Below are 497,339 nucleotides of genomic sequence, written 5' to 3' on the forward strand. Positions count from 1 at the left end.
ACTAGTTCGCAGCGAACAGCAGGTCCAATAAATCAAAGAATTCATGGATCTGCTTGGTTGCAGCAGCTTTTTGTAGCTTGTACAATTTATTTTGTGCTACTTACAAAATAATGCATTTACAAATGTGTGTCAACCAACACATCAATGTAACTCTTCACCACCTGGCTATCTAGTTTGCTAATTAACACCAACCTACACGGGCTGCTGTGCTGTCTTTCCAGATGCTTTCCTGTGGTTATTCAAATATTCATTTCATTCACCAGCCTCCCTCCAAGCCTACTTCTTCCATGCCAGGAGCCGCAGGAGGGATACGTTTCCCCCAACCTCTCTACAACACCTCCGTATTCAACCCTGTGTTCACCCCCCTTCTCTCTCATTCACCACCCCCAGCCTCAGCTGTCCTAACATTACCCATCACTTCATTCATTTACACCAGTGACACAGTCTCTGTTTAGTGAAAGCACGTCATCAGCCGCTGTCAGAGTATTCCCACGGACGAGAATCCCTTTTAATGGCTTCAAATTCAACCCACACCTCCCTTTAAAGCGTGCAGGTTAATTCCTCTCGGCCTCACGACGCAATATTTGATCACTCTCATCATCCATCATGTAATCCCTCTCGGCCTCAGATCACGGGACAGTGGTTACTTTACTGTCCAGAGAATCCAAAAATCTGCAGGCAGCAGACTGTTTTCCTTCTCAGGCTTCAACCCCCCCCCCCCCCCCCCCCCCTCGTGTGATAAAGGAAGCACTGACTGTGGAAACCTTCAAATTGAAACTCATAGCCTATCTGTTGTCATTGTCACATGACCGACATCAGCAGCGTGTAGCTGAACACAGAACAGGCCAATGGGAGCCCTGCACTGCCTCCTGCATTCCCGGCTGCTGCACCCCCACACCGCCGCCCTGCTATCTGTGCGCACGTGGCTCACTGTGTCCGACCCTGTGAGACGTTTGTGTGTGTGTTTATCCGCCATACTGTTTCTATCTGGTCGTGGATTGAGGTTATGCACTTGCTCCTGGGGATGCTGACGCTGGCCAACCGTTCGCCACATTACGTTTATCTGAGCTATATGCTGTGAGTTGGCGTTTTGATCCGACACCTACTGAGCATCTGACCTTCATGACAGAGTCGGGGTTTGGATTATACTTGCTCAGGGTTTCTTTCTGCCTCGGTCTGTGATCAGTGGGGCCAACAGATGGCGATGCTGGTAAACCGGTCGGTCATATCATGATGTTGGTCTGTCCGTCCAACGCTTCTCCAGGGCAGGATATCTTGACAGCTACTTCCCATGCTGCCGTGAGACTTAGTGAATGTGTTTTCACCGACACAGGTGCTTATGATGAGGCTGATAGCAGTAAAAATGCTGAGTTCCTCTGAGAGAGCTGAGCAGATGAATGAATGTGTGCTGGGAAAAGCAGCTTCTGCATCTCCAGCTCCTGGGTTTTTCAGCACAGTCTGAACCTAAATCGTACTCGCTCAGGCTTGCCGGCGCCCCCCTCAGTCAGGAGGACCCCAGTGCTCAGCCTACGTCCAGCAGTCTGGACAGCCAAACAGCTCAATCCAAAATTTCAACCTGACTTCAGACTTCTGCAGGGAGGCTGACTCTTATCTGGGCCTGGCAGTGGTCGGGATGCTGTTAACGAGCAGTAAGCAGCTGTTAGCTCAGCTGAACACAGAGGTGTCCATCAATATGTATGTTTTTAAACTGAAATGACTGCTTTCCTTTTGAGCTGAACAGTTGGAGTCACACTGTTAACTCGGCTAAAAATAAGACGAGATCAGGAATCAGGAATCATTTATTGTCATCACACAAGTTTCCAAGTGCAGCAAAATTCTGTTCAGTTACACCGTCCCAGAGGACACAACGGCACAAAAGACAGTACAAATAATTGACATGGGAAGACAGGGACAGGAGAACCACGATGCAACCAGCAGGGCGGCGCCTCGCTTACTTAGATGAAAAACAATGAAAAAACGGGAGGGGAGGGAGAGGAGAAAAAAAAAAGCTAATCTCAGACTGTGCCCATTGGAGGGGCACAACCTCAAGATGAACCTTTGATTATCTTCAGGAGAAAAATCCACAAACAGCCAAGATAATAAAATATACGAACGAGAAAATGTGAACATAAACATGTAAAATAATGTGTGGTAACATAACCGTACTCATACCTTCACTCTAACATCAGATTAGGCCTGGCAGCGTATCTGGCCCAAGACTGACCCACAAGACCACAAGAGGTCCACAGAGCCAAAGAGCAAACTGCAGGAACTACACGTTCCTGTGTTTTCACGATTTAAGTAATATTATCAAACTATTAGATTATTGGTGATTCTTCAGCTGCACTCGGCCAGCCAGTGGTGGAAAGGAACTAAACACATCGACTTAAATATCATTTTGAGGTACTTGTACTCTACTTGAGTATTTCCATTTTCTGCAACTTTATACTGAACAAATAAATTCAAATGGAAAATTATAGATCAAAGCAAAACTTTATTGATCCCGGAGGGGAAATTTACAAGATTTCCAGCAGACATATAATCCATATATTATAATTATAACCCAATAATGCAATATACATTATTCTTATGTATGCCATTGTGCATAATGAGTAGTTTTACTTTTGAGACTTTTGTACTTCTACTTGAGTAAAGATTTTAATGGCTTTAACTTGCAGCAAACAGAGTATGTGAAAATAACTAAATTCAGATTTATCGTCTCTCAAGTGGGGGGTGGAGATGACCGTTCATTCATTTCAGTCTCCAAGCACATAAAGGGTGGTGATGGTTCAATAACTAACCAGCCTCCTGCGGTCCGGTCACTACCATCTTTTATGTGAGCAGGCAGCAGAGGTGAATTAATAACCAGACCCTCAGGAGGCCGGTTATCCCTTCAAGAACTGCATCTTAATGTTGCAGAGAGGTTTGTGTGCCCCCCCTCTGACCCTGTGAGCTGAGCTGTTGGTGGCAGAAGCTACTGGTGGGGTCATTCAAGGGGCCAGACCAAGAGGAGCTTTCTGACAGTCAATCGTGGCTACATAAAACATGAAGGGGCCATCACCTCCAAGGCTCTATGTAAGACTCTGACTGTGTGAATCTCCAACTGGGCAGCGGATTGAGGTGGGGGCATTGGTGTTATGCCCCCAGGCTTTGAAAACTTTGCGGGACTTGGAACATCACCGGTACGCTCATTTTCTGCAGTTTGACGTGGTCCTGAGCCCCGCTATGTCAGTGTTTTCAGTGGAGAACATCATCTTCACCTCCATGTGTATCACTTGTTGGCCTACACACAGGTGTAGTTAATATTAATATCATATCTGTGGCTGCATACCTTTTCTTTTGCCACTTCCAGGATCTTTTCAATGTGCTCACTGACATGACTCATTGGGGGACGAACAGCCTGCCTGATCTGAACCTGAGTGGTGTTTTGTTGTTAGACTTCCTGTCATTCGTGGTCTGTAACACCACAGTCCAACAATAGTTGGTTCATGAGTTTCCCTCGGTATCAGAACCTCACACAAAAGGTGGATGACTGACTTTGAAGCCATCAGATCTGCAACCGTAATCACTTGCTAAAGGAAGGAGCAGAGCTCAATGGATCACTACCTGGAGGTGAGATGGATGAAGTGGGGGAAGCTTCGACATTAAAAAAAGTACTGAGGGCTAGCTGGGAACATCTGGATGAGGCTCCTGTCCACATTGTCTACAGCTCAAGATACGAAAGGAACTCCTGAGCAGGACAGGAACCGGGAGGCAAGAAAGACTGCAGCTGCCATGGCTGCCATTTTTTAAAGGGGGACCAAAGGGTGTGTCCAAATATCAGGCATCACACTCCAGAATCGTGCTCATGAGAGATGATTACATGGAACATGTGATTGACTGGAAGATCAGTGCTGTACCAGCAATAATGTTGACGCTGTAATCAACATATTCTCACTCCCAGCTTGTACCTGTACCTGTGCTGTAGCTTACCTGCCGCCATATTTGGCGCTCTACCTACCTATCTGTTAGCGGTTTGAAAATGGCCTGCTGGCGCCATGAAGCAGTCTGGAAACTTCTGGTCTCTATATCAGCTTCAAATAGTCAGTGTGCCCCCAGCATTGTTTGAGAGGACGGTAAAGTAATCACTCCATTATGTGTCATGATGTTAAATGTTGCAAGGAATAAACACAACACCGTGGGAAATTAATGACCCATGACATTAACTTTAAGAACTTTTCTCTGCGAGGTTCTGTCTTGTGCTTTAACAACCAGGATGTTTTGGATATACATAATTAAAAAACACAATACATAATTAAAATTATATACATAATTAAAAAAGGGACAAACTTTTTTTTTTAATTATGTATATAACTTAGCCAAACTTAGCCACTGTAACGCACTGTTTGGTAGGCGAGCGCACCAGACCAGCTCCCACCCAGCTGACCAGCGCTCCAGGTTGGCGCGCTGTAGGACACATCGGCCGCATTCCCTTCTGCTCTGTCAAACCGTCCCTCCACTCCGGGCATGTCCAAACTGTTCCATAAAGGGCCGTCTGGCTGCAGGTCTTTGTTGCAACCAGTCAAGAGGTCACCCAGTTATCAGCTGACGACTGAGATCAGCTGATTAAATGAGCTCCTCCTTGGTTGGAATGAAAACCTGCAGCCCAACAGTTTGGACATGTGGGTGTGCAGGTGAGGAATGGGGGGGTGGGGGCTTTGGAACCTGAACTGTTAACTACTACAGGTGGGTAAATTAATCAGTGATGTTTGAAACGCCAAAGAAAATCCCAAAATAAAATTAATAAAAAATAATAAAAAATCTGCTGAGTTGAAGAGAGGCCAGAACATAAAAGGACCTGGCCCAGTTTCCCATGATGGGATCCATCCAGTTTCACCACACACACACACACACACACACACACACACACACTCCTGCAGCACGACACAGCGATAAAAGCATTGAGGTTTTTTTTTTCAGTGTAAGGACATGAAAAGAGTTGCAGAACATTAGACGCGTTCATGACTGGTAACACGGTGCGTAAAGCGGGGGGCGAGGTGAACATGGTGAACAGCCCCCCCCTCCTCGCATCTCATTAGCTGAGTCCCGCTGTAGCTGTAGGTGAAGCTGCTCTCTCTGCCATACTGAAGCAGGTGTCCAACATGGCGAACACTGGCAGCGGCTCTCTCGCGACTATTCTCTCTTTATTCGTGCTTCAAGCGGCTCTTCACAAAGGTAGGACTTTCCCCCCGGTGCCTGCTCGGAATGCGGGGTTTGCTGTGAGATTTCCGCGGACAGAGATGGAGGAGAGGGGGTTTTATCAGCGGGGCAGTTTGTGGACGTGCGCGGCGGAGCGTTTGGATGCGTGATGTTGTTGAGCGACTGAGAAAAAGCAACTGTCCGTAAAGTTGAGGCAGAGGAAAAAAGGAGCAGGTTTGCGTCTGTGAGCCATGTAGGCTGCAGAAACAGGCGTTCCAGAGCCGCTGTGTCTGAACACATCACTTTGGTCGAATCGCTTCGCCGCCACGCAGCTGCCAACTCTTAAATGTGCTCAATTCTGCGTGAAACCCAAAAAGCGGGATGCCGGGTCGCTCCGGAGCCGCACAGAGACGCTTCTGACCGGCCCAAACGGCGGTTTGTCGGCTCGGTCCACTTAGTTTTGTGGCGTGTTGTTCACGGCGGAGCCTGGACTGCTGTAAATCACAGGAAACAGCGGTGCGTTAAAGTAGAATATGCAGCAGCCCCGGCAACGTGCAGCGTGAGGACACGCTACGGCAAACTCCATTCAAAACTCCGTCAATTTAACTGGACGTCGCCCAGTCAAAGATTCATAGACATAAAAACGTAATGCGAGGTGTGTCCTTAATATTGTGCCTTTCTGGTTAATTCGGCTCAAAGAAAGCTCAGAAATCAGCAGTTATTTTCCGTCTAATCTCAGTTTTGTGCAATTCGTTCACCGTCGACCACCCCGCTGGTTGTCGGTGCGGAGACCGTTCGCACGACGGGCGAAGCCGTTAAAAAAGTTGACATTTCAGTAAAACAAGTGTTGCTCGTTGTTTTGGGTGTATGCCGAAATGAAAAGCATCTCACATTGATCCACATTGTGTGTTAATTCACCCCCTAAAACACACGCCATCTCGCTGGTACACGCAACAATATTAATCTGCTGTAGTTTTCAGTAGCGTTCCGGGCTGTGTCGTCGTAATCTCGGGAGTGGATTGGCAGCAGCATCGTGCCGGGGAACATCAGAGGTTGGCTCGGGTGTTGTAGTCTGAGTCAGAGGCTGTGGAGAAGCGGAACGGGGGCACATAAAGCTGCTCAGGGTGAATTTTCACGCGTTTGGCTGTTCAGGTGTTTGTGAGTTGGCGGGCTGCAGAACCGCCCCACGTTTATTTACTGGACTCAGACGAGATGAAGTGATGCGTTACATGCTCTGGGTTGAGTCAGGAAGAAGACCACTGAGAGCTGCACCGCCGGTCCGGGGGTCTTCGTCTTTGCGCATTGATACGGGGGAGATGCGGGCGGTGAAGTAGCCTCGCAGTAGTCGGGGCAACGCTTCCCGCACCGCACGCGCATGCTGGTACAAACTGCAAACCCGCACAAACAGCTCCCACAATTATATAACTGCTTAAAGTGAGGCTTTGTGCTGGAGCTGCGCACAGCTGCTGGGCCACCTCCACCTGCTCTCCCAGGCTGTATTTCCGTCGTAAATGATGCAAACATAAAGTTACTGAGCTGAAGCTTTTTGTGCTGAGTTGAAGGCTCTGATGGTGAGGATGACAGGGCGGCAGATGTCGACGTGTGTCACATTGTGGATTATCCAGCAGGATTAATCCAGTGCAGCGTTTTAGCCATTAAAATGGACGCACGCTGGTCGTGTTTTTCCACGCGACGAGTCGGTGGAGCGGTCCTGCAAAGCGCGGCGGAGTGAGCGCGGCTCCGCGGGGGCTCCGTGGGGCTCTGGATGGGGGCCAGGGCTGCTCCACCTTCGTGGAAAAGGATCCACTGATTTCAAACAAAGCTCCGGGCACGGCTCGCACAAAGCGTATCAATTATTTACCCCCGGCGCGCGCTGTGTGCTCACATCTTGCTCAGCATTGCGGGATGTTGTTTTCCCCTCAGTGCAAATAAATGGAAGTTGGTGCTATGATGGGGGGGATTGCTCTGCAGAAGGCTGCATTAATTAATTTCGCCCCAACTGTAAGTTGCGTTTTGGCACGCTGGCTCACCTCACATCAAATCACACAAGTGCTCCAGATGAAATGGATTTATGAGAAAGCCTTCAGTCCTCTGTTTGACTGCTGCGGTGTGAGAGGACCCAGAGGGGCCGAAAACACTCATCCTGTGGAAATAAGTGAATAAGTGATGCGTCCTGTCACTCACTGAATAAGCCCACATGTGGAATATAGAATAATAGAATAATAGAAGTCATTTGAAGTTAGTATCTGCAGGCCAGAATGATTCACACAGTCCCTGTATGTTCAGATAAATGACAGTTTGTGATGATATTCTTTTAAGATAAAGGGCATAAAGGGCCTCTGACCCCCCACCCCCTCTCTGTTTTGAGGAAGAAATTAAAAATCATATGTTATTGTGATAATTAGAACATAAACACATTGTTATGTTATTATTTGTGAGCACACAGAGACGCAATGAAACTGATATTTTTTTGTATCTTAATTAAGTCTGCTCACAGTCGTCTCTTTGGCTTCTACAAATAAATCGACTTTGAATTGGTCGAGGCAGTGACATTTTCTGTTTAGATTATCTGCCTCTTTAATGAATTCTGGATTTATATATTCATACATTTTTAATTAACTTTCATTTATACTGTAGTTTTTTTTGTAAGTGTTGAAGACACTTTTCTTAGTTTAACATTCAGAAAAAGTGTTTTGTTTGAAAAAACTAATCACAAAGCTAATACTGACTGAAACAACACGATGATCGTGCAGCGCCGTGATTAAAAGAGCCGTGCAGGGATGTCTCGTATCCTGCTGTAATTTATGCGTGGCGGTATGTTATTCACATGTATATTTTTATTCAGTTCTTTTATGCTTCTGTGTAGAAATGTGACGTAAGTCCGTTGTCATGTGGATTAACAGCAGGGGCATGGCGCTTTGCAGGTGTTATTAAAGAATGCTAACGCAGCACGCTCTGACCACAAGCTTGCCGAGACTTGAAAACATGTTTAGGCAACCTGTCAGTTCTAGCGAGCGGCATCTCTGCTCTCATTTCTGTGAAGTTATGTAATGGGTGCGATGGTGCAGGTGGAGGCAGACCCTGATTCTGTGGATGTGAGCATGACTTCACAATGACCTAAACACATAAACATGAGTTTTTTTTCCTCAGTTTCTGTGTTTCCTGTGTGTGTGAGCTCAGATATTAGATGGGATCGTCAGTTGTGTCTGCGGCGTGTGCAGATTTAAGCGTTGATGGACAGTCTGAAATTTCAGTTGCTTGTTTTCAGAGTGCAGATAATCCTGCTTTCTTTAGATGATGGACGGGAGCAGATCCCTTTGGAACTTATTACTTTGTAGTGCAGCATGTGTTGAGTTAATCGACCTATTTCCTTGTGGCATTGTTTTGCGCCTCTGTTGACTGAGATGCAGGAGGGGGCTCATCGTCACAAGAACGTTACTCCTTTTTAAACGTGGAGCGTAAAGCCTCGGCGAACGTCTGGATATTATCTTTGTGTTCGTGGTTCTCGGTCTGATCGCTGAACTGATCAACATCAGGAACAGCACATGATGTCACGTCATCAGGAACAAACAGCTTAATGGAATAATGGAAAGTTCAGGCTGCAGTTTGCATTTATTTGCCGTAAATAGTCCAAAGATCTCAGATGTGATTGGTCACATCCACCCCCTCCATACAGCGGCTCGGTGGAGGCCTGAGCTTGGCTGCCTTATCACGTTTGTATTCGGTTAATGACACAGTTATGATATGAAACAGCGAAGGAGCAGACCCTCACATCGGTGCACAGGCTCAGTGTTTTCAGACCTGTTTGGTGCTTCATGAAGGAGACATGCTAAGAGTTTGTTTTTGTTTATTTAAAAGGATCCCCGTTAGCTGACGCCAAGACGACAGCTAGTCTTCCTGGGGTCACACAATACATGCAAAACACAATAAATACAATATCAATTGCTCACAATCTGTTAAAAGAGAAAAAAAACAACAACACTGAAAATCCTTATTAAAATATAAACACTAAAACAATGAAAAGCAACACACCCTTCATGTATCACATGACAAACCTCACTCAATCAAATAATCAAGATGCTTTTATGAGAACATATTCATTCTTAATCTCTTTTTAAAAGCAGTTTTTCCCTTAATTTCACAAACCACCACTGGAGGATTGTTCCAAAACACAGTTGACCTGTAGAACACAGTCCTCTTCATAGAGTCAGACTTAGGGAGGGGTAGAGTAATCTGTCCACTATTCGCCCCTCTAGTGTAATGTGAATGCGTATCTGAGCAGTAAATTATATTATCGTAAAGAAATGTAGGAGTCTGGGTGCTAATAATTCTATGAAAGTATATTAATAAATTACTAGATAATCTCTCCACGACCATCAGCCAAGCAAGACGTTCATGCATTTCTGCAACACTCGTTCTTGAAGAACATCCAAGAACCGGTCTTGCAGCCTTGTTTTGAGCCACTTGTAATTTCCTCAGCAGACAGTTTGATGCAGCAGACCGTACAACTGAACAGTAATCTGAATGACATAAAACCAACGTACAAACAACACGACTAAACAACTGAGAATTGAGAAATGGTGCACATTTACGTGTTATGGCAACAGCTCCACCCATTTTGGCAACAGCTTTGTTGATGTGATCAGACCATGACAATGTGCAATAAAGCCAAAGTCCAAGAAGCTTTACCTTTTTTACTTGCTGAATAGTTTGACCATTTATTTGTATATTAATACAATAATAATGTAAGAGTACTTATTCATAGAGTACTGCAGTGCTACTCATGGTGGAATCATGAAACATCACATGTACAGTATGTTTATCCGTTACGTTATTTTAGTGGTAAGTGCTGCTGCTGCTTCAGTGTCAGTATCCGGTAGCCACTCCAGGGACGGTTGCAGTATTAGCTGCTTTGCCTGAATAGCAATGTTGTGAATGCTGCACACAAAGCAGAAGGATGAACATTCATGATCATATTTTCTCATTCTCAGATCATATACATCCTGATGTAATGAGGATTCTGCTCGAGGCTGTATGTTATCCTGTTCTTGCACAGCTTTTATGAAAGGACCAAACGGAGCATTGCTGGAAAACTTGTTCGTATTCGTCAGTGTGAGGTTTGGAGGAAAGCTCTGCATCAGACTCTGTACCCAGATCTTGTGATTGTGTCAGCAGATGCTTTAAATGAGACAGGCTGATGGGGCTCGTACCACGCTCTTCATTCTCTCCTCTCCTTCGCTGATTGTGAAGAATCTCCACGTTGGGAAGAAATGTTCTCACAGCAGATGATGTTTATCGTGCTAAAGTGCGTGTCATCGCAAATATCTGTCGCCTCTGAGACGGGTAAGTTAACTTGTTAATAACATGTGCGTTGTGGGCGCTAAAGAGCTGCACTGGTGCCGATACGGCTGCAGAGGTGTGCTGGAGCTGTGGTGCTCCATAATGATCCGAATGCTGTTTTACAGACTCGTCTGCCCCCGACAGAAATAATTAACGGGACAGTTTGTTTCTTCACTTGGTCTGAAAATTGCCATTTTTGTTATCACGGTGAACTGGCACCAAACACTGCCCCCGGGCAGCTTCAGTGACGAAGGAAACCTATTTCAGACTCAGCTGAATCCTCGTGCAGAGTGTTTGGCTCTGAGTCAGGCCGGCGGGAGCCCCGCTGATGGAAAACAGGTGTGGAAATGGACTTGTTCTCCCTCTGTACCCCCCAGCAGCCTCTCCAGCTGTAATGAAGAACAATGGCTTTATTCCTGAAGGGAGGGGACCCCAAGCGACCCCTCCTCCTCCTCCTCCTGCCCCCACCGGTGTACAGCGAGTCTGCTGGCAAGCCAACAGATGACTGGGCCGGGTCGCATCTGGCCTCTGTGCACTTAGTGTAATCAAAGAGAGAAAAAAGGTTTATGGCCTACTTGTTAGTGTGCTGCCGACTGATGGGATGTCAAGTAAGCACCCTCCGATTCCAAATCTCTGGAGGGATTGGGGAGGGGGTGTTGAGGGGGTGGGCGTGGGCTGCAATCTGCCGCTCTGGAAGCAGCCTGCTGGTTTAGGTATGGAGTCATGTTGCGCTCTACAGTTTGAAAATCTGGCGATACGAGTGAAATGAGTCAAATTCGACCGACGTTTGAATATTTATGATCATATTTACATAATGTTGATGCACAAAAGGCTACTGAGGTGAATGCAAATATTTTCCTAACATCACTTGCAGGAGTCGTGTCCGGTTGAGGCCTCCAGCAAGTGTGTTAAAAAAAAAAAGACTAGTTTAAGAAATCAGTAAATCACAGTTAAGAGTGAGAGCGACAGAGTGAGCGCAGGTAGCGACGGCGGTGCTTTTATTTCCATGCAAAGATCACCGACAATAAGAATTATGTTGGGTTAATGGTTGTCAGGGTTTTCTCATCTTGGGACGCTGCAGGTTTATAACTAGACTCCCGTGTTACAGTCTCAGCCTCACCTGCTCGTTAATAAGCATTTGTTTATTCAGTTTCTCAGATGAAGTCATTTTTTAGCCACGTTTGTCTTTGCGGAGGAAGTTCGTGATGCACGTGTGACACTTTGTGGACTGCGCAGGTGTCGGATATGGAAACACCTGTACTGATCTGCTTCATTAATGAGTGGATGCTTCAATATGAGCAAAGATGTTCCACAAGAAAAGATGATGCACCGCTGGTTGGAAGTGGTACACGCTTCCTGTCCTCTAAATGGGCGTGGTCTCCTCTACCTTCATCCCCATTGGACATTTTCAGCACTAACACCTTGTTCACAATACAACACTAGATACAGGACAGATATAATGCCTGCACCTTGTTTTGCAGCTAGTTTCTGGCTTTGGTTTGTGGAGGTTGGCTCCCCCCCTGGATGAACAGACCTGCAGCTAAAGGGCGGAGCAGTGCTGAATCCCATGTGACACAGATACAGGAAGTGATTGTTGAGCCGTGTCAGCTGTTAGCATCAGTGGCTACAGACCCTGACGTGTTGTTGTTGGGGTCCACTCTGCAGGAAACAACCCATCGGTTCGGATCTCGTGTCCTTTGTGCTAAAATCAGACGAGGCTTCGGCGCCCCCACCCTCTGACACTTCCCTCTTCCTCCCGTCACCGCTCTTCTTCAGACAGAAACAAGCCTGCTAATATTTTGAACCTGTGCTAAATAAAGTCAGCGCAGCTGTCAGCTTTGAGCAGGATTGACTGCTCTTTTTTGAACGGCGTGTTTCTCAGTGGTCGCTCGCTGCTTTTCTCTCCGGTCTGTCTGCGTTACAGCACCGCCACGGATCAGCTGGCGCCCTCAGAGATGTGCAGTGATTGGCTGTGCTGTGCTACGTCACACATATATTTATACATATATATATGGATATTTTAGAAAAGTCAGGACAGAGACAGTCCAGCCTGTTGACAGTTAACTCTCTGCTCTCACTAGTTGTATAGACTCGGCTCAAAGTCATCAAATTCAAACATCATCACACTTCCAATGCTGCCATCTCCTCTTCTTCCTTGTTCCAGTTCAATATCTTGTGGTCTGACGATGTCGAAACCACTTTAAGGTGCAGCCTGGACTAGTGTAAAAGTATTAATATAATCCATTAAGTGAGAGTGGAGGGTTCAAACGGGCTCCTTTCAATCAGTGATCAGCTGTTGAGCTGATTTCATCAGCAGGCGTCTAGATTCTGAGATCTACCTTTAAAAGAGGAGTGTTTTCACTCTACATCACTTTTTCTATTCTCTCTCACGGAGAAACAATGAGCGAGAGAGAGAGGGAGAGAAAGAGAGAGCGAGAGAGAGGGAGAGAGAGGGAGAGAGAACCTGTGGCCTTTTATTGTGAAGCACAAGAAGGAGCCCCGGCAACATCAGAGAGCAGCCTCAGGCAGGTGGATCTGCCCCGAGCCCCTGACACATGGAAGCAATCCTGACCAAACACTGACAACTGGGATAACACACACGCACGCACGCACACACACACACTGTATGTGATCACAAGCCAAAAAAAATCAGAAACATAAGAGAAAAAAGTGAAAAACAGAACAACATAAATTTCCCTTGTCAAACTTGTGGAACTTGATTCCAGACGAGCTGTTTGATGAAGAAAACTCTCCTTTCCTGATGAATGGAAGCATCAGTATAGCTGCTGTTGTGTCATTCAGGTTTGAAATGTTAGAAGAGAGAGACGTTTAATTGCAGTGCAGCAGAATTCAACCTGTGTGCATTTTCCTCCTGCTGATGCTGGTATTATAGTGTCGTGTTATACTGAATACATGCTTGATTAAATTGTTGTGTAGCTGCTGATAACAGCCTTAAATTCCCAACACTGGCTTTTATTTATGTCACAGCGGGAGAATCAGCTCAGCGTTTACACTGATTATTACCTGAAGTCTGTGATAAACCCCAAATTATCAGGCTTGATTTTTCCTCATGCTGGTCATGAAAACCCAACTCTGACCCCATGACACGCTCATACTGTTCATTCACCAGTTATTTCCACCTTTTTGGCTGATTTTGGATCAGTGTTCTCGTCAGTGAAACTCCACTCTCAGATGTTTCACATTAAAATCTTCCATCTAGTTTCATTAATATCGCTTAACAGCAAGAAAACATGTTTGTGATAGAAAAAGAATGTTGTGCTGATGCAAATGTACATAATTCTTTCATTATAAGTTAATTTATTCGTCCTAAGTTTTCGATGAATCTCAGATAAATGTGATTGGTGCAGAGTTGCGTGAAGGACACTGGAGGAGCCCTCACAGCGAGAACATGCATGTGGTCGACTAATCTAATCTGCAGTCCCGAGTGAGCCTGTGTCAGCCGCAGCCAGAAATGTTTTCCATTTCAGTTTCTGAATTTACAAAAGACAACAAGTGGCCTTTGATTGCTCTTTCCCTCCCAGTTTGAGGCCTTCATCATCTTGCTCTGCTGCGGAGTCACAGGGAGGCATCACTTGCTGTAATTGGGCCCATTTTGCCCGCATTCACAGATACAATGGCGAGTTCAACAATGAATGAATAAGGAATCAATGCATATCATTTGTGCTTTCAACCAAATAAACAATGCAGCTGGTGTAATCATCGGAGGGGAAATGAATGCCCTTCTGAATACAATACAGGTATGCATCAGCCATTTCCAGCACAGTAGGCTTGAGTGATCTGGGTTCTCCCATCTTTCATTTTACATAACACTCCAGCTTGTATTACATTTCAGTGAATTTGCTCCTGATGAGACCCTTCAGGCTGTTACACTGTCTCCCATGGAACCGGATCGCTTCTCCCCGCTGCGCTCGCTTCCCGTCCTTTGTCTCATCTATTGTAACTCCGTCGTGACTGATATTTTCTGCACTGATGCCAGACAACCGCTGCACAATAACCCGCCGTCTCATTTTCTTTGTGTCCTAGTTGGAGGCTGCGGAGGACAATCTTACCTGCTGAAGAACAATGAGCTCCTCCCTTGTGCAAAAGTTGTAGATTGCAAGGCTGCGAAGTGCCTCTTAATTTCATTTAGCGTCACAGTCTGACTCTCTGCGGTGTGAAAAAAATAACTTGTAATAACGCAGAAACAATAACTTCCTGAGTTAGTTTGTTTTCCACGAGTCATCAGTCACACCAGACAACATGTTCTTCATCAGGAACAAACACCGAGCTACTCCGAGTAAAGCGTATGTTTTTGTTATTGTTGGACTTTTGCTGCAGTTTCGTATCATCTGACCTGAGCGTTGGCCAATCAAAATAATCGCGACCGCCCGCCTGTGACGTTCTGCATGGTGCTAGAACCGTGCGAGTGTAACGGCAAAGCAGAAGATAACTTAAGGGCCTTTTCACACCTGAAGGTGTGAACCAAGGGTAGGCTTTCACATTGAAATTCTGCAGGAACTCTACATGAATCTGCACATCCTGTCGTCATCAGCTTCAGGAGCGGCGTCTCTCTGTACTTGCAGTTGATTGGTTCGTGCGGTGTCTCGAAAAACAATAAAAAAATTTCAGATTGTTTCTGAGTTTTTCCAGCTGACTAGACGTCAGTTAAATATCTGCTCTGCTCGTGTGCTCCCGCAGCTCATAGCCTCGACGGAGCGGCGGCTCAGTCTGAGATCTCAGGACCGAGTCCACCTCTTTCCATCGGATCAGGGTTTGGCCGTTTGGGCTGGACGTGGTCTGGAATTTTGGCTCAGACCGAATGAAGAAGTTGTGAAAGGGCCTTAAAACACATTAGCCGGCTAGCTCCTGATCCAGGCGCTGATGCTCACCAATCTGAAAAACAGTTGAAGCAAAAATGGCAAGTTGGCGTCAGAAATAGTCTTTTTCCCGGCGAGTCGGTTCAACATTTAGAACAGTAAGAATTGGCAGCAAACGCCTCATTGATAAAGACTATAAAGAGGACGTTCAGGGTTTTCCTGACTCACAAAGCGCCTGTGGCGGAATGCGACGCACGCTCGTGCTGCTTTTCGCTGCGAGCCAGAGCTCTGTGCTGTTTGGCTTTCTGAAGTGCAGTTTGTATTTCTATGCAAAGGTTTGACAGCGAATGAGTAACGGTGTGTTTATTCTGACTTTCGCTGTGAGTCTTGACCTTCTGTAGCAGATAATGTACAGAGTACATCTTCACATAAGAAGCAGCATTTTCATCAAAACACTGAGACCATTTTTGCATCGCGCGACGGGTGAAGACCTTTCCGTAACCACTCACAAAGACTGAGAGTTATTTATACATTCTTACATCTATCTCTCAAACCAGTACAGGAAATAGGTGTACATTCAGTTTGTTTGTCTCCCAGAACACAATTAATCAGCCCTCGACACAACAATATTTCCTGAAGTAGGACAAGCCGCCCCTGCTCTCCGTCAGCGTCTGATCTGACAGACTTTGAATCCAGTTCACTCGCTTCGTCCTCTCGTGCTCCCGCTCGAAGACGGCAAGCAGAAGCATTCAAAGATTTTGAATATTTTAAAGGGATTACTCTGCAATCAACAGAAATGATGCGAACCTCCTCGCTGAGTCTCATCATTAGATGGTGTAGCTTTCTTCTCCCTCCGCTGATAAATGCCCGTAAGGAGCCAGTGATGGATGTCGTTCTAATTCTGTCCTGCTCTGCTTTGTCTCGTTGATTTCTGCTTCCTATCTGCTTTTGGTTTCACTTGTTTACAATCAAAATGGGAGTTCTTCTGTTGACTCGCCCCCCAGTGCTTCCATCCAACAAGCACTCAGGGAGAAATCACATCCAGCGGGAGGCACAGATACCAATTTGTCTACCAAAGGGAGCAAAGTGCCTGCACATCATGCTCCCGTACAGCTCCAGACCTCTTTCAGCGGGTCACGGCTCTTTGCTGTTTGACCTCAGGACAAGCTGTTATGCTGCAATAGTTGGCCTTCCTTCCATCCGTTCCAAGTTCTGTGGGAGCAGTGTTGGGCAAGTTGCTTTCAATTTGTAATATATTATATATTATTAGCTGCTGTTATATGAAAGTAATCAGTTACTTGACAGTGTTGCCGTCTGTGTGGAGTAATGTGCTGCTAACTACATGCTTTCATCAGAACAACACAACCAAAACTAGTGTCCTGTAATAATAACCCCATCACTAGCATAGCCTCAGCATCACTTGGTCTCTATGGCAACGTTCCCACTTTGTCTCTTTTTAATCCATTTTCAGGCTCAGGTTTCAGCCGCGTCTCAAAGCGCAGCCGCAACCTGCAGCGTTTATTTGTGCTTCGAGTCTCTCAGTAAAAAGGTGCTGAATAAATGTAATGTACTACATCTACATGTGCAGCCACACACACACACACACACACACACACACACACACACACACACACTTTTGGACCATGTTTGCTGAAAGCTGGGGAACGCGACGGCCCACATTTCCCATCATGCCGTGCTGGATTGAGTAGTTTTCGTGTGCTGTTTCATATTCCAACGTGCAGATGTAACTTTTAGTGTTCGTATCATGGTGTTTGTGTTGTGTGAGCGTGCTGGTTCCAGTTGATCACTTGTGCTGGTTTGTAGTTTTAACTGGTGTCGAGGTGACTTAAATGTCTCGAGCTCGGCTGAATTTAACTGCAGTTATTGAATTCCTGTTTCTTGTGTTGAATTTTATTCAAGGATCGACATCGTTTTACACCATATATTCATTGTAATGATGTTATTTTCTTCTTATTTTGTCACCAGGACAAAGCAACACTGCTTTGATGCGTTACCCCGACACTGCCTCGGAGCGTGACTGCATCTAACCGCTGTGGGTTTACCTTAGCACAGCACTTAATGAGTAATGTTTCTACTTTCCTTCTAATTATCCACTAACTGTAGACTCGCTGCAGTGCGGCCAAGAGACACTTTGCTCCGTGTGGGAGGTGAAAGACTTTCTGTGAAATGTAGGACATCACCAACTGAACTTGAAATAAACGAGGCGCGCCGAGACAAAGTGTCTTCAGTTGCATTTGCAACTGCATGATGAAGACGGCGTGAACGGCGACAGATTGCTGGACGGCGGCGTGAAGGCGTCGTGGGGTTTTGCTTTACCGTCTCCAGCTGCCTTAACGTACTCGACGTGAGCTCTGAATGCAGCTTGAGATGAGCTGAAATGTTGAGCCGGAGCGTCAGCGAGCAGCTCTTTATTTTTGGGGTTGCGGAAAGTCGTTTGAAACACAGAGGGGAGGGTTTATGTCTCCGACTGAAAATAGGAGTGAAAGAATCCGGCCGGTTTTTCCAAAGCGGTTCCTGCTGCTTTGAAGTGTGTAGTATTTGTTGGGCTTCACTTGGCTGTCAGATTAATACCTTCTCGACTGAAAATGAAAATGGGTGAAGGAGCAGTTAATCCGCATAAGAATATTTTTTGAGGATGAGAAGCTGCGAGTCTGGCAAACTGTCTGCGTATTGATTGGTTGTCTGGCGTTGCAGAGTTGGCCTGACATGCTGGGATCATCTAATTCCCTCCACGCTGCTGATTGCCGAACAGAATTCTGACTAACTTAACATTGTGCGAGTTATCGGTGGTGATGATACAATACCTGCAGCACGGCAGTGTGTGTGAAGTAGAATTACTCTGAAAGGCTGCTGACCTTTGAAGCGGTTTGCTTGATGTGGCTGATTTCCATTAATAATTGATCAGTCATGAAATGATGTTTACTGACGAGGAGGTAAATGTTGCCAGCTTCACCTTCATGAAGTGCTTTACAGGTATACTTAGATTTAATGTTAGGCTGTTACAAACATTATATATCCACCGTCTCTCCTCAGAGCCCGTCATGGCCTCAAAAAGTGACAGAAATAGTTGTGTGAAGTCTTCAGAAGTGATGTTCAAATGGTCTGTCACACCTCTGCACACCTGTCCACTTCCTGTCAAGATGTCTGAACTCTGTACGAAGAATAAATCAGAAGAATTATCAGAAGATATTTGGTAAAATTTTCAATGCTAGGACATTAAAAAAAAAACTACCGTAGAAGTTCTGGTGGTTTGTAGGGCTGGCACAATTATTACAGTAATCGTTAATCGCGATTATTTTTCATAATTGCGATTATTTTTTATATTCGTGATTACCATGGATTATTTATTTTTTCCACGAAGTTGTATAAAATAGCTCAAAGTAATATCTTCTTCTGTCGCAGCCTCACTGTGTTGTTTCCCTCTGATCTCCCGTCCCTCTCGTCGTGGTCGGATGGTTAGCGAGGCTAGCATGATAGCATGGAGGGTGAGGTGGTTCTGGTTTCAAAGCCACGTACCACCGCTGCTGATGCATTTCGGCTTTAAGGCGAACGATAAAGGAGAGCCCAGTAACGTGGAGGAAGCGATCTGCGAACACTGCCGTAAAAAAGTGCTAGTTAGAAACGCGAACACGACAAATCTGAAACAACATCTCCAGCTCCACCGTCCACAGCAACACGCCGAGCTCGGAACGACCTCACGAGCCGGTGCAACAGCAGTCGGTGCCTCCCGTCAGCTGGCTCTTGGCGAATCTTTCGGACGACACTGCGTATAAACAGGACAGTGAAAGACGGCGCTCGTTAACACAGTGTAACGAGGTTTCTCTCAAAGGAAGTTCAATACGGTAGAAAAACCAGCATTTAAAGAAATGCTGCACTGTGGTGGTAGAATACACAGAAAAAAATAGACAATACAATCGTCAATCGCAATTAACCGTCTCCAGAAATTCCTAATCGTGACAGCCCCAGTGGTTTGACAGCTGAGCGGATGGTTGCGTTCAGGTGAAGTCGATGAAGCAGTCAGTGCAGTTAAAGCCGAGCAGACGTGATGCAGACGCGAGGCCCGGTCATGCCGCAGAGTACCTGGGATTCAAGGACACTTTAAAGATGGATGCGAGCAGCGAGAACGAAGCACAGCAGTGGAGTTACAGGCCGGGCGGCTCGACGATGCGCTGAAACTCGCCTTTTTAAAGCAGCGGGATGATAACTCTCTCCAGGCTCGTCACTGTGAGTGACCCCTGGTACTCTGCAGTACAACTCAGATACAGTGAAGGCACGAGTAGCAGCGGGAGAATTACAATACGGGAAAACTTCATGTCTGTCATGAGATATGTGTCAGACTATTGTCTTGGCTGTCAAAGTTTGCTGATTTGGTTTGACCACAAGCCGGATGAACCTCGTCGGTTTTCAGCAGTTCGTGATCCGAGCGTTTCGATGTCAAATCTGAGAGGCACTGAGACAATGCGCCTCCGCCTACGTAGCCACTTAGCCTGTTCCTGTCACTGCACATCCTCCATGCCAACCCTGACCTGCTGATCCACGCTAGCAGAGGACGGAGCTTTCCTCCATGTACATTACCTCCTACACCAGAATGATTGGCCAATAATTGTAGTTTAGAGGGCTCTATTAGTGCTTCTTGAAAGCCGTATTAGACCATTATACCTCACACAGCGGGTCATCTCTTTCATATATCAGACGTAAGCGTCCGTTAAGTGAGGCGAGAATATGCTCTTATGCCAAGTTTATACTTGAAGTCTGAAGGAGGCCAAAGTCTGAAGACCTCCTATTGATTTCAGCGAGACTGAGCTCATTTGGCCTCACCTCTCAGTCTGGTTGTGCCACATCAGTCGGTAAACAATGAAGCTAACATTTAGCAGTTCCCAACCTCTGGATGCATGTAAATTCCAGACGCTGTAGCATCTGTCGTACCATTCAGCCACCTGTTTGACAGGACTTCATGCCTCGGTTGGTGAATTACAGTCCAGTCACCATGTGAGAATGTATCTGGTCTTTGACATTGCTTTAGTGTCCATTATTTTCCTTTATCCCTGTCTCCTCTTCCTCACCCCTGAATGTGGTGAAACCGATGGCTCAGTTAGTTGAAGCTTCTTACTGGGACTGATGGATGGATGGAGAACCGCCACTTCATTTTTTTTCATGTATTTATTAATATCTTTTATTTCCAATTTGTTTTTGATCGACTGATTCATGAGACTCTTACATCTAATGCATGATGTCGCTGCCTGTGTTATAACCAGCTGGGGCGCATTTTCATGAGGCAGCTGTCAACATGTCAGGAGGATTGTTATGTGATTTCTCACGTCCAGTGCGTCAGAGATGTGAGTGTGATCACAGTCGTCGCTCTATAATGACACGTGTTTATCAGGGCTGAATGGTTGAATTGGTCGTCAGTCTGTGATTAGTTTTTCTGTTTCTGTTCTCTGTTAATCTGGTGAAAATATTCCGCCGTCGGTCGATAATATTAAAAAAAAAGAAAAGGGGCGTAGTGTGAAAGAGCACATCAGACAGTAAAAATCAATCCATTGCGTCCTCTGTCATCCACAGATGGTGCCACTTCAATCTCCTTTCTATTTTGTCCCGCTAATGTGCCGAGAGATGACAAGGGTGGGTCATCTCGCAGCAAAAATAGCAAAGGCTGAGTTTGACGGCCGTGTCGGCCTGCGTCTATTTTGTCACACTAATGTTTTGAAAAATGACAACTGTGGGTCATTTCAGAGGAAAAATGGCAAAGGTAGTAGACTGCGACTGCAGGTCCGGCTCCGCTCTGGAACACCGGCCCGAACCCTGAGCCGCTCGGGTCGGACTCCGACATGTTGTCCATTAATCACACGGGGTCACGTTAATCATTTAAAACTGTGAACTCGCTTCTTAAGTCATAAACGCCGGATACCATCTGTGCGTCCGTGCAGCGGGAAGTGCATGAAGATGAGAAGCGAACGTCTTGTAAACTAAAGATGCGACAATTAGTCTACGAATTAATTAGTCAAATGAAAGAAAATTAATCTGCAGCTGTTCTGGAAATTGATGGTTTTGCTCTCTTTGGGTTTGGACTTTCGCTTGGACACAAGAAGCAGCTTGAAGTCGTCACTTTGGGCTTTTGCGAAATTGTGATGAGAATTTTTCACAATTCTTAGTCTAAAGAGTAAATCCATGAACTGTCAAGATAATCGCAGATTAACCCTTTGACGCCTGAATTTATTTAGAATAAAATTAATTCTTTGTGTTTTTGCTTTAAAATTGATCCTAAATTGAGAGGAGTTTGTTAATTTTTCTGTAGCACATACTATAAATATAAATTTAGGTATGATGCAAATTAGCGACATGCGTTAATGCTTAAATGCAATAAAAATACTGTTTTTTCAAAATTCATAAATGTGCATTTTATGGCTGTTTCATCAAAACAGCCATAAATGGCTTACAGCCATTACGTTGTAACTACAACACAACGGATGTAGTTTTCACTTTGTGCTTGCAAAAGGTTCCTAGGTGTGTGTTGAATATGCACAAACCGGCATCAGAGGAGTGCACGAGCGATTCTGCTGCAATGTGGATTAAAGCGGCATGATGTGAATTCACGACAATCGGCGTTAAGGGGTTAATTGGTGATGAAAATAATCATTAGTTGCTGCTGCATTGTAAAATATGGTGGTATTTTATCACTTGTTAGCTTTAGTTTTAGGTTTTCTGCTGCACATGCACATGAAATGTTAATGGATCAATAAACTGAGTTGAGGACAGGATACAGGTGGAGGTATGTAAAGAAAAAACACTGTTCTGCTGAGTTCTGTTGTAATTTTATCTTTCAAAAAGTTTTTTTTAATGACATTGAGTCTGAGGACAGTGATTCATTAGCAAGCGTTACTGAACCGGGCTGAGAAATTTTGCCTTTGAGTGCATCGTTGTTTTAATTAAATATCAAAATGACCACAATTAATCAGCGGACAACAGGCTTATTGAGTCCTTTGATTCGCCTACTCTACCCCTCACTTATTAAAGATGGCTGCAGCAGAGCGTTAATTGAAATGAAGATTGAATAACGGAGCTTGTGATAGACTTCTGACCTGTCCGGGATGTTCCCAGTGCATGCTGGGATTGCTGTGCCGAACGCTCTCCTCCAGGTGCTTTTCAGGTATTTTCTGAGCAGCGAGTATCAGAAACATCGAGTAATAAAACCTGGCATTCAGCGTGTGGTCGCATCGATCCTCTGCTTTTATTATTTTTGATAGTTTCTCATTTAAATCAGCCTTTTGCAGATTTTCTTTATTGCTGCTTGTGTTAATGCACTTTTACCAAAATCTGCTCCTTCAGCGTTAAACGAATAAAAAAAGACTTTTCAAGGAACACACGTTTGCATTTCTCTGAGGTGAAGAGCATCAACTGGAGCCTGAGAACAGGACATCCAGGCCCTGGCTGAATATTATCATCGCGTAGAGTTTCACCGTTCTTTGCTGCACGGATGATTCTCACATTCGCTCTTTCCCAAAGCGACCGCGCCAATCAGATTCTCCTCTCGGTCCCGGAAACTCTTCAGCTGGTCCTGACCTCTTTATGTACAGCCGCCCTGCGTTTCTGCTAGCCGCGTGGGAGCGGCGCTGCTCACTGATGAATGCCGACTCGCCAGCTCTCGCAGAGCGGCCGTGTGTCTGCATCAGATGTGATGTGATTCAGTGAAAATGCAGAACCATTGGGTGTCCGCCCGGCAGTTGTGTCTGTAATTAAGGCCTGTTATCCTGAGAGGAATCTATAAAGAGGCAGATTCTGTTGGTCAACAGGATGAGAACTTCTTTTGATTGGTTTCTGAAGCTCAGCGTTCACATGAACACTCCTGTCGTGCCACACAGATTGAAGCTGCTGGAGCCAGCGTGCTGCAAAAGCTGACGCAGCCACTTCCTATATGAGCCCGAGCGTGTGCCAGCGAGTAATTTACCACGGCTTAGAGCCCGACAATGTGTTTCCCACTGAAATTAATGAGCGGCTGGAACAATTGGACTTTGTTTAATGGAAGTTTAGCCTGAACGAAAAACTTGGAGAATTTAAAAGGGCAGTTTAGCCGCTGTTGTTTATGTAGACAGTGAATGCTGACCTTCAAGGGAAGGGTCAAGCTTTTAAAGACGTGCAGGTAGAAAAGGGGGGGCTGCTGGTCGTCACTGTGTGTGTGTGTGTGTTTCTCAGAGCTTCGTATTTTTAAGCCGAACACTTCCAAACGTCTCTGGGTTACATTAGTTTGGAGGGTTGGAGCTACCGTCAAGGCCGATGAGGATATATTGTCTGGATTTATTTTTTCTTTTTATTCAATTCATTAATTTACTTAATTTCCGTGAATTTCGGGGTCTTATCCAGGCTAATACCAGACGCATGACCTTCCCCTTTTGTTTCTCAAATCCTGCTCTGGCCCTGCGAGAAGTTTACATTTCACAGTTAAACACTTGGTGGAAATATATAAGCTCATTCAAGTGTGTTCATTTGCTTTAAAGTGGTTCAATTAAAGATTGATCAATTAATAAATGAATGTTGGCTTCAGCATTTTTTCCTGCAGACTTTAAGACAGCTGTGACCATGGGCTTAAAAATTAAACAAATATGACTGAATGAATATAACATATGAACATTTCCGGTCGTTTTCTGAGGGTGGTGAGCTTGTTGACTCTGGCCGTGGGCGTGAACGTTGCAGATGCAGGACTTTAAAGTCTCCTTTTTTGACATGAGGCGAGTTGATCGTGAGGAAAGCTGGTGAGATGGAGCGATTGTTTTCCGGGCAGTTCGATCTGGTTCAGAGTGTCAGAGAACAGCTCCGACACTCTAGCGAGCTCGTCGTGTTTCGACGTGATAGCAGTCACTTTACGAAAGAGATGCTGACAGGAAAGCAGTGATCCTCACCTACAAGAACGAGCTTTCTGCTTTTCTTCCGCTTAATGATTGACAAGTAATGATCATTTCATTCACTTGTCAAGTAATATTGACAAATCTCCACCTCAGTGAGCCACTTTTAGTCATTTGTAGTATTTTTTTTTAGGTTTTAATATTCCATGGCAGCACAGCATCAATCATGTTAATACCATACTGCTGTCTTTACTTGTCTGTAGTCAAAATATCTTGATTTATTCCTGCAGATTCTCGTCATTTGATGTATTTTAATGATGGCCGACTGGATCGTAACATTCAAAGAGGACAGAGCGCTGGTAGATCACTCGTGGCTTATTTCCAGCGCAGCGCAGCCCCGTGTTGCAGGCTTCCTCTGAAGGTTTGTTTTATCGAGGTTCCTGCATGTACGGCAGCACAATCGGCCCCCCCTCAGAAACAAGGGGATTATGGTGCACCCGGGCTAGTCTTTGAGAATAATCAGTCAGACCTGTGGAGAGGCAGCCTGGTAATTTTCCCTCCTCTCGCCGCCATCGGTGTAGCATCACCATGTTCCTGCATGGAATAAATAGTGCATCAGTCAGCCTCAGCTCTTCATGCTGGTTTTTCATCACCTGCCTGTGTGTGCATGCATATGCATAAGCTGCAGCCATCAGCGACAGCAAAGTTGTCATAGCGACTGAAAAACGGTCGGTGCGGTGTATCAGACCCGGATCAGCCTTCTGTTTTTGTGCCTGTGTATTGAAGATAACCATAAAACCCTGATGAACAGCGTTCATTCATTCAGATGATGCAAGCGTTGGTCCTGCTGAGAATCAGCACTCTGGTCTGGAGCGACCTGCAGCTTTTAGCAGGTCTCAGCTCGTTGTTTTTGTTTGCCGGTCCATATGCTGGAGTCCCACTGGCTGTCTCAGATAAATGAAAAGAGAATTTAATTAAAGGAATGCAGTGTAACTGAAAAATGGAAAACCAGCCGTGTACGTTTAGGGTAAGAGTTCTTACCCAATGGTGTTAACCTTTTCAGTATTCATGGTTATATAAGACCGCTCATGCAGTTTGTTGTGCAAAAATGGCTTGAAGCTACAAGTTATACCTCGGCCAGTCTTGGAAACCTCTTGTGCTTTTTAAGTTGCCTCTTTGTTTTCAGATGCAGGACGGAGTTGCCCTCCAGTCAGTGCGTTTAAAGAAAGATCAGACTCAGACTGGGTTTGATCTGACCTCTTTGAATCTCCACAAACAGCTGCATGAACCCCCGACCTCATCCGAGCTGCTGGTATTAATGCTTCAGAGTCTATGGAAATGTATTGTGGAGGGGCAGCCAAACATTCAGTATCCCGCTGCTTCCATATTTAGATGCTCTGAACCGCTTCGGATAACGTATCCAGGCTTGTGCTCGACTAGGATTAGGCTGGCTTCTCTACTCCCCAGGTTGAAATTAATCTATTACTAATAGGCTCCATACTGTTGCCAACTGATGAACTATTTTAAGGTCTGTTGGATTGTGCAGTGTGCCGTTGCAATAATACACTACATCAGTTCAAATGTAAAATTGTTCATTAAATATGTATTCATATCTTATTGGTTAATATTTCACAGCCAAAAGCCAAGAAGAGGCTTGCTTGAAATTTGGACTGTTATTGAAGCACCTCATAAAGTTAAATCTGCTTCATATACTCTACTAGCTATGCTATGCTATGCTAAACACTATACATGCTGTGAATATGTGACATTTAAGATGCTAACAGCCTCCACTCTTCTGGGAGGGCTTCCCACGATATTTTGAACCTGGCTGCAGGTTTGATCCCACTCAGCCAGCAGCGTTAGAGAGCTGGACCGCTGATGCTGGTTTTCCAGCCCAGAGTAAACCCGCCGGTCCCCCGGAGGATAGCGTGCCGGCGTCAGCAGGGGCGAAAACGGCCAGGGGTGGAGGTCCGGACAGCCTACACCCAGGACGTTCACACAGGAGACCAGCGTTCTCCTCCGGCGTGAAGCAAATAGTCAACACTGATTGCTTTAAGAAACTTTATTTTGAAAGTCTAACAGGATGTTGCATATTTTCTTGGACAGGTTCGTTCACGTTCAATGGGCCAAACTTGATACTTTATCATCCAAACTGGACTGAAAGGTTAAATTAATGTATTTTATATTTAGGGTTTGGTTTGTTAAGTTCTATTTGGGCGCATTTGAAGGAAACTTTATCCCGATCCTCATTGATTTTAGAGTATGATGAGCTTCATTGCTATAATTCCTGATAAAACCTTGGCTGAGACCAAATTAACCGAAGTAAACGCTGCAGAGATGCTTGCTACGAATGCACCAATAAAGAAAAGATGTCAGCCTCTCTGCGGTGACCTACACTGATGCCAAACAAAGCTGACCTTTTCTCCCAGTCACATACAATTGCTCACACTTCCCCAAGCAGCAAACTGAACCTCTCCCCCCCGCACTTAGCCTTCATCAAATATTAATCATTTCCAAGACACTGTGGCTTCGCTCACACTGTGGTAAACTTATCCCAGCTGACATAAATACGGCCTGAGCTGTGATGCTTAGCACTTGCTAATTTATTTTTTCCTCTCGACCCAAATGGAGCGCTATGCACACATTCATTAGCACGATGCTGCTTGCTCTCCCCCATCTACAGCTGCTTTCAGAATGCTACTCACGAGCCTATTAGAAGACATTAAATCAATCTTGTCATTTAACGGAAGTAAGGTCTTCATGAGAGAATCGGTGAGGGTGCGATACCCGCGCGCCCGCGAGACTAAACGGCGGCAATCTTCCCGATGTGGTAAAAATGTGGCGAAGAACAGGAACACAAAGTTCATTCCTGGTGAGAGAAAGGAACTTTTTCCTCTCTGCTGTTCGACTTCACTTAATCCTTCCACTGAAATCTGCATGACAGCGGATGAAGATGGACCGTTCTCTGCGTGCACGAGGCTGTTTGATGGGAACTCAGCGCAGCCTCCTGAAGCCCGACCGCGGCAGGCCGCGCGTTTGATATCGAACACGTTTCACATTACGGACTATCAAAGCAGCAGTTAATAGATTTCTCTGACATAGTTGTATTTCTGTGCTCTGCGCGAGGCCTCGGCTCAGGCGGGATGCGGTGCCTCCAAAGAGCGGGCGGAGCGCCGCGCCGTTTCGAGAGATTAGAGGTTGGTCGGCGAGAGGAACCAGATCGATGCGTCCTCTCAGGGAAAGGATTGACCATGCATTGATCCGGACCTAACAGGAGCTGGAGATGCACCAGACCACTGAAAGCACAGGTCTGATGATAAGAGTGGACCCACCTCACAGCTTGATTTCTGATTCGCAGAGAGCGAGGTGGCATTTATGTGCTCATCAAAACAGCCATTAAGTGAGGTGTTGAGTAAAATCACAGCCTTGGAAAAGCAGAGCAAAGCGCAGCGACGTCCTGAGAGTTCGGACCTCCTGCCGGCTTCAGTAAATGTGGAAAAATCAGCGGGCGCGGGTATCCAGATCCTTCAGATTACACAAATTACAAAAAGTCAGTGTCACAGCTTCATGCGGGATCTTTCATTCAGCAGTGATGACATCAGAGCAGCTAAACGAACATTTTAGCTTTACTGAATTTAATTTAGTTTCACTGCTGAAGATGAGAACGCTGATGTTTTCGTCCTTAATCTCTCTAAAATATTAAGATTGTGGAGTATTACACTGAATTATGAATATGTGATTTTTCTTGGGTCATAGGTGATCCCTCCACTTCCTGCAGACGCTTCACAATAAAAGCGTCCCCGGAGACAGATCGCGCCCTTTGAGCCACAGGCAGGAAGCGTCGGGTTTGATGGGAATGAATGCAGAACAAATGGCACAGTTGAGCCAATTTGAATGAATTATAGAGCGAAAACAGTGTTTCTGTGATGAAGAGAGACTCGGAGCGACGGCGATGAAATGCATTTCCTAAACGTGTCATGACGACGGATAAATCTGGAGGAAAATCTGCGTTTGCATGAACAACAAAGCTTTATTAAATTCTGACCAAATACACATAGAAAACAGGGAAAATCTGCAATTAAAGGCTGGAGCCGTCTACAGGCCTGCATAAAATATTTAAATATATAGAATCTATAATGAATGGAGAGAGAGAGTTAGTGGTGCGTGGCCCCACAGTTCAGTTTGGAGCCACGACGTCCTGAAAACGAGCGTCGGGCAGCATCTTGTAAATAGTCTGCTGCAGCGGTCGGGAGGGTCTGCTTTGTGAGAGCGAACAGTGTTTGTCTGTGGAAGCAGGGACACAAAGCGTGTGGGAAGTGAATGTGAAGCGAGCGAGAACATCTCCAAATCTCCAAGGAGACGAAAACCAACAAAAACGGCGGATGTGGTTCGGCTAGAAGGAGTCAGGCGAGCGGGAAAGTGACTCGCGATGCCGGCTAGCTGTTCAGCTCAGGACGGAGCGTGCACCGAGGCGTCGATGCGTTTTTGAGCTTTCGTTCATTCAGATTTGCTCAGAAAGTCGCTGCTCTGCTGAAACACTGAGAGATATTCTCACACTGTCGATTCACTGTCCACAAAAACACTTTGCTGTGCTAATTTCTGTCCAAAATCAGAGATTTCATGTTATCAGCTTCAGGCTTGTGTTTAGCTTTGAAGCATGACTGAAAGCTTCTTTTTCTGTATTGTAGTTTATTTAATATCAGAAACTTCTGCATGACCAGCAAGTCGTCACTGAGCTTCCAGAAACACCTTTATAATAATTTAACTTCTCAGCCTGGTCTTTCGAGGAGTTACTTTCTTATTGGACGCATCAAAGCTGGCAGTGGATGTGGAACTGGACCTGATGTGGCGTTTTGCAGGATCGTCTCACATCGGTGTCCTTGGAGTTTTGCCGTGTCACCGTCTGACGCGGCCGAGCAGCTGCATCTTCAGGAGTCTCGGCTCAGTTTTTGGACTCCTGCTGTGCGTGCAGGGACGCGGGTCAAATTAATCTGAATGTTCGTGTTTCCCGGTGCAGCGGCGCCTGTGAGCGACCTCATCGTTCGTTTCCGCGCTCCTCTTCCCGCTGCTCATTTTCAAGGTGACTTCCTGTGTCGACTGCGCATTATACGCCTCTGCTCGTCACTGTAAAGAGCACATCCCATAATCTCAGAGGTGACCCGAGATTTGCAAGCTTTCCTGTACGGAGCCGTTTCACACTGTTTTAACCGGGTAAACCGGGTTAAAGCGGCATTTGTTGTCCCTCAAATGAAAAGCTTTAAACTCGTATGAGTTCACGTGAGGAACAGTTGGTGCAACATCTTGTTTTCTACCACATTGTCTTTCCCCTCACTCCTCAGAGGCAATAAACCTGCTCTTATTGGCTGTCTTCCTCAGGAGTGTAATCTCACCGAAGTTGAGCAGCATTTAATTGCTATTCGTACGCTCCTGTTATCTTCTATAGGAAGGAAGAATTTAAATGCCCGACAGACAAAATTAGGGCTCCGTTATGTGGAAATTTATCCTGTAGTGTTGCCGCTGCCCTCATAATTAGCCCTGGCAACGACAACGGCGGGCTTATTGCGAAACGAACCCGAAGGCCTGATCCTGATGTGCGATGCGGATTGGATTGTTTTGGTCTGACACTTACGATTGTCTTTGCCACCTGCATTATTACTGAGACTTTGAACGCTGACCTTGTCCACCGGTTCCAGCGCCGAAGACGGGGGGTTCATTGAATTCAGCTCAACGGTTCTTATATTGCCTGTCTCTGTCTGTTTAACAGAAGCAATTAAACTGTTAATTCAGGCTGCAGTTGTGATGCAGTGATAATGACCAGAGAAGAATGGAAAGCTTGTGTCTGTCACAGGTACAAGTCAAGTGGCTGGCTTTTTCCAGCTTCGAGGGGTTTCTCATTCAATAAGGCAAATCAGGCCTCGGAGCTTTGACGGGACCCTTTCTCACCCCCCCGGCTTTGTCAAGACTAGTTCATTTCAGTCCATTCAGGTGGACCACATTGTGTGCTGCCTCTCTGCCCATGCATTTCATTTGCCAGGCCTTTGTTTTGAATTGTGCTGGAGATGAACCGGAGCCACTGAGTCAGAGCTAAGGCAGGGATTAGGACCGCTCGTTTCACGCTTTCCTGGAGGTGGGCTAACTTTGAAAATGTCGGAGGGGGGGGATACAACTCTATTTAAATACTGTAGGGACATCACAGCAACGATGTGCTCAGACTCTGCTCGTTATGTAGGTGTGTGATTGACTACATGCTTTATTCAGAGTGTCTGTAGCTCCTGTGAAAGTCTGCAACAGACACTGCATGTCCAGAAGTTTAAGAACGCTCGACCAGTCAAATCCAAAAGCCTGGCCGCTAATCTGCTGCCGTGACGACCTCCGGTCTTCTGGAAAGGCTTCCCGCCACAGTTTGGAGCCTGGCTGCAGGGATCCGGCTGCAGGAGGGCCGCTCGGGCCTGGCTCGCAGTCCGACCCAGAGGTGCTGGATGTGGTTAGCGGGGGCCGGTATCTTCACACCAAACCGGGAAAACCGTTTCTCACTGTTTTCATTAAGGTGGAAGCTCGCCAAAATATCAGGATCAACATTTACTAACACGAGGGCGTCCATATAATTTATTTAATTTTTACACTTACACTTACAGCTACGGAGCTAAATGTATGAAAGCAGCAGATTGTCACCCCCACCTCGTCACATACGGGCTCTTGATCAGGACTGATGTTCCCCTTTAATGTCATTTTTCAATGTCAGTCAAGTTAGGAATAATAACCATCCAGCGTCTCGTTACACTTTCAAAGTAAAGCTTCCTGTGAACAATAAGAAATGTGGTTAATGTTGTGAAATAGCTGCACTTTGCTTGGTTTAGACACAAAACTACTCGGTTAGATTTAGGAAAGATTTACGGTTTGTCTTAAAATAATGAGTTAGCACCTCATTACTGCCTTTCTTGAACTTTCTCATTTTCGAAAATCCTCCGATCTTAAAATCCTCCATCGAAAAACTGGCTTTCATTTTTTCTTACATTTTTCCTTGAAAAAGGAATAAATTTAACTGTGATATCTGCAAACACTGCCTGTTCCACAAAGGCTCATCTGTTGTGCTTCAGACTAAACGTTTCATTCATGCAGCGTGTTGCATCTGCATCACCTTTTGTTTCTTTATCATCCCGTCGTCTCCGGCGGAAAAAAAGAAATCCAAACACCAAATCAAAATAAAAGCCCAAAACTCTCATTTGCTAATCAAACTTGGGACAAGAGGTAATTAATTCTTTGGAATCAGTCAATTAATTTGCATAATAAGAGGTACCATAATTATGACTTCTGCTACTCAAGCCCAAAATTGTAATTAGAGATTTAGTCTGTATTACAGCAGAAAAGCCTGTTTTTTGGGAGCCGCTTCAGAGAGGAGATCGAGCATCCGTAGCTCTGGGATGGAAACGCTGGCAGAGCTGCATCAGAATAAAAGCTTTCCCTGCACAGCTCTCCTTTTGCTCGGCCCTGAGGGGAAGTGCTGGGAGGACTGATCTTCTAATCTGTAAAGAACCAAGACCTCAGCTTTCAGGGGCCCCAGTCTCTCTAAAGTTAACCAGGGCCTCTGTTCCTCGTCTTTTTCTTCCCGGCTTATTTTCCCCATTTCCATTTGCAGGGAAATCCATAATTTCTACAGTCCGCACTGCTGCCACGAAGAGGCAGGGGTGGAGCTGGAAGATGAAGGGTTGCATTAGTGTGGTGATATTAGCTTTCTGCTGCATGCTCAGTCAGCTGTGGGGCCTTGACAGGGGGGGGGGAAGCAAAGAAGGCGATGCAAAACATAAAATAAAATAAGGGAGGAAATGTCACAGCGTGTCGTGAGAGGACTCAGATCGATGGCAGCTAATCATCCACTTTACTTTGCTGCATGAGGTCGATTAAAAGACCCCAGTCATTCGTCGGATGTGTGGTTCTGGCCCACAAAGCAAACAGGAAGGACTTATTTCTGCAGCCTCGTCCATGCAGCGCGAGGATCAGCTCTTTATGTCTCGTTCTTCGGCGTGCGCGGAAACCAGATCCGTGCAGTAAATCAGGATTTTAGTGTCGTGAGGTTTGCAGCATGAACGCAGCCCCTAATTGAATTTCCAATGAGGTGGTAATGTGATCGAATATCATAAAAAGTTGATGTTGGTTGTTTCATTTTATATGTCTGCTAACATATTCCAGCGCACACACACACACACACACACACACACACACACACACACACACACACACACACAGATCATGATTTACTGTCTCAGGTTATCACGGCGTTACCAAGAAACTGTCAGGAGATCATAAGCAGGCTGAGACACAAACTGCAGTCTGCAGTCAATTACTCACTGATTTTGGAAACATCATGCATTTATTTCACCGTGAATTTCCTTCAACTTCCTTAAATATAATTTAACTGGACAAAAAAAACCCCAATAATAATAATAATGATAATAATAATAGATATACAAGATATACAGTCTGAATTTATAACACAAGACAAGAATTGTTGTGAAACACAAAGCAGAACAATTTAATCTCAATTATGTTGTTTTCATAATGTTTGAAAGCCAAAAAAATCATCACGAAAAGAAAAATCGATGAATTTCTCAGACCTGTCAGATTGTGTTCATTTAACTCTTTTCAGTCAAGTCGTGATGTGTCACTCCCAGCGGCAGAGGTGGTCCCATGCACCTGTTTTGCAAGTACAAAACGTCTCCAGAGTTGACTCTCAAGTCCCAAATCAAGACGGGAGATTCCCACCTGGGGTTTGAGTCCAGGCAACTCGAAATGTAACACCAGGTCCTCCTGAGCTGCGCTGCCGTCTGAGGCCGGGCTCACTGGAATAACTCTGTCTGAATTTGTCTTTATTTGTTTGCTTTCACTCAGCTTTCGCAGGTGTTTTTTGTCGCTCAGGGTGTCTTCATGTGCGTTCAGGTTGCCTGTTTTCCAGCCCCGCTCTGCTGCATGACCAAAACTACCCTCCCACCCTGCTCCACTGCAGCTTCCTGTGTCTAAGTTCTGATTGGCTTGTGGGCTTGCGTTGCATTTAAAATCTCACTGCGCTGCACATGACCAGTGTCCGCAGTTAGTTTGACAGTTTTCCTGCTCCTGTCTCTGAATGGGCAGCTGATGCACACTTGCACATGCACAGATCTGCACATCGGCTCCAGCACATCAACTCTGGACCTAAAAGTCAGTGTGTGCACGGGAGAGAAGGCCAGTTGGTAAATGAGTGGACGGGCTGCACAATAGAAGAGGGAGAGAACACAGAATATTATCTCGATTGGTCTTTTGCCTTTTTAGCAACAAATTTGAATCAACAATAAATGCGCTAGCTTGCTAACGCCTCATGAAACTAATGTTTTGACATCTATTCAAATGTAACTCCCGTTGATTTCCTTCAGGCGGTGCTCATCACTCCACTGTTTAACAGGGATTTGTTCCTGTTTTCCAAGTATGCAAGTATGATGTTAACCCAATGTGGCCGTGTCATAAGTAGGGCAAACGCCTTCCCGCCGCCACAGGAATATTCATGAAGCCGACGTGGCACTAAATTGAACGAAGGCTGTTGGTGACGGTAGCTGGGGGGTGGGAAGCGTCGAGCCGAATGTGGCGCTCACTTGGTCTGATGTAGCTTTAACTGAGCGGCGCAAACAGCTGGAGTTACATAACAGTTCCTCTGCATTTAGTCTGCTTCGAGGGTGAAAAGCTGTGGGTGAGAGTGAAAGCAGAGATGCCATTTTTCAACCGTGTGTCTGTGTGCATGCTCTATGTCTAAATGTGTCCATTACCCCCCCCCCCCCCCCCACAAAAAAAAGGCGTGCTGCTCGGCGATGCTGTGATACTGTGCCAGTGTTTGTGTCAGCGGGCTTGTGCGTGTGTGCCGTGTCGTTCGGTCTGTTATTGCGTACGCGTGGAAGCTCGCTCCAGCGCTCTCGGGGGCTGATGGGAACCTGCACTAATTCAAGCATGCAGCCGCCCCCACCCTTTCATCCCCAGGTTGTATCCTGCTCTTACATGGCCGCAACTGCAAACTGGGACGCGGGCCAGACTTGGCAAACCAGACTGTGCTGCTCCGGAGAGCGCCGCGTGTCGCTCTGCTCGCTGAGAATAGACCAATCTGGGATTTCTGACACTGATACAGATTATTCAGGTTTTAATTTTCCAATAAATGACACGTTGCCAATCGTGTTGGCAGTTCTTGAATTGAGGACCAGCACGGACCAGTTTCGCCCCTGGCATACACCGACACTCGGTCCTGGCACTTCCCATTGTGTCATCAAGATGGCTCAATTTTCTCCCTTTTCTTCATAATTTCTTTCACAATTTTCAGTTTTGTAAAACAAAATTAGGACTAAAGATTTGATTTGATACAAATTGAATAAAACAGGCCGAACAATGAAGTCACTGTAGAGCTAAATGTACATCCAAGTGTTTTTATAGGAAATCAGACATGACTTTTCTTTCATACTTGAGCTTCATTAGTCATGAAACTAAAAGATATGCAGAGTTATTATGGTCTGGACAATAAAGAAATAGATTCTCTCTTATATTTAGCATTTGCATATTGTTGTATAGTTTTTCTCATTCTGTAGTTAAAAATAGTCTCATAAGAAACCAAACGGCCCATCTGTCGTTTTCACAACCAATGACTTTTGTATTTCAGCTGCCTCTTTCTTTCTTTCTTTCTCTCTTTCTCCCTCTCTTTCTCTCTTTCTTTCTCTCTTCCTTTCGTTCTTTCTTTCTCTCTTTCTTTCGTTCTTTCTTTCTTTCTCTCTTTCTTTCTTTCTTTCTTTCTCTCTTCCTTTCTCTCTTTCTTTCTTTCGTTCTCTCTTTCTTTCATTCTTTCTTTCTCTCTCTTTCTTTCGTTCTTTCTTTCGTTCTTTCTTTCTCTCTCTCTTTCTTTCGTTCTTTCTTTCTTTCTTTCTCTCTTCCTTTCGTTCTTTCTTTCTTTCTTTCTCTCTTTCGTTCTTTCTTTCTTTCTTTCTTTCTCTCTTCCTTTCGTTCTTTCTTTCTTTCTTTCTCTCTTTCTTTCGTTCTTTCTTTCTTTCTCTCTCTCTTTCTTTCGTTCTTTCTTTCTTTCTTTCTCTCTTCCTTTCGTTCTTTCTTTCTTTCTTACTCTCTTTCTTTCTTTCTCTCTTCCTTTCGTTCTTTCTTTCTTTCGTTCTTTCTTTCTTTCTGTCTTTCTTTCTTTCTTACTCTCTTTCTTTCTTTCTTTCTTTCTTTCTTTCTTTCTGAAGGTCAAAGACAGCAGCAGATGCCAAACGTAATGAACCATGACAACACTGAGATGCTATGAAATTAGCTAAATCAGCAACAACAAAACCTGTTTTTGCAGCACGCAGGTCAACACGAACACCTTCAGAGTGCCTGCAGGCGCTCACTGATGGATTCGGCCGTCTTTTGGGTGGATATAAAGTTGTTCAGTGCTTCCTGCATGAATTTGTGTGGGTGTTCAGCGGCCTGTCTGACAGGCAGATGTTTAAGCCTTAAAATAAGCGTTTTCGTAGCTCCTGTCCATCGGCTTTGTTCGCCGAGATGAATCAACGTCCCTCAGGCCTCGCTCTGACGACTGAAAAGCAGCGTCGTACAAAGGGTCAGAGCAGGAGGTTTGCTGACGGCCTTGGTCGTCAAAAGGCAGTTAGTAATGTACGGCGTCGTGTGGGAGATGCACGTGTTGACAGAGCGCCACAGCTCCTCGGTCGCCCGGCGAGGAGGACCTTGGCCATTCAGCCGTTTGTGCACACGAGCAGCAACCACTTTTCCAACTTTGAGCTTCTTTCCTTCAGTTAGAGCAGCTTTATTCACTCATTTGTCAACAGAGGTGTTTAGCGAGGAACAAGGACGGCGTGGGTCAAGGTGGAAAACCCACCTGAAAATCTCGAAATGAACCACAGCTCGTTGCCTCTGGCAACAGCGCGTTATCGCTGCACCATCCTCGTCTCCAAAGCAAACCAGGGCGATATTCTCCAGGACTGCATCCTGCTGCACTTCAGTGTCAGTTTTACATCAGTATTAAATGAGATTCACCGGAAAAACACTCAAAGCGTTCGTGTTTATCGAGCGCTGAAGAGCAGCCGGGCAGGACGGCGAGAATATACATGTTGTTTTAAAGAAATGATTCAGGATGAAATAACAGAACAGAGGTGCAAACGGAGAGGAGAGAAAAACCAAAGCAAATAATGACTCTGCAGGTTACGGCTGAGGAACAACAGGCGTCGTGCGGATGACTGACAAACGGTGCGAGCAAACACAAGTGAGACCCAGTTTAAAGGGAATAAAACAAGCAGTGGAACAGCGCGGCGACTGTCAGGGTAGTTATTAAACTGGAGAGCAGCAGCATGCATCTGGATTAATGTCTGCGATGGCAGCCTCGAAAACAGGAACAGATTAATTTGTCCGGTTGGGGTCTTATGAAACTCATTCCAGTCCCGGCCCATTGAAGTGGAATGGGAAAGAAGCTCAGGGGAATGTCGGCTTTGAGGACTTTATATGTAGCAGGCAGCCCGGGTGTTGTATGTACAGTATAGAGCAGCTGGAATTCTTAAATAAATATATTCAAGTAGTTTTTAAACAGATTATTTCATTTATTGTAAAGCTGTAACGAAGGTAAACAAACTGGTTAACAGACCCAGATCTGCATGACTTCATCTGATGTGTGTGCAGTGCAGAGCTGCTGGAAGTGGGGGGCTGAACATCACATGCACAGCGTTCGCAGAACAGCGGCCACAGATACATCAGACATGTGATGAAGACTCCCACATGTAAGAAATAGCAGTTAACCTGTGAACCAGGCAAAGCTCCGGAGCTCTGAATGTCTTGAATTATGACAACATGTTGTCTTTTGTCCATAAATGATGATCTTATACACAGATATGGATCTTTTTTCTTTTTTTTTTTTGAACTTATATTTTATTGATTTTCTCATTTAAACAACACAACACATATAGAACACAGTGTCAGTAAAATTACTATCAGTCTTCATGCTGTTTTTTGTAGACAGTCCATTTTTCCCATCTGCTTTCGCATAATGATTGTTGCAGTTTTATGATATGTGTGAGTCTCTCCATAACATGTATCTCGTCAATGATCTCCATCCAGTTCCTCCAAGTAGGGGGGTCTTCTTTATACCATTTCCTTGTGATGGCTTTCTTGGAAGCAGCCAGTAAAATCTTAATCAGATACCAGTCTCTGTCTTGGATGTTTTCTTGAGTTACATTTTCCAAGTATAGTACTCTGCACGTTTTAGGCAGCTCATAGCCCAATATCTTTTCCATCTCCTTCCACACATCATTCCAGTATCTTATCCCCCCACAGTCTCCAGCAGAGTTGTTGAACAGGTGATCGTCCCTTTTTCATTTTTGGTGTGATGAAAAAACTCACAATGTTTTTCCAGCAAAATTCTTTCCATATTCTGGAATAAGTAGTTGTTTGCTGTGTTTTCAATATGTTATACCACATCTCGTCAGTTATTGCTTCCATTAATTCTTTCTCCCACTTATCTCTTATGTACAAAGTTGAAGTATTTCTATTTGCTACCATACCCTGGTACAATTCGGATATTACTCTTCTAAATTTGTTCTTGTGTGCATTACATAGAGTCACAATCACTTTATTTGGTTCATCTGGGAGGATATGGATCTTTTTTTAAACAATATTTTGTCCACACATTGTTGGAATCACCACACGGGCCAGTACAATTACTCTTAAGTCTCAGTAATTAAAGTAATTAAGTAGCCTGTGCTAACAAAGCGGGGAAGATGTTCCTCGTATGTTTTTTTGTTAATGACATCCAGCACTCTGCTCGTAAAAGATGAGTGCAGCACGGAAAAAAGGCTTAAAGTGATGCATCGCAACGGGAAAAAAAAGCTCATTTTTGCAGCCTCCTTGAGGATCACGACTCAGTACCACTTCAGCTTTCAAAGCACAGCCCATAAATTGTATCAATACACAAAGTGCAGAGGTAGCTGCTTGTAATATAATTTTGTGTCCCAGAAAGTATTTTTATTGAGAACAAAATTTAGCTTGTTTGCACTCCGTCAAACAATTACAGCCTGGTGAGAAAAGGCCTGAATGATGGAGCTCAACGGGGAAGGCATTACTGCGAGCTGAAGTCTTCAAACATTAAATGGGAGTTTGTGCCCCACCAGAGTGAAATATAAGCCAAGTTGCTATGACAGTAGTTGTAAATCGAGCACAAGGTCTGCGAGAACTGCCTGAAACCCCCCCTCTCTCTGTTTCCTTCAGTAATTTGCTTGGCGGCAGCTGACTGAGTGTCTTCAAACGAGGTTTTTGGAAATGCGCGGCCGTGTTATTAGCTCCAGCAGGAGAAAACTCGCTGCTCCTGCCCGGAACTGTTGACCTGCTAATGGATTTCTGCTACTCTCGCGCATGCTATGGCGAGGCGACGGAACAAATTGCATGTTGTAAATGACATGTGGAAGAAAATAAACAAGGAGGTTGTGACTTCTGTGGCAGCGTGTTGCAGGAAGGAACACTGGCTACCCGCTGGTTGATGCACTCAGACCAGATAACAGACGAGTGGATAACAAAAACCTGTGATTTTCGGTCTGTTCCAGCAGTTCCTGGTTGCAGGATTTCTGTGCATGTTGTAGTTGAAATTAAAATGTTGGTAGTCGGCACTTTAGTTCTCAGCCAAACTTCAGCTTGTTAAAATCAAGACATCCTTTGTGCGTATCTCTCATGAAGACGCCGTCGTGACGTGCACACCGCGGGCGAACGGCAGCTTCAGTCTGCCCAGACTTTTTCAGGGTCAGATCACTTGAGGTTTGCTGTTCCTTAAATTATCCAGCTGCTACTTTTGGTGCAGCCTGATTTCAGTCGCTGCTCAGTCGTGTCCATGATGGACCGGTCTGTGGTGACCATTGTTTCCTGTATATCAGTGTATGTTTGGTGGTTGTGGGAATGTTCCTCAGGTGATGTTGGCCAGGTAACGAAGCTTTATATTTCACCACTTAGAAGAATGTAAATGTTAACATCCAGTGATTGTAAGATCAAATCAACAATGCAGATGTTTTCAGTATCCAGTAGGAGACTTTGCTTAGCTTAGCTTAGCTTAGCTTAGTTAGCTATCACTCACTGAGCTTCAGCTCGTAGTCTTCCTCCAGCTAACTGGTTTGGAGAAAAACTGGAATCCTCATGTTCTGGCCTTTCACTGCAGCACTGCAGGAACGAGCCATGAGATGGAAAAAGATGTGTGCATTCAAACCTAGCTTAGCTTAGCTTAGCTTAGCTTTCTCACTTTTCCACTCAAACTCCTGTGGCAGTGTCCTTCCTGAACCTGAACTGACGAGCTTCCTGTTATGCTGTGGAATAAAAAAAAACAACCATGAAAAATGGAATTAAAATTCTATTGAACATAAATTTTAGCTATAATTTAGTGTCGGGTTGTGAGTATAGAGAGAAAATAGCGCCTCACACAAGCTGACTGTTACTTGGACGCTTAAATGAAGCAGCGGCTGCCTGGAAGGCTGCTAATCAATCACTGGAGCTTTGTCAAGTGAAATGTAAATGATTGGTAATGGCCCGAACCATGAAGCACCACTGGTTCTGTGCTTTCGTCGATAGAATTAAAGAGAGTGACGAGTAAATTCGTCCTCAGCAGTGTTGATCAAGTTCACTAATGCTTTACAGGAGGTAAATCAGAACCCTCGCTGTGTAATCATCATAAAGCATTTCAGAAATCAATTAAGGCAGAGGTAAGGGCTCCTCCGCTGACGCTACGTGGCTGCTATATCTCTGCTGTGATAATGACATTTCTCCCTTTTCTCTACGTAATCTCGTCATGTGTAACTGTGTAATCTCGCCATCTTTGCGAAAGTTCAATGCACCTGCAAACACAATTAAGATGCTTTCGCAGGAAACAGGATTATGCAACGACTGAAAGTCGTAAATCACGCCGTAATATCCCCGTCAACATAAAGTGAAGTAAATGGTTTGTAATTGGTGTTTTTATGGCCCAGTCTGACGCTGCCAAAAGTGCAGCAGCAGATTAAAATTTGAGAGTATGATTTGGAAACAATAAGCTATAATTAGGAGAATGTCATTAGGCATTAGCGCACATTCACAGAGCAAATAATAGTCAGATGTGAAATTCCTGTTGTTGATGCATTTTTAAAGGGTAAACTGTGAGCCCAACATTAAAGCTGTAGGCACAGAATTAAGACCAAAAAGACAAGAAATCTCACACAACGTGTGGAGTTATGCAGTCATTTATGAAGAAGGCTGCAGGATGAGCTGTACGGATGCATCCTGTGCATGCAGTATATGGCATTTCACTGTACATCATTAACTTATACACACCTACAGACATATTAAAGGACCTGTTTGTCGCATATTGCTCCAGCAAAGTTGGGTCTTTAATGTTCCCTCAGATTTTTTAAGGGTTATTCTTCTGTTTTAAGATCTGTTTATTAGATAATGTGACGGTTTGTAGGTGTCATCTGGAGGGATCCTTTCTGGGATCCTGATGTTGACATGCAGCAGATCATATTGTTCTCATTTGCAGAAGGAAACACTGATGCTGTTCATGTCATGTGGGAGCTGCTGTAATGAATATTTTCTGAGTTGTAAATGCAGTTGACATCGACATCCCAGTCATAATTATAGCTGGAAAGCCGTTAAAGCACCGGTATGTCCGTCATTATAATGATGATACTTAATGATGCTTAAATGACCCAAAAGGCAAACAGACACGGAAGCCTCGAGTCTTCGACCCTCACACGAGCAGCTCGGCTCAGTCACGCAGCCGTCTTCTGCTGTCTGCTGACATCCACGCATACAACTCGTAAACATGGCAATCTCCATCCATCACGCATCCCATGAGCTGAAACCAGCTTGTCATTCTGTTACATACATATTACTTAATTATGCATAGATTTAATTCTGCTCGTTAATGATCGTTTCTAATAACGAGTGTCTCTGCAGCCGGAGTCGTGGCATGAGCGAGCCGTTAATGCCTCTGCAGTCGCTCTTCAATGAAAAGGTTTGAAGAGCACGACGACGGTCCAAACTCTCTGTTCATTATTAGCACGTCGGGGGGGGGGTAATGCACCTCATTCATGCTGTGAGAGCAATCACGACACACATGGGGAGAAAAACAAGGCGGGAAGGATGCTCGGGGAGAAGGGAGGAGGAGGAGGAGGAGGAGCGGGAAGGTCTGAGAGGTCAGGACTCATGCATTGTTTCTTTGCATGCTCCAGTTGCAGCCGTCATCCCTGCTCTTTGTTTGAGTCTGAGCGCTGGGGCTGTCTGGCTCCTGGGCACCGCTGCCAGAGGCTGGAAACTCAAGGGTCAGCGGATTTTCCAAACCGCTGCTTTACAGTCGGCCGCCATTCAGGAAAAATTGCTCTACTGTACTCATTCAACAGGCGTCGAGCTGAGTCTGGGCTGTCACGCTCGGGCACTGCTGATGGCCAACAAGATGGATGAGCCGCCGGGCAGCGATGCAGGAAGTACTCAGATCTCATACTTAAACAAATGTACCAGTACCATAATGTAGAAATACCCCATTACAAAGTCAAATTCCTCCAGAAATATCAGCTAAACTACGACCTGTTGTGACAGGATCAATGATATCCACAGATTTTGGTTAAATATCGGGTAATTTTTCCTCTTTGAGTCTGAACGGTTGTTGAAATGCCTCCATGTGAGAAGCTCAGAGGAGAAATGTCTCTTTGCTCAAGCAGCGACTACAACTGTCCAATGCAGTGGAGTAAAAGTATTATTTAAGTAAAAGTACTTAGTTACTCTCTTGGAATGGTTGTTTTAGACTGATCTGATGCAGAAAATCCTTCAAATTGGCATTTAAAGCAGAATTAATTTTGATTCCAGCTTTGCTCTTGAGTTTATAGTTTTGGGCAACAGACTGCACTCCCCAGGGTATTTTCCTGCAACAATAAACTAGTTAATCTCTCTATGAAACGTCTGACAAGTCAATACAACGATGGTTCAGATATGACGGGAACGAATAACCACCCTCAGTCTTCTCGGCTCTTGTGAAAATTGTCCGATGCGACGTGTAATTACGCTCCCCCAGTTTCACACTAAGTGCTCGAAACGGCTCGTTCTGGAATGAAGCTCTGTGCGTGTGAACCGGCGCGCTGATTGGTCTGACTGAATTGGCAACGGGGAACAAACAGAAGCTGTAAAACTCATCTGTGTGCGAGTCCGTCGTTGTTATCAGACGGGCTGAGCGAGCGTAGTTAGTCCTGACAATCTGACTCTGTCACCGATCGCAGGCACGTGGCCACAATCGCAGCCACAAAAGCCTCTTGGAAATCCATTGTCGTCACCGTTTGAGCTGCTCTGGTGACATTTCGGAGGAACGCTCTGCTGCGGCGGTTGGCGAGGCTCCTCGGCCTGCGGGGGGATGTAAAGTTTAGATGAGCCGCGAGTCTGTGGAAGGCGTGATGCAGCAGATCGGACGACGCTGTGGGATGAGTTTCCTGAATCGGAGTCACAACACTTTATTGATCCCTGAGGGGAAACTGGGTCGCTGCTGCTGCTCCTGTTGAACGAGGAAGTAAAATAAAAATAGCAAATATCTCAGTGAATATGTGTAAAAAAAAAAGTACGTACACTATACTACAATATAAATCCACATAAAAACAGTATGAAATGTATAAACTGTGTGTTTTGTGCTGTAGTAAATAGGAACTATCCATATAAAAATATAACTTGTACAACCTTCTACATTCAGTAACAAGAATACTGGAATACTACTACTGCTAATACTAATTCTACTTCTTCAACCCTGTTCTACCTCCTTCTTCTTCATATGATAATAGCAGTAGTAGAATAATGCAGTATAAATATGCAATATGAATAATTTAAATGTACACCATCAGTGTACACCAAACAGTTCTGGAGGAAATTAACCTGGTTTGACGACAAATACGCTGATATAATTGCTCTTTCTCGTGCTCGCCGATGGCCGCCGCGGCCGCCTGCACTCGGCGGTCCTGTGAGTGGAGGAGCAGCAGCGTCGCTCTGGGCACGGACGGACTTACTCGTGTAGAGCGTGTGCTGCTTTTTGTCTTCCGTGGGCTCGTCGCACCGGGACAGTTTTCACACCAGCGAATACCGCCGTTAGCAACTTTCAGATGACTCCCCTCCGGCCGCGGCGAGCAGATGCTACGATGCAGCGCGGCTTTGCTTTCCGCTCATGTTGTGATGTTTTATGCAGAAACGTGCACAGACAAACACGCGGCCGCTCGCATTTTAACACCTTGTAAAATAAACCAGAAATATGTGTCGACACTACAAACTCTGAATGAATAGACTCCACGAGTGTGATGAGAAGGAAATAAAGGCCGCACAAACATTTAGATTTCCCTGACACACTCAACAAGCCCCCGCCTGTACCGACAGGTGATGCATTTTTGATAACCGATTTCTCCTCCACAATCTCACATCATCACATCTTCACAAGTCAGAATATGTGAACCCCCGTCTCCGCCTCTGATAGCCGCTGCTTCCTGTCATTGATCGTGCCGTAGTGCCACAATCCCTCAAATCACCTGACGGTTCACATGACTGACTGCAGCAACACTGACTGACAGGCGGCGCAGGGCTGCACGATGTATGACCTGAAATTTACATCAAGATAGATGAGATTTACCTTGATGGTGATCAAGTAGCAATGATTCTGTTTCATACATCAGGTTTTTCCTCTGATGAAAGAAACAAAGTATTTGATTTATGTTTTTGTTGTGAGACCTTTTATTTTGAAATTCCGTGTTTGTTTCTGCTTCCTTGTTTCTGTTCTTCCTCTCCGCTGGATTTATGTCACTGACCATGTCTAATGTTACTGCTGTATGGTTTGTGTTGTGGTTTAGTCTATGTTAAGTGTATTTATTGTACAGCTGTGACGTCGGTCGAGACTCGTTTCAGGAATTAGCCTGTTTGGAAATGAGCGTGTTCAGTGTTCAGCTCTCTTGGCCTGTATTGCTGTGCAGCACTGTGAAGGGAGGGTAATGTTACTCGGGTTGATGACAAATCCTTTGCGTTCCTTGAAGTGCAATAACAGCCCGTCCTCCGTCCCCCCACCCTGCCGTTTTAGTGTGCAGCAGATTCATGATGCCGGTAATTCTCTGGCTCGTCTGACTTTATTTCCAGCTCTCGTAGACGGCGTGATGGTTCAAACAGAAGACGTCGCTTTGGCTCTCAACCAGGACGGATAAAAGGAAATACTGAGCGTAGCCCCCCCGTGTTTTCTCCCCTCTGAATCTTGGACAGGAAGGGCTCTATGGATTGGTCCGCTACACTCTGAAGCCAAGGTTTCGGCGGGGCCGGTCACGTCGGCTCTCGTCATCGTGCTCTCGGACCGCTCCGGTTCACGCCCAGGCTGCCCCCGCTGCCTCATCCAGACACTCAGACTGTCTCAGTGGCCGCCGCAGTGCTTCACTCCACCATTAACATCCTGATTGCCGCCTTGTTTCGTTTGCTCGGCCGAGCGCTTTATTTCCAAAAAGAGCCCGGCCTCGCCGCTGACCTTTCCAATGGCAGGAGCGGCGCAATCATTCACAAATCACGCCACTAAGTGTAAAATATCCAAACTGTTTGATATCGCGGGGCTAATGAAACGACTCGCACTCCTTCGCTGCAATTATAGGAAAAGGTCAGCGCCATAACTGATGTTGAGCCACGGCGTGATTGTCCCACTTCACATTATCCAGTGTTTGGCCCAGAAAATCCCAGTATGGGCCATATTGTCTGACATTTTGTCAGTACGTTTTTTCACACTATCAGAAATAACTCATTTGCGGTGGATGCTCAGTTTGGAGTTTACTTTGAAATGAGTATTTTATGGTACATTTGGTTCAGTTATAATTCAGACATTTATGAGTTAGAGGGATATTAGTGGGTCTCAGACCATGACTGGGAAAATTACCCTTACTTGTAATTTTGTATTTCTTTGCAAATGTAGCCCATGAAATCAAGGAGAAGAAAAATAAATGACATTTTGCAACGGCAAAAAGTGGCATTTGCTCAGGTGTGTGCTGTCGGCGGTGTTTGACGTCTGACATAATGGCAGCCTGTAACCTGCGTCTGGAAACGAACGCTTTGATTCCAGTAATACGATTTTAATGACATTACTTTAATGAGAATTCATCCCGACAGACAGAAGAATAAATAACACCAAACGTGGTGTACGTCACGGCTTCCTTCAGTCACAGCAGCCACCTGTTGGTGGGGTCTGGTCGCCCGGTGGAGGGGAAGCGGGTGGAGTCCAGTCCTGATGACGGCTGTCAGTCAAACTACGGAGGTGAACAATCATATTTTAACATCATCGGATCGAGGGAAGGAAATTTATCTTCATCTTAAGCCCTTTCAGGAAAGAAAAATAAATACTGGATCAAAAACCATCACACTGAAGAACACTGTAAGACAGCTTTTACCGTTACTATGGTGGAAGTCTAGATGCAGAATTTTGCTTCAGTTGCACGCCACTCAGATTTCACACTTCACTTTGCGTGAAGTGTGAAATCTAATTAATTGCTTGTAAGTTAATTACATTTCCAAGAAACTTGCTGGAGAGCGCGCAACATAAAGCAGTCATGCCATTGGTCGATGATTGTGTATCAGGCAGATGAGGCTGATCCTCTGAGAAACACTGGTTTCTCTGGAAGGAGTCTGATACTTAGAAGATGTGTGATATTTATTATTGTATTTGTGGTGCAGACACACCTGCAGCATCTCACTCCTGCACGTGAAGATGAGTCTGTCCTGTGGGAACTGGTCAGACGATTCACTCACCTGCATGATGATAAAGCGCAGGTGAAGCCTCTTTGAACTCGGCCATACGGGCTCACGAGTGTCAGTCACAATCTAAGTTCTGATAATGAGGAGAAGCTGCCGGTGGTCTGCTATCAAACAGCTTTGAGCAGGTTCACAGTCGCTTTAACATTCAACGAGCAGGAAGTCTCCAGCGTGTAACCCAGTTTCATAAATATTCATCTGAAGGATTTCACTGGAGCGGCGGCTCAGTCTGTGTTTAGTTATGCACAATGTTAACGCAGGAGGAGTTTACGGAGGAGAATGATGCCGGTCTGAGACGTTTCAGTCATTGTTAATCATCAGTGTTGGTGGCGGGAGCCGCGGTGGCAGCGTGTCTTTAAAGGTTACTTCTGCTGCAGGTGAGCGAAGGAGCGCAGAAGAACTGAGCGACTTCCTGTTTGTGTTGAACATGCACATCCACACGGAGCTGAAACCTTCAGAACTATCCACCAATATAACTTCTGCTCATTTCCATGTGCCACAAAAATAGTTTGGCATGTTTCACCTTAAATCTGCTTAACTTTGTCTCTGAGTGAAATGAAAACCTCTGTTTCCACATCTTCTAATACTGACCCCCCCCCCTCCCCTGCCAGAGAGATTGCTCAATGTATGTTTTTTTTAGGGTTACTTTGGGCTGGTCTTAAAGGGTCCATCCGCCCAAATAACAGGAGTAACAACCTCCCTCACCTCTGTCCTGTGAAGTATTTGGGACATTAGAAACCTCAGAAATTGATATTTAACTTTCTGAGACTGACCTTTGATTTCACTTCTTGTGATTTCAAAATGATTTCATTAATGAAGAGATTGCATTAAAAAAGGAAAGGAGGCTTCTCCAGGTTTCACCTTTGTCAAGTGACAGACTGTATTTGCATAGAAGCCCCGGCGTGTGACGGCAGCGGCCCCCGTGCTCGCCATGTGTTCGAGGTGATGTGAGACTCCATCTGCGATAAACTGAGGATGACTCTCAGCTGTGTCGCTCTGTCTCAGTCGCACAGGGCTGGAAAGGTTCGTGTGCGGCGCGCGGGGGGGTAATTATGATGAAATGATTGACGTTTCACCTGAGCGGAGCGTGGGTTAACGCCATGTTCCACTCGCCACTGTCCGTGTTTAAGTGTGAGCTCGGTGGAGGATTGCGACAGACAGACGCTGATGTTCGAGCCGTCCACGAAGCTGCATCTGCATCAATGAGCCGGGGGGGGGGGGGTAATGATAAACTGGTGTTTTTAAGCACTGTACCTCAGATTAGCCACGCAGCTAAAGGTTTTTTCATGATTGAGTCAGAATCGTGTGTTTGTATGTGTGCACATACAAGGAATTTAACTCTGGTTTGAACGTTGTACTTGCACAAGAAAAGAAGAACACACAGCTCAACAAGGCCAAAAATCAAACAAAACTGAATGATAAGTAGTGCAAAATATAAACAAACAGCTAGAAAATAGCGGGGGTAAAAACCCTGAGAGGTGCCATCTCGGCAGTCCAAAACACAAATTTCCAATTGTTCAAAACTGCAAAAAGAAGCAAATCCTCACATCCGAGACGCTGAAAACAAAAGATGTTTGTCGGTTTTGACCCGACAAATGTGACTTTTCTTCTGTCTGCTAACCAACTTGTTGAAACCTTTGTTTCAGCTCTGCCGTGGAGCCGTTCTTCAGTCAGGTTGCACCCTGCAGTGAGAATAATGCAGCTCCAGATGTTTTCAAGGTTACATTAAAGTTAAATTTATATATCTAAAACTTGGACAGCATGGCATCCAAATGATGACTAGATATGTTCAGTACACGTGGTTTGCAGTAAATTGAGTAGCACTTAAAAACACTGGTGTGGCCCTGCAGCAGCATCCTTCATCTGTGCATGACAGAGCTTTTTAATTTCAGACCCTCGAGGATGCTTCTATGTGTTAGTCTCCTAAAACAAGACAAACCTTGTTCAGTTAAAGCAGGAGTGAACCAGCAATGCAACCAGCGTCCAGCCAAAAAAATCCACCTTCTTCTTAAAGATACAGAAATATACAACTCTGTTAAAGTCCACAATCACATCAACACAAGCCGTTTCATTCAGGATGAAATGACTGGATGGGCTTATTACAGGCCCCCAACAGCGTTTATTAGTTATTTATTTATTGATTACTGTCGGCATGTAAGGAAAAAGCTTTGAATGTTAGTGTTAATCTGGCTTTGAGGACAGTTTTCAGCTCATGCAAAGTGACGTAGGGAAGAAATTTCCTCGTGTTGACATGAAGTTGAACTCCAGGGGATAACGGCCTGCATTCTTGCTCGAAGAATTAATATTTCATTCCCAGTCACCAGCAGCATATTGGGAATAGTTCTCTAAAATACATGCAAGGGAAAAGGAGGGGGGGTTCTATTTAAAGCTCTGTAAACATGACCCCGTTAGGGGCCGAGGCTGCCGTAGGAAGGAGTTCTCAGGCAATGGAAGAATTTTCCTTCCTGGAGCTTTAAATTCCATCATCGACCCCCAGAGATGGACTGAACACTTTTTTCTTGTGGTGTTCAGTGTCATGAGAAACCATAGAAGCATCTCTCCTGATCATCTCTGCATTAAACACTCATGAAGGGAAACTCCACTGATTTTACACGTGAACGTGAATCGTTCTGCTCAGCCTGTGAAAACAGCTGCACGACGTCTCCTGTGGCTCGAGAGCAGCTTTGAATCTGAGAAAATAACCTCTGGTGATCTGGAGACCATAAATGTACAACAGAGAGTCTGTGTTACACTTGACACAGAGTATCCTGACCTCTGCTGCATCCAGTTTCATACCTGACTGTCCTTCACGAGTCTGCAGACTCTGTAAAAATTCAATGCTAAATCACTGCAGCACCTTTAGATAATCACCCCCGCTATCAATTAAAGACATTTATCAAGTATAATCTCAAAAAGTCCTCCACAGTTTGATCTCGGGGTAGAAATGTGCAGATAATCAGTGTGATTTATGCCCCTAAAACACCAGAAACGCCGAAATCTAATCAGCAGATTGCTGTGAAATTTGCTGAGCGTGTTTATGCTCCCAAGGGTACAAAGTGTCCAGATTTTATTGTCCCTGTGGTCCTTGCTTTAGCATTAGCCACAGGACAAACCGCACGAAAGGCTGCAAGAAGAGCTCGGTCATCAGTGTGCGTAACGAGCGCTGCAGCTTCCGGAGGCAGCCGACAGCTTCACACTTCATTTACGGTCAAACAGGTTAAATAGTGGCTGGTTTTATTCCACCTGCCACTCAAAGTGTTTGCTCGTTGTGTCCTCTGGTGTGGTAGAAGCAGTGAGTTGTGGCCTTCTCACAATGAAACGCTCCTGATGGTGAGATCATGAAGGACTACTCATATCCTGGGACTCACGCAGTGAAGAGCATCAGGTTTGCATGCGTGGAGTCTGCGAGGATGTAGCGTGCAACGTGTCCGCAGTCCACAAAAGCTCTTCCTCTTAAGTTGTTGTGGCATTTTTGACAGCAATTATTTCCAAGCAGTGCACCATAAAATTACCATTAAAATTGCTTCAAACGACACGACACAATTTTCTGTTGGTTTGATTCTTTTTTTAAAAATATCCTCGGATTCGCCGGTGCTTTTACTGCACTTGAATAAATAATGAAAGCCGTCTTCCATTTGACAAAGTAGACGGCAAATGAACCTCAACGAATAGTGACAAGCATGTGCGGAGCAGGACGAACATCTGCCGCCTGACGCCAAACTCATCTCCTCTCTCGCTCCGTTCCTCCGTTAATTCTACTTTTTTCCCCCCACTTATGAATTATTTAGCGTTTCTTTAATGGTCGTCTGTTAGTTATCGAACCAGCTTTTTACTCAGAGTGTGTTTCTTTTATCAGCTTGACGCTCATGTTGGCATCATTTGCATGGCAGTTGCAAAAGAGAACCGTGTCGTACCCACTTAAAACAGGAGGAACTCTGCTTCGTTTTAATACCCAAACTTAGCGCTTTCTCAAAGGCACATTTTAGTCAAACTGATATGTGTGGATTAGAGGAACCTTAGGAGACTGCATGAGAATATTCTGCCATGGGGAAAGACATTTCATTGCATTGAGAGATTAGTGTGGTGCGTGCCTCAATCACTCACTCTTTGTCAGGATAAATATTCCCCGTGTCTGGAGGCCGGGCAGGCGGCTGGAATCGGCGCTCCGCTTCTCGCCGTGCCCGAGATGCCGCCGGGTCTCGTACCGAGTCGTTACCGTAACACTGCGGGGGGAAAAGTTATGCACAGAGACGACTTCCTGAGAGCGCTCGCTGAGCCTACCGGACAAAGCCACTAGTGTGAGGGTTATTCCAGGTCGTTCGCTTTGCCTGTTTAGCATGGGACTCGTCACTTGAGCTTACTTTAACCGACTTAATTACCCTGACACCCTCCAGTCCCCCTGAATTTATCATCTTCATCCAAGTCCAGGGAGTGCAGCTAAAGCAATAACATCACTTGGGGCCAAACCAATAGCTTATTGATTGGCACCCGGTATAGTAAGGGACATGTCTGTGCTGTAATGGAGTGGGACAGTAGAGTTTATCAGGAAAGGGATGAGGTACGTGGCGCTTCTCTCTTCCTCTCCTCCTTTAAATTTCCCAGCTTAAGTTAATGAGAGGCAAAGGTTCCCCGCCGCACATTTCTAATTGCCCTCATGTCGGCGTGTAAAATGGCCGAGAGCAGCAATTTATCGGGTAAATCGACATAAGAAGGAAAACGGTCAAGGACTGCCAAGCCGCCGAGGCCCCCCAACTGCGAGCTTGATCATTAGTCTGCGACTTTTGATGACCTGGCATCTAGACGATTACAATGGGACTGTGGAAGAGGAGCTCTGGTATGACCTGCAGCAACAGCCCAGCCCCCGTGCAATGATTAACTGCTGGGATTGCACTTTCTTTATTGCCAATCTAATATTCATGTATTCACTGATAAATATCTCCCAAATATGAGTGGTCTGTGCTCAGAACTTCTAAAAATTGGCTTGTACTGACAAATGGCTGGGGTGCAAGGTTATATTGGTTACTAAATGATGAAACGATTGTCTCGCTCACACGGAAAAAAAAAATCAAATAATCAATCAAATCTTTGTCTCCTCGCTGAAAAATATAAGTGACAAAAACCTCTGCAGCTGTCAGGAGTCAGTGGGTGTGCAGCACAAAGCAAAGAACTGCTGTTGTTGTGAATGAAGCGACCTGGACTGGGATCAGTTTATGCTGTTAGATGATTAGTGGAGTCAGTGGATCGAGTGTAAAGTAAAGACCAACCAGCGAAAGCAACTTTAAATCAAGACTGAAGGCGTGCAGGAACTGTATCCCAGCAACAGTTAGTGTGTTTTGATGCACACGTGTGGCACTGCAGCGTCTTCCTGGATTCATACGGCGTCTCTCTGGCGGTGTGCTTTACATTCAATGTGCCATTCCCTTTGTGAGCGTTTCTGGCTGAACGATGCACGATCCTTCTGCACGTGCAGATGCCTTTAAATGAGCAGCTCCTCTCCATGTTGGTTTAAACACAGCATATAATAAAGATGATCATTGCACGGGGCAATACCAAGAATGCAAGTCTGCTCTTTTTTACTGCCGCCGTAGTAATAAAGCCGCTACGAGCACTTCCCCTCCATGAAATTTTTATACTTCTGTGCCATAACTGCCAGCTAACTGTGCACCGCAAAATTAAGTGAAATTAAACAGAATCAAATTTGCACAGCTGCCAGTGGGGACAGAAGAATGGGATTGTCATATTTTTGGCATGAAGAAACGGTTCAGAAACTGAAAGCAGCTTGTTCTCTCTTGTTTTTAAGTGGGATCACATTTGGCAGAACTGCAGCGTGTGTCAGCTCTCAGGCTTCTGCTCTATTTTCAGGTCGGTTTGCTGATCATTAAAACACAATTTTAAGGCTAAGGCTGGTGATGTTCTCCAGATTCTCAAAATATTAAAGCACCAAACTGCAAAAAACAATCAGACACCGCTGACCATCGGTCCGACCTCTGCGCAGTGAGTCTGCAGGAGGATTCTGTTGAAGCTTTGGACGCTTTGTCTCGGTTGTGTTGATGCAGATGAAGGAAACGGATGCTTTGAGAACATGTCCTGTTCTGGGTACTGCTGCTGCAGAGAGGGAGGTGCTTCTGATGGTGTCTGCAGGTCTGAAATTATGTTATCTCGGTGATGAATGTGCCTTAAAGGTCTAAATGGTTGTGCAGTGCTGGATGAACTGTTCTTCCTGGGAGAAGTTAACCCAGTCATGCAGACTATTTTCCCTATTCTACTGTCAACTTCTCTTTCCATCCCGATAATGAAGCTGTCTTACTCTACATTCTAATGAGCAGTAAAACGTCTTATAAAGTCTGGAGGAGAAGGTGATGGAAATAACAGGGGAATGCTCTTAATGCGCCTTCAGTTCTCCAGTTTGGCTGAGACTCAACCGAACCACAAAGGCAGATGTGAAGGTTTCCCAGAGTGTGTCACAATGAGCTGAAGGAACAAAGAGGGAAGATATGGCAGCGACTTGGCAAGCAATTATGTAATCTGAGGAAAAATAGATCTGTGGCGTTCTTCTGGAGGTTTACGGGAGCCCGGCAGAGCCTGCCTTAATGGTGATTTGGATCAGCTCCTGCGTTTTTAGAGATGGGGAGGGGGGGCTTGTAGTGATTGCTGATAGAAAGAGCCAGTGTTCTGTGACAGGCAAGGACAATGAAAAGTATCCTTGTATCACAAGTTTGCATGTGAATGGCGAGAGCTGTTATCCTTAAATTGAGAAGACCAAATATGCATAATGTGGTGTATTGTCAGTGAGGCATATTCATTAAGTGACACAGCGCAGCAACAATAGATGAACAACTTGAATTCAGACATTAGCACATTGGCGAACAATGGGCTTGTTGAGAAAAGGTAATGGAGCCCGCAAAATGGCATAAAGGAGAGAGATAAAGGGCCACTGCGGTTAAAATGCAAACGCATCAGAGCCGCCAGTGACAGAAGACATCGGCGAGCGAGCGGGAGCGACAATTATGAGCATAATAACTTCCACTCTGTTCTCAGGGCCGCGCGTTAGCACTGATGCTACAGAGTCGGAACATTTTGCAGCACCGTCATTGTAGCCTGAGTGTAAAACGTTTGTCACAGCCGCGAGCAAGCGGCGCAGCTCATCACTTCAACACGCATGAAGAGCTGGAATACAAAGATGGAAGCCATCGGCCACGGCCGCACACGCCTTCCTTTCTTCGTTCCTTCCTCGCGGCTCATTTGGGGTTCTGCTTTTGGTTGATTGGTTCATGTTCTCGTGTCGTCTGACTGTGAACTCGCTCGTAGATTTCTACAGCAGATGATGCATCCAGCCTTTGTGATGTGTCTCTGCCGCCTCCTTAAAGCAGCAACGAAATGCCCGAACCGAGCAAGAGAAAATAACGTTTCACAGGTGCAGCGTTGTTTTACAATATTTTACTGTAACACAGTAAAAGATTATTTCATCAGAATGTGTAGCTCTGCACAGCGACGCTCGTACTGTTTTTGTACATAATGTGACAGAAAATATAAATTAACGAAATGTGAATATTTCACCTAAAATGTGATTAATTTGTGAAGCCTGTCAGAAATGTACTTAACCTTTAACTTTAACCATTTATTAAGTTTTTATAAACAAAATGACATCACAGCAGCCAGTTTCCATTCAGCAAGAAAAAGCAAACGCTTAGAAACTGATTACAAGTTTCATTTTAAATGTTCTAGAAATATTCTAGAATAAGGTAAAGTTGGTATAAAAACCTACATTTTTCATGTAATCAAGTATCTTGTATGATAGAGGCATGTCTGCAACAAACCAATCCCTTGAAACTCTGGGCTGCTTTTTCCAGATGTCCACTTCTAATTTATCCAGTGATTCTGCTGAAGGCTCCAGATCTCCGGGAAATAGACCTTCAGCAACCCAAAAAGCAAAGAGAAAGCTAAACCATCAGTGGACAGAGTGAGAATCAAATGATACCTGTAAAGTACCATGCAGTAAAACCGCAGCGATGAAAGCTGTAATGTAAAATAAAAGAACATTTTTATGCAAACTGCCTCCTTCAAAAACCAATGAGTACTCCATCACAGAGAAGGGAAACAAAGTGGATTTTCATGACGGTAAAATGGGACGCGTGCAGTAAGACCGGGCTGTTAAATCCCTCCACTATTCCATTCCTGCCATTCTGTCCAGAGCTCGTGCTGAAGCAGTCGCTCATGCATGTCTGCCCTAACACGTCATTGCAGATCAAAGCATGGCTGGGTTATGTAAAGCTGCAGAGGCTAATAGAGTGACCACATCCAATACAAAATGTATTACGGTGCATTTGCGTCTGACAGGGATTGATGGGATACATTACCCAATGAAATTGGGGGTTTCTGCAACACGGGCGTCCTTACTGAATGTAGCCTCAGTGCTGGAGATGTTTCTTGTGCTACTTGAGCACAAAGGATGGCGGATTTGAGCAGTTAGGAAGCTCTACATGGAGACGTTCCTCTGATTTTGTTTCCTCTATTTGCAAAAAAGCCCAAACATGTTTGCCAGTGTTGTAATTGTAAACCTAGAAATCCTAATCCAGTCGTCTCGTGCACTAACTCTGATAAGACTGCTTCCACGTCATTTTGCCTGAATCCATTTGTAGTTGGTGACAGTGTCTGTCATCCCGTCCATGTCTTTTTCAGTTGACACAGATGTTGATGTAGCGGTTGCTAGAAGCCGCTCATGTTTATCACGTCGCTCACGTTTTTTCTATTGACTGATAACAGCCTGTGCAGCTGCGTCGTTGTCGTCCGTGCTCGCCACCATCTTTCTCTGGGTTTCTGTATTAATGTAGCTAGCTAGGTACGTAGGAAAATTATATCCCAATTCATAATCCCACCTTCAAAGTTCTGATTTGCGTTTTCTCCAAGAAGGGAAACAACACCAGACCTGTTTCAACCGCTGAACAAGCCAGAGATGTGGGTCTGGAACCAGGATGTCTTTCCACACTAGACTGTGAAGTAGACGATGACGGAAAGGTTCAAAATCACGTCCCTTAGTTGATCTCCATGTCAGGCAGGTAGCGAGGGCGTCTCTGCAGCTCGGGCAGACTTGAGACTTGTTTCGGACAAGGAGCGAAGGACATTATGGATTACCTAACATTTTCTAACGTGCAGTCAGAGCGAGGAGCTGGGGGAATGCGACAAAGAGTGGCAGTTGTGATGATAAAACGTGAGCCGCGGGGAGCCGGGGAGTGAAGAGTATTTGTGACCCAGTTGCCCACTGATGCCGGCAGAGACTGAGTCACTCTGCTGCAATGACTTTCACCTTGGACCGCGTTGGCTGCAGCGTGTTGCTGATGCCACTGCAGAAGAGTGCCGGTGTGTGTGACAGCGGGGGTCACTGAAACCGCCCTTGGTCATTAACCGACAGATACAGCAATTACCAGCAGGAACATACTGTACGCTAGAATAGACCGTAAAGCATGCCGCATCTGTTTTGTGCAGCAGCACCTCTACGTGGAAGCTTAGCGTGGGTTTACTTTGCATTGATAAGCGAATCCTCTGATTGTGGTGATGGAGTTGATTGATTTTGGTGCAGACTTTTACAGTAAACGCTGCTGTGGCCAACACCTCAGACGGCTCTTTGCACCACCGTCATAAGTAACATGTCTTTGTGTGTCACCTGAAACATCTCATCATCGTGTGTTCATGAGAGCTTAAAGCTGCTGCATGGATGCATGGATTTTAATTGTTTCTCCTGTCCCTCACTAGTAGGACCAAACCAGGCTATTATTCACTGGTTGTGTGATGTAATGGTTCACGCAGTGGCTGATGGTTTTGGCGGGCATTCAGACATGTTTGTTTTCAGCAGGGCATGATGGGGAGCTTATGCTAACACAGCCACTCCCTGAAGCTGAGCTGGTGTTTAGGCCTGACTGTTTTCTACCCTACCTCCCATTAGGCTTGTCAAACCTCACGGGATGTGTTGGATGCTTGAAAGTAACCGTGGTTGTGCCTTTTGTAAAAATAACGAGGTTATTAAGATTTTAGCACAACTACAGCGGCAGAAACCCATGAAAACACACCTTTTTTTTTTTTTTTTAGAAAGATCAAAAACCTTTTTGGAAAAATCCCGTTTGTGAAAAGTGAAATAAATAGTTTTTCATGAAGACTGCTGGGATTCACGGTTTCAAACCGTCTCTTCCAGCCTGGAGTCAACAGTCAATGACGCACTAACGCTGTCTGAGCTGACCTTGGATTTAAACCAGTGTCTTCAAGGTCCAGCACCAACACTTTGGCAGACACGTTTAATCTAAAATTCAATTGAGTCGAGAAATAATCTTGATTAAACTCTTTAAAAAGCTTTATTAATCCCATGCTACCTAGTGAGGTTGTTAGCTTTTATGAGCTGTCATCAAATTAAAAAGTCTGTGCTTTTGGATTGGGGTTCGTCATGCTTCCTAAACTATGATCTCAACGAAATGGAAAGCAGGCAAAGCAGGAGAGCACTAAATCATGTTGACAATTGCTAATGAATATTCCAGGTGCCAGAGAGGCAGACTGTGGAGCTCTACTGCCTCCCAGATAACGTGAAATGAGACATCATAAGCAGATGTGTACTTTCCTCTGCATTCGACTGCATATGAGAACGACTTTGAGTTAATCAAAAGCACCAACTTTTTTCCCTTGAAAAATAAGCGATGCCTCTGGTGGTTCGCAGACAAAAGCGTCGTCACGGCATCTGGATTACAGCATTTCACAGCGAGGGAGAGGCGAGGGAAAGGAAGAGAAAGCGGGAGTATAAATACAAAGAACATTGGCTGCTTTGCAAAGAATCCTGCTGACGCCTCCTTTTCCGGGTTGCTCAGCAGCTTCCACAGTTTGCAGTGTGGGACGAGAGGGAGTAACGAGGAGAGTGGACTCCCTCATGATCAATTACTCCGCTTGTCAAACTCACAACACCGCCGACTTCTTGCCAGTGACCTTTTACCCTGGAACATCAGCTCTCGTCCTCGTTTTCGCTTTGCCAGCAGTGTTCCCTGTGAGATGCTGTTGCACATATTGGGACCATCAAGCGACCATTCATCATAAATAAGATACTAATAAAAATAGTTTATTTTTAGAGTAACATCATCAAAAGACTTAATCCCATTTTAAAGGGCTGATGTTGTATTTACATTTGCTTATGGGAGGAGAGACCCTACGAACCAATGTGTGTCATGGCAAAGTGAGACTTCTAGATAATATGGCTTGGTTTTAAAGCTAAAAGCTGTTCAAATGATGCATGCAGGGGAATATGAACTAAAGGCTGGATCTTCAGAGGGCTTTAGAGGAAAATCCTGCTCTTTAACTTGGTCACATGGTACAGAATGCAGAGCGGGAACCCCCCCGAAACCAAGACACCACAGACCTGCAGTGCTGATACTGTTGTTGAAGAGACGTCGTCATAATCATGTGTTTAGACTTCCTGTCTGTCTAATCTCTGCAGGTGATTACACAGTGAACACAACTTGTAGGATTAATGAGTCAGTCTATGAAAAGAAGAGTCATGTTGGAAAAAGATTACTTTAGATTAGTACTTTCCAACAAACCTCTGCTGTGGCTGTAGCTGTAGCCGTAGGTGTCGCCGTAGGTGTAGCTGTAGCCGTGCTGTAGTTGTGCTGTAGTTGTGCTGTAGTTGTGCTGTAGTTGTCGCTGTAGTTGTCGCTGTAGTTGTGCTGTAGTTGTAGCTGTAGTTGTCGCTGTAGTTGTGGCTGTAGTTGTCGCTGTAGTTGTCGCTGTAGTTGTGCTGTAGTTGTCGCTGTAGTTGTCGCTGTAGTTGTTGCTGTAGTTGTGCTGTAGTTGTGCTGTAGTTGTCGCTGTAGTTGTTGCTGTAGTTGTGCTGTAGTTGTAGCCGTGCTGTAGTTGTAGCTGTAGTCGTGCTGTAGTTGTAGCTGTAGCTGTAGTTGTGCTGTAGTTGTGGCTGTAGTTGTCGCTGTAGTTGTTGCTGTAGTTGTGCTGTAGTTGTAGCCGTGCTGTAGTTGTCGCTGTAGTTGTCGCTGTAGTTGTCGCTGTAGTTGTTGCTGTAGTTGTGCTGTAGTTGTGCTGTAGTTGTAGCTGTAGTCGTGCTGTAGTTGTAGCTGTAGCTGTAATTGTGCTGTAGTTGTCGCTGTAGTTGTCGCTGTAGTTGTTGCTGTAGTTGTGCTGTAGTTGTAGCCGTGCTGTAGTTGTAGCTGTAGTTGTAGCTGTAGTTGTAGCTGTAGTTGTGCTGTAGTCGTGCTGTAGTTGTAGCTGTAGTTGTGGCTGTAGTTGTGCTGTAGTTGTAGCTGTAGTTGTGCTGTAGTTGTGGCTGTAGTTGTAGCTGTAGCTGTGCTGTAGTTGTGCTGTAGTTGTAGCCGTGCTGTAGTTGTGCTGTAGTTGTAGCTGTAGTCGTGCTGTAGTTGTAGCTGTAGCTGTAATTGTGCTGTAGTTGTAGCTGTAGCTGTGCTGTAGTTGTAGCCGTGCTGTAGTTGTGCTGTAGTTGTAGCTGTAGTCGTGCTGTAGTTGTAGCTGTAGCTGTAATTGTGCTGTAGTTGTCGCTGTAGTTGTCGCTGCAGTTGTTGCTGTAGTTGTGCTGTAGTTGTAGCCGTGCTGTAGTTGTAGCTGTAGTTGTAGCTGTAGTTGTGCTGTAGTCGTGCTGTAGTTGTAGCTGTAGTTGTAGCTGTAGTTGTCGCTGTAGTTGTCGCTGTAGTTGTCGCTGTAGTTGTGCTGTAGTTGTCGCTGTAGTTGTCGCTGTAGTTGTTGCTGTAGTTGTGCTGTAGTTGTAGCCGTGCTGTAGTTGTAGCTGTAGTTGTCGCTGTAGTTGTCGCTGTAGTTGTGCTGTAGTTGTAGCCGTGCTGTAGTTGTGCTGTAGTTGTAGCTGTAGTTGTCGCTGTAGTTGTCGCTGTAGTTGTTGCTGTAGTTGTGCTGTAGTTGTAGCCGTGCTGTAGTTGTAGCTGTAGTCGTGCTGTAGTTGTAGTTGTAGCTGTAGTTGTAGCTGTAGTTGTGCTGTAGTTGTAGCTGTAGTTGTGCTGTCGTTGTGGCTGTAGTTGTAGCTGTAGATGTGCTGTAGTTGTGCTGTAGTTGTAGCTGTAGTTGTGCTGTAGTTGTGCTGTAGTTGTGCTGTAGTTGTAGCCGTGCTGTAGTTGTTGCTGTAGTTGTAGCTGTAGTTGTGCTGTAGTTGTAGCTGTAGTTGTAGCTGTAGTTGTCGCTGTAGTTGTGCTGTAGTTGTGCTGTAGTTGTGCTGTAGTTGTAGCCGTGCTGTAGTTGTAGCTGTAGTTGTCGCTGTAGTTGTCGCTGTAGTTGTGCTGTAGTTGTAGCCGTGCTGTAGTTGTGCTGTAGTTGTAGCTGTAGTTGTAGCTGTAGTTGTTGCTGTAGTTGTCGCTGTAGTTGTTGCTGTAGTTGTGCTGTAGTTGTAGCCGTGCTGTAGTTGTAGCTGTAGTCGTGCTGTAGTTGTAGTTGTAGCTGTAGTTGTGCTGTAGTTGTAGCTGTAGTTGTGCTGTAGTTGTGGCTGTAGTTGTAGCTGTAGATGTGCTGTAGTTGTGCTGTAGTTGTGCTGTAGTTGTGCTGTAGTTGTAGCTGTAGTTGTAGCCGTGCTGTAGTTGTTGCTGTAGTTGTAGCTGTAGTTGTGCTGTAGTTGTAGCTGTAGTTGTAGCTGTAGTTGTCGCTGTAGTTGTGCTGTAGTTGTGCTGTAGTTGTCGCTGTAGTTGTTGCTGTAGTTGTAGCTGTAGTTGTGCTGTAGTTGTCGCTGTAGTTGTCGCTGTAGTTGTCGCTGTAGTTGTGCTGTAGTTGTAGCCATGCTGTAGTTGTAGCTGTAGTTGTGCTGTAGTTGTAGCCGTGCTGTAGTTGTAGCTGTAGTTGTAGCTGTAGTTGTTGCTGTAGTTGTCGCTGTAGTTGTTGCTGTAGTTGTGCTGTAGTTGTAGCCGTGCTGTAGTTGTAGCTGTAGTCGTGCTGTAGTTGTAGCTGTAGCTGTAGTTGTAGCTGTAGTTGTGCTGTAGTTGTAGCTGTAGTTGTGGCTGTAGTTGTAGCTGTAGCTGTGCTGTAGTTGTGCTGTAGTTGTGCTGTAGTTGTCGCTGTAGTTGTAGCTGTAGTTGTGCTGTAGCCGTGCTGTAGTTGTAGCTGTAGTTGTGCTGTAATTGTGCTGTAGTTGTAGCTGTTGTTGTAGCCGTGCTGTAGGTGTAGCTGTAGTTGTAGCTGTAGTTGTGCTGTAGCTGTGCTGTAGTTGTAGCTGTAGTTGTGCTGTAGTTGTAGCCGTGCTGTAGGTGTAGCTGTAGCCGTGCTGTTGTTGTAGCTGTAGTTGTGCTGTAGCCATGCTGTAGGTGTAGCTGTAGTTGTGCTGTAGTTTTAGCTGTATTTGTAGCTGTAGTCGTGCTGTAGTTGTAGCCGTGCTGTAGGTGCAGCTGTAGTTGTGCTGTAGCCGTGCCGTAGGTGTAGCTGTAGTTGTGCTGTATCCGTGCTGTAGTTGTGCTGTAGTTGTAGCTGTAGTTGTAGCTGTAGTTGTAGTTGTAGCTGTAGGTGTAGTTGTAGCTGTAATCGTGGTCGTTGTCGCTGTAGGTGTAAACTTGTTGGCCTTGTGTTTGTCTAAGTTCTCTTGAGGTCGTTGGTTTGGTCTTTTTTTAAAACAGCGTTCGTCGCCCCCCCTCAGAGGATCGCTCATCAGGCTGCACCTTTAATCATCATCGCTCCTGTTAACTGAAACATCACCGGAAGCTTTTTTAATTCTCGCCGCTCGGTAACGTCGTCCAGGACAAACTGTTTGTGGCAGGGCTCAACAAAGATGGATGAGTTCATTTATCAGGCCTCGTGTTTTAACGCCGCGTGGCCGAGAGCCCGGCGGCCCACGTCGAGTCTCCGGGTCAGTTTAACCTTGAGCACAGGGGGTGTAGCGGTTCTGTAAGCAGCTGTAACCCTGCCAAGAGGCGGGGGCACCTTTCACTGGCTGCTCTACAATAAGCGCTCATTGTCAGCGAGATCCAATTGTTTTTAAATGCCTGAAACTGAAGGCTGCAGTGCAGGTCTGTCTGCTCCAGTGGAAGCTAAGTGACGCACCATCGCTAACACGCTGCTCTGCTCCTTTATGTTGTGTCCTATTAAAGCTGTATTTGTGTTCTTAGTCTGAACCCACGTGTCTGTAGGCGATCTTAAACCAGGGTTCTGGTCCTGGTTGTCCTGCTAGGCCAGTTTTCAGTGACTTTTATTTTCTGTGGCTGTTTGTAGTCAGTCGAGGACCTTTCTCAAGCGTCATCAGGGCGAGCTGCAGTCAAACAGGCTCAACACATGCATGATCCCATTGGACTGTAATGTCCCACAATCTGACGCCGCCCTCAGGACAAACCTCTACAAGTGAGACATCATGCAGCGCTGCGTTGGCCAATCATATGTGCACATCCCTGATAGGCTGCTTCGTCAGGTAAAAGTCGGAGTTCTTTGTCTATGAAGGAAGACGTGATGTGATGTTAACTTTCCAGATTTTTAAGATCCTAAATAATCCTGAACAGAAAATCAAAACAAGGTGGTTCCAGTGCAGAGGGAGCCCACCCCCCCTCGACTAGGACGGGGTGGGTCTTATGTAACCTGGAGACAGTGGCCAGTTTCCTCCAGCTCCAACCAACCAGGAAAGATAAAACACACACACACACACACACACACACACACACAGGAGCTGTCACAAACACTCTTAGGTTCAGAAAATTAAGAGTGTGTTCGATGCATTCAACTCTGTTATTATGGGATGTGAGGAATTTAGCAAAATGAGCACTAAAAGCAGCTGAAATCGCTCCTCCAAACGAACATCGCATAAACAGAGTTTGACAAAAAGCGTCACAAAAAGAACATTTTTGTGACTTTTTGTTCTTTAAATCACAAATGAAAGCAGCCGAATCCACGTTAGCCGTTCTGCCGTCCCTCTGTGCGACCGCGCGGGGACGGGGAGCGCACAACAAGGCATCAATCATGGAGTTAGTCGTAGTATGGCGAGAGGAATAAATCAAAGGCTGCTTTGGTTCCTGCCCCCAAGTTTGGCACCAAAACAAGAATTACTCATCACACGGCGCTGCGACTTATAGCCCGCGGGCACGGTGGTGACATTTCTCAGCTGTGAGATACAGACAGAAAAATGCTAATGAATCGGCCGGATGGAAATGTCACTTTTTTGAGGAAGTCCCGCTCTGTGTTTCGCGCTCGGTGCTTATGTGTGCCTTCTTGTCGTGTTGGAGAGGCAGAGAAGTGACTACAGGCTGACTTTTGACTTTTTTCCTACCCCCAGGGGCCACGGCAGAAATGCGGAGCCACAACAATAGCCGACTCTTTCTGCCTGGGAAGGGGGGAGGCGGGTTGGAAGGGGTGCTGGTGGGGTTTATCTTAGTCATGGTAATTGGTGTGCTGGTGTGGAAGTAGGATCATTCGAGAAAACCTCATTCAGTCTGACTCCCTCCCATTTATCTGTCTGGAAGGCTGCAGGGAGAAAGGGGAGAAGGATGGAGGGAGGGAGAGGGGGGGTGAAGGAGTGCTGCTGCAGAGGCATTTTCATACAAAGGCTGGAGAAAGTGAGTGAGTATGTCTGATGGCTCAATCTGATGCCAACCTGAAATGAAGGATATTTTTTTGCATCCCGCCACATAACGCTGACTTTTTATCCCTCGGCCCCCCCCCCCCCCCCCGCCCCCCCCCCCCCCGCGATGCCTAACGCGCCCCGTTTGCACGCAAGCGTAAAGGAGGGAAGGTACGACTTCAGTGTGACGGGGCAGGAGTGCCATCGTCAAATCATTTCTCAATTTCAGATTAGATTAATGAAGGCGGAAATTGAAGCGCTCTTTCGGGCCCGCCGTTGTCTCTGAGCAAAGCGGCTGATTCCCAAAGTGCGCTGATGCATATTCTCAGCTAATCAGCGCAGGTTTTATTAACCGGCGATGAAGCTGATGGAGAGACCTGTGTGAGGACTCGGAGGCGACGCGGCCGCGTTGCAGCACTGTTGCCGCGGCGGCGGGGTTCGGCTGCGCAGACATCAGCCAATCGCACGCCGGCTTCTCGGCCGAGTGGGAAACCGCTGCAGAGCTCCTGGAAGTGCAGCTCCTGGTGCTTCCTGAAGTCTTCTGCTGGCGTTGGTCGATGGTCGTTGTTCCATTGAAGGATAATTTAATTTTATTGCTGTGAGAGAGAGCCTGCACCTGAAATGTTGGTCATTTTCCATAATGTAGCTGAAACAGGAAGTCGGTCTGTGAGCTGCGATGGACGTTTACGAGGGTCAGTTTGGCTGAACTGGGCTTTGTTTCCCGCCCTGAGGGATTCATGTTCGTGCTGTGCTCTCAGCTGTTTGCTCTGAGAGTCCAAACATGTAAAAATTAGTCATAAGAGTCGATGAGAAACATTGAATCAGTTAACTTTTAAAGATTAAGGCTTGAAGACAGCGTGTTTTGGGCTGTGTTTGCTTGATTAGCTTTAGCCTATCACAGTCAGCGGTCCACACAGGCTCCACCCTTTGCCCAAATATGGATGTTCTGGCTCATGCCACAGACGGCGCTGTGTAGGTGAAACTTTTCCATCTTGTGTTCCTTCCTGAAATGTATTTTTCTCTGATTTAATCCACGTCGTAGTTTTCTTTGAAGAGGACGGAGAGCCACGTTTTTAAAACGAGTAAAACGTGACCACATCGTGATTCAAACACCCTCCAGTAACCAGTAAGCCACTGTTTAAGCTGTATTTACTGCGAGAGATGTAGTGAGACCTCTCATGTCTTACTTTGTGGCCCAATTTCACAGGTGATCAGATATGTTGCTCTGGTCTGCTCCCCCAACTGTGTTCAATTTGTTGATGTCCCCATCTTTCAACTTTGGCCCACCTCGCAATTTGTTCTCTTGGCCCCAATCTCTCCTCTTGGCCGGCCCGTTTGATTTATTTACGTGCGTATTTATTTATTTCCCTGTTTTGTCGGCGTTAAACGTCCTCTGTTTTTGAACAGAGCGGGGAATTCCACCCCGCGCGGGGTCGTGAGGGTGACCGCACACAGACGAGTGATATTGGAAGGGAAGGGGGGAGTCACCGCCGGGCTTTCTGTCCAAGGTTGTGAGGACTGTACCGGACCTGCCAGGGTGACAACCACACTCCCACAGGGATGCATCATAAAGCCTGAGAGGGAGAGTGATGGAGAGGAGAGATACTGTAGAAGCAGATTCATTCGTTTTTCATCCAAGTCACCTGTGCTGCTTCTTACTATGGAAAAAAACACAACACCTGCTCTGTAAGTGAGCAACATTAAGAGCATCAAACCAAGAATATATCAAGTTCTTTATGTGGGATAGTTCCAGTCACACTGGTGGTAAAGCTGTAGGAATGACAGCTAACTGAGCCTTTGCCTCGATGTTCAACAGATTAGAGAGAGGATGCAGCATCCAGGTGAGGTCAGACTGATGAAGCTAAACTGGTTGTCCAGAAACATTCGCTGTCTTAATCCTTTCAGACTGTCCTCCTTCAGTTTTCTGTAATAAAGTAACTTGGACAGGAACAGGAAGGTTATTAGCAGGGACAATCTTAGCAATCTTAAGATGCTGCTTAACGTCATGTGTTTTTATCTGTTTTCACCCCACACAGCGCTAACTGAGCGGCTAGCAGACATTAGAGGGACGTTTGGGTTACCTGAGTATGCTAACTCACATTTCAATGCTAATCTTTGTAGCTGAGTGTGACGTGATTTGTGCTGGGCACAGAGCAGTTTTCTCCCTCACCACCCCCCATCCCCGCAGATTGTTGTTTCGTAGCGTAGACTGCGGTGCCAGCTGCGGCCTGCAGGGGCCGCTAGCTGACGTTTGTGGATTTTATGTGCTCTTTTTTTTTTTTTTTTTTGAGTCAGCAGGACTGCAAAGTGTTTGCTGCTGTTTATCGCAGGAACAAAACGTATGCAGAAACACCTCAGAGATCTTTATTAAAGGGCCGATGGAGCGATCGAGAGCCCGTTTCTGAGCTGAAGAGCTGTCACAAAGCTATGATCCAGCAGCGAGTCAACACCCAAAAGCTATACATTATGCATCGCATTGTGGAGTATGCATGGCTGCTCGGGCCCATACTCACACAGATTTTGATGCATCAGCAACACCGCCTTCTGCTCTCTCTAACTCTTGTCCATCACCCCTGCTATTCATAGAGACCATTAATGATTTATTGAATAACAAATCGTGCGTAATGGGACCTTAATCCGTCATCCTGCTGCTGCAATGCTCGTGGCTTCAAAGATGCTTTTCTTTGTTCAATTTCCAAATTGAATCCCACAATTGCTAATGGATTCATTGAATTTTATTTCTGGGGGATGGAACTTGGTTTGAGAGCAGGCGGAGGCATGCTGACCTCGTTGAACTTGCATTTCCCTGTGTTTTGATGGTATTCATGTCGAGCTGTGTGACTCTCTTGAATTCACCCGGTGCTGTCGGCGTGTTTGTCGAAAGTTGGCTGACGTGACACTTGCAGAGAGCTGCAGAGGAGCGAAGGCTTCTGGTTTCAGTCGTAGCAGGCAGATTAAACCTCTTTTATTTCTCGCGTTCTTAGATCAATCCATAAAACCAGATGGCTCGTGAAGAGGTATTGTGTGTGCAGTGAGGAAAAGCAATATCATTCATATTATTTTTAATTGGTTCCCCAAGGGCACTTGATGATGTGCAAAAGACAGACTCTAAAGTACTACTGAGCCACAGAAACGTTCGAGCTAATTTCAAATTAGCTTTTTTCCCTTCTTTTTTTAATGAAAACATGTTCGACCTCCACGGTATTTTTAACTTAGTGGCCAGAAGTCGCCGCTGCAGTGTGTGGAAGAGTGTGATACATGAAAACTAGCATATCCGCATTTCGTCATTAGGAAGTTAGCTTTACGCTTAGCTCTTCTCAGCAGCTGTTCTTCACTCCAGGCGCAACCTCGTATCGACACGACAAACATATCAGCTCGCATTTCGCTCGCGTTCCTCATGCTATTTTTTTTTCCAACTGCTATTACCTGCTGCCTGTAATAGCCGAATTTCCCCGGCTGGGGATTAATAAAGTCTTACCTTTTCTTATTTTATATTTTTTGGACAATACGCATGTAAATCTGACACTGATGTCCAACATAAAGGCACAGAATAACTGTGTTATCGACCTTTTTCAACTTTTGTTATGTCACGCTTCATGGGTTTATTGCAGTTTACTAAATAATATATATTTTTATTGTTGTAAATATATATATAAATAAATATTACATATAATATATAATACATCTATATATACATAAATATATAAATATAACATATATATATAATACATCTATGTACATAGATTTGATTTGATTTGATGATGTATCTATGTTTTATATATATGTGTATATATATGTATATATGTGTGTGTGTGTGTGTGTGTATAATATTGTATATATATAACTATTGTTTTTGATATTATTCTTGTAAAATATTGTAGTTTACGAAATAAGATTAGCTTTTGTATTTTTTGAGACGTTCCAGGCAGCCGTTGGTTCGGATTATTACAGCGAAGGATTTTAGAGGTTCTGACCCCCTCACAAAATTCTGACCAGATACCAAAAATCTGTTCCTACTTTGGATGTTTCTTATTTTATTTATTCCGTCGAGTGTTCAGTTATTGGCTGCTTTAAATAGAAAAAACAGCTTCAGATTTGTAAAACACGAGGCAGTGCTGTCATGCAAAGATGATCTGAAATATTGTCTCCACATTCAAAAACCATTGGTCTGGTCCATATCAGTTGCCGTATCTCATACACACCAACTGCACACTTGTGGTGTGTGGATGCATCTGGCATCAATATTTCAACATGGCAGGCCAAGCCAATGCCACATAAACAAGCAAACTGTTGTGGTCTTTGGAGCTTGCTGTCTGTTACACGGTACAAACGATATTGGAGCCGGGCTGTATATTGGAGCTGACGACATGTTTGATGTTTTGGCTTGAAGTTATGTTGTGGAGTATGTGAGCAAAAATGAGCTGATGTACTTCCAGCTTCAGGCTTTGCAGCCGGCATGCACTTAAAATCTGACCTGATAACCTGAAAGCCACTGCAACTGCCGCAGCAGGTGGGAAGCACAGCGGCCGTATGCATGAAACAGAACTTCAGGTGTAAGTCGACGCACTGATGCAGGACCAGACTTCAAACGCTGAATGCAGCTTACCTTTCTGCGCACTTCAGCCTGCTGTTTTCATCAACGGAGTCAAGCAGTCTGACTGCTCTTAGGTTTAAGAAGTGCACAGATGGTTATGAGACTCATGCTTGCTGTAATCCCCAGGTTATGGAACATGGTTACGTGATTAATTAATAAGCTCCACCGGGCTGAAGGTATTCTGTGGTCTGGAGCCAGGAAAATGGCCCCGACTCCTCCGCTCACAGCAGGACTGTTCCAAGGTGGCTGGAAAATGTGCAGCAGAACCAAAAAACCCACAAATAAACCATCAAACTGTGTGTCACCAGGAATGAATAAGGAGCCCTTATTAAGTCATCGTGCATCTGAATAAATGATTCAAATGTGTGCAGGAGAGTCGAACTCTGAAGGTGTACTTTGCATAAAACCTCGCTGCTCCTGATTCAGGGTGCAGGAGCTGGCACTAACAGTGTTGGCTTTCAGGTAACAGGACAGCATCCGAATTCCCCCTCAGCTTTGTGAGACACGTACAAAGGATTTTTTTTTTTTTTTTACAGCTCACACTTTGAAACGTGTGCTCAAGTGTGATAACATCTGTAACACCTTTATCCACTCGCATTTACAATATGCAGTATGCCACTAAACAGGTCGTACAGTATAGCAGCGCTGGAAAGATTCTCGACCCCCAAACTGCGACAGCACTTTCATTTTCAGCTGAAATAACTCTTCATCGTCATGCAGCTTCTTTCTAACACGGATGCTTATGTAACATTTTCATTCGTGCAGTGAAATAATTAAACTCCTTGTACCCTGAAAAATAAGTCTGCTATATGTTCAGCTTCCCTTGAAATCCAGGATTTCAGAACTCTCGCTGCAGCCTTTAAGGCTCGATCAGACGCTTGTGATGCTTTTGGGGGGGGTGTAGTGTCATTGGAACACTTAACGTCATCATGTGACTGTCGCCGCTTGGACTGGTCACTTCAAGTCTTTATTACTGGCACATATTCTGTTAAATGCTTTAAAGTCACATGTCTGCAAACAGCATCATAAAGGTGCTGTTAATGTCGTCAGACTGCAGCTGGAGGAAGGAACGAGGTTTTCCACAATATATAAAGTTCTGTTTGGCTCTTGACGTCTGTTAACACCTTTGATGGTTCGTTTGTTGGATCTTTTAAGACTGAGGTTTTCATGATGCACAGCTCTGATTCCTTTCCTTCTTTGCGCCTGCTGTCCAGCTGAAACTGCTCTTCAGCTTTCTTCCGTTAACCGTCCGCTGCCTTCGAAGGGCCGTCGGCTCCGTGGCCTCTCAGGAGGACCTGCGCCGGCTCGCTCATGTGCAACGATCCTGTCTGAAAACATTAGGACTGTTCAGTGTGGATCCTCGTGTCTGATCATGATCTGAGCGTATTTTCTCTGCCTTGATAACCTTCACATCTCTGGAGTTGGATGCAGCAGTGCAACCTCCACGTCTCAGTAATTAGCATTTATTCATGCTGATGCTACCGCCTTGACACGATAACCTACACTGTTCTCTCTGAACTAGAAACTCTTTGACTCCACAGTTTGATATAATTAGAGTCATTTACCTCTTTAAGTTGAATGAGTTAAGCGAGAGACTTCAGTATAAAGCATTTGTGGAAGCTGTGAGGATTAATTGTGACTGATACAGAGAAATAAGTGATGAACTTAAATCTTGTCCAAACTTGTTTTTGGGTTTGTTTTGTTTCTGACCTCCATTTTTGTTAGAAGAACGAGAGAGGAACCAGGCTGCAAACCACTGCCTCCCCACCTCCTTCCAGATATCCTGCCTTTAGCTGTCTGTGCAGTTTATTGTACAAATTCAGGAGTGGAGATAACGCAGCACACGTTCAGATGGTCTCAGAAATAAGACTGAGGATGAGAGCCGAGTTTAAACCCTCCCTGTCTTCACACCTCTGAACATCTGGCCAATCCTTTTCTGAAGCGTACCGGATTGTCTGAAAGATTTTGTCTGTATTTACAGCAGAAACAATGACGACTCTTAACACAGCCGTACCGGGTGACGGTCTTCTGAAACAGGTCTGCAGCTGCAGGTCTGATCCCTGGAGAGAAGCTTCATGAAAGGCTTCAGAGCTGACGCTGCTCGACGAGCCGAGAGGAACGCAGATGTGATGTTTCTGCACATTAATCCAGCATGATATAGCTGTTATCTCTGGAAACTGGAACTCCACTAGAATTTAAAGTAGTGAAATTTGACCGGTCTGTGTCTGGATGATGTGCATCTGTAATGATCTAACGCCATGACAGGCCGAAGGGATCTGCTTTGCTTTTATCACATATTTGATGGGGTTTTTTTGCAGTTTGAAAATCAGGATTTCAGCCACCAGAGTGTTTTTGTAGTTGCAGTTCTGAAGCTCCAGCAGGTGCATTTCCATCGATTCGTTCGGCGCACGAGCTAGCAACCTGAGGTCAGAGCGCCGGTGCTGCGTTGAAACAACACAATGAAATATAGAATCCGAGTTCCTCAAGATCCACACAGCACTACAGCATGTTCAAAGATAATACATGTCAGGTCTGAGGTCAGCAGGGAGGAACACGGACAGCAGAACCACATCTCACACCTACCTGATATAATGCTAAGGATTCAGCCTTTCCTGACTTGTGTGCACACCTCCTGCACTTTGACATTCAATGGAAGTTGCTCTCCAGATGTGTGTGCTGTGCCTGTGTGGTAGCTGAGCACTGTGTGTCCACCGGCTTGCAGCAGGCCACCCTGTCGAGGCTGGTTTCTCACAGCCTTGGACGCTGCTGTAGCTCGTGCAGGAATTAAATGGGCCCCGGAACAGGTCTGAGTAAAAGGAGGGGAATTTTAACTATTATTTTTAATTGTGTTTTATGAGCCACGGCAGATTCTCCTAACAACAATTGCACTCGGCAGATAATGATGGCTTAAATATATACTCGACTGGGGCCTCGTAATTAAATGATTTGAGGGGGTATGCAGCGAGCTGTGATTGTGTGCCAGTAACTGTTTTGTTTCTGATTATGCTAATACTGGGCATATGGAGCAGCATACAAGAATTTTCTCCTAGTTTGGCTGGTGCAGGGAGGCGACGGCGACATCGCTCCCATTCACGGTGGTAATGGAGGGGTCTCTGCTTGACTAAGGCTCCGAAAAAGCATGGCATTTGAATTGTTTTGGTTACTTGAACTTTAAGAGGGATTTGGCACGCGTGCTCGTTCAATGAATAAAAATGATGTGCAGCGAGTGTGCGAGCGAGCTGAGGGAGCTGCAGCTGCGATGCTGGGCTCACTCGCTCATCACGGTTTCAGAGTCGTTTTGATCTTCAGCTTCTTCGTCCGTCAAAGTCCACGAGACGCTGTGAAATGTGTCCAGTTTGTGCCGCTCGGAGGACGTGGCGTCAGCGCGCAGCTGTTGCGCTGATGGCCGTCTATGACACTTGAAAACGAAAGGACGAAAAAGGTTTCGTGCAGTCAAACCCAACTCTGATCGCTGGCTCTTACATGTCCTGCTCTGTGAAGGAGGATAATTGGCAGTCTTCTGTATCTACTGAGGATTGGACAGAATTCCAGGCTCTTGTTGCGATTGGTTGAATTAGCATCGCTCTTTGCGAGATAGCAGATCCCCGGTGGTTCTGTTTGATTGTCTCCTGGCAAACTCTCTCATGGAGGACTTCACCCCGTTCTCCTCCCCCTGCTTCTGACAGACCTTGGCCATGCTGGCACTTTCAAATGAAAAAAGCCCACTTCTGACTGAGATCAAATCACAGTGAGGCTGGTGCACACAGATCATCCCTCAGAGCTGCAGAAACACTGAGGCTTTTACTCCAAGCAAGCCCAGTGAATTCACAGAGGACCCTAAAAGCCATGTAGCCTGTCAGGCCGTATTTATAGAACGTCCCCCAGGCAGCCATGTCCTGATTCTGGGAAAACACAATATAATATTTATATAGTGTGAACAGAAAAATGTGGGGATCAGGCTTTATGTGGGGGCAGACGTGGACAGTTTGTCTATAAATCAAGCAGAGAGTTACGAACTGTTGATGAAATAATGTTTGCGGCCGCGTCGGGGAGCAGAATGAGTTCAGACGGCCGATCTGATCGGCCTGAGGCTTCTGCCTCATCGTAACATCTTCGGTTCGGTCTCAGGACGTTAAATTCCACCTCTGTTTCACAGGAAGACGCCAACCTGAAACACAATTATCACATTTAGTGGCGTTCATCAGAACGGAGCCCACTGCAGAGACAAAATAGTGGAAATAATAGGTGTCGAGAGCGAAACCAATAACATCCTGGCTTCCATTACATCGAGACGCATGAATTAATTGGAAGTGCCACGCTGGTGTTGCAAAGTATGAAATATTGATATCACATGTTTGTGTCGCTCCTCAGAAACGTGTTTTGTGTTTACCTCACCGGCTGCTGGTAGCAAACAATCTAAAGCCCCCGGGCCTTCTTTCCACGCGCCCGCTGTTTAGCATAATAGGCACAGTAGTGCACCGGCCCGGCGTTTCGCCTTTGTCAGCCCTATTAATCGGAAGTCAAATCACTTCCATTAGATTTCTGGGGTAAAGCGTTTGGCTGGTGGGATTTGCTGAAGCAGGACTCGGGGAGAGAAAGGCAGGAGAGGGGAAAGATAGAAAGAGGAGCACAAGGCGGAGAGAGAATGGCTGCAGCTGATAAGCCGCAGGCAAGAAATACGCAAACCGCCGCAGTATATGAGAATGATGAATCAGGGATAATGGTCGCCCCGCAGTGAATGTTGTCATCGTGGGACATTTCCTTCAGAGACAACATTTACCTGTCACAGCATCTGCGTCGAGAGGAGCGATAATGGGCTTTGTTCCAGGGCTTCAAGGTGCAGCTGGGGTGAGAGGCTGCGGGGGGAGGAAGTGAGCGGGGGTTTTATAGGAGGAGCGGCCTCGAGGGAACGAACTCACTCTCACTGATTTGTGCAGATTGCGCTAAACGGCCCAGGTAATAATGGCTGGAAACAGTAAAGAGGTCATTCCCTCCGCATCCACGTCACTCTGTTTTTACTGAGTTTACTGTGTGTGTGTGTATGTGTGTGTGTGTGTGTGTGTGTGTGTGTGTGCACGCTCCACCTGTATTAAACCATAAAACAACATCTCCCTCCACAGAGACATGTAGGCCAATATACCAGTAACATGTCATTAACAGGATTCATCGTCATTAATAATGAAATCCGTCACGATGAAGCTGCTGTAGGATCAGTAAATAGCTCTAGAAAAGCCAACCCTGTTGATTAAAGTGCAGCTTTAGTCGACATCTTAAGGTTTCTGCTGCTTCAAAACATTATTTTTGGTCAGTATTTCTAGTTTATGTGGAATTTTTAGACTCTGTGGCTGTTGCTGTCTGCGTGGATTGAAGTTTGGGGGCTCCATATGACTAATGGGCGCATCAGACAGCAGCCGGCAGTCCTGGCGAGGGATTATTTGCCGTGCTGAATCCGTGCGCCCCCGCTGGCTGGCGGGATTCCCGTTGCCCCACTGTTTAAGCTCGGCGTTGACAGGTCAACGTGACTGACGGCGGAGCAATCGGTCACAGTGGCCCATCTGGGCGTGTGAGAGCCGGGAGGCGGAGCGGCCCGACCCCACACTGCGAGGCACCGGAGCTCCGAGCTGGCACCCGAGGAGAAGGGAGCTTAAGTCTTATTAGAGGGGGTATTACATCCAAACACAGACACGCCACTTATTAAGACAACACTATCTGGGGAACAAAACAGGAGATTAGAGACCCATCCCATTACACTGTAGGTCACAGAGGGCTTCTTGGCACTCTCGTAATCTGGAAACAATCACCAACGGGGAGCCTGAAAACATTTCGTCTCATTGGGACTTTTTTCCTGCAGTCACTCCGCCAACTGTTCACGGCAGCGAAGGCGACGCGGCGTTCGGTTCACGTTCGGTTAGAGGCGGTTGGCGTAGACCTTTCGGCTCGGCTCCGTCGGTCAGCGAGCGAGCCTCGCACGTTTCCTCGGCTGTGCGATCTCTTGTATCGCGTGTTGCTCGCTGTTTTGATTTCTTGCCTTTCTGCCTCTCGACGCAGCTGATGGCGTCTCCTCCAGCGTTGGTAATAAGAGCTGAATGCATTAACCTTGTTTTCATTCACTCCCCGTGGATGCAGCGTGGGCCCACCAAGTTGGAAATTCTTCTTCTTTTTGGCAGCGTACTTTATCATTGCTGGCACTATCTGTTAAATCGGGGGGGCCTTTTCGTGACCTCCCTTCCCCAGTCCTGGGAGGATTCTCCTGGAGGTGACTGCCGCCTCTGCCCGTGGATCGGGAGTCTCTCAGCCCTCCATCTATGCCTCAGGCAGCCGTGTTCGTTGCTCAAAGGCCTCCCAAACCACAGCTGCCAATAAAAGTACGGAGGGGGTTTTGATACCGAATGGCCCCAACTTACCTGTGTTGATTTGTAGGCACTACAAAGAGTTGATTTTCACGGTTAGGGGAGTTGTGGGCAGCCTGAGCCTCAGTGGAGGCCACGCAGAGGCCCACTTTTAACTCGCTATACATCTGTTTTTCACTAAATAGACAGGACCGGAGCAGAACAGAGCAGGAATTGAACCGGTGCGGGTTTACTTCAGAGGCTGAAAAAGAAACACTGTTTGCAAGTTGAGGCAACAGGAGAGATTTATTTCATCATCTCTCAATTTCATCCCTATTTCAGGTGGAATTTAAACACGAGCGCACACACTCGTTTTGCCCTAATGATATTTCCTTCACAACTCCGGGAAAATAAAGCTAAACCAAACTCGGTTAGGACGAATTCACACATTCTGCCGTCAAGATAATGAAATCTCATGTATATCTACAGAGGTTAGAGCAGTGTCAGTACGAGAAGTCAGCCTCTTCCAGGTAATTGAGTTCATAAAATTTAATGGAGGGTATTACTGTTCATGCCTAAATAATTTCCCCAGTAAAACCCTCAGTGGGCTTCCTTTAACAGCTCCTCAGTTCTCGTGTCTTTCGTTCTGCTTCTATATTTGCGTTTGTCGGATTTTGCTGAGCACCTACAGAAAACAGTGGGTGCTGTTTCGTTAGCAGTGTGCACAGGATGTCTTTGCCTCGCCGCGACCCCGCCGCTGCTCCCTTCCATCCTGCTCCGCTTTGCATTTCAATGCACACTGGGGCCAGAAGCACAGTTGGCACTCTCAAACCCGATCGTGCCTTTAATGTGCACAAGCTATTAATCAGCAGTTTTATTCCGGGACATGGGGTTTATGGGACACACTGTTACCAGGACTGTGGATTGCCTTGTGTATTTTTTCAGGCTATCACATTGTAACAGCTGTTTGATGCCACTGGGGGAACTTTTGAGGGAGATTCATCCAATAAAGCCTGTAGACCCTGACCTGTGAGACACAGGACGCAAACAACGCCACGGCTTTTCACCGCCTGCATGCCGAGGACGGCTCGGGTTCAGCCGGGGAGCCAAAGAGGCTCTTAAGCTACAGAAAGGGCTGCAGATCTGTGGGTGTGGTAGCTCTTTTTCTTCCCGGTGATCTCTGTTAACCAGTCAGACGGTAGAGAAGCTGGGGCTTTGATGCTGGTTCGCGTGGAGTCAATTAGCTTTAATTCGATCGCCTCACTGTCTCAGGGTGTATTAGTGCTCGACAGGGACAAAGTTGGAGAACAATTAAAGCATTTAAACTTGGTATTTAATTTTAAAGGGATTAAAATTTCATAATTAAAAAAGTTGCCACAAAAGATGATGAAAGATAGCTGAGAGAGCTGAGAGTTAAGAAGTCGTGCCAATTAACTCTCAGGTGATTTTGTCGTGGGCGACCTCATGGTGCTCTCCAGCATCATCATCCTCGTCTCTTTGCATTACAGAATGTGCACTGGAGTCATGGAGGACTGGTTTCAAAAGTGGTCCACTGTCCAGGTTAACTGAAGCAGAGTGGAGAGGACAGCATCTCATGAACAGATCGGGCTGCGAGACAACTACCTGTCCTAATTCTGCAGCAGTCCATTCATCGGCGCCATCGCTCCTACTGCAGCTTTTAAACAGGGACAGAAGTTCATTTAACTTTGTAAAATACATTTAGAATTAGTCTAACTTCTCTGATCAGGCAGGATAAGTGAACACGTTTGAGGTGGTTCAGCGTTCCTTGGAGGAACCGTAATACGCTTGATAGCACAAAACTCTCTGCTGCTCAGAAATAGCCCCATTAAACACAGAGGTCGAGGTAGAGGAGTTGACTTTTGAAAGGTTCTGCTTCCTCGGCTTGTGCTCCAAAAGCTACGATCCTTATTTACTTTTTCTGTGTGCACATATGCTGGGAAGTGTTGGCTTTGTTTCAGCACTAAACGCATTTTAAGTTGAGTGTCAATATTTTAAGTGGCTGAGCGAATAAGTAAATAACTGGAGTGCCGCAGAATTTCTATCCAGCATTTCTCTTAATAATGCACGAGCTTTGTAACTCTGTTAAATGTGCTTGCATTGTGTGTAAGATACCACATTTCTCTCAGTTTACTGTTGCTTACAGTCACACAAAAGACAATTCAGACCGGCTCTGCTGAGATCACGCTTTATCAGTTCACTCAACATGTCTGTTAAAATGGTTTTATTTTCTAATCCTCGTATATCTGTGTATGTCTGTGTTGGGCGCATTAAGTGGTGCAGAAAATATGACATGCATTATCGTGCTGAATGGTCAGTGAAGGCTGCCAACGTGCAACGAGGGGGTTGCAGGTGCATTCAGTGGGAATCACAACAGGCTTCATGCAAACAGACGCGATGGCAAAAAGGGTTTTATCTCACTCTGCGATGAGCCAGCCAGCCCAATCTCGAGCTTCAGAGGTCAAGAATGTCCCACTTGCACAGGATCAAAGTACGTGAATGACAACCTGAGCTGTTTAATACCAGTGTACAGTCTCTGATACGAGGGTTAAGTGTGTTGGCTCTCTTTGTATCCTGAGTAAGCTTCAAATGTTTCCTCCTGCCTGACGTAGTCATCAGTCTGCAGAGCTGCACGCAGTGAAGCAAACGTGTTTCACGTTTAGAAGCTGTTTACATTTAAAAATCCTGTGTAGTCCTTTAAAAGCTAAATTGTCCTGCGCTGTTATATTATATCGGCTCACAAATAGCTCATTTGCGGTGCCCTGTTGTTATTAGAGAGATTAAAACATTACCTCGTTAAGTGAATGAGCTCTTTTGTCGTCATGTTGTGCATTGTGCACGTCTGAGCTGGGCATGCACCGCAGGGCTACAGGAGATTCATAGATGTGCTGTACATCACATGCCAGTGATTTGTCCACCACAGACTAACCCCATGTGACCCTGGGAGAGGGCCGCAGCAGGAGTCAGCAGACGGGCTCGCTCAGGGAGCTCCAAGAGGTCATAGGGCATCACTCCAAAACTTTGGCAAGGGTGTCCTCCCATCTGTTGAGAAAATAAATGCCGTCCGATGATTGGCCGTCCGGTGGACCGGGGGAACACGGCCGCGGGTAGGCGGAGACGGACAGAGAGGCCCGTGCCAACAGCTGCCCACCTGCAGGGAGGACTGTGTGGAGTGTCCCTGCATCCGTCCTTTGCCCTGTCTGGTTTATTTAAGAGGCTCTCAGCACAGCAGATTGTGTTTATTACATATTTGCATATATATATATGCGGGCCCCTATTTTGGCAGCTTTTTAAGCAGCACGCTGAGAGACGGGATCTGGTTTCATCTTGAAATCAGAGCATGAGAGGGGCCGATCCTGCAGTCACTGCCAGCAAAAAGAAAGCTACTACCTGAATTTACAAAATTCAGTGAGCGCTGTCATCCAATATCCCCCAAACAGGACTCACTCATCAGTATTAAATGTTTCTGGTGTCCTTGGAGACTCACACTGGCACATAACCTACAGTATGTTCGAGCTTGCTTGCTTGTGTTTTCAGGGGAATGAGCCACCAAACACTGAATGTAGTTTAACTCGCAGCACAAGGTGTCCTCTGAGCGCGAGGGAAGGTGTGAAAAAGTCAGATTTTGTTGATGATGTAGGTGAAAGCTCACAGCGAGTTCAGGGTGTGAGGACAGGGTAGCATCAGGGCTAATGTCTCGTTAACGGGGAGAGACTGAGCCTGGTCCACCTGTCCGTCCCTTCGTTATGCACTTTGCAGAAAGCTGCTGAAGCCGCCGGGGAACGGCGCTGCGCCTGAAGGGAGCGCCGTGTTGTTCTGAGAGTTGAAAACTGTGGCATATGTTTTCCCAGCTGAGCGAGCTGGGCCCGTCCCAGGATCTCATCCCAGTTGGACGAGCCTGGAAAACCTCGTAAAGGGAGGAATTTAGAAGCATGTGCAGTGGGGGAAGATCGGACGCGAGAATAATCCGCGTGGCGCCGGCGGTGATGAGGTGAGCCTAAAGCGACGCTCTGGATTCGCCTGGCGTTCTACGTTTCAGCCCTTTCATATGGACTAGCGCTTTGGGAATGACTGAAATAATGAGACAAAGAGGCGGGAGTGAGCTTCCTTCACACGGCGGCTTGGTTCTAACATCCAGGAGCAGAATAAAGGCTTCTCCTGCGGGTCGAAAGGATCCGGCTGAGAGTGTCTGTGGTGTGTTACGGGTCTGCAAATCTAACAATTCTTTAAAGTTCATAAAATCTATAAGTCAAGCAGGTTTGCATCAGCTAACATGTGCCACACAAGCTGCTGAATGCTTGTAAGCTCCCGGTGGAAGAAGCTGCTCTCATCATCTTCATCTCAAAGCCATTTGTGAAATTTAAAGACGAGGGTAGCACAAGCAAACAGTGGAAATATTCAGCGGCGTGCGCTGGTGCATGTCCTGCCAACGTGTTCTGGCAAATCCCAGCCTTCTCCTGGGTTAAGTCTCCGCAGTCTCAAACACACAAGCCATGTGGCTGCCAGCGTGATAGACGGCCACACAACCGATTAACCGTGTTTTACGCTCGCTTGAATTAGATAGATAGTATTTCTGTGAGCGGGGCGAGCTGAGACAGGAGGATTAGGACGCGGCGTTTTCCACCGCGGTGTCGTCTCTTCCTGTTTTGTTCCATTCAAAGACAAACAGACACGTAAACTCATACATGCACCGTCTCCTGGATGCCTGTTGTAACACGAATTCTTGTTCCGTTTACATTGGAGCGCATGTCAAATCCATGAATAATGTGTCAGGAAAGCACAACATTTCAATAAATGAAGAACAGGAGCCGCCACTGCAGTATCTGCACTGTTTTCCCTCCTCTTTTCATTTTTCTTTGTCTCCTCACCAATAAATGGCTTTTCATGCCGTATTTGGATGTTTTCTCAGTGGACTGTGAGAGGGTTTGAAAAAGTCTCAGCTCTTGTTTCAGTCGACAGTGAATACGGTCGCGATGAAGAAACAAACTGCTCGTTGCATCAAGTTATTGTGAATTCATTTTAATTAGAGTTTGATAAGTATGAACGCTGTCGTTTAGCTGTCTGCTGTCCACCAATCAGGCGCCAGAGAATCTGGCTGTTTTCTCGCATCACGCGCGAGTAATTTCATTGTGCCGCTTACAGAGAATCATAAAAGTTGCACATTTCGTTAGTTTTGCTGATCGTTCAGTCATGCAGTTTGTATGTTAAAGTCTTGCTGCTGAACAGATGAAGGCCAAGAGACTGATGAAAAATGATGAGCTCCTCCTCACCAGCTCACAAGTTCTTCAGCTTTTCACCTTTTACCTGTAACTGAGGCTTTTAGGTGTAGTAATATCACAGTACTGCAGATACTCCTACATGTATGAGCGACGCAGTACCTCTGTGACAGAACTGTGGGTCAAAAGTCTCAAAACGAGCTCTTGTACATCTGCGTTATTGCTTTGTTTGCTCACCATCATCCAACTGGAACCTGTGGAAGCCACATGAATTATTTGATGGGTTAGCTTCTCCTGGATGGAGCTCAAAGGAAATGATCTTTCGTGGTGATTGTTTGCAGTGAAATCAGCGCCTTCGCTTAGTTTCCAGTTTTAGACTCACAATTAAAAAAAAAAAACACTTCCTGTTTAGCTGGAAGATCTTTGGAAGAAGCTTAAATCTCATTGGCTATCCATAATGTCAATCACGAGGATGTCTGCTCTCGTGTGAGTGTGGCAGGTGCTTCAGTTTGTGTCTGCCAGCAGAACCGGAGCAGCAGGCTTTCAGAAGCCGAGGCCGAGCGGCGCCGCGTCCTCGCTGAGCGGCGAGACATAAAGATTGTAGGTGTGAATCTTTCATACCAGAGCAACAGTCAACATTTACCTTGGACTGTTTTCTGAACCCTCTTGTCGAAAACAAAAGAAAAGATGATTCTCATCTGTCCATGGTTATAAAGCTTATTTATCTTTCAGACCACCAGCACTTCATGAGCGTTACGCAGTACGAACATCCTGCAGACTTCTGATCTGCTCTGTTTTAACGTCCTGCAGCTTTTTACGTCTTCATACGTATCACATGATTTACGCCTTTTTCTCTCTCTCTCTTTCTCTCTAGGTAAGTGAGCTTGGGTTTTCCTCTTGGTCCGTCCTGAAACAAGCACCTCTCACCCCAGCCGTCACAGAACGCCCCCTGGAGACGGCGGGTGCCGAGGTGATTCATTGGTAGCGGCGCTGGTTAAAAATATTCCTCCTCCTCCTTCCCCCTCTGCTCCACTTCCTCCGACCGTCAGAGGAGATGAATCCAGCTCCTGTTCACCACTGAACCAGAGCGGGAAGGTGCCTCTGTAACGTGGAGGTTGGTGTGAAATGTGACGAAGAGGTCTGAACGTTGTGGTCGTGTGAAGTGTTATCTTTGTCTGTTTCGGTTCGGCTGCTGCTGAGGACTGATTGGTAGGTTGAGGGTTTGTCCTTGCTTTGCATTGATGCACAGAACCAATTAATCATTGGTCTTTATCTGGACCTTTATTAATTTGGGTCACTGGAGATGTCTGTCGTCGACCTTGTGCTTCGCAGCTTGTTTTTTGTCTGTTTTTTCACTGTACTTCTTTAAAACCAGAGACTCATGAAGAGCAGGAAGCAGAATATGAGCTCGTTCTGTTTGAGGTCCAAAAGTTTTCACAACTCGGGGAAAGACTCGTGACCTTGACGGGGGACGATAAATAATTATCATTACAATGTCTCTGATAGAGTTTTCCTCCATGTGATTACCCCCCCCCTCCTTGTCCTTCCTGCTGATATTGGCCTGAAGTACGTTTTATCTTCACCTTCCAGGCGGACCAGATTAATCCAGTGAAATGTGTTTTAGCTAAGTCAGAGCGCTAAATGGGGAGAAGAGGGAACCCAGCGGTTCTGTGTCGGTGGAATTACAATGAGTGTAGCTCCTTTTTCAGAAATGAGAACGGTGTTTTTGCTGCAAAGATCAATCACTTCATAGAGCATTGTTTGGGTTTTAACTTTTGAGGACCTTGTTGGCTTTGGGGATGACGAATTTTTCAGCAATGCTCTCGTGGACCCGACATCCAACTGATGCAACGAGGCTGCAATTGTTTTTGCTTTTGAACATTGGTTTCTCAGATCGTCGGAGTTGCCTTTCTGCTGTCTGTGCTGGAGCGGCTTTGCCGTGAAGCCATTCTTCTCAGCCTCAGACTGCAGCTTTCATTTGGAGACTGCGCGGCAAATTAGCCGAAGCCTGCGAAGGTTAAATGCTGCTACCGGGGACTCTGTGCACGAGGCGGCCGGCGCCACATCATCTGCAGCTTCCGTCCTGTCAATAACAGCTGTCCACATCACAGCCCATTCACGTCCCTGTGTGAGACAGTGTCCATCGCATTACACAGAACATATTCATTTCTGGCAGAAAAACAAGGACCAGAAGTCATTTTCACTCCATTGGTCTTCATACGTCTTTGTGTGCTCACAGTGCGAGTGAATGCAGCTTTGTTCAAGTCCAAACAGATGACCTCTCAGTTTTGTCCTCCTATTTGTCCTCAGTAGCCTGGCTCAATGGGCTGCTGTGTTCACTCTTACACAGAGGCAGCGTGGCCCCTGGAGGCCCGGCGACTCCCAGATGATGGAGTGACTGAGACATCTGCCATGAAGCACAGATGGTAGCCTTGGGTACGCTGTACCCTGTTGAAGCAGAAAAATATGATTTCAACCTAAGTAAGCTGTATTGACTGAGACGTCTCCTGCAGTAGTCCTCAGGTTGTTGGTGCAGGCAGTGGGTGGTGGATTGATTACTGTACAGCCTCCTTACAAGAGAGCAGTGGCTGATAATTCCACCATAAACCAGCAATATGCTGTTTACATGGAGATTCAGTTTCCTGGAAACGTCTGTGCAAAGGCAGCTGTATGTGTGTGTTTGAGCCCCTCCTGTCATAGTCCATCCCAATCTTATATTAGTCAGGTGTTGTTTAAGAGGAATGTTTTACTGTTGGTGCACGGCTGCACTTTTCTTTTCACTGCATTCGTTCTGCACGTCAGCTGATTTCTGTTGCTGTTTGAGGTGCAGAAATATGTCATCATATCACATGTTATCATCATTTTTGTCTCTATTTTTCATGGATGTAGCGATGCAGCTAGTTGGCTAAGTGGAAAGATTCTTAATCCCGCCTCCATAAAGCTCTGATTGGTTGACACGTGGACAGTGATTCAGGGGTCAGGTAGCAGGCCATCACTGCGCAGCATGGAATAATTAAATAGTTCCTCTTACTGCAGCTGGTGTAGTCCAGCAGAAATATTGCTAAACACAGCACCGCTGCACCACCAGGGTCCAGCATCAGCCAGGAGACCTGCTGTCTCTGGAAGCTGGTTTTTACTCATTTAGAACATGTAATTTGAATATTCATGGTCTCCGGTGGATGATTCATCGTGATCACCTTTTGTCTTTGGACACCATCAGGTCAAAACCCTTCCTCCATCAGTATTTTGCTCCATGATGCTCATTCCTGTGTGTTTGTGTGAGCTGCAGTGTGAAGTAATTAACTCCAGACTAACAGTGTGTATTAACGAGGACGCGCCAACAAAACAAAGTGAAACACGCCTTCACTGCAGCGAGCAACACGCCGACGCTGCTCTGCCTTCAGCTTCACGTTCTGTCTGAAAACACCTTCAGAGCAGCGGCAGTCACCATCACGTTATCCAGTAAATTACATAGTCTGGGCTGTAATAGTCATCCAGCCACCACTTACAGATTTTTGTCAACTGAAAATTGATCTTGCAGAAAATAATTATCTCACAGATTATAATTTTTCAGCAGACACATCTTATTTTAAATTCAGAATTGCTGAAAAAATAGCCCACATACACCGGCCTCAGACATGTAAAAAGCCTCAGGGATGCGCACTTTCTTGAAAACAATCGCTTTGAAGCAGCTTCCTCGAGCGCCGGCCCGCCGTGCGTCCTCCTCGTGTGGAAGGTGAGTGTGTGCCAGGCCTTCAAACGCTGCTCGTCCATCCTCCCTTTGTACCTCGTCTGGCCGGTGTCCTCCCACCGCTGCTGCTTCGTGTTTGGAAGGGCCAGCAGGGCCAGCATGGAGAAGGGAAGGAGGGCCGTCTGTGCCCAGCCCGGCCACCTGGCTGCCCAGAGGGGAAGGGGGCGTGGAGGGCGGTGGAGCAGAGGAAGCGGGTCAGCGGGAAAAAGAGACGTTTCCCCTCCTCTTTCTTTCTTTCTCTCAGGCCTTCTGTTCTTTCGTCCGCTCCTTTCTTCCTCTTTCTTCGTGCCGTCACACTCGGTCCCTCTCGCCTCCATCCTGGTTTTATTACGTCCAGGTCTTTAAGAATCCAGTTCACGTCACATCTGTGACAAACAGCTTTGACTGTAGAAACAGATTTCACTACATTACAAATCGTGCTCACCAAAATCTAGTGAGTTCTTTGTATATTTAAAAAAATCTAATTCATATTATCTTAGGAAATATTTTTCTTAAGGAAAATAAGAAACTTGATGAAATGATGCTGTTGCACCTGCAGCACTTCCGTGCTTGTGCATCATTTAACAGGATAGTTGCACATGTACGTTTCCTCTACAGAACAGGTGACGTCAGCTGTCTCACCTGTCTTTTCTTGCGGGCCGTGCATCGTCTGGTCACGTTCGCGCTGTTGGTACCTGACCGTTTTCTGCTGACCTTCTGCCACCATCCCACTCGCTGTCTGCTCTCTGTGGTGGATGGACTGAGCCCGCCCATTCCAGACTGCACACTGCCGCGCATCGCCGATGGTTCGCCCAGGTGAACATCTGACAAACAGCAGAGTGTCTTCCAATAGCGGACACGTGCAAAAAAAACACCAGGATGCACACAGGGGTCAGACCTAATGCTATTAGATATGCCTGCAACTATTTCGGCCCACTCTTACTGTTGTAGTAGTGTGTGTTTTTAGGTCACAGCAGGCAACTTTTAAAAAGCTCTAAAAACCCACAACACACCTGCCTGGCAGCAAATGTCAGGCAGACAAAAAAAAAAAAAAAAAACACAGTGGAAATTTAGCAGCTGATATTTCCCTCATATTTAGAGCCATATTTCCCTCAGGAGCTGGTGGAGACCAAAAATAGAGCTAAAAGGACCGGGAACGTGACTCACAGCTTGTTTCTGCTGCCACCAAGTGGCCATTAACACACACACACACACACACACACACACACACACAGCTTTTGCAGGTTTAGCAGAACTATTGTAATTATGCATTAGTTAATTGCAGTTGCTCTTACTGGCCACTGCGTCGTGGTAGTCGTAGTAGTAGGAGTAAAAATAGTACGACCATTTATGTAACTGTCAGTTTATTTTAACAACACATGTAAAAAAAAACAGGAGTTGATCCAAAGCACACTTTCATTTCTTTGGGTTTAAGGAAGGAGATTTGCTTTTTATCTTTGATCTTCAAAGTTCATGGACAGTTCCAGCTGCAGGGCGCGTTCTTCTATAAGATGCTACCAAAAGGTTTACAGCTTCACACGTCACGTACTTGCAAAAACAAATCAATCCCGGCTCGTATCGGCTTACTTTGTGTGTGCGAAGGTAGTTTTACACAGTATTTAATGGGCTCGTTCAGCAGTCTCCCTTATCACTATGCACCGAGTGTGGGTGATACACTTGTGAACACTTAACATGCGTGTCATTATCTGAATCTACTTCCCGTTCGGAAGACTTTTGCTCCTTAATTATTTTTAAGCTCTTCTGGAGGAGCTGACACATGGTCCAGAGGTCAAACTGTGAGGCCAGGTGAAACTAAACTCACCATATTGCAGTCTCCACTGCCTCCTCCTTCCTCTGCCTCTCCCCTCGGGCTGATAATAGAGATTTGGGGCACCCCTGCTGCTCGAGCCACCTGTGATATTATCTCTGAGCTCTACCAGGCAAGGTGGGACTCTTAGCCCTCTCTATGGGACAGAGGAATTAGAATTAACTTTCCAGCTAAGTGGATCGGATGTCTGGATCTGAAGGATGAGCAGACGGCATTAAATTGAAATTGTTTCTTTTTTTGTGGGAGAGGAGAAGCATATGTGCATGCAGAAAAACGGGGGAAAAATGACTGAAGGAAAGTAAAATGACGTATTTATGTAACGAGAGATTGCAGCTTGTTGTGCATTCTTATGGGGTTACCAACTAATAATTAATAATTATCCATTTGAGCCAAATCAAATCTTGCAGGGTCCGTTTTGAGGGTTCAATGTGGCAGAGAGTCCTAAAGAAAATCTAATACACAACATCTCTGGTAGTGGCCATAGTTGACACGGCGCTCAGGCACACTGAGGCTGGACTCAGAAGCAAGACTCAAAGACACTCTTGGAAATCAAAAAGGCTTGACGCCGGTTTAATAACTAAAATGATCAATTTTAATTTAAACACAAGATACTTGTGCTCAAAAAGAGGATTCATTCTCAGTGAAGAACCTTGGAGCTCTAATCTGCCTCTATACCTGCCAAAGAGCAGTGATTCCTAACACGTCTCTGGGGGTCATCAGGTGGATACCTCCCTTCAACGGGGTTTCGCCTACTTAGTCCCACGACACCTCCAGGAGGCTAGGCGGTGAACTCCGGCGTCCCAGAGTCACCCCCCCTAGTGCCAGTTCACACTGCTCCTACACAATCCAAACAGCACTGCCACGTTCAACTGACCCAGAGATGCTCCAGGTAGTGGCCAGTCCCGATGCTACCATTTAGCTAATGCTAATGCTAACTGCTAAGAAGAACAGTAGAAGACAATACAGTTCCAATGCTACCATTTAGCTCATGCTAAATGCTAATGCTAAATGCTAACCGCTACCTGCTTAGAGGGACAGAAGAAGACAATAAAGCTAGATTCAGCTATACCGTTAATGTTAACTGCTAGATGCCAATGCCAACTGCTAAGATACTATCATACTCTCACCGCTTTAGCTATTGTTAGCTGCTACAATGCTACCACAGGCCTAGATGCCACATGTAACTGCCGATTGCCACACTACCATCATCTACCCCTGCCTCTCACCAACTGCACCAATAAAAGCGGGGTGGGAATACAAACCCTGGTTCGGGTAGGGGGGTAGAAAGTAAAGAGGTAGAGTCAAAGATGAAAGTAGGGATTGGATACAGACCCTTGTTCGGGTAGGGGGTAGAAAGTTTAGAGGATGCTGAAGGTGGCGGCCTAATCCACAGACTAGATTTAACAGACTCTTCTAACATTTCCTTCAAGAAGCAAACAAAACAGGAAAACAACCAGAAAACAAAGAACAAAAGACTCTTGGAAAACCAGGCAAGGTATTATTTCTAGGTAGCAAAGACAGGACTGACGTGGACCAAGGACTATACAAGACAATCTGGCACAGGACAGGGGAAAACGCAGACAATATATACACGAGGTAACGAGCAACAGGTGGAGACAATCAGGGCGGGGTAGACAATCAGACAGTTGGGAAACACACCAGGAAGTCAAGGGCCTGAAACAAGAGGAAAGTTAGGTTTCACAATAAAACAGGAAGTGCAAGACACAACATGACGTCAGTGAACAAAACCTCAAACACGACGAGACATGACGATAGTAGACACTCTAACAAGTTAAAGTCTAAAGCCGAGGCCGCTGTTATTCATCGAACAAACATTTTCTTTTCCTTTAAGAATCTTTTTTTTTATTGTGTTAAAATTAGGTTGAGATTTAAAGGAATACAGCTGTTTTAAAACCTCAGGACAGTTGGTGTGTCTTTATGTAATGTGGTGTTATTACACATTATGTCTATTCTAATTCTATTCTGCATAAAAGCACAAAACTGTAAACTTCCCTGTGGTCTACTTTGTTTTCTGTTGTCATGGTGCATCAACCGGCACAAACAGCTCGGACCCTTTAGGATCATCCTGAAATCCCTGTGTGGTATAACCCCAGTTTAAGAAAAAAAAAACTGGAATGGAACGCTCCAAAAACACCTGTTTGGAACATTCCACAGGTAAACAGGTTGATAGCATCATGATTAATATTGGTGACTGGTTTAATGAAGGATGGAGCGAGGTTCACCACTTTGTCAGCACGTGATTGGTTAAAGAGATTAATACCTGGACTCAGGACCACTTCAGGAAACAGTTTGGAAATGACTTAATTCTGTTTTTATTTGTTTCACAGAGGCCAGACTCTTTCTAGAATCCAGGTTTTGATAAATCGGTATAAAAAAATCATGTTTAATATCATTAAATCAGTAAATCTGTAAATCTGTCTCTATTCATGTATTAACATGATGGATTCTTACCGTACCTCTTGTCCACAGATGCTCTGTGCTTTACACTGAATGTATGCAGTAAACTGAAGGTAACAGCCTCTGTCAGAGTGCAGCTCCGTCATACACAGCCGTCCACCGTGTTTGCCTTCGTTAAATCACGTGCAAACGACAGCAGGCTGCTGCAGAGTGAGCACGCACACCTCCGGCTGGTCGGTTGTAACTCGGTGTTCTCATGTTTATGCAGGAGATGTTGGATTACAGCCGCTCGTCAATCCTGTGTGTCATTGTCTTCTTCACAACTTTACGTTTTTAGCGAGAGTTTCGTGTTTTCCTGTTGAATTGCGGCACGGTGCAAATGCTGCGGTGCCACGTGTTACAACATGATGTGATTATTCATGGCTCAAAGTCAGAGAATTAAAACAGAAATGGCGTCGGATTGATGCTGTCCTATAAAGAGCTTCATCAACATGTTGAATTATTTCCATCTTCATTGTGGAAATTCAATAAAAGCCCACAGCATCTGCCTCTGGCTGCAGATTTCTGCTGCTGTGTGTTGATGTGGGGCCGCTCTGCTCCATCCATTTGTGGAGCTGCTGTCCTCATGTGTCGCTGTGATTGGTCCAGCTGTTTCAGGGCGATGAGACGCGACTGGCGTGGAGTGTGTTTATCATGCATCACGCTCTGATCTGTCCCACTGCTGCACATGCGAGAACCAAACAGGTGCGCTCGGTGACGCCCGAGTCCTTCCGCTTCCAGAACAAACCGTGTTCGATCCCACGCTGACGTTACCTGGAAGAAAAGGTCCAGCAAGGAATCAACCTGCCGTCTTACAGCTCGGCTGGAAGCCTAAATTCTCAGGGAGGAGTCAGGCCGAGCTTTCAGTCATTAATAACAGACAGGTCCTAAGAACAGCGAATGCTGTAGGACCACCCACTCCAGGTGCCCTCAGGTTTTCCTCCTGTTCTGAGGACTTCAAGCTTCATCCCAACTGATGCTAATGTGCTTCATATCAAGACGACCTTGAACTCTGCACTTGTCGTCGTGCTTGTGTGATTAAAGTAAAGCCCCTGATTTTGTTTTTCATGCTTCTTAGTAACAGAAAAAGAAAGTTTTATTCCGTGAACGCTTGTTGTGCGGCGGCAGGAGGATGCCGAGTTTCACCGCCTGCAGTGCGTTTGAGATGGGATCGTAATGCTTTCATGATGTTTGCTGTGTTTCCTGCTGCTGTCATTCATCTCTGACCGCTGTTGGTGTTTGGTGATTTCAGCCCGTGGTGATGACTCAGATAATTGACCAAAAAGATGGAGAGTGTAGGTCGAGAAGCGACGCCTGACTCGATCGCCTTGTGCTCGATCTGGTGACAAAACAGCACGACTCTGAAGTTATATTCCCTCATGAGACTGTGCCTTTTGTTTGCAGCTGCTTGGTGTCATTTAAAACGTGGACTCGATGCGTCCATAATGTCTTCTGTCACATCATGGCTGATGTTTTTGGATTTTATTTCTCCACCTTTATGCAAAGCGTAAGTGCCTGCAGAGCCATCCTCCCTGCTGATGGACCGTGTGACAGCTCGGCTGGGTGTTTGTGTGTCCGTCAGCTTCTTAGTGTCGCTGTTAGACGTGGTTTTCCGAGTCGTGCCCTCAAACGGACGAGATCTGTCGTGCTCCTTACATTATGGAGTTAAACGGGAACAAAGCTCTCTAAACCTCCAAATTCATCACAGACAAACGGAATTTTAACTGCGTGGAAGAATGTTGAATTTGGCTCAGGAAATGATGTACCAGCCTCATTGTACTCCAGCTATTGAAATTCAAATCCAAGTTCTTTGGAGTATAATTTGTAGGTGTTCGGGGTGACTATTTTTGAGATTCTGTAACTAAAATTACCATGTTTCTGTTCCTCCTTATCAGCTGAGCGTTGTGAAATCTTAATGGATTTTAAAACAGCAGAAGCGTCTATTTATGTGAGTGAGTTACAAAAATCAAGCTGCCTCATACATTACTTCTGCTGTTCAACAATTAGCATTGCTTTCAAGAGCTCATAGGACATAACATATAGGGTAATCACGCAGGCATTATGGGTAATTTTATGGAAACCTCCCAGGGTGCACCTGTTAAATGGGCCTTATCATTAAGTATGTATGTGAAGTCTCCGGGGAGAAGGTTAAACACTGTGTTTGTAATTTCGTTCAGATACCTTCTGCTCCAAAAGCTCTGTAATGATCTGGTTTATGTAATTCAGGTGATTATTTGAGAATACGCAGGATGACTGGCTTTAAACTGGGGAGTTGTGATGGTTGTTTTCATAAAATCATTACAGAAGTGATGTTTCCGTTCACGCTGCAGCGAGTCTGCAGCCCTCCTTCTGATTTCTTTGCATGTGGCTGATTTTTCCCTCAAATTACACCGCGGTCAAATAACACATGAGAACACATGAGAAGCCGGGAGTATTTCACCAATGAAGTGATTGCATCAACCATCACTTCACGCTCAACCACAGCCCCTCACCCCCAACACCGCCATCGCCACCGCCACGCTCACTCTGCAGGTGCAGATCTTTCTTTTGCTCTCTTGACATCCAGCTTGCTAGATGAAACACAGCTACAGACCGTCCTCATGTCGGGATTTAACAGCAACAAATGCACATCTTTACCTTATAACTAACCCTCAGAGGGTCAGGAGTGTGCAGCACCCCCTCAGTTCGTGTGCATTTGTTCAGGGTCTGTACAGTGTGTGGCGTTGATCAGCACCACCCATAATGCACCTGCATCATTCCTATCAGTTATGCTAACACCGTCCTCGTGTTACTACTGTAGCTAAAACATGACATCAGCTAATATGCAACAAACAGGAGCCGTCAGACAAGCTTAAACGAGCCCACAGTTTAGTATCTAACGCACTTTATTTGGAGGTAAATTGAAAGCAAGCACAGCTGGAACGTCTGTAACAGTCTCTCACTGCAAACACGTGCACACCCAGGTCAGAGCCGGGCCGGGAGGGCTGCTCGCTAAACTGTGATGGGTGTTTGGTAAAACATGTCGGCGTCCGCCTTCATTTCCTCCTCCACGTTGGACGGTCTGACTGCAGATCTCAGCTGTTCTGATGCTCACGTGCCCACACGTGCACTGACGGGGTCGTGTGTCGATGTGAGTGAAGTGTGTACATTAGAAGATGTTAGTGCTCCTGATGTGAAGGAGGACTCTGGAGCTCTGAGCTGCTCTGTGGAAGGTGTCCACAGCTCACCTTCCTTCTGACTTATTGATAAACACATTGCTCAAATTTGTCCACTTTAATATGTTTAAAAGGATCTCAGATTAATATTCTCAACATGACGCAGAGTTCCCGGCTGGACACAGCAGGTCCGCTGATAGATCTCTTTGATCGGACTTCTTTCACTCGGTTTCCCTCTGAGCATTCGGCTATCACCGCAGAACATCATGAACTGAGCTCACAATACCCGCTTTATTCCGTTTATCTTCGTCTTTTATCTGGAGATGAAGGCGCCATTCAACTTTTGGCAAGTGGTGCTGATGACGGTTTAATTACTCTTAAAGCTGTTTTCCATTTACGAGCTTGTCCTTGGCAATTGTGTTCTACCTGTTTACAGATCGCAGGTATTTTTACAGCTATGCTAAACTGGGTTTCTACACAAATTACACCCATGTTGTCAGTCTTTAAAGCTTTAACAGGGGCTGAGAGAGAGTGTCTCATCCCCAATGAATGACCCAGTTCAGAGTCACCCTTTTTGCTCAAATCAAGCTCTGGTGTTGAGTTTCGGCCTCTGGAATTGATGCACTGAAGGAAAATAGTTTCTCAAACAGCCTCCTTCTGCTTCCAGAGGAGTTTGATTTAGAAACGCTTCCTGACTCCCCCTGAAATCAGACGGGACGAGCTGGTTTATGCAGTTTACTCGTCACACGGCGTCGTTTGTGGTGAGGCGACGCCCCCAAATTAAACCAGTCACCAATGTTTTAACTGGATTGAATCCTCAAACAAAGACGAGCGGACCATTTTCTTCTGGACGGTGTTCAGGAATTATATGTGTTTATCAACTGGGATGTCTCCCAAGACAATTTCTGACTCCCCGATCATGTGTTTTCTGAAAAGCCCCCTCAGAGTCCAACCTGGGAGTTCGCCTCCCACACCGAGAGATCGGCCGGATATTTCACTGCTACCAAATTGTCCCTTTGTCCTGCTGTGCCGTCATTTATAGCACACCGATGGCAGAGGTAGAAAAGTGGACCGCGCCTTTCATACCCCCCCAGCTGCAGTATTGATGCGCTCTGAAACGAGGGATCTGGGATAAACGGGTGAAACAGTCCCCGTATCACCGCTGACCTTGCTCTGAGTCGTTCTTACGTCCTTTAACAACCCGTCTGGGCTTCGACTGTCCCACGAAGCTTCGCCGACACATCGATTTCATTCCCGAGCATAGATCCTGTTTCACACGCTGCGATGATGTTCCCTGGTTTTAATCTTCGTGACTGGACTTATCGCTCCAGATTAAACACTTCTCCGTCTGTATTGACACGAGGGTCCGTCGAGGGGGGATAGCTACCTGGGGAGGCGAGCAGTCTGCAGTTATTAAATATCGCTCCATCCAGCCTCCCAGTTGTTTATCTTTCATTATGCTGGATTTTATTAAAAAAAATGCTTATGGAAATCTCAGAGAGGGCTGGCCCCTCTCTGGCCTCTCCTTTGGGACTTCAGATGAGGAGGAGCATTTCATTTGCCGTGCTCTCTCAAGCAAGGCCCATGGCATTGGCCAGTGCTTGTTATTAGCAATCCTAATGACTTCTAAATTTGATATGAAAGCTCTTGCCAAAGCTTCCTGGTTGGTGGCTCCGTGCCTGTCTCCTGAGATACCAACCGCTGCCTCCTGCTCCTCTGATTAAACTTTCATATGGCAGCGAACTGCAGCATCTTCCAGGGACTGAGTCACCGGCTCCATCTCCCTGCCATTGTTTACCCGAGTGAAAGAGGAGAGGATATCTGATGTGCACCAAATGAGGCCGCCGAAGGAAAAAGCGGATTTCTTAGTGGACTCTCCACAACACATACAACTACACAATGGTGTGGCCTGGGTAAGCAGCGCGGTGTTTGTTCAGTCTTTATAAAGTGGGTTTGGGTGAAGCTATAGCTGTTACACGGTGACAGGCTATCTCCCCTCTGCTCAATAATTCCTGTGGACTTTGCTGTTTGACTTTCTAATGGAAGTTTCCTGCTTTTACCGAAACGTCCTCGTATAACTTTCACCCTCTAACTGCGCGTGCAGTCTTCGTTGATTGCCGGAGCGTCTCCGAATTATTATCAGCATGCACAAGTTGACATCCTGTCTGAAGCATAACTCAGACTCACTCGAGCCTAATTGAACTTCTCCCACAGAAGTTTTAGGACACACATTGCATCTATCGATTGTTCCAGAAAAAAAAAAAAAACATATGCAGCACCTCCTGGCTTCGTTAGAACCACACGTTGTTTGTCGGCAGCTCGGTTGCCATTAGCACATGTCTGGTTGTATTGACGTCCTGTCAAGCCACTAGCAACAGAGGGTGTATGCTAGGTGCTAAGTGGCTGACGTGAAGTCTGACTGTGATTGTGACTAAGTTCCTGCTCAGATCCTTTTCCCATTGCCTGAAGAGTGGAAGCTCATTTTTCTGAACCTCCAGGCCTCCAGACAACCGCTGAAGCAAACCATGAAGACCATTAGCAGCAATTTCTCCTCCGCGTTCAGGTTTTGTTCAAATAAAGCACTTTGACAAATGAGCTGGTAGACATGCTAAGCTACCATGCTAGGCAAACGTACATAATAACGGTCCACTAATAATAGAGTCATTTCCAGGTGTTTTCACAGAGTTGCCAAATTAGCTGAGAGTGAGATTTTTCTCTTGGTTGGGGGTGAAGTTGTGATTTATGAAGCTGATCTCAGCGCAGCTGCAGTGTTTCAGACGGAGGGAAGCTTTGGTCAAGCGAGGCCTCTGCTGTAAAATGCTGCAACATTTCACATGTTTTTGTTGCTTTCTATGGAGTTGAATGGGATTTCCATTATTATTTTATAAACACTTTGTGCACTGTTTCTGGAAATTATGTTGCTCTTAAAACTTTGAAATGCTTTTTCACTGCTGCGAGCAGCACAAATTCAAGCACCTGGACTGTCAGCGTTCTCCAAGAGGAAAAGAGGAAATTAAGCTTATTTGACAACAAACAGCTCACCTCCATGAAGCACGTTAATCCAGATAAGTCCCAGGAGGCAAATTAATTTTGGTTAAAGGTGCGGATACTCCAAAATAAATTAGAATTAAAGAAAAAATATCAACAGATTTTGGTGAATTAAGAGTTTTGACATCATCTAAGAGCTCTATGTATTGTGTTGCAGAGATATCTACTGAAGTTAGCATGCTAACCGGCTAGCCCTGTCCCGTAATGCCACTCTTGTACCTTAAAGGATAACTTTCGTTTTTTACAACCTGGACCTTATTTGTCGCATTATTTGCGGCGAAACTCGTTCATATTCCAATATTTAGTTATGATATGCTGGTGCTATTCCCCTCTGAGCCGGCGGTCGGCTAGTTTAGCTGTAGTTTGGCACAGCTATGGTTCGTTATTGCGTATTCGTAGCCAACCGCCGCAGAGTCAGCCGTGTCGTGGCTGGCTGCTTGCAGCGCGCGGCGTTCGGTAATGACATCATCCACGTCAGGTAGTTGCCTAGAGACGCCGGATGTTGATAACATGCCACCACGCCGCAGATTATGCGATATATAGAGGCTGCGCATGGATGCCCCGAGTACTCGCATTATACGGATATACGCGCCGCTCCTCTGGGGCTAATTTCTTCAAAACGACTCCAAATGCCACCAAAGTTGTCTGGGGGAGTAAATGGTCGTATTTAATGCTACAAATAAGGTCCAGGTTGTAAAAAGCGAAAGTTATCCTTTAAGAGGCGATTGTCTGATAGTATAGCTGAGGCCTCTTCTCAAAGCTTCAGCTGGGAGGTGGATGCAAGCTGTGAGTTCGCAGTAAAGAAACCAAAGAATCTTACACCTGTTTTCCAGCAGCGCTGAAAAAGAGCCAGTCTTTCACCTCGCCGCCACACGGTCACGTGGCTCACCAAGCTCAGTGGTTCAAAACAAATCAGCGCCGTCAAGCTGTTTGGATGGTTTCATGCAGGACAGGCAGCAGCAGGAATGATATCTGCAGCAATTTTCACTCAATGATGATGCATAAAGTGCAGATCTGAGTACTTCTTCACGTACAGAACATATGCACTAATATTTTTCTTATAATTACTCACATTTTATTGTTGAGACATTCACACGCACATCAGCACGCACAAGTAAATATCAGCGATGCCAGAAAACCTCTCGGTTTAAGCCAAGAAAGACGATTGGTCAATAATGCAAAAGAAACAGAGCAACCAGCTGCATTCAGGAAAACATTTTATTTCATAATATATCCGGGGAGAGGGTGGGTGAGTTTTCCCTTGAATGGACAGCCTTCAAAGAAACTCATTCGACCTCCTGCGGGGAGTGAAAGATGGCAGAAAGACAAACAAGTGTTGAAAATAGCCACTGCATTCTTCCACAGCAGCAGTGGGAGGAAAAGCAGATGTGGACACCTGACTGTGAGCGCTCGATAAACTTCAGTGGATGATCACCGCTCGAAACATCTCCGGAGACACACAGGAATCACAGACTCAGCCGCTGATCCCTACAAACACAGCAAAAATGCTCAACTCCACACCACGAGTAAACCCACAGCGGTCCACTGCCAGAAGCAGACCACGTCATGGACCAGGAGGACACCAGGTCCTGACTCGAGTCCAGCCCGCCGCTGCTGGAGACGACTGGGAGCAAGTCAACATTTTGATTCCAGAAGTGAGGGCACACACCTACAGTTAGGTCCAGACGTACTTGGACATTGGCATCATTTCTGTTATTTTATCTCTGAACTCCAGAATCTGAAATTAAAATGATGACGATGGACCAAAAGTGCAAACTCTCATCCTAAATTTGTGGTTATTTTCAGATGCATCAAGTGCACCGTGATAATGAGAGCTGGCACAGAATGCCAGTTTTAGAGAAGCAAAAGTTTATTGGACAAGTTCCCATAAACCTCAATAAAATGTTCACATTTAGCACTTGGTTGCAAATTCTTTGAAGCTGATGATCAAATCATAAACACCCCCATACTAAAGCTTAAAGTCTGCACTGTTAACTGGTGAGTGCACAAATACACACTGACCTGTCTGTATAAATCCCAAACCAACTACACCTGTAGTCAGTCTGAACACCTAAACGCCTCCTTCCTGCAGTCAGAAGACACAGTGGACATGTGGCGTGTTCCTCACCTGCAGGAGCCAGAGGTTAATCCCTGACATCACCTTAGCTGTTTCCTCCAGGTGTGACCAGCACAAGGCAGCACCGCGTGGACGGCGTGGTGACAAGCGGAGTCCTCGACTCCAGTCTGCAGGGATATACGCTCAGTGGCCGCTTTGTTAGGAACACCTGTACGATCACCTGGCTCCTCGGCCATAAAGTCAGCTTCTGTGTTATGTTTTGTTTTTTGCTGTCAAGGCTGCGTTCAGTTTATATATGTAGTGGCGTCATGGTTGGCGGTGATGTTTTAGCTAGCTAGCTAACGGCAGGTGATGACCCGGTCCACGACTCTCCAGTCCACTTCTGCCGGGGCTTTGTCATCCCCGGAGTCTTGGCGGGAGCTGCCAGAGGGAGCTGTACTGTTTTCCCTGTCGTCTAACTGGCCTCTGTTGGTCCGGATAGACTCGAGTCAGCTGATTGGGCCTCTAGCTGCACGGCTAACTGAGCTAACTAGCCAATGGCAGCTAGCAGATGTAGTGTATAGCGTATAGCGAGCAGCAGTTAGCAGTGTCTCTGGATTTGTTTGGAGTGACCTTTGACAGGTGGTCAATTCTTGCGTATAACACCTTTAAGGCTCCTTAGTTATATTGATGTATTTCCTGAATTTGTTCAAACAACAAGCCTCCAAATCTCCAAATTCCTCACAGCTCACTGTTGATGCATCTTTTTTAGGAAAATAAAATAAAACAAATGAAAAACACAGCTAAACCTTTAGCGTCTCCGTTGTTGGTCTGGATCCGCTGCAACATTCAACGCACGCAACAAAAGATCCACATGGACAAAAAAGCCGGTGTTTTACTTTCACACCGAAGAAGCAAAATATGTGTCAGCTTCATTACTGCGGGCGGGGAGAATGACCCCCGTGAATCACCGCTTCCCATTTGTCCAAATCGTGCTGCTTTTCACCATTATTCTGCACAAAGACACGCACTCACACCTTTCCAAGTCAGTCAGTCTATTAAGGCCTCATTGTTCGGGGACCGAGGGTCACTGATGGCCCGGGCTGATAGTGTCTGAACCGAGTCTCCTCGGGTGAACCGAAGGTCTTTTGATGCACATCGGGCTCATCCCCGCAGCCGCCTACATCTCCACGCCGGCGACAAAGGAGCGATGCACATGCTGATTCTTCGCCCAAAGACTGATTGATCTCATTCGACCCAGATACCAGCAGAAGAGAGACATTATTACCTTTGTTCAGGAGCACAGTGGCACATTTCAAAGAGGCGCTGTGGAGGGCGAGCTAAGTCACTGGGAGTGTGTGCGTGCCTTTGACTAAGCCTTTTGATGACTGCTCCTTCACAGTGGCAGTTTAGAAAGAAAAGGTGATCCGTGTAGACATAAAGCCTGCACAAATCTGATTCAAATTTAAACAGGGAATAAGCCTCTATGACATATTAATGTTAATCCAGGCAGATACACTTCTGTTCTCTTTTGATTTGAATGTTTCCTTATGATTTCCTTCTCCCACGCTGTTCCTTCTTTGTGGTTTGATTTGCTGGATAGAGAGACGGCCCGGTTTCATTTCGGTTCAAGTTCTCATCAAACGCGCGCAGTCCAGCCAAACGCCGCAGCGGCTGATTCCGCTGATTAAAGCTGGCATTGTGATTGAAAGCGTCTTAATCAATGAAGTCAGGTCCTGTAATTTTTCGCTGGAATGAAAACGTGCCAACATTTCAGTTGTGATAAAGCGCGGCGGTGATTCCCTTCCAGAAACCAGGGCAACAGACGACTGAAGATTTCCAGCTCCGACTGGAAAATAACAAACAGAGAAGGGTCAGAGGTGAACTCTCGACACCGAAAAGCTCTCATCCGGAAGCAGAGCGAGGGGGATGTGCTCGCTAGGACGTCGGGCCTGCTTCATTATTGATAGGATTATGGCTCAGTAAATAGGTCTGAGGCCCATTTCTCCTCCGCCGGCCCCCCGGAGACAGCTCCCATTTTGGGGAAATGTGAAAATGTAGCAGAGACTGAGCGATGAACTTTGAAGCACAATCACCGCGGCGATTGTTGATGTCGGCTCTCACCTTCCGTTCTATAATTTTGTTGTGGTGATTAATAACCAGCGAAGGATCGCAGGTTACAGCCGGGACGTGTCACATGATGGACCCTGAAGCCGTATTATACACACATTTTCTGTGACTGTTTCACATTTAATTCGATCTGAATATGAAAATGAAAATTGGTAAAAGAAACAGAAACAATAACACACAGAGAACCTCTTTATGATTTTAATCAGAATTCACTGAAATGAGTCGTTTTGTAAGGCGCGATGGGAAACGCTGCGTTTCTTTGGAAGTGAATTTTGCAAACAATTTGCCTGCAGCTCTCTGTGATGAGATGAGGGAAGTGAGAGGACAGGAAGCCGCAGTTAGCAAGCGAGAAACACCCCGAGGGAATCGGTGTCAGCCTCCGTTCGCAGCAGGGATCCCCAGAAGCTGAAGCGAGGGTATTACTTTTTAATGTTCGCTCGCGTGACGCTCGGCTCCGTTATTAAAGATGCAATGTTTGTGCAAATGTTTGGGTTTGTTCTTTTCGTGTGATGACGCTCGTTGGAATTATTAGTCAAACTGGAGGAGTCGCCGCAGAAAACAGGAGACGGCCGGTGCATCGATGGAGGCTAACAGCTGCATGACTGAGCTACATGCCGACGCTGTTTTGATTGGGGGATGAGGTCGCAGGTCAAATTGATGGGCTTTTATGGTTAAAAAAAAAAAAAAAAAGATGAAACAGTCTCTCCTGGACTTCATTATTGTAACGAACATGTTTGCTGGCTGGGGGAGAAACGAGCAGATGGCCGGCTGCCTCTTGTGTCGGTGAGAAAAGTCTGAGGAGGGTTGTGAGCGGTGGGGAAGTTTGGCTGCGGCGCTGTATGGCGTTCAGTGAAACCTATGCTAATGTGAGTGAGTGACTGTTTTGGTTTTGCTAATGCAGCTTATAACTGGAAATAAGAGCACAGAACGATGGGATTTTATTCTTCTGTCTTTGGCTCTTTGTTGTAGACAGTTTAAGATTGTATTTATTACTTATGAGGCATCACTCCAGTAATGTTTCCAAACCATTTATCCTAACGTGAGCTGATATTATTCAGGTTTAGGAGCAGAATATGCGTTTCCTGTTTCCGGTCAGCTCTGTCAGCAGTGCCAGGCCAACAGTTTCCACGGCTGAGTCACAAAGAAAAGCCCACATCTCTGGTGGGAAGGAGAAACACACTGAAACACTTGGACGTCGACAGGTTTTTTTTTTTTTCCGTAAATATCGCAACGCCTACCTTTTCAAGAAGGTGGTTGAACAAATGAGAGAGGCAGGCTGCGTTGGTTAATTGGAGTATGCTCGGCTGCATGTTAACAGGAATATTAGTGGAATATTCATTTTCATGAGCCATGCAAGCAGCTTAGTAGGAATGTTGTCTTTTTTCAGGCAGTTACATGTAGCATCTAGGCCTGTGGTAGCATTGTAGCAGCTAACAATAGCTAAAGCGGTGGTAGTATGATAGTATCTTAGCAGTTAGCATTGGCATCTAGCAGTTAACATTAACAGTATAGGTGAATCTAGCTTAATTGTCTTCTTCTGTTCCTCTTAGCAGGTAGCAGTTAGCATTTAGCATTAGCATGAGGTAAATGGTAGCATCAGAACTGTATTGTCTTCGTCTGTTCTTCTTAGCGGTTAGCATTAGCTAAATGGTAGCATCGGAACTGTATTGTCTTCTTCTGTTCTTCCTAGCTGTTAGCATTAGCATTAGCTAAATGGTAGCATCGGGACTGACCACTACCTGGAGCATCTCTGGGTCAGTTGAACGTGGCAGTGCTGTTTGGATTGTGTAGGAGCAGTGTGAAATGGCACTGGGGGGGTGACTCTGGGACGCCGGAGTTCACCGCCTAGCCTCCTGGAGGCGTAGTGGGACTAAGTAGGCGAAACCCCGTTGAAGGGAGGTATCTTGTGTTTAAATTAACTTCAGGCAAAGCAGGATTTTTAGTAAACGTGGCGATTATTTTTGCAGGCGTTTGGACATACGAGAAATTCTGACCTGATTTCTGATCGTACGTCCTGAAATCTATCAGCTTTCGTCTGCAGTTGACAGACGGGCCACACAGAAGCACTGACCAATCAAGAGCTATGTTATTAGCACGACATGCTCTCATAAAGTGGTATATAATGGATTCTGCATCAGATGGCTGAACGGTTGGAGGTGCGGATTAGATCTGAGGCGGCGTTGGTGTTCGGACCACATGACGGCACCGTCGTTTTTGGCTTCACGGCAGGCGACGACCATGTGAAGACTTGGTCTGAAACTGAAACTCACAGTCAGAAGCTGCTTGGCCGGGTTTTTTTTTTTCTCTCAGTAGTTTTTCTTCTTGTTGTAAAATCCCCTCCTACACAGGAAGGTAAAGATCAGCCTCACTATTAGAATAATAAGGTGTAGCACTCGGTAAAGTCTTTATTTTCCCACTGTGGCTCCTCTTGATCCGAACCTGCCGTGAAAATGTGAAGTTTCTCCGGGAGGCGGAGCAGAACGGGGTACGTGTCGCTGAACGGGTGAAGCGGCACACGTCGACCTCGGCCAAATTCTTCCTCTCTTGTTTGAGCATAATACATTCGGCTGTCATCTCTAAAAGCTGCGGCGTGCTTATCTCTCACGCTGAGAGAGGATTTAAAGGGAGAGCTTTGTTGGACATATTGAGCTTTCCATGTTTCACAATGAAAGATTGCCAGATTTTTTTTAAGTGCTGCCTGGAGCCATGTTTCACCAGAGCGCCACTCTCTTCTACTATGAACGTTGTCTGTCAGGGAGCTCATTTGAGGTTACTGTTCTCCTCCGACTGCTCAGACAGGAGAGTGTCCTTTTAAATTTGTCCTAATGTTCCCCTGCAGTACACGTATTACCTGCCTGTCTCCGGATTTTGAGCAAATGTGTAGCGCAGTGAGCTGTGCGAGGCGGCGAGGCAAAAGAAGACGCGTCAGTTTCAGTACATGTTAATGCAAAGACCATTTTGGCCTGTTTTTTTTCCCCATGTATCCGTCATGCATATCATCCCCGGCGACCTATTTCGCTGACTATCTGAGGACACATCCAGTCACGGCTCAGTAATAACTGCGCACTCACAGCTATCACATGTGCAACCTGCGTGCGGAAGCCTCTGGGAGGGTTTGTGCCCGTTATTTTAGCCACAGATGAATCACATCTTCAACCATCTTCCTCATCTAATAAATCTCCCTTTTGGAACATAAAGATGATTGATGGGTAAGACACACACATAGCTGCTGAAAAACAGACGGGACAATAATGGCAGCTTTCTAGGAGACATGACGGCGGGCTGGTTGTCTGCCTCCGCGGCCAGAGGCGTGACGTTTTCAGGTTGTCTGTGCACACATCACATCCTCGTGAACGTGATATCTCAGGAACAACTCGAGGAAATTTCTCCAAATTCGACTGATCGTCGTTGGGATTTGGTGGTTGAAGGTCAAAGTTTACTGCGACCACACAGAACAGATTTGTGACCATGACCCAAGAATTCGTTTACCGTAATTTCCGGACTATAGAGCGCACCTGATTATAAGCCTCACCCAGTACATGTTTAAAGGAAAAACCATTTTGTACATACATAAGCCGCACCTGTCTGTAAGCCGCATGTGCCCAGTGTGTGTTCACCCAGTCTTCAAGAATATTTTCCAGTCCGGGCCACCTGCTTTTATTACCTCTGAAAGCTTTTTTCGTCTTTTTACATTGCTCCAGTTCTTCCCGCTGCCGTTTCCAGCGTCTCGATTCATTCATGCCAAGTTAACGTGCAGCAGCTCTGTTTCCTTCTTTATCGGCCAGCTCGATTGCTTTTAACTTGAAAGCTGCGTCATATGCATTTCTTCTTGCATTTTCCATGATGAGGGTCTGTTCATGCTACTTTATTCATGCACAAAGCGCGAAGTTACATTAAACTCGACACATATATTCCACCTGTCTCACTCTTACCTTTACTGCTCGGGCCCCCCTGGCGGCCGTTAGAAAAAATGCATAAATTAGCCGCATCATTGCATAAGCCGCAGGGTTGAAAGCTTGTGACAAAAGTCGCGTCTTATAGTCCGGAAATTACGGTAGTAATTATGACAAAATCCCACATGAACGTCTCAGAGATTTAAAAGATGAAGAGATGACATTTTTCTCTCCAAAGGTCAAAGGTCAGCCTCACTGTGACGCCACGCTGTCCTGCAGAAACTCTTTTATTCAGCGGCATCACTCGGGAACAGGAGGCAGATTGTGACCATATTTCACACCTGGTCAGATGCTGGATTGACTCTGATCTCGCTCCTCCACCTTGAACCTGAGCTGATTGTTTGGATCTTCTGAGCTGCAGGTTCAACGTGTGTGAAGCCTCCTCGTTCTACAGTCTGTAGCTTCTCTGCAGCAGCGTCCATATCTGAAGCATCGAGCTGATTGGTCGTGCTGATGTTGTTCTTCAGGTGACTGTCGTTGCATCGTGTGATGAAGCTCTCTGAGCCCTGTGGACCGCTGCCTCTGTCTGCTAATCACACCTTTTTCCCCCGGGCTCAGGGCGCTGGTTGAAGGGAAGCTACAGCGTGTGTTTCACTGTGATGGGTCACTTGCTGGCATTGGTTTCACCCTCTGACCGTATGTAAAATTCACGTGTGGACCTTTAATAAAACAGTTTGAGATGCTTGGTAAAGCCGACAGAACGTGCTGGCAGAGGCAGCTGGTGAGAAAAAGTCTTTGGAGGGAATTCAAGTGCAACTTTTCACAGAAAGCGTGAGGTAACGCAGAGCGCTTCATCAGTGTCACAACTGAAACGCTGTCACTTTCACTTCAGCTTCCCTCTCGAGCTGGTATAAATTTAGAGCGCTGTCACTGTTTGCCTTCTTCTTCGCGGTCGCTGACCTTTTCTAACGCCGTCATTTCATACGCCGTAATCACATGGTCTTCGCTCTGGTGGCTTGAGTATGAAAACATTTTGTCATTATAGTTTTGAGTGATTTGTTTTCCTCGTTTTAGACTTCACCCCCGTTCGCGTGCTCTCTCGTGTAGGTAGTTCACTTTAACATACTGGCAGATGTTTAAATCCTGTAAGGTGAGGCTGCTTGCTTCTGGTCTCCATGGAAACTTATTTAACTTTTTCTTCTTCTGTTTATCGTTTTCATTTCCCGCATTTTGTTTGCTGTCGTGTCATTCCAAACTGAGCTAATTACGGCGCAGGATGGAAGTCACACTGAGTGAGGTGGCGGGGGGTCTCTGATGATATCTGATGGATTAACGGGCCTGTTTACTTTAGACTCACGAGTGTTGGTTTATTAATTCCTGGTGTACTGCAGCTCACTGCGAGTCTTTGACAGTCATGTACAAAGCAGCGACCGCGCACACACAGTTTCCACAATTACACCATGAATTAGTCCAGCAAGTTCAGCAGATGGCTTCCACTCTATTTCAGTTTCAAGTAGCACAACTTTGTTCCACCACCTACACAACAACTGAACTTTCCACAGCCAGGACCTTAATGCACTTAAAGTACTTTTACTCACACAAACTGAAGCAAACACCAGAATCGATGGTTCGAGCCACGCAGAAAGATTCTGACCCCCAGTTGTTGGAGGAATAGTCGCATTTGCAGACTGTTGACTTTTTTTCCATTTGTAATGTGCCACCTCCCGTCTGTAGTCGTGCACTTCATCTGTGGTGAAACCCTGGTAAGGCAGGTTAGCTGTCACTGAACTGTTTCTGTCTTTATTTAAAAAGTAATCCCACCGCTCGTCGAGTCCGCTCCAACACCACGCAGGTTCGGTTTGAACAGCAGACAACAGAAAGCTAAGGTGACGTGAGGGGGGTGGGACACTGCACAAACTGCAAAAATAATGGATGGGAAGGTTGAACTCAAGATATTCTGTCACAAAAAAAATTATTATAAGCATCTCGTGATTTAATAGCACACAGACTCTCTAGTTCACACGCTGGACTCTCAGACAGGCTGAGAAATTTTATTTTAGAAATGATCCTTTAAATGTTGTGACTCATAAATTAAGATAAGATAAGAAAAAACTTTATCCTATTATTAGGAGGATTAGCGATAGTAGCAGGAATAAAAAGAGAATAAAAAATACAAAATAAAAGTTGACTGTATATATATATGTACATTTTACACAAAAAGTCTGTTAAAATATATAAAATATATGAAAATAAACATGCACATGGATTTTGAAAACATGCACATGGTGGGTATAGATAAATTAAGTACAGTGTTCGAGCTATTGCACAGTAGAAACATATAATGTATGTCACAGTAGAAGAAAACTGTATGCAAATAAAAATATAATCTTGCACAAGGTATTGAATATATGTGATCGCAGGATGTTGAACATAAATCACACAGTAGTGCATAAGCAGTGTGTGTGTGGACACAGTGCTGCATCACATGATGCAGGAGTTAAATCATCTGGCAGCAGCTGGAATGAAGGAGCAGCTATAGAGCTGCCATCTGTAGCTTCCTGCCACTTCGAGAGCCTTCCAGTGAACACGGCGGCAGCGACGTCACGTGTAGGTTCTGTAAGACATGAAAGACGTCGAATCCGACGTGGGTTCATCTCGTTCAGTCGCGAGAGACGCGTGACGCGACGGCGTCCGTGATGACAGGCTGGTTGGAGCTCAGGTGGGACGAGCGGGCGCGAACCACGTCTGCGTTCTGCGGTCGCCCGAGGCGCCTGTCAGTCGAGCGAACGCAGCACACGACTTAATAGAACGATGAAGCTCAAACATCACACGCAGGAGGAGGCGGGTTATCAGCTGCTGAGAGCACGACTTCCTGTGGAAACAAAGTTTACTGGCTTTGTTTTCACGAGTAAATTTGGGCCTTTTTCAACTGAATCCTTTGTGCTTGTGCTTCTTGAGGCACTTCCACTCTGCCTTACTCCCCCCCCCCCCAGAGGCTTTTTTTTAGACTTTGAGGATAAACAGTGCGTTTAGCATTTTTTTGGCATGTAAGCGGAACATTTTCATGCGACTTATGAAACATTGATACTATAGAAAAACAGATCTCAACGCGTTTGGGATTAATCAGTGTTTAGTTGTTGAGAATCTGTGCTTGTTTGGGAGCCTGAAGAAGAAAAACATGCACAAATGCTTTCTGGTGAGCAGCGACTAAATCCTGCGGACGTTGGGAAAACAGCAGATAAAACACAGATACAGTCCGGACTTTTGTGAGGCTTTCTAAGCAGCTTCACTGTCACATTGAACTGTATTGACTTCGTACCACAGAGCTTCCCATTTACAAGATGAGTGAGACGAGGTGCTCGGGAAGTCACTGTCGGTTAATAAAATGCGACCCGAGAGAGTCGACATCGCCCGCAGTTTCCCCAGCAGGGATGCTTCAGAGCGAGAGCGAGGGCATTACTCTTTAATGCCTGTGCTGAATAACTGTGGGCTAGCTAATTTATAGAGGCTTCTTAAAGGTCAGGCAATAGGACAAGAATACTGCTGGAGGTTATTGCCAATACGGCTAAATTGCAAATGCCTCTCCCTCTCTTCAAAGAGGCATGAAATGCAAAGATAGATCCAATGTTTGCCCTCGCTATAAATTAAAACCCAATCAATTGACTGTGCAGTAATGTCTGTATTTTGGCCAGATATTGACCGTTTTATTGAATGTCATTATTAGCCTTTGCGTTTGAGTGGGTGGTCAGACGTTTCTTCAGCTGCAGTGTTTCTTGCTCTGCTCTCGTTTCTTGTCACTTTTCCATTTACAGTATGTGATTTAAAATTCTTCTGGTCTCATTGAGGGTTTTTAGGGACTAATACCAGGCTTGCACAGGCTCTGCCTCGGAGGGAACGTGCCAAGAATGAGCTCGGCCAAACATCTTTTGACTGAAACCGCATTTTGTTCAGCAACCCTTGTTTCCCTTCACAGCATTAATTTGTTTCAGCTAATTTCACAGCCTGCGTTAGTGCGACTGGGAGCAGAAAAGCTCAGGCTTTGCTCTAAATCTCGGCCACAGGAGAATTTGTTTACCTCACATTCTTGGGAACAGCTAAGCTGACTCTGCTGCCTTTCTTCTTCTGGCCGCAACACTCATTTGTCAGAGAGTGCTTGAGCAAACAGGGACATGAGGAGTCACGTTTGGCTTTTAAGATAACCACCAGAAAGGAGTGGCGTGTGTCTGTCTCTGTGTTGTGTGCATGCACATGGAAGCATTTCTAATGCTTCATGTCTGCTTGTTTGGTCACTCTTTATATTAAGGTGCACATATTGACTATTCACTAGTTGCTTATTAGCATGCATGTTAGCGTATTGGCTCTTTAGCAGCCATTATAAAGCATTTATTATGGCTTATTCTGGGGGTTTGGCTTGTTTAGGGTTAGATTATTAACATCATAATTCATGCACAATAACTTCCTCACTTACTATCAATAAGCAAAAAGCAGAGGGTTATTGAGAACGTTGTAAATTATGGTCATGCAGAAATAGTGCATGCATTATCCATTAATAAATGCATTGTGAAGACTAATTTGCATGCTTGTAACTTGGTAATGGTGGATTCGTGCACCTTCATGAAAAGAATCATCATTATTTTTTATTTTTATCAATATTACAGGAGAATATTGTTTTCCTCTCAGACTGTTATGGTTTTATGGTTCAGTTAAAGTCTGGTTCATTGAAGCTACTGTCGGTGGTGAAAGTGTTGTTTCTGCATCTTCTCATAGCCCCCCTGTATTATTTCTGCATGTTGGGGCCCTGATGGCAGCAACAAACCTGCTGAGAATCACTGAGATTTGACGGTTTGTGTACCGTTACAAAATTAATCAGCAGGAGACATTTAGTGATATTTAATATATTGTCATACACACATTGTATTTTAGTTGCAGTATTTTCTGACCTCTGTACTTTGTCAGACTTCATTTCCTTGAAATTGCTTTTTTTAAATAACACTCGTGCCGCCGTTCTCATTTGAAGCACGGACTTCAGATACAACATAAATTGTCATAAATTAAACTTCAAGGATATCCCACAAATGAGTCAAAAGGAGACACGTATTCGTAGAATTATTCACAGGAGGCTGGAAGTGATCCACTGATTTGCAGATTTTTGCTCATCCACTCACATGTTTTAATTTGATCAGAGGGTTTCCGGATTAGCAGCATGGGTTCTTTCAGGGACTTGTCCAGCCAATTCAGATGGGCTGGCTGGCCTACCTGCAGCCAATCTGCTGCTTTATAAATATCCTGCCAATGGTTCTGGACAGCTCGAATATCTCCGCTGGCTGCTGCTCAGCAGTGAGGGAGTCTCAATTTGGGGATTTTTGAGATGCAAACTGTATTAAAAGGGCTATCCTAAACCAGAACCGTGACACAGTGAAAGTGCCTAAACGATGCTGTGCTGTGGTTCAGATGTGGACGGACTAAAAGAGATGGAGGGTCACGCTCAGAGTCCAAGCACAAGTGGGATCTTAAGAGTCTTAGCAGGGGTTTGAAATGACTCCTCTGGTAATGATGGTGAAGCCCAGACTGAATGCAGTTTATGGGTGATTATAATGGTGGTTTCCTGTGCCGTTATTGCTGATTGTAAAACATCAAGCTGCCTTCACTTATGAGAACAAGCTGGGTGGTTTGTAAAATCATGGAAGCAGGAAAAGGACAAGTGTGTAATACAGCGTGCTGATAGCTGCACAGTAATGCTGTCTTTTAAAAACCTAATATCTAATGCTTAACATAGTTTTTCCCCAAATTCTGGGCGGCAGTCCAGGCAGCTATTGTTTCCATTTATTTCAGCGTCTGATGCACAGCGCTCATTGTGCGTTATTGTTTGATGTGTCACGTTGAAAGTGAGGATTTGAAAAGTGTTCGTGGACTGGGTGGATGGTCCAACATCAGCGAGCTGCTCTTAGAAAACGGAATGCAAACTCTTGGAGGTCAGAGCTCCCTGCCAGCATATTAAACCACCAGTCTCAGAAAACTGGATGTCATCTGTGCACGAACATGCTGCTTGTTATCCTGCACCGTGAAAGTGACCAATCTTCACCACTTAAAGGAAAACAGTGGTTTGTTACAGCGCGGGTCTTGTGTATGCAGAGCGGTTGTGCTCACCAAAGGAATGGAGGAAGGCTCAGTTGGAGATTTCTGCTTTGTTTTTATTTTTGTTCACAATTTTGAGCATAATTTATCTGCAATAATGTTAAATTAAATGGATTTGCTGTACAACCCCGATTCCAACAAGGTTTGGGCTCTGTCTGAAACATCAGTCAAACAGGATGCGATCACCTGCTGAGCCTTTGTGACATAAACTGACCTGAAAACAGCACAAAGTCGATTTATTTACTGTCTGAGCTCATCAGCTTCATTGGTTTCTGTAAATATCTGCTGATTCTGGATCTGATGCAGCAACATGTTTCAAACACGTTGTGACAGGAGCAACTAAAGACTGGGAAAGATGTGGAACGCTCCAAAAACACCTGTTTGGATCATTCCACAGGTAAACAGGCTGATTGGTAACAGGTGAGAGTATCATGATTGAAAGGCTCAGTGGTTCACAGCGAGGATGGAGCGACATGATTGGATAAAGAGATTAATACCTGGACTCAGGAACACTTCAGGTGACGTCAGTAAACTCAGTTTGATTGTTAATGACTGATTCTGGTTTTATTTACAGAGTCCAGACCGTTGGGCAGTAGCTTGGTTATGCAGGATTTTACCATTCCAGGTGCATTAATTAAGCTAAACAAAGCTTAGCTTAGCTTCTGTTGCTACCTAAGCTAACCTACCCTCAAACTGCACACACAGACATAAAAGGCCGTCAATGAGTTTTGTGGCTCTAAGTAAGAAGAATGGTGACAGTCTCTAGTTTGAGGAAGCTGAAAGTCTCCAAACTCCCCTCGAGCCAAAATCTCTCTTAAAAGGTTTCATGGTGGATGTTTCATTCAGTAAAATGAGGTACCATTACCACGCTCTCTGCTCGGACTCATTAGCACACTGATCATATTGAGAAAGATAACAAGCCAGAGATGAAAGGACTGGATTTTATTCCCTGCCTTCATTCCCACAAATTAGACGTCCACGAGAAACAAAACCTGCGTCTGTGCTGGGTGTGACGCCGACAGCCACGCAGGAGCCACCGGGTGTTTCTGATCTCCGCTGAAGCCGCTGTAAGGAAGGGAACAAGCAAAAGGAGGAGAGATGAAATTGGGGAGTCTGACCTTTGGTTGAAGCGCTTGCTGTCGCCTCACATGGATTCACCATTTGTATCTCTGGCGGGGCTCACTTCCCTTCTGTTGCCCTGCTGAGAATAAATGAAGCTTCTTCAGGACCCTCGCTGCGTCACTGGAACTGACTGGAACACTCCGAAGCTCTCAAATTGGCACAAGTCCCTTCGTACTGAGTGCACCGCACATTAGGCGAGCTCTCCTTCAGCCAGCCAAGTCCATTTGGTTAATGGCAGATTTTCACCCACAACCTGCCCCCCCCACCGCCCCCTGACATGGGCATAATTATTTCTAAAATCTCAGGTGACACCAGATTTGAATATTTTTGAACAAAGACACACATTTCTCTCAGTGCTTGTTATAAAATGCATTTTTTTTTTTTTAAGGGGGGAGGGGGGATTACCAGATTTTAACTGTAGATATTTGATGCAGTTTGTCCTTGAGGCAGACTGGTGTACCCGCCTCGTGTGGGGGCTGGAGTGTGCAAAAATAACAGGCTTCTTCTGCGCTCAGAGACCATAGATTGATGAACTGACAGTATTCTGTTGTATTTAGATGACGCACAACAGTTTGATAGTAGCGTGTATCGCCTCCCCCCTCCTCCCTCAAGTTCCACAATATATGAATATGCAAATATCTTTCATTGCACGAGTTTAGGAGGTCTTCTTCTTCTCTGTAAGGTCCATCCTCAGTGTTTCAGGTTTCCACATCACACACGTTTGTAATGTCACATGTCTGCTCGCAGCCCGCCTCCAAATCAGATTTTCAGTGAGCGACGGAGGTGAAAACAGCCTTCAGACCGCCGAGCGTCTTTCTGCAGACTGAAGCTCTAACATTCAACTGATTTAACTGTTTCTCCTCTAAATCAGATTTCTTCTCACATTAAAATGTGGCAGCTTTGCTTTTTCCGTGCTGTGGATGCACCTCCATGGCGAAGGTGTTTCAGTGGATTCGCTTCCCGCCTTTGAATCGCGCCGGCTGCTGTAATATTGGCTCGCGTGCCTCGCTGGAGGTTACTCCAGCTACAAGTTGACTTTGGCTACCTGCTGGAAACGAACTGGAGCAGCTCAGCGGCTGGTTTTAAAAGGGTAAAGTTGCTTGGCTCGCGCTTCTGGACGGGCGCGCCGAGCCCGGCCGGTCAGCCAATTCGGATGTTTTTGGCCGGAGAGCAGAGGACCGTGGGTATCGCCGCGCTCATCGCCGGCGACGCTTCCTGTCAACACGTGTCCGTCAAGTGCAGCCCTGATGTCACGTTCTGCAGCTTTCATTTTGGAGTCTGCTGCTTTACGGCGTTCTGACAGCTGCTACTTGTGTAATCTCTGTTTCTGCTCTTTCTAATGACTTTTGCCCCCCCCCCACCAACTTTGCTTTCCCCAAAACCTCTTGTTTGGCTGCTTTAAAATATTGCATCTCCCAGAGCCAAATAGTTCTTGAAAAAGCAGGATCAAATTAGCTGCTGACTGCCTGGCTTCTTAACTATGTCTTTAAATCGCCCCTTAAATTGTCATTATTGCCAAACAAATAAGACTTTTAATTAAGACACCGAACAAGTTGATAGCAGCCGTTTTAAACGGGGTAATTTACCACTTTCACTCTAGCTGCTGTAATGTTACCAGATAGAAGGTGCGCTCATTGATATTACTCAGCACTGGCCTGGCCTGTGTGAGGAGGTGTCTGTTGTTTTGAGATATTTATGGAAGTGGATCGATGCGGTCCTTCAATGCAGCAGATGCTGGCTGAACGGAAGAATACATGCTTTGAGTGGCGAGCAGCTCTTCCTGCTGCAGCGATGCTTCGTGAGGTTACAACATGTTTCAAATAGGGAATATTAAAAAAGGGGTTTTGCTCTTTTATGGTCGAAGTTCAGCCATCAGGCCACTGTGAGATGTTGAAATGTCCGTAAATGCTCATTCTTTGCAGGTGAAATATTGCGTCAGTCGATGTTGAAGCCAGTTTGTATTTAATCTACTTAAATCTGTGAGAAGCGGCTCAACTCGCAGCTGAAGAGCTGAAAGCAGTGAAAGCGGCTGCCGAGTTGCAGATCGAATCAGCCAAAATGTCAGAAGATACCGAGGCCATGAAAGAAACCGGAGTCGCTGTCAGCTGACGTGCGAGCCGGTGGAGCAGGTGAACTTCCAGTTAAAGTCCAGCGGACGAAAGCGGCTGAACCGTAATTTGACGAGTAAGAGATGAAAGCAGATGAAATGTCAGCGGGAGTTCGAGCACTGGAGACGGTGGAAGTTGCGGTGGGAGGGAACAGCAGCAGTGGAAATGTCAGTTGAAGGAGTTAAATTCTCGGCTGAAGGGGAAGCGAATCAGCTGCGAGACGCTGACGAAAGCAGCTGAGCGGTCGGTTAATGGTGACGTCTGACTGCTTAGTTCTTCCTGTTGAGAGAGGCAGTGAGGTCACAAGCGATGTTCTGTCCTTTATCTCGGGTTTTTTGAACATGAACACAAACTGGCAGCTTGCAGGAGGAAGTCCTGCCTCTCTGACTCACCCGGAGAGCAAAACTTTGCCACACTTTGCTGTGGCTTCACTGGAAGTCTCCATGTGATGTCTCTCCATGCGCGTTTGGCTGGAAATCAGAACAAATACAGTGAACAACAGTCCAGAACACACTTAGAAGCCGAGCCTCTGGCTGCTTCATCAGAGCTTTCCTGTGTCTGATTGTCATGATAGATTTTAAATTTTATTCTCTGTTCAGAGACTTCAAGCTTCGTGGCTGTCGTGTCCTCTCGTTAATGACCTCAGGAAGAAGCGCTGGATCCTTCGTGGACCTCAGGTGATTGGTAACTGCTCCACCTGCAGAAGAAGAAAGAGGCTCGTCTTGTCTAATGTTCAGGAGTGAAGACTGATTCTGCTCCGGGGCCTGACATGGAACAAACAGAACCGTGTTCTTTTATTTCTCATGTTTCAGTAAAGCTGATTTTATTGCCGGGATCAGACTTGAAGTGTCACTTCTGTTATTTCTAAGGTTTCGTAAATAGAAATACTTTCTATAATCTGACCTGGGTCAGACTTCAGTCATAAAAACGAGGACTTCAGACTGAGCCGTGACTTTCAGAGCTGTCAAGATCGACTCGGACGCCTTTGGACTTAGACTTGTGTGACTGGAGACTTGATTTAGACTCGCATCTTATGGAAATACATAAAAACAGCCTGTCGTGGGACATATCTCCTCCATCAGTGACGGTTGCGTAGCTCCACCAGTGATGCATCCTGTCCTCATGTTTATGCTGTGAGCTGTGAGCTCTGCTGAGCTCCACCCTGCACCTCCACTTCTATCATCCTCTTTAAAATGTGGGCAGCGCAGCTGTGTCCCCCCTCTTATCTGTTGATTCTCTTTGTTTCTATCTCAAACGCTCGCCGTGCCTCCAGCCTTATCTTTGTGGCCCCTGAGGGTCTGCCTTTGCCCACTTTGTCCTCCCACCTGTTTGCAGTTTGCATGTCAGCTTCTGAACAGGCCGTTTCCGATCATCGCTGCGAGCTTCCGGTCGAAGATGTTTCTTCTTTCGGCCGGTGTCGAAGCCCTCAAACTGTAAAATATCAGACTGTGTGTCAGGGCGTGTTTGTGTTCTGCTGCTCCGTCATGTTTATGCCTCGGGGAAATCAGCTCGCCTGTAAGACGTCATTGTTTCCTAGTGACGGGTCATGTGCAGCACCTCCGCGGGGAGGGTGCAGATCCAAAGTGAGGGCTCCCTCGTTCTGCCCCTGGATGCAACTCCGAAAAACAGCAGTTTGCATCAGATGAGGGAAAGCCTCACTTCTCTCTATTCTCTGAATGTGAACTACAATTAGAAATAATGAGGTAATTCAAGCCATTAAGGGACACAGGAAAGGAAATCACCTGAGAAGCTGAGACAGACAGAAGACGCACTGATGAGAGGGGAGCCTTTCAATGCTGGATTTATATTTCATTTTTATTGCATTTGGATTTCATCACTCCGGTGATGAAATCTCATCCAAATTGTCCTCGGGTGATGTTTCAGTGATCCAACACCTGACCAGATGTGGCTGAACAGGCAAAGGAAAACAAAAACTTTCTTATCATCCTCCCTTTGATTGACTTCAGTGCAGCTTGCAGGGCGAAGAACTCAAACTTCGAGTGAACGTGGAAGTCTACCGGTCGAGGCTGCACATGCACGTCTCCACCAGAAGTCAGTGAGAGGCTGTGAATCTGATAACATTTGGATTTATTTGTGTGTGATGAAGCTAGAAGCTCAGCTTAGTGAGTTCATCTCATCTCAAATGGGACAAAAATAAGCTGCCGGCATTTTGAGACGAGCGATGGAGGGTGACGCAGAGAGAGAAGCCACCCTCCGCTGGGCGGGGCAGGAAGCATCGTTTGCCCACTTTCAGATGACCTTGAAGTCTTTGGTATGATTTACAGCAGCAGTTAGCGTCTGCCAATCCCAGCAAAGCTTCCTGAGAGGAAGCAACAACTCAAACTCTCCTCAGCGTGACGCTGCACATGAAGCGTTTTTGTCCGATGTCAAGGTCCAGTCGAACTGGGCCGATATCACCGACCCCCCTTTACACACCAGGCTTGTACAAAATTCGGAGTTGAATTGAGAATGACCCCCAAATTCAAATTCAATTCTTGAATTTCAATATGAATTGTAATTGAAATTCAAAACAGGAAGTGGAATTGTAATTGAAATTGGAATTGCAGGAAGTAGAATTGTAATTCCATGAAATTCAAAGAAATTCATGATAAAGAAAGTAAAGTTAACAAAGATTCTGTACAGACTTGTATGATTACAATATGTATTTAATATCTACAGTATATTCATATCGGGCCTTACCTTATAAGAAAATGGCCCCATTTGTTCCACAATTTGTCCCTACAAATATATACTCAATAAAACTGGTCCTCAAAACTGTAAACATTGAAATGGAGCAAAATTAGAAAAGACAAGACTTCATTTCCCAGAATGCTTTACTTTATCCTAGTCTTCATAATGCTTGTCCAAACATTTTGTTCTGGGTAGACTGTTGTGTACGACCTTATTTAAGGCCTACAGCTGGTTTGGACTACAGCTTCTGTGCCAACTGATGCAACCTCACATGAGCTCCCAGCTGACTTGAGCGCCTCATGTTCGGCGGAGGGTGCCAACCCCTTGTTGTTCTGGAAAGAATCGTTTCCCAAACTTTGCTCTACTTGCATGCGAATACCTGGCCGTACCTGCTTCCTCTGCGCCTGTTGAGAGGATCTTTAGTGTTGGTGGAAAGATGCTCCGACCAGAGCGACGCCGCCTCAGTGATAAAACGTTTGAAGAGCTGATGATCATTAAATGTAACACTGGTACCCGTGAAGTAAATAAAACAGTTATGCATTCACCACAGCTTTGTTTAAAATGAAAATATTGTTTTTTTAATATAAGTATGTTTGCTTAATAACAGTCTCTGTATTGTGTTTCAGATATAATCATTCCAATACGTTAGAAAAACACATGCAAAGTGTCACATTCTCATTGATATGTGGTTAAATGAATTTAAAATTCAACTTCCTGTAATTCCAATTCACATTCAGTTCCATATCCTCTGGGGGCGGAGCCAATTTAAATTCAATTTAGAATCACTTCCTGAATTGAATTGAATTCTGAAATTCAGAATTTTTTACAAGCCTGTTACACGCTGCATTTAGGTGATGGGATGGCTGTTGGATTGTGCTCGACCGCATGTAAATACAGGTGTTAATGCACCGAGCACGGAGCGGCCAAACCACCTCTGGAGGTGGGCGGGGACACGTCGTGACCACATTGAACAAAAGGCAATCTACATACAACAACTACGTCTTCAGGACAATACAGGCTGCAGTCTTTTGGAAATAAAATCAAAAGTTTGATGCCGTTTCTGTAAATCTGACGCCCAGTCTTCATCCATAAACGTCCCATCGCTTTCCTCGAACATTAGTATTAACTACATCCCCACATGCAGGCTTCTAAAGCCATCAAAAGCCCCTCAAAGGGTTCGCGTTGTTAGGTTTGACGAGGGTGTAAGACGGAAGAAGACGAAGCTGGACAGAACGATCAGATCTCACAGTGGACACTGGAGACGCATATTAATACCAGGTGTAAATGTGATCAGGTGAAATCATATCAAGATACAATCTGGATACTAGACGTGTTTTAATGCGAGGTGTAAAGGAAGTGACCTTTTTGTTAAGGCGGTGCATTCTGTCCTCTCGGTTGTGACGGACAACGTTAGCTCTGGGAAACGACGCCCTTGAGGAGGATCTTGAAGGGAGTTTTGAAGCCCCGACCAGCGGCCACATTCCCGGCAGTAAACGTGTTTATTATCCGAGCATGTGCCACGCTTCACGCCCGCTGACCTCCTCTCAGCACGCGAAGCCCAAAGGTGAATTAAATAGAAGCATTTCAGCCGCGTGTGGTTTCATAAGTTTTCGAGTGGTCACGCTGAGCGAAATCAAAGCGAAGCAGTCAATTCCCTGATGTGACAATGGGGTCGTTGCTGTCATCTGGATTAGATGCAATAACCATTTTTCTCCACGGGTTCCCAACTCCCCCCATCCTTCATCCCTAAACCATTACCATCAAGTGTAGCGCCGCTCTCGAGGAAATTCTGCCATTTGTCAGGGGAGGTTTTGTCTTCCTTTATCTCCTCACTATCTATTATGTCAAACACAGCGGTGAGCTGATGGAGGTCCGGTTCCAGAGCTGACCGAGGGGGGAGATTAGCACACCTACACTTCCTGTCACTCTTGACCTCCCGCCGTCAGGGCTGCCTCACAAGTAAGAGCGGGGAACCGGTAGAGGACACTCCGACAGAGCGAGGGGAGAGACGGACAGAACGGGCCAAAGGCGAATCCCCACGGTGATCTGCAGGAATACAAACTGTATCCGCTGAGGCGGCGGCGACAGGAAGCGAGCCGGCGATCGATTAGGTTTGATGAAAAACAATTTGAGCCATTTCAGCGATGAAGTGCGGGGGGGGGGGTGCTGCATTATACATTTCTTCCTACTGATGACCGTTAAGGTAATTCTAATGTAAATGTCAGTCCACTGGACCAGTGCAGGCTCCAGGCTGAATTCTGATGTTATTTACCAAAGGCTCTGCCACCCTGCGGCTGCTTCCCTCCCCAGTGCCTCTCTGTGGTCAATGCCTTTTAATATCCACATTTAAAACGGGGATCATTTGGCCACCACCATGATAGAATGGAATGCCACTGGTTTGTTAGGTCCTCCCCAGTGGCGGTGATCGTCCATGACTGTGGTCTGCAGACACAAAGACAACATTACCTCCCACTGAAGGTACAAATAGGATTTAATCTGTGTGAAATAACAGAAATCAGAACAGAAAAACAGATTTTATCTCGCGGAGGTCAGTGTTCAGTTTCTGCCGAGCAGTTTGTACAGTTCACCATATTGCCGGCGACAGTATTATGCACGAATTAATTCAAGGTGGAGACACCTTTGGGATGGCGTGCATAACAACCAAATGGCTTGTGTGGAAGCTGTCGCGCTGCCAGCAGCTGTTTACGGCCGTCGGACTCTTCAGCTCTCACTTTTACTTGAACTCGTCCATTTGATAATGCAAAGCCAAATATTAAATGTGATAAATGACGGGATGATAGTGCTTTAGTGTAATAAATATGTTTGTGTGTCTGTCATTTATGATAATGGAGAGTGCTTTTAATGCCTGAGCTCTGTAGAGTCTCCCTCTTGTGTTTTTGGACATGCTTTGTTAAATGACAAACTTTTTTTTTTGACCACATCTCCGTTTCTGAGTCTGGTGGCAGCTTTGGGTTGGCAGCGTGTCGCCGTGGTGATATCCTGACACTGTAAATATGTATTAATCTGCAACACACACAACTGGAGGAGCGAGAGGCTGAATCACAGACAGCCGCGGATGCTTTGAGCTCTGCCACACAACCATATTCTTTCTCTTTATTCGTAGATTTGATCTTTCTTTCAAATTCTGACAGTGACATTCACAGTTGGCAGCTAATGTGAAATTCACACCTAGCTTTTGCTTTTGCTTTTGTTTACTACGCCTGGTATTGTGTTCACCAGCTGTATCCACTTGATGATTCTCGCTGTCATGTTTGCAACAAAGCATCGCCTCACTTTCATGTGGTAAGTTCTGGAGTATTTCTGCTCACCGTCGACATAAATAACTGGCGAGCTGGCAGGAAAACACTCTGCAGATCTCTGCATTCAGAAACAGGCGGTTTGAATGTCCTCACGTGATGTTCAGGACTTCTGACAGCTCACGATCTGCTCATTATCTCATTTTATTGTACATTAAATTTCAGAAATGATAAGCAGTGTTGGGGAAGTTACTTGAAAAAACTGCCCTGCACCTTGAAAATGATGCTAAAGGTGTCCATAGGTGACCAAGTGTCCGTATGTGACTCGTTGGAAGTGAAAACAGTTGTTCAGGTACACAGATTCACCGTTAGCTAGTTGCTTATTAGCATGCATATTGGCTTTTTATTAGTCATTATAAAGCATGCAATAATGTCTTATTCTGGGGGGTTAAGGTTATTAAGGTAATAATAAATTAATAAACATAAATAATTAATGTAGAAGAACATTCTTACTATATAATCGCAGTAATAAGGAGGTTAATGAGGGAAAACTCTCAGTTAACCCCTTAACGCAACCCCTTAACGCCGATTGTCACGAATTCGTATCACACCGCTTTAATCCACATCGCAGCCGCATGCATTCCTCTAATGCCGGTTTGTGCATATTTCACACACACCTGGGAACCTTTTGCAAGCACTGGTTTCTCCTGGGACAGGTCAAAGTGAAAAGTGAAAACTACATGTAGTGAGTTAACGCCTGTTCTTGCTAATTTGCATCATACCTAAATATGTGCTACAGAAAAATTAACAAACAAACAAAAGCAAAAACTCAAAGAATTAATTTTTAAATATAATTCTGAATAAATTCAGGCGTCAAGGGGTTAATGTCTGAGTAGTTGTAGAATATGGTCGTACAGAATAACAGATTAAAACGTGCAGAATAATGACTGTTAAAGAGCCAATATGCAACTAATATGCATGCTAAGCAACTAGTTAATGGTGAATAGATGTACCTTCATATAAAACATTAGCGTATATCATTATCTGCAGAGTGTCCTGAACACAAACACAAAGTGTTTTTTTTTTTTCTCCATAGACTACAGTTTACGTGCAGCTGCAGTAATGGAGGCTTGTTTACTTCTACATGCCCTTGTTTTGCATGTTGCTGGTGGTTTTTGTGTATATATATATATATATATATATATATATGCATCACTTCCAGAGAAAGATGCAATATTTTGGCAACTGTTTGTGAGATTAGCATGCACTTTATTCCAATTTTTTCCCCAAATGGATCAATCCAACTGTTTATATAGACCCCAGCCTTTCCTCGAGTGCTCCCCGTGACAAATTTCCCACTGTTAAACAAAAAAAATCTCAGAATCAGAAGGTCAGATTGTTTTGAATCTGTCATGTCTTGGTTCCAGAGTGTTTTTGTGGTAGAATGAACAGGAGCTTTTAGAGGCGCTGGTTGGCTTCAGGCCGATTCCAAAGCTGCAGACTGACCTCATAACAATCCATTTCTGCCTTATTTTCTCTTCTAGTTGAGCAGTTTTACAGTTAAATATGTTCATAAACCTGAGAAATACCCAGGATTCAATGTCGTCATGTTTGGTGAGGTTGTTCATTCCAGGACCTTGAACAGTATTTCAACAAAAAGCGTGGTTTATTTAACCAAACAGCGAGCAAACAAAGAACAAAGACATTCCACGGTGCTTCTCCAGCCCTTTGCCCACCCAGGTGCATGCTGGTCCCTTACCGTAGCCCTACTTATGTCATCGGGTGCAAATGACAAACAAGAAAACACCTAAACAAATAAAGAGAATACTAACAGAAATCTAATCATAATGAAATCAAATAAATTGATTCAGAATAATCAAATCTAAATACTAACAAAACTAAACGCTAAACTAAACAACACTAAACACTAAATAAATAAATAGCTCCAACAAGTGAAGCTGTTCTTACTGAGCAATGCTTCATTTCATGAATTTGATATTTGCACGAGGTTTTGGGGGAGACGTTGGTGAAATGCGTTTTCGGGGCGGCTGTCCGGTCCAAAGTAAAAACTGATGAACTCTTGAGGGCGAAAAGCAGGTTATGTGTGATTATTAATGTTTCGCCCCAGCTAAGTCGTCTTCCTCCTGACAGGCGGAGGCTCCACAGATCCAGGCGTGCTGTATTATTTGCAATGAGTTTACATCCGGAGGGAAAATTCTGCCCGTGTTTGTGTCCAGTGTGAATAATTTTTCTTGAGCCAATTTCTGTTTTCCTTTGAAGGGGAAGTCTTGAGTCTGGGTGGCTGGTGGAAAGCTTTCAAGCCCTTTTGCTTTGAACATCAAACCGCTTGTCTTAAGATTTGCTCTCAGAGTGAGGAGTGAGAAGCACAGAGCGAGGGGGGGGGGGGGAGGCAGAGACACTGAACCAGGCAAGGTGTCAGGTGAGCGATTTGAAAGTTCACCTGAGGGGCTGCGCTGCGGGCGCCGATAAGGACGATCCCAACGTGTCACGGCAGCTTTCAAAGTAAATAAAATCTGAGTGAGGACGTTTCTGACACGCCGAAGGTAGCATTGAAACGATTCTTTAATGGGCCTTTCAGTGAGCACGCCGTCCCTCCGGAGAGCAGTTTCAGGTGTTATGACCTGGTCACGCTCCCTCTGTGGCTGCCCCCCCGCGCTGTCGCTCTGCGGAGGGCTCGTCCACAAACGAGTCGGAGGACGTGATTAACCTCGTCTCTGAATTACGGCTGAATGGTGGCGCGCTGTGGGAAAAGGCCTTTTCCTGCCCTCGGGGTCGAGGTTTGGTTTAGACTTTGTTGAAATCATGTGACTGCGTGAGGTGGGAGATCCGTCCTGGACGCGACACTCCTTCCTTTTTTCACAACCATGCAGATAAAAGCCAAACGCTGATAAAAAGCCATTCACCAACATCTGGCGATGTGAACGCTCTAACACTGGCCCGGTTCGCCTCCTCGCTCTCATGTGTTATCAGTAAATATCATTTTGATCTTTCCACTGGTAGGAGTCCATGTCTGATGTCCATCACTATAAATATTCATAAATCTATTTATATTGAATTCTTAAAAGTGCTCTTTCCAACTCGAGGCCGTGCCTTCAGGCTGTGTGATGTGAAGAAATGCGTCATGTGACAGAAGAAAAGCATCAATCTTTTCATATTTGGACGATGCTCCGCCGTCTCCTGCATGGAGGCAGGAAGTCTGAGAGTGATGCAGACAAAGGAGGGAGGACCCCGACCAGCCAGGAGCAAACGAGCAGCTCAAAGTACTTCAGCCGCGCCGACGTGGGTTAACGGCTGGACACCACCAGCCTCTTCTACCACCTGTGAAAGTGTCAAACAACACGCAGACGCTCGATGCACGACGGCCACAAAAGCGCAGTCGAGCGCTAATTATTCGATTTAATTAATTAACTGAAAATTTGCACAAAGGTTCTAAATGAAAGGAGAAAAATAATTAAATATGAGTGATTGGCTTTATTGTTGAGTTCAAAATGTAATAAGAAACAAGCTTTTCCATGTTTGATTTGGACCATTAATTGAGTGAATTCACAGAGAAGCTGCTGCATTGTGACATTTATCGTCGTCTGGATGTGAAACGAGCGGCTTTAAGATATTTACCCCGTCCTTCCTCCTCCTGGCCGAGGTCAGTCTTCCTCTCAGGAAGCTGTCAGAGGCTTCCTGTTGCTTATTTCTGATGTTAAAAGTGTCAGTGAGGTGTTTCAGGCTGTATGATAACAGACAAACCTGTAAGACGCCGGCCTCGTGCTCGGGGGCTCGCGGCAGTGACTCTGTGCTCTTTCACAAGCTTCTCAATGAAACTGGACGAGCGAGTTAGAATTAGACTGTGATCGTTAACAGTTTTCCTTCAGTCATTTCGGCGCTGTTCTTAAGCTGCTTTCAGGAAGCAACCAAAGCTTATAGCAGGATTACATGAGACAGCTAGTCGCGCTCTCCAGCACATCTCAGATGTGTCACGTTATCACGATGCCTCCAGATTAAATATTCATTTGTGTCTTGGCTCTCAAAGACAGGGTTGCAAATGTTTACAATGGGCATCTTTTCCAGGACCTACCACTCCTCCTCACAGTCCAGAGCTAAATTTCCCTCCTGTGATGACGGCCATCTGGTCGGACCCGGACCCGTGTCCGCTCGCCGTCGTCCGCGCTCTTCGCCGGCTACTTATTTTCTCGTTGTTTCGTTGTCAGCTCCAACCAGAGAAATGCAGGAGTCATGCGGTTGGGCGCCTTTTGGCGGTGAGGTTAATCAAAGGGGGGCTTTGTAGTGGCAGCAGTCCTTTTGGTTCTGAGGAGGAGCCAAAAGCCGCTTCTGTGGCAGCAGCCGTTGGATCCTCCAAAGTGGGTCAGACTGAGCGGCGTACATGAATTTATATTTAATGTTCCCTGTGGGACTGATGCTTTAGACCATGAATAATTCCTCATAGGCCGTGGCAGTCTTCAGTTATATACGTTCTGCACTGTGTGACCTGTCATGCTCAGTGGTTACGTATTCAGAAATTAAGAGCGCATCTCATTCCTTTTTTTTTTCCCTCCTTGTTTCTTTTTCACCTACGTAGTGCAGCGCTCGTCGCGGTTCGGGTTCCTTTGTGTTCGAGAGCGTGTTTGCGCTCGTCTCTGTGAACCAGCGCGAGGGCATCTGTGCCAGTATCAGAAACATGAGCGTGCCTGCATCTCGTCCGGACATTTCACGCCAACCTCAATTGTGTGCTAAGCGTCGCCGCGCAGTTGGTGTGGATTCATCGGCTTGCGTCGGCGTGTGAAAGTGGCACCACTTTGTGAGCTCGGTGCATGAAAGTGGCATTGCCTCACCAGTCAATAGCATGAATTATGTATGGCAGGAGAAGGTGAAAGCCATGTTCTGCATCATCTGCAGGCTGTTCAGCAAATTAACATTTGGACAGCCATTTGCTGGCTTCAGGAGGGATCCGGCCCTTTTTTAATGGCTTGCTTACCGCTCGGAAATAAATTTCCGAGTCATTTTTCTTAACAGGTTTCCTCTCTTGCAAATCATTTGCAACTGAAGCGGTCCCACTTTAAGGGAGCAGACTAGAAGGCGTGGGCAGTGGAGGGGGCAGATGGAAGTGATCTTTAATTGGCCGGCTTCCCGTCAGGTCTAATCGGGACGGGTGCTCTGTCATCCAAAACCTTCGAAGATTGTTTCTTTGAAAGACAAGCGTTCATGTTCATTTTCCCCTCAAGGTGAGATCATTCAGGGGTTCCTGAAAGCCTGATTTGCGTAGAACTACTTCTGCCTCGGCACCGCCTGCGATCTGAGGAAATTCTACAGGTTGTCTGTCTTATTACTCCCGTGGAAATGTCTCTTATAATAATAATAATTTAACAGATTTGGCCAAACACAAGCACACCTGATGAGGTTCACTTCAGGGATCAATCAGCTTTGACAAAGCTCTGATCTGTACGTTTCCTTCACGTTTCCTTTCACTCTTCCCGCCTCTGTGCTCCCGTTCAGCCGTCGTCTCCTCTTCCCGCCTTCGTCTGGAGCTTCTTCACTTTGTTTAACCGTCTTATCAGCCCCCCCTTGGTCTGTGGAGCTTTTTTTACACTCCCCCCAGTTTACAAAGTGACTAAATAAAACTAAATAGTGAGCGTGGTTCATTTGACCTTTGATCACCTTTGATCCACAAAGCTGCAGCTGTGAGCCGGGCTTCAGACTGTTGTCCGCTGGCTCTCGGGCCGAGTTTCAGAGTACGATAAAAACCTTGACTGACACCTTTTCTTTGAGGGAAACAACATATTTGGGATGGTTGTAGAGAAGCTCGCAGACCTCTCAGTTAAAATGATCAGAGAAAACAACACAGCTTCCATCCCAGCGACGCCTACCTCCCATCAATCTTAACTGGGGGAAAGGTCTGCTGCCGTTGAATAAATGAAGCCCAGTAATAACGGCTGCGCATCCACCGACTGGCTAAAACATCTTCACCCCGTTCCCGTCACTTTCTGCATTAGTGACCCTCTTGGGCAATTTGAGCTGCCTCTCTTTATTACTCCCATGTCAGTTGGAGACGTTTAATATTCCCTCGGCACGTGTTTGGTATATTTTTCTGATCGCTTTCATCTGGATTAGTCGGATGTAAATAGCAAAGAGTTCTTTCAGTGCTGATTAGAGCTGATTTGACCTGATGCAGAGTTTAAGAAATGGATGTGGGACTGATGAGGATTATTTCATGTTTCTCACACAAATAAACTTATTTCAGGAATCGTCCAGAGTTCTGTGTCACGTTCATATACCGTATTTTCCGCACTATAAGGCGCACCTTCAATGAACGGCCTGTTTTAAACCTTTTTTCATATATAAGGCGCTCCGCATTATAAGGCGCATAGAAAGAAACTACCGTACTGCGGTGTCTGCGTTGCATTATGCATCCACTAGACCAGGGGTCGGCAACCCGCGGCTCTTTCATCCCTCTGATGCGGCTCCTGAAAATAATTAATGAGCATTTATTTAAAATGTATTTTATTTTGTTTGTTTGTTTGTTTGTTTGTTTGTTCGTTTTGGAACAAACACCGCGCGCTCACAGATGACAGCTGATCCTGCGTAAAGATGCAGGTGACGGCGCACAGCGCTGATGTTCAGGAGCAGAAATCACATTAACCACGTTTGATTAATATTTTAATTGCCTATTATTTAAGCATATATTCATATTTTTTCATTGTTCAGTGAAATAGTCATTTTATTATTCAGGTTGACAGATGACTGCTGACAGTAAAAGACTGACGGCACGCAGAGAGTGGAATACCGCTGTTACTTTGGCCACGCCCCCTGACTGCGATATCCATAATTAACCAATATTGATCCATATAAAAGAATCGGATTATAAGGCGCACTGTCGGTTTTTGAGAAAATTAAAGGCTTTTAGGTGCCTTATAGTGCGGAAAATACGGTAATTCAAACAATCTTGAGCCTCAAATAGACTAAATGAGTTGCTCAGACTGTTTCTTTCACTGTTCCTTGATTATTATCTATAATATCTGCGTGTTGGTAAAACCTCACTGCAGCTCTGTGAGGGAACCACACTGATCTTTGACGATACGATGGAAAACTGTTTAACAGCCAGCAATCATTCCTGCCTTCAGCTAAATCTTTACTTTTGCTGTTAATAACATCACCGCAGTGCTTCTGTTGCATTTGTTAAGTTTTGGCAGAGTTTCCGAGCTCCGGCACTTGCATAGCACATTTTTTGGAGGCCGTTGCTCTTCACTCGAGCTTTGAAGTAATGTTTCGGCTTTGAACATCTGAGCCTCGGGGAAATCACGGCTTTTCACAAATATCAGGTTCACGGGTTCAGATCCGCGGGAGCCACGCTCCGTGAGTTATGGACTGGAGTTGTTCGAAATGCTCTGCTGATGTCAGTTGGAGTTAATACTTGTTGTGAACTTGTTTTGACCGTAGTGTACACCTAAATGTGACCCTAAAGAAATCAATAACCGAAGAAAAAAAAGACGACTTCCTTTGGTGGAGGTTCACGGTGAATCTTTGGATGTTTCTCTCTGTGAATCCAAGTCCAGGAGCGAAAGAGACCATGAAATGACTGCCGGTGTCTGCAGATGAAAACAGCAGCTTCAGGCTTTTAATGGCAGCTTTTTCTCAGATGAAGTGATCCACGTTTCTGTTTTTTCTTTTAACACATGACCGATCCTCATGTCTTATTTGCATATTTGAATGACTCAGGTCTGCAAAGCAGTTTATTTCCCTTAATTTAAACCCTCATAATGGACATAAGAAAGATAGACAGACATACAGACAGACTTTATTTATCCCAAGCTGGGAAATTGCAGTGCAGCAGCAGCATTACACACAGTGAAATAAGTGAAAAATTGTGAAATAAGACTATAAAGAACAAACTAAACATAATAAAATATCAAAATAGTGAGCAGTAAAAAGATTATATACATAATAATAAAATAGCAAAATAGTAAACAGTAGTAATGAAAAGTATTGCACAAAAATGAATATCTACAGCAAATGGCAGGGTGTAGAAAATAAAGTGTACGGTGACTGTAAGCATAACACAGTGAAAAAAGTGAAAATTTGTGAAATAGGGCTATAAAGAACAAACTATATATAATAAAATATCAAAATAGCAAGCAGTAAAAATTATATACATAATAATAAAATAGCAAAAATAACAAACAGTAGTCATAAAAGTATTGTACAAAAGAGATTTTTGTTTGTTTTTAGCTGTTGTTGTAGTGTAATGACATGTGGCAGGAAAGACTTCCTGTATGAGAACATTTCTAAAATGCACCCAGTATTTGTTGAAGCACATAGAAAATGTCCATTTTATCAGGCTTAAGAGGAACCGACAAAGAGGATTTGATACTTTTCTGCCTCATGGTTCATACGTTTTGGTATAATTTCTGACTTGTGTTGACCCTTTTGTAAGATGCTGCAGAGGATTTATGACTCTGGGAAGATTAAAATGAGATTCCAAGTCTTGGTGCTGGAAGAAGCGAACACGTTGCTTTTTGCATATGTTGAGGTCCTGTTACCAGATTGGAAGTGTGGTATTGATGTTTTATTCGTGTGGATGCTTCGTTATGTACTGCACCGTATCTTTAAATCCCCCACTCTGTTTCCTAGATACTACAAGAAAGGACGACTGAGATTCACATAATTAAACATATAGATTTAGCTCAGCCAGGAAATGGAAATGCCAAATGCTGAATCCCTTGCTGGCGATATTGTGAAATGATTTGAAGCTTTGACGTCAGATCTGTGACAGTGTGGTGATGATATATGTTGTACTGTCTGTGCAGTAGCTACAGAATAAAAAAAGCTAAAAACATGCGAGGGTGCTGAGTGTAACGTGCTGTAACGCTGGCTGAATAACCCTCTCCCCCTCTCCTTTTCTTTTCTCCTAGGTAAGCACTTTCTTTGCTCTGGGTTGGTAGTGGTGATGGAGGAGGGATTGGCCGAGCGCGCATCCTGTTGCTGTCAGCCTCGGTGAAGCTTCCATGCAGCTGAAATGTGAGGCAAGAGTGATTAAGGTGATGCATTGAGCCAGTGTGCCCATAACAGAGATGCTTCTAGCTGTGGTTCTGGCAAAGTCAGCAGAACGAGCACAATGGAGTGACCCCCCCCCCCCCCCCACCCCCCCCCCCCACCCCCCCCCCCCCCACACACACACACACACACACACACACACACACACACTGTACACAGGAAGCCCTCAGCAGCAGAAGAAAAGAGGGTCTGAATCAGGAGGTGTTTTCACACTGAGGGCCCTTTAGTGGGATCAGTGGTGTGAACTGCAGCCGGCTCTGCAGACCGTGGTGACGGACTTCGGTTTGTCTGTTGGTTTAAAGGCGTTTTCAAGTCTTTCGTGGGCCTCCATGATCTTCTTCACAGGTTTACATGCACAGTAACATGTATTCCCTGTGTGCACATTGACTTGAGGGCAGCTGGTATCACTGCTTCAGGCGATCAATCCAGAAGAAACAGCTTAACTTCATGTTTCAGGGGCTTTCAACTGCATCCTCATGGTCTTCTTCAGTGTAAAGAGTTACCATAGGTGGGTTAAGGCCTCACTACCACCTGTTATCAGATAACTGAAGACCAACACTGACGTCAAGTGATGGCAACTGAAGACCATGAGATATGGTTGAAAGCTCCAGATAAATCTCATAAGTAGACCTTGAGTCAAGACTATTTTGTTAATCTTTCAGGTTCACTGTGCCACTGCTTTTTCTTACTGCAAATGTCATCCTGTGTAGCATTCAGCTAACCCTTCAGCAGACCATGCTATTTAGCATTAGCTTAGCATTCCAGGCAGATTTCCATTCATTTCTCTAAGTATGGAAGTGAATTAGCAGATGTTTGAAACCTGCTGGAGTTCTGTCGCGTCACAAACAGCAACCAGCAGGTCTGCATTCATTGTGAGGCGATGCAGTGCAGACTTTTTAAATCAACATGCACTTAAAATGTGCCAAAAATAAATGGAGAGTGTGCATGATGTGTAGGTATGGTGCTAAACTCGAGAAAAACACTGATGTTGCCCTCAAACCACACAACATGCTATTCTAGTGCTGTCACTAATAATCAAGAGCATGCATAAGGTGTGATGTGGATTTGTAGGTTTAGTCTGACTGTGCCGACCAGGGCTGAAACAGATGAGACTTTGACCTGGTCCAGGCCACTGACCTGGTTCAGGTTAGCACAAATGTGGGTCATCCTGTGCTAACTGACGCCAGTCCTTTTTCCTCAACTGGAACTTTTTGTCTTCAATCCGGCTCAGTCAAACTCTCAGCGTGTCACCAAAATACCAAACAGGTGCAGACGAGTGCAAAAAATACAAAAATACCACTTCACTGACACAAAGCCGCCGCCATTCACCATACGGCGTGACAGAAATAGGACGCCAAGCTTGTTAGGAGCAGTGTATTCATACTTGTTCCTCCTTTGCTGTGCTTGTATTGTTGTTTGGACAGGTGAAAGCAGTACAGTTTGAATCTCGGTGCACCAAATAACACACGACACCGACAAAATGCGAGTCGTGGTGGTCGTCCATGAAACTGCAGTGGTGGCTCTCAAATGTCTGCAGCCAGCAGGTCCTTTTCAAAGCAGCACATGATAGAAGCGAAAAGCAAAGCGCAGTCTGGACTGATGGTTCCTCTTATTTTCTCATGTGTTCCAAACTGTCATGAACACAGAGGGAAAACAGCCCTGACACATCCATTATGCTTAACTCACGTTACAGAGCCTGAAATGTGACATGTTTTGACATTCTGCTTTGCCAAAATCTCTAATCTCCGGGCGTGACAGGTTACCAAAACTCAAATAAATGAGCCACTTTGAAAAGTTTTTTTTTTCCCCCACAAGCCCTGATTTACTTCTAATTGGACAGTGTGTGTACTTGTACTTCATACGATGTAGTATGGTCGGTTTGAGGATAAATCTGATGTTTGAGTTTGTTCACTTCTCAACACTTCTGACTTCCCTGCACAAAGTCCATTGGTCCCTGTTGAAGATCTGACTCGTGCTCAGAAACAGGCAAAACGAAGCAAGACCAGGTCAGCTCATTCAGGAAGGGTTCAGGCAGGTAGAGAAGCTGGCTGAACCACCAAGCAGAGAGGGCAGGACGTGGCAGAGACGGAATGGGGGACGGGACTGGACCACTTCAGCACATGTATATACTGCAAGGCATATGGGGAACTGGGGACAGGCGTCCACGTGGGCGGAGGAGGTCAGGTGATGGGAAACGGTGGCATTCACGTCATGAATTGTTGTCGTGACTGGGCTGAAGGACGCGAGAGACTTTCATCATCATCAGGAAGGATGAAGGATTTGAACAACCAGTCTGAGGTGGTGTTAATGATGCTGAAGAAAGGAAAAAAAAGACACCAACAACATTAGAGAACCACTAAAGAACAACAAAACCAATACAAATGTCAGCAGTGTTAGTTTTGGACCCTGCACACTGTGTTTGTTAAAAATATAAATTAATTCACTGACAAAAGGAGGCGTCAACAAACGTTAACTTTATAGAAATTAAAATGTGTTCCTCATGTTGTCTGACTATCGTTTCTTAAACATTTAGCCACAGTATGCTACCAAAATCATTCTAGCATGTGCATCTGCTGTAAGTTAGGCTACTCATCATCAGCGCTAACAAAGCTAATCAAATCATATCCAACAATAATACAATAAAACAATCAAATACAGTTTCTACTTACCAAATAAGTAGTAAGATGGAGATGATTGAAGACGCTGTAGCAAGGTAACAAGCTGTGCACATGTGCAGCTCAGGCAATTTTTTCCCAGAATGCCAAAAATATTGCATGATACTGTTATCTAAGACACTTTAACAGTAAAGTGCTGTATAATAGGAACACATTCGAGTTCAGTTAAAAACCAGTAAATGAGCTGTAATTTCACAGTAAAGCACAGTTTGTTGAAAAAACACCTTAATACTGTTGAAATTCTGCCGTAAATTCACAGAAATTATTAACAGTGTCGAGAGCAAATGGGGGATGTGGAACCTGAATCATGTTGATGATGAGACAGGGATCACGTTCACAGTGGGGGTGTTTACGGCTCCAGATCGCTGCGTGTCGGATCGACTCAAAGTAAACGACGATCGTCATGATGGAGCGTGTCACTCGGTCCAGCGACGTCGCTCATGATGAGCTTTCAGTAGTTTCTGGAGAGCGAATGAGCTCAGTGGCACAAAGGACTCAGCCCTGTCAGACTTTGGCTGCACCGGTGGGGGGGATCAGCTCGTTGCTGGTTCTGGGGTTTGTTGACACGTGTCACTGCTCTTCTCCTATGGAACATGCAGACACGTCTATACATTTAGTGGCATTCTTACCGTTTGAAGAAGCAGCAGCCTCGTGGATGCTCACTTGCGTGTCATTTCTTGTACAGAAATATGCACAGTCACATTTGATGTATCCGTGGGGGGAGACAGTCAATGGAACATAATTATCTTAAGTGCACTGCATCATTGTGCTGCAGAACGAGACATCTTCCCGTTTCAAGACTTCCACTTTGCATTTGATAGAAAACAGAGCACATCTTTTATAACAGCCACGAGCAGCGTGTCATTTTCTCAAGTAGTCTGGATGTGTCAGGCCACGCGTCTGCGATCAGAGACAGAACTATTGATAACTGATCAGGCATTTAGTGGACGTCTCATTCAGAGCTGTTTACGGCTTCTCAGATATTCAAGTAATTGCACAAATAAAAGGACTCCGGTGTTTTAAAGGGTTGCACAGGGAAGAAGAGGAGGTGAAAGAAGACAGAAGCGTAACGTGTAGTCATCTCAGTAACGTAGACTGTTAGCTTACAGCCGCTTCAGAAAATGCCACGGGAAATGTCAGTGACAGATCTGTCTGGCTTCACGTTAAATTCACTTGAAGCCTTTGTTTCATCACTCATCTGTGCTGAAATGTCTGGTTTCCTCTTCCTTGACATTTTAACAGCTTAATGTGGCAGCTCGGCAGCTCAGATCGAGCTCGCTTCATATTTGTTTTGATTCTGTGTGTTTAATGTTGCTGGATGGAGAGCTCCACGCCGAGGCCCTGACAAACCGCCGGAGCTCCGGCGCGACGCGACCGGAGCTTTTGCCTCGGCCAGATGTGGCCGAGGCAAAAGCAGACGTCCGTGACGGGAAATGGAAGTTCAGTTATTGGCCCTGCGGAGACTCAAAGTCCACTTACTGACCTTTTGCTGAGCTTTCACCTGCATGCACGGGAGACGTTGTCCACATGCAGCGTCTCAGCTTGGACCGCCGCCGTCGTCCTCTGCTGTCACATGTCTCCGGATTTGTTCGAGCAACCTGCTTTTAAAGATTTATCACTAAACTCATCGTGATGTGATTCCACTCACTGCTTCTTTATATAAGAAATAATTGTTCAGGAACATTTTAGCCGTAACACAAGTTGTTCTCAGGCGATGTCGTGTGATTGGCCTCCCAGTGGCCCTGACACGCCGTCACCCTGCCTCTGTTCAGGTGCACTGAATAGAGATTCCTCTGATTGTCGGTGGAGTTTTAGTTTTCTGCTCTTTGCTTTGTCTGTGTGGGAACAACGACTTTCTCTTTATTTAAAATAAACATCACTTCAGCAAATTCCCCAGAAAAGGAAACGTGAAATGTGTTTTATGAGCTGAACTCCAGACGAAATCTAAACAAAGCGTGAAATTTCTTGTTGTCGTGAGGCCAGAAATTGCTTCGTAGGCAATTTAGTCAGAGGGCCAAGCAGCCATATGAGCCTCAGTTAGTGGGTGCAGTTAGCCTGGAAAGCCTCAAAGAAAGCATCAGTTTATCATTTAACACGGCTGTTATCCTCTGTATCCTAGCGGCAGCGGTGAATATGAGAGTTCATCAGTCAGTCTGTGTGTTAACATAATGAACCGCTGATATTTCAACACGACGTCCTCAATCAGTTTAAACTGTGCAGTCCAGACTTTCTCTGAGTTTTTCATGAAGTCAGGGTTTTCTACGATTTGTTTTCTAATTTCAGTAAACTTGGACACAAACTGTTTCCTAGCAACTAATGAAATGGTCTGCTGCACCTTTACCAACAACACACCAGGTTTCTAATCTGTATGGATCCAGAAATTCACAGACGTGGACACCAGGAGTCGGGCCGCATTCCTAAAACCAGCGATGTGCTTTGGTTTGGTCCTGATGGAGCTGGTGGAGCCGGTGGAGCCAATGCATTCACTAACTCTGACTGATCTATAGAGTCAAACTGTCCCATTTAACGTCATCTGTTGTGACTGAAAGTCGTCGTTCAGAGAGCTGGACCGCGCCGTCAGATGTAAATGAAACCCAGTTTATTCCAGTGCTGGAAACAGATGGTCCTTGAGCTGTGGTTAAGAGTGGAGAACGATCTGCAGTCTGTCTAAAGAAGAACTGTCCACCGACCAACGGACAGACTCACAGCCAAAGAGTATAAATCACTGATTTCTCCAAGTTTAACTCCGACTGACCGAACGTTCCAGGAAGGTGTTTCTCAATTCTTCCATCTAAGCTGAAAGAGCTCTGCTGTTAAAGGATAACGTTCGTTTTTTACAACCTGGACCTTATTTGTAGCATTAAATACACCCATTTACTCCCCCAGACAACTTTGGTGGCATTTGGAGTCGTTTTGAAGAAATTAGCCCCAGAGGAGCGGCACGTATATCCGTATAATGCGAGTACTCGGGGCATCCATGCGCAGCCTCTATATAACACATAATCTGCAGAAACTCGTTCATATTCCAATATTTAGTTCTGATATGCTGGTGCTATTCCCCTCTGAGCCCGTGGTGGCATGTTATCAACATCCGGCGTCTCTAGGCAACTACCTCTGACGTGGATGATGTCATTACCGAACGCCGGGCGCTGCGAGCAGCCGGCCACAACACGGCTGACTCTGCGGCGGTCGGCCACGAATACGCAATAACGAACCATAGCTGTGCCAAACTACAGCTAAACTAGCCGACCGCCGGCTCAGAGGGGAATAGCACCAGCATATCAGAACTAAATATTGGAATATGAACGAGTTTCTGCAGATTATGGGTTATATAGAGGCTGCGCATGGATGCCCCGAGTACTCGCATTATACGGATATACGCGCCGCTCCTCTGGGGCTAATTTCTTCAAAACGACTCCAAATGCCACCAAAGTTGTCTGGGGGAGTAAATGGTCGTATTTAATGCTACAAATAAGGTCCAGGTTGTAAAAAACCAAAGTTATCCTTTAAGTTAAGATGCTGAAGAGCTTCTTCATGTGTTTATTTCGAGTAGATCAGACGACACTAACAGTCTTTTCACGGCCTCCTGAAACAACCCACTGATAGATCACAGTGACATCAGAGCTCAGCTGAACCTGCGCTGACTCTCAGTGTCTTTCAGGACTGATTTTACTGGGCTCTTGGTTTAGTTTAAATTAAGTTTAGGACCAGCCTGCATTATCCTTCATGTCCTCTTAAATACAAACAACAGGAATATCGGCAGCTCAGCCTTAAACTGCGCACCAACATACCTGTCCATGCTGTTTCCTGCCTCTGTTATTCGTCACTCATTTGATTGGTTGGTTTTGTTGTGCAGTATTTGCACTAGTTTTAATGTATTTATTGTAAAGGTCTATTATTATTATTATTACTAAATCCCAAACCAACCCATAACCAGGTTTATTAAATCTAAGGCGTATTAAATGATGGCAGTGCTCTCTTACATGGCGTGCTGTATGAGGCCAGTAAAAACAGGAGAGAACTGGACTGACAGCAGCGCAAACAGCCAGCCAGCATCAGCTGCTTTTCTGTGGGAATTCTCACCCTATGGCTCGCTGTTTTTAGATACAGAGGCGATGGAAAAATACAGAAATGTCAAGATACCCACTCTCCTCCACTTCACCCAATCTGAGAGAGGTTCAGAAGTTTAGCGCTGCAGCCGCTCTCTGATCTTTCTATACATTTCTTAAGTAGAACCGGCGAGTTTCTCACGCAATGTGGACATAAACTCCACCACGCTGCTCTCATTTCACAGCAGAAGGATGATACTTCAGTTATGTTACACGGTTCACAAATCAAAGGCTTTGTTTAGGGTTAACTTAGCTCATGGGAGTCACATTTCTCTATTTGCATAAGGTCTAAATGCCACTGAAGGACATCTTGGTTTATTTTTTTCATTTTAACACAAAACATTTAGTTATCGGTTTCATTGATGAATTAAAGATTTTAAATGAGGAAGACGCGTGGACAGTGATGCTCGTGGCTCTGTGAGGCTGAGTTTACTGACAGCACAGTGATGCTGGAGGAGAAAAGTCAGGGGACCACCTGCATTATTACAAATCGTCCTCTGTATGAGTGTACCTGATTTCATGGAATGCCCCCAGTATTTGTCTAAATACCTCATCCTGGACCAAAGTAGAGGACTGACCGCGTCACAGACCCGTTTCCACTCTGAGAGCCACACTGCTGCGGGTGGCAGCTCAGTAATGATACACCTGGAACATTTCTAATGAAGTACGTACATTTTCACCAGTTTACACACACACACACACACACACACACACACACACACACACACACACACACGCGCGCGCGCTCACTGCAGCCAGTTGTCAGTTCTGTGTAATCAGTCACAGGAGGCCATTTCCCAAAGTGCCAACTGGTGCACAAGATACAGACGTGATGTAAATCACATGACCTCTGCGTCATACGTGTCACCAATGATGTCATCACTTCCTGTTCAGGTCTTTAATGAGCAACGAGTTTCGGGGGAAATGATTTTGCATTTTTTGTGATTTAACGTTACGTCGTTAGAAGATAACTGAAATCCATGTATGTGCTGACTTCAGGCTATTTTCTAACGTTGGTGAAAGAAACATGCACAGAATTGTGGAAGAAGGGCTTCTTGTTGGAGCTTCTCAGTTTGTCATGAACGCAGCGTGCAGGAAAATATCTGCATTTTTATTTCTCAGTGAAAAAGGTTAAATGTAAAGGGATCGGCTGTTTGCAGAACAAAGAAACATGGAGTGGTGTCAGCCTCGGCTGTGCTGGCGGCAGCGGCTGCAACACATTGCACTCTTGAGGATGGTGACCTGCTGACCTTCCCTCTAGTGCCACCATCAGGCCAAAACTCTCACTTTCACATGAGAAACATGTCCGGCGGGAAAACTCTGCCTTCAGTCAGAGACCGAAGGGAAGATCTCCACCTCTTCCTGTCAGTGTGGAGCTCCCGGCGCAGCACAGGGTGAAGGGTCTTATTCAGACATATTTAATAATGCGGGGGTAAATCCAGGCCCTCAGGTCACTGCTGTCATCCACTGACCCCCTTCATTACCGTGAACTCATTACCTGCCTCTCCTCATTTGTTAGGGCTGTAACCTTTAAGTGCTCAGTCTTCATAATATTGCTGACATTCATGTTGCCATGAAAACTGAAGTGAAGAGAAGAATCACGTCATTTACGGTTTGTTTGTTTTTTAAATGTCTTTAATTCTAAAAATGTCCATTTCATCAACTTTCAGGCCACATTTTCAGCTCATATTAGCATGTGATTTATGTCCACCTTGTGGATAAGGGAAACACACAGAGCCCATGCAGCAGCATCACTTGATGACACTCTCGAGGCGCCACTATAATCCACAAATCCACATGCAACGTGACTGATAGCTAAGCTAACGGCGTTTGCTAACGAGCCTCTTCAGTGGCTCTGACGACTGGCTTAGCGATGGTGCTGAAGAAGCATCCCAGCGATGCCGTTGGCTGACATCGTCTGTCAGGTGACCGCAGCTTGTCCGTTGCAGCGTTCCTTTCAGAGGTCCCGTGCTCATTTCCCTTGAGTTAAATGCGTTGTGCTCATTGACAGACAGGGGGCAGCACAGAGCAGCTCCGCCTGCCTTATTTGCACAGAGATTTGATCACAAGGCTTTAATGAGACACGGGGAAAGAGTAAATTTACGATAGCCGCCGGATGCATGAAGCAGTTTAGTGCAGCCCGTGCTGTAACCCGAGAAGACATGCAGCGGCAGTTTTTGTCCGAAGCCAACACGGATGGAGAGTTTTAAAACTCAACACGAGGGCCCAGTTCACTCCCACTTGAGCAGATGGACCATTACTTTGACTAATTTGTTTTTTAGTCCAAGAACATGAATTGTTGAGCTTATCCCGAAAAACTTTTTGAACCAACTAATGAAAAGCTAGAAGTGTGTCTCTGAAGCGAAGCAGCAATCCTGTATTTATTGCTCCGGAAACCACACGAGTGCTTGATCCCTGTTCGTCTCGTGTGCAGTCAAATCTGTGTCCCCGCTGCCTCCATGTGTGCTGCTCTCCCACCTTCTTATTCTAACAACAGGAGCGTTGTATAATGTCATATAACGAACAGAGTTCTTGATTCTGCAAAGCTCCTTCCTGCATGACTTTGATGCATTTTCAGGAAGTTTGCAGGGAAATCAGCGCGCCGTCGTTCCGGGGCTTTCTTCTCGATTTTGAGGTCTAATTTTAATATTTCAGTGAAGCCCTAACTCTTTTAACATTTCATTGTAGTTTATCTAAAGCGCTCAGAAACTGTGTGAAGATTGTACTGAAGTCGTTTTCAAGCCCGCAGCCTTGAGACAACATTGCCGTAGACCAAAGAGGAGTATTTTTTTCTAAGTATTCAGATTGCCAGTGTTATTGTTGCTACTCTTACACAACACCAGGTCTTCATGTTGCCCACAGAACAGAATTAATGGGAGTGTAGCTTTGAATTGTACATTTCAGCTGCTCATGTATGTGCGCAGGTCTCGGCTCCTGCGGGACGCGTGTTGTTCTGTTCATTCTCTTTATTGTCTGCGTCGGTGGCGTGGAACATTTCCGCTGCTGGTCGCCAGCTCAGTCCCGTCATGTTGTCGCCGAGCTGCTCACATTTTCATTTAGGACTCTGAGCAGATTATCAGTCGACACCCAGGTTGTGGTTGCTTTCATCGTCGCCTCTGGAGAGTTCGTGTGCGTGCGTGTTGAAGAAATGTGGAGAAAATGAGTGAGTGAAGCCCAAAGATTCTTATCCTCTAATCAGATCCCAAGCAGGGAAATCAGTGTGGGGGTACCAATTAGCATCCGGGCTCAAGCACATCTCCGCAGCTCTGGGTCTTCCTGAGCTCTCAGGTTACCCCTCGTGTTAGCAGCGTAGCCTGCGGTGCTGTATTCATTTGAAAGTCTGAACAGGCAATTATGAATTACTCACATGGGGCGTCCGAAGTTTTTTTTTCTATTTTTTAACAATATACAGAAACATTTTTCAAACAACATTTAGCATTTTTGGTGGAAAATGGAGCCTAGCAACCGCAGCTCATCATGACTCCATCGAGGAACGGCGGGTTGACGCGTTCATGTTGCAGGTTGTTGCGCGGTCCCCGGTGAGCCGAGCTGCTCCGCGCAGCCGGCGGGATCTCAGACGAGATGGGACGCCATCAGAGATACAGTATGTAGGAGTCTTAATTAAGTCGGTCTTCTCTGATTGTGAGCTTTTAAAGCGTGCCTATCTCGAGCCTGCCTTAATTGGATGTGTGTGTGCGTTAGCGCGTGCCTGCTCTGTGCGTGGGCGAGCCTCTTTGGAGATGTGCATGTCCGCATCGCCGTCATTATGTGTGCAAACAGGAGCTCAGCAGGGAGCGTGTTGCAGAGCACAAACCGGTGGCGTGTTTACTCACTCTCTCTTCTCAGCTCGGGGTCTTCCCCCCCCCGTTCTCTGCATCAGCACGGTTGTCTGCTTCACAACTTCAGTGACTTAGATGACTTGGGTGTGTAGGTGGCGGCTCGCTTCACAGACTTCACACATAAACACAGACACACACACGCACTCTTTAATCTCCCCTTTACCCGTTCCTTGTTAGGCAGATCAGCCACGATGTGCTGCTCTTTTCAATCAATGAGTGCCAAAGGCAGTAAATCAGGGATTAAGGTGCGGCATGGCACTCCATTCCGCATGCTCCTGGCCCTTCATCTCATCAAGGCGCAAACAGAAAAGCCAAGCAGCTGTGCAGCCATGATGGGCCCCCCTACACTTTAATCATCGCCGGTGACCTCGCTCATCACCACCAGATTAAAAAACAATTGTGCCTTCGCTGCGCTCCCTGCCGCCGCTCCCTGCTAGTTTTATTTATTGGCTCTCGTCTCGCTGGTTAAATTATTTTTATCAATCAAACGAGCCCATCAAGAAAAGTGGCTGCCGTTTAGATAAAGCCCCCCTCCCCCCGACTTGTGACGGTTAGCCAATGAGGAGGCTCGTAAAGGCAGATTAAGTAGTACAGTGCGACTCTCCAAGGAGCCAGTGTACATCTGATTTTGGTATGAAGCTATCACTGAGTTAAATAGGATTCCAGAATCAGTTTTGTCTCGAGGGAAATTCAGCAGATTGCCTGATGGATCCCGTCTGGTTAATGGGACTGACTTATAGAGGCTCTCCTTCATGCGGTCCTGCTGCAGGACACAAACACGCTGAACGTTACAAAGCTCTGCCGAGAAACTGCCGTGCATTTCTAGGCCATTTCACACTTTGATGATGTTCTGTATTTTTCTCATTCAGCTGATGTCTAACTAAGAATAGATGACAGGAAGACATTCACAGTGCAGCTGGAAATATCTCGAAGCAGAAAACTACAGAAATTGCACGAACGTTGCAGAATTTGCAGAAAGCCGTTGCAGAAAAATGAATAATAAATTTCGGGTTTTCTTGTGTTGTGCTGATATTCAACAGTCACACAGACAGAAGTCCACCAGAGACGAGAAAGACGAACGAGCTCGACAACTGCTGCACGCCGCCGGCTTGTCTTTTTAACCTGTGCTGTGTTGAACGGAGTCACTCGTCCTCTGGTTTCATGGTCCACTGAGAGTCTGAACCTCATTTGATCCACTCTTATGAAGGATGTCATAATTGATTCTGCTGGGAGGATGGACACAGACCACATCTGAGGTGTTTGTGCCTGTTCCAGTGGAGCAGCTCTGTGCGCGGTTTCACTGTCGTGGAGAGCGGCGACACTTTTGGACGCTCCTCCTCCGAGGCGTTCGTGGTTGCAGTGTCGGCTGCATGTATGAAAAGTGACGGAAGTAGTTTTGTGCTGAATGAAAAAAGAGTTTTCAAGAGAGAAATTTAAAACCTGCCAACATCTCTGCACATCGATCCCAGCATGAAGTGGCCGTTAATGTTGGATTGTCTGTTTCAGAAACTTACATCATCATTTAGTTCACAAACTTATTTGTTTTGCATTATTATTTAATGCATGGCAGTGTTTGGGGTCAGTGCGTCTTCATTCACCTGTTTATATGTGCATTTTCAGTTTGCACATTTTGAGGATGTTACAGAACATTATTTTCTCTGATCAGAAGTTGGACTGGCACTCATCATCTTGATGTGCCGTCCTCTTCTGCAGTCATTAATGGTGAATAAGTGCAGTGAAAAATAGTTTATATAGTATTTATGAACTTCTGCGTCTTCTAACATCTCATTATAGAAAGACACGCTGGGTGTTACAGGATCACGTCTCTTTCTGTCAGTCAACATTGGAACGATGCAGTGGAGATGTGATGCAGCCAGTCTCATGCTGGTTTACTGAAATATGTTTGCATGCATGAACACAGAGAACATGTTGTGTTCAGCTATGAACTGAGGTGGATTAGGGACAGTAGGTTGGGGGAGTGGGAATGCACTGAATATCACATATTTACTTCCAAGAGTGCATATATACCAGAGGGAGGATTTTTCCTTTACTAAAGACCTTGTGAGGTAGCATGAAGTGTTACCCTGCTGCAACAAGCAATGTTTCAACTTCGCCTCTGGAGACAATGTTTTGACCAAAGTGCCTTTAGTTTCTGCTTCGGGGTCTGAGTCAGAATTGGAGTTGAAGTAGCTGCAGGCTAAAGGTTTTGGAATTCTTTCGCTGTTACTTGATTTGAGAAGGTTGCGGGAGATGAAGGAGAGCAAGACGCCTTTTAAAGCCGATAGGATTTATTATGTGTTCTGTGCCTATAGCAGACTGGATTTAGCCAATCCCCAGACATCTCTGTTTCCTCTCTGTACCCACAGCTGTCATGCAGAATATCTTATCACATCGGCTGAATGTGGGTGGGCTGGTCTGTCGCCTCTCTCTGTGCATGCCTGCCTGTGTGTGTGTGTGTGTGTGTGTGTGTGTGTGTGTTAACATGAGAAATGTGGCTTGTGGTTAAAAGGGCAGTGGAATAATCACTCTGGCACCTGCTCAGACTCCCATGCGTTGTTAAACATCCAGCTACTCACAAAGTCAAATACAAGACATGCCTAATGGCTCCCCAATGTTCATCTTTGTAAATGATGGTGTTAACTACAACTCTCTTAACACTTAAGCACGTCGTGGATCAAGTATAATACATATTCCTGTGGTTTGTGCCTCCCATTAAAGGTGTCAAGTTCAACCCAGCGCTGCTTTAAGTGTGCAAGTCCCTCTAGACGTCCCAGCGTACGTGTTTCAAAAACAACTTTAGCTTCCATTTACCATTACCTTCAGGTAACTCCCCTCTTTATCAACGTGTGTTTTCTCAGTGCATTGCATTGTCCGGGCGTCCTGGTCTGCAGCAGATGCGGGTGCAGTCAGTTTCAGCAGTTTGCAAACCGGGATCGTCAGGAGAACAGCTTACCGAGGGGGTCGCAGAGCTTGTTGTAACAGCTACAGCAGTGCTAGTGCAGTAGTTATGATTTAACAAGATAAGATAATCCTTTATTTATCCCACAGCAGGGAAGTCTGCAGTGTTACAGCTGCAGAGGGGATAGAGGAATAGTCAGGAGCATCAGTGAAAAAAGCAGGATGTGATCGACGTTCACAGAGTTCACATTATTGCACATAGGAAATATTGATATTACACAGGTTAGGACACACCGACATTGCACATGAGTGAATGAGTCTCAGGTGTGTGTGATCTACTGGCAGCAGTGTTGATAGTCTAACAGCTGCAGGAAGGAAGGAGCTGCAGTGTCTCTCCTTCACACAGCGCAGGTGAAGCAGCCTGTAGCTGATGTCAGGTGTCTTCCTGCCAGCAGTTGGGATGCCACTGCCCCAGAAGACCACTCCAGAAGATGTCTGGAGCCGCCACAGAGTCAAAGAAGGTCCTCAGGAGTGCCCCCTGCAGTCCAACAGACCTCAGCCAGTCCTTTCTGCTCAGGCCTTTCTTATATAGTGTGTTTGTTTCGTCAGTCTAGTCCAGTTTGTTATTCAGGTGAACACCCAGGTACTTGTAAGACCACCATCTCAGTGTCTGGGTCAGTTCTCTGTTTTCGCTGTCATCTCGTCATGATTAAGAGTGGTCAGAGAGTTTTTGCAGGTGGCAGTTTGCTGATTTGTGCTTGAAGTCTGCAGTGTAGAGGGTGAAGAGGCAGGGAACCAGGACTGTTCCCTGTTGGGCCCCCTCAGTCCTGTGTCCTCACATGCTGTGGTCGGCCTGTGCAGCAGTCCATGATCCAGCTTGTTCCTCAGGAACATGCCTCGTATGGTGTTGAAAGCACTGGAGAAATCAGAAAACAGGATTTTCACAGTACTCCAGTCTTTTCCAGGTGAGACAGGGATCTGTGCAGGAAGCCAGCTTGAAAGGTGAAGTGCAGTGGGTCTGTTGATGGTCTCACCAGGGGTCTTCATCAGGTGTGGGGTCAGTGCCACCGACCTGTAGCTGCTGAGATCTTTGAGGGAATCCAGCAGGTTTCGGACTTTGGTTTGGTTATTGGTTTAAAAGTTGATTCTTGACTTACTGATGTACCATTTTTATACTTTAATAACACACAGACACCGATTTGAATAAATGAAACCTTTGAGGGATGTCAGAAGATTTCTGAAGGACGACAGTGTGTTAAAAAAAGCATGAGGATCGTATGTTTTGCTCGCATCAGCCACCCTTTGCTGACTGTCGCTGATGTCACATATCAAATGCATTTCACTGTATGAATGGAAAACTTAGCGTGTGTGTGGGTATATATATTTATATGAGCACCCTGACAGAGGGTCTGTGATATTGTTGGGTGATAGTGCTGTACCACATGAGCCCAGATAAATGGGCTCCGTCATCACGATGATTTCGGTGGATGTTGGAGAGAAAAGATTAGAGAGATTGGTTCCACAGCAGACATAATTGATTTATAATGCATCAGCTGGGAAAGCAGTGCGTAGCTCCGCACATGGATGAACAATGGTGGAGGGCGTTTGGAGGTTAACAAAAGCAGGGTTGGAGGGCTACGCAAGATAAGAGAAGCTGCGATGGGGCGAGTGTCGACGTGTGGTCAGTGTTTCTTCTCCCTGCGGCAGGTGAGCAGAAAGGCAGGCCAGATGAAAGCTCGCGCTCCAGATGAAAAAGCAAAGGCTGATGCATCTTCCAGCCTGTTAAGGTGCATCCCATGTGGTCTGATGGCCTCGGGGGTCTGCAGGCTTCCATTCCAACCAAGCACCACCACCACCAGCAGCTGTTTGGCACAGAAACGTACAGTATACTCAGGATGAAATCACGTTCGGTTCGAACGCTGAGTTGATCTCCTGGATTAGAATCATCTTGATAAGGCGTTTGATTAGTATCACATATTTAAGCTCGATCTAGGGTTAAAAGCTAACTCCGCAATCTTGCACAGCAGTGATCGTCAACCGTCGGCCCGCAGGCCACATCCGGCCTGCCAGAGCTTCCCATCCAGCCTGCAGAATATTAATAAATTCAGAAAATGCACATATCAAACATTACTCAGCAGTGGAAGAGGTCCAGTCCGTCTTGAGAGTGATCGTAGATTATTTTGCCAACCCCTGGCGACAAGCCAAAGGTCTGTAATTCATAGTTCACCAGCAACTCCAGCCCCTGTTCTCCGTGGACCCTCCAGCAAAGCACTCAGCTCCTGGACTGGTCGTTCGCTGGAGTGACAGCCGGATACAGGGGGCGATCACTCAATATCACAAAGCTTGTCTAGACACAAGAGGCGTCACTTGGGTTTATTTTCTCCGGCCGGCTGTTGTATTGAGTCTCAAACTGAGTATTTTTGTTTGCTTCCTGGATCCTGCAGAGAGATTTTGTTGAGACCAGAACTCAGTCATTGGTAGCTGAACTGTGGGTTTGGTATTGAGCTCTGAAAACCGCCTCAGTGGAGGTCTGAGACCATTTCTAGTTAATTATCTAATTATTATTTTGTTATGCATTATGGATGCTGTTCACATTGATGTAAACTCATCAAAATAACATGATTTTTTAAAATGAAAGTATTACACGTTAGTAGGCTAATTAGGCCTACGTGATTTTATTTCTTTATGTGAGCGCCCCCCACAGAGTCTGCTTAGAGGTGTTGTCCTGGGTGAGTGTAGTTTAGGACCCCTGTAGTAATTAAGTAAAAATTGGTCATGCTACACGCTACGTTTCTGTTTCACAGCATTTCACCACCCTGACCTTCATGTTCTTGTTTCCAGCTAAATTACGGGTGCGCTGCTTCCTGCAGCGATGATGAACATTGGCATTGAACATAAATTGTGGGCTGCAAAAATGGGCAGATCTGAGCGTAGCATGTGGGCTAATTTGCGGTCTGAGGTAAATCATGATATCCTTAGCATGGTTACATTATGTTGTAGTCAGTCCTTTCTCGGTACCAGGCAGTGGAAATTCCTGTTTTGTTCAAAGCCTATAGCGTTTTACCATTAGGTAGAGGTTTTTCACCCACACACTCCATGTGAATGTGTTTACTGCTGCGGTGCTGGAGCACTGCATTGCTTAGGACTGTAAAATCATCATAACTCTGTCCCTTTTCCTCTGAGTGCCAAGATTCAACGTATAGAGGAATGTGATGAGCGAACCGTGAAGTCAAACACCATTTAGATTCTCGAGTTAAACGCTCTCTTTCTTCTTGACTGACACTAAGTGAGTGTGTGTGGTGGTGAAAGGGAAGCATGGGATTTGTGATTTGCAGTCAATTCTCACCAGTTACCTTGAGCCTTTTCACATTCTCCTCCATTTGCATTCACAAACATCGTTTCAGATCTTTACCGATGGCTGAGATCAGCTCTCTGGATTCCTCTGAAGCCTCACACGGTGACAGCAGAATATGGGCGCCTGATGCTTCTGTGTTCGGCTGATATCTCATTCCCGAACCCGCTGCAATGCTTTTAATGGTGGAGCTCAGAGCTGCAGAGGAATCTCCTTTATTAGGATTCAGCTGACTTCCTGACGTGCTGCGAAGGAATAGATAAGAGCGGCAGGAACGCGGTCTGAGTTAAATAAATAAACAGATCATGCACCAAATAATTAACCTCTCAGGGTCTTTGACATGCTCTGAAAATGCTGGAGGGATGGGGGTTGGGGGTGGGGAGGGGCTGGAGGAAACGGAGGAAGAACTCTCACACTGAGCTTGGCCCCTCTTCCTCAGGAAGCTGCTGTGTGTGAATCTGCAAGGTTAACCTGCCTCGTCAGACTCAGACGGTCCTTTATTCTGCCCGGTTTGTACTGATGGCTTGTCATCTTAATCATTCAGTTCTTGAGCAATATTTTGATCACATCGTTAACAGATGGCAATATTGTTGATGTTGAGCGCGTATTATTACTTTCTTTTATCAGTCATGGATGCTGTCAGTCGATTCTGCCCACGAGTTTAAAGCTGCTGTGTTTTTCTGACGTCCACAGATACAGTAAAGGTTCATCGTGTGCAGTGCAAATAACGGAAATCACCATTATTCTGTACTACAAACACAGAAGAAGAAAGCCGACCAAACAGCTTCTTTCTTTTTGACAGCAGAAGTTAAAATAAAGCTAACAATAAGGGCGTAAAGAAATGGTGCTTAAAAGTACAACAAAATAGAAGTATAGTGATATAAATCATAAAAAAGCACTAAAGAGTGAGTCACAGACATGTGATGTCATCTGTGTAATCTATTTCCCAAAGCTCTTTTTTGACATCTTCAAATTATCATTTTTTTTAATTAGAAGACATTCAGTTTACTCAGTTACTTTTGTTAATCATCTAATTGTTCAGTACTAAATATATATATATATATATATATATATATATATATATATATATATATATATATATATATACAGTATATATATATAAATAGTCATTCTAATGCTGCAGAGTTCTTCCTGTTTTCGGGGTTTTTTCCTTTAGCTTCCAGTTGAAGGCAGAGTGGGTGGAGTCACTGGCTTCCTGCTGGGAGTTAATGTTGGTGTTGGTATGTGCAGAGACGTTGTCCCTCTCTGACCCTCCGTACCAGCGTGTCCCCTGTCTCTGCTGCAGGACCGAGGCTAAGCAGGTGTGGACTTGGTTAGTACTGTGATGGGAGACCTCTGGGGGAACTGTTTGGGCTGATGATAAAGATCCCAGCGATGGAGACACGGTGCTGCAGGAGACGCCGTCCTTCAAATGTCCTGTCCTGACTCACTGTGGTCGTTATAGATCCAATGGCTCCGACGCAAAGCGCCGGGGGTCCCTGGTCCTGCCAACATTCCTAACCTGGCTCTGTCCATCTGGACACCTAATCACCCCCCTGTGTAACTGGCTCAATGTCTCCCTCCCTCTCCACCTCAAGCTGATATGTGGTGAGCATTCAGTGCTTCACCCAGGTGGATGCTGCAGACCGGTGGCTTCACTGAAACGCTGAGTAAATGTAATCCATTATAGTTACGTATTATTTTGCTGACTTTCTCGTCAACCTTTGAGCAGTCGGTGTGTCGCCCCCGGCCAATAACAGCGTGCAGGACTCGTAGCGAGCAGGTGGAGCACCGCGCTGCGTTCTGGCACCGCTGTCAGGGGGCGTGTCCTGCTGCTGTCTCTGAGACAGTGACGTCAAATGTGTTTATCAACCGAAACCAACAAATCCAGCTCATTCTGCCTTTGAGGGACGATGATGGTCGTGCATAGAATGATTTGTTCAGAACTGGAGCAGCGATGTATCTCAAACTGTGCTACAGGGTTTTTAACACTAATTAGCCGGGGGGGGGGGGTTTGGTGGCTCGCTAACAGAACAATGAAAAGCAGCAGTCTGAAGCCTCTTATAGCTCCTTCATTCAGAGTCCTCCTTCAGCCTTTAAATTGCCGTCATTTGACAAAGCAATCAACATTGTTTTAATTAAGTTGTCCAACTTGCCCAAATGCAGTTTCTTCTCCTCTCCACCACCACCACCACCACCACCATTACCACCACCGCCATTACCACCACCATCACCATCACCACCACCATCACCACCACCACCATTACCACCACCACCATCACCACCACCATCACCACCATCACCATTACCATCACCACCACCACCACCACCATTACCACCACCATCACCACCACCACCATCATCACCACCACCACCATTACCACCACCATTACCACCACCACCACCACCACCACCATCACCACCATTACCACCATCCCCACCACCACCACCACTACCACCATCATCACCACCACCACCATTACCACCACCATCATCATCACCACCATCACCACCACCATCACCACCACCACCATCATCACCACCACCACCATTACCACCACCATCATTACCACCACCATTACCACCACCACCACCACCATTACCACCACCATCATCACCACCACCACCATTACCATCACCACCATTACCACCATCACCACCACCATCACCACCATCACCATTACCATCACCACCATCACCACCACCATCACCACCACCACCACCACCACCACCATCATCATTACCACCACCATTACCACCACCACCACCACCATTACCACCACCATCATCACCACCACCACCACCACCATTACCATCACCACCATCACCACCACCACCACCACCACCATCATCACCATCATCACCACCACCACCATTACCACCACCATCATTACCACCACCATTACCACCACCACCACCACCATCACCACCATCACCACCACCACCACCACCACCATCACCACCACCACCATTACCACCACCATCATCATCACCACCACCACCACCACCATTACCACCACCACCACCATTACCATCACCACCATCACCACCACCATCACCACCACCACCATCACCACCACCCCCACCCCCACCACCACCCCCACCACTCGCTGCCTCACTTTCTCTCAGCATCAGACCAAGAAGCTGCTTTGCACCCAAACTCTCCCTCAGTCTCTCTGCAGTCTTGAGGGTTGTGTCTCATAATGAACACTTGTCCCGACACTGTCACGGAGTATTAAAACCTCATTTCAAAATGACAAACATGTGCTTTAAAAACAGGCGACAGTTTGTCTTGTAACATCTTTTTGCTGTGATTAAAACATTTGCAGCGGCGGGTCACTCACGGCGAGGCTGATGTCACAGCCCTGAAACTACACGCTGTACATTTACAGTCCATCACATTATAATTTATCAGCTGCTAAACATCTCGAGGTGAGGGACTAATTAATGGCATTTAATTCACAAGCAGCAGCAGAACTGCTGTCGCTGTCCACGGTGAACAGCCCAAAACAGGCTGCCATGTTCCCTTTACATGTTGATGTACGGACAATATTGTGGTCTGGAATTTAAAGCCGTGTCAGGGCTCAGTTCATGGTAGTAATGCAGGTGTTTAATGTGTTTCAGTGTTTCTGCTGGATTCTGTCCTGCATACATTTACTTTTTATTCAACCACAGCACCGGCTGACACTGGTGGACTCCATGAGGCACTTTATGTAGTTTGTGTTACAGCATCTTCCCAAAGTCCAGCCTCGCTGACTCACACACACTTCACTGACGTCTAACATATTACAGACTTTTGCTGAGGCAGTAACAACAAATTTCTCATCGTCGTACTGCCCGAGTGAGCGTCAGGAACGCCGACGAGCGGGGCAACATGTGTGTGGCAGACAGCGCTCGCTGCACGTCAGGCGTTTGCGGCGGAAAGAAAAGTTTTTGCTCGTTTAGCCAAAGGTGCTGTGCACATACTGGAGTGTCGAGCGTATTTCACCCACATGCATCGTTTCTGACATGATTTTAAATGAAATGCTCTTTGCAGACGTACAGTGAGCTTACAGTGTGTAGCAGAGGATGAGCACTGGGTTGGACTTGGTTCTGTCAGATATTCAGGGCTCTTGTCGAGGACGTGCAGCAGCCAGTCGGAACAAGCAGACAGCTGTAAGTGATGTGTGCATCCCCTCCAAGCAATGCATATTTAAACCAAGTGCAGAGTTTATGTGCACTTTAGTGTTTTTGTTAATTTAATGCAGGGACGCTCACAGCTTTTCACTTTTAACTGATTCTGACCACCTGATCACAGCTTTGGTATTAATTAATTAAGAATCCTGAAACCATCGTCGTTCATTAGTTTACCTTCACTGTAAAGTTTGTCAGGACAGGCCTGATGATAAAAGGTCGTTTTACTACAAACATCATAAAGTCTTCTGTAGCCTATGGAGTGGAGGTTTAATGTGCAGAATAAAAGCACGCCGACATTAAAGGATAACTTTTGTTTTTTTTACAACCTGGACCTTATTTGTAGCATTAAATACGACCATTTACTCCCCCAGACAACTTTGGTGGCATTTGGAGTCGTTTTGAAGAAATTAGCCCCAGAGGAGCGGCGCGTATATCCGTATAATGCGAGTACTCGGGGCATCCATGCAGCCTCTATATAACGCATAATCTGCAGAAACTCGTTCATATTCCAATATTTTGTTATAATGTGCTGGTGCTATTCCCCTCTGAGCCCGTGGTGGCATGTTATCAACATCTGGCATCTCTAGGCAACTACCTCTGACGTGGATGATGTCATTACCAGCCACAACATGGCTGACTCTGCGGCGGTCGGCTACGAATACGCAATAACGAACCATGGCTGTGCCAAACTACAGCTAAACCGCCGACCGCCGCAGAGTCAGCCGTGTTGTGTCTGGGTGAGTAAATGGTCGTATTTAATGCTAGAAATAAGGTCCAGGTTGTCCTTTAACTTTAAAATAACTAAACAAGTGAATCAACTGAACTTCTGCTCTTCTTCATCTTCATCGTCACCGTCGTCAAAGACCAAATAGTAAAAGATAATTCATTCATCTGTTGGTTTAGCCCGGAAACACCTGTCAGGTGTTTTAGTCCGGCAGTGCAAATCTGTGTTTCATCATCGATTATTGACAATGTTTGTCGAACGCTGAAGACGTCTCACACACACACACACACACACACACACACACACACACACACAGACACAGTGACGCCTGCTGTGTATGTATGTAATCAGTGAGATGAATTTGTGCTCACACGTGCATGTCGGCTCAGGACGGCAGGCGGAGAGACGCTCCTGGTTTGTCGTAGCTGAAGTTGGAGGATTGATCAGTGATATCGGAACGCGTCTTTTCTCGCTCCTCCGAGATCAGACGAGCGGAACGTGTTTCCTCGCACGCCTCGCGGCGCTCGACGCTGGCGTGTCGCGTGTGATTACACACAAAGGTAATAATTACTCGGTGCCTACAGACATATTTCTGTCAATAACGCTGACCGAGGATAATTGGTTATCAGCTAAACTACATGACGTTCGGTCCTTTAAACGAAGCTCAGCTCCTCTTTTCATCACTTCTTCTCCACATCGTGGAAAATAAAGTTTCGCACAAACAAACTAACGAGCTTACTCCCTTGACCTCATCTGTTATATTAGCAGCGAGGTCATTTATCCTCCAGATGAAAAACACCTTTAATGACACTGCTGACTAAAGCCTGAATAGGCCTCCCACACATAATTAGCCTCCTGCCCTCACATTTGGTAGCAAGTTTTTGTACCTGCACCTGAAATAAGGTGAAGAGTAAAATTAATACTCAAATGCTGTGATCTGTTTCTGAACGATGGTGATTAAGGAACGAGTCGGTGAAGCCGATGAATCGATTTGACTCACTCGCCGTTAGAATGGACGCGTGTGTGTGAGGAGAACGACGCCTAAACACAACAATAAAGATGCGAATCAGCCGAAGCTAAAGGACGACGTCAGCTGACTTCATTCAAAACGGTTTCTCGTCATGCTGATGATAAAAAGCAGAATCTGGCGGCCTGTACTTCCTGTGGCTGCTGTTTAACGTCCGTAAGGAACAAAAGCTGACCCACGACGTCCTGCGACAGTTTCAGCCGAGTCATAAAGAGAATTGATGATGCGCAGATGTTTTGTTTTCCTCCTGATGCACATCACCTTTCATCAGGCTCAGGCCACCGTCTGCCTTTCATCGCTATTAACAGAAGTGCTGCCAACAAGAAAGCAGCGAAGCATCTGCAGATAACGCCGGAACACAGGAGCGTGCTTAGAAGGGCTCTCTGACTTTTCCATCTCTGTTTTGGATCTCCTGACGTCAAGATCGGGGAATGAAGATGTCGCGTGTCCTCCCACACGGCGCCGCCGCACTTGAATTTGATTCAGAAGTGGGGCCGGAGTGAAATCATCGGAGTCAGTCCAATTATTCGGAAGTTCACTCGCATAACGTGGCGCCGTATTAAAACGCCAGCTCGGCACAAAGCGCCCGCTCCTGTAAGGTAAACATGTTGATGGGAGGCATTGTGGGTGAGGAGTTTCCAGCCGTCCTCTTTTACAAGTTAATTGCATCTGTTGTCCCTTAATTTAGCTGTTTTCTGCCTCTGTGGCATTAACGGTGCTCAGATTAATTATGGCAGCATTTAATGACTATTGTTTTGAAAAAGACAATGAAAGAATTCAGCTTCTGTCGGGAAACGTCTGAATGTGCTGAGTTTATCGTGCATGAATGATGGTCCTGCGACACATTCAGAAACGCTAAATACATTTCTAAACTCTCCACTGAACATCACGTTCCATCGAGGGTCCCCCGCTGCTTTCCCACCAGACCGCCTTTATTTTTCTTATTTTTTATTTTCGTGTTTCCAGCCGCTGACAGCGTTTTTGATCCTGTTCACCAGTCGATCAAGACCCCCGGAATATTTTGTTCTATGAATACGCAAACAATGAACGTGTCAGAAGGAAGAACAGATCTTCTGTTTTCATTCTTCGTCATCAGCACTTAAAAAACAGTTCGGACAAAAAGTCATTTTTAAGCAATAAATTATTTCATATGTGCATTTCTGTTTTTTCTGACTTCCACCTAAAACCATAAAAAAATAAAACAACAATGATAGATGATAACATCCTGTTTGAGGAGTGGTTTCTTGCAAACCTTTCATTACATGTTCACATTCATCGATTCAAACACTGAATATTTTATTTTCAACACAAAGAAGAAAACCCTGAGCAAACTGCGTCCACATTTACTTTCGTTGTTTTCTGTGGACTCGTCTGTGATACAGATGAGAGATTTCAGCGGCACCGTCGTCTTCCTCACCTCTCGCTGTCACCAGGATGCAGAACCCGGCTGGACCCACTGAACTGCATCCAGATCAGATTCAGAAGATTCACAGGCGCTTCCAGTTTCACTTCTGTTTTCACGAGATTTCACGTATCAGCGCCTCCAACCGTGTAACAGTGAACTGAACCTCGTCGACGGCGCTGAGCGTAAATGTAAATGAAGGAAATTCTCGTCAGCGGTGGAAGTGTTAATGTTAGATGTTCTGAACTTACCGTCTTCTGTTCTTGGTAATAAATTCAGGCCCCTCACCATCGCCGTCGAGTCCTCAGTCAGACTCAATATGCTGCTGTTCCGCTTGCTTTGTCCATTAACGGGTTGATTAGATCGTCACATCAAGCCGGCTTTAAAACTGCTGATCAGAACGGAAGTGAAAACCTATTTATTGTAAAACCGCTTCAGTCCCGGCGTGTGCCCGAGTCGTGTGATTTCCTCTCCGGTCGGCTTGCGTAGTGCCGCCCGGGGGAACAACCCCGCCGTGCTCCTCTGCCTGTTCCTTCCCAAACACCTTGATTAGTAAAGACAACATTAGTCCTCTCCTGGGACGCCGTATCTGAAGAAAGGGCACGCCGGTGCTTGTGTACGTTTCCTTCGGATCACTGGCGGATTAAAGAAAAGTGCGTGAACGCTTTGTTTCCTCTGAGCTGTTGCTGCATTGTTTGAAACAGGAAACGAATCCAAAGCAAACAAATAGCCGTTAAAGGGTTTTTAAAAATCTACGACCTCAATATGCAGCCAGTGGAAAATGCAGCGTCAGCAGAGCTTATCTCTTCCTACGTGTTGCCGGTAAAGATCTCTATCAACCACTTATCAAACGGTTGCAGATTCTGGTCATATGTGCTGCGGGGGGGGTAAAGACCTTGCTCATTTCCCCTTAAAGCTGATGCTTTGGTGTGGACTGAGCCAAGCGCAGACTGCGGTGAGTGATATGCTAATCCTCGCCACTGTGGGTGTTGGATCATGGTCAAAATGACTGGAGATCAAACAGAAGCACAAAAATCAGCCCTGAAAATGCTTTAGGATGCAGGTTTTTTTTTTTGGTTTGTTGTGACATTCAGACCTCAGTTCTGCGTGGAAGGTTTTAACCTTCACACTGTATCTGGACAGCTGACCCGACTCTGGAAAACACGTAACTGCACGCAGAATGCATTGAAATGTGTTCTTCTCAGCCGGGTGTGGGTGCAATCTGAACAACTTGCTAAAATTTTAAGAAATAAATCCACCGTGTTGAATGGTCACCTGCCCTCGCCTTCACCTGCTCGTCAAAGAGCCGCAGACAGCCGCGCTGCACCGGGTCACGTGACCGATGGAGGTGGCTGAGCTAGCGCCATTTCTAGCAAGCTTCTCCACCAGCACTGATTACCTTCAACACGTTAGCTACCTACAGATGTTCGGCTGTCACATGACCCTCACCTTGCGTGTCGTAGTGCTGTCACACATGGTGTCACCTGACCTGAACATGTCCGGCCTACATGTCTGCCTACCTGAGGTCACCAATCAGAGTGCAGGTAGTCTGAACATAATGACAACAGGTATAAATGATATCATAACTCCATTTACTTTTAAAGCTCAGAGTAAATGCATTTAAGACAGATGGAAATCACCTGATCCTTGATCAGTTCGACCACTGAATGATCAGTGTGGTTGAGAGTCTGTGAATGGACAGTGTGGACATTAAGTTGTGTCATGGATGGTCGTTAATTAGCCCGCCGTTATGGCTAACTTCTAAACGTTGTAAGTGAACATCTACATTGCAGATGTTCTTCTTCTGGTGTCTCTGCAGCTGTCAGGCAGCTCAGGTGAACTGCAACAGGCCTCTGGAGGGGAGGTGATGGTTCACATGCAGCCCAGAGAAACAAACAGTGGAGATGCACATCTGTGGCCAAGTGGAGACCAAAGTGTATTAAATCACACGGGGGTTTTATGAATATGCAGAACACTTGAAAGTACAAATGGAGCCAATGTATACGGCGTCTCATTTGTAAGGCTTTTTTAATACCGCTAATTGACAGCGATGTTGCTGCAGTCGAACAGAAGCTCAGAAATGCCGGCCGGGTAATTATCCGGACGAGAACCGCTGTTCCGCTCGGAACAGGACTCGGAGCTGCGGCCGGTTTGAAGCGGTGTTTCTCAGCCAGACAGGCCTCCCTTCATGGCTCAACTGCTGATCTGTCAAAATTGCTTCGCGTAGCCCGGGCCCCAAGTGACTCCCCACTGTCAAGCCAAATCCTGTACCTTCACCTTTACAAAGTGCAAATGTGAATGTACTGTAAGAGCTCAAGGCTCAGCAGCTTTGTTACCAAGGAAACTTCAGGGGAGATTCTGCTCACAGCTTTCCACAGGGACACAGAGCCTTCCCTCACAATCCTGCCATTGACAGAGGTATGGAGAAATAGATGGAGACGACCAACAATGTCCCCTGAATGCTTGTGTCCAATTGAAAATGGCTTTCATGTCGAGTGTGTCAGCAATGGTCCAGGGGCACCAGGGCCCCCTCGCTGGTTTATCACTCAGTCCTGCAGAGACTGGATTCTCTCCTTTTTCCAGCTCTTTGTGATACAAACCCGCTTCCAAAGAGTTTGGTTTGCTGTGTAAAACAGAAATAAACCAAGAATCAATCATTAATAATCAAACTGAAGTGTTCCTGAGTCCAGGTATTCATCTCTTTATCCAATCACGTGATCATTAAGTGTTGAACCTGCAGATTCAACTTTTGTTCACCTTAAACCACTGAAGGAAAAGTTTGGTTTTAATTAATGTCACACAGTTCAACATCCGCAGTTTCACTTCAAAGACATCGATCATGGTTGGCAATTATTTCACTAATGTTATCTTAACGTCGTAACTTAATTTCCTCGTTATTTGGAGATATCAGGTTGTTATCTTGTAATCTCGTAATTATCTCATCAAGGTCCTCACTTATCCCACGATAAGGATTTAATTATGGTGTTATCTGGGAATATCAAACGTTGTGTTTTTATGATCGTGGCATGAATGCTGCATTATCTTTGGATTACAGGGAAGAGGCTCACACGTCATCTCACTGTGTTTTATTCAATAGATGAAATACTGCCTGTGACAAATTCACGATCAGTTTGTGTCCCTGTTTGTTGAATTCATCTTTGTATTTCTGAGTATTCTCTTTTTATTATTTGTGCTCTTTGTGTTTTTTATTTTTGCAGAATTGTGGGACGTAACTCGTGCTTTAACAGTTGAAGAGAAAACATACAATGGCAGCTTTTTGTTGTGCAATGAGTTTCTAATTTTAGTCTTAATCTGACCTCCATGTTACCCACACACACACACACACACACACACACACACACACACACCAAGTCTGGAACACTTCCTCTGAGACGGGACAAACAGGAGATCTGATTATGGATCATTGACACCATTAGCGACCACAGTGAAGGTGGCGATCTTCAGCCTCTCACTGCAGCAGCTTGTAGTCATGACGCCGTGCAGCGCCTCTGTTTGCGCTCCTGAAGGTCTTTCACGTGACGGGGTCACTTCCTCCTTCACGTGTCGGACATCTTTGAAGGAGGCCGTGTGAATGTAAGAGCGGACGCTGGGGTTTGCAGCGTCAGGGAGGGAGCTCAGCTGATTTCTCGCCTTCGCCTCTTTCCGGCCGAGCGACGTTGTCCTGCACCTTTAATTCTGGCGAGGGTTCGGCGTGGCTCGACGTGATGGAGCTCCTCCCCTGCCTGCACTCATTAAGACTCCCAGAAGAAAAGGCAGATTAAGGTAGCCTTAACTGGAGCATGTTTCACCCCCACACATTGCGTCGAGCTCTGACCTTTTCAGCCGAAACAAACATCATTGAGTGCGAGTGCTAATCGGGGACATTTGCCTGCCGGCCAGCCTGTTTGCATGTGTTGTTTGGTAAGTGAGAAGAAACGGGGGGGGTGAGGGTTGTTGGCCAAGTTGACGTGACTGAAGACGAGCGCTTCCAGCTAACTTTGTTATCTCCGGTGAGGCAGCGTATCAGCCGCTGTCCTCTCTGCTGCCCGGCGATGAAGAGCCTGGGGGGGGGGGATAACAGAGTGATTTCTAAAAGTAGCCAGGCTTTCATCGTGTGGGTAAAAAGGTGAAGGTAGTATTTTAGTTTATAGGACAGTTTTCCCTGTTTTAGCTCCGCTGTAACAGTTTGTGCAGGAAGTGATGACCAGAGCTGCGTTTGCTTGCAGATGCTGCGGGGGGGGGGGGGGGGGGGTGAAGCTCTTCCGATTCTGTCCAATTTGGCTGCAGACAAACCTTCAGAAGGCGCCGACTTCCGTGTTTCTCGTTCTCTCTCAGGGAAACAAAAAGAAGACGTAAACTTGTGTGACGGTTGTGAATGTTCCCTCAGACGGATGTCAGTTTAAGGTCGCTCTGAAAGAAGTGAAATCCTATAAATGAGTCCTGCAGCAGCGGTAACAGTAGCGTCTTTTGTTCTGTTCTGAGAGCGAATTTATCTTTACAAGCTGTTTAACAGTCAAGGAGTGAATTCAGTTAAAGACGCTTCACATCCAGGAAGAGAAAAACACTGAGTAGAATAAATTAACTAATGATCTGACCGTTCTTTAAAAACACGAAGTTTGTCTCGAGGTGGACGGCAGAGGAAAACACACTGTCAGTCAAAGATGTCTTCCTCTGGACCAAAGCGTTGGACCTTCTGTCTCCCAGCAGACGTCTCTTTGTTTGAGGCCACGGCCGCCAGTCTTTGTGTAACCCTGAACCAGGACCGACTCTGTGGCAGACCAGGAAACACGTTTTTCTGACGGTCACATGCATTTTGAAGGCGCCGTCGTCCTGATGATGCTTGTGTCAGATGAGAAGAAGTTCATTTGGATCATCTTGGAAGGACATGACAAACAGCCCGTATGTTTTTAGACCTGTTGGGACGATCAGGCCGGCAGGCTGACGAACTTCTCCGCCCACTGGTGGGTTAACGCTCCGGCGTCAGCAGCTTGGGGTGTTTCAATACTTTTGTGGATTAGAAAAATCTCCTCCATCAGTTTTCTGTGCATTTGCAGAGCGTCTCCTCTCATGAGAGTGCCCACGGCTTCAGATCTTCCTGGTGTGAACTTAATGAAGTTAGCTTTAGCAGCCAGCCACACTTTATGCTTTAATGCTGCCCGTCTCGAGAGTTCCTCGGTGCATTCATTCATCCGAGCTTCTGTTTGTGTATTCCCTTTAACGTCTCTCTCGCCTCAGCGCTGTGCCTGGAGCTCCTTTCTGCAGGCCTCAGCCTTTAGGCCTCCACATTTCTGCTGATACAGTCGCTCACCTTCACCAGCCATCCACGCTTTGCGAGACTGATTCAGATTGCACATTATAGGGTGCCCCCCTTTCCAATTATGGTTTCTATTTACAGTATAATTACAGTAATATTTTGCCACTATAATGCAATGAACTGGGAGATAAGCCTACGGATATCAAGCCGTAGAAGGGATCACTAGTGCACCATTTGAAAAACCTAATTGTGTTCTGTGCAGTGGAGGCTTTTTAAACAGCATTTAAAAGCTAATCAAATCAAGGATTTGCCCAAAAAGGCATCTGGCGAGACAGCTTTTTATAGAGGCCTTTGCACAGCTTGTCTCTAATCTGAAAATGAAATTTTACTTTCAGCAGTCTGTTATCTCCTCTCACTGTTGTGCATCAACGGTCTTGTCCTCGCTCCAAATGAAATTGTTTTCTCATGCCTGTAATATCAGTAATCTTGTGTATTAAATTGCAAGTGAAAACAAAAAGCAAGACAAAGAGAATGACTCATCTTAAAGAACATCCTGGCAGATGCTGCAGTGGAGGGACGAGGACGCTGTGCGACCGCCACCGGGCCTCTGTGCTGCCGGTGAGGGCAGGAGGCGACAAGCACCCCCGAAACGGCAGCTCGCACGTTCGATCGCGTCTCTCAATGAGAAAACCAAGACTGACGAGGAAGTTGATTCAAGGACGTGAAGATAACACTCAGGATTTCGACATTGGGTTATTTTCAGTGGCGTGCGTGGCCCAGTTTTTGAAAAACACGCGCTAAAGTGCCCTCTTGGACTCCAAAACACGTGCTAAAGTGCCCTCTTGGGAGCCAAAACACGTGCTAAAGTGCCCTCTTGGACACCAAAACGCGTGCTAAAGTGCCCTCTTGGGAGCCAAAACACGTGCTAAAGTGCCCTCTTGGACTCCAAAACACGCGCTAAAGTGCCCTCCTGGACACCAAAACGCGTGCTAAAGTGCCCTCTTGGGAGCCATAACACGCGCTAAAGTGCCCCCTGGGAGCCAAAATGCGCTCTAAAGTGCCCTCTTGGACTCCAAAACGCGCTCTAAAGTGCTCTCTTGGGAGCCAAAACGCACTCTAAAGTGCCCCCTGGGAGCCAAAATGCATGCTAAAGTGCCCTCTTCAGTGGCGAGGACACGCTATATGTGCCCTTTTTTTCCTTTCCGCCCCTGCCCTTCAAAAAGTCTGTGCACGCCACTGGTTATTTTCTTTTTTAACAAATGTTGCTAAAATGTGCTGAAGTTTGATGTTAAAGCTCTTTGTGGAGTGAAATCAGCCTTCAGTCTGGCTTTGGATGTTCATGAACTATAGTTTTCATCATGAATCGGTCCAGGATGAAAAGAATAGCACGAGGCTGGGTCTGACTCGAGGTGTTGAAGCTGTCCCTCGTGACGCCGTCCTGGGATCCGACTTTGTCCTGAGTGCTTTCTCTAATTGTCCTCGGTGGAGATTTGATCAGCACTTTTTGCCCGTTGTACAATATGCTAATGAGGTTTCTCCGACTGAGAAGCCGCTGTTTACCCACCGCTGAACGGTGCACGTACTGAAGGCTGTGTGACCATGCATCTCCCATCAGGTTTACTTTGCTTATATTAACACATATTTGAGATGCCGCTGTTTACTTACTGTTGAATCCTGCAGACTCGGCACCTGACGAGAAGGTTTTCGACCTTTTCTTTTCTTTCCGAGAGTGCAGTGGAACAAACCTCCTCCTCTGCTCCTCTTACTTAACGTGCTCTCAGCTAAGATCTACTATACGAGGCCGGTGATATAAGTCAGCTGCTCGGTTTGGAGGGATGAAATGAAATATCAGACCTGCACATGGATGGACGCCGCTCGCTGGAAAAGGTTCTGCCATCCAGCGTCTCTTATCCAGCTCATCTTTGAAGACCAAATAACAGAAATGTGTTTTTTTAGCACTTTAAAATAACCATGAATCTGTAAAAGTTACCCTCTGCAGCTTTGTATAGATAGTCCACTCAAAGTTTTGCACCACAGCTGAAAGCAGTCTGTCTGTTGGCGTATTGATTCATCTGATCTGGTGCCAGAAAAACACACCTGCAAGATTCTTCTCTGCAACGTTTCTCCAGTCAGTGCACAACCTGACAAACCCAGGCTACACATTGTTAGCTTCCAACTTCAGCATAGTTCTGCAGCTCTGTAGATGTTGTTCCATTGATATTCTGCAGGGATTGTTGAAAGGCGGGGAACTGCAAGCTAAAGTAAAACAAAGTACAGTTAGAGAAGGTCGGTGGGTGCAGGACAAATAAATAAATACAGATCCTTCAGGTTGTTTTTATGTATCGGTCGGCTTTGACTTTTCAAATCCTCAAAGAAGGATCCATCCTAAAAACTAGATTTGAGGATATTTCTGAGTATGTTTTGTCTCCGAGTGTGAGATGGATCAACGAGGTCACTGAGAGCAGGTGTGACATTTAGTGGCATGACGATAATGTTCCCTTTAGTTGACTGTGAGCTCACAGGACCAACACAGTTTTTGGTGCTGTTGCTGTCTTCTTTGTCCTGCATCTGTTGCATTTAATCCAGCGACGGGCAGACTTTGTCCCTGTGTCATGAGATTTAAAGTTAGCCTCTGCAAGGCGTCAGCAGCCGGTGCATGGAGCACACAGAGTGGGGAGTGCGACGGCAGCGCTAACGCTAAGCTCAGATTTTAACAGAGGAGACACTGAAGAGTCTGCAGATCCAATTTACATGAAAAGAGTCTCTGAGATTTGAGAAATTATGTTTGATCTAATTAACAGCAAACATAACGTCCCTGACTGCTGCTCTGCACGAGCCGGACCACACAGTCAACAGTTATCACCAGAACTGCTTTTTACTGAAGGTGAAAACCAGTCCAGGTAAGCTCGCTGTGTGTATTTGTATGGGATGAAAAGCAGGACAGGTGTTTCTGAATCACTGCGGAGTTTCAAATGCACAGGATGTTCAGTCATTTCAGCAACAGGAGCTCCAGTCAAGGTTGTGGATTGCACAGCTCTGAACTTTGCCCTCATTTACATAGCCCTCCACCCCATGTGGACATCCCGCTCAAGGTTGCATATTCTGATCCGTAATTTCAAGGTTGTCTGTCTGCAAAGGCACGTGCCATAAAAGTCAATTAAACTCCACTGCACAATGTTTGAGGGGAGGATTAAATCTCAAATGATGTGAGGAGGACTAATGAACAATGAGCTGCGGAGCTGCTCTTCAACACCTGAGCAGAGTTTTAACGGACGCTGTGCACCAGTCTGAGCTGAACATGGTGAGCAGGCAGCGATGGGGCTCCGCTGCTGATGGAGTGTGGTGGACTTAAATACCAGGAAGTGTAAAAGAAAAACCGTCGTCCATTTAACACAGTCAGTCAACATGACTTTGTTTGCTCGTTGAGGGAAAGAAGTCGGATGAGAAATGACAAACTGCATCAACGTGATGCACATTTTCTGCTCGTCACGTTTGTTTGGCTAAAGCTAAAAGAATGGCTTTATATTACCTTCACATATGTGAACCTGGTGAGGTGTAGTCTCCTGCTCTGCATCGACTCGCTGCATGTTTCAGTCTCTTCATTAGCTTTGAACAGGATTTAAAGCCGGTCTGAAAAAGGCTCTAATGGGAGTTGAAGGCAGAAAAAGCTGGACCTCTGATGCACGGCATTCTCCAGCACAGGTTATTGGTACTTCTGCCCCGAGTATGAAAGCAGAGCTGACCTTTGGTTTTAATGCATGCACATTGTGCCGGAGGGCACGTCGACACTTTATCTTCCTGAAATAATGTGAAGTCATCGCTGTTTCTGTGGAAATTGCTCAGTTTCATTTGTGAAATTTAATGAAACGCTGCAGAAGGTCTCAGATTGTGAGAGGCCCAGCTGAAAAGAAAAAATTAAAAATAATAAAATTCCCTTCAACACGTCACTTAGTCTCATATTGAGCTTCCATGACTTTATTTTCTAAAACCAAGGAGAAGAAGTTCAGCCATCGTGGTGAGAAAGAGCCATTTGTTCCCAGAACCAACAACATTCCGCTTTATTTTCACCAAAATTCCCAATTAACTGAATGATATTTGATTAATCTGAAGAACGTCATGTGAGTAGAATATGACTGAGCACGTCTGAGGTGGGGGCTCAGTCTTTAATGAAGTTCTCACCTCCACCTCCACGCAGAGCGGAAATCAAAGCCGGACTCTGGAGTGAATGAGAGACGCAGCGAGGTGGATTTAGTGAGTCAAAGCGCTGTTGAGTTGTCTGCCCGTCTCTGTAATGAAGTAAGCAAGGTGGCCCTGATTGAAACGGCCGAGCAGGAAATGACAGCTTCAGCGAATCGCGCGGCACCAACCCTGTAACAATTTACCCCAGAGGAAAATTGACAGTTGCCAAAGTGGCCGTTATTCTCCGGCAATCAGACTCTGTAAAAGTGCTGACGCCAGGTGGAAACCAGCTCGCATTCAGAGCGGCGGCGGCGGGCGAGAGCAGGACGGTGCCGCTGTCGCACAGGTGAAACCTCATCCATCTCAATAGTGCGATTAAAACACAGATGTGGACATGAATTAATTTAGCTTTTTGTCAAATTTAATGGTGGCACGGGCTCACAATTCATCAAGTAAATGGAAAATGATTAAAGGTGTTTTTCTTTGCGTGCACATCATCACCACAACAGTCCCCTGAGGCATGAGAAGCTTTGCATTGATCGACTAGGTGCAGCTTCAAGCCTCGGGACATGCGTCTTTTCCTCCAGTATCTGGGCCGCGCATCCTCCAACTGTCAAGCTGTCATGTTAAAGAGGATAAATGCCAACGGTCTGTATTTTCAAATGAGACTGGCCTGTCGTGCTGACTCTGTCGATATAAAAGGCCTGCAGATTATTTAAGAATGAAGTAAACGACACAAAGTCGTGTGTATTTGACTTGGAGGTTATGTTGTGTAATAAACTGGTAAGATTGCATATTAGCATGTCATTCAGTGAGGACGGTAAAGACTGTTTTCAGGCACCAGAGTCCTCCATAGCTGCATTCACTGTCTGTTATAACTCCATCTGCTTATTGACAGCGTCAGTACAGATTCAACAAGACTCTAACAATTAAGCAAGCAGCAGCACTGATACTGATACGGGCGATGGTATAAGTGATGACAGCAGGCTAAAGTGAAGGTACTTGACACTAATGAGGTGAGCGCATGCAGAGAAATTCAATATCGTGAGTGCCCTGTACGCTCCGGTAGAGTCCAGGCCCGGGCTCTGTGCTTTGAAACTGGATTTATGACCCACATGTGTGGGATTTCATGTCATCGTAGCAAAGTTTTCTGATGCTTCAGTTTCTGCTTTTAGAGAAATGAGCAATGCGTGTGCTGCTTTCAGTTCATGTAGCTCAGTATTCAGAGCGTCATCTTTCATTTCTGTCTTTTCTGGTACTGCAGTACAGCTGCAGAACTCCAGTAGTCCTCATGGCGGCTTTAATTACAGCATCTCTGTTGCTGGACTAATGAGCACCAGCTAGCACCGCAGCAGCTAACAAAGGCTCCTGTCGGCCGGCACTCGGCCACATGAGGCTGAGATTTTTTTGCTCTAGTTGGTTCGTCACCGGCAGTTTGGCGCAAATATTCAGAGAGCTTTCTAATTGGCTTTTGAATTTCAACCATTTAGCTCATTTTCTTCAGATTTTTTTGCTTCCATCTGTCCGTCGGAGCACCGTTGGTGTTGCGCTGCGGTTCTCTCTGGGACGGGGTCCATTAAATCACGAGGAGGCTTCTGGTTTTGGTTTCCTCTGCACAAGTTTGGTTTGTCCAACTAGAAAAGACTTTGTGCTGCTAATACTTCTGTTGCTGGCTGTTATACTAACTGTAGGACTGTGGCACTGAGGAACACCGTCTTTATGCATCGCTGCAGTAAAATAAATGGGAGCACAGGAAATGTTCTATGGAGAATGATGAATTGTCACAACAGTGACGATTTCTGTTCTTCGCTCTGCAGAAACGGTTTCGCTGTGTTTTCGTCTCGAGGAGGCAGGACTGTAAAACGATACCAGAGAAGCAAAATGAGCTTTGAGCTGGAGAGCTGTTCCCGTTGGGGATTAAACAGGACAAAGTTGGCCCAGATTTGGGATTTTTTTTGCTTGTCTTTGTTTTGGAATGATGATTAGAAACTGTAATATCACATTGTTGCTCAAATCATTGCCAACACGGTTCAGACTCATCACCCTGCTCATGTTTTCACTGACAGCTCCTGTGGAGGACAGTGGTCAGACTGAGGAAAACACCACATTGTCCCTGCTTTCCTGATGATTGGCTGCCTCCAAGTCAGCGATGCAGGAGTTTTTTTTTTTTCTATACAAGCACAGCATTGTTTTAATAATCTTTATTATTTTTCTTACAGCCATTTCACTACAAATCATGTGCATGTGGTGTTTTCACTCACCAGCTTCAAGGTTACCAGCCGCAGGTTACCGTTAAATTCACTACAGCATGAAACCTGCTTGCGTTCACATTGCGTCGCAGTAAACATCGTGGCTGCTTTTATTGTGAAATTTCCTTTCTTGTTTCTGTGGTTGTGGACTTGTAGACCAAAGGCTGCTCAGAAGAAATGGACAGCATAAACTTCATGTGAAGAAAAGTCAGAATATTATGATTAAAAAAAAGTTATCATAGTAATAGAGTAAAGTTCTGTTTTTTGAGAACAAAGTCAGCATATTATGGGGTGAAGTAGCGACATCCAAAGGTGGCAAAGGTTTTGATTTTGATGATAAATACTCAAGGCCTTCAGAGTGGAAAGTCTTTATATTAAATTATACTAAAGGAATACTTTGACGTTTTGACCTTGTACAGGGGCTTCCACTTAAAATACATCTCTAAAGGCTTTATTCCTGCAGTTCATATCATGTCTGCATGGTACAACTTACCAGAGAAGTGTGTTCTCATTCAGGTTGCCATTAGCTAATTGCTAAAACTCTATAAGAAGCAGAGAGTGGAAGAAAGCGTTGATGGGTTAACAGGCAAAGCACAGATCCCTCACGTGGAGCTAACATGCTGTATGAACAGGAGGATGAAATGCTCTCCAAACTGTCCAAACTGCATCCCGAACAATCGCACCTTCAACCACACGCGACCTCCTTCCTGAACTCGCGACCCGCTTCCTGCCCGTCGCAGCTGGATGTGCTGTCAGCCGAAGACGCCGCCGTGAGGCTCACACCGTGGCATTGCAGGGTATTTTTAGCGGTGTTGACTGAAAGCCGGGGCCTCTGCACTTTATCCCCCCCGACGTGTCCCCGGGGGAGGCCGCGGCTCCCGTTCTCCAGGCAGCTGCCACGCACCTTCCCACCAGCGAGGAAAACTAGCTGTGTGTGTGGGCAGCGACAGCGTGACAGCACTCCGGGGACGGACGGCGGAACCGCGATGTCCGCCGGCTCGGCTAGCCAATTAGCACGTAGCGATTGACCTATGAAACAAGCTCGGAGAGGAAAAAAGTTTCCCTCCAGAGGGTGGGTGGCAACCTGGAGGGGCCGTCTGTCAATTAGCACTGAAAGCCTGGATGCTGGTGTGTCCATGTGCTTTCTGAGTATCTTTTTAAGCACTCTGCTTTCCGCTGGAAGCTGCTGCATCATTTATCTTCTGATTGATTCTCGGATTCTTCCTTTCACCCCGTCCCTTTGCCCCTCGGTGCCCCCGCTGCCCTTCGTCCGCTGCCATCCTCTCCCCGTATTTATTTTACTCTGACACATCCCCTCCTACTTATAGATTTGATGTCTCTCCTTCGCTCTCTTTGTCAGTCCAACTAGCTCTCCTCGCCCCTTCCTTCCTCCCTCCCTCGTCTCAGTGTGAAGGGGCCAGCCTTCACCATGTGGGGCTTCATTAGGTCTGCCTGGACAGCTCTCACTTTGGTAATGAAATTCCATTATTGAACCGAAGTGAGAGATCCCAGCAGCGCGCCGCTCTCCCCTCTCCTCCATCGTATCTGTCTCGGACTCCCTGTCTGTTCCCACGCCTCGTCCATATGCTGTGACTCAGCATGCAGGTGCTGCAGCAGCTGGATTTGCGACTGCATGACCATGTCCTTTAATCAAATGCCTATAGAGTGCACAGGACTCCTCCAGCCCCTGTTGGCATTGCACTCCTTTTCCCAGCCTCTGCCGCTGAAGCCACTGTTTCACAGCCCCTTCGCGTGTCGAGCCCATTCTCTATTCTCTCTCACAGATGTTCAAGACTCGGCTTTTTTCCCCTTCCCATTACGGCCGCGTGTAAATGTGCAAGAGGAGGCACTTTAGCCGGAGGCATTTTAGCATTAGCAGTGCATTTGCTGAGGCCTGTCTTTGTGTTTGTGATGCTTAATGATGTTTAATCAATTATAAACCATATTACTCTCTTTATTTTTCATGCCCAAAGCAGCCTGAGTGCAGAAAGGCTTTTTAAACTTTTATTTTTCTGCAGCACTCACCTCAAAGATGCTCAGAGGGTGGCCTCTTATATTAGGAATCCAGATTCAGCATCTGGGTCCAGGCTGACTTACTGAGCAGAGTCTTCTTCCACAAACAATGCAGGAAGGTTCGGTTGAGTTCAGGGAGCCAGAGCCACGACCTTTAGACTAGGTCATTGTTAAGAGAGGCCAGTCTCCACAGCGTGAGGCTTTGAGGTGCCACGGCTGTAAACTTATATTCTTCTCTTGGAGGAGTCATTAATCACATGATCAGTCAGGTGCCTCTTCATCCCACCGGCTGCTCATGCTTTTACTTTGGAGATCTCTCCTGATTAATCACTTAAGAAAACTCCCTTCGTGCTGATAAACTAATTACATCGTGCACACTGACCGGCTAACGTGATCCCGGCTTAAGGCATAAGTCAAATCAATGCTCCCACTGTTAATTTATCTCTCTCCTGACAACCCAATAGGCTCTCCGGAGTGAGCCGGCTAATGAGGACTTCCTAAAGGTTAAGTAAACACAGAAGGTTTGGGAGGGAGGGGGCGCAGCATTGGCTAGTCCACCATAACCGTTCCGAGATGTGCGGACTGATAGGAGGTTAGTCTTCGAGACAGAAAAATCATCAATGATGCTGCGATCAGAATGAACGTCATCAGGCAGAGCCTCCTGGGTTTGGTTCAGCCGTCAGTGCTTCTTTTATTCCGGTTCTTTGTTCCTGTTAGAAATAATACGACTGTCAAAGCATCAAAAGTTAAAAAGAAGCTAAGCTGTTTGCTAGCATTCATCCCAGTTTAGAGACAAGCTTCCTGTGTTCCCCTCCAACGTTTCGGCTGCACTCGCTGGTTAAAGTGGTTTTGGTAGCTCGTGTTTCGCCGTCACACACTGAAGAGTCGTTGTTATGATCCAGTAAAACTGATAAAGTACGGCCAACAACTACCGGTGGTTTTACTCTTATTACCAATAGTGTGTTTTTCTGGTGCACCGTGGTCGTGTTTTGATGAAGGTGGAGCGTCCAGTGCTTATGATGGAGTAGCTCGGCGTCCCTCCTTTAGCTGGTTGCGTTCAGGCTCGTTGCAGAGAGGCTTTAAAGGCTCGCCGTCGTGTCTCCTCAGTCTGTGATCAGAGGCCGGACACCGAACGTGGAAAAGCTGGACAGTCGCAGCCGGTTAGCGTGATTCCAGCGTGTCGATGCGACCGCAAGGACAGCGTGTATTTCCAGAAGTTTTCAGCTAACCTGTGTTAACACAACCCGTATTAAGCTGCGCACCCCGCTTTCTTTCTCATGAATAAATAAGCCGTGAGCGTGAATCTGCGGATGGGGACGTGAAGTCGCAGCACTCTGCTGGCCCCCTCCACACTGTGGGAGCAGAAATGAGCCAAATGCTGCATTATGCTCCCAATTTTCTAGAGGGCTCCTCGAGCCCTTCGCCATATTTGGTGAGTGGATTGTATGGAAATTATATTTTTTCCTTCAAAGACAGTAGAAAACACTCACAAGTGTTTGTCTCTGTTAGAAAAAAGTGTTCTTCTGTTTTTAGATGCAGAATCCTCATCAGGAAGTTTAGCTTTCATGAAAAGCTTTGGTCTGGCCGTCACCTTTTATAACCTTGATGAACCTGCACTACTCCACCACGCTGTCTGCTGTTGCCTCTCTCGCTGTTGCTTCATTGTTTATTTAGTCGTTCTCAGACAGTTTTCCAGCTAATCCCCATCATCCCCGGCAGGGGCTTCAGAGGGGCAGCCAGGCCTACCTCACACTCCAAACCCAGCACTGAGCCGCAGCCTACAGGGTCACAGGTGGACCTCTTTGCTGCTTGATGTTTGTGTCCTCGCTCCCCAGCCAGGATCCACATCTATTCTTCTCACACTCAGAAAAACACGAGCAAAACCTGCCGGTGCCTGACATTTTCCAAGGGTTTTTTTTAGTGTTGTGTTCCATCAGATTCACTGATATTCTCTCCATTTTGAATATTTTCTTTTTTTTTCAGTCTTTCTGATCAAAATCAATCGTCAAACACTGACTTGAGAAAAATTACATGAGCAGAATGTGGCGTGCTCGGACCTCTCACCTCAAACTTAAAGTTCAGATCGAGGTCATGGTTTAAAGCATTGATCCCCAACCCGTGGGCCGCGGGTCATTTAGTACTGGGCCGCACAGAAAGAAAAAATAATTTCCATTATTTTGTTTTTTCACATAATTTGAAAAACAGCTGCAGCCAGGTCCTCTTGACATGATTATAAAGTGGATTTACGTTCATTATTATTGTTATTATGATTATTAAAGAGGAAATACCACAGTTTTTAATGCCGATCTTATTATTTTATTTGGTTTTTATCTGCTACAGCTTTAGACTGGGCCGTGAAAATATTGTCAGACATTAAACTGGGCCATGGTACAGAAAAGGTTGGGGACCACTGGTTTAAAGAAACCGTCACTGCCTTTTGATAGGAGATGGCGAGCAAACCATGAATTGATCTCATGATTATTGGTCATCATTGGCGCCCCCACTGGAGGTCGGGAGAACGACATGCTGAAGGTTGTTTTAAAGTTTCTCCTGCTGAGGACTCTGTGAACTGGTGATCTGCACTCGAAGCCGCCGCAGCGTTTTATTTTATTCCAATACGTTTTGATTAGCTGTGCTCACAATTTAGGTTGACAGCAAGTGTTTGTTGTGCTTTGTGGACTCAGAGAGGCTGCTGTGTGTGTGTGTGTGTGTGTGTGTGTGTGTGTGTGTGTGTGTGTGCGCGCGCGTGCGCGTGTGTGTGTGTGTCATGCACGTGGGCCGTGATGGATGAAGGTGTGCTTCATTCTGCGCTCCTTGACACCGTCCCATCTGCTCTCTCTTTCTTCCATCCATACCTCGTTTTTAGCCTCTGTCCCCCCGCTTAGCTCGACAAATAGCGGTTGTCACTTCCCCCGACTGTAACAAACGAGAGACGACCAAACACAGACATTAATTAGGCAGCGTGGACCCCCCTGCATAGGAAAGCTAAGGTGTTTATTCATATGTTCAGTCACTCTTTCGTTTCTTTGTCTGGTCTTGTTCATGTTGGAGGGATCTGTGCGTGAATCAGAGCAAAGAGAAGAAGAAACCAGCAGAGACTGATGAACGTGTCCTGCTGACGGGGGCTGTTAACCTGAAGTACGCTCATATTTAAGACCCGTTATCTCTGGATCAAATCAGTGGCAGTCAACGGTCAGGACGGGGCAGGGATGACGCCTTGATGACTTGTATGTGCGACTCACCGCTGGAGGTTTTAAAGAGCAGCTACGAGCAGCTACCTCACAGAAGAAGAAGTTAGCAGCTGACCTACAACGACTGAAAATATCTACGAGGTCCGGAAGCTCCCCCGCCGAGCAGAGGACACGTGTGTCGTTTGTCACGTGACGAGTCACGCCTTCACGGGCTTCTGTGTTGATGGTCGTGTTGCTTTTTGCTCTTGATGGTTCCCTCTATGCTACAATGGACCAGCGCTGCTGGGAATCGCACCCCAGGTCGCCAGCTGAGAACTGACTTTGTACTTTGTTTACTTCAAATTGCGTGTCTTCCTCTGGGAGACCTGCAGCCGGGACGACGCAGTCCTCTCGCTGTGCGACTTCAGATCTTCGGGCCGCCAACCAATACGCATTCAACGCTTTGAAAAGCAGAACAAGGGTGGAGAGCGAGCGTTTTTTTTTTTGTGCGAGACTTCATTGTTGATTTCACTGACTTAATGATGACTTCTTCCCAGCTGCCTCCCACACAAAGGCACACAGAACCTCCGCTGGTGTATATTTTATCATCTCCTGGAGATACAGCGCTGCACCAGACTCACTGAGCGCTGCAGAGTAGTTCGGTTTCCTGTCTGCTCTCAGCCATGTTCCAACAGTGATCTAATGGAGGATCTTGTTCCTCAAAGCGGCGATATGCAACATTTTGACATCAGAATAACAATAAATAAATCTGATATGTCTTGGGTTCTGGCAGCGGAGCCAGGATCCTGGAGTTCCCTCCAGGATCTGGAGGTAAAAGTCCTGCTAGTTTTCTGCATAAACAACGTCGGTTTAATTGCAGCTGGAGAACTCTGGATGAGCCTGATGTGTTCCACCGTTACCCCTGATTCTTCTGCTCATCCTTCATCTTTCTGTTCAGTTTCCTACAAGACACGAGACGTGACCTAACCGTGACGTTTCACTCCTCTACATGCAGAGGGACGTCGACCTTCGTGCTCTTTGGATGGTCAGTTAGCTTTTAATCCGACAGTGTGTGACCTCCATCTCATCAAGTTCATGGAGGTCCAAGTTTCAGAAAGTCTGTTGAATAAAGTGGCTTCTCATCATGCCAATAACACTAAAGTGACCCTTTTAAATGCTGCTTTCAGAGGCTCTGTCCACCCTGCTGTCTGTCCATCCGGTTTTCTGTCCATATTGTTGGCGTTTTCTCCAAGAGTTTCATGATACTGAGGTTACACAAACACAAAAAATCTTCTAAGAAGGGTGTTTGTAGCTGTGAACGCACTAAAGCCACAGACATGAACTCCTCCTGAAACTGGTTGAAGAGAGAGCATGATGAGCACGGTGAGACGGTTATAACTGCTCAGAAGACCCAGCTGAGCCGGAGAGAGTGTAGCTGCCCGCCCCCGCCCCCCCCAACTGCACATTCCTCCACGCTTGGTTGGCTCAGCTAAGAGTAGTCAAGTGCAATGGAAACCTCAGACGATACCGAGGCTCCGTTCGCACCTCGCCGAACTCGCCGCACTTCCAATTCCCAGCTGGTCCCTGACCAACCTCCTGGCCTCCCTGCACCTCCTCTTCCTCTTTCCTCTTTCTAACACCTCGGCAGCCTCATCCCACCATCGCCGCTGCCCGTGCTACCTTTATTACTGCACAGGTTATGGGAGGAAGGGAGTTTGCCCACTGGCCCATGACAGGCTGTACTCAAACACATCTAAAACAAGAAGGGCTCAGTGTACCGTGATGCAGGGAAGAGGGTCTGAAAGTCCAGCTGTGCGAAGAAATAATGTGAAGAACTCTATCCTGCTTGCTGGCATAGATGAGCGTCAGTGTTCTGGGCAGGCAAATAAATCCTGCACTAATGTTCAATGATTGAGGTGGCAGTAAGCAGCATAACACGTCCCCCCCCTGCAGACACTCTTGGCCACCAGCTGGAAGCTGTGTGAAACCAGCAGAGCCTGAAACCGACTCTACGGGTTAATTATCAAATTCTTTTGGCCTCAAAGGGAATAAATTATGTGAAATAATTGTTTTTTTTTTTTATCTTTATAGACATTTTTCAGAGAGTATATGATTGTTTTTTGGTTGCAGGTTGGAATTGAAAATGCTCTGTTTGTACAGCTGCATGTTTATTTCATGCCACATCCTGTTGATTTAGTTTTTTGGGGGGGCCTTCTGATGTAAGAAGTCTATTCTAGCACCGTCTTCAGCAGTGAATCACTCATGTCTGCATGACTGTCAATCCAGTTATGCCAGATGAAAAGAAACATGATATTCATTTAACAATCATGTCTGGAAGTTGGCAGCGGTCATGTCAGACACGTCCTGTGGAGGAGTGAGTGGTTTCCCTGCAGAGCTCGGGTTTTTGGAAGTCCTGGAGTACATTTCATTAGCCATTTTGCCTTAAAGTGTGTTTACGTGTGTGCATAAATGCATCTCAGTGGGCGTATGAGAAAGCACCTGGAGACAAAGCAGTTACTCAGGCAGAAAAAAACAAAACAAAACTGCGCGTTTGGGAGGAAAACAATTCCCTCTCGCTGCTGTGGGAGGGAATCATTCTTGGATGCCAGGCAGCAAAAAGCATATTTAACAAATGATTTCATACGAGCGAGAGAAAATAAAGAAACGAGCGCCGGCGAGAAACGGATGACACAGATGTTCTACCCTGATCTTTCATCTGAGTCTGGGCGTCCCGCGCATCTCAGGGACTCTGCATGGCCATTAGTTATTTAGCAGTGGTGCATACCAGCACTTGAACATGCCGAGTACAGGACGAGGGAATCCGCTGCCAGTCTCAGCCAGTGGTTGTGCAGCATTCGCTCATTTTTACTAAAACATCAGTGTGGTTCTCTCTGTGAAGCCTGTTTGAAAGCCGTAAATAGTCCAGAGAGCGGATGCATATTTCTGTGTGCGGGTTCATTACTGAACTACAACAGTGCAAACAAAGACAGAAACATGCAAATCCAGAGATTCATGAAGCAGCGTGTGTGCACGGTTTGATTTTATACATCCAACAGAAGAAAATACTGCAGACGTAGACACGCATCACCTCCGTGCTTCTGTCTGCTCCACCTGTCTGTTCACCTGTGGCAAAAAAAAAGAGCACAGATTCACTGATTGTCTTTGTTGCATCTTCGAGGTGCAACGAGAGTAGTTGTCCTGCTATTTCTAACAGCTCCTCCATCACCAGCAGCGATGTAAATTTAAAAAAAAATCATTATTTCTTTTAATTTGCTGATTCTGATTAGTAGAGGCCGAACAATACGACCTAAAATTCACATCGCTGTCTTTTTTGAGCTTTTTACTCTGACAGTATGATATCAAAATATTACAAAAATAAAAGCTTTTGACTGCATCAACGATGTAAGGGAACACATTTTAATAAAGATTAAAAGAACGAATGTTTATTGGCTCCAAATAGGAATGAAAATGAGGTTTAGGCCTACATCCACATGGAAGGAGCGACCTGCCCCATAATGTAGGTTAATTAGTAAATGTGACGTGATTCATTCTCAGAGTTAGACGAGAAGCAGGAAGTCCAACAGTTGGTGTAGCATGAGGCTTGTGTGTCAGTACATCTCCACACACACACACACACACACACAGACGCAGCAGAGGAGGCTTTAATGCAACAACACACCAGCTGAGCTTGTGCTGCAGTATGAAGTGTGGCGCTAACGTTAGCTCTGGCTACGAGACAAAAACACATCCAACCTGCTGCTCTGGTTCCTAAACTGAGGCTGAACGTTCACAGTTTCTCTGACTGTCCCCCAACATGGCTCCAGCCTGTGGGGCGACAATAGATGCATCAGGCTAACCAGCGGGATAAACCGTGAAGCATCATAGAAAGTTCGAGGTTCTGAGTTTGGAATCGGTTTCGATCCTTCAGCTCCAGTTTTGAAGTGAACGCTGCTTTGTGCTGTAAAACAGTCTGAAGTAAAATGGTTTTGAATGAACATGAACAACCCTCTGCATGCATGTTATTCCAGCCACAGTAAAGCACTTTTATCACGATAATGCTGCTGTTGGAAATCCACGTCCTCACAGAACGCGGCCCCGCTGATGTGGATGAAACCAGAATGCTGTCAGATATTTCAAATGCACGACATGATGAATCGTTTTGGACGTGAAACACAAAGTTCAGGACTCGAGACACAACTCTAAGCCTTTGTCTTACGTCTGTCTCCATAAAACATCAGAGAGACAATAATTAGCATTTTAGTCTTTGACGGACACTTTGCCTTCACAATAAAGTTTAAAATGAAAAAAACATAAACACAGAAGAAAAGTCGCTGTTTGTCTCCAACACAGGAGAAAGTGATAAAAACACTGAGCACACAGTAGATATTAAATTATCTTTGAATGCCTTTGATTCATGTTACAGATTTTACAGATTATTACAGAATTCATTCATAATCTGTGAAATTGTCTTGTAAATAAAACCAATAGTTTTTAGTTATTAGATTCTGTTTCACACTGTCTTTTTCCACTTGGCTAGCTCCAGAAATCCACGTGTACGCAGTCTCACCTCACATTCTGTTTTTATAAATATCTGTTTCTGTGGGGGGGCTGCTGTCATTTCTATTATTAATACATCTGGCTCCAGATGTTCTGTACAGCAGCAACAGTCAGGAGCTCCGAGGGCTCGGGAAGATGGTTTGCCTCTGAGTCCCACCCCCACCGTAATAAAGACGAGGTTGGATAGGTTAGCTGCAGATGCAGCAGCCGCCCGTTCAGCCTTCAGTGTTCTGCTGCGGCAAACTGTGGCGCCGCCACCAAGTTACACCCAGCGGAGCAGCTCTCCTGGGCCTGCACATAAAAGACGACAGCAGCTGTTCCACCACTTTGCAGCTTACCAGCTCACAATGTTCTCCATCGCCCTCCACCCCTCTGCAGCTCCCGTCCCTCTCCACCCCTCTCTCTCTCTCACCTGAGGGTGTGATTAGCAGAGTCGATTAACACGCACTAATCAGGCTAAAACACAGACTGACAGATGTAGAATGCCAAAAAAGACTTTTTTCTGCTAACTTTTTCTTTCCCCAAGTGATTTCCTTAAATTAGTGAAGGGCAACTTGCCACAATTCATCATCAGAGTAATTGTTGGTGTGTGTGTGTGTGTGTGTGTGTGTGTGTGTGTGTGTGTGTGTGTGTGTGTGTGTGTGTGTGTGTGTGTGTGTGTGTGAGCTTTTTAGCACAATGAGAGAATCCAGAGAGGAGCAGGAGCAGAGTCGGAGCCACAGGTAGACGCTGGCTTCAGGTGGAAATGATAAAATGCTCCAGTAGTAAACAAAAGCAGCATGTTGGGAGGAGAGCGGAGGAGCACAGCGAGCTGCCATGTCCAGAAATAAAACCTCTGGACGGTTTCCTGCTCAGGCTTTCCAAACAGACACCTAAAAACGACATTTTGTGGTCTAAGTCAGGTCCTGTAGCTGTTTCATGAGCTGGACTCGATGACCGAGCGGCTTCATTTGTCCTCGTTCCTGTGAGGAAACCTTTATTAACCTGCACTACAGCTGCAGATGCTGCACAGAAAGGCTGTCAGTCTGATTCAAATGACGTCCGACATATTAAATACACATGCATACAAGATAATAATCATATTCAAAATGTTCAACTGTGACAGAAACTTGGCAGAAACCAAATCTAACTTGGGTTCAGTGAACTCCTCAGTTCACACGTGCAGTGATCGTGGTTAATGTTTATCTCCGTGGCCGGAGCAGAAACATGCAGCTTCAGAGCACATTCACAAGATCAAACAAGAACAAGAAGCAGTAAAAGCAGGAGGGGACCTGCTCCTGCTTCCTCCTTCTTCCATCAGCCTTAATCACATCTCCTCTTTATTGATGCGCCAGCAGGAGCAGGAAGAAGGAGAAGCAGCCTCCAGTGTCTTTTATTTGACGAGTCTCTTTCCGGCATCCTCAATAACGCCTCGTCTTCCTTAATGTGCCGCCTCTTCCACCTCAAGCAGGTGGAAATTTCATTTATCATGTGCAGATTCCAAATGTGTGTAAAAATCAGGGGCTAGAGAGCAGCTTTAAGGTGGCGAGCAGGGCGTGACGGCCTGAGCGGCCTGCAGCAGAGTGGAGGTGGGGCTCAGGACGTGTGGAGGTTGTTTCATGTTGTCTTCAGTCTGGCTGTCTGACTTGTTGAGCTCTGAACTACAGTAACATTCATGCGTCTGACTTGACGTTCGTGCAGAGTTACGTATCGCTGATCTCACAGGATGCTTCTCGATGATTAACGCTGCTATTGAACAGTGTAAACGTGCGGCGTTTCCGTCCTCGCTCCTTGCATCCTCATCATCCAGCACGACCTTCCCGTCGTAACAAAGGCCTCAAGGCGATCCAGCCACGAGTGTAGCGACACATTAGCGTGGTGGATCTGAGCTTCTCGCCTGTTTAAAAGGAGCGTAGAAGAAGTAAGAATGGATTTGTCATTTTGAAAATGCAGAACTTTATGACTTCAAAGTTAAAGAGGCAGATGTTTAATTTAGCCTTGAGAGTTTTGTGCTTTGTGGGGAGTTAATGCTTAAATGTGTTCTTGCAAAGCCATGTAATCCTTTATGTGATCAGGAAAGCATGAGGTTTGAGGGTTGGGGGAAACGATGTGGATTGGGTAATCCCCCAAGGTCTTACTGCACTTGGAAAACCAGAGACATCCCTCGTGGTCTTTGCATGCGGTTAAATAATGATGTCTTTTCTGCACACCGCTCTGCTTTCCCCCTCATGAATTAATAAATATATGAAAACTATGTTTCATACAGAAAGAATGATTTTTAAGCACGAGGCAGAGGTCCAGTGTGGTGTTGGAGCATGTTGGAGACCATGGTGCTGCAGTAGTTCTTCACATGTGACATGTTTTCAGGTGAAATGGTGGACGTCAGTCTGATGGTTGCAGTGTGCTTTGCTTTGAGCAGCTGACTGACCAACAGAATCATTTTAAATGAGACAGCTACGGTAATGTATTAAAAGCTTTTCACATTCTGTCGGAGCTGAATCAGAAATGATCGTTATGCATCTGTAGCCAGACCTCCCGATCCGCCTGCCACTTCACTGCAGTACTGTACCACAGAGGAAGAGGACTGAACCCTCACAGCAGCCCCTCGAGGCTGCAGTGCTATGATTATTTCTTCCACCCGCTGTGGACGCACTGATGGTTTTACTGTTCTTAAATCTTCTCGCTATTGTGGCCAGAAATGTGAAACCTCAGGATGCTGCTGCAGAAAAGCTCAATGGACTCATTAAATACAGGAGAGTTGTTTTATCTGGGATGCAGGAATGTGCTCGCTGTCATCACTCTGTCCTTTTCACAGAATGCATCATGTGCACAGGTAGAAATCTTGGTGTGAAGTAGCGCTGTGGCTTTTTATAAGCTGAGGTGTTTGCAGAATAACTAGGTCATCAACGTCAATACATGAAGGCGTTCAATCAGTTTTCACTTTTGGACTTACGTTGACCACTGCAAATAGTTTAATACTGATAATAATAATAGTAATAAACACTACTTGTATCGCACCGTTCATTCAGGAATTGCAGCTCAAAGTGCTTCACGAGCAGGAAATCACCTGCACCAAGTGAGTGTTTTACACAGAAGATTAATGTGAAATAAAAGGAGAATAAAAGCCACTTGATAATGATAGTCACATAAAATACAGATAGTGTATAACATGAGACGGAAAATAAAACACAGGACTGCTTCTACTATTATCGCCTCGTCTTTATCTGTGCAGGCTTTAAACACAGTGAGGAGACGTGCAACAAAAAGCTGCACAGCGTTCCAAGGTTGACTCACAATTCGAACGTCAGCGACACGAATGAAGCTGCGAACTGTCAGCTGCAGCCGGAGCGTAAAGCCGGAGCCCTCGTTCTGCTCCATCATCTCATACTGCAGCAGTGGAGCTGCAATACAACAAACATCCCAAAATGATCCAGATTATTCTGGCCGTTCAGCTAAAATAATTCCACGTGAGGAGCTCAAGTCATGACCGGAATGGAGGGAAATCCTCTGGGGAGCATAAAACATGTCGATAAAGTTCATGGTTGTTATATTTAACGTGTAAATAAAAATATTGGCATCAATATTCAGACATTGCAGTGAAAATCCAACCACCTTGTTGTGGACCAGTCCAGGGAAAAACCTGACCTGAAGGTGGCGCTAAAAGTAAAGCCACAAGAATCGTGACCCGTGCATTGAGCAGCATGCGGATTTGAGCTGTAGCTGCAGAGACATGGACACAGTCAGGCCCCCCAGCGCCGGACTGAACCACGACCACGGGAAGCTGCAGCGTGGTTCTGCAGCATGTTCCTCCTCTTCAGGCCCGATGGGTTTTGTGTGTCACTGCTCGTCTTTGAGCTGCTTTTAATGGATTCTTCCAAACGACGGCAGCCTGCGACTTCCTCGGAGGTGGGCGAACCTGCGTCAGAACAGACAGCGTTAGCTCCTGACTGTGACAAGTACATTAGCAGGTTCAGACGCTTCAAAGACATTAATGACAGAAAGAAACAAAGCTGCGCCGCTGTCACGCTGTAAGCGAGGTGTATAAATGCCCGCTGGATTGTTTGAGGCTCGCTCAGTTGTTACTGTGACAAAGGGGAAGTCCACATGACTGACCAGCCTGCCAAACCCCGCTCCTCCGTCCTGACGGATGAAGACGTCCGCTGCGCCTTGTCACCACGTTGCGCTGCAACAAAACAATTTGCCTCGGCTTAAGGTCTGCAGCTTTTGTCATTTTCTAACACATGGGCGGGAAAGATGGGAGTAGCAGCCTGACAGCTGCAGACTTTCTGCTAACAGTGGCGCTCCCCTTCAACAAGTTTCTTTTAAGATGAAAGCCCCGCGTGCTTTTATCCCACTTCCATATTTGATATACAGGCAGGGGTTGTGGCTCTGTTCTTGTCTCAAAGTGATGTTGTGTCATTTGATCTCGGCAGATGGGAAGACATCTGAGGCCTGATTGGGTTAAAAAAAACGGTGACGAGCGCAGTTTGACACCGTGCTAAAATATGTGCCATCCTGCTTTGAAGAGACAATTAACATGGGAGCCAATTGCTGTTGCCTTTTTGTCTTCGCGGCCCTGTCACAACAGTGGCCTGACATCTTTTTGTAGTGTAGTGCTCAATTAGCATTACCCCGACTTGAGAAATGTTGTAAAAGATCCAGATTCTGTGCCAGTCTGTCAGACTCCTCAGGGGCTGCGCTTTAGGTTGCTAATGTAAATTATAGGAAATGTGACATTCGTCCGCAAAACTTCTGCCAAATCTTCTCGTTCCTCATCCCAGACACACAATTAACCTCGTGACTTACTGATAACTGGCTGCTAAATTGGTCCAAAGCAGAACTCATTTGGCTGAAACGATTTGTCCCTGAAGCCAGAGGTAGCTTCTGTGACATCAGAGGAAAGTAGGGTAAAGTTTAGAACATGGAACCTAAAAAGGAGGACATTTTCTATTCTCCCCCTTAATTAGCTCGTGCCCACATATCCACCCTCACCTAAAAGTTTCTAAATCTGTGGATTGGCCTCATTAGAGGAGTAGAGCGCTGCAGCCGGGGATGTGTGATCAATAGCCCTAACTGAGAGTAGACCCATGCTGATCACTTGCTAAATCCCACTTCTGATAGGAGTTGTTGTTCGGCACCAGCAGAGCTAACTCAGTTGATTAAATATCCACCTCCCTACCCTCCTTTTTCCTCCCATCTCTGCAGGCCTGAGTGATTGCCTGAGATGGGAAGGAGGGCTTATGGAGGGGAGTGCGAGAGACTGATGGAGGAATGAAGGGAGGCCAGAAAAGAGGAAAGATCAATTGTGGATTTAGCTGAGAGCACAACCTTGGCAAGTGCATGCAACCCACAGCAGATAATATGATTATCCCGGGAGAAAAAAACCAAACCAAACAAAGAGCCCCACCTCGCCGCATTATGCAAAGGAAGATGTAAGGGGAGTCGTGTCTTCCATGCAGGCTTTAATTCAACAATATTTACTGGATGCCATGCTCATTTTTTTTATCTCTGCCGCCAGCTTAAGAAATATTAATAAATAAATCATAAACTAATACCATGGTCCAGGGTGTATTATACTGCGGGGATGACAAGAAGCTCGGCAGTGCAGCGGAATTGTGCATTATTTGTCAGTGGGAGTGAAAAATACGCGGAGCTGGCACATCAATCAAGGTTGCCATTTCTACATGGCAGTATTGAACAGTGTGGATTAGCCACCCACTGCGAGGAATCAGTGAGGGACAAACAAATGCAGGATGATTTTTTTTTTTTCATCCTCTGTCCCTCTGTCTTTTGTCCACACTGTCACTGTGTGCCTCAAAGTAATTATCAGCTGATGAATGGTGGATTGTTTCTGCACCGGAGCTGTCGTTCCCCGGTCGAAGCTGAAACTTGAGGTTCAACTGAGAAGCAAACAGAGCAGATACGTGCTGCTCCGTGCTTTTATTCTCGCTCAGATTGTGCATTTTTCCCACCCGTCCTGTTATTTAAGATCTTCATCAGATTCACTGGTTGTTAATAAACTGTAATTTCAAGAAAAACGTCATTTTAGGACACAGTTCTGGCATTCAGGCTTACAAATGAATACATTTTTATTAAGGCTAGCTAGCTTCCTCTTATTTAATGTTTTTTACAGAATTAATTATTTCCATCAATCTGTATCGATGTGAACAGACTCATGAAAGCTTCTATACTGCAAACACAACACAATAATAACAGGATAATTAACTAGAAAATGCTCTCAGTGCTTAAAGGATAACTTTGGTTTTTTACAACCTGGACCTTATTTGTAGCATTAAATACGACCATTTACTCACCCAGACAACTTTGGTGGCATTTGGAGTCGTTTTGAATAAATTAGGAGCGGCGCGTATATCCGTATAATGCGAGTACTCGGGGCATCCATGCGCAGCCTCTATATAACGCATAATCTGCAGAAACTCGTTCATATTTCAATATTCTGTTCTGATATGCTGGTGCTATTCCCCTCTGAGCCCGTGGTGGCATGTTATCAACATCCGGCGTCTCTAGGCAACTACCTCCGAACGCCGGGCGCTGCGAGCAGCCAGCCACAACACGGCTGACTCTGCGGCGGTCGGCTACGAATACGCAATAACGAACCACAGCTGTGCCAAACTACAGCTAAACTAGCCGACCGCCGGCTCAGAGGGGAATAGCACCAGCATATCAGAACAAAATGTTGGAATATGAACAAGTTTCTGCAGATTATGTGTTATATAGAGGCTGCGCATGGATGCCCCGAGTACTCGCATTATACGGATATACGCGCCGCTCCTCTGGGGCTAATTTCTTCAAAACGACTCCAAATGCCACCAAAGTTGTCTGGGTGAGTAAATGGTCGTATTTAATGCTACAAATAAGGTCCAGGTTGTAAAAAATGAAAGTTATCCTTTAAGACAAAACCCAGTTCAGCTATCAGCGACTGAGCCCTGATCTCAGCAAAGACTCCCCGCAAGCATCAGAAACCCTCTGAGAGTCTGAGACTCGGACAGTTGGCCAAGAAAACAAACTCAAGTGATTCTGTAACAACTCTGGAGTCCCCTTCTGCAGTCCAGCCTCAATTCATGAATGTTCTGTGGGTCAGCTGGGCGCTGCACGTCAGCTCACGTTTTATTCTCTATCTTTGGTTCTTTAGTTATGATGATGATGATGTAGTAATTACTGGGATCTGGAAATGTGGTCCAACCAGGCCAGAGCAGTCACATGATCAGACAGGTTCCGTAAACCATTCTCACAACAATAAAAGCCAGAATTCAGCACAATAAAATAAATGAATAAATAGATAGATAGATAGGCGACAGCAGAAAGTGGCTGGTCAGTCAGAAGAAAGGTCAAAGGGTAAAAAAATCGGCATGGAGTCTCAGCAGGAGACATGACAGGAACCAGATTCAGAGGTGAAGTCGTGCACTTTGCACCATCCATCCATCAGATCTCCTCCTGTATCACAAGAACCTTTGCTGCTGAGTGAGGGCTGATTACATGCATGACTGCGAGAGGTCACAGTCAAGAAAACACCAGCGCAGGTCGTTTGAAGCGTTCGACCAAATGACCCGTGCCGTTGTTTTCCTGTCGAGGACGGCCTCCGTCGTGAACCGTGACCCACATTCATCCAGAAGTTTAATCTCATTCAGACTGGGCTTTACAGAGGATTTTTTCTCACTTATTAATCCTTCTTAGAGGATTTTTTCTTCATATTTTCACAGTCTGAGGCTTGTTTTTGCAGCTTTGGCCATCCGAGTTGTCCTTCTTTAACCATGATGTCATAGGTTCTCCAACTTTAACCAAGCTGTAGTTTAACCCAAATGATGATCTTCCTTAACCACAACTAAGTCATTTTTATGCCTGGACATGACGTAACCATGGACATCTTCACATAACTGTTCACATAACAGCTTTCAGACCATCGTACTGCCGAGCTTCAGATCGTCCTGCGTCATTCAGTTTGACGCGTTGAAGGAAAAAACTGCCTCTGATTCAGACTCTGTTGGCATCAGGGAGGGAAATGTTGGAGGGTCCTCATGTAAACCTTCCAGGATCAAAGTTCGATCCAATCCTTACCGGCTTCGGCCTTTCTCTTTGACAGCTCTTGCCCCTTGCTGCCAGAGGAAACATTTAGAGTCACCAAGTATTAGACTCATGCTGAGGGCGAGTGGGTGAGAGCGGAGTATAGACTTCTGTCTGGACACGTTGTCTCCACCTCAGTCTCGGCCTGTCTCTCTTTCTCTCACGTAAAGGAAATGGAAGCTGCTCGCTGGAGATAAGCCTCTCCACGCCTGTGAATTGCAGCTGCCACTGTCAATATGCGGCGCCGTTTCGGTATCCATTTCTACATGTCCTGTCATTGGCAGAAGCGACAGGTAGATTGGATGGGAGACCCGCGAGCTGGGACGGGTCACCGGCTTGGCCATCTGACGCCTGGAAAGCTCGTGTCAGCCCGCTGGCCATTGGCATTCAGACGCACAGCTCAATGTGCATTGAAAGTGGGCCTGTGAAGTGAGACAAGGCTGAAAGCGTGTGTTTCCTCCCAGAATGCTTTGGAAAGAGGGTGCTGATGCAGGAATGTGCTGCAGGTTTGAAGGGAAATGTGTCTCTTGTTTTAGCCTCCTTGGCATCACATTATGCACCATCAGCCTGGAACTTTTCAGCTAATTTACTCTTAATAATGACCGACAGCGGATCCCAGGTGATAGTATCAAATACTGATGATGAAAACTCATAATAGCAGGATTATCTCTGAGGCCTCTTTTGTCAAATCTGCAAAAATCAGCTGTTGACAGTCATGAAAATAAAATAAAAAAAAGCAGCTTGCATTTTATTTCTCTTTGCAATTTAATTTTCAAGTCTGGGTTTCAACCAATGTGAAAATGAAATGTCCAGTTCAACATTCAATTTCTTTTTAATTTTAACGTTGTTATGCTAAAGAGCATCCACACACACAGCTGTCAGTTGGGGTTTGATTTTAATTTGCGTTCTGGAAGCAATGTTGCATATTCAGGCGTGAAAATCAAAACTGTATTTTAACACTATTCTGATTTTGTCATACACTGTGTTCAAAAATGGAATTTAATTTCCATTTTAATTAGACAAATCTTTAATATGAGCACACATGCATCATACTTCCGTATACGTCTAATGAAATACTGAAACGAATCATGCATCCTAGCTTAATGTGTGCCCAGGTTCTGTTAAATTTGCAGTCTAAATGACTTTGTAGCATATTAACGCTGCTCTGTGTTAAAATATGGAAGGAAACTGTTTGATAAATGAGGCCCATTTTATTTAAACAGCACACCTACCAGGCGACAGCCAATTACCCTTGCGGGCCAGCATGGAGGAATTTGGTCCTCAATATGTTTTGACAGCGCGGTGCTATATCATAGTTAGCCCTGCAGACACACTCGTCAGCCTCATACTTGATCCTGAACACAAAAGCTGTCAGCCAGGTCAGAGGCTGGGGGGGGGGCTGACATTGTCTGCAAAACACAGCCATATCTTCCAACAAATGGGATACGAGTTTGATGTTGTGGAGGTGGTTTATGTATGGGTGGGGGGCTTTGACATTATGAGTCTCACACAGGCAGGGTGACAGAATCCAGGCTGCTGAAGGATGCAGAGGAAATGAGGCTGCACAGATAGCTCCATGCCTCTGCCGATATTTTACTCAAAGAAAAAGCTGAAATGGCATTCCTGAACCAACGGTCCGATATTCTGTTTATGCTGGTTTCCATCAAACCTGGAGTCAGATGAGAATACTGATATTAGTTTCATCCCCGTGTACCTAGTAGCTCAGGGACACGATGACCTAAATTCCACCAGGTCTCACAACATGATCTGTGTCTGGATATCTTATCTGGGGGAGGAGGAGACTCGCAGAAGCGCTGCAATTGGAACGAGATCAGATGGGGGGAAACCTCACCTGGAGGTAGTCTGGCACACTGTGATCAGATGTGATCTCAGGGTGGTGATGCAGATTATAACAGGAAGGCTTGCTCGTGTGTTAATGCCGAGGCGTTAGATCCAGATCACACAGAACGAAGACATGCAACAGCTCTGCAGCTGCCTTATTTACATGTCATTATTACATTTGATTGCAGTATTACACAGTGTGAACTGCATGTTATTACTTTGATCAGAAGGTCCTGCATCTCTGGCTTCAGCAACGTGCACTTAATGTGAGAGTCAAATAAAACCCGGCATATTAGTTTGGAGAAGAAACAGTAGGTAGACGAGCCCTGAAGTAACACGAGCTAAAGAGATTCAGACTAAAGAGCGTCGAGTGTCGTCATTCATAGGTGAAGCTGGAGAATGACAAAGCAGCCATTGTTTAAGCACAAAGACCCCTAGTGGCCAGGTGAAGTATGACTCTTTCTCTGACTCACTAGCTTTTGTGCCTAAAGCTGAGCAGACCTCGACCACAGCAGCGGCGGGTCACATTTTGTTTCAGGCGTCATCCTCTTCTCAGAATAAGCAGATGTGGACACATTTTGAGGTTTAGTCTGCAGGACTTGTTAGAAAACAGAACAGGAGAGCGCTTTGTTCTCCGTGCTGAGTCAGGCTGGACGTGTCCTCGTCCTACAGAAGCTCCACCACGCACCGACCGCTTCAGTGCTCCTCGACACCTCGACGTGTTTTCATTCATTCAGGTTTCTCCTGTAACGTTCCACCTGCGACCACATGCAGTCTTACTTCATCACAACATTTATTCTGGTGTTCACAGAGAGCTCATAATGTGAATGGTCCTGTGTTAATAATGTCCCTGTAATGATGCAGTATATGGGGAGCTTTCATTACAGCATATAAATATTTCATCCAGTAACGATCTTTGCTCCCCCCACCCCCCCTCTGCACTGTACCTTTGTTCTATCGCAGCCATAAACCGGTCTGCTCCATAAGGTATCTGATGCAAACTAGCTGCGGCAGTCCATCTTAAGGTCAGCCAAGGAGACCCTCCGCCTGAGGCGGGAGGAAATGAACAACTGTTCACGTGGAAAGTGTGTAGCTGTGTGTGCATGTGCACCATCACCTGCGGAGAAGTAGGGCACCATCCATGCTCTCTGAGGCTTAAGTCAAAGCGACAGGTGCATCATGAACCCCCTGTTTATTCAGTTGTCAGTGTGTGTCCAATTTTAGTAAACCTGTAAGTTTATCTGAGGTGGCTGGAAACGGCTCCGGCACGATATTAGAAAATGTTTATTGGGTGTCATTCAGTGTGTAAATGTGTCGCTCCGTGAAGCAGCTGCAGGTAATTTAAGATTAGATTCAAACAGTGACGCTTATTTTGTCAGCTCCATAGTTAATAATCTAAATCATGACACCACATTTACCCAAAATAAGCACAAAAAAAAAAACACACCCAAACAATAAAAACAAGAGACAGCAGGGTGCTTGCATATATTCAAACCCTCGAAGAAGAACGCTAAAGTGAACCACGTGTTCATGCATGTGCAGATCAGCTGGTAGCACACCGACCGAGGGCCCCGAGGGTCGACACTGCGGGTGTAGCTGCGGTCAACACTGCAGGTGTAGCCCGGTATCTACACAGGAAGGAAGAAACCTCCTGGAGCTCTTCAGAAAAGACAGCAGCTAACCGTTAGCATGCTGACAGGTTCTGTCAGAAGGAGCTGAAGCGTCGTGGTCTGTGACGCCTGCCTGCGTGTGTGTGATCATGTGACTGATCATGTGACTGATGGGAAAGCAGCAGCCTAGAAAACAACACACTGACTGATTTTTATATTGGGTAATAATGAGTGGGACAGAACCTGATCAACGTCTGTGTAAGTGTTGGAAACAACTATTACTTTAAATGACGACGACAGACCAGGAAGTGAATCGAGCTCATCCCGTGAGGAGCATGAATGTCCTCACAACAATCCATCAAACAGTTATTGAAGCATTTCACGTCATGGTGGCGCCAGCTGAAAGTCTCGCCTCAGGTACGACCACGAACATCTGGACACTGGGTTCAGTAATGTGGGAATATTTCAGCTCGGCCGCTGACGGCACTCGTCTGGAGTCGTCCTCTGGACACTTTGATGATCTCCATTCAGCAGCTTTAATTGTCTTTATGAGAGCTTCATGAGAACGAAGCTCCGTCGAGCTCAACGGCTCGCTCGGCGTGGAGAGACCAACGTTTTCATCCAGAGCCAAAATTAAAAGCTGTTCTGAGTCATTTTACCAAAAATGAGTTGCCCCGGTCCTGTTCTACTTTAATACGGTATAAATAGAATAAACATTCATTCTGTTCATGTGGCTTCAGGGCGAAAACAGTGCTGCAGAGAATTCTCCCTTTAAACTCTTGAATAGCTCTTGATTTGGTCACAGACTTCACACACAGGTTGCTGCAGTGGCTTGCACGGGGGGGCAAACGCCCCCCTTCGTGGCCCAACTGTTGAAAAACGCGTGCTAAAGTGCCCCCTGGGAGCCAAAACGTGCATTAAAGTGCCCTCTTCGACGCCAAAACGCGTGTTTAAGTGTCCCCTGAGAGCCAAAATGCGTGCTAAAGTGCCCTCTTCGACGCCAAAACGCGTGCTAAAGTGTCCCCTGAGAGCCAAAATGCGCGCTAAAGTGCCCTCTTGGACGCCAAAATGCGTGCTAAAGTGCTCTCTTGGACGCCAAAACGCGTGCTAAAGTGCCCTCTTCAGTGGCAAGGACACGCTATATGTGCCCTTTTTTTCCTTTTCGTCGCTGCCCGGGGGGGCAACCGCCCCCCCTCGTGGCCCAATTGTTGAAAAACGCGTGCTGAAGTGCCCCCTGGGAGCCAAAACGAGCATTAAAGTGCCCTCTTGGACGCCAAAACGCGTGCTAAAGTGTCCCCTGAGAGCCAAAATGCGCGCTAAAGTGCTCTCTTGGACGCCAAAACGTGTGCTAAAGTGTCCCCTGAGAGCCAAAATGCGTGCTAAAGTGCTCTCTTGGACGCCAAAACGCGTGCTAAAGTGCTCTCTTGGACGCCAAAACGCGTGCTAAAGTGCTCTCTTGGACGCCAAAATGTGCGCTAAAGTGCTCTCTTGGACGCCAAAATGCGTGCTAAAGTGCCCTCTTGGACGCCAAAACGCGTGCTAAAGTGCCCTCTTCAGTGGCGAGGACACGCTATATGTGCCCTTTTTTTCCTTTTCGCCCCTGCCCTTCAAAAAGTCTGTGCACGCCACTGGGTCGCTGTTTACCTGTTTACACCTATATTCAGGTCATTAGACTCTGGCTCACACATGTGCACTTTATTGGCAGCTGGTTTTGTGATGTGTTCAGGTGACGCTGGGAAAATGAAAGAAGTTCATTCTGTACACACTTAATGAAATCAGGTTTTAATTGAAAGATCTTCCTTGAACAAAGGTTAGTTTTTCTGAATGGAGTGGATCATTTCATTGTAATGACAAGCACTTTCTTTTTTTAATTGCCTTGGACTGCTGACATTGCTGGATTTCCTGTTATGTTTACTGTCTTATGTTGACACATATTAGCTATTCATGAGTCCCGGTGGGAGATATGAGGCTGCAAAAAACCAGCAGCAAAACAAAAAGAAGGAAATTGGCTGAAGGCGGGCTCCATCACGGTGCGGATGTTTCTGGTGGAAGGATGCTTTCTAATCAGGGTTCGGGTTCGGCCGCTGGAGATTATGTCGGGCCTGTGTGTGTTTATTCAGCAGCAGCGGCGCTGGCGAACATGAGCTACTGTACTGACGACAATGTGAATACAGGAACCGTCGGGAGAGACGAAAGCAGGGGGGTGATTCAGGGTGAAAAAAACCTCAACTGAACATGAAACTCTGTGATGCACCAACAACAGAACGCGCACGTGAGACGCACACGGAAGCAGAACGACAGTCGCGTTCAGGCTGAGGGAGAAAACACGACTTCAACAGCGGAAATGTGCAACGTAACCAAACAAGTGCTTCACTTTATGTCCTTTAAAATGCCAACTGACGTTTTATTACTGCCACTATCTCCTTTCTATTAAACTCCAGCCTGTTTGAAAAGAGCCAAAGGCCTGCGACGGCGTCAGGAAGTCACATGAAATCTGGGTCACGCTGGGAGACGGCTGCCTTCGCGGTGCACTTTGCTGCGTTGTCATCTCGCTTTTCACTTTTATTTATCTTTATTCCAAATGACCTTTTAGAGTCCTTTTTACCCAAAAAGCTTTGCTCTACACCATCTGCCTGTTGCCATGGCGTCACAAACATACAGAACTCACACTGCATGATCTGCACTCATGATCTTTACATACTGCATGTTTGAATTCATGTTAATATCAGACGGTAAAGTGCACCAACAAACAGATGAATTAACGTCTTAAACTCTCACATATTCCCTTTTTTTGTCTCTTTGGAGACTTTAGGGCACAAACAGTCGCAACAACATTATGTTTTTTTAATTTTCTCATGTGCACGCATGCACACAGAGCATCGTTTCATTGGCTCAAAACATGTGTTCATTCAAACGCATTAATATTTAAGGCTGTATGCGTTAACGTGCAGTTAATGATGAGCAGAAAAGACATGTATATAGGTTTGGATGTGAGCGTCGACTGGCCAGCTGTGCGCTCGGGCACGGAGATGGTCTCCAGATGAAAAGCAGAGCAGAAAATAAACGAGTTGAGACCCGAGGCCAGAACGGGAGGAAGACATCTTAATCCTAACTGGATGTGTAGCATACAACAGTGACACCTTTCATCTTCACGCCAGCATCTCAGATGTTGTAAGGGATCACAGTCGCGGTCTAAACATGCTGCCAACATGTATTTAAGGCTACCTTTTAAAGCCGGTGGCAGGCAGAATCTCAAGGCAGCTAATTAATATCTTCATTAGTATGCAAACGTGAGCAAGAACACGCAACGAAGCAGGGGAGCCGTGACACGTTCCATTTAAGAGCTCGAGAAGCCTGCTGCTTATTCCAGAGCACTGGAAGTAGAAATTGGACCAGAGAGTATTAAATCATGATGAGTTCGTATATCATGACTCCACGTGGTGATTAAGCAGCTTATATAACGGCAAAAGCAAATTTACGAGCGGCTCCTTGATCAGTGTTTGTGACACCGGTTTATGATGCGGTGAGGGAGAGCGTGGAGGCGCGCTGGGTGAAGCTTTACGCTTATCCTGTCCACATAAACACAGTCGTTAGATGAGCATTAGCTCTGCTCTGCGCAGGATTCGCCGTGAGGGTTCGGACCTCGAGGTCCAGCTTCGTGACCCTCAGTCGTCTCAGCATGTCCGTCCTATCGTTTGGAAGCAGACCGTCTTTTTGTCCACGTCTGCTCTTGGATTGTTGGAGCGTCACGCAGCCGCCAAGTGTCGCCGTCTCCACCTGTGTCACCTGCGTTTTGGATCAGGTAGAATTTGCATCAGATCCTCTGAGAGCAGGTTTGATTGACAGCTGAAATCATCCTCATTTAGAGGACAACAGGTGTCTCCTCACATCCGTGTCACATGTTAGACAGGTTCAGAGGTCAATCAGCAGCAATGAGGAGTCCTGTTTCTTATTTTTTAAATTAGGATTGTGCATGATTCATCGTTCTGGTCCCTGTCCTCCCCCCAGATGATCGCTTGTGGGCCTGCGGTGACACATTTTCTCTGATTATCCCGGATGTATTTTCTGGTGTTGATTTTTTGTTAACAGAACCGCTGATGGTCTGGACAAATTTGGTTAGTGTGCTGTGGAAAGCGGCTCTGGACATTTTTGTTATTTTCTACTCCGTTAGTGGGCGACTTTCGTTCGCATCAATGTCACCTAAGAATAAAAGAACGGCATCACGATGTGGGGCTTTAATTCCTGCCGCTGGAATCATCTGATGCAAACACAACACATTTAGCAATGTCAGTTTTGGTATTAGGAGACCAGAAAAGATGAGAAAATATTACGGCAGCTTTACTGGGACAGAAATAAAGGACGAATGGTTTGATAGGAAGCCAAAAATGTCCCGCTGAAGCAAAGCAGTGAGGGACAGCAGATTATTGTTGTAGGCGTGAAGCTGTTGCATAAAGATCCTGAAGCAGCTGTTAACAGCTACTGATTGAATAAGTTGTCAAAATACTGATAACCTTATGAGAAGTGACGCCAGAACTGTAGCTGCACCTGAACGCCACATTTCAATCCATGCTTTATTACTGTGTTTGTTTTTACTATGGTTAACACATATCTGCTGTAAAATTAAATTGCTTTGGGTTTCTACCAAAGAGCAACAAATGCAATGTTCAGTTCTTTTCTGCAGCAATAAATTTAACCCCCCCCTGCACAGTCTTTGCTCCGAGTCTTGCCAACACATTCAGTAAAGCTATTTTTGTCTTTTTGATGAAAGCTCGCATCCAGGAAGTCGGCACATGTTGACGCACACGTGAAGTCAGTTGGAAGGTGTTCATCAGATCCTGACACATAAGCCCCCCCCCCCCCCCCAAGCCCTGAAAATAAAGACACAACAGCAACCTGGCAAGAGGCAACGGCAATTCAGCAGCCTGGCAAAGGACCTGAGTCACGAGGGGTTTCCAAGAAAGCCTTGAGCTGCTGAAGAACGGAGGCAGTCGGGCTGCTGAGATCTGCCTTCTCATTCAATTAAGGCAGCAGGGAAATATTAAAGCGTGCAGGAAGAGGTCAGGCGGCACCGCAGCTGCACCGCTGCATCGTCTGTCCTGGTCACCAGGTTTTGATTTTGGTTTTATTCGGCTGGAAACTCCCGCAGCGTTCGCTTTATTTCGATGTAAACCATTTTCACGGCTTCTTGTTTCACACTCAGTTGTAGGTAAATTAGAAGTAATAAAATTTGAGATGATGTTTAATTGCGATAGATATAGCGTGGCGTCGCACGGAATGAAGTGTTTTAGCAGCCTAATATACCACAGGGTTCACTATTAGCGTACCGTGTCTGATGAGAAAATAAATGGCGGCGGCTCGGCGCCTGACACACACCTGTTCCCAGCTGTAACCACGCTCCAGCATTTGTTTGCTTGTCACCTACAATGAGTTTCAAAGCTGTTATTCCAGCGGTGTCACACTCCTGATAAGATGTGATTCTCACACTTTTTTTTAAAGGTTGACGTGTGACCCCGTCAAGCAGGAAACATCTTTACACTCCTCCGCTTTTCTTTGACTTTCAGCTCTTTGTTCTTCGTGTTTTTTCACTCTTCCTCGCCCGCTCTGCGTCGCTCTGTCAACTGCTCTCTCGCGGTGACAAATTATATGGAAGATTTACAGATGTGTTTCTGCAGGAGAGCAAAGACGGCTGCTTCCTCTCGGCTCGACCCTCGTTCCGTCTCGCGTGGCCCCCCCCTTCACTCGTTCCTGTTAATGGTTTCAGGTGTCGGAGCACTAACAGGTTGCCCGCTCCCATTCAAGGTGAACACTGCAGCTCCATGTGCTGCTCTTTAGTGTCCTGCGTTGTTTATGGTCAGACGGCTGCAAACAGCGTCACATTCAGACCCTTTCAGAATAAATGTGAGAGGAAGGAGCTTCTGGGAGCAGATACGACTTTCAAACAGAGAAGTAAACATACAGATGGCTGCAATTTACACTTTTATTATTAATGGTTCAGATTAAGCATTTAGTCTATGAAATGAGCTCAAATCTCTTTCTGTTGGATCGATGCGAAGATGCTGAATTCACAACGACATGAAACAGAAAAGCTGCAAATGCACAAGCTGGAACTGGAAAATGTGAAATGATAAATAACTGAACTGCTATGTAAGCATGAATCAGTCATCACTGATCATTTCATCACAGTTTCAGCAGGAAACATTCATCCTTAAACTAGCGGACGTGTTCGTTGCTGCTCTCTGAGCCCGACACGCGACCGCGAGATGGAAGGAAACGGACCTGAGGCCTAAAGAGAAGTTTAATGTGTGGAGTGTGAACGGGAAGCGAGCTGCTGCTGCAGACGGCCGTGCAGCTCTCGGCGTCCGCTCGGTCAGACCCGTGCGCGATGGATGACTGTGGAAACACGTCCGGCCTAATCAGCCCGCCGCTGTCCTGTCAGACTTTTCCGCAGGGCCGAAGGCCGATTCGAATCACTTCAGGCCTGCTTGAATCATCCGTCTAACTGACACATGGCAGCTTTTATTCTCCTGAATCCAGCTCACTGTTTCACACATGTCACACAGAAAAAAGAGATTAATATACAATGAATCTGATAATGAAAATAATATAGAGTTATTCAGAGACATTCTCATTGCTGTTTTCTATGTGCACGGATTTTGGGGATTTGTTCTAACACGTTGACTCTCCCTTCAACATTGGTGAGTGTGTGAGGACACCGCTGTAAATCAATGAGCAGGATTCCTTTATGGCAATATTGGATTAATTGTATAGATGATTGGAATAATGGACATTTATATGATATCAGCACACTGTGATGAAATACTTTGATTTATCCGCTATTTGATTTACTGCATTAGCCAAAAACAAACGGTTCTGTCTGAGTATTTTATCCATTAATTCATTGTTAATGGTAATATAAAATTATCACCCCCACAGTGGTTACCAATAACTGCCATGTCTGCCTCACAGAGAAGTGTATGTGTATTTTGACAGGAATATAATTCACACGTTTCACACAGGCCGAGTTCACGTCGTAGCGCTCATCGTGTGCTCGATGTCTGGCCTCCAAAACATTTAGCATGGGTGCACATTTAGCAAAGCAGATAGAAGAATGGGCTTTTCCTCCCTCATGTCATGACTGCATGGAAATCTACCTGCAGGGAGGAGAACGAGCTTGATAGACTGAAGGTGATTCATCACTGGAAACCTCATGAACTCTTTTGTTCTTGTCAACATTTGGTCGTAATGCAGTGGAGAGCAGAGAAGCTTCTGCTGGTGCGTTCAGGTGTTTGTGAAAAGGTAGAAAAAAGCAGCTACCTGCCTGCACTGGGCTTCCCAGACATGGCTGCACCCTGTACTGTAAAAAAAAAAACCCACAGCTAACACACACACAGCAGCAGACAGCCTGACCCCAGCAGTAACCAGAGTTTATTAGCAGAAACACACTTCTTTATGAACACAGCGGTCCTCCCCGTCCTCCTTCCTTCGCCCGTTGATGCTTCTTCCGTCTGAAAGCGTCCGTCCTCTCTGGAGCTGACCTTTAGGAATGTCGCAGGCCAACATTCAAGCTGGGGGCTGTTTGGATCTCGAGCAGATTTAAGAGGATCAAGCGGTCACATGTTAAAGTGTTTTGAGGACGTGAATCATATGCAGCTGATTAGCTTCCACTCTCACTGACTGCTGCCAGCTCAAATCATTAGACTCATACTGGTTTGGTAAACATTAAAGTCTTTTCAAGGACGTTCAGAGAATTATCTGAATTAAAATCATGTTTTAGCTCTTGTTCCCGACGAGGTTACATTAATTACTCAACACTTAAAAAGTTGATTCTGATGGCTGAATAAAGAAAACTTTACACTTAGACGAACATTACGACCTGGATCTTGTTTTCTTGGTTCGGACTCACTAAACTAACTTCTGAGGTGTGGGAACGTGGTCACGTGACTGCACCGGAATCTGAGCGGTCAGCTGATCGGTCGGGCTGCAGAGAAGCCAACAAGCTGGTGGTAAATTTGGGCACCTGTGCAAAGAAACCCTTGAATGCTCATGAATCACAGGTTTTTTTTTTATATATATATTATTTTTATTAACGAATTTATGATAACAAAACAAACAAAAAAACAAGCAAACAAATAAAACCAACACCGTCTAGGTGACGGTGTTGGTTTTACACACACACACACACACACACACACTTCTGACTGATGGAGAGGGGTACAGATTAACAAAAAAAAAAAAGTCATGATGACGCTTTCCAAAGGGCACAAACAGTGAACCTCAAGCCTTCCATGATAATCCTGAAACATCAGCAGGCAATATAAGAAATATAACAATGAATACAAATGTGATTACAATGATTCTCAATGGGGCCCCATGTTCTCTCTAATGTGAGTTGGCATTTAAAATTAATATTTCTCAGTTTTTCTAAGTGAATGGCTGAAACCAATTCATGCAACCAGTTTTTGAAGCATGGTGGAGTTGGTGTTTTCCATTTTTTTTTTTTTTTTTGCTGATACCAGGCCCATTAGGAGAGCTGCTTGTATGTTTGCAGGGAGCGCTGATGAGTCCTCTGAGGCTCCCCCTGTCAGGAGGGAGCTTCCTCTTATAAACCCCAGAGTAAAAAACAAAAATTCTGACCCAGAACTTGTAGATTAATGGACAAAATAAATGCAACATTGTACCATCACTGACTTTACATATATCACATTTAAGAGGAACAGAGGGGTGAAACTTATGAAGCTTATCTTTAGAGTAGTAAAACCGATGAATTTCTTTAAACCGTATCAACCTTTGTCTACTGTTTATTGAACAAATATGGATCCGGGAGAAAGCAGTCTTCCACAGTTGGTCAGAAAGCACAACAGTTTCTCTTTCCCAAGCTTTCTTTATACTGTCAGCAGATAGCGAGTCTTCTGAAAAATATGTCACGAATTTGGAATATGGTTTGGAATCACAGCCAAAACGCGCTCTAGAGTGCCCCCTGGGAGCCAAAACGCGTGCTAAAGTGCCCTCTTCAGTGGCGAGGACACGCTATATGTGCCCTTTTTTTCCTTTTTGCCCCTGCCCTTCAAAAAGTCTGTGCACGCCACTGATCTGCAGCCTCACCTGTCGGCTAGTTTCTTCTTTCCGTCGGCTGCAGCGTCTGCTCGGCTCACCTGAACGAGCTGAGCCGCTCGTGTAAACCCTCTCAAACATTCACAGTAATTACCTTCGCATGATTTTCGCTTGTGATTCTCGTCGTGTCGATATTGCAGCTGAAATCTATTATTTAATATTCTCTCTCTCTCTTTCTCTCTCTTTCTGCTTTAGGTGAGTTTCAGTCAACACCACCGTGTGGATTATTCCAGTCAGCTGTGAACCCCCGCTGAGTCCCTCCGCATTGCCTTTTCCTTGCACATGGTCGTGTGATTCTGCCATCAGGTTTGAAAAGATTGCCCCCCCCCTTTTCGCTGTGATTCGCTGTGATTTTGATCAAAGAGAGGAGGCGGTGCGCCCAGAGAGCCGAGCTCCACGCGGTGGAGGGCCGCGGCGGCCTCTCCTCCGCCACTCCGGTTGCTCTTGGCTCGAGTCGTATGGAGATAAAAGTGAATGTCGCCGGTGACCGGGGGCTTCGGTCTCTCTCAGACGATCCCCGCGTTCATTGTCTCGACTTGACTTGATCTCGGTTGACTCTGTTGGCGTCCGGGGAGCCGAGCGGCTGCTGTGTTTGGGAAACTTGTGTTTGTCTTGTCTGGGGGGGGCTTGTTATTCAGCTCTCTGGTTTAGTGTTCGCTGCAGAATGTGGCCTGATTACTGATTACTGCTGACTGGAAGTGGAAACTGATCCCTCGCTTGAATATCTTTTTTTAGCTTCATGTCTGAGGACATCTGAGGTGGTGTTTGGCGTTCGAGAGTGTCAGAAAATCTCTTCTTCAAACTGTTTGAATGAACATCGATGTGACACGTGAGCTGAAGTGTTTATGTGGCGTTTGGGTCAAACTGTCCGACCTACTGAATGGAGACTGTTGAAGTCAGCCTGGCTGAAAGAAACGCAAACAGGCCTCAGCCAGGCCTTCCTGCACGTGAGCCGAGGGTTAAACCAACATATTGTCTTGCACATTGTGAAAAGTCGCCTGCTTCGCCCCGTTTTTAGCTCCCAGGAGGAAACACTAAGATAACTGAAATTTGTCAAGGTTACCGAGCGGAGTGCTGCGTGCATCGAAAGTAAGAGAACATTTCAAAAATATTATCAGCAAGTACAGAACAGCATAGAACTGATCCTACAGAGTCTGCAAGAGTCCACGGTGCAGTGAGCAGCAGCATGTAGTTCTTTAAATGAACCTGGGGTGATTATATCTAATTTATTACTGAAATGAAAAACCAGGCGTGTGTATTCTGATACTTTGTCATGTAGAAGTTCATCAGATGATAATCACTAGTGTTGTGCATGATGAGAGAGAGAGAGAGAGAGAGAGAGAGAGAGAGAGAGAGAGAGAGAGAGAGAGAGAGAGAGAGAGAGAGAGAGAGAGAGAGAGAGAGAGAGAGAGAGAGAGAGAGAGAGAGAGAGAGAGAGAGAGAGAGAGAGAGAGAGAGAGAGAGAGAGAGAGAGATAGTTAATTTATTCCAAGCTGGGAAATTGCAGTGCAGCATTACACACAGTGAAATAAGTGAAAAATTGTGAAATAAGACTATAAAGAGCAAAATATACATAATAAAATATTAAAATAGCGAGCAGTAAAAAGATTATACACATAATAATAAAATAGCCAAATAGTAAACAGTAGTAATGAAAAGTATTGAACAAAAAGATTATCTACAGCAGACGCGTCAGTTTGAGCACAGAGTGAATAACAGCGATGCATACGTCCTCCACCGTTATGTGTTCACACTGCAGGCCCCCCCCCCCCACCATTTAAAACATGATGCTTGATTACATTTCGGATCACCTTGCTGCATAAATTAGTCTATTAATGAGGAAAACGGCAGGACATTAGCAGCTTAACGGCTTCCTCTCAGAAGTGTCACGTGATTATACAACTGCTCGATGATTTAAGTGATTTCAGGTAAAATAGACATAAACAGAGCAGAGCGTGAGTTGTTGAACATATTCCACATGTCAGTTAGACGTAAAGGGCCCCCACAGGATGAATCCTAACAATCTGAGTGACCTCTTGACCTGTAGTGCCCCTGTCAGCTCAGAGACTTTGATCCATGACACGTTTTCTCAAAACCCAAAGACTGGCTGGACGTTTCTACCTATAAATGAGAAATATGAGAACATGTTTATAAAGCATCACTGGTTGCCATGGCGTTAGCTGGAAGCATTCATAAGGACAAACCCTGCAGATCTCAATGACCCCTGTGTTCTCCTGTAGCACCGCCCCGGGGCACACTTAACAACCCGCCATCAGTTTAAGACGACACAGATCATCAGTTTATTCACCGTCTTCATCGTGGCGTCTGGGAGCTGCTGCGAGATCTTTAAACTTCGGGTTTAATTGCTTTTAAGCCTCACAAACATTTGCCATCAACAGATGTAATTTAGTCAAGAAAACTCTCGCTGTGAAATATTGATGGCGGGATTTGCAGACGCAATTTTGGAACAATAAAATGTAATGTATTGGTATAATATGTTTTTTCTACTGGGCCCTGGTGGCTAAGACCAGTCTCTCCAGCAACACTGCACACACACACACACACACACACACACACACACACACACACACACACACACACACACTCCAGTGGTCATTAAAAGCTCACGTCACCAGGGGCATATCCCTGGCAGCACCTGCCAAAGCCATTATCTGTCACCCTGTCCTAGACGAACGCTTTGGCATACATCTGAGCAATTAGGCCAGATTATTGGCAACCCTCCTTGGCCTTGCCCCATTATCAAGACCACTAATTGCGAGCGGTGTTCAGCGCTTTCTCTCCCGCTCACTCGGGTGCAGGCGGGAGGAGACAGGAAAAAAATACAAAAAAACGCAGAGGCAAAAATGGACAGAGGCGGTTGAGCGAAGGTGTGGAGCGTCTTTGGAGGCAGCTGCGAGGTGGGATGTGGCGCTCGGAGACGCCTTCCGTTCGAGAGGTGTGTAGGTTAAGAGTGTGTGTGCGTGTGTGTGCGTGTGTGTCGTCAGCAGAGTGATTGAAGTCTTTCTGAGGCCTAATGACAGCTGATGACTCACGCCAGTGAGGTGCTGGTTTGTCTGTTGGTGTTGGCAGAGTGGAAAATCATACCTGCTGGGCAATTGCAGCTTTAATGGAGAATGGCACACAAACAAGGCACATATGGACTCCCCCCTCCCCCTCATGGGCACACTCACACACACACACACACAGTGCATTAGCACATGATTTAGCACTAATGAGCAATATAGCATTTTAGGCTGTTTTAAAGGAAATAAAAATGGATCATTGATCAATACCTACAGACTGATGATGTTCATACATGTAATGCATCATTTATATGGAGGGTAGAGTTTTAGTTTTAGCTTTTAAAAATGACTCATGTGAACTTATTACAGCTTGATGCATGTTATAATGCGCAGCCCAGATTCTTCTTCTTCAGTATCTTTGGTCCAGTCTCCTTAAAGATAAGATCTGAATAAGCTGAATGAATATTTATCATCATCAGAAACGTCATTTGTCTGAAAATGTCTGCACCGTCGGCCGCGCTGCTGTTAAATCCAGGCCAGGATCCAGTTTAGTATCCTTAAACGCAGCTCACACTGAGTGAAAGAGTCACATGTTGCAGGAGCTGCCTTCACCGTGTCCTTTGTTATTGTAGGAGCCAAAATGTATGGGTTCTTTATGAGTGTGGTTTATTTTTTGTCCACTGGGTGGCGCATGATAATTAACCTTCCGTCAGGTATACAGGTAGGAACTATCTGTTGTTGGTCAGGCGTCCTACCCGGAAGGGCAAAGGGTTTTGACCGCTACACCGCTATGTTACACCGCTACGCTACGCTACGGCAAAGCTAAGCGCTATGTTGGCTCACTGCTATTGATTCTGGCTTGTGACTACAGTGCTTAACCTGATGTTGGACTCGTGAAATAAATGGATCACCATTGACTCAAAAAGTACAGTCGTTTTATTTCAGATCACAGTAAGTCACAGTGTAGTTAGCAAATAGCCTCAGGTAACATCTAGCGCGTCAGCCTAGCCACCACCCGCGTCAGTGACGCCTCAGTAGTTCCGTATTAGAACAGAACTCCTTTAATAGTTATTCTTATCAACCTTTGTAGTGGTTTGTAAGTTTACCTGTTCCCATATTTATCCCTCTTTCTAATTGTGTGTTGAGCAACTTTTACTGCAACAAAGAAGTTTCCCTGCAGGGATCAATAAAGTTTTCCTGAATCTGAACATAAACAAAAGTTTTAAAGTGAGCAGGTTTGTTTCGCTGCTTTTAGATTTCCTTTCAATCCTTTTGGACCTGCATCGTTCCTCTTAGTTCCTCTTAGCGCACGCTGCTGTTTAGTGCTCTCTGTAGCGTCGACCAAACTTTAACGGCTCCCTCGATTCGTGAACACCTCGCAGAACCCTGATCCATAAATTTCCTCGCAGCCCTCGGCCAATGTTTTGAAATTACGCCGATGGCATCAGAGAGCGCTAATTGGCTCCATAATAAAATCAGGGAGTTTATCTTTAATAAAAACTGGATTCTGACAAATGAGATTTAATCAGAATATTGGCTTGATTATTTACCCATGTCCTGTTCATCTCTTAATATCCCACAGCCCTTGTCCTTTCCTTCGCAGCCAAAACACACACACACACACACACACACACACACACACACACACACAGGTTAGCTTTCATCCACTCCACAAACCTGTCTTGTCACGTTGAAAAACTACAGCTCAGTAAAGGTCTGGGAGATGTTCAGAAGTGGAGAAAGCTGCATGCTAAGAGCGCGGCCGGTGGAGACATCGCCTCAGACCTCCGCTCAGGCTGACATTACCATCACCAAAGGTCAGATATCAGAGATAACTTTTTCTCAGCCGCTGACGGGATAAGCTACACGAACCCGCCGTGACACGCAGGGAGCAGCGGTCGTTCTGTGGATTTGTGGCTCTCTGAAGAGCATCAAGGACTCGTTGGATTACAAACTTCATTTTGAGACGTTTTCCTTCCTCTCTGCTAATCTCTTTGTCATCAGCCTCTCCTTCCTCCCTTCCTGTTCTCCCTCCATGAATTCTGGCCCTCCTCTGCAGCAGACCAAGCACAGCGTGGAGCCTGGAAGGAATGGAAATGAAGGCTTATTAATTCTCCCTGGTGGCTGTGGGACCGGCAGTCCTGGCCGTGTCAGAGGACTCTGGAGAAGGCGAACGCTGCTGATTTCATAGCAGGCGTATTTGGAGAGGTTTATTTGAACTCTGGAGGGTTTATTCCTTTAATTTGTTTCATCCGTGCAACATAGAGCAATGCCATTTGAAACAAATAACCACACAGAGGCTGCTGGAAAAGCAGACTTAAGCTCTCCTCCGAGCAAACCGCGGCTCGGTTTATTAGAGGGGAGAACGCGGCCGCTCCAGCGACAGGAAACAACCCCGAACACGCGCTCTTATTGGTGCGAGGGGGATCGAGACAGTGCGGCAAAGCAAATTTCTCCACTATTGTTCAGACCACAGACAATGAACTGCGCATGAGACTGAAGCCACGGTGAGATTCAGGCGAGGAAAAACAAAGGAGGCAGGAGCCTGAAGACTGTTTGTATGTCACAGTGCTGATCTGGTCCACGGGTGAATGGATGGAGTCGGCGACGCTGCACGCTCTACAGAAAGCTCTTTTGCTTGCATCTGCCTGAAAATTGCTGTTGTAATGGAAGCGAGGATGGGAGCAAACCAGGCACAACACCATACTCTCCTTGTTACAGAGGTTATATCATAAACAACCTTTAATAACAAGCATGATGTCTGAACACGTCGTCCTGAGACTTTTTACTGGTGTAACTGGGCTGAAGAAACAGTGAGTGGTGTTCAGCAGAGTAATGATACAGTACACACACACATAGTTTATCATGAACCCCGTAATACAAACATAGTTACAGTCTCTTCACCTGCTTTCTGGATCCACATTTTTTTCTCCCTTCGTGGCAGCCATTTTTGTTTTCAGTGTCAAAACATTGTGAAAGTTTATTCAGTAAATTTACTTGAGCCTGGTCGCCCATTGCAGTGCATTAGGAATGAGCAGTATGGGTAATAAACCAATCAGCCGCAGCATCAGCGCCACTGACAGGCGGTGAGTAACGCTGATGATCCCGCTACAGTGCAGCGTTCTGCAGGGAAACTTCACTTTGACTCGTAGCACCTGAACAGGGAACCAGGATCATGAGTCCTGACACACAAAGGAACATGCCAAAGAGTTCAAGGTGTGTGTGTGTGTGTGTGTGTGTGTGTGTGTGTGTGTGTGTGTGTGTGTGAGGGAGCTTTGAAAATGTATTGAACTGTGTTTGACTGGCAGGCTTTCATTCACTTTGTTCAGCTGTGTCCGTCCACAGTGCACAGTTTAATGGACTCCCTGCAGAAACACCGCAGCTTGGCGTGAACAGTCCGGACACGTGGAACGTATTTTTAACATGTGGTGAAAAGCAGAATGAGGCTTTGAGAGCTGAGGATGCTGCCGTTCTGCAGGCGACTGTTTTAACGTTTTTTTATAACAGCCGACGGAAGAAGGATCGTTGAAATGCATCACCTCCTCCAACAATGTGAGCACCAGAAGAGACACAGATGCAGAAGGTGAGCGCTGACAGGCCTCACAGAAACCGCTAAAAAGAAGCCTGGAGGTTGCTTCACATGCCGTCATTAAGCTGTCCGTCGTGTCATCTGTTCAGCTGCACGCTCATGTTTTCCAGTCATCAGGGAGATGTCATGTTAGTGAATTATGCTAACAGCTTAATCACTGTTTTCTTTATCTTGAGTGCTGCTAATGGTTACATCATTGTGCTCATGTAGTCCTCACTGCTGTGTGTGTGTGTGTGTGTGTGTGTGTGCGCGCGCGCGTCACACACCTTCGTTTGCTTTCTTCTAACACTCAAACTGCTGATGAGGAGCTCCTCTTCGGCTCAAACACTGGAGACGCTGGAGAAAAGTTTGGGGCTGCAGCTCAGAAACGCCGAGCCTTTCATCTTCAGCGAGAGCTTTGTGTCAAATCGGGGACCCCCCGCTGTGGTTTTGAACCTTTGTCCATCGGAGGAGATTGAAAAATAGCCGGGCGGGCCGCATCTAACGCTTGGTTTGCATCTGCCATTCCCTTTAAAAACGACCACATGGTGCAGCGACAAAAAGGCGTTTTAATAGGCCTCAGATGAATTATCTATAACTATGACTGAATAAATCTTTAATCGCTGTAATGAACTTTAGAGTATGGATTCAAAAAGCCATTTAGCTGATAAATGACCCATGGAGGGCTCTGATACCGGGATAAATCAAAAGAGGCTGGGGTCTTCACTTTTCTTCTATCCGATCTGAAGAATTGACTTCAGAGCACGGCGGCTCGGAACGCGTCTGCTGATAAGCAAGCGGAACAAGCTTGTCGTATTTGCATCAGAAAAAAAAAAACTGAATCAATTTCTCGTCCGAGGGTTGAAGAAGCGCGGCGGGGGTGCGTCTCACGGGAACGCGTCCGTCTTTGACTTACGATCCGGAGTCCCGCTGGGCCGCCGGCGACCCTTCCCCTATCAGACAGCCCCTCGCGAAGACGCTCGCTCTGCTCTCCGGAGTGACAGCTGAAGGTCGGGAACTTCATCTGGTGTTTGTTGTGTTTTTTTTGTGGGGGGGTGGCGAGACCCCCAGCAGCGCATGTCATGTTCGATACCTTCAGGCGTTAATTGCTGGCATTTGTCACGATGTCTTCAGTGTACACAAGAAAATATGAGGCCGTCGTATTTCTGTCTATGTCAGCGCTGTGTGTGTGTGTGTATGCGTGTGTGTGTGTGCGTGTGTGCGCGCTCATATTTCAGGGGCTGATGTGAGATCGTCTTTTTCACCTCCTGTATGCATTATGTTTGTCACGGTGATTTATGGCTCGGCTGAGGCCGAACCTCTCCCCGGGTCGGCCGGCTGCTCCCCCCTGCCTGGGCCTCGCTGGTCCGTGCTGGATTAGTCTCTGTGATGAGCTGCAATACGCCAGCAAATGAGCCACAAAATGGGAGCAGGTCTACATGAGTATTAGAACCGGCGGGGCCAATATTGGCCTCCGCAGTCCATCAGCTGTTCTCGCTGTTGTTGCACTCACAGCGGGGGGCCACCGCGGGTTTAATGGCACACAGCAAATGTCAGTCACATAATTCTGTGATTACTGTCCAACATGCAGCAGCATCGTGAGGCCTGTTTTACCTGAACCAGCCTGATTGTTGGTTTATTAGCGTCTGAACACCTTTGGGCTGCAAACACAGAGCAAAGTAAGAAACATGAAGCAGCTTCCAGCGAGCGGCCCGCGCTCAGAAACGCCATGCATCACTATCACCTGTGTTTTTCATGAAGATGAATAGCTTTCACAGTTCCTCCGCAGCAGCTCCTCTGTTATGCAGAAGCGTGCGGCGCTGATGCGCAGGAGGTGCGCCGAGCTCGCCCGAGCTCTGCTCTGCTGAGCATCGGTTTAACATGAGATCACAAGGCCCCTGAAATCTAACATGTAACGCTCCTCACACTTTGGCTTTTTCCCTGTGAGACAAGAAATCCAACATCCTTTTTTTTTTTTTTGCTTGCCAGGACGTGAACATGAGAGCAGGTTCAAGCAGCGTTCACAAACACCCAAATCCTGCTGGATTAAAACCTTAAAACCTGTCAGAGTGTGGAGAGTTCAGTGTGGAGCTCTCTGTCCTCCACAGCTGCATCTGAAATGAGCAATTTCTTCTGCATTTGGACCTCTATTGGTTTTAGTTATTGCTGCCACCCACTATCAGTGACGTTCCCTTTATATGCAGGAGCGGGACATTAGATATTCAAAGTACACTGCTGTTTACTGACAAGGCGGTGCAACCTTCTCTGCAGGGGCTGAAAGGTGCTCAGCTTTGACAATTACTTGGCTCAAAGTGACTGAGAACAACAACAACTGAGATGAAGCAGAGGCAATAACATTCGGCGGGGAACCCGCTAAAACAGCGGTGCCAATTCCCTTTACTAAGGAGCTGTCATCTCGCCAAATGATGCGCGTCACTGGGTTTCACTTCCCTTTTTTTCCCCGTCGCTTTACAGAGTTGTTTCTGTGTTTGAAAGCCTACTTATTACAATCTTTGAACTGGAGCAGAAATCCTTTGTCACTGGTAGGGATGGCTCTGACAGCTCGCTCCACACTGGGGGAATGTAGGATTTCACGTGGAGGAGATATTCATGTGGAATGCAGTCGGCTCGGCGTTGGTGCTGCACGGCAATCACGAGCAGGCTGGAGAGCATCAGGAGAGTCTTGTAAAACGTACTTGTCTGTGCTTAAACGTCTGGATGGTGGAGCTTTGACTGATGACATGATAATGCACAGCTTCTTCAACAAAAACCTGACATGACTAACAAGCACCTGAACGCAGCGCTGACCCGCGCTCCCATTGGCTGGTTTTCATGTGAGTGTTTTCAACAGGATGTGACAAGGTGACATCATTTGTGACAATAACTCTGAGACACGGTGGCCTTTTTTTAGTAGATTAATTAGTCTGGTATGATCCAGGTGTCGCTTCACTGCCGTTACATTCAAACCTGACACCTCATTTATTCTTAGATTTTCTCTAATGACACCCGGACATTAATGCAAGGAGGTGCAGAAATGTCAAGGTGTGTTCAGCCGCCATCACACATTCTTCCAACTTCCCGACCTCAGCCGAGCTAAACAACAGTTTTGGTCTATTTCTACATGTTTTTAATGCACTGTTTGCAAAGTGCATTAAAGGATAACTTTCGTTTTTATTTGTAGCATTAAATACGACCATTTACTCCCCCAGACAACTTTGGTGGCATTTGGAGTCGTTTTGAAGAAATTAGCCCCAGAGGAGCGGCGCGTATATCCGTATAATGCGAGTACTCGGGGCATCCATGCGCAGCCTCTATATAACGCATAATCTGCAGAAACTCGTTCATATTCCAATATTTAGTTCTGATATGCTGGTGCTATTCCCCTCTGAGCCCGTGGTGGCATGTTATCAACATCCGGCGTCTCTAGGCAACTACCTCTGACGTGGATGATGTCACTACCGAACGCCGGGCGCTGCGAGCAGCCAGCCACAACACGGCTGACTCTGCGGCGGTCGGCTACGAATACGCAATAACGAACCACAGCTGTGCCAAACTACAGCTAAACTAGCCGACCGCCGGCTCAGAGGGGAATAGCACCAGCATATCAGAACTAAATATTGGAATATGAGAGACAGAGTCCCGGACATAAGTTCATCAATAAACAGTGAAAAACTATTTTTCCATTTGTTTGCTCTAAAAAAAAATAATTCATATTTTTCGATGAATAGTTCTCATGTAGAGCTTCAGAGGACCTCGCACTGATTTAACCTTCAGGTGTTCTTATTAGAAACACACAAAGCGGCCTGTGGTTGAGATTCGGGAGCTCTCACTGATTTCTGATCAGTATTGGTTCCTGAGCGGGTCATGTGATTGAACAGCCTGTGACGTTCACTGAGCAGCAGCATTATATCTCCTCATGTGTCGGCTGCTGGCTGGCGGCCTCCCTGTGCGTCTGCTGAAGGTTGAACACGTGCTCGGTGCTGCATTAATCACGGGGCCTCGGCGTATTGTCATATTTCAGCAGCAGAGCACCTTCATTCACATTCCTCGTCCTCCGCCAGTGTGTTTTTCACTCAGACTGTTGAACGGGAAATTAGCACGGGATACTACTTACGGATCCAATAAACATTTAGTACAAATTGGTCTCATTACATAAGATGGCTTTGGGTCTCCAGTCTGCCGCTCGTGCTCGCGTAAATTAAAAAGAAGGAATAAAAAGGCAGTCGCGGTTCAGAATGACGCCTCCCTGCCCACCTTTTTATTATTCAACCTATCTGCACATAACAGATACTTATGAAGCCGTTGCTCCTTCTCATACTCCGGTATGTGATTGCAGCGCCGGGCTTCATCATAATGCAGCGACGTTCGCCGTCGGCACAGCCGGCCATTATCTGTCCCCCGAGCAGGCTGGTTAGCTGGGTGGAGGTGTATTAACAAGGCCGCTCCGTTTTTCTATCTGTGTGACGCTGCCACGTCGCCCCTGCATGGACACTCATTTATTATTTATTGGCTTGCTTTGGAGGTGTGTACAAGGCAGACGCGCATGCATCCGTCGGTGTGTGTGGGCGCAGGCTGCTGTCCACACGCACACACGCGCGCACACGCACACGCAGGCGTGATTTAGCCTGCATTCGCCGCTACATGCCACACACACAGATCTGAGCACATTAGACGTGCTGCTGACATGGCTTTAGCAAAGATTAGCCAGGATTAGATTGGATCTGCTGCAGAACTGAATAAATAATTGAAAATGTATTCTGCTCGGAGCAATTATGAGCTTTAGGCCCGCTCGCGGTTTGAACAGAGTGTTTCTTTAGTTTACAAGATGCAGTCGGCTCTGCATGGATCACAGACAGCCTCTCCATGATAGAGTTCAACAGCACGTGACTTCAGGAGCTGATATTATGCGACATGCTCGCATGTTTTCACTGATCAGAGCAGATCAAATTAAATCTTTTTACTCGGTTTAAATGATTAGTTTTAATCACGTTGCTTTCAGAAGATCGTTTTGGTCTGTGGTGAATCAGTCGAGACTCTTCCAGATAAAATGAGGACGCTGTCGATGAAAAGGCTGGAGAATACTCTGCTGTGATTGGTCAGAAAGGTGTTTACCTCATCATCACTGCCTAAATGACTTCACCTCCCCGGAGGATGCTCAGACTCAGCTTATTTCAGACTCAGCCCTCTGCTTAGTTCTTCTTAGGTTATGAAAAAAAACAGTGAGAAGGTAGAATAATAACTCATAAAGCTCTGATGAAAAACATCAAAATGAGTTTTAAGGTGGAATTTCAAGAATCCAGAAACAGCACCGTTTAAAACCTCGTATGAGAAAAAAGATGAGAACACGGAAAAAGAAAAAAGGAAAAAGAAAATGTTGCATCTCGAGCAAACAAATTCAAATGTGTGCATGCATGGGTGCGTGCGTGCATGCGAGCGTGTGTGCATGCGAGCGTGCGTGCGTGTCCCTCAGAAGCTGTTACAGACTGCAGGTATGAACATTCGATGGGTCTTTGTGGAGGAGTTGATTAGTTGCTGTCTGCCACGGTTACTTCCCCCACACACACACACACTACACCGCCACATGTTGTGGTTGTTCACACCATCAAACACGGCAAATACACACACACACACGCACAGAGCCACCAGCAGCAGCAGCGCACACACCCACACAGGCCACGAACAATCACAGTGCAGAGAAAGTGTCTAATATTCTACAGCTTCTGTATGAAGAGACAGATGTGTGCAAATACAAAGCTCAGTCTAAACTCTTGAACCTTCCATCTTCCACACACACACACACACACACACACACACACACACACACACACACACACACACGGTTAGAGAGCCCAATTCCCCAGACTTGCTCACTGGCCTGTGGTTGATGTGACACATCCTCAGCCCCTGCAGTGATGCCCAGAGATGAGCCACAATGGTGGGAGTGACACACACATGTTACACACACACACACACACACACACACACACATTAAACATGGATCAGGTGACCTGTGCCTTGCACACTTCAGCCATGCTCGCTGGCCCTCGGATGATGAGTGGCAGGCAGCTCCTCTCTCGCTGTCCGTTTCCTCTCCATTCTCAGACGTGCTGGAGTCCCGGTTCTCTTCCACCTCGTCGAGGAGGATTATGTAAGGATTTCGCTTGTTTTCAGCACAGAATGGCTCTCAGAAGGAGTTAATAGGCTTGTGTTTTGATCAGTACCAGTGACTCAACCATTATCTGCTCAGGTACTGAAATTGTTGCCTTTTCAAAACACTATCTGGTTTTTTCTTCGTTTGGAAATTGCGAAAATCGAGAAGCAAGAAGAAATAACACAATATTCATCTTATAATTGGTAAATTAAATTCAGAAGTGGTGGATGCACCTTTACTCAGTACATTCAGAGGCTGTGTCCAGTAGCTTATGGCGGCTTATGGTTAGCAAACGATAGATAGATAGATAGATAGATAGATAGATAGATAGATAGATAGATAGATATTAGGGATGTGGAGATTCACCAATTCATATCGGTGGTCCGATATAAACGTTTGCGATGCGACTGCACCGGTAGAATGAACGTGCATCGGATATAATTTACGGGTGAATTGGCGGTGCATCTCTTCTAGCCTGTCTACACCGGCAAATCCCATTGTTAAATCGACTATTTCATGTTCTAGTATTTTCAAGGCAACCTGAATGCACCATCGCGTCCCCAGGCAGTGACGCAAGCAGGTGTTGTACACAACAGACAAACGAGGCAAACGAGAAAGACGATAGCGGCAACAAGATATTTAATGCACCGAAAAAGACACATTAATCAAACGTGTGGCAATACTTTGGGTTTTTTTGAGCGAGGGGGTCAGTGAGACAAGACGCACGCAATTTGCAAACAATGCCGTGCGGCTATCAAGTACGTCGGCAGCACGACGCAACAAGCGTTCCCTCTGAACGAGTGTTCAGTACCGCTGGTGACATAGTAATAATAATAATAATAATACATTTTATTTGGAAGCGCCTTTCAGAACACTCAAGGACACTTTACAGAGCGGGTAAAACACAAATAACACAAGATAAATACAAGCAGAATAAAAAAAAAATAGTGACTGCTCAGCGCAGTTTGCTATTCCCAGAACATGTAGACCAGTTAATATTTCTAAAGAAAAACCTGAAACTAAGCCATATGAGGTAAATCAGTGAGAAATCAGTCAACTCACTGAAACAATCATTCTGGCAGACAGTAGTATGTGTTGCTGGTCATGTTATTTGCACTATTCACATGGTTAATACTGTGCTTTCTGAAACTGTTTAACTGTGAAGTTTTATACATTTTGTATAATTATAGAGACAGAGAACATAATTGGGAGCTAGGAGTGCTAATTACAAAGACAATTGAATGCTCTGTCTACTGAAATATGTCTTTTTTAAAATATGATTTATTGGTTACTCCATAAAAAAACAAATATTAAATACATCCCTCAAATCGATACAGACAGTAAAGCAGAATTGTGCTATTGAGGTAAAAAACCTGATGTTACTGTTACTCTCTCATACTGCAACTAACTGTATTGAATGATCACATCATATCGAAACATCCTTTTATAGTTAAGTCATATGGTTATCAAATCATTTTTGAATCGCATCGTATCGTGAGCAGGAGTGAATCGTATCGTATTGTATCGACGGGAGCTATCGTATCGGTGTCAGCGCATCGAGATGCATACCGCATCGGCCTCAGTGGTGGAGATATACAACCCTATTAGATAGACTTTATTTATCCCAAGCTGGGAAATTGCAGTGCAGCAGCAGTATTACACACAGTGAAATAAGTGAAAATAAGGCTATAAAGAACAAACTATACATAATAAAGTATAAAAATAGCGAGCAGTAAAAAGATTATATACATAATATTAAAATAGCAAAATAGTAAACAGTAGTAATGAAAAGTATCGCACAAAAAAGAATATCTACAGCAGATGGCAGTGTGTAGAAAATAAAGTGTACCGTGACTGTAAGCATACACAGTGAAAAAAGTGAAAATTTGTGAAATAGCTACGTATCTCTGTGTAAATCTAATCGTCATTAGTGTCACATGATCTGACCTGATGAACGTATGTTCGTCGTTCTCTCTGTTTCTGGCTCTGTTTGGTCCTGAGGGAAACACCTGGCTGCTACCTGCTGCACTGTACTGATGAGAGTCGAGTTGAGCTGAAGTGCTCGGTAAAGCTGAGGGGACTGCAGGGTCGGAGGGTCGGACGTTACCTGTTGCACTTCCAGTTTGTCAGGCGGCTGCAGTTACCTGTCCCATTAAATCTGAGCTCCGCTCTTCCACTATTGTCAGCGGTTGCGTCAGTGTGACTGGCATCCGGCTGCCTTGATCGACATTTGATTGATGCCCCCGCTTTGCGAGCGACGCACCGCAGACGTTAACTGCTTTGCGGGTGATGCTTTATTTATTTATGTCAATAAGCCTCCAGTTTATTGATGAACATGAAATGATGACACGGTTATCCACTTACAGAGGAACATTACTAGATTTCCATTCTGATGCAAGTTTTGCACGGGGGGATTGCAAGAATACATTTGACACAGATACGAGGAGAGTTGTGTGTTGAGTGTGAAGAGCAGATGTGACGGGACGGGGGAAAAGGCAGAGCTGGAAAAACCTTTTAGCGGCGTGGAAATGGTTAGCATTGAAACTTTTCCAGCGCTAATGTGAGAAAACTGAATGTGCTCAAACATCGTCGGCTTTGGTTGGAGGTGGGGATGAGTGCAGGTGAGCCACACTGGGCGTGTTTTCAGGGCATGATGGGAATCTTAGCACAGGGCTAAGTGCTGTGTAAAAAGGCTCATTGACTCATCAATGTCCCGAAGTTCATTAAATCATTAATCTAATCGGGAGCTATATTCCAGTTCACTGAAGGCTGCACGACTTCACTGCTTTTACTGAGACAAAGGAAGGAGCTGCGTCACGTGTTAACGGGTCAGTGCCAGCAGGGCTGCAGATTAGCTGCATGTGTGGATCTTCTATTCGCTCCACGGTGCTCCGGCCTCCTGCACACGCCGCCGTCTTATTGTCAGGGTTTCCTCAACACTCTGGTGCGTGGCTTTGTTTGGTTATCGATGTTGACAAGTTAGACTTGCGACGATGTCAGAAAGACGGTTTGGACGCTCGCTCTCAGATGTTTGATGTGTCCACATCAGAACGCGACTGGAAGCTGCAGCAGAAGCCAATATTCACCTCGGATGACGCGTCGGAAGAGCACAGAAGAAGCCAGAAAGTCCTCGTCCGGCAGCTCAGTGCGGCTTTTTCCTGTTCTTCAACCTTAGATTCTCCAAAAATCACCCACCTCAGCGCCAACCTGAGTTCCAGATGCAGTTATTTCACAAAAAAACAGAAGTGATTCACTTTTCCTGTGAAAAAACAGCCGCAGGAAGTGACCACTTGGAATCAGCGGTCAGATTAACACAGCAGATGCGGTCCTGACGTGGCAGCAGAGGAACACTCTGAACCAACCCTTCTGATAGCAGCCCAGATGCTGCAGACGGAGGCAGCCTGTTTTTCCATCCCATTTGTTTACTGTTAACGCCTCTGGTCCTTCCTAAGTGGACGTTTCCTCGTTCTGTGGTCCTTTTGAAAAATGACTCTATTATGAAGAAGTCAAGCAGCCAAAATAGCCTTTGGTGGAGTGAAACTCCTGATTTATCATCGTCCAATTATCGTATTCAGAAGGTGCAGCGCCCTCCATACGGAGCATCATACTCATCCATACCTGATGGAGAGTCCAGCCTACAGCCCCCATGCGTTTCTCTACTATTCAATTCATCTGGAATCAAATCAAAAGCATCAAATCTTTAAATCAGACTGCCTGATATTCCATTTTTAGAAAGTCAAGTTGGATCAAACCTTTCATATCAGTAAGTTTTACAGTGACTGAAGTCACACTTTTCTCTCCACTGCTTCACATTTACTGCATATTTAGATGTGTCCAGTCAATGCGACACAGCAACAGTCCACCGTCCGCTCAGTCTGCAGGACTGTGTTCATTCGTGAGCATTTTTCATGTCGGGGGGAGCCAGGCTAGCTGTTTCTCTGCGCTAGGCTACGCTACGAGCTCTGTTCTTCATGCACACACACGTGACTGATAGCAGTCCTCTCCTCTCAGTCTGCAGGAGAACATGAGTGAGTGAATACCTGTGAGCCAGGTACACACTTTACACAACACATCTGTCAACACGAGCTCACTGAAACTTTTTGACGTCGCCAAAGCAGAAACGTGAACGCAGCAGGCGAACATGAGCAGAATCTGAAGCAGGGACTCACAAACGTCCACTTCACAGCCACATGAAGGATTCACAGGACGTCATGATGTTTACGCTTTCAAACGCAGATAGTTTATACACACGATCAATATCTGATCTGTCACCACAAAGTGTAGGGAGTGAGTGTGTGTGTGTGTGTGTGTCCTCTTAATTTAGATGGTGTGTGACTTGGGGTTAGTTATTCTTCATTATACATGTGCACACAAACACACAGACATCTGTGTGTGTCATGATTGCTGAGGCAGAAGAGGCTCGTTGCTTCTCCATTAATCTCTATTTTCATTCTGTCATAACACACACACACACACACTGAGCACTATTTTGCATGATCTGCCTCCCCTCCTCCTCACTTCTTCAACAGAATCTGTCTTTATTGTCGTCATGCTTTCATTCTCCTCTCAGCGTATCACACCTGTCTCGATCAGGTGTGTTTGGCCTCCTCTTCCCTCACAGCAGGTTTCTCATTGAGCAGCATGATTCTGTCTGAAGACGATGCACTGTCTGAGTAGTCACGGTGTCTTATAGTGTGTGTGTGTGTGTGTGTGTGTGTGTGTGTGTGTGTGTGTGTGTGTGTGTTTGTGTGTGTGTGTGTGTGTGTGTGCATGTGTGTGCATATGGATTTACATGCAAAAGTGTGTTTTGAAGCCTGGCTTTCCTCCACTCGCTGGACGCCTGCCTCACTCTGCAGGTCCTCTGAAACCACCCTGGCCATTCTTATCTCTCTCACTATCCCCCCCTCTGTCTCTCTCTCTGTCTGTCTCTCTATCAGTGTGTGTGTCTCTCTCTCATCTGTCCCAAATTAAAGGCTCGTCTCCACTCCAGAAACCTGCCAGCCTGCAGCCTGTTGATAGGCTTGGAACAGGGTCACAGCACTGATCTTGTCCAAGAGGCTGCCTTTGAAGCAGGCTGGGACACATACATAGACACACACACACACACACACCTACTCACACAAGCCGTCCCTCTCCCTCTTCCTCTCTCCATGCTGTGATGAAGTGGCCAGGGTGGGACTCTCTCCTGCTCTCCTCTAACGCCTTTTATATTAATGAAGTTGGCTAATACACAGGCATGCATAGTAGAATTGAGGAATGGAGTCCAGGGATGCTTTTCAGCCAGGATGCTGGAAGCGTAACTCCATCCATTCTGGAAGTTAATCAACTCCTCTCGGTGCGGGGGCAAGGTTCAGTCCTGTGGAGACACGTCGGTGAGACAGAAAACTCCACATGTATGATTTTGGGAACGTAGCAGCTTTTTGAAGGAGTCCAGGCTCGATTACGGTGATGCACGTCTGCTATTTTCGTCCCGTTTGATCAGCGCGCCGCGGATCTGTTTGAGGCGCTCGTTAACTCTGCAGTCTGAAAACTGTTTGTCCGACTTCACTGGCATCAAAAAGTTTTTCAGAACACCTTGAAAAACTTGGAGCGGTGGTCGACCGCGTCGCTGCCACATTATCCGCCGCTAATTAATTCCAGGAAGTGTGAAGTGTGTCGCGCTAAAAAGCAGGGGGCCATTTGATATTCATGAGGTGTCATCCTGTTTCAAACGTCCCCTCCGGTGGTAGCGTGACAAAATGCAGTTCCGTTCAATCCCGGCCCCCCCCCCGCGGATCTTAACTGGAGACTCATCACTCATTTCCGGCGTGCGGTCGGAGGACGGGGGCTTCGGCCTGGCGTGCGGGGCCATTTGTGCATCAAGGTGAGGGATTGCAATCTGGCAGGTTTTCATCTCCAGGGCCAAGCCTGACTGACCATTAATGTCCTGTGATACTCAGCCTCCCATTGGCCGACGAGGACCATGTGCACAGAGTCCAGACCCTCGGGGGGGCTTGTCTGTTTTTCTCTTCGCCGTTATGTGTTTTTCGACATCATTAATGTTGAGATCCCTTTAATTAAATGAAACTTATGACTTAAAACTACAATTCTTCTTTTTTTCTGAAGAGTTCTCGGTGAGAGATTTACAGGAAATGGAACCAGAAATACTTAAAGATAAACTCTGTATGTTTGTGTCACTTTTAATATAAAGTGAGGCTCATAAGACCCCCACAGGGTTAGAACAAGACAACACAATATGCAGAATTCTGCCTCTTGTAAGCCCTTAAAGTTTGACATCCGGGGGTTCCTGTATGAAAAGAGCAAACCTCAATAAGAAAACAGGATAAATCACAACAATATGAAAACACAGGTTATCAGACTGCAGCTCTGTCAAACACACACACATTGAATATACTGTAAAAAAAAAGCACAGCAGTTACATGAGCAATTAATTCACATTTCAGCCGTGTTCATGTACAGATTACATGTCTGACAGCTGCTTACGTAAATAACTCTGAAGGCAATTTTGGAGATTTTCACAGATTTCTTTCTGATTTTCTCTGCACGGAGACGAAGAAGTGACATTTCTATTAATACTGCATGTGTCATTTTCAGTATATTAAAGTGTGCGTGTATTACTGTTGCTCTTCACGGCAGACTCCAGGCCATGTGACCTACATGATAAGCCGGCGTGTTCTGATTGGGCGTCGCTGAGAAACTGTCTGTTGTTGTTATCCAGGTGACGTCGCTGTGACTGAAACGCTCTGTTAACGGTGCGTTCGAGTGCATCAGTTTTTTCACCTTAGATATTCAGCGATGCCTGCGAATCAAAGAGGGTATAATAAGCAGCGTGTGCAGATTCCCTCCCCCCTCTTCGTGTGCATCATAGCTTACATCTGCTCCCACTTTAAATATTAAGTTCTAAAATTATGCTAAAATCGACGTCGTGCACATCTGCAGTTTGGGGAAACCAAGGAGGAAAATTACCAAACTGTCTTTTCACCCCCCTCACGTGGAGAATGGTGGAGGCAGCAGGGGAAATGAGAACCTCCAGCTCTTTCAGCAGATGGGGTGTAGATTCAGGCGGCCCCTCTCCTCAGCGTGGACGGCAGGAGGAGCGAGCTCGCGAGCAGAAGGTCCGGCAGGAGAAACATGGGTGGGGAAAGTGACGAGCCCTCGTTAGCACCGCCGAGGTGCCTCTGAGCAAGGCCCTCAACCCCCGCTGCCCCAGCAGATCAGACCGCGGTTGTGTGAGCGGCTTCCAGGTGTGAAGGGGTGGCTTGGCTCTCGTTGAACCTCCTGAACAGATAAAGGTTAGCGGTCCCTGGGTTGTCGTGGTCCAGTGTGACAGGTCCATTCTCATCATGCTAATTGCTGGAAACGTCACAATATAGCAAAGATTAAGGCTCAGAAACATGAGCGATGAAGCTCAAACGCGTTATCTGAAGTTATCTGGACGAGAAAATGACGACAAACGTTAAAATCAGGACTGACGGAGCTGCTGATTGCTCCTCTTTTCCCGCCTAATGAAGGATTATCAGCAGGATTGTAGGTGTGCTGACTCTCGGCGTCATGATGATGAACTTTGCTGTGCCCCCACATGGCAGCGCTTCCTTCGGTGAGGACGTCATCATCACCGAAACAACGGCTGAAGCTGCCAAAATAAGAGCTGTGTTGCGATAAACCGGAGTGATCCTTTAACAAGCCTCTGCTGAAAGAGAGATTTATTTATGGAAAACGTCTTTTTCTCCCGATGAAATCTTCAGACAGATAAATGTCCGTCAGCTCCCGATCCAGCTCTCAGAAATTCACATTGATGCGATGCTGCAGAAGAGAAGAGCTCTCCACTCCGTCTTGTTTCCATTTGTTTACAGAAATCTTTGGATTGGAAGTGGATAAAATAACAGCCGAGAGCCTCTAATCAAGCAAGTTTGGACAATACGAAGAAGACGAGTGTCTGTTTGCAGCCACAAAGGCTCAGTAATATATTTGGTATTGACTGATCGTGGAAGCCTGCAAACAGAAATATCCTACTTTGGCTCCTGCTGCACGAGGAGACGTTTCACTTCATCATTTCCTTTCCTCTGGATGAGATGCGCTGAAGCTGGCAAAGAGTATTGTTTATGAATGAGACCAAATCCCTCCATCACAAATTTACTTACAATAATGCTGAAATATTGTTTGTTTGGCGGCGGCGGCGGCATCGGATTCCACATCGATGCCCGGCCTTTCTTTGATAATCTGTAGCTGTAAAGAAAGTCTTTTGTCGCCGCTAAACTTCAGCGTGTTGCTCGTTTTGAGCAAAGCCGCACCTGTAATTGGACGAGCTGTTTTTAGAAGCGCCGGTGCTTCAAGGAATTTAGTCAGACTTTTAAATCCCCGAGCCTCGGAGATGTTAAAATTTAGGACAGAAGGAAAGGAGACGAAAACAAACACAAATCATCCAAAAACAAACGTAATAAATCTCTCACAGCAGATTTTAAACTGCCTCGGCACCACGCAGAGGTGGAGACAGCGTGTGTGTGCGTGTGTGTGTGTGTGTGTGTGTGTGTGTGTGTGTGTGTGCGCGTCCACCTCTGCAGTGTGTAAATGCCCTTGACAGTGAAGGCTGTTTAGGAATGCTGAACAGCGATGCTTGTTACCCACCGTTCTCTCCCTGCAATCATGTCATGATTGCCGCCGATAGAACACACATCACACTCATACAGTAATAGTGAGACTGCGAGTGTGTGTGTGTGTGTGTGTGTGTGTGTGTGTGTGTGTGTGTGTGTGTGTGTGTGGAAGGCTGGAGGGATGAAGAACGAACCCTTTGTAACTTCATGTATGTATGCATTCAATGTTTCATAAGTAATAAATGTGCAGTATTTAAAGGGACCTGACCACATCGTGCAGCCATTGTTTCCACTATTCTTCAAAAAACAATGCAGAACCCACCTTACTTGACACCGAGCTTTGGGAATTTGGGACTTTTGTGGCCCCTGGGGTTTGGGTCCCCGGGGGCCGGTGCCTGCTTGGTAATCCGGCCTCATAACACTGCCTCAGTTCTTTACCGTGAAGGCTTAAGTGAAAAGGACATTAACACAGGAAATGATAAAACAAGGAGAGACTAATCAGTCCAAATTTGGCTCCATTTCCATTTTACTGTACGAACTGAGCTCCTGAAGTATGCATGAGGTGCACACCCCCCGACAGCGTTTGTTTTTTTAATCCTTACATCAGTATATGACCGAGCGAGAAGGGTGGAGGGAGGGCATGCAGGGGCGGCGCTCAGATGACGGCTCAGAACAGCTCAGGAAGGGTCCAGATTTTAAATCTGACAGCAACAAGGTGATTGGTTGGCAGGGGTCACAGCAGAAACCCCCGCAGTTAGCCGACAGATTGAGTTAACACAGAGAATCTGCATTAATGTGAAATGAGCATCGCCGATGAGGGTGTAATCGCCCTGATTAAAAAACAGCTAAGCGCCATCTCTTATTCCCATAAATAAGCATAAGTGGCATTAAAAATGTATTAAAGGCTTGATGTAAGTTGAAGACACCTTGTTATCTGTGCTGTATGTTTCTTTTAATGTACGTTCTCATTATACGCGCCGGGCAGATTCTCTCGGGAGCAATAAAGGCTTTCGCTCCAGCTGCGTTTCGTTTCTCTCCGAATGCTGGAAGCTGAACAAGTATATCACCCTCTGCGGCTAACAAGACCCCTCAGCCCTTGACCCGTGGATGTATGGAGGAGGTGTCCTCCCAGCACAGCTGACAGTGTCACGGCGCTGCGCTCCTGCCGCCGAGGGCGGGCCGGCGCCGTCGGCGGCGCCATAAATGTCACTCTGTCTTTGATGGGCCCTCCTGTGGATCGATGCCAATACGTAGCATTCCTGTCTCCAGCCACCTGACCCCCATCTGTCCATCCATCCATTCGTTCTTTCAGCCATCTATCCGTCCTCCCCCTCTTCGTCCCTCCCTCCCTCCTCCCCCTTTTCCTTTCATCTCCGTCCATTTATATCCATTCCCCTTCTCCTTCTCCCCGGCAGCCAGCCTGAACTCCTCCTCCTCTGCGGCCCTCACTGTTCGTCATGTCCTACAGTGAAGTAACCGTGTGCTTTATGAGTCCGTCTGCGGACGCCGTCAGACCGTGAGCCCGTTCAGCGCTCATGTCAGCCTCCCTTAAAGGTGCAGCGATGGAAAATGCAAATATTCAGATTTATTTCCGCCATTTAAATGAATAGATGTTCATCGCTGCTTTTCATTCTCATTACAAAGTTGATCTCTTCCGTCCTGAATTTCATCTCAGCCTTAAAGAGGCTTACTGTAACGCCAAAGCCACCTTTCTGACGTGGTGAATTACAGCTGTTTTTTTTAATACCTTTTAATACCTTTATTCCACAAAAAGAAAAGAAATGTTGGTTCAGAGGAACGTCACATTCCTCACGTCCCTGTTCGCAGTCTGCAGACAAGCATTGTGAGTTACTGTGTAACCGTGGTTCTATGAGTTATGGAGGCATCACTTTAGCGAACGCACTGAGCGTAGACAGTAGACAGCCGGTGGGATGGGAGGGGGGGTGGAGTGTCGGTGCTTGGACTTTAGGTTTTAAAGCTTTTCTTGGGGCCATATGAGCCGTCTGTTGTTGCCTTTCAGCTCATGTCTCATGTCCTGTTCAGTCGTTTTTACCATAAATTTAAATTCAACACTCAGGAGCTTAAAGGATAACTTTGGTTTTTTACAAACTGGACCTTATTTGTAGCATTAAATACGACCATTTACTCACCCAGACAACTTTGGTGGCATTTGGAGTCGTTTTGAAGAAATTAGCCCAGAGGAGCGGCGCGTATATCCGTATAATGCGAGTACTCGGGGCATCCATGCGCAGCCTCTATATAACGCATAATCTGCAGAAACTCGTTCATATTCCAATATTTTGTTATGATATGCTGGTGCTATTCCCCTCTGAGCCCGTGGTGGCATGTTATCAACATCCGGCGTCTCTAGACAACTACCTCTGACGTGGATGATGTCATTACCGAACGAAATATTGGAATATGAATGAGTTTCTGCAGATTATGCGTTATATAGAGGCTGCGCATGGATGCCCCGAGTACTCGCATTATACGGATATACGCGCCGCTCCTCTGGGGCTAATTTCTTCAAAACGACTCCAAATGCCACCAAAGTTGTCTGGGTGAGTAAATGGTTGTATTTCATGCTACAAATAAGGTCCAGGTTGTAACAAACTAAAGTTATCCTTTAAAGCACAAATCACCTCGTTTGGAACCTCTTTGACTTCCTTGTTATCAGGTAAAGTCCTGATGACCACATGCTGACACCAAATGATCTCTGATAACTAGATTAACTCCTTAATGAGTTTAATTTCCTGCAGTTCACACATGTATTCTCACCAAAAGCCGCCCAAACCAGGCGGTGTTGGTGCTGCTGTGTGCTCCACACCAGAGCTATAACCAGCTGATCTGGGCACAGTTTCTTAGTTATGTGTGGAAGCTTTGTGTGGAGGTGCAGATTTCCTGTGGCCTTGAAGTATAAGATACTGTAAGGATGTTTACAGGAGGAAGGTTTTTGTGTGCATCCAGAGGTTGGGTCAGTGTGCAGAATTTACCGCCGTCCACGGTGTCCACTCCGTCTCCCTCACCAGTGAGTTAGAGCTCTGAAAACTGTAGACAGTCGGGGTTGTTGTAAGGGTGACCTCCCAACATGAATGTTGAGAGGCTGCACATCTTTGTTTTGTGCTATCCAAAGCAGAAAAAAGGCACAGGAGGGGTAGTGCTGAGAGGAAAAAAGAAGACTAAAGCATACCAGAATAGACCCACCACTGGCACAAAATCAATGCCATCCAACACTTTATCACAGAAGCTACTCTGACGCAAATGCTAAGTAAGCACTGTGAAGCTCAGAGGCCAGTTGAATAGCTGAGCGGTTGTGCCTGGAAAGATGCGGGCAGTGTTTGAAAGGCTTCACGTCAGTCTGGATGGTGGAAAATTACAGCAGCGTTCCCTGAAAGAACAACAGAGCCGCCGAGTTCATGTTGTCTGAGGGATCTGACCCACGAAGCCTCAGAACAGACGGCGCCGGTCCAAACGCCGACATGAGGAGGCTCCCAGTCCATCACGAGTCGCTGCGGTGAGAAATTCTACATGCAACCAGCGGAGCAGCGGGTCTATAATTAAATTACAAACTATTTTCACCTGCCGTCTCTCCTTTAGCGACGATTACGTAAGAACATTTAAAACTCATTTCAAGTCGAGGTCTGATGTTGGAGACGACGGCCTGGAGGATAAAAAAACCCTGAACAGGGTCGGGCATTACCATTATTACGATTCTGCTCATTGATTCTGGTTCTTATTGGTTCCCAGTTTCGATTCCAATGTGGAAAAAAATGAGACACAACAAAAACATTTTAATTCGAATGATTATTTCATTGAATTTCAATTCAAAGTTTCTTTAGTTTTTCAGTCAAAAACATCATTTTCTGTACAGATGAGTGAAATATTGATTAACTGTAAGAAGAATCAGCAGATTCATTGATAATGAAAATGATCATCAGTTGCAGCTGCTGCCTCACGCAGTCATAATGGTGTAGCTGTAACTGGTTTTACTGGTGTGTGTCTGCGGTCTCTGTCTCTTCAGCTCAGGTTCTCTCGTGTTTCTCCACTTCTTGTGAATCTCGGGCTGAAAGCCTTTTCAGCGCAGGTCATGGGAACGCGGTCAGGAAGTGAATATGTGCATTTCATCCATGTAGTCTAACTCCACGTCAGTGTTCACCGAACATCCGCCCAGGGCCGAGTGACCAGTGCGAGGGTCCGCCGCCGCCGCCGCGCTGGGGTTCTGTTAAACGTGTTTTTCTCTGGCGGAGATGAAAGGCCGGGCTCGGCCTGATGAAAGCCGGCGCTCTGTGGGTCTTTCTCTGAAAACTCGTTCCACTTTGTGTGGAAAGCTTCAGTTTTGGAGGCGACGGAGTATCTCGCGGCAGAACCCGCTGCATCGAACGCGACTCTGGAAACGCTTCGGTTATTTGCCGTTAGACGCGTGGATTGGATTAGGATGTAATAGAGGGTTGCTGGGCGCGATAAGCAGTGCAGCAGCTGCGGGTCAATCAATACCCACAAAGCATCCTGAATCTTACAGGTTGCTTTGAGAACTTGGATCGATCTCGACGCAGCTTTATTTATATCGTTTCACTTTGTTTGTCCCCCTCTCTTACATTTTTATGTCTCGACTCTCCCCTTTAGCTCCCGTGTGCCCTTTCTCCCTTTTCTTCCTAATATTTAACACTTACTGGACAGAAAATTGGTGCTTTAATCTCCGGCAGCTTTATCTGAATCCTCCCGTAATCTCGTCCGCAGCGCGTGGACTTCCAATGAGCCAGAACAACCTTTGTTTCTGTCATGAAGTGCTGCACAGCGCTCGGGCCTCAGCGCTTCCCACCAACAGCAACCCGACATCTTTGTTTTTAAAGCAGGATTTCACTCAAATCGAATACGACACGATCAAGGCTGAACTTTCATTGCAGCTTTAAATATGTATTCTTGTTCCCATGACTCTGGACAATAAGATCCTGGATACATGGCATCATAAAGGAGTCCAACACTTGGAGGACTGCTTCGATAAAGGACTTTTCATGTCATTTGAACATTTAAAGAGGAAATATAACTTGTCCAATCAAACCTTTTTCTGTTATCTCCAACTAAGATCCTTTCTGAGAGCTAATTTGGGTCCTGAAATGACTCTACCTGTCATGAATGATGTTGAGAGATGTCTTTATGAGGGGAACACACACAAATGTATTTCTAAAATGTATCGCCTGTTGTTGGATGAGGGCCTAAGACCAGGTCTGCATAAGTCTAGAAGAAGATGGGAGTCAGATCTTAATGTTACAATTGACGAACAGTTTTGGACGGATTTATGTCAAGGCAGCTTGTCAACTATTATCAATGCCCGGTATAGATTGATTAACTATAATATTTTGCATCAGTTATACCTTACCCCAGAAAAATTACACTCATTTAAACCTAGCCTGTCAGACACGTGCTTCAGGTGTGGTTCTGAAGTTGGTTCCTTTCTACACTGCACCTGGCTCTGTGCGAAAGTGAGGCCTTTTGATATTTGCTCCGCTTTGACCAGGATCATAGGAGTTAATGTTCCAGTAGACCCTGGACTGTGTTTGTTGGGGAACTTGACGAGTATTCGCAGTTCTCTAAACAACGCACGACTTAAATTTGTGGAAATTGCTCTATGCGTGGCCAAGAAGTGCACTGCGCTGTCATGGAAATCTGAGTCCCCTCTCTTCATAGACAGGTGGTCTTTGGAGATGAATAGTTGCATTCCCCTGGAAAAAATCACATATCGTCTCAGAAAACAATATAACACCTTTTTGAAAATTTGGCAGCCATATTTAGATTACTGTAATTTCCGGACTATAAGCCGTGACTTTTGTCACAAGCTTTCAACCCTGCGGCTTATGCAATGATGCGGCTAATTTATGCATTTTTTCTAACGGCCGCCAGGGGGGCCCGAGCAGTAAAGGTAAGAGTGAGACAGGTGGAATATATGTGTCGAGTTTAATGTAACTTCGCGCTTTGTGCATGAATAAAAGTAGCATGAACAGACCCTCATCATGGAAAATGCAAGAAGAAATGCATATGACGCAGCTTTCAAGTTAAAAGCAATGGAGCTGGCCGATAACGAAGGAAACAGAGCTGCTGCACGTAAACTTGGCATAAATGAATCGATGGTGAGACGCTGGAAACGGCAGCGGGGATGTTTTTGTAACCAGCCCTGTTAGTGAGCGCTAACGTGTTGCTGCTGTGTTACTGCCACGTCACAGGCACTGTTTGGAAAGGAAAGTTAAGGTATATTATTAAAACTCTGAAAACTCTTTCTGTGTACCGTCTTTCTTTGTAAATATCTCATGTTTCAATGTGGGCACATGCGGCTTACAGACAGGTGCGGCTTATGTATGTACAAAATGGTTTTTCCTTTAAACATGTACTGGGTGAGGCTTATAATCAGGTGCGCTCTATAGTCCGGAAATTTCGGTAAATGTCTTGCACCAAACAATTAATGTAATCATTTGCATTGAGTTTACACACTGACCTTTTTTTTTTTTTTTTTTTTGCGGGGTGACGAGTACTTTTACCCTCTTGTTTGGTATGTCTGTATACTGTTGGTATATCGGCATGTTTGTGTATGTTTCTATATGTTGCATATAAAAAAAACTGAGAATAAAGTAGTTATTATTCCTGTTGTGCCCTCAAATCCCTAAATGTCCTCTCAGCTCGCTGTCCATGATGTTTAACTGTGAGTGTGGTGATTAACAGCTGTGGATCTGAGGGTTTTTATTGGTCACCATTACAAAATATCGGGGAGCGTCGCCGGAAATCATCGCGCGTTTAAAACGGCGTCGGCGTGCTGCTGCAGGCGCCGCGGAGACGATGAAATATGAAACAGGAAATCCAGTTTGAGCGATAGATCCCTCAGTTCGGAGGCTTGGTTTCTAATAACGTGAGGCAGGATTTCAGATGTGTGGAAGTGATCACAGCTGCCGTCTGTTTATCCTCCACCTCCACCGCAGCGATGCAAACATCGTGTTGTGGCAAAAGTTCCTCCGTCGCTGGATTAAAGAGCTCCTGGATCTCTGATTTATGGACGACTGCAGTCGTAGCAGTGAGTCGATGTGGAGCTCAGCCACAGAGCTGTTTTGTGTCTGCACACATATTTTTTAAATTAAATTTTCCAGTGTGGGATTTTGACTCTTTTGTGCTCCGTATGTGATCAATCCCAGCTGGCAGAATAAACACGAGCCATCAATTAAAATTAATTATCGGACATCTAAACATCATTTCACATCACCGGCTCTTTTATCAAATGTCCACTCTGGTGAAGGAGCGTGGGCTCTGCATCCAGAGACTCATTTCTCGGGCTCGATGTGCTGCATCAACAGGCCCAATCCACCAAAGTAACTTCCAAAGTAGTTTAGGGACGGAGACGCTCATCAGCTGTGTGAAGCAGCTTATGAAACAGGAAGCAGCTGCAGCTCCATCTTTTCATCGTATGAGCATCACAGTTATTCTGAATGACTTCGACCTGAAACGCTGATTTAGCCAAACAGTTTTTCTGAGCTGTGAATTGGCCACAGTATCCTAATTATGTCCCCACTCCATACATCTGTAGAGATATATAAACATATATAAATATATGAGTATGTGCTTCTTGAAGAAGTTTTATGCAGCTGAGCACTGCAGCAGCTGTATCTAGAATGCACAGAGGGGATCTCCAGAGACGAGCCAACGCTGCTGGATTATGACCAAAGAAGGAAAAACAATGCTATCTGCTGTGTCTTTCTGCAGCAGGGGGGAGTTATCTCTTATCTCCATCTTATGATTCGTTGTCTCGCATATCTTTCAAAGCTTACAAAGGAAACATTGATGACCCCTCGACCGCTGCACGCATCTAAAGCCTGTGCCGGCGACGGATCATTTTCAGGTTTCGGCGTCGGAGGAACTTTCACGAAGACGTGACCTGATTGAAAGGAATCCGCGCTCGCGGCGTCGCGGGCTTTGTTGCGTCCGGACGAGTTCTTGAGATAACGCGCAGATGTCTTGGTTGGCAGATCGTCACATTACAGCCGAATCCAGATCTGCAGCAGACCTTAATGAAGGCGGACGTCAGTTTTGTCGCGCGCGCTGCTAAAGGGAGCCGTGGCTCGTTATGGTTGCCAAAATGAGTTGCTCTTTCATTCACAAATCAATGGTATTTGGCTTCCCTCCTCAGAGGTCTCGCTGTCTATAAAATCCTGCAGCATTGTGTCCGCTGTTGGCTGGCTGTCGAAGGCAGATAAGAGCAAAGGCCCGATTTCTCACCCTCAATCTTCACTGTTGCCGCGCTCTATCTCACACCAATACTCTTTTAATTCGAAGCCTTATGTGATTTCTGTTAATTATTGTAATCAGGCAGTTTGAACATGTGTAGAATACAGCAATCCCACTGACGGAGGTGGAGCCGCTGCGAGGCTGGCACAGAGCGAGCTGCTCGGGCTTTCTCCAGATCTGCTGCCGAACTCATTTAAAGAATTTACATATAAAATGAAACAGCGGCACCGTGAATGCATACAATAGATCTTCCGGGCTGCTCTCTAAAAAGGTGCTTTCTGCCTTCCTCTTTGCGTCTGCTCTTTTAACCTTTGGACAGATGGATTTGCAGTCTGGTAATTAAGCGTTTTGTTCGCGTGTTTGCGGTGATAAAGTTTAATCATCGTTGTTAATATAATGCAGCCGTCAGTCGAATCACAAAGGTTGCATACAGTATCATCCAACATAATCCAATGTGCATATATAATTTAATTCTGATATGAAAGGGCAACAAGCACGATAACAGAATCTCCCTTTTGAAGCCAGTTTTCTGTCGCATCTTTTCAGTGGCAGGCAGGTGAAAATCTGCTGCAGCTGCACAACACAAACAGATCAACATATAGATAAATGATGATTTTAACTTTCTATTCATGTTGAAGAAAAACACAGATTATCTCTTTATATTGATTTGTTGGTTTTTTTTTTTGGAACAGAATATTTGGTCATCTGTGCAAAAACGACTCATGTTTCTGCGTAATCGTTAGATGGCGACCTCCTGTGGCCGTCGCAGTTATGACAGGAGCAAACCAGGAAGTGATGTCACGTCGTATGAAGAGCAACAAAAGTCCACGTGATGAGGAGGTCATGGTGACGGATGACTCAAACAAACAAACAAAAGATCACACAACCACGTAGTTTTGGTGCCTAAACCTCACTGAGTTAACCGTTTCACAGCGTTCCTCCCCCAACACTCATTAATCCTCCAAAAACTCTCACAATTACAGATTCTGACATTTTTTCCATAAAAACCTTAAAGTCTTTTAAAGGCTTCGCTGGAACTCTGCACCTCTGCCTTCATTTAGCATGCGAGGGTCTAAACAGCCCCGTCTCTGCCTCCGCCCGCCCCTCCACCACCCGCCTGCAGCTCGAGCGCACCTGCTCACCTTCAACTCATCAGACGCACAAACAGGCTTCGTGGCCCCGAAGGAAAACTTCTCCATGTGCCATATGCACGTGAATTTGCGAACCTCACCTCGTTAGCAGCTTATTATCATGACACGTTTGTTCATGAACGGCCCCCAAGTTTCCTGCCAGGATCTTTATCGCGGTGAGACTGCGGCTCCACATTCCTCCGTTTGCAGCTGAAAACCGAACGCGTCTTTGCTATCAGGTTGAAAATGATGCGACTTAGCTCGTAAAATAAAGATATGCAGCTCCACCCTTCGTTTCATCATAGCCCCACCCACAAGCTGACTGATTGGCTCCTGAGGTGACACAGGAAGCCCTATAAAAGCATCGTTTCATTGTCATGAAAACGTTAACAAGGCTGAAAACTTGATAAGCCCCGCCTCCACGTTCTCGCCATGTGACAAAGTGAAAACCTACTCAGCCTCGTGACCGACTCAGACGATTGATGTCTCCTGGCAGGAACAGCGGCTCCAGAAACACGCCTGCTGAGCCAATAGTCAGCCTTTAAAATCCCAGCCATTCACCCAAACGCTTTGTCACCGCTGCGTCGTCATCACGTCAGAGCCGCTCCCGCCGGCCACGACGGGCCGAGCGTTCATCCGCACCTCCGGCCGCCGTCCTTCACGACAGCGCCGCGGCAGCAAGAAAAATCTTTTACTGCCGTCTTCTTTCATTCGCTCTGATTAAAGTCAGCTGTCACACATGCAACTAACAGTCACGTGCTGTGTTTTTGAGTGCTGGCGGAGTTACGAGCATCCCAGCGGACGACAGAGCCACCACGCGCTGACATTAGCATCATATCCGGGTCAAGGGTTAGCTAATGAACTCAGCAGTGGCTGAGCAGTGCAGGAGCTGGTGTGTGTGGGCGGGTGTGCCGGCAGATCTGGACTGTGTGATGACGGTCAGATGTGTGGGTGTGGGGAGGTCGCGCTGACTGCTGATTGCCCAGATGGCGCGCTCGCCATAGGTGCGTACGATCGACGGCCGCTTCGTGCGTCGCAGAGCTTTTCCTTCGGCGTGTCCCCGATGATGTGATATCCTGTTGGATGCCGTCCTGGTTTATTTTACTGGTTTCATTGGATCATGTGTATTAGGTTGGTGTCCTAATGTAATCCATGTTCAGAGGAGGGATATGAAGGGACCGCGTGCATTGATGCTGACACCTGCCCGCCTTCCTGCTGTCTCCTCTCGCTGTTGTCATTGTTTATCGCCGTCTGCCTGTTAAATGATGAGATGCAGCATTTTGTGGGTGCGTTTGACATTTTGACTAAAGGGATGGCGCTCGAGAAGAAGGGTTTATCGACCGGTGGAGCATAAATATCCAATAATCCTTCACAAACGGCTCGTCCCGCGTGTCTTGAACTCTGCCCCAGCGGATCCCCGCTGGTTTGAAAAGAGGAAACGCTCCTCGAGCCGCCGGCGGTTTGGTCAGTTTCTTAAGGACGTGTGCGTGACATCAAAGGGGAGCACGCTGTGTCTCACTGCTTTGATATTCAGCAGAGCTACAGATATCAGGGCATCAGGGAGGTCACGCGGCGTGCTGACTCACTCGTCCACTAAGTGGCGAGATCAAGGGTCTTCTTAATAATGGAGCCTCGCAGGAAGAGAGTTGCTGCATAATCACGGTGATGATCTCATGATGCAGCGAAGGTGACAGCGAATCCAGAACAATGTTCAGCAACTTTTAGCCCCCCTTTTGAAACCGAAGCAGACAAATCAGCCGGTCTCCGCGATGACCGCGAGCGCCGAGAACAGCTTCAAAGCTTCCCCTTCCTCCGCCTGCACGGCCCAACCCGATGGCGCCGCAATAAAGAGACGCTCGTCACTCGTATCCAGTCATCATCTCATTTACTTCATCCACGGCAACGTGACGCATCCCATAACTCAGCAGGGAAGTGCTGTATACTTCAAACTGGGCTTAATGAATAAATATGAGCTGATTCACTCTAACAGGCGACATTAAGGCTACACACAACCCACATTATGATAACAGGATTACACTGAAAGTAGTCAGAGTACTCAATCATGGACGAGCTGTTTTGAAGTATATCGAAGTAGTTTGTCATCCAGTCAAAGCAAAGTATTCAGTAAGTAGTAGTAGTAACGTGGACACATCAGTTCACATCAGGAGTAATGACTCAGTTCACCCTGAAGAAATTTCTGAATATGAATATTCGATTTGCTGCTCTGATGCCTGTTTTTACAGCGTCTTGCTCGCTGGAGATGGTTCCCCGTCGCTTTAACTTGGGCCGGCGACGGTATCCGAGCATCAATCTGCACTGACGGCGAGCTCGATGTGGGGGCTATCACGGTAGCATCAGGGCGGGTGATTATGATTCTTGTCTCTTCCACATGTTCCGAGCATATTCATGAGCCGACATATGTTGTGCTGTCTTTCTGCTTTAGGCGAAGTCAAGCCACTGTGTCAGTCAGATGGGGGGCCAGACCAAAGCCAACAAAGCGCATTAGCCCTTAGTGGAGCTGATTAAATACCTTCATTCAAACACACTGACTTAATATCTAATTAGCGTCGGGGCGCTTTCGGGTTGTCAGCAAAATGGCAGGTACACGTCCCAGCCAGCTCCTCCAAAAGTGACGCTCGTGCTCGTGATTAGAGGCGAGCTCAGCTCCTGTTCGACCGTAAAAACGCCGTCCGTCCGTCTGCTCATCACAGGGATCACTAATCGAGCAGCATTAAACAGTCATCGTGAACTGAAGCGTTTGTTTGCACATCCAGCGAGCGACTGAGCTGCAGCCCGCGTGTTCCTCCGCTGCTTTCAGTGTTGCTGTTAGTAAATATGGACATGGCCTCCGTTAATTAACTTTCCTCGCTAGAATATGTAGAATTAAGCATGAATGGCAGCTCTAATCTCATGCACACTCACACACACACACACACACACACACACAGATCTTAGCTGAATTGTCAGTGAGAGGACTGAGGGTTTAGCCTACTTTTCTTCACAGTACAGCTGGAAGGATGTCGATGTATTTACATGCCTCCACATAAGCCTCCAGGGGGAGGTCCCTTTTGATGTAAGAGTTCCCTTAACAACCATGGCATCACGTATTAGCCAGTTATCTTTGTGTAAAAGCATGTTATGTGTGTGTGTGTGTGTGTGTGTGTGTTGCTGACATAGAGTATTTTCTGGGACAGATTTCAGACTGAAGACCAGTTTACTGGGGACAGCTTCGTTGTGTGTCCAGTTGGAAAACAGCTGATTTTTGTCTCCAGGAAATGAATGTAGGTCTATGTGGTGTGCGTGTTGCAGTGTTCATGAGGGATGTGGCGTGTCCTGCGCTGTCATGTATGAAGACGCCATCCACCGATCATGTGACTGATCTGTGCATCGTGTGGTCACGTGATTTATGATGCATCGCCACAACAACATCCAGAAGATGATTCACTTGCAGCGGCCCCAGGCGGTGCAGCGTGGTGGAGGGTCCAGATGGCAACGAGGGGGGGGGGCAGTTTGAAAATGTAAGGAGTTCAGCTCTCAGACATCCTCTGATGGGATGTTAGTAAACTGCTCATATCGGCCTCTGAAGCTCTGCTTAGATCATCTGTGAATGTTTTACACCATGTGAGAGCACAGAGGCATGTTCATATTAACATCCTTACAGCTGTTAAATATAATGAGTTTCTGGTGTTGAACACATGCCAACGTTAACTTTGCATTGATGGATAATTTACTCTTTGGTGTAAAAACCAAACTGGTATCACACCCTGGGTGTAACAGACCCGCCGGTCCACCATGTCACTGTCCCGCGTTCTCTCATGGAGGTGTGAAAAGACCACGTTCTAGTCCTGCGGTCAGGTTAGCTTCAGTAAATAGACAGCATCCAGTTACACTTTCAAAATAAGAGATTTTCAGCCGATGGTCACAGTTCGGTTTGGTTTAGGGTCGAGATTTCTGGTTTCACACAGGACACAAACCGTCCATCCACCCTGACTCCCTCCCTCTTTATACTGTTTGTCCCTGGTTCCAGTCATTAAGTGGGCGCTGCCTTCAGGTAGATCAACAAAGCTCTTCCATCATCAAAACACTGTGCGCGAGATTTCCAGACAGAGTGTCACCTGAGCTCGTCTGGCTGTATTTTGGTCTGCACAGTTTCCAGAAGCTGATCTTCCTACCTCACCACCACTCTCTGGCTTATTTTCAAACTGCACTACACAACATGACAGATTCTACGCTGACATTTAAAAGTCAGAAAGGTGCAGCAGAACTTAGATCCATCAAAAGGTGAAAACATGAAAGAAAACATCTTCTTTCCTGAACTTTAGCAAAGAAACTTTTGCAGTTTTGTTCCTGTGGTCTCTTGTTTGGCTTCTTAACATGCTGCAGCTTCATTCTTTTATTTATCATGTTCCACCTCCTCCCAGAACTCTTCTCTTTCTTCCTTGTTGCTCTGGACTTAAGCACCTCTAAGCAGACCGTGATCACTCGCTGAGCTCCCCACCGTTCTTTCATATATCTACTCTTTCGAGTTACCGGCGGGGGGAGCCGAGGACGTGCACGTGGCGGGGCTAAAGTTGCCCAGGCAACAGCCCATTTGGCTGAGATGCCCTACTGCAGAAAACAACGATGCTGCTGTGGCATCATCATCCAAACCTTACTTCCTGTCATGTAACCAGCAGAGTGTCTTCGTTTGTGCAGCATTGCCTCGAGTTTTCCTATCGTGTGAGCTAATGCTAGCGGGCTAACATGTAGGCAGCAGGTTATTCTTTCAGGTCAGAGCAGCAGTTTTAACAGAAAACCGCTAATCTCACCTTCTCTTCCTGATAAGATATCAGGTGCAGAAAAGCCTCGTCTATTAGGCCATTACCCAGCAGGCTGCAAATGCAAGACATGAAGACTTAGTCTAGCATAGCCTGTGAGTGAAAGCAAAGCTGCTCCCATCTGTTCTTTCTGCAGAGGGAACTTGTTTGAACAGGTGAATGTAGATCTGTGCAGTCTCTCAGTCGGTGCTCCCGACAGTGACTGACTGCAGTCTGTTTTCTATGTTTTCACACTCGTGCATCTTCCTGGAAGCTCGTTTATGTTTCCCATTTTCAGAGCAAATGGCGTAAAGGATTAAACTCGTGTTGACTTCTTCCTTTAGCTGAAAGCTAAAGGCCTTTTGCTAACGCTGAATATTTGAGGGCCGGAGGACGCCGGCGCTATAACGTCCGGTCATCCCTGTTTAAACCATCAGCAGCCATCGTAGCTCCGTGCTTCCTCATATGGCTGCTCATCTGTCCGCCGCGCTTTAGTATTCAGGCAGAGCTCGCTACCAGGGAGTCATGACTAATATGAGCTAGGAGCCACCCCGAGTCCAGCTTTAGAGCATGTGGCCCATATTTGCATATTTCTCACCACCTGGTATGATATCTATCTCGGCACGGCGATGTTTGTTATTGGAGAGTAAAGCCTCTGATATTTCAGCGGCCTTTTCATAATCTTCAGAGTCACGCGGGGGGGCCTTAGAAGCTTTAGAAATGACAGGACGAGGATTGTCCCATTTCTTTCCCTCTCACCCTGTGCGTCTCAGCGTGCCCGTCTTTAAAGCCGTGTTATCACTCATTCAGCCTAAAAAAATGGATTGTTGGCAAACCAGGAGGAAATTCCTCCGCTGGGGTCAGATACTGAAATTCGTCTTTAATTTGTGCACAGATGTGGAGAAGTGGTGCAGGTGTTTTTTCCGTGTGTTGAGGATGAGTCTGTGAAGCTGCTGCTGGATGTGATTATTGCTCCATGCTCGGGATCACCTCAGAAAGCACAAAGTGAACCCTGCCTCTGAACTCGGTTTTGTTTGCGTAAGAATGAGGCAGAGCAGACACGCAGCTGGAGAAAGATGTGGCACCTAATCCGATTGTTGCCCTCCATCACCGCTGGGACCTGGCTGTTAGATTGGCGTGCCACCCGGGCTCCGCCGAGCGCTCAGTCATCCGCCGTCTCCAAATAGTGCGACGCCGCCGCCTCTCTGCACAATCTGCTTTTGATGGATAAACACAATGTCATCATGTAAACACATCCTTCTCCTCCTTTGCATTTCAAAGCCTCGAGCAATACATCTCCCCAGCCCGCTCATGTAGGAGAGGCTCTCAGCTCACCTTTGATTTGTGGCCATGTTGTTCTCTTTGGCCTGTCACCAGGAAGCAGTTGGAATGACTGATTGAACTTTGAAAGACTAACGTTGGTGTCGGGCCGCCGCGGCAGACGAAGTATTGAGGCTAACGGGGGACAGAGCGTCGTCTTCTCTGAATTCTGGTTCTGCAGACAAATGCCTGGCAGCGTGCCGATTTCTTCGCGTTGAGGAATAATTTTATTTTGCCGAGGCTGAATAAACTGCAGCGGAATAAATAGCGCATTTTGCGTGCACTCTTCTGCATCCTTTTCTGCGATTTAGTCTCAAATTACAGCGTTGGTTTAGTGCCAGCCAAGGCTTAGAAAGAGAATTCTCCTCTCCAGAGTGTTGCCCTGAGAGCCAGCGCCGCTCTTTTTTCCCTCCTCCATTAGAAAGCATATCTGAACGGAGATACAGGCCTCGCTATCTGAACATTAATAAGGCAGTTTTATAAACCCGGAGTGGTTTGCCTGGTGGAGAACCCCCCCCCCCCCTCTACTCCACCATCAAAAGCTCTCCTCCCTTCTTTCCCCATCTCTCTTGTCATTTATCAAGCAGCACCATAGGCCTGTTTGACTTAATAAGTCTGTTTGTCTTTGCACTCGCAGGCTTTGCTCCCCCTCAGCACTTCTCCACAGCAGAAGTGGGGAAGAATACCTTGGGGGTCGCAGCTTTAATTAGACCCCACCACGGCAGACCTGTGTGAGCCAGCGGTGCTGGGTTTCTGCATCTGATTGCATTTGATTGCGCGTCGTGAGCCGACTCCGGCAGGTTTGGAGTGTGACTCTAAACTTCTTCTCAGGTTCAGCCGCAGTTTGATGGATTTCATCGTCACATTTCGGGGGCTGTCTCCTTTGAAGGAGAAGAAGGAGGCTCTACAGAGGACTAGCCATCGTGTCATTTAGAGTTCCCGCCCCAAAGCGTTGACCTTTTAAGATAGCGTGGACTCGGTGCTAACGCCGGCTACACCTAAAAACACCAACTTTGTTTCCTAACCTCAGTCTCTGTAATGTTGCAGACAGCGAACATATTCCCTCAGAAACGCTGTTTGAGAAAAGTGCTTCACGCACACGAGAAGATAAAAACGAATAAACAAATACGGTAAAAGAACAATCGGATATAAAACGCAGCACAGTGAGAGACAGAGCAGACAGCAAACGAAGAGAAAACACAGTCCAGAGCGGAGACCTGGAAAAAGGCTCGGCTGTAAGCTGACGATGGAGGAAGTGATTCCAGAGCGGAGCTGAGGATGGATGAAAGGCTGAGCTTACGGGACCGGAGTATTTAATGGAGTATATAGATGTATGTTTGAGGATGTTTCAGTGGGGAAACATGACCTCGGACACTCGTCATGTGATGAAAATATGACCCGCGCTCTTCACCTCTCTGAAAATACTCTTTGACTGGATCTCCGCCGTCTCAGGATGTTTTTATTCCTCCAGCTGCTTTCAGGATGGAAAAATCCACCTAAAATTTAGTTTGCGGTCGTGTTGTTATTCATCCTGTACTTTCGCCTTCGGTGGGATTTGATCAATAGTGCTCTTCTGAAGTGCTCGTGTGTGGATGTAACGGATCCGAGCCTATTTGTGTTTACTAAGATCAGTATCGACTGTGGCCACGGGGTGGCTTCGCTCTCCTCTTCCTCTTTCACACAAACTGTTTCTCATATTTACTCTTTTATTCCACAAACGCTTCTGTTTCATCTCCAGTTCTCTCATGTTGTTTCTCTCCTGCGGTAAGATGGAAGCAGTCACGTTGTGTCGAGTCCTAATTATTCATTTTTTGAATGATGGTCAGAAACCGAGCACCAGTAGGACCAGCAGACCCCCGAATCTCCAAGAGAAGCACCAGATCTGTCACTGGAGAGCTGACGGAGTGAGCAGGTAAAACAGATCAATGAGTTCGTGTTTCAGTCCCATCAGACTGATACCTGTCCCAGCTGACAGCAGGTGACTCGTCTCCCTGTCAGCAGCTCGCTGTTTGCTAACAGTTCAGCCGCAGGTTTCTGCCTTTCTGCCCCCTAGTGGTCAAAACCCAGAATTTAATGCAGCTTTGAATAATTTCACGCCCTCAAATCCAAATCAATGACTTGTTTCTGTCACTCGCATGTTTATTTGTATTTGCGGTCGATCTTTAAAAGCTACTCAGAGCACCGCCGCCACCGAAGGGCTGAAACAATCAAACCACAGATGACAGCAGAAAAATGGAAAAAGCTGCGAGGAGGAAGCTACTAATGTGGCCGACAGTTGTGTCGAGGCTTTGCAGACGATGATGATGCAGTTCATGGGCTGTGACACAAGGGGTTATTATGGGGTGGCGTGAGGGTGGTCGACATTGCGCTCAGGGCACGGAGCGGCTTAGACAGGCCCAGCGGCGACCAGATCTTCACCAGCGTTTCATTTAGACACAAGGTCAAATCTGTGGCATCACACCTGAGGGCCGGGCTGCTCTTTGTTTTTAGAAGAGATGAGACGGGTTTATTTTTATAACGGGACACGTCTCCTCCTGCTGCTTCAGACTACAGATACAGCGAACGTAGCGCCTGTATGTAATGCTCTCACTGCAGAGCCATTGTTCTCTGTATGATAACGCCCTAACTGTTCAAGGTATTTTGTCCACACCTGTGCACGTATATCGAGGCAACCCAAGTCTGCCGGCTCCACACGTTCCCCATCACCTGTCTCAGTGTTACCGAGGTTACGATGTGAGAGCATCCTCTCGCACTCAGAGGTCACGGAGGGCAGCTGAAATTGAAAACTTAAGCTTCACTCGGACTGAATAGCAGAAGCTAATTGTCTCTGGGCTGAGCGGGCGGAGAGCCGGAGGTGGACCCCGAACCTGAGAGCAAACTTAATTGTCATTTTACACTTACCCTTTTCACCTTTATTAAACCAACCATTGAAAGAATCTCCTGCTCTCCAGCAGCTCGTCTAATCAAGCCCAGCTCGTACATCTGTGAAGGAACCTGAGGTCCAGAATCTCTGATCTACATACTTCAGCGCTTTAATGGCGGCTGTCTGTCGGCAAAGCGTGAAGTCCATTCAGCCGGTGTGTTCAGTTCAAGGCAAACGTCGCATTCGCATACAGAACTCATTATTTCCATAAGTGCGTCTTCTCCCAGAGGAGGCTTCGCTGCCGGCCTGAGTGCAAACTCTCGGTCCCGCTCGTGCTTCATTTCCATTCCCGTGCCACGAACTCTTCAGTCAAGGTTTATTTCACACCTCATCTGTTCGGTGCTCTTCAGAAGAACTCTGGTGTGATTGGCTGTTTGTTTTGGTTCGTTAGCGGCGCTGTGAAATCGGTTAATCACGACTGTTGTGTGGGTCAAACATCCGAACCGAGAAGGCTGAGACTGCAGGAAGCAGGAACGGGTTGAGACAGAGGTGCTATTTTGGAAGTTGGTCACCACCGAGGAAATCCCGATCCAAGACGCCTCTTTATCAATTTCTACCTGCCCATCATTGTTATGACACATGAGGTCTCAGCTAATGATCAGAACCACCTGTCTTTGTGTGTTCTCTGTGGCCACCAGCGAGGAGACGGAAATCCTTTAACTATGTCGGTCTCAAAATAACAAAACAGCCCAGAATTAAGACAAATAGAGCTGAACCACAGGAGTGAGAGTCACGTCGAGGAGAAAGATCTCCTCGTGTCGTAACAGCCAGTGCGCTTTCTGCAGAGCTCTCTGGGTTTGATGGCGTGACGAGCACGTAGCCCCCGCGATCGCCGTAATTGGCTGCATTTTGTAAATCATAATTAAATCCATTCTTTGTGAAAACTGTCACTGAAGACTGGGCCCCTGCCCGGCCAATTTACTCAACTGTCAAATGGGTCATCTGACACACTTTGCTGCTGCCATTAAAACAAAAGTTATTTCCCACGTGTCTGTTCTGGAGCTCACACGTGGCCATCACTGGCGAGCCAGATTACAGGTTTCAGGAGGAAACGTCAAGTTTTCCTCCATCTAGCTGTCTCCTCTGCAGGCACATGCCGGCCTGCGAGACGGGATGTTGTTACTGCATCTCAAGGACGGTGCTGCATCAGGAGACATCTGTGGCGGAGGAGAGGAAGTGAAATGGCTGGCAGGTAGCTCTCCGAGGCAGAAGCGATAGATGCTGCGACTCTTCAGACGGGGAGGCCGAGGACGAAGCCGCTGTGGAGGTGTCACGTTTGCATCCGTTCAAGCTGTTGACACAGGTCGGTGGAAAACAGATGGAGCGACGGAGAGGAAGACCACGTCTTCAGGGTGGCTGGTTATTAAACCGTCACTCCTCGTGGCTCTGGACGATAAGTCAGATGATCAGTCAAACAGGAAGGCTAGCCTCAGCTCCAGCATCTGCTCATAATGTTGACGGGTTCACAGAAGAAGGATGCTGAAAGCCGCCCATCGCATTCTGTGCTTTTCCTGTTAGCATTAAAACCTCTGACCTATTTCTATTTTCTGAACCAGATGACGCAGGAACAGTGTCTCAGCCACTCATATCTTCCCCTGAACTTTTATTCTAAGAGACGCACAAAAGCCTGAAACCGCACTTAAACCATCACAAATCTGCAGAAACACCTTCTAAGATGATTTTTGCTGCTCTTTGAGGATAATTCAACCTCCAGCTCATGCAGATTATCCAGTAAACCCTCCAAATTAATTTGTAGCTGCCCTCGACGTTTTCGTTTATTTCTTTATTTTCCACTAATCCAAACTAAAACGTTCTTAGATGGCCAAAATCCCAAGTCACCATCATCAGGAGCTCTTCTTTCACGACTTCCTGTAATTATCAGTCTGAATAGTGAGCAGAACGTGGCGTTCAGGTGCAGCTCGTATGCTGCAGTTGTGTTGAGGGAGGCACATCGTCACATCGCTGTGTTAAAGGCCTGTTTTAAGTGTTCACCTATCAGCTCTCAACTGAGAGAATGCCAACCGTCCAGACAAACGGAGAGGCTCCTCATCTCTGCTGAAATCTCAGACGCCCGCCGCCTCGCCGTGTCTGCAAACAGAAGGCTCCCCGAACGGCCTCGACCGTCATTTCATGCTTTGCCAGCTGAGTGGGGGTGATCGGTACGACGTGTTTGCACACGGAACTCGCCGCATTGTCCGAAGCTGCCAAACAAATTGAACTGGGGATGTAGCAAATGTATCCATCAGAGCAGCTCTCAATTTTAGCCCCGAGCCATGGCTGATTGATAGCTTTGATAGCTGCAGAAGCAGGATTGTGATGTTGTTTTTTTTCATGCGTGTGTGAGCAGTACACACTCTCTTCCCTGCCGGGAGATGAGCCGGCGACGGACGCTGAAGAAGATAAAAATGTGAAATGACAATTGTAATGCCTGCTTCTTATCTTAGGCCAGGAAACACGCGTGGACTGAGACCTATGGGAAGCCATTGAAATGGTGGCAGCTAAACTGGAGGAGGTGTGTGTGCGCGTGCTTCGACCCAGCGTAGGCGATCATGTGATCACGTTCTCTGGGTTCAAAGCAGCTTCGTGATGTTAAAGCAGCGACATCATTCAGCAGGCTCGTACTCAACAGGCCGCAGCGGGCCTTCATTATAGCTCCTCTATAAAAATAAAAGTCTGCTTTTACAGTGACTAACAGGATTATTCGTGCAGACGCGCCATCGTGAAATATGTCTAAATGATTTTGGATTCGTTGGTCGTCATTTTCTGAGAGTGCGAGCGCCGGCACTACAAGTTAGACAGCAATCAATCAGAGATATTGATTCTGGAGAGTTTCCCGCTGTCATGTTGGATTAATATGGATTAGTCGCGGCGTGCATCTGAACACTGCAGTTAGTCAGTCGGCTGGTTCAGTACGCTGACTTTAAAAAAGGCTTTAATCGGCGTTTTGTGCCTCGAACGTCGGCGTCCTGAAGTCGCTTCGACGCTTTCGTCGGCTCTGCGTTCGATTCGGCGCTCGTGATGCTGTCTGTCACGCATGAGAATATGATCAATCAATCACAGATAATTTACCAAACATGTCTGTGTTTGCTCTCCTCTCCTGTGTTGCATATTAACAGTAAATATATTGTCCTCATATGGACACATTGATTCGTCCTCCTGGACGTCTCAGTGAGGCCAGCAGGTCCTCATCACGCTGAAGCACACTGCCGCCGTCTCTGAGCGTGCTCTCAGTGATGAGGCTGATGTTGGTGCACCAGCACATTTTGTCCAACCTATTGACTCGTCTGCCTGTCTGACATCGTGCGATTTCAAGTATGACAGATGAGAAGGCGATGAACCTTCAGGACGCTCCAGAGGGAACTGACAAAGAGCTCGCTGCCCTCTGCTGTGTGACAGAAGACAGATTCCCTGTGATAGTGTGTCCTGTACACCAGCGGTCCCCAACCTTTTCTGTACCATGGCCCAGTTTAATGTCTGACAATATTTTCACGGCCCAGTCTAAAGGTGTAGCAGATAAAAACAAAATTAAACAATAAGATCGGCATTAAAAACTGTGGTATTTTCTCTTTAATAACAATAATAATGAACGTAAATCCACTTTTTAATCATGTCAAGAGGACCTGGCTGCAGACTGCCACTGTCAGGCACCTCCACTGTCAGTACAGGAAATCACGTGATACATTTCAAAATAAAATTGCGAGGGCACTTCCGGTAGCATCGCTTTTCTCACTAATGCATTCATTAGATGGATGTATGTATTATTCTGTATGGTGTACAGTTAAAAATTCCCACACTTTATTTTATTTTTATTTATATTCTTTAAGACTCGAAAAATAAATCAAATTATGTGAAAAAACTAAATAATGGAAATTATTTTTCTTTCTGTGCGGCCCAGTACCAAATGACCCACGGCCCACTAGTGGGCCGCGGCCCACGGGTTGGGGATCAATGCTGTACACTGCAACACACACACACACACACACACACACACACAAGCTCTAACTAATGTCAGTTTTGGGGGAATTACATGGACTTTCATTCATTTCCTTTAGACTTACCCTGCACATAACCACTCCTCGCCCAACCCTGACCTTCACCACTGACCCAACAATCAGCTGTTTTACAGTTGGGGGCATGCATTTTGTCCCTCTCTGTGTCGCAAAGTAGCCTAAATCATGTACACACACACACACACACACACCTTTCCAAATCTCCACCAGACTTCATGTAAAATTCAGCGATTTTATAGCAGGACAGAAAATAAACTCTGTAACAAAGAGAAATCTTCATCAGCACTGAGTCATCCTTCAGACCACGATGTAATATTAATGAAGCGAAAGGCGCTTTAAGCCCGCGAGTGATCAGCTGCTTCGGTTCTGTAGGGAGACGGCAGATGGTCAAGCGATGGTCGACATGTCGGCGCAGCGGCGCGACACGCTCGCTCCTCTTTGTTTTTCGCGCTTCTACGAGACGACCTTCAAATAGCCGTCTTTCATAATGTATGAATCCCACGTAAAGGTAGTCAACGGGGGTCAAAGATATTCCGGTGCATTTGAAGCATCAGCTGTTGACTGTACTCACATCTCGCCTGCACACGCCGGGATGAAGAGAGACTCTTCCCCCTCACACACAGCTCTGCTCGTTACGCTTTGGGTAACTGTGTGTAAAGAGTGGCTTAGATGAAGCTATGGCTGACCTTTACCGTGCCCCTGCGTACCTGTTTATTATGTTTGCCAAGTTTGTGAGACTCACAAATATTTTACTTGTGGGTGAAAACGTGTTTTGTGCTTCCTCGAGTCGCTGGGTTCGAGGGTGGAGAGGAGAGGAGTCGGTGTGAGTCTGACTGTCGTTGAAGCTTTCGACTGCCCCCCGCCGCCCGATCGCCACCCACCCCCCTTATCACGGAGGACCACGATGAAAACACGCCTTCAGCCGCCACCGCGCTTTTATTTCGTCTAATCTGTTTTAAACGTGCGCGAAGCCTGAGGCGGCCTTGTACATAATGTTTATTAGATTGACGAATAAATCCGCTCGCTCAATGAGGACAGCTGGAGAAGTACAATAAAACAAACGAGCAACTTTACTCGCATCGGCTGCGAGCTAATTGTGGCGGCCTCAGAAATCCCACAGAGGTCCTTTCTAATTACAGAAGTCAACTCTTCTTTTTTTCCTCCTTAAACAAAAGAAGCAGGAATCATATGGTTTTTATCACTTCCTGGAATCTTAATGCCTTTGTAAGTAGGGTTTTAAATCCAAAGCTGCTGGATATTGACTTTCCCCCCTAATCTGTTCTCTAATGAAAGGAAGGCCTCTTCAATAGATTCACCCGAAATATAGAAGGTTATGTTTTTTCTTTTTCTTTACTCTAAGCAACACACACACACACACACACTCTTCACAGCGTACGATCGACCAGAGCCCTTCAGGCCGTCTTGATGTAACTGCCTCTCGGCTGGGAAAATGTATGACAGGCTCTGAAATGGGTTTGAGTGGTAAATTGAATTAGAGCAGGATGGAGAATATGCCAGAATGGCAGGTGTACAGCAGCCTCTGTGTGGACAGCCGCGATTGGCAGCATCTGTGACAGCCAGCGTTGCTCATTCTGGCTGCTGCTCCTCGCTAAGTGCCTGCAGTCGACATCTCTGTAGTGTATGAGATCGGCATGACCGAAAAATAAATTACCGGACGGCCAGATGGGCCGAGCCAGATACGCACTCATAATAATAATTGACTTTTCAAAAAGCTGTACCGACTAACGGCCCAACGTAAGCGCTACGAGCTCCGCGGTCAACAAGTTAGCAGAAGTCCATTAATTTCACATAAAGGTGAAGCGCGGTGTAAACACAGTCAACGGCCCTGTCAGCAGAGAGCGGGACGCAACTTAAGTCATGTGACTTTTTCAGCAGGCGTATATTGCAAATTAAAAAGAGACAGTTAACTGCCACTCAACACTCGTTTTTATCGTCAGCCTGGTCGCTGCACGCAGAATGAAGTGTTTTCACTGCTTCAGACAGGCCTGGTGCTGCAACAACCAGCCAATCAAGAGCTTTGTAGGCGGGATTGAGAAGAGAGATGCCATCTTTTTGTGCCAGAGCCACGAGTTAATTTAAACACAAGATCCTTGTGCTCAAAAAGAGGATTCACTCTCAGTGAAGAACTTGGAGCTCTAATCTGCCTCTATACCTGCCAAAGAGCAGTGACTCCTAACACGTCTCTGGGGGTCATCAGGTGGATACCTCCCTTCAACGGTGTTTCGCCCACTTAGTCCCACGACACCTCCAGGAGACTAGGCGGTGAACTCCGGCGTCCCAGAGTCACCCCCCCTAGTGCCAGTTCACACTGCTCCTACACAATCCAAACAGCACCGCCACGTTCAACTGACCCAGAGATGCTCCAGGTAGTGGCCAGTACCGATGCTACCATTTAGCTAATGCTAATGCTAACCGCTAAGAAGAACAGAAGAAGACAATACAATTCCGATGCTACCATTTAGCTAATGCTAATGCTAATGCTAAATGCTAACCACTACCTGCTAAGAGGAACAGAAGAAGACAATACAGCTAGATTCACCTATACTGTTAATGTTAACTGCTAGATGCCAATGCTAACTGCTAAGATACTATCATACTATCACCGCTTTAGCTATTGTTAGCTGCTACAATGCTACCACAGGCCTAGATGCTACATGTAACTGCCAATTGCCGCACTACCATCATCTACCCCTGCCTCTCACCAACCGCACCAATAAAAGCGGGGTGGGAATACAAACCCTGGTTCGGGTAGGGGGTAGAAAGTAAAGAGACAGAGTCAAAGATGAAAGTAGGGATTGGATACAGACCCTTGTTCGAGTAGGGGGAAGAAAGTTTAGAGGGTGCTGAAGGTGGAGGCCTAATCCACAGACTAGATTTAACAGCCTCTTCTAACATTTCCTTCAAGAAGCAAACAAAACAGGAAAACAACCAAAAAAGAACAAAAAACAAGCCAACTCTGTATTTTACAACACAAACTCACCTGAACAGGCCGCATGGTCCCAAAGAGAGACTCTAGCTGGCCACACCCCCACCTTATATAAACTTCCTCTTCCTGGATCTCTTCCTATTGGGAGAGCGAGAAGATGGGGCGGGGAAAGCAGAGCAGAGGAGAGGTGTCCTGGAAACATCCATGACAATGGCTATAACGAATGACAGGCTAACATGCATAAGAACCATCAGTCCACAGTGTGATTAATATTTAACACTTAATGTCCGGCGAACACATTCATGTGTCATGTGCTCCAGCTCTCCCTGAAATGTATTAAAACCTTTAATAATCGATTAAAACTCAATACAAACAGTGAACCATTTTCATGTCAACATTTCCTTAAAATCACTGTTCAACCTGCTGCTTCTTTACCCAAACAAGTTAAAACTCATGAAAAACACCGGCAGGTTTTCCGCTGGCAACGAGTTCTGTCAGCCAAAAACAATATTATTTCCAGATGAGACCACTTCATAGATGTGCTACACTCAGAACAGAGACCCATCAACGAAGCTGATATCAGTGTGAACATGTTTCTTTGGACTGACACCATTCGTGTGTTGTGTGTCTCTGTCTGACAAAAGAAAGTGAGAAACAATGTGTGAGAGCTTTGTGAAGAAGAGACAGACGTCTGTCGAAAGGCTGAGGCGACTGCAGGAACTGCTAAAGACATTCGCTGCTCTGCCTCTCCGTCTTCTCTCTGCTTTGGTGAGTCCGAGCTGTTGTTTGAAGGTTTTTGTGCCTCGTTGGTTTGCGTCGTGTGTTGAGAGCTGACCTGGGAACAGTGAGAGTCTGAAGCTTTTTGACCTCCGGTGCAACACGTCCAGGATGTCGCCGAGCGAGGATCCAAAACTCACAAAGTGTTCGCGTGTCGGCTTACAGAATGAGCGTCATGATGCGGCCTGCGGGCCGAGGATGTGAGGAGGACGATTTAATTTAAAAGATAGATAAAGCCGTGGATGATCGGCGCGTGAGCGGGTCTGCAACCTGCCATTAACGAGAGCTCATCAGCATCCGAGGTGGCTCGTTATTGTGTCTTCCAGATAAATGCATCAGTCGTGCAGTTTAAAGGTTTAAATTTCTGCATCACGCCACGTTCACGTGCTCGCTCAGCAAGCTACAGAAAACCTGCCGAACCACCCACACTGAGTTGCTAGACATCCGGTATCTTTGTACCATCATGGGAAGCACGGTTGAAGGATGAAGCACGACCCATCAAGTCATACTCGCTGTGCGCTCCCCTGATCCGCAGCATCTTATTGCACCATAGATCCCCAGCTAATTTATCACAGACCATCACGCGACGGCGTTGGCTCATCATCGCGGTCCGAGCGCACCCTCGCCATATTGTATGAAGTACATGCTTGGGGAATTCTCTCAATCCGCTTAGCAGAGGTCTGCAGCAGTTAAGTTCTCCTCAGCGCGGAGCATATGCTCGCCTTTTTCCTGCGATGCTGCAGAGTGAGAGCCACATCTGGCGGCGCAGTCATCTCAGCAGTAATTTGCCTTGCAATATGGTGTTCAAGGGTTGGTTAGGACCATGTCTTATTATTATTTTCTCTGACATTCTCTTTGTTATCTGGCCTCATTTTCATTTGCTTGCCAGGAAAAATGTTAGAACGTCTGTCATGTTGCCAGAGCAGAATATGAAAATGTTCTCTTTCGGCCCTGCGTTCTGTCGCTGCACTGAGAGGCGCTGAGTGCAGCTGAAAGTGGAGCTGGAAAGTGGTTTTTGGCTTTTTTTAAGTAATGGTTCAAAGCTATATACTTTTTGCACTTAACACCAGGAGGTGCCACAAGGAAAAAATGTCAATGATCTAATTAGCCTCACTGAAAGTCAGGATACAGACATCATCCTGCTTCAAAGAGCCATCGAGTCCTGAAGACCAGCTCTTTAAGTTTCCTTTTTTAGGTAAATCCATCAGGCGAGTTTGAAGAGGTATCACAGTGACCACCAGCCCAGATGTTAAAGCTCCGGTTTCCGGGGTGAGCACCTGAAGTTTGACGTCCGCTCTCGTCAGCTGATCTGCGGAGGATGTGAGGTGTTTCATGATCAACAGCCCTTCGATTAGCTCGCACAAACAGCGCCCCGTCGTCGCCGTGAGCCGCTCAGCTGCGGATGACTCACTCGTGTCATTTGGAGGGATCAGCCGATGCAATATCAGCTAACCTTTTCTCCGTAATCGCTGCTTTGTAGTTGAATGTCATAAGCTTAATTTGAACACGGGGAAGGCCGCTTACGGCAAAAGCTGACAATTAAAGATTCGACTTTGGAGCAGCTCCAACTCCCTCGTCTCAAGACACAATGTCTGAGGTTTGGGCCACTGAATGAATAATTTATGGATCGATGGTGGACTGAGTCTGTATATAATAGAGACGTTGTCACTGGTTTAGATTTAAATGTAGAAAAACGTGAATGTGGAGGACGCAGAGGCCCTGAAGCGTCGATCGCTGCCCTGGACCCGATCGAGCCCGGCTGGACACGAAGTGACTCCAGAAGCAGGAAACACGTCATCACACAAAAATCCTCTTTTAATATTTCTTTGTTTGCAAAATTACTGTCAGAATCGTTTCCGAGACGCACATCAGAAAAAGTGAAATTCAGCATTAAAACCTAAGCTTCTGCTTTTTGCTTCAGTGTAATTCATCTCTCGCAGCAGAAGAAGAAGCAGATGCAATAAATATGCTCAGATGGCTTCATCATTTATTTAGACTCTAAAAACAGCCCGCGTTTCCCGGAGCTTTCCTGAGCGTGCGCTGCTTTTGTCCCTTCCGAGGGCCTCGCTGCTGTTTTCTGCTGGGAATAAAGCACGCACTCGAACTTGTTCAGCGTTTTTCTGCAGATTGTGAAAACCTGTACGATCATTAAAAAAAATGCATCGCGGCTCCTCCATCCTGGTGGTCCAGTGGTCTAAGATCTGGGTCTGACTGAGGACTCTGCACTGATAAACTGTCCAATAAAGGCAAAAACCCATCAGCATCTTATAAATGCATCCTACTCGTACGCTGAAGACGCCTGTTTTGGCTCATGTTTGCTTCTCATTCGTAATAAGAGCTGCAGACCTGCTGTCCAGCTGGGAATCAGAAGTTTGCTTTGGCAGGAGGGGGCAGGTCAGGATTTTGGCTCAGCTGAACTTGTTAAAGCGATTGGCTTTTTTCGGGGCGGCTTTGCGGTGCTCCCTCCCCCCGCGGTCGAGGGAATTGCCGCCACCTTCAAGTGCAGCAAATCCTCAGACGTAAGTGTGTTAAGCCCCGTGTGCTTTGCCGAGGGTGGAAATGAAGACGGGCTACCCCTATGAAGAATGATGGCTCCTTCAAGAGGCAGCTGTCCTATTTTAAGCAGGCGACACTCACCACAATGTGCCGTCTGACTCTGCCTCTCCCTCCCTCTGTCTCCTTTTGTTCTTCTTCCTCTTTCCCTCCATCTCCATCTCTGGCATGGCGAGGAAGGACCTTTGAGATCGGGGTAAATAAAAGTCACAGGATGCGAGCAGAGCCTCAAAGTCTGTGAGAAGATTATGTGTCGTCCCCCTCAAACATCTTCAAGGATGGAAATGTTATTGATGCATGTTAAGTCCTCTGGGGGTTTCACTCAAAGGACATTTGGGGCCTTTCATCCCTGACATGAAGGTGGAGGGAAACATTATTGAGGCTTTGCAACATGACAGAGGTTTCTCCTTTCAGTGGGAGGCTTGAAAGGGAAGAGTCGTCTTTCTCCACCCTTTGAGAGCGAAGCCTCATAATTGGCTGAAATAGCTGCTCTTTTCTTCGTGCCTGCTTCTTGAGGTAATTGGCATTTATGAAGTATTTATGGTCCATCTTTGCCGGCGTCAGCGCCACACAGAGCAGCGTGTCTATTTTTTTGGACAGGAGAGAAGCTGTTTTCCAACTTTTCCTTTCCCTGGAAGAAAAGCGTCTCCTTTGTTTTGCCAATTTTACGTATTCATAAATCCAGCAGAGTCATGCATTGTTACACTTATATAACAGCCTGAGCAGGACCGAGGGGCTGTTGTTATTGCGTGGTTTCAACCCAGGCTGCCGTCCCATCTGTGATGGTGACTTGAGGGATGAAGACTCTGCTTCTGCTAAAAAAGAGTTTTTTTTTATCGTGCAATTAAGCCACATGGACAACAACACTGAGTTAGCTATTGTTTATGGATCAGTCCAGCAAGGATTTCAGAATTCAGCATTGAAGGCACGCCCCCATTCCCAGTGATGTCGGACTAAAACAGAGCAAACACACAAAAATACAACAGAACACAGTTAACCCTATAATGCCGTGGGTATCATATTTGATGCATGCATTTCTAAACGTTTTGCATCACCATATGGTCAAAACTTTGCTCAAAACGATACAAACAAAAGAACATATTTGCAAATTTTTTATTTATTTATTTTTTTTGAAATTGTTAAAGGGCCAATAAAGTCTTCAAATTAAAAAGAAAATAGAGTTTTCTGTCCATTATTTCTTGGGTCAGGCATTATAGGGTTAAAACAGGTCTCTCATTTATTTCAGGTCAACAGTGAGAGGCGTTTTTAGTGCGAGCTGAGATACATGGACGACCATCAGGTGCATCGTCGTGGTGTTTGGTCCAGCTAATGCTAATAGCTTCATCCAGCCTCTGACTTTTCAGCGTTTTCCAGTTAAAAAGAATCTCTTCAGATGATGAATTCCCGTTAAATTTGGTTGCAGCCTTTTTTCCTTCAGAGTAACCGTCTTTGCTGTGACTTCCTGTCCTACAAAAGAATCCTGCACTTGTCATTTCAGTGAAAAATACATGAGATTATTACTGTGGAGCGTTTCATAAGTTGGTGCTAATGTTTCTGCTGAGATGGACAGCGAGACAGCGACGACAGAGCACGCTATGTAAAACGAGAGCGTCCCGTCTTTGTCGGCTCGGTGGGAACAAACTGTGTGTACTTTGTGTTTCTCTTTGTTCCGGGGCTCGTACGGTTCAGGCTTATCTTCCCGCCCTCCCTCCTTTTTTTTCATTATTCTGTTTATCCTACTGTACAGCTATATCCACATTCTGAGCGACTGAGCTAATTGTTCCTGCTCATGCATTCTCTGCAGATTCAATTATACGCCACTCTGGGCATCCTGAAAAAAAATGAGGGTGGGAAAAGAGGGATGTGAGCTGAAAGTGTGGGAGAGTGAAATATGAAAAGGTAAAAAGCGAAAAGGGGGCTTGAGAAGGTCGTCGATGGGGGAGGGGGGGATGAGAGCGAAGAAGTAGAAGCAGGAGGGATAAATTAGAGAGGGGAGTAAGAGCAGTCCCTTGAGTCATATATTTATGTAAGGGGAAAATCAGCTCACTGGAGTGTACACTGTAATGGCCCCCCCTTTGTATAATGATTGGCGCTGACCTCCCAAATAAGAGGATTAGTTTGTGCCTGAGCTGGCCAGAAATAATGGACCTCACCTTAGCTTAGCTGCAGTTTGACACAGCAGAAAATAGGTGGGGAAATAAGAAAAGCTCAGCAGCAGGAGGTTTGCTGCGCCTCATTCATCTGCATCACCATCGCGTCAAATTGGACACACGTTCTTGCACACCTGCCAGGTTCACGAGCAGATGGCAGAAACGGACCGGACCCGCGCGGGCTCATAAAATACTGTTGCAGACATCATGGAAATAAGGTGCTGCCGACTGTAACGTGTTGCAGTAATTCATTTCCTCCCCCTGTAACGAGCGCTGCAGTGAGTTACTGTTTCTGTTATTTACATGCTACCTCCTCGACAGGAAATGAGCTCTTGTTATTGGAGCTTTCGGTCAGGCAGCGACAGGGCGAGTCTCTCCTGCTCGGGAGACTATTGTGGCTCGGCGGCGAATGTTGCGGCTAATGTCTCACTGCAGGGCACGCTCCTTTTGTGTGCTCTGAACCAGCAGGATTAAAGCATCCATCTTGCTCTCCGCTTCCTCTAATGGTATTAGGAAAAGGGTGGATGGGTTTCAGTATTCCGTTAAGGAATATCTGATATGGGGACTGGCTGATTCAATTAAGTAAAAAGCAACGTGGGAGGGAGTGAGTGCTGGTGTAATAGCCTCTGAGCTGCATAGCTCAAAGTGGGGCATTTTCATCTGGGGAAACTCCTGCACCCCCCCTTGCAAAAAACATATATTACACCCCTATTACCAAAGGACTGGAAAAGGTCAGCGTGCAATCTGTGCCTCAGTGCAGATCTCGGGTCAGTCACTGTTGTGAATAAACAACGACTCAAAATAGACGCGCGACATCCCGCCTTTCACGCTATGCATGCTGGGACATGCTTCGGCCCCTTGTGCTGGTACAGCTGATGAACAGATGGATGGACTTCAGAGCCGACAGCTTAGCAAACATTAAAGAAGCATCCAGGTTCACTGCTGGAAAGCGTCGTATTCTCGACGTATTCTCCGTTAATCCAGCTGTTTATTCAGAGTAACAACACAAAGCGACGAGTGATCGGACACACAGGGGTGTTTTATTAATTATTATACATTTATTAGAATTTATTATTGAATTCCAGTCACCACAGACCAAATTCAGAGTCATCAAAACAGAAACACATGTGATTTTAAATTAAAATATTTAGAATAAAGAATTTATGGCAACACTTTGGATGAAGAGACACATTTTCATCATTAACTAGTCGCTGAAGCTTACGTGCTGGTGTCATGTTGGCTGTTAATTATAATTATATGATTCTGCATGACTATATTCTACAACTACTTTGCCCTTAATGAAGAGTTTTCCCACAATAACCTCCTAATTACTGCTAATTGATATGAAGTAATAACCCCAACCCCACAATAAAGCATTATACGAGCTTTATGAAGAGCCAATATGCTGCTAGTAAGCAGCTAGTTAATGGTGAATATTTGTACTTTAATGTAAAGTGTGAGCAAACTTTGGTTTCATTTCTCCTGCAGGTCCTTGAAGTGCTCATGATGCAGGATGATAATGAATCAGTATGGAGTGTGACTGAATGTGTTTAGCAGGACAAATCGGCCGATGTCCGCTGCACGCTGATGTGTGTGGACAGAACGTGTCCAATCCACTAAACCGCTCGCTCATTTTAATATTTATTAATACACGACAAACAAGAAACAATTCATAGCAACATGCATCAAAGTAAATACACAAATTCAACCACTGATTTTAATGAAGAAGTTCTGAATTAAAACACTCTGTTGCTGTGAGAACATGCTGCAAAACCGAACACACGAACGCATCATCCAACAGCCTCCACTTATCAGCGTTTGATATGAAAAGTTAGAGTCACATTCATTTTAAAAGTCTTATCTGTGGCTCCTCAGCGGAGTGGAACATTAAACTACGACTAGTTGGCTGGATATCGAAACAGTAACTCAAAAATATCTCAAATAATAGCCTGCCTCATGGTGGCATATGGGAAATATGTGACGCTGTGAACATATTTTTCAGTGTGTTTTTCACATTCACACTTTGCAGGGTGCGAACAAGCTACATGTGAAGTGGAAGCAGCCATTACTGCTTTCTTATATTGTGAGAGTGCAAATAATAGAGCGAGCGGAACGATTTTTTTTTCCTCCGAGTGGAAAGTGACAGTCGCATTTATGAACTGCGCTCTCCTCTGCAGCCTGGAAAACAGAGCTGTGTTTGTGGCTGCTTTCTCACACGTCCACCACAGGTAGCAAAGTTCCCGGTTTAACATTCACAACAGCCACGAGCGGAATCGCGCTCCCCCACCGACGAGGTCGCGTGTTTTACGGGCCGCAAGGGCGCCGTCGAGTTGGGCGATGAGCTAAAACTGAAGATTTAGTCTTAAAAGAGAGAGTTTTCCTGACATCTTCAGCTCTGTTACACTTGAATGCCTCCAAATAGATTTCTAATGCATTACGCTTAAGACTCTCACAGTGTGTGTGTGGGGGGGTAGAAAACCCAAATCAGTTTCTGGACTTCATGCAGCCGAGCGGTCAGGTTATCACACTGCCGTTTGGTGTCTTCACGCCACCAAGTCCCAATGCTATCTGGAGCCATTGGGTTTCCATTACCACAAATCCATTCCACTCATTTAAAATTAATGGCCGTGGACCTTCCCTGACCCCAGAGATAAGCCTGGCCGAGTCTTTTTCTTTGGAGCACCTTGAGGATTAGGTTTTCCTCTCCTTATCAATCTGGCGTTGAGTAGATGTGGCTTTGGCGTGATGATTTTTAGGTGCTCACTCGATTTTTCCCTCTGAATTATTTTAACGCTTCACATCGGAGGAATATGTGCTGTGAGTTCAGCAGCAGTAACACACGTCCAGACTCAGCCTCGTTGAAACTCACCTGACGTGTTTGTTCCTGCTCTGTTCTCCGTTCCAGAAAAGCTACTGGTCAGGTTTTCATGAAGGTGGTTTCAGAGTGCAGCCGAAGAGAACGCTGTAAATGTTGTTCCTGCTTTTGTTAGCGCGTTAACGTTGGCGGAATAAATGCAATACATCTTCACATCCAGTAGGTGGTAGTAAAGCCCAACAGCGACACAGCCAATAGAAATACCATGACACCGCAGTCCACATTCACAGGTAGCTTTACTCCTCAGGTGAGCCGACACCTGGAGCCGCTCAGACTTCACACAGAAAGACTCGTCATGGAGAACTCGGTGGTTTCACGGAGAACCAGAACAACTGGAACATCTCAAACGTACATAAATAAACAGGCATCAGGCAGGTAGCTCTGCTCTGCTTCTGCTCCAGATGTGACCTGCCTGTAACAAACTCCACCTCAGGTATTAAAGGAAACCGTCTGGACTTCACGTTGTATTGGCCGTGAAGTTTGTGCAGATCAGAGACGAGTGAGCTGTCGGCTCTGCTGCAGCTCTGAGTGTCCTTTCTGTGTTTCTGTGTTTCTTATATATTATAAGTCAAGGAGCAAAACCTCAAAATCACACTTTAAAATATGATGTAGTCCAAAACACCACCACCTACAACCACATGAACAAACTTAGTCAGGCAGGTATTGGTGCATCTAAGCAGCACATTAGAAACTGATGATGGCGGGTTCGTCTCTCCAGTCCTGAGCACAGGTACCTCACCTGGATCCGCTTGTTGTGACAGTGAGAACATGAAGAGCAGCAGCCTCATCATTTAAATGCAGTTCCAGCTAACTAACGTAGTAAAGCCAAGGTTACCGTCGCTGGAGGAAACAATGGAGAGCTGCAATAATCACATCAAATGACTCTGTGAAGAACCTGCACGATATTATTTCCCCTTTTATGGCGACTGTTTCCACGAGAAACGAAGCTTTTCCACATTTGAGCAGCAGAATTCGTCCTACATTTCCACAACCTGCCAGATGGTCCAGGAAACACCCTCCACAGCGTACACTTTCACTCATGAAGCTCAGCTTTATGACTTCCACTCATTTCTCTCATCCGCCGTGAAAATGCAGGCCCGCAGCCGCCACCCGTGACTCCTGAATGGCGAGAAAGGGTGAGGACCGGGGGGCGCTGGGGACGTTACCCCTGAGCTCCCTTTTCTCCTGCACCCTGAGGACACAGCCGCTGATGGGCGAGGGAGGGAGGGGGAGGTTTCTCAGCCTTATCGGCAGGACAGCACCCGGCGCTCTAATCGCTGGGTCCCAGAGACAGCCGGAGGTGAGGGGGGGGGGGGGGCGGATGGGTGAGCAACATCCAAGGAGAGGAAAAAGGAGGAAGGGAAAAAAGCCGATATTTATACCGCTTAGGTTGCATCAAATGACAGCTGCTTTACAGCTCAGTGCCTAACTGAGGAGAAATCCTTTTGGTGAGACGAGACGAGTGCAGATTCTGTCCCACGGCACGCTGGTGGGAATGAAGAACGGTCTCTGAGCAACCACAGCAGGTGCCATCTTAGAAGCATCTTCAAGAGGAAGACCTGAAAAGATGGTGGTGGTCTACCCTGAACGTTACGTCGTGACGAACTGTCCTGTCCTGTTGCTTCTTTTAGCCTGATTCAATCCCAAAACCTGAGGGACTTCAGACAAATTCAACTAATCACAATCACAAAATGCACTTTCTTGGGGAAGTGTTGAGTGAAATTGAACGAGCGCTGCCGACGGCCGAAGGGAAAAGAAAGCAGATAAAGATGTGCAGATAAAGATGATGAATTACAAGACCAGCGAGTCCAGTTTGAAGGTTTATCAGATGCCAAAGCAATGCACGGCATCCTGTCATTAGCAGTGTATCTGAGCCAATCGGTGACCTTCATTGCATCTGTGCAGCCGTGTGCTCGGGCTCAGCTGCTGCCAGGACGGGACTGCGCCTGTAGAACAGGTGGCTAACACACGAGCGTGTGGATTGACCTGCAGGAAATGAAAGAGTCATGCAAAACAAGCAAACTCCTCTGCTTCTTCCTCAAACTCAGCGTGTTCTGGTTCTGTGCTGATACGGACACATTTTTATTTCTGGGCTCAGACAGTGACATGCAAAAGTTTGGACACCTGGTGAGAAGCTGCAGGAGCAAAAGATGAGTCAGAAAGTTAAAGGATAACTTTGTTTTTTTTACAACCTGGACCTTATTTGTAGCATTAAATACGACCATTTACTCCCCCAGACAACTTTGGTGGCATTTGGAGTCGTTTTGAAGAAATTAGCCCCAGAGCAGCGGCGCGTATATCCGTTAGATCCCCTCTGAGCCCGTGGTGGCATGTTATCAACATCCGGCGTCTCTAGACAACTACCTCTGACGTGGATGATGTCATTACCGAACGCCGGGCGCCGCGAGCAGCCAGCCACAACACGGCTGACTCTGCGGCGGTCGGCTACGAATACGCAATAACGAACCATAGCTGTGCCAAACTACAGCTAAACTAGCCGACCGCCGGCTCAGAGGGGAATAGCACCAGCATATCAGAACAAAATATTGGAATATGAACGAGTTTCTGCAGATTATGTGTTATATAGAGGCTGCGCATGGATGCCCCGAGTACTCGCATTATACGGATATACGCGCCGCTCCTCTGGGGCTAATTTCTTCAAAACGTCTCCAAATGCCACCAAAGTTGTCTGGGGGAGTAAATGGTCGTATTTAATGCTACAAATAAGGTCCAGGTTGTAAAAAACCAAAGTTATCCTTTAGAGATGAAAAAATCTTGATGAGTGAATTATTTTAACTTTGTTAAATCTTATCGTGAAAACAGGAACGAAGCACCACGAAAAAGATTTGAGCATTTAGCAACATGTCAGACCTTAATTAGCCTGTTCGGGCTGTGGCTTGTTCACCGTCAGCGTTTGGAAAAGCTACGTGATGCAAATGAAAGCTTTCTGAAAGTCCATTTGAAGTATTCGTGCAGACGTGGACGTTAAAAACCTGTTAACTCACGTTCAGAAGGAGAAGAAACTTTTAGCCACAGTCCCTCTGCAGTGCTTTGCAGGACACGAATAAGAAAAGGTTTCTCCATCTTACCTTTTAAATTGTGAAGCTTTACAGGTGCGGCAGCTCGACTCCCCGCTGGCAGCATATTCTGTCGGCACTCCGTGAGTTTGTAATGCAATAAGGAAATGCTACAGGCAGTAAATAATAGATTAATATTTTTATCAAAAGGCTTTGAAGCTGCCAGAATGCAGGTATGGTTGTAACCCCAGAGCTCAGTGTGATAGAGCACATAGTGTTCCATTCTCCACACTTGATTTACTGCTGCGACTGCTTTAAAAGAAAGACAATAGGATTGGTGCTATTGATAATTAGTTTTTAATGTGCCACACTCATCATGTCCAATTTCATGCCCCTTAGGCAGCTGATCACAGATTTAATCAACACATTATTGCTTGCTATACTTAAACTGACTGGAGGGGGGGCTTCTCTGTGTGTGTGTGTGTGTGTGGAGAGGACAGAGTGTTAGCGAGTGTTTGCGAGCGGCAGAGGTTGTCAGCATGTGCATCCATCCCAGCGGCGTGCTCCTTTGATAGACACTGAATATGTGTTCCAGGCCATTAACCAGGAGCCACGTTTGAAGATGACGCGCTTGGAAGCTCGTGGTCGCGCCGCGTCGAAGGAAGCCATTGTTATTATTGTGTTTCTGGCGAAGAGGAGAGCGTCGAGCCCCCCCCCCTCACCTGATGAATACAGATGAGAGCGGGGCCGTGTGCTCGCTTTTTTAGACCACTCTCATCGCACCTGGGACGATGTGATTTTCTGTGCTGGTTGGATCGTTTTTTTTGAAGCGTGTTTTTGGTTGCTGCAGAACATTAAGAACATTAGAATAATTCTCAGTGTTTCAGCGGTGAAACCAAATGAAACAGTGTTTTAAATTCACAGCTGTTAACCCTTTGAACTGCGCCAGTGCCTGCATTGGTGTCTGCAAATGCTTCATAGTGCTGAAACCTGCACAGCCAAAGGTGAAAGGTGATTAAAATCAATGCAGCATAATAACAGATAAATGTATTAAATCAGATTTTACAAAACAAACACACAAAACATATTGATCCAAAACAATCCTGAATGTCGAAACATGAAGTAAATATTTAGCACTGCAGAGTTATTTGAACAGTTTTTCAGCTCATTTTTTAAGCAGAGCGCGAAGGCGTCATGATACTTCTATCCGCAGTAGAAATATTCCCCCGGTGTATTCGTGCTTATTGTGATGTTGTTTCTTCAAATGCACAACCTCAGATAAAAGGTTATGTGAGTCAATACGGCGTAATGACTGATAAAGGTGTTGAAACTGTGCCATAAAATGATCATCTGGCACCTTTTTCATCACATTTGAATAAGTAAACAAACATATTGATCCAGAGCAGGTCTGAGTGTCGGAGCGTGAGACAGAAGCCTCCATCTTCAGCTGCAGAAACACTGAATGCTCGAAGTATTATGGTTTTTATTGGAGATCAATTCAAAGAGTGACCTCCTGCAGCCGGTTCAGGGTCGTCAGCTGGAGTCTGTGTTCATGGGGTCAAAGGTCGCATCGCAGCGTATCAGTCTGTTCTTTACATCCAGCTGTGGTGTGTGTTATTCAATAAAAGATCTTCTGCACAGTCCAGGTTTTCTTTTGTCTGAGAATAGAACTGCCATCATGTGTCGATGCTCCTCATCCTGCTGAATCCTCGATGCTTCAGCAGGATGGTTCTGCTCTCTGATCTCTGCTGCTGTACTCAAAATGTCCTTTCACCATCATTTCTGTGTCACATTTGCTCTGGAGCTCCACATTCAGCCGTACAGTGAAGTTCTGATCAGTCATCGTGTCATGCCTGATGTGAATGGTTCGAGCCGCACATGAGAGTCAGAAACAGTGTTTTCATTTGTCTTTATGCTCTGAAACCACTGGACATCCACATGTTTGTAGAGCAGATGAGTAAGAAGACTCAGACCAACAGGAAGGTGTAGCGTCCTGCCTCACGCCTCCTTTTCACTCATGCTTCTGTCTGTTGTGTGTTTGGGAGTATACTGCAGTAATACCACAAGTTTAAATCCAGTTTCATGCAGCTTTGGTCATATTTTAGTAGTTTCAGGAATCAAGAGCAGTTTGATGATCAGGCATCGACTGCAGTGAACGCATGCTGGTCTCTACACAGTGTTTTCAAAGGACAGCGTGGGTAATAATTTGACCTTTGACCTTTGTTTTTTGACTCCTAACACGTCGTCTAACCTGACAAATATGAGCTGATCGCTCGTGTTTGTGACGTCACCATGTTTCCAGATGTCAGTGTTGGACTGTTGCTGTGTTGAGAACAATGTTATAGTATTATTACCGCTCTGAATGATGGAAAGAAAGAAAGAAAGAAAAGTTCTGAGTTTAATTTGCAGTAGTTTGAAATGCATTTTTAAAAAAGTTCCTATTATAGAACTTTTATCTACAAACAGTGGCGTGCACAGACTTTTTGAAGGGCAGGGGCGAAAAGGACGCGTTTAGGCTCCCAGGGGGCACTTTAGCACGCATTTTGGTGTCCAAGAGGGCACTTTAGCACGCGTTTTGGCTCCCAGGGGGCACTTTAGCACGCGCTTTAGTGTCCAAGAGGGCACTTTAGCACGCATTTTGGCTCCCAAGAGGGCACTTTAGCACGCGTTTTGGCTCCCAGGGGGCACTTTAGCACGCGTTTTGGTGTCCAAGAGGGCACTTTAGCACGCATTTTGGCTCCCAAGAGGGCACTTTAGCACGCGTTTTAGTGTCCAAGAGGGCACTTCAGCATGCATTTTGGCTCCCAAGAAGGCACTTTAGCACACGTTTTAGTGTCCAAGAGGGCACTTTAGCACGCGTTTTGGCGTCCAAGAGGGCACTTTAGCACGCGTTTTGGCTCCCAGGGGGCACTTTAGCATGCGTTTTGGCTCCCAGGGGGCACTTTAGCACGTGTTTTGGTGTCCAAGAGGGCACTTTAACGTGCGTTTTGGTGTCCAAGAGCGCACTTTAGCACGGGTTTTGGCTCCCAGGGGGCACTTTAGCATGCGTTTTGGTGTCCAAGAGGGCACTTTAGCACGCATTTTGGCTCCCAAGAGGGCACTTTAGCACACGTTTTTCAACAATTGGGCCACGAGGGGGGGGCGGTCGCCTCCCTGCCCCCCCTCTGTGCACGCCACTGTCTACAAATTTATCTTCCTCTTTGCTGAAAATGACTGTTTTCGTCTCTCGTCCCTGACGTTTCTGTGCTGGACCGCTGAAGGACGTCACATGTTGGCGTTGACCAGCGCTGCCTACGACGAGGCTGGAACACGTGGTCAGGCCGGAGAGGAAGAGGCAGAGATTCAAACAACTGGCAGCGGTGGCGGTGTTTATCTTGAACTGCTTAGCTCCCTGGCTGTGAGTCAAATATGGAGAGAGACGTTGGGAGGTAGTGGAGGCCTTCATTAAATGCAGCTCAGGCCCCGGTGAAACCCCGGTTAATGTCCCTATCATCTCTGGAGTGGTCCGGCGTCTAGCTCTCTGTCCAAATGACTCATGTTTAATGCATGTCCGCAGTCCTTGTCATTTAACCTCACCTCTGGAGGTTGTAGGTCGCGGTGGGATAGCAGAGGCTCCCACAAGATCCATACGGGGCAAAGCGGGCGCGCGGTTATTCTTCAGCCGCTCTCCATTTACTTAACACGGGGAGGGCTGCTCCGTGTCTCGCCTATTGCTGTGTAATCATCTCCCCAAAGCAAAAGCCCCTCACCCCATCACGCTGCGTGAACCTGAACTCGGGGGTGGTCTGGGCCGACTATGCGGCTCTCTGAAGCACTTTGTTACCCTGCTTCCCGCGTGCTGCGGCTGAATGCTTAAGCAGGACGACTGATGCTACGCTGGGAGGCTTTACGACTTGACAGTTTACTCTTCAGGTGAGCGCTCCGCTTTAAAAGCTCTGGCGAAAGTTTTTCAGGTCAGATTGAAGGCTGCACAAAACTCCACATTTTCTAAGATAATATTCAAATTGCATGAGTTTGAACTGGTCGTGCGAATTGAGCACTAAACAGTTTGAAGAGTCGGTATCTTGGAGATGGTGTCATTTCTGTGGCGGGGCTGCAGGACATGCGTACAAACTGTACTGAATCCTTTGAGCTTGCAGAGACACACGTCCAGAGATTTAGCAGCAAGAAGCAAATTCAATTCAACAAGATGCAGCTTCGAAAAGCGGCCGAGTAACAGGCCGTCAAAGAGCTGAAACTGTACTCTTTGTTTCACTCCGTCGTCACGCTGCCTTTTCCTCAGATTTTCCCTGCTTACATGCAAAGACTGCCTCCCCCTCCTCACCCCTCTCACACCCACTCAATCTCTGCCTCCCTTTCTTGCTCTGGATAATGGTAATTAGAATATCACCATGATTGAAATTTGGCAAAAGTTGAAGAGGAAATAGGTTTTCTAATCAAAAGCCGCCTCGTAGCTGGAATCCTGATGCGCACTTGGCTGAAAAATGTTCTTCAACGATGGGGGTCGGAAGAGATGCCAGACTGTACGCTGAGGGCCGACGCTGTGGCGTTTATGTGCCGATGTCCCAGTTAACCTTTAAAGTGGTTGTTTTTTTTCTCGTCTGTGTGATTTTAATGATGCTCCACAGTCACATGATGCCGTGACACACATGTATACATGGTGTCTGTCTAATGGAGGAAACACTGGACATGATTTTGAGACTTGAAAACAGTCAACTAATAGAAAAAAAGATGTTAAACATGACAAACATCATGTTTTCAGCAACATTTCAGTACGAGCTGTTAGTAGTTTGACATTTTGGGGAATTATTGATACCACTCTCATGTCTGTTTATTAGAAATTAAGCCACAGGTCAGCAGCCTGTTAGCTTAGCTTAGCATAAAGACTGGAAGCAAACGGACACCCTGGCTCCGTCCACCTGCAGGCATCTTGAACGCTCACTAGCTAACATATTGTTTGTAATGAGTTCATTCCTTTGCATGCACAGGGGGTCACATGCTCCACCCCCTCTCGGCTGGGAGCGGTGGCTCCTTGGAGTCTTGCTGGTTGCCTGGCAACCTCACGCCGTGGCCCGTGGTGCCACACATTTCTCAACCTGAGCCGACTCTCCTCCTGTTTCGTTTTGGTGCGTCACTGTCTAAACGCTGTTTCTGAGAGACGTTTCAGAGGATGTTTGTAGCCTGTTTCTGTGGACGTGTGGCATGAAGCTAGCCAAATATAGATGAAAGATGTTCATCCACAACTTTTTGGTATTAACCTCAAAGATGATGCTGATCAAAGCTGATTTGTAGCCAAATGAATTTACCTCATGACTGTTTCTGAAATCAGCTTCTGGTCTTTGGATGATTTTCTTTTGAAGGGGTGAATAACTTGTTTTTGCCTTCGTATCCTGGCTTCTCCTGTACTTTACAAGCATGCACCTCTGCTGGTTTATGGGGGCAGTTCACTTTAAATGGGGCTTTGAATGCTAACCTCCCTTTCTGTTTTTTTTCCCTCCCTTTTCCCCTTCCCGCCTGTCCTCCTCCCCCGGCACAGGAGCTGCACAGTACCCAGGTAAGCCTCCCCACGTCTCCTTTCCTTCTCCTCACCTCATCCTCACGCCATGCTGCAGCTTTCCCGCTTCTGTCTCGTTTCATGACACGCCTCCTCTCAGCGTCTCGTGTTTGTGTGTCGCGGCAGATCCGCCATCTTTGTCCATTTCAGTTTCTGCCTCTCTGTCACACGTAGATTTCTATCTGCCTCTCTCCTGCATCCTCCACACTCAGCTTCTTCCAGATCTCCTGCTGTTGTCGTTGCTGCTGGCTGATCTGCTGTCAGTTACTCACCGATGTTGTAAACGGTGATAGCTGTAGCATCCCTGCAGCAGACGTAAATATGTGTTTAAACCAGCTACGGTATGTATCTGTCGTTGCTTTGGCATTGCTTTTCATCATTGTGGTCATTTTTTTAGCTTTTCAAATCAAAGATTTCACTTCTGGTTGACTTTGCGACACCTGCAGTTGCTACCTGGCTGAGAAGTTGGAGGTGTGCAGCCTGCAGCTCTGCATCGATCAGCTCATGTGGCTGCTTCTTGTTCCATTGCTTTCTGACATGTTTCAAACTGATCTGCTGTCAGAAAAATGCCTAAAATGACAGTTGTCTTGTTTTGACGACACGTTTGCTGAATGATGGCGGTAAGTCCAGAGCTCACAGACAGACCGCTTCAAGATAAAAACCAAGTCATCAGCTTCCACTGAGTGGTCGCTAGTCTTCCTGGGGTCCAACAATCCAATCCAATCAATAAAACATGAAAAGACAAAACAAGACCGATATAAAGATGAGAAAATAAGATAATGCAGCAGTCGACAACAGCAGCCTGCGGTGGAAACAAAAGCTAATTTGTCACAAATACAAAGCAGCAAAAGGAAACTATCAAAAACGTTCAAGAACAGCAAAAACCAAAATGACATCTATGAGATTCGTTAGTTGAACTATTGTTCGAGTCTGGGTAGAGAAACAATGAGTCACAGGAAGTGCAGACATTTGGCTTGACAACCAAGTTCCTGCCGGCGTTCTGCTGTGTGTGTTGAGCGGCGTGTCGCCGTGTTGCTCTCAGTGTCGTTGCACTTACACAAATGTGGAACGGTTCACGTCAAACTTAAAAAAGGGTCAGAACCGGAGGAGCATCCAGGCAGCAGCAGCTCTGCTTGAACCTCCCATGCTAAGAGGTGTTATAGAAACGCTGTCAGAGAGAATGCACCTGTTTGATCCGTCTTTTGAAGCCAGCGGTAGCCCCTAGCAACCAAAACACATCCATATTGTATGTTCTTCTCGGCTCCTCTGCCCATTTAAAGCGTTCATGCACCCTGCGAACACGGAGCAGTAAAATCTTATATAATAGTTATAGTGAGGAGTTTGCGTGGGTTCCCCTGCCGTCACCAACACGTATGTTCGGTTAAGTCTCCTGTCAGCGCCTTGACCCTGCATCTGCCTCAGAGCTGTAGTCGGTCCCCTGGCTGTCCACTGCTCACAACACTTGGAGTGGGTTAAATGCACAGAATGAATTGCCCTACAGGGATCAATAAGGACGACAGAAACACGGTGTTCGTTCACTCACTCATTCCAGTTGCTTCGACTCGGCTGCTCTTTTGATCGCCGTCAAGCTCCTGTCAATTAAACTCAAAGCTTACTGCATGTGTTTCACATTAAAAGTTTGCCAGGACTGAGCGCTTTGAGACGGGCAGGAAGCGTTGAGCATCATTAACAATGATCCAAACAAACCGCAAAGTGGAAACGACTGAAATTAAGCAGAGAGCGAGAACGTGACCCATTTCTGTGAAAAGAGGAAGTCACAGCCACTCTGTTGTACTGGTGGAAATATGCATCACAGTGGCGTGCACAGAGGGGGGGCAGGGGGGGCCACCGCCCCCCCTCGTGGCCCAGTTTTTGAAAAACACGCTCTAAAGTGCCCTCTTGGACTCCAAAACGCGTGCTAAAGTGCCCCCTGGGAGCCAAAACACGCTCTAAAGTGCCCTCTTGGACTCCAAAATGCGTGCTAAAGTGCCCCCTGGGAGCCAAAACACGCTCTAAAGTGCCCTCTTGCACTCCAAAACGCATGCTAAAGTGCTCCCTGGGAGCCAAAACGCGTGCTAAAGAGCCCTCTTGGACTCCAAAACGCGTGCTAAAGGGCCCCCTGGGAGCCAAAACGCGTGCTAAGGTGCCCCCTGGGAGCCAAAACGCGTGCTAAAGTGCCCTCTTGGTTGCAAAAACGCGCTCTAAAGTGCCCCCTGGGAGCCAAAACGCGTGCTAAAGTGCCTCTTCAGTGGCGAGGACACACTATATATGCCCTTTTTTTCCTTTCCGCCCCTGGCCTTCAAAAAGTCTGTGCACGCCACTGATGCATCATACTAAACTCATCAGGCAACAGGTAAACAGGACGCAGCTACATCTGTATGACCATCAGCAGCATCAAAGGCAGATTAAAAGAAGCAAACTCGGGGAACGGGGAGACAGCTCGCTAATTTTTAAACGATCCAAATAAAAAAGAATTAAAATAAACCTTATTTTCCTGCTTCCACAGAAACCCGCACAAGAAAATAATTGTATGCTGTAAATCAAGTCCTGCTGCCTCTCTCACTGCCTTCACTCCCCCTCTCCCCTGTCTCTCCTCTACCAAGCCTTTTAATCCAATTAGCAGTGCCAGCGACAGTTATTTATATGTACATGAATTAGAATTGAACAGTAAGAGATCCTCCCTCGGGGCCGATTGGACGGAGCCCAGTCCTTCACAGCTCTGTTCTCGGTCACAAACCTATGCTGCTGCCACCGAGCAGCGACGGGCTCTGCGGCTGATTGCCAACAGAGCGGCGACGGAAACTCGCACCGGCGCGCTCTGCCAATGGCAATCATCAGCTCATCCGACTTTAATCCCAAACCAAACCGGCGCCCCCTTTTTATCCTCGGCAGCGAAAGACTCGGAGAGCGTTGTTTCTTCTCCCCGACGTTATCTTTTCTAAAACTGTCACGAGTGAAGAAATCTTTGACTTACTCAAATTGGGACGCTCTAATAAGCTGTCTTTTCAGGTTCATCTCAGATCTGTGCTTCTGTTGCGTTCCATTGCGTTGGACTGAAATAGTAGATGTGCCAAATGAGCATGGAAGCTGCCAAATGTGACTCTCTTACCTTTTTTGAACTGTTTGCCAATGATTGCAGCACTTCGGGGGGTTAGGAGAAGTCATGTCGCAATATTGGCAGCATGAGCCTTCAAAGGTTTTAAATACAATATGTTTGAGGTGTATTTTTAGAGTTCTTCAAGAGTCGGATTGGTTACTGACGCCGTCTGTAGTTCAGTCACGTGCACGCTCGTGTTTACAGCTGTGAGTCTGTAAAGTTTCCTGCATAATTAAACACTTAAAGTTAATTATGAGGCAAATAAAGAACTTGATCAAAGTTCCAAACAGCATCAAATCAACAATCAATCTTTTATTAATCGTCAGTTATTCTCACTTTGAATTGAGTCTTTGTTGTGAGCCAGGTGTTTTCTAAGTATATAATACTGAAATAAAAAGTTTTAATCACATGTAACAAAACTCCAACTAAACACAGGAAAAACCCAAATTTTCACTGGTTTCTCTGGTTTTAGTTCCAGACCTGGATCATAGGTGTTCATGGTGCTGGTGGAGAGCGCTGTCCACCAATGACAAGGCTGGATTAAGGCCCGGACAAAGGAGGTGACTGAGAGGTGACTGAGGCAGCGGCATTAGTCATAATATCTGTCATTTTATAGAAAAGATCAATAAAGAAAATAATGGACAGGTGAATGGCTAATAGAAGGAAACTGTTCAGACCTGGCCATGATAAAGCTTTTGTGTGAATTCATTATGTTTCCCTTCTCATTTACTGAGATTTTCCTTTAAATTCACCTGTTTGTGTTTGTGTACAACCAGCATAATGTTATTTTCAATACACAGCGAATACGACAGGCGTGAGGTGTTCAGGTCCAGCACGACACACTGAGACTGATCAGAGAGCAGACCGTGAAGGCATCACCAAGTGATGGAGTCAGAGGCACCGAGTGCACGCTGTTATAATGACATGGACCAAACGTGCACTGCCTTAAACCATCAGGCCAGAACAGTAATACATGATTTTCATTCGTATCATTATTACGAGTAGTCGTATGGAGGATTACAGCAGGTTATTTCCTTCCTTCACTGGGGGAGCCGAGTGCTAAAAATGGGCCATTTTTTAAAAAGACCAGAGAAGAAGCAAAATATTTCCTGTTGTCAGAGAGCTTCCTCAGTTGACCTGCCAAGACGCAGCAGATCTGCTGCTCCGGTGCTGGAGCCCCGTGTTTGTTCTGCACGCCAATCAATAGAGAGGGAGACATGAGAGGCTGGAGGTGGCACGAGGGACGCAGCAGTTAAATACAAGCAGTGTTATCCATATGTGCACAGAGAGAGGCTCTTTAAACACACACACATTCATGTGCGTGCACACACACACACACACACACGGCCCAGATTAATGGCTGAATCAATCACTCGGATACAGTGTTTGCTTGTCATCCTGCGCGCCTTTCTTTTATAACACAGGTTCAATTTCCCAAGCTACTGAAGCTCTATCAGCGTTTCCTCAGAATATGTATTCAGCAAGGTCATCTCTCACTGCACCAGGAGAATTTCCCAACCACAGGATGCGTCTTTGCTATTGCAATGTCAATAGTCCCCAGTCCAATGCATTGCAATCTACATTTGTCAATACCTGAGCAGCTCAGAGCCACACTGTGAGCGGAGGATGCAGCTCATTCATTCAATAGACCTTGTTGTGACTCTTGTTGACTCAGATTTATTCAGGTAATAAGTGGATGAATTCTGAATCGTATTCATGTGGTGAAACAGATAAATAAATAATACTTACGGCACATAAAACTGGCCAAGGTCAAAATTTTACAGTTTGCCAGTTACTAATTCAGCCCGACGGATCGTTCAAAACCTCCAACTGCAGATTCCACACCGCTGCTTCATTATGACGAGAGGACGAGAGCGGAGACAATTAATAAAAGTCTGGAGGATGAGGGAACGGCGAGTTATAAAACATTACGATTGAAATTCCACTTTACAGGGAGCAGAGAGGTCGGACTCCCTGCTCTCGCCTTCAGTGAGAGGACACACTGAGCTTTCATGTGGGCAGCTCCATCTGCTCCGAGTGAGCTACAAAGGCAAAGTTAGAGGACATGACGAGGACGCCAGAGGGCAAGTGCAATTATTTTAATGCTGCTTTTTTCTGTTTGTTGATAAGTGTTTCTTAAAAGATAAGGTCAGTGTCATTTTATGTTCTTGTTACTGTCAACAAACCCCATAAAAAGACAAAAAACAGCAAAGAGTTCGTCTTCCCGACACTCTCTGGGCTACTTGTGATACTTATCCCCAAACCCATCTTCTGTCGAGATTAAATCTTCAAAAACTGGTCCCAAATATGACGTTTAGTTCATAAAAAGAGGCAAAGTCATTTCCTGAAACAGCTGGACACACAAGTATTTAGAAAAGTTCCTCAAACAGGAACAGCAACGAGGGAACTGATGTGTTTCTAATAGTTTATAACAGTCGATGGAGCAGAATACAGAGAATAATGTTGAAAACATTATTTACTGGCATCAAATTTAGAATAAGTGGATATTTACCAAAATCAGTGAACTTTAAAGGATAACTTTCATTTTTTACAACCTGGACTTTATTTGTAGCATTAAATACGACCATTTACTCACCCAGACAACTTTGGTGGCATTTGGAGTCGTTTTGAAGAAATTAGCCCCAGAGGAGCGGCGCGTATATCCGTATAATGCGAGTACTCGGGGCATCCATGCGCAGCCTCTATATAACACATAATCTGCTGAAACTCGTTCATATTCCAATATTTAGTTATGATATGCTGGTGCTATTCCCCTCTGAGCCGGCGGTCAGCTAGTTTAGCTGTAGTTTGGCACAGCTATGGTTCGTTATTGCGTATTCGTAGCCGACCGCCGCAGAGTCAGCCGTGTTGTGGCTGGCTGCTCGCGGTGCCCGGCGTTCGGTAATGACATCATCCACGTCAGAGGTAGTTGTCTAGAGACGCCGGATGTTGATAACATGCCACCACGGGCTCAGAGGGGAATAGCACCAGCATATCATAACAAAATATTGGAATATGAACGAGTTTCAGCAGATTATGTGTTATATAGAGGCTGCGCATGGATGCCCCGAGTACTCGCATTATACGGATATACGCGCCGCTCCTCTGGGGCTAATTTCTTCAAAACGACTCCAAATGCCACCAAAGTTGTCTGGGGGAGTAAATGGTCGTATTTAATGCTACAAATAAGGTCCAGGTTGTAACAAACAAAAGTTATCCTTTAAATATCTTTGTACTGTTTTCATATGTGACCAAAAGGATCAGCCAATCACATCGTCTCTTATATATTTATGTTTTACACAGCGTCCCAACTATTGCTAACAGGCTTGTAAATGTGCACTGAGCAGGCGAAGAGAGGAAGATGTGTGAGCTTCCTGACAGAGATCAGCATCGTGGTCGCTGCTGTGGAGGCTTCTCATGAGCTACTGTTTTCATAACAGAAGAAGTTGGAAGTAGAGCAAAGAAACCCTCAGGAGAAACACAAGTTTAAAACGTACTGTACACAGAAAAACAGCAAACAGAACTTGTAGTGACGGACTATTGACTGTTTCCCACGACCGCCTGCCAGGAACCAGAGAACCAATCAGAAAACCCAACGGACTTCATCACAATGACTCTGCGTTTTACCACTCCAGCATTTACACTGAGCCTGAACTTCATGTTCTTACAGCTGCTGAATCAATAGTGTTTGAAAATAACAGTGAACTCAGTTATTGTGGTAGTTGTGATGTAAAGCGGTCCCTCACAGTCTGACCCTGCAGAGAATTAGCACTGATTATTGAGCCACGCGGTCACCTTCTAATCCACGATGATGCAGCCCATCGCTCGCACTATTTTTTGCAGCTGCTCCACTAAAAAGGCTTTCTGAGGCTTGCCAGAGAAAAGCTTTTAATTTGTAGGAGCAGCAGGAAGTGTGCCGTTAGCGTTAGCCGGAGGAGGGCGGATCAGAGAGGAGAGCGGCTGCAGGGTGTGACATGAACCTCACGAGGCAGCTGATTAGGACATCTCATGAGGATCCACGTCTCCAGGCTTCAAGTTACAAGCTTGTAGCTGAACCGCCATCATGAGGACCAATCAGCGTCCTGTGATGAACTACTGGCAGCTGTGGGCGTGGTTTAGATGCGACGGCAGAACAACAATGGCGGCTCCTGAAGAGGTTAGCTGAGGTGCTGCTCACCACGCTGAAGACATGTTTTCGCTCTTCACCCGACGGACTTCGGCAAGACCTTCATCTACCAGCCGGCTCAGCAGGTGGCGCTCTTCCTCTGCGTCTTATGGTTCATTGATCTGATTGGTTGAAGTCAGCTGTCATTGGCGGTGATGGGCAGATGGTGCGTCCAATCACCCGCCAAGTCTTTTTTGAACGGCGTGTTCTTTTCCAAGAAGTTTCAAACGACGACTTCTCGATGTTTCTGCGTAACAAACCATCAGCACAGAGCCGAACGACAGAGCCTCAGCCCACAGGAAGTATAACAGCCGGCAGAGTGGTGACTCAGGCCGGCCTCAAACCTCCCTCCACTCCTCTGATGATGAACACCACTCTGCACCGCTGCTCGAAAACGCTCTTTGTCCATCGCATTTCATTAGTCAGCTGTTTGAGGTACGGTCAGGCTACAAAGTGTGCCTCCTCCCGATATGAGATGGTCTGACCTGACATCATCCAGAATGAGCCCTCAAACAGCCAGCGCTGCGTTAGGGAAGTGATAAACGCAGGGTGTGTGTACAGTTAGCAACTCAGACGCGTCATTAATTAAGATGTTGTTCAGTGCAGATGAACGGAGGTTATAGTTCTGGAGGCTGGAAGAGGAGTAACAGCGACGTTGTAAACCCCAGACCAGTCCAGCAGAAATGAGCCTAGAACACGTCTGCAAAGCAAAACCCAAAGAAAACTGAAAGCTGTTCTTCAACCATTTGGATATGTGCATGGCTTTGGTAACTTTTCTCCCCAGCAGTCAGAATCACTAATCAATTAATAATGCAAATAATGACTAAATCTGGGCTTTATTAGCAGAAAAACACTAATTCTGCATTTCTCTAATGATATATATGTAGGTGTCCTCAAAACAAAAGGCAAGTTATTATATTTATCTACATAAATATCTGAATTTATATTCATTTAATCTAAATTTTGGCCATCTATAGTCATATTTAAGGTGTCTATACATATATTTTGTCTATGTATCTTTATTTTGAATCCATTTACTGTATTTATCACTGAGATCGAGTGGCCTATCGGCGTGCTCAGCATTTCATTGGCTATTCGAACACTTTTTCATACAGGCAGTAAAGAAAAATGTGAAAATGCAAAGAATATATTTTATTAATAATCTATTTTAACGAACCCACTGAAAAGCAAGAAAAGTATCGCTTCTCCTTTTTTCAGCTCATCTGAATTATTTAGCTGACTGCATGATTTATTGATGTATTCCATTAAGCTTTAGAGTAATTTATTGACTTATAGATTGCATTGCTGCACCTCGGAGCTCTTTGGTAGAAAGACACCTTCGTCATTAGCTGTTTGTCTCTCGCCGTGGCCCCTGAAGAGTAAACCTGCTTCGGCCGGCGTGAGGCGGGAGACGCTGGTGAGATATCCTCTTCCTGCGTTATCGCGCTGTTGTGCTGCTGCCTGACTCCACATTATATCCACAACACTCACTACACATTTAGAGCGGTTGAGTCAAGATACACAGTGACCCTGCAGCTGTTTTTCCACCTGGTCATGCTCTTATTTTGGAGGGGATTCTCTATAGTTTGAACATCCTCCACTAAATGTTCAGTTATGAAAGAAGAAAACGCCTCACGTGCTCCTGTGAAGTTTCTTCCATGAGTTTATTCCAGTTCAGCTCGGAGTCAGACTTTTATTTCTTTTTATATTTCCATCTCAGATGTCGACGGGGAAAGCTAAACTTTGAGACAGACGTAACTGTGTGACTCGGGCTTAACTTGTCAGATGTAAAGCTTCTACTGTAATTCCACAGGAAGTACAATTTAAGATTTTATTTTTCATTCACAAAGTCAGAGAATCAGCTCACCATCATTCATTCATCTTTAAGCTGGTCTTGTCTTCTGTAAATGTGGCTTGCTTTAGGCACTAGAGTCAGGGAAAGATTCTGCTTTGGGTTAAAATGACTCTGCTGAGGTTAGGGGACCTTCACCACCAACAATAACCTGGTGCTTTATGGTTAAAATAATCCCCTTTGCTCCAGCCTCCGTCCAGCTGCTGAAGTCCAGAGCTAACTGTTAGTAAGCACTTCTTACTTTGTTTTAGTTGCTGTCAGATTTCCAGTCAAACGTCTCTTGCATGCTTTAAGATGTTTTAATGTGAGAAGACAAACTTTACTTTACCCTACTCATGATTTCAGGTCAGAGCTCGTTAAGTTGCCAGCTACAACACTACAGCACAAGCCCCCTCTGTAATGAAGGCAGGTGTCATTCCAGATGTTTTCAGCTGCAGCTCAGCTGAATGATCTCGGTAAAATTCACTGAAGATCTGACAAATTCAATCAACCTGTCAACCTGAAAATCTCAAGGCAAAAGCAGCCATTACTGACAGTCTCCATCATTAACGAGAACAACGCAGGCACAGCACCTCCTCCTGCGAATACAATACTTTCATAGTAAAACACTAAACGTCTCTGACTCTGTTGTAGAGTACAAAAGTACAGTACAGCAGTCGTTTTCATAAATGATGAAGCTCCAACGTAAAAGTTGTAATAAAGCAGAATGACCCTTTAAACTCGTCCCAGGCTTTGTTTTATTCATTAAGCTCTCACAATGTTCAGCCGATGAAGACACGTGATGCTGGAAGGAGACACTAATGAATCTTGATGTGATGGAGGACAGAAGGATGCTGCAGTGCCCTCTAGCTCCCTCCCCTCTCCTGCGATTCTCTCTCCTCCGCCGCCCCGCTCGACCCCGGCAAAGGCTCTCAGCTTTTGTTTATCTGGAGAGCGACGTAGAGCCTTCTCCTGCTCCTCCTCCTCCTCCTCCTCCTCCTTCCCTTCGTTCTCTCGCTCTTTCTTCCCTGAAAGATGTTTCCAAATGAGTGAGTCCAAACCACAGCTGCCTCTCTGACGCATTAATCACTTGGCTGCCGCCCCCTCCACTCATACAACACACACACACACACACACGCACACACACACACACACACACACACACACACAGTACTATCCTTGTGAGGACACTCGACATAATTCGTAGCCCCTAACTTTGACCGCTGGGACTAAATGCCAGACCCTCTTAGAAGCTCTGTCTTAAAGTGAGGATCAGCCAAATTGTTCTCACTTCCCAAAAATGTCTAAACCTCTAATTGGTCCTCACAGCGATGGCTGTGCAAGTACACACACATACTAATAGTCGTTGTTCCATCACTTCTGAGGACATCACACCGGCTCACATTCATTCCCTGGAGACTAACTCTAACCCTTAGATTAACCCTTACCCAGGCCTTCACCCTAAAATAGAATGATTTAGCTTAGCTTTAGCTGTTTTTTGTCCCCACAGAGTGACTGTGAAGACAGATTTATGTCCCCACAACATGAGCAACTCGTCCACACACACACACTCTCACTCGTGGATAACCCGGTTTGACTCACACAAGTGAAGGCTTGTACCGCCGCCGTGCAACATAAACACATGTCGACGCACACGACTCGAGCAGGTGGATAGAAAACACAGCGGCGGCATCCGCCCACCACTCCAGCGATCTTGACTCTTTATACTACGCCGGCTCCCTCTCTCTCCATCCAGCCATGGCTCCCACATGACCCTCCATTTTCCTCATCATTAGCGGCACCAACCGGCAGCCGCGTTCCATCCACCCCTCCCTCCCACCCCTCCCGCCTCCCTCGCCGCTCCTCTGTTTACTTCTCCATTTCTTTATTCGAATCTGGCACAATACCTCCCCTCCGTCTCCTCTGTGCAAAGAGGGGCATGGAAGACGGGGGGAAAGTGAGGCGGAGAGCCGAAGAGAAGTGAGGCAAGCCTGCTTTAGATGTTAATTTGCAGGAAATTATATGTAAAGTGATGCACCTGGTTTATATAACCGCCCTGTAGGAGATGAGTGGAGGATGTTACTCATCCTGACAGTGAAACCTCGTTTGATGAGGCCGAGTCATTAGTGGGGTTGCACTGATATGGGCGTTTGCAGGTTATAGCAGTATAATTTTAAACAAAATGATATTAACTTTTACAGCTGCACTAATGGACATACATAGATTCCTCCACATATATAACAGTAAATGGATCAGTCGGAGACGTGTAATGAGATGGGAGGGTCACGTTGTGATGAACTCTGCAGCTCCCCTCAGCTCTGTGATGCTTATCGGCCCATTTTAGCTCATTGCTTTGGTTTTTCCGACTGCAGACATTGTTCTCAGATACGTTGTTTCTGCTCGTACAGCCTGCTGTTGTGAGGAAAAAGTCCTGTAATACCCATCTTACACAACCTGTCCAGCTATAAAAGGCTGTCAAAGTTAGCAGCTAGCAGCTAAAGAGTCAGATACCAGAATGAATCCTGATGTTTCCTCGTTTCTACCAGGTGTGTCAGTTATCACCCGTCTCTAACATAACAACTTATGGCTATAAGGTGAAAATGTCCTGAACCCAGATTGACATTTAAACTAACACTAAACCCGTCGATGGTGACGAACTTTCTGGAGCATCAACACACCCCAACTGTAAAAAAGGTCGTGCCAAAACTAGAAACTTTACCTTTGTTTCCCAGGTTCATATGTTCCTCTAAGCAGCAGCAGCCACGACAATTTAACAATGCAAATACGTTCCATTTCACCACGAATATGAAGCTGTGCTGAAAGTGAAGCTAATTTCTGTGAAGTGTCATATTGTATCCGGAGACTTCACTGCGAAGCTTCCTGAGCTGCAGTTGTTCCCTCTCTATTTCAAACAGCACGCGCTCTTGATGTTAAGTGGCTTTTGAGAGCATGTAAATGAATCTCGAATGCAGCTGACGCAGCATCGGCTTGGATTTCACGGAAAATATAACACACTTAATATCATCGTGTTATTGTGGCTGCAAGAGAGAGCACCTATCATCGTTGTCACCTGTGCCAGCCTCGCGATTCAGTTGGAATTAATGATATGAATCTCTATGATACTGTTTATTATAATTTTTTTATGGAAAAGAAATAAAAATGTTGCCATTTTTTTGTCTTTTAGCAGAATACTTAGAGGCTGTTGTCGGAGCCAAATGTGGTATTATGAGATTGTTTATTTGACCACAGGGTGGCACTACGGGTATTTAAGGGGACATTTCCTGTCATTGACAGAAAGGGTGTGACCCGGAAGGGCAAACAGGTTTTTGACCGCTGTCTTTGACCGGCATATGGACATTTTTTAACTTTACACAACGACGAAAGGGTTTATAGGAGGCACAGCAGGTAAAGAGTGTGTCAGCCAAGTCTAACTCGGGTTCAAACCCCCTCAGTAGCCAGTATTAGACTGCGCTCCTTTAATAGATGTCTCCTTCTGGTTTTGGGGACTCTGACCTTTTGTCTTGTAACACCATCAGACCAAACCTTTATTGACACAGTTCCATGACAAAGTATCTGCATAACTTCTGGTCAGACTTGTGTGAATATTGATGGTTCCCAGTGGATGAATCTTATCGTATTTGGAGACCAGTGCTACTTATCAGGACACAGTCTCTACTTTCAAAATCTAAGTAGTATTTTTTAGGAAATTTATCGAGCGTATTTATGTTCCCAAGGTGAAGCTTAACCTGGTTCCAGGCCTCTGAATCCCCACCCACAACTCTCATTGATGGCAGTTCCCCACAATCCACAAACAATCCACCAATCAGAGCTTTATGGGTAAGATTAAGAACGGGGAGTCTTTGCTGAATCCAAAAAAAAAATGGCTACAAATGCAAAAAACAGCGTCAGAAAAATGATGCAGCTCCATTCATTATTATTTATAACAACTCTTGAACTGAGATGTTTCTCATTTATTTTGTTAAAACATGTAACTGAAGCCGACTGATATCTGGATAGCTGGGTCACTCACTACTCATCGACCTGCGTGAAACTAAACCTTCCTGAACAGGAACTGGCTCCCTGAGGCTGAATGGATAAATCAAAAGAAACCCGTAAACGACAAAAGACGTAAACCCTTTCAGCCTCAACGTTCCCTCTCGTGTCGCCGTCAGGACAAACGATATATTTTCAGAATCTGGATTTATTTGTTGTCTGTCAGTTGCAGTGAACATCGCAGCCTTCAGGGGGCGCTCGTGAGCGTTGACGTTTCCTTATGGAGTCTGTGCTTGAATTCCAATGAGTGACACGTTTGCAGCAACACTGTAGCATCAGCGTTGTGACAGATGTTGCACATTCATCAGTGATCACTCCAGAAAGACTCTGATTTCCATGATAACAGTGGACGAAGCCGACGGAGACATTTTTACTGCGGGCATCGCAGCTTTCGTATCAGATGAGCAGCAATGATTGCAGGAAATGTCTGTATTTAACTTAAAGCAGTATCTGCCTTTAGAAATCTGAAAATTCTGGTAGACAAAAGCAGAAAACACAAAGGAAACATGCAGGATACAACAGAATGCAAATGAATAGAACATAAATAAATAGTCTGCATCACTATAAACAAACCGCAGTATAGCAGCACTCACAGAGCTGTAACATCTCCCCTTGAGATATTTTTTATTTACTGGCATTGTTGAAATTTGCTTCTGCACTCATTACGCTCAGCAATGAGATAAAGCCGTTTTGTGCAGCATACAGCAGCAGTGGTAGCACAAAAGCCACTTACATGCTCAGTGCAAGCATGTAACACCCTATAAAGCTCTTCACACCCCATTCTTACATAATGTGTCACAAATCCACTGTTCCAGCGAGCGTCAGTGGGAGAGGTACAGAGTGTGTGTGTGTGTGTGTGTGTGTGTGACGGGGGTGGGGTCATTGGAATAAAGCTGTAGGAGCGATTTAGCATCATTGCTGATGGTTAGAATAATGCAGTAATGCAAATACAGCAGCATCAGTTAGTCGGTCACCAGTGGCGTGCACAGACTTTTTGAAGGCCAGGGGCGGAAAGGAAAAAAAGGGCACATATAGCATGTCCTCGCAACTGAAGAGGGCACTTTAGCACGCGTTTTGGCATCCAAGAGGGCACTTTAACACGCGTTTTGGCTCCCAGGGGGCACTTTAGAGCGCGTTTTGGCAACCAAGAGGGCACTTTAGCACGCGTTTTGGCTCCCAGGGGGCACTTTAGCATGCGTTTTGGCTCCCAGGGGGCACTTTAGCACGTGTTTTGGAGTCCAAGAGGGCACTTTAGAGCGCGTTTTGGCTCCCAGGGGGCACTTTAGCATGCGTTTTGGAGTCCAAGAGGGCACTTTAGAGCATGTTTTGGCTCCCAAGAGGGCACTTTAGCATGCGTTTTGGAGTCCAAGAGGGCACTTTAGAGTGTGTTTTGGCTCCCAAGAGGGCACTTTAGAGTGTGTTTTGGCTCCCAAGAGGGCACTTTAGCATGCATTTTGGAGTCCAAGAGGGCACTTTAGCGCATGTTTTTCAAAAACTGGGCCACGAGGGGGGGCGGTGGCCCCCCTGACCCCCCCTCTGTGCACGCCACTGTCGGTCACCGTAGTAGCTCAACAACCATCAGGTCATTTCCCCCACAGGATGATCAGTAATGACTGTTGATCATCCGCTCAAACTTTCCGTTCTTCCAGCGCTTTGGTTTGTGTGTAGAAAATGTGTGAAAGTGTGTTTTAGTTTGGGAGGATATGTGAATATAGTAGTTTTATATATAACTGCCATAACGGTGAGCCATCCAGATCTCTGGGCTCTGTGTGCTTCCTTCACACTTTAAAGTAAAGCAGTTTATTAGCAATTCAGTCAGATGCATTATGTCACATTTGAATGAATCTCAGAGGGGTCTCTGCTATCGTTAGCTTTAGCTTTGGTCTATTATGGATCATGTGGTTGAATAATGCAACGTGAGACTGGAAAGGAGTCATTATTAGAGCTTTGCAGCAACAAACATCGGCAGAGTTCAGAGTCAGGCTTCTATTGATTGACATTCATGCAGCTTATTTTAAAAGGCGGCTCTCTGAAGGTGCTCCACATGTTTTATTAGTCATAGTGGAATCAGACAAGAAGCCGTTTGTTATTCTGCTCTCAATTAGTCCCAGTTTCTTTATGTCAGAGGCTGAGTTCATAACAATCATTTTCACAAGTTAGAAAATGTTTTACCATGAGAAAAAGATTTATAAAGACATAATTTTCCTTTCTGTAGCACGATAATTGTATGTCATAATGGTCTATTGGTATATCTGATGAAATGTGTTTAACTGGGCACTGAAAATGCCTTGAAAAAAGTAACACTACAACAAACCTTTTAAATCTTGCACAAATTCAAGGCCACGCCAAAGTGAAGTCACCTCTGTAGCTGCTGCTAGAATTAATTTACTCCACTCAGGATTATGAATTTGAAAAACTGCAGCTGTTTATTTTCAGCTAATGACAAAATGCTAAACAGTCGGGGTATTATGCATTGTAATGTGCCACCCACCAGGGCTCTATAAAACCATTCACTGCTCCGTAAAACTCATAAACACATTAAAAGGTACACAAAACATCAATAATAGAACAATACAAATTTGTGAGCACGTCTGCAGCTACTGAGCAGAAAGTATAAATGTTTTACTGGTAAATGCTGCACAGGCCTGTGATGGGAAGCAGAGAAAACGCTGTGTTGATTTCTGCACTTGTGAATTATCGTGTGCTCCTCCCACACACGAGGGTGCAGCAGCCTCTTCTCTGCATGCTTTCACTTCACTGCAACATAGACAACATGTGAAAGTGACGCTCCGACTTATCCCATGCTGCTGCCGTGCATGTTAACAAGCAGCACTGAAAGCAACCGTCTACTGGGAACACTGGAGACCGGTGACCGACGGGATGATCTCCTGCAGATTCTGTGTCATATCTTCGAGCTTCCCTCTGAACAGTCGCCGTACACACACAGATTAACTGAACTGCCTCCTTCAAATCCTCACCAAGAGGGATTCCACTGTTTGAAGTGGTCGGGCCATACGAGGATCTTGACCTTTTCTCGGCCGCCTCTGGCTGTCAGGCGGCGGCACTAACCCGGCGTTCACACAGCGGACGACGCGGCTGAAGGGTTGTTCTCCTCTCAAAGGCTGGTGCTTGAAATGTGGCTCCAAATGCAGCTCTGCACTCGTCTTATGCATCAAATAGATTTTGAAAAGCAAAGTCAGAGGTTTCCACTTCGGTGCTGCCTTTGCGGCGTCGTGATTTAAAGGATGATTCTGGTTTATTTTCTCAGGTCTGGCCGTCAGTTCTGGCATGATCTCTTTGTCAGAGCTGAGATCTGAGAACACAGATGAGGCAGAAAGCACGAGCAGACAGATTGTAAATGAGGGATTAAAACCACCTTATTCGACTACGAACCTAAAAGTGAGCACGTCCAAAATGTCCTTAAACAGTCCCACATCGCACAGGAGCAGGTCGATGTTACAGCAACAACAATACATCAGACTTACACCTAAAGGTCCAGTATGTTTGATTCAGTGGCTGCTATCAGCAGAAATGATATGTAATATTCATAAGCATGAGTTCATCGGCGTATAATGAATATATGGTGATTTCGTTACCTGAGAATGAGCTCTCTATGTCTACGGAGGGACCAGTCCACCATCCACAGTCCACCATATGGCATCTTTCATGTTCTTAGCCGCCACCCTGGGTTCTTCTACATGCTTGGAAGTTAGCCGAGAGATATTCAGTTAGTTGTAATGTGCAACCTCGCCACTAGATGTCACTAAAACTGCTCCTCCAGCTAGGCGTGCTTTGCGTAGCGGGACTCAGATGAGTGAATTTAACAGTTGCTAGCAACTAGCCGTAGACTGAATGGGTTTGGACCTCGGCCAGTGTGATGTAGGGAGTTGTATTTGACCAGTGGACCTCCTTCAGCACCTCCTTCCTGCGTTCCCGCCCCAGGCACATCCGACCAATGAGCGAAGTGAACGTGGTCACGTGGTTTGTGGTGCTGCGTTTCGGCTCGCCTGGATTGTTCTCTGTGTGAAAAGAAACTGAACTCAGCTGAAAACAAATGAACTGCAGGCGTGAAGGAGCCCTGACATACGTACTGGGCTGTGTCACCACGACACACACTTTTCATCCAGCGTCCGCTCAAAGAGAAGGAGTGAAGAATCGTTGTACTCATTTCTCACATTGGTGTGGAAACAAAGAAAAACAGAAATGTGATCAAGCTGTCTTCAGCTGCACAACATGACTGTTTCTCTAATTGTTTAACTCTCTCCAGGTTAACTTCCATCACTAAGAGCTCTGCTGTTTGTGATGTTGATCACCACACGTGAAGCTTTGTAATGCTAAGAGCTAATAAAAATTCGACAAAGTCTTTGATTTACGTGGTCTGAGAATTACCATTTAAAATAACTGTAAATTGAACTGTTAGCAAAGATCTCAGCCCTGAGAATCACAGCTGTGTTCCCATGACTTCCTCAGTAAATTTAAGACGACGTATTTGATGCTAATGCACAGCCTAAATTTAATTCATTCCCACAGCATATGCATCATTGGCAGCCCACAGTAGCTGAACTGCCAATGATGCGTGTGTCTGTCCGCAGAGGCTTGCCAATATCACAGGAGAACTTTTCTGAATCATTGCTTAGACTGGAGTTCTTGTGAGGAGCGTTAAGGATACAAGAACGCTCTCAAAATTTAGACATTATTTGTCTAGTGACTGTTTGTGTGGTCAGAAATGAACCTTCAGCTGTTGTATCATGTCTCTTTCTCAGTTTCTGCTCACTTCTGTTAGTGATGATTTGGTTTATTACATCCTGAGACCTTTTTTTTTGGTAGTTTTAATACAGTAACTGTACTCACTGAAGTCCTGGCTAATCTGGGAATACTGCAGCATCAGCACACATCTCTGTCTCATAACAGTGACATTTAAATACATACATTTTATTTTTGGAAGAAATGTGCTGCAGATTAGTTTTCATCAAAGTAATTTTTTATTTTTTATTTTATTTAGGACATTGAATGTGCACATTGATGAACATTGCTGTAAATGTGCCAGTTTATAGCTGATTAGCTAATTTTCAACTGTAGTCCTTGGACAGAATGTTAGTTGCTGAATGTAAAAACATGGGAGTACACATTAAAAACATGGGAGTACACATTAAAAACATGGAAGTACACATTAAAAACATGGGAGTACACATTAAAAACATGGGAGTACACATTAAAAACATGGAAGTACACATTACATAATAAATACACATTTCAAAATTACATTGTCAAGCACACATTTGAGTACAGTCCAACTTAACGAGATCCAGTGGTCTCAGTCTACTTAATGGACACACTCCTGGACATCCTTTAACCAGCCTTTGAGCTTTGCTTTAAAAGAGGAATATGTAAGACCTTCCCTTACTGTGGAGGGAAGAATGTGCCCCCCCAAGACAGACATCACATTGCTACCAAAAGTGGTGCGTCTGGAAGGTATCTCTACGTCTCCTCTGTCGCAGGCCCTGGTGTTCATACCCCTGACAGTCCTGTTTTTCTGTTTTTTATAAATTCATTCAGAGGTGGGGGGGCAAGACCGTGAAGACTTTTGTATATAGCACAGGCAAATTTAAAAACCTTGCAACTATGAAAACTTAGAAAACTATACTTTTTAAGGATAATACAGATGTGATACGAGGAAGGTTTTCTGTCCAGTGTCTTTAAAGCTTTTCCATAAAGGGATTCTGTTGGTTGGGGGGCTGTTTAACATGCCAGCACCCAGCTAGTGAAACAATAATCAATGTGTGAGAAGGTGATGCAATGTAGAAACATCAGAGCAGCAGTATTAGTTAATGAGCTCCTTATTTGTCTGAAGTTTGCCAGGTTGTGTTTAACCGAATTAGAAACCTTTTTAATGTGTTTCCTGAATGAGAGCGTCGAGTCCAGGATGACTCTGAGATATTTGAACTCTTTTACCAGCGAGAGCTCCTCTCCCCCCAGAAACACACCAGATTGAACAGTTTTTGGTGGCTGTTTTGCAAAAAACCCTTTTTTTTTTAAGTTAAGGGACAGACATGATTTAGTGAGCCAGTTTTGAACTTCACCCGTTGCTAATGTGAGACTCTGAGCAGCCTCATGAATGCATCTGCAAAAAACTATTTTTACTGAAAGTATCTGCAAACTGCTCACCGTCAACATGTTTTAGTTATGATCATGGGAACGAAAGCGTAATTGACGTCTGTGCTGCTCAAAGCAGTTGCTCATGGTGAAGGAAAGGTGATGCTCTCTCTTGGTTACAGATTTCAGAAGTGTGTGTCAGGATTTAATCAAGACCCAAATCACAGGTGGAATGCAGGTTGTTCAGCACTTTGTTCAGCCACAAACCAGCCTGAACTGAAACCTCAGATCAAAACGCTTCATTTAGAGATAAAACCAAAAGTTTTAAAACATAACTACGGCAAGCACGGCTGATCAAAGTTCAATCAGGTAGGTGGTGTGCAGACTGATGGATGTTTTTGACAGATAGCACCTTCACTTTCAGATCTGTACAGTCATCCAGAGACACATCACATCATTGTCAGGTATAAAAGCCGCACACACCTTCTGTCAGGCTTCCTCAGACAAACCGACTGCATCGTTACGTCGTACCGCCTGCGCCCATTATCATGGTAAAGAATGCCCTGCTAGGGATAATAAAAGAGAAAACTGCTGTACTCATGCACTTGTTCAGAAAGATTACTCAGAAATTTAGTCCTTGCGGTCGACACAGAGACACACAATCAGACACACAATCTGTGAAAACATGCAATCAGAGGGGACCGACTGCAATCAGACGCCGGCGAAACACAAACACAGCCACTCGCTCTTTCTGCCGCACACACGCCTACACACACATCGACGCTGTGCACGAAGATTCGGCGTGTTATCAGCGGGAGCCGCGCCAACAATAGAAGGAGAAAATGATTGTAGTCTACGCTGTTCACAAAGCGTGCACTCAGATGCACGTTCCTGGACGTGTCAAAGGGAAATGAATATCTCTCGACTGATCGTGGTGATCACAGGTGGCGCGGGGAGCAGGGTGGCACACACCATAGGTACATAAATGAGCAAAATATACCATACTGTGTAAGATTACTGTATGTTATATCATGTTTCTGATTGAGAGAGAGCATGAATACATGCATATCTAACAGTAGAGCTAATAAAAAATGCATACTAGTGCTATTACTGCTAATATCACCACAGGGAGAGCTGGGGTGGGGGGAAAAGATGCATTGACACACTGATGCGCCGATTAATATTTCATATTTTCAGCAACCTTATTTATCCTTCGATCCTGTGCACAAGTGATTTGTAAATGTGCACATTAAGCAGCCTGGTGTCAGCACGACGGTGAGTTTGATTCCCTGATGGAAATCGTCCTCGCTGTCACGGCGGCCATCTGTGCGACCTGACTTAATATGCACGCGTTCCTCATTGAATTAAATGGAAGCATGCAGCTGCCGGCCCGGGCAAACGGAGCATGGCCTTCTTTTTTCCTTCCGTTGCAGCCTTAGTGAGTTTGGGCCTCGGGCGAGCTTTGTACGCTGCGGCGTGAGAGTGTCATTGTCTGACAACTTTAATCTCTGATTGGCTGCTTCGGCTCCTCGACACGGATGGCCGAAGGCTGAAATCTGGGCCCCCTTCGCTGCCATGGGCCAAATATGTAGCTGGCTATTGAAAAAAGTTGGAAATGTGAAAGGTACATGGCGCTGGATGAAACTTTAAAGATGCACTTTGACTATTTTAACCTCGTTAGTCTGATTGTATCTGATCTGACTGGCAGCATCACGCCTCTCCTGTTGTAGAACTAACGAGCTAGCAAGGTGTTGTTCTTGGTGTTCTTATATTTAAAAAAGAGTAAAAGTACACCATTATACAGTGTATTACTGGCGTAGAGTCACAGTGTTGGCACACTTGCCCCATGTGAAGGAGGAGACTGGGATTTATGCTTTAACCCATTTATTACACAATATAAATTATAAGTTCACCATTTTCCAAACCAGAGCTTTCAGACAGCCGATGGTTTGGATTCTTTTGTTGCTGTTCTGCACTGATATCAGCAGTTTGGATGGTTCTACACGTCTGTAACAGAACACACACAGAGGTAGTTCACCCTCCTGTTGTCTTCGGGTCAATTTTGACCCGTTTTCAACTGTTTGCATGTCATAACTCTGGTTTTCTCTCATATAATTGCTTGAAAATGACATGGATGGTTCCATACTCTGCTCTTTGCAAGTAAAATTAATTATGACTATATTGTCATAATTATGTGTGTTTTATTAAAATTTATAGCATCTGTGGTCTTCCCGGTCAAATTTGGGCCACAATAAGTGGTATAATGGATCAAACTTTTGTGCTTTCCAGTACAATAAACACACACACGCACACACACGCACACACACACACGTTTATACTTCATGCTTTATAAACAGTCAAACCAGACCGGGTCAGTTTTGACCAGGAAAGACAATACGAGGGTTAATGGTTAAAGAATGACCTCAGAAGGAAAAGGAAAGCCCCTCCAGTGTGTGTCAGCAGGCACTTTATTACACGACATCATATTTTACTATGTCATGTGACAGACTGACATGTGTCCACTGGTGCCACTGACGGACTGTAACTTGGATATTCTGCTTTTCTGCGCCGATCGCTCAGTCTGCTGCTGGATGGCGATGGTGCCTCGGTGTTCGTGTGTGAATGCAAACGTTCATTTGTGATGGAGAAAGTCAAATTAAGTGATATGCATTAAGTGCAGCTCAGACTAGTAATTATATTTTACTCCCACCATCTCTGATGTTCCATTATCGTAATGTCTGTTGAGCTATGAGGGTTCATCTTGTGCCGTTGTCATTGTCGGGACTGTGAGCGGTTCCTGAATGCATCACGCTAAAAGCTTCCATGCGAGTGTTTTGTTTGAAGGAAGCGTATCGTTAGTCCCGTCCTCCCGCCCCTCAGCCTGTAAACCTGATGCTCCTCCACTCGCCACACGTATCGATGAGCTGTCTCTTCTAAGCAGCCTTTGCAGGTATCGAACAAGCACTCGGTGAATCTGCATTTAGAAGCATCGACGCGGGGCTTCACTTTGTATTTTGCGGCGGGACGGAGGCGACATGTGAAATATTTACTTTGTTAACACGAGGAATAAATGTAACTTTGACAAGAAATAATTTAGACTCGATGGATCAAGAATACGCTGATTAATTTAATAATTAACTGTAAAGGTGATGCATTCACTTGTCTAAAACAGCCGCGTCTTTTCCAAAAGCTTAGCGTGTGATTAGTAAAGGCAGAGAGTGTGTGAAGGGGTCACGGTCCAGAGACAGCAGCTTGTCCACTAATAAACGGTTGTCGTTCCAGGCTCTGGCCCCTGTTTTTTCCTTTGGTCCTTCAGATTGGCCCTCTGACACAGCCCCCCTCCACACTTTCATGCCAGAAATACCCTTTGAAATGTTTAAAAAGCTTCATGCTGCAGCTTTAAACAGTCTTTGCCCACCAAGACGTCAGAAGAGCTTTTCCTGCAGCACCTCTGACAGCGTCCTCGGCGGCCACGGCACTCGCTTGTTGTCGGCCATTAATTAGCGTAAAGCCCCCCGCCTCCACATACCATCTTCCAGCGTTGTCAGAGTTGTTTATTTAGCACAACAGGAACAATTAAGCAGTTGACAAGGCGACCGCCGTTTGAAGTCCTTCCTACTACCTCCACCGGCCTCAGACACGACTCAGCAGACGCCTCGCGGCGCCCCGCTGCTGCCTTGTAACCTTCAGCCGATGCCTTGAAATGCATTCTGTAGCATGTTAGCGTATTATCATAACCAGATGCCCACCCCGCCGCCCACTTCTGCACATGTTTCAAAATGAGGTTCGCTCCTGAATATTAAAGACGGCGAGGTTCATTTATTTAGGGCTGCGTTCGGGCCACCGAGGGATGCTGATCTGAATCTCGTTTGTTAAGCTGTCTATCCTCATCTGTCAGCATCAGAGGATGCAGTTTCTCTCTTCCCACCTCATCCTCCTTGTCTCCTAAATGGCAGGGATATTTAGAGGTGCTTGACAACTGAGGCATGCAAATTAGCAGTTGATGTTTCCTGCGTTCTTTTAGTTTCCTCCGCTCCCCACACTCCTCTCCACCCCTGAGTCGGCCCTTTTAGCCTCTCCGAGATGTTATTTGTGATGCTATTTTCGTAACGATGTAGGAGGAAAGTGTAAGAGGGAATTACAAAGACTTCCTCCATAAGTTTTCTCTCAACCTCAACTGATAGCTCGGCAGAAACGGCAGCCTCTTCGTCTGATCCGGCGTGTTCACCACGCTTCGACATGTCACAACAACAACATGCAAACATGAAATTAAGTTCAGCTCATTTATAGTGTTGAACCATCTGTCTATCAAAGCGGAGAGGTGGGATGCTGCTGTGATGTGAAAACCAAGCCCAGGACTGGGTTTTCTGATGACATCATCAACATCAGGCTGAAGACGACCCGATCAGACGTTCATGGGTTGGACATCAGCGGTTTGACAACATCTCTGACACCCCAGACGTCCCTCCTGTCTGATTACAGGTCATGAAGAACCACGAGCAGCTGGTCAGTTTGATTGGCTCGACATGTCGCGGAGCGGCCATCATCACCTGGACAGACAGGAATGTCTGGTAGTCTGATCCCGCCGTTAGGGAGCGTTTGTAGCCAACGGTCTGTTGATGCTGGCTCAGAGTGATCGGACCTTTCTGATTGGCTGAACTTCTGAGCTGGAGCTGCCGACTGTGTTTTTGATCAGATGTAGCCCTCGTATTGTCTTTCCGTCTACTCTGCACCTTTTGTCTTCCCGGGTCAAAATTGACCCGGTCTGGTTTGACTGCTTGTAAAGCATGAAGCATAAAATAATCATCAAATTCTGTGTTGAACCTTTTTAGTCAACTTGTTTCCAACACATCAACAAATATTTTACACTTATTTTTTAATGTATGATATAGGTTAGCAGCGTCGCCTCACAGGTAGAAGATCCCCGGTTCGATCCCACCTGGGGTCTTTCTGTGTGGAGTTTGCATGTTCTCCCTGTGCAGCGTGGGTTTTCACCGGGTTCTCCGGCTTCCTCCCGCAGTCCAAAAACATGCTGAGGTTAATTAATGCCTTCGCCCGAGAGACGGCTGGGATAGGCTCCAGCCCCCCCGTGACCCTGCAAAGGATTCAGCGGTGTATAATATGGATATGGATAAAAGATGTCATTTATAAAAAATTACACTTCATTTTTGATTAAAAAAAACAGAAATTCTGATTATTTTGACTATGGTTATGATCTGAGGCACATAAATTGATGTATTATCACAGACTGGCACATGTCAAAGTTCAGTCAGGACACTGTTTTGAAATAATGTAAAATGTTGTAATGGCAGCAAATAGTCACACCTGACCCGGTGTGGTTTGACTGTTTATAAAGCATGAAGTATAAATGTGTGTGTGTGTGTGTGTGTGTGTGTTTATTGTACTGGAAAGCACAATAGTTTGATCCATTATACCACTTATTGTGGCCGGGTCACATTTGACCACAGATGCTATAAATTTTAATAAAACACACAGAATTCAAAGAATATAGTCATAATTAATTTTACTTGCAAAGAGCATCGTATGGAACCATCCATGTCATTTTCAAGCAATTATATGAGAGAAAACCAGAGTTATGATATGCAAACAGTTGAAAAAGACAACAGGAGGGGTAGACGAGCTGCTCTTCTGGTCTCGTGCATCACGTGTTGTTGTTCCTCTGCTGCTGACATGAGCCGCGTAAACATTTCAAACACAGTTATTTGATTTGCTGAACGGTTTGAACGTAGCCTGCAGCGTGTGTGTGTGTGTGTGTTTGCACTCGTGTTTCTCGCTGGAAGTATTTTGCCACGCACTCAGATAACCAGCAGCCGCCGCCGGAGAGCCGCCAAGCGCCGGTTTTGTGGCGATGTGTTTAAAATAAACCAACGCCACTCGAATCTCACCACCAACCAACAATGGAAGTAACCCCAAAGCAAAGTCTGGTGTGTTATTAGTGTCGTTTTTCACACGCGGAGCTGTGAAGAATCCATTCGTCCTTCTTCAGGCAGAGATGTTGTTTGTTTGAGCGGCGGCTGATGACCGATGGCGGCAGGGACTGATGTTTCTCAGCTCGCGGGCTTGTTGAGCACTTCCCCCGGTCACTCACATCTATTTATTCCCACGGACCCACATTAAGGGTTCGGCCCACCACCTGCTGCGCTCATAAAATGTTATATCACACCAAAACACTCAAGAAAGGACAATTAGAGGGCTTTTGTTCTTCATATTGTGGGTAAAAATATGAATACTACTCTAGGCCTGTGGCCTGTGGTAGCATTGCAGCAGCTAACAATAGCTAAAGTGGTGGTAGTATGATAGTATCCTAGCAGTTAGGTAGCAGTTAACATTAACAGTATAGGTGAATCTAGCTTAATTGTCTTCTTCTGTTCCTCTTAGCAGGTAGCGGTTAGCACTTAACATTAGCTAAATGGTAGCATCAGAACTGTATTGTCTTCTTCTGTTCTTCTTAGTGGTTAGCATTAGCATTAGCTAAATGGTAGCATCGGTACTGGCCGCTACCTGGAGCATCTCCTAAACAGGCCTGGGTCAGTTGAACATGGCAGTGCTGTTTGGATTGTGTAGGAGCAGTGTGAACTGGCACTAGGGGGGGTGACTCTGGGACACCGGAGTTCACCGCCTAGCCTCCTGGAGGCAACACCGTTGAAGGGAGGTTTCCACCTGATGACCCCCCCAGAGACGTGTTAGGAATCACTGCTCTTTGGCAGGTATAGAGGCAGATTAGAGCTCCAAGGTTCTTCACTGAGAATGAATCCTCTTTTTGAGCACAAGGATCTTGTGTTTAAATTAACTAAAACCTGCTTTTTAAAAAAAAATCATGGTCCCTCTTGAATCTTTTGCCCTGATTTGTTTATATTGAATCTATTCTCGCCTGTTTTCTTGTTAATCCCATGAGCGCTCATCCCTTCTGCAGGCTCGTCTCACCCCCGCTTCGCATGAACACACCCAGATCTCATTGTCGTTGTGTGTGATGTGTGAATCTGTGTCTTCGGTTGCATTTCGTGCTCTGAGAAAAACACACATTTGTGACTTTTTTGACTTCGATGGGGTATTTTGACACTTGCAGTTGCTTTTGGTTTCCTTTGCTTTTCGCATTTGCCGGCGCGGCAGCGGTAACGTTTGTGTTCCTGTCTCTGTTCCGTCCAGTGGTGAGTCAGAACCTGGTGACAGACAACGTGTCGGTGGTGGAGGGCGAGATGGCGATCATCAGCTGTCGGGTGAAGAACAACGACGACTCCGTTATCCAGCTGCTCAACCCCAACAGACAGACAATTTACTTCAGAGACATGAGACGTGAGTATTACACAACAACCTGCCATCTGCGGCGAAGGCGTGTTGGTGCGTGCGTGAGGTGAGGAGATTCATTTGGTTTCGACAGGTGGGAAACAGCGCCGACATGGACAGAACCTCCGTTTATATGCAGTAATGCAGCTTAATGCAGATTCTGCTGTGGATCAGAATGAGATCCTGACGTGAACTCAACGGGCTCATGTTTGATGAATGTTTTTCTGTTTTTCAGTATTTTGGCTGCCAAAGCCTGAACACAGAGTCAGCGTTTGATCAACGACAAAAATGTCATCAGATTTAGCCGCTTTAGGCTTCATTAGCTCTCTGGTTCATTAGTTATCAATCTAAAAGACCTGAACCTGACAGAGAAGTCAAACCTGATTCCAAAGCAGCTGTGATGCTGCTTAAAACATTAATCAAGCAGAATGTGATAACCAGCTGGTCCTTTCTGATCAGCTTCATTGATTTTTGTAAATATCTGCTCCTTCTGAATGTGATGCAGCAACACGTTTCCAACACGTTGGGACAGGAGCAACAGAAACACCTGTTTGGATCATTCCACAGGTGAACAGGCTGATTGGTAACAGGTGAGAGCATCATGATTGAAAGGCTCAGTGGTTCACAGCGAGGATGGAGCGAGGTTCAAGGATGTTAATGCCTGGACTCCTGAACACTTCAGGAAGCTGCTGTCAGTGAACACAGGTTGATCTGAGATGACTGATTCTGCTTTTATTTACATTTTGCACAGAGTCGCAGCTTCTTTGGAATCAGGGCTGAACATTTCAGATGACCTTCCTGCAGCTGATATGAAGCACACTTGGAGATGTTTAGGAAATCCTCGTCTATAAAGATCATCTAAGGGGTTATTTATTCATTTATTTTTTATTAAACCTTTATTTTACCAGGAAAATTGGCCCATTGAGAATAAAATCTCTTTTCCGAGGACGTCCCGGCCAAGTGGCAGCACAAGTTACAAAGTTAAAAATTTCAATTTGATTATAAAAACAATTCAATTAAAACAAGTACAAATCAGGGAGTCGGTCTCAAGTGTTCTCATTTTGGAATTAAAATCGTTCGATGGAATCAGTTCTGTTAGTTTCATGTCCTTTTGCAGCTCATTCCATGAGGTAGGAGCAGAGAAAACAAAGGCCTTTTTTCCCTGCTCTGTGCAATAAGGTGGAACAGAGAGCAGCAGTTGGTCATTGGAGCGCAGATCATAAGAGTTAACGCTCCTTAGCGTGACGAGGCTGCAGATGTAGGGCGGCAGTAGTCCAAGTATTGCTTTGTATATGAAGGTGTACCAGTGAATCAACCTCCTGGGAGCGAGTGAGGGCCATTGTACTCTGGAGTATAGTTCACAGTGATGGGTTAGAGCCCTACAGTTAGTAATGAACCTCAGGGCAGCGTGATAAACAGTAAATGACAGTCAGAGGAGAAAGTAGGTTATAGCTGCAGAGCAATCATTCAGCGCTGCTGTGTCTTCATGTGATTGATCTGCGGTCGTATGTGTTTAATTATAGTCTGAAGCAGTTTGATGTGATCAGATGACGTGGAAATCAGCCCCAATCACACTTTTATTTATGTCACTTTCACGGCTTCACTTTGAGACGGACGTTTGACGCATCATTTACATTTGGTGAACTGTTGCAGCTGGAAGAAGGAGCGTAGCTGAACCGAAGCGTGTGAGTGGAGGCAGCGGTAAAGTTGTATAACATTAATTAATATTCTCTTACATTACTTGCACTTCCAGGGAGCTGCATTAAGCTTGACCCACATGTCCGCGGCAGGATTAATACAGAACGAGGTTAATACAATCTACCAAACATGTTCGGCTTCCAGCGTGTCCGCTTTAATAAAAGCAGCTCATATCCCTAAACATTTAACGACCCGTTGTGTTTGTTCTTATCCTGCCCAATTATCGTGTCACAGCTCTAATTCGCTGTGTTCAGCTGGACTTACGCTGCTCTTTGCTCTGTCTTGACAGGTTTCAGTTTCTTTAATTATATTTTTAAGCCCCTTACGTGGAGCGGTGACTTCTCCGGAGCATATTCTCGACCTCTGTGGATGTATAACAGCGGCTTTACGTTGTCGGTTCGAGATGTGCAGGGATTGTTGTGAAAAAAATGCTTTCTGGCTCATTAATTTTCTGCCTCTCCTAAAGTCCACGTACGAGTAATTTATATGAGAGAATCGGTCGTGATAGAAATGGATTTAATGAGAAAAGTTTGCTAAATTCATCATCAGTGTATTTGCAACGTGTTTACCTGCAGCATCATTACAGCGAAGCTTTGATGGTTCTGTTCAGGTGACTCAAAACCACGACGACTCCCGAACCCGAACCAAATGTTTCAGCTGACCGACCCCAACAGCAGGTGGAGCCTGAGCCACCATCTCTGCTGCTGTTCTCCTGCTTTATGAGAGAAACCTGTGGCTTTACCACTGACGTTATATTAGCTGCTGTTCACACGCCCTGTTTTACATAGATGTGACTCCTGGTACTGGACCAGCACTTTAACGCATCAATACCAAGATTTAAACACATGCTGTAAATCACTTGGCGTCCACTCGTCAGACAGGGGGGGTCGGTTGTGGGAATCAGCACAGTGATGCTGCCATGATACAGCAGTGAGAGCACTGTTTGAAAATCTATGTGTCCAATGTGTTTAAAGGATAACTTTGGTTTTTTACAACCTGGACCTTATTTCTAGCATTAAATACGCCCATTTACTCCCCCAGACAACTTTGGTGGCATTTGGAGTCGTTTTGAAGAAATTAGCCCCAGAGGAGCGGCGCGTATATTCATATAATGCGAGTACTCGGGGCATGCATGCGCAGCCTCTATATAACGCATAATCTGCAGAAACTCGTTCATATTCCAATATTTAGTTCTGATATGCTGGTGCTATTCCCCTCTGAGCCCGTGGTGGCATGTTATCAACATCCAGCGTCTCTAGGCAACTACCTCTGACGTGGATGATGTCACTACCGAACGCCGGGCGCTGCGAGCAGCCAGCCACAACACGGCTGACTCTGCGGCGGTCGGCTACGAATACGCAATAACGAACCACAGCTGTGCCAAACTACAGCTAAACTAGCCGACCGCCGGCTCAGAGGGGAATAACACCAGCATATCAGAACTAAATATTGGAATGTGAACGAGTTTCTGCAGATTATGTGTTATATAGAGGCTGCGCATGGATGCCCCGAGTACTCGCATTATACGGATATACGCGCCGCTCCTCTGGGGATAATTTCTTCAAAACGACTCCAAATGCCACCAAAGTTGTCTGGGGGAGTAAATGGACGTATTTAACGCTAGCAATAAGGTCCAGGTTGTAAAAAACCAAAGTTATCCTTTAAGATGTGCAGCTGAGGACTTTACAGCTGCAAGCAAGAGGCTGGTGAAGTAGTGGAGCATTTAGCAGGCTGATATTTTACTCCCGAGATGGAGGTGGAGACCAGAACCAGAGCTAAAAGTAGAGCAAACATTCATCAGGTGGACAGAAACACGACCTCAGATTAATGCTGACATTTCTGCGTGTGTGCTGGACGTGGAAGTAGGCAGCTGTATGCTAACATGTTAGCCACAAAGAACTGAATAAGATGATGAGATATGAGCACTTAACAGCTTAAGTATATGTGGGAAAACATAGAAAATGAATTGGACACTTCAAAATAATCAAGTAGAAGTTAAGTTTCCAGATCCATATTCTGGGATGTCCTGCAGCGTCTCCTTTTGCTTTGCACACAGTTTGCTGTGATGTCATTTACTGCTTCTTTTGAATGAATTTACTTTAATTAATGCTCAGAAGCTGCACGTTCACCAAAATTGGCTGCACATTTCTCAGATGTTGCTGAATACGTCAAAGTGTTTGCTGTTTGCTGTGCAGTCACAGAGCAACACTTCAGGCATGAGCACAAACACATGAATACAGTCTGATCCACCAGGGGACTTCCAGGCCCTCCTCCACACTCGCCCACCCCTCCCAGTCATGTTCACCCCCTCACAAACACACCTCTACACCCAAAAACAGCTGGGACCCAGAGGAACACATAAATAAAGCAGGATGTGATAATGTGCTGATCCTTTTTGACATATACTCGATTGAAAACAGCACAGCGTCAGCTTCATTGATTTTTGTAAATATCTGCTTATTCTGAATCTGATGCTGCAACACCTTTCAAACCAGTTGATACAGGAGCAACAAGAGACTGGGAAAAGATGTGGAACGCTCCAAAAACACTTCATGAGCTCTGGAACACTTCGTAGAAGCGCTGTCGATAAGTTTGTTTGCAGACGACTGCGTCCTGTTTTTGTCTGTTTTAGTCGTAGCTCCTTTGGATTTAGGCCCGTTCTGTACAAGAGTAAAGCTCGGGAGCGTATTCTAAGAGGTTGGTATTTATCTGCTGTTGTGCCGAGCCAATGTGAGCCGACTCCCACAAGCTGGCTGTCAAGGGCAAGGTGTTCTTCTTTGACGGGGGGGGCTCCTTGATCTGCCGTGATCCCTCCCAGGCATCTTCGCTGCAGCTGCACCGCTTCATTACGACACGGACTCCACCAGGCGGCCTCTAAACAACGCTGGCCCCTTCAAAACATCACGTCTGCTGTGCTATCTCCATCTGAATCCACAGTGGTGGATTATGTTTGTGAGCGTCAAATCAAAGCAGAGCCTGTGACGTCCTGATTTTTGTTTCCAATATGACTCAAGCTAGGAGAACACTGCTGCAGGTGTTTGCCATGATGCAAGTACAAGCTGTCCATCATTACGCCTGCATGCAGCATAAATGACCTCATCTCTGAACAGGGGTGCAGAGTTTGGATTGTAGCGCTGTTTGATGGCACAATCACCTGTTTAACATGTGAACACTGTTACAAACACCCAGCTTTGTTTTCATTGCTTCTCTTATTACTTATCATTATTAAGAGGTGATGTATTTATGACTTAATTATCACCCAAGGAAATTGTACAGAGACATATTATTTAGGGGAAAAATTATTCCTCGATGTTAATAACCAGAGGGCTTGTGATCAAATGTCTGAACCTTTAAAGTAATATTTAAATTTCTCCCACAAAGTTAACCAAATCTCCACCATTTCTTTGGCTAATTGTATCTAGATGTGATTTGACTCCATCACATTTCCGCCTGGTATTAAAGGATAACTTTCGTTTTTTCCAACCTGGACCTTATTTGTAGCATAAAATACGACCATTTACTCACCCAGACAACTTTGGTGGCATTTGGAGTCATTTTGAAGAAATTAGCCCCAGAGGAGCGGCGCGTATATCCGTATAATGCGAGTACTCGGGGCATCCATGCGCAGCCTCTATATAACACATAATCTGCAGAAACTCGTTCATATTTCAATATTCTGTTCTGATATGCTGGTGCTATTCCCCTCTGAGCCTGTGGTGGCATGTTATCAACATCCAGCGTTTCTAGGCAACTACCTCTGACGTGGATGATGTCATTACCGAACGCCGGGCGCCGCGAGCAGCCAGCCACAACACGGCTGACTCTGCGGCGGTCGGCTACGAATACGCAATAACGAACCACAGCTGTGCCAAACTACAGCTAAACTAGCTGACCGCCGGCTCAGAGGGGAATAGCACCAGCATATCAGAACTAAATATTGGAATATGAACGAGTTTCTGCAGATTATGCGTTTATAGAGGCTGCGCATGGATGCCCCGAGTACTCGCATTATACGGATATACGCGCCGCTCCTCTGGGGCTAATTTCTTCAAAACGACTCCAAATGCCACCAAAGTTGTCTGGGGGAGTAAATGGGCGTATTTAATGCTACAAATAAGGTCCAGGTTGGAAAAAACCAAAGTTATCCTTTAAAATGTGTCTCCAGTGTCCATCTGACTGAGATCTGATCATACTCTCCAGCTTCTTCCAGCCACCTGTGAACGTCTGAATGCTTTTTAAAGCGGGGGAAGGATGCAGGGACAGGTGACTGGTGTTGGAGGATAGTGATGGGGACCTTTGTCACATGGGTAAAGCGGTTAAATAAATAAGACTGATGAAGCATTTATTAAAACTGCAGCGTTCACACTAGAGGCTGTAAACAGGTCTCATATCTCTTCTGCTTCGGGAACACTTTGGGCCTCCTTATCCTCGGTTATTCATGAGAGCACAGGCGCAAAGCTCTGATATCATTCACTAAAGCAAAGTCTTTGTCTTTGAATACACACCTACATGGTGACTCGTATAAAAAGAGTTCTGTGGAGGAGGGGAAGAGCTGCAGCTTCTGTGGCGGTGGGTGATCCGTCTGCTGAAGGCCGGCGAGGTTCGGGGCGAAAGGCTCCGTGTGGAAACAGCCTAATGAGGCAGCTCGGAGGGCGAAGAAAATCTGTTAAAACACTTCCGCACGAGGAGCTCGATTGGACTTATTCCTCAAAAAATTTGAATCGTGACGGTCTCAAAGACCGCCACGCTGAAGGGGGGCCGAGCTCTCATGGTGGATTTCTTACACAATCAGGATGAATGTGGAAGCACGAGTAGGCAGCAGTGTCTCGCTGCGTATCGCTGGCAATCAAAAATGTTGTGCTCTCCACCCCAGCCAGGAAGAACACCGCACGTCGGCCTTCCTGTCAGCACTCAAAGCAAAGCATGAGAGCAGGTCTGCTGGCTCTTTCTGTTTTTGCGTGTGACCGCGATTCTTAACGAGGAGTCACTGTTAAACCATCTTCTGTCATGACCCGTGCTCTGTTTCCCATTATGTCTTTGCCTGGTTTTTGTTACTTCCTGTTTTATTTTGAAGGCTCTTGTTATGTGTCATTGTGTTGCTTTACTTCCTGTGTTTTCCCTCCCATGTGATTGTCTGATGTGTTCCACCTGTGTGTCATTATTGTTCCTCCCTCGTGTATTTAAGTCTGTGTCTTTCCCCCAGTCTTTGTCGGGTCGTTGTCAGTGCTACCTCATTGTCTTGTCCCCTTGCCGTCTGCCTCAGTCACAGCCACAGTCTTTGTCCTTGCCTTAGCTCCCATAGTAAGTGTTTGTCGTGTGATTGCTTTGTCATGTCCGCGTCGTGTTCCATGTAAGTTTGTTTCTAGTTTTGTCGTCGTCTCTTGTCGTTCAAACAGTTTAAGTAAGCGTGTTCTTTAGTGTTATCTGCGTTACCTTGCCCTTATGTTACCTTGTCGTATTCTTTAGTTTTAATCATAGTTATAGCCACAGCCACTGCCAAGATTTCAGCTTCAGTTATAGTCCTAGCCTCGTGAGTGTTTGTTGTAGTGATTCCTTTGTTCTGTCCGAGTCGTGTTTCGTGTATGTGTTCATCGTAGAGTTTTCTTAGTTCATGTTCGTGTCTCTGTTCAAGTCTGTGTTATCCCTTTGCTTGTTCATGTCTGTGTCATGTCCTGAGTGAGTTTCCGTTTATTGTATTTTCCATAGCCTAGTTTTGTTTCGTAAGTTTTCGCTTGATAGCCGATTTTCTGTTTATTATTGTAGTAATCACTGTTTCTTTTGTGACTCTTCATAGTGCATATCCCCCCTATTTCCCCTGAGTTTTCAGGAGTGATTTTGTTTCTGTAGTTTTGTCAGTTAAGTTCAAGGTCCTTCACCGTCATTTGTTTCTTCCTCCTACGTTTTCTGTTTGCTTTAAGTCATTGATATTTCGCTCATAGTCTTGTCTTTGTCTATAGTCTGGCCATGAAGTGTTAGTGAGTTTCTTGTGTTGGGGGGGGTCCGTCCTGAACTGGCTGGCTGAGACGGAGAAGTTGTCTTTGATTCTTTAATATGAGAAACATCTTGTTGGATTTACAGCCTGTTTGGTCACTTGAGGTCAGAAGCCTCGTGAAAACAGACGCATCATCGTCGTATCGCGTTCGGGTCGCCGACCAGCACACGTGAAACAATGAGCTAAAAGAGGCTAAAAGCAACATGAGCTGCTGGTAAACGTGAGTCGTTCGGTTCATGTTAGTTTCAGAAATCCAGTCGAACGGAGCTTTAATGCAGAAGGCGACAGCTCGCGGGAGCAACATGTGAACACATCACTTCACAGACAGAACAGTGAAATCACTGGATGTGTGTTTTGAGGCCAAACTGATGAAGGTGTGTTTTTGTTTAAAAGAAAATTTCTCATCAAGCGCAGCGTAATAAAAACCACCAAAGGTTGTAAACAAGACGAAATTGAATTAGATAAGATTAGATTTAAAACAACGCCCCCGGGGGAAGCCGACAGGCGCAGCGGATAATAATTGGATGCATCTAAAACAATTAGGATGTGAGTGAGTATATTGGAAATGGGAAGTATATAAATATACACAATGTGGAATATCAACATTTGAAGAAATGTTTCCAGAGAAAGATAATATGATTGATAATGTCACCGAGCTGAAAAGGGACTCTCGGGGAACAGAGCAGCTTATAAATATGCTGCTGAGTACAGGAAGCTCCTCGATCAGCTGAGCCTGAACGGCTGCTGAATGCCCGATGCTCAGGAGTTAGACGGTGACGGCGGCGGCGATTTGGAAGCCTGGACTCCACCTCGAGCGGGGAGGAGGTTGGTTGTAAGAATGTAATTACCCCCGCCCCACCCCGTCTCACCCACTCTGACACCCAATAATAAAACTTTGATGTGCTCCTCTCTGAAAGTAGCGGCAGCCACTAATCACAATTGATTGCAGCCACTTAGGCGAGGCGCACTCATCATCTCCTGCGCTCTCTGGATGGGAGTCATCCTCGAGCTGCGGGAAGAAAAAAACTATTCAAATGAAATGCGGAGAAAGAACGAGGATGAATCGAGGAGGGGAAAAGAAAAAGCAAGATGAATTAAAATCATGCACTCAGCAGAGGTGAAGAAGGGGAGAAAGAGCCATTAGCGGGTGTATTGATCTCAATTTTCGCCACAAGACTCATCCACTCTGATTTTACCTTCGCTGTCAGCTACATTTCAAATGTGAGATCACAGCAGCTTAATGGATCATAACATAACGTGTTTGCACAGCCTGGTTTTCCTGTTTTCAGTCCAGAACTGAGGCAGGAAGACAGGAAATGACGCTGAAAGGCTTCAAAGAGCCGCAGTATATTTATGTGGATGATGTTTTTCTATGACAATGGAAAAAAAGTGACCATTTTTTCTGGTTAATGAGCAACAAATGGCAGCTAATCATGAATCAGCAGCTACATGTTTTCAGCTTTTTTGTCTTTCTTTCCTCTGAAAGGCGTCACGCTGGGAGGAATCTGCTGCGAGCAGACTCGCCAGAAAGCATAAAGCTTCAACACCATTCGTCATTTTGTCAAACGCTTAAAACGCGTCGTGCTTTACGACGTTTTCCTGAGAGCTGACCTCTGTCGGTCGAGCCAATTACGACCGCGAGACGTTATGATGCGCAGCTCCTCCTGGCTACACGGTGAAGTGGCCTTGAGTAAAACGCTAAATCTCAAGTTGTCCCTGATGAGCAGGCCACCGCCTGGCGTGGCCGCTGCGAAGGCGTGTGTGTGTGTGTGTGTGTGTGTGTGTGTGTGTGCGTGCGTGCGTGCGTGCGTGCGTGCGTGTGTGTGCTTTGGAAAGCTCTCGGTCCAGCTCGGTTGCAGGACATCACAGGAGAGGCTCAAATGTTCCGATCTTCAGTAAATCTTCATGTTTACACGCCCACTGTCCGTGCAGCTGTCAGGACGAACCCCCCCCTCCCCCGCCGCCGTTAACGTGGCCTGTGGATCCTCAAAGAGGAAGATACCTGCTCAGTTTGGCTCAGACACATCCTGTAAGACACCTTTCATCCATCTACCCATAAATCCACTGTGCTAATATTCCACATTGTTCTGCTCGGGCGCGTCATGTTGACGCTAAACTTGTTTTCCTCTGTTGGACCTTTTCCTGGTTTTCCTGTTTGGCGTGAAGACTGGTGCACATTCACGCTATTATAAGAATAAAAGCATGGAGTGCAACAACGGGGCTCATTAGAGCCGGCGTGCTGTTTATCAGCAGTAATCAGCACGGCAGCGACTCCGCTCTCTGACTTGAATAGAGGGAGGAAGGCTGGACTTCCTCTTCGTCAGCTCCCTCACGTCTCTGCGGCTGAACTTCAGGACGGTTCAGTACCGTCTTATCACTGCTTTTAAATGAGCTTCATCACCATCAGCTGTAAAAACTGACAGATCAGATCGTTTACTGCCTCTTACGGTTTGGACAGACTATCAGTTACCTTTGTCAGACATCTGTGATGTCCTTCTCACGCTATCAGATACGAGAGAACAACAGAAGAAGAACAGGGCGAAAGGAGCACGAAGCTAAAGGTCGCTTTCTTTTTTGGTCCACAAAGAGGAGCTCTGACGCACCAATGAAAGAACAGTCCGCCGTGTTGTCCGGCTCACCTTCTCTTTTTTTCTGAAATGTACCGCTGTTCCGCCCCGCTGTGTGAACCATGCCGTTCTTCATCACCTGTCCTCGCGTCTCTCAGCTCCCAGCGCCGTTGTCCCAGAGTCCTCGGCGCCTCAGCGTCTCTTTTCGGCGTGCGTTAGAAAGTGTTTATGCATTCAGCTCCTGCTTATGCCACAATGCCTTATTTAGAAGTGATGCGTAAGAGGATTAAGAGATCTCTGAGAAACGCTTTTGTGAAATGGATTATATCTGATTGGCGAGGATTTTGTCAAATTGTTGACACACCAAATATTTCATTCAAATATTGATGGATGCTCCCCAGTACATGCCGTGAGTTTGTTAGTTTTGTCCTGTTTGTAACAAAGAGCAGGATATTTCACAGATTTCATTCTGCAAGTTGATGGAAGGTTTATTCATCGGCTGAAGACACTTTTTTTGTTCTTGTCTTCTGAAATGATTGTATTCTGGCTGCAGAGCTCTGAATCAACCAACCAACAACCATCGTCTCTGATTCGGTCAGCAGGTCTGCAGTTGTGACGACTGACAGGTGTTTTCACCGTTTTCACGGCAGCATCGTCTTACAGAGCAAGCATGCAGCACATCCTCGTAACAAATGACGTATATGAGCACTGGAGGGTACCAGAAACAGGCGTAGCGGACCTCCGTCAGACTGGACTCTCGTCCCCATGCGGTGAACGTGGTCGCCGTTTGTTTGGGTTTGGACACTACTTGGCGAGATTTAGGAAAAGATAAAGGTTTGGGTTAAAATAAGTATGTTATTGTTACATACATCACGTAACTTAAGTACATTATAGAAGTTTAAGCAAGTAAACGCGGACTTTCGCTTTCACTCTTTATACTGCATCAACGGACTTCCTCCTTTGCTGCCGTCGTAATTACCACAGCCACTAGAGGTCGCCACCCAACATTAAATGTGAACATGGGTCACAAAAAGCTGCTCGCACAGACGACTTGTTAGGATGTTTTTGTGAATGACACTAAACTACATCCGTGAAAAACTGACAGAACGTGGCAACAAGTGTGGATGAATCCAGCGCACCTGTACAGGTTAATATAGTCAACTTCCAGACGTGTTAAATCAGCGTTTCTTCAGTTGACACCAAAAACATCCCGTTAACTGTTTCAACCATCCGCCTTGACAATAAAATGAGTTCACTAACTACTGAGCAGATAACGGCGGGCGTTAGGATGATTTTTCCTCTTTGAATCAAACAGTAAAGAGCCGAGTGAAACACTCGAGGGCCGGAATCCTCCCCTGACCGCTGAAACTCTGCAGCAGCTAATATGATGTTTTCTGAGAGTGCAACGTGATGCCGACTGGAAAGAAACTCTCAAACCAAGTAATTTTCCTTCAAAGCAAAGCCAGGCAGACCTAAACTGATCAGGGCATGTGCGGACCGAGCTAACGTCTGCGAGATGGAGAAGCATCTTTACCCAGGATGCAGAGCCAAACAAACACAGAAGCTCTACAGGTAAATCTGCAGAGCGAAGGTGACGGACAACCTGCAGCCGTAATGGAACGGTTGTACTTTCCGAACCATTTCCTCGGTCAAACTTTCCAGCCGCAGTCCGTCTCTTCTTTAAAGTCGTGCTGGCTCACGCGGCTCTAGCTCTGGATTCACCAGACCTCGACCTCACTCAGCAGCTTTCTGAATATTTGACCAGAGAAGAGGTGAAACACCGTTGTCCAGTGTGTCTGTGACGCCGGGACGTCTCCGGGTTACAGTCTGCTTCTGGTGACCTTCACACCACTTTCATTGATTTAAAGCTCGTTCCAGACGCCTAAAGGACAAAATGAATGAATTTCACAAGAGCACAGACCTTTAATGTCCTCACACTTGCCTTTGATGAAGATCTAGCTGATACAGACCAGCATTATGAATGTGGGACATGGTTAGATAACATGTTGTCCTACGAGCCTCGGATTGAACAGACGGTTTAAAAACTAAAAATTCTACTTGGAGCAGAGCCTGTTTCTGTCGTAAGAACAGAAACACCAACATATCTCCTATCTGCACTGTATGTTTGAGACACCTACACTGCTGACGCTGCCTTTTAACCATCGGACGCCGTTTTCCACGATGCCCTTCGACCCATCTGCCGCATTTATCTGTGTCATGACAGTATTTCACCTCTGAAAACATGTCTGTGCACTGCAGCATTGGTTTGTCTGAATCTGGGAACATTTAATTCAATTAAATCATTAGGATTAAAGTCTGACCTCTCATTTTAATGAGGGCTAACAAGGCTTTTGAATGAGCTACACTAATTAGGGGCATATTATTCATGTGCCACAATAAGCGCTTCATTGTTCTCAGGTAAAAGAAAATAATAGCTGCACCACTAGAAACCAGCCATTTAAGTTTCTGGGTGAATGTGAGGAGCGTCCCAGCTTTTCCCGGTGCGTCTGTGCTCCTTCGGTGTTTGTTGCTTGGCCTGGTGTGAGCACACCTTTTCTGGCAGGATAATCAAAGAAACGGAGGAGTGGGAAGGTGGCGGCAGCACTCTGTCGTGTGTCTGAAATGTAGATGCAGATTGTTTTCCACATCTCTTTCCGTAACGTGTGACAAAATGCCTCATCTCCAGTCAGCCTGGTATCACTTCAAATGTGTCTGATGTTCTTGTTTAATGATGCACAAAATCAATTGTGGTGATTAGTATTCTCGCCGGCGTGCTCGAGCTCCCCCCGTTTGCATCAGTCTGCGTCTATCTCTCATCTCGGGTACCGTGTGGCCGCGTCTTCCTTCTGTTCATCATCTGTGAAGTCATAATGAAGCCCGGCGGTTTCTCTATCTATTTACTGTATGTCTGTTTTTTTTTGGGGGGGGGGGTGTTCGGTGTCAGAAGTTTCCATGTTTAATGCCTTGAGCTGTAAGAAAAAAAGCAGCGCTGGAGGACGAGCACACAGATCTATACGGAGAGAGTGCAGAGTGCAAAGAGCCTGGAGTCGCTGTCAGTCAGAGCAGAATTTATCAGCACATCAAAGGGGGACGGAGACGGGTTGGCTTTCATCTTTACCACATGCTGTCATTCTACATTACAGCTGATAGAGCGCGCTTAGGTAGGTGGGCAATCAAGGTGAGGCGAGATGAGAGAGGCTACAGATGAGGAAGAGGCAGGTTTTATGGATTTGTCATCAGCTGCTCTGTAGGCCGACTACAGGACAGCGAGGGTCCCGCTCATGCAAAGCATGTTGTCTCTGCACCGAGCCGCTGCGTCCTCGTCTGAACAGAGTTATCACAGAATAAAGCCCCGTGCTTTGATTTCCTCTCCTTTTCTTTCCGGCGCTGCACGCGGTGTTACATCACTTTGCGCTGTGATTGGCTGCTGACTAATTAGATTGAGGTAGTTTTTTGGTTTTTTGTTTGGAAAATTCTTTGAAGCACGCCGGAAATCATGATGCACTTCAGGCAAAACATGAATAGCAGCATCTTTGTCCGTAATTAATTTTTTACACGATCACACCTACACCCAAAGGAAGCTGCTGCTGGATGGATTTTGGGTTTGGGTGTCAGTCACCAATCCAGCTGTTGATGCGTGATGATTCTCGATTTGTGGTTTATATTTGGCGCCCTAAAGTTGAGGGATCGTACATAAAAACGCCTCCAAATCCTGCAAAGAGTCAGTATGAATTACAAGCAAGGATTACTGTGTGTATGGATTTATTCTGCATTTGATGTCCCAGTGTTATCAGACTTTATGTGCATGTATGCATGTGTGAATATGCCGCATAAATTCTGAACATATTGTGTGTGTGTGTGTGTGTGTGTGTGTTTTTTTTTTCCTTCAGCACTGAAAGACTCTCGCTTTCAGCTGGTGAACTTCTCAGACAACGAGCTGCGGGTGTCGCTGTCTAACGTCTCGCTGTCAGACGAGGGTCGATATGTTTGTCAGCTCTACACAGACCCCCCGCAGGAAGCCTACGCCGACATCACTGTGCTAAGTACAACAGCAAAGCACACACACACACACGCATTCAGATGCACGCAAACACCCGATGTTATTAGAAGCAGGGAGGTCGAGCCTGTTCATCAACATTTAGACTGTGGAGAACAGTGTGCATTCACGTGATGAGCAACAGCTCGCTGTGAGAGCTGCAGGAGAGTCATGTATTTCACATGTGCACGTCCAAACAAGCTAATATACTGTGGACAGGTTGTATGGATAGAGCTGCAAACACACACACAAAGCTGCAGTGTTGTAAACGTGTCATAGTTTCACTGTGTGTGAGCACATGGATACACCGTGCACGCTCAGGTCACACAGTTGCGTTTGTTTATGTGCTTTACAGAGTTTTGTTTGTGTGTGCTGTCGCAGTTCCTCCCGGTAACCCCATCATCGAGGCTCGAGATGAGGTCCTGAGCGAGGGCAACGAGACAGAGATGACCTGCACCGCCATGAGCAGCAAGCCCGCCGCCGCCATCAGATGGATGAAGGGAGACAAAGAGCTCCCAGGTAGGTCGGCGCCGCACACACGGAGAAAACCGCGACCATCAATCAAGACGTTTCCTCTCTCTGCATAATGAGGCACTTTGTGGTAGAGCAGAGGATCAAAGCTCCTTTCACAGATATCCACTGGTCCGTCCGTGATTTCGAGTTACCTGTACAAAAATACCTGCGTGACACAAACACACTGTGTTCATGAACCAGAGAGAAAGGAGCAGCATGAGAGCTGCTGCACCCGCCGTTCCCCTCGCTTCGCCAGCACACGGAAACATGCATGACAGCCGTGTACTGTGCCTTTAAATCCCCCACCTGTGAACTCAATGACACGTTCTTAACGAGAATCCTTCTTCAAATGACAAATCTCAGCATTGGCAAGATTCAAGTTTTTGGGGAAAATCAAAATGTGAGAAAACTAAATGACTGTTTATTTAGATTCTGAATGAAAAGGAGACAAAATTAAACAAATCATCACATTGACTGACGAATGATCAGAGTCTCCTTTGACGAAGACGAGACTAAAATGTCCAGATTTTACATAAGAAGGAAGAAGTTATGTGACTACAGACTTTTGATCTCAGGACTAAGACTTAGTTTAAAAACAGCTGACTTGTTGAGGCTAGTCCAGTTTGGAGTGCCAGTCGAGTAACTCGAGAACTCTTGCTTAAAATGTCGCGATGCATCCAGGTGGAAGCCAAACGGTGTGATGTCACACAGCAGCAAAGCGGCGCCCGGCAGGTGGAACCAGAGGCGGCTGGAGCTCGATGGCCCGGCCGAGCTTCTGCTCAGTCCACCTCACCGGTGCTGCTGCTCCTCAGAGGGAAGGTGGAGCCGACAGGTGAAGCCACCACATGACAGCTCACACACGACGTGCTGAGCAATCCGACTGAAAAAACGTTGTTTTAGCTCTAAAAGATCACCGTGAATTATTTTTATATAACTATAATCAGCTGTGAAGTTTGTCACTGAATGAAAACATAGTGAAAAATCCTTTATTTATCGTACTTTGTCACTGCTGCTGTAATTCTCATTGTTTCCTAAATCTTTTCTGTACGTTCATTCTACTTCTCAGTGTTGCTTAAGCCAAGCTTTCGTGTGCACGTTTGCATCTTGTCAGGCCGTCTGCCGTGGAAAGAAATGAACCATTTCTCCAGCCTTTCTTTCGTCCTTTGCAGACTCTCCGTATTTAGCGCTTGCATCAATACTGTTGCTTTTTAAATGGAGCTCTGCTGCGACTTTGAATAGTTTCCATTAGAACGATGTGGATGTGCAGTGGTGGCCAGAGCCTTTTGGCACCATGACAACTTTCATGCCTTCATCAAAGGTAGCTGAGCTTTAGAAGTCTGAGCGGAGCTCAGGGGTGAACAGGCCTCCTGCCAGGCAGCTCCACCTCAGAGCCCAGACAGCAAGCTTTGTAAAGACTTTGAAACAAAGGTCCTAATCAGAAGCTGTGTAGAAGGCCCTGAGCAGATCACCTCTGCACTGCAGCACTTTGCACCCTTAGTGATCAAATCTGACAAAGTTCCAATGTGCCAAGGTCAGTGATTGGCTCACAACGAGCGGTTAACATTTCATAAGACTGATCGTTGACGTTTAGTCCAATCTTTATTGACAAGTCACTGTTTTAATGTCGACAAGTGCCAGGTAGCGACTGTGTCATTACAGGAAGCTACACAGTGAATCTGAACCGGTCTGTAGAAAGGGACTTATTCTAGAACTGTAGAGCTCAATGTCTTTGTTCAGTTCTAGTTTCAGATCTAAACCAGGCTCAGACTCCTGCAGTTCGATTTTGAAACCAGGTTGCATCATTACATGTAAGGACAAACACGTTCTTCTCTCTCATCTCCAACATGCACACGCTGCAGTGTTGAGAAGTAATGATGCCTCACACACGCTGCAGGACGTGACTGAGATCATGGTGCAGTGGGAAAAACAAGGCAGGGGGCTGAACGGGTCTGAATGGAAACACGTCGTCTTTCTTCAGCCTGGAGCTCAGGTTTGATATCGGTCAGCTAATTAACATTAGCCGCGGGAGCTAGAATGTTTACTGTTGCTTAGCAACACCGTCAGCTGTAGACTTGTCTCTCTCTTTGGCTATTCTGACAGAATCATCCGGATTTTTAGTCCTAAATATCAAACATGTTTGAGATGATCGGATCGGCCCAGATGAGTCAGTCCGGGAGGTTTAACACTGGATCTGTGGCCAGAAACTCGTGTAGTCTGAGCCCGGCTTTACTCCACCAGGATGGACCACAGCTATTATCCTGTCCCCGGACCATTTCTCTCATGCTCATGTCAAAACCAGGCAGAAACCTGATTTCATATGTTACACATCACTGTTCAGTAGTTTGGAATGGCTTTCCACAAAAGCTTAATTCAGTCCAGTCAGATGTCCGAAAGGTCTGCCCGATGTTCCCGGATGTGTTCTCATGTCAATCAAGAAAATTTAGTTAATTTAAACACAAGATACTTGTGCTCAAAAAGAGGATTCATTCTCAGTGAAGAACCTTGGAGCTCTAATCTGCCTCTATACCTGCCAAAGAGCAGTGATTCCTAACACGTCTCTGGGGGTCATCAGGTGGAAACCTCCCTTCAACGGTGTTTCGCCTACTTAGTCCCACTACACCTCCAGGAGGCTAGGCGGTGAACTCCGGCGTCCCAGAGTCACCCCCCCTAGTGCCAGTTCACACTGCTCCTACACAATCCAAACAGCACTGCCACGTTCAACTGACCCAGAGATGCTCCAGGTAGTGGCCAGTCCCGATGCTACCATTTAGCTAATGCTAATGCTAACTGCTAAGAAGAACAGAAGAAGACAATACAGTTCCGATGCTACCATTTAGCTAATGCTAATGCTAATGCTAACCGCTAAGAAGAACAGAAGAAGACAATACAGTTCCGATGCTACCATTTAGCTAATACTAATACTAAATGCTAACCGCTACCTGCTAGGGGAACAGAAGAGGACAATACAGCTAGATTCACCTATACTGTTAATGTTAACTGCTAGCTGCCAATGCTAACTGCTAAGATACTATCATACTACCACCGCTTTAGCTATTGTTAGCTGCTACAATGCTACCACAGGCCTAGATGCTACATGTAACTGCCGATTGCCGCACTACCATCATCTACCCCTGCCTCTCACCAACTGCACCAATAAAAGCAGGGTGGGAATACAAACCCTGGTTCGGGTAGGGGGTAGAAAGTAAAGAGGTAGAGTCAAAGATGAAAGTAGGGATTGGATACAGACCCTTGTTCAGGTAGGGGGTAGAAAGTTTAGAGGGTGCTGAAGGTGGAGGCCTAATCCAGCAGACCAGATTTAACAGCCTCTTCTAACATTTCCTTCAAGAAGCAAACAAAACAGGAACAAAACAAAACACAAGCCAACTCTGTATCTTACGACGCAAACTCACCTGAACAGGCCGCATGGTCCCACAGAGAGACTCCAGCTGGCCACACCCCCACCTTATCTAAACTTCCTCTTCCTGGATCTCTTCCTATTGGGAGAGCGAGAAGATGGGGCGGGGAAAGCAGAAAAAAACAAAAATTTAACAGGTGATTCCAGAGCTTTGATCGATGAAGTGTGTTTCCACCCATCAGTGGATCAGTGGATCTCTGGATCTCTGGATCTCGCCAGTGTCTCCACACTGAATCACCTCCATTCAGGGAGTTTTTATTTCTCACTGTGCTGAGACTTTATTTGCTTTTTGGAATATTTCTCTCCTTTACCGAGCACTCACCCCACTTTAACTGCGCTCTCACATGGCGCTCATTTGCTCGTGTTATGGAATGGCAGAACAAGTGATTTGCATGACGATAAATGCCCCCCCCCCCAGCCCCCACGCCCATGCTGCTTTCTCTCACTTGCTGAATGGTTTGCTATTTACAGAAGCAGCTCGGCTCTCTTTGAAGTTCTACAATTGATGGATGCAGTTTTTTTTTTTGCCGTAACACAATACTCAGTGGTACTTAAAGGCTCACCTGTCACAACACAACATTTGGAGCGGGCCATTTGCTTTTATCCATTTTCGCCACAGGTGAGAAGGTGCTGCTCGCTGAGATAGCCTAAAACAATGGCGGGCCCACTTATAAAATCCACCTTTTTCATTTTACATACACAGGATTTTTTTTTTTTTTTTTGCAAGTTCAACTGAAGTGACACCACTGTTGGCATGATAACAATATCACTTTTGTTGGCCATGCTGTGCTAGTTAGCCGCCATTGAAATGCTTGCTCTTTGGTAAACTGTGTCAAGTGACTCCACAGTTTATTCGGTTGACACTGCAGCAGCCTTGTGAAGAGGAAACCTGGTGTTGCTCTGCTGAAGACAAAGAGATGGAAAGAGAAAGAATGGCTCAGGGTGCCAGAGTCCTGACACTTGGGCAGAATTACTTTAACTGCCTCTGGCTGTGGCTCCCTGCCTGACGGACTTATTTCTAATTAAAAGTCCCCAGAATTTAACTTAATTACCTTAAGGGATAATCAGGCTCTCTTAAATATCATTTAAAGGTTGCGATTGTCGCGCTTGCCAATGTAAATCCAACCATCTCTCCTCATGTGCACAGACTTATCATCTCACTGTTATCTCCTTCTTCCCTTTCACTCTTTCCTCCTTGTTTGGCAATTTATTAACGAGCTGAAGTCTCCAGTTATAAGCTCAGACTGCAGCGAGAGTCGTGAAGACAGGGAGTTGTGGCGGTGCAGGATCGAGCAGAGCAGGTCACGCCTTTCTGTTCTTTAAGACGAAGGAAGAGAAAAAGGAAAAGCGACCAGGTAGGGCACTCCATTGACTGACGGGGACCAGAGCAGCCATTAGCCTGAAGTCTTATAAGACAACCATAGGGTGATTTCAATTACCCTGCTCTCCCCCAGCAGGAACACTGCAGATGGATAAAAGAATATTTTGGGCAAAGTAAAGCGATTGAAGTGGAAAGACATATATTTTATCTGACTAGACACGACTCCCTTCCTGCTCCGCAAAAATGTGGTTAAACGGTAACAGTTAAGGAAGTGAGAGGAAGAGGAGGCGCGGCGAGAGAGGACCAGCTGAGTTTGCATGTTAGGATTTACAAAACACTCAAAGCGCCTCTTCAGCTTTCATTTGACCTTTCGCTGCCGTTCGGTGACATTTATCTCCGCTGGCGCCTCTCCAAACTTCGTCTCTCAGAATATTCTCAGCGCTTAATAAAGCATGACGTTTTCAAACAGAGAGCTATCGCTAATTCATCTTCAATACTCGCTTCACTTTTTAAGGGCTTTTCTTGTTAAAGTCATAATTGTCACCTGCTTGAAAGCAGCTGGAGCCCCGGTATCACTGGGGGGAAATGTATTAATCCGGTATCGTTGTTCTGCTCTGGCTGCAGCCGTATCTCCGTTGTTGGAGGTTTGGGCCAGCTTTGGTGAAGCCATGAGCTCAAACACCTTGAAGAACCCTCCTCTGCCTGCAGGTGAACTACTCTACAGTAGAGACGGTTATAAAAATAAATATCTAGCTTTGCTAACAGACAGTCTGCAAACCACGCAGACTGCAGACCCGCTGTGACTTGTGTTAGCATGTCCCTGGCTATAATGTTAATGGTTAGCACGGCAGCTACATCAGTTTGTGAGCTAGCCCGGCGAGCAGTCACCACCTTTTGCCACCTTTTTCTGAGGGCGCGCAGTAATGCCGCTTTGTCACTTTCTGGTTAGCAGGTGTTACGATGCTACGCTAACCTAAACCTGTAATCTCCAGTGGAAGGCTCGCGGCCTGTAACCCAGCCCCTCCCTCTCTGTGGGGCCAGTCGGCCGGCCCGCTCCTGGATGTGCATGTTGAGTTTAAAAGGTGTTCAAAGATCATGATGGGCTGTCAGACAATCTCACTTTTCTCTGACGTTTCTTTCAGTCTCCAAAATATCTTGTCTCCTCGTGGCGAGTTCAAACCTTCTTTGCTACAGGTGACCGCTAATGAAGTCAGGGCCACCACCCCCCAAGTGTGACAGCAGCGCGGCTTCTCCTCACCTGCCGAAACAAGGCTTACTTTTCAAGACGTTTCTCCGGAACACAGCGGACATGTAGCGTGCTGAGGAAGCCGACCTAAAGCTGCAGGGAGCTCGAAGGATCAGGAAAACTAGCCGCATGCGAGGCTAAAGGCTAGCACACATTGACTTACATGAGTACACATACTGTGTGACGCCTGCAGCACACAGAAGAAGTAGTCAAGGTGCAGTAGTCCGGATGTGCAAACCCGCCAAGAGAATGAGCTTAAATTGGTTTTTGTAGTGTTGACGCATGTCGACTTTCCTGACGCAGCGTGACGCCTCCAGAACAGAACAACCAGCGCGCGTGTTTTCGACGGTATGTAGTCTGAACCTGAACAGACAACATTCGATGGACTGCTGTCAATGTCCATCGTATGAGGCTGCTGTGTCCTCTGTCCTGCTGAAGGGATGGACACCCTTCAGCTCTGCTGCTTTACAGCTCGCAGCAGAAACGGACGGTGAGGTGAAGATACAAGCCTTTCCATGACCGGACACAAAGTGCCGTTTCTGCAGTGTCATGATAGAGCTAGAACGTGTCGTCGTACTGCTTCATGTTTGGAAACCTGCAGTAACATGTTGTAAAGCAGTTAAATGCTTCCTGCACATAAAGCCACAGTTCAGTGCTTTCTTTGTAATGACAAATGGTTGAGGAGGATTAAGATGAGGTTCACTGGCTCATTTGTGGTAATTACACATTATTTTCACACATCTACTCGTCTTTGTACAGATTTCAAACCCATCCACACTTAGCTTGTGTAGATAAGTATTTTCATTTTACAATGAACTCCTCAGATGTAAAGCGAGAGAGCCAGAAACTCGTAACGTAAATGAAGACGTCTCTTCTCTTCGCCGTTTCATGCATCTCGAAAGACATTTTGATTTGAGCAGACCCCTTCAGGTTCCCCTTTCAGGCGCTTTCATGAATCTGAAGCCTCTAGTGGTGTTTATTCATGACAACCTGTTCCTTTACAGCAGCCACATCACACAGGTTTGCTTTCCCAGCATCCAAAGAGACAGCTGTCGCCACGGTGACGCTGAGCTGCAGTGCAGGAGTGTGTCGAATGTGCACTTAGTGCATATTTTATAGCTAAAACATGAACTGATGTGTGCAACTCTCCGTATTAAGACAGGTTTTCTCCTGCACCAGCACTTCTCTGGGCGGGCTCTTTCACTTTTTTGCTTCCAGTATTTGTTTTATTGATGGGACACAAACACACTTGTGCAGCAGACTGTTAGGAAGTAGGACAGCGGGATAAAAATAATCAATCTCTCTTTGCGGCTCCGCCGTGCTGCCGTCTGCAGCCATCCCTCTTATTTTGTATGACTGTGATGAGGTGCTCTCTTCATTGCTTTTGAGAACATATTGTCTGTGTGATATTACAGAGCAGCCACTAATCAGAGGAGGGTTACTCTGCAGGCTTCAGATCTGGCAGTGCTGTGCTAAAGGTGGCCACACAATAAATCTGGCTTCATAAAGCCTAATGAGTGATTCACAGTCGCACTGTAGCTCCCGACAGCAGCCAATTGTTAGCTGATTCCCCTTCTCTGACCATCCTCAAGGACACCCTCTTTGCTTCCACTCTACATATTTTGCAAGGTCAGTGGAAGAAAGCCATTATACTCGCAGCCAAACAATGGCTGTCTTTGTCAGGCCTTAACATTTTAAAGCATTTTTTTCTGGCAGCCTTGAGTCCAAAGGTTTCAGCTTTGTAAAACTTAGCGGGCTGACCCTCCAACAAAACAAGCTGTTCACAAAGTGTTCCTAGAGGAACCAAGGATGCATGAAATAGAGTTTCATCACAACCCTTTTGGTGATATTTTCTAAAAAGATTTTCGGGGTAGAAGCACGTCGACTTTATTCAGGTTTTCTTTGTATAACCAGCTGAAACCAGTCGAGCTCCTTCTTTATATTATGTGTGGAAAACAAACTGAATCAGCTGATCCCTGAGCAGGAAACCAACCAACCAGCTAAATGACTAAGAGAACATGCTGTGTTTAGTTTAAGCCGACCTTTGACCTCAGCCTCTCGCCTCGGGTCAGACTTCTTAAATTAGACTTTATGGATCAGATCTAAGGGACTGTAGGAAAAAGGAAGAGTGGTGGTGCAGTGGAAGGTACTGCTGCCTCACAGGAGGCAGGGTGCTGCACACTTCCATGCATGTTTCTCCACGTACTCCACGTACAGTCCAAAGACACACATGTCGGCTTAACTGGAGACTGTAGATTGCCTGCAGGTGTGAATGGTTGTCTGTCTGTGCACCCTGTTCAGAATGCATCGTGTCACCTAGTGTGAGCCGGGATGAGCTCTGAACCCCTGAAACCTTGCAAAGGATAAGTGGCGATGGATGACCGGTGGACCCGTAGAGATGAATTGTAATGTTTGTAGAACGGCCTCCTTTTTTTTAGACCTCAGTTATTCCTCATATTTGGTTGAGAACTGGTTGAGGTTTCAGTTTCCAAGTTTGAGGTCTGGGTTGTGTTTGCAGAAGGCTAAGCATGAAGAAAGGAGTCTCTCTGCTGACACACTGAGCCGGCCTGGTCGGCTGCACTTCCGTCATTGTAAGGAAGCAGTTATGTTCACACCTGAGGGCCTGAGGGCTGAGAGTTTCGAGTCAGATGTTCTGCGGAGGCTCTTTTGGTTTCTGCTCAACATAATCTGTGACTGTCGCTGAAAGTCTGGACTGGAACCGACAGTCCGGTTTCTCCATCATTCAGCTTGTGCCACTTCTCGCTCAGGAATTCTGTTCTTTACCTGAGACAGGTCAGAACAAGTGCATGAAGTGAATTTTATGGACTTTCTGTGTGAAGCTCATTCATATTTGAAGTGAAATCCAAAATGCACCTGTGTCTCTGCGTTTAACTCTGTCTGTCTGCGATGTTTCTCACAGGTAAGCCCAAAGTTGAGCTGACCTACGACAAGATGTACACGGTGACCAGCCGGCTGACGTTCACCGTCAGCAAGGAGGATGATGGCGTGCCTGTGGTTTGCATCGTCGACCACCCCGCAGTCAAGGACTTCCAGGCACAGAAATACCTGGAGGTGCAGTGTAAGTACTCCTGCTCAGTCAGTATTGAAGCTGCATTATGCAAGTGTCTCATCAGTTTAACTGCACAGAGAAGCATGTTCCATCCCCGCTAATTAAATGGCATAAATTTGATCCTTTTTCCGAACTAAAGCTTTGCTGTGTGACATGTTTGGCTGTGTCACTGAAGGGAAACCATCTCCATGAACAGGTTATGATGAATAAAAGGGGGAAATTGGACGGCAATAGAGTCCAATGTTCCATCTCCACTAATTAAATGACATAAATTTCTCATATTTTCTCGCCTCTGAAACTCTGGTGCATGGCCTGGTCAGCAGAAGGAAGTGGTGTCATTTATGAACATCCAGAGAAATAAACTCATGTAGAGTATCAGGAGACTTTTGTCTCATCTTTGGCCTTTTTATGCCTCCACGCTGGCATCATGCTTTCAGGTTTTCTTTCTCAATCTCATGAAGACGATGTCTCAGGAACACCTTTGATTTGGCCCAAACATTCACCTGAACTCAAGGATGAACTGATTAGAATTTGGTGGTCAGAGGTCGAAGGTCAAAGGCAAAATCTCACATAAAATGATGGATGATGCCATTTTATATCTAAGAGGTTTCGATGTGACGTCATAATGTTGTGCAGGAACATTCTTCTGTCCATTATTCAGCAGCGTCGCTCAGGAACAGAAGGCAGACTGTGACCATATTTCACATTTGGTCAGATGCTGAATTGGTGACCCCCATCTCGGTCGTCCACCTTCAAACCGAGCTGATTGTGATGATCTTCTGTGCTGAACATGTGTGTGAAGCGTCCATGTTTTACAGTTTGTAGCTTCTTTGCAGCAGCATCCATATTTGAAGCTTTGCAGTCCAGCACAGACTCATAAATATGTGAAATCGCTGCAGTTTGGGTTTAAAAGTTGAAGAAAGTCAAGAAGTTTGGAGGTTTACTGCACACGCATGTTGTCTGATAGACTGCCGCTCGTCACATTTCTGTTCCTGCTGCCAGGATGTTTCGGATCCTAACTCAGCAGAACCGTGTTCGGACCAGGTGTAGACAACTCCAGGAGGGTAAAGACTGCGTGATTCTGTACCAGGATTAGCCTTTAGTGGTCATCAACCTGTGTCCTAATGGATGTTTGCAGATGAACAGCTTGCTCTGCGCTGCTGATCTCTCAATGAACAGAACAGAAGACGAAGTGAGCAGTCTCACCAGCGTCTGTGATTCTTTGATTCACTGCACAGAAACCTGAAAAGGTGCTCAGGTACTTCAGTTTATAGGACTGAAAGTGAAAGAGAGCTACTGTTCTGTTTAAAGAGTGAAGAGTAAAATGAAAAGAACAAACTATATATCATAAAATATCAAAATAGCGAGCAGTAAAAAGATTATATACATAATTATAATAATAAAATAGTAAAATAGTAAACAGTAGTAATGAACAAGTATTGCACAAACAAGAATATCTAAATCTAATCTAAATGTCAAATGTAAAACACCAAAAACAGACCGAACGCCAAACGCTCGATTAGAAGCAGAGTTTGCAGATGTGCAGATTATACTGAGTGAGTTTGTGCAGAAGGTAAAAAAACTCCCAAAACGCAGGAACTGAAGCACTGCACGTGTTTTCCTGTTGTTCCAGCTCAGTAGTGTGAGCGTGTGCGGCGTGTCGTCATCGTCATTCTCACGTTGTTCTCTGCGAAGCTGTGAGATGTGGGAGTCAGAGTGGAGCTGCATGTTCACAGAGCTGGAAGCAGCAAAGTTCCTCACGAACCAAAAACGAGAAACTAAATTCAGCCTTAATGGAGGTCAGAGGTGATGTTTTATTATTGTTTCTGCTGCTTTCAGTTGCAGTAAGAAGCGATTACTAAGCATCGCAGACAGGCCTGTAATGAAAGGTAGGAGATCACAGGCTTTCCCACGACATTAGGGACAGAGCTACATTAACTCCCCAGCCGTGTGACGTGTAATTAAAAGGCCGGGTCTTTGTAATGTAGAGTTTGAGATCTCTTTATTGATTCAAAGTGATCAAATGTATGTATTTTATGTAACCTCATGTCTCTGGCCTGTGGAAGAAATAACTCTTCTGCAGCTGTGTGACCTTTCCCGGGAGGGGAGCAGAGGAGATCGGCTCATCTGCAGAGGCAGCGTGGCATTTTGTTGGCCTCTGATAACGGGGCTCGCACGGACCGCCCGGCTCAGCGCCTCACGCTGCGTCATGCTCTCTGCATACTGTAATGGGCAACAAACAGGCATGGCTGCCGCTGGCCTCCACCTTCTCTCTGATCTCCCTGCTCCACAGTTTAACACCACCTCTGGAGCGTGTTGACGGAGGAGTGTTCCTGTCTCTGAGGAACACATCTATGACATCGATGATAGATGATGATTTCACAATTCCAATGAAATACATCAATAATGCTCCACAGTTACTACACGAGAGCTGTGACCAGCGTAAATCCACAGTCAATGACATAAAACAGAATTCCTTTGAGACATTTTTTCCTAAATTTGCCATTAGAGCCACCGAGCAGTTTAAGATTTTACTACCTGATGAACTGTGGGGGTACTGGATAATTCCTGGACGGCTGCAGCTGGTGTTTGTTTTAGGGCGAGCACGACAAAGTGACTGATCATAAAGAAATTATACCAGAGAACTCAAACCCGGCCACAGATTTATTTGTGTGATGCTGCAGCAGTGGTTCATTTGTTGAAAGACTAACACTCACTAAATAAGATGCATACCCAGGTGCTAACTCAGCTAGCGAAGTTTAGCTAACAGAAAGCAACCGTCCCACCACATTCTAACACATCGACCTAATGAAGGTGTGCAGAGGGAGGGGGACGCATGTTATTTTGTGTGAAAGGTCTGAGAACAAAATGCTGCACAATGATTCGACCAGATTGACAAGTGAGAGGGCAAAAAAAGACAAAGATACCTCAGAGAACCAGTTCAATAAGAACAGAAGATCCACCAGTCGTTGGCAGAAGAAGCTGCAGATTGAAATGGGAACAAGTTGCACAATAATGCGTCTAAAGCTGCGTTTCCATTACAGTTGTTCGCAAAATAAAAGCGATATTTCTGAAATTTCGGCAAAGTTCGAATGCGACTTGCAGGTGTTTCCATTGAACGGTGTTTTGCGAACCAGCCGAAATTCTCATAAGTTCTCGGACGTCCCGCGAGATGTGTGTGCGTGCTGTGCGTCGGTAAAACTTAACACAAAGCCTTATAATTAAAAAGCACATGCTGAAGGTGAAATAAAGAAATGATCTGTTGACTTAGAGTGATCACTGATTTTAACGGCCTATTATTGATCACTTTGTTATTACGCGAGGCTCGCTCTGACGGCGTCGGCTCGCTCTGACAGCGTCGGCTCGCGCCGGCGGAGCAGCAGCAGAATGCAGGACTGTGAATTACTGAAGTGTCCTTTGAACATATTTTCTATCAGCAATTATGTGTAAATATTAAAGTTAACGGCGTGCACGTGTGTCTCCCACATAGCTGAGGTGCACACACTCATCACAAGTTCATCTCACGATTAATGAAAACGGAATGATTAGATTTTACAAAGTGACACAGGACGAGATCACAGATGTCAGATTGTCTTTAACAGATCAGCCAGCGTGACAGCTGGAACAGCTGGAGTGTTTTTGTCTGCTACTTATTGAGATCCAGAAAACATACAAACACTACAAAACTGACAAGACGTTATATCTGACTGCATGCGGCCGGGTCCACTGACCTAAATCTGATCGAAAAAAGTGTTTCCATTACACTTTTGCGATACACCTAAATATCGACACATCTGAAAAACCACCTCATGAGAGCGTAAAAATGTTTTTGCGATATTTGAGAGGATTTTCGAAATTTAGGTGTTTCCATTACCGTTTTTTTATTGCGATATTTAGGATTTGCGCATTTCTAGGGGCAATGGAAACGCAGCTTAAGAGGCTGGAATAAGCTACAGCAAAGCTAATTATTCAATCATTCTGCTTTTATTTCACATGTAAATAATACATTTGGTGTCTGAATTATACTGTTTTTATGATGAACTAATCATTGTCGGAAGAAAGACGAACAACAAACATCTGAACTGTTGAGTTTAGCTTCAACATGCCTAAAAGTCCACACCACACTCTTCAGTCACCACATACGTGATCCAGGTTTACGTCCACCGGCCCTTCAAAGAATGAGCTGCACACTCTATCGGTTCCTTTCTAAGAAATAATGAAGAAAGGACCCATAAAATATTACACATTATGACACATTTACACGCAAGTTTGTTTACTGATTACCAAGATAGACGAGGTGATTTACATTTCAATCACTCACTGTGGGGGCAATTTGCGAGTGGAATGGACCGCATTGTGTAGCAAGAAACAACAAAAAGAGGCCGTTGTCAGGGGACAGCATAACTAAATAAGCCTGTAATGTTTATGTGTGTAAGCAGAGCAAGCTGTTTGGCTCCGCTGCCGGGTTGTTTTCCCTTAAGGTCAGCGGGCTGCCGGGAGATGGATAGTGCCGTCTTGAGTGCTTATGAGGTGAAGCACACAATGAAGCAAATAATTCAGTAAGCATAATGATAACGGCCCTCTTGCATAAGGTAGACACTATTTCATTTCCACTGAAGTGGCGGCATCCCGATCTGGCAGCGCCGTGGTTGTTTTTCCATCAAGCAGAGTCAAAGAACGCTCCGCTATAAGTACTTGAGGCTGCAGATGCCTGGTCTCCTTCATGTTTATGGCTCCGAGATGACAAGGTCAGATGACGTTGTGAGCAAAGAAGAAGTTGCAGGATGCCGTGTAGTGCCTGGAGTGGAAACAAAACCGAAGGGTTGCTGTCTAAAGCCGTGCACGCCCACTGAGCAGAAGACTTGGCTTTTCGCCCATCTGCTGTCCATCACCGAGAGCGAGCGCCGGCCACTGACAGGGTGTGATTTAGACAGATGGATGGCCGGACACGTGTTGTTTGCTGCCGAGAAGGTCGGACAGCAGCGTGAAACTTTACCGCCGGCTTTGAAATCATAACTCAAGCCCGAGCCCTCCGTCTGCAGGCTGATTAAAAATGCAAGCGCCACATAGAGCATTTAGGCCGTGGAAGCGGGAAAAGAGCGAGAATAATTTGCACCGCAATCGGAAAACTATAATTACACTATTGTGACTCGGCAATCAGTCTGGTTTGAGGCGACTGAACTCCAGAGGTGCTTGTCCACAGCTCCTGATGTTGGAAAACTTCTACAGAATAACACTGTGGAGTAAACAAGCTGGAACGCGGTGCAGCGAACGCGTTCAAGTGTGGTCGTCAGGTTAATTAAGCCATCGATGTGTTGTCAAAAATGTTATTTGAGATGACCCTGCAGGAGGAAACAATGAAGTGATGAAGGAGTGACACATGCACATCAAACATATTCTAACATTAAATGGATATTTGTCACATTTACTTAAAATGATTCAAAAATGGTTAAAAGTTAATTTTTTTGTGTGTTTTTCTTCTTGAACGTGATGAAATAAATGAATTTAAATATCCACTCCAAGGCCCCCCAAACTCTGGAGCCAGGAATCAACACATCCGCTGAACAGGACGCCATTCATTCCCCGGTTCGTAGTCGGACGCCTCGTTGTGTTTTAAGCACAGAAACGTTTGAAAGGTGTAAGTCAGAGCAGGCCTGTTTGTTGTCTCAGTTTTACTGAATTCAACCCCTAACCCAGACGATGGATTGAATAAAACATTCAATTTCTGCCCAGAATAAAGGATCATCTCTCACACCAAGACGAGAAAAGGCTTTAATAACGGCAGCAACAGTCACCAGAATGGGAACAATAGAAGCGCCACGGTTGCAGAGAATAGCACAGCGGCAACTGTCAAAGCACCCCACTGATTTGTCAAAACAACATTCCTCCGTTTTCCCTCCAGCTGCCTCCGCTCTTCAGCGGCGTCCTCTGGTTTGTGCAGCAGCTTTATCAGGTAGCGTCTCTGAGCTGGGTCAGGGCGGCTCGTGGTCCTGCGCCGCGCCACGTTTAGCATTCCCCAAAACTTTGCTTGGGTGTCAGGTTGATTTAAAATTCCGTCGATATGGATATCAATATGCCTGAGGTGGATCCAACACTGCTGAAGAGCGACTGGATGCAGTGGACGGCAGGTGGAGGTTAAGTGGAGGCTGGCAGATGTAAAGGAGAAACACCTAATCAAGTCAAACCCACCCGGACGAAGCAAAGTTAGTGCAGCGTGTCGTCGAAAGTAAAGTAAAGCAGCAGCAGCTTGACCTGAAGCTGATCTCTTCCACTCCAGCACTGCAGCAGCGTTATTACATTAACGTTATAGTCATTGCACAGAGTGCAGTACTCAGACAATAGACATACGTATACAGGTACATAAAAACCATGAGGGAGATAAACACAATACGAGCCAGATTACCAGTAAGAACACAGTGAAGTGAAAGTACTGTATATGATATATATACAGCAGCTATAAGTGTAAATATACAGAGAGAGTGTTAGACCGAGTTCTGCTAGTAGGAGACATTATATTAGAGGTAACAGCTGGATATGAATATGGCTGTTTATGCATTGACTGTTAAACCTGTATAGACTATTTGTGATCATGGAGAGCAAAAAACAGTGAAGCCGTGGATGGAAAAACAAATACCAGACTGGAAAAGGTTTTTACCCAGAAGCTGGAACATGATGCAACAGTTGCACAAGTAGGAAGGAGTCATATAGTCTGCAAATGAACTATATTTATAGAAATATCTACAGTGTGTACAACCCCAATGTGAAAAAAAGTCCAACTTTCCACAGGTAAATAGGTTGACTTTGTGAACACATGATTGGATAAAGGAGATTAACACCTGGACTCAAATAAACACAGTTTGTTTGCAAATGATTGATGCTGATTTTCTTGTTTTACAGCGTCGTAGCTCTTTCGGAATCGGGGTTGTAGATTCTATATAAAGCGTTAGCTGACATTAGCCACTGAGAGCTACTGGTCGAAGCAGATTAAAGCTGCAGCAGCAAAACTGGACGGAGGGGCGGCGGATGGAGCTGCAGCAGCAGCTGATATGATCACATTATCACTCAGCTGATCGTATCAGGGTGAAATATCTGCTGTCCACCTCTGTGAATATGATTGGATGCTGCTAGTCAGCTGGTGACCTGACGGAGAAGCATTAACTGACGCCAATAAGCCGATTCTTCACGCGGCTTCGGTGCTTTGAGAACCAAGAAGTCTTCTGAGCTGATCCTCAAAATAAAAACAGATCTACTTTCGTGTAAGCTGCAGACAACACGGCTGCAGATAGGAATCAATCAGAAGGAACATGACGCGGACGTGGATGCAGAGCGAAGGTCGATCGCACCGAGTCTGTTATGTTTTATCTAATTCTCTTTCTCTTTTATTCTTTCAGACAAACCGGAGGTAAAGATCGTGGTAGGATTTCCTCACGGTCTGACCAGGGAAGGAGAGAACCTGGAACTGACGTGCAAGGCCAAAGGCAAACCCCAGTACGACACACACACACACACACACACACACATTAACCAATTAAGTATCTGCCGTGGGTGGAGAGAGCACTTGCATATTTAAATACCAATCCAAATACCTTGACTTCATTCCTCAGTGTGTTTGTGTGGAATCGTCTTTCTGCTCATTAGAGAAAAGACAAAATGTCAAACACTGAACAACATATTTAAGGACACACCAAAGTGTGCGTCACAGTTCAGAGCGCCACACCATCCAGAGATTAGACTGTACCTTTCCTTGCGGTGACCCTGAAATGAAAGCAAATGCAGGAAGTTACTGTTCATCCTGGCAGCCTCGGAGGCTGCAGCACTTTACTTTCAGCACCTTTAAGGAGCCTTATTCTGAGCACCACTGTAAAAACGTTAAAGTTGTTGACTCCGTCATGAGCTGTACCGCTGACGTTCCTCATCATGTCAGCGCTGAATCATTTTCTGACAACTCTTACAAAGGTTTTTAGTCTTTTTTTAGCAGGAAACAGATGATATTAAACTGAATATAAATCACCCGCCTGCTCTAAACATATCTGCAGCTTCTCACACTGAGACACCTACTGAAAATATTAATGCTGTCTCTATATGTAGGTCGAGTGAGGCTACAGCTGAGACTCGGTTGGTTGGACCTATTGTTCACCTCTGCTATGGCACCATTACATGTTGTTTCAGGTTCTGTTAAAACCTTTTTTACCAAAAGGACCATTTTTAGAAAAGGTTGTGACAAACCCAGCTTCAGATTTCTGAGAGGTTCCGGTCTGGTTTCAGTTCCTGACACATAATGGAAACAAATCCTGTCTTTTAGTTTTAATTGATCTGGACCAGGGTGGAAAATTAGTTTTGGATCTTCTCGATCTGAGGGTTCATTTTGATGCTGTAGATATTTTTCTCAAGTAAAAACAGCAAAAGAAGCACAAACACAGAATTTGTGCCACAGTTAGAACATCTCTGATAATATCTGGAGTTCCTCAGGGAACTGTCCTTGGTCCTCTTCTGTTTACTGTCGATATAGCCAATAAATTATAACACAATAGTACTTCCCAGTTCTATGCTAGCATCTCACAAATGACAATTCATGGCAATCTAAATGTTGGCCAGAGTGTATCTGGCACTGTGGCCCCCCTGCTGAAGCCAGGTTGAGGAGGAGGAGGAGGTTGAGTCTCTCCTCATAGCCTGTCCAATCAGAACCTGAAGATGCGACACAGTCTTTACCTGGTGGGCTGAAAAATGAAAGCTCGGCTTGAGGTGCGAGGGGGGAAACTATTGGGTTAAACCCGATTTTTGTGGTTAGTTAGTCCTGGACTGTAAACTGTGGCTGTGGGGGGGGGGGGGGTGGAATATAAATATGAGAGCTATGAGATGTGGTTGTACCAATCATTGGCTCAGAGATCTCTTCTCATAAGGAGGAGGGCTGATGGATAAGAGGGTTGCCGTGATACAAGTCCATGTTCCAGAGATGACGAGCTGTGACTAAGCCCATCTTAACGTTACAATAAGACCCGAGGCCACACATTTCTAAATGACCATCGCTGGATACATAATCACTTAATTGAATGGCTGCTATTTTCTTTTCCTGGATGTTCAAAGAGGAGATTGGAAACTGGCCTGTGATTATGGAACACATCAGAATTACTGCGTGATATTCTGAGCAGGTGTTTAATTACCACTCCTCTAAAGGCGGTGGGCAGAGCAGAGAAGGCTATTAATGACGGCGAGTCAAACGTTCCTGATATCTCACAGAAAGAGTTTCAGCGGCTGAACAGGCGGGATGTTGTTCGGTGATGAGGCCTGAGACGGGATGTGGATGGATGTGCACAGCTGAAGTCAGTTACAGGATGAAAGTTAAAAGATGATGGTGGCACAGAAAGCCGAGTGAAACCTGAACTTACGCTGGTGTTAATCAGTGTTAATCAGCTCTTTGAAATGTCTGACCTCAGCTTCAGAAGCTCCTGTTTGCTGCTCGTCAGGCTGTTACTCCACATGTATCACGTGGAAACCGAGGCCTGGTCTTGTTTGGGTGCCAGGTCTTTGTGATGGGAGATGTAATGGGGTGCAAATGAAGACATTAGGCCACTCGGGGGTGAGTAAATGAGCGAGGGCTTCAGGCTCCAGGAGACCGGCCGGACTATCCGAACATCGATGCAGCTGCTGCTGTTGCTATCCGTCGTACAAGCTTGTGTGGCGTTGCAGCGAGCGTGTAAATGACACGTTAAATAAACAGTGTTCCTCCGTTAAATCGTCGTTTTGGCACCAAACACTCGTCTGTCGGCTTGAAAGGTGGCTCTGAAGAGTGAATTGTTTTGTTTTTGGCAGAGGAAGAGGCAGCTGTAGTAGCTGGGATTCACAGCAGGTGCGATGGATGCATCCACTGAAACTTTTCACAGTGTGGCTAAATGCACAGCGTCTGCTCCTCCCCTGCACAGGTAGCTGCTCGCATCTGTCTGTTAGCAGGCGTAGCTACCGATGACGGGCGTGGCTTATTGTGTTAGTGACAAAGGGAGCCGGTGCACCTCGCCATGTTGTGCCCCTGAATGATTGTGTGGAGCGAACAGACAGGAGAGACGTGGCTCGTGATGCATCAGCCGGCTGAAAAGGTTGAATGTACGTTGTGATTCTGATGCAGAGAGCTCTGCAGCGCCACCCTACAAGTTTAAAGGTGTTTAAAGGAATTAGAGGCATTGTTCTGATGAATTATTCGAGGTCATTATTGAAACTGTAATCAGAATTTATTTTACTCTGGGAGGTCTCAGCGTTTGCTTCTGCCGACCAGGTTTGTCTGAGTCTGTAGGTCACGCTTCAGCCTCCACACACAGATCACTGCTCTGCTTTAAATTTATCTTTCATCTGTTTACAACCCTGAACAGAAAGTCTGGGCTGTGTGACACATGAAGACAACCAGACTCAGTCATGTCCAAACAAACTGTTTGCTGACAGTTTGGTGAAGTGTCTCCGTTATCCAGACGTGTTGCTGCATCAGATTCAGAACAAGCAGTGTTCACAGATATATGACAGGATGGTTATCACGTTCTGGTTTATTGGTGTTTTACACTGTGTTCAGACTCTCCTGGTCGGGGTTGGACCTGAGCTGCTGTGTGACCTACAGGGTAAACATCGCAGTACTGAGCTTCAGGTGCAGGACCAAAGCAGAACTTTGAGTCGTCCTTAAACTTGGCTCAAATTTAAACCTAATCTTAAATCAAACCTAAACCCTAAATCAAAGCTCGGATCAATCAGACTGTCCTCACTCTGCAGGAATATTGTTAAACTCACTGCGTGATTCTGTGAAGGGTAGAAGTACAAGAACACACACACACACAGCCAAACGCTGTGTTCTTCAGACCGCCTCCCCCCTCCAGCCCCCCCACAGTTTTCATACTTGGCATAGAGACAAGCTCACTACCCGTATTCATTTTATAAAGATGAAAACACAATCAATACAGTGAGCCGGGAATTGGAAGTCATTTTCATTAGAGCTGTTGAGAGTTGTGCAGTCATTACCAGCAGATAGCAGTGGGGGCCGTGGCTGCGGGCGGCCATTTGTATTCAGCACGCCTGCCCTTCCTCTCTCCTTGCAGCCCCATCTTACCTCTTTCATCTATCTCTGTCTATCTCCCTTCTCCGGATGCACTTTTTCCCTTCTCGCAACATCCCATCCTCCTATAGAGACAGAACTTTCTCGGTCACGTCTCTCGCGCCGTCTTAGCGGAAGACTTATATCCTTCTTATTTATTTACATTTCATTTGAGCTGGAGGACACGGCCCTCCCTGTTTCAAGCCATCCGCCACAGCCATTCAATGCACTCGTGGTTTGTTTGTCTGTTGAGCTCCAGCTGCTATTTCATATTTTCTTTTCCTGGATTTTTCGCCTCGTCTTTTCGCCCCCCCCCCCCCCCCCCCCCCCTCCGTTTGCTCACTCCCTCCACACCAGATGTTTTCAAATGGAGGGAAACAAGTTAAAACACCACAACAAAAATGCAACAAGAGAGACCATCAGCGCGCGCTCAGGGGAAATAACAGTCGCTGGCAGCGGCCATTGGAAGTTGCGGCGGCGAAATGGAGGTGTTTTGTCTTTTTCTTTTTTCCTCGCCCTCGGTGGCTCTGAGTGCTCCGAGCTCATTGTCATAAAAATGGAATCTGTCACCCCGATATAAACCTCAGTCAAGGTAGAAAAGAGAAGGAGCGCAGACGCTCGGTAGGCGCCCACCTACACAGCGGCACTCGTCAGCGGCGAGCGCGGAAAGCCTGCAATTTAAAGACAAAGCTGCTGCACAGTTATTGTTTGCTTTTAGCTGTACACAAAGGGAGGAATGTCATTTTAATGTGTCTTGTTTCTTTTTGTCCTGCCTCTCTTTGATCAGCCCTTTTCTATTAAACAGTAGCTAGAAAATGTGTTTTAGAAAAGGAGTTAAAATTGTTCAGCTTGAGGCCCGACGGTAATCTTTGGAGAACTGAACGAATGTGGGAAATGCTCTCAGGTGTTAGACGTGCCCCCCCCCCCCCTTTTAATGATTGTATGGAATTACAGCCATTTTTTGAATATAGTACTTCACAACTCTTCAAGATTTGAGTCGTTTGCCAGAAACATTTCATTTCGTGATTCCTTTACCCGGCATGCACGACAGCATCCAGGTTTCTGATCGTCAGCCGCAGTAACAGAAGAGGAATGAAGACGTGAGCCGTGCTCCTCTCCTCCCAAACTTCCTGTTTATTACTAAACTTAACACATGGAATCAACTCAACTGGCTTTATCCATCATTTGGTCCATTTTGTTTCCATGAAGTATTGTTCCTCCTCTTCGCACACTGTTTCCACACACTCTTTAAACTGTTTCCACATTTTCAAGGACTTCTTCTTCCTGTGCATCTCTCCAGCATCTGTGCTCGTTCCATTGCTCCTGTCACATACACACCTTATATAACTCACAGAGCATCAGGCATTAACTAGCACTTCACAGAAAACAACTTTCAGTTATCGGTTAGAATCAAACTCATAAAATTTAGAATTACCTCTCTGACTCTTTTAGGATCAGTGGATGTCAGAACAAAGACAGACATTACACCAACAAAAATAACCTCGTGCAAAACACTGATCAGTTACTCACAGCATCGGAAACGTCGCTATTTAGTGTAAACCATCGTGCTAAGGTGGTGGCTAAATGCTGCAACAGGAGAGCTTTAAAAGGCCAAACAACAGATGCCAGATCAGGATTGATACCGATGGTGATGGATTATCTATTGTTTATTGAAAGGAAGTGTCAAGTCTCTGCAAACTGAATGTCACAGTAAAATGAAATTCATTCATCTTAAACACATAACTATAAGCCACACCCACTCTCAGCCCTTAGACGATCACATCATCGGTCACTTCCTGTTCCTGTCTCAGCGTTTGTCTGACCCACGAGGCTTACTGCTGCTCCGGTTCTTCATTTCAGGCCACAGCGGGTGAACTGGGTCAAGGTGGACGACGACGTGCCGTCCCACGCCGTCATCACCGGCGGGGATCTTTACATCGAGAACCTAAACAAGTCCTACAACGGAACCTACCGCTGCATGGCCTCCAACTCAGTGGGGGAGTCTTTCGACGACTACATCCTCTACGTCTATGGTACGCAGGTCTAACACTGACCCCCCAGCACTTCTCTCTCTCTCTCTCTCTGTCTACATGTTCCTTTTTGTTCATACTGATTCTTTTATTCTTAAAACTTATAATGCTTAGCTCCCTTCCTTTTCTACAAAACATGCCTCAGATATTCCAGAGTTTAAAAGTCTTTGACCCATCAGAGTGTCCCTCACAGTGTTTCCCTCCCCACGCTGTGGAATCATTCATACGGAGACTGAGCCGTCGCCGCTGGTGCTCATTGCTGGCACCTGTAGAATACTGACAGCTGAGTTCGTTTGCATAATCCAAGGTACGCAGACTGACTTTAAGATGCAGGCTGTGTGTTCATGCAGGTCCGTGTTTCAGTCTGCAGACAGGGCCGCCAGCAGAAGCCCGTCGCTTCGCTCACTCGGCTAACGGCTAACAGTTCGGGCCTGTGATAAACCTGCTAACTCTTTCTCACTATTTCAAACTGGATGAGGTTTCATCCTCTCACCAGCGCCCGCAGCAGCACTCCCACACCAAAGCAGCTCCGTCAGGTTTTTTAACAAAGAGCTATTTTCACAAGCACAGAGGACGCCGGGGTCGCGTCCTCGGCACCGCTTCTCTCTCTGTTTATTGTGTTTAATGACCTGCGGAGGAGTTTATTGTGTTCTACATCTGCAAGCACGTTTTGCATGGTGGATTCTGAAGACTGCTCCAACTTTTAGGCTAAAATGATTAAATTAAGATGTAAAAGAGGGATTGTGTTTTAACATCCGAGCAATGTGGAGACGGCCGTCAGATCAGATTAATAAAAAACATAAAACTGAACCGTTAAGACAGTTAAAATAATCATTTCTGTGTTGGCTTGTCAGCATTTCTCAGGTGTATCACACCTTCTGCCAGGTGTTTTGAAACCTGTGTGTTTCACCCTGGGTGGTCTCGGCTCTCCTGCCTGGTGATTTCAGATCGTCTAATCGTGCTTCTGTGATGCGACGGTACGCAGCCGTCCACTCCTGAGGCAGCACGTCCTCTGATTGGATGCATGAGGACATTGTTTTCCAGGCTAGATGCTCTGGATTGTTCTTTTAACCACATGCACACAATGAAAACAGTCGGTAACGCTGACTGCTGGGGCTTCAGCTCCAGTCGCAGAGGAGGATGTCATATTTCTGACCTTCAGAGGCCGCGCTGTTTCCTCAAGGTGAAGCTCTGCGAACGTAAATCCGACTACATCAGTTCAGTCATTGGGTTTAATTGTGAATATATGGATCCGGGGGCCACATAATAATTTGATTTCATGCCGGTGTAAGTCTATGTTGAGCCCCTCGATCTGGATGAGGAAAGACTCACCAAACTGGAACTCCGGTCAATCAGCAGAGACCTCGCCGGGGATCAATACACGAGCGCGGTGTGTATGTTCTGCTCTGCTTCCACCAGATTCTGCCGGATTTCTTCATTTCTTTGCTTCCTGTTGACATAGAATCCTCCTCTCTTCCTCTTCCTCGCTGCTCGTCCTCATCAGCATTATATATCCTCTCTGAGCAGGGCAGTGCACTCTGACGTGCTCATTTTCCCCGGCCAGCATTACTTCGCTGTCACTTCTGGACGACCCCGAGCCTGCAGAGAAATTATTTGGCTGCTATTGTCGGAGGGAATTAGCGGAGTGAAAAGGCTTCATTTTTATGTGGGGAGGGAAAAGGGACTCTCTGCGCCTGACGGACACCAGCTGAATGGATGTTATTTACAGCAGAGAGAGCTGCTGTGCTAATGATGAGAGCAATAAAACAACAGAGGTACCGCTGAAGATCAGGAAACGGCTTTCTGCCTCCTGCAGCATTACAGCTGTTAGTCTCTGCTAACAGTGCAGCGTCAGGCTCTCTGCATGCTCATCCTTCTGCTCCTGTCTTTGGAAGAATCACTAGGAGTCTCGGATCTTTGGATTGAAGACATTTTCCAGGGCTGACCTCTTTAAAGGATAACGTTCGTTTTTTACAACCTGGACCTTATTTGTAGCATTAAATACGACCATTTACTCACCCAGACAACTTTGGTGGCATTTGGAGTCGTTTTGAAGAAATTAGCCCCAGAGGAGCGGCGTGTATATCCGTATAATGCGAGTACTCGGGGCATCCATGCGCAGCCTCTATATAACACATAATCTGCAGAAACTCGTTCATATTCCAATATTTAGTTCTGATATGCTGGTGCTATTCCCCTCTGAGCCGGCGGTCGGCTAGTTTAGCTGTAGTTTGGCACAGCTATGGTTCGTTATTGCGTATTCGTAGCCGACCGCCGCAGAGTCAGCCGTGTTGTGGCCGGCTGCTCGCGGCGCCCGGCGTTCGGTAATGACATCATCCACGTCAGAGGTAGTTGTCCAGAGACGCTGGATGTTGATAACATGCCACCACGGGCTCAGAGGGGAATAGCACCAGCATATCATAACTAAATATTGGAATATGAACGAGTTTCAGCAGATTATGCGTTATATAGAGGCTGCGCATGGATGCCCCGAGTACTCGCATTATACGGATATACGCGCCGCTCCTCTGGGGCTAATTTCTTCAAAACGACTCCAAATGCCACCAAAGTTGTCTGGAGGAGTAAATGGTCGTATTTAATGCTACAAATAAGGTCCAGGTTGTAAAAAACCAAAGTTATACTTTAAGAACGAGGCTGAGATTCAGTGAAGGGTTTGGCTTTAGGGTTGAGATCGGGATCAGGATTTGTTCTGAGATGAGGTAGAGGGTCACAACTAAGTCAGCTTTTAATAACAAAGTGTTTAAATTTCATGATAGTTTAAGATGCTTTAGGATTGAGAGTTAATTATTAAAATCAGAAGACGGATTTAAGTTTGCATTGATTGTTAAGGGAATCATTAGAAGCTGGTTTGGTAAGACACAGGTGTGTGTGTGTGTGTGTGTGTGTGTGTGTGTGTGTGTGCGCAAATGTAATCAGATCAATTACACATGACAAGTAATCGATAAGAGCCACCACTGAACCTGAAGCCAGGTTGTTTCTCAGGTTCTTGTCGTCCATTAAGCACAATTTTTGTATGAAGAGTGAATTTTCTGGAGCTGCGGTTGTAGCAGGTTTTCTCTCGCTGGGACTAACAACAAAACCCCACGGTGAGGGCTGCAAGTCGGCCCTCTCTCATCCACCCGCCCACACACACACACACACACACACACGCACACACCCCGGAGAGAGAAAGACAAAGATAAACACGGTAATGCAACACACGGCCAACTAAAAGCCTTGCACCAAAAAAAAAAAAAGCAGCCACCATTAAGACCACAGAAGGCCTCCATCCTTTTAGAGCTCGTCTTTTGATGACTTTGATGTGTCCGTGCCCCCCCCCGCCACCACCACCACCACCACCACTAATGTCTACTGTAATTCAACAGCAAATCATGCCGAACCTTCGCCTTGCTAATGGGAAGACAGGATGTTGCGGCTGAGCTGTCAGAAACTGATTCTCACATTATGTTCCAAACCCCCTTTTTACCACACACACACGCACACACACACACACACACACACACACACACACTCCTGCTCCTACACTACCACCACCATTTACCGAAATAGAAGGTGGGAAGAAAGCATGCGCTGTATGTAGGCACACACTCCCCAGAAATAAATGAGACGAGCAGCGGGGCTGTCAGTGTTGACGTGCTGATATCAAGCATCTGGTCTGGTTGCAGCAGCGTGTCAGACCTGTGGAGGGACGTACAGCCGTAGTCCTGCTCACAGCTAATGTGTTTGGTCTGGATGAAGCGGACTCTGCGGCGTGGCGGGGTTCGTTTTGGACTGAAAAACTGGTCTGCGTCCAAGTGGTGCTGGTGCTGCTCGTTCCAGATGTGAAACCAAAACAGACCTGGCTCAGGATTTTGTGATGGGAGACTGTTCTGCAGCCCCTTCCCACCCAGAATCAGTCAGTTTCAAACAAACTGTTTCAGCCATCTGATTTCCTCATGTGGTCCATGTAGCGCCGATGATGCAGTTACCTGTCAGTCCATCATGATGCTGCTTCATCCAGACCAAACGAACCAAATTACAGGACATCAGAAGAGAAAAATACAGGCGTGCTGATTCGTCCTTAAACGTTAACTTCCAGACTAATCGTGATCAATAAGCCTCAAAATGTCCCGTTTTAGATTTGGTGCACCACAGTAAAATAAAAGCTGCCATGAAATAAACAGTGTTCTCATGCTAAAACTCCTTTCTTTTTTAATTAAAAGTTAGAAACCCGCCACAGTATCAGCACAAGATCCCAAGCTGTACATTAGAGCTTCTGTAATTGAATGATGAAGTCCGCACGGCGCCTCCACCCCCGACACTCCTCCTGCTTGACAGCCAGAACAAATGTAGCCATGGCAGCATCTCCTCTAATACATCTGATTCCCGAGTATTGTGACCCTAAGTGATGGAGAGCACTGTGAGACCGGCTGACACTAACAATGTTAACAGCGAGCAGAATGCAGTCGGAGCTGCTCTAACTCTCTCCGCCGCTCTAACTTCACAGGGGAAGAAAACACAACCATCAGGGTTTTCCTCTCCGAGCCGAGCGAGACTCAGCGCCGAGGGGTTTTATGTTGTTTACAGGCTGCCGCTTCCCAATAACCGAGCCCTCTTCCTCTCCGCTCCTTCAGCGGCGCTGGCCTTTATTGTGCACGGGCTCGATGTTTAGTGACCCTGTTGCTCTTCGTCGTCCTCCTACCTACTTTACGCTTCTTCTCCGTTAAAGCACATGGGAGTTACTGCTCGCTCTTTAAGTGGCATCCAACACGTCTTCCAGAGGTGCAAAGTGTACCGAAACATCCTATTCAAGCTGCGAGTGCTCTTAGTTTGCTGAAATTGCACTTGAGTGGAAGCGAAATTGCTGGTGTAAAATGTGATGAGGAAGGAGTGTAATTCCATCACGACCAAAACAAATCTGCGAAGACGATTTGTTTTGAATCCGTCTCTCATGAAGACGTTTTAAACGCTGCAGCTCGTACTGTCGGTGCTTCTGGATCAGTGTTGCAATCAACCAATGACAGCCCTCTGACATCGTCTGCGTGCTGCCAAAGCCGATGATGGTCCTGGATCAACACAAACGAATGACCCAGAGTCACCATGGCAACGCTAAAATAGTTTTAAATGGGACACCGCAGTGCTCCTGTTTGTTTTAATAGTGATTAATGCTGAGCAAGGCAGAATTAGGGCTCTTATATTCAAGATTCAAGATTCTTTATTGTCATTGAGCATGACATGTCAATGAAATTTGCATTGCAACCCACATGTTAGAAACAAGATAATAAGAAAGATAAGAAAGATTAGAAAGAATAAAATTAAGATAACTGCAATAAAATAAACCAACGTGCAATAAAAATATTCGTAAATATACCAGAATGAAAATATACTAAGGCAATAACTATAAAATATACCAGTGAAATGTGCCAACAGAATAAAATATACAAACAGAATAAAATATACCAGCGAAATGTACCGACTGCAGCTGAAATATACTAAAATGTATGTAATTTAGTTAAGTATGTGTGTGTACTTAAATGTTAAGTACACAGAATGTGCAGGTGGAGGTGGAGGTGTAAAAGTGCATTTTTATATATATATATGACCTTTTATATGACCTTTAATGTTTGTGAACAATATTGTAGCTTATTGCTAAGCTAACTTGTTAGCGGAGGCTACCAAGTTAGCAGGCTAACTTGCTAACCCTGCAGTAGCTCGTATAGCTACAGCTGTAAAGATTAAAGATTAAATATGAATAAAGACATGCATTAAGGATTTTGTTCAGTTGTATTAACCTGCACAGGAGCAGCACACTGATGATGTCAGAGGGCTGTGATTGGTTGATTGCAGTGTTGGTCCAGGAATGCAGTATAAGTGCTGAGATGTATATGAGGCCCAGCTTCAACCTTCTTCAAAAGAAACCAGCACATTAAAATTCATTTCAACACACTTTTTAGTTCTTGTGTAACTTCTCTCTGCAAAGATAAAGTCAAAGTCAGGAGTTCAAAGAGGCCAATATTTTCTACTCTTTCACATTATTGACATCCTCAAATGTCACTTCAAGTCAATGTCAAGTTTATATGTAAAGCCCTTAATCACAGCACGAGTGTCGGGGCTTCATAGGTTCAGATTATAGAGGGAGCAAGGACGCCTGCAGAAGAGGCCAGGAACAATTTACACACAGAAATAAAGGAAAACTAAAAATATAGGTACCCCTGCAGGGCTAAGAGGCCCTAAATGATCGTATGACCAAACAGCCAATCGATAGAGCAGTTAGACAGCGATGCAGGTTGGAAGCGTAGCAGCAGTGTAATGTCAGTAAATGGTAGAAGATGTCAGTTTCCGCCGGTTTGAAGCCGTTTCTGCCTCCCAGTGGTTTCAAACTTTAATCTGCAGAGTTTCAACCAAGATATCAATCCACATTTTGACACCTGCCACTTAAATGTAGCTACAGCGTGTCTGAAGTCGATCTGTGAGGCGAAATAAAGGCAGCAGCTAACAGCAGATCATTCGTTCACGACGAGCGTTCCTCTAACACAGAATGACTTCAGTCCTGCTGCCGTGTCACATCTCAACACAAAGAAGCTCTCTGCAGCATCTCTGATAGAGCTGACGTCATGTGGTCGTCATGTGACGGAGGCTAACCCACAGTTACTACCACACTACTGCGACCCGAAGCTCCCACCACAGTTCTGGGTGGTTCACTGTGTAGAAAGATGTGTGTGCAGCGTTTGTGTTCACATTCATCTGCTGAAGGGGAACAACTCGTCTGCGCCGCCTTAAATCTGTGTCCACTAGTGTGACGTGGACTCAAGCCTGCAGGGCTCATACACAGAGACGACTCAGAGCAGGAGAGACGCCTGGTGTCCAACATATTCAGTATACTGTACTGCACTGCACTGGACTATACTATACTACAGTGGACTATACTGTACTACAGTGTATTATACTACACTACAGTGGACTATACTGTACTACACTGCAGTGGACTATACTGTACTACACTGCAGTGTACTATACTGTACTATACTACAGTGGACTATACTGTACAACAGTGTACTATACTGTACTACACTGCAGTGTACTATACTGTACTACACTACAATGTACTATACTGTACTACAGTGTACTATACTGTACTATACTACAGTGTATTATACTATACTGCAGTGTATTATACTATACTACAGTGTACTTTAGTACACTACAGTGGATTATACTACACTACAGTGTATTATACTACACTACAGTGTACTATAGTACACCACAATGGACTATACCACACTACAGTGTATTATACTATACTACTGTGGACTGTACTATACTGCAGTGTACTATACTACAATGTACTATACTACAGGACACTATACCACACTATAGTATACTATGCTGTACTATACTATACTACAGCACACTGCACTACACTATGCCATACAATACTACACTGTAGTACACTTTTGAGTAGTTAATGTCCTCAGATGAACAGTTAGTTTCCACTGAATGAAGTCATGTCATCATGTGCTGCGTCTTAGCTTTCAGTACTGCAGGTTTACGAGTTAAAAAGGTTTTGTGTTACAGGTTAGAAGGTTTTCAGAGTTTTTTTTTCAGCCTCTCTGTGCTGAAGCTGTTTTCTTTCCGGTGTTTCAGACTGTTTCTCTCCTCCTGAGCTCGCGTGGCGTTCTTTAACTCGGCAGCTTTAGCGGGAATGATTCCTGTCAGGATGCGTCTGGCAGCTTCCTGCGGTCCTGCTCCGCTCGTTCAGACCAGAAACACTGATTCATAGGCCTCATCAGTAAACAAGGCCCAGTGACGCAGCGGGGGGGCACATTCTGCCTGTCACATTTGAAAGTCAATGAGCTCCAGTGTTCTTTGATACGTTGCACCAGCTAGCCACAAAAAACAAGTACTGTACATTCAGACGGTCGCAGCGGTCCTGCTTTTAATCTTTATTTGTTTGTTCTTTTAGTGTTTTTCTCCCTTTTTTTTTTTTACCACCAAGTTTTTAATGAGTTGTTGACACCGATGATCCCAAACATCTGCTGGACCCTCACAGTTCATGGTGGGATAAAACCAATTAGACCGCACCACCCCCGAGCCGGAGTTCTGCGCCTCTCAAGCATGTGTGAAACTCGTCGGCTCGAGCTTCGTCTGCCGGCAGATCGTTCCTCGCCGCCTTTGTCTGCGCGTCGGTCCGCGCGGCCCTTTGTATCGTCAAGGTTGTCTTTAAAAGAAGGGAACTGTCGACAGATTAAAAACATATCGCACATCAGCGGAGTTTGAATGCTGATCCACATCACCTTAAGGCCTTCATTTGCATTTTTAAATTTGCCTCGGGCAGAGTTCTGAGGGGCTACACGGTCCTCTCTGCCTTGTACTCGAATTACTTGATACATTTTTCTTCAAGTGCAAAAAATAACTGATTTTCTAAACTAACAACCCTGAACAGATTTGTGCCGTAACTACGAACAACTTCTGCCCTCAGGGAAGACGACTTTTATATGATAAACAACCTCTGTACCCTGAGGGAAGACATTACAAACCGCAGGATAACTTTTATTATCTATAATAGAACTTTGGGATGGACGCATTTTCAATTTGACAGGATTTCATACTGGAAATACCTTCACGTACTTCAAGTATTACTGTGACGGTAAATGTGACACTTGAGCTTTAAGTGGACTATACTGTACTACAGTGTACTATTCTACACTGCAGTGTATTATACTGTACTACACTGCAGTGGATTATACTATACTACAGTGTACCACAGTGAACTATACTGTACTACAGTGTGTACTACTATACTGCAGCGTATTATACTATACTACAGTGTACTTTTGTACACTACAGTGGATTATACTACACTACAGTGTATTATACTATACTACAGTGTACTATAGTACACTACAGTGTATAATACTACACTGCAGTGTATTATACTATACTACAGTGTACTATAGTACACTACAGTGTATAATACTACACTACAGTGTATTATACTTTACTACAGTGTACTATAGTACACTACAGTGTATAATACTATACTGCAGTGTATTATACTATACAACAGTGTACTATAGTACACTACAATGGACTATACCACACTACAATGTACTATACTATACTACTGTGGACTGTACTATACTGCAGTGTACTATACTGAAGTGTACTATACTACATGACACTATACAGAAAGGTAAAGATGGTGTTAACACGGCTTTTTGGGAAACAGAACAGTTCACAGTCCAGGATGTCCACCACGTCCTGTCAATCACTGAAAACCCCCCAAAGAAACCAACTTCCAATCAGATTTAAGATTAGATTCATATGACATCAGGTCAATGTGTTCTTTCAGTCCCTTCGCTGATAAAGCTTCTTCCATCTGTCTGCGAGCTCATTGGCTCCCAGTGAAGATGTAAATCTTTAAAAACAGGACGCAGATATCCAGATTACTCTTTCAGGAGGCCAGAACAGCTGCTCACGAGTTCCTGCAGACTTTTTCTGCCACGCGTTCGATTCCCTGTTAGAAATAAGCAAACCAGACGATGCTGTGGCGTCTTCATGGGCTTCATTTGTGTTTTTTCCTACTGGTGGCGAGAAAAGTGAACAGCGAACGTTGTCGTGGCGACAGCGGCTTCTACGTCTTCACTCGTGACGAGAAATAAACGCCACGGCCGCAGCTTGTTGCGTTTTATAGCCGTCGTGTGCGTCCAGTAAAACTGCGTCACAGCTGACACAAAGTCCCGTCTGACGTGACACGGCCCTCGCCAGCACTAAAACACACCTCCTCCGTCTTCGTGCCTCCCCTCTCCTCCCCCTCCTCGCCGTCTTATATCACTTCAGTTCATTAAGTGTAGCCTGGCCTTCCTCCTTATCGGCAGCCACACATTACCGGTTTTTGTTTCCAGCCTTTTGTTAGCCCCAACAGGTTCTTCAGTCTATTCCCAGGCAATCACAGCAGCATGGGGGGGTCCAAACACGCCGCGCTGTCAGAGGCTTCATATCAGTGCAGCGCTGCCACTTCAACAAGGAAAATGTCACTTTTGATATCTCCCCCTGGTCACTGTCAGCGTGGGGTCGAACCCAGCTAATGAAGTAAAAAGGGAAAGCTGTGGGAGGAAAACTGATCTCTGGTCAGCGTCTGCGTGTGTGTGTGTGTGTGTGTGTGTGTGTGTTATTTCCCTCCCTCTGTTCTCACCGTGCGGTTATGTTCGAGGTTGCACGTCACGTTAGCTTGTTGTTACCCATCGCCAACTTTGCACTCGTTTCCTTGAGATACTCAGAATGCACGGGCACGTTTGTTTGTCAAGATGGCTCGCCGCATAACGATGACAGCATAAGCACAACGCCAGCATGTGTTACTCATTAGACATTTAATCACTTCTAACAAGCGCGCGCTCGCCGGCCCTGTCGGTATCTCATGTCGTGGCGTTCAGCCCGTGAGCAGACATAAAAGAGAAGAGTTCCCGACGAGATCTTTGTGAGACGAGCGAACGTGTTGCGGCGGCGTGGCGGCGTGTGCGGTGTTTAATGCGCCGCCGCTGCCGATTCATCAAAAAGTCTCCAGCGGCCCTTTAACTCACACGCGTGGCGACACACGGTGAGCTGCAGCTCGTACATCAAACAGCGATACCATCGCTTCACTGTGACTTTACTTTATCCTCGTGGCTTTTATACTCATTTGTTTCCCCCCTGTGTTTGTCATGTATTTGTCCTCTCATCCAGATGCTCCCACCACCACCCCTATACCCACCACCGCCACCACCACCACCTCCACCATCACCTCCACCATCTCCTACCCTGAAGCCAATCAAGGTACAGTATCACCCTCACACGACCTGTTTACCTGTGTGTGTGTGTGTGTGTGCGTGCACCCTTACCCCCCCGCTCAGCCTTGAGTCGCTCCACATACCTCCATCATCACAGTGCGGTCATATTCATAAGCCCGTTCCTTTACCTGTGGGCTAAGGCCGCCCACTTCCTGTCATCATTCACTGATCCTTTTTAAAAGCTTTGACGCTTCATTCAAAGTCCTCTCTGTCATAATATTCACGCTCATAACATGCATTCACGCTAGAGGTGAGATCGTGACAGGGATCTCCTACCCCCCCCCCCCCCCGACCAGATACTGACTGGATCAGGGTCAAATTATAATTCTTTGCCTAATTCTTAACTCTTAATATTATCACTTATAATCTTAAAAATTCTAAGTCTTAGGAGAAATCAGCTTTTCTTCAAAAAATGCACAGAGTCTGGAAAAAGAGTCGGAGTCCAGAAGAGTTGAGTCCAGGGAGCTTTATTCTCTTCACAGATCAAACAGTCCAGGCTCAAACTCTGTTCTGGACATCACCTTTTATACATTTGTCAGGGGGCTTGGCCATACAGTTTGGCCACATCCTTTTTATCAAGTTACATCTTTACACTGATTTTATTGGTGTTTTCATAGAGGGGGGGTCTTCCCCTTTAATGCATAATGAATCATCTCTTACCTCATTTCTACTGGTAATTTTCCACTGAGATCCCTCTGGCCTCAGCATCTGTTGGGATCTTAGGAACTTTCCAGATTACTGCTTTGTACTAAGTTTAGCAAGTTATCTCTATTCTAGTGTTTTTATTGGTGTCCAGCCAACTCTTAGGACATTTTTTAAAAATATTTCTATAACAGAACAGAGATAGTACTAACTAAACAGACATGTGACTCACTAAGTAAACAGAGATTTCACTAAATAAACAGAGATGTGATTTCTTAAGTATACAGAGTTAAGAGTAAAGATAACATGTTCAGAAATCCTCTTCATGTGCCTGTCTCCCCCATGCCCCTGAGCACAGAGTGAGCACAGAGTGGACAGAGTGGAGTGGCACAGTCTTGTCTTGTAACCCTCAGATCTGACACTACAATCGGGACCAAAAAATCCAGCCCGACCCGACCCAGGCCCGCGAGTATTAAAGCCCGACCCAGCCCGAGCCCGACCAATTAACGTGATTTGCAGGCCCGAGCCCGAAGCAAACCCGAGATTTCATATTTTATTTGTGAGGACTCGGGAGGAGGAGGGGTGATTTATGATAACAAATTAAAGCCTGACTTTTGTAACGAAATCTAAGTTAAACAAGACTGAATAAACATTTACATCTTTTATATTTCTGTGTCTGCAGAGGTTACATTAACCGACAATTTTCCATCATTGACGGATTTTTTTAAGAGTTGACGGGAAAAATTTAAGGCCGTCCGTCATTTTGACGGGTTGAAAATTGGGCCGTAAACCACAGCAGCAGTACGTCCTTAAGAATTTAGCGCGGCACTTTAAGAGAGAGAGAGGCAGAGAGACAAAGAAGAACAATGACGCATAGATAATAGACAGAGACGCAAGTTTTATCAATTTGAAGCTTTTCCACACCTCACTCTTACCGTTGGGTGTTTGCCTTTTCCATTCCCCTGTCTTTAGTTTATCCTTCACTTCTTGCTGCTCCATATCGGGGATACCAGCAGGTCAGATGCGGACTTGCGGAGGGGAAGAATTTTAAGAGGACGACGTTCACGTGCGCAGAGCATGCTCTGGCTCTGCGGCTCCTGTTTAGCCTTCTCTGTTTTATCCAAATTATTTATTTTATAACAAGTATTCCCCTTTAGTATCGTTTTAGTATACATTTTTATAAACATATATTTATTAAAAAAAAAAAAAAAAAGTCAGCGAGAGAGAAGCCCGACCCGACCCGACCCGAACGTAATGATTGACATTTTAGGCCCAACCCGGCCCAAAATTCAGGTCGGGCTCGGGCTAGGGCTTGGGCTTGGGCTTAGGATCTTACCTCTAATTCACGCACAGTCAACACTCAAACAGCTGAAGCTGGTGTTGAACAGTGAAGAGTTTGAAAAACACCTGAGCTGTGGGGAAGCTTGATGAGCTTGCTTGGTTTCCTGTCGCTGATTAGGTCCGTCAAAGAGTGATGAGTATTCCCTCGCCTGCTTGGTTGCTCGAATGCTTCCACAGCGGAGTTCAGCAGACCCGGTGCACAGAAACTTTCCTGGTTTCCCACTGAACTGCTGCGTCATCACATTCAGTAGAAGTACCCGCGTGGCGGTGTGGCGTGACATCAGCTGACCTGGCATGATGGGAGAAGCCAAAGAAAACTCACGTCTCTGAAGGCTGTAAATGATGAAACACGGACCCTGGATTCACTGTTGGATAATTGGATCGGTTGGATAATTGTTCTATAACATTTACTCAGCGCAGTTACGAAACACATCTCTCATTCATAAAGCCAATTAAAGATCACGCTGTAGGTGGGCTGTGGGAAGAGGTCGGCGGCGGGGACGAACAATGACCGAACACGAGCACTTGAAAATTAGGCCCTTTTGAAATAAGCAAATTTTATCTCGCTCTTTCAGAAACAGAACCGGGGGGCTATTGTGAGTATAAATCTCCAAAGGGTGCAGATAGAAAACATCACTTTACGCCTCGACTCAGAAATCAGCCTGAGCTCCAAATGCAATCAAAGCCTCTCTGACAGACCGCTCAATTGGAACAAATCTCACGAGGCTGGCAGAAATCACAGGCATTGTGCTTGATTATGCCATCTGATTGGATTAAAGAGAATACCTATCTGTGCAGGCTGATTGATGCCTCAGAGTCTGGAGTCTGCACAGGCCTCTTCTGATTATAGCCATCCTGACACGCGGATGCTGATTATTTCTAATGTGCCCGCTGAGAGTAATGTGTTGCTTTATGGGTAAATAGTAATGCTGGAGACGCACGTTCTCTAAAGATTACTTGCACAAAATTTATGAATTAGTCTGTGAATAAGAGTGAAGAACCCAGAGTTTCAGAAGAAAAGTTGAATTCAGATGCACTTTTTGCCGAGGCCGATCGATCGTCGTGACGAGTCGTGAGTTTTCTTTCTTTTCATCTCTCGTCTTCACATCTCGGAGGGAAATGTTGCACTTTTTATTCCACTACTGTTGTCAGCTTTAGCTGCTTTACTGGTTTCCGCACACAAAACACATGAAGAGCTTCTAAAATATGATGTTTATCGCTTCCTCCATATTTCACGATAGAGACAGAAAGTGAAAGTGACACACTGAGACGATCTCGACCCGAAAACAGAGGATTACAGAGAATTCCCAGATGTCAGCTGACACTTTGCAATTTGTAATAATCAATACAAATGATGCCAAAATTCCATAAGTGAGTCTGAAGCTGTGTGATCATGTTCATGGTTGGATGTGTTGCCTCCTGATCCACCACACAGGTACACAGAACGTTTCCTTTTACTGAAATAAAGCAGACTTACCATCACTGACAGTCTGTGAGCCCACTAAGAATCACTGTGCAGCGTGTTGTTAGCTGTCCATATTCTGTTTTATTCTGCCATTTCTGTGTCAGTGTGGAAGAAAGCTTCTCCTTGAAAAGCAGCATTTTGGGCAGCAGTCTATTATCTTTTAGTGGTAGTCAGGGCCAACAGGAGGCCATTTGAGAAACACGAGCCGACCCCAAACGTGCAAAAGCACCGCCGTCGCGCGGATTCAACATCGTCCTCCCACAAACTCCATCTCCCTCGTCATCTCACCTCGCTCTCCCATCAGCGCAATATGACTAATCATCCCCTAATGCAACACGCCGCCGAGCGAACGATGCCACTTAATCCCCGAGAGAAGAAAACGGATAATAAACGTGAACCCTGTGCGGCTGAAACAATCAGGCGGCAGGCTAGCGTTACTTTTAATTGATGGAAGACTATAAACGGCGCAGACAAGCAATTCATTTAACCCACACTACAGACAGGACAACAAAACATGCGAGGGAAGGGAAGAGAAACAAATATCCATTACATTTGTCAGGGTCTTAAATTACGTAAACACCATCTGGAGAAGTGACTTAAGAATTTTATTAATTTAGCCGTGCCTCCACCTCACATGCACACAGCGGGCCACATAACGTGTGATATTGTTCCCACTTTGCTCAGTTTGATTCCTTGTCCATTTCTAAATTGGAGCAGCCAGCTAGAACTAATTTGATTAAGGTCGATAGCAGCAAAATAACTGCTGTCACGTGACACGCGGCCCTGAGAGAGCACCGTGGCGTCGCAGCATCGCGGGGAGCACTCGTCTGCAGCCCGGCGCATCGTCTTAATGTGGATGTATATTTTCTTCTGGAGGTGTTACCGCGCTCCGCAATGACCAAGCGGAGATGAAACTCGTAAAGAAGAGCCGGGAGGTAATCAGCCGGCTACACACTATCTGAATGCAGCACCAGTAAAGTCACATTTGCAGCCATTCAGCGCAGTATTTACTCATACACTCATGTTTAGACTGCAGCTCCCAGACTGCGTGGAGTGTTTTAAAGGACAGTCCATGTGCAAGTGCACATGTTCAAGGAAAACAGAAGACTCTGCATCAACATGCATGTCCGTGCTCTCGCCAAAGTATCGAAGAGCTAAAGATTGAACATTAGCTAAATGCTAACGTGCTAATGCTGAGGATGCTAACATGCCGATGTTTAACAGGTATGATGTTTACCGTGTTTACCATCGTAGTTTAGCCTGTAAGCATGCATCAAACACAAAGTACAGCTGAGGCTGTGGTTCTGCAGGAATTTGGTCAAAAAACAAACCTGATGATGATGATGATGATGATGATGATGGCGACATCAACATCTTCACCAAATCGTACTGAAAAAATATCAAATTATCACATTTTTTACTACTAAATTTGACCTCGTAGAGAAATAAATGTTGAGGGACAAGCTGTGATGAACTGTCCTGCTTTCAGAGCTCTTGTTGCTGTTTGATCGCTTCAGTTTAAAAGGCAAAAAACAAGTGATCAGCAGCTTACCAGAGAAGTCATAAATCAGAGATTTACGGCTTTTCACCAACATTCAACAGTCCTTACAGGCAGAAATCTATTGTTGAGGAGAGATACCAGTTTCTCTATCAACAGAGCTCTGCGGGGGGGGGGCAAAATTCTGGAAAATGCAGGAAATCACAAACTAAAGCCGAGGCAGAGAAAGCAGGTCAGAGAAAGTGGATCCAACAAAAAAGTAATCTAGCTGCCAGCGGGGACACCCAGCAGCCTGTTGGCATTTCCACTACCACAGGGCTCCATCTAATGCATTTCTGCCAATATAATTATGATTGGCATGCAGTTATCTCCGCATGTTGAGCTGGATGTCGTGTCACAGTAAGTCACCAAAGGGCTCATGGGAAGCGTGGCGAGCGGCCACGGAGCCGATGTGTCCGCTTCATGTCTGTGAATGTCAGCGAGGACGCCGCGACGTCTCGGTCGACCCGTGAAGCCGGGGATGGCGGACGAGGAGGAGGCCGCTCGGAAACGGACAGGCAATCACTCAGCGGCAGACATATTGAATGGTCCCACACGGCCGCCACCCACGGCGTAATGAGGGTTACCGGCCCGTGCTGCCTTCACTGGGCCTAGCGGGCACAGAGGCTTTTCATTCTGATGCCATTCAACACGACTGCATCGCCCTAAGTGCTGCAGAGACAGAGAGGCAGCCGCTTTCTCCTGAGCTGCCGCTGTTTTACATGTGTATGTCGGACTATCGAACATCGTTAAATCCATCAGTCATATCCCCATGTTCTCTTCATGTACAAGGCTTTTCTCAACCCGTCAGTCTCATCAGCCGTGGTTCGAGTCCTGACCCAAGTCCTCATGTAGCCGAGTCTGCAGCAGTGCCTCCGATTCACTGTGAAAGCTCTGGGATGAACCTTGTTCAGTGGATTTCAGAGAGGTGAGAGCAGCACATCACCGAGGAGAACAGTCTTCTCTGAAGAAGCCCGGTTCACCAGACGCACTGATGGCTTGTGGTGTTTCAATCATAAATTATAAGTCCTCAGTCCGGATCTGGTACCTGTCATCTTATAAATAAACCTCACTATGAGGACACAACTGTGGAACGTTCCAAAGGTGATGCTGCAGTGATGCTGTTGTGTCTGAAAGAACGTCAGTGCAATTAATAAGCAGCTGTAAATGTCACACATTATTGATAAGCAGTCAGCTTCCTGTTTGCTCTGTTAAAGCCGGGCGGGGTAAACATTTCTGACGTGTCTTCACAGTGTTCAGCACGTCTCTCTACGGGCAGGATCCTGTAATCAGGATCTAGTCAGATGATTGGATAAGGTCACTGAGGGGATCCACCCGGGTTTCAAATGAAGGACAGACTCAGCTGGCTCAGCTTGGCGCAGTAATGGAAGATCCGTCCTGTAGATCACACACAGGCGCTGATGGTGTTTCACTGAGGCGCTCCAGGTACGCTGAGAAGCACTCACATGTCTCAGCTGCTGGATGGTCAGTAAGTGCGAGATGGACTCGAGCCTTTGGCAGCAGAGCTACGCCGTGGCATTGACCCGCTGCTCCCGGAACAATCACACATTAGTCCTGAGCGCCATTCTCTCTCGTCTGCGTCTTCGTCGCTTGCGGGCACTTATTTCTCCGCTGAGACAGAACGCCATGGAGACGTAAAGCTCGCTGATGCACATTCAGCCTCCGAGACCCCGAAACTGTCTCAGGATCTGTTCTTGTTTGTTTTTCTGTCCGGACGACCAGATGCTGCTTTCATCACGTTAGGTTAATTTCAGCACTTTTCCTGCGTTTAAAGGTCGACGCTTTGATGCAGATGCTCTTTGATAAACACTCAGAGAGCAGGAGGGCGAGCGCCCCCCTCAGACGTGCTTTTAAAGGCGTTCGTTCGTCAGCCAGGTGCGACCCTCATGGCTACACCTGCTCAGGTAGATCTGATCAATCGACCTGATCAATGCAGCCGATCTCAGATGCCTCTGAAACACAAGCAGAGCTGCAATGGAAGCAACTGTCTTCAGTCACAGATGATCCTGATAACTTTTTGATCGATATTTGGACAACTTCGAGGAAGATTGTGTCAACATGGAGCAAAAAAAAATGTTTTTTGCCTGTTGGGCAAGACGTCAACAGCCTCAAAATCCACCACAAAACGGTGAATTTCAGACAGAGTGGATGTTTGCTTCACACCGAGTGCTCGACAGATCTCATCCAGCGGCGTCTGAGACGCCCTTTCAGCCGGTGGAACAAACCATTTTATAACTTTCTGAAACGCACACTCCAACAATCATGTCCACTTTTCTAAAACACTCGCGTCTGGTGGACATCAGCACACTGGCTGCAATCGCACAGCAGCAGCAGCAACGAGGCCGACACTCAGGGTCAGTGGTGAACCGTGAAGTCGTCACTCTGAGGAAAGACCTCCACGACATTTCAAATGAAAGCCAGGTGTCATCAGGTAGATACAGGCCACCAAAGCCTGCTGGTGAGTATCGTCCCAAAGCATCTCAACGCTGTTGCTTTGTTTAAACTTTACTCGCGTCGTTGCCGTACGAAGCGCCGCCTCTGTAAATAGACGCCGGAGTTTTCCGAGGCGAGGACGGCGGCACGCTTCTCTCCTCCTGACGGTCTGTCCTCCACGGCGAGGCTGCCGACAGCACGTGATAATTGTCTCCTCCATATCTCCTCCAGCAGTAGCCACACTCCCCTCTGAGTGGAGCGTCCTGTGTGTGTGTGTGTGTGTGTGTGTGTGTGTGTGCGTGTGTGTGTGTGTGTGTGTGTGTGTGTGTGTGTGTGTGCGTGTGCGTGTGCGTGCGTGTGTGTTAGCTTATGTTTATCTCTGCACTGCCTTTGGTTCCTTTTGATTTCCCTTAAGCCTTATGTCTTTTGTCATGTTCTGGTCTTCTGAATGCTTGCTTATGGGTGTCATTTGTTTTCTCCCCCTGCCCCACTCCCTCCCTCCCTGCCTCCTCCCCCATTTCTCCTTTATTTGCATGCTGTTCCTCCTGTTCCACACCTCCCTCCTCAACTGCCATGTCCTCTCCTTGTGTGCTCAGACACTGCGCCCAGCACTGAACCTGCAGCTCATGGTTGGTATCTTTACTTTCCTCTATATGTCTCTTTTTTTGACGTGTGTCCTGTCTCTGCAGCATGCTTCTCTTACTGTTGCACAGTGGACGTTGTGTTGCGGGCCGCCCGGCCTGGAAATGTCAGCCGTGCCCGGCGTCAGTCACTCGCTGATCGCGCTGACCCCTCTGCTGAGGAGCGGTCAGGCTGCGTTTCATTTTGCTGCATTAACTGTGCCACAGAGATGTTTATATCACTTACTGTCACTGCAGAGAGCCAGGCATAGCATAAACACCCTCTTCCTCTCCTCCTCCTCCTCCTCCTACTCTCTGGAACTGCACTTGTGAAATGGTTGCACCAACTAACCAATTACAGTGTTTGCCTGAAGGTGTCACAGAGGAATAAAACCCGCTCTGAGGCCAGGACTGATTATATCGACAGCATGAGATGATTTTGTGTGGAGGCAAAAATAGACCTCATTTGCTCGTTCTCATTAATTTGAATGAAGATGATATACATCATTTTCTCATTTTGCCTAATTTGAATCCCTTTTTTTCATTATTTTGTGGCTCCAGTTTCGTAATTTGTGCGAACAAATTCATGAATGTGCGGTCACAGACTTTCTATTAGGCGTGTGCTCCGTTTCTCTCCAGCAGGAAATGTTTAAAGTCACTTCACTCGCTTGCTATAACGGTCGAATTATGTCCCTGCGTCGCAATAATGAGCCATAGTTATTATAGTTGTAGTGATTAACTCCCTGTTAGTGGTAATTTAGTGACACACATGTTTATTTAGGAACACGCATCATGTAAAGTCTGTTTAAAACCCACTAATGAAATGAGTAGAAACCAGGACGCAGGGTTCAGGTCCCAGCAGGGTCTGGGACCACAGGCCACGTGCCTGAGCTGCTGTGATCAGTTAAACTTACGTGACTTCATTGTTTTCTTTTCCCGTCGTGGTCACATCGTTGCTTGTTAAGGTGTGCGAGGCGGAAACAGCCGTCTTACCTTTTCAAATGATCCGTTATGATGATTCAGACGGACGGCTGCAGCCATGAGAGCCGGAGAGATGTTTCGCTGTTCTCCTGCAGTTTGAGTTATTTCAGGCGAACGTGGCCTCAGTCATTGAACCTCTTTTACAGTTGAATCTGCAGTTTCAGCTTGAGTGCGTTAGCGAGGGATCCTTTTAATTTTACAGTTGCTGCAGATTTCAGGGAGGTTGAACGTCGTGCATGTTGGATTCTGTTCTCTTTAAATACATCAAGAAAAATGTGGATGTGAGCTGATGCTTGCTTGGTAAATATGATTCCCTGTGTTACACATTCATTGTTCTCATATGTTTCAACACATCCAGCTGGCTGACTTTTTGGCATGCCCTGAGTGTCCAATGAGGATGCTGGTTAGACACCACCTATGCTGCCATGACACAGGAAAATCCTCCACGTGGGCCGTGTGCTGGCTTCACGTATAATCAGGCAGCAGCCAATAAAAGCTGTTAAAAGCCACTGTGCACTACCTGCTCAGCACTCAGCGACAGGCAGACGCAGGTAGAGGCTAGCTGGAGAACAAAGCGCAGCATTAAGCAGCTCCCTCAGGAGCTGGAGGAGACCAAACGCAGAGCTAAAAGGGAGCGAATACTGGACTTGTATTCACCAGGTGGCCAGAAACACTCGGATGAACGATCGCGTTGCTCAGAGTCAGGCAGGATGAAGTGAAGAGGTTTTCACCTGTTGACGTCTGTTTTAGCTGCTGTTTCCAGTGAAGGCAGAAGCTGTCAGATTGATCCTGTTTATAAAAAAGCAGGAAATATTCACAACGTTAATATTCAGTTGGGTTATTTCCCCTAAAATATTTGCAAAGGTCAAAAGAACACGAGCTAAAACCAGATGAATGGATTTTCACTGTGGATTGATGGAGATGGGATTTCATTAATATGCAAACACTGTTTGCTGAATGAACATTAGTGGGGGGTTCAGGTGCTTTATCGAAATGTTTAAATGGAATCAGCGCATGAGGCTCGTGCTGGCGTGAAATCAGGCTTTCTGTGGAAACATTCGGCGGTTTTTGACTCATTAAATACATGTTTGTTGTTCTCAATGCAACGACCGGCACACAGCGGAGCCTTCAGACATTCCTTAATGCAGATATAACCTTAAATACGAGCTCGCAACGTATTGATCCCAGTTTCTACATCAAAGTAATCTTTCGCATTTTTCCTTGAAGGTTAAAACTGTTTTGTTCGGAAAACAGCCGAGTAGCTTTTCGCCTCCACGAGATAAAACCATAAATCCAGCTGCTTCAGGTTATCAGTGATGGTGAAACGCTGTAAGAATGAGAGCAGGATGTTGACAAGACGCCGTTCACCTTAAATGTTGTCAAGGTCTGCGTTTAAACAGAAACTCAGTTCAAATGCAGGTGAAGCGTTCGTCCCCTTAACGTCAATTCTCTGTGAAATAAACTCCATCAGCCACGACATTTGAACCACCTGCCTCGCCCCCGTGTTACCAAAACAGCTCTGACCAGCTGAGGACTGGAGGCGGGGCCTCTGAGGGCCTGACAGGTGACAGGTGAGAGGTGGGGCCTCCGTGGATCTGACTCAGAATCAGTTTGAGAGGAAGGCCAAGTCAACACCTTGAACATCAGGGGTGTTCTTGGTGAGGAGGGTGGTACATGTCAAAGGAACGTCCACCTGAGTGCAGGACTCAACGCCCCCCCTGCAGAACGCCGCACTGTAACGAGGTGATCGGCCTTCAGGTGTTCACCTCACCTGCCAGTGGCTGATCCAAGCGTCTGCTCAGCATTATTATAAAAATAAGAATAATGAACTTTAGTTGTAGAGCACCTTTCATACTCAGAGTGACTTAAAAGAAAGAAATCACCTGCACCAGGTGAGTGTTTGACATGGAAAAGATAGAATGAACATAAAAACAGGTAAAAAGTGGCTGTAAAATAAGATAAAACCCACATGATAATGACAAAGAGGATGAATAAGCGGTGGAAAACCTTAAAGCAGCTCTAATTGATAGTTTCATAATTGGAAAGACAGTGTGACAGTTGTTCCTGTGGGTGTCGAACCCGCAGAGACTCAGACCTGAATCTGCAGCTTTCAGCTCCCGTTTCAGCTTCACTGTTTCTGCTCGTCGTCTGCTTCGTTTTTGGCCGCAACTTAAAAGCGGTGTTGTGTTCACTGCTTGTTCCGCTGCTCCCGAGCGGCCGAAAAAAAGAGTGAGAGTGAGTTCAATAGGTGTAAAACAAACAGGGGAGTCACGGATATCAATCAAGCTCAGTCTGTACACACACCCACGCAGTCCTGAGGAGAGGTCTGACCAGCTGCTCACCGTGTGGGCGTCCAGCCTGAGCACAGCACGGACGCTGCTCAGTCGACAGTGAATCACTCTGTGATGGTTTACAGGCCTGATCCGATGAGTACTGACAGTGACTGGCAAGGAAATTATAATAATATCAATTTAATTACAATGCACTTTATTTTTAGAGCATTTTCACACCAAAAATGCAACTCAGAGTGATTTAATAATTTAAAAAAAGACATGAACCCAGAAGTTAGAATGTAGAAAAGGCGAGTGGAGTAAAGAGACGACAGAAACTGACCTGAAAACAGCACAAAGTCAAGATATTTACTGTCTGAGCTCAGCAGCTTCATTGATTTCTGTACATACTTGCTGATTCTGAATCTGATGCAGCAACACGTTTCAAACACGCTGTGACAGGAGCAACTAAAGACTGGGAAAGATGTGGAACGCTCCAAAAACACCTGTTTGGATCATTCCACAGGTGAACAGGTGGATTGGTAACAGGTGAGAGTATCATGATTGAAAGGCTCAGTGGTTTATTTACGCAGCGTACGTGTAAATCCTCCCTCTTTCATCAGGAGTCGCTCTGACGTCTTCTGCCTTCTGATAATCTGTAAATGATTCAAACTGGCCTCCTGGATTGGGTTTCATTATCTCACCTGTACCTGACACAACATGCCCCCGTCGACCCACCGCAGAGTCAGACATGCAGGAACTTTCTACAACTCATCTCATTAAAATAAACTTTATTTGTGTTTATTTTGAGCTAAATTGTCTCGGAAAGCTAAGTGCATTTAATTTAGCGCTCCCTTCACACGTCTGCCTAAAGTTCTGATTAATAATTCCGGTGTCAGCAGGTCAATCTCCAAAACTCCTGACGTGTTTGAAAAATGCTAATTCGTGCCGATATTTCCCCGCCCGGCGTGTGACACCGAGTCAGAGCCTGTTAGAAAAGCATCAGCGCTGACCGCCCGGCTCAACATCCTCTCAAATGTTGTTGCCATGGCGATGCCCCGCTTGTCGTGACTAAAAGGGAGAGGACTCTAGCCACTATTGAGCTCGAAGGCTCTCCCAGAGATTGTCCATTTCCCTTCAAAATAGGGCAGGTGGAGGGGAAGAGGCGCGCAGGGCAGCGGGGAACAAATTAACCACGAGCTATAGAGAAGAAGAGGCTCTGAGACGAGCTGCCAGCCGGCGGGAGGAGTGGGCGTCGAAACGTTTTGTTCCTATAAATTAAGCTTTAGCGAGATGAGAGACAACCAGAAACTGGAAAAAGTCACACGTAATGACTGGTTTCATGATGCACGATGTGGGTAAACACCACCGCTCTGCGGTACAAAGTCATTTTCCCTGCAGAGACCCGCCGAATTAAAGACGCCCATTCAAAACATTAACGTCACGCGGCAGAAAAACTGAGAGGCTGCATCAAGCAAAGCTTTGATCCAGAACTTTCTCCTGACTTCAGGCCTGAGGAGGATCCCACAATTCCACACTAATTATACATGATCGATTCAGATTTCCACACCTCAGAGTCAGTGTTTTTAATTTGATCTCATTTTAAAGCAGATTTCTTTTTATTATTTCTGACCAAACAGGTGTGTTTGGAGCGTTCCACATCTTTCCCAGTCTTTAGTTGCTCCCCCTGAAGCCGATGAGGTTAAATGTTAAATATATTGACTTTGTGCTGTTTCCAGGTGAGTTTCTGTCACATAGGTTCAGCAGGTGATCACATCCTGTTTGAGTGATGTTTGACGCAGCGTCCCAGTCTTTTTGGTGCGTCTGTCCAGCAGAGTGAAGATTCGTCCTGTAAATTCCTCTCCATTTAGATCTGTCTTCAGCTCCTGAGGAAAATGTCGGGCTCTTTAGCTGCTAAATGTTCGTCACGTTGCAGCAGCCTGACTTCGTGTGCAGTTCGGTGCCGGACAGACATCGTGCAGCAGCTTTATCAGAGCTTTACTGTGAAAATAGCTGCCTGCTGCGGCTGGAAATGAGGTTGATGAGGACTGAACCAAACAGTAGATTTACAGGCTGTGAAACGGGCTGAACCAGTGCAGCTTTAAATTTGACTGCTTTTAACTGCAAAAAAAAAAAAAAAGGATTCAGTGTTTTTCCACCAGAATTATGTCCCTGACATGTTTAAAGCTTTAAAACCACATTCAAGATTCAAGATTTCTTTATTGTCATTGAGCATGACACAGCCCCCATGTTAGAAACAAGATAATAAGAGAGATTAGAAAGAATAAAACTAGAAAATTCCCCCTGGGAAATTTTGAAAGGGACACGGGGTGCGTTCGAGCCGACAAAATTATCTACGTTTTAAAGTTTGAATGAAGTCTCTAGGACAAAGTATGGCCGAGCAGCGGACAATTGAAAAAGGCTGAAATTTGAGGAAATTTCCCCATTCATTTCTTATGGGAAATTTATCGCAGTTGTTTGCGTCTTACGTCGGCCTTCGATGGTCATAGCTCGAAAACCGTAAGAGATATCAAAATGTGCCGAGGGTCATTTTGAGCCGACAAAATTATCTACGTTTTAAAGTTTGAATGAAGTCTCTAGGAGAAACTATGGCGAAGCAGCGGACAATTGAAAAAGGCTGCAATGTGAGAAAACGGCAGATATCAGAGGTAGTCAGTCCCTGATTAATGAATTGCTCTCAGCTGTGTTTCTGTGGCTTTCTCCTTGTCTGTCTCTGTTGATCACCTCAGCTGTCTGTGTCTGCTTCTCTCCTCTGCTTCATGTCTCTGTTAACATGAATTAATGAACTGAATCAATAAACATGAATGGAGCTAATGCTAACGGAGCTAACAGAGCTAACACTAACGGAGCTAGCAGCTAACGGTGCGAATAGAGCTAACGGCGCTAACACTAACAGAGCTAACTGTGCTAACAGAGCTAATAGAGCTAACGGCGTTAACAAGGGGGCGGGGGGATGGGGTTTTCATTATGCATTTGTCTGTGTGTGTGTGTTTATGTATCTGTCATTGTGTGTGACTGCGTATGTGTGTGTCTTCGTCTGTTTGTGTGTGTGTGTCTGCTTGAACTACACAAGCAGCCCAATCTGCTCCTACATGGAGATGTGTATGGTATATGTGTGTCTGAATGTGTGTGTGTGTGTGTGTGTGCGTGCGTGTGTGCCTGTGTAACTTCTGCCCCACCTGCTGATAATTACCTCTGCACCTCTCCCACTGTTTACCTGTTCCTGTTCAGTTTTGACGTGCTGTTTTTAATCACTTTTTAGCTGTTGGTTAGCCCTTTTTGTGTGTGTGTTTGTGTGACTACTGTCTCAACCTTTTTGCGAAACTGCTTTCTGAAGCTGAGTTTAACTGTTTGTTGGACGGAGATTGTTTTCAAACAATGCCCTTGTTTTGACTGAGCTCGTTAAGATAATCACTCTCAGGCTGGTTGTCCTGCAGATGTGTGTGCGTGGGTTATTGACCGGTGTGTGTGTAAATGACAGTTGCACCTGTTAAACTCTTCCCTTGAAAAGCGGCTTTTTCGCTGTCGGTTTCTTCCGAACAACTTGCGATTGTGTCAAAACCGTAGCTGCTATCAAAAAAACCGATTACACTGTGAGATGCGGACAAGTCTGGGCCAGATGTACGTGTGTTTTATGTCCAGATATTCTTTAGAAAAATGACAAAATGGTCGACTTAAAAAGACTCTGCCACTCAGAGAACAGGAGTTTGTATTGTATGCAGTGAGATTTGGGTTCGGCGAACCTCCTGAACTAAATCCTCTGGTGAGAGAACCGTACCTCGTATCAGAGTGTACTATAGATCATCGGACTCCCGAGAACTTCCTGAGTCCGACCATCATCTCGTTTTATTCCTGACACAACAACTTTTCGTTTTATGGCGATCTAAAGACAGGAGGCATTTCTGCTTTGCTCACAAAACAGCTCTGAATTTTAACATGGGACTTAATGGGAGAACAGGAGGGCGCTGGCTGCACAAAACGTCTCACTATTTAAATTCAGTAAGTCTCTCGGCTTTTTCGAGGACATCACACGAAAGAGGACAAGTTTGTCTACAAACTGATCCCAAAATTATGCGTGTAGAGTGTAATTTGTGGCCGTAGCGACGAGAAAAAGAGAAGATTTTCAGATCGTTTTTAGACTCTGTGCCACTCTAGCACGCACTCTAGCACGAACATTCCGCGCAATACACACCCATTATAATCTCAAAATTTCCCGCCAAACGATCACTGTCATTGAACAGTGACTGATCAAAAACTATAGGACCAATCAAAATGTGGATGAACACACCAATAGACCAGACTTGGGTCTACATTTTAAAGTTGAAATGAAGTCTCTCGGTGAATGTATGCCTGAGCTACAGATGTTTGAAAAACTCCAATTTCAATCTTGTTTTTTTCGCCCGTCCCATTCATTTCTTATGGGAAATTTAGCGCAGTTTTTCGCGTCTTACGACGCGAAAAACTGCGATAAATTTGAGAAAAGTAATAGCACACCGATCCCGAACAATACGCACGTTTTGATATATAATTTGCGAGGGTTTTCTCAAAGCTGCGGGGCGAGTTTGAGGACGAAAACTTGGAGGAAGATGAAAAATAATAACTAGAAAATTCCCCCTGGGAAATTTTGAAAGGGACACGGGGTGTGTTCGAGCCGACAAAATTATCTACGTTTTAAAGTTTGAATGAAGTCTCTAGGACAAAGTATGGCCGAGCAGCGGACAATTGAAAAAGGCTGAAATTTGAGGAAATTTCCCCATTCATTTCTTATGGGAAATTTATCGCAGTTGTTCGCGTCTTACGTCGGCCTTCGATGGTCATAGCTCGAAAACCGTAAGAGATATCAAAATGTGCCGAGGGTCATTTGGAGCCGACAAAATTATCTACGTTTTAAAGTTTGAATGAAGTCTCTAGGAGAAACTATGGCGAAGCAGCGGACAATTGAAAAAGGCTGCAATGTGAGAAAACGGCAGATATCAGAGGCAGTCAGTCCCTGATTAATGAATTGCTCTCAGCTGTGTTTCTGTGGCTTTCTCCTTGTCTGTCTCTGTTGATCACCTCAGCTGTCTGTGTCTGCTTCTCTCCTCTGCTTCATGTCTCTGTTAACATGAATTAATGAACTGAATCAATAAACATGAATGGAGCTAATGCTAACGGAGCTAACAGAGCTAACACTAATGGAGCGAACAGCTAACGGTGCGAATAGAGCTAACGGCGCTAACGCAAACAGAGCTAACTGTGCTAACAGAGCTAATAGAGCTAGCGGCGTTAACAAGGGGGCGGGGGGATGGGGTTTTCATTATGCATTTGTCTGTGTGTGTGTGTTTATGTATCTGTCGTTGTGTGTGACTGCGTATGTGTGTGTCTTCGTCTGTTTCTGTGGCTTTCTCCTTGTCTGTCTCTGTTGATCACCTCAGCTGTCTGTGTCTGCTTCTCTCCTCTGCTTCATGTCTCTGTTAACATGAATTAATGAACTGAATCAATAAGCATGAATGGAGTTAATGCTAACAGAGCTAACAGAGCTAACACTAACGGAGCTAACACTAACGGAGCTAACAGCTAACGGCGCGAATAGAGCTAACGGCGCTAACGCTAACAGAGCTAACTGTGCTAACAGAGCTAATAGAGCTAACGGTGTTAACAAGGGGGCGGGGGGATGGGGTTTTCATTATGCATTTGTCTGTGTATGTGTGTTTATGTATCTGTCATTGTGTGTGACTGCGTATGTGTGTGTCTTCGTCTGTTTGTGTGTGTGTGTCTGCTTGAACTACACAAGCAGCCCAACCAGCTCCTACATGGAGATGTGTATAGTATATATGTGTCTGAATGTGTGTGTGTGTGTGTGTGTGCGTGTGTGCCTGTGTAACTTCTGCCCCACCTGCTGATAATTACCTCTCTACCTCTCCCACTTTTTACCTGTTCCTGTTCAGTTTTGACGTGCTGTTTTTAATCACTTTTTAGCTGTTGGTTAGCCCTGCTTGTGTGTGTGTTTGTGTGACTACTGTCTCAACCTTTTTGGCAAAGCGCTTGGTGAAGCTGAGTTTAACTGTTTGTTGGATGGAGATTGTTTTCAAACAATGCCCTTGTTTTGACTGAGCTCGTTAAGATAATCATTCTCAGGCTTGTTGTCCTGCAGATGTGTGTGCGTGGGTTATTGACCGGTGTGTGTGTAAATGACAGTTGCACCTGTTAAACTCCTCCCTTGAAAAGCGGCTTTTTCGCTGTCGGTTTCTTCCGAACAACTTGCGATTGTGTCAAAACCGTAGCTGCTATCAAAAAACCGATTACACTGTGAGATGCGGACAAGTCTGGGCCAGATGTACGTGTGTTTTATGTCCAGATATTCTTTAGAAAAATGACAAAATGGTCGACTTAAAAAGACTCTGCCACTCAGAGAACAGGAGTTTGTATTGTATGCAGTGAGATTTGGGTTCGGCGAACCTCCTGAACTAAATCCTCTGGTGAGAGAACCGTACCTCGTATCAGAGTGTACTATAGATCATCGGACTCCCGAGAACTTCCTGAGTCCGGCCATCTCCTCGTTTTATTCCTGACACAACAACTTTTCGTTTTATGGCGATGTAAAGACAGGAGGCATTTCTGCTTTGCTCACAAAACAGCTCTGAATTTTAACATGGGACTTAATGGGAGAACAGGAGGGCGCTGGCTGCACAAAACGTCTCACTATTTAAATTCAGTAAGTCTCTCGGCTTTTTCGAGGACATCACACGAAAGAGGACAAGTTTGTCTACAAAATGAGCCCAAAATTATGCGTGTAGAGTGTAATTTGTGGCCGTAGCGACGAGAAAAAGAGAAGATTTTCAGATCGTTTTTAGACTCTGTGCCACTCTAGCACGCACTCTAGCGCGAACATTCCGCGCAATACACACCCATTATAATCTCAAAATTTCCCGCCAAACGATCACTGTCATTGAACAGTGACTGATCAAAAACTATAGGACCAATCAAAATGTGGATGAACACACCAATAGACCAGACTTGGGTCTACACTTTAAAGTTGAAATGAAGTCTCTCGGTGAATGTATGCCTGAGCTACAGATGTTTGAAAAACTCCAATTTCAATCTTGTTTTTTTCGCCCGTCCCATTCATTTCTTATGGGAAATTTATCGCAGTTTTTCGCGTCTTACGACGCGAAAAACTGCGATAAATTTGAGAAAAGTAATAGCACACCGATCCCGAACAATACGCACGTTTTGATATATAATTTGCGAGGGTTTTCTCAAAGCTGCGGGGCGAGTTTGAGGACGAAAACTTGGAGGAAGATGAAAAATAATAAGAAGAAGAAGAAGAAGAAACGCGCGGGATAGTAATAAGTGACTCGGGGCTACGCCCCGAGTCACTGGCTCCTGCAGCTATGAAATAGCTGTAGGAGCCAGTGACTCGGGACGTTGCCCCGTGTCCCTAACTAGAAAATTCCCCCTGGGAAATTTTGAAAGGGACACGGGGGGCTACTGCCGGGGGAAACCATCTCTGTCAATATACAAATGATCATCTTTCACTGAGCAATGATTGAGGGGCTGTAATCACATTAAGTCTTCTGTGTGTGTGTATGTCTGTAATCAAGTTACCTGTATGTGCGTGCATGTGTGTGTAATCACATAAAATTGCCTTTGTTATTGTGTGGGGGAAGGAATGTGCACACTGGTGTGTGTGTGTGTATATCTGCAACTGTATGTGTGTATCTATAACACACACTAAGTGTGTGTGTGTGTGTGTGTGTGGACAATAATAATAATACCATTTCTGCCCTATCACCCTCAGATGTTTCAAGTCCAAAAAAAAAAAAAAAATGGAACAAAACTTTGAAGGAGCAACAGAATATTAATAATAACAACAATATTTATTTATACAAAACCTTACAACATCAGACAGATGATCAAAGTGCTTTACAGAGAAATTACGAAAGATACAAAGAAAAAAAAAACCCTTTACAGGGAAAAAATGGAATAAAACTTTGAATGAGCAACAGAATAATAACAACAATATGTATTTATATAGAACCTTACAACATCAGACAGATGATCAAAGTTATTTACAGAGAAATTACGAAAGATACAAAGAAAAAAAAACCTTTTACAGGGAAAAAATGGAACAAAACTTTGAAGGAGCAACAGAATAATAATAATAATAATAACAACAATATGTATTTATATAGAACCTTACAACAAGAAATTACAAAAGATACAAAGAAAAAAACAAAAAGGAGCCTCTTTTTGGGGCAAAGGCTCATTTTGAAGAGGGAAGTTTGGCTTCAGGGCAGTGGTCCGCTTCATGTTTCTCTGAAAAATCATACAGTAGACACCAGTAAGGAAAACAGGCATAAATTAACTCACAGTGAACTAATCCAAATAGATGCTACAGTCAGCAAAAGCACCTCTGTAAATGTTTCTTTCTTGTGTTCTGCTGGATTTCTGTCTTCAGCTGTGGCTCTCTAGTCTGTAGGTCGACATCACACGCAGGCATACTCAACAAAGAGGGGTGTGGGAATTCGGCTGCAGTGGTACAAAAAGACAGTTAGGCATGCAACACAACAGTGTACATTAATACAGTAGTTTAGTGTCCTATTGGTAAAGACTACTTACTTGTGTGCTGGGTTGCACTTTCTTCTACAGCTGTCCTTTCAAAGGTCTTCTTTCTGGATCTCTGGTCATCTTGGTTGGATCTCTGGTCATCTTGGTTGGATCTCTGGTCATCTTGGTTGGCATCTGCAGCTTAACTGTTGTGTTTGGCATGAAAAAGTAAATAGATAACAAAATCAGTTTTGCCATTGGGAGGAGCGCCTGGATCAGTTGTAGAAAAAAAAACATAATTAATGTCAAGTTCTTTATGTGTGTGAATCGTTTCAAGAAAAAGAAGGAGAGATAATTATCTTGTTGATGGTTGTGGTTGGCATCAGCAGCTTGGTCTGCATCTCCTCTGCTGGGGCTGGCATCCTCCGCTACAAAAAAGCAAGTAGAAGATTAAATACAACTGTTTCAGTGTGACGGTTTTGACTGTAGAGTATCATTTGTTTCATGTTTCACATCAATTCAGAAAGAGAACAACTGAGTGATCCAAAACTGGACTTAACCTAATATTTGCTTTTACCTGAATGTCCTCTTTTGTGGTTCAGCCTCCTCCCTAACATCGCTGTCCCTATCCAGTCTGCATCTGCAGGATTTATCATCACAGCAACTCTGTGGCACTCAAGAAACCTGCTGCAGTTGCAGTTTCCTGTCTTGAACACGGCACTGTCCTTATCATCTTACTGTCTCATATTTCTGACCCAAAATAAATACATAAATAAATAAATACAGTTGCACCACTAAGACTTGATTTGTAACATTATGTAACATACAATGATTGTTATTTCCAGCCAACACATACCACCGTGATGTCATCATTAATGTGTACAGAAAAATGGATTCTCATGAAACAAAAAGACAATTAAAAATAAAATTACATGCACCCTTTGAGCATGCTCAGACACTGATACGACATATGGAAAATAAACTTTGGTCAAGCAGCCAGGCAGAAGTGGAGGGACAGCCGTTACCGGACCTGTACAGGCCGTCGGCCGACACCATCACTCTCCACTATCCACTCAGCTACCAGATGCAACATGAAGACATAAGTGTAGCAAAACCCCAGGAATGAATTGTATGTGGTAACCCACATAAAGAAAAACATAAATGTAAATAAAATAAATGCACCCAGAGTACATCCACAAAAGCTAGAAATACATGCATGATCGGCTAGCAAATGTAATTACATACATATATTTTGCAGACAGAAGACAAACATTTAAGACTTAATAAGTGTTGGCTGGATAGGCTATTAGCCAGTCAAAATACAAAACACAGGACTGTGATAGCTATAGTATGTTTGAAGAACACCTGACTGAACACATTTATCAGGTTGTGAAATGTAAATGTGATCAATCAGAGTGTTCTTGTCTGTCGTGGATTCTGTAACTAATTGAGTGTAACCTCTGGATTGAAACAAATCTCTAATACTTTTTTTTCCTTTTGAGAGGAGATCCTCATTGAAGTCACCACAAACAACAATTGGCTGATGATTCATTAAATCCAATGAGTCCAAGAGGCTTTTCAAGTTTGGTAAGAATGTTTGCAAACCAAAATCTGGTGGCTTGTACACAGTCGCTATGAGTAGTTTGACTGGCGCCTCAATCTTTAAAACAACAAATTCCAGGTCTGTAACATCTTGCATGTACCTACGAGCCTCTGCTTGAACATTGCTCTTAGAATACACTGCAACTCCACCTCCAGCTTTTTTTGCCATGTCCACACAGCTGTTGTAAGACACCTGTCTGCTGCGTGTGAACATGGTGTATCCCTCCAGATGGAAAGTTGGGGATACAGAGGACCCTGACAAATGTGTCTCTGTCAAACACAACACATCTGCCAACCTGAGTTCATGATGGGCTTTCAGGTCCACAAAATGAGATGGAAGTCCTTGTGTGTTGTGGTGGATAATAGTCACAGTCTGAAGTGATTGGTCCATTGATTTAAAGTGGTGCAACAGTGGTCTGGCTCTCTGGAAAGATGCATGACTCATATTTTCCAGAGCTGTCGTGATTTGAGGGTCAGAGAATATCTTTTTCTCATCAAAGTCTGTGATGGTGAGACCTTGAAGTGAAGTTGTGCGGCTGAGTGCAACATATGCCATTCCTGGCTCAAACACATGCTTTAAGCTCACAACCGCTGACGTCATTGTCATGCCTTGCACTTTGTGGGCTGTACATGCAAAGGCCAACTTTAGTGGGAACTGACGTCGAACAACTCCTTTCTTGCTGCCAAGTCTCTCCTCAGACCTCTCGATATAGACCAAGTTATCTGAGGGTCCCAGGATCTTTTTGCGGAATGTCTGTCCTGCTGTGGGATTGTCCAGCTGCAGTCCAATCAGCCTCACGGCTTTTGGTGCACTTTGACTCGTCACAATGTGTGAGATTGTTCCAAACGTCCCGTTGACAATCCCATCCTCTACATTGAGATTCCTGGTCAACATAACGCGTACTCCTTGAGCAGCCATTATGTTGTCAGGCAAGTCTCTTCTGTTGCCCTTGATGTTGTTGTCCAGGATCGCCATGTTGCCTGTTCTGGGGTCTTTTCTATAATCCTCAGCTGCAATGTCAATGAAATCCTGGTGAAGAGAGGGCACAGTGACTGTATTGTGACTGTCGACCTCTTTGTTTGTGGCGTAGATGTGTAGCCTATCTGCCGGACAATCCTTTGCGTCAGCCACAGCCTGTGTGAGCAACTCCCTGTCTTCACTGCTCAAAGGATCCTGCTTTTGCTTCACTCTGAGGCGGTTCAGAAGTTCAGCAAAAACTCGATCGTCTTTCTGTCGCATGATCTCTGTCAAGTTGGCCATCTTGAAGTTGTCTCTCCAGAGATCAAACTGATTGTCCTCGTACACACAGAGTGGCTTGGCTCTACTTAAGGGTGGCAGTTGGTAAAAGTCACCTACAGCAAGGACAGACATTCCTCCAAATGGTTTCCTGTTTCCTTTAATCTGCTGAAATCGCCAGTGGACATAGGCAAACAGCTCTTTGGAAACCATGGATATCTCGTCGATGATGAGAATCTCAGCATTGGACAGTGCCGCTCTGACTTCATCGAGTGCATTTCCAAGGCCCTGATATGGTGGCTTTAAGGTCCTTGGGAGCTTGAGGATGGAGTGCAACGTTTTGCCTGAGATGTTGAAGGCTGCTGTGCCAGTGAAGGCGGTCAGCAGCACGGCAGGCTGGGACATGTCGGCTTGGTCCCGGAATCTGGGGAGCTCACGCAGAATCCTAGTTGCCTCCTGATGAATGCACTTGATGACATGTGACTTGCCACATCCAGCTCCTCCAGACACAAAATAATAAAATGGTTCTGGATTGAAGCCCCACAGGCGATGGAGGCACCACTGACGCACACTGTAAAAGATGGATGCCTGTGTCTCATTCAGACCTTGATACAATTTTCTCACAAAGTCTGGACTCAACTGTGGTGCGTCTACTCTTGGCATGGAGTCCCTGCTATATCTTTGGACTTCATAGTCAGGGATGGTGTCTTCTTCATCCTCTGGGGGTATGGCTTCACGCTGGCCGAGACACTCCAACCGGTCCACTTCTACTTCTGGTGCAAAGGTGTTCCAAGCGTTAATAACTGGACCGTACTGCTGATACTGTTGGAATGCTTCGTCAATTTTTTTGCCTTGTCCTTCATATCGCTTCATGTTGTAATCCACGATCTCTCGGACGGGCCTTCCCCACCTATTTGCACATTTGTAAAACTGTTCATATGTTGGATAATCCTCGTCTTTCAGCTCATTATCTGACCTGTGAGGGAAGTAAAGTTTCAGCAGCCGTCTGAAGTACTTGTCTGGTGTTTTCTTCTCTGAGAAGCGAGTGAATCTGATGACTGCTGGTTTGCCTGCAGATCTCTTCGCAATGAACCCTTTGCCATTTTGGAGGGGTATAGCACTTTGGCGTTCTATTGCCTGGCTGTATACTACCCTGTACTCTGATGCGAACTCAGCCAGACACATTCCGTTAAACTGTGGACTAACAGGTCTGTTGATGTATTTGTCTGGCAATCCTGACATCCACACCTCCTCTGAATCTGGTGCCATGCCCTTCAATCTGGTAATGGGATGGCTCATTTTTAGACCATCCTCATCGGTTTGAATAAACACACAAGAGCGGGAGCACTTTTTTAGGGGTAAACTACAAGTGCGAGCCACAGCCTCTTGAGCGCTGACTTCTCTGTGTTTGGCATAAGCCTGCATAATCTGTTTCATCTCGGCAGACTCATTGACGTTGGACTTTTTAATGTCTTTAACAACTGAGTTAAGGAAATCCGTCATCTCGTGCTCTGGTTTGGTGACATATGACATCATATACATTACGCAACTGTAATCATCTATTATGTATTGTATGTCCATGTTGGCGTTCCAAGCTCGGAGCAGGTCTGGATTGTAGGCATTGATCCAGCAGTCGTTTGGATGACGCTTCAGCATTACCACATTGCCACTGCTCAGATGTTGAACGTGTTTCATGTACTCCTCGTGTTTTATGTTGCAACGGTCGAGCAGATCTGACAAGCTTGTGAATGAGGAGTTTGGATCCATGAGCAAGTCTCTAATTGGCTGAAGCTTTGCCTTAGCGTCCTTTTGCAGCTTTGCGACCTTTCTCTTATGCTCCTGTAATTGTTTGGACAAATCTTTGATGTCTTTGTCTTTGCTATCAGAAACAACAGGCATGGTGATCCATGTGTCCGTCATTGGGAGTTTAGGGAAGCCAAATCTGCAGGAAACATTACCTTTTCTACACGACTTTGAGTGTTTCCGGCTGTGCATCTGAACCTCGGATACAATTTTGTGAAGTTCGGGGTCTGTCTTGGGGTCAGGCGTCTTGCACGTTATGTATTTGTCGATGAACTTGTAGATGTTTGATTCAAGATTATCTCCAAACACGGGGGCATCTTTAATCCAGACCAGCATGTGAATGTGTGGGCTTCCCCTGGCTTGAAATTCCACACGATAAAAGTAATCCAATACCTCACCGATGGGCTGTGCTGGTGAGAGGATTAGGTTTGTCATCAGAGCATCTACTCTCTTTTCAAACATGCGCATAACTGTGACAGGGTTGCTGCGCAGAATGTCCCATTTAGCATTCCAGTCGAGCTCTGAAAACTCCACCAGTTCACCCTGCTGAGCTTTAATGACCTCTATGACTTCAGGCCATCTCATCTCAGCAGCAGAGAACGTCAAAAAGAATGTCGGTTTGCCTAATTGTCTGAGCATAGCGTGGACGTCTTTCAGTGTTTTGTTCCAATAAGCTGGAGTGCCTCTGAGGGGTTGCATGAATCGTGTTGCCTCTTTAGTCTGAATGAGTCTTTCCAGCTCTTCTTTGTCTTGGAGCATGGAGTTATTAATTTTGCGACCATCTCTAGTCCTAGATTTTCCTTTGCGCATTTGAATAGACATACTGTTCCTGGCTATGTTTGTCTCTGTAACAAACTGGGCAAAGAAAAGATAGCTTTGGTCTTCGGCAAACCTTGTATCTGCAGAAAGCAGCCTAGCATTGAAGTACATGCTGGGGGACAGTTTGATTGTTCTATCTTCGTCTAAGGTGTTCTGTCCCGTTGGAAACTGCACAGGAAAGGCCATGGCTTCTAGTTTTGGTATGGCGAAGAAACCTACTGGTTTGTTGCCTTGGGCAGGTGCAATACTGAATACACCATCACCATACGAAAGGATTTCCTGTGCAATGTCTGGAGGCTGCATGCAGGTGTCCAGAGCCAGACCAGGTCTCAGCTGCTCCTTATCTTCCTCTGCTTCCTTGGGCTGCTCACTCTGCTCCGTCTGTGCTGCTGCATTGGACTGGTCTGGCTCATTTTGGCTGTTGAACACCTCCTCTAGGTCTATGTCGGTGTCAATATTTTCCCCCGCATCACTGTGCTGCTCTGGCTGCGCGGCAACAACAGTGTTGTGCTGTGAGTCTTCTTTGTCGGCTGACTCATCAGCTTGTAGACTCTCATAAGTGGCACTGTCATCAATAGACACATTTTTATACTCAGAGTGCAGCTGTTTGAGTTTAGCCAGGCCAGCTAGCACATTCTTCATGTTGACAGTGTAGAAGTGCTGGTGGCCTCTGTATCGAATGCGTCTCTTTAGTTTTACTTGCAGTAGCTGTGCTTCAGTGTTGGGCCTTGGGAGACTGTTCACAACTGTTTCCATCTCGGATGGAACACACACAACAGCTCCGTGTACAGCTCTCTGTTGTCCTTTTGGCAGAGCGATTATTTTAGCAAAAGGCAGGATTTTAGCAATGAGCTGCCTTTCAAGCACATTAAGTATAGCCAATTCTGGGGGTATGGGTGCTAACTCTAGATTGTTTGCTACTGCAATGGGTGGCATTCTGCCTCTGTTCAGGTGGTTGTCGCAGTTGTGGCAGATCCACTCCTGAAGTCTCTCTTGTGGAACAGAGCAGGGGGAAGAGCAGTCATCATCACAGAAATGAACATAGTTTCCTGTCAAGCACGCTGCTGCCATCTGAGTGTGTCTGCTATATTTGCCTCTTTTGCATAGCTTGACCTGATTGGGAAACATTGTTCTGTTACAGACAGTGCAAACATATGTGGGTCCATGTCCAATAGTCTCACGGAAGGCTGCTATGGCTGCTTCCATCACAGGATCCATCAGGGGCTGGGGAGGTTCCTGGTGATGGGTAACAATTTGTCTATATTTTCTTTTAATTCTCAGTGCTCTCTGAAACTTATAATGGATGTAAAGGGCAGTATTTGCAGCCAGTTTGGATTTTCTCTGCTGGCTAATGTGTTGTATGCATCGTAGTCTAAACTCTGGGTCATTATGATATTTTGTCTTAAATTGTTCCTTTTTTTTTTGCCTGTAGCTCTGGTTGCCAGTGTACCTCTGGGACATGTACATTTTCTTATTTTTCTGGACTTCAAGATTCATGTTGTACCTCTGGGACATGTACATTTTCTTATTTTGTTGGACTTCAAGATTAATGTACCTTTGGGACATGTACATTTTCTTATTTTTTTGGACTTCAAGATTCATGTTGTACCTCTGGGACATGTACATTTTCTTATTTTTTTGGACTTCAAGATTCATGTTGTACCTCTGGGACATGTATTTTTTCTGTTTGCTTGGGAAAGCAGGATCCGTCTTGTACTTGTCTGTGATGTTCTTTTTCTGTTTGCTCCGGAAAGCAGGATCCGTCTTGTACTTGTCTGTGATGTTCTTTTTCTGTTTGCTCCGGAAAGCAGAATCTGTTGCATATTTTCTATTGAGTTTTTCCTTCTTTTTTGTTTGAATTTCAGGATCTGCATAATAACGCTTGAATGACATTAGCCGTTTTTTGCGATGATGACTGTCTTGTGCAAATGTGGTTTTTGCAGCCTGCTTTTTTTTCTTTCTAAATTCTGGACAGCTGGCATACTTGTTCTTCTGACGTTGGATTCTTCTTGTCCTCTTCAGTTCATGAGACAATGGTGCACAGTCATTTTTGTTGTCACTTGCATTCCGCCTTGCTTTTTTTCGTCGCTGTTTACTCAGTTTGGAGACATTTACTGTTTGTGGGACAACTTGTGGGATTGCTGAGGATGTATTAGGGACGTCCAAACATTCGTCACTGATGCGAGCTGTCGGAACCTCTTCTTGTGGTGGGGAGGGGACAATTTCATTCTGGGTATCTTTTGATTGTTCAAAGCGTTCACCGGAACCGACAGCTTCAAATGATACGGGCACAAACTCGTAGCTGGCATAATCTCCACGATTTTTAAACAGTTTGTCCAGGTGGTCAGCCAGGTCACTGAGTTGAGAGAAGGTAATCATGATTGCAGTTCCGTAGTGGTGTGGTAAGCCTACTGCATTTCTTGTGTGTGAATCAAAGACTCCATATCTCCCTGATTTGTCACGGAAAACTGCAATGCACTCTGGAGTTATCATTATTAAAGCCAGGCTGACTTCTGCTGACAGACACTCTAGCTGTGTGGCAAGGGACAGCCCCCACTGCTCTGCTCCTGAGCTGGGTGCTTTGGCTTTAAGGGGGCCTAGTCTGGGAACAGACATGTGGACGTTGTACATGTTTGTGTCTGTCAGCACTTGTTTTGGCATTTCCTCTAATGTCAGGTGGTTACTTTCAAATTTTTTGTCCAGAATTAGCTGTTGTTTAATTCCAATATAAAGTGAGTCTCCTGTTGCCAAAACTTTGTCAAGGGCAGTCGTGTTGAACTGACTGCCCTCATTCTGGTAAGCCAGGAAAGTCAGGGACATGCAGGTGCACTGGTGATTTCTGGAGAATTTTTTGTATCTGCTGTCACTCTGACTATGACTTGCCCTCACAGTTTGAACTTGTTGTTTCTCTGCCCTGGCTGTGACCTGAAATTATGTTTTAAAAAGGATTGTTACCATTAGCATTACTCTGTTTTACATATTATTAGCACTGCTATTATTATTGCTGTGATAGTAATATAAATAATGTATTTTAACTAATTTAATAAAGAAAAAGTAAACTAAGGCTTTCTGTAACATTTTTCAAGACCTTAAAGGGATAGTTTGTTGAAGTGGGGTTGTATGAGATACAAATGGCCATTAAGTATAGTATCTGCAGTAGAAAGGTCTCTGCTGAGAACTCACCTGCAACTCACTCACCACTCCTCCACACAGGCAGGCTCCTTGTCGAGCTGTATCACACTTGAGCTGTTTGGATCAGCAGTGTGAGGAAGAGGTGGAGTGACACAGTATTGAGTGAGTTGCAGGTCAGTTGGTTAGTTACTTTTTTCTCCTCCAGGTGATGCATTGGAAATTTTCACTTTGTATCATACTTTGTATCATTAAACTGGTGTATTATTTTGAGGCAGTGAAAATATGTTGTCCCTCATTCACAAGAGTAAACTGCCGTTTCTCAGTAGGAAGGTGGGCAGAGACCTTTCTACTAGGGGTGGGCAATAAGGCAAAAATATCATATCACAATACAGTGAAATCAGTAAACAGTAAAATCACAATCTTGATTTTATCACGATTTTTATACATTGATTTTAACTATTTTTTTTTTTTTTTACTATTTTGCTTGTTACTGAACAGTGCATTCCAATACAGCCCTAAAAAAAATGGCCATTTGTACCTCATACAACCCCACTTCAAAAAAGGTGAACTATCATTTTCAAATGTCAATATATTTAACAGCATGTTCAACAGTTTACTTAAACACATGTCTGTGTCATTTGATGATAATTAAGTTAAGGCATCTTCCACACAATGATCATTATTATTAGTAGTACTATAACACACACACACACACGCACACCAAATGAATTTCCCTTTGGGATGAATACAGTTATTTGTATTGTATTGTATAGTCTATAACTTAGCACCAGTAGTAGTCATAGCGGTAGCAGCAGTGCTAGCAGTTTCATAAATGTAATTTCAGCTAACTAAAATAAATATATAAATAAATAAATGCTTTGTCCAACATGTAACCAGACATAAATATATAAACATATTGAACAATATATTTTACAAGCACTTTGCATACTTATCTTTAACACACAAGGCCAGTTGAAGTACTTACCAAAAGAATAATACTGTTCATAAAACCTCTGTTCCAACTTACCGGTGATAAAACAAGCCCGTCATTGTTAATTGTGTTTTTGAGTTGAAGTCAACCACACACACAGTCACTTTATTTAACCCCGGATGTACCCAAATGTAAATGTCCTGCGTGTCAGCAGAGGAATAGAGAAACTTACTTCATTAGCTGGGGAACGAGAGGTGGAGGGTGCATCACAGTTAAACCAGGGCCAGCTAGCTGATGAGGGAATCGGTGATTGGGCCGCCTATAACAAAACATAATACCAATGAATCTTAAACACATGCGGCAACAGAACTGACTACACTGATACAAAAAGTTGACCAGATTAATTTGAATTAGCCAGTACTATTTGTGAAATGCAGAGAAAGATAATGCTATCAGAGATTTAACATGGACCACAGTTTCATTTAGATGCAGCACATAGTACTGTAAACAATTTTTGTGTGTGGATTGAAGAGGGAAGAAAATACCTTCGCTGGGGAGGGGGGGTCGCAGCCTGTGTCTGTAATGGTCCAGGATGGCACGGTTGGAGAAGGTGTCTTGATCCTGGCCACCTGACAACATATTATAGCACATTCAGTGAAATTAAAACTTTAATGAAACAATGCACTTTATTAAGATGGAGTGAAATTTACCTTTGCAGCCGGTGAACAGCAGGGGGTTGCTGCATCACCCACACTCAAGGACATTCTGGTTGGGGGTGATCGAACCAGCTGTTGACATGAAAACCAATATCTCAGACAAAGTGGACAGTCTAGTAATGCTTCGGTGAGGACAGTGTGTATTCTGGAAGTGTATGTTGTTTCTGTTAGCTGTGAGGAAAAGTAGCATACGTTGCTCACTGCTGGAGACCTGCGTTGGGGTCTGGCTGTGGTCTCAGGTCGTCTGTCCACCTGCACAATGAGAGAAAACATGATACCAATTAGGCTTTAATCATGGTCCAGGATGGCACAGTTGGTGAAGGTGTCTTGATCCTGGCCACCTGACAACATATTATAGCACATTCAGTGAAACTGAAGACTTTAATGAAACAATGCACTTTATTAAAATGGAGTGAAATTTACCTTTGCAGCCGGTGAACAGCAGGGGGTTGCTGCATCACCCACACTCAAGGACATTCTGGTTGGGGGTGATCGAACCAGCTGTTGACATGAAAACCAATATCTCAGACAAAGTGGACAGTCTAGTAATGTTTCGGTGAGAACAGTGTGTATTCTGGAAGTGTATGTTGTTTGTGTTAGCTGTGAGGAAAAGTAGCATACGTTGCTCACTGGAGACCTGCGGTGGGGTCTGGCTGTGGCCTCAGGTTGTCTGGCCACCTACACAATGAGAGAAAACATGATATCAATTAGGCTTTAATCATTACAGTTACACAAGTCACCCACTGAATATCCATTAGAAATATGTTTGAGAATAGCTTGAATTTGTCCAACTACCATTATTATTTGTATCAATGCACATTTTTAGAAGTCTACGCAGTATGTAAGCCTAAAATAATACATAATTGATAAAATGTGAACCACTCAAATTACCTTCTTGTGCTTTGGAGGGGTCTGGCAGTCCACTGGGCAAGACAGATGAGAAGGAGACACTTCCTCCATAGCACTTAATGCTGTGCTGCTGAACCAGACTGGGTTCAGTGGAAAGAAGCACTCCTCCACCTGTGAAACAAAGAGCAAAATCCACTGACAATATGTCATATCAAATACATAAATTACACAATAATAACCAATTAAGATATTTTAAGAAATATAAAAAACAACAAAAAAACAAACAAACCTGCTGCTGAGCCATCCTGGTCTGGGCTGAACCCTTGGACTTGGAAGGTTCACCAGGCTGGCTCGTCTGAAATGAAAAATAGTATTGCATTGCATTAAACAAATTGTAAACGATTTGAGAACATTTTTCACGCACTCTCATACACACATTCCACTGTAAAAATTACCTTGCGGCAATGACTGGCTGGCTGCCACTGAAAGGGGTCAGGTGACCGTGGAGCGGGGGCCTCTCCCCTCACAACCAGTTTAGGAGAGAATTTCCTAACTGGTGGTGAAGGCCTGGGAGAGACCTGGGGTGCTGGTGGTGGTGTCTCCAGTTGCTGCATGGTGGCTGACCACAGCAAATGGACGAGGATCCCCATCCCATCATGATCGCTCAGATGGACCTGCAGAAATTACATAACCAAATTCATTTACAGACAAAGTTTTACCCACAAAAAGCAGCTGCTGTCAAACATTTCTTTTTCCACACAAGGACATTCTACTTACACCATCACTGCTCCACAGCTGCAGCCGGTCATGGGGGAAGTACTCCACAGCTGAGAAGTACCGCACACCTAAAAAAATAAAATCATCCAGTATAATCTCCATGCATGTAATTGTGACTTTTTACTCATTACTACACCTCAATGCATATTGCATTTTAAAAACGTAACTCCATTTAATCTAAGAGTCTTTTTACATACCCATGCGTGCTGAAACACGGTGGTATTCCTGACGAAGGAGGTCCTGGTAAGACACTTCACAGTTCAGGCGGGGAGGGAAGTCAACAACAAAAACCTGTAGAAAACAAAAACATGTTCATTTCATCTCTCATCATTTCATCACATACAATTACAATACATACACATTATGATTTAAAAGTTAATTCAATCTAATTCGACTAGCTAATGTACTATTGCTAATACTATTAAGAATGAAGATTGAAGCAGGCCATGAAAAAGCTTACGTTGGGCCAGCGGCTGCGAATGCCGATGAGGAGCTTGGTGTAGTCGGCGGCAGCCTCCTCGATGGTCCTGCTGGCTGTCAGGTTGTTGCTAGGCGCCAGAAGACAAACGGCGTCAGGGATCCGAGGAACCACAGCATTCAGCACCTCGGTCCGCAGGGCAGAGGCAGCAGCCCCTGGGGTCGACATGAAGCCAAAGGAAAAGGGTTCCTCTGGCATCTGGACCAAACCATCTACAATGGCTCGTAGATGGGAGTCTCCGACAATCAGAACAAACTGCAACAACAAACATAACTTCTTTAGCAACAAAGTCATCAACCCCTCTCAACATCAGCTGTTTGCTTCATTAACTGGACAACAATAATACCTTCTTGTCAGGAGACTCAGGTGGCATGACCAATTTGTGTCTGTGCCCAGTGAAGGCTGAAACTGGCCATGGCAGCACTCTGTGGCGGTAGCCAGTACCGCGGCCTGTAAGGAAATAAACAAAACAAATAATGTAAAAAGTTAATGAATCAAGCAAACCTGAACATAAACGTAAACTAACAGAAGCAGTTTATAAGCTTTAACCAACAGAATATGAATTAATGATTAATTACTTTAGTTATAACTTGAAGATAAAATAAGTGGATACTCACGTGCACGAAAGTCGGCACGCACATCATCCAATCTCCAGAACTGTGCACCTGGGAGTGATGTTCCAAAGATCTGAAGATAGATAATCAAGACATTAATCCTAACACAGTCTGGACAGTCTTGCAATGTCTCAATTTATACAAAGTCTGTTGTTCAAAACAAGTTTCTGTGTGTGTGTCGGTTGTGATGAGAACATACGCTGTTAACTGGAGATCGGGAGCAGGGGGGTTGGGTCTCCATGGTCCTTGACCCACCATCCGGTGGGGACTCTGCCTGGTCGAGCTTCCTCCATCGCAGCTTCGCCGCCTGGGAACGCCTCCCCTTCCTCGGCATCCTGCTGGAGACAACTCAGACAAAAGAGCTACTGCACAAAATTAGAGGATTCAAAAATAACTGTCTGCTGTATTATAATATCTAATATGTAAACAGGAAGGATAGAGTAGAGATAAGGTGACAGAGAGAAAGATGTGTTTAGATGTATGTGGAAGATGATGATGAAACTCCAGGAATCTCAACGACGATCTCCAAATGCTGCCAACAAGCGGTTTGTAAATCTCTGACCGTGACCAAAGGGAACCTGCAATAAGAAACAAGCTAGGGGCATTACGGACACTTCTTAGACATCTTTTCATGCTATGTGTGTGTGCACCCACCTAACTTCAGCAAATATACCAGTAGTAAGTATGAACATGCACAAGCAAAAAATGTAATATTTGTAGTATTAACTGTGTTAATTTACCACACTGAAAGTTAGTTTTTAAATCTGATGTCTACTAGTTTGGCCAATAATGAATGAATGAATTTGTTTAAAGGAACATGTCTATAAAAAACACACAGACGCACACCAGAACACACCATTCTCCATTAACAAAAGCATTATATTTACTTATTTGACATAAAACACTTTGCCTCACTAGACAGTCTAAATACTCATTCTACTACAGGGATCAGCAACCTTTGTGACATGGGGTGTGATTTTATTCTATCAATATAGGCCACATATTTTTTGAAGATATGTTCCTGTTATTCACAAAAAACTGGTTCCTATTTCAAAACACTGCTTTTCAGAAACGTGTAGAAAATATGTAGCAACAGCATACTGCACTGGGAACATTTTAAAAAGTATTTATTATATCAGAATGAAACAGCCACGACATTTCAACCACATGTACAAACCCTGGACACAAGTGACAAACAGCCAATCATTGAACAGCTGTGTGGTCTGGTTGCAGCGTCATCTCCAGGTGTGTTCATTAACAACACAACATATATGTATGAGATGAGATGTATGAGAACGTGAGCGCTGCAGGAGCGGAGACTATAAACAAAACGGCACGTCAGTCTGGCCCAACTCTGAAGCAGGTGGTAATAATGAGACCGGCCGCTCTCTTTCAAAATAAATGCACAAAACGTCCCCGGCGGTGAGCCATTTAGGTGGCGGTGCCAGGTGTCGCTGGGCGACGTGCCAAAGGTTGCCGAACCCTGTACCCCTGTACAGCCATCTTAAATCACTGTTTTCTTAAATGGAGTCTGGCAGCTATCACACGTAACGGCAACAGGTGACTGTAAATGAGCGCCTGGCCCAACTATTAAGCAGGTGGTAATAATGAGACCGCTCTCTCTCCAGCTCTCCTTTCAAAATAAATGCACAAAACGTTCCCGGCAGTGAGCCATATAGCGGTGCCAGGTGTCGCTGATAATGCGGCGACGTGCCATCTTAAATCACTGTTTTCTTAAATGGAGTCTGGCAGCTATCAAACATCTTAGTCAAAATCGTAACCGAGTTTGAGTTCAGACGTTCGCACATTTTCCCGTCGTTTGCACATTTTCCCGTCGTTTGAGCGGCTGTAATATTCTTGCACAACCAACTGAACCAACTGAACATATTTGAATGTTTTTCAGGCAATTGCAGTCGAAACACGATAGAGTCACGTCAAACATAATCCCACAATTTCGGACTAGCAGTGACGTTCTGGTACTGCTGTGTGTTCTAGCTAATGCTCTGATGCTAGCAAGTTAAAAAGACAAAGCGTATTCTTACCTCTGATGCGATCAAAGGGGAAGAGCAGAGCCGCGGAGGGGTTTTATATGACAGCGCCTAACAACAAACTCGCGTGAATCAAACTTACCAATAGGAGTCGTCTTGTATTGACAGTCAAATCAGATGATGGATGGCCTGTACACGTCATTCCTGTTTGCCTGACAACAGCTGGAGAACAGTGTTTTGCGAACCAGCCGAAATTCTCGTAAATTCTTGGACGTCCCGCAAGATGTGTGTGCGTGCTGTGCGTCGGTAAAACTTAACACAAAGCCCAACAATTAAAAAGCACATGCATGCTCCTGTCCTTGTAGGATTGCGCATACTCCAATGCACAAATACTGAAGGTGAAATAAAGAAACGATCTGTTAGTCCAAGAGTGATCACTAATTTTAATGGCCTATTATTTATGACTTTGTTATTACGCCAGGCTCGCTCCGCCAGCGTGAGCTCGCGCGCCGGAGTAGCGTGAGGTCGCGCGCTGGCACGCTGCTGGCGGAGCAGCAGCAGAATACAGGACTGTGAATTACTGAAGTGTCCTTTGAACATATTTTCTATCAGCAATTATGTGTAAATATTAAAGTTGATGGCGTTCACGCGTGTCTCCCACATAGCCAATTTTCAACCTTCTCAGTGCCAGTGTTTCTGTGGCTTTGTCGTGTCTGTCTCTGTTGATCACCTCAGCTGACGGAGCTAACAGCTAACGGGGGGGGGGGGGGGGGGGGGGGGGGGGGGGGGGGGGGGTTTCATTATGCATTTGTCTGTGTGTGTGTCTACATGGAGATGTGTCTGGTATATGTGTCTGAATGTGTATGTGTGTGTGTGTGTTTGTCTGTGTGGATATGTGGGGCTCAGCAGGCTTTAGCTCAGAGGTTGCCATGAAATAGCTGTAGGGGCCAGTGACTCGGTGCATTGCCCCTTGTCCCTAATAATAATAATAAGAAGAAGAAACGCGCAAGATAACGATAGTGACTCGGGGCAAAGCCCCGAGTCACTATCGTTATTGTCCCGAGCCACTGGCCCCAACAGAAGAAGACAGAACAGAAGAAACACGCAAGATAACGATAACTGGCCCCAACAGAAGAGACGCAGAAGAAACACAGAACAGAAGAAACACGCAAGATAGTGACTCGGGGCAAAGCCCCGAGTCACTATCGTTATCGCCCCGAGTCACTGGCCCCAACAGCTATGAAATAGCTGCAAGTGTGTCTGTCTGCTTGAACTACATATTTATCAAACTGTCCCTCGTATTTTGAACAAGCAGCTCAACCAGTTCCTACATGGAGCTGTGTCTGGTATATGTGTGTCTGAATGTGTGTGTGTGTGTGTGTGCGTGTGTAACTTCTGCCCCACCTGCTGATAATTACCTCTCTACCTCTCCCACTTTTTACCTATTCCTGTTCCTGTTTCTTCCAAACAACTTGCGATTGTGTCAAAACCGTAGCTGATATCAAAAAACCGATTACACTGTTAGATGCGGACAAGTCTGGGCCAGATGTACGTGTGTTTTATGTCCAGATATTCTTTAGAAAAATGACAAAATGGTCGACTTAAAAAGACTCTGCGACTCAGAGAACAGGAGTTTGTATTGTATGCAGTGAGATTTGGGTTCGGCGAACCTCCTGAACTAAATCGTCTGGTGAGAGAACCGTACCTCGTATCAGAGTGTACTCTAGATCATCGGACTCCCGAGAACTTCCTGAGTCCGACCATCTCCTCGTTTTATTCCTGACACAACAACTTTTCGTTTTATGGCGATCTAAAGACAGGAGGCATTTCTGCTTTGCTCACAAAACAGCTCTGAATTTTAACATGGGACTTAATGGGAGAACAGGAGGGCGCTGGCTGCACAAAACGTCTCACTATTTAAATTCAGTAAGTCTCTCGGCTTTTTCGAGGACATCACACGAAAGAGGACAAGTTTGTCTACAAAATGAGCCCAAAATTATGCGTGTAGAGTGTAATTTGTGGCCGTAGCGACGAGAAAAAGAGAAGATTTTCAGATCGTTTTTAGACTCTGTGCCACTCTAGCACGCACTCTAGCACGAACATTCCGCGCAATACACACCCATTATAATCTCAAAATTTCCCGCCAAACGATCACTGTCATTGAACAGTGACTGATCAAAAACTATAGGACCAATCAAAATGTGGATGAACACACCAATAGACCAGACTTGGGTCTACATTTTAAAGTTGAAATGAAGTCTCTCGGTGAATGTATGCCTGAGCTACAGATGTTTGAAAAACTCCAATTTCAATCTTGTTTTTTTCGGCCGTCCCATTCATTTCTTATGGGAAATTTATCGCAGTTTTTCGCGTCTTACGACGCGAAAAACTGCGATAAATTTGAGAAAAGTAATAGCACACCGATCCCGAACAATACGCACGTTTTGATATATAATTTGCGAGGGTTTTCTCAAAGCTGTGGGACGAGTTTGAGGACGAAAACTTGGAGGAAGATGAAAAATAATAAGAAGAAGAAGAAGAAGAAACGCGCGGGATAGTAATAAGTGACTCGGGGCTACGCCCCGAGTCACTGGCTCCTGCAGCTATTTCATAGCTGTAGGAGCCAGTGACTCGGGACGTTGCCCCGTGTCCCTAACTAGAAAATTCCCCCTGGGAAATTTTGAAAGGGACACGGGGTGTGTTTGAGCCGACAAAATTATCTACGTTTTAAAGTTTGAATGAAGTCTCTAGGACAAAGTATGGCCGAGCAGCGGACAATTGAAAAAGGCTGAAATTTGAGGAAATTTCCCCATTCATTTCTTATGGGAAATTTATCGCAGTTGTTTGCGTCTTACGTCGGCCTTCGATGGTCATAGCTCGAAAACCGTAAGAGATATCAAAATGTGCCGAGGGTCATTTTGAGCCGACAAAATTATCTACGTTTTAAAGTTTGAATGAAGTCTCTAGGAGAAACTATGGCGAAGCAGCGGACAATTGAAAAAGGCTGCAATTTGAGAAAACAGCAGATATCAGAGGTAGTCAGTCCCTGATTAATGAACTGGTCCCAGCTGTGTTTCTGTGGCTTTCTCCTTGTCTGTCTCTGTTGATCACCTCAGCTGTCTGTGTCTGCTTCTCTCCTCTGCTTCATGTCTCTGTTAACATGAATTAATGAACTGAATCAATAAACATGAATGGAGCTAATGCTAACGGAGCTAACAGAGCTAACACTAACGGAGCTACCAGCGCGAATACAGCTAACAGCTCTAACGCTAACAGAGCTAACTGTGCGAACAGAGCTAATAGAGCTAACGGCGTTAACAAGGGGGCGGGGGGATGGGGTTTTCATTATGCATTTGTCTGTGTGTGTGTGTTTATGTATCTGTCATTGTGTGTGACTGCGTATGTGTGTGTCTTCGTCTGTTTGTGTGTGTGTGTCTGCTTGAACTACACAAGCAGCCCAACCAGCTCCTACATGGAGATGTGTCTGGTATATGTGTGTCTGAATGTGTGTGTGTGTGTGTGTTTGTTTGTGTGCGTGTGTAACTTCTGCCCCACCTGCTGATAATTACCTCTCTACCTCTCCCACTTTTTACCTGTTCCTGTTCAGTTTTGACGTGCTTGTTTTTAATCACTTTTTAGCTGTTGGTTAGCCCTGCTTGTGTGTGCGTTTGTGTGACTACTGTCTCAACCTTTTTGGCAAAGCGCTTGGTGAAGCTGAGTTTAACTGTTTGTTGGACGGAGATTGTTTTCAAACAATGCCCTTGTTTTGACTGAGCTCGTTAAGATAATCATTCTCAGGCTTGTTGTCCTGCAGATGTGTGTGCGTGGGTTATTGACCGGTGTGTGTGTAAATGACAGTTACACCTGTTAACTGAAAAGCGGCTTTTTCGCTGTCGGTTTCTTCCGAACAACTTGCGATTGTGTCAAAACCGTAGCTGCTATCAAAAAACCGATTACACTGTGAGATGCGGACAAGTCTGGGCCAGATGTACGTGTGTTTTATGTCCAGATATTCTTTAGAAAAATGACAAAATGGTCGACTTAAAAAGACTCTGCGACTCAGAGAACAGGAGTTTGTATTGTATGCAGTGAGATTTGGGTTCGGCGAACCTCCTGAACTAAATCCTCTGGTGAGAGAACCGTACCTCGTATCAGAGTGTACTATAGATCATCGGACTCCCGAGAACTTCCTGAGTCCGACCATCTCCTCGTTTTATTCCTGACACAACAACTTTTCGTTTTATGGCGATCTAAAGACAGGAGGCATTTCTGCTTTGCTCACAAAACAGCTCTGAATTTTAACATGGGACTTAATGGGAGAACAGGAGGGCGCTGGCTGCACAAAACGTCTCACTATTTAAATTCAGTAAGTCTCTCGGCTTTTTCAAGGACATCACACGAAAGAGGACAAGTTTGTCTACAAACTGATCCCAAAATTATGCGTGTAGAGTGTAATTTGTGGCCGTAGCGACGAGAAAAAGAGAAGATTTTCAGATCGTTTTTAGACTCTGTGCCACTCTAGCACGCACTCTAGCACGAACATTCCGCGCAATACACACCCATTATAATCTCAAAATTTCCCGCCAAACGATCACTGTCATTGAACAGTGACTGATCAAAAACTATAGGACCAATCAAAATGTGGATGAACACACCAATAGACCAGACTTGGGTCTACATTTTAAAGTTGAAATGAAGTCTCTCGGTGAATGTATGCCTGAGCTACAGATGTTTGAAAAACTCCAATTTCAATCTTGTTTTTTTCGGCCGTCCCATTCATTTCTTATGGGAAATTTATCGCAGTTTTTCGCGTCTTACGACGCGAAAAACTGCGATAAATTTGAGAAAAGTAATAGCACACCGATCCCGAACAATACGCACGTTTTGATATATAATTTGCGAGGGTTTTCTCAAAGCTGCGGGGCGAGTTAAGGGACGAAAACTTGGAGGAAGATGAAAAATAATAAGAAGAAGAAGAAGAAGAAGAAACGCGCGGGATAGTAATAAGTGACTCGGGACGTTGCCCCGTGTCCCTAATAAGAAGAAGAAGAAGAAACGCGCGGGATAGTAATAAGTGACTCGGGGCTACGCCCCGAGTCACTGGCTCCTGCAGCTATGAAATAGCTGTAGGAGCCAGTGACTCGGGACGTTGCCCCGTGTCCCTAATTAGGATAACTACAATAAAGTAAACCAACATGCAATAAAAATATTCGTAAATGCAATTAAAAATATACCAGAATGAAAATATACTAAACAATAAATAATGAAATATACCAGTGAGATGTGCCAACAATGTGTAAAAATCAAATATTCAGAGAGATTTAGAGACTTCTTTTGGACTCTTTAGGATGGTGTGATTGCACATTGAGAGATTTTGGATTGATGTCTACTATCCAGGCGCTGTGTTCAGTCACAGACTCGGTTCATTAGCACAGACCTCGCTCAGCGTGCTGCAGTAACACACTGCACGCCGTAACTTTGCATCAGTTCCTGAGGAGCCAGTGAAAATGCTTCCACGGGATTCCACAAATCGCTTCCTGTCGCCGAGCTGCAGCGATCGCGCCGCCGTCCGGTGTTTTGTCTGCGTTGTCCAGGTGCATTGTGGGACAGATGCACAGTCAATAATCAGGGCTTTGCTTTGTGGAGGATCTTATTTTGTTGTCGTGAGGTAAATCAACTCCCCGCCAGCAGTTTGTTTTTAAAAATGCACCGAAGTGGTCCGGCAGTTAAAAGCCACCATTTGGCCGTTGAATGTTCAGGCGGCGTTGGCGCCTCTCATCTCGCTCCCGTCTCCTCACTCTTAATGAAAGGGCACGCCGGTGGAAGATGTCAGCTGCTTTAGCTGATGGATACCTGCACTGACTAATTTCCCATCCGGAGAGGTGAGCGCGTCGGGAAAGGACACACCTGCCAACGCGGCTGTCAGCGAGCGTGGGGAAGCAGCGGGATAATTGAGCCGCGCTCGGAGATCTAATAGTGGAGGGGAACACAGCGGTATAATGGCCACTTTGCTCAGAGTGGGATTGTGACAGGTGAAGCACGGGACTCGTCCCTTTAATCCAAGGACTGAGCTGTCACATTTGAATGTCATTAAAGCGGCGAGGCCTTCGCTAAATGGCAAAGCCACAATGTGCCGAACCCCCGCCAGGTGCTGATGGGCAGCTAACGTCGTGATTTCTGCTCAGACTCGTGATCGCCGCTGAACATTTCGTCTGTTGTGTGTTTGATGTGTGCGCTCCACGTCGGTGCGGTATATTTTCATGTGTGTGAAAACAACGTGGAAGGACGTGTTTCACCTTTTTGGCCACATTCCAAACGCTGCGCTCTCTGATTGGAACAGCGAGTCCTTCAGATCCCGGGTCGTCTGACCATCAGAGGGACAGATGGCGTCCCGAACGTCTCTGACGACAGGACATATCGGTGGGTTAAAGGGACGCAGTGGCGGCTCTCTGACAGACGCAGCGGTAGTTTGAGGAGTGCTCGCACACAAAGGAAACGGTTTGAGATGGTTTGACCTCGTTTACCTCAACCTGAAGAAGCAGATTTACAGAACGAGCATTAAAAAACAGTTTTGAGTCAAATCTGGACAAACTGAGAACATAAAGATGGAATCAGACCTCCAGTGATGAAGTGGAGGATGAACTTCCAGGAATCTGAGTAGAAATGTGTAAAAAAGCTTCAGATTTTGCTGTGTGGTCATTAGATTGAGACTCTATAAAGCCCCCGCTGTGTCCCCAAAGCATCTTATGGAAATAATAATAATTACGAATGAGGAAAACTTTATTGTCCACAAAGTGAAAACGTTCCTGCGGTTTCAGTTTGAGAGACGCCATGAAAACATTCATCTGAGCTGTGGAGCATCTGAAAGAAGGCAGAATTAGCTCTCTGAGGACGGCGGGGACGTCTGACGGGCTGGACCCCCCCACTGCAGAAATATTAAAATGGATTTCCCAACTTGTTTCCCACATTCATCATGATTCTGCGTGAGTGGAGGCCAGTTCCAGGCTTTCAGAGGAGAACAGGTTTGCAGGTGTAGATCTGGGATCTCTTTATTTACGACGCACCTGATGCGAGCGCGCTGAGGTGGATGTGTTTGCATTCTGAAGCTGCCGCTCGCCGGCTTCGGGCTGCGTTCGGGGCTCGCTTCAAATGAGGCGCATATGCTGCATTAATTAGTTTCAAACTCACAACTGAGTATGACAGGTGACAAACAGAGGTCCCCTCCGCAGAAGCTCCTTCTCCTCTCATAACTCACCTCCTGCTGAAAGCTAAGTGAACCTCTCAGGCTCCGTCTGGCTTCCGCATGATGGAATAGACGGGGAGGTGTAATCAGTTGTGATTTTTCTCCTCACCTGCGACATAAATCTGATGTTTTTAATCAGTCTGAGCAGCACAAGCTGTCTGGAGTTAAGATTTTTAAGCAGGTCACCAGATGGCACAACTTTTTTTATTGTTTTGTGACCCGTCAGAGATCGAAATGTCAGCTTCTCCAGCCGAGATCTGAAAACACTGGCCTGGGTAACGTCTCTGTGTGTCACTGCTTCAGATATACGTCAGTTATCACACTGTTCTGTTAGAAGATCCAGAAATTCATTTTTAAATGTCGGTAATCGTGTTTTTTTCTTTCTAAATTGTAATTTTCTTGCTTTTATCTGAACCGTTTGCGTGAGGCCATCAGATGCACACACACACACACACACACACCAGTTCCACATGAATCCAAGCTGTCAATCATCCTCATCTGGCGCCCGGCTCGGCTACCTGCTGAAACGATAACACCTGCTCCATCAGAGCAGCTCTCACCAACTGCCGCAAACCTTTTTCAAAGCCCTCGCCAACAATTTAGCTTATTACCAACAGTAATTATATGAGAAATAACGACATCAGACAGAAAATCACATTAAACTTGAGTAAAGTGTCAGAAATCATCGCAGTTCTGCTGGATACACTTACAGAAATCAGGACTGTTCATTTCATATTTGATCTCATTACAGTCAGAAACAAGAGATTTCAGGCTGAAAGGTTTAATCCATTTTCTGTCTTTGTTAATGTCAGACGTCATGTGTCGTCTGCTGTGACTTCCTGTTTGTGTGAATGCTCCTTTTCTGTTGAGGGGACTCACAGTATATAATAATATTTGTACATGATCTCTACAACTATTATTGACATACAATCTATGCAGTGGCGTGCACGGGGGGGGGGCAACCTCCCGCCCCCCCCATGGCCCAGTTTTTGAAAAACGCGTGCTAAAGTGCCCTCTTGGACTCCAAAATGCGTGCTAAAGTGCCCTCTTGGGAGCCAAAACGCGTGCTAAAGTGCCCTCTTGGGAGCCAAAACGCCCGCTAAAGTGTCCTCTTGGACTCCAAAATGCGTGCTAAAGTGCCCTCTTGGGAGCCAAAACACGTGCTAAAGTGCCCTCTTGGACTCCAAAACGTGCGCTAAAGTGCCCTCTTGGGAGCCAAAACGCGTGTTAAAGTGCCCCCTGGGAGCCAAAACGTGCGCTAAAGTGCCCTCTTGGACTCCAAAACGCGCGCTAAAGTGACCTCTTGGACTCCAAAACGTGCGCTAAAGTGCCCTCTTGGGAGCCAAAACGCATGTTAAAGTGCCCCCTGGGATCCAAAACGCGCGCTAAAGTGCCCTCTTGGGAGCCAAAACGCCCGCTAAAGTGCCCTCTTGGACGCCAAAACGCGCTCTAAAGTGCCCTCTTGGGAGCCAAAACGCGCGCTAAAGTGCCCTCTTCAGTGGCGAGGACGCGCTATATGTGCCCTTTTTTTCCTTTTCGCCCCTGCCCTTCAACAAGTCTGTGCACGCCACTGAATCTACGTGTGGGTATCATAGCTAAAATCATGGCTGGATGAGGTAAAATACATGAAATACAGGTGCAAATGTTCATAAAGTGCAGAGTGCATCATTAGAGCTGAGGCTGGGAGGAAGAGCATTCGTTCTGCAGGGTTTTGACCTGATGATGGAGGAGCTGCAGCAGGTTCAGATGCAGGTTTGCATGTTTAAGTTGAAGTTTAATGTTGTTACAGCTGTTGTAAATGTAGAAGCTGTGGTCAGATGTCACTCTGCAGATAATGAATCCAGACACAGGTTGCATGTTAATACCAGGTGGAAACGTCTGTGCATGATGAATTGCTTTATTGTAACGTGGTGGCAGAAAATGTGCAACCTTTAATTATCTTCGTAGTAAAATGTCTCTTTATATTCTGTCACAATGAGACAAAGGATCTGCACAGTCTGACGCCTCAGTTAGCTCACATGTTGTCTTGGTGCTATAACATTTGAAGGTAAAAACATGTCTCAGATAGCGAGGCTTGTGTTCATATTCATTTATATTCTGTAGATTTTTTAGATGGTAGTTTTCATAATGCTCTGAGCTCCAAGCAGGCACACAAAGCAGGTGGGGAGCTTGAAGCTGGCGTTCTTCCTCCCAAGGCATGTGACCTGCGCGTCCCTTGTTTTTGAATGCTCTTATTAGAATTTGCATTTAGGCTCGATGTTGCCATGACAGCAATAAGTCTCGCAACTTTCATCTGAGACAGTCGTTGTTTTTGTGAGCTTGGCTGTTTGCATGCAGGACAACAAGGCAGAGAAAGAAAACTGTGACACGAGTTGATAAGAGGACACCTTCATTCTGCTGGAATCCCGAAATAAACAGTCTTCATCTGAAATTGAACTTGCAGCTCCAGCCCCCCCCCCCCCCCCACACACACACACACACACACACACAAACACTTCCCTCCAAGGCTTGGTCACTTTCTCCTGCCATTTTCTTCCCTCGTGTGTGAACCAGTCTGGGTGTTGGCAGACAAACTTTTCCCAGTTTCATTCCACGAAGCTGCAACCAGGGATTTGTCCTTTTATAGATCCATCAATGAGTAGCCTCGGTATTCAGTGGAAATAAGACAAAGCCAGGCCTGGAGACCAGCCGCCGTCACCGGCTTCACTCACTCTCAGCTGCACTGATACAACTTCTGGCTATAATGTGAGCTGTACATGAAACAGGACAGATTTTCTCTCCCCCCCGACACCATCCATGCATGTAAGCTGGTCTGAATTTCCTTTGACGCGAGGTTTGGATTAGAGGCCGACACCATGCACTCAGCCCCGCTAAAGGATTTTATTATCACTGCAGGTTTTTGTCAGCGTTGCGACACCAGACAGAGATTGTGCCACAACGCTGCTCCTCAAAGACGTCCCGCGTAGCGTGACGACGCAGGCGTACGGCGACCACGATGATGAAGCAGGCGTCCTGCTCGTCTTACATCTTTACATCACGGCCAAATTCTGCCTTTTCTCTTGACGCTGCAGCGTTTGTCAGGTCTGTGCAACAGACGTCACAGAGTCCTTTGATGTACCATCATGTGCTGGTCCAGTAGAAGCCGCCGCTGCCTGCTCGGAACAGAACGAACGCTCGACCACCGGTTCTCAAGAACTGCTCCTCCAAACTACTCACATGTGACCCTGCGCTTCTTTGGGTCCTGAGAAACACACCTGCCAAGACATACCTGCATCCCAAGCACTGCTGGAGCATACGCATTGTTTGGGTGCAAAAGCTCACAAGTGAAGTCAAAGCCCCATTCGCTGTCCTCAGAACAGCCCGTGGACGGGACCTTGTCGGGTCTACGAAGCAGCTTTTCAAGCTAATTCATAACGAACATCAGATAATCAACTGGCTGCTGTCACTGTTTGGGACCGGGCTAATTCTTGGAACAAAAGTATTCATCTTGGCCTCTTCCTTCATGTCTTCTTGAATGTTATGTAGCGAGTGACGGAGGGCGAGCTGCACCCAGCACGCCGTTCACCGGTGGAACCGGTGGAATAGAGGCCCCCCTCTCAATACACCACACAGCGTGTGCTCCTGCCAGTCGCAACACATCACTAATGAACATGTCCCGTCGATCTCAGGAGCTCACACTCAGCGCTGCACTGCCAGATGTGACGGCGGTCGGATGAACAGCTGGCGAGACAGTCGAAGGACGGATGGACAGACAGAGGACAGACAGACAGAAGACAGACAGACTCCTTCCATGTTATTTAGATGATTTATGATTTGGAACGACCTCTGTTCACACACATCGCGGTTACTCTTATTTAAGTAGCTGTGATTAAACAATTCTATGAGATTTCAATTATAACAGTCCTTTTGAGACTTCCTGACATTGTTTACATCCTGGTTGTCCCTGGTGACGGCCAGGCTTTTTGTACAGTGTGTGTGAGCTGAGCACTAACCATAGAGAGAGCTGGTCCTGCTGAAAGGGGGCGCTGTGGGGTCTCATTGACGCGGTGAAGTCGTGCAGGGGCTGGACAGTTTGCCTGTTCACCAAAGCTGAACTCTGCACTTTTTTGGATTTAAATATTTCACTGTGTAAATATTGTGTAGCTTCGAATGAAGATCTGGAACGAGCTGATCGAGAACGTCAGCGTGTCCTGAGTGAAATGACTTGACAACTGTTGGCTGGAGTGCCTTTAACTTTGGTGCAGACATTCACGTCCCCCTCAGGATGAATTGTAATAACTTCGATGATCCCTTAACTTTTCCTCTCGCAGCATCAGCAGCTCAGATTTAAGTTGTCGACGTCGGTCTGTGACCAGATTCCTGCAAACGTTCCCCTCGAGCTCAGCCGCACTGAGACGGAGATCATGGTAAACTTTATGCCTAATAAACAGTGGCGTGCACAGACTTTTTGAAGGGCAGGGGCGAAAAGGAAAAAAAATGGCACATATAGTGCATCCTCGCCACTGAAGAGGGCACTTTAGCACGCGTTTTGACTCCCAGGGGGCACTTTAACACGTGTTTCGGCTCCCAAGAGGGCACTTTAGCACGCGTTTTGGCTCCCAGGGGGCACTTTGGCGCGTGTTTTGGCGTCCAAGAGGGCACTTTAACACGCGTTTCGGCTCCCAAGAGGGCACTTTAGCACGCGTTTTGACATCCAAGAGGGCACTTTAGCATGCGTTTTGGTGTCCAAGAGGGCACTTTAACACGCATTTCGGCTCCCAAGAGGGCACTTTAACACGCGTTTTGGCTCCCAGGGGGCACTTTGGCGCGTGTTTTGGCATCCAAGAGGGCACTTTAACACGCGTTTCGGCTCCCAAGAGGGCACTTTAACACGCGTTTTGGCTCCCAGGGGGCACTTTAGCGCGTGTTTTGGCTCCCAGGGGGCACTTTAGAGCGCGTTTTGGAGTCCAAGAGGGCATTTTAGAGCACGTTTTGGCTCCCAGGGGGCACTTTAGCGCGTGTTTTGGCTGCCAAGAGGGCACTTAAGCATGCGTTTTGGAGTCCAAGAGGGCACTTTAGCGCGCGTTTTTCAAAAACTGCCCCCCGTGCATGCCACTGCTAATAAACATCGGCATGTTCACGTTGTTAGCATGTTAGCATGTAGCATAGAATTAGTTCCGGGAGAATCTTTGTCGTCTTGTTCCAACTTTAAAGCGACTCACTGGGACTAAGGCATGAACCACGGCGTCTTTGTTGATCAGCTGAACCAGTCCTCAGCCACACTGCTGCTGGATTAATGCTCAAATGAATCATGGGGGTTGTCAACAAGTCAGACAAAAGAGCAAAGCTGCAAACAGTCACAGCTACTCTTCCATTGGTCGATTCGTGAGAACGGGCAGAGCTGGCGAGGAAAGCGACGAAGGGTTCGTCTGAGCGGATCGGGTCCGTGTGCGACCTTGACCGGAGGATGTGCCGTCTGGTGACTGCATGTATGGAAATGCGCCCATTGTCTCAGGCCTCTTTTCCAGGATTAGTCCCTCATTTCCTTGGCACCGTTCCTTCACCCAGGGCTGGCTGCTGTGTACACAGATCCACACAAAGCCCCCGATGTCATTTCACTGATACTATTCTGTCTCACAACACCAGGATTCACTCAGTCTCCTCTGTTGTTATTATCGGAGACGCAGGACTTGACTTGAGGGAGTCTATTTAATCAGCGCCTTACATTTCTGTGACTTTGACCTTGATGAGATTTTCCTCTTTGGACCACTTTAACACACTTTTACGTATTTACTCTCTGCCTTTTGACGGTCATGTGATGTCTCTCATGTCTTTATAACGAGCGAATCACCAAATGTCAGCCAGTTCTTTGACCTCAGCTCAGAGATTTCAGTTTCTAACACGAGGGACTGCTCAGATCTCTGGTGTCAGGCTAAAAAAAAAAAAAAAAAACGGGCTTCTGGCCACCTTTCACAACCACAAGCATCAATCCTGGGGAGTTTTTCAGCCGCTGCCGAAATGGCCGAGGCCGGAGGCGGCTCGGTGGTGGCGGGATGGGAGGAGGGTGTCGGTGGGGGTTGATAATCACGCGTGAGAGAAGAAAGAGCAGGCTGCTGGATGGAGAGAAGCTCCACCGGGCTTCTTTTTTTCCAAACACTGTCCCCATTAACAGGACTGATGTGCATCTCTGCAACAAGCTGCACACTCATTTGGCCTTGGGAGCCATAGAGAGTCCTCAATGTGTTCGGATACGTCACTCCTGAGACCACTAAAAGCCATTATTAGAAGGTGTTTATTGAGCTAGCCATGGCCTAGATACAGCATAATATCCTGAGAACAGTTATAACCCATAATTATATTACGTTTTGGATGAAGACCGGCTATGATTAGACAAGTGATGAATCGCGCCATCAGAAAAAAAAACAAGCGTCCTCTGGATAAAATGCACTCTTGGCTTATTTTAGCACGTTGAAACATTTGCTTTCCTCCTTGTGATCATATTGTTCGGCTTAAAAAATTCAATCCATTCCAGTTTCTATTATTTATTGTGTTATTTGAGGAAAACCACAAAAACAGGAACTCCAGCTCAAACTGAAACAAACGTACGTATGAAGAACACATGAACAGAAGTGGTCGACAGCTTGGATCCATGTGAGACAGAGAGTTATCCAACCTGACAGCTACAGAAAGTTTTGGATACAGTAACATCAGTCCCAGCAAATCACTGCTGTGCAATAATTTGGCTAAAAACATAGATTTTCTGTACAGGAGCGCCGTTTTCTTCTTTTCTGCGGTTCGTTGATGCTTCTTTCTTTGTTCCCTCTGCTCTCATTAGTTGAAGGACTCACACTCGTGTTGATTGGGACATTGTCTGCACCTGTTGATCTTTCTATAAATAGTAGGCGTGTTCAGTCGGGAGCTGCTGGATCCTTCAGCTCTGTCTCTGCTTTTCTGTTGTTTAATGCCTCAGTTTGAACCAGTGGGAAAGTCTGAGCGCGGCTAAAACACAGAGGAGAAAATGAACTGACGCTATTTCTCTTTCCTTTGAGATTAAACTAACAAAATCCCTCAAAAGTAAAAAAAAAAATCAACCAAAAGAAAGTTGAGCCTTTCAGTCATGATACTCTCACCTGTTACCAATCCACCTGTTTACCTGTGGAATGATCCAAACAGGTGTTTTTGGAGCGTTCCACATCTTTAGTTGCTCCTGTTGTAGTGTCAGATCTGAGGGTTACAAGACAAGACTGTGCCACTCCACTCTGTCCACTCTGTGCTCACTCTGTGCTCAGGGGCATGGGGGAGACAGGCACATGAAGAGGATTTCTGAACATGTTTTCTTTACTCTTAACTCTGTATACTTGAGTCATATGTCTGTTTAGTTAGTACTATCTCTGTTCTGTTATATAAATCTTTTTAAAAATGTCCTAAGAGTTGGCTGGACACCAATAAAAACACTAGAATAGAGATAACTTGCTAAACTTAGTACAAAGCAGTAATCTGGAAAGTTCCTAAGATCCCAACAGATACTGAGGCCAGAGGGATCTCAGTGGAAAATTACCAGTAGAAATTAGGTAAGAGATGATTCATTATGCATTAAAGGGGAAGACCCCCCCTCTATGAAAACACCAATAAAATCAGTGTAAAGATGTAACTTGATAAAAAGGATGTGGCCAAACTGTATGGCCAAGCCCCCTGACAGATGTATAAAAGGTGATGCGCAGAACAGAGTTTGAGCCTGGACTGTTTGATCTGTGAAGAGAATAAAGCTCCCTGGACTCAACTCTTCTGGACTCCGACTCTTTTTCCAGACTTTCTTGAAGAAAAGCTGATTTCTCCTAAGACTTAGAATTTTTAAGATTATAAGTGATAATATTAAGAGTTAAGAATTAGGCAAAGAATTATAATTTGACCCTGATCCAGTCAGTATCTGGTCCTTGGTGAGGCAGTAGGAGATCCCCGTCACTGTCACAACCGGTTTGAAAAAGAAGCTGAATGAAGCCGATGAGGTTAAATGTTAAGTTTATTGTCTTTGTGCTGTGTTCAGGTGAGTTTCTGTCAGAAAGGTGGTTTTCCGCAGCGTCACAGCTCTTCTGGAATCAGGATTGTTCCGCTGCCTCTTAAATAATTTCCTTTCTGGTGCTTTAGTTTTCTTCTCCTTGCTGCCTTTTCATTATTGTGACTTCTTCCTCTGTTCAGAACTGTTTTTCTTTTATTTGTCTCTAATTTATTTGCTCGTAATGTGCGTGTCTCTTGAGAACCCTCCGATTTTATGCAAGTAGTGAGTATCTGGAGAATTCCTGTAATCTCACGTGTTCTGGCTGAGATCTTTGAGCAGAGGTGCTGTAACAGACACCGGGAGGAATGAAGCCATCCCATCACACGACACGTTTCAGAATCACATTTAATCACTTCATTTCAACTCTATTTCACCCTGAAGCTGCTTTCTTTTTGGCCGTGTGTCTTTAACGGCGCCGCTGTCGTTTTAAAGTGAAGCACTTGTGACGTTTTAAGAAGGCTCAGTGAACCTCAGGCCGAGTCGCTCTGTATGCAGGCAGCGCGGTGAGAGAGGCGAGAGATTTAACTGACATCTTTAAATAGGTTCAATGAAGAGGTTCACTGGGACTTTAATCACATTCAGTCTTTAACCGAGTGTTGAGGACAAAGCACAGAAAGAAATCTGTGGAATTAACATGAAAACACAACACATATTAAAATCATGTTTCCTGGAAGCGATGCTCTCATGGTCAGTTTACTAAATGATTATTCTTTCAACTAACACGACTTTTCAAACTGGATCTTTTATGTTTTATGTTAAATGTGATATTCCATTTCATAACTTCTGTATGGACGCACACGTCCAGTCTGATCTTCATCAGGTGTTCTGCAACATTCACTACCGTTCACTTCACTGGGGATATTCCATATTTTATTGTTTAGTATATTTTATTGCCTTAGTATATTTTCATTCTAGTATATTTTTAATTGCTTTTACAAATATTTTTACTGCATGTTTATTTAATTTTAGTGTAGTTATCTTAATTTTATTCTTTCGTATCTTCTTATCTTTCTTACTATCTGTTCCTAACATGGGGGTTGCAATGCAAATTTCAAAGACAATAAAAGACTCTTGAATCTTGAATCTTAAAGAAGCTGCGGGGATGGAAGGAAGAGCTGCATGCATTCATATAAAACCAACAGTTAAAGACACGGTGATGAAGAGGAGCGCTGCATCGCTAAGAAGAATGACAGAGGTGACGTACAGCAGACAGTCAGCTCCACGTCAGATGAATTAAAGAACACGTCCAAAGCTTGTAGAACATCAAGTCCACCGTCAGTGCAACGGAGGGAGCAGTGGCGTCCAGAATCCAATACCTGCATCCTGTTCACCTCAGCATTACGGCGCTCTGACGATCTGTGATGATGATTGACGGGGATCTCCTACTGCCTCGCCAAGGACCAGATACTGACTGGATCAGGGTCAAATTATAATTCTTTGCCTAATTCTTAACTCTTAATATTATCACTTATAATCTTAAAAATTCTAAGTCTTAGGAGAAATCAGCTTTTCTTCAAAAAATGCACAGAGTCTGGAAAAAGAGTCGGAGTCCAGAAGAGTTGAGTCCAGGGAGCTTTATTCTCTTCACAGATCAAAAAGTCCAGGCTCAAACTCTGTTCTGGACATCACCTTTTATACATTTGTCAGGGGGCTTGGCCATACAGTTTGGCCACATCCTTTTTATCAAGTTACATCTTTACACTGATTTTATTGGTGTTTTCATAGAGGGGGGGTCTTCCCCTTTAATGCATAATGAATCATCTCTTACCTAATTTCTACTGGTAATTTTCCACTGAGATCCCTCTGGCCTCAGCATCTGTTGGGATCTTAGGAACTTTCCAGGTTACTGCTTTGTACTAAGTTTAGCAAGTTATCTCTATTCTAGTGTTTTTATTGGTGTCCAGCCAACTCTTAGGACATTTTTAAAAATATTTCTATAACAGAACAGAGATAGTACTAACTAAACAGACATGTGACTCACTAAGTAAACAGAGATTTCACTAAATAAACAGAGATGTGATTTCTTAAGTATACAGAGTTAAGAGTAAAGATAACATGTTCAGAAATCCTCTTCATGTGCCTGTCTCCCCCATGCCCCTGAGCACAGAGTGAGCACAGAGTGGACAGAGTGGAGTGGCACAGTCTTGTCTTGTAACCCTCAGATCTGACTCTACATGATGATGATGATGATCCTGGCTGCAGTGCTGTGAAGGTGGACGAGGGGAGTTTAGGCCTCAAACAACATGACGGCCGCACATTTAGTAGAAACATCCTGGAACGTAAACACGCTCACCTGCCGCAGGTGAAAGAGTGGTTGGCCGGCTGTGAAGCGAGCCCTTCGTCACATGACTGCACGAACCAATCCACACAGAGCATTCATCTGAACACAGCACAGTGTAACGCAAACACTGGACGGCAGCAGTGCAGTCAGGCTGAGGTCTGATCAGTATTGATCACTGACCGGCTCTTTTATTTCACCTGAATCTCTTTGGCTCCATAAATTTAACCATCTGAAGCTTTCGATGCTAACACAGACGGAGCACCAGATATCGCAGCTAATGTGAAGCTAACAGTGGAGACGTTGCAGAGGTTGAGCTGCTGTCAGACACTCGTTTGTCCTCCATCTCCGACTGTGACTGAGCGAGCAGGTGGAGCGCAGCGAGAGAGGAAGACAAGGTGTAAAGGCTGAAACGCTCTGTGAGGGCGGATGTCAGCGTGCCGAGTGAAAGGCGGCTCAGATGCAGCTGAGTGAAAATAATGGATCTGAAAAGAGCATCTGAAACTTTGATGAGTTTTAATTACCTTCACTGTAGAAAACTGAAGCTCCAACAAAACCTGCGTGAGACCGGCAGCCTCGAGACTCAACGAGCTCCACGAGGCTGAAAAAGAAATCTGAATGAGCTGTGCACAATGCGCGATCTTCATATCTGTCAGTGTGGACGGATCCCGACGAGCCCCCCCACCCACATCGCTGCTGGATCCTCTATCTGCAGGCAGCACGGCACACCGCTGACATCACTAATGCTTAATTAGCAGATTAGAAGATCCAATTAGGAGATCTCCTCTGTCTCAAATCAAGCCTCTGTCAACACGTCCCATGAAAATGAGATACTCCACGTTCCCACTTAAGGGGGGTGTGTCCCCCCCCCCACCCACTGCTGAAATTACCCCTCTTGATTGACTGCTACATGCTTTGTTTAGCCCTGTGGACACTTTGTTTGAAGCTCGTTTGTGATTAATCATTTATATTTGAGGCTCTTTTCAAAGGGGGGCCGAGCCGTGTGTCAGCGTTCAGACGACACGCAGGAACGTGCTTCTAATCACCTCGAGTCCTCGAGAAAACCCGGACAGGAATTCCTCCACATCGTGTTTGGAAGCGGTTCCAGGTCTGTCAGCGGCTCCGGTCTGAACGGCTTGAGCTGCAGAACTAAAGCAGATATTTATAGATACTCAGCAAACCATTGATCTTCATCAAAATACGTCTCACATCCAGACTGTACCTGGATAGTATTCAGCCTGATTACATTTACACCTGGTTATAATATGTCCCACCTGGAGATGCGATCACGCCTTCCTCCACCTTCTTCTTCTTCTTCCTTCCTTCCTTCCTCCTCTCGTTTGCACAAGTTAAAAAAAAAGAACAATAATAATAAAACAAACCAGCAGCTGCTCTGATTTCAGCTGTGCTTCATCTGGATGCTGGAATGCAGTCACAACTGGTGTTTGAGGATCGTGATGAAGACCTTTACGGATGAAGACCTGGTGTCGTGTTATCCAGCGGAGACACGCTCGCACTCGTCACGGTGACCACCTGGCGCCTCGCAGCAGGTTTTATTTCTGCCTGCGTTCTTGTTGTATGTGGATTGAAATCAGTTTCACTTACACTCGTGTTCACTGTGGCCCCCCTGACCACCTCTGGACCCAGATCACAGGCCGTCCTCAATGCGTTTTGTGCTTTCATGTGGTGGAGGAACGGCTCTCAGACTTTACTGGGAGGTCTCCTTTGAGTCATGACGGCTAAGTGAATGCCCACACGGCTTGTTGTGTAATTAATAGCATGAGATCGTTCCGGTTTTCCAGCCTGATGTGGACGTTCGGTGCTTTTCCTCCATGACAGACGTGACTTTTAACCAGAGGCAAAGCTTAAGACACTGACCCGCAGTCTGAGGTTTAACTCCCGCTGTGAGATAATAACACAAATATCCTGGATTTCAGCAGGTGCAGGTCTTTGCCGCTCACTGATGTCACGTGCAGACTGACAGCACGTCCTCTGCAGCTGTCCTCCACGCCGGTCTTTGTCCTCACCAACAGGCCTCTTTAAGACAACCTTTTTAATTAAACCGCTGGCTTCGTCATTCCGTCGAGATCTCTTAATGTAACTGACCGCCGGAGTTCAAGACACAGCGAGCGAGTCGAGAGAGAGAGAGAGAGAGAGCGTGTTGGTGCCAACACACGCGACACGAAAATCACGCTGCAGCGTCGTCCTGTGACAACAATGAATATGGATTGTGTTTGCACCTTCAGTGCTGGGGGGGGTTTCAGGAGGCGTCTGCGTGAGAGCGAAGCTTTCTGCTTTTGTTTCGGCGTTTCCTGTCATGTCTGTCAGGAACGAGGTGAACAGAACGGCTCCTGACGTCTCAATTATTACTCTATTATTTCTGGAGTGATAGAGAGAAGATGGGAACTGAAACTGATATTTGAATTAACAAAGAACATTTCAGTTAACACGGGAAGAAATGCAACCAGGTGGTGCTAAATATCACTTCTATCACATAATCCAAATATTTAGGCTTCTTCCAGCTGGGGCCTTATGCTGTGTTTGAGATGATTGATTCAGTGTCCTCAGAAGATGTTTCCTGCAGACTCTGTTGACCGTTTTCTTGATCTTTGTGTCTTTGACAGGTATTTTGAAAATTAACCTTTTTATTTTAAATTCTAGTGAAGATCACAAAGTTTCCAAATAAACCGGATATGTCAGAGTGAGATTTGGTGGAATGGGCTTGAAATATTTCTTTTTGATGGAAGGTTTGAATACTTCTCTCAATATGAGCATCATATAACGAGCTGTCAGACAGGATTTCTAACATTAAAGCATCCTGTGGGGGGGGGGGCTTTCCCTCCAGCATGCGGGCCGGTCCTGGTCGTCTTGTTCACTTACAGATGTTCGTATGAACTGAGGCATCAGATCACATGATGCAAACACCTTTTAAATTAGTCTAAACCAGCAAAGTTTGATGCAGACGACCAAAAACGATTCTCTGCCGCCGCCCCCGCCTCCCTGACCGCACCGCTCACACCTCCACGCTCCGCCACCTCCCCCAAAGCCAAAGTCCACATTAACATCGTAATAGAAAAGTGTGTTAAAGCACAGCTTTAGCAGCCTGACAAGAGCGAATTGGATGTCAGAAGGATTCCTGCTCCGTTTAATTGAATCTGCCCAGCACTAAAAAAGAAAATCTGAAGTCAAAATAACCTATTAGATCTATCAGGTCATGTTTTGTTGGGTTTGACAGATAGCACTGCTCTGCCACCCCCCCACCACCTCTTTTATTCCTGCGGGTCGGGTAATGCGGGAGCGTGGAGGTGGGCGGTAGCTGCTGTTATCCACCATGTTTCTCTCTCTGTTTCTGTTATTTGTTAATAAATTGTGGCCGGCTCTTCCCGTTTCCTGGAGCTCACTCAGCAAATCCCTTGAGTGTGGAAGTAGCTGGAGAGGCGTGTGGGGGGGCTCCAGTCAGTTACTACAGCTAATGGATGGTGGGGGCTGCTCCGCGTGACCTGACTGCTAAGAAGAGGCTGTTTGGTCGGTCTCCTGACTTTACTTGTTCTTCCATTTCCTCTTGTCTATAAATGAAGTCGTTAGCTGTACCTGTGTGGCTTCATGGCATCTGAACAGGTGAGAAGCACCTGAACGCATCAGCAACGTGAAGGTCGCATTGTCACATCTCAGCACCACATTTAGCCACGTGAATCTCCCACCCGTCCCGTGGCGATGAAAACATGTGCTCCACCTTTGTGCTGTGATTGGCCACAAACAGATAATAACTTTGGGTTGTCAAGGATACCTACAGCCAATCAATAGCTTTCACATAGCATCACAGCCAAGCGCTTCAGGGGCCAATTCCAGGCGTTTTATTTACTTAATGCCTTCTCAACTAACTACTATCAACTATTGTAGACTCTGCTCTACTGTTCACGACTAATCTGTGACGGTTCTGTTGTGTGCACAGCTGCGTTAAACTTAAGGGCGATGAAGAACATACTGCATGTAATAGATTGTAGAGCAAAGGTGGAACACTGAAGCTTTTGTGCCTGCTTGTCAGATGCAGATGTTGCACATTCTGCTGTAAACGTGTTGTTTTCGGCGTTTGGCGCCGGCGTGGTGCGCCTCGCTCCGCGCTGCGTATGCATTGAAGGGAGACGTGTTAACAGAGGTTGATTATGTATTCCGCTGGATAGTCTGAGGTCAAACTATTTGCCACTGTCAGTGTTGCAGGGAAAATTCTCCACGTCTGAAAAGGAGGCGTAGACGGCGCTGATGGGATTCATAAGAACCACAAGAAGAAGACTGCAGTGGGAAAAGAAACAAGCATGAAATACAGATTTTATATACAGCCCTGATTCCAGAAACGCTGAACGCTGTGGAAAACATCAAACAGGATGTGATCACCTGCTGATCCTTCTTCACATGAACTCAATTAAAAACAGCACAAAATATAATAATAATAATAATAATAATAAGAAATGTTATTTATAACGCACTTTACATTTGAATAGAAATCTCAAAGTGCACAGTACAGGCAACAATAACTATAAAAGCAATAATAACAGTAAAAACAAGCAACACAGCAAAACAATAAAAACAGTCAGCAGATAAAATCAGATAAGATCAGTCTGGATCAGCTTTCTGAAAAAGGAAGGTTTTGAGTATATTTACTGTCTGAGCTCGTCATCTTCATTGATTTCTGTAAATATCTGCTGATTCTGAATCTGATGCAGCAACACGTTTCAAACACGTCGGGACAGGAGCAGCTAAAGACTGGGAAAGATGTGGAACGCTCCAAACACCTGTTTGGATCATTTTCTCTGTAAATCTGGTGAATGGGTGATTCCTGGCAGTCCAGCAGGAATAATTCATTCCTGCTCAGTTTAATCAATTCCTGATTGCAATCTAAACTGTTGTTGCTGTGGCAGTTTTGTAGAGCAGTTATTAACATATCAGCCAGATAAAAAGGAGCTAAACTGGTCCCAGGAGGTAACCTCCTCTTACCTCTTGCTAGTTGGAAGCAAACAAAAGAATTTTATTTATCTATTTATTTATTTGAAAGGGACAGCACACATTAATGAACATCAGCATGTGAGTGCATGTGTAAATGTGTCGGAGTTAGCAAGCCTGCTAATTTACATCCGTAGTCCCTCGGCAGGTAATAGAACGACAGACACACAGGAGGTAGACGAGAAAAGAAAAGAAGGAATATAATAAAAACAGTACACAAGGAGTTCACATTAAAATACCCATTCATACATCGACATAAAGTGCAGTGTGATTCTATAAAGTGCCAGTTGTTAAAGTGCAAGTGCATGGATAGTTAAATAGATCCACATGTGGTGGCCCAATTAAGTACACAAAGATAATACATCACAGTGCAGTACAGTGCGTTGTGCATGCATACATACGTATATGTAGGCATGCACTGCACAACAACAACAACAAAGACAGTGGAAAGAATGGCGGACAGTCACAGAGCGCGGTACATACATCCATACATCTGCGAGAGGTCGGCCTGGCCATGATACCAGTGTTGGTTTGTTTTGAGCCAGTTGTTGAGGTGGTCCTTGAAGGTGGGGCATTCTCTTATTGTACATGGTATGTTGTTCCAGATGTTACTGCCCTTAACTGACATTAACAGATTGTCCAAAAGTCGTGAACACACATTGCAAAGCGTTGAACCTGTGTTACTTTACATCTGAAGTGAGTAAAGGATCAGAGCAAGAACTCAACTTTCTAAGAAAAAAACACTTCAGGAAAGCACTGGTCTGGGTTCAGGGTTATGAACACGGCAACAGGCGAGCGAGTCAGCCACATGGTCAGACGTCCGTTTGCAGCAGGTCTCTGTCTCGGGACATCTCAGGAGGGACGTGGTGTCTGACCGCTCCCCCCACAGTGTAACAGAGTGCAGTTCTGTCTGTCCACGCTGAGTTTGGCCTTCCTTTGCTTTCAGATTCACGAGCCGGAGAAGGAGCCCCCAGAACGGTGGACCACGCAGTGATTGGCGGGGTGGTGGCCGTGGTCGTCTTCGCCATGCTCTGTCTACTCATCGTCTTGGGGCGTTACTTTGCGAGACACAAAGGTAGAGCACCTGCACATGCAGCTTTATGACCGGCGCTCACACGTTCGATTGTCTCCCTGACTGAAATTCATTGGGCCACATTGTTAGGTTTAAGGAGGAGCTGTGGGGAACCTGAGCTGGGTCCGCTCTGAAGATACAACTGGCCCGGTTCAAGTCTGACTAACAGCCACCTGGCAAATAAATCTCCTCATTTTTATTTGGACAACACAAGACAGGATGCAGAAACTGAGCCGGGATGATAAATATATAAAAGCCAGGAGGATGCATTTACTGGGCTACTTCACAAATAAAGCTGTCTCTATTTACACAGATGAAACCAAACACAGCGAAGCTGGACAGAATCTGCAGCTAGGATGAAGTCCTGTTCTGATTCTGGGTCAGTTTTTGATGTATGATCGCTACACACAAAGAGCAACATCACCCCAAACTATAGAAACAAGAACATGGTTCATCAGAGCGCTGAAAAAACTGATGGGTAAATCATAAAAAACCTGAAGCATCATGACATATGTTGAGGCATTTTGAGCATTAACAGTGAAGAGAGCATCTTCAGAACCAGTTCTTCCTCCTCCTCTGTAGACTTCATCCTCCACGTGGCTTCAGCAGTTCATCAGCGTGTCCTCTTTGACTCAACTTTTCCTCTGGAAAAAACTTTTTTACATCCTAGAATCGATGCTGTTCGACTAATGGAACGATGCTTATTAAGGAAATATAACCTGCTGCCCTCAAGACCAAGAAATAATTAGAATCTAAAACAAGTTTCAGACTGTGATGATGTTTCTAATGGAGGAGGAAATGGAATCAGATGCTTTAACCTCGTCAGAGAGGAAATAGTGTAAATGAGGCCATTTCTGTATCCTGCTGCTGAAACAACAGCATGTTGAACTGGTTCAGGATGTTTTCCTCCGTCCAGTGACTCTTAGATGATTTATTAACACTGAAGGCCTAACATGTGGTGCGCCCACACTCAGGATCGGTTCTAGGGTCAGCGGAGATCTCTGGCTGAACCCTGACACCTCTGAAGGAGTCTGGGGTCAATAACCGATAAATATTACAATATGAACGAGGCCACGAAGAAGCACTCAGAATTCTTACTGAGAGGTTATTATTGAGAGGTCAGCGAGCAGGGCGGCGCAGAGGTCGCGTTCTCACGGCTTCTTGCTCATCGGGTCACCGTGCGGGCCACTTTAACATGGAGTCAGCCGGTCCTTTAAAAACACCCTGGTGGTAAATCCTGAGATGTGGGAACGAAGCCACATTCTGACAATAATAAGGTCATCTAAACTTATTAAGACAAAGGAAGCAGTGACATGATTAGCCGACCTGACCTTAACAGACCGTCTCACCTCCAGATAACCTTTACATGATGATGTGGCTGATCCGTCTGGTGGCTCATAGTGATGATTTGCCTTCCGTGACCCGAGAATCCGTCTCTCCAGGCGTCCTGTTATGTGGACACGGTTTAGGTGCGACCACAGCGTGACCATGTGTTTGAAAACCACAGAGGAGGTTAGCATAGAAGCTACCGTAGCATCAGTTTTTCTTCATCGAAGGAGCGAAGAACGACGCTGGAGGCTTTTTTTGACGGAGAAGATATTTTTGCTCTTCTGACCGAGCAAGAGAGTCACAGGGTTAGCCAGTGATTGACAGGTGGTTCATCCAATCACCTTGCAAAACTGTTGTTCTGTGTGACAAACCATCAGGTGACATGATGATCACATGCTGTCAGATTTCAGCAGTTACTCTGGTGACTGTAAATTCATCATAACTGATGAAAATGGAGGTCGGAGCTACTAAAACCAGCAGTAATTAACTGGTGCTATGATTCACTGTGCCGCTGTTTCTGCTGTTCACATGATTTTTTCAATATAAAACTGCAATAAGATGCAGATAAACAAATGAAGTGGAGGCCACGTCGACTGATGGCACGCTGCGAGTTGAAAGCTGTTTGCCGGATATGAATATTCATAAAAGAGCAGTAATGATAGCGAAGAGCTGAAAGACCGATTTTTATTTTAGAGTGAGTGTTGGAGCCGGAGGACGTCGCTCAGGGTTCAGGATGTCGAGGCAACCTTTAACTCCGCCAGTCAGAAACTTTCCAGAGTAACAATACAACAAAACAGCGAAGCAGCTACGGACAGCAGGGTTGGATTAACTGTGTCAGATGGCTGATAGCTGGATGGCTGCTCGAGCCAGTGGAAAAATAAAGATTCAATATTTTTGTCTTCGGTCATAAAAACCTGCCGTTAAACAAGAGGAAAAACAGGATTTGACTTTTCCTTCTTCTCTTTCACCACAGTTCTGTTAGAGCACACTGATTTTCCCCACATTTATCATCGCCCCTCCTCACTCGGTCTGGAGTTTTACATTAAGTGGCGTTTACGGGGGGGGGATGGGGGGGGGGGGGGGACTGCCCCGCCTCGTGGCCCAGTTTTTGAAAAACTCGCGCTAAAGTGCCCTCCTGGACTCCAAAACGTGTGCTTAAGTGTCCTCTTGGGAGCCAAAAACGCGCTAAAGTGCCCCCTGGGAGCCAAAACACACGCTAAAGTGCCCTCTTGGACGCCAAAACGCGTGCTAAAGTGTCCCCTGGGAGCCAAAGCACGCGCTAAAGTGCCCTCTTGGACGCCAAAACGCGTGCTAAAGTGTCCCCTGGGAGCCAAAGCACGTGCTAAAGTGCCCTCTTGGATGCCAAAACGCGTGCTAAAGTGGCCTCTTGGGAGCCGAATCGTGTGTTAAAGTGCCCTCTTGGACGCCAAAACGCGTGCTAAAGTGCCCTCTTGGACGCCAAAACACGCGCTAAAGTGCCCTCTTGGATGCCAAAACGCGTGCCAAAGTGTCCCCTGGGAGCCAAAACACGTGCTAAAGTGCCCTCTTGGATGCCAAAACGGGTGTTAAAGTGCCCTCTTGGGAGCCAAAACGTGTGTTAAAGTGCCCTCTTGGACACCAAAACGCGCGCTAAAGTGTCCCCTGGGAGCCAAAACACGTGCTAAAGTGCCCTCTTGGATGCCAAAACGGGCGTTAAAGTGCCCTCTTGAGAGCCGAAACGTGTGTTAAAGTGCTCTCTTGGACACCAAAGCGCACTCTCAAGTGCCCCCTGGGAGCCAAAACGTGTGCTAAAGTGCCCTCTTGGGAGCCAAAAACGCGCTAAAGTGCCCCCTGGGAGCCAAAACACGCTCTAAAGTGCCCTCTTGGATGCCAAAACGCGTGCTAAATTGCCCCCTGGGAGCCAAAACACACACTAAAGTGCCCCCTGGGAGCCAAAACGCGTGCTAAAGTGCCCCCTGGGAGCCAAAACATGCGTGTTAAAGTGCCCTCTTCAGTGGCGAGGACACACTATATGTGCCCTTTTTTCCTTTTCGCCCCTGCCCTTCAAAAAGTCTGTGCACGCCACTGATTACATTCAGGGTTTTTTTTGGCTGAACTTGACACGGTTAATTTGAAAGTGTGAGCGTTGCTCTTCTCCACACAAACATCGTGTCTGAGCCCTGATTTTCACGTGCCAGCCGTCGATGAAGAAGAGGGAAAGTCGCGTAGAGTCTGAATATTCCGGCTTGCTGGTGTTGGGTTTGTGTAAACGGACACACGGAGAAAGATTTGCATAATTAGGTGCTGTGGGATGTAGAGCCACATTTTAATCTTTTGTATCATCTAAGCAGCAGGCTATCATCCAGTCTGTGACACTGTCCTTCGTCCCTCCTCCTCCTCAGGTACCTACTTCACGCACGAAGCCAAAGGGGCGGACGATGCAGCGGACGCGGACACGGCCATCATCAACGCAGAGGGCGGCCACACCAACTCGGACGAAAAGAAAGAGTACTACATCTAATCCGAGCCAGACCCTCACTCCAGTGTCCTCTTTGGGACACCGAGCTGTTTTTGGGGCCGGGGCACGGGAGGGGGGGGGGGTCCGCGGAGGGATTTCAGCTGGTTCAGGATCACTTTTAGTGAGAGTAGAGGGGTCGAGGAGTAGAAGAGCGCTGGGGTTTTAAAGAAAGGCCTGGTTTTAAGCCGTTGTTTAGTCTAGTCTGCAGATGTAGATGGAATGTTTTGTGTGTAAAAAAAAAAAAAAAATCAAAAAAGGACAAAAAAGGGGGAGGGGGAGGGTTTTCGGTAAACTCGGAGGGGGACGGGTCGGGGGTGGGAAGGGGCGCCAGACGTTGCCAGAAATCACTGTAGAGAGCTTCACCATTCGACACCTCCCTAACTGCTGGTACGAATTTGTTTCAGTTCAACCATTTGCAGAAAATTCTGTGCCTTGTTCTCTCCATACTTTGGATTTGTGTTGATCCTCATTTGCATAACCGTGTTGCTCCCCCTCTTCCCGTTTCATCTTTCCCACTCGTAATTATCAATGTGCTGTTGGCTTTTGTATGAGGGTAAAACTACACAGCCACTTTATTCACCTCCCTAAATGTGTGTGCACACACGCCTCCTCTCCTGCATCACTCAGCTCGTTCCAGTAAACTGTGATTTTATCACCTCCCTCTGTTTCTCCCTCGACTTCTGACAGCTCCAAAAATGCATGGAATGCTTTACATATCATTGTACAAAGGACATAAATGAGAAACAGGTTTGATGTACTGTATACGTCCTCCCCGCCCCCTCCCGAACACGACCACGTCAAAACATAATCCAAAAGAAGGCAGCGAGGGATCCCACGGCGTGACTTTATCGGGCCAGTCGGTTCAGTCCAGCCTCAGTTTGTTCTTCAGAGAGAACGTACGAGCTCCACGCCAACGACGTCAGGACGCTGAAACCTGAACACAAACAGGGTCCGCTGATCCTTTCTGACCCGGATTCACCTGAACGCAGCACAAAGACAAATCTTTATTGTTCTTTGTCAATAGAAGCTCATTCTGAAGTTGATGCATCGCGGTTCCCCGTGTCGCTGCATCAGATCCAGAATAAGCTCAGACAGTAAATATCTGTCTCTGTGCTGTTCTCAGGTGACAGGACGAGCAGGTGTTAGCATCCTGACCTTCCTGGACTCTGGATCGTTCTCCTGCCTCTTAAACAATCACCTTTCTTAGTAAAGACAACTCGTGCGTTATTTTTCCTCGCCGCGCTGCCATTTCATTCTTCTGATTTCTTCCTCTGTTTACAACTATTTCTCTTTTATTTGGCTGAACGGAAGCCCTGTTCTCCCACCGGCTTTTATTGAGTTGTAATGATGAGATTCAATTGATTTCCATCTGCCCTCACTCTACAATATTTTTTCTTACAAATGGGAAAGTAAGAAAATGTAAATTGTTTTAAAAACGGTTTGGGCGGACTCTCAGTCACAACGCCTCAGTAATAAAAGGCTGTCGGAAAAACATTTGTTATTAATATCGGCCAACCAACAGCGAGACGCTGGTGTGCTGCACAGAACTGAAACAGCCTGAATCCAAACTGAAGCAGATTTATTTATTTCATAAAGAACGGCCGCGACAGTCCAGGTTCTCCCATCAGAGGGTCATGTTATCTCATAGACACACGATGTAAACAAGCCAATGGAATCACAGCTGTATTGTACACTAATCCTTACTAAGAAATATTTTTTACAACTTATTAGAATTACAACGGAGTACCTTTGTGGGTTTTATTGTGTCACGCTCATTGTGAGTTTCGTCAAACTGTAACAAGCAAACGTTTGGGACGCGTCTTCAAACTGTTCTGAGAGACCGGCCAGTCTTTCCACGTCCATCACACCTCCCGCATATTTATTTCGCTTCGATGCGGCAGCCCGGGTGCTGAGTCATTTAACGGTTTTCTGCATGTGTGTACCTGCTGAATGCGTTCTTTCTGCTCCTCTATCTCGCTTTACGTATCACCTGCCAAAACTGAATGAGGATGTTTGGCTGTGGCAGCTGGGGAGCCCTGGGGAACGCCAAAAGTAATTAACTGTTTGTAAGTGAACTTAATACACGTGTCGTGCTCGGCGGTGGTAATCCCACGGGTCGCAGTGATGCCCCGGCTTCTTAACATGGCAGTGAGGGTCTATTCATGGCATTGTTTGTCGTTATGATGTGTTCACACAGCAAGCGGCTCGCTCAGCGACTCCTCAGTCAATGTGACAGCTGTGGGTGGATGGAGTCGAGGTTGTGCCGCTCACCTTCGATGTCCTGGAAAGCCAGAATCACTCAGACGAACATAAACCAAATCAAAACATCCCAGAAAACATTTTTTCCATCTTAACATTCAGAAAACAGTATTTTACATCAGTGAAGTGAGTTTTGTGAATATCAAACATTCCATCATGTTGAAAGTATCATCAGTAAACTAAAGGACCTAAACCTGTTAGCGTAGCATATTAAAGGTCCAGCGTGGAGGATTCAGGAGGATCAGTTGGCAGAAACGAAATGTCTGAAGATTTAAATTGTGTTTCTGTGACTTTGGAATGAGTCTTCATATCCAGAGAGGGAGTCAGCCATGTTTCTACAGCAGCCCTGAGTGGACAAACCAAACGCAGCATAACGAAGCAAACTGCAAACACAGGAAACACGAGCAAATAAAGACATTCTTTCAAATGGAAAGTCTGAACTAAACACTAACAGAATGAATGAAAAGGTCTCGTAGTTTTAACCTGCTGAATGTTATTATTGGATGTCGCCGTCCTCCCAGTGAGCTGCTCTGAACAGCTGAAGTGTTTCTGTGTTTGTGCCTTTCTGCCTGTACGTGTCGTTCAGTTGGTGAAGGCTCTTCATTTGCTTTTAGTTTGATGCAGTTTTTTTTTTTTTCCTGCAAATTAAACACGTGAGCTGTCAGAGCGGTGGAGAGCGTCTTCGTTTGCTTGTGTTTTCTGCGCCTCAGTTGTCTTCAGCTGCTCCAACAGACTCTTCTGTTGCATTATCATCTATCACAAATATCATTTTATCTTTCATATCCATATGAGTCATATCCCAGGACTCTGGACTCTGCAGGACTTCATGGTGCTGTTTGCTGTGTGGACACTCGTACCCAAGGTTCAGCACTTCGTCGCCGTGTTAATGCATCTGATTGGAATTTCTCAGCGCGCAGCTCAGATCGCAACACATTAACAACGTGATAGCTTTAATATGTCATAGTCATGCATGAAGGCAGCATTCAGTCGTTCCATATCGCGGCTTCGGGGTCGTATTTCACTTTTCCCAAGCAGATAACGCATTTTTAAAGTGGCTAAATATTTTTGTGCAGTCGTAGAAGACAGCAGGCGGGCTGGGCGGGAGCGGTGGACGTATTTTTAGCTTTTCCATTGGACGGGGCCGTTGTGTTCGTGGGCTGCAGGAGTGATGTTGCAGACGAATATCAAAGACGCTGAGTCCAACTCTCTCCAACCGTTTATCCTTCTGTGAAAACTTGAGTTAATTTAAAAGTTCTGTACTCGCGAAGGAATTACCACTAAGTTAACACTGTATGCTGATGACACTGTTTTGTGTTTGTTCCGTGGACGGGTGGGGGCGGGGAGGGGTTCTGACTCGGTTCGATGTTTTGCGGTCTGGTGTCTGATGAAACTATTAACTGACTTGTTATCGTTGCTTTATGGATCACAGAGCAGATGTCACTTCGTTTGTGAGACTGAGATTGTGTGATTTGTATTTACAGTGAGCACTATTTCGCTTCAGTGACATGTGGCAGCTTCCATTTAAATCAGACTTCAAAATGTGTACTTGCCAATAAAGGAATAGAACTGAATATTGTCTTCTCCCTTACGGTCGATGCATTAATATTTTATTTGTGAATATTAAACTCTGTGGAACGGCAGGAGCGTCTCTCCAAATCTTTTATTTACGATGAGAGTTTCGACTCTCCCAAAGTTCCAACATGAAAAGGAACAAAGCAAAACAACATTTGAGGAGGATGAAATGTTCAGAAATGTGAGGATTCGACCTGAAGTCAACAGCCAAATGATATCTGAGGTTCTTGTATGTATCACTGTTTTCTATTAAATGCCCAGTACAGTAAAAATGGACTTCCAGTGTAACTGATGTAGTTTTCTCCACATTAAATTCTTTTGATATTGTCCCGTCTCTGGTTCATGCGTTGCTGACCGATGTGACTGCATCTCAGGTAGAATGCAAAGTTTAGGTCCCACCTATAAATGACATTAAAGCAAGTACAATGCATCATCGTCATCGCCATCGACTCGAGTGCGACACGTTCTTTTAGATCCAAGAGGCAAAATTGTTGATATTTTGCATATATGTTGTACATGTTTTCTGTATTTTCCTTAATATTTGGTGCACTGTAAACGATGTGTTGAGTATTGCTTTGTGTTGACATGGGTCATAAAGAGTACACTGTTTATTGGAATGACGCAGGATCAGAAACTTGTGGCTGTACTTCTGTCACTTTCAACGCACCGCCGCCTTTGGAAGCTTGTTTGATTCCGGAAAGTTTTGATTGTTTCACCAGTCATTGTTTTCAGATCGATTCTTTTTGTCTCTCTGCTGTTCTTGGGAAATGTTAATGTGTATTAATGGAGAAAAGGAGTTCCACATTCCCATACACATTTTGTATTGGTTCATAAATAGACATTTTTACAAAACAATGAAGAGTTCTTGTCTTAATAAAAAAGAAAAGATATTAATGTCCAAAATAATCAGTGTTGGTATTATTTTTTACACTAAATGTTAATATATTGAGGTGACGCACCACAGGGGAAGATGTGGACTCAGTAACCGGCTGCAGGTTCATTCTGATGGCCTGAACAGGTTCACAGATCACTAAGATCTACACCTCTGGGAGGCTTTAAAGTTCAACTTTGTGATATTTTAGATGATCGTGGGGCCGTCAAGCAATTAAAACATTTATTTTATGCTCTGTGATTAATTAATCACTTATATCAATATTTGCCAGAGAAGTTTTTAAAAATATTCAAAGGGCTTTTGGTTGGTGAGTGAACTGAGTTTGTTCATCATGCAGGTAGACCGCAGGTCCTCAGGTAGACCGCAGGTCCTCAGGCAGACCGCAGGTCCTCAGGCAGACTGCAGGTCCTCAGGTGGACCGCAGGCAGACTGCAGGTCCTCAGGTAGACTGCAGGTCCTCAGGTAGACTGCAGGCAGACCACAGGTCCTCAGGTAGACTGCAGGTCCTCAGGTAGACTGCAGGCAGACTGCAGGCAGACCACAGGTCCTCAGGTAGACCACAGGTCCTCAGGTAGACTGCAGGAAGACAACAGGTCCTCAGGTAGACTGCAGGTCCTCAGGTAGACTTCAGGTGTCGAGTGTGGCTTGATGAGACTCTCAGTAGCATCAGAGTCTGTTCTGGATCAGCTCCGCCTCCACAAGCCTCAGTTTCTATGCGGCTAGCTGGCAACAGAAACAAAGTTTTTAACGCCAACACAAGACGTTTGGTGTTGAAGATAATGAGTCAATGAACTGTCCACTCAGTGACGACAGCATTATGGCAGCAGTCTGTTAGGATCATGGTCTGTTTGCACACAGAGAGTCAGCAGTGACTTCAGACAATTAAAACCTCTCCCTGAACCACAGAGCCTTTGCTACCTGAACCTGATCGCACTCTGGACGGGAACTTTGGATTCTGGTGTCACAGTCCTGCACCTCACTCACTCAAAGAGACGCTCCAGCAAAACGTACTTATGAATGTAAATCAGTTTGTAGGAGACAGAGCTGAGCTCTGAGCTCTGAGTTCGCCGCTAACAGCGCCGCGTTGAGGTGATATTTCAGAGGAGGTTCTCTGATGGTGCGAACATTTCTCAGTTCAGAAGCCGCTCTCAGTTTCCATCTGAGCTGTTTAAATGAGAATTTTCACTGGGCCAAACAGCGTTTTGTATACCAGCCTCCATCATCTTGACAGAGCTGCTGTGGGTGGTTGCACGGTCAATGACAGGTGGGCTCGTAGAACGCAATTAATGTGCGTTAATTTCTCTGACGCCTTATCTTAATTGTTTTGACAAATCGTTCTCTTCGAGTTTCTGCGTTTGTCTCTGGATCCAATGAACTTTAATTTATTAACGAGTGGACTCAGTCTTCTCTCCTGATGGATTACTGTTATTATTATGTGAGTGTGTCCAGAGATGATAGCTGGCGCTCAGGCTGCGACTCCTCACGAGGAAACACAGCAGGGACCATAATAACCTCCCCTCCTCGGGGAATAAAGGCTCAGGTTGTGCTTATGAAAAGCTCGATGGGCTCCAGTTAAAGGGCAGATCGCTGACCGCTTCAGCACACCACCATCATCTCGGAGGACGTTGTCTGCAGTGTGGAGGATGCTCAGAGCAGCGCAGGGCTGAGCTGAATGCTGCTGCCAACAAGCATGGCCTCCACAGGTTCAGCTTCACCGAACTTTGCATCGTTGAATGCGATGAGCGCGTTTGGATGGAAACGGGGAGACGAAGGAACACAAGCTTTTATCCACTTCCACTTGTTCTCTGATGCTGAAAACTCAACCTCGGCAGGCGCAGACGTCATGGATTCTTTATCACGTGCATAAACCGGCGTGAACATGCAGTATAAAACAAGCGCTTCTAATTAACACAAAAATAGGGTCATATCTTGAGAAGCGGCGTGAAGGCTTTAATAAATTTGACAAGATTTACACCCTGAAAATCAATCTGTGCTCCCCCGCTCGGCGAGAGCGGTGAACCTTTTTAACCAACATCTTAAATAAATGGAGGGAGAGTTATTGATTCCAGCGCAGGAGATGGAACTGACGCGACAGAAAAATGTATTTCTCCATTCATTTTTAACGCTCATGAGTGAGCCTTGACTTTAGACATTAACACACCTATAATATTCAGTATTCAGCAGATGACTCGAGTGGAGGAAGATATTATCTTTTTAATTACATTTTCACCTCGGGCTCTCATTATACCTCAAGTGCTGTACATAATGAGCCAACATCTTAAATAAGTAAAGGTGATACTGCTATTGATTAGAGCGTGAAGACCAGAGGCGAGCTATCAGTCATAGAAAATGTACTTCTGGGTTCATGTTTAATGTGTGTGCCAGTTGGTCTCTTATAGACTCATTACTCAATATCCTTGAATAACTTAAATAGAAAGAAGTTCTATTCATTACACCTCAGCTGACTCTGGAACAGCAAATGGCTGCAGCTAATAAAGCCGCAGCAGTCGGTTTGCTGCAGGTGTCCTTGGCGATGCGTTCGATGCGTCGACAGTGATGCAGTCGCGTCTTTATGTGTTAACCTGCAGGCTCGTAGGGTTAAGGCTGAGATATCTGTAAACGAATAATAGATTATTTATCTGTTGTATGTGCACAGAAACTACATTAACATCTGATTATCTGCCAGCAAAATCTAAAGAACTCCGTACGAAGCGTCCTCGTCTGCACTCACACACCTTTCAGCCACTGACTATTCAGAGGCCGTTAAGATTAGGAGGCCATGAAGAGGCTCTGCAAAGCAAACCTTTGCCACCTGACATCAACAGGTGAACCACGAGTGTTTAAGAACGATTTATTGATTGTGGGACCGCCGAAGAGCCGACTCATAAACTCTTGTGGTGATGGCGACCCTGAAGGGCACTCAGGAAATTAGGCCACCGGTAACAGCTCGCCACAATTAAACTACTTGCCCTCGCTCTGCAATTAGAGCAGGTCCCATTATGCAGAGTAATGCTCCGAAGCATCATTTTTTCACACAACCGTAAAGGAAATTATCGGGAATCATAGGTTTCACATTCAAACACGACTTGGTTTTACTAATTGTGCTTTGTGAGGACGTTAATTCAGCAGGATTTTAAACAAAACTCGATCTCTCTCGACCCTCAACCAAAGGACACACGACCTCTCTCAAGCTCCAAGTCACTCCTGACTTTTTCAACCGAGAACACGATCTGTGCCGGACCTCAACGAAGCGCTGCATGACCAAATACGACGAGAGAAAAGGTGTCGGTAAGCTACAGGTACAGCTGCTTCCAGCAGATAGATGCAGTCAGTCGAGAGAGAAACTGTACGAAAACAGTCTTTTCATGTACAAATACTGAAAGGTCCGACTGCTCCTTCCTCTCCAAACACCTCCGTTCACATGACGGGACTTCATGAACACATGAATCTGTCGCTGCTGTTCAGTCAGGATCAATCAGGAACTTTCTGACTGCTTCATCTTCTCATCACATTTAAACAGTTCGATCATTAGATCATGAGATCGAACCATAAGACGAAGAAGCCGCCTTTCTTTCCTGGCCTCTACAGAACAGAACGCAGCACTTCATAATAAAAGACAACCGATGTGGACGAACACTCTGCAGCAGTGAGTCCAGCAGCAGGTCCACCAACACCCGAACCAGAACCAGGAGCTCCTGAAGCTCTCAGCTGATCAGGATAAGTCCGGTCGTTAACAGCTCACGATCAGCTGCTATAGAGACGAGGCTGCGGCGCTCGTACCAACACAGTCATCTGTCGTTTATTCATTTTAACATTTTCAGTTTTTAATTTTCTGTTTTTCCATCTCTGGTGTGTAACGTTGCCGTGGTTACAAGTTCTCATCTATCACAGGTTTATGAGGAAAAGTGTTGGTACCAGTCTGAACAGGACTGCGCCGGGTTAATGAACAGACATGAGCGTGTGATCGATGTTCTCGTCAAACTTACTGCAAAAAACACACGTTTCTCCCAAAATGTTGAAATTGTTCGTTTTTATTTGCTGAACTTCTTCCCTCAGCTTGTTTTTGAGCTGCTGCTCGTGCTGGTTCTTGTTTTTTTGTACTGGTTTTAACGTCAGTGGAAACCCCTCACTCACTTTTGATTTCAGACTTTGTCACAAGGCGCCGTCGAGCCTCCTCTTCCAGCTGGACTCGTTATTCATGGGAGCAGTTAAAGCAGCACCCAGACGTTTGTTTGTTTGACTCCGGCAGAAAATTGCTCTGTGCCATTCAGCATTTGTTATGACTGCTTTGTTTTCAACGGCAATTTGTGCTCAGTGGGTCATTTTGACATTTTTAATGTTTATTTTATATGATTATACTTTGAGCGGCCGACGTTCATTCTCGTGGTTTTACATGAGAGAGAACTGCTGTGATTACGAATGAAGGGACTGCACTCGCCTCACTGGATGAATTCATTTCAGTCTTCGAGTAAGCTGAGTAACACTGAGTAAGCTGACGACCTGTTTGATGCATGTTTCACATTATGTTCTATGAAGAACAGTAACAGAAAAAAAACAGATAAACTGCAGCATTAATCCAAACATCGGACACAATGTCTGCAGGACGTTTGTGTAAAATGAGCCATTTGGATGAATTTTGAGGGAAATTTTTCCATTTTCTGAACTCAGAGGAGGTTTTTCCTCATATTTTTAGTAAATGGGAGATTTTTGTGGGAGTGGGCTGGAACAGGAGTGAAAAGCCCCTCCAGCATCATCCTCTGGTGAGGTTTTTTTCCTCATATCTTGATAATCTACACCCCCGGCCCTGATCTGGTGATCTGGGTCTGGTCTGCTCACGCCTGCTGGCCTGGTCCACTGTGTCCATGAGGTGCAGCGGAGTCTTTGTCAGGATCAGGTACGATGACTCAAGCTGGTTGACGGCAGCAGAATGAAGACGTGGAGCCGGACGGCACCTTCTGGTTTTAGTGCTGACAGATGTTTGCTTTCTGTTTGTGGTTGTTCAGATGGATCTCGGCCTCATGAGAAGCTGGCCGGTCTCTTTAGTCCATCAACATGTGTCCTGCTAGTATTCAGGTAAGAGCTGGTCACATTTACAGAGCCGGAAGCAGAAGGTCTGCCTTAGTTTTATCTCCCACATACATTCAGCTGACCTGGGGGCTGTTTAAAGCCCGGCTCACTCTGTTTTTAGTGACGTTGCCTCGTTGTCAGATCTCTGCGATTAGCTCTGTGATTAGTCTCGTTATAACTGCTGGAGTTGGCGGCCACACCTGCGAAAGTTTTAACAAACCGCAGTTTTCTTTTGTCACTGGATTCAGAAATGATTGAGACCGTGTTGATTACTTTGATTCTTAAAATAATGTGTTGATTTCTTAAGTGTTACAAATCAACATGGCTGAGACTGGCAAATCTAAAGACACCTGCTGATCACAGCGGTGCCTTCACGCAGCCTTCATCACTAGACATTAGAGAGTAACTCGCCCATGGACGAGGACACCTGCGCGATGCACCTGAACGCAACCCTGCAGCAAACGGCACCTTTATTAAAGCTAAATGTCGTCTGTCTGCGTCAGAGAGGCTGATGTCGTTGTCGTAGTGCATCACTGTGTATTTCTTCCTGTTTTCTTCCCTGTTCATACGCAGAGTGGCAACAAAACACTTCTGTCCATCTAAAGACTGGATGCAATGACTCGTCGTGTCGTTTTAGACCGTCTGAGCCTCCTGCAGGTCTGAACAAAGCTACTGTTCAGAAAGGTCTGCATAAGGCTGCAGTTAATCTTTACTCTCTGTCTGACGGACCTTCCAGCATTCAAGGCTTCACCATGTTTAGTCCATGGGCTTCTTTTGCCTCTGGGTTTAATATATCTTTGCTGCTGTCAATGGGACTGTGAATATGGCCCCAGAGGCTGTGAAGAACCTTGTGCCTTCTCACAGGAAGTTTGCTCATTTTTGCTCCGTAAGGACCTTTGCTGATGCCAGCGGTGAGTAGCATGACCAAGCCAAGCAGTCATATTAAGAGGCCATTCTCGTTGCTGTAGGGTACGGAGAGGAAGCCCTAAGGCCATGCTTGTGATGTCGGGGCAAGAGACCTGTAGCATCTCAACCTTGAGTCAGACTTAACCTTCACTCCAGGAGCAAGTGAGGAAGAGGTCCTGAGGGCTGAGAGCTTGATCAGGGGAGGCCGACTGCTGTATGAGCTAATCTGTTGTCCACGTTAATTGAAGAGGAATCTTATTTTAGCAGATGGACGCATTAGCATGATTAGCCAAACGGCCTCTGGACAACATCAAATCCTTGACAACAAGGTCAATTAACTGCACTCACTTATGGCCCTAAAAACAGCACATATAAGCTCCGAGGCCGGCCGGAGAGTCGTGACTGCCCCTTTGTTGAACCACACATGGCTGCTGATGCAAACTCATATTTGATTTCGCTTAATTAGGATTTTCACTTCACCTCTTTCCTCATTTTTGTTATTTTCACCAGTTACTCAGTCCTGTTTGTCTTTGCTTTTTAGCCCAGGAGAAATATCGCCATTGTTCCGACCAACTAAAGAGCTACATGAGTAAATAATTCAAAGTGATAATGTGCTGTAAGGATAAAATATATACTGCACATTGTTGAGCTGTTTAAGTGATTTTAAAGGATGCATGTCATTATTAAGGGTACCTCTCATTGTCTTGTATGTTCACTCCATTCCTGCACAGTATTGATTTCTGCTGCAGATCAATTCGTATGTGTTCTTCTAATACGAGGGGAGATTCAGAAATGATTTTCTCTGGAAGTCGTAGCTGTTTCTATTAGTTTACATCAGTAGAAAACTGGTTTATATTCATCCTGCTGAGCTCATATTGACCTTTTCATCGATGGGGCAGGAACATACGCAGAATTGCACTAATCAAATGTTGTATTAGTGTTTAAATAGACGGAGCCTGAACGTGTCATTCTGTCTGTCATCGCTGTACGAGAGGAAAAAGGAAATGGTGTACAGAGCTGGACTTTCCGTGCTGCAGTCTTATCTTTTAGAAATGCAAATTTTGTTCAAATGTTGCAACCCTACTTCTTCTGCCTGTTAGAGCTCCATCTGAAGAGCCTCTCCCTGTGTGAGGCACTGCAGATGAGCTCTGAAACAGGTGCCACAGTGCCTCCTAGTGACCAGATGAGGAACTGCTCAATGGTGGCTTATCAGTGGCAGCTCACACACACAGAAAATGCTGCATTTAAAGGGACACGGTGACAAAGAATATTGAATTATATGGTGTGAGTGACAAATTAGGGGAGTATCATAATGTATGACAGCGTCCCCAGTTTCTCCTTTCAAATCCAACCAAACCTCCAGCCTGAAAGTAACGCATTGATCGTCATGTGTTTGAACGCCGCATTCAGCGCCAAATGAATCTTTTGTTTATTCATTATGTGATTGATGGCTTTTACCTACGCCACTCAAAAAGCAGAACCTCTATACCATAATTACCCGCTCTGCAAATGATTGTAATTTGAGTTGAACGTTACTAATTGGTGTCACTAAATATAAAGACTTTCAGTGGCCCCGATGTAATTAACCATTTTGAATGATCTGGCCTGTTTTTATTGACATTTAGCACAAGACATGAGAGTCTTGAATATCAACCTAATGGATCTTATTAGCCATGTCCTCTAGACCAAGGTGAATTAATCAAAGCTGACTTGATTTATATTCCCCGCCCCTTCCTTTCTTCCTCCACCTCTCCTCCTCTCTCTCCGTTTCTCGTACTCTCTCACGCCGAGGCAGCTGGGGATTCATTTGTCTTGCTGATTAATGATGAGAACCATATCCTCCACAACACCAGTAAATTAAAAGAGATTGGGGACAGAGAGAAAGAACATCAAGGTCCATTCATCCCAATCAAATTTCACAGTGGGTCCAATTCATCCTGAGCTTTATTTGTATTGTCTTCTATACAAACATAAAAGGCTCTAGTCGTTCACTTTCTCCTCCCAGACCCTCTCTGGCGGTCTGGGGATTACAACTGGCAACTTTCCAGGTGCACGCTCATTTCTCCAGCCTTCAGGGTACCAACCATACCCACATGCTATGAAAGCAGCATGTCTGTTTCAGATGGTAATTGTTCATCAGCAGCAGCTACAGCTCGCTGTTAGCACTGTCTCGTACAGCCAGAGTATCTCCACGCTCAGCGCCGGTACCGGGTCCGTCTTTTCTGTAAGAGCAGGTTTATACCCACCGCCGAGGCTACTTCCTGTGAGTCAGACTAACACTGCTGTCACTGTCGCCTCGGTGTGAGCAGTCTTCATATCCTGGTTGTTCTGGTGTCCTACAGAAACACATCACAGGAGATCTGCATGAGCAGTTAGCAAAGGTTAGGGATGTGTATATGATGACTGTATGTATGGAGACTGTTTCGTAATATCACTCTCGATGATGCAGTATGGAAACGAGATGCTAGCAGCTCTTTTAGCTGTAATTGTAAATGCTAACAAGCTCACAGTGACTATGCTAACACGTTGATGATTAGCGAATAGTTTATCCTGCCATTGATGCCACCTTAGTGGCGACCGCTAGCTTGCTAAATTCGCACGAAGCACAGGCCTGAGCACAGCGATAATGACGCTGCGTTTTTATCATATTCATTTATTTTTAACTGTTTATGTTCTGTGTTTCTTTTTGTTGCCATTTTCTTTTGTTGTGATGTTTCCAGGCAGCTTTTATATCCTTTATTTCCCCGCTGTGTCAAACTACTGTAGCTGCAGCAACAAGCTATTTCCCCACATTAGGAATCAATAACTTTTCATCTTATTGCATTTGTTGGTCGTACTGACTGCTCGGCTCTCAGGTCCCTGTAGTGGGTGGACGGCGTCGGTACGCTGTTCAGGGACTCAATCGGGTCATATATTTCTCATTTATCCCCACAGCACTTGGCAGCCTCCCAAAAGGCGTCAGACATCTGAAGTGACTGGCGTCCTGAGGAAGACTTCTGAGAGCTGAAGAACTCGGGTCACATCTCTCTAATTAAAGCTGCCTCCCTGCGCTGTTTTAAAATCAACTGTAGTTTCCATCTTTTTTCTCGGGCGCTTTCATTTCTACTCTGTTTTACCTACCGCTGCCTTCAAAGTCACTGGAGCGTCATCTTGGATCAAACGATGAGGAGTCAGACGGAGGAGCTGACACCTCTGCAGGGGCAGCAGCAGGAACGAGCTGTGGCTGGTCTGCGAGGTGAGCAGCTCGGTGATATTCACCGATTCATTGATCTCTGGAAGAAATACGGAGTAATTAAGAAAGGCAGGGATGTGAAAAAATAATAAAACATCAGCACACAGACTTCAGGAGCCGGGTAGAAAATATTAGTGTGTCCTCTGCGAGGGTCACAATCTGATCAGCGTGACCGGACGTTGGACTTGGTACCACTGAGGCAGCATGTGCAGACGCTCCTGGTTTGACTTGACGTGGTATTTTTCAGCCGAGCAGAAACACCGCAGCTCCTCTGATGGCTACTGCTTTCACCAAATGTCACATTTGTTGAAAGATTCACTGCTTTAACTGCTCCTTCAAAGTATTCACGTGTGCTCTCGGTATACAGCACTTACCTTGTTCCCTCAGTTCAGACAGTCATACCCATTTATTGCTGAATTTAACCCCTTTAACGATTGAACTGCCCTCTCCTCAAAACAACGTCTTCACTAAGAGGCATCAAAGATAACAGTGATTTGTGTCGAACCCTGTGACTCATTCCCACCTCGAATAAAGCTGTATAAAATCTAAGCACAGCAGAGAGAGTCTGTTGAGAGCGGAAGGTCAAACGTGATAATGCTACTGATGCTATGAATTAATTTAATGGAATTAATTATAAATCCAACACAAACAAAACTTGATTTAAATGTAAGTATGGGTGTACAGGTAAGGTAAGGTAAGGTAAACAAAACACCAAACAGCTCACAGTGAACCACAGCCAGACACTGTGATGGTCCCATAGAGACCAGTAACCTGCTGGAAACCCTCGCTCTCAGCTGGAGACGCAGACGACGCTGGCAGATGAAATTAAATTACTAATTGTTTCTATTTTTCTTTGTTTACAGATTAAAGAAATGTTAACACCTTGTTCACCATTCATGTCAAATTAGCCACCAGGGTGCTAATCTGCTTCCTCTTCTTCTGCTTCTTCTTTTGATGGCAGTTGGCAAATCAGCTCATATTTGCGTTACCGCCTCCTACTGGACTGAATGGGAGTGTGCAGTAGTCAAAACAAAAACTAAATTTTCTCTGTTAATCCTGTTTTGTTTGCTTCTTGAAGGAAATGTTAGAAGAGGCTGTTAAATCTAGTCTGTGGATGAGGCCTCCACCTTCAGCACCCTCTAAACTTTCTACCCCCTACCCGAACAAGGGTTTGTATTCCCACCCCGCTTTTATTGGTGCAGTTGGTGAGAGGCAGGGGTAGATGATGGTAGTGCGGCAATCGGCAGTTACATGTGGCATCTAGGCCTGTGGTAGCATTGTAGCAGCTAACAATAGCTAAAGCAGTGGTAGTATGATAGTATCTTAGCAGTTAGCATTGGCATCTAGCAGTTAACATTAACAGTACAGGTGAATCTAGCTGTATTGTCTTCTTCTGTTCTTCTTAGCAGTTAGCGGTTAGCATTTAGCATTAGCATTAGCTAAATGGTAGCATCGGTACTGTATTGTCTTCTTCTGTTCTTTTTAGCAGTTAGCATTTAGCATTAGCATTAGCTAAATGGTAGCATCGGTACTGTATTGTCTTCTTCTGTTCTTCTTAGCAGTAAGCGGTTAGCATTTAGCATGAGCATTAGCATTAGCTAAATGGTAGCATCGGTACTGGCCACTACCTGGAGCATCTCTGGGTCAGTTGAACGTGGCGGTGCTGTTTGGATTGTGTAGGAGCAGTGTGAACTGGCACTAGGGGGGGTGACTCTGGGATGCTGGAGTTCACCGCCTAGCCTCCTGGAGGTGTAGTGGGACTAAGTAGGAGAAACACCGTTGAAGGGAGGTTTCCACCTGATGACCCCCAGAGATGTGTTAGGAATCACTGCTCTTTGGCAGGTATAGAGGCAGATTAGAGCTCCAAGGTTCTTCACTGAGAATGAATCCTCTTTTTGAGCACAAGGATCTTGTGTTTAAATTAACCGTTAATCCTGTTGCTGTTCATGAAGCCATGTCGCATGGCTAAAAACTGAAGATGATTCATTCTATTCTACAAAATCGAGACATCTGAACGGCTAATACTCAGTAGGTACTCAATAAATCTTAAATCTACCGACTGTCCTGTTTGTGATTCTATAGTATTTTATCTTCTAATTTCTCTCTTTCACTCTTTCTTTGAAAATTATTTCTATTTATGATTTTAATCTATTTTTATGTTTCTGTAAAGCACTTTGAGCTGCCTGATGTATGAATTGTGCGATACAAATAAACGTGCCTTTGCCTTTAAAGGGCCGCTTTGTAAATTCTCTACATATTGACGCCCAGACTTTACCTTCATAATGCAGCGACAGGCCGGTGAGTACGAACAGCTTAAATCAGCTGCTGTGAATTCGGGAACATTGTATTTGTTGCTGCTGGATTAGAATTTTGGATTGTGGCAGTTTGAGTACTTCAGTATGTGTAAACCTCTCAGTTAAAAATGCATTTAAAATCATTCATTGTGAGACTGAATATTTATTTCATCTTTTAATTCTTCATATCTCTCTGGAAACTGAGGCCACACATCTAATCAGTTTCTTCCTTCGCTGTCATTTTTACAGGATATTTCAATTGCTGTCTATTTTGAACGTTCTGTACATTTGATGTTTATCACTCTTGGACACATTTTAACCGTTCAGCCAGTAAACAGTCCTTGAACTCAGCTGCCACCGTTTCAATCATCAGGCCGGTGGTTTGTGGAGTGAGCTCTGGAACCAGCCAAACATTAATTGTCAGTGCTGAACTCTTCTCGGTGACTTTCCTTCAGTTTTGGACCCTTGAGCTCTTCGCCCTTTGATTGTCTGGATGTTGATTTGACCTCTCGCAGCTCCGGCTTCTCTCTGTTTGGTTTTGGTGAAAGATGTCAGCGTGAATCAGGAGGCCGCCCTTTCAGCTGCGGCCTGAGGAAGTTATTTCAGAGTGGAGGGCGCCGCTGCTGCACTTCCTGCCAGCTCAGGGTCGCTGTGAGGAGGAAGCACAAAGCCAGAGTCCTACTCACATTTTAAAATGTTCCAGTTTGGTCAGAGAGGGAGCTCTGATGCTTCAGCTGACGGCCAAAGTGAGAACACCTTCCTCCAAGAAATCCAAGGAAAGGAGCTGAAGTTACAGTTTGTTTGTTACCTGCAGCGGTCGATGTTCACAGAATATTTAATGAAGGAAGTTCTGCTTTTAAAATATCTACAGAATAACAAACTGTGTGGAAATCAAAGGAATTAAAAGCAAACATTTTGATATGAATGACTAAAACCTCCCTGATCTGACCGGACGATTCTTTCTTTACTTTCATCAACTTTTTTAGTGTTTTTCACACGTTCAGGAACAGGAGGTGAAATCTAAACATGATGCTGACCAGCCAGCCACTGTGGGAGTCATGTGATGTCATGTACGACACGTGACCGGCCGCCTGAGTCACACTGACTGACAGGACGTCACGCCGAGTCACCGCGAGCTCCTCCAGCTGATCCTTTCCACACGCAGCTGTGACCGGTTGGGTTTTGTGGAGCTGAACGTTCGGTGCGCAGACGTCTCCTGAATGTTACACTAACAGATGCCAAATGTATCTCCCCGTTTGTTCGGATGTGCATATTCAATATAAAGAAATCTATCTTTAGCTGTTTGATTCCTGTCAATCATCTGACAGCTGCTGCACATGGCTGACAGATTAAAGGAACAGCTGTTCCAGGAAGTGCTGACGTCTTGAAACTGTACTTTTGAGTTTGTTTGTGAAGCCGACACCGACTGCCGCTTCGTAGTTTTACACTAAATGCTGCACTTTCAGTTTTCAGCGTAGAACAAACAGCGTTGAGAGAAAGAGCAGCTGTGAACATCTGGCAGAAATGACAGAAGATCTGCATCGAAGCACCAAACAAGTGACCAACTCAACCAACCGATGATGATAAAGCTTTGACCAGTTCTGGTCTGGGTCCCACTTCTAAACGAGTTCTAAGGCTGTATTCAGAGCCGCCTACTGCATCTGACCAATGAACGCAGTACACAGTATGTACTGCATACTGCATACTGTTTTTCATAGTAGTATTCAGTATGAACCAGTTTATTTTGCAGTATGTTAAGCCCGGTTTAGCTGGTTTCTGGTTTTGGAGAGCAGAATCACTGTGCAGCTTCGCCTTTTGCTCTAAAAAAGAGAAATTCTGAATGTGGATTTTCAGGATTTTCCACACCAGCCTGACGACTGGAAGGAAGCAGAGCCCCCACCTCTGCAGGGGGCAGAGGTGGAGCCAGTGTCTCTTGGCTTCACTGCAGATGTAACGTGAGTTGGAGCTCGTCCTCCTGCTGTTTCTGTTGCTTTGGAAGCGTCACGTTAGCCCTGTCGTGACAGAAAAGCAGCAGAATGAAGGCTGTCTGTCCTGGCTCTCCTCTCTGTGTTGGCTGCAGGGGCCTGTGTGGGGGCTGTGGGGTCAGCAGGGCCGGGAGCGGGACCGGCTGGCTGGCGAGCTAGCTGCCCCCGCAGGAGCAAATGGAGCACGATTCATCATCAGTTCGTCATCAGCACCTGCCTTGTGATTTCCTCTCACGTGATGCCAGCACAGACAAGGGTTTGATGGACAGACAGGCAAACCTTCTGGAAGGTGAGATGGTCGAGCACATCGACTCCTTCAGTGGACGCTGCCGAGTGAATGAGATGAAGCATACAATAAAAAGACTACAAGGAAACAAAAGAAAAGTCATACATAACCGCTGCATTAAGGCAACAGGAGCCTGATGCACCACAGACTGCAATACCCCAATATGACCAGCAGGAGAATCACTGCCGGCGAGTCCAGACTGAGAGATGCAAAGGTTCCATAAAAAACCTGCTTTTACCTGGTTTTCTGCTCAAGTCCTGCATGAGTGCGTGTTATTCTGATTGATCGAACCTCACCCACCCACTGCCGATCACCACACTGTTATGAGCGGCTCTCAAAGTAAGACTCCCATTGGCTGAAATGGTCTTAGCTTTCCACTGCTCTGCACTCTCCTCGGGGTCAAACTGATTCCTGGTTCTGGTCCCGTCGCCTGAACTCCGTCCTTTAACGACGCCGTTGCGACTTACTTCATTAAATTTCTTGGACATATTCTCAGCAGAGCAACCGGTGCCTGCCACAGCGATGATATACCATCACTTCATCCCGAGAGCAGAAATGTAGTGAGTGAATCATTCATTATCAGATGTGTCCTCATTTGGTATCTGCTTCAATCTCTCGATCACAGCCAGAAACACTAATACCACAGATGATGGGGCAGCACTCAAAGCTCAGCAGTACAACAACAGGGTGTCGGGGTTGCAAGCTCTACAAACATTGGCTTCTTTCTACCCGCAGAACACACACATGGAGACACCCTTCCACCGCCGCCGCCGCTGCCTCCAGCATGTGCTATTTTGCCAACTGCAACCCTGGGCAAGATAATAAGATGGCTAGCAGACATTTTGTCAATATTTCTGTCTTGGCTCGGAGTGCGCCTGGCCGGCTGCTTACTGATAGATGTGTTGACTGAATTTCTTTTTTTTCGCAGGAGCTCTGCCCTGGTTTGCCAGACTGCGAGAGAGCAAGTAGAGGCAAGTGTACAGGGAGGAGAGAGGGGCTCACTAATGCAAAGCAGTTCATTAAAATCAGGCACAAAGCATCTATCAGGGGGGAGGGATGCTGCTAATCAGGGCCTGTGGTTAGTCCAGCAATATGTAAAGAGGAGATGCTGCACTCCTCGGCTGTGATCTTGTCTGGGGAGCTGCAGAGTCGGTTGATGCCGAGGAGGCCGTGCACATGATTGATTTTCCAGAAGGATGCTTTGAGACTCCGCTCGTGGTCCGCCATCTGATTAACATACACGGCATTATTCATGTCATGAATATACAAGGAGGCGAGGAACAAATAAATACTGACACGCATCCAGGAGCTGATCAATATTAAATGCAGCACACATGGCTTCAGATTTTTCCATTTCATAATTTGAACATTCATGCTGCGAGGCGCCGAGTCAAGGTCTAATCTGGGGTTTAAGCAGGTTGAGCAGCCATGTGAGGAGATGAAAAGTTCTCCACAAACATCATATTTGTGCTTTAGTGAGGTGTCATGAATGCTGGAAGTCTGCTTGAATCATTAGAGGTTTGCTTTAATGGAGGTTTTTATTCAAACAAAAAAAATCATCCTACATTTCTTAGAAGGAATTTGCAGAAACACGTCGTTTGCATTTGATGAAAACAACTTTGTACGTCTCTGGGAACATTGTGCTGACTGATGCTCGGCTCTGACGTGTCCTCTTCTATGTGCCTGGATTCAAGCTAATTCAGCATCATAGAAATGATTGTCCGAATTAACTGTGTTAAATGTTGAGTAATCACATAAACTTGATTGTTTCTGAACGATGAGCAGCAGCATAAACTCAAGCATTAAATCTCAGTGAGTCATCATTACTTAATCATGTGTTGTGTAACCTTATTATAAAGTGTTACTTCTGTAAATACAGCACCTTGTGTTTGTTTTATGTGCTTCCACGTCAGGTTTCCTCAGCATTCACATGCTTTTTTTCCCCATTTCAGTCAATAAAAGTTATCATGAGCTCACATACGCCAAAACAAGAAACCTCAATGAATGTAACAAAGTACATTTACTCGAGTACTTGAGTGCAGAAACGTTCCTTCTCATGCGACTTTCTCCTCCGCTCCAGTTCAGAGGGAGCTGTGCTTTAGCTTCACTGCAGATATTTGACAGCTTTAGTTGCTTTAAATGATCCAACTTTATGTCCGAGAACATCAAAACAGTCAGTTGATTAATCAGTTAATTGGCAGAAATGAATCCACGCATATTTTGACAATAATTTAAGTAACATTTAATGAAACATTTGATGGTTTCAGCTTCACAAATGTGATTTTTTGCTACTTCTCATTGCTGTGTAATAATGTGGAGCTTTGGACTAAACAAACACTGTGAAGGCGTCACTTTGGCCTCGTCGTCACCACATTTCTCACTATTTTCACAATGTTTCCAAACCGAACGATCGATCGATCGATTAATGGAGGAAATAATCAGCTGATTGATCCAGAATGAAAAGAATCATTAGTTCAAATGAAGCTCAACCAGCTCCAACAGTAAAATCCTGCTTTGACATGAACGACTGAGTCACAGTAATCTGATGAGGTCAGACAGAGAAATATAATATAGAAAAATGGCACAGTATTTTTGCAGAGTGGTTTTAGTACTTTTACTTCAGTAAGGAGTCTGAGTACTTCCTGCCATGCGGTTCTGCTGACATGACTGTGAGGCTGTGGTGAAGCACAGTGGTGCTTTCAGCTAAATACTAACATCAGCATGCTAATGTGCTAATGTTGTCTCATGTTTACCCTGTTCACCGTCTTAGTTTGCTAACAGCATTAGCATACGGCTCGTCGGTGTTTCACCATGAACCGAGCTGCTGGGCAGGTTCTGGCCTGCTGTGGCACTGGAGGAAAAGGGGAAAGTCATTTCTGAAAGCTTATTGAAAAGCTTTATTGACGACTGAATGCAGGTTTGTTGCACGTGTGAAGAAAACATCTTATTTCAACACGCAGAGGCTCGTGCTTCAGGCTCTGTTTTTTCATGCGGGAGGAGGTGAATTAAAGCTAATCTGACCAGCAGCAGTAACTGCGTGCTCCGACTGTTTGGACATCACGTTATCTGTGCAAACACTCGCTCTGCACAAACAAACGCTGCAGAGCAGCTCGCAGCCTGCTGGCAGATGATCCAGCTGTGCCGCTGACATTGATTCCAATAATTATGTCTCATTCGTTCAGTGCGTTTCTTTAAATCCTCCTCCCACATTTCTCTTTTCTTTTTTCTCATCTCGTTTTGACATCTTCCCACTTGAAACACAAGTAAAGAGGGAATCAAAAAGACAAGAAAAACAAATGAGATGCCACCAATGTGTGAAATGAGTCTTCATTTACTATCAAATGAGTCTTTCAAAGGTAATCCAGGACACACTGAATTCCACATGGCATCACAGTGTGAATGCTCAGCTCACATCAAGCCCGTGTACACTGGAAATGTGCTAACTGGATGAATATTGCTGACTGAGCTGAGCCGAGGTGCTGATCTTCCTCTGCTGTCTCTGTCCAAATCCACGTTTTATCAGGAGGCCTCATGAGGACTCCCTGCAGACTTCCAGAGAGCATCACCAGACTTCACTCAGAAGATTCTATAATAGTTCAAAGTGATATGGACAATGTAAAATACTGCAGCTAATGATAATAATATGCACAAATGTATTTTTGAAATGTGTTTTTTCAGTTATTGATGCAATGTGTTTTGATGATGCACATACAGAAAATGAATATGCTGAATAAGCTGTTTGCTATATTATTATATATAAAGCAAGAAAGGCAAAGGTTGGTTTTTTGTCCGTCTATGAACAGAATTAAAATGTAAAGGAAACACTTCACTGCTCCCGCTGATCATACGTCTGAGGGCAGTGCTGGTGGCACAGCAGACCTGCACATACAGGAAAGTTTCCAGAACATTTGCATTCAGCCCCTCTCTCTCTCTATGAGGCATCGGCTGTGTGCTATGGGCACCAAACGATGACATGAAGTGCTTCAGTAACTGAATTGCCTGCAGCCTGCTCTAAATATAGGCCGCAGGGCGGAAGCGCATGTTTACTGGAAAGCAAAGAAAAGTCGAGTCAGCGTTTAACGAAGGCCAAAACAACCTGAGACAAAGTTGATCCGAAAACAAGAAAGTTCTAAGACACCAGAAAAGTTGCATCTAAGAGCAGATCCTGCTCAAACTCCAGAGAAACCCAAAGTAAAAGTATTTCCTGCACTTGCCGAGGTGTCATGTGTATGCATCACAGAGGTTATTAGCCCCCAGTCTGCGGGTTGTTGCCTTTGAATCATTAAGTAAAGGGTGAGTGTTTGAAGCTCCTTGATATAATGATCCTTGGCAACTCTGAGAGTTCAAAGTAAATTGGCAAGGGTAAAAAAGGCTTTTCTGCCACTGAACAAAATAGAGAAATCAGCCAGCTATGTTTAATAGAATTTTCATCAGTGCTCAACCAGTCTCTCAAATGGGTTATCTAAGATAATGGCTGCACGGGTTCATTACCTCCTTGTCAAATTAAATTTCTTTTTCTCCTCCAGGGGGATTGGATAGTGATTACAGATCTAACCAAAAGAAGGCTCCAACTTTCGCTCTGTAAAACTGGGAAAAGGCCACAATGACAGCAAAATTAGTCCATTTCATCTCAAGACCTTTTGTTCTAAGGTGACCAGCACACATCACACCGAGTCGGTGCTTAATGTGGCAGCGCTGAGGATTGTCTTTGTCTGCCTTTTTTCCTTCCTTTTGTGTGACTCCTGTTCTTCTTCAGTGAGAATGGGGTGTTGCATGAGGCCACAAGCAGCCTCACTCCAATAAAACAGAATCAGCAGATGAGACATTGCTGCAGGGCTTCATGAATTCTTTTTTTTTTTTTTTTTTAAAAGGAAGTGAAAACGTTAAATGGTGCATAGAAAACACAGAGACTCTAAACTGAACTGAAAATACGTTCTGAAAATATAACTGTTAAAGACCAGAGTGGAACAACTGTAATTTTACCCAAATTTAAAGTCAGAATCCTTCAAATTTCAATCGCAGTAGATTTGGCGACACCTCTGGTTACCGGTGGTAACAGCAAGTGCATTTTAACCCTCGTATTGTCTTCCCATCTACTCTGCACCTTTTGTCTTCCCGGGTCAATTTTGGTTTGACTGCTTGTAAAGCATGAAGTATAAAATAATCATGAAATTCTGTGTTGAACCTTTTTAGTCAACTTGTTTCCAACACATCAACAAATATTTTACACTTATTTTTGTAATGTTTGATATAATAGATGTAATTTATAAAAAAAAAAATACACTTAATTTTTGATTAAAAAAACAGAAATTCTGATTATTGTGACTATGGTTATGATCTGAGGCACATAAACTGATGTATTATCACAGACTGGCTCATGTCAAAGTTTAGTCAGGACACTGTTTTGAAATAATGTAAAAATTTTTAATGGCAGCAAATAGTCACACCTGACCCGGTGTGGTTTGACTGTTTATAAAGCATGAAGTATAAATGTGTGTGTGTGTGTGTTTATTGTACTGGAAAGCACAATAGTTTGATCCATTATACCACTTATTGTGGCCGGGTCACATTTGACCACAGATGCTATAAATTTTAATAAAACACACGTAATTCAAAGAATATACTCATAATTAATTTCACTTGCAAAGAGCATCGTATGGAACCATCCATGTCATTTTCAAGCAATTATATGAGAGAAAACCATAGTTATGATATGCAAACACTTATAACGGGTCTAAATTGACCTGAAGACAACAGGAGGGTTAATGACACTTGAGGCTTCTGAGAGACGTCTGCACCGACCGCTGGAGGCAGCAAACGGACCTCGAGTGGCCAACCAATGAGGCTCCACTTGTCCTCATGTCCTTAGTGTCCTTCAGGCAGCGGTTAGGTCGGAGCTTTGTATTGTAGCTGCACAAACACGCAGTGTGTCGGTGAATGAGAAGCACTTTGGGTTACAGAGCTGCACAAATGTTGTTCATGTACCATTTCACAAAGGCGTGCGCCCCCACAGTGACACGTACTGAGAGCCAGTTCAATCAAATGGCAAAAAAAAAAATGTCTTTCATAAGAAATGTGAACAAGACGACCTCGTTCCTCACTGCTTTTTAACTGTGTACATAATAATCTTCATAGAATATTGTTCATGCATAGAAGATATCAACATGCTGAACGGCTTTATGCTAACAGGAAGTGGACGTCAGTCAAACTGAGCCTGCAGATTTAACACGTTAGTCAGCACGTTCAGTTTTACTGAGGTCCAGATGTGAGCAGCTCCTTCATTGTCTTTGTGCAGTGCATTGTGGGAGAATTGTGCACATGGTAACACGTCAGCCAGGGTGCGTCGTTCAAACGATGCAGTGTATTGTTGTCAGTGAACAGTCCCATCCCAAGCAGCCGTTAGAGCTGCGTGCTAATGTTAGCATGCCTCTCAAATTTTTTTAATGAGGTTTCATATGAAAATTTGAAGGATTATAACTTTATCTCCTGCAACAGGAGCCTGAGTCACAATACCTTCTGAGGACCTTGAGCTTTGATAAAAAAGAGACCATGCTGAGGTTGTATCTACTGAGAATAGACACAGAGGTTTTCATTTTTCAGGGATGAACCACTGCAGTAACACTGATCTGTCAGGTTCTTCTCATTTTAACTGGTATTTTGTTGGCAACACATCTAAAAAGCAATAAAAAAGACCGAAGTCCGAGGCAGCTTTCCTGACAAAAGGGAAGGGAAAGGTTTTTATTACCTCGCTAGTTCAAATTGGAGTGAAAATAAAAGCCGACACGTTTAGGCCACAGACTGGCCTTCGACACCGGGAAGTACAAAGCAGAGTGAATGAAGCGGCACAGAAACTCCTCCAAAAAGCATTTTCTTTTACCGCTCTTTGAGGAAGAATTACATCAGACTGTACCTCTCAGGATGTGCAGGACCTACAAATAGACGGCTTCAAAGCGATGGAGGTGTCACCTGCCTGATGAGCGAACCTTCGGCATCAAAGCGGACTGGGTGGAGCGCGTCGTGTCCAGGAGGCGATTTGCATTTTGATATGTTTTAAGTTGTTTGATTGAACGGCGTGTGGACGTTCTGAGGGTCCAGATCTCATCAGTGTAAAAACTGGCTGAATGAAGAACTCACTAACTCTAATAACAGTCTACAAAATACTCAAGATCACTGATGAGGCCTTGCGATGCCTTCAAGTGCCGCCGTGTTCAGCCCGTCTGAATGGCGACTGATGAGGTATTCATGGATTCATATGTGGAAATGTCCTGATCTGACACGTTCATACATTTTTTAAGATATGGGAGCCCATGAGACTACTTTTATTATTGTATAACATTATTTCTTAACAAGACAGTGAAATGCAGAAACAAGGAGATCTTGTTTCAGGACTAAATCCTGGATCTCCTCAGTAAACCGTGTTATTTCTGTCTGTAGGAGAATGAACTTTGTGATATTTTGAATTCTTCGATGCACACCTGAAACTGTGCACCTCTTCATTAAAAGATAATCAACAGATATGTATTCACTGATGGCTGCCTTAAACTTTAAACACTTTTGTCCTTTTATATGCTATAAAAAAACTCCTGGTCTGCTCTGTACGACAGTGCGGCTGTTTCATGTCGTTACTCTGCTGCCATTTTCTTTCTTCTCTCATCAGCAGTGGATCATCAAAGTGAGGAAGGTCGAGCAGGAGGCAGGAAGAGGTCCATCTCTCCTTATTGTTCAGAGCAAATTAACACACTTACTCATAAGTAAGTGTCAGGTTGAGGTCCTGAGTCACGTCCTAAGTCATGTCCAATCTTCACGTTGTGTTTAGAGTCCTGAACGAGTCGTGAGTCTAACAGTGAAAAGCAAACTGGAGTCCAAGTCATGAGACTGAGTAGTCTGAGTCCTCTGGTTCAGAGCTGACTGAGGATGAAGATGAAGAGCCAACGAGCCTGAAACCGACAGAACAGGTCATTTGTTAATTAATCTCAAAACTACTGATGTGACAGACAGACCTGCAGATGACTGGTGGAGCAGCGCCAGGCGTAGCAGTCAGACATGAGGTTAAAGCTGACGACCGGTCGCAGTTTGGTCACAGTTTGGGTTCAAATAAGGACTTAAGTTACATAATTTAAGTCTGACCCATGCATCCACCCAGAACTCCTCCTCATGCAGACTTTCTTGCTCTTTATCATCAGCTGACTTCCTCCTATGGTGCCGTCATAATTACTACAGCCACTAGAGGTCGCTGCTTGAACAGACGACATACACAGGAGGAAAGTCTAGTTTTTAACTTTTACAATGTTGATTGTTAGCGCCATCGCTCAACAGGAAGTTAAGACAGATTTTGCCACAATCTCTGTGAGCCAATCACATCGCTGCTGTCAAACTCTTCCTTTCAGTGTCAGATCAATGAGATGCTCCTCCATCTTTTCTTCACGGTTTCCTTCCGCTGAGCTCATCGGAAGTCCAGCTCCACGTCTGATCAGTCCAGATCCTCCTTAGATATGACAACATGATGGGGTCTAATAGCCAAAGCCCCCCCCCAGCTTCCCTATTGTGCACTACATCAAATAAATGAATCACTCATTAAGTATCTTTTCTATTAATCTTCTCCTGACCTCCTCCTCATGTCTCCAGCACAGAATTATAACCCTTCATAGTTCAATAGCACATGTAGACAGGACTGTTTATCTCTAACGACCAGAGGAGTGATCATCACTCTTTGCTCTGGTCGTCTTTGTGTCCATTAGTTCAGCTTTAGAGCAAAGTTGTGACAATCATAAACATTTATCTGAACATCTCCTGTGGCAACAGAAAATAAGCCTCCAATTTGTGCTTTTGTCGCATAAACCCATTCATTGAAGAGGAAAATAATGTTTGCAGGATTCATGCAACATAAATTGCATTTCAGAGTTAATTCTCATTTCATGAAATTTTATGAGGCCGTGTTATTTATGAGCAGATGCAGCCTCCGCCCCACACTGACTAACAGCAGCAGCTGTGGCCTGCACCATCCAGATCCAAAGAGGAGGTGAAGTGGTTCTCACGGCTGGCTGGCTTTATATGCCGGAAGCTCCGCTCTGACCCATCTTTTGACCAGGATGACCAACAATCATGCAGGATTGTGCACTATCTGTTTGCAAATCTTTGCCTTCCTGTGTTTTTGTCGGCGAACTGCGAACAGGCGTGGTGTGTGTGCGCTGGCCTGGATCTGGTGCTGCCGAGAAACACATGAAATATGTGGACGTCAGTTAGTTCGTGCTCAGCAGGAACCAGGTGTGCACGTGCAGCACGATCAATATGGAGCTGGAAGCTGCGCGAGGTGCGTTTAATGAAGGTGCATGGCTAAAATTAAAGAATCGTTTCTGTTTATTAGAGCTTTGGTCTTATTTTTGTGCACCGCTCATCATTTCTGCCTGTTATAATAACTCTGTGTTCGCAGCTGCTGCTCTCATAATGTGTGTGTTCACACATCTCACCAATGAACTTCTGTATTACTAAATATATATAAAGAGAGAGATAGAGAGGCTGGAGAAGTGTGAATTGCAAAGGTCAAATTCATCTCAGTCACATCAACCCAGTGACAAGATAATCAAATAAATGTTGGTTTGAGAAGTTGAGCAGTCACTGCGTCTCCGGTTGTGACACGTTCCTCCAGTTTTTGATTACATCCGCCGAAGTGACTCCTTCACTGTCGTTGCCTACTGAGGAGACGATGAGCAGCAGGTTATCTGGGACTCAGCATGACCGTCGCCCCTCTGCAGATATCCTGATTGGCTGATCTGTGTCTGCACACAGAGGGGGACGCCTTCACAGCCTGTTAGACAGCTCCGACTCTAGCACCAACTTTCTCCCACAGGGACGCTTCCAGTCAGAAGAACGGGCTTCTTTCCTCGGACAGACAGGATATTGAACAACTGTTGCATTCAGTGTGTGATAAACTGTATTCTGATTGCAATCAGCCAACAAATGAAGCTTCACATATCTTCTAACTTACATCTTCATATTTACTAAACTGAGGCTGAGCTCACAGGGTTGGCAGTTTGATTCCCAGCTCCACCTATCAGCACCTTAGATGGTAGCTGCTGCCATTAGTGTGTGTGTGAGAGAGAGAACAGAAGCATACCATAAAACACTGTGTATAATAGTCGTTTTATTTCTGATTATTAAACCTCTTGTCACATCAGGAAATCAAATGTTGGACATATGTATGAACAGAGGGAGTCGTATTTATGATATAAGCTTACAGCTTTGTATCTATGAACATGAAGTGTGGCCATCTGCTGTCCTTCAGGTCCACGAGCAGAGAGGAGCGCAGAGAGGAGCGCGATGCTAAAAGGGCAGCAGCCGCGCTGCATGTCATGCTAATGGGAGGACATTCACCATCATGACCACTGCCAGTGACTTCAGGGAGACAGTTTGTTTGAAAGTATGTGTTGAGCTCACTGTGACGCCAACGCCTGCATGTGACCACCCGCTCTGCTGAAATGTAGTCAAACATGTGCTAAATCTCCAGTTTTTACCTTATTGTATGTTGCGTTGTCAGCTGAGTAAATCCACAATCTGTGCAGGAAGTTTGACGACAGCTTTAGAAGACCTGAACAAGTGAAAATAAACCCTGAGCAGCTAGCATGTCAGCGTGTCTTCTTTGTTCTGCGGATCATGTGAGCTCCCCTTTGACTGGCAGCCTGAAGCTCGATGATGTTTCTGTCATGTTTGGAGCAGCAGTAACTGATTTCCATTCAGTTTCATATCAGTGAAGTGGCAGCTAGTTTCCAAAGGTGGACGTCTCAGTTACTCTGCACATTCATTGAAAGTATCTTCATGGCTTTATAGCACCGGCAGCACCAGTGTTATTACTGATTTTTGGCCTTTAAATGATGCCTAAATTCAGCTTGACTCATTTAAACCATTCTTACAATATTTAAGACAGAATAAATTATGTGCAGAATTTAAAAACATTTATTCTAATTATTTATTCTATTTTAGCTTTTCATGTAAATCATCTTGAGTTGCACCAGGTGACATTATATTTCTTAATTATAGAGTTATTCATTAATCTGCTGTTTACAATGGCCAAAACAGATGAGATGCATAAAGAATGGAGTTCATCGTATAATTACAGTCACTTGTGTGAAAAATCTCTCCGTCCTGTAAAAATAAACATGTTTCTGTCCCAGGAGTCTAAAGGTGTTCTTAAAAAATGGGAATAAATTATAAGACCAACTGGCAATGACTTGTGACGTCCTCCGAGCTCCTAACTGGTATATAACCTCTGAAAGTGAATAGAGGAGCGAAACCTTTTCATTTACAGGGCTTAACGTTCATTGAGGGTCGCCTGTGGTAATTTAAGGGCTGTGGGTGGAGAAAAAGTTTCATTTAAAATGTCTGCCAGTCCCTGACGGTAATATAAACATCAGAATGAAAATTGATCAGAAAGAAAATTGGCAATGGCTTCTGTTTAAAAGAAAAGAAGGCAAAGAGAAAAACAACTGAATAAAGAAAGAAAGCAGAGAGAGCAGAAAAACATTGTTCTAACAAGAACACCATCGCTTTCCTACAGAAGGCCCAAATCATTTCACAGTTCTGCTGGACAAAGCAGAGACTATGTTCTCATAATGAGGCCTAAAAACCAGGCTATAGAACAACTGAATATCCTTATGAAGGAACTGAGCTGTCTTCTTAGATATTTTATAAACCTTTAAACAAATAATAGAATGGGATTACAATATTCCCATAATATTCCTGTAGATTAATATGGGATTATAGTGTGTCTGATACTGAACGTGTGTATGTGTTGTATTCACTAACTCCAGCGGTATCATTATAATAATAACACAGCACCTACAGCCAATCATGTGACAGTACAGTCTGTCAGTCTGAGGCGACTCCCTCTCCCATCTTAGAGCACTGGCGACACCTCGTGGCTGGATGAGTGTCAGTCTCACAGCAGAATGGAAGCAAGATTCAAGATTTCTTTATTGTCATTGAGCATGACATGTCAATGAAATTTGCATTGCAACCCCCATGTTAGAAACAAGATAATAAGAAAGATAAGAAAGATAATAGAATAAAATTAAGATACTAGAATAAAATAAACCAACATGCAGGAAAAATATTCGTAAATGCAATAAAAATATACCAGAAATGAAAATATACTAAGACAATAAAAATATACTAAACAATAAACAATAAAATATACCAGTGAAATGTACCAACAGCAGCTGAAACATACTCACATGTATATACTGGATGCAGATGGCCAATGACCATTTAGTTAAGCGTGTGTGTACACAGAGGTGGAGGTGGAGGTGAAGGTGTAAAAGTGCAGTGTGCAGTGGCTCACTGCAACTTGTCATCTCTGCCATTAAAACTAAGCTGTTCAGTTTGGGATTTTTATTTTGAGGGTAAAATATAAAATCAAGATATTCAGCAAAAAACAAACACAGGCCTACGAGGCTGGTGGAGTTATAGCTGTAAAGAACTGCTGTTGCAGACCAAAGACACAGCTAACAGCATCTGACCATAATAAATCTCTGCTGTGTCTGTCAAAGTCCAGTGGACTTGTACACCAAACTTCATTCTCAAATTTTGTAAATGAACTTTTGCCTTGCCAATTTGTTAAAACTATCAACCCACAAAACCTAATATAACGCTTTTTCCATTAAGTTGCATGTTCTGGAAAATTCGGCATTACAATGTTTGGCCATCCCCATCATGCTGAACTACGCCTCCCCATTTCTCCACGGGTATCAGTCATATTAATCCTATGCAAAGTGCAGCATATCTTAAATCAAGAATTTACTGCATGTATTTTGCACATCTTGCAGCGGTTTGCACACTGCACGTCTGCACACGTTTTTTAAATGTTACGTTCGTACTTGTGTCTTTGATATTTGACATTTGTTTCGTTTTACTTCTGCGTTCATCTCTGTGATTGGTTCGTCTTCTGCTGTTCTCGCATGAGAATTTCCTCCGATCTGTGTCTCATCCGGACCACCATGAGCAGATCCCCTAATTGACCAATCAGAATTAACAACAACCCTGCCCTGATGAAAAGCTACGCGCTCATTGGATGCCGTCTCCCTGACGTCATAGGTAAGTCAGTACTGATTGGTCGCCTGCCCGCCGGTATCTTAGTGCGCGTCCCTGCAGTGCCGTACCGGAACAGGAGCAACATCAGAAGGTGAGCGTTGTTTAAAATTATATATTTCACTGTATATTAACAAAATGACTCACCTGTTCGCTAATATGACAACTTGGTGCAGCTTCTGGTGTTTTTAATGCAACAAATTGTTCACGTTATCATGACGTTTTGTCACGAAACGTTAACGGTCGATGAAGAAGTTAAATAAATGTGACATCTCGATCATTTCTCATCTGTTTTCACGGATTTTGCGCAGGACTTTCCGTCCGTGCATCAGCTCAGGTTCAGGTGCTTCACACCGTCGGATGAAATCTAATGGAAAGTCGGGATTTGGAAACTTTTCAACCTGTTTCCAGTTTGCAGACAACATCAAACAGACATTCATCGACTCATTATCAGTGCAGAGGCTTCATGTGTGAGAGAAAAGTCCAGAGGTGTTAAAGGAAGCTGTCACAACTCCTGATGTGTTCAAATATCCTCTGCTTTAAAACAGGCTGCAGTGGTTGGAGTACTACCAGTACTCTCTGTGTACTAATACTTTACATAACAGTTACTGAGCACTACAAACTACTGTTCATAATAAGAAGTTATATCACACTATCAGTCATTCGTTTCCAGCTGTTTCACACCTGTTCAGTCCTGGAAATGCACTGTGCTTGGCGTCTTTTTATAACGTGTCCTTACCTGATGTTTTAATTTCTCTTTGTGTCTCTGCAGATTCAAACATGGATCTTGTGCTGAACGTTGCCGATTATTACGTCCTCACCCCGTACGTGTACCCCGCATCCTGGCCTGAGGACGGTGCCCTGAGGCAGATCATCAGCCTGCTGGTGCTGACGAACCTCGGGGCTGCAGTCCTGTACCTGGGCCTGGGAGCCATCAGCTACTACTTTATCTTTGACCACAATCTGAAGAAACACCCACACTTCTTAGAGGTAGAAAGCCTGTGTCTCATTTTGTGAATGGCTGAGTAATAAACTCATTGTTGGTACATCTAAACGTAAAGCAATCAACTGAACTGAACTTTGCCTCGACAAGAGGTGAACACATGTATCAGAACACCTGCTGAATAAAATACAAACTACTGCAGTTATGTAATGAATACCACCTTTCTGCAGCTGAGGAGTTGACACCAACAGGCAGGAACACAAAGGTGCACAGCCGTCAGATTCAGTTCTGATCACCACGTGATGTCTGTGTTGAAACCAGCTGTTATTTACAGGGTTCGTTCAAAGTCTCAAAAGTTTGGAAAAAGCTTTGTTTTAACTGTTTTCAAGGTAAGGAATATGCTTGAATAAACAAAGTGGCAAGATACATTGATTACAATTTAGATGTGATGGAAAAGCTTTGAAAGCCTGGAAAATCTTTGGTTTAGGTGCCTTGAAAGTACTTGAATTGAATTATACTCTAGTGAAGCTATAAGAACCCTATGATTGTCACAGAAATCCTTTTGTATCCCCTTTGTATCTGTCTGTGTTCATTCTGTCTCATTTATTTACTCAATTGTTTGAAATGTCGATTTTGACTTTTCCTCCTCAGAATCAGGTTCAGAGGGAGATCCAGTATGCAATGACCTCTCTTCCCTGGATCAGCATTCCCACAGTGGCCTTGTTTTTCGCTGAAGTTCGAGGTTACAGCAAACTGTACGACAGCGTCAGTGAATCTCCGCTGGGTACGTTGAGGAATGTTCTGACCAGCGGTCAGTCGTTGTGCCGTCAGGCTGGAAGGTGTTAGAGGTGACGCGGTCTCTGTGCTTTCAGGTTGGCCGGGACTCTTCCTGAGTATGATCTCCTTCCTGTTTTTCACTGACATGTGCATCTACTGGATTCATCGGTTCCTGCATCATAAGCTTATTTACAAGGTGAGAACAATTGTGGTTCTTGTTTGAACTCATTACATTTACCATTCTCTCTCTTTGAAATGCTATGCAACACATTTCAACATCAACACTTCATTATTTTGACACAGTATAATTGCTGGAACATAGATTTTGGTCCAAATCTGCCAATTTGATGATCAATCTGATTATTTTATATTCTTTCATTGTTGAAAAGATATTTTCTCGCGGTCTCTCATCATGTGGATAATGTAATACCAACCGTAAAATACATAAAAATATTATTTTCTGAGCTGTTATCGAAGTCAGTAGTTCCAGTTGAGAGACCTGATATCATCATGGAGGAAGCAGAGTTCGTCTGCATTCTCTCCAGAAAGGCAGCTCGTTGTGTACGATCTCGACCTCGCTGAACACTCGTGTGGCTGCGCCGCCATCGCCCACCATCATGGCCGAGTTCCGCAGAAGTTTCGTTTGTGAAAAATTCTGTTGGCGCTGTCGACCATAAATAAAGGGAATTCATGCAGAAGCCAGATTGATGGAGATTTTTAGAGAAAGCAGTCACTGTCTCTCTTTGACCTCCGTGTTCGCTCTGTCCCTAACAGCTGTTTCACAAACCACACCACTTATGGAAGATCCCAACGCCATTTGCCAGCCATGCCTTTCATCCAGTAGACGGCTTCATGCAGGGACTCCCGTACCACATCTATCCCTTCCTCTTCCCCCTCCACAAGCTGCTTTACTTGGCCCTGTACATTTTTGTCAACATTTGGACCATCTCCATCCACGACGGTGACTATCGCGTCCCCGACACTCTGACGAGTTTCATCAACGGCTCCGCTCACCACACCGACCACCACCTCTTCTTCGACTACAATTACGGCCAATACTTCACCCTGTGGGACCGCGTGGGAGGCTCCTACAGGCACCCATCGGCTCTGATGGGCAAGGGTCCCCACGATCAGATCCGGAAACTTCAAGCAGAGGGTAAGCTCGGAGGCGACAGAGTGAAGGCTAAAGGGCAGGTGAATGGACATGTTCAGAGGGAAGTCACCTGTAAGGAGGAGTAACTGTCGGGACGAAATGATGACTAATTGCTGAAAGTGAAACTATTTTTGTAAAGACAATCTGCTGCATCCACTCTGTTAGAAAACATATCAGAGCACAGTTTGAGTTCTTTTACTCTATTTGCCAAATAGACTGTTGTGAGGGTAATTGATATCATAGTCATAAAGGTCAATTTGACTGAATATTGAACAAGCAATTCATCTTTGTAAGATCAGACTGAATCTGAAAAATGATAAAAGGGAACATTCTGGTGTTTTTCGAGAAACATCAAAATTGTGGACATTTGTGGTCCACCTTTGTTTCAGATATATTGATGCAAGCAGCACAAGCCTCTTAACGCTTTCCATAGAAACTTCAGTTTTGCATAATTAATGTCAAACACCTAAGTCTGACTGAAAGTAAACACAGAAATTAGTCCCCTTCATCAGCATGTGTAGCCAACTACATAGAGTTCTATTTCATCCTTTCTGACCGCCAGAGGCGGTGCTTTAAGCACTGAATGACTTCGTCTCGCACATGTGCAGGTCGAGAAGTAATACCAACAAAGTCACCTGTGAGTGACCCCCGGACGACCTCGGACAGGCTATAACTTCCGGTGTCATCAGGGGATCTGTTCCTTTTTTCTTGTCGCTTTGCAGGTGTACTACGGCCGTAGCATTCCTAACCCTAACCCTTGGCGAAACGTGTTAGCGAGCTTCATGCCCTGTCGATCAGCAGTTCTTGCCTATGGTGGATCTCAGACAGTTCAGGGGTCACCTTATGGCCAAATCCTGCATTCTTGCCTATGGTTTTGTCAAACTTGCACTTTAATCAGCCAATCCAGCTGGCTTGGTTTGACCCGCCAGTAGGGGAAGGGGATGAGAAGTCGGTGCTGTTGTGTCCTGTGCGGGCTCTGAGAGCCAGTGGACTGTACTGTGGGTATACGACAGTCGGACCAGCTTTTTGTGTGCTTTGGCGGTCCAAAGAAAGGTTGTCCTCTCTCCAAACAGCGTCTGGCTCACTGGATCGTGGAAGTCATTTGTCACACATATAAGACGGGTGGTCGTCCCCTGCCATCTGGCATGAGATGCCACTCTGTGAGAAGCGTCTCCACATCATGTGCTGTACTGAGAGGAGTGCCTCTGGAGGCAATATATGCCACAGCCTCATGGGCGTCATCAAGCACCTTTGCAAGGTTCTATCGAGTAAACATTGCCTCTCCTCACCCACTGGGTGTGGTCCTCCTACAAAGTTCTTCTGCTTCCAGTCAATGAGGTCTGTATTTTGGATTCCTCGTGACTTTGTTGGTATTGGTCATCAAGTGCTTAAAGCACCGCCTCTGGCGTCAGGAAGGATGAAATAGAACGATAGTTACGCATGTAACTACGGTTCTATGAATCCTGGATGACTGCCAGAGCGTTCAGTCACTCAGAATCCTTGTGGTTTTGCAATAAGATTCTGCAGGAACAGATCCCCTGACGACACCGGAAGTTATAGCCTGTCCGAGGTTCGTCAGGGGGTCACTCACAGGTGACTTTGTTGGTATTACTTCTCGACCTGCGTCTTTCAGTACTTAAAGATTCAAGATTCAAGAGTCTTTATTGTCATTGCACATGTCAATGAAATTTTCGTTGCAACCCCCATGTTAGATGGTAAGAAAGATAAGACTAGAAAGAGTGAATAAAATTAAGATAACTACAATAAAATAAAATAAACCAACATGCAATAAAAAAAAAATATTCGTGAAGCAATTAAAAATATAACAGAATGAAAATATACTTAGGCAATAAAATATACTAAACAATAAACAATAAAATATGGAAGTGAAATGTGCAAACAGAATAAAATATACAAGCAGAATAAAATATAAAATATACACAGTGAAATGTACCGACAGAATAAAATATGCCAATGAAACTGAAATGTGCTGATATACTAAAATGTATATAATTATAGTATATGTGTGTACATAAAAGTCAAGTACACAGAAGGTGCAGGTGGAGGTAGAGGTGTAGGTGTAGGTGTAAAGTGCGGTGTGCAGTGTTCACAGTTCACACAGTCTCTCACTGCAGTGAGGGGCTGCTGGGGGTGATAGCTCTAACAGCTCTGGGGAAGAAGCTGTCCCTCAGTCTGTTAGTGGTGGTGCGGATGTTCCTGTACCGCTTTCCTGATGGAAGCGGTACAAACAGTCTGTGGCCCGGGTGGCTGGGGTCCGTGGCGATGGATCTCGCCCTCTTTCTGACCCGACCTTCATATATAGAGTCTAGGACAGGGAGGGGGCAGCCCACGATGCCCTGTGCAGTTTTAACCACCCGTGCCAGTTGTTTCCTCTCCTGTGCCGTGCAGCTGCCATACCACACTGTCACACTGAGGCAGAGGATGCTTTCAATTGTGGCCCTGTAGAAGTTAACGAGCAACCGAGAGGAGAGTCCAGCCCGTTTCAGCTTCCTGAGGAAGAAGAGCCTTTGTTGTGCCTTCTTCACCAGGCGGGAGGTGTTCATGGACCAGGAGAGGTCAGATGTGATGTGGAGGCCCAGGAACCTGATGTTGTCCACACGCTCCACCACTTCTCCGTCCATGAGGAGGGGGGCGTGATCCGTCTTCCTGGACCTCCTGAAGTCCACAATGACCTCCTTGGTTTTCCCTGTGTTCAGCACCAGGTTGTTGGCTGAACACCACTGGGTGAGCTGGTGTATCTCCTCTCTGTAGTGGGTCTCGTTGTTATCTGAGATGAGACCCACTACTGTAGTGTCGTCCGCAAACTTCACGACTGTGTTGGTGGGGTGGATGGCAGCACAGTCGTGAGTAAACAGGGTGAAGAGGGCTGGGCTGAGCACACAACCCTGTGGCGTGCCCGTGCTGAGGACCAGAGGGGATGATGTGATGTTCCCTATTCTCACCACCTGAGGCCTGTTGGTGAGAAAGTCTCTGATCCAGTGGCACAGAGACGCAGGCAGACCCACCGTGTGTAGCTTCAGCGCCAGCTTGTCTGGGATGACGGTGTTAAAAGCTGAGCTAAAGTCTACAAATAGCATCCTGACGTAGGTGTTGGGCTGCTGCAGGTGGGTCAGGGCTGTGTGCAGGGTGATGGAGACAGCATCCTCTGTGGACCGATTCCCTCTGTAAGCAAACTGAAGGCTGTCTAGGTCCGAGGGGATGAAGTCTCTGATGTACCTGAGAATAATCCGCTCAAAGCACTTCATGATTACCGGGGTCAGTGCAACAGGCCGGTAGTCATTCAGGCAGGTGATGGATGTCTTCTTCGGTACCGGAATGATGGTGGAGGACTTGAGGCACTCAGGAACCGTGGACAGCTGCAGGGACAGGTTGAAAATGTCCAGGAACACTCCTGCTAGCTGGTCAGCGCATGTCCTCAAAGTCTTGCCTGACACCTTATCCGGTCCTGCAGCTCTGCGGGTGTTGATCCTCCTCAGGGTGGATGACACCTGGTGCTGCTGCAGGACGAGGGGCTGGTGCTGCTCCTCCAGCCGGGGTAGGTGTGTGACTTCTCTGCTGCCTGATGTGTCGAAGCGGGCAAAGAAGCTGTTCAAGGTGTCAGGCAGGGCGGGGTCGTGGCTGGTGAGCTGAGTGTTCGGCTTGTAGTCCGTTATGGTTCTGATGCCTCTCCACATGCTCTGTGGGTTGTTGTTCTTGAAGTGATCTTCAATTTTGTTTTTGTACTGGAGCTTGGCCTGCTTGATTCCTTTCTTCAGCTCTGCTCGAGCCCTGCTATAAGCCAGCCTGTCTCCAGATCGGTAGGCAGTATCCCGGGCTTTCAGCAGGGACCGCACTGTGCTGTCCAGCCATGGTTTCTGGTTGGGAAACACTGTGATGGTCTTAACAGGGAGGACAGCATCAGTGCAGAACTGAACATAAGACAATACAGATGATGTGTACTCCTCAAGGTCTGCCTCTTCTCTGAACACAGTCCAGTCTGTCAGTTCGAAGCAGTCCTGAAGTGCAGAGGAGGCCTCCTCAGTCCATATCTGTACTGTCCTGGTGGTCGGCTTTGTTCTGCAGGCCAGAGGCTTGTAGGCAGGAATGAGTTTCACGGAGATGTGGTCTGACATGCCCAGGTGTGGAGCTGCTACAGCCTTGTAAGCAGCAGGGATGTTGCAGTAAACTTGATCCAAAATGTTACTGTCTCTGGTAGGAAACTTTATGTACTTATGAAATTTGGGAAACACCGCCTTCAGTTCAACGTGATTAAAGTCCCCCGCCACAATCACGGCCGCCTCCGGGTTGTCGTTCATCTGCCCGCTGATCAGGCAGTACAGCTCCTCTAATGCTAACTTAGCATTAGCCCGCGGTGGGATGTAAGCGGCCACAATAACAATGGACGAGAGTTCTCTAACCAGCTTGAACGGTTGGCATTTCACCGCCAGGTATTCCAAATCAGGAGAGCAGAACGTGCTGACGGTGCGTGTGGCTGTACACCAGGCATTGTGTACATACAGCGCCAAGCCTCCGCCTCTGCTCTTACCTGAAGCTGCAGTCCTGTCCGCCCGGAACAGAGAGCGCCCCGCTATCTCCACCGCTGCGTCCGGGATGTTGTCGTCCAGCCAGGTCTCTGTGACAACGGTAACACAGCTGTCCATCCGATGAGAGACTATCCTTAGACGGACCTCGTCGATTTTGTTGGTGAGAGACCTGGCGTTGGTGAGGAAGAGACTGGGGAGAGCCGGTCTGTGAGGGTTAGCTTGTAGCCTAGCACGCACGCCGGCTCTCTTGCCCCGCTTTTGTTTACGGTGCCTCCTCCGTCTCCTTGGCAGCAGTGGGGGGATGGTGGTGGGCTCTGGGGTCCGTAGCAGCTCCGGTGGAATAAAGTCCAGTTTAGGGCGTGTGTGAAGTCCGAACTGTACTCCAAAGTTCCACAGTTCAGACCTGCTGTACTGTGTCAGAGCTTCCAGAAGAGAAGTAAAAGTGGAAACGAGTAAAAACAAACAAACAAAAACGTAAACACGGGAGCTACGAGCCGCTGCGTCCGCGCGCGCCGCCATCTTGGAACAACATTCCAAGCACCGCCTCTGGGGTCATCCAGGATTCATAGAACCGCAGTTACATGCGTAACTGTCGATTTATTTACAGGGCAACCAGCAGGCTGAGACCCAGGTTGAAAATTACCATAATATTCCTTTAAGACTCCTGCAGAGAGGTTGTGCCTTCTGGTACTAGATATGGCACTTGTATAGGGATACAAGGTTATTTTACCAGGAAAATTAACCATAGCAAGAGCAGGAAAGACAAACAGCAATGAGAGTAAATAGTTTTCATGCTCTAGAAGTCAAACAGACATTGGTGCCACAGGATTTATTACCTGGAAACACAGCTCCTCTGAGCTCTGGAGTGTGATGACTCACATATTCATCTTAAAATAATTTCTGAAGCAGTTTAACTCACATTAGACTCAGACTGGCTTATCTTAGTAGAGCGACCTTTGTGCAATAAATCTCCTCTATTTTTCTCTGAAGAAGTTCATCAAGTTTCTTGTCTCTGTGTTTTTAAATTCTACAGCGTTCTTCATGCACAGTAATACAGATTATAAGGACAAGAATGACATTTGTTCACTTACTAAAATTACTCTGTGGTTTGGTTCTGTATTCCTACAACGAAAACTAGAACAATGTATTCAGTTAAATCTTGACCTTTGAAATAGTAGTTTGGCCAAAAAAAAAAAAATCTTAACTCTTAACTCTTTGGTCCACTTACTGGCTTTTCCCTCAGCTTTTAGCCATATCACAGCCTTCATCAGCCAATGTGGCCTGTGCAGTTAAGGCTACAGGCCTGTAATAGCAGTGAGGGCGCGTGTGTGGCAAGAGATCTATCTCTTTGACAACATGCTCCATTCACTGATGAAGACCTCGGAATATAGTTGAAAGCTCAGGAAAAAGCTAGTCAGGACTGTTTTATCAAAGTAAGGATAATGTAGAACGGCTGTATTCTCATTTGGAAAGTCTGTGTAACTGACTTTAAAGCTGGAACCCTTTACTGTTCCAACAGCCCACCTGAGGGCTGCAGATGAATTTATTGTTGTTTATTGTTTTTCCCAGCTATTGAAACAAGCACTACATTCACATTTAAACTCATATTACGCACAGTTAGAAATCTAAGATTGTTTTGAATCCACTGATGCAAAGCATTTCAAGATAAAATCACAACAGGAGGCTCAATAAACGCCAACAGCAGACAAACAACCATTTTTTAAATGAGGGAACATTGAGGCAACATGCTGGTCATGTCTCTCAGTGATTCACAGATCAATAACACTCTGACAAAAGCGGTCTGGAAACATTCACAAAGGTCCAGAAGATCCACTGCAGTAAAAATATTTAGTCCAGAACATGATAATAATCCACAGAAAGATGCTCCTTTCGGATTAGCAGCCAATGTGCTTGTCTTCCGCTTGTCTTCTGTGCTTTCACTGTTTCACCTTCAGACTACTGTCATCCGTCTCCAGTTACTCTGTGGAGTCTCAGCTTTCAAATGACACCTTAGTTGACCAATCATGATCTTCCATGTGAAGCCTAGCAACCAGACAGTCAATAACTTTCAAAGTTAAACAAGACCTCCTTTTCTTCTGTGTGAAGATTTAAGCCAATCACAAACGATTTTGCAGATGACTGACGTTTCAATTAGCTAATGAAATTCTGAGCACACTGATCTGCCACTACTGTTATAAACAGCAATAAATGACCTCAATATAAGGATATATAGCCCAAATATACATATAGATACTTTAAATTAAACCTTTAAAAAAACTTTTTTTGGACAATGACTAGATATACCGTTTCGTGCTGTGGTCCCATTGTGTTTTCCAGCTAATAGGGCCCAGGTATATTCATCTGCAGGTATCTATTTGCAAAAATAAATAAATAATTCAGGTGGAAGAAAAAACTTTCAACTTCAGTGTGTTCAAACTTGTATTACTCATTGCCAGAAGCACTTACAGGGTTTTTGACTGCAGGGGATAGAAGTGTTGCCTTTCAAAAGAGACCAGAATACATGTACTTCATTGGTTCTAGAACAGCCTTCAGTTCACTTTGGGTCTGTGTTGGAGAGGTGGTTTAGGCTCTTTTTTACTGGACTGGTGTTAAAATTATTACTGTAGCACTCAAGGGGTCAGCAGCACCTCAGTTCCCTCCTCCATGACTGGTTGTGTATGAATTGTTTGTTTTATGCAGACAACCAATGATTTTAGATCATATTTCTAATTATATTTAAGTCATCAGTTTATTTTCTCATGCAGGCTACACATTTTACAAACTATACTCAAGCTTTGCAACGTGTAAAATTCAGGCAGTACATTAAAGAACGTTCAGATACAAAACTGACTTCCTGACGTTTGCAAATGCTCATGAGTAGATTCAGTGTGTTGTATATACAAGCAGGAAAATAACAAAGAGGAGCATCCAAAGCGCAGACGAGACAAAAAGAGAAGAACCAGAGGAGCAGCTGTTTGTTACAGCAGACGTGATTTCAAAGAGGTGATATAAAGACCATTTCTACTCATGATGTCAGGCCTCTGCCCACAGACAGACTGTGTGCAGTGTTGTCATGTCTGTGCTGGAGATCAGCAGAAAAGGAAGGGCATCCAGAGGAAGGATCGCATGGCCGTCCCTGCCGCCATGCCTGCCAGTAATCCCAGTGCTACATGCTCCATCAGTCCATCAAACGGGTCCCTCTGAACGATCACCTGGTGGGTTCCTTAGAGAAAAGACACGGGTGTTTATGGTCAGCTTGTTTGTTTTTAACATGTTGAATCCAAGTGGAAGCTTCACATGTGCTTTGAGTTTTCTTTTGTGTTAACACACCTGGTCCAGCTCCAGGTGTGATGTAGACAGTGTGGTAGCTGTTGATGGGGACAGCCTGGTAGGAGTCATCATATGGGTCGTATGTGAACACCTGCAGGAAGAAAACACCATTTTCAGCACTGAGGTGGAAACTCCGGTGAGAGTGAACCGATGGTGTTTCAGCTCTGACACAGAACATGGATCACTCACCGGGTTCCTCCTGGTCTCCAGCAGAGTCAGTTTCCAGGCTCTGAGACAGACGTGAACAGCAATGAGGACTGATGGGTCGTTGTAAAGAGGCCAGTGAGAGTGCAGCGAAGGTACTTACATGGATTCATCCTCACTGTTAGCACACAGGTTGACCGATGAGCCGTCTCTGAGCTGGACCACGATGCGATTCTCTCTGGGGTTGCTCTCCGGTGGAGTCACGTCTGCAGCACACAGGTTAAAGAAGTCATTCACCTGAAAGCTAGCATCATTAGCATAGATGTTTTCTAGTCCTGGAAGTCTCTAAGAAGGTTTATGGATGTTCTGATAACTGAGCTGAAAGGTCTCTGCTTTATTCTTGTATTTGTGAGAATATCACAATATTTCATGCATCAGATTTGACAGTCAGGGTGTTCTTCTTCCTCTTTAGGAATGAAAGAAATAACTGAATAAAAAGGGTTCTTATGTGAAAGAGCAGTATGAGTGCAGATGAGAAATTGTTTTTTCTGTCGTCAGTTCTCTGCTTGCATTGCATTGTGGGTGAATAGTGAGCATCGACAGCACACTCAAAAATCTGTTTTTTAATATGATTTTGGTATAACTTGTTCAGCCACTTCTTCCATGTGAACACACACACTCAGCCTGCTTACACTAACTGGGAATTACTGGGAGGAACTGGGACGGAGCTCTAGTGACCCCTGCAGGACAGCTGCCTGCACTGCTCTGCCTGTGAGACTTCAGCAGCTGACAAAGCACATTGTTGTTCAAGTCTTGGTTTTCTCCAAACTGAAACCCGCTCAGTCCATCATACATGGCAGCAACACTGTTCAGCTCCTGATGGTCAGTTCTTGTTGAGGCTCAGTTCAGCTGTTGATGGACAGTATCGAATAACTTCAGGTGGGGTTTCATTTAGGTTTGCAGCGTATGAAAATTTATGGTTAGCATACCATGTACATTTGTTTATCTGTGTATTGAATTTTCCCTTTAAAAAAAGACATATTTGAAGTTTCACATCATAGTTTGTGAAATTATAGTTCGACTAAAATCCCTTCTGATTTCATTCCTTTGAGGATTATTGTAACTGATAACAACAACAACAATAACAACAACAACAACAATAATAATAATAACAATAATAATAATAATAATAATAATAAATACAGTGACTGGGTAGTATCTTATACCAAACTGTGATATTTTGTGAAAATCTCATTCTGTTGTAACTTCCATCATTATTTGATCTTAATGTTTCTGTTGTTGGAATTTTAAAAAAAAGTTAGTGAAGGTTTTGCGTCTGTTTCATTGCTCTGAACATTAAATTGATCATGTTGTTCTTGTAAATATTGGCCATATTGTGATCTATATCAGTATTATAAACATTAATTTGCGAATGACTATTAAGATTATTGAGACTGTTCCCTCTGACACGTGATGTTATTTCAGCAGCAGAGCATTTAATCAATTATTGACATTGTTGTTGATTCATTTTGAGTTGATCAATTAATCTACAAATGTTTTTTTCACCTTTTTCATTTTCTGAACAGTTTTGGTATTTTTGGAAACTTTGTGGAAAGTGAAAATGTGGCAACAAAGGTAAAAAAAAAATGTAAGAATTTAATTCAATCAACGTCACAAAGTTTTTATGGGGAACATTTTGGCACATTTTGGTTTCTGTCGACCACACAAAGTCCAGTAGTCTCTCTCTTCGAGCTCTGATTTTGGTCTCCACCACCTCCAGAGGAAAATGTCTGGCTCTTCACCTGCTAAATGCTCCACTACATCACCAGCTAGTCGCCAACGGTGTCAGCCGTTTGGTGCAAAGAGTTCTTCAGTCTGTTACTACAGGTGACCCCTTCCACGTCATCATTCTCGTGACGTGACGTTTGTGTGTTTCTTCATTGAATGACTGAATGATTGAATGATTGAATGATTGCCGGCTGCGTGCTTTACCTCCACATTCCAGGCCAGACTTCACATCTACACATGCCGTCTTGAGGCTGACGCGATGCTGCAGCTCTCGCCTGCTGTCGGTCTTGTAGAAGCAGAGACTCCCATCAATCCAAAGGTCGCACCAGTTTAACTTCCAGCGCTTCAGGACAGAAGCTGGAGAGGAGACACGGCACAGTGTGACGTTAGTGTTCGTCCCTCAAACTGAACCCTCATGGAGCTCAGATTCAGGGCTGCTGAGTAACTGCTGAGTCAGCGCTGTGATCTCTGACCTGCATGTGTGTGTTCTGTGTTTGTCTTGTCCTGTTTTTCAGTCTGTTTTCCAGCAGTTACATCCTCGCTGACTGTCCTCGCTAAGCCACTTAAAGACATGGCCGGGGACAATTAATGGGATTATAAGTTACAAAGAGTGGAGTTTCATAACAGGCGGTTTTCATCCAGAAGAGGCTCAGTAAACCTGTTTGAACTGAAATATATGTCAAACTGTAGTAGATGAATGCTGAAGTCACACCAGAGAGCAAGAGGCAAGTTTATTTTTCAACTGTTAAATGTGGTTAAACAAAAATAGAAAGATAATTAAGGGACTCTTCTCGAAATGTTTGTCACTGGTTTATTTAAAAGACTCATATATCGACATCTGCCTCCAAAATCTGATCGTTCTGTCACTGGAAAATCAAATGTCTGATTCCTGCCACGGCCTTCGTGTTCGTCTTTGTCTTTATTTTGTTGGGTTTTAAAAAGAGAACGTCTTCAAACGCAAAGACAAACTTTCATCCAGCAGCTCGCCAGCAGTGTTACTGTTTGAGCTTTACAGAAAGATGCAGTCACCTTGGATTAAAATGTTTGTTTTGGTGTTAAATGTATGATTATTACTGTGTATATTTTATTCTGCTTGTATATTTTATTCTGTTTGCACATTTCACTTCCATATTTTATTGTTTATTGTTTAGTATATTTTATTGCCTTAGTATATTTTCATTCTGTTATATTTTTAATTGCTTTATGAATATTTTTACTGCATGTTTATTTCATTTTATTGTAGTTATCTTAATTTTATTCTTTCTAATCTTCTTATCTTTCTTACTATCTGTTCCTAACATGGGGGTTACAATGCAATGAAAATTTCATTGACATTGAATTATTATACAATCTTGAATTATTCCTTTATTGTTAGAATAAACTGTCTGTTTTTTCAGATGCACTGACTGGTTTTCTGTGGCTGTTCGGGCTTTTCTGTCACTTCAAACTGCAGCTAACGATGATTTTCATCCTCAAAAAAATCCTGCAGGTTTTTATTTGACAAATTCATTAAAAGGATCATTTAGAATGAAAATTGTTGCCAGCACTAATCTAAATAAACCAGATAATGAATGTGTGCTTGTTGTCATAGCAGCCAAAGCTGCAGTCATGACTCTACTCACTCTGTCTCCACAGCCAGCCTGACCTCAGGAGCGCCATGTGTCTCGCTGTGGTCCCAGTTGGTTTAATGATAATAATCCAGTTGAATCAAAAAGAGAAATTTAAATTTTCTGGTTTAACCTCCTCTGCTTCAGTCAGATCCAGAGACAGTGAGGTCCAGCAGATTAATCTGGCTCTGGTCAGGACTAAGACTGACTCACAGGATCATTCTGGATTAACTGAATGTTGGGCCACACCCTCTCTTCTCCTCTTCCTCACTCTTTCTAGACTGATTTCTCCTCCTGACTCTCACACTGTCTCATACCTGTTATATTGTTGCTCAGGTCAGAAACTAACATCATGTGAGCGCAGCCTCGTCCACTCATGAGCATGTTTTCACGAGTTAATCCCAGCACTGAAATAACATGAGGATTAGCCGAATTGTAACAGTTCCCAGGTCAGTTATGAGAGTCTTCCCAGGATGACTAGTGACATCACTTCCTGTTATAGGTTCCAGAAAACGCTGGTCTCCTGTATGTCAGCTGATTATGTCCTGACAGCAGTGTTTTAAATCAGAATCAGTGTTTTCTTACAGCTACAATCACTGTCTGCAGTGCCTCACCTGCGAGGTCTCTCATGTGATCACACACCTGCTGTCACATATTTAGATTTTCACCTGCCTGCTCACCTCTTCCACACTTTCAGGTCTTACATCAAACCAGCCACATTTACAACCAGTTCTCATTCACATGTCCAATACCACCAACAACATGTCACACCGCTCAGACGCAGGTACCTTTAACAACCTTTAACACAACAACTTAAACAAGTCTAATTTTGTGCAAAATTTGAATGAAAGTAAATTTAATCACAAGGGGAAAATGCACAAAAATAAAAGTTTGATTTGAAATAAAAAAAAGATTATTTTACAGCAAATATGTTTCCAATGGAAAGTATAAAATCCAAAACTAAAACAGTATTTTATTTTCATCAGTGTCTTTCACTCTGGAAATGAGACAGTGACTGTACATAGAATATAATAATTATTAATTATTACAATTCATATTGGCTTTGCTCCTCAGTCGCTCCCACATGAATCTATTTTTACCTCAATTATTACTCCTCCCAACATGTCTTCACAAAGAATAAGTAGCAGTCAGAGCCTGTTTTCTTCTACTTGCTGTTAATGTTGTGTCTATTCTAAACCACACAGTAGTCCAGCGTGTCTCAGACAGTCGGCTGGTCTCGTGTTTTTGCCTCCACTGGCTGTCACACCTATGCAGAGGACTGGACCTGCAGCTGGGAGGTGTTGTTGATGAGATCTCTGGGTAGAGCTTCTCGGGCCTCTTGCATCTTCCTCCTGGCTCTCTGGAAGGCCTCTGACAGAGAAAAAAAAAGACGAAGAAACAATGTAGAGAGAAAATAGTAAAACTACACAGAACAGAACTTTATTTGCTTATTAATATTCATCTTGTAATTTCACTCAAAACAGGCGGAAAACAAAAGTTTTTCTTTGAATGTTTTGACTCCACTCGTCGTGACACAAGGAAAACCTCCTTTCTCATGACCGTAGATCTGTTGCTGCACAGAGTACTGCGTAACTCATCCTGAGTGAGTGTCTTTACCCAGGATGGTGCAAACTGCCCCCTGCTGACTAAATCCTCCCAGCTGGTCAAAAACTTTCTGCCTCCTCTTCTTCAGCATGGCGGCATCGACAAAGGCCCTGAAACACACACAGCATGGACACGTGTGAAGCTACTGCACAGGGAATCGAACTATTTAATAGTGCAGTAACTGATACTAATACATGAAATATTTCACAGAGAGTTTGGACCAAATAATAAGTTAAATAACTCACCTGGCCTGCTGCACACAGTGCAAATTAAAGGTGACACTTCCTGTGGTTTCAGTGCGAAAGCCAAAGCGGCTCAGCCTCTCTCCCTGCAGACACACATGGAAGAACTTTACAGTATTAACACTGTGTGCAGATCATACTTTCAGTTTATTAATGATGTTTTTTATTTTAAAAAATGTATTTTTGTATATTAAAAATAATTAATTGGAGTGGAAGAAATCATCATCACAGTGGAACCAGTTACAGTAAATTAAACTGCAGCTTTTTTGTATTTCTACATTTTTTCTCTCTGCAGGAAAACGTATGTAAACATAAAATCCAGGTGAACCTGTCCATCTTTGAGGGACAAGAAGCAAAAACAAGAAGACAATGAGCTTAAACTGTCCATGTCCGCTCTTCATCTCCACCGAGCTTCCACTGAGGCTTGAGCCCACCTTGAAGGTCCCCGGGACTCTGACGTAGCTGAGGTCCTCAAGCTCCGGGGAGCCTCCGATGAAGAAGCGCCTCAGTGCAGAGACCGTCCCCGTCTGAAGGGGTCTCCACGTATGGCATGTTACTGTATGTTTACCTGGAAAACACAGAAGTAAACACGTGCACACACACACACACACACACACACACACACACACACACACAAAACAAACATAAAACAAACATAAAACAGGTAGGTACGCAGGTAAATAAGGCCAAGGGCTTAATTTACAAAACAAAAAATTAAATTGAAAAGTATCTTTTGTACATGTTAATTAGAGCCTGAAAAGTGGGTTGATTAATCAATTACTAGAGCAACAACATATCAACTGTAACTATTTTTAATCAATCAATCATTTTAGACATTTTTCAAGCACTAATGCCAAACATTTGTTGCTTCCAGCTTCTAAAATGTCAGAAAATTGCTGCTTTGTGTCATTTCCACTGTGTTCTGACCTTTTCCAGAAAAATCTACAAATCAACGACGGGCAATAATAATCAGCAGATTAATGAGTAATGAAAATAACTGTTGGCTGCAGCCCAGCAGCTCTGCAGCGTGCACAGCATACCAGGCATGACAGGAAAAAGCAGATAGCCGTAGCCTTCAGTCCGATAGCGCTGCCATGAGTCCAGAGACAGAACCTTGAAGTAGAGCACTGGCCACTGAGGAATTGACTCTGAAACCAGGAGAAAACTCACATGTCAGTCTAAACTCTCAAATCATCAGTGTATCATTAAAATCAACAAAATCTCTCAAACACACGATCCTGTGTGGCTGATACTAACCCTCGCTCTCCTTTTCACACATGTAGAAAGCCTCAAAGCTGAAGGGGTAACTGAAGAAAGCAACATTTTCCTGTTGGCAGAGAGAACGTTGAGGGTTTAACAGACCTCGGCAGCCGTGCTCTGAAGCTGACCACCTGACAACTGAACAGTCAACACACCTGCCCCAATGTTTTGGTCCTGCAGGTCTGGGTAACACCTGAGAGAGACTGAAATGGCAAACTGGACCAATCTTCAAACAAACCAGAGCAAAACGAGATGAAGAGTTAAATTTCATTTAGTTTAATAATTTCAAAATGTCTAACAACACAGAAGAATCACAATGTAAATATATATATATATATATATATATATATGTGACTCACTGTTGGGCAGTTCCATGAAGAAGTGAATGTATAAGTTATCATATTCAAAACCTTTGGCTGCGACTGAGTGAAGAGAAGAAGAAGAAGAAGAAGAAGAAGAAGAAGAGATTTAAATACCAGTGACTGACATTGTCTAAATTTATGAAGCAGTGAAGACCACAGCTTTCCTGCTCACCTATCTCTCCATTCATCAGGTAACGCAGAACACCCACAGGAGGCTGAGGGGGAGACTCACAGTCAGTGCAAAGCCAAATACACCAAAATGAAAAGTGTTAGTTACCAAATTTACCGTTTTGTTTTTAGTCCAGCAATATTTTACTGATATTGACATTTTTCAAGGAAAAGTACAAATGTGTTGGTTTGAGAGGATTTGCAGCTTTTTGTTGTCGTACATGAGAGTAAACTGAATATCTTTGGGTTTTGGACTGTTCTTTCTGAATGTGTAACCGTGGCCTCTGGGCACAGTGATAGTTTGTTAAAGGACTAACCATTTCAAAGTCCTGTCCAACGAGGCTGTTGAGGTACTCCTTGTGTCGTACATACAGCTAGAAACAGAAGAGAATACTCAGTACATGAACACTGAAAGTTATACTCTTCAGCTCTGCTCTGGGCTGCAGGAACTGTGACAGAGATGAACCCACGTCTTTGTACATGTTCTGCTCCCTCTCCTGTTCCTCTGGCTTCATGGCTTTGGATACATTCTCCACAGTGAGACGCCAAACTTCTCTCTTCTCCCCATCTGTCACAATCCTGCACAGAAAAACAGAAACACACAGTCAGCCTGGTTTTCTTTTCATTTGTCCAAAAACATTCATCCCTTCTTTATCCTAAAAATAATCTGTCCAATATTTGCTGAGATGTTTCAGTCTCAGCCAAAGCGGTGAACTTTCAGTCGCTGGTGTGGCTACAAATTCAGGTCATACAGATGTTTTACAGATGTCTGCTGATATGAGACAGACATGATGTGAACTTGCCTGTAGGGCTCTTTGCCTTTGTTGAAGTCAGGTTTTATAATGACTGTTCCGCTGCCATCTGTTTTTATGGTCACCAGCAAACATTCATTCTCCTTCTGGCCCAGCCTGAGAAAGCAGACGCACAGAGAAAATCACAAGTGAACCAAACGTTCACTGTTAGATCTTAATTTACGCTGCCAATGAAACCTGCCAGTAGCAAATCTTCCTTCAATTAGTCAATTTCTGCAAGACTTACCTCCTAAACGTCATAATAGGACCTTTTATTCTGAATATTGGATCTTATACAACATTTCATTCATTTACATCCATATGCTGGTGGTCACACCACATCTGGAGGTGGTCTCACTCACACTGCTGTCAGATGTCAGTAAAAATTAAAGCTGCACAGTACGACGACATTCTTATGGGGAAGAAATTGTGTTGAAAGGTCGGCTAACTCAGCTGCTTCCCACTATCACAGACTGCTGTCAAAAAGCTACAAATGAGCCCATCCTCTGCAAAGGGAAAGAAGCAGCCTATACAGCAACACTGCTGCCCACCTGAGACACACCACGTTTAACGACAAGTCCGACAGCACCACCTACATAAGCTACATACGGAGGTTTGCTCACAATCTGGGCAGAATCAAGAGATCAGGAATGTTAACGTCGCAGCTGGAAACTGATGGATGAGTCTGTTGCTGAGTCAACATGTGACAATAAAGACTGAACTGATGGGAATTGTGTCTTACCTTCCAGGGGGACTCAGGTCTCCCATGATGTGCATGGTCTGCATGGTACTATTCACCACATGACTGCTCTTCACAAACTCCTCTGTGGGCTCCCAGTTGATGATCTTTGTCTTAGGGATACTACAATCCCTGCAAAATATGCCAGACTATCCTATCACACGGCTGTTCAAAACATAAAACACTAAATGTGCTGTCTTTGAGGATTAATGAGCATCATTTGGATGAATGTTTGTCAGTGAAGTCTGATCCTAACTGCAGTGTGTTTACACAAATTAATGCAAGTCCTGTAAGTTCCACAGACAGAAAGTTTGTTACAAGGGGAGACTAATGAGATGCATTTTGAGAATTGGCAAACAGAGTACAGAATTTCCCCATGGAAGGCTGGGTGATCAATCCTTTCAGATGATTTAGCTGCTGTTTCACCTACATTGTGCGTCTGTCCTGCCGTCTGTGCCTCACGCTGGCCATCCTTTCAGCCAGGAATGTGGGGCTGGATGTGGTTGCAGTCAATAATTCGGTCGAGTGCTGTTTTCAGGATAAAAAACAAAGAGCCATTTACTAAAACAGCTACAGACAAGAATTGTAGAATTTGAGGTTTTACATTAATTTAATTCAATTTGAGTCATTTTCTCTTTTCCATATTGACTCAAAAGACACAGAGCAATGCCTTAAACAGAGCGAGTTCCACCTCTACACTGATTAATTCAGTGAAGGTAGATGTGAACATGGCAGTAAGTGTGTCTGCTTTCATGACATGACACAGTCTTTGTTGAATGCAGCAGCTTTATGTAAGCAGACAACTTGTTTTCAGTCTTAATCTGCTGTTGCTGTGTAGTATTTTAACATACTTCATAACAAGATATTAATTTGAAGGTACTTCAGCAACAATGATCTCATGGCACCAAGGACTGTGCTAAATAAATAAACATAACACTGTCATGTGAATTATTGAATGACTGTGTTGACATTGCAGATGTAGCCTAACCTACCAGTTGGTGGACTGGGAGACAGTCTGTGAAGCGGTCGTGATCAGTGTATGTGAAAATTCGGTGATTTCGTCGGCCCTTGGTCTTGTTCAAGGCTTTGACTTCTGTGTGGTACTGACGGTCCAGAGGGGTCTGACATGCCGCCTCATTCTGGAACAGCTCCATCTCATACTGGGACCACAGATAAAGAAACATGGTGAGGAGATGGGCTTCATCAACAGGACAAACTTTTTATTGCAAGGAAACAGAAAATAAAAACTAACTCGCAAAGTTAGTTTTAACTCCTGGCCTTTAAGCTGTTTTCTTGTTCATCTAAAGCACTTTGAGCTAAAGGAAGTTTACCTTTCTAATTTGCTTTGAGGTGAAGGTACTAAAAACTCTACCTGACTGAAGAGTTTCTCCTGCCAGCCCACCACTAGCTCCTCCTCATTATCACCTGTGAGAGAGTAACAGATATGTCGAGTTATTAAAATATGCTTTGAAGGAAACATCCACACTCAAACATGCAAATTATACACAATGCTTGTTACGTTCATGTGCCAGGTCTGTTTCAATGGCACGTACTACTTTCTGTAAACAACATAACCACTCCTTGTCCATCGGCAACCCAAACAGCCAATTACTCACACATTCAAGACATTATGTGCTTTGAGTAAGAAGCACAGTGTATTATAAACTTAAAAGTATTTACTATCAGTTGCCAGAAAAAGCTCCGCTGAGAATGAAACCAACAAATCCTGAAAGGTTTGAAAGTCAAGCATTAAAATGTAGAAAATCAAAATCTCACTAAAGATCAGGAGCAAAGGAGGGAAACTGGTTTAAAGTGGTGGAACGTATTAAGATAACTTCATATGAACAAGTGAAAATTATCAGACTACCCAGCAGTGTGTTCTCCCTCTGACCTTCTCCCTGCAGTAGAAATAACTGTACCTGTCTGGCCTTGTGAGGTGAGGGTTTCCAGTTCAATGGCTCCTCTGTCTTGCTGGGACAGAACTTGCTGCTGGAGGTGCAGGGAGAGGGCTGCTGTGGAGGTCACCCTCTCTATGCGAACCCTAAAGTAGGGAAACAAATGGACACCTTGTTGAACTAAAGTCCAGAGACTGGGAAAGCTCACCACGAGGTGTGCAGAAGCAGAGTCTTACACTGTGAACTCACCCACCCTTCTGGGTAATGTTAGCGCATTACAGTTTTGTGGCTAAGCTAACATTAATCAGCTACGTTACCTAGCCATGTTACCATCAGCTACTTACTTTATTCTCAGGTTTTTGACAACATCCCGGGACCGAAACACGGCTTCTCCGGTGTCTGTGTTCCAACAGTCTGCCATTAATATTAAAGTTAGTAAGCAAACATCCGCGAAAAGCTATGAGATTGATGTTAGCTAGCACCTTTGTTAGCTAACGGGTAGAACACATCCAGTTTTTTGTCTTTTGTACACTTGGCTTGCAATTTATTAGCTAACGCAAATGCACCAATGTCAGCGAAGAAACCGCTGATGATGTTTGTAACAGACACCACACGAAGCTAACACGCTTGCAGTCAACTTATCACACGGCGAATAGATAGTTTACGTTGCCATAGAGATGCTGTAGTTTTTCTTCCTCTTAATTAGGCGGTTCGCAAAAAATCTTACTCGAGCATTACCGCCACCTATTGAACTGGAGTCTGCAGCAGTGGCTTGACCAGAACAGATGGAAATACATATAAAAAAAACTACGTTCTTTCTAATAAAGCTAATTTTTAGGTAACCAATCATACGCCTTCCCTTGAAGACTTCGTAATGTAATGTTTTTCTGCTTGTTTGAGCGCTGATCCTAGCGACAGGTCATACACTCCCGTAACATTTGTTGGCGGTAATGATACACTATAGTAGCAATTTTTCGTCAAATGAGAAACGAAGAAGAAGGCAGGAGAGGCGGCTCCAGTTGGCGACATCTCGGAACCAATCAGACAGCCTGGCGGGTCCTGGCTTGTTGTCCTGATCTGTCGCAGTTTACATTAGCTTGTAACGTTATTGTAAAGCATGTCGTCGTTTGTGACTGAAGTGCTCGCCAGCTCAGGCAAACTGGAGAAAGAGGACCTGTCCAGTAAAATAAGCAAGATGTCGCGCAAGGTGGAAGATACAAAGGTAATCCACTAGCTATCTTAGCATTAGCTACGCTAAGTAAAGTTTGAACTAGCTTTAGCTGTTAGCGCCAACACTGAAAGATATGAAACGTCACTGATCCTTTGACCAACATTAGCTATACTTTCGCTGTGCTCCATGAAGTAGCTCTTAGCTGCAAATAAACATTAACTACATCATTAGCTAGTACAGAGCGGACTATCCAGCTAGTTTAAGTGCATTGTCGTTAGCAGGACTGTTAGCTAGCCAGATGCGGAATAAGTAGTGACAGCTGACTACGTGGCTCCATTATATTCAGTAAAAGTACACGTTACAATGTTAATTTTAAACCTTAAGATAAGAACTATATTAGCAGTAACGGACTACCGTTGTCTCACAGTAACGGGAAGTCAGATGAACTTTTCCATTAGTGCCTCTAATAGGCAACACTGACAACCGTTCTCCATAACTGTTCAGTGAACTCATCACAGATAATGTTAAAGCTAAGCGTTGATGCAGAGAATTACAATAATAATAATAATTATAACGAGACCTTAAAACCAATTTAGTATAACCGAAGTCAATGGAAATATATTGTACAATAAATTGAAACTCTAAATAAGCAACTAGTAGAGAGTTATGATATACTTAATGCTTATATTGCGGACAAACTCCTGCAAACAGTCATACTCTAGCTTAAAGCAAAAGGCAAACCTCATTACAGGTATCAATTAACTGTGTTTTCTTTTTTTCATAGGAAGAAGTATGTGACATGATAAATAAGAGGTACACTGACTTCCTGCCTAGTCTTCAAGGATCTGAGGAGCTCATGGTGCAGGTTGATGAGGTCTCCAAAGAAATGGATGTCCTTAAAAACTGTATAGAGACTGAGGTATGTGTGAAACTGTTTCTGTATTGAAACAATATTTAAGACAGGTCCCCTGAAGGAGCAGAACAGACTGGGATCAGTTCTACTTAAGGTGGATTCAGTTTAAGTCAAAAGTTATTTCATGACACTTTACATTTAAAGCAGACCATGAGCTTTAATTTACAGAGATCCAACTATTCCCCCCATGAGCAAGCACTTGTTGACAAGTGTGAGGAAAAAAGTTTAACAGGAAGAAACCTCGAGGAGAACCAGAGTCTGGGTGGTCATTTGCCTCAAGCCCTTGGGTTTAGAGAGAGAGATACAGAGCAATGACAATAATAGCAATAACAGCTATAATAATGAAAGAAATTAGATTAATGATTAAATAGTGTATGTATGCAATAGAGATATGACTATATGTATATAGTAGATGTATGATGGTATATGTACATAATAGCAGTAATGAGTAATAATAGAAGTTTGACAGTATCAGCGGCCGTCATGCAGGACCACTGCAGTGCCGTACTTCTGAACTCTTTGGTGTTTGTGTGTGTGGACGCAGGTGCAGCAGAACATCCACTCAGCTGTGACTGAGTATGCAAAGCTGAAGCAGCAGTTGGAGAAAAATACTATTGTTATAAAAATGCTTGGACACCTAAAAGAGGTACAACATACATGGCAATATATTAAGCAAAATAAAATGGCTCCAATAGCCAGATTATGAACTTATCATGTATTAAATAAAAATTTATTCAAATCATAAGGATGCTAATGTCACTTTCTCAAGAATCCTGTAATTCTGTATATTTGTTTTATTAATTTCTTTCTATATTGAGCTTATAGTGAAAGTTACTTTATGTGTTGGCCATAAATTTAATAAAAGTCTAGCTCTCAAAAATATCTTAGCAAAGAAACTGGTATGTTGAGCATCCTTCACTTAAATGTTTGAATGTTTGTGTTGTGTCTTCTGTGTGACTCAGTTTCACAATGCAATGGAGGAGTTCAAGAAAGCTTTACTGGACAAAAAGTATGTTGATGCAGCCAACCAGCTGGAACGGGTAAGAGCTGCTTACATCATGTCCACATGACGACCTCCACTCTGAACAAGGGCACGGCAGTTAAACCGAAAACTGATGTTATGGTGCACTAACCAGGTTAATTAAGATCCTTCTGTGTGTGTACGGTAAATTTGTTATGGCAGGCTGACAAATAGTCCTGCGATACACCTGAAACCATAAAAAAAAACACATCTCACCCTACCAACAACAAATCACTGTCAGTCAGTGTTGTCTGCTGCTTGGCTTATTTCCAGAAAGAGGAAGTTGTGTCTGCATTTTTTTACCTTCCAGTTTTTTGTGATAGACTTAATCATGTGTGCCCAGGTGAGCTTGGAAAATGCAGTTCTATTCAGTTCAGTCCTATAGCCCGTATGTGTATTTACACTATCCTGGTTTCTTAAGAGCATGTTAACATGTGGATTGATGGGTAATATTACTTTCAGGCGAGGGCCAGTGTGGATTCACTGAAGGGCTGGAAGACTTCCCAGCTGCCGCTGCTCAGCGCTCTCAGCTCTGAGTTAACGGTGCAGAGAGAAAACTTAATTTACCACCTGGGAGACGAATGGAAAGGCCTCGTCATCTGGAGACTACCACCTTCAAAGGGTAGGACTTCCTCAGAAAGCTGGTGTCTCAATGTGTGTGTGTGTGTGTGTGTCAGCTGTGGTACTAATACAACTTCAACATAAAATATTTTCACTTTTCAAATGCAAAAGCATTCGATGTTTTCTTAAAGGCACGGCAGACTTTACTGGGAGTGACTTTTCTTCCTGACAGTGTTTATGTGTAGGTATACATGTGATACTGATCAATGCGGATCAATACTGATCATACAGGGGATTGTATAGCCTGCAAACCAGTTGTCACTAGGTTCTAACCTTTCACCCAGTATTATAGCTGTTTACCTGTTAGCATTTCTTGTTTATATGTTTGAAAACTATGACAGCAGGCCTGTTTGAATGTGAGGCATTAGCAGTGACTGTTGGACATGTACCGCCAGAGCCTGCAGGTCCAAAGTCCTTCCTGAAGGTGGAGCTGAACCTGAGTCATGCCTGCAGTAAAGACGGTGAACCAGAACCATCTGCTCTGCTCTGCTGCGTCCTGCAAGCTCTGGCCATCCAGGGAGACCTTCAGCACAAGATCAAACTCTTCAGTAAGAGCAAGCAACACTACTCCCGCTTAAACGTGCAGTACTTTAATAATCAGAGTGTATTTTTGTACCTTCCAGACACTTCATTCCAGTTAATGTCACATTTGTACCGCAGTAAGACATGTACTGAGCAGGACACATCGTGTCCGAGGTCAGAACCTGCTCAGTCCTGGTTTCTGTTGTCCTCCAGGTCAGGTGCTGTTGAAGAACATGTTGAAGCCGTTGGTGATCTACCCGTCACTGTCAGTGAGGGTGACAGAGCAGCAGGACGAGGGAACCGTCCTGGCCTTACAGTGTTTGGAGGAGAGCCAGGACGAGAGGTCCACTCCTTCACAGGTCTACAGCAAACTGCTCCTGGTGCTGAAGACGCTGCACGCACACCTGCTGGGTACGAACATCATGCTTCAGGCTGCTGAGACTCTCTGTGATTTACAAGCTGATCACAAAGTCTCGTTTAGGGTTCTCATATTCAAACCAGTCAGATCAGCAGAATCATGTGTTTTATTTATTCTCACCTCAAATTTTCCTGAAGGATGACACAGTGAGCTACAGAACGGTGAATCCAATGTTTGTTGTTTTTCAGACGTATCCATTGGTGATAAAAAGCTCTCGGCCATCTTGGGTGAAATGATTTGGGAGGAGATTTCCCAGTGCATCATCCATGACTGTCTGCTGTACTCCATTCCCACCAACAGCAGCCAGCTGGAGAAATACAACACAGTATGGAACAGATGTTGCATCACTTATAGATGAAGATTGTTTCGTTTTCTTGCTCTTAGAGTTTGTTTTAGTCTGCATGACGCTCGTGTCTGCAGGTGAGAATAACATTATTTATGAGTGTATTATCTGTCGTGCGTGTTCCAGGTGATCAAGGAAACCGAGGAGTTTGAGAAGTCTCTGAAAGAGATGGAGTTTCTGCAGGGTGATTCCACAGACCTGCTCAAATATGCCAGAAATGTCAACTGTCACTTTGCCAGCAAGAAGTGCAAAGATGTCATCGTGGCAGCCCGCAAACTGATGACCTCCAAGATGCACAACACTGTCAAGGTACATGTGAGCCGCAGCTGGGTGTCTCCAAGTCCTCAGCCTCGAGACCTGTTCTCTCCTAAAAGTGAATCATGAATCAATCATCAAGTCCTACTGTGAAATCACAAGTCTCTGGTTCTCAAGTTTAACACAACCCTCACTTTTCCAAAATAACGTGTTCTCATATTTGTGCACTTCTGGTGTTTAGTCCTCATCTTTGTGCTTTTAAGATGCTGTCAACATAATCGTGTGACAGGACGTGTATTAAATGTTTGGACTGTCTGCTGCACTTCATGCAGGGGCAGCTGTAACCGAGACTCGAACCCAGACAGGCTGGGTCCATGTTATGTTCATTATACTACTGTAGTTTATACATTAAAACAGGAGTTGGACAAAATATCTGCAACTCTTACATAATAGAAATATATTTGTATGAATAATGATGTAATTATCTCCACTGCAGCTGCGCCAGAAAACCTAAAATAATCCCAAAAATACCTCGAGCATGTGGCACCAAACTGGTGGCTAAGAATGGCCACAGTTGGATCAGATTGTGCTCTACTGCAGTCCAGTTTTACATGTCCCCCCCCCCCCCAAATCTTCAGCTTTTCATTTAGCTGCTTCCACACTTCTCTTCAACCGTGCTCTGCTAGATCACACCAGACTACAAGCTGCGTCTCCCCAAGCTGCCCCCTCCAGGTGGGGAGGTGAAGGTGAAGCCAGACAGCACAAAGGAGGAGATGGTGATGGAGAACACGAAGCGGCTGTCTGCGTGGAGTCTGTGCCTGCCAGCCTGTCGCATCAGTGAGTCCGTGCAGCAGCTGATGGAGCTGGCTCTGAACACCCTGTGTGAAGCTGTTGGAAGCTCCACACAATGGTATGTTACAGTATTCACAGGACTAACCGTCGTCTGTACTGAACTACTGTGTCAGTCCTGACCTTTACACCCCGTTTACACCTGGTCTCAAGATGAGATCTGTATCCAGATAACAAATGGTCTGATCCCGCCTTTGAGTTTACACCTGGTGTTTTTAATGTGTTCTTGTCGTGCTCATTGCCAGCATGTTGCACAGATTGAGATCTGAACACAATGTGAGCCAGACTCCCTCAGTGGTCAGACAGATCCGATCACGACACAGTTCCAAACCTGCGTTAACGTGTTTTTCCTTCTCCAGATACGGATCACATTTTAATAGCAGCTGTAAATGGGGTGTTAGACCAGGCTGAGTCAGACTTCACTGGTCCTGTAGTTTGTGTAATGATGCATCTCTGTGATCTTTTCTTCCTCTCAGTGCATTACAACTCTTCTTCACTGTGAGAAACATCTTCCAGCTGTTCTATGACGTCGTACCGACGTACCACAAGTAAGTTTTTACATCATGTGACACAGAGCAGGTCGAACCAGCACGTTTCTCCTGGAGGGGTAAATGGTTGCGTCTTGTTTTTCTGCTGCTCTGTTTAGGGAGAACCTGCTCAAGTTCCCTCACCTGGCTGCCATCCAGCACAACAACTGCATGTACCTGGCCCACCACCTGCTCACCCTGGGCCACCATTTCAGAGCCCACCTGCCGCAGCCCCTCAGCGAAGGCGTTGCAACCTTTGTTGACATGGTGCCTGGATTCAGGAAACTGGGTAAACAAACAGCTCTGCAACTGTCAACCACATCGACATGAAATACATACAGAGCATTAACATCTAATCTGCGTGTTGCCTCAAACAAGCCGAGCACCCTTCGCTCTTCCTCCTCCAGGTGCGCAGTGCTTCTTAGCACAGATGAACGTTCAGAGAGCTGAACTGTTGGAGAGACTTTCCACCGCTCACAACTTCTGCAACCTGGATGACGAAGACAACTACACTGCAGCCAGTAAAGCAGTGAGACAGGTGAGAGGATGATGATGCATCATAAATGTGGTGACTCAGCTCAGCTGCGTCAGTCTCATTTTTTTCATCCGTGCTGCTTCTCACTCCGACCGTCATCACCTGTTTGCTGACTGCAGGTCATCCATCAGCTGAAGCAGTTGGGAACAGTGTGGCAGGATGTGCTACCAGTCAGCATCTACTGTAAAGCCATGGGCAACCTGCTCAACACAGCCATCACAGAGCTCATCGCCAAAATCATGATGCTGGAGGTTTGTCTGTTTTTCCATCGTGGCTCCTCTGCATGAACCTGCGACTTGTTACTGCGGCAACATCACGAGTCCACGCTGTTACGTCATCAAGGATTTTATTTGCGTCTGCAGGATATTTCTTCAGAGGATGGGGAGCACCTCCACACTCTGTGCCAGACCATAATCGAGGAGGGCCCGCTGGTCTTCATTCCTCTGGCTGAGGAGAAGAAGAACAGGAAATATCAGGAGGAGGTGCCTCTCTATGTGAAGAAGTGGAGTACCTTCAAGGAGCTGGTCATCGTGCTGAGAGCCAACCTGCAGGAGATCGTCGACAGGTGAGAAGGAAACTTAAAGAAACAATATTCAGATGATCTATCAGTTAGTTACAAAAAGCTATAAAGGAGCTGCGGTTAGTTGCTTTATCATATTTATTTCCCCCTCTGCTCCAAAACTGACCTCCAGCAGGATGAATGATGGGATTTGTTCAATAATAGATTCAGTACGCTGGTTTCACGGAGTGCTGTGGTTTGAAAATTGATGGTTATCAGACAATGGAAATGAATTTATTTACATACAGCATGTAGTTCTACTGGAAAAACCTGATCCTACCATGAAAGTGTTATTTGAAAATGTGGGGTATGAATTTTGTGAAATTGTTATTCGTCTTCTGTTTCCATTTCTTTAAGGATCATTGTAACTGATAAGTGTGTTATACTGTGAAGGCCTAATATTTTCTGAGATGTTTTCATACCATGGTAATCTCATCCCAGTCGATGAAGAATGGACTGGATTGTTGCATTTGTGTTGATGTAACTTTAAAGATTGTCTTTAATGTGAATCAAACTCCAAAAACACAGATATTAAACCACCGTGTCGTCATGCTGAGTCTTCCTCGTGAACAGTAAACACACTTCAGGGCGTCTGGTCACATCATTCTATTGATGCGCGCGATCGGCTGATTCTCCTGTGCTTCCTCTCCACAGGTGGGCTGACGGTAAAGGTCCGCTGGCGCTGGAGTTCTCCAGTTCGGAGGTGAAGAATCTGATCCGGGCCTTGTTCCAGAATACAGAGAGGAGAGCTGTAGCTCTGACCAAAATCAAATAGATGCTCGGAGCAAACCGGCATCAAAGATGAGACTGTAGCACTTTCCCCTCCGAGGAGAAATTATACTTCATTTCCATTTTCTTCAGTATATTCACGTCCATGTATGTCGGTTGAACAGTTCGTCACAGAGGAATAGCTGCACTGTCTGAGTCACGGGGGTCTAAGCTGGTTGTGATCAGTCTGCAGATCTTCCTTCTCAGACTGCGATTAGTCCTGCAGAGATTACACGACGGCTTCTTCACATCAGTCGTATAGATTTGAGGGTTTAACACTACAAAGCCAGCTGAGATCGTGTAACCAGCGGCCTGCCATCTGCTGACATGTGATGTCTCATGCTGAGTTAACTTCACTGCACATTGTTCATCAGACTTCATCTGCAGCTTCTCTCAGAGGTCCCAGCTGTTCTGTTCTGTACTGATGACTTTTTGCTGATGTGTGTTTGAACCTGATGCCTCTGAATGACTCTCAGCTCTAACAAAGATGGTCTGGACCTGCAGCTCTTGTTGAGAATCTTCTTGTACAAGCTCTTCAACTGAACTCTTCTATAATGTATTTATTACTGACCCAAATAAACCAAAAGATTCAGCTTTTCACAACCTTATCCAAACAGTTTGTGATGAATGTGATGGTGGTCGGGTGGCAGGGTACGCCACCTTGCCAGTAAATGATGTTTTTGATGCTGTTAGGAAGAAATTGAACCTACCCGCACTTTAACCATTACTGTGGTCTGGGGTTCAAGCTCTGGCTCCTGTTATCCACAGTTTCCTTGAGCAAGACACTGAGCAGTATCAGTTTGACATTTTGGGAAGCAGTCCTGTTTGCATCCTTGCTGACATCGATGACCTAGAGATCAATACTGCTCTACGAAGCTCGAGCCAGGAGAATCTTAGCTTAGCATAAAAGCTGGAAACCAGGAAACGGCTGAACGTCACCACATAACGAGGTACAACATGTCAGTTAGTGAGCTTTAGAGGTGCCGGACAGAACCGAACTGTTTCCAGTCTTTATGCTAGGTTGAGCCTCTCTGGTAGCTTCATAATGTGTCTGAGTGTTACTGAGCTCACCTGACTCTCAGTAAGAAAGAAAGTAAAACTTTCTGAAAGCGTTAAATGATTTCACTGAAGGGATAATACTGAAAACACAGATCGGAGTTCTGGTTTGTGACATAGTGACATCAAAAAGGTGCATACAGCTGTCCTGAATAGTCCTGCTGATCCAGATTGATGTGTAAATGTCACCACGATGAAGTGACCGATGGTCTGTTGACACTAAGCCGCACCGCTTTGCTCTGAGGGAGGAGACAAACAGCTGGACGGTCACACAGCCGCTCCTCACCATCACCTCCTTCATCTGCTCAAACTTCAACGAGGAAGTGAAGCTGTGGCTGCAGCTGTTTTCATCTGGAGCGATGCCCTGCAGAGGTATGTGATTCATCTCTGCTCGTTATGATGTTTTCAGCACAGGTGTTACATTCAGAAGAGAGATTAGAAAAAATATTAGATAATTATCTTGTTTTGTGTGGCCATCTTTACTGTTCCCACTGTATCTTGGTGTGTATTAGTGTATTATTTTAACAGTTGACTAATCAGAGCTCAATGAGATGTCTGCAGATGTTTTTATTTAATCTAATAGTCCAAAACTGCAGTAATCATTTTCCAGTGATCTGAGAGCAGATCCTCTCACTGGAGAAGCAGACATCAGGCGGCACATTTATACACAAATAGTCTGCGATGAATTTTCTAACAATCAAACAACTTATTGTTTTCTGATCTGATTGAGAGCATTTTAGTGGCTACACAAAAAGAGGTCTGAATATGCTAAATGTAAAAATTTGTATATAAATATGAATTTTTGTTGTTAAAATGAAGCAGCTCTTTCAAAAAAGTTTCTATTTTCCCAATGATTAGTTCTCAATTACGTTTTTTTTTCCAGGGGACTTTGTTAGACTTGACAGCTCACTGAAGCTTTTGCTCCAGCAGTTAGTGTTTTATTTTTATCACAGTATTATTATTGTCACTGTAGATCTCTAATCTGAAGGTAATTTTATTTCCTACCTGCTGTTGTTGTGCAGGGGACATTAATGAGAGTAACAGATGAGCCTGATGTGAAGTGAGTGTGTTCAAGCTCACACTGGCGTCCATAATGAATAATATAATAAACTTTATTTGTATGGCACCTTTCATACATGAATTGCAGCTCAACGTGCTTTCATATACAAATAAATATTTATGCATATTTCTACATAAATGTTCTTTCTTTCTTGCCACTCATCTTCTGCATGTCAGGAGATAGAAAGTCACTGCACCCACACATGGATCCAGCTATCATCTGAAAACAGATTCAGAATAGAAGGATATTCATGCTGTAGTTGAGTCTTTAGTTCCTTCTCTAAGAGGTTTATCTCAGTAAGCCCAGAACTTATTGTTCAAACATTTTCACGGGAGACAAGTGAACTCACCACGGTTCATTTGGCCACATCTGGACAATACTTCCTCTAAGCCTTCTGCCAAATACAGTCAGTAATCTTTCCAAATCCATTGCGTTCTTTGCTGTTTCTCTGATTAATTTTGAGGATTAGTGATAATCCCTACATGTGTAATAAACTGAAGCAGTGGCTGAGACACTGATCAGTCCACTTCAGTCTGATGAAACCTTGTGTTCTGCTGATGAAGGAAATAAAGCAACATTTGCTTCTGGCACGTCATCATCTGACGTCCGTAGTCGTATCTGTGGGAGTCTCTGGGATTTCTTCTCAGGAGAAATATATGAATAATGGTTTGAGTGTTAACTGTCTAAATGATCATCGTTTTATGTATCTCCAGTACTTGCTGCAGCATTAGCTGGCAGAGAGATTTAGCTGCCATGTAGCTCAGTACCTGAAAACTGACATATTTGATGGGATTCGATTTAATTTTGCAGAAGCCAGACGTGAAGGCTGATCAGCATCTTGAAGACCTCAGCAATGATCTCTGCTGCGATGTGCAGCAGAGAGACGCTGCAAAACGTTCAGTGCAACAGTCACATCAGGAGCCCCGTCAGGGTCGAGCCTCGCAGAAACTCCATCCCCCCGACGCAGACCCTCAAAGCCAAACATCTGCTGGCATACCTGCCCAGGACGCAGCCCGAGTCCATCCATCACACCGCTCACACTCACCAGGTACAGCCGTCTGTGATGCCCCCCTCCACTCAAAGCGTGTTGTGCAGACTGTTTTCACTCTCATGTGCTTCTTTTTGGTCACTTTAAACCTCAGGTCAACCAACCAATCAGGACACAGGATGCAACTTTCACTGGTGTCTTAAACCTCCAGTGCACAAACACCGAGAATGACCCTCAGTGAAGTGACTGTTCTGTGCAGCAGCACAGTTACGTTAACTTTAGAAATATTTGTACCTTAATAGATTAAGGATTTTTCAGCGAGGTCAAAGAAATTGATGTAATAGAGAAAATTAATTGATTAAACATTATTGTGGAATTTCAGATCCAGATTCAACTGAATATAATTTGGATGCTGAGACCAACTCAGGTCTACAAGGTACCAGGAAACAGGGGACCTGTAAAGACCGCCACTACAAGCTAGTGATCCAGCACACTGAGCCCCTTTACTCCTCCCAAATGAGAGCGCTCCAGTGGATTCATCAAAGCACCAGTGCCCACCTGTAGGACAGATCATAGGTCACAGCCCCTGGTCTCACAGACACCTGAACATGTGATAGTTTATAGTTTAACATGGCCACATGAGAAGAGTCCACAGGCACATTGTGCAGGAGGCCTCAGAATGAGATAAGCTTCAATAGGAATGCCTTTTGTGAATATTACGGACTGTTTTCCTTCATTTCAGGTGATACCTAAATCAACTGCTTCTTCCATGATGACCTCAGAACGAGCTTCTCTCATCCACAACTTGCACAATGCTAACTGCTCACCACCATCCCAGGAGGTCTCTCGCTCCCAGACCCAGACTCCCTGCAGCCAGTCCTCTCAGGCTCTGACTCTGACCAAGCAAGAGCCCCCCCAACAGCACACTATCTCAGAAGCTGCTCTGGAACCAATAGAGGAGACCCCAAAGCCTCAGCGTTCCCATCGCAGCAGACACCTAAAGCGTTTCAGCTCCAGGTGGCAGTCGAGAGGCTCCACTGGCAGCAGCAACGCTCCTGTCTCTGCGATAGAGAGGCTGGCCATTGCAAAGAGTCACAAGAAGCGCTGCAAGCTGCTGGGCGATGAGGACTCATTGCACATCATTGCCAGCAATCAGCGCCAGCGTTATGTCACCAAGGACGGCAAGTGCAGGGTCAACCTGGGACCTATTGCAGACAAGAGTCGCTTTATCTCAGATATTTTCACCACATTAGTGGACCTCAAGTACCGCTGGTTCCTTCTCGTCTTCACTATGTGCTACATTCTCACGTGGGTGGCCTTCGGTGGAATCTACTTCTTGGGTGCCTGGCTGCGTGACGACATTGCACACGTTCACGACCCGCTGTGGAGGGCATGCTTCGAGAACGTCGACAGCTTCCTTTCAGCCCTGCTGCTGTCACTGGAGAGCCAGAGGACTATTGGGTATGGCTCCAGGATGGTGACAGCTAACTGCCCCGAGGGTACGATGATCCTGATGGTCCAGTCCATCCTCGGCTCCATTATCGACGCTCTGATGGTGGGCTGCATGTTCGTTAAAATCTCCCGGCCACAGCAGAGAGCCCAGACGCTGATCTTCAGCAAGCACTGCGTCATCTGTGAGCGCGACGAGAAGCTGTGCATGCTCTTCCGCATTGGTGATCTGAGAGAGAGCCACATGGTGGACGCCAAGATCCGGGCCAAGCTGATCAAGTCCAGGCAAACCAAGGAGGGCGAGTTCATCCCACTGGAGCAGTCAGAAATCAACCTGGGTTACGACACCGGGGGAGACAGGCTGCTCCTGGTGGAACCTCAGACCATTACCCACGTCATCAATGACAGCAGCCCCTTCTGGGAGGTGGGAGCCGAGCGTTTGAAGAGGGAGACCTTTGAGATCATTGTCATCCTGGAGGGCATCGTGGAAGCATCGGGTTTGTAGAAGTATTTTTAAGCTTTGTGCTGTCCTCCAACTAGTGTCTATCTAAATAAAATGGTCCGACAGCTTCGAGGTTTGATTATCGGATTATGGCCAGTAAACAATTTGCTCTGACATTAGTTGCTAATCTTGCCATATTAATCTTATCATGCTACTTATTATTTCCTTTAATTTAAGATACAATCTGTTGCATCTGTTGCTGGTTTAAGATACAGAACAGGCCCAGTGGTACGTGCTTGCTGTCTGAAAGTAGCTTAAATCTGCGTTTTTGAAAAGTAAATTTTTCTTATCAACACTAAAAAACAAAACTACAGAGAGTTGTTTGAAAAGCTCTGTTCTTATTGGTCAAAAAATGTTGGCCTTGTGTGGAACAAAGCCCAGAAAAAGATGGGTTTTAACATGTATAAGATAATAACGTGACATTTACATTGTTGTGTTGCAGGTATGACATGCCAGGCGAGGACATCCTACACAGAGGACGAGGTCCTCTGGGGCCACCGATTTGAGTCGTGCATTTCCTTGGAGAAAGGAGCGTTTCGTGTGGACTACGGTGCATTTGACAAAGTCTTTGAAGTCCAAATGTGCCGGCTCAGCGCAAAAGACAGGAGCACAGCAAAGGAAGAAGAAGCCGTGTTGTAGAAAATGTTGGCTCAACAAATGGTTCTTGTACATTAACATCATATACGTATGAGTGACTTCAAGTGGTTGTGATATTCCCTGACAAACTACAACAATCATACTTCATGAATTTAAATATCAGGAAATCTGAATTTCTGTTGTTCTGTTGTATGTCCTCAGTTTTGCTCTGTGTGTCCTTATAATGACATTTAATCTATGTTTCATTATGAAATGTTTCATGTTGGGTTTAAATAATATTTCGAAAATAAAAAGCCTGAAGGGTCCTTGCTCACCATCATCTTCTGGACCTTTCAACTCCGGTAGGTTTAAATCCACAGTCGTCGTTCAGAACATGGAAGTGGTTCAGACATCATGTAACATAAGGATGAAACGCTAGTCCTGTGATGGTCACAGTAGTGTTATCAGTAAAATACTCTCAAGTACACATTGTACAGCAGAATGGTCACTATCAGTATTTTGTTATTACATAAGTCATTGCTGCATAAATATTACTAATGCATAAACATTTGGTAGTAAGTGGCCACACATGAGTGTAGTACAGTAGAAATTTAAGGAAGCACAAAATGAAAGTTCTCAATTTCAGTACAAAGACTAAACTTAATAAAATCATTGGAGTAACTCTACAGTTACTGAATGTAGTTCAGGAAATTTGTGGAAAATATCTTTGATCAGTTTCTCTTGAACGTGACACACACTCCAGCCCGGTAGGTGGCGCGGATTCATTTAAATGTCGAACGTCTGAAAATTCAAAGAAGAAGAAGTAGTTTCAGAAGAGCAGCATGATGGGATATGCGAGTCCTCCGGCGGCGCGCTGCCGCCATGTCACCTAGAGAGAAACATTTAGCGCTTCTCTCTGCCTTAGGCGTAGTTAGTTTTGCTCTTTATTATATTCCTACTTTTCTTTACGCGACTTTACTTCTTGCAGTTTGTTGTATTGTGTGTTACTATCACAGCGGAGAACCGTTTCCCGCCAGGTTGGGCCTGAATCCGCGGGCTGGGCTTAACGTCCCAGCCGTGTTTCGTCGCTGGTTGTGGGGTTGGGGGGTAACCGGCGTGTCGGTGGCCGCACGGGTGAGAACCAAGACTAGCAGAAACAAAACCGAGCTCCGGGAGTCCGAGGCGCACTTCAGAGAAAGGTTCGGTGAAAGTGCCATCTATCGGAGGGAAACCTTGGCAAGTGACTCATTTCTTTTCAGCCCCCGGGATTTCCTCATGGGGAGTTACATCGGGAAGCCCGAAAGTCCAACCGCTGACTCTGGGAGGCCGAGAGCAGGGAGAAACCCCCGAGAGCAACTGCGGGAAAAACTGTCCAGACCCAACCATGCTGTCTATACCCCGAACAGGAGGCTGTCATTTGCTGGGTACGTTCATAATCAAATCGCGCTATAACGTTACGAACGCACGCGCTCAGTCCGCGGAGGCGGAAGAGTTAGTGACGTCCGGACGGAAAGGTTCAAATTCTTGGCGGGTTTTAATTATTAACACCTGAGCCTTTGGAGGATCTTTACACAAACACTGTGATGAACAGACATGTTCCGAGCAGATGCCTCCTGATGATTCCTGTTCGAAGATAATAGCACCAACATTATCGTCAGATTGTTTCTAATATAAATGTAATTCAAAGATGGTTCGTTTACACAAATAACGATATCGTCAAGTTGTGAATCACTATAGAAAGTGGAAATTTGATATGACAAACCTCGCCTCGTCTGTTTGGCTGTAATTTGGTTTGTTCACAATGTTGTGACATGTTTTTAAAATACAACAAATCACCTTTTCACTACAATGATAATACACGATCGTCATGGACTTACTTTGTTGTCTCTGGTGTCCACATAGTCCTGAACTTTATCAAGACTGAGACAGGTTCAATGTCTGATACTAGGAAATGAGAGCTAATAATAGAAACTTTAATCAATACAGTCTACTCTTTTTTTTCAGAAAGCAGAGATGCTAATAAAGATTTGATGGAATCATAGACTCCCAAAATTAAATTCATCATCACTAATAAATGTCATTAATTCTAGTCAGTGGTTTAACCTTTCTGTTTCCCAGCAACACCACCAGGAAAAGTCCTGAACTCATTTTCTGTAGTCAAAAGTTGCCATCTGTCCATGTAAGTGCACTTTGTTGTTCCACTAACGGGTCATGGGGGGGGTTTGCCCTCTACTCACGTCCTGTGGCTAGAAGGTGTAATGGTCCTTAGAGGCCTCTGTATGGAGTCATAAGTACAGCTGACACTTTCAGCATGTTGTGAGACTGTGTGGTCAACATGTCCTGCATCATGTAGCCTCTCCACTCGAGCCCTGAGGGGAGGAAAATGTAAATGTGTTTTGTTTGTTTTTACCTGTTATCCAGCAGCAGGTTGTAGCTTCAGAGGACCTGTTTCTGCAGCCTGCCAGCAGTGATAAAATGTTTACTTATCATCATTCCTGGCAAACAACAGACATTTGTGGCATCACAAAATATGTTAAAAAATGCAACCAGGTGCTGGATAACAGGTAAACATCTAGTTACTTTACCTCAAAGGGATGCGTAAGGAAGGCTTATGACTGAATGTAAGAGGCTGCTGAAACAACAAATGAGGCAGTGTTTATATAAAAAAAAAAATCTTTGCTGTGTGTTCATTGTTGGATGCAGCTAATGTGTTTCTAACCTCGCATTAATATTGTTTTTTCTCCACAGGGAGCCACTGGGCACAGTGGGAAGGTTCACCATCACCCCCCAGCGTCACTACCCCCTGCAGCAGCCGGGTGTCTCCTCAGTGGGAGTCCTCCCACCTGTAAAGTGGGATGGCTTCAGGAAGAAAAACATCCTCAGTCCCCGTAACTCCCCGGCCGTCCTCAGCCCCGTCACTGTGAAGATCGCCAGGCCCGACCACCACAGCAACCCCAGGTCTGCATCTTACCAGTGTTCCTGTTATTTTGTCCGTTATCTAGAAATACGCCACATACATGGTGTTGGTTCACCTTGAGTCAGATAATCCATCTTGGGAGTCATTTCTATCAGCGTGTAGCTGTTTTGACCATGCAACTAGAGCTGAGTCAGCCAGTTAATCAGCAATCATTTTGGCAATTATTTATTTATAATGAAAATTATAATAATATACTAATTTGTTTATTAGAAAAAAGGCCAAGCTGGTTTGTTGGTTCCAGCTTCTCAAATGTGATGATTTGCTGTGATCTTTCTTCTTCTGTTTTATATCTTTTGATTCAGGACTGTTGGTTTGCAACAGTAATTTGGGTTCTGGGAATATCCTTCACTATTTTTTAAAGAATTAATAAATCAGTTTAAAAAGAACAGATTGTTTGTCAATGTTCAGACATGGTATCCACCGAAATGGATTACCTCCATACTTACTGTTAAACCAGTTTAACAGCACCTGAAAGCAGCGATCATCTCGACGATCACAAGGTGGAAAAGTTTACAGAGAACTTTAAATGCTTCCAAAAAGACAAATATTCTCCATCCTCACTTCCCACAGAATTGTATCCTTGTGTGTACAGCAGTCATCCTGTCTTTAAGATATTGGTGTTAAGTATCTTTGATAAACTCACAGACTGTGGTGGACCATGATTTGTGAGTTGTGCTCTGCTGTGTTGTGTGAGCGTTGACATGGAGCTGTGGTGTCACCTGTTTTTTTTGGTTTGCCTTTTTCTAGTTTGGACCATCTGAGCTGCGCAGGGCTCCCCAGGGCCCCTGCGGACCCCTGCTCCAGAGAAAGTGTCCTCAAGGTGTTGAAGGAAAGCCGCAAGAGAGAAGTGGACGATGAGGACAGGAGCTTCACAACTGAGCAGAGAAGCAAGAGAAGGTACGAAGCTAAAGGGGGGGTGTGGAGGGGCCACAGCACTGCGAGCAGCTTCTCCGCTGACGTAGTAAAAGTAGCATTGACCTGGTTAGCAAGGCTACAGAAAAGTAGCTTATGGATGCCTGTTACTGTCTGTGTTTGTCTCATAATCCTCACCTTACATGGCTTTAGAGATGTCTTCATCTGCCTGTTGTGTGCCACTCAGGACTTGTTTCATTCGGTCAGTTGAAGTGTTCTGCATGTTTCAAATCTATTTTCATTTCCCAAGGCGTAACGACAGCGGAGGAAGTGCACACTCTGCCTTTGGGCCTCTTTTGCCGAATGGAACACCATCACAGCTGGTCCCTAAGTGAGTTGAACTTCTCTGAAGAGACATTGTGTTGTCAGTTTTCCTGGCCGTGTATTTGATGCTGTGAAGGCCGTAGCGTGGCGTGTAAGTTTCGAGTGGTGTCTGCTGTCTCTTCCTTCATCCAGGCCGGGAAGCCTGAAAAGAGGGATGACCTCACTGATGGAGGAGTCCATCTTGAAGAGGTCTCGTACATCCTCCATCAGCTCTGGCAGCGGTGTCCATGCCCCAAGAGGAACCCCAGGCACCACGAGAAACCCAATCCACAGCTCCTACAGCTCTTCCCTCGGCCTCAGCCAGGTAACACTCGCCCGCTGTGTAACAGTGCACATTTCCTGCACAGATGAAGTGAAGTTGTTGAGCTTTCTTTCCGTGTTTGCCTTCGCAGTGGAAGAAACGGTCAGCACCCAGTTCTCCTCTGTCCAGCCCGGGATCATCTCGCTGTCAGACTCCAGAAGGAACCTCAAAAAGACCCAGGTACGTCTCTGCTGGTTTCCTGCTTCCACCTTCAGTCTGCTAGTACAGGTTTTAACTGTGGTTTCATCACCAGAGAGGACGACGGACAGTCTCCCAGCACAGCGTCCTCAGTGAGGTCGGACCAGGCGGCCTCTGAAAAGGCACCTGCAACTTGTAAGTCTCATTTCTGTCCAGTGTCTGTCTTGTGTCTTAAACGTCTTCAGGATTACAAGTGAAGCTCTGTGCATCAGTTTATGAACATTTAAATCAATAATTAAAGCTGCACATAGAGGTGACTTTCATTGATCAGGAAGCAAACCTCTCTGTCGTTGATGTGACGTTAGGCTTCGACATTAGCATTCTAGTTAGCTAGCATTTTGCTAACATTAGTTAATTTAAGATGTGACTGTTGACATAAAATGCACCTCGAGCAGTGTGTTATGAATGTGTAGTTGCTGTGTACCAGGGATGGACATTTCAAGATAAAATAGCATTTAATATTCACTGGAAACTTCTTCAGCCCTGAACTTCAGCACAACTGTGATTCTGCTCATTGAAGGCAGGATTTTACTGTCGACACTGTTTTGTGTTGGATTCAGTCTTATTGTCTTTCATATGATGATATGATGTTGCAGCCAAACTGACTCCAGTCCCCAAAGTCCCAGTGACTACCTCGACAGACTCTACTGGTAGTGGTGGGAAGAGAAAACGGAAGATCCAGCTGGTGTCCAGCCACCGGAACGATCACATCTCTCTGGTAAGGAGCTGCTACGTTCACAGAAACCCTGGTTTCTGCTGTACAGCTGCGTGTTACAGTGACCTAGATTTCAGTTTTGCTCTCGGTGCTTGTTGATTCGCAGCCCCCACCTCCAGAGCTGGGCTACACCATCACTGTGAAGGACTTGGACGAAGAGAAAAAAGCTGCGATCAGCAAGATCCAGAAGGTCCTGGAGACGCCTGGTGAGTAGAAGCAGCCGATCTTCACTGTGATTCACGCTGCGCTGTTAGCCTCCCTGCTCGCATGCAGACGCTCATGCGCTAAGATTGACAGGCCGCCATTCGTTGTTCCGTTGAACCTTGAAATCATATCCAACTCGAGGCTCGACCGTCGAGTCGCTTCAGCTTTCTGCAAATGTATTCTGATTCCCAGATGTCTGATTTAAACTGCTGGAACAGGGAAGCTCTTCACTCTGACCTTTCTGTTGTCCTCGTTTAGCCCCAGAGCCAGAGAAGTCTGTCTCTCCCCCAGCCGCCACCTCCACCCAGCCCGCCTCCTCCACCAGCTCCACCACCACAACCACCCTGAGCAGCCTCCTGGCAGCTCCTCTGCTCGCAACCTCCAGCTCGGCCATCCCAGTCATAAACCTGGACCCCGGCCCAGGCAGCAGTGTCAGCACAGCACCTGCCTCCAACCCGCTGCTGGAGGCTCTGAAAATGAAGAGCAGCGGTCCAGCTAGCTCCACGTCTGCCGCCAACACGACTACAGGTACGACCACCGAAGGTGTTTCCAGGCTCTGAAGTCATCCTGTCGATAAACAAACCTGTGCAAAGTCATCTCGCAGGAGATGTGACGGTTTATGTTTCACAATTCTGACATGTTTTCCTCCGTCATTGGCTTGTAGCATCTGCATCAACGACACCGGCTCAACCCTCCGGCTTAAACCTGGCGGCTTCGACTGCGGTGGCCCCACAGCTTCCTCCTGCCCCCCAGCCTCAGTCCTCCTCTGCCAGTGTGGAGCAGCCGTCTGCCTTCACTCAGGTGCTGGGCCAGGTCTCCAAGGCTTCCAGCAGCACACCTGTAGCAGGATCAGGCCTGTTTGGACTGGTGAGCCAGCTCAGCGCCCCCGCTGCTTCCTCAGCCTCTATCCCGGTCACAGCTACTGCTCCAGCCAGCAGCGCGGGGTCAGTCAGTAACACCAACCCTCTGCTGGCTTCAGGGTTCAAGCCCATCTTTGCCGTCACCACCACCTCCTCAGCTACACCGACCGCAGAGAGCAAACCTTCTGTCCGAAATTTCAAGCCCATCTTTGGAGAGGCTGCTGCTGGTGCTGGCTTTGGAACGCCTCCATCCCTCACCACCACCTCCACCACCACCAACAACAACAACCCCCCAGCCTCTACAGTTTCTTCAAGTAGTGTGTCCTCAGTGTTTGGATCAACAAGCAGCACCACTGTTTCATCAGTCCATAATCCATCAGTTTTTCCTGGTATGACCAACACCCCCACAGGCACAGCCTCCACCGGCTCCATCACTGCCAAGCAGCCCACAGCCCAGCCAGCTGTGACATCCTTCTTTGGAAACTGGTCCACACCATCTACAACAAGCACCAGCTCAGCTTCAGTGCAGGCCCCTAATACAGGGAGCACATTTCAGTTTGGAACTGCTACGACCACGACTGCAGCTGCAGCTGTGCCCGCCGCCGCCGCCACCACCACCTCCAGCAACAGCACCTTCGCATTTGGTGCCACGCAGCCAGACCCTCAAGCTGCAAACCAGAAGGTGTTCACCTTTGGCCAGGCGGCACCCGGCCAGAACACAACCACTGCTTCGTTCGGAGGCTTCGCCATGGCCAGCACCGCCTCCACCACTGCCGCCGCCACCACCCAGTCCACGTTCACCTTCGGAAAGTCTTCGTTTCATGCGCCAGCAGCGCAACCGACCTTCGGCTCCTCAGCAGCACCGCCGCCAAAACCGTTCACCTTTGGAGGCAGCGGAGCCTCGTCCACACCTGCCTCTAACCCCGCCCCACCCCCTTTTCCTTTTGGTTCAGGTGCTACCACCACATCATCCAGCTTCGGGACCCCAGCTAAACCAGCGTTTGGAGGCGGCTCCACTGGTTTTGCTTTCGGCGGCACCGCCACTCCCGCGGCCGCACCGAACTTTGGTGCAGCCACCCAGACTCAGAGCTCCTCCTCGGCCACCTTCACATTTGGCAGCGCTGCTCCTCAGCAGGCCCCCCCTGCCCCTGCTCAGCCTGCACCCAGTGGATTTAACTTTGGCGCTGCTATGCCATGCCCCCAGTTTGGAACACCAGTCACCAATAACCCCGCACCGCAGATGGGAGGCTTCAACTTTGGGGCTGCTGCTACTGACAAACCAGCTTTTGGTAAGAAAGACAGATGTGCTGTTTGTTGGTTTATACGTTAAACTCGGTTTGAGAGCTTCAGCGAGACTTCTGAAAGAGTTTTCAGCTTTCACAATCTTCAAGCTTGGTAGAGTTTGTCATGTTTCAGACAGACGAGTCCTCTGAGGCTTCAGTTTACAGGAAGCCTGCGTGTTCTGAGTCGCTGCTCTCTGATTATCAAACACGACATTTGATTAAGTGCAGGTGGGAAATGTTTCTCATTTCAGGTTTGACAGTTAGAGTCAGAATCAATTCTGGACTCAGAAGGTAGAATAGAAAAGAGCAGAAAGTGGATCTGTTTTCCAGTATGATGGGTGGGTCTTAAGTCCAGCATGTGAGAGCAGGCAGCTTTTTTATTTGAAAACAGTATCCAATCCAATCCAACTTTATTTGTGAAGGACTTTAAATTAAACAACCAAGGTGGACAGAAAAAAATGAAAGAATAAAATACAGTAAAACATACGAAATACTTGAACCTAACACCATTGCATTGGACTAGAGCTGTCCTATCTAGTCTGGTTGCGCATGAACTGATGAAGCCTGCTCGGATGAGAGGTGAAACGTCTTCTAAGACAAACTGACGAGGTCCAGTTGCGAACGATTGAATGCCCTAAAGCTTACAATGACCTGGATGAATGAGAATATTCACAGTAAAACAAACAAACAAAAAAAAACAATAAAACTATGAATAAAGAATGGAATAAAATAATAAATACATTCAACATTTCAAGGTATCAAAAGCCAGGGATAAAGATGGGTTTTCAGATGGGAATTATCTGCAACATGTTTGTCTTTTCACTGCAGGGAAATAATGAAACGTTATGATACCGACGTCCCTCTGAGTAACATTTTGTCTTTAAAAAGTCTGAACTCTTCATGCAGTGTCATCATGTGTTGGTGGATTGCTGTCCAGTGCTGTTCAGTGGTTTAGCCCCGGCTGGTGGTTTGGTTTAATCCTGTGTGCTGTTTTCTGTGCAGGGACGTCAACCCCATCCTTTGGCCAGAGTGCTGCTGCTGCTGCAGGTCCCATTCCCTTCGGAAGTCCTGGAACTCCGGTCCAAGGCTTCAGCGCTGTTCCTTTTGGTAGGTTGTTACTGCTGCACTGATATCTGAACCCCGCTGAGCAATTTATTTAAGAGTAGCACCGCTAACCTGCTTCTCCACAACCAAAACCTCCTGCTGGTTCGCTGGTGGAGGCGTGGAGCCGCAGCAGCCGGAGAGGTTTGGTTTGCATAAGCTTTAAAGGATAACTTTCATTTTTTGAAACCTGGACCTTATTTGTAGCATTAAATACACCCATTTACTCCCCCAGACAACTTTGGTGGCATTTGGAGTCGTTTTGAAGAAATTAGCCCCAGAGGAGCGGCGCGTATATCCGTATAATGCGAGTACTCTGGGCATCCATGCGCAGCCTCTATATAACGCATAATCTGCAGAAACCCGTTCATATTCCAATATTTTGTTCTGATATGCTGGTGCTATTCCCCTCTGAGCCGGCGGTGGACATCCGGCGTCTCTAGACAACGACCTCTGACGTGGATGATGTCATTACCGAGCCAGCCACAACACGGCTGACTCTGCGGCGGTCGGCTACGAATACGCAATAACGAACCATAGCTGTGCCAAACTACAGCTAAACTAGCCGACCGCCGGCTCAGAGGGGAATAGCACCAGCATATCAGAACTAAATATTGGAATATGAACGAGTTTCTGCAGATTATGTGTTATATAGAGGCTGCGCATGGATGCCCCGAGTACTCTCATTATACGGATATACGCGCCGCTCCTCTGGGGCTAATTTCTTCAAAACGACTCCAAATGCCACCAAAGTTGTCTGGGGGAGTAAATGGTTGTATTTAATGCTACAAATAAGGTCCAGGTTGTAAAAAAACAAAGTTATCTTTTAACGTCACTCAGCTCGAGTACAGCTGAAAACAGTCCGTCAGTATCTGAGGCTGATACTGAACTGGAACTAAACTCCAAACCACAGAGCTACAAACATACTGAGGGAACAAGAACTTGCTCTGTAGTCAGCAGCACAGTTCGTAGTGGTTAGAGGGTTATACGAGTGGGATGAAGCAGACACAACGCAGGGCGTCCACACAGCGTTTTACCATGATGATAACAACACTCTGTGCTGCTACTGTACGCCTAAGATGTTTGAATTTGAAAGAAAAGTTGGCATCAGCCGTCATCTGTGTCAGAAACGACACTTCTAACATGTCCTGTGTTCATCAGGGACTCCGGCGACCCCCTCCTTCTCCATCGGAGCCGGATCAAAGCCATCCGGAGCGCGGCAGAGGCTGCAGGCACGAAGGCAGCACAACAGGAAGAAGTAACCTGCCGCAGGTGTCCAGCACCGCACTTCAGAGGACTTCAGCTGATGCTGCTATGGCTAATCTGGCTAACATCGCTCTGCTATAAACCCAACCTCCCCCAAACAGGCCGCCACCATGCCCTCTGCCTCCCTCCCCTCCTCCAGTGGGTTGTGCTGGCCCCAAACAGTGTTTGCAGAGGAGTTGGAAAGAGCGCACCAGCTCGCTGAGTTAATGCCGCCTGGATGACTACATGACCCAGAAAGGGAACGTAGCAGCGAGGACGCAGGATCCGCAGCAATGTACAATACTTGAAGAGGGAAGAAAGACAGCCGAGTAGTTTGATTCTGAACAAAAGCATATCCAAAGTTCTCGTTCCTTTACAGTACGCGGACACTCCCATTGGTTCGTCTTAAGGAGAAAGTTGAGTCGGGTGGAGACGCGGAGCCTTGGCTCAAACCTTTATTTTTTTACGTGAAGTGCTCACTGGTTTGTATGTTACAGGATATTCGAGTACATAATCTGAATGAGTCTGAACGGAGCGACGTGCACAGTCGATTCAGATGAGGTTCACAACACTGCAGTGTAAATGTAAAGTTATGAGACGTTTGCATTTTAAATTATTTTTTTAATTGGCTCTCTGACCCTGTAAATGAATGATGTGTTTCTGCACTTAAAGGCAACTTCCGTCAATGTCTTACTGTAGGTAGTGCAGACCCTTGTGTTCTTGTTTCATACTCATTGCAAGCATTCCCAGAGTCCCCTGTGGACGGCCTTTTTTTTGATAGTGACTGCCAACACTGATGGAATTAGCAGGTCAGCGTGTGGTTAGGACGACTGCTCTCCACGTGTGCTGACGAACCAAAGCCAATTCTTCAACTTCACGCCTGTGAAAAGAATCTGTGACGTTTATCTCATCAATCCTGAGAAGTGTTTGTTTGTGCCAGACTACCTCTCCTTACTCCAGGCACTGAGTCTGTGTTAATTCAACTACTGTCAGTGCAGATGTTTCTTAGAAATAGCGAGTTTTTAAACATCTGCACAGCAACACATTATTCCCACTTCTGAAATATCACAGTTGCAACAGGTTACACCACATTAACATCAGATTTACTAAAACTACGATCTATCAGATTGGAAACTCTTAATGTTTCTCACTATGATGCAGGAATATTTATAGTGTCTAATGTCTCGGACTTGCACCGTAAGTTGAGGAATTTTAAGAAACGTCAGTAAATCCACTGATGTCAGTGGTCACAGTGATTTTATCCAAATGATTCCTGTTCTCAGTTAGTCACCTCCTCTTGTGAAAAGTGAGCAGATACCTGATGCCGTTTTTGATGGTTAACTTTGAATTAATAAAAACTGAATTTTGGACGTAGATGTTCCAACAAGAACACATTCAACCCTTCAAGGTCTCGTTCTTCTATTTTTCTCCTCAATGTGACTGATTCAGTCGACTTTAGCTGTCTCTCAACTAATATTAAACATGGAGTTTGCACACTGCTGAGCGATAGCTGCAACTGTTAATTATCTATTAACTGATCCATAGAAAATTAATCTGCAACTACTTTAATGATGATTTGTTTTGGTTATTTTTCAAGCAAAAATACCAATACCAGTATTTCTACTTTATACCTAAACTCCACTTTCCACATATCAGATGAAATAATGAACTTTTACTTTTCCACGTTTGTCAGCCAGCTGTAATTTGCAGACAAAGATATTTTTATTATTTGTTGTTCCTGCCTCATTAGTCATCTTATGACCCCTCAGATTTATGTGGTGACAGTTTGAAGGAGGCAACTTCTCCACGCTTCCAAAATATAAAGTACAGTTACAGCAGTAAATGGACATTTCAGTAGTAACAATCCAGTAGTGGAAGGCTGATTAAAAACACAGACTGGGGTAATTTTACTATGCAAGTAGTACTTTTACTTCTAAGTACTGTGCATTTTCTTGAGTAGGATTTAGAGTGAAGAACATTTATTTGTAATAGAGCACTTTTTACATTGTGATATTTGTACTTAAATAGTATGACTAACGTTGCTTCTACCACCCGCCGATCTTAAGCGGATTTATTAGGAGAAATTTAGTTACGTCTTTCTGCGAATGTTCTGAGTCAGTCCATGAGGTGGCGGTAAAGCTGACTTTCTCGGTTTGCAATTAGACAAGTAAATCAAAGAAGAAGAAGAAAAACTCATGAAGAAGGTTTTGACGCATGCGCAGTGGCCCAATAGTGAGTTGTAGCTGTTAGCGTTTCAAAGTACGTGGCAGAACTGTTTCGACATGGAAGTAACGTTAGCCGCACTAGTCGCCTTGACTTTGTTATTGGGAGCACTGGTTATTCTAGTCGCATTAGCGGTGGGCAGACGAAAAGAAGAACTAAGAGAGGAGATAGAACAGGCGGCGGAGTTTGCCGGTAAGAGCCACACTAGCTAACGTCAGCGTAGCCGCAGCGGTGAGCGCAGGGAGGCCGGTGAGTCACCCGCTCTGCCGCTGCCTCTGTGCGGTGTGACAGGCGCGTTGCCTCTGCTGAGTTCATTCATAACCAGCATGAAGAGGACGGCAGCGTGTCTGACGTGAATCACTCACTGGTCGTTCATGTATTCACGTATGAAGCGAGTAACAGAAACTAACGCAACTTTGAGCTACTCTCTGGTCTTGTTGGCCAATCCGCTGATGTTACACTGGGACCAATGGGATGCCTCCTTTCTTTACATTCATGGCCTATTAATTATAGATGCGCAGAGGACCGTTCCTCTGTTAAAGCCTCTGTAGTTATTATACTACAGAGAGGTCAGTCCAGTTTATTTAGAATTTTTACTGAAAGTGCGGGCAACAAAATTACTTTAATGTTTAGTGTCTAATTATTTTATATGTAGAATTAATTACATCGTTGTTCCTATTTCAGAGCTTATGCTTGCAGTCTGCTACCAGATGCTGCCTGGTTATCAGAGACCTCCTCCAGAATGCTTGAGATGTTGGTTAGTTTAGGCCGTGCCATGCCTGTGCTGCACTATCATGAATTCTGGTGTTCTTCAGCGGCCCTGTGTCTTGTCCCTCAGCTGAAGGCAGTGCTGTGAAGGGCCCTGCAGCCAAGAAACAGAAGCAGGAGAAACAGCGCAGCCGTAAGGATAAAGCTTCTCAGCACACTTTCAGCCATCAGCTGCTGGCATCCTCACTGAAGGTAAACCCACACACACACACAGCGACACAGAAAACACACACTTTTATAGCATGGCTGTAGTGGTAAACAGCTCAGAGGTCCAAAGGGGCCCCGTTTCTATTTGAAAATACTCTAAACATCTCTCTCTCTTTAGCTAAACCACAACACAAGCCTCCGCTTTAGGCTGCTTCTCTGAAACCGCTCTTTGAGCGTCTTTGTATTTGTGTCCATGTACTTTTCAGAGCCACAGTGGCAACGTGACGTGCCTTGATTTCAGCAGTAATGGGAAGTACCTGGCGTCATGCGCTGACGACCGCACTGTCCGGATCTGGAGCACCAAAGACTTCCTGGAGCGGGACCACAAGTGTCTGAGGGCCAATGTGGAGCTGGATCATGCCACACTTGTCCGTTTCAGCCCAGACTCCAGGTCCGCCCTTCTCTGATACTGTACTTGTGCTGACCCTCAGTGGCATAAAACATTCCCTGTCTTCCCCCTAAGATAACCTTAATCATAAGTTTAACCAAGACCTAAGTCCTAAGGTCCTGGACCTCAAGGACCTTAACCTGCACGAAGAGATAAAGGAAAGCTTGGTGAAATGATGACACAGTGACCTCATGTGACTAAATGTATACCTGCATCTACACAGCCAGTTAGCTTCTTCACCTCCACATCGACTAAGGCTGCCACCGACTATTACTTTCTGATATTGATTAATCTGTTGATTATTTCTCTGATTAATTGATTGTTTTGTGGCTGATGGGTTATTTTTAGTCTAGAGTTCAGTCAGTGTCAAGTCTGACTAAATATTTACGATCTGAGGTCTCAAATAATCAAACCGGACAAACGTTCCCATACATACAGTGAACAGTATGATTAAATGTAACTGGAAAACACGTAAGGATAAGAATTTCATTTTCAATCGTGATTTCATCTCGTTGTTTTGAAGGATATGCAGAGAAGAACACAGAAATATTCAGTTTACAATGATGTTATTAAAACTGAGAAAAGCTCATGAGAATCAGAGGTTTTGATGTTTTTCTTGGTAAATTATTTAAAAATCAATCAGCTGTCAGAACAGCTGTCGCTTCATTTTCTGTCAGTCAATCAATTGGCCAACTGAAAATGAGCATCAGGTCTGCTTTGTTTGAAGGAATGAAAATGACTTTACCTGTGTGAATGCAGACTGTGTTTTAATGTAGAACACAGCGGTGATATCACTTTACAGGCACGTGATAATCTCACCGCCTCCTTCACCACCTCTCACCTTTTCACCGCAGGGCGTTTATCACCTGGTTGGCGAATGGAGATACCATTCGAATCTTCAAAATGATGAAAAAGGAGGACGGCACTTTAAGCTTTAAAGCTGCGCCGGAGGACTTTCCGCAGAAGCACAAAGCCACCATCCTCAACATCGGCATTGCAGAGACAGGTACAGAACACACGACGTGTCCTCAGAGTCACGTGTGAATTTCTGCTGTTTGTTTGTTTGGTGTTTCAGCCAGTCATCAACACGCATACAGACGTTTGTAGTTTGGACAGTTCGAACTGAAACTACAGGATTCAGTTTCTTTTTTTTTTTTTTTCAACATATGTATGAAATCAGATGAGTCTCGATGATTGAGGGTGCGCAGAAGGATTCACAAATTAATTTTCTCCTGAAGGAAATAATCTGTAGCCTATCAGACGTCTCCCTCCGTCTCAGCCAATCACACGAGCAGAGATTGGAGGATCAAACCAGCTCAGTCACATTAACCTGCTTATTGTAAGTCTGTGTATGCATGCAGCTGGTCAGTAATCAGATTTCTTCAGTGCTCTCGACTCATTAATTCATTTATTTGAACAGATTTTTGACTGTGTGACGGCGTCGTGAGAGCAGCGTGAATCTGAAGACTTGTTGAGGGAGGCTGAGTGTTCGTTTGAGGTTTAGTTGAACTTTGAATGGAATCATTTAGAACATGAGGGTTCATCTCTTCCTCTAATGATCCTCCTGCTCTGCTGTGTGTGAAGTCTTCCTCCTGCTTAAATGACTTGCATCATATTTAATAAATCAGGTGACTGCAGAAAGATGGCAGTGACCGGATGACTGAAACACGCTGAGTGAAACACACTGACTGAAGCACACTGACTGAAACACACTGTAGTAACTTTTCTGACACCTCCTGCTTAAAACCCAAAAAGTCAGAAGGAGTGAAACACACTGACTGAAGCACACTGACTGAAACACACTGACTGAAACACACTGACTGAAGCACACTGACTGAAACACACTGAGTGAAACACACTGACTGAAGCACACTGACTGAAACACACTGAGTGAAACACACTGAGTGAAACACACTGACTGAAGCGCACTGACTGAAGCGCACTGACTGAAGCGCACTGACTGAAACACACTGACTGAAACACACTGACTGAAACACACTAAGTGACGCTGCTGCACCTGAACGAGGCTGCTCAGGCTGCAGCAGCTGTCAGGCTTGTTCAGTATGTCTCTGACTGAGATCCAGTCTGTCCTGGTCCAACATGCCACACACGAGCAGAACTAAGAAAACCCTTTTAAATTGGTTTGTGTGCTGACAGATGTTTTCAGTGTTTACAGACTTTCATGTTTTCCATCTTCTGTGTTTCCTCTCGGCAGGAAAGTTCATCATGAGCGCCTCCACCGACACCAGCATCCACATCTGGGACCTGAAAGGAGAGGTACTGGCCTCTATCAACACGAACCAGATGACCAATTCTTACGCTGCCATCTCCCCCTGCGGCAGGTCAGTCCCTCCCCTCATCACTGCAGACCTCTCTGCAGAGCAAACAGAGGAAACATCTGAAACACATGACAGAAAAGGAAAATACGAACCTCATCGGCTGAATTGCTCGTTTGTTTTTGCTGTTATTCTTCTTTTATATGATCACTGATGAAGGTCAATAACTGTCTTCTTCAATAACAAGAGTTTGGTTCCACGACAGGCGACTGCTGCAGTGTTTCCAGTTATCTTTGAGGGACACGGTATCGAACAGCCTCAGTAATAAGACTCAGGTGATGTGCTTGTGTGTGCTGTTTGTCTCTGCGCTCAGGTTTGTAGCATCATGTGGCTTCACTCCTGACGTGAAGGTGTGGGAGGTTTGCTTCGGGAAGGGAGGAGAGTTCAAAGAGGTGGTGCGAGCTTTTGACCTGAAGGGCCACTCTGCAGGAGTCCACGCATTCGCCTTCTCCAACGACTCTCACAGGTGAGGAAGTTTTCTGAGTACAACACAAAGACAAGCAGCTGCTTCACACGCTGTGCTGGCTGTAAAGAAATGCTGATGTTACTCATGTCTGCTAACTCAATCACAAGTTCGGGGGGAGTTCAGCTGTCAATCATGATGCTGCGCCCCCTCTCTACAACATGACATAACTAATTAAAACCAAACTGATCAGAAAAAATGAGCACTTAAACATACTTCAGTATGATAAGAACTACCTAAAATTACTGAACCCATGTATTTAATGTGGACAGCCAGCCACCAGGGGGCGATCAAGGAGTCTTTCCATCTTTATATGCAGTTAGTGGTCACAAAAAACATCAAAGTGTAAAGTCAGTATGTTTTGGTTTTACCTGGGTTATGTGCAGCCCCCACTGGTTGCCTGGCAACCTCACAGTGATGACAAGACTCCAGGAAGTTACTGCCCCCAATCAAGAAATAGTCCAGCCCATAACGACCAGTCAAACTCAAAGTTGGGTGATGCTTTGACAGTCTGTGTTTGATCGCTGTCAGTGTAACACTGACACTGTCTCCTTCAATTCATCAGAATGGTGACCGTCTCCAAAGATGGTACGTGGAAGCTGTGGAATACAGATGTGGAGTATAAGAAGCAGCAGGATCCGTACCTCCTGAAGACCGTCGCCTGTGCGTCGTCTGAAGGCAGCCTGGTGGCCTTGTCTCCAGACGGCCGGGTGGTGGCCATCAGTGACGGCTGTAACGTGGCCATGTACGACGCCGCCAGCGGCCAGCTGGAGGAGGAGCTGCACGGCGTCCACAGCGGCGAGATCACCGACCTTAGATTTGACATTAACGGGCGCTTCTTGGTGTGCAGCGGCGACAAGGTCATCCGAGTGTTTCACAACGCCCCGGGCTACCGGGCGGCCATCAGGGACATGCAGGACATGCTGAAGAAGGCCCAGAATGAGGCCATGAAGCAGAGACTGCAGCAGCAGATCAGGGAGGCTCAGAGCAGCCTGGACACTGTGCTGGCTGCTCCCGTCGACTGAAGCAGCACCAACAAACCTCTCAATGTGATGATTGTGACTCTGCTGATCCCTTCAGCTCTCCCTCTGCCACCAAATCTGGTCAGGGAGTCATGGAATTTGCATGCAGTTTTAATAAAGAATCTTTTTATGCAAAGATCAGATGGTTTGAGTTCAGATGTTTTTCTTTCCTGCTCCATGTCCTGTAACATCTTGTGTGATCTCCGCCGTGGTTGATTTCTGTTTGCCTTCTGCAGCTTTCTTTTAAAATCCCCTCCAATCAAAATGTGTTTGTTCACTGTGACTTTCGTCGGATGTTTGAGCTTCGCTGTGCAGAGTTTGATTTATGAAGGCTGTTTTCACATTCATCTGCTGCAGGGGGAAAGTTTCTCTGCTCTGATGAAACCTGAGTTTAACACATTAACACTGCAAACTAACAGTGTGATGTGAAACCTTGAGGCCTTCAGAGCATAAACCTGGTTTCTAGGTTTTCAGTGAGAGACGAGGAGTCGATGTAAAGAATTTTTAACAAGATTAAACTTAAATTTTGTCAGACAAATTAACATTCAGCAGTTTTTTTGTGTGTTCAAGTATAAATTCAGTTTTTTGTTTTTCTTAAGCAGCTTAAAATGTGACATTAACGTGTCCAGTATACAGTAGTGAAGGCTGATTTTTGACTTCACAGGATGATGACTGGGTGAAATGAACCGCTGCGGGACTTCTTCTGAGACATCTTCTGACCAGTAGGGGGTTAAAAGTGTGAGTTTGTCCTGAGGGTTATATGTAAAAAGGCCATGAGGTAATTAAAGTTGATGCACATATGGAGCATAAACATGAAATATATTTTACATTAATTTTCTCTTAAAATTTTACTATGTTGTTTTAAAGTGCACAAAAAAGTCTGAATGATGAACATCAACAGCAACTTTCTTAGAAATCTCTAAATTATTATGTTTGTCAAAGGGTAATTTTGATGTTAACATTTTCCTGAATGGAAAACTACAGACAGCTGCAGACCTTTATTCAGTTGACGTAAAACACCTGTGTGGATCCTTTAACAGAAGGTTCAAGGTTTAGCTTTATTTTCATTCGCTGTATCTGCTGAAACACTGAAAATGTATGAACAGATGTTAAAATATTTCATTAGAATAATATAAAAACATTAAAATAGAACAAAGTATTGAAAAGCGGCACTAAAGGGAGAAACATAGAAGAACTAAATTATATAAAGAAGACATACAGTTATGTATGTACATGTTTAAATACACACAAACATGTAAGTGCAACAGAAAAGTGAAACTGAAAGACATTACATGTAATAACAATGACGATGATGATGATCATAGTAATAAAAATCGGTTTTTGTTACAGTTCTGTTTTTATTTCATCGTTAATAAAGTTTTCGGGAAAAAAGCGGAAGTGCTGACCCGGAAGCGGTCGCTGCGCAGTGAGGCACGTGTTCCACCAGCATGGACCGCAGCTGAGGGAGCAGATGTCTGTAAACATGGTGGAGCTCTCAGTGAAGGCGGCCGAGCCGATCCGGACGGCCGGGATCCTGCAGCAGAACCGCGTCTTCCTCGACTTCTTCTGGGACTTGGCCAAACCGGATCAGGAGGTCCGGCTGAAGGCGATAGAAGACCTGATCCAGTACCTGAAGACCAACAACAAGGTGGGACAGACTGACACACTGTCACTGAGAGGCTGGATGCAAACCCAGCATCCTCTGAAGTTAGGATGGTGACGACTCTAACAGTAGTTGCTGTACTTTTACTGAAGTAAAAGTGAGTCAGAAGTTTTGGGACTTAAAGTATTTAAAGTAAAAGTACTCACAGTGGAACCTGTCAGTGTTACAAGCAGAACTTTGGTCATGTGTCTGGTTGGGCTCATTTTTATTTTAATCTCTGACGCTCATCATATTTTAAAATCATCGCAAAGTTACATTTAATGGAAATACTCCAGTAAAGTAGAAATACCTCAAACTGTACTTGAGTACAGTACAGTTTGCTGGTATTGAAGGTACTTTGTAAGCTACCTGTGCATCACATCGTAGCACTCTGTCTGTCCCGCAGGCAGATGAGCTGGAGTACACCTTTAAAAGGCTCGTGGATGGACTCGGTCACACACGAGAGGCTGCAAGACCTGGATTCAGTCTGGCTCTGGGACAGGTGAGTGGAGACCACCAGGACCAGTTCAGTCTCGTGTGTCCATGTGTGTTCAGGCTGACCCAGATTTACCTTTATCTGTAATGTGTGTGTCCACTGAGAAGCTTTTCCAGAGTTTTCAAATGATCATTAGAGGGGGGGTTGAATTCTGTGCAGAGTTGGCTTCAGCATGACGTGACTTCCTGTTTCTCAGGTCTTAAGCTCCTTTGAAGACGTCCCTTTGCAGAACATTCTCAACAGAATCAAAGACAAGCACAACCTGCAGGCAGTGAAAAAGGTGAGTGCGTGACGTTTTCCTCCGTCAGCTCTAAAAGCTTCATGGATGAGCTCCGTCAGTGTCGAGGTCTTCTCTTGTTTTTCAGAAACTGCTCAGAAATGCTTTGTTCGGAAACTTGTTTGGCGTCCTCGCCCTTCATCAGTCCAGCCGCCTCTCGAAAGTAAGTGTGACCACAATTTAACGCTCTAAAGCATGAAAACGAATCAAATGCAACAAGTCAGGTTGCATTGTGGGTAATGTATGCTCCGAGGAAGAAGCATGTGTAGAATAAAGATGATTCTGCTGCATCAAGTCTGAGAGTTTCTAATTAAATCTTCCGTTTTAGGGAATTCCCTATTATGGGGGTGTTTGTGTGTGTCCTCTGTCTCATGTCTCTGTCTCTGTCCCTCCAGGAGCCACAGGTGGTGTTGGGATGTGTGCAGCTCCTGCAGAGTCTCAGCCAGCACAGGCAGCATCTGAAGGATCTGCCCACTAAGACCATGATGGACATCCTGACCGAGGTGACCGCTGCAGCTCAGTTACACCTTGAATCACACATCTGCTGCACATCTGTAACGCACAAGGAGGTTTAACTTTAAATTTTATTTAACATTCATTTTATCCTAAAGCTGCTGTGTTTGTGGTGTCCATCAGATCCCAGAGGAGGTGTTTGAGGAGGTCCTGCTGAGCGCCCTGCAGACTGACCTGGCATCGGCCTTCAGGACCCCGGAGCAGCTGCAGCTGCTGCTGGTGGCGCTGCAGCGCTTCCCACAAACACTCAAACCCAAGAAGCTCAAGAAGCTGCTGGGCTCCTCGACCATCATCAACGCTGACAACATCCCAAAGTAAGAACACTGTGGTGGTCTCTATCTGGGTTTTCTTTCCGCTAACTTCTGCTAACTGCTAACTAGCAGCTGCTGTGTGGAGAAACTAAACCAGGTGTGATGTTTCACAGGTTGACCGAGGTGTTGAAGATGGCGGCCCTCTCTGTGAAGAAGGAGCGAGTCCTCCCAGCGGTGGTCCTGGACCTCCTGAAGCTCTCTCTGAAGGAGGACAGCTTCCAGCTCTTCTGGAATAACGCAATCGTCAACGGCATGTTAAAGGAGCAGCCGGGGCCAACGCAGTGAGTCCTCACAGGGAGAAAGACCTTCAACAAAGGGCTGAGAAGCATTGATCCTAACAACCAGCGCTGAGGGCTTATCCGGCTGCAGAGGGAACCTGCAGCCTGTTGCAGCCGTGCATGCGTTGCTCATTTAAACTTCAGCGTGCTTTGTTCTTCAGACGTTCTGCTAACACGCTCCCCTGCTGTCGTCCTGTTTGTGTGCAGCTACCTGAGCTTCCGTCTGCTGGGCAGTGCCCTGCCTCTCCTGTCTGTAGCCCAGCTGAAGGAGGTGTTGTCCGGGGGGGTGATGATGCACTACGGGGAACACGTGGTGTCCGCTCAGGTCAGTGACCTCGTCTGGTCGACAACCAGCAGGTTTAACATAAGCTTTGGATAACTGAAGCAAACATACAACCAGAACGACAGCAGAGCTGATGTGACAAATAGTGGCCTTTATTTGGTTTTATTAGAGACAGGCTTTTATTTCTGATTCCAGAGGTTCCAGGTTCTAGACATACTGTTCCAAAAACATGTAAAATATGAGGTATTGGTATCAGTTTTTATTGAACTTGGACTAGTGTAAGGCTTCGAGTCATCGTCAAGCATCTATTTCCATTTAATATTCAGGCAGAAAGAAGTGATTCTGATTGCTGGAGATAAAAGTTCAGAGTTACTAAAACTGAGTGTGCTCCAGATGGTTCAAGAACAGCTTCCAGTTTGCTTTGAGAAGCCTGGGATCTGTGATTTCGGCTGATGTTACAGGGATTGGAAGAGGTGTGAAAAACTATCAGGAAATGTTGAGTTTAGTTGACAGAAGCTTGATTTTGATCTCGAGTACAATAAAGAAGAAACCGCTCGGACTCAGGGATCTGTGGAGGATTTGTGAGTTAATATTATGAACCATCCTTATTCACACAGGACTACTTGTTAGAAAGTAGGATCAAACCGTTCCGGTCTCTGTAATATAGTTGTAGTGAGTTTGATTTGTCAAGGTCAGTGTTTGATTTCTAAATAAACTTGGTGATATTTTTACCATCATCTTGTAGATGTACTGTGGGCATCGTCCCACTTTGACTGCTCAGTACTAGGCATTATACTTTTATATTTATGCTCTTTGACTTCCGACTGATCTGAAGAGTCTCATGCTTCATTTTTTCCCACCCAGAAACCGGACCGCTTCAAACTGGCCCCAGAGATGGACTCCTACGTGTCGGACTTCTTGCAGGGCTGCCAAGACCCCGACAAACAGCTGGCAGTGATGGTGGGCTTCTCCTCGCTCACCAACCAGGGCTACCCTGTGGTGCCGTCGGTGTGGAGGGTGGTGCAGCACCTTCAGCCTGCAGCGCTGCGGCGCTACGTGGAGTGGCTGAAGAAGACGTTCCTGCAGCCTCGGCTGGACGAGCTGCTGGACTTCAGCACTCGCAAGCAGAAGGACAACCAGGAAGGGCGGGAACAGTGAGTGTTTACGCCTGTTGTATGTTCAGCAGCATCTGTCAGAGAACCTCAGCTCCGGTTCTGAACCTGATGAACCTGATTGTCTTTCAGGAAGGAGAACTCTGTACTCCGCCTGAGGAAGTGGATCATTGCTCGGCTCTCCTCCATCATTGATAACCACCAGGTGAAGCGGCAGGAGGATCTCATCATGGATGTGGCCAGGTGAGACCTGCACGCACCTGACCAATGTCAGAGTCAAGGTGTTTGATGATGAGGAGGACTTCAGCTGCTGTGTTTCCGTTCCAGGTTTGTCTTCTTTCACGCTTTCTTCAGTGCCAAGAAGGCCTCAGCCGACATCCCAGAGACGGGGGGGAAGCTGTCCGTCCCCCTGGACGACAAAACCAGAGGAGTGCTGGTCAATTCTTTCTTTGGGTGAGAGAGGAGAGCTTCGTCTCTTCCTTACAGCCCCACTAGTTTATTCCCCTCAGTCTTTGGTAAGAAAGATAGAGGCTAGTCTGGATGTTGTTCAGGAACAGTGGAGGTCTATGGCTGCACAGATTGTGCTTGTTAGTTGGATTTAATAACATATTGTTTTCTGCAACCCTTGGCTAGCAGTGAAAGTGTAATTTAGAATTAGTCTGAAGTGACAAATATCTCACCTGACTGCTGTTAACAGGACGTTTTTGTCAAACAGTGACTGAGTCCTTGAGCAGCCTCAACATAAAAACACTAGTTTACGTGTCTTACAGGGGCGACGTTGTAGGCGGCCGTCCGACACATAAACTTTTGATGATGTTACTGAGGATACATGCACAGCAGACTGCATTTTACCAGCTACCAGACAAACTGCAGTGAATATGTAAATTCACCAGAGTTTATTTTAGCTGTGAAAATCACTTTAACACTGATCTGTCACAGATTTCAGTCCAGAAACCAGACTGTTCACATCGTCTGTGCCCTAAAAAGAAAACAACTCTGTCACAAGTGGAACCTGTTTTGTCCAAAGATGTCTCTCTGCATCACCGATCTGTCTGTCCTCCCTCCAGACTCCTCCTGTCTATGCACCACCTGCCTCAGAGCGAGGAGTCGGCCGAAGGCGCCCCCGCTAACCAAAAGCGGGCACTGGGCGTAACGGCCGATGGCACCATGTGGATCTACCACCTGGTCCAGTACGCCCAAGTCCTGCTTAACCAGCCGAAACACGTCCAGAGCAGCCAGCCCTTCAGCCCCGAGCAGAGACAGGCCTGGGACAGGTAGGACAACAGGACGTCCTCTGAGTCCGGCCCCTGCGATCCGAGATAACAGGATACGTCTTCATTCTTTTCTCCTGGTCGAGTCAGAATATTACAGCCGCTGTCACGAGTGTAGTTTTACAGGTTTAGAGTCTGATTGGTCGCTCGCTCCACGTGAAAGCATCGTTGGTCAGACAGGTGTGACGCTTTATGTGTCCCTGCAGTGTTACTGCTTTCATTCAGACACAGCTGCACCAGCGTTTTCCCGGTAATGTTAAAAGGTTTTGATGTTGGAAATTCAGATTTCCCTGAACACAGATCCGTGACTCCATGCTGGAAATGTTCCTGAACATTTCAGGGACAGACTGCATGTGTGAACGGGGCCGTTGTGTGAACGAGACATCTTACACCAGTGTTTCTGTTTAACGAGTACTTCGTGTGTGTTCCCCCAGCATGCTGGAGTCGGTGGCGAACCTGAATAAGAAAGCGAAGAAGGGCCCGACGGCGGAGAACACGGCGTTCCAGCAGCTCTTCCTGTTAGTCGGCATGCATCTCTTCAAGGTAGCGCCTGCCAGCAGAGCCCCGACGAAGCCGAACTGTTGCGTTATCGCTGCTTTGATGTTGTCGCTGAGTCTGAGCTCTGTTTCTCCTGCAGGCCCCCGAAGAGCTGCTGGACATCATGAAGGACCTGCAGAGCTGTGTGGACAAAGCTCAGGAGAAGAAGACCAAGAAGAAGAAGAAGAAGAAACAAGGTACGAACTGAGGGCCGGCGGACCCTCTTCAGTGAGCCGTGTCGTTCTGGTCTTCATCAACAGTGCAGACTCCCATCGTCACGTTCGTAGCTGCTCAGCTAACACATCTGTCTCCTGTTTACAAGAAGCAGAAGAAACATAGTCAAGTCTCTCATGAAGCTCATGAGATGTGGTTGAAAGAGTTTCAAAGCTCAGATTTTGGTTTTAGCCTTTAAGTTACTCACGTTTTCATAGAATAATGTGAGAGCGCCTGACTGCACTTTCCCTCAGCTCCACAGAGCGTTTTAGCATCTCTCAGCTAATTGTTTTGATTGTTAAAGAGGCAGATTTTTCCCTCCAGTGTCGGTGGAGACCAAAAACAGAGCTAAAAGAGAGAGAATATCAGACGTAGTGATTGAAGAAGGTCTGCTGGGTGTGTAGACAGGCTGCTGCTAGCTAACATGAAGTGATAATATGCCAAAAACATCATTGTGAAGTTCGTGTGGGTGCTTGTTCCTGTCCCTGGGTGCAGCCACAGAGCAGGAGGAGGAGCCCGAGTGGGTGGAGGTGATGGTGGACATCCTGTTGTCCCTGCTGTCGCAGCCGAGCCGACATATCAGACAGGTCTGCAAGGCGGTCTTCTCCTCCATCTGTCCTCACGTCACCGCCGCCGCCCTCACCGCCATCTTAGACGTAAGTAACGTGACTCGTGGTCAGACTGCGACGCTCTGAGGTCCAGCTGAGCGCAGTCACAGCTGTTATTCTGCTATCTGCGCTGGAGGCTTTGTAAGTGATTGTCAGGGTGGTGTTTCGGCTCTGTGAAGGTGCTGGACCCAGAGAAGGACGAGGAGGACTGTGCTGTGGTTGTCACTGACGACAACAAAACCCAGAAGAAACCAGATGAGGAAGACGAGGAGGAGCACGATGAGGAGATGGAGGTTAGCTGTTGTCTCACTCACAGCTTTGCTTGTGTCGTCAGTAACACAGCTGTGAGCTGTTTATTGTTTTCTACACAGAAACATGCAGAGCGTCTTCACTGTTCCTGCTTTAAAAGAATCATTTTATACTCTTCATTCAAATTTTTATTTAGAACAAAATCATCACAGATCTTACAGCACATCATGTAAACAATTTTTTCCTGTTTTTCCATTTCCTCAATCCCAGGTAACAGAAAATTCACATAAAAATAAAGTTCAAATAAAAAAAAACAATCAAAATATGACCCCTGACGCACACCGAGGTAGCACTGGAGGTACAGGAACAAGGTCTTAACTTAAAGGGGGGGCTTCCACCTTCAACATGCCCCTTATTACTAAATACAGAGAAAAATTGAATAATGAAACAGAATTTAAATGGTGAGAAAGGGTCATAATAGAAATAAATAAGATAATAAATAAAAAAAATAAATATAAAATAATCTTTAATTGAAATACTAATTAAATGAATAAATAATCAATGAGAGAGAGGAAAAAAAAAGTATGAGTGATGGCCCAAGTCTGCCTACCTGAGCACATTAACATGCCCATATATTTGCATAATTACCTGTTTACACATTTATTTACAGACCTTCAGATTCACATTCACTGGTCTGCAGAGGTTCGCAGGTATCTCTACACATTAAGTGCTCTATTACCTAAAGAAGTACCAATAAATAACTGAATAAGTCATAAAAAATAAGAACAAAAGATGGTCTTAAGAACCACTTTGTAAGACAAAATAATTATGTTACCTCAATGCGAACTGTATTTTGTTAGTTTTTTGTCCTTTTTTTTTTTTTTCTTCCCTCTCCCTCCCCTCTCTTTTTGTAAATCGGAAATATAATATAGGTGAAAATTAACAGAGAGGTGAAGAGAGGGATCCAGCTGCAAATACACGCTCTTAAGGTAAAGAAATTAAACTCACATTTTATACTCTTCATACGTGTCGTCATGCCAGGAGGACGATGAGTCCGACGGATTAGATGATGACTCTGACGAGGATGAAGATGATGATGAGGAGGATGATGAACCAATGGAGGAGGAAGAGGAGGAGCTGGAGGCAGAGGAGGTGGACCAGAATTTCCGTTTGGAGCTGATGAAGGTCCTGCAGCAGCAGAATGCTCTGGTGGGTTTTCAGGCCTTCATGTCCTGGAGTCAGCAGTTTGTTTCCACTGTTCAGCGCTAATGCACAAGTGTTAGCATGCTAACATGCTAAAGTGCGATGGTGCACATGGTAAACGTTGTCCTGTCCTGCTACATCACCGTGTTAGCATGCTGGCATTAGCGTTTAGCATGAAGTTCTGTGTAAGTAGAGCATGACGGAGCTGCTAGCATGGCTGCAGACTCATGATTTTATGTATTTGTCGATATTTAATTTATGTCATGAATTGAGCGACACCATCACGAGTAACATCGACTGCACCGCTGCTTATCTGCATGTCACTGATTAATACGGCAGCACTGCTGGATTCATTGAGTCGTGTCTGTGGTGCACAGAGGCTTTAGGTAAGCTGAACAGAAGCATATATGGCTGATCCCAGTTCAGCTGCAGCAGAGACGCAGTGTTACGCTGTGTTCAAGGCCTCTGCTGTGCTCTGCTGTACGCAGGCCACAGAGGAGGACGGCAGTGATGAAGATCTGGATGACGAGGCCATGATGAAGCTGGATAAAGGCATGGCAGCGCTGTTCTCAGAGCAGAAGAAAAAGACTCAGGCCAAGAGGGACGAAAAGACGAAGCTGCATAAGGAGAAGACGCTGGTCCGAGACTTTAGGATCAAGGTACGTCCTCCTCGTTCTGCTCTGTAGTAAAGGATTCATAAACAAGTCAGATAAGAAGTGTGTTTAGCCTAGCGTAGCTTAGCTTAGCACAAAGCCAAGAAGTGGGAAGAAACTGCTAGCCTAGCTCCATCAGAAGTGTAGCCCATTGTTCCTTCTCCTCATGTGTAGGTGCTGGACCTGGTGGAGGTTTTCGTGGCCCGGCAGGCTGGCAGTCCTCTCGTTCTGGGTTTGGTGGAGCCTCTGCTCACCATCATCGACAGAGGAATGAGCTCCGACAGCGACCAGCAGGAGCAGGACTTCCTCCGCCGAGCCGCAGACATCTTCAGGTAACGCTCTTCAGCTGTGGACTGATGATGATGATGATGATGATGTCTGTCCCTCAGTCCTTTTTTTGCTGGCTGTTTTTTTTTCATAAAAATATGTTTTGATTGATTTGTTTTCACGGCCGTGACCCCTGTAAGGTCGAACGCTGTGTGAGGTCATTTCAGTCCTGTTAGTCTAAAATGAACGTCTGAACTGAGCCTCTGTCCGTCCTCAGGGTGCTGTCAGACTCAGCTCTGGTCCTTGGTTGGATGTTGTGGACTCTGTGAGTGAAAGCGTCTGTTTCCTGTCTGTGTGGTTTTTCAGGAACCAGCTGTGCAGGTCCAAGGTTTACTGCAGGACCGTCGGTGACAGACAGGGGGAGCTCCACGACCTGCTGGACAAACTGATGACGACAAGCCAGAAACTGTCCGACTCGTCGGTCTGCCTCTACTACTTCAGGTACAGCTTCCTGTTTCGAAGCTGAGGATGATGCTGATCTCTCTGACTGACTGAATATGACGGTGTGTTGATCCCATGTGGGAAGAAGAAGTAACTGACGGAGAAGAGAAACAGGACTCATGTTTAGGCAGAGCAGGTGGATGTGGTTTGAGGGTGTCGTGCACAAACGGCCCCTCAGGTGTTTGCGTCTCGCTGAACTTGAACTGTTCTTGCAGTGCGTCGCTGTACGTGGTGAAGGTGCTGCGAGGAGCTCCGCCTGCAGAGAGCAAAGAGGAGCAGCCGGCTGACGGAGCTGCGCCACACGACGTAGGTGTCCACACGCTGCTGATGTGTCACCTGCTCAGGCAGGAAGTGACAGCAGCCTCAGGATGCCAGTGTGAGGTGTTGCTGCCACACATGGTTGAAACTACTTTTCAAGAAGTTTTCTGACTTTAACGTTAAAAACGAAGCAGCCACAGGTCGGACCGGCCGGCCTCCGGCCTTCAGGTCGGCACACAGGTGGTCTGCAGTTGTTCCCACTTTCATCTCCTGCTGTCCAGCTCTGCACCAGATAAATTCCAGGTCTGTCCCAGTGTTTTACTGGGTCAGAAAGTGGGTTAGTCCTGGATAACTTGGCCCCCTTTTAGCCACACTGTCTCGCTCATATAGTTATTGTTTTTTTTGATAATCAGTGTAATAATATGTGGTTCCACCTCCTTTAATGTGACAGTTCGCTGGTGTTCTTCGTCTTCTGTGAGTTTTCAGACGTCACCTCTGACTCTTCAATCACGAAAATTAGTTTAGTTTAGTTAAAATAAAATAATTATTAGCTGCAGCCCTGAAAAAGAGTCCAGCAGTCTATTACAGTTATATATCACATACAAAATATGTTGCTCAAAGTCAATTTTAGACATTTAGTCTGATTGTGTCTGTCTGTCTGCTGATTCAGTGGAGGTGAATGGAATCAGTGTGTTTAGAGTGATGATGCTGATATTTTACAGGTATATATTGTTTAGCCTGTTAACCATCTTGGTTTAGCATGTTAGCATGCTAGCATTTTATTGTTAGCATACACAGCTTGTTAAAGTTTGAGGTTTGATGATGGCGCTAGATGTAGACTTAAAGAATCATGACTGTTGCTATGGATCATCCTGAGGGGGGGCAGCAAAGTTTTACTCCTTCCATCCAATAGTTAAAGCGTTTCACGCCTCATGGTGGCGCTAGAGAACAACTCAGAGTGTTATCAGAGTCAGCAGATACAAACCTTCATGGTCACAGTCATGAAGCGACTTTTCCATCCATTCAGTCCAGAAAGAGTCACTGCTCTGCTGTAGTGGTTTACAGAGAGTCCTGGTTTCATCAGTCCAGGTTTAGAGGTTTCTGTCTCCACCCAAATACAGTGGAGGTGGACTTAATTACGTGTTCACGCCTGTAATGAAGGGACATCTCCTCCCTGGTTGATCTTTCACGGTGCGTCTGTCTGTGTGTGCAGCTGAGCTTCATGGGCGGGGTGGACGTGGATCGGGTCTCCTCCGTCTTCAAAGAGGCTCTGAGCTCCTTCATGAGCAGGAGGAAGAGTCCCCTGAGCGCTCAGATGTTCACAGACCTGTTCAACAGGTTCCCGGTGAGTTCGGCTGCACGTCAGGGGTCAGTTCAGGCCGTCGTGGAGAGAGACGCCGTCACTAACGTGTGTTTCATGTCCAGGTTTTGTGTGTGAACCTGTTGGATGCAGCATTGCAGCACATCACGTCTGGAGTCCGAGTTCACCAACAGGTAAAGATGCTTCACCTTTTTCTGCTGCTGTAACCTTCATTTACACAAAGAGCTTTCAGACGGTTCAGCACATCAGTGAAAGGCTCCTCTCTGACTTGAGGCTGAACAGTTGACATGAATTCATCGGATGTTTTTGTGGGGACAGTCCGGTGCTTCTGTCTCTTTATCATGTCGATAAATCCCATAAAAAGGGCAGTTCAGGCGGGACTTCCTGTTGATGGACGTGGTTTTGTGTGTTTCAGGGTCAGGCCTGTGTGCTGGTGTTGCGGGCGATGCAGAGCAGGGAGGTTCAGCAGCTGCTGAGCGGCGCCCCGTGGACGCAGCTCTGCGTGAAGGTCACGGGTCAGCTGACGACGGTAGGTCAACATCACAGGTTACAGCAGGTCTGCAGGTTATGTGAGCATTTAAAAATGTGTGATAAACTGACCACATGCTGCCCGTCCAGCAGCGGACGGACAGTTAGAAACGAGCAGGTGAACCTAGCTTAGCATTTAGCAGCTAAAGAGCCAGAGTCTTCCCTCAGGAGCTGGTGGAGACCAAAAGTAGAGGTAAAAGAGAGAGAATACTGGACTGACATTGGTCAGGTGACCAAGGCCACCAGTCCCAGTCCCAGTAAACTCCAGATATCTGCTGATACCAGTTCACCTTCTCCAGCATCCTCACAGCTGGAGCGGTCTCCATGCTGCTGCTGTGAAACTGCAAGGTGCTGATAAACGCTGCACTCGCTGTCCTCACCAGGACGGCCGAGGGTAGAGACATGCTTACCGGTCATTACCTGCTTCTGTAATTCTTCACGGCGCCGCTGCATCGCCTCGTCTTCTCCTCCCAGACGAGAACACAGCTGCCAAACAACATAACTCCTCTGCGGGACTTCTTATAACTCCAGCTGCCAAAAGGTTGTCGTTAATAAGATGTAATGTCAGTGCTCGTCCTTCTTCATCGAGCTGCGTTGGACGTAATAAAAACTGTTTGGTTCAGAGTGACTTTCTGTCTGAAACTGCAGCAGCGGAAGAAAATCACTGAAATGTTGATGTTAAAATTGCTGAATCACTGTGAAATCATCAGCTGGGTACTCAGAAGAGGACATCGCAGCCTCTGATGTGAGACGAGGGCAGACTGTCCCGTCAGAAAGACCTCCAGAGACCTTGACGTGTCTCGGTTTCCTGAGAGACGCTCGGTTCAAACTGGATTCGCTCGAAGACGAGAAGCGAAGGAGAGCCGTAAACACGAAGTCTCTCTGAAGCGGTCGTCATGGCAGCGTGTGTGTAACTAAGCTACGGAGGACGAGGATTAATGAAGTGACTGCACGCAGCGTGTGGACTAAACATTGATTCAGGAGGACAGAGACGGACCACAGACAGTCTGTTCGTCAGCAGGCCAACACTTTAAGTCCCTCTATTCATAAACAGAACAGAAACATAAAGACTGTGATGGAGCTGTAATGTCTTCAGCTTGATCTCCTGTGTGTGTCAGTGTACAGAGATGATAGATAACACTACAGTGAAGCGGGTGGTAATAATGTCTGTTTTCAGAGAAGAAGAAGAAGAGAGCGGCGCACATTAAACACGTCACTACAGACACGGTTATTAAATGTTTGGCTGCTTCTGGATGTTGATACGAGGCTTTAAAGGATAACTTTCATTTTTTACAACCTGGACCTTATTTGTAGCATTAAATACGACCATTTACTCCCCCAGACAACTTTGGTGGCATTTGGAGTCGTTTTGAAGAAATTAGCCCCAGAGGAGCGGCGCGTATATCCGTATAATGCGAGTACTCGGGGCATCCATGCGCAGCCTCTATATAACGCATAATCTGCAGAAACTCGTTCATATTCCAATATTTAGTTCTGATATGCTGGTGCTATTCCCCTCTGAGCCCGTGGTGGCATGTTATCAACATCCGGCGTCTCTAGACAACTACCTTGTCATTACCAAACGCCGGGCGCCGCGAGCAGCCAGCCACAACACGGCTGACTCTGCGGCGGTCGGCTACGAATACGCAATAACGAACCACAGCTGTGCCAAACTACAGCTAAACTAGCCGACCGCCGGCTCAGAGGGGAATAGCACCAGCATATCAGAACTAAATATTGGAATATGAACGAGTTTCTGCAGATTATGCGTTATATAGAGGATGCGCATGGATGCCCCGAGTACTCGCATTATACGGATATACGCGCCGCTCCTCTGGGGCTAATTTCTTCAAAACGACTCCAAATGCCACCAAAGTTGTCTGAGGGAGTAAATGGTCGTATTTAATGCTACAAATAAGGTCCAGGTTGTAAAAAATGAAAGTTATCCTTTAAAGCAAAACTCCACCAGCTAACTCTTTCATCGGCTGGCTCGGCTCACCACGAGGCCAGCGTGGATCGTGGTCTGACTGTCGTCCTCTCTCAGAGTCTTCAGCAGGTCCCTCAGGCTGACAGCAAGGTGGTGAAGGAGAAGGTGGTGAAAAGCCTGGAGCTCGCTCAGTTCCTGGTCAAACACGTTCAGCAGCAGGTAGGTGGACTGTTGAGGGTGAGGGTGAAGTCATGATGCGGAACTGGACCGATGTGGTTTTAGTTCAGGCTCACGTCTCTGCTTCCGCTGTGCAGAAGCTGTCTGTGGACCTGGAGCCCCTTCAGAAGGTCCTGCAGTCCCTGACCGGCGTCATCACATTCAAGAAGACCGGCAAGCTGGAGGACACCTACTGGGCCGTGATGAAGCTGTTCGGAGTCATGTGAGTTGTTGAGCTGCAGCTGATCGATCAATCAATCACCGGCTGATTGATCAGCTGGATCAGCTCCTCTAGCAGGTCTAACAGACGTCCACATTCGCTCTGGATTTCTTCACCTCGTGTGTAACGAGGCGTTTTCTTGAGCCGTTGTGTTGACTGTTCTCTTGTTTCCATCTCAACGTTCACAGGAAGCCCAAAGTTGAAAAGACGAAACCTGACAAGGAGGAACAGCAAGTTCCCAAGAAGAAGAAAGGTTTCCTCCCAGAGACTAAGAAGCGGAAGAAGCGCATGAAGCCTGATTCAGAGGCGGCGGGAGACAGCTCGGCCTCTGCGGACAAACCGGGAGCAGACGAAGGACAAGCCAAGAAGAAGCACGACAAGAAGACGAAACAGAAGCGACTGGCCGACGGCGCCGCCGCCTCGCAGCCCAGCCCGGCCAAGAAGGGCAAGACGCACTCTGAGAGCAAGGCGGCCAAGAAGAAGAAGAAGAAGAAGAAACAGAAGAAGGAGGGAGGAGGGAAACTGTAAAGTGGATTCTGATATTTAAATGTCCTTTTAAAGAGGCTGTTAATTTTTCTACTGTCCATCCTTCAACATGTTATATATGACGATATGTTAGACGTGAGGGAAGTGAAGCAATACGGATTATTTTTCTAATGTGTGACTTCTGTTGATTAGAAAAATGTCTTCAACAATAAATTCATTTCTCCTCCACCAGGTTTGTTGTTCTTCATTAATCAGAAACGTGTTTAAAATGACTTTATGATCAGGATGTTAATGTGACGATGCTCAGTGTCACGACCGGCAGGTCATCTGAGCCACAGACAGAAGATAAAACTGTTCTGAGAGTCTGCCAGGATCCAGCTCTTTCATATGTTTGCAGAGAAAACCTCCATCTTTGACAGTCCTGTGGAAACACCTGCCTCAGGTGATCGAGGAATATATATATATATATTTATATATTGTCTAAAAATAGTAAAAATCATCCTCAGATTGCGCTGCACGGTGGCTCGGTGGTTAGCAGCGTCGCCGCACAGGTAGAAGATCCCCGGTTTGACCCCACCTGGGGTCTTTCTGTGTGGACTTTGCATGTTCTCCCTGTGCAGCGTGGGTTTTCAGCGGGTTCTCCGGCTTCCTCCCACAGTCCAAAAACATGCTGAGTTAATTGATGATTCTAAATTGTCCGTAGGTGTGAATGAGTGGTGTGCGTGGTTGTTTGTCTGTATATGTAGCCCTGTGGTAGGCTGGCGACCTGCCCAGGGTGTCCCCTGCCTTCTGTTTTTTGTTGTAATTGGATAGGCTCCAGCCCCCCCGTGACCCTGCAAAGGATTCAGCGGTGTTTAGATAATGGATGGATGGATCCTCAGATTGCTAAAACCCCAAATTTCACAGGAAGAAAACCAAGACCGTGACCTCGGTGTTCTCCGCTGTGGCTCCGGGCTGATCAGGCTAATCCGGGTGTAGGTGGGAAAACTTTTCACCTGCTTCAGGTCAAACCAAGGTTTAAAATATCTGGATTTTTACCAACACAGCCAGAAGTAACTGTTATGATTCATTATTGAGCACTGAAGCTACAGACAGACAGACAGACAGACAGAGAGGACCTACTGCTGTCACGTTTCCTGTGGGTTTTATTAGCATGTAGCTGAAAATCAGACTGAAGTTGCAGTGCTTATCACTGTTCGTGTCCTCTGTGTTTGCTCTGTGTTTGGTCTCCACACCCTCAGGGAAGTATCTGCCTCTGTAGCAGCTGAACTGAGGGGAGCCCTTCATCACAACAAGATCACATCGCTCTCATCGCTCATTTGATGACTTTACATTGTAATAAAAATATCAGTTATAGCTGTTTTACCCAGAGACCGCAGGACATAAAGGATAACCTTTGTGATGCTGTTTAATAAAAGCCAAAACCAACAATATGTTAGTTAATCACTGAATGCTGCCCACTGGTTCCTGCTGAAAACACTCATCTTAAAAAACAGGTTTCTTTTTCCTGAAAAGCTCGATGACTTCCTACAGCAGCTGACATGTTGCTCGGGCTGGACTGAATGTGCACAGGGGACTATGTTTAGCTGCAGGATGGAGACTGTGGGATTGACTCAAACCACCGAGGATCAACACTGTGACTCACTGATGTGATTTTAGTGGAGGAGAGAAACGAGCTGCATCACTTCACTGTTGCTTTGGATCTTTTTCTGGGTTTGTTCATAAGGAAAAACAGATTCCTTTAAGTGAGAATCTGTTTTTTGTTGTAATTGGATGAACCAATAATTTAATTTCTTCTAGGCCCCCTAAACTTCTTCACTGTTGTAACGAGACCTGAAAACCATTACTGACAGATCTGTGACCGCTCCGTGTCACATGTATGCACACAGAACCCAGCATATAACATTCTGCATGATGCTCTTATTGGGAAAAACTCTGCACAGGATTTGATGTTGCAAGCCTTTGTGCTATAAACTAAGGTGAGCAATCACAGTGAACCGAAATTCAGCTGTCAGGAAAATGATGCAGTGTCCCACAAATGGATTACTATACAGGACATGAAGCTATGCAGCCATAAATCTACAGCGTGTGTAGTGCCAGGCGGGCTGCAGCCCCATCCATCAGGCATCCCATCATAAAGCCCGTCTCCAGTTCAGGAGCCGCGAGTGGTGGCCGAGAACAGAGCAGGAGTCGTCTCACATCCGGCGACAACCAGGAGGTGAGTTTGTGTCGGCCAGGTCAGAGGGCGCCCCTGCACGGGCGGGGATTCGTCCCAGTGCGTCCTGAAACAAAACCAGTTGAAATCTGCAGGGAAACACATACTTTACACGTGAATATGTTCTTTTATCACCCGTCACATCTTAACTTCCTTAATCTCTTTGTTTTGTTTTTAACTGGTTTTAATTAGTGTCACTGCTCTCCTCTTCCTCACTACCAGCCGCTGTTTGAGCAACAGAGCTCGGATAAGCCCACTGTCCGCTACCTACCATACAGCAGGCTGACCTGCTGAACACCTGCTGAACACCTGCTGAACACCTGCTGAACACCTGCTGATCACCTGCTGAACAGCGTGGAGCATCCAGCAGCTTCAAAGCCAGATATTTCACTCAGGAGAGCAGAGACCACAGAGACACGACCCCAGATGAATACTAATGATGCTCCAGAGGGAAGATCCATGAGCTGCTGAGGTATGTTGAGCCTAAAGCCAGTTCAGGTTTTCAATGTCACAGAAGGTGTTTCTTTGTTAACCTGGCTGGGTCGCCATGGTCACTGATGCTGCACACCTAGCACACCTCTGCTCACGGTTTCAGAGGTCAGTCGTGTGTAGCCTTGTGGGGTTTCGTTAGAGGAACCGTCAGCGTTCAAATCATTTCCTTCAGGTGATATTAACGCTTTAAGTCTGACACAGCGTGACGGAAGGATGACGGCGCAGGAGCCACAGACCACGTTGGATTCTGGTTTTGTGTCCTGATCTGCTGTCACGTCTGTTTTCCACTGCTGGTACTGCAGCTAATATAACACTGAGCAGGAAACTGATGAGTCGATCAAATCAGTAGAATTAAATTCACTTTGATTTGACCGAAAGCTGAAGTGATTTCCTTCATTCGGGGTCAGTGTCGGAGCTGAATGCAGCCCCTGAGTGGACCCAAAAGGATGATTTCACATGAATTTGGTGACCTTCCCTCTGATCTCTCCAGTAAAAAAGACAAGGACCGTCACATTTTGGAAACCTCATGAGCTTTCCTTCCGCCTCGGGGTCAAAATCTCAACTTTGTGCAAGAAACATTTGAAAAGATCAAGAGAGGCCATTTACAGCTGACAGCAAAGCCCCTCCCAGGAGCCACACTGAGGCCGGCTGGGACGTATAATGAGAGACTGAGGGCAGAACAGCTGTGCGTGTTTCATGCTTCTCCAGCAAGACGTTTAAAAGTAAAGCTTTGAACAATCTGCTCTGTCATGTTACGATCTGTTATACCGAGCGAAGGAGGCCTGAATTCCTCCTACTGTACCCCCGCAGCCACAGCTTGAACCTGCAGTAACGAAGCCTATAAACAGACACCGGTGGTGACAAATCATCCCCGTCGAACCCTGACAGCGGGGGTGGGAATGGGAGCAGTGGTGTCCTCTCTTCCTGACAGCGAGCTGTCGCTTGTCATCACTCTGAGTGGAGATATAGAGCGGAGAACCAATCTGCTAATGCAGCTCAGTGGAATAATAAGAGGGAGCTGTAAAGTCGAGGGCAAGGTCTCATCAATATGAGAAATGTGTGAGTGAATGCAGGCCTGATTCCTCCCCTCCCCGTATGGAATATGTTCTCGACTCGTGCAGGGATCTTCCACTCTGTGGAGTGTTTGTCGTTCCGGTTCCTGTCTTCACCCATGCTGCTTTTGTTAAAGTTTGGCCCTTTGGAGTCTGATGCTGCACAGCAGGCAGGCTGGCAGGGTGTTAATTTTATATTGAGTGCAACTGGAAACCTACTAATTAGTGCACTGGTAGTTTGCTTTGCGGGCTCTGTAGGAACAAGCTGAGCTGAGTTCAGCGCCGCTCGGGCTGCTGGAGGAGGCCCAAATCTGCACGCTTCACTCTCTCTGATGCTGCTGTTGAACACCTGCTGTCTGAAACACTTCCTGGTCCTGCAGTAATAATTTAAAGCACCATTCCCATTGTCTGCCATGTTTCTTTTCACTGTCCACAAAACTCATGCTGTATATTTTATGACAATGCCGAACGTTTCCAAAAGAGGCAGGAAAAACAAGTCTGTGCAAAGATTCTGTAGAAGCGAGAGATGAACCACTCCGACTGCACCTCAACCGCATTTCAAACGTCTGCAAGTTGATTGTCAAACCTCCCAGAAATGAAAGGAGGTCAACGGTTGTCTGGAGGACTAAAAAACAAACTCAAAGGACGGAAAAAAACTCTCATTTTTAGACCTGAGACAGTCCAAACCATGTGTCCAAATGTTTAAATCAAATGTAAAAACTGTGAAGCTCTTCAAGGGGACTGTTGCTGCACTGAGTGGAGCAGGCGGTTCCAGCAGAGGGGCTGAAAGTGTGAACTTCCTCCCGGCATCAGCAGAGACACCTGGGGGGTCAGGAAGGAAAGTTAGAGTAGAACTTTTCAAAAGCAGGTTTTTTCACTTGGGAAATGCTCGCCAAATTTAACAGCAAATCTACTCGATGATGAAGTCCTACTTAAACGTTAATAAGTCGTCCTGACTGTAGATCAGTTGCCTGCGGCGACACACACATCACACACAACCATAATAATGCTGCAATGAACAGCCAACCCCCCCGCTGGCCAACAGGCGTCCCTCACAGAGTCTGTGCAGCGCTGAGCACCACGGGACAACCGAACCCTGAAAACTGGCCTCATTAATTCTAAATCAGGCTCTAACACAATAAGTAGGCTATTCCCAGAGCCTGCAGAAGTATTCCCTCTGCAGCAGTCCCAACCTCCATCCCCTCATCCATCCCTGACCTCTGAGCTCCATCCATTCCCAACCATTGACCTCGATCCACCACCGGCACTGATCTTCATCTGGCCTCCATCATTTCACAGCCGCTGACCTCCACCCATTCCCAGCTACAAACTGCTGCTAACCTCCTTTGATCCAAACACACTGACCACTGACCTCCATCCATTCCCAGCACCTGACGGTCCACTCTGAGCCACTCACCTCCTTCCGTCTCTTCAGCAGAAGGAAACGTGTCTGACAGCCTGGACAAATAGAGAGAAGAGTATTTCCACAGGATGCCCAGAAGGCAAAAACACTGTAACTCCATGTGGTTATGACTTCATCCTCTACCTGCTCTCAGTTGCTTAGAATTACATCATTTACAAGAAACTGGTCTCTTTTTATTACAGTGCGCCGTTTCACCGATTCCCTTGCTTAGTTACTTTCCTGCTGAAAACATGTGTGATGTTCTGGATCATAATCTCCGAATTGTTCTGGAGGAAACATATGTTTGAGTGAAGAACGCATTAGTCATCTTTCATTGGCTTCCTTCCAAAATCCCTGCAGAGATAAATGGTTTCATTCTGTTGCACTTATGCCAATGAGATAAGATAGACGGGCAGCCTG

At 45.5% G+C, this 497,339-nt stretch overlaps 9 protein-coding genes across 10 annotated transcripts; 7 read left to right on the plus strand and 2 right to left on the minus strand.

The window, feature by feature from the left end:
* The first annotated feature begins 5,111 nt into the window (after positions 1-5,111).
* cadm1a (cell adhesion molecule 1a) lies at positions 5,112-391,826 on the plus strand. Its single transcript, XM_041952413.1, has 10 exons — positions 5,112-5,214; positions 281,630-281,776; positions 295,915-296,067; positions 296,442-296,579; positions 305,476-305,634; positions 313,017-313,113; positions 318,554-318,726; positions 329,446-329,535; positions 387,856-387,984; positions 391,692-391,826. The coding sequence occupies exons 1-10, from the start codon at positions 5,142-5,144 to the stop codon at positions 391,808-391,810; spliced, it is 1,278 nt and encodes a 425-aa protein (XP_041808347.1). The 5' UTR covers positions 5,112-5,141; the 3' UTR covers positions 391,811-391,826.
* A 31,625-nt stretch (positions 391,827-423,451) lies between these two features.
* Positions 423,452-427,978, plus strand: sc5d (sterol-C5-desaturase). The gene is made up of 5 exons (XM_041952619.1): positions 423,452-423,474; positions 424,153-424,370; positions 424,975-425,107; positions 425,196-425,296; positions 425,875-427,978. Exons 2-5 carry the CDS (start codon positions 424,161-424,163, stop codon positions 426,337-426,339), a joined length of 909 nt encoding a protein of 302 aa, XP_041808553.1. The 5' UTR covers positions 423,452-423,474; positions 424,153-424,160; the 3' UTR covers positions 426,340-427,978.
* Positions 427,979-432,366: 4,388 nt separating this feature from the next.
* On the minus strand, positions 432,367-437,825 carry plekhb1 (pleckstrin homology domain containing B1). The gene is made up of 6 exons (XM_041952495.1): positions 437,682-437,825; positions 436,264-436,416; positions 434,435-434,537; positions 434,317-434,356; positions 434,128-434,218; positions 432,367-434,020 (listed from the first exon to the last, which is right to left on the minus strand). The coding sequence occupies exons 1-6, from the start codon at positions 437,716-437,718 to the stop codon at positions 433,887-433,889; spliced, it is 558 nt and encodes a 185-aa protein (XP_041808429.1). The 5' UTR covers positions 437,719-437,825; the 3' UTR covers positions 432,367-433,886.
* Positions 437,826-438,595: 770 nt separating this feature from the next.
* mks1 (MKS transition zone complex subunit 1) lies at positions 438,596-445,369 on the minus strand. Of its 2 annotated transcripts, none has more exons than XM_041952552.1 (18): positions 445,073-445,369; positions 444,753-444,874; positions 444,206-444,258; positions 443,826-443,993; positions 443,264-443,361; positions 442,837-442,965; positions 442,107-442,211; positions 441,774-441,882; positions 441,621-441,677; positions 441,308-441,350; positions 441,133-441,195; positions 440,929-440,999; positions 440,771-440,840; positions 440,554-440,661; positions 439,948-440,081; positions 439,517-439,599; positions 439,284-439,381; positions 438,596-439,026 (listed from the first exon to the last, which is right to left on the minus strand). In XM_041952552.1, the coding sequence occupies exons 1-18, from the start codon at positions 445,147-445,149 to the stop codon at positions 438,854-438,856; spliced, it is 1,761 nt and encodes a 586-aa protein (XP_041808486.1). In that variant the 5' UTR covers positions 445,150-445,369; the 3' UTR covers positions 438,596-438,853. The 2 variants fall into 2 exon arrangements, with proteins under 2 accessions (XP_041808486.1, XP_041808487.1); XM_041952553.1 differs by having other exon boundaries at positions 438,596-439,037.
* Positions 445,370-445,785: 416 nt separating this feature from the next.
* zw10 (zw10 kinetochore protein) lies at positions 445,786-453,827 on the plus strand. Its single transcript, XM_041952469.1, has 16 exons — positions 445,786-445,950; positions 446,684-446,818; positions 447,357-447,458; positions 447,775-447,852; positions 448,296-448,455; positions 448,850-449,002; positions 449,190-449,387; positions 449,583-449,719; positions 449,864-450,046; positions 450,679-450,902; positions 451,318-451,389; positions 451,488-451,657; positions 451,776-451,906; positions 452,023-452,154; positions 452,266-452,468; positions 453,117-453,827. The coding sequence occupies exons 1-16, from the start codon at positions 445,846-445,848 to the stop codon at positions 453,235-453,237; spliced, it is 2,304 nt and encodes a 767-aa protein (XP_041808403.1). The 5' UTR covers positions 445,786-445,845; the 3' UTR covers positions 453,238-453,827.
* A 2,372-nt stretch (positions 453,828-456,199) lies between these two features.
* LOC121617654 (G protein-activated inward rectifier potassium channel 3-like) lies at positions 456,200-458,924 on the plus strand. Its single transcript, XM_041952855.1, has 3 exons — positions 456,200-456,394; positions 457,077-458,280; positions 458,728-458,924. Exons 1-3 carry the CDS (start codon positions 456,200-456,202, stop codon positions 458,922-458,924), a joined length of 1,596 nt encoding a protein of 531 aa, XP_041808789.1.
* A 789-nt stretch (positions 458,925-459,713) lies between these two features.
* Positions 459,714-470,369, plus strand: pom121 (POM121 transmembrane nucleoporin). Its single transcript, XM_041952193.1, has 13 exons — positions 459,714-460,285; positions 461,610-461,819; positions 462,586-462,735; positions 463,001-463,081; positions 463,207-463,378; positions 463,467-463,555; positions 463,629-463,708; positions 464,170-464,291; positions 464,395-464,494; positions 464,751-465,020; positions 465,157-466,641; positions 467,638-467,742; positions 468,898-470,369. Exons 1-13 carry the CDS (start codon positions 459,714-459,716, stop codon positions 468,996-468,998), a joined length of 3,537 nt encoding a protein of 1,178 aa, XP_041808127.1. The 3' UTR covers positions 468,999-470,369.
* An 854-nt stretch (positions 470,370-471,223) lies between these two features.
* On the plus strand, positions 471,224-476,941 carry tbl2 (transducin beta like 2). Its single transcript, XM_041952674.1, has 7 exons — positions 471,224-471,396; positions 472,043-472,164; positions 472,386-472,570; positions 473,422-473,573; positions 474,783-474,909; positions 475,217-475,369; positions 475,932-476,941. Exons 1-7 carry the CDS (start codon positions 471,264-471,266, stop codon positions 476,389-476,391), a joined length of 1,332 nt encoding a protein of 443 aa, XP_041808608.1. The 5' UTR covers positions 471,224-471,263; the 3' UTR covers positions 476,392-476,941.
* An 890-nt stretch (positions 476,942-477,831) lies between these two features.
* Positions 477,832-491,947, plus strand: mybbp1a (MYB binding protein (P160) 1a). The gene is made up of 27 exons (XM_041952170.1): positions 477,832-478,036; positions 478,437-478,532; positions 478,723-478,806; positions 478,892-478,966; positions 479,199-479,306; positions 479,440-479,630; positions 479,741-479,908; positions 480,113-480,230; positions 481,053-481,342; positions 481,433-481,543; positions 481,628-481,753; positions 482,368-482,574; positions 483,006-483,114; positions 483,209-483,305; positions 483,817-483,977; positions 484,109-484,222; positions 485,220-485,387; positions 485,870-486,040; positions 486,209-486,366; positions 486,668-486,802; positions 487,018-487,108; positions 488,274-488,405; positions 488,486-488,554; positions 488,797-488,910; positions 490,954-491,055; positions 491,151-491,275; positions 491,461-491,947. The coding sequence occupies exons 1-27, from the start codon at positions 477,860-477,862 to the stop codon at positions 491,798-491,800; spliced, it is 3,837 nt and encodes a 1,278-aa protein (XP_041808104.1). The 5' UTR covers positions 477,832-477,859; the 3' UTR covers positions 491,801-491,947.
* The last annotated feature ends 5,392 nt before the right edge of the window (positions 491,948-497,339 follow it).

This window comes from Chelmon rostratus, chromosome 14, assembly GCF_017976325.1.
Source record: "Chelmon rostratus isolate fCheRos1 chromosome 14, fCheRos1.pri, whole genome shotgun sequence".
Classification (NCBI taxonomy): Eukaryota; Metazoa; Chordata; class Actinopteri; order Chaetodontiformes; family Chaetodontidae; genus Chelmon; species Chelmon rostratus.

What these genes read in the sequence shown, in the direction of transcription:
- cadm1a (XM_041952413.1), top strand. Translation starts at nt 5,142, where the DNA reads ATGGCGAACACTGGCAGCGGCTCTCTCGCGACTATTCTCTCTTTATTC. An exon ending in TTACTTCAGAGACATGAGAC is followed by an intron (nt 281,777 to 295,914) that starts GTGAGTATTACA and finishes TTTTTCCTTCAG; the next exon opens with CACTGAAAGACTCTCGCTTT. An exon ending in CTACCCTGAAGCCAATCAAG is followed by an intron (nt 329,536 to 387,855) that starts GTACAGTATCAC and finishes CTTTGCTTTCAG; the next exon opens with ATTCACGAGCCGGAGAAGGA.
- sc5d (XM_041952619.1), top strand. Translation starts at nt 424,161, where the DNA reads ATGGATCTTGTGCTGAACGTTGCCGATTATTACGTCCTCACCCCGTAC. An exon ending in AACACCCACACTTCTTAGAG is followed by an intron (nt 424,371 to 424,974) that starts GTAGAAAGCCTG and finishes TTTCCTCCTCAG; the next exon opens with AATCAGGTTCAGAGGGAGAT. An exon ending in CGTCAGTGAATCTCCGCTGG is followed by an intron (nt 425,108 to 425,195) that starts GTACGTTGAGGA and finishes CTGTGCTTTCAG; the next exon opens with GTTGGCCGGGACTCTTCCTG.
- plekhb1 (XM_041952495.1), bottom strand. Translation starts at nt 437,718, where the DNA reads ATGGCGCTCCTGAGGTCAGGCTGGCTGTGGAGACAGA. An exon ending in GTCTGGCCTGGAATGTGGAG is followed by an intron (nt 434,538 to 436,263) that starts GTAAAGCACGCA and finishes TGTGTGCTGCAG; the next exon opens with ACGTGACTCCACCGGAGAGC. An exon ending in AACAGTGAGGATGAATCCAT is followed by an intron (nt 434,357 to 434,434) that starts GTAAGTACCTTC and finishes CGTCTGTCTCAG; the next exon opens with AGCCTGGAAACTGACTCTGC.
- mks1 (XM_041952552.1), bottom strand. Translation starts at nt 445,149, where the DNA reads ATGGCAGACTGTTGGAACACAGACACCGGAGAAGCCGTGTTTCGGTCC. An exon ending in CGGCAGGACAGACGCACAAT is followed by an intron (nt 442,966 to 443,263) that starts GTAGGTGAAACA and finishes CATATTTTGCAG; the next exon opens with GGATTGTAGTATCCCTAAGA. An exon ending in CTTCATGGAACTGCCCAACA is followed by an intron (nt 441,000 to 441,132) that starts GTGAGTCACATA and finishes GTTTGTTTGAAG; the next exon opens with ATTGGTCCAGTTTGCCATTT.
- zw10 (XM_041952469.1), top strand. Translation starts at nt 445,846, where the DNA reads ATGTCGTCGTTTGTGACTGAAGTGCTCGCCAGCTCAGGCAAACTGGAG. An exon ending in GCAAGGTGGAAGATACAAAG is followed by an intron (nt 445,951 to 446,683) that starts GTAATCCACTAG and finishes TTTTTTTCATAG; the next exon opens with GAAGAAGTATGTGACATGAT. An exon ending in AAAACTGTATAGAGACTGAG is followed by an intron (nt 446,819 to 447,356) that starts GTATGTGTGAAA and finishes GTGTGGACGCAG; the next exon opens with GTGCAGCAGAACATCCACTC.
- LOC121617654 (XM_041952855.1), top strand. Translation starts at nt 456,200, where the DNA reads ATGATCTCTGCTGCGATGTGCAGCAGAGAGACGCTGCAAAACGTTCAG. An exon ending in ACACCGCTCACACTCACCAG is followed by an intron (nt 456,395 to 457,076) that starts GTACAGCCGTCT and finishes CCTTCATTTCAG; the next exon opens with GTGATACCTAAATCAACTGC. An exon ending in GGGCATCGTGGAAGCATCGG is followed by an intron (nt 458,281 to 458,727) that starts GTTTGTAGAAGT and finishes GTTGTGTTGCAG; the next exon opens with GTATGACATGCCAGGCGAGG.
- pom121 (XM_041952193.1), top strand. Translation starts at nt 459,714, where the DNA reads ATGCGAGTCCTCCGGCGGCGCGCTGCCGCCATGTCACCTAGAGAGAAA. An exon ending in CTTCCCTCGGCCTCAGCCAG is followed by an intron (nt 463,379 to 463,466) that starts GTAACACTCGCC and finishes TTGCCTTCGCAG; the next exon opens with TGGAAGAAACGGTCAGCACC. An exon ending in GGAACGATCACATCTCTCTG is followed by an intron (nt 464,292 to 464,394) that starts GTAAGGAGCTGC and finishes GTTGATTCGCAG; the next exon opens with CCCCCACCTCCAGAGCTGGG.
- tbl2 (XM_041952674.1), top strand. Translation starts at nt 471,264, where the DNA reads ATGGAAGTAACGTTAGCCGCACTAGTCGCCTTGACTTTGTTATTGGGA. An exon ending in ACAGGCGGCGGAGTTTGCCG is followed by an intron (nt 471,397 to 472,042) that starts GTAAGAGCCACA and finishes CTTGTCCCTCAG; the next exon opens with CTGAAGGCAGTGCTGTGAAG. An exon ending in GCCATCTCCCCCTGCGGCAG is followed by an intron (nt 474,910 to 475,216) that starts GTCAGTCCCTCC and finishes CTCTGCGCTCAG; the next exon opens with GTTTGTAGCATCATGTGGCT.
- mybbp1a (XM_041952170.1), top strand. Translation starts at nt 477,860, where the DNA reads ATGTCTGTAAACATGGTGGAGCTCTCAGTGAAGGCGGCCGAGCCGATC. An exon ending in AACACGTGGTGTCCGCTCAG is followed by an intron (nt 480,231 to 481,052) that starts GTCAGTGACCTC and finishes TTTCCCACCCAG; the next exon opens with AAACCGGACCGCTTCAAACT. An exon ending in CAGAGACAGGCCTGGGACAG is followed by an intron (nt 482,575 to 483,005) that starts GTAGGACAACAG and finishes GTGTTCCCCCAG; the next exon opens with CATGCTGGAGTCGGTGGCGA.